Source organism: Mus caroli, unplaced genomic scaffold (genome assembly GCF_978045245.1).
Source record: "Mus caroli unplaced genomic scaffold, Mus_caroli_1 scaffold_12, whole genome shotgun sequence".
NCBI lineage: Eukaryota > Metazoa > Chordata > Mammalia > Rodentia > Muridae > Mus > Mus caroli.
This window is the reverse complement of record NW_028227267.1, coordinates 60,195,059-60,771,774: the sequence shown is the minus strand read 5'-3', so window position 1 is coordinate 60,771,774 and position 576,716 is coordinate 60,195,059. Positions and strand designations below refer to the sequence as shown.

General features: G+C 45.8%; 6 protein-coding genes and 1 pseudogene across 15 annotated transcripts in view; 3 read left to right on the top strand and 4 right to left on the bottom strand.

The window, feature by feature from the left end:
- Positions 1 to 101,403: 101,403 nt before the first annotated feature.
- On the bottom strand, positions 101,404 to 101,841 carry LOC110309474 (small ribosomal subunit protein eS19 pseudogene; annotated as a pseudogene).
- Positions 101,842 to 113,073: 11,232 nt separating this feature from the next.
- Msra (methionine sulfoxide reductase A) lies at positions 113,074 to 437,092 on the top strand. Of its 2 annotated transcripts, none has more exons than XM_021182154.3 (6): positions 113,074 to 113,332; positions 245,723 to 245,791; positions 273,413 to 273,532; positions 325,325 to 325,429; positions 350,018 to 350,124; positions 436,358 to 437,092. In XM_021182154.3, the coding sequence occupies exons 1-6, from the start codon at positions 113,197 to 113,199 to the stop codon at positions 436,520 to 436,522; spliced, it is 702 nt and encodes a 233-aa protein (XP_021037813.1). In that variant the 5' UTR covers positions 113,074 to 113,196; the 3' UTR covers positions 436,523 to 437,092. The 2 variants fall into 2 exon arrangements, with proteins under 2 accessions (XP_021037813.1, XP_029324641.1); XM_029468781.2 differs by lacking the exon at positions 113,074 to 113,332 and adding an exon at positions 136,589 to 136,607.
- Positions 437,093 to 445,211: 8,119 nt separating this feature from the next.
- On the bottom strand, positions 445,212 to 454,258 carry LOC110309670 (serine protease 52). Its single transcript, XM_021182399.1, has 5 exons — positions 454,150 to 454,258; positions 449,256 to 449,451; positions 448,066 to 448,313; positions 446,336 to 446,478; positions 445,212 to 445,493 (listed from the first exon to the last, which is right to left on the bottom strand). The coding sequence occupies exons 1-5, from the start codon at positions 454,229 to 454,231 to the stop codon at positions 445,227 to 445,229; spliced, it is 936 nt and encodes a 311-aa protein (XP_021038058.1). The 5' UTR covers positions 454,232 to 454,258; the 3' UTR covers positions 445,212 to 445,226.
- A 6,665-nt stretch (positions 454,259 to 460,923) lies between these two features.
- Positions 460,924 to 464,783, bottom strand: Prss51 (serine protease 51). Of its 3 annotated transcripts, none has more exons than XM_021181957.2 (5): positions 464,683 to 464,783; positions 463,489 to 463,675; positions 462,410 to 462,669; positions 461,398 to 461,540; positions 460,924 to 461,223 (listed from the first exon to the last, which is right to left on the bottom strand). In XM_021181957.2, exons 1-5 carry the CDS (start codon positions 464,744 to 464,746, stop codon positions 460,924 to 460,926), a joined length of 954 nt encoding a protein of 317 aa, XP_021037616.1. In that variant the 5' UTR covers positions 464,747 to 464,783. The 3 variants fall into 3 exon arrangements, with proteins under 3 accessions (XP_021037616.1, XP_021037617.1, XP_021037619.1); XM_021181958.1 differs by having other exon boundaries at positions 463,584 to 463,675; positions 464,654 to 464,697; XM_021181960.1 differs by having other exon boundaries at positions 464,654 to 464,691.
- A 7,827-nt stretch (positions 464,784 to 472,610) lies between these two features.
- Positions 472,611 to 483,528, top strand: Prss55 (serine protease 55). Of its 7 annotated transcripts, XM_021181956.2 has the most exons (6): positions 472,639 to 472,797; positions 476,352 to 476,544; positions 478,620 to 478,867; positions 480,832 to 480,974; positions 482,158 to 482,214; positions 483,479 to 483,528. In XM_021181956.2, the coding sequence occupies exons 1-6, from the start codon at positions 472,695 to 472,697 to the stop codon at positions 483,518 to 483,520; spliced, it is 786 nt and encodes a 261-aa protein (XP_021037615.1). In that variant the 5' UTR covers positions 472,639 to 472,694; the 3' UTR covers positions 483,521 to 483,528. The 7 variants fall into 7 exon arrangements, with proteins under 7 accessions (XP_021037612.1, XP_021037615.1, XP_021037613.1 ...); XM_021181953.3 differs by lacking the exon at positions 483,479 to 483,528 and having other exon boundaries at positions 472,611 to 472,700; positions 482,158 to 482,535; XM_021181954.3 differs by lacking the exon at positions 483,479 to 483,528 and having other exon boundaries at positions 472,639 to 472,746; positions 482,158 to 482,535.
- A 42,894-nt stretch (positions 483,529 to 526,422) lies between these two features.
- Positions 526,423 to 536,565, bottom strand: Rp1l1 (RP1 like 1). The gene is made up of 3 exons (XM_021182552.2): positions 535,933 to 536,565; positions 532,812 to 532,953; positions 526,423 to 531,275 (listed from the first exon to the last, which is right to left on the bottom strand). Exons 1-3 carry the CDS (start codon positions 536,563 to 536,565, stop codon positions 526,423 to 526,425), a joined length of 5,628 nt encoding a protein of 1,875 aa, XP_021038211.1.
- Positions 536,566 to 571,568: 35,003 nt separating this feature from the next.
- The window catches only part of CUNH8orf74 (chromosome unknown C8orf74 homolog), a 16,862-nt gene continuing 11,714 nt past the window's right edge, over positions 571,569 to 576,716 (top strand). Inside the window, exons 1-2 of the mRNA XM_021182347.2 lie at positions 571,569 to 571,632; positions 573,020 to 573,212. Of these exons, the coding sequence (XP_021038006.1) occupies positions 571,585 to 571,632; positions 573,020 to 573,212 (241 nt within the window). The 5' untranslated portion in view covers positions 571,569 to 571,584. The remainder of the gene's footprint in view (positions 571,633 to 573,019; positions 573,213 to 576,716) is intronic.

Genomic DNA, 576,716 nt, shown 5'->3' with positions numbered 1-576,716 from the left:
CCAGGCTCTAGGTTCAATTCCCACTGCCGCAAAATAAACAAACAGTCGAACCTCCAGCATCACGATAGTTTCCATTAAAAATCGAGACTGAGTATGGCTGTATGTTAGCTTGGGAAAATTCATCACATGAAACATGTCCTCTTAATAGACATCATTGTGTGATAACAGGATGGGATCGGGAGAAGCAGCCACTAAGAGATGCACACATAGTCAAGTAGTCAGCTGGCCTGCACTGGGGGGCACAAGCAGCTAGATACAACCCCCAAATACCTCAATCTCTCTCTCTCTCTCTCTCTCTCTCTCTCTCTCTCTCTCTCTCTCTCTCTCTCTCTCTCTCTGTGTGTCTATCTCTCTCTCTCTGCCTCTCTGTCACTCTGTCTCTCTGTCTCTCTCTCATAGTATAGAATAGAGTTTATTTAGGGCATGGGGAGGGTAGTTAAGAGAGTAGTAGAGGCAGAGAAGGGCAGAGAGAAGGGGAGAGTAGAGAAGTAGAGGCTGGCCATGACCACGTGGAGAGAGGGGGAAGGGGATGGGGAGAGAGAGGGCAAGAGTAAGAGATACAAGAGAGTAAGAGAGGAGAGAGAGAGAGAGGAGAGAGAGAGAGAGAGAGAGAGAGAGAGAGAGAGAGAGAGAGAGAGAGAGAGAGAGAGAGAGAGAGAGAGAAGGGGCCAAGTAGCTCCTTTTATAGTGGGCCAGGCCTACCTGGCTGTTGCCAGGTAACTGTGGGGAGGAGCTTGCCTGGCTGCTTCCAGGTAATTGTGGGAGTGGAATCCAGACAGAATACCAACATTCCCCTGCTTTGGTTTAGTTAAAAAAGAAAGACCGAAAGAGGTGATGGCGAAGCAGGAACAGGCTCATCGTGCTATCTGGCTGCTTCATACTGGCATTGGGGCCCTCAACCCCTTTCTCATCTTTGCTCCTGGTTAACCCCAGTTATTACATAACCAGATAATGTGGGACCCCTGCCCCTCAAACGCGGTCCGGAGAAGGAGACAGCAGGCTGCAGAGAGGCCAATGTGTGGGCGCGTTTGCTGTCTTCATCTGCCTTCTGTCTTCCATCCTCTGTCCTCTTGTACTTCAGGACCATCCTTACCCTCTGGCTTAGATTTGGCCACCAGGAGGTACCACCAGGGGGAGTGACAGGGTCTTTATTTCCCCAACTCCCTCCTTTTTGGCTGCTGCAGTCTGGACCAAAGGACCAAAGGCTATATAGCTCTTCTTGTTAGGAAACACCCTACCACCTTCAAATAGCTATTTCTTCAGGTTCTAGCAGCCAGTAGCTTTCCATGTCCCTTTGGATACAGGGGTGGTAATGAGTCCCTGATGATGGCAGCCCTAGGTACCACACCATTCCTCACTAAGTTTTTTTTTTTTTTTCTCTAATCTTTCTGATGGCTTGATGAATTACCTCTTTGTGTCTTTCTTTGGTGACCTGCCTTGTATTACCATCAGTTTCTTACCAGGACTGACTGTTACAAAGAGACTAGGTCCTTCCTTGCAAGACAGAGGAAGCCAGGCTGTATTTCAGAGAAAGATTTGCTAGCACAGTTTCTTCTAGAATGTTCTAGCTTAAAAGAACAAGGCTGCATTTATAGCTGCATCAACTAGCAAGCAATCCTAGCCTGGCAAACTGGGTCACTGGTTTCAGACTTGTTCTAATGTCTCCTTTAACAGGACGTCTCATCTCTAACTCCTGCTCTACTTTTAATTAGACTGCTGAGCCTGTCATCTTTTAATGAATAAACAAACAAACAAACAAATAAATACACTTTATATCCTGACTGCAGTCTCCCCTCCCAACTCTCTTCCCAGTCCTCCCTGCTCATGCCTCGTCCTCCTCCCTTTGTCTTCAGACAAGGGGAGGCCTCCCATGGATATCAACTGGCCCTGAGACCATCATTTTATACCCCACTCCTGCCCCTGTCCCCACATTCCTTGCCTGGGATGGGTGTTTTCTAAGGTATTTGGTAAAGTTGCACAGTATATAAACTTTTCTCACGGTCCTTGGTTTTCTTCCATCGAAAGGGTTAGAAAGGAGCTGATATTCCATCACTGATAGAAGCTGGTATCTATTTGTGAGGTCAGGCACCTGAAGATATACAACACAAATAATAACATCAAGGACAGCTGGGCATGGTGGTACACACCTTTAACCCCAGCACTCGGGAGGTAGAGGTAAGTGGATCTCTGTGAGTTCGAGGTCAGCCTGGTCTACAGAGTAGTTCTAAGGCAGCCATGGCTACACAAAGAAACTCTGTGTCAGACAACAAATAAAAAGCGAAACAACAACAACAACAACAAGAACAAATAACATAAAGGATATTTGAACAACATGAGTGTAAACCAGAAGTAAGCCTGTTGAGGGGGTACTTGCTAAATGCGTGCTCTGGGTTGGGCTGTGTTCTAGGAGCCAGGGAGAGGACTTCAAGCTGGGATTATTTCCTGCCTCATGCTATTCTTATGCTGCTATTAATAGGAATAATTAGGTATAACTGGCTTGTTAGTGCATTACAAATCTGCTGTCTAATTAAGTAATTAAATTAGTGACTGCTTAGCACACACAGTGGGGATGTATCAGACTTGGTGAAGTCAGCACTGAGGAATGCTGGCATTTTGGTGGAGGTCATTGTGAGTTCTGTCACATGCCCAGCTAGCAGTGTAGCTTGTGTCAGACAACATGGTCTGTGCGATGGCTGAGAGGGGTGCAGACTGTACCACAGGACAAGCTGGTCTTCAGAGCCTGGGTTGTGCTTCTCACTGTATGTGAGCTCAGGAGAGCTTAGAAACCTCTCTGTATTTTTGTGGCTTGTCAGCTGGAATGCTTACATCATGCACTTCTAGGGTCCATGCTTGATCTCTGCATGACAACTGTAATGTGCAGCCCGTGGTGACCCTTGATGTCCTCCTCTACTTAGTTTTCTTTCTTTAAGGACTTTATTTAAAATTTGTATGCATACATATATGTCTGTGTGTGGGCATGTGCACACGGGTGCAGGTGCCCGTGGAGGCCAGAAGGGGGCATTAGAACCCCTGCATCTGGGATTATGGGTGGTTGTGAGCTGCCGGATGTGAATGCGGGAATGGAACTCAGGTCCAGAGCAGTATGCACTCTTAATGGTTGAGTCATCTCTCTAGTCCTGGCAGTATTTCTGCTCATCCTGCTTCTCCTTCGTTAGAGTACAACATCTCAAGGGCAGCTCTCACAGGGATAACAGAGGGACTTGATGAGGTGACAATTGAGAGACAGAACATAGCTGGGGACACTTCTCAGATGTCTCCTATGGGTTAGGTGGCAGGGCTGACCCTCTGCACAGGAATTGCTGTCTAGTTCTGTGGCTGAGAGACTAGAAAGATAGAGAGTGCCTAGTAAATGAGCTTAAGGGCCCAGAGACAGTAAGAAGCAGAGTCAGGCGTGGAGCTGAGCGTGGGGACAGTTACATAATCATCGGAAGGTACTTGATGCTATAATTTAAAATGGCTGAAGCGGTTAACAAAACACACAGAGTCAAGATTGGAACTCAGGCATCTAGCACTGCATTCCTCTGTCTCCTCAGGGGAGTTTAATGAAGTTCTATATTGTGGCTATCATATCAGGGGGTGGGGAGGGGAGTGAGAGAGGTGCTACAGACATGGCTTCTTGAGTCTCCCCTCTTTTCAGTTTAGTTTTATTTTACTAAAGCATTTATTTACTTGCTATTTAGTTTTCTGAGCTGGGATCTCATGTAGCCCAGCCTGGCCTCAAAGTTGCTATGTCACCAAGGAAGACCATGAAATTGTGATTCTCCTGCCTCTACCTCCCAAGTGGCAAGCCACCACATCCCATTTTATGTGGTGTTGGAAATCAAACCCTAAATCTCATGCGTACTAAACAAGCGTTGTACCATATAAGCTACCCTCAAACTTTTAAGCCTTTAACATAATTAAAAGTTAAAATATGTTTATTTGCTTATTTTAATTCTATCTATCTATCTATCTATCTATCTATCTATCTATCTATCTATATCTGAGACAGGGTCTCACTATGTAGCCATGACTGGTCTGGAGAGCATTATATAGATTAGACCTCAGATTCCCATGTTTTAGGATTAAAGGTGAGTGCCATCATTCCTGGCAACTTAATTTTATACATGTGTATGTGTGTGCCTGTATGAGTGTGTTCACTATGGCATGTGGGTACCTGCAGATGCCAGAGGCTATTGCATCCCCTGGAACTGGTGATACAGTCAGCTATGAGCTGCAAGATTTGGGTGCTGGGAACTGAACCTAGGTCTTTTGCAAAAGCAGTGTTTTTTAACCATTGAGCTGGCTCTCCAAACCCTTCAAATATAATTTTTATTTTTTTTTAATTTTTTTTTGTTTTTTTTCGAGACAGGGTTTCTCTGTATTGCCCTGGCTGTCCTGTCATTCTGTAGACCAGGCTGGCCTTGAACTCAGAAATCCACCTGCCTCTGCCTCCCAAGTTCTGGGATTAAAGGCGTGCGCCACCATGCCTGGCTCAAATATAATTTTTAAGTAACACGTGTAGTGATGTGTTCCCTTTTTTCTTTTCTAATATAAATTTTAAAGTTAGAATGTGAAGTCAACTGTCAGTAACTCTTCAGCTAGGGTGGGACTCCATGTCCATATTCCTGTTCCATGCCGGGGTTTTGTCTGGCTTGAGGTTTCCCTAGCCTTGTGTGTGCTGTCACAATCAACACATGAAGCTTATTTAAGATGGTGCCTGACTGCAAAAAGAACTGAAAAGTAAAGGAGATGTTCTTGGTGTGGTGGAGGAGAGAGTTTATTGTAGATAAAAGGGAGAGCATAGCCAGAGGCAGCGTCCTCTGGGAGAGTTGACCCTCTGGGAGGGTGGACGTGACCCTGAGCCACGTGGGGAGAGGGTGTGGAGCAGGAAGAGGGTGAAGGGTAGGAAGAGGGGAGAGAGGGGAACCAGATGTAGCAGCCAGGAGGCCCAAAGTTACAAAGAGGGCAGGTAACCAAAGTGGTTGGATTTTATAGGGATGAGCAGCCCAGTCCCAGTGGACTGGAGAATTCTGGGGAGGAGTGTGGATATACCAGCCAGGAGGGCCCCAGTAACTAGTAGGGACTGAGGGATACAGGGAAACCCTGATGTCCAGGTCTGATTTGCTATGTTAAATAGGCACCTCCACCATCTGTCCCAGGTTTGAAACCTAACAGTGGTCCTCTGAGGTAGATACGGAGGAATCCTATCCATAGCTGCCTTTCACTGGGACAATTGGTTGTGGATAGCTTAGCACTACCTCTAGCTGGGATTTGTTTTTGGCAATAGTGAAGTGCTTCATCTATAATCCTGCCCCTTTCTTCTCTCCTGTGGCATGGATTCCCATGACAGACTAATAGAATACGAGCCAAGTGTGTTTGTCTCACTTTGGGACAACCCCGAAAGGACTGTGCCAGTCCCAGAAAGCCTGGTTTCAGTCTCAGTTACTCTACATCCTGAACCTGCTCCCACCTTATTGCGTTTCTGGTGATGTCATAGCATAAACCCAGACAATTAAATTTCCAGGAAGATGGAACTGCCCTGAACCATGAGTGCCTCCACAAGACAAACCTACTTTTCCAAGTCTCCTGTCCAAGGTGGACATCCCTGGACTTAGGAGGCAGGGGATAAAACTCAAGTCAATGTTTGCACCACTGAGATATATATGTTTGTGATTCAAATACAAAAACTGCTCTGGGCTGAGTATGCTGGGGTTCCAGATCTAGCTCAGACTCCTCCACAGTTGCCCAGCCTCACCCACCCTCTGGTTCTTGGCTGTCTGATCATCAAAGGACCCCAGCTGCTCCTCTGCCACCCGTCCCCTAATACTGCCATCTGTCTAATCTCCCCTCACTGAGGGCCAGGCTTTGGCAAGGCCACCAGGACGTCTGCTTTGGTGGCAGTCACAACAGCTCCAGTGTCTGTGGGTGACTTGGTTTCCCCGGGGTTGCCTGGAGGGGTTGAACAGCATACTCCGGATGTGCAGAAGGTCATAGTGTCCCACGGGGTGACCTGTGGTGCATGAAGGAGGACATGAAGGAGCCAGCAAATACTTGGCCCTGTTTGTCCCCTCTCTGCCACTCTGGGCTGTCTATAAAATACAGAGGCAACGTGTGGTCTCTCTCAAAGTCAGTTCTGGTGGTTAACAAAACACAGATCAAATGACTTGGAAACAATAGGCACTGTGTATGTGTGTATGTGTGTGTGTGCATGTGTGTGCACATATGTGTCTGTGTGTTGTATGTGTGTGTGTGCACAAGTACACACTTCAGTGTATTGGGTTATTCATGTATGCGTTTGTAGGTAGAGGCCAAAGGGCAACCTGTGTGTTGTTCTTCAGGTCCCATCCATCTTTTTACTTTATTAAAAAAAAATTAGAGGCTGGAGAGATGTCCAGTGAGCCCCAGGGATCCTCTTCTCCATCTTTCCAGTGGTAGGAGCACAGGTGGGCATCACCACACCACACTCTTCAGGGATCAAGCTCAGGTCCTCATCAACTGAGCTCTTTCCTCCCACCTCCCACACTTTTTTATAGTGCTGGAGACCTGGGCATCCCACATCACAGCCCTAGCAGTGTGTGTCAGGGGACAGCCTCTTTCTGCTTCTGAAGGCCCTTTTCTTCCATGATGGCAGAACAGGCAAGCTTCTTGGGACCTCGTTTACAAGGCCACCACTCTCATTCAAGACGGCAGGGTGGTGGTGGTGGTGGTGGTGGTGGTGGAGATCAGTCCACATGACCTGATCCCCTCTCTGAGATCTCCACACCATCACTTTTGGGGCTTGCTTTTAGAAACAGCATGGTGTTTCTGGAGACTGGCTGGTCTTTGGTGTGCCCCTGGGTGGTGTTCTGCTTCTTTCTGTCCTTCCCTGCCTCCCCCCCCCCCCACCTGTATGGCCTGGAATTTCACCCCCAGCATCACTGAAAGCGTAAGATTGACTTTAGGCTCTGCTCCTCAGAAACTCTGGATAAAACATCTCCTGAGGGTTTTGAGGTACAGTTGAATGCTATTTTTGTATCTTGAGTGTTGGGTCAAAGGAAAATAATTTGAAGTAATTTGTTTTAGTCAGTTGTATAGGACAGTTTCATTTCTTTCTTTCTTGTTTTATTTTCTGGTTTTTGTTTTCTGTTTTTTGTTTTTTTTTTCTTGTGTTTGTTTTCATTTTTGTTTTTGAGACAGAGTTGGCTGTCCTGAAGCTCACTTTATAGTCCAGGCTGGCCTTGAACTCACAGAGATCGGCCTGCCTCTGCCTCCTGAGTGCTGGGTTTAAAGGTATACACCATAATGTCCGGCTTGAGACCTGTTTCTACTTGGGCAGGGATGGGATTTTGTTTAATGTTGGTCTTAGGGTATCCGTTTTATGCAGAGGGCTGTGGATTTGGAATGTCTCCAGTGTAGGCCACCTTGGAGCGTTCTGACAGAGAGACTCCAGGCTGCGAAATGAGCACACAGCTTTCAAGGCTGCACAATCCTGCTTTTGACCTAGGAGGCAAAGGGAGACTTCTTAACACAGTATCCTCCACTGAGGCCTGCCATGAGCTGTCGAGCGCCCTGGGCTGGATACAAATGTGAGATGCATTAAGAAGAGTCTCTTCCCTCTCAGAACTTATTAATATGACACTGGAGCCGGGGAATCAAGGCTTCTATAGAAGCACAAATATGAGAAACCTCAAGCTGCAGGAATATTACAGGGCAGGAAATGTCACTGGAAGACATGCAGTGGCACACAAACACCAGTGACTGAGACAAAAAAGGGGACTTTCTTTTTTTAAAGAGGAAAGGGGAAAGGGAAAGGGGAAAGGGAAAAGGGAGGGGGATGGGGAAGGGGAAGGGGAGGGGAAGGGGGAGGGGGAAGGGGAAAGGGGGAGGGGTGTAGCCGATGCTGCTGTCTTGCTCTCAGGAGGAGGGTATACTGGTGTAGACTGAATCTCAGAGTTTAGGAGGTTAAGGCAGGGAGAGATGTATCTCAAGAGCAGCTTTAATTCTGAGGCCTGTCTGCACTGAGTCCTTGTTCTCAAACCAAACCAGGACAGGGAACTCAGGTGAGCTCTCCAGCCTCCAGAGGACCATTCTGCCAACCATCTGCAGGTTCATTGTGCCCAGCTACTGGAAGACTTAAGATAAGTCGTGACCTTGGCCTTGCTTATTCTTTCCTGTTACTTACACTATACAAAAAGCGACTATATCCTCAAGCTTTACAAGTTAGGCTTTGTGTGCTTCTGTTTTTAAATCTGAAATCTGCTTATCATGTTTTCTGCTATTGTTATGTGTCAGAGCAGAGAAGGCCGCACGTCTTCACTGGCCATGCCTCCCTGGATATGAATTGCTTCCAGGTCTTTTTGGAGCTGGATTTATGTCCCTGAGGGCACAAACTACCTAAAAACTTCAGATCCCAAGAGATGAGACTTTTGGAAGACACTAGAATACTGAGGACAGATCCCAGGATCTTTCCTAAGCGGTTGTCATTGGGCATCCTATCATTGAGTTCCACCCCCAGCTCCATGAATGAGTTCCACTTAGGTGGGTGTCAGAGAGGACCAACCTCAAGAGGAAGGGAAAATTGATTAGTTTCAATGAAGTAATCAACAAGGACTTGCTTTATAAACTATAAAGTACTCTGTGACTCATGGTTGACTAAAGAAGGGCTGTTCTTTCCATGAACAATTCAGGGAAACCAATGTGCTCAACAGGGCCATGTCAAGGGGCAGAACTCTGGTTTGATTTTATTTATTTATTTATTTTTAATTAAGTGTGTGTATTTGTGTGTGTTCTTGTGAGTGTGTGTGCATGCACTCATGTGCACACATGTGTGGGTACCCTCAGAGTCTAGAGGAGAGCATCCGAGCTCAAGAAGCTGGAGTTATAGGGTAGTTACGAGCTCTGACATGGGTGCTAGGAAATGAATGTAGGTTCTCTGAAGGAGCAGCAAACCCTCTATCACTGAGCTGTCTCTCCAGCCCCAGAGCTCTGGGTTTCAAACATACATATTTGCTTCCTGCTATCCCTACCCTAAGGGTCTGGGGATATATAACCAGACATAGACTGGAGCCCAAGCCAAAATGATGGGAGAAACATCTGTTCATTTTAATCAATCTAATAAAAACACCCTTATAAATGGATTCAAAGATTTGGAACCAGACTGCAGTGTAAATGGCAGGCTGATTTTTTTTTTTTAATTCAACAGACTAGGTTGTGTCGGCTGCATGGATGCTCCTTGTGAGGTCAAGGGTTAGGCAACAAAGAGGGACTATAATCAGGCTTGGGTCTGCAGATGTAGGTAAGTCTCTGTCTTGAGAGGGATCTCTGAGGCTGTGGGTAGAAGCTGGAGGAGCCAGACAGGAATGAAGGGGCTCATCCGGTTCCATTTTTCTGGGCACTGTCCAGGGAGCTCCTTCGGTATGTTCTTGTCCACCAACTCTTCCCAGCTCCATTTTAATGTCATGGGTGATGGATCACTTCCTAAAGGATGCCCCTTCCTTAATGCATCCGTTCTCTACCATCGGGGGACTGCCCTTCCTCTTGCTTTTCCCTGATGGCTCCATCTGAGCTGAGGCACTGGATCCAACACCACCCTGGGGGTTTTCAGCCTAGCAAGACTCCACCATTTACTCCCCTTTCCCAGAATCACTGCACAGGCAGAGACTCCCCCAGGTAGTAAGAAGGAAGCTCAGGAAACAAGATGAACTGATTCAGGGAAGAGTTAGAATCATGCATGCGTGTGTGCACGTGTGTGTGTGTGTGTGTGTGTGTGTGTGTGTGTGTGTGTGTGTGTGAGAGTGAGTGAGAGAAGAGACCTCTCCACCTACACTATCTGAGGAGCATTACCTATGCTCAAGTATACAGCAACACTCAAGATGTGTTAGCTGCCGTGATTCTAATCATCGCACTTACCATCTAAGTTTCTGGTGGCATGCTACTGTTTTTCACCTTGCGACAATGACCTCTGAAATCTAATGAGATCACCAATGTGAACTCTCCTGACGCTAACACTGACTCAGGGTTAGTGCTCCACAGAGGTTTTCCCCTGCATGGGTCTCCTGGGAGGGCATGGGATATAACTCAGTAGTAGACACTTGCCTAGCATCTGCTAGGCCCAGGGTTCAAGTCCCACGCTGCAAAAATTTAAAAATTATCCCCGTACACCCTGGATTTCTCTGCGTCACTCCCAGTGCCTAGCTCAAAGTTAATGTGGATTCAATCTGCGGATGGAGTAAGGACTTGTCTCCCCCCACCCCTCCAGGAATGTAGCAGGATGTAACAGCGAGTAGGAGGTACAATGGATGGATGTCAACACCTAGAAGGGCAGTGTACTGGCTAGTATTGTGTGTCAGCTTGGCACAGCTGGAGTTATCCCAGAGAAAGGAGCTTCAGTTGGGGAAGTGCCTCCATGAGATCCAACTGTAAGGCATTTTCTCAATTAGTGATCAAGGGGGAAGGTACCCTTGTGGGTGGTGCCATCTCTGGCCTAGTAGTCTTGGTTCTATAAGAGAGCAGGCTGAGCAAGCCAGGGGAAGCAAGTCAGTAAAGAACATCCCTCCATGGCCTCTGCATCAGCTCCTGCTTCCTGATCTGCTTGAGTTCCAGTCCTGGCTTCCTTGGTGATGAACAGCAGTATGGAAGTGTAAGCCAAATAAACCCTTTCCTCCCCAACTTGCTTTGTGGTCATGATGTTTGTGCAGGAATAGAAACCCTGACTAAGACAGGCAGCATTAGGTTGTCGGTCTAACCAGCCATCCTGGGCCTCACAGTGAGTGTTGGAAACTCTCAGTAGTTTGGTATGAACCCCTCTGGCCCCAGGCTTGTATATGGAAGACTTGTTTCCCAGGGTAGCAGGGTTCAGAAGTGGGGCCTCTGGGAAGTACCTGGATCATATGGACTCTGATTTCATCAATGGGTTAATTCACTGATAATCTAATCTAATGGCATTATGGGGTATATGCAGAAATGTTAGGAGGTGGGCCCTAGGTGGAGAAAGCAAATTACTGACTCCCTCTTCCTCCCTTCCTTCCTTTCTTCCTTCCTTCCTTCCTTCCTTCCTTCCTTCCTTCCTTCCTTCCTTCCTCCCTCCCTTCCTTCCTTCTCAGACTTGCTTTGTAGACCAGGGTGGTCTCGAACTCACAGAGATCTGTCTGCCTCTTCCTTTTAAGGCAGAGTGCTGGTAGTAAAGGTGTAGGCTACCATACTGATTTCTTATTTACTTATTTACTTATTTACTTATTTACTTATTTATTTATTTATTTATTTTTGCATGTGTGCCCATGCCTGAAGTTTTTGCCTATAAAGGACACATTATGTGGTTATGTTACTCTTCTTTTAAAAAACTTTATGCTTTTAAAAAACATATATGTAAAATTAAAAATTATATTTATTTATTTATTTATTTTAATTTTATGCATGAATGCTGTGATGGTTTGTATATCCTTGGACTAGGGAGTGGCACCATCTGAAGGTGTGGCCTTGTTGGAATAGGTGTGACCTGGTTGGAATGGGTGTGTCTGTGGGTGTGGGTATAAGATCCTCACCCTAGTTGCCTGGAAGTCAGTCTTCCACTAGCAGCCTTTGGATGAAGACAGAACTCTCAGCTCCTCCTGTGCCATGCCTGCCTGGATACTGCCATGCTCCCACCTTGATGATAATGGACTGAACCTCTGAACCTGTAAGCCAGCCCCAATTAAATGTTGTTTTTTTTTTTATAAGACTTGCCTTGGTCATAGTGTCTGTTCACAGCAGTAAAACCCTAACTAATACAGAAGTTGGTACCAGAAGTGGGGTATTGCTGTGATAGGCCTGACCATGCTTTTATTTGAAAGAATGTGGATTTTTGGGACTTTGGATTTGGAAAGCAGTGGAATGCTTTAAATGGGGCTTAATGGGTCATCCTAGTAGGAATATGGAAGACTTTGTTGCTGGGAGTAATTTGAACTGTGTTGACCTGGCCCAAGAGATTTCAAAGGAGAATTTCAGAATGTGGCATAAAGACTGGTTTTGTGGTATTTTGGTGAAGAGTGTGGCTACTTTTTGCCCTTGTCTGAAAAGTCTGCCTGAGGATCAGGTGAAGACACTTGGATTAATTGCATTGACAAAAGAAGTTTCAAAAAAGCCCAGCAGAGACTTTGTTCTCTGGTTAAGTCTTATGAAGAAAAGTTTGAACAAGCATAGCAAGCTTAGAAAGGAAAAATATAAAATATATGGTTTGAGTATTAAAGGAGTACCAGGAAGTGAAATGGAGCAAAATCTTGTGTTCTAGGAGATAAAGATTAAGGGAGTGGGACCTTGGGGCAAGATCCTACCCAGCTAAATTAGATCCAGGCATGGTGGTACACACCTTTAATCCCATGAGACAAGCATGCTGATCTCTACATTCAAGCTCAATCTACAGAGCAAGAACCAGGATAGCCAAGCTTAGGCAGTGAAGGATTTAGAAAACATAAAGCTAGTGATAATGTAATAATACAAGGGGATCACGTTCTAGTTCCTGTAAGCAGCAGAACTTGGCAGCTTCAGCCATGTGCCTCTGGCTCTAGAGTTAAGAATGGAAGGAACTACTGGGAAAATTGATGCTGGTTAGCTGGAGCTAAGGAATTAGCGGTGATTAAGAAGAGACCAGCATCGTTGAGGTGAAATCTTCTGGAAATTGTTTTCTGGGAGCACAAAGAAGCTGTGTTCCAGAGATACCCAAGGTTGTACCTCATGCTGTGGCTGGACTTGGTAATGTGTAAGAGTCACTCAGGTGGTACTGCTTGTGAAGGAATGAAGGGATCATGGAGAGAAGCTGAGGCTTAGCACTGTGAGAGGCCAGGGAAGGCCATTGGAGAAGGTGAAGCCTCAGCTGTAGTTGATGGCCCAGGATTGAAGGGGTCATGCAAAGGATTTGAGGCTTGGCACCCTGAAGAGAGCCTATGAGAGGCTATTGGTGAAGCCTAGTTGGAGTGGAACACCCCAGTGTATTGGAGATGTCAGTACCATGGGATGATCACCAAGAACAGCAGCCGTAATGGAGTGGATCAACCTGAGCATAGAGTGCTACAGAGGACAGAGATGGAGAAGTGATGCCAGTCCTTAGGAGGAGTCCAAAAGATCAAGTGGAATCCCAGACACTGAAAGAAGAAGCTGTAACATTGAAATTGCCTTGGAGACTCAAAGATGTTAAAGATGCCAGAGCCATGGGATACATGCTGAGGAAAGCTGCTAACAGGGAGTGGAACCAGCCCAGGAGGAAGCAGTTTGTTGCAGTCAAAAAAGATGAAAAAGGAGTGGAGATCTGAAGACCACTTTGACATCAGCCATAGAGATGCAGAGTTTGGAGTTTGCCCAGTTGGTTTCCTGCCTTGCTTTGGGGATTACAGTTAATTAAGTTGAATGAATCTCAGAAGAGACCTTGAACTTTGGACTTTTAACATTGTTGCAACTGCTATAGACTATGAGGACTTTGAAAGTTGCACTAAATGCATTTTGCATTATGCTATGTTTAAGTATGGCCCCCATAGACTCATGTTTTTGAACAAGTCTATGGGGACCAGGGAGTGGAATGTGATGGTTTGTATATCCTTGGACCAGGGAGTGGCACCATCTGAAGGTGTGGCCTTGTTGGAATAGGTGTGACCTGGTTGGAATGGGTGTGTCTGTTGGTGTGGGTATAAGATCCTCACCCTAGTTGCCTGGAAGTCAGTCTTCCACTAGCAGCCTTTGGATGAAGACAGAACTCTCAGCTCCTCCTGTGCCATGCCTGCCTGGATACTGCCATGCTCCCACCTTGATGATAATGGACTGAACCTCTGAACCTGTAAGCCAGCCCCAATTAAATGTTGTTGTTTTTTTTTTTTTTTTTTTTTTTTTTTTATAAGACTTGCCTTGGTCATAGTGTCTGTTCACAGCAGTAAAACCCTAACTAATACAAATGCTTTGCCTGAATGTCTATACACACACTGCATTTGTTCTTGGAGCCCATAGAGGTCAGGAGTGGTCATCAGGTCCCCAGTAACTGGAGTTACAGATGGTTGTGAACCACCATGTAGTGCTGAGAATCGAACCCAGGTCCTCTGAAAGAGCAACACGTGCTCTCAAACACCAAGTTACTCTCTCCACCCCTCCTTATGTTTATCTTATGAAAAAGGCTAGGATATGCTTTCAACCTCCTTTATAATCAAAAGTACTCACCTGACAGCCCGAACTGGTGAAATCGAATTGGGATTTCCAAGGAAGGTCTTTGCTTTCCTAATAGAGTCAACCATGTTATGAAATTACTCAAGGAGAAGTCTTTCTTGAATATGGATGCAATATCTGGAGCAGAAGCAGCCATTCTGTGCCCGACAGACTGAAGATGGCAGAAAGCAAAGCTAGCAAGACTTTCTACTGGCCTCATGGGGGTCTAAAGAATCACAAACAGCCACGCATACCCGGGCTCCTACCTCTCCAAAATGAAGTTACTGTGGGTGTCTTAGAAGTGGGTGAGCAAAGTGTGGGAGTGCTTTCCTGCCTGGTTCCAAGGCTGCTAGAAAGAGGCTGGGGGAAGATGGGTCGCTATGAGCTGTCCACCGAAGTGGTGCTGATCAGCACGTTTTTTCCACTGGGAGCTGTCCCTGCAACTGCCAAAGTGAATGCCTGCTGTCCACCTCTGAGATATCCAGCAAGAGTGGTCAAGGATGCATGTGTTTCTCAGAATATGCTGTGACAGTCATTCCAGAGGCTCATTTTTAACTGGTAGAACCCTTCCAAAACCTTCACTAAGCAGAGAGAATGGAATATGCTCGGGGGTTGGGGGACAGGGGGCGGGGGTAGGGGGGAGAGGCTGGGGTTCTTATGGGGTCTGGGCTCAGGTAAAAGAGCATGAATTCTTTCTCATCCCCTTCGGTTTCCAGGAAACACTGGTCCAGGGATGTGGGATACAAAAAGGAGAGTTGTCTGTGGAGACTAGGTTTCCTCCTTTGGTGCTGGCTTTCAAACTCTGGAAACTTCTCAAGGAAGGTCCCATTTGGGATCTTAGTCTGAGAGATGCCCCAGCACCATTTTTGACAGTGTAGAACCTTGTTTTGTTTTCCCGAGGATTCTGAGAGTTGAATCTTTTTTTTCCCCCCTTCTTTTGTTTCCTGTCACTTCTTGTCACCAATGTGACATTTGGGACAGGGCATATTTAGATTCTTTGCTTCTCATCACTCGGTAAACAGACACCCCTAAGCATTTTTACCCCTGGTAGTTACTCCCGAGAAACTGACATGGGAAAAAAGAAAACAAAACCCAAACACAGGTCAGTTGCTAAGTTACACGGACTCTTAAAAGCTTTGGCGAAATAGCTGGTGCTGATCTTGGTTGCAATCTAAATAGACCTTCTGACTCCACTTAACCCCTTTCTGACCCTTCCATAAGTTCATCCGCTGGCTTCACAGTCACTCTGTGATCTCTCTACTGATTCACTGGTGTGATGCATTTACATCTTCAGTGGACCTTTGGTGGGACCTGATGGGGGAAAGAGCTGGGGTGAAGCTGGAGGAACAGACAAAGGCAGGGTTTACCTTTACCTGTGTGAGAACTTCTGTTTACCTATCCTCTAAATCCCATACCTGTCAGGAAGTTCCTTTTGAAAATGCCTCTGTAACTATCATTTTATGGGAGTCATGGTAGTATTTAATAGATAGCCTTGAGATCTAATCGTATTTCTTTTTAAATTCCCAACTTGTTTAAATGGAGAATTGCTTTGCATATTTAGAATTTCTTTGGCTTACCAAACTATATCATAGCATTTCTCTCCATCTATTAAATCTATGACTAAGACATCCACTTAGCTCCCATGTAAAATCTTTTTAAAGGCAAAGGAGACATTCTTAACACCCCCCCCCAATCTAATAGTATTGGAGACTTGGAATGGGCTTTTTTTGGTATTCAGACTTGGGCTATAAGGAGGGTGTGCTCTATTTTGTGGCCAAGTGTGGTCATCCTAAATGTCTGTTAGGAACTGGAGCCCGCTCCTTCTCTACCTTCTCATCCCTTACCCTTCCTTAGAGCTTTCATACCAGGCTATCCCTTGATAGCTCTTTTTATTTTGGAGTCCATGACTTACACTTGATTGCTCAAAGACAGTCTAAGTAGTCATGCCTCTGGATTCAGCTCTGATTGCCTTTTCCTACCTCCCTTTCCAAATTACCTAGCTTTCACCATCTTTCAATTCCCCATCTGGGCTCCATCTTTTCTGGGATTGCGTTCCAGGAAACACAGCACAGAGGCTGTCTGCTTTTGGCAGTGAGAGTCAAGATATGCAGGATTATTCAATTAACACTAAATTACTCGTGTCTTCCATTGCTTCCCACTAGAATGCCTCTCTAGCTAGTTAAGAACTCACAGATGCCCCACAGGTAATTGAATCACTACCATTTTGAAAAAAAAAACCACCGTCGCTATCAGCACTGGAAATATATATTTTTTTAAAAATCCTTTGACAATTTTATACCTTCACGTAATGAACTTTGTCCTTTTTTTATTTGTTGTTACCATCTTGGATGTAAGCATGTGGGGATCAGAGAACAGCTTTCAGGGTTCAGTTCTTGCCTCCCACCTTGTTGAGGCTGGGTCTGTCTTGTTTCTGTGGTGCTGTGTACTAGGTGAACCGTAAGCTTCTGGGCAGTTCTGTTTCTGCTTTTCATCTTGATTACAGATGCTACCACACTGGGCTTTTTTATGGGTGTCCTAGGGATTGAGTTGTCAGCCCTAGGTTTTGGTCTTTGTCCCTTGTTAATCTGTTTTACCCCTTCCTTCTCCTACCAAAACTCTTCTTCCAATAAGTCCTCCTCCTCCTCCTCCTCCTCCTCCTCCTCCTCCTCCTCCTCCTCCTCCGCTGCCGCCACTGCCTCAGCCTCCGCCTTCTTCTCCTCCTCTCATGCTCCTCTCCCCCTTTGGAAGCCATTGAGTTTAATTAGGGTTGTTTGCATGGGTATGGGTAGAGGGTTATTTACTGGAATACTCACAGCGATCAGTGGCTACACCACTGCAGAAAACTTACTCTCCCGCCCCCCCACACCCCTGGTGTATTGCACCAGCAGCCATTAACTACCAACAGCTCCTCAGGGAGGGATGGGGCCTTAAGAGCCCCTTTTCCATCCATGATGCATCTTAGTATCTTGAAGGTAGAGGAGAAAGATGTGGCCATGATTCAAGCAATATCTCCCCAATCTCTCGGCCACTTATCCCTTTGAGATCATTTTTTTTTACATGTATACACATATATGTGCTCAAATGTGTATGTATGTATATGCCTGCATGCCACGGTATACTAATAGAAGTCAGAGGACAACTGAGGGGAGCAAGTTCTTTCCTACCATGTGGGTTCTGAAAATCAACCTCAGATGCGCAGGCTTGACAGCAAGCCTTCCCCATCCGAGCATCTTGCTGTCTCTAGTTCCTTGCCTTCTCTTCATCCCACCCACTGTGCTGTCCATCATGACAGGGGTTCTTTTCTCCCAGCCTCCCTGCTGCTTTCACTTGCTACCCGGGGCTCACAAACTCCTCAAGTCATAAGCAATATGACTTCTTTTCTTTTCCTGCCTACCTACCTATTTTCCCCAAGGATGGGCCCTATTGCTTTTTTTTAGAGTGGGTTCTTCCATGCCTGGACGCTGTTTCCAGGACACAGACAAACTGCACTCTGTCAGACATCTTGGTGCTCATGTCCCTGGCATAGTCAGTTTGGGAACGTCAGCTTTGTAGAACTCTAGATTTAACAAAAGATTCATTAGTGGGTGATTATCCACTCCACAAAGGATTCCTTTAAATAGAAAATTCCCAAAATAAGCTTAAAATAGCTTTCATTTAACCCCAGCCCAATTTGTATGCCCTGTTCAATAACACACTGACTGTTAAAGATGAGGTACTCTTGTATTTATTTATAGACTAATTGCTTGTTTGTCCATTTAGCCCCCCCACTTCTTACCTAGTAGACCACACCCATTCTTTCAGATTCTTCCAGATTCTGTCCTGGGGAGAAGGCCTTGTATTTTCTGTTCTCAGTCTGGTTGTCCTGTTGAGTCCTGTTGTCAGGACTGCCTGTGATTCAAGGGGGGTTTTGCCACCAGAGACCACTCCAACCTCCAGTTCTCTTCAGGTCTCTCAGTGCACACAGCCAGCAGCAGTAGAGCCCACACTTGCTTGGAACTGGTTTTCTGAGTGCCACTGGGGTTGTGCCTGTTCTATTTAAGGGCTTTCAGATAACTGAGGAACAGCCTATATCTCATTTCCCCAAAACCAAATCAAGGGACCTTTCCTCCAATTCCACAATAGTTATTTTATTAGTCTGCTAATGATTGCTATAAAAAAATACACAAGACCAGAAACTTCATAAAAAGATCTCAGTTTGGGAGGAGGAATGTCCATACAGCATGTCATTGGTTCTGATGAAGGCCCTTGAGGTGTAGCTTGTGTCGTGGCTTGAATATGTGTGCGAGGTAAGATCACCGGGTGAGACAGGAAGCCAGAGAGAGACCAGGGATGTGCCAGGATGGCTCTTTTATAACAACCTTGTTCTGGGAACTAATCATAATCCCAAGAGAATCACCTTAATTTCTTCCTAGTGCGGTGTCCCCAGTGGCTTACCCATAAAAGGTCCTATTACCTCTCACATCAGCACACTGGAGACCAAGCTTCCAACGTAAGAACCCTTGGGAGAGGCACTCGGAACAGACTCAAATCAGAGACCATGTTGTATGTTTTAGTGAAATGACCTGTGGTTCACACACCATAGTCATGTCTGCAGCAAGAATGGTTTTGATATTACTTTCATTATCTGGATATCATATCATATATACATATACATACATTCACACACACACATATTCAATGTGTAGAGACACTGGCTTATAGGCAACTGTTAAGCTGCTATTTGATGAGAAAATTTAAAGTTTACTATGGACTTGAAAGTAGTCTTCCAAAAGTGTCAAATGAGAATCTCACTTCTATGCGAATGTGTCTCTAATTTCATTGTAAAACTAAATCTGGACACTTTGTCTAGAGATTCTGGGACTGTGTAAAGGCTTGGTGTGGCAGTGAATCTCTGTAATCCCCATGCTGGTGGGGGTGAGAGGGTGGAGAGGATGGACCCCTCTAGCTCACTGGCCAGCCTGCCTTGCTAATCATTGGTGAGCTCTAAGTTCACTGAGACATTTTGTTTAAAAAAAAAAAAAAAGATTGAGGAAGAAGACACCTGATGTCTACCCTGGCCTACACAAAACACATGGATGTTGGATTTAGTGTGTTTGGGATTGTCTTAGTCAGGGTTTCTATTCCTGCACAAACATCATGACCAAGAAGCAAGTTGGGGAGGAAAGGGTTTATTTGGCTTACACTTCCATGCTGCTGTTCATCACCAAAGGAAGTCAGGACTGGAACTCAGACAGGTCAGGGAGCAGGAGCTGATACAGAGGCCATGGAGGGATGTTCTTTACTGGCTTGCCTCTCCTGGCTTGCTCAGCCTACTCTCTTATAGAACCCAAGACTACCAGCCCAGGGATGGTCCCACCCACAAGGGGCCTTTCCCCCTTGATCACTAATTGAGAAAATGCCTTACAGTTGGATCTCATGGAGGCATTTCCTCAACTGAAGCTCCTTTCTCTGTGATAACTCCAGCTGTGTCAAGTTGACACACAAAACCAGCCAGTACAATTGACCCCTTGTCAACTTGACACACAAACACATCACTAGTAAGCCTCAACCCTTACATTCTTATTCATCCCCAAGATCTAAATAACTTTAAAAGTCCCACAGTCTTTACATATTCTTAAAATTTCAATCTCTTTAAAATATCCATCTCTTTTAAAATCCAAAGTCTTTTTACAATTAAAAGTCTCTTAACTGTGGGCTCCACTAAAACAGTTTCTTCCTTCAGGAGGGAAAATATCAGGGCACAGTCACAATCAAAGCAAAAATCAGTCTCCAACCGTCCAACGTCTGGGATCCAACTCACGATCTTCTGGGCTCCTCCAAGGGCTTGGGTCACTTCTCCAGCCATGCCCTTTGTAGCACACACGTCGTCCTCTGGGCTCCAGATGCCTGTACTCCACTGCTGCTGCTGCTCTTGGTGGTCATCTCGTGGTACTGGCATCTCCAAAACACTGCATGACCCCTTCAGTCCTGGGCCTTCAATTACAACTGGGGCTGCACCTTCACCAATGGCCTTCCATGGCCTCTCACAGTGCTGAGCCTGAGCTGCTGTGTGACCCCTTCATGCCTTCAAAACCAGTACCACCTGGGTGACCCTTACACATTACCAAGTCCCACTGCAGAAGGAGTACAACCTTGCCTATCTCTGGAACACAGCCTCTTTGTGCTTTCAGAAAACACTTCCCAGAAGATGTCACCTCAACGATGCTGGTCTCTTCTTAATCACCGCTAATTTCTTAGCTCCAGCTAACCAGCATCAATAGTCCCAGTAATGCAAAGTTTTTGCTTTAGTAGTTCTGGTATCTTGTTAATCACAGCTGATTCTTCAGCCCCAGTTAACCAGAACTACAAAATCTTCACAATAAAAACAGCAATGGCCCTGAAGAGAGTCTTCAATTTTCCCCCTGAAATTTCACAAACCAGGCCTCCATCTTCTGCACTGTTCTCAGCATTATCTTCCAAGCTCCTACACAACATCTGACAGAGCTCTTAACAATGAATGGATCTTCAAGCCCAAAGTTCCAAAGTCCTTCCACAGTCCTCCCCAAAACATGGTCAGGTTATCACAGGAATACCCCACTCTGCTGGTACCAATTTGTCTTAGTCAGGGTTTCTATTCCTGCACAAACACCATGACCAAGAAGCAAGTTGGGGAGGAAAGGGTTTATTCGGCTTACACTTCCATGCTGCTGTTCATCACCAAAGGAAGTCAGGACTGGAACTCAGACAGGTCAGGGAGCAGGAGCTGATACAGAGGCCATGGAGGGATGTTCTTTACTGGCTTGCCTCTCCTGGCTTGCTCAGCCTGCTCTCTTATAGAACCCAAGACTACCAGCCCAGGGATGGTCCCACCCACAAGGGGCCTTTCCCCCTTGATCACTAATTGAGAAAATGCCTTACAGTTGGATCTCATGGAGGCATTTCCTCAACTGAAGCTCCTTTCTCTGTGATAACTCCAGCTGTGTCAAGTTGACACACAAAACCAGCCAGTACAGGGATGAAGCCTAAGATTTTTATTTTGAACAAGCTACCTGGCAAGGCTGGTAGTGCTGTGGACCACACTTCTAACATCCAGATGCACCACTAGTGTGAGAGTCTTATCATGTCAGTTCCCTACTTGCAATCCATCAGTAACTCCCATCCCCTCCAAAGTTAGGTCCAATGTCCTTAGATGACATCCAAGGGTCTTTATAGTCAGCCTCTTGCCTACCCTTTCAGTGTTACCTGTCACTTGGTGTTCACAAGGCTGGACATATTCTTCCTTTCCATTGGCCTGGAAATACTGACTCCAGGAGTCTCTGCCTGTCATCCTGTGCTTCTTCCTTGGGCCTTCCATATCCTGCCTGTCATCCTGGGTCACACTTCATGGCTGGAAAGGTTTGTTTCCTTTTTCTTCTCTGCACTAAACTATAGTGCCTACAGTGACACCGATGATCTTTTCTTTATCTCAGAGTTGCCAGCACCTAGCACAGTGACTGCACACTCAGTAAACATTTGCATGAATGTGGAAATGAACCTGTACATTTGTCTTTCTTCTCCCCGCAGCATTGCTTACTCAACTGAGGTCAACCTATCTCTGATTGTTGTTTGCCCAGACCTTGTTCTCGGAAATCTACAATTAAGCTTTTGTCTGAGGAGATGCACCTGACGCCCAGGAGTCGTGTCTAATTCCATGTCCTGAACATTAGCAGCACTTCATCAGTCACTGTTGCTTGGAAAATGTTACCAAATCAACAGGGCTCTTGGGTGCTTGAGGGAAAAAAGTCAGATTTCTTTAAAAGCAGTATTTAGCTCTTTAATAACTAAGTTCTGTTAACCTGGGGAAGTGGTTTTCAACACAAGCCACTTGGAGATCTTTTTTGAAAAAAACAAACACCGACACAGGGACTCTCATGTAATTGGATTCTCAGGTTTTGGGTATGGTCTGCCATCATCCTCTTTAAGGACTTCTCAGAGATTCATGGAGAGTCACTGTAACCAAGTTAGGCATCATAAGTAGCAATCACAGGGCTGTCCCAGTAACCAATGGCTACTTAGGCGATGGCAGGTTATCCAGTCGTTGTTCCTCCATGCAAAACCTTGATCTAGATTTCTTCTTGACACGAGTAACATGACTTCTGATAAACTTCTTCTGCTCCCCAACCCTACCTTCAGTGACTTAGCACTACCAGCCCCATCATTGCTAGCAGCCAATGTGACACTTTCCCCCTGTCATCATGGCTGTGTATTTTCCCTATGCACACTCTCCATACCCCTTATAAAGCTTGTGCCATCATGGCTGGCTCTCTCTAGTTTCCATCCCCGCTCAGAGGCAGCCTTTTTCTTACCTTTCCTCCAGTGGGTCTCTAGTGTGAAGTCTGTCGCATGGTGCTATTTTGTGACATTCCTTTGCCCTCCCATCACTGCAAAACACACCCACTAGCTTCTTCTTACAGCTATGTTTCTAGACAGCCTGCCATTTTGCTAAGAGGTCTGTGCTGGGAATTGAACCCCAGTCCTCTGGAAGAGTAGCCAGTGCTCTTAACCACTAACCATCTCTCTACTCTGTTCACATAGACCCTGAACAGGTTCCAGTCAGAACCCAGAACTCATCTCTTGGTTGCTTTCTATCAATCCCAGAGGTGTTGTGGTTTAACTGTTGTAGACAGAGATTTCAGGTGAGGTCATGGGGACAAGTTTTTAGGGGACAACTGGGTCAATCTTGCTGGAGTCATCTCCTTGAAACATTGCATAACTCAAGAAGCCCTGGACATGATTTCTAGGTTCACAATGATCCTGCAGTAAAGCTGTTAATGATCTTTCTCCCTTGGCACGGGAGAACTGATGACAGTGCTTACAAAACCTTACTCCACAGGGCCCAGAAGAATGGGAGAGGCTTGCTTCCAAGTGGGAGGGGCCTGCTTGCCCTTGTGAGGATGGACTGTCAAGAATTGAGTTCACCTGCCTGGCAGCCCACCAGACTGAGCAGCTTCCCAGTGCCTTCCTGACTGGGCTGAATGTAGTTCCTGAAGTCACCTTCCCACAGGGGAATGTATCAAAAGATGGCCTAGTCGGCCATCACTGGAAAGAGAGGCCCATTGGACACGCAAACTTTATATGCCCCAGTACAGGGGAACGGCAGGGCCAAAAAATGGGAATGGGTGGGTAGGGAAGTGGGGGGGGGAGGGTATGGGGGACTTTTGGGATAGCGTTGGAAATGTAATTGAGGAAAATACATAATAAAAAAATATTTTAAAAAAGAGTCACACACAGTGTTTCCCAGAACTGTTGAATATTCCTCAAGGTTGTTGCATTCCCTGACATCAAATACGTGATAGAAGGGCTAGTTGTGGGGACAGGACACAGGAGGGTCAATTTCTGGCCAATTGGTAGTTAAAAACTACTTCATGTCCCTAACTAGTTCTACAGTTTAGTTCACCTGTTTAGTTCCTTGAGAGGTCATATGTTATCACACTGGGTTAAAGCATAAACCACACTCAGTGAAAATTCTCAGGATAAGTCATGGAATGCCTTAATTTCCTCAATCATTGTGGACTAAATGCTGATTTTGCATTGCTATATTAGAGACATTGGTTCAAAACCTCAGATTATGTGGCCTTTTTCCTTAGTGAGAATTCTAGAAGATGATTTAAGGTAGAACTTTAGACTCTGAATAGCAGGAAGAAACTTGGACATATTTGTATCTCTCCCTCTGTCGTGTTCTAGCAGAAGGATGGTTGTCTTTGTATGCTCCACTAGGGGGTGCTCAACTTCCCCAAGGACCCTGCATTTGATGGCTTAAGCTACTCCTTCAATATAATACGTATATATGTATATATATTTAAATTGTGTGGGACTGGAAAGATGGTACTAGCTGCTCTTCCAGAGGACCTGGGTTGGAGCCCTAGCTCGTATATGGCAGTTCACAACCATCTGTAATTCCATTCCTGGGGCATCTGACACCCTCTTCTGGCCTCTGTGGGTACTGGGCACTCAGACAGCACACAGAAATGCATGCAGGTAAAACCTATATACATTGCATAATAAAATAATTTTATTAAAAAAAGAATAAATTTGTGTGATACATCCAGTAGCAGACTGTACATCTGCCACTGTTGCTTACCAGGTTAGAGCATGCTGCAGGCGCAGACTCGGGAGATGAGGCATGAGAGACTCCTGTATACCCTCCAACCTTCTCCCCCTACAGGAGCTTTTTTCTCCAGTTTTGGTGTTAGTTATGGTATGCCTTTTGTCCCTCCCTACACTTTACAGAAGAATTGACTTGTTTTAGAGTTTGTTGCAGAGTATATGGCAGAGGTGCTTGCTAGCAAGGACTTGGGCCAACCTGCCTGTATTCTCATCTTAGCCCATGGCCAGCCAATTGTACGTCAGTGAAGAGTAATTTATCCCCTTCCTGACTCAGTTTCCCCTCTTCTGAAATAAGAGCACTGGCAGTTCCTGCTTTATAGAGCTGCTGTGTGAGAGAAACACTTATGGGTTTTTTGTTTGTTTGTTTGTTTGTTTTAAAGATTTATTTAAAGCCGGGTGTGGTGGCGCACACCTTTAGTCTCAGCACTTGGGAGGCAGAGGCAGGCAGATTTCTGAGTTCGAGGCCAGCTTGGTCTACAAAGTGAGTTCCAGGACAGCCAGGGCTACACAGAGAAACCCTGTCTCAAAAAAACAAAATAAAACAAAACAAAAAAGATTTGTTTATTTTATATATGTGAGTACATTGTCACTGTCTTCAGACACACCAAAAGAGGGCATCGGATCTCATTACAACTGGTTGTGAGCTACCAAAAGAGAGCATCAGATCTCATTACAACTGGTTGTGAGCTACCATGTGGTTGCTGGGAATTGAACTCAGGACCTCTGGAAAAGCAGGCAATGCTCTTAATCGCTGAGCCATCTTTCCAGCCCCAGTGTGATTGTTTTATTTTGAGACAGGATTTCTCTGTAACAGAGCCCTGGCTGTCCCGAACTCCCTTTGCAGACCAGGCTGGCCTCAAACTCACAAGAGATATGCCTACCTCTGCCTTCCAAGTGCTGGGATTAAAGACATGTGCCACTATGCCCAACTATTTATATTTTAATAGCAGAATTTGCATCTAATAAACAACACAATTATAGTAACTATTGTTGTTGACATTGAACCAATATCTTCCATCCTGCAGACCAGTTCCTCTTAGATATCTAGTAAAGAGTTGCAAAAATAAAATAACATTTTTTCAGGCCATGATGAACTCTTAGGTTTGTAGCATATGGTAACGTTAAATAATTAGACATATAGAATTTAACCTCTGTGTTTTTATTGTCAGAATTAACAGGAGTTAAACTACCAAGCCAGACTGTTGTCTGTGTTTTAAGTGATTCAGTCTCTTTTAAAAATAAGATTTATTTATTATTTAGTTATGTATATAATTGTGTGTATGCATTCGTGGGGATTTGTACACAAGAAGCTGGCACTCTCACAGGGTCTCCCTCAAGTGGCTGAGAGCTACTTGATATGGGTGCTGGGAACCAAAAATGGGTTCTCTAGAGGAGCAGCCTGTGTTCCCCCACTCCCAGCCCCCAGACAGATTTTCTCTGTGTATCCCTGGCTGTCCTGAAACTCACTCTGTAGACCAGGCTGGCCTTCAACTCAGAGATCTGCCTGCCTCTGCCTCCTGAGTGCTGGGATTAAAGGCATGCGTCAACACATTGAGCCCGACTGCAGTGTGTTCTTAATCACTGAGCCATCTTTCTAGCCCAAGTGACTCAGTTTCTGTGCTTGCTTGTCATGAGCTGAGAGTGAACAGCTTGTGACTGCCACCAGCTCAGAGACACACCATGGCTCCTCTGTTCCGGATTTATGCATGTGGGTTCTGTGTTCCGTTGGAGGCCCACTCCTTACTCAGGAAGAAGGAAGAAGGGTTTTGCAGCCTTTGGCTGGGCAGCACTCAGGTATTGGTTTCTTTCTCTTCTTAGTGTTTTGCATTTTCTAGAAATAGAAAGGATTTAAAAATAAACAACCAGTCTTTGCAAGAGCCAGTGATTGACAGGGACCACAGTTTTCTGTCTGCTTTTTAAAATATTCTTTTTCCTTATGTTAAGAAATCTTCCCTGTAAAAACAAGCCTCTCTAGGAGAAATTCGCATCCTGAATTTTCAGACTCAGAAATCCCAAAAGAACAAGCTAGGGGGGTTTTAAAGTATTGTTTGTGTGTATTTATGTGTGTATTTGAGTGTGTGTGTGTGTGTGTGTGTGTGTGTGTGTGTGTGTGTGAGAGAGAGAGAGAGAGAGAGAGAGAGAGAGAGATCACATGCATCTGGAGACAAGATGGCTGCTGTTGTTCCTTAGCCGTCGTTCCCTTTATTTGAGCTGGAATCTCCTCCCCACCTATAGCTCAGTTAGTTCTCTAAGCAGCCTTGACTGGCTGAACAGCAAGCTCCAGGGATTCACTGTCTTCACCTCCACAGAGCTGGGTTGCAATGGGCTCTACCCTAGCTGCTTGCTGTTTTGGTTTGTTGCTGTTGGTTGCTTTTTAAGATTTATTTGTTTACGTATGTGGGTGCTCTACCTGCATGTATGCCTGCCTGACAGAAGAAGGCATCAGATCCCATTACAGACGGTTGTGAGCCACCATGTGGTTGCTGGGAATTGAACTAAGGACCTCTGGAAGAGCAGCCAGTGCTCACCATTGAGCCATTATGTCAGTCCCTGCTGTTAGTTTTATAAACATAAATTCTGGGGCTTGAGCTCAGGTCCTCTTGCTTGTGTGGCTAATGCTTTACTGACAGAGCTGTCATCTTCTCATCCCCCAATATTCTGAGTTTGTGTTTGTGTTGTGAGCTCTTGGAAGCTTTGTAAGTCTTCCAGGCAGCCAACTAGGGACAAAAGTGAGTTTAAAGAGAGCTGTGAGGAGTTCCATGAATGCTGTGTGTTCTTACTTGCCTTTGCTCTGTGTCTTTAGACCTTGACAAAGCCTGTTTCAGAGAACCTGTGTAGCTTCAGGTTTGACCTGTTTTATACAGGGAAGGATGACCAGGTGACCTTCTCTTTCTTGACTGTGTATCCTAGATTTTTCAGAGTTGCTACCAGAAACCACAGCCAAAGAGTGGCCCCATCATTCCAGGTATTGGGTCTGAGAAGTCTCTGCTTTGCCATTCAAACTAGATAAGAGCTGGGTGAACAGAGCCGTGGGTCAAAAATCAGTACTTGGGATTTCATTTCAAAGATCCCTCGTGTCCAGCCCATTCTGAATTCCACATGGATTTCTGTGGTGGCCCCAAGTGTATCCATACTTGACTAAGATAAGGATTTAAATCAGACAGCACCTCAAACTCCTTCACAGTGAGAAAAGCCACTCATTTTACTATTTATTTTTAAACTATTAATGTTCATACAAGACTAGGGGTCAGAGGCCCTGTCTGCCTGATGTGAAAATTACTGTTTTTAATTCTAACAACTGTGGGGCTGCTTGTTCAAAACAGTTAAGTGACCCTAGTTTAACAAGTGTATTTTCCAGAAAGCCCCAAGAGATGAATTTTTATAGTCATTCTTTCTGAAAGAAGTAACATGTCACTGTTAGCTTGCCTGGAATATGCCTGTACAAGATCTGAGCCTGCCACCGGTCCCCAAAGTAAGGGACAAACTGCCAGAATCTAGAATAAGTTACTGGTCCTTTACAGTGGTGTGGGCCAGAGAGGACAGTGGTTTGTCCATGACAGAATCCCATCTTCTTTTTATCTTCCTTCCCACTGATGGGTTAAGTTTTGTACCCACTCTTGTCTGTTGAACTTCCAACCCCTGCTATGTTCAAATGTTATTGCGTTTGCAAACAAGCTTGGATAGAGGTTAAGTTAAATGATTCCATCAGGGGAATGGTATTAACCCAGGGAGATTGGTGCCCCTCCAAGGATAGAGTGAGACACAATGGTGAGCCTGAGTGAGGGGATGTCACACGAAGAGGCATCTAGAGTGTAGCCATCTGCAAACTAGGACAGGCTTCAGAAGAAGCCAGACCTGCCAGCACCTTGATGTTGGATTCCCAGCCTCTGCACTAGGTGAACTCTTTGTCCTTATTGGCTCTGAAGTGCAGTGACCATGTGCTGGTTGAGACTAAAAATGTCTCTCCTATTGTAGGGTAGGTGTACCCTGCAAGGACTGTTCGGCAGTATCTGAAGATAGGTTTTTTAATTATTTTTTTTTACTATATTTTAATTATATAACCCTGTGCGGATACTGGCAGATGAGTGCAGGTGCCTATGGAGGCCAGAAGCTTCAGATCTCCTAGAGCTGGAGTTATAAATGGTTGTGAGGTGCCTGATGTGGGTACTGGGAATGAACCTGGGTCTTCTGGAAGACCAGAAAGTGCTCTTAATTGCTGAACCATCTCTCCAGCCCCCTGGGGATAGTTTTGATTCTCACGACTTGAGGGAGATGCTACTGGCATAGATGGCAGAGGCCAAGGCTGCCGGGGAATAGCCTACAAATGTACAGAATGCCTTCACAGCAAGGAGATACCTGGCTAAAATGCCAAGAAGACCAAGAGTGAGAAATCCTGCTGGGTGATCCAGCAACCAAGTAGTGCTGAACTGGGGGAGTGGCTCAGAATGCTTGCATAGCACAGCCTGCTCAGTCTTGGGTTTGATCCCCAGCACTGCATAAGCCAGGCTTTGTAATCCCAGCACTCAGGAGGTAAAAGCAGGAGAATCACAAGTTGAAGGTCATTCTCAGCAACATAGCGAGTTTGAGAATAGCCTGGAACCCGTGACTTTGTCTCTAAAACAGTCAATAAAATGACTGATGGTGGGGTTTCCATTTCCCTGACAAGATTCTGTGAGCTGGATTCCTCCTTCCAGGGTTCTGCTACTCACTCTAGGACTGACGGCACACACATCCTGACAGGACAGTGTTGACCCTTGGGGACACTTTGCAGATCTCGGGTCTCAGTGCCCATTCTCATTAGGGCGTATTTCCAAAGCCACACCACCTATCCAGGACCCAGAAGGCCCTGCTGTGGACCAGGCTGGCATTGGCAGTTGATTGTACTGTTCCCTTTCTCAGCTTCTAACCCGAGCGAGGGCTGCAGTACTCAGGCGATTCTCATCAGAATCTGCACACGCCAAGTTCCTAAGTCTGTAAAATATTGTAAGACAGACTCTGTGTGTGTGTGTGTGTGTGTGTTTTAAAAGGGGGGAGGGGAGGAAGGAGGGAGGGAGGGAGGGAGGGAAGGAGAGAGAGAGAGAGAGAGAGAGAGAGAGAGAGAGAGAGAGAGAGAGAGAGAGAGAGAGAGATCGTGTGTGTTGAAAACCGCATATTCAAACCATTGCCTATTTCTGCACCTCATCCTGCCAATTACAATCTGCTTGGTGGTGTGAAACAGACAGCCGGCAGGAGTGATGGAGACAGGAGGCCCGGTGAACAAGGGCTTTGTGCATTCTCAGCTTCAGAGAGAATGTTCAGCGGGGCGGACAGGCATGTAACTGGCAGGTTTAGGAATCAGTAAAAAACCAAGAGCTGGAAGTCCTAATTTATCGTCTGTTTCAATACAAGGCTAGACACAGGCTATTTAATATAATGCATTGTTTTCCAGTGGAGGAGAGTGGAAGTTATTGATGCATTACAAATGCAGGCAAATGCATCTCATAAGCCAAGGGGTAGGTAATAACAATTGCAGAAGACTAAATTTGACTTTAATCCCCTGAAGAATGGCATGCGCGCAGCTTAAAATGATAAAAGCTGGAGGGGGTGGGGAAAGAGGAGAGAAGGAAGGGAGGGCAAGAAGGAGGCTGAGGGAGATGCTCAGGGGAGGGTTGGAGACAAACAGAGAGAGATGGAGAGAGAAGGGAGAGATGATTTTTTTTTTCCTCTTGGGATTGTGCACTTCTTGGTTAGGAAATAAAGTGGAAATGGAAAGAAAAAAGATTAAAAAATCTTGTTTTGGTAAGCAGCACCCTGCTTGGCAGGGTCTGTTTTTTTGCAGCAGGTCTGGCATCATGCTCGGTCAAGCAGCTTGGAGTGGTTTAAAGATCTTCCAATCCCTTAGATAATCCCAGAGACAGAGAAAAAGAAACTCTGGGTCCATGAGTATATATATAGGGCCTGTTCAGTGTCCCCCTCCCGGGGTCTCTGGAAGCCTGGCCACAGTGGATGTGGGTTAGAATTCCTCACCATGGAGAATGATATTTTCGATGTAGATGTGCCCTGTGAACTCTGGTAGGGAGACTGAATGATGGAGATGCAAGGCTCTCTACTTCCATCTGAGCCATGAAAGTGACTTTAGAGTAAATAAACACAGTAGTCTTGTCCAGGACTGTGTGGGGATGTGGTCCTTTGATCCCAGCACTTAGAGCAGAGGCAGGTGGGATCTCTGGAGTTGGAGACCAGCCTGGTCTACATGGTGAGTTGTAGGTCATCCAGGGCTAGAGAGTGAGACCCTGTCTCAACAGAAATTCCCAAACCCATACTGAGCCCCATTATAACTGACCAGGGAGTTGAAATTCTAGGTGAAGAGTCATGTGATAAGGAGCCTCTTAAGTCCTGGTAGCCTACTCCTTGGTGGAACGGGTTCTAAAGTCAGCCATACTTATTGGGGATGCATTGATAGTCCCATGCACGTCTCTCTTTACACTTGTACTCAGCTTAGGAGGGACTCATCATATTCCCCTTTGAGAGACGAGTAAACTAGGGTACAGCTGATGGCGGCGGATGGGAGCTTCAGACCTAGGTGCACAGAATCTGCTTACTGCATTCAGTCACCGGAGGTGTTTCTTCTGGGTTGAGCAGAAGTTTGTTTTCCTTTCCACTCCCATCCACTGAGCGGTCCCTGGTGATGCTGTGCCCGATGTTGGCTTTCCATTATCAACATGAGTCACATTTGCCTGGTTTATAGATGTGTTTGCAGGGCACCATCTGCCTTCCCTGGTGATCCAGTGACAAACAGAGGGAGAAAGAAGATTGGCACCAGAAGAACTTCCTGGAGCAGCTTTGGAACGGTGGCAGCCAAGTGTATCCAGCTTGGGTCATGGAGCACAGAGTCCCTGGTCATAGCTGCCTGAAGTCACTGACTGTGAGCCACTCAGAGATAAACAAATGGACCCACTCAGTAGAACACATGGTGCCTGTATCACCCCATCTATGTGCTTCGGATGGCTGAATGCTAAGGGGAGCCAGTGATTTCACTTCTCTAGGCTTACCCCGATGTAGTAGGCCCTCACTCAACATCTGCTAACGATCTGATCTGACAGCACTCAGCCTGGTGCTAATGCTGCCAGTCCATGTCTAGGGAACTGCTTAGCCTGCAGAGAGAAATCCTTTTCATTTGGAAGAATGAACTTGACCATTTGCCTATGACTATGGGGTAGGTAGACCTTGTGGCCTAGAGTCTTACTCCCTTGCAAGTTGGCATGTATTTTTGTATTTTGTGTCTCCTGGCTGTTCACTCATGAGGAATGATAGGGCCATTGTTTGGTCCTGGTTTCCTTCTGGGAAGCGACCTCCTATCCAGGATAGACACACACTTAGGATGCTTCAAAGAGAGATTAGCTAAACTAGAGCAAACAAAGCACACAGCATGCCCTGAACTGGGGTAGATAAGTTTCTTGTCTTCCTGAGAGCCCATTCCATGGGTGGCAACTTAATTTTCTTCATCATACAAGCTTGGAAAAAATCAGAGGTATCTTTGTCCTCTCTTGTGACTCCCACACCCAATCTGTCCCAGTGAGTTTGAGTCTCAAAGCATGTGTAAGGCTGGCTCAGGTCTTCCTGTCTCTTATCTGATCTGAGCAGTTACAGAAGCCCCTCATTGCTATTCTTGCCCCTAGCTTTCCAATATCTTTAATGAGTAGCAGTTTTTTAAAACTGCGCTCACCAAGCCTTAGGCTCTCTCAGCCCAGTGTTAAGACCTCACCCTTCAGTGAAGGATCAAACAGAGTCTGGATGAGGCTCGTGGGCACTCAGTGCTATCCAACCAGTTCTAAGTTCTCATTTAAAATATTTTTAGAGGTCTGAGAAACTAAAAAAGGCTCTATTTTTAAAAGCTGTTTTCGGACTTTTGGGTGAGATTTCACTTAAAGAAATCTGTGGCTCAGATTTCTGGAGGCATTGTGTTAAGTGAATGAGCCAGGCTCGGAAAGACAAAACCCCACATGTTCTCACTTAGATATAGACTCTTTAAGAAGGTGATTTCACAGAAGGATAGAATAGAATTGCAGCTCTGAGGGGCTGGGAAAGAGGAAGGCTAGTGGGGAGGAAGAAGAGACAATTGGGCAGGAGGGATAAGTCTTGCTGTTCTATAGCACAGCAGGGTAACTATGTTAACAATTCAGTGACTGTTTCAAAGTAGCCAGTGGAGAGGATTTTGAGTGGGTTCAACACAAAGAAGTGACAAGTGTCTGAGGGGAAGGGATATTCCGATAACCTTGATCTGAATTTTGCTACACATTGTATTTGTATACTGAAGTATCATATTGCCCTTTACAAAGATGTACAATAATAATAATAATAATAATAATAAAAACATGTTGCGGTTATAAAATTTCCCCACAGCTTGCGTTTTGAGTGCATCCTGAACACTTCCTGTGACAGATGCTATTTTGGGAGGTGGTAGAAACTTGAGGAGATGTGGCTTATACTTGGGGCTGTGTCTTGCCCTGGACCCTTCCTGGGTTTCTCCACTATTTTCTGTTCCCCTGTTCTGCAAATTCTTTTTCTGCCGCTTATCTGCAAAGAGCAGGGTTAGGTCCTCAACAGTTCTTGCTGCTAGGATGCTTTGCCCAAGATGACTGCAGTCTCTGGGCTATAGGCTCCAACGTGGCTCTGCTCCCATGGTTTGCTTTGCTCGGGTATTTCATCGCAGCAAAAGTCACTGAAAGGGTAGGCAGCAGAAATCTGCCGTTAAGAGGTTTGAAAAGGAGTATTGTCCCAAATAAAAGACACTACTGAGCAGGCTGTGAGCTGTGAGGAACAGCCTTAGTCTAGTCTTGAAGTTTAGTCATACTGATGTGATTCTGTTGGTTCTCAAGGACTAGTAGGACCTAAGACACTGGGCTTCCTTCAAACCAAGGGTAAGAAACACTGGGACTGAGGGAATGAGTGAAGGGCAGGATTGGGAAGGCTCACATTGTTTCTTGGAGGCTTGTTAACAAGACATCAGAAAGATAGACCTTGGAAGGGTCTGTGCTGAAGCTAAGCTTCATCAGGGGGTCCTCTTGACACCCCACTACACATGTCCTGCTGTTGATGTGTGAATATGCTTCACAGAAGTTCACAAAGGGAAGCCATTTCTAGAGAAGTCTCACCCTGTTTGTGTTTCACAAGCAAAATCCAGCGTGACAGAAGTTCAGTTCAAAGTTGACCCGGATATGAAGGATTTGTGGCCCCACTGCCTGCTCCCTGGGATGGAGAAGGGTCCCATCAAATAGGGGTAGGTGTGTGTCGCCACCAGCTGCGGCTGAGGTGGTACCTCTGCTCTCCAGGAAAGGGAAGTTGAGTCTGAGAAAGTTGTGGTATCTGTTTGGGAGGATTTACTGATTTTGGTTTTCATGATGGGGACAACACTGAGTCTGCTTATTGGGAACAAATGACCCAGTGCATGTAGAAGGTAACCTAAGGTGTACTATACACATTCTGTCTTCTGGGGTCTACCACAGCTCAGCTGAATGGCAAATCCCATGTTTTTGCCACTGTGGCATGGCATTTAGGTGCCATGGATTGTTAGATAGGTATGAGATGATGATGATGATGATGAATTTGCTGATTGAGAGCACACAAAATCCAGGTCTCAGAGAGGTTTGACATTGTGTTTTAATGTTTTTATCGTTACATTTATTTACTTACTTGTATGTGTGCAGTAATATAATATATTACTTCTCATAGGTGTGTGTGCATGTGCCATGATGCACATGTGAAGACTAGAGGAGAACTTTGGGGGGGCACTTCTCTCCTACCATGTGATCCTGTCAATGGAACTCTGGTCATCAGGCTCGGTGGCAGGTACCTTTACCACTGAGCCATCTCACCAGCCCAAGGCTCTATTTAAAGAAAGCAACTATACTAGGCCTTTTCTCGAAGAAATTTAAACTGGCTAAGAATAAAAGACAGTGCTGCTAACAACACTGTGCTGTTGTTTGGATGAGAAATGCCTCCCTTTAGCTTTCTGCATTTAAGCCCTTGGTCCCCAGTTGATGGACATGTTTGGGACCCTTCAGGAGTTTCAGCATCAGGGGAGGAAGCACAACACTGGAAGATGGGCCTTGAAGTTTCATAGTCTTGCCCTACTCCCTCCCCTCTCTGCTTCTCATGTGAGGTTGAAATGTGATCAGCTAGCGTCTGCTCATCTGCCATGCCTTCTCTGCCATTTTGGCCTAACCCTTTGGAACCATAAGCTAAAATAAACACTCTCTTCTCTAAGTAGCTTTTGGTTATGATGTTTTATCACCGCAACAGAAAGTAACTAATACACACTCCAAAAATTCAATCCAATAATGAGATAATGAAAACGAATCCATGCAAAGCAGTAGGGAGGTCCTCACCAATCCAAAAGATACAGGCTGCATGGCTGCCATCCTAACTCTAAGAAGCCAGCTAGAAGCGTCTTTCCCAAACTCAGTTCTGCACTCTTATGTTGAAAGCAGCAACAAGGGAACTATTTATGCCACAGAAACTGATTTAATGCTTGGGGATGGGTGGGTGGGTTCTCTTCCCCAGGACAGCTGGTTGAGAGACATTGGCCAGCACACTACACTGCTAACAAACGCCACTGCAAGTTAGTATGATATACTTTTGGAATCTGGAGTTGCTCTCTATAGGATAAGAGACTCTGGGTTCCTTGATTTCCCTGAATGGCTTCCATTGTAACTTAGGATACAGGGATGACAGTACCAGCTGTGGGTATGTTAGTCTCGTGCTGTGACACAAAACTAACAGGAGCAGCTGAAGGGAGGAGAGGTTTATTCTGGCTCCTGCTTTCAGTCCTTCACGGCGGGGAGGGTGTAGCCGTGGGGTCTGTCAGTTGGATTTTCTTTACATGGCATGGACCAGGAAGCAGAGAATACAGGACAGAACCAGGCATGATTATAATCTTTGAAAACCCTCCCTTTGTGACCTACTTCTGCCAGCCTGCTTCCACTTCCTAAAGATTCCATGGCATTCAAAATAGCACTACAGGCTGGGGACCAAAGTATTCAAAGCCGAAGTCTATGAGCGACATCTTGAATTCAAGCCCTAGCCGTGAGCAAGTGGCTAAGGTGAGCGGCGTTATCTCAAAGATCCTTGTTTTGAAGGAACAGAACCCATTTGTTTTAGTCTGCTTTGTGCTGCTATAGTAGGGACCATCTGAGACTAAGCAATTCATAAAGAGCACAGATTTATTTATCATAGCTCTAAAGATGAAGTCCAAGATCAAAGGGCCTGGCATCTGGTTAAGTATCTTAACCATCCTATGGTTGCTACAGCATCCATGGTGGAAAGCAGAGGGTGCGTGTAAAAGAGATGGAAGGGGGCCACTTACGTGCCCATTAATACCTCTGGTGACAGCAACACTCATCCATCAGTGAAGGCAGGGCCTCCACTCCCTAATCATTTGTTAGGAGTCTCATTACCTAACACTGGGAATTGAGTTTCCAATTTGTAAACCACATTAGAAGCAACATCATTTGGGTTGACTTAAGAGGAGAAGAGAGCCGGGCGGTGGTGACACATGGCTTTAATCCCAGCACTTGGGAGGCAGAGGCAGGTGGATTTCTGAGTTCGAGGCCAGCCTGGTCTACAAAGTGAGTTCCAGGACAGCCAGGGTTATACAGAGAAACCCTGTGTCGGGGGGAAAAAGGAGAAGAGAAAGTCACCGGAAGGGCTAGATGTCTCTCCAAGAGCACAATGACAGAATGATGCTGGATCTCATGATGGGGTGGAAGCAGCAATTGGAACACCCTCAGGCAGGGAGGCTTCCTCTTTCTTCACCATACTCCTCTCTTCCTCCTTGCTCTTACATCTCTCTTTCAATCGTTTTCTTGCTTACAAACCTTTTTGGAGAGAGAATCTTGCTATGTCACTCAGGATAGCCTCAGGTTTGTAATCCTCCTGCCTCTGCCTCCTGAGTTCTGAGATTACAGGTGTGCATGATCACATTATCTCATATCCATATTACCACTCCCTCCCCCATAAATGCTATGTTTTTTCTCTCTAGCCAACGTTTCTTGGTCCTACTTCTATTTGGACCCATCCTAATGTACAGAATCCTGACCATGTTCCAGTTTAAGTACTGAAGGACACTAGCAATAATTTTGGTTTCAATGTTCATGTCTTAGAAGACAGCATTGATTGGCCTCACTTGGGTCTAGTGGCCATCCTTGATTCCATTACCTGCAGTTGAGGGAATGAAGTCACTTGTAATTGGTCCTCAGTGGGAACATTAGAACAAGAACTTCTGAGAAAGGTCATGGCAAGGCAGGAAGGCGAATTGATCAAGGGGTCTGTTGTGTTAGTGTCCTCTGTGTGTGTGTGTGTGTGTGTGTGTGTGTGAGATGAAGGTCCTGATGGACAATGGCCTCACTCTGGTCAAATTCCTCTGAATGTGACAAGTGATCTCCCATGTTTAAAAAATGATGTGCGGGAGGTTGGAGAGATGGCTCATTGGTTAAAAGCACTGCTCTTCCAGAGGTCCTGAGTTCAAGTCCCAGTAACCACATGATGGCTCACAATCATCTATAATAGGATCCGATGCTCTCTCTGGTGTGTCTGAAGACAGTAACAGTGTGCTCACATACATACAACACATAAAAACATCTTAAAGAAAAAACCGATGTGCATTAAAGAAAAACTTAATTTGTTTTTTTTTTTTTAAAGGTCACTGGAACATTGCCTGCAGTCCAATTTTCTCCTTAATCCTCACTGCTCACACATTAGTTATTCTATGTGAGGAGTTAGAGGAGAATTATGGGAAATGGGTAGGAGAAGAGAATTAGAATTACAGCAGTAAGAAAAAAAATACCCAGAAGCCCTCTGCTTTAGACAAGAACAAATTCTGCCTGTTTACTCACACAGACAACTGTTTAAGACTTGGATGTGGGACTGTCCTGTTTTTATGATCCAGAGTCCAGGCATGCCACATAGGACATCTGTCAGGTTGTTCATCTCTAGGTGTCACATGTAGATATGTAGACAGAGTCAGGGAAGAATCTTCTCTTGGCATAGATTCTCCACCAACCCCCAGAATGTCAAAGGACCATTTGAGGCAGGGAAAAATAATCCATGATCTAAGATCATGTGTCCTTGAAATGTTCCTGGTCTTAATTTAGTTTTTGATGTAATTACCAGGGTCAGGGTTCGAGGAGAGCAGGAGAAAATCTGACAAGTATATTCTAACACGATGGGGGATGTGAACTGGTCAAGCCTTCAGTCTCGGTGCTGCTGTCAGCAAATGGGGTGTGTCAAAGGTTTCAGAGTGGTAGTGTGTCTGCAGCGTGGGGAGGGAAGCCATTTCTCTTTGGATTTGAAAATCACTTTCTGGCAAAAGCAGCAAAATTGTAAATTCCCAGTCTGCTTTTAGTTCTCTGGGGAACACAGTATTACAAAGTGGAGGGAGGCAGGGATGGAGGAGGGGGGGGGATGTGAATGTGAATATCGTGGAGGAAAAAAATGACCAGTCCTGACATGATTCACAGTGAGCGACCAAGCAGAAAAGCACTTGCTCTTCTTTAAGTATACCAGGTGAAGACGGTTTTTTAAAAAGCTGACAAAAAGAGACAAGATATTTTCTGAAATTAATACTAATCACGCTGACATCAGGAAGCAACCATTCCAGCACAGAATGGCCCAGAACAAGAACACAGCCTGGAACTGCGAGACTGGCAGAGAGAAGAAAATGAACTGTCCAGGACCAGACAAAGGCTGTGCTTTGTCACATCTGATTAAAGGTTTCTACCCATTCCTCAATGAGGAAAGATTGGAAGTTACCCTGAGAGCCCTGCCTTGGATTTCCTGTTGTTGTTTAAGTTAGCCCTACACAGTAATTCCTCTCTGCTCTGTGTGAGATGTATCCCAAGATCCACAGTGGGTGCATGAGACTTTAGCTAGTGCCATAGGCTACAGAGATTACATTTTTCCCTTAGCAGACATAGGATCGAATTTAAAATAAACTAATTATAACAACACACCGAAGCAAATGCCAGCAGTATGACCCCTGCACGTTAGGGTCATCATTGAGTAAGAGAAGGATCATTTAAACACAAGTACTGAGAAACTAGACAATTGATCTAATAACCAAGATAATACTAAGTAATAAAGGACAGAGTACTCTATTCCCTAGACAAAGGGAGATTCGTGTCCCAGGCATGAGTGGGAGAGTGTTGAGCTTTATCACCATACTCAGCATGGTGCACAATCTACATTTTACCTTTGGGTTGGGGGTGTGGTCTTATTTGGCTAAGAGGATCTTGGAGACTGATCTGAGAGCCAGGTGGACTTTTCCAACCTCTGCAGACAACACTGGGGTCCCGAGCATTGGCCTTACGGAAAATGGACTTAGCCTGGAGTATTCATGTGTCTCTGTGTTAGCTCATCACTCTGATTCCACATGGAGCTGATCCTTCAGTTTCAGTTTACTGCTTATATTCTATCATCGGATATGTTTCCCCCCAGCTTGTTGGTGTGTGGATATATGTGCAGTGCAAACCAGTGGGGTGTGTGTGTGTTACCTTCCTCACTCATTTCCTATCTTACTTTTTGAGACAGCATCAAAATATTGAGCCTGTAGCCCACCAGTTTGGTCAGACTGGCTGGCCAGCAATCTTCAGGGATCCCCGTCTCCTCCCATCTGGTGCTGTGTCTGCCCTGCTTTTTTATGTGGGTTTTGCTGGTCAGGCACAGGTTCTTATGCTCTCAGGCAAGCACTCTACAGCCGGAGTCGTCACCCCTCCCCTAGCCCAAGCTCTTTCTGGACAACTCTGAAGATTTCAGAACATTCAGCCTAAGAATGGGAAGCCATGCAGGGCGAGAACTCAGTCCCTCAAGTGGCTTTGCTCTGCTCAGCATAGGAAGGAAAGCAGGAGAAGGGCGGGGTGGGGTGGGGGGGGAGAAAAGTTAGACACATGGCTGCGAAGGGAGTTAGGTGGGTTACTACTTGGAGACTATTTGGAACAAGGTGGGAATCATTTGTGAGGCTCAGGCAGAGCAGCCTGAAGCAGGGTCTGAGAACGTCTGCAGCCAGCTGGGGGCTGGCAGGGTTCTCTTTAGGCATCCCTTAGTGTTTATAGATCGATTAGTCTTCTGACTTGTCTAAGTCTTTCCTCACAACATCTGTTTATCGGCCCTCGGGCAGAGCAGTTGCACTGCTAACATGTGCCCTTGTCAGGGACACTTTGTGACAGACATGCTCCCTTGCAACATCTCCTGGAAACTGGTATGCCTGCCAGGCTGCCATGTGTTCTGAGACTTGATTTTTTTTCTTTTCTTTCTTAGTTTTACAATTTTTTTTTTGGCATGGTGTGCATGTGTGCTAGAATGAATGTTTTGAATAGTGTGTGCACCTACGTATGGGTATATGTGAATACAGTGTTTAATACATGTTTTTGTATGTGTCTGAGCACATCCATAAGTGTGTGTGTGTGTGTGTGAATGTGTGTTCACAAGGATGTGGAGACAGAGGAAGGTTGATGTCAGAAACCAACCTCAGTGACTATTCTTCAGCCTTAATCACTCATATAGAACCTTGAGCTCAATTAAACCTACGAACTACTGATATGGCTATTCTGTTAATTTGCTCTGGGGATCTCTGGTAGAATCTTTTGGGGCTGTAATTAAAGATGGGTCACCACATTTATATGGCATAGACATGGGTTTAGAGGGCTCTGGACTCTAGTCCTCATGCCTGCTCGGTAGACATTTAACCAAGGAGCCATCTCTTCAGGACTGAGGAATGAGAAGATAGGTAATTCTAGGCAAATTCCCATGGAGTCTGAGCTAGCTCTCATTTTTAGTTAATCGCTTCGGGGCTTGACTTTGTGAAAGCAACATTGCTGTAAGATTCTGTAGTCACTACTGGCTCTTTAGATCCTTTCAGGTGAGCCCTTTCCTTTAGCTCTATTCTGGCACCAATGAATTGGAACATTCCAGGTCATTTCCCTGTGAATCTTTCATGAGGTGTTAAGGTTTGGAAATGTCCTCCAAAGGCATGGATGCTGATGGTTGGTTGGCTCTCCAGCCTGTAGCGCTATCAGGATTCAGTGGAACCTTAAGGAAGGTGGGGCCCAGAGGAAGGAAACTGGGGGCATGCTCTGGAAGAAGACATTGGGACCCTGGCCTCTTTCTTTACTCTACTTCTGGGCCACCACAGGGTGAGCAGCGTTGCTCTGCCACCTGCTCCTTGCCATGACACTGCCTCAAAGCTGTGAAGTCAGCTGGCCACAGACTGACCACCTCTGCAACAGCGAACCTCACTAAATCTTCTCTTTTAAAGCTGAGAATCTTGGGTCTTTTGCCACGGCTATGATGATTGGGCTTGCACACAGCTGGTGCATCTGTATTCTAGAGAGCAAGTACTTCTGGGAAAAGAGTCTAGACTCAATTTTCTGTGACATTTTCATAGATTCAAAAGGCAATTTGAGAGCATTTCCACTCTGGCAGTGTCTGTTACATGTGATGGAACTGCAGGCCAGAAGCATGTCCCCCTGTCCTCCTCCCGCCCATCATACCCCACTCTCTTTCTCTTTGCCTTTGTTTAATGTATCTTGTTAAGCCTGCAATCTTAGACCTTTAGGCTCCTGTGCATAGCACTCAGAAACGATTCTATGCAGATCTGGATATAATTAAACTTGCTTTTCCTTAACAACATGGTAAGATTGGCATTTTAGCATCCCAAGTTCTTTTTTTCTCTCCTGATAGATTATTATTATTATATTATTATTATTATTATTATTATTATTATTATTATTATTAATTCAGATAAAGCCAGTGTTGTATTATTTTGAATGCTGGGAGAATGGATTTCTTTTCTTTTTTTTTTTTTTTTTTTTTAGTTTGGAGTTTGAGGCAATTAGAGCCACAAATTAATTTCTCACATTAAGAAGAATGTTCCGTCTTCCGGTCTGCACCTGCTCAGCCCCCATTTCCAGTCATCTGGAGGCTGCTACCCTAAACAGGAAGAGGAAACAGACATGCGGGGACAGAGGGAATCACTAATGGCTAATCAATAACCATGCAGTGTTTCAGAGCTCTAAAGAGACGTGGTTCAGGGTACGAAAAACCAGGGGGGGGGCAATTAGTTGTGGTTTCCCTTGTGTGGGGGTTACCGGAAAGATCCCGAACTTATTATCAACCATCAATACTTAAGTCTAGTGACTTCAAGCTCAGCAGTGAGTCACTGTGCCCATCTTCTCTCTCCTCCCTTCTCCACAACCATGCTTCTTCTCTTGAATTCCAGCCTCTGTTCAGGTGTCAGCTTCCGCGCCATCATCAGAGCTGGATGCTTTCCCTCTGATCTGCTTCTGCGCGCTGTTAGGGACCAGGGTTAGCTGTTGGTCCAGGATCCATTCTACCCTTCCCCTGTGGCTTGCGACACCATCAGACTTTCCCTTGGGGATGTTATTTTGAGGTTAGGGTAAAATACACTCTATCCATTGCCCACGTGGTGGGTCCAGACTAGGTAAGGAGAATCAAAGTAACTCTGTCTTCTTTGCCACAGAGATTGTCTGAGAGGCCTCATCAGGGTTTGGCCTTCACCTATCTCGGTTGTTGGCTCACGATGAGCTCAGATGGAAGCCCTGAATTAAAGTAGAAACATATCCTTGATTAGGGGTGATAGAGGGACACTAAAAACTCAAGTCAGCTTAGCACCGTGGATCCAAGCTAACCTGGGAAAGACAGGGCTAAGGTAAGCAGTCAGAATTAAGTCGAAGACTTCAGATTTCTTTGTTTTCAAAAGGAGATTGTGAGGCATTGACCTTGGCTTTAGTTCCAGCCCTGTGGGTGTGAGACTATGGAGCTGTGGGGATGGAGAGGTAGGACTGTGTGAGATTTGAAGAAAGGCTCAGAGTAGTGCTGACATCCGCTCTGCTGGACCATTGCACAGACTCCTGCGTCTGCTTTCCCTCTAACGTCCTCTTTGTGTGCTTTTCAACTATGGTCATGTTCTGCCTTTGCTGGTGTTGTTCCAGAAGATTCTTTGCACCTTGCTTTCTTGTCATACCCTAGCCTGTCCTGGTTATGTCTAGCATGGACGAGAACACTGAACACTCTCTCTCTTAGGATTTATATATTTATTTTATTTTATGTGCATAGGTGTTTAGCCTGAACGTATATCTATATGAGGTTGTTGAATATGCTAGAATTGGAGTTACAGCCAGTTGTGAGCTGCCATATGGGGTCTTGGAATTGATCCCAGGCCCTATGGAAGAGCAGCTAGTGCTCTCAGCCCCTAAGCCATCTCATCTCTCCAGCCCTAGAACTTTGTACTCTTAATTCTGTCTCTAATTTTTCTCTCCTTCCTCAACCCTGGGTAAAGTTGCACATTTCCATTGTATCACGGGCACTTGGTGCTCTGCCATGGGACTTTCACTTTACTATGCTATCATGTATCTACTTTCCTCTCCTACCAGAGGGTGAACTCTTGAAAGCCCAGTGTTCTAGTCTTTCCAGCTTTGAAGCCATGGCTGTGCCCTGCACGATGGCTCAGTTGGTATTTCAGTGCAGTGTGAATGAGCAGATATGAATCCAGGGCACCATGTGGGATACAGGAGACTGTAAACCACAATGCTGGATGAAGGTGTCAAACAGTCTTACCACTATTTAGTGCAACCGAACATCTCAAAAGTCTTCAAATACCCTTTCAATACTTATCTTGCTTTTCCTCTCAGACGTAATCAATGGCTTCTTCTTTGGAACTGTCTTGGTGTACTCCATTAGGCTTTTTCTGTTTTAAGAGTAGCTTTATGCAAACCATCAGTTTCGTCTTATGGAACTGTCTCCCTCACTAGTCTTACGGGAGAGGGACAGACAGCATCCTCTAGGTTCTTGGAATCCACGTCACCACTTGCTTTCTTTTTCTTTCTCCCTCTTTCTCTCCCTCTGTGGTGGTTTGAGTGAAATAGTCTCCACAGCCTTGGGCATTTGAATACTTGGTCCCGAGTTGGTAATGCTGCTTGGGAGGGCTTAGAAGTTATGGCCTTGTAGGAGGAGGTGTGTTATTGGAGGTGGAGCTTTGAGAATTTAAATACTCACATCATCTCTAGTTTGTTCTTTCTACTTCATACTTGTAGTTCAAAATGTGAGTCCTCTGCTTCCTGATCTTGTCATTATGCCTCTGCTCTGACACCGTGGACTCTAACCTTTTGGAACTGAAAGTCCAAATAAACTCTTCTATAAGTTGTCTTGGTCATGGTGTTTGTCACAGAACAGGGAAGTAACTAAAACACCCTTCCCTCTCCTCCTCCTCCTCCTCCTTTTCCTCCTTCTCTCTGCACTTTCTTCTTCTTCTTCTTCTTCTTCTTCTTCTTCTTCTTCTTCTTCTTCTTCTTCTTCTTCTTCTTCTTCTTCTTCTTCTTCCTCCTCCTCCTCCTCCTCCTCCTCCTCCTCCTCCTTCTTCTCTCTCTCTCTCTCTCTCTCTCTCTCTCTCTCTCTCTCTCTCTCTTTCTCTCTCTCTCTCTCTCTCTCTCTCTCTCTCTCTCTCTCTCACACACGTTTTTGTTTGGACAGAAGAACTCATTCTACAGTTGAGATTGGCTTCAAATTCATTCTGCAGCCCAGATTAGCCTTCATGGCGAACCTCCTGCCTCAGTATCCTAAAAGCTAGAATTATAAGCATGAGCTACAATGCTTAGTTGTTTAAGTCTATGGTTTGAACATTGATATTAGTTGATGTTCAGCCTTCTGCCTTTGAGGCCAATATCTTTGTGATGGTTAATCTCCATTGTCAGTGTGGCTGGACTTAGAATCATATAGGAGGCACACCATGCCTGGGCATGTCTGCATGTCCGTGATGAGGGTGGCATCATCACATAGGCTGGGCTCCCAGTCTGAATAAGGAGGAAGAAGGCTGAGCATCAGTGTTGATCTCTTTCTGCTTCCTGATTGTGGATGCAACATGACCAGCTGCCATATGTTCCCGCTGCCTGGCCTCCCCTGCCATAATGAACTGTGCCCTCAGATTGTAAGACAATAATTAACCTCGTCCTCCTTAAGTTGATTTTGTCAGGCATTTGTCACAGCAGCAAGAAAGGTGCCCAAGGTAATCTTCACCCATATTCACTTCCTTTTCCTGGCAGGCTCAGAGGAGTCAGCAAAGCTCCTCCATCTTCCTTTATTGAATCCTCGGATTTGAAGATACCAGTGGATTTGGAGCTGTCCTCAATCACAGAGAGCTGGTGCATCCTTGCCACGGGTAGATCAAGAGGCTTCTCCTCCATCACTGAAGAAGGGCTCTTAAGCTCAGGCTCTGTTACTAAATAGGAAGTGCAGAAACCAGTTGCTTGGGCTTGGCAGAAGGAGGCAAAAGGCCATGAAATAGGCCGTGCAGAGGAGAGGGCGTCTGAGTGCCGAGGGAGTCTTGCAAGGACTTGTTAGGGTTTCCTCTGGGCCAGAAACATCCTTGATTTGGAAAGGATTAGGAAATGATTGGGCTTGAATTGGGCACACTTATTCTTATTGTGCAAAGCCTTGTGGGAGTCCCCTCTAGAGCTGACTTTGAATCAGTCCGGCTGAAAACCAGAGGAGATTGAATTTGAAGTACAGAGAATGATCCTGCTTTTCCTGGTGAGACAGCTGTTGTCCGGCCCCTCCCCCAACCCCAAAGTAGGCCTGTGTAAGGATGAACATTGGCGAGAGGGGAGCGAAACTTACGTTCCCCAACCCTCAGTCACAGTGGATCCCAGAGTCTTGGCCAGCATGGAATTAGGGTCTGGTGGGCATCCCTTAGGGCACTCTAAGTGCCTTGCTGGAAGCCATTCAGATAAATAGTCTGGAGGAGAGCTTGTTTCCTGTCACTCACAGGCTAGGCTCTGTTCCTGTTATTACAGAGGGTGTATCTATAGAGAAAAGGCCTCCCTGTAGGTCTTACAATGGCAGCTGTCTGTTCTCAAGGACTGAGAATCCGTGAATAGAACCAAGGGAGAAGATGACTGGACCAAGAAGATACTGGGGGCTGGGGAGATGATTCAGTTAGCAACGTGCTTGCCACCCAGGCATGAGAACTGAGTTCAAATCTCATGGACCCACATACAAAGCGGGCACGGCAATGTGTCTACAATCTCAGCTCTGGGAAAACAGATACAGGAGGATTCCCAGGACTCTCTGGGGCTTGCCAGTTGAGCCAAATTGGTGAATTCCAGGTTTACTGGGAGATCCTGTCTTAACCATAAGATAAAGAACTTGTTTATTTAATTTAAACATAAAAATTTATTTATTTATTTATTTATTTATTTATTTATTTATTTATTTATTTATTTATTATGTATACAATGTTCTGCCTGCACAGACAGAAGAGGGCACCGGATTTCATTACAGATGGTTGTGAGCCACCTTGTGATTACTGGGAATTGAACTCAGGACCTCCGGAAGAGCAGCCAGTGCTCTTAAACTCTGAGCCACCACTCCAGCCTAGAATTTATTTATTTATTTTTAGTTGACTATAAAATTGAGAAGGGGCTGGAGAGATGGCCCAGCAGGTAAAAGCACTTGTTGTTCTTGCACAGGACCCAGATTCAGTTCCCAACACCCACATCGCAGTTCACAGTCTGTGACTCCAGTTACAGAGGATCTGATCCCTCTTCTGGCCTCTGCAGACCCTGTACACAGGTGGTACACAGATATCCACGCAGGCAAAACACCCATACACATAAAATACAAATAAGTAAGTCTAAAACATAGTAACAATTGAGAAAGTACATCTACCTTTGGTTTCTGCAAATATGTGGATACATAGTCATATGTGCCTGCGTGCCCACACACACATACACACACACACACACACACCCTTATGCACAAATGAGAATATGCACATGTATACACAGACTAGTCCTTCTGTACCCTGTGGTTTCTTAGCTAAACATTATTGCTGTGTGTTCATGATAAGCAGTCTGGATTCCCCCTCCCCCTCCTGTCCTTACTGCCCTCTGTCCTTCCTCTTTCACCAGACCCTCGGGCTTTTCTGTCTCTAGAACTTGAGAAGTCAACTTTCCCCCACAGTCTATGGGGACAGACAGACAGAAGGCCAAAATGGCAGTATAATCTGACATCTCGGGTGAACTCACTGCCCGTTTACTGAAAGTTCGCCTCAGCTTTTCCAAGACACTGGTAGAAGCTCCAGCGGCAAAGGGCTGCCCTGTTGTGAATCCCTTAAAGCTTTAGACTCCAGGTGAATGGCAGGTAAATACTTAGGGACTTAACTGCTTGCTGTCACCAGGATTTGCAAGTTAAAACAGACAGATACCAAAATTAGGCCTTGATTGCACAACAGCCAACGCTAGGGACAATTGCTCCTCACTGGGCTCCAGGCCTGCTGCTGAGGCTTCTGATGCTACTAAGATCCGAGCGAGCCCCTGGCCCTCACTGTCCTGTTTCCTTTCTCCTTTGTGACAAGTTCTTCAATATCCCAGGCTGCCCTCCTGGGATATTGTGGCTGGGGATGACCATGAACTTTTAATCTTCCTGTCTCTACTTCCTGATTGCTGGGATTACTGGCTTGTGTCACTGTACTGGGATTCATGCGGTGTCTCCTGGAGAGCATTGAATGGCACACTTCATTTCTTTTTTAAAGATAGTTTTTAAAATTGTGTTTAAATATCTGTTTGTTGCTTGCCTATTATTTATTTATTTATTTATTTATTTATTTATTTATTTATTTATTATTTGAGTGGGAGGTGTGTCACAGTGATTGAATGGAGGTCAGAGGACAATAGACCGAGTGCATTTTCTAATTCTACCTTGTGGGTCCCAGGGATCACACTCACGTCATCTGTCTTGGCAGCAAGCGCCTTTACCCAGTGATCCATCTTGATGGCCCTGAAGCACCTCATTTCTTATTCTATACTCAGTGTACTGAGTCTTCGCTTTGTTAGAAGCCTCATTCTCTTCTTGCCTTCCACCTATGCCTCCCCACTTCCCTTAAAAGGATGGCTATACCGTGTTCATTAACCACTTCAAATCTCCCCCATGGTTTCTCTCCATGTGGATTCTATGAGTTTCTATAAGCTTCAAAGATAAGCCTCACATACATTATTATGACCATGAAAACATGTTGGCTGATATGCAAACTACCGACCTTGGTTATATTCTCTGTGGACCTACTAACATCAGTACTGCTTTGCTGTTAACTGGAGACGGTGACTAGCCACTGGGTCAAAAGATTCTTTTTCCATGTTTTTTTATATCTCAGCCCTGGCATTTGCACACTCACAGTCACACTTTGCTTGGGGTTAGTTCCCAGAACCTCTGCCCTCCTGGGTTGGGTTTGGTCTATCTTCCGAGCTCATGTCTCTACTCCTTTTTAGAACCTTTGTTATTTTCTGGGTTCTGTTCTCAAAGGGACTTCCATCAAGGGCTTCGAACCACAGCTACTTAAAAATGCCCAGTGCACTACTTAGAACTCTCGTTCCCTGAAGGTCTGATAGAACTCTGCACTAAACCCATCTGGTCCTGGGCTTTTTTTAGTTGGGAGACTATTAATGACTGCTTCTATTTCTTTGGGGGATATAGGGCTGTTTAGATCATTAACCTGATCTTGATTCAACTTTGGTACCTGGTATCTGTCTAGGAACTTCTCCATTTCATCCAGGTTCTCCAGTTTTGTTGAGTATAGCCTTTGGTAGAAGGATCTGATGGTGTTTTGGATGTCTTCAGGATCTGTTGTTATGTCTCCTTTTTCATTTCTGATTTTGTTAATTAGGATGCTTTCCCTGTGCCCTCTAGTGAGTCTGGCTAAGGGTTTATCTATCTTGTTGATTTTCTCAAAGAACCAGCTCCTTGATTGGTTGATTCTTTGAATAGTTTTTCTTGTTTCCACTTGGTTGATTTCACCCCTGAGTTTGATTATTTCCTGCCGTCTACTCCTCTTGGGTGAATTTGCTTCCTTTTGTTCTAGTGCTTTTAGGTGTGTTGTCAAGCTGCTAATGTGTGCTCTCTCTAGTTTCCTTTTGGAGGCACTCAGAGCTATGAGTTTTCCTCTTAGAAATGCTTTCATTGCGTCCCATAAGTTTGGGTATGTTGTGGCTTCATTTTCATTGAACTCTAAAAAGTCCTTAATTTCTTTCTTTATTCCTTCCTTGACCAAGGTATCATTGAGAAGAGTGTTGTTCAGTTTCCACGTGAAGGTTGGCTTTCTATTATTTATTTTGTTATTGAAGATCAGCCTTAGTCCATGGTGATCTGATAGGATGCATGGGACAATTTCAATATTTTTGTATCTGTTGAGGCCTGTTTTGTGACCAATTATGTGGTCAATTTTGGAGAAGGTACCATGAGGTGCTGAGAAGAAGGTATATCCTTTTGTTTTAGGATAGAATGTTCTGTAGATATCTGCCAGATCCATTTGATTCATAATTTCTCTTAGTTTCTCTGTGTCCCTGTTTAGTTTCTGTTTCCATGATCTGTCCATTGGTGAAAGTGGTGTGTTGAAGTCTCCCACTATTATTGTATGAGGTGCAATGTGTGCTTTGAGCTTTACTAAAGTTTCTTTAATGAATGTGGCTGCCTTTGTATTTGGAGCATAGATATTCAGGATTGATAGTTCCTCTTGGAGGATTTTACCTTTGATGAGTATGAAGTGTCCCTCCCTGTCTTTTTTAATGACTTTGGGTTGGAAGTCAATCTTATCAGATATTAGAATGGCTACTCCAGCTTGTTTCTTCATGCCATTTGCTTGGAAAATTGTTTTCCAGCCTTTCATTCTGAGGTAGTGTCTATCCTTTTCTCTGAGATGAGTTTCCTGTAAGCAGCAAAATGTTGGGTCTTGTTTGTGTAGCCAGTTTGTTAGTCTATGTCTTTTTATCGGGACCATTTAGAGACTGCCGTATCCAGGGATCCATCCCATAATCAGCTTCTAAACGCTGACACCATTGCATACACTAGCAAGATTTTGCTGAAAGGACCCAAATATAGCTGTCTCTTGTGAGACGATGCCGGGGCCTAGCAAACACAGGAGTGGATGTTCACAGTCAGCTATTGGATGTATCACAGGGCTCCCAATGGAGAAGCTAGAGAAAGTACCCAAGGAGCTAAAGGGATCTGCAACCCTATTGTTGGAACAACATGATGTACTAACCAGAACCCCGGAGCTCTTGTCTCTAGCTGCATATGTATCGAAAGATGGCCTAGTCGGCCATCAATGGAAAGAGAGGCCCATTGGACTTGCAAACTTTATATGCCCCAATATAGGGGAATGCCAGGGCCAAAAGAATGGGAATGGGTGGGTAGGGAAGTGGGGGGCGATATGGGGGACTTTTGGGATAGCATTGGAAATGTAATTGAGGAAAATATGTAATAAAAATATTAAAAATCAAAAAAAAAAAAAAAGAACTCTCGTTCCCTCCCCCGACCCCCTCCCCTTCTTTTCCCTGATTTGATTGCTCGGCCTGATGTCAGACTGATGAATCAATCTCTCTCTCTCTCTTCTCTCTCTCTCTCTCTCTCTCTCCAACCTCTCATCTTTCTCTCTCTTCTTTATCTCTTTCCAAGCCCCTCATGCCTGGTGGTCTGAGATTTCATGATGGAGTGTGTAAGTGCTGGGCTTTTTCATGCTTTGGGCTTTCCACAGATGGTCTCTTCAAACTCTTGGGTCCTTCAGTTCCAGCACGTGCTTCTCTAGTATTTCCTCAATAGCTTCTGCCTTCTCTACTCTCTCTTTCTAGAACAGTTGTCTATCTGATATTCGACTTCAGAGATTGATCACTTGTTCCTATAAATCCTCTTATTATTTGTGTGAAATGGCCTTACGTAACCCTGCTTAATTAAAAAAACAAAAACAAAAACAAAACAAACTCTCACTTTTCAATTTTTTTTTTCTTTTAATGCTCAGAGATACACTTTCATTTTTCCCCTTCGGTCCCTCCCCGCATTGCACTTTAAATATTTCTGCAAATGCACAGTCAGTGTTTTTTTTTTTGTTTGTTTTTGTTTTTGTTTTTGTTTTTAATTCAAAGCACTCTTTTCTGTCCCCTCATACCTTGTTTATCTATAGATTGTAATTCTTGGTTTTACAGATTTTATTTTGTCTTTTTTTGTTCTCTTTTGTGCCTTAAAAGAACCCCTTTCTTGGGGGGGGGAGTCTTTTTTTTCTTTCTATTTGATTTTTACATTTACTTTGTAAAAATTAGGTATTTTGCTCATATACAATACCACCACACTGAAAAGAGTGAATTTGGAGTTCTGTGTGTGGAACAGGGCTGGCTGGCTGTTGGCTTGTGAAGGGGATGGGTGGGGACCGAAACGCATGCAGGGTACCTCTGCCTGGGATTGAATGGAAAGTTTAGCTGGATGGAGGAAATGCTAGCTAGCTGCTCTAATTTTTCACATCTGAGTTTTAAAGGTAAGAAAAGTAGACTCGTGTAGGTAGTCATGTGTGGGGGCAGAGGTGTGTACAGATGTGCACGCATGTATGTGTGCCTATGTCCAGAGACTAGAGATCAGCCACTGGTGAAATTATTCAATTGCTGGTCACCTTGTTTCCTCAGTGTCCTAGGACTTGCTGGTTAGACTAGACAGGCCAACCAGTGAGCTCCAGAAATCTGCCTAAGCCTGCTTTTCCAGCACTGGGGCTAAAAGCCTGCACTACCAGGCTTGGTCTTTTCCATGTGGGTTCTGGGATCAAACTCAGGTCTTTGTGCTGTGCAGCAAACATTTTACTGGTTAAACCATTTCTTCATCCCCCCCTCTCCCAGCCAATAACAACTAAATTGTTGGACTTTTATTAAAAAAATAATAAATTGGTGGTTTGGATAAGAAGTGTCCCTCACAGGGTCATGTACTTGAACATGGGATGGTTCTGTTTGGGGAAATTATAGAACTTTTAGGAGGTGGGGCTTTGTAGGAGGAAATATGTCACTGAGGGTGGGTTTTGAGGGTTCATAACCTTGCCCCATTTCCTGTTCTTGTTCTTTACTTCATGTGTGCACAGGAACTGTGATGTCTCTCCTACTGTCTTGCCTGCTCTGCCATTGTGGACTCTGTCCCTCTGGACTGTAAGTCAGAATCAGCCCTTTTCCTTTAAGTTGCACGTGGTCATGGTATTTCTCCATAGCAACAAAGATCTGACAAAAGCATATTCTTTACACAGTAGAATGCTGTTACTTAAAAAGCAGAGCCAGTGAGTGTGGTGGCAAGCCTTTAGTCCTAGCCTTTGGGAGGAAGAGGTAGGGGGATCTCAATAGAGTTTGAGGCTAGCCTGGTCTACACAGTGAGTTACAGGTCACTCACTGTGAGTTACATAGTAAGACCCTGTCTCAAGTAACAATCAATCAATCAATCAGTCAGTCAGTCAATCAATTAACAATAAAAACCAACCCAGAAAAGAGTGGGTGTAGTTAAGGCTGTAGAGAAGTTATGAGCCTCATGCAGGTAAGAATGTGAAATGAGAGTAGCTGCTCTGGAAACCAGTGTGTCAATTCAGCACATCCAGCCTATGGACAGCAGAACTCAGTAATGCAGTTTACTGTAGTGTTGTTTGTTTGCCTTTATCGTAACCTCGCTGACCAGGAATTATATAGTTCAGGGCTACTGCCCAGCATGGTAAACAAAGTATTGGATCACAAATCACAATTCTGTTTCTACCATTATAAAGCTGAAATGTTGAGTTGGGGGCCATTTACCGGTACAAAGGAATATGATGGAGTCTCAGAAAGATGGCAGAGCTGCCACATGCTGCAAGTGGGTAGAGTTTGAAGACATTGTGCTATGTGAACTAGCCAATCACAAGAGAGGTATACTGTACTGCCCCATTTACACAAGACATTTGAAGTAGACAAAAATTACAAAGTAAGACAGGGAGAAAGTGTTTGCTAAGGGTAGAAAGATGAGAGAGTGGGATGTTCTTGTTCAATGAGTTTTGGCTTTACCAGATAAAAAGAGGGATGGAGAATGATGCCAAAGATGGTGACAATGGTATGATATTGAGCTGTGTGGTTAAAGATGGTTAAGATGGTAGACTTGAAAATCTTTAGATTTATTTGTCAAATTTATGTGTGTGTTTTCCAGCATGTATATACGTGTATCACATGCATACCTGGTGTTCTTAGAAGACAGAAGAGGGTGTTGGAGACCCTAAAACTGGAGTTATAGATGGTGTGAGCCCCCATGTAGGTGCTGGGATTTGAATCTGGGTCTTCTGCAAGAACAAGTTCTCTTAACCATTGAGCTATTTTGTCAGACCCAAGATGATGTATTTTTTTACATTTTATTTATTTTATTTAATGCACACACATGCACACACACACACACACACACACACACACACACACGCACACGCATGTGTGAATACGTAAAGGACAGAGGGCAGCTTGAGTCAGTTGAGTTTTTCCTTTTACCATAAGGCTACCAGGAACTGAATTCAGTTCATCAGGTTGGGTAACAATCTCCTTTACCCTCTGAACTATCTCACCTGCCCAGGATAGGAACATTTTATGCTAAATATATTTTACTCAAAGTTTTAAAAATTGAAAAAGGAGAATTTTCTCTAGGTTTCTGACTGGGGAGCAGTCCTGGTTGTAGTTGGTCTGCTCACTGTAGGAGGCAAGAGCTGGAGTGTCTGTGGATTTGTTGCACAACCATTCAACCATCCCTGGTGTGCTAGATGCCACTCCCCACACCTGTGCAGTTTTCGGCATTCTTGAAGCCCAGACAGAAATCTTTCAGGTTCTTCAGATCCCCTCACCTGTGTCCCAGGTCCCATTCTTTGTTTCCCTTCATTTGTCCCTGCTTGTGTTGTTCACGTTCCCTTAATCACAACTAAACACTCACATAACAACTAAAAGGAAGATGTCCTTTGGCTCACAGTTTCAGATGTGTCAACCCTCAGTCCTGTCTCCATTGATTTTTCTGGTGACACAAAACATTCCGGTGGGAGGAATATGTGGAGGAGGAGGCTGTTCTTCTGGCAGACAGGAAGCAGAGAGAACCAAAATAGGAAGTTACAGGTGAGGAAGGAGCTGGCATCACTGGGCACATAGAGAGCCCAGTGGCCCACGTCCTTCAGAGACGCCCCACCGTCCCTGATGGATCTTGGATCCTTGCTAATTCGGCCTCACCCTTTCTTAGTTTTCCAACACCTCCTTTAAAAGTGCCAGCAACTGGGGACCTAGAATTCAACACATGAGCCTGCCAGGACACTTGATATTAAAACTATGTCATCATTATTTCATTTGCAGTATGCCTTTCGGCCCCTCTTGACATATGTCTCACTTCTCTTGGCCTTTGTGTCGATACCCTTCATAGTCCTGTTACTCTCTCGTGGGATTCTGAAAGCGGAGGAGACAGCCACGGATGCTGGTCACGTACTTAACTGTCCAACCAACCATGGTGTGGGCTTTGTCTAGAAAGGATGATTCTCTGGATTTCCAACTGATTATGGATTCAGAGACTCTGTGTTTGCTCGCCATTCTCCTACTCAGGGGCTGGAAGGAATCTTAAACCCTAGCAAATAAACCCATAAATTTTCCAGATGGATGTGGGCTTTTATAAATAAACTCCACTTTATACTTGTATCAGTCATCGTTCAGCCAGAGAAGGAAGGCTCTAGGCGTCTGTGTATTTAATTACTATGAATATTTGGCCTTACATAACTGTGGGAGGTGTTGCCTTTGTATTTGATCTGGGGGCAGGTACATAGATGTGAAGTCTAGGTGGATCAGGACAAGAGGGAACCCAGAGGTCCAAGTCGGTATCCACAAGAATGGGTCAGATCTATGCCAGCTCTTGCTGCCTTGGCTTCAGGAAAAACAAGTGTGCATTGTCATAGAGTTAAGCTTGCATCTTGTCCAGGATTTAGAGAAGCCGGATGAAGATCTGAGGGAGGGTAAGACAGGCTTAGACTGACTGCTGTCCCATGATACTTCCCGAGACAGCAGGTAAATCATGAGGCTTGAGAACGTCCTGGTCCCCTGCAGCAACCTGATAAACCTGACTCCACCCTCTCCATCTGGGCACACGCTCCATCTGCGAGCTTACAGGGAAAAGGATTATAACAACCAGCTCAGACTGGCCATGCTGGCACATTACAGAGACTTCCAGAAAAGAAAAATTACACTTAGAGAGACGACGTACATTATTGGAAGCTTGATCATTCTTTTAGTGGCAGAACTTGGGCGACAAGCCAGGATTCTTGATTCCAGATTCCAGTGTCTTTTAAAACTTTCCTCCCTATCCCAGCTTTGACACATTCTTATTAAAGACAAACTGAATAACGGGAAAATGAAGGTAGCAGCACTCAACTCTGCTTGGCTTTTTAGCGGATCCTCTCCAGTCCTTTCTCTAAGGCATAACTTTATATTCACATAAGTACACTACATATGCATACAGGTATATTTTGTTATACATTAAAATCTATATCGGCATAGTACATACTAATTCACTTAATCATTTCTTGAAAAACAAACAAATAGCAACAATGATAACATTAAGGTGGGCCCGGTGACACAGGTCTATAATCCTGGCTACTAGGGAGACTGAGGCAGGAGAATCACAGCTTCAGGGATGTTTGACTTATACAGAGTGAGTTCAAAGCCAAACTGGGTAACTTAGTGAGGCACAAAGTGAAAACACGAGAGAGGACTGTGGGTTTAGTGGTAGAAGTGTGTCTAGCATGCCTGAGGTCCTGGTTAAATCGCCAGGACAGAAAAGGAAAAGAAAAGACAACGCATACAAGAAATAGACATTAAGAGGGAGACAGAGGTTGGAGAATTTGAGGCCAGCCTGGGCTATGTAGCAAAGATCCCGTGTTGACAAACAGGTAAAACCAAACAACGATGTGACCCTGCAATCTTTCTGCATTTTAGTAACATAAGTAACAATGTGTGCTCTTGGGCACATGTTCTGATTCTCAGTAGAATCTAAAAGCTGGAAGCATTCATTCCGAAATGGCTCTCACCAAAAATTATGCCAATTTATTTGAAGCGTGCAAGAATATCTGTCTTTCTAAATCTTGACATCCTTGGAAGTTGTCTTTCAGAAACCTTTCTTAACAAGTTTTATTTTATCATTGTTTCACTTTGTATTGCTTTGATTACTTGAGAGGATAAAATTTTCACCATCTTCTTAATCGTTTATATTTAATTTCAGCATACAGTTTGTTTATCCACTTAGCAATTGAGTACCTTAATTTTTTTGTAAAATCTTTTGCTGTATTAAACTCTTGTCATTTTGTTGTGTGTGCATGTGCTCATGCGTGTGCTCATGCATGTGTGTGTGCACATGCGTGTGTGCATGTTGATGTTTGTGCTCTCGTGTGTATGTGTGTGTGTGTGTGCTCGCATGTGCGCGTGCGCATGTGTATGTGTGGTATTTCTTTCAGAGCAATTCAGCATTCTGAGTCATAACTACATTGGAACAATGGGCTCTTGAGGACAGAAGCAGCAGCCATGTGGAGGGCGAGGACAGGCTGACATTTAGAAATATTCTGGTCAAGAGTTCCAATTGATGTTTGTTTAGTGAGGATGCTGCGGGTGTGAAACCCAGCTGAGTCATGAGGTTTCACAGGTAAAACTCTTGAGCTCATGAGCAAGGCCAGGTGGAGCTAGTGAGAAGACAAAGAGGAGAATGCTCTGAAGCATCTAATTAGGAGAGGCACCGGAAACTGTTAGAGAAAGTGACTCTGATGTCTTAGAGTTCATAGTCAAAGGTTGTGCTCAGATTTTAGGAAAGTGGTTGTTTTGTTGTTGTTGTTGTTGTTGTTGTTGTTGTTGTTGTTTGAAAATCAGACAATAGATGGATTTAATTCCCCTCTGTAAAACAAAGGCAGCTACTTTGAAGCCTTATGCTGACACACACTGACCAGGGATCCTGAAGATGTAAGCTGGGAGGGAGTAGCCAAACAGCCTGCTTTTCAATGTACAGGGAATAGAACATGCGGGAAGGGATACCTGGATATGAGTTTTACTCTGGAACAAGCGACAGATTCCTCACATATTGGTTAGGGATGTATAGGACACAAGTTCCTTTTAATGTGTGATGGACTGTGAGTAAAGAATTGTGTCTGTTCTCGTTTTCTATTGTCTATGAAACTATACTTTAAAACGATTTTTAAATTCTAATGCATGTGCATGCATGTGTATGTGACATGAATTGCAGGCGTTCCTGGAGACCAGAAGAGGGCATTAGATCCCTTGAAACTGGAGTTGAAGGTAGTTGTGAACTTCCCCATGTGGGTGCTTGGAACTGGGTTCTTTGTAAGTGCTCTTAACTGCTAAGCCATCTCTCTAGCTCCATAACTGTGCATTTTGTTAAAGAATCCCACCAGATGTGTCTGAGTTCACACGGGTGCCCTTTGTAAGACAGTTTTCAACTTTTTTAAATTATTTGCATGAAAGGAAAGCTTGGGGCTGGAGAGTTGGTTCCACAGTCAAGAACATTAGTTGTTCTTGCAGAAGATTTAGGTTGGATTCCCAGCACCCATACAGTGGCTCACAACCATGTGTAACTCCAGTCCCAGGGACTCCAGGACCTCTTCTGAGTTCTGCACATCACACACACATGTTGTGCACATATGTACATGTTGGAAAAACACACACATAAAATATTAAATAATAAAAAAAAAAGAGAAGTGAGGTATGGCAGTTCATGTCTTTTTTTTTGTTTGTTTGTTTTTTTGTTTTTGTTTTTCGAGACAGGGTTTCTCTGTATATCCCTGGCTGTCCTGGAACTCACTCTGTAGACTAGGCTGGCCTCGAACTCAGAAATCTGCCTGCCTCTGCCTCCCAAGTGCTGGGATTAAAGTAGTTCATGTCTTAAATCTCAGCACTTAAGAACACCATGAATTTGGGGACATCTTGGGCTACATCATGATCCTATGTCTCAAACAACAACAACAACAAGACAAAACAAACCACACCAAACAAGGCTGGGCATAGTGGCACACACCTTTAATCCCAGCATTCAGGAGGAAGAGGTAGGTGGATCTCTGTGAGTTCAAAACCCCGGTTTCCCCCCACCCTACCCCCCGCGCCCCAGCAACAACAAAACAAGGCAACAATCAAAAACTCAAACCCAGAAAACCTTTCATTACTGTAGCAGAGAGTTAGAAAGGAAACCGATTTGTTTTTATTTAGAAAAAACTGGGATATCAAGTTAGACCGTCAGCCCAGGTGTGAAGCACGGAGATAGTAACCGGTTTCCTATCACTCTGGTGGCCGTTGGTGTTTGCTTATTTGTGTCTCATTTTATCCCATAAAGGGTTTGAGCTTTTCTGGTTTTGCTCTGCTGCCTCCTTTAGTGGGAATAATTCCCTTTCTTCTCTCTCCCATCTGCCGAGCTTCTATGCATACACGGAGAGCCAACTTGATTATCGCCAGCTCTATGAAGCTCTTCCAGCCCACCAAGGCGGAGTCAACGCCACCCTTCCCAATGCTTGCACGTCCATAGCGTCGCGTTTGGATTGGTAATAGTTTCTCCTAGAGCGCAAGTCCCCTGAGGTCTTCTTGTATGTCCGTGGTATGTAGCCCAGTCTACCACACACACATAAAGGACAGCAGCATAGGCGTCTGTCTGAGCAGACCTTCTGTTTCCTATGTTTCTACACGGAGGCTATGCTCCACACTCAGCCTTTCCTGGAGAATGGCACCGTTAGTGAGAGTCGGCTCTTTAGTCAGCCTGTCTCCACTGTGAATGCAATCTCCTTCATTTGGTGGATGATTCTAACTCAGGGGAGAAGCGTAGTGAGTTCATGGTGCCCTGAATCCAAGCCAGCTGTTATCGGCAATAAGTCTGACTGTCACTCTCCGTCTGGCTCCCGAGTCTCTCAATTGGTTCCTGACTCGGGAATGGAAGAGATGCATTATCTATTGCTCCCCTGCCAAGCCCCCAACACCTGACATTTGTGTAATGCTTTTCAGTTTACAAAACACTTCCACATCCGATATTTCAAGGGTTGTAAATAAGGCACACTAGTGCGGCGGAGTACTGGGAGGGGGTGATTCATTTCAGCTTCACAAGGAGCTGCCTGTTGGGTGGGGCTTGTTTAGCTCAAATAGGCTGGAAGGTTTGGTCTCTGCCCCACTTAAAGCCTTATAAAAAGATCCGAACCCAAAGAGGACGTTGTCTGTTTAGGTCACAGCCTCTGCCGTAGCTACCATCCAGCATGCTTTTCTGATCCGCAGAGCCAACATGGCTTCTGTTGTTGTTTATACGCTGGTCTTCCTAACTCTTACTAGGAGACCCTGGCTTTGTCAAGCCTTGTTGGATCCCACACTGTGATATGAGCTGTTTGTGGTCCTGTAACCACTCCTCCTGGGTTGCGACTTCAAACTGGCTGGTATAGGTGACAGCTTTGAGTGTCAATACTGTTACTGGCCTTGCGAACCTTAGAAGCAACTGGGGGGATTCTTTGCTGGGTCCCAGCAAAAGGCTCCTTCCTGACTATAGAGCTAGGCTGGGGCATAAACAGGCAGACTTTGTAGCCAGTGTTGGTTTTCCTAGGACATAAGTCCACCAAGAGGTGTGGGAAAAGGCATTTGGGGACAAATGGCTCCCACAGAAGTGGTGAATTCTAATCGACATTGTTTTTCAAAATGTCAGCTATGCGCTGAATTTCAATGCAAAGAGGGAGGGAGAAAATAGAATTGAAAGTGAAACTGAATTGACAAGCGGAAGGGAAAGAGTCAACTTAATTTCGGAGCTTGTCCTCAACAAGGGTAAAATAACAAACCAGGCTTGTGATAAAGAAGCATATCTAATATTTATAAGGAGTTCGACATCTAAGGGATGATAAATTGCACTTGAGAGGAAATGCTGCATTAGACAAGTTTTATCTTGACACCGAACCCTTTAAAATGCCTGTAGAACGCGACTCGTACATCTGCTGTAGCCCACATACCAGTCTGTCCCTGGTAGTAACTGAGGGTTATTTTGCTGAGAAAAATCTGTTTGACTTTAGGAGCTGGAAGGAAGGAGAGGGGAGCTCGGAGATTGGAATCTAAATGAGTAATACAGAGATTCCAAATGCCACCGTAGCAGGGGGTGGGGGTGGGGGTGAGGGAGATGAAGTCAGCCTATGACAAGTGACACTTCTCACACCCCAGTTCCATTCTACGCACGCAGTCTCTGAACTCTCTGGTCTGGTTTCTCGTCCGTCCAGATCTGTTTGGCATGGTAATAGAGAACAGGACAAAGGAAATGAATCCAGTGGAGTGTGCCTCCAGGAGTTTGGGTGGTCTTGATTTGCTGTGGGCCCTGAGAGGCTGTAGTTGCTGACTACACCTGAAGGAGTATTGAGGATTCTGTTCCAAACTGAGAGTGTGAGGGTCTGGGCTAGTAGGGAATCTGATGGTTAATATCTTGTCAGCTTTCCTGGGCCAGGATCAGCCAGCAAGGCATTGTTTCTGGAAGAGATTGGCTTACCGAGGGGAAAGAATCCCATACCCATAGATGTGGGCGAGCATTATCCAGTGTGCTCCCGATAATGCTTTGGTCCTGATGTAACAAAGATGCAGGGAAAGGATGGCTTCAGTTTCTCTTCCAGAGCCTGGGTGTCCATTTTCTTTGGTTCCCAAACACTGGCACTTGAATCTCTGGTCTGTGGTTTACATTTATAAAAACATTTACTTATTTATTATTCTCTGTATTATGTGGGCATGTGTGTATGTCACGGTGTGTGTTTGAAGTCAGAGGACAGCTGGCAGGAGTTGGTTCTCTCCTTCTACAAAATGGGTTCCTGGGGTCAAATTCAGGTCACTAGGCTTGACAGCAAGTGCTTTTATCCCCTGAGTCTTCTTGCCAGTCTGGGGATTCAGATTTTGACTGTAACTTCCAGCACCACTCCTTGGATCTTTGAATTATTCTTATTTTCTTCTTCTTCTTCTTCATCTCCTTCTCCTCCTCTTCTTCTTCCTCCTCTTCCTCTTCCTTCTTCTTCTTCTTCACATCATTATTGCCATCATTATCATCATCATCATCATCATCACTGTACTGGCTATTTTTGTGTCAACTTGACACAGCTGGAGTTATCACAGAGAAAGGAGCTTCAGTTGAGGAAATGCCTCCATGAGATCCAACTGTAAGGCATTTTCTCAATTAGTGATCAAGGGGGAAAGGCCCCTCTTGTGGGTGGGACCATCCCTGGGCTGGTAGTCTTGGTTCTATAAGAGAGTAGGCTGAGTAAGCCAGGGGAGGCAAGCCAGTAAAGAACATCCCTCCATGGCCTCTGTATCAGCTCCTGCTCCCTGACCTGTCTGAGTTCCAGTCCTGACTTCCTTTGGTGATGAACAGCAGCATGGAAGTGTAAGCCAAATAAACCCTTTCCTCCCCAACTTGCTTCTTGGTCATGATGTTTGTGCAGGAATAGAAACCCTGACTAAGACAATCACCACCACCACCACCACCACCATCATCAAACTGACTTTTTGAGACAGGCTTTCAAGTACCCAGGGTGGCCTTGAACTATGACTACTGATCCTCCTGCCTTCGTTTCCTCATTGCTGTGGAGAAGCAATGCTGGTCTGTGTCACCATATCCAATGCTAGACTGGACTTACACCTCTGGCTCTGCTGGGCCACCATCTACACAATAGATCACAGGATTGTTGGGCTTCTGTAATTCTGTGAGCCAATCCCTTATAGGAAATCTTTCTCCATGTATCTGTGTATGTTTTCTTAGTTTTGCTGGCATCAGAAAGTCTGACTAACCCAGAGAGCAAGAATCTAAGTGCAGCCACATGTGGACAGTTGGTACAAGTGTATATATATATATGTCTGTGTGTCCCGGGTGTACATATGATGTGTGCAGATGTATGTGCACACTGTGTGGCCACAGCCTGCAGCTGGCACTGCTTCTTGGTTTCGCGATTCCCCTCACCCATCAAAGCTTCTGAGTGGACATCTGTAAAGCATTCTCTGACAGAGATGATTTTAGAAAGAGCTAGGAAAGGAGTGTTTAGTAGCAAAGATAATATACTGAATACATCTCTATCTTATATATGAATTATGAGATAGTTAATATATTTTCATACCGAATAAACATTTAGTGAGAGAGCATTCAGCACGGCACTCTGAACTTTGACTAGATCTGGATTCAAATCCAGTTTGTACTTCTTAGGAGCTTTGACCTCCTTTTTAATAGGTCCTTTGAGCCCATTTTTAGGAGGTGGAAACTGAGGATTAAGTTTTAAAGACTTGTTTTCAAGATGAAATGTAAAAATCTGCAAAGAGTATAGACAGCATAAAATACTAGTTAAGTTTTCTACTTCTTTCCTAGACTTCAGATACATTTTTTTTTTTAAGGAAAAAAATGTTATGCTGGATTTTTATTTAAAAAGCCAGTTGATCAACTGGGTGGTGGTGGCACATGTCTTTACTTCCAGCACTAGGGAGGCTGTCTTAGTTAGGGTTTTACTGCTGTGAACAGACACCATGACCACGGCAAGTCTTATAAAAACAGCATTTAATTGGGACTGGCTTACAGGTTCAGAGGTTCAGTCCATTATCATCAAGGTGGGAGCATGGCAGTATCCAGGCAGGCATGGCGCAGGAGGAGCTGAGAGTTCTATGTCTTCATCCAAAGGCTGCTAGTGGAAGACTGACTTCCAGGCAACTAGGGTGAGGATCTTATACCCACACCCACAGTGACACACCTATTCCAACCAGGTCACACCTATTCCAACAAGGCCACACCTCCAGATGGTGCCACTCCCTGGTCCAAGGATATACAAACCATCACAGAGGCAGAGGCAGGCCTATCTCTTATGAGTTCAAGGCCAGCCTGGTCTACAGAGTGAGATCCAGGACAGCCAGGGCCACATAGAGAACCCTGTCTCAAAAAACAAAACAAAACAAAACAAAAAACAAAAAACAACAACAAAAAATAAAAATCAAAAGCAAACCAAGCAAAGTAAACCCAAAACAAAGCAAACCAACCAACCAACCAACCAACCAATCAACCAACCAACCAATCAACCAACCAACCAACCAACCAACCAACCAACCAACCAACCAACCAATCAACCAACCAACCAACCAATCAACCAACCAAACAACCAACCAACCAATCAACCAACCAACCAACCAACCAATCAACCAATCAACCAACCAAACAACCAAACACCCCAAAGACCAAACAATTAATCTTTAGGCCTCAAATATTTCACCAAGGCATTAATTCTCAATTTTTAAGAATGAAAGTGACTACAAATATTATGTCATTCCTTTTGAAATTCTGTTGAGGAAGCAACAGAAAATTTGTAGAGTTTGAGGATCAGTATGAAGAAAACCTGACAAGGTTTCATCTATTTTAGCCTGTGGCTGGTGTGTTACCTCATTATCTAACTATCGTCTCTTTCTCTGTGATTTATCACCTATCTACCTACCCATCTCTCATCCTATTTTTCTATTATTTACCTACTATATGTCTATCATCTATATATGTATGTGTGTATGTATTTATCTGTATATAATCTACATATGCATACAGTATCTACTTATCTGTAATACATGTAGTCTGCCTGTCTTTCTGTCTTATCTATATGCTATGTATCTGTCTCTCTACTTATCTGTCTATATTATCTATACATCGGTCAACTCTATGTATCTACTTACCCATCTACTTAGTTATCCTCTATATGTATCTTATAAGTATATTGCATAGACTTATCTCTATATGTTTATACTTACTTACCATCTCTCTACCTTCTATATATATATGTATATATATATATTTGTTTCTGTCTGTCTGTCTGTCTGTCTGTTCATGATGGCAGACTGCTCATTCTTTATCCTTTCATATTCCAGTTTGTATTTCCTAGGAGTAAGGATTATTCTTTTCCTTTAGCACAGTATACTTATCACATTTAGCTATTTTCACACGGATAGAATATTTTTTAGCTAACCTACAGCTCTAGCATCGTTTCCTCAACTTTATCAATCAAAGCATAACGTCCTTCATTAAACATTTCTCTCTTTTTTCGCATGAACAGGACCCAGTGAAAGATCGGATGTTACGTCTGGTTGACACATCTCTTCGGTTTGTATTATCAGGAATTGTACTTTATTGTCATTTAAAATCATTGATAAATGATGTCCTTTTACATGGCTAGCCATGCATTTAGAACTCGATATAAAGGACATCAGAGTAACCAACTACTCTTCTCCTAGACATTCTGATGGCTTCGTCCTGCTCACAACAATGCTTAGAGACACATCTGTCTGGCCCTCTAGTCCTCTCCAATCTACCCGATAATGTTTTTATTTTCTCTGTCAACATGCTAGGCTATGAGAGGGCCAGTCTCTGGCTAACTATTATTTCTGTGTCTGTAAAATGTTTCCAGGAACTGTCGTAACTGGGGTTGGTGGCCCGAGTAAAGCAGATTGCTTTCTCCTGTATAAGTGATCTTCCTTTCTGTGGAAGGCCTGAGTAGAACAAAAGGCCATGTGCGTGGAAGTTTAAATTCATCCTGCTTGACTTTTGAACCGGAACAAGCATCTTTCCCTGCGCCTGCGCTTAGTATTCAAGTTCTCGGGCCCGTGGACTCCTTGCTTGTCAGGTGGTAGACCACTGACTTCTCTGGGACCATAATTGCAGACTGCAGGTTGTAAGGAGTTTTCAGCTGTCATAATTATGTGAGCCCAAACCTCACAACTCTGTCTGATTGTTCTATAACTAACCCATTGGTTTTCCCCAATACTGCATACTCTCATGTTCCCTGTTTCTTATTTCCTCAGTGGCATAGAAATGTGTAGCTAGGAATGTATAAGCTTGGTGCCTTGCATAGGCTGTGGTTGTCTATTCTAGTTGGTTTGCACAGTCTTTACCATGTCACCATCTTCTAAGTCTTTGCGAGACACAGGACGGTCAATAAATAATTATGGGATGGTATGAATACGCCCACTTAAGGCTTTCCAGGAGAACTGAATGCTATGTTTGTCTACATGGATGCACAAGGGCACACAGTGCATAGGTCTTCACAACCAGTCCCCTTGCTCCTTTCCTACCTGAGTCAGGTTGTAGTCTTCTGCCACGTGATGTTGCTCTTTCACTTCTCAGCTTTGCTGGGGCAGCCTGCCTTATACTCTCTCCTTCAATTTTTCCCAGGCTACCCAAAGCTTGAACACCTGCTGAGGTTCTGCTCTATCTATTTTGTCTTTAGATGCTTGACAATTTTATCCATGCAGATAGCACATCTTGATCAAAACCTCCCACTTCTCCCCTACCTCTCCTATCTCACCCACATTCATGTCCCTCATTCCTGTCTGCTCTCTTTCAACTCACTGAGTCTACCAAGTGCTACCTATAGGTGCTTGGGCATAGGACCATCTGCTGGTGCATGCTAGGGTAGCCTCTCTGGAGCTGCATCCTTGAAGAAAACAGATTCCCTCAGTTGCCCAGAGCTCCCTAGCTGGGGTTGGGAATTCATGTGCTCCTCTCTGTATCCATGCTGGGATTTTTGTCTGGCTTGATCTTATGCAGGTCACGTGTATGCGGCCGTAGTCACTGTGAGCTCCTGTGTAAAATGGTGCTGTCATGTTCAGTAGATAATGTTTCACGGTAGGCATCCACTATCTTTGGCTCTTAGTTTTTCTGCCCCCTCTCCCACGATGAGCCCTGTGGCTCTAGTGTCTTGTGCATGTTTCATTAAGCCCTCTCTGATCTCAACATTCTCTCTACCTTATAAATTTCAGCATCAATGTGTACTCATTAAAGCTTGTGTAAATGCCAAATGAATGACAACCCAGAATATTAAAGTTTGTGGGTTGGGGTAGGGCCAGAGAACAGAACTTCGCGAATACAGAAGTGAGCTGGGGACACGCATAACTACTGGCCGCTGCTCAGCAACTGATTCTTTCCTTATATTGCTATATTGACCCTCAAATAACCTTCTAGGCAGGCTTTCCACTCTCCATCTTGCAGATGGAGAGTCTATGGAACAAGGTCACCGAGCTAACAGTGGTGGAGATGGGTTTTGAGCCAAAGATGTTTCCACGGGATGTTTGTCCAACTTAAGTTTTATGCTTACAAACATTGACTCTGACTCATGAGTGACAGGTACACATTAGGTTTTGGGGGACCTAGGATGATCGTGGGTTTGGGTGTGGCCACCTCCTGGTGGATATAAACTCACTTTTGCCCTCTCGCACTGAGGAAGCTTCCGTGAGTCTGTGGCTGATTCAGGGTGACTCAAAAATGACAATTTTACATGCTTCAGCGGGGAAATTGGCTAGGCTAATAGGTGGTTCAAAAACCTTTTACAACAAAAAGCTCAATAATTCCCCATTTTTATAGTGTCAGTTGCAGTTAGCGGTCAACTGCCAGCCGTGGCTGCTCCACAAACAGGCGTTTACGAGGAGAGCTTTGGGGCTGCCCAGCAGGCTTAATCAGGCTGATCCAACCTTCGAACCCAGTGTGAGCTCAGAGAAGAGCACTTATCTCCTGGCTTGAGTCATTCTACTGCTGTCTCAGGGCACACCTCTTATCCCCAACTGGTAGGTTCTGAAAGGTCAACGATGTTAAGTACTTCACATTAGTCTCCCACAGCTCTGGGCACAGCAGCAGGCACATAGTAGGTACTCAACAAACACTAGCTGATCAAGATCTTGTAACTCCAAGATACTTGTGTTTAGAGGGGCACTTAAAGGGAGGTCAGATTCCCAGAGGACTCTAAATAATAATCCTTAAGCGCCATTGTGAAATGGATTGTGTGGACTCCTCGGGGAACCTCCACGGGTGATGTTTGTTGATTTCTCCCCCTGGATGCCCACTTTGTTGTTGCTCTTCAGGATGGACGTAAGTGACTGAATGGATCTCCTTTCTTGACTCTCATCCCATTCTGGCCTCGCTTCTGATAATGTGCTACAGAGAACTGTGCCTGAATGTCCCTGATGAAGCTTCTTGGGTTAGAGATTCTAAATTGCTAGAGATGTGTGACCCAGCCTCCAAGGTCTATTATTGGGAGAGAAAAGAGTAACAGGGCCGAATGAAGCTGGATATTAGAACTGCCCTTCCCAGATAAGAATGCACACTAACATTAAAAATTATCGGAATATCGAGGTTAATTAAAATTGTCTAATTGCATCGAGACCTACTTAATAGGAAGGGCTGCATGCCCGACACTGTTACCCCAGCCAACTACCCATGACTGGAGAGGGCACGGGCCCCGGAGGAGAACCTAGTACTGCCATTTCCCTAAACCAAGGCTGTTTCTAATGCATCCTAAATACTTGCACTCATAGATAAGTGTGGCTTCTCCTTATGGATGGATTAGCGCTGTTATTTCCAAAGTGAGTTTCACCCCTCCCTCTCTTCTCTCTCTCTCTCTCTCTCTCTCTCTCTCTCTCTCTTTTTCTCTCTCTCTCTCTCTCTCCTTCTCTTTGTCATTCTGTATGAGGTATAGCAGGGGATGAAACGCTGTTCATCTAAAGTGGGAAGAGAGAAAGGCAGGAGGTGTCGGCTCACCTTTTGTCACAGTCCTTGACTTCTCTCTAGGGAAAGTGGGACAGGGAAGGATGCTGATAGGACCCTGCAATTCTTGCCAAGGAAAGGCACACTAGAGTGACTGATTTTTTTCCCTATCACCCCTTTCCCCACCTACTTGATGCAGCGGTCACAGGACCAGCGGTATAACTACCAGTGTTGGAAGTAAGACGATTCCTAAGCAAGGGACTGGGTGTTTCTAAACCTTGGGCCTGGAGGTAGTGGAGCCTGCCTTTAACCTGACTGGCAAAGGTGGGGTCACCAGTGAATGTAGTTTTTGCCTGGGGGCTAAATACAGATTGTCCCTTACCAGGTCTCAGTGCAACTGGTCTTAGGGGAGGTACTTGCTGGACTCATGTTGCTGCCTACAGCCAGAATGGACACAATAGCCAAAACTAATGTCCCTCCCAAACATGGAAACGTTTGTGTACAAAAGAAGAGAAGGATGGGAGGGGGGTTAATATTTGTTGTCAACCTGACAGGATCTAGAGTTACCTAGGAGGCAACCCTTTCGGCTTGCATGTAAGAGTTTCTGGATTAGGTTAACTGAGATGGGAAGACCCATCCTAATCCAGCCATGACCCAGTCTCCTGAACTGGGGTCTCAGGCCTAATAAAAAGGAGAAAGCAAGTTGAGGGCCAGCATTCATCTGTCTCCGGTTCTTGACTGTAGATGCAACACGAGCAGCCGCCTCACGTCCTGATGCCTGAATGATTTCTCCACCATGATTGACTGTGCCTTCAAACTGTGAGCCAAATACCCCTCCCCCATGACTTAAGTGGCTTCTGTCAGATGTTTCCTCACTGCAGTGAGAGACATGTCAAAGGAATGAGCAAGTGTGTTCTATTAGGAGCAAGGGAAAGGTGACGTTACATTAACATCTCAGAAGATGGTAGAGCAATAACTGGCATTGTCTCTTAGCACCGTTATACCACATAGATGCCTGTGAGGGTAAAGCTTATCGACATTGTTCTTGCTTTTGGAAGCTGGTGAGATCTAATGGAACCCTGCAAACAGATGTGGTCTCACCCCAGCAGAAGACAGCCACACAATTTGCTGATAGACTGGACCAATTGCTAACCATAGAATGGTATTTTAGTATTGTGCTGGTGTTTTCATTGTTGTTATTACTTTTTAATGAGCAACCCAAGTTTGACCATGTAAAAGGGTCACAAAGACTTTGTTTTTGCCCCTGCCCCCCCAAAAAACCTTGTGTGTGTGGATACTTAGTATCCAGCTGCTGCTGCTTTGAAAGCTAGTGGAAACTTTAGGACCTGGGGCCTGATTGGGAGATGTGGACCATCAGGGGAGGAAAGCCTTTGACAGCTTTAGCGCTGCCCCACCTCTGATCTAGCTCTTTGCTTCCCGATCCACCAAGATCTGAACAAGCCTCACTGCAAGCTTTTGCCACCACTGATGGAGCTGACCTAGCTGCCACACCTCCCACTTCACACTGGGCTGCGCTTTCTGGAATGTGAGACAAATTGAACTCTTCTCCTTGAAGATGCTCCAGTCAGGACTTTGTCACAGCAATGAGAAAACTAAGACAGTTGGGAAGTCTCTCGCTTTTAGCAGAAAGTATCGGTTTCCACTGACCTCTATGCTACCGGTTTCTTTGCTTTCCTTCCCCACCTCCTCTGCTTGTTTGTTTTTCCTTGCATTGCAGGCCATGCTTGTAGGGCATGTCTTTCTCCTTAAAATTCTCATTTTAGAAGTTTTTTAGGGGGGTGGCTAGGGAGCTGGCTTAGTCAATGAAGTGCATGCCACACAAGGATAAGAACCTAAATTTGGATCCTGAACACCCACATAAAAGTGAGGCATAGCGTTGGTAACCACAGTTGCTGAGATGTGGGGGTAGTAGATCCTTGGAGGCCCATTGGCCGGCCAGCCTTGCTGAATCAATAAGCTTCAGAAAGAACTTGCCTCAAAAATTAAAGTGGGAGAGAGTCATCAAGATAGGCACCCAATGTCAACCTCTGACCTTCACACGCATGTATACAGATATGCACATGGGTGCATGTATGTACACCACACACACACACACACACACACACACACACACACACACACACACACAGCCTCTTTAGAAAAGAGCTGTTGCCATAATGTATCACACTATCATTTATTTGAAAATATCCTCCAGCCCTAGAAAAGTATTTTGCTAGGTGAACAGTTTGAAGTTGACAGTCATTCTTCACCTTGAAGATGTCTTTGTCCCCCCTTTTAACTGTGACTTGACTCCAGTTGTGTGAGCGTGTGTATAAGATCCCACCAGCAGATGTGTATCTATGGGAAATGGAGTCACATACCAGTGTTTCTTATACTCTCAACAAAAGACACAAGCTCTTGTGTCTTCCTCGAAAGGTTTTGTCATACATGTATGCTTACCGTGAATATAAACTGAAGACCGAACCACTCAGAGAATTAGGGCGAGAGAACTGAATATAAACATCATCAGATATAGTTCTGATCCACAGAGACTAATCTTGCTTACAAAAAGAAGAAAGCAAAAAGAAATCTAATAGACCGTGCATGGTAGCTCATGCCTTTAATCCTGGTCCTTGGGAGGCAGGTGGGTCTCTGTGAGTTTGAGGCCAGCTTGGTCTACATAACAACTCCAGGCCAGTCAAGGTTACATAGTGAGACCCTGTCTCAAAAACATAAAAGAAAGAAAGGGAGGAAAGATGGGAAGAAAAAAGATAAATGTGATTGTTCAGAGTTATGAGACGGCTCAGCAGGTAAAAATGCTTGCCTCATAAGCTTGGTGACCTGAACACATATAAAGGTAGCTGAGAACTGACTCCATACACATCCCTGCCATGCATAATAAAAACTTTAAAAAGTTTAAAAGTTTTTACTTCCTTATCTTTCATTCTAGATACTATTAATAGTTTCTAAAGTTGAAACATATACAGATTTTAAACTGAACGAAGCCAACCTCTTTTTCGCTTAACCTTGAAGGGCTATTTTATAGAAAGCCGTCTCTAGTGGTGAAAAGCATTTATCTAGACATCAGCTCTCCCTTTGGTGTCTCTTTATTTTCTGTTCCTTCTGTTAAATTAAAGTAAAATTAAATGTAATGCTTTTTAATAAAAGTAGAAGTTATATTATAAGCCCATTGTTATGAAAGTATTTCCCTGTCTAGTCTATGTATGCAGAAGGAATTTTAGGAACTATGTGTACTTTAATATTAATAATGATTTATTTCATGTATTGGCGTTCAGGCTAGATTTTAACTTTATTTTACATTTTCTATATTACTTGAATTCTTTATTACATATATATTATTAAACAGTCAATGTATTTCCTAAGTGCAGCATCAGCAACTTTGTAGGGTATTGTGAACAGGGCAACTTGCTTCTCCTTGCTTCTCATGTGCTGTGTCCGTAGCTTTGGATTTAGTTATCTAGCTCATTTAGTAACGTCTGCTCTTCCTCTATAGACCTGTCAATCAATATCAATGCAAAATCTGAGTTACCTGTAAAACTTTTCCTCCCGTTGGTGTGAGGCATCCCAAGTATTCTACCGCTGAGCTATAATCCTAGTGCTGGCCATTGACTTTCTTGATCCAGGGTACTGCCCTGCTTTGGCTGTTCTTGTGGACATATCATTACTACCAAGCTCTCCTCTCTGTCTCTGCCTCTGCCTCTGTCTCTGTCTCTGTCTCTGTCTCTGTCTCTGTCTCTGTCTCTGTCTGTCTGTCTGTCTGTCTGTCTGTCTGTCTGTCTGTGTCTGTCTGTGTCTGTCTGTGTCTGTCTGTCTCTGTCTGTCTGTTTCTGTCTGTCTGTCTGTGTCTGTGTCTGTGTCTGTCTGTGTCTGTCTGTGTCTGTGTCTGTCTGTGTCTGTCTGTGTCTGTCTCTGTCTGTGTCTCTCTGTCTGTGTCTGTCTGTGTCTCTCTGTGTCTGTCTGTCTCTGTCTGTGTGTCTCTGTCTGTGTCTCTCTGTCTCTGTCTCTGTCTCTCTTTCTCTCTCTCGTTCTCTCTAAGTCAGGATCACACTATGTAGCCCTGGCTGTACCGGAACTCACTATATAGACCAGCATGGCCCTGAACTCGTACATCTGCTGCTGCCTCCAGAGTGCTGGGATTAAAGGTGTGTGCCACCATGCACAGCTACCTCATTTTAACACTGGACCTTTATAATGCTTCTGCTCAGAGTGGCCATTTTAGCCTAACACACTATATACATCTCCGTTATACTCCACTATATACATACATCTGTGCTATATACTTCTCTATTCATTGCTTTGATTATTATTATTATTTTTATAATTCTTAGAAATAGTGTCGATGTGGGGATGGTAAGGTAGTTTTGTGGGCAGAAGTGCTTGATGACCTATGTCCAACCCCTGGATCTCTCAGTGGAAGGAAAGAACTTTCTCTCTGACCTTCATTGTATGCTATGGCACACCTGCACTCAGATACAACAGACATACAGGCACACAGAGAATACATACACATTTAAAAAGAGAAGCAGTACCAAACGACACATAATTTTATATGGTCGAACTGGTTTCTGAAGGAGTAGTTTACAGGGTGCTTCTACTGAACATCCCTAGAAGGGTTTCTCCCAAACTTTCCTGACACTCCTAGCTATTATTTCCCATTGCACGCTGTGCCTGTTTGGTAAACAAAGATGACATTTAATGGATGTCTTAATTCGTATTTTTATTATTAGTGGGATTGAATGCTTTTCATGGATTGTTTTCTCTTTATCAATTCGATAGAATTTTGTAAATGAGCTAACATTTGATGTGTGTGTGTGTGTGTGCCTATGATGTTTAAATGCTAACTCAGTGGAGACCATGGCTGGAGAACATGATAGAGGTTTAGGAGAGGAGACTTGGGTGATGGAAGCGAGGCTGTGGACTGGGCTGAGGCAGGCATCAGGCACAGCAGCGCACCCTGTTCCCAGTGCAGGCACTCCTTCTTTGAAAGTTAACATAGTAAGAACACTTTGCCCCAATTAATTTACAATGTTCCTAATTTATTTAAAAATTTGGGGCTATTTTGTAATTCTCCTAACAGGCCGGTTTCTATATTCCCCATCTACAGAATCAATAATTCAGAGAATTTGGCTGCAAGACTGTGACATTTGTTTCCGCATGACTCCTGGGGGGTGGGGTTGGGGTTGGGGGGAGCGGAAGCGGATTCGGTGAATCTGCCGATGCCGCAGGAACACTAACTTTTGCTAGTATCCGTTAGTCTGCTGGCTTTTATCTTAAAGTCTTTACGTGCTCTATTTTAAAAATAGCAACTCGAAACATACATCAGCAGGTTTTAGCCAAACTGAACCCCGATGAAAAGAGACCAGTCCTGTGTAATTCTTCGTGGAATTGAAATTCTTTGTTCTCTGTAGCTTTCAGATAAAAGGATTCATGTGGGATGGTAGATAGGGCGGTTTTAATTTGGATCAACCGGCCTTACTGCTGGATTTTATCCCAGCCATGCTGTGAGGCGGGCTCTTTGTTTTCGGCAATTATCAAGCTAAGCCTAATTAAACTTGCTTTGCTTTGATGTACTGTCATGTTTTCCATAATTTTATATTCGGAACCATTTTCCTAAGCCGTTGTTTGAAATCAAGGATAGACTATAGATTCATTTCTTGTCTGTCATGCCGTGATTGAGTGTGGCTCTAATCAGGTTAGGAGAGGCCTGGTTTTGGTCGATAGAACGGTAACGTGGTCACCATCATCACCATGGTTAATTGTGCCTTTGTGACTTGGACCTGTGGAATTATTTTTAAATACAATGAACTGTAGATTGATGCAAAAATGCAAAGACTTTCAATTCTACCAATTAATTATGAATCTTAAATTATTGAATGAGCTCTATTCTGTAAATTTTAATTGATTTCCTCTTTGATTGTGTTGTTCCTTGTGGGGATATTAAATTTTTTATTTAATTTTTTCCCCTCATCTGGTACAGTTGACTTCTATATGTTTCTTTGGTGTAAATGGTATTTTTTTTCCTATATTTGAACGTTGTTATTTCTCTGCATTTATTTGGTCTCACTGGCTTTGTGGGTAGTAGAATAGATCAAATGGTTGATTTTTAAAAATTTTATATTTATGGATGTTTTGACTGAATGTCTGTGTAATGCCTCTGAAGCCAGAAGAGTGTGTTGGATCCCCTGGAACTGCAGTTACAGTTGTTTGGAAGCCACTGTGTGGGTGCAGGGAAGGAAAGCCAGGTCGTTTAGACAAGCAGCCATGTTCTCACTCACCTAGCCATCTGTCCAGTTTAAATTCATATACACCTGCATATGGGTATGTGCCTGTAAGTGCAGGTGCCTCTGCACAGAGATGTTGGATCCCTTGGAGCTGGAGTTACAGAAGATTGTAAGCCTCCCAACATGGGTGCTAGGAACAGAATCTGAGTCCTTGTACTGAGTGCTGGTACTTGTTCAGAGAACTGTTGTCCTGTTTTGTGGAACTCAGAAACACTGGGACTCAGTTATCATCCGTGTTAGGAAAGCTTTGAACCGGCAGGCACTCTGATGGCATTTTAGCAAGACTGTTGAGATGTGATCTACATGGGAGCCCAGCCTTCGAAAGAGCTCGGCTTAGAGAAATCTCACAAAGATTGCACCCACTCCAAGTGCTAGTGACCAAAGGACGGGAATGTGGCCAGCATCCTGGGTCCCCACATCCCTTCCTGTCCTCCTGCCTACTCTCCAGTCACCATGAACCCGGATAAAGAGACAGAGAATAAAGGGAGCGTGGCTAGAGGAAGATGCTCCTCACTCTTTACTCAGACTGAAGTCTTGATAAAGTCACTTGTCAGTGGAGAGTCAGGAATTCTGCACATGGGGCTGGATAGATGGCACAATTGTTAGGAACACTGGCTGCTCTTCCAGAGGACCTGGGTTCAGATCCCAGCACTCTCATGACAGCCTACAACCACACGTAACTCCAGTTCTAGTGAATCCAATGACCTCTTCTGCTTTCAAGGATACCAGACATACATAAAGCACACATACATACATTCAGGCAGAACACTTACACATGGAAAATGAAGATAAATAAATCTTAAAACAGGTTTCCAGTCTGTCAATACTGGTGCATGCCTTTGATCCCAGTACTCGAGAGGCAGAGGCAGGTGAATCTCTCTGAGTTGGAGGTCAGCCTGGTCTTCAGAGTGGAGTTCAAAGACAGCCAAGGTTACACAGAGAAACCCTGTCTTGAAAATCCATTTTTTAAAAAAAGCTTTCTTACAGAGACAATTCCCTCCCTCTTCCTTCCCTCCTTCCTCCCTCCCTCCATCCCTTCCTCCTTTTCTTTGGAAATGGGATCTCAAGTACCCCGGGCTAGTTTGGAATTCACTATGTAGCTGAGGCTAGCTTTGAACTTCTGATCCTCTTGCCTCACCTTCTAAGTGCTGGAATACAAGTGCGGGCCACAAACCCAGCCTACCTTCTTTATAGAGATATTTCAAATAACAATGTTAAAATAGCAATAAGCCACTCTGGAGGCCTAAATGCTTAGCCTTACTCCTTTTCCAGCTGTAAACCTACAATTTCCTGAGACTCTTCTAAGACTAGAAACTGCTCCCAGTCAGAAGATAGGTCTTTTTATAGAAATAATTACTCACTTTTACTCTAGTGCAATGTGAATTTCTTCCAGACTTTATGAGCCTGTGGGTACAAATGAGGGCAAATCAAAACATCTTTTATTTCTATTTTTAATTATATGCACTTGTGTAGGTCTGTGCATGTGAATGCAACGCCCAGGGAGGACAGAGAAGAGTGTGAATCTCCTGCATCTGGAGTCACAAGTGAGCCTGTGGGGTGATGGGAAAGGAATTGGGGTTCTCTGCAAGAATAGCACACTCTAAACCACTGAGTTGTCTCTCTAACCCCAAACCACATCCTAACTTCCTTGTGATCCGGTTTAGAAAGGATTCTCTCAACCCTTGAGAACCATGATAGTTTCTCTATAAGCCTATGGCGTGTGAGCCCTGTACACACACACACACACACACACAACATACACACACACAGACACACACACATACAGATATACACACATACACACAGAGAGACACACAGAGATACACACATACACAGACACACAGGCATAGCATACATACATACACACAGAGACACATCGAGAGACATACACACAGAAATACACACATACACACAGGCATACACACACAGACACACAGAGGCACACACACATATACATACACAGACCCAGAAACACAGACCACACACACACAATAAGAAATGTGTATTCCAGCAGGCTCAGCTACCCATACCTTATGAATTTATTTACTAAAAAGGAGTTCCTTAGAAATTCTTTAAAAAATATGACTTTAATATTAACCAAAAATCATATATGTGGCTGCTAATATACTAAATGGTGAGTTGGAGAGATGGCCCAATGGTTAAGAGCACTGACTGCTCTCCCAGAGGTCCTGAGTTCAACCCCCAGCAACCACATGATGGCCTACAACCATCTGTAATGGGATCTGATGCCCTCTTCTGGTGTGTCTGAAGACAGGGACAGTGTATTCCCATATATGAAATAAATACATCAATTAAAAAAAGAGATACTAAGTGGTGTTTCCCTCTCAAGAAGCCCTCACTCATGCCATGTACTTCCCGTCCTTGTTGAGAGCCTGCAAATTCTTCTCCCTTCTACCCTCCCTCCCATACACCCTTCCTCCCTTAATGCCTATGATTAAATTATATTAAATCTCTCTCTGTCTCTATCTCTTCTCCTACTTTCCTCTCCTCCTCCTCCTCCTCCTCCTCCTTCTTTTTTAGACACCGGGTCTTACTATATAGCCCTGGTAGCCTGAATCTCTCTTTATAGATTAAGCTGTCCTTGAATGTTCAGAGATCTGCCTGTGTCTTGTGCTCTTGAGTGCTGGGATTAAAGGTGTACACCACCACAACCAACTCTAAAAACAAATTCTTTTATTATTGTAAATTTATTTATTTTATTTTATGTGTATGAATGCTTTGTCTGGGTGTATGTATGTGCCCTATATGTGTACCTGGTGTCTGTAGGAGTCAGACGAGGGCATCAGATCCTTTGAAACTGGAGTTAGGAATGGCTTGAACCACAACCATTCGTAGGTGGTGCTAGAAACTGATCCGGCTCCTCTGCAGACAAACTTAACTGCTCTTAACTCCTGGAACCTCCTAAAACAATTCCTTAGTGAAGTGTTATGCTTCATGTTCCACTTGCCCTAGAGTGCTTTCATTTCTTCATTAATTAATTTGTTTACTTCATATCCTAATTGCAGCCCCACCCTCATAAACCCCTCTTCTCATTACCCCTTGCCCTTTTCTTCAGAGAATGGAAGTCCCCCATGGGTATCAACCCCATCCTGGCACATCAAGTTGCAGCAGGACTAAGCACATCTTCTCCCACTGAGTTCAGACATGGCAATTCAGCTAGGGGAAGGGGATCCAAAGGCAGGCCACAGAGTCAGAAACAGCACCCTCAACTGATAGAGGACTCACATAAAAACCAAGCTGCATATCTGCTACAAATGTGTAGGGTCTAGGTATAGCTCTTGCATGATCTTGGTTGGTGGTTCAGTCTCTATGAGCCCCCATGGGCCCAGGTTAGTAAACTCTGTAGGTCTTGTTGTGGTGTCCTTGACCTCTCCAGCTCCTTGATCCTATCCCCCACTCTTCCACATGATTCTTTGAGCTCTTCCTGATGTTTAGATGTGAATCTCTGCATCTGTTTCTACCTGCTGCTGGATGAAGCCTCTCAGGAGACAGTTATGCTAGGCTCTTGTCTGCAAGCATAACAGAGTATCATTAATAGTGTCAGGGGGGCTGGTGAAATGGCTCAGTGGGTAAGAGCACCCGACTGCTCTTCCAAAGGTCCAGAGTTCAAATCCCAGCAACCACATGGTGGCTCACAACCATCCGTAACGAGATCTGGCGCCCTCTTCTGGAGTGTCTGAAGACAGCTACAGTGTACTTACATATAATAAATAGATAAATCTTAAAAAAAAAATAGTGTCAGGGCTTGACTCTCTCAACATGGGATAGGTCTCAGGTTGGGCTAGTCATTGGTTGGCCATTCCCCCAATCTCTACTCCATCTTTATCTCCAGGCATCTTATAAATAGGACAAGTTTTGGGTAGAAGGTTTTTTGGGTGGGTTGGTGTCTCCCTCCCACTGGAAGTCCTACCTGGCTACAGGAGGTTGCCATTTCAGTTCCCATATTCCTTAGCTGCTAGAAGTCTCAGCTAGGGTCACCATCATAGATTCCTGGGAGCCTCCCCTGTTCCAGGTCCCCAGTTCATCTTAGATCTGCTGCTTCCTCCCCATCACTATTCTCTCTCCCAGTCTTCTCCTGAACCTCCTCATCCCCTTTCTCACCCAGTTCCCTCCATCCATCCATTTTACTTCCTTTTCTGAGTGAGATTTAAGCAACCTTCCCTGGACCGTCCTTGTTACTTTCTTTGGGTCTGTGGATTGTTGTATGGCTATTCTGTACTTTGTGGCTAATACCACTTATAAATGAGTACACACCATGTATGTCTTTCTGGTTCTGGCTTCTCACTCAGGATGATATTTTCTAGTTCCATCCATTTGCCTGCAAATTTCATGATGTCTTCACTTTTAATAGCTTAATAGTATTCCATCCTTTGGTTGAGGTACATCTAGGTTGTTTCCAGTTCCTGGTTATTATGAATAAAGCTGCTATGAACAGAGTTGAACAGATATCCTTGTGGTATGGTGGAGCATCTTTTGGGTATATGCCCAGGAGTGATATAGCTGGGTCTTGAGGTAGAACTAGTCCCGATTTTCTGAGAAACCTCTTTATTGGTTTCCAAAGTGCTTGTAGAAGTTTGCACTCCCCCACAGCAACGTGGGAGTGCTCCCTCGCTCCACATCATTGCTAATATGGTGGTCACTTGAGTTTTTGATCTTAGCCATTCTGAAGGGTGTCAGACAGAATCTAAGTCATTTTGATTTGCATTTCCCTGATGACTAGGACATCGAACATTTCTTTAAATGCTTCTCAATCATTAAAGATTCCTCTGTTGAGAATTCTGTTTAGCTCTATGCCTCATTTTAGGGGGGAGTTGTTTTGTTTTGTTTTGTTTTGTTTTGTTTTGTTTTGTTTTGTTTTGTTTTGTTTTGTTTTGTTTTGTTTTTCGGGACAGGGTTTTCCTGTGTAGCCCTGACTGTCCTGGAGCTCACTTTGTAGACCAGGCTGGCCTCGAACTCAGAAATCTGCCTGCCTCTGCCTCCCAAGTGCTGGGATTAAAGGTGTGCGCCACCACCACCCGGCTCTATGCCTCTATTTTAATGGGGTTATTTGGTTTGTTGGTGTCTAATTTCTTGAGTTCTTTGTATATTTAGGATATTAACCCTCTGTCAGATGTAGGATGGGTAAATACTTTTTTCTCCATTTTGTAAGCTGCCGTTTTTTCCTATTGATGGTGTCCTTCACCTTATAGAAGCTTTTCAGTTTCATGAGGTCCCATTTATTAATGTTGACCTTAGTGCCTGAGCTATGGGTGTTCTTTTCAGGAAGGTGTCTACTGTGCCAATGTGTTCCAGGCTGCTCCCACTTTCTCTTCTATTAGATTTAGTGTGTCCAGTTTTATGTGGAGTTCTTTGATACCCTTGGACTTGAATTTTGTGCAGGGTGATAAATGTAGATCTATTTGCATTCTTCTACATGCAGACATCCAGTTAGACCAGTACCATTAGTTGAAGATACTTTCTTTTTTCCTTTATATGGTTTGGCCTTCTTTGTCAAAATCTAGTGTCTACAGGTGTGTGGGTTTATTTCTGGGGCTTCAATTCTGTTGATCAAGTTGTCTGTTTTTATGCCAGTACCATGAAGTTTTATTACTTTTGCTTTGTGGTACAGCTTGAAATCTGGGATGGTGATTAGAAGTTCTTTTATTGTACAAGATTGTTTGAGATATCCTGGGTTGGTTTGTTTTGTTTTTTCTATATAAAGTTGAGAATTGTACTTTCAAGGTCTATAAAGAATTGTGTTGAATTTTTGATGGAAATTGCAATAAATCTGTAGATTGCTTTTGGTAACATAGTCATTTTTACTATGTTAATCTTACCAATCCATGAGCATGGGAAATATTTTCTTTTGTTTGTTTGCTTGTTTGTTTATTTTTGGAGACAGGGTTTCTGATATCTTCCTCAATTTCTTTCTCCAGAGACTTGAAGTTCTTGTCATACAGGTCTTTATCTTGCTTGGTCAGAGTTACACCAAGATATTTTATATTATTTATAGCTATTGTAAAGAGTGTTGCTTGCCTAAGTTCTCAGCCTGTTTGTATAAAGGAGGACTATTGATTTCTTTGAGTTAATTTTGTATCCAGCCACTTTGCTGAAGGTGTTTATCAGTGTAGGAGTTTTCTGGTAGAATTTTTGTGGTCACTTATGTATACTCTCATATCATCTGCGAATAGTGATACTTTGACTTCTTCCTTTCCAGTTTGTATCCCCCTTGATCTCCTTTAGTTGTCTTATTGCTCTAGCTAGAACTTCAAGTGCCTTGTTGAATAGATACAGAGTGAGTGAACAGCCTTGTCCCTGATTTTTAGCGGAATTGCTTCAAGTTTCTCTACATTTAATTTGCTGTAGGCTGTTGGCTGGCTGTATATTCCCTTGATTGCTTTTTGACAGTCAAGAGTCTCTACTTCACCCGAATGGCGGTCTCTGAGGAGATCACAGGCCACTCCAGGCTGCAGCACGGAGCAGTGCTTCTCAGCTCTTGGTCCCTCTGACCTTCATGACTCTTGCCATGCAGCTTAGCTCTATCTGCCTTGCTACATCATCATCATTTTTTTACGATGCTCATCTAGTATTTTACCTGCTCGTGTCTACTTTTTTTTTTACCCAATGTTATGTGAGTGACACCCACCTATATCATGCATTTATTTACAGTTATATGCTATGTGAACATACTGCAACTTATCCATTCCCTTAATTGAAAGGTTACCTTGTGTGAAGAGGACGTGGCCAGAAAGCCTCAGGAATATGGAGTAAAATGGTTTTACTCTTAAGTCCTGTCTCTGTCTACTATCAGCAGGAAATGCAGATGAAGACAGGCCCTACCTTCCAAGTGCTTGGCTATTCTGCATGGGCAACACTTTGAAGATATGGGTCCGCCAACAAAAGCCCTCAAATGAATGTGGATGTGATTCAAAACACCGCATAGGAACGAAGAAACAATGAAAACAATGAACAGGATGTAAAACACAAGGCATGGTGAAAAGAGATCCAGACCTTCCAGATGAAGCAGAGAGGCTTAGGGGCAGGGAAAGGGAGGTGGGACAGAGAGCAGTAGGTCATACTGCACACAACATTGACTGGGTTGTCCGTATCCATGAGTCTGATTAAGCTACATTCACAGGAAGGCGCTAATCCTCTGCTAAAGCAGACCAGGCTCCGTTTGTGGTTTGTTGGTTCTCTTGGTATTCTGTTGGCATCTCCTCTTTGATCACTTTAAATGTATTTTGTTTGGTTCACATGAATTTTTTTCCCCAGCCCCTGAAACAGCAACAGAGTTGAATAAACCAATCATTATGCAAAATCAATGCTCATCACGGCTATGTGCATGTTTGATATTTCAGCCAATTTCACTTTTCTACATTGCTGTTTAATTATTTTTTTTAAATCAGGATCTGTGGATCATATATATTCTAGTACTTTTTGTAGAATGTATTATAATTTATTTTATTCATTTCTTTTATTGACTTGATTGAAGGTGCTCTGAAATCTCAATAATCAGCACACTAACATATTAATAATTGTGGCTAGGTCCCAGCAAGCGGTAGGAAGATAATTGCCAAGCTAATACCGGCACAATATATAAATTATTCATTAAAACATATAGTGCCTATTTGATTATGTTACAGCCTACCAGCAAAAACATGCTTTACTGGGGACTCTCATTTTGATTAAAAAAGTGGAGAAGAGCCATGCATTCGGGCAGACTCAGAGAGGTAATAATTTGGCTGCTTTAGGGATTAAACTCAAAGGGAATGTAAATGATTGACAGATTTTAAAATAAGTCAGGGCGGGATTTGGCTTGGTAGATCTCTGCCCCACCTCTAGGCTGTAGCTCCAAGGGCTGAAACAATAGGAATTTACTTTCTCACAGTTCTGGAGGGTGGAAATCCAAGACCAAGGGCTCAGCTGAGCTGATTTCTTTTCGGCTTGTTGGTGGCCATCTTGTTTCTGTTCCTTATATGAGTGTTTCAAATCTGTCAAATTTATGACAATATAACTAATATTCAGGCCTACCCATTTATTCTCATTTTGTCTTAATTAACCCTTTTTTATTGTATAAATGTTTACATTAATTAATTGTGCATGCTTGTATGTGCTTGCATGTGTCTGTGCTTGTGCATGTGTGTGTGTGTGTGTATGTGTGTGTGCTTGTGAACTTGCCTGTGTCACAGCATGCCTGTGGAGGTCAGAGAATAACGTTTGGGAGTTGGTTCTCTCCTAAAATCATGTGGGATCTTGAAATCAGACTCAGGTCATTATACTGAGTCATCTATATTTGAGGCAGCAGTACTACTGGGATCTCGCCATGCCATCTCCTCAGCTTGCTCCCCAGACCTTGTGTTCTCCATCAAAATGATTCAGAAAGGGGCACAGTGTGAAGAGACCTGGAGCTATTACAAAATAATAGGAGCTACTCTTAAGGGTGATGGTAGGCCAAGATTAAAGGGACCACTGTGGCAGAAAACATTCTCATGGGTTGACAGTGGACAAATGGCCTGAGAGACCATTGTGCCACCCTACAGGTGGACTCTATAAGTATTTTCTAAAGTCTCTTGAACAGATAGCTTTCCTGAAGGGTGTTTTTCTGTTCAGATGATTGACAGGCCCATTTGGATGAAGCAAGGCAGTGCTATCTCCCTTCTTTGGAGAAATCGTCTTGCTAGATAGTGATCTTACAATCTCCCTAGCAGTTCAGAAGTCATGTTTCTACCCAAGGCAAAGATACAACTCAGACTGGAACAGATTAAAAAAAGAATGAGAGAGAGAGAGAGAGACAGACAGACAGACAGAGACAGAGAGAGAGAGAGAACAAAAACAAGTCCTTAAGAGTGGCCATGCTTACCTGGGGGAAAAAGCCTTGATGGGTCTCAGCAAGGTGACCTCCTCAAGGCTTATGAGTTTCATCATAGGGCCAGTACACATCACATGGCATCCCATCTAAATCCTAAATGGGAAAGGCCAGAAAGGCAAAAGACTGGTTTGGCAGTGATTGGTCACTTAATCAGTTTCAAATACTAAAGGTTTCATTTTTTAAGATTTTGTGTGTGTGTGTGTGTGTGTGCGCGCATGAGAGAGAGAGAGAGAGAGAGAGAGAGAGAGAGAGAGAGAGAGAGCTCACGTATGGACCCCTCAAGCTGGGGTTAAGATGTAGGTGCTGGCTCTGAACTCAGTTTCTCTGCTAGAGCAGCAAGTGCTCTTAACTAACCATTGAGCAATTTCTACAACTCTCTCAGATGCCATTTCGACAGGAAACTGTGAGGTAAACTGTGTTCCTCCTGTGGTGGCTAATCTTCATTGTTGAATCCACTAGATTTAGAACCACCCACAAAACACACCTCTGGGCCTAGGGATGAGGGTCTTTCTAAAAATTGTTAACTGAGGAGGAAATATCCATTTTAAATGTAGATGGTACTGTTCCAAGGGCTGAGATTCTCAACTGAATCAATGACAAAAGCAAGCTAGGCTTGAGTGTGTGGATCGACTGTGACCAGTAGCCTCATACACCTGCTGCCTCGGCTTCTCCGCCATGATGGGTTGTACTCTCAGACTATGAGAGAAGCTGTGCTGCTTTCAGCAGGTATTTTGTCACATCAGTGAGAAAGCTCACACATCCTCCAAACACTCGTGAAGTTCCCACCTCTAGCATTTGGTAGCTAGTCAGGCTTGAAGGACAACTGTTGGGAATGGAGATCATGATAAGCTTTGGACTCCATCTCCCACGTCTCTATCTATGGAGTGATTTTAAGAACGGGGAAACATCACAATTGCTCCTCTTTAGAATTTAGACCACCACATTAAAGGATAGCTGTAGATTAAACAAAAGGAGGGAAGTAGAGATAAACTCTACCCCTTTCTTCTCCCATGGCTGGTTGCAAGCCCATTTATGGAAACTAAACAGAGATGTAGCCTCAAAGAACAGAGATTAGATAGTCCAGGGACTTAGGGGAAAAACAAAACAAAACAAAATTGGTCTTAAAAAAATGTAGTGATAAATGACTATGGATGATATTCTGCTATGTTCATAGATCAGTGCCTTGTTCAGCTGTGATCTGAGTTTTTTCCTGTAGCAGATGAGAAGAAATACAGAGACTTACAGCCAGACATTACGTAGAGAGAGAGAGACCTTGGAACACTCTGTCCTAAATGGGATGAATCTATCAGATTCCTTCCACCCAGAGCTCAGGGAGCCCATGTGGGAGAGGAGGTAAAGAGAGTGTAAAAGCCCGAAAAGATGGAAGACACCAAGAAAACAAGTCCCTCTAGCTCAACGTGATGAAAGCTGATAGGAACTCTCAGAGACTGAGGCAGCATGCGCAGGGCCTGCGTGGGTCTACATCAGGTCCTCTACATATGTGTTATGGCTGTCAGCTTGGTGGTTTTACGGAATTCCTGAGTGAGTGAATGAGTGGGTTTCTGATGCGTGTGCCTTCTCTTAGACTCTTGTCCTTCTGTTGGTTTGTCTTGTCCAACCTCAACATGATAGATTTTGTTTTATCTTATTACACTTTATTTTGTAATATTTAAAAACAAGCAAGCAAGCAAGCAAACAAACAAAAAACCCGAATGAATGAAAACCTAGCCACTAGGGTAAAGTTTAACAACTGAACTGTCATTTATATGTGCTGGGGCAGAAAAATCAGATTTCTCCAATGCAGCGACAGTGGGTGCTGCAGGGCACTCCAGGGCAGGTCTCAAGTTCAAGAGGAATTGATTGATGTATAATGAATTCCACAGTTGTGTGTGTGAGTATTTATTTGGTTACAGCTTGGTGGGTTTTTTTCCCCCTTTTTGGGTGTGGCTTTAATTTGTTTTCTTGGTTTGGAGGGTTTTGTTGTTATACTGGGTTTTGCTTGCTTTGTTTTTGAGAAAGAACTTAAAGTTGGGTGGGTGGGAAGGGGGAGAGGATTTGTAAGGACTTGAGGGAGGGGAAAGTACCATCAAAATATGATTAAATTTTTAAAAAAAAGCAGTAAAATACATAAAAAGAAAAGAAAAGGGGAAAAAGACCAAATGTGGTTATAGCACGTGATATATACATGAACAAAACCATGGAATCTTTCCTTTGCTCGATAAATGTACACTCACACATTTTATTTATTTGTTTGTTTATTTTCAGTTTTTCAAGATGGCTTTCTCTATGTCGCCCTGGCTGTCCTGAAACTGGCTTTGTGGACCAGGTTGACCTGGAGATCTGCCTGCCTCTGCTTCCCGAGTGTTGCACCACCACTGTCTGACTACATTGCTTTTTAAAAGAGAAAGACTTTAAAACACAAGAAAAAATTTTGAGCCCTTAGTCTTCTCTCAAGATGGTGGGTAAAGACAGTGACAGGTTATTTGTTGATCTTCGAATTTAAGGAGCAATTAAAGTTAGAACAGAAAGGCTATAGGTTCAAGTAATGGTGTTCCCAATTAGAAAATAAAACTGAAGAAGTAAAAATAAATACAGAAAGGAGATGGGTGTGCCTGATCCTTTCCTCTGCCTTCACGGCTTGCTATGAAGTAGGCCAGCCCTACAGTGTGTGGTTTCTAGCATGGCTTTCCAACCCTTCCAGTCCTCCTGGCTTCATTTCCCTTTCCTGTGTCCAATAACGCACTAGGTCAGTGATTTTCAACCTTCCTAACACTACAACCCTTTACTACAGTCCCTCATGGTGAGGTGACCCCAACCATAAAATTATTTTTGCTGCTACTTCAGAGCTGTAATTTTGCTACTGTTATGAATCATAATGTAAATATCTGATTTGCAGGATATCAGATCTGTGACCCCCAAAGGGGTCTCGACCCACAAGTTGAGGACCGATGACAGGGCTCAGGGACTTCATCTGCCTGGTAGAGCGCTTGGACTTGATCCTTCCTTAGGCTCTCTCTGCCTTCTAGGGAGTCTGGACTAAGAGGGTATCTTACTCATTCTGCACATTTTGGCCTCATTAGAGAAGTGGAGATATATTTACATAACAGAAAGAGGCAAGTGCTGTCTATAAAATTAACTTTTAGAGCCAGCATACAATGTTGTGGGTCTCTGTGGTGTTTTCACTCCCTCATCTCTCTGCCTTCTTGTCCCTTTCACTGAACTGACACCTCCTCCACGTAGTCCCCTCTGACTTCGTGTCACTTCTAGTCCATTACCTTATTTTTCTTCCCCCACCTTCTCACCCTTGCCATGCTTTTCTTGAAAGAATGTACTACAAATTTCAGTTTCCAACAAGGACTTGTCAGTTCCTGTGGAGCTTTTAGATGCACAACAGTGGGTAAATTAGGAAGGCCAGGGCCTTCCTGTGATGAGGACCACATGTGATGAGGCCCACCTGACTATTGAGCTACATTGTGGTACGAGCTTTCTGATGGAAGCAGGAAACCAGTGCTTCCAAATTCTAGGGAGATAGGATTATCCAAGAATTACGAAGAAGAAGTTGAAGTCTCTGGGAACCCTTAGAAATTTCTCAAGTCATGACTTTTTCTGGCTTTATAGTACTCCACATACCTATTACTTTAAAGTCACAATGAGTGAGTATGAAAGAGTAAACTGGCATGTGGTATATTGATTCAGTTATTCAAAGAGGTTTTTTTGCATAAAAAATAATCCATGCCATGTATTAAATACCTGGTTTATTGATATTAATTATTGTTATTAATTACCATGAATTGCTTAATATTAATGTAAACATTTGATAGTAAAAATACTGGAAGAATGAGCCATTAGTACCAAATAAATACCAAATAAAACCCATTAAAAATGTGAAAGATCATAAAAATCCTTAGAGATTAGAAGTTGCCATTCTGAAATCTGAAATGGACATTTAAATGTGTGTGTATGTGTGTGTGTGTGTGTGTGTGTGTGTGTGTGAGAGAGAGAGAGAGAGAGAGAGAGAGAGAGAGAGAGAGAGAGAGATATGAAGGCCAGAGGATAACGTGTGAGAATTTACTCTCTCTTACTCTGTGTGTCACAGGGATGGGATTCAGGTCATCAGGCTTGGTGGCAAGCACCTTTACTTGCTGAGCCATCTTTCCGACCCTTATTGGACATTTTAGAGCACATTCAACATCCATTACCCTGCTCAGTCTTTTAGATCTTTGTTTCATGACAGGTGTGTTGGCTTTGGTGACACTGTTAAGGCTGTACCTTAACTTAATTTTAAGTTAGAGTTCAAGCTACCACAGCTAAGTGCCTCTCTGTCCCTCTCCCCTCTGGTTTCCAGGATGCTAGGCAGTATGTTAGCACTGAGCCGTATTTCCAGCCTCTCATCTCTCCGGTTAAAGATCCGAGCACTTCATTTGGTTTCCCCAGCCTTGTTCTTGTGTGAATTGTACTTTGGCTGACAGAATTGCGTGTCAATCTCTGGTTTCACCTGGAAGCACACCATGACATTCCGCATCTCATTTGTTTTGCTTTTTTTTTTTTTTTTCTGGTAAAATATTTATAAGAAACTACAGTCTCTAGAGCATGTGTGCACAGGAGAATGGCAGTGTTGAGTCTCTTTATAGTGGGTTTAGTGGCACTACACAGATGCAACTCAAGGACTTTGATTATAAAGCTTGCTCTTCCCTTCAGAGTTCTGAGCTGGGATGCCGGCACTTGGAGTCATTAGGAGAGATCTTTGATGAGTATGAAAGGCTGTCGTGTGGTGACCCTCAGCTGATATTTTTATATAAAATTTTACCAGTTGTTGCCCATTAAGGGTTATTCCAAACAGTTTCCCAGGGTCTTTTATGTTTAGATTTTTCACTGTAAGATCTGTTTCAGATTGTAGGGCATGGTGTGTAGCCTGTGACTTTATTAGGCCTGTTAACAGACACTGAGAGTGGTGTGATAGATCAGTAAATCTATCACCTAGGAGTCAGAGGCAGGAGGACCATGAGTTTGAGGCCAGCATGGGCTACATAACCAGATCTTGTCTCAAAAAATAGAGCGGATGGGTGGATGATGGAGAGTTTTCCATGCAAACATATGGACCCGAGTTCGAATCCAGAACACCCACATAAAAACCTGGGTGTGGTGACATGTGCCTGTAGTTCAAGTGCTGGGGACCCAGGGAAGAGGCTGCATAGACTTCTTCTAGTGCTTGCAGTTCAGCCAACCTAGCTGAATTGGGGAGCTCCAGATTCAGTAAGAGACCCTGCCACAAACAAACAAACAAACAAACAAACAAACAAAGCTGAGAAATGACTGTGGAGGACACCAGTAGACCCCTGGCCTCAACAAGCATGTGCACAATATGCTTGTACGCCTGCACACAAACAGAAACATATATATACGTGTATGCACACACATATACACAAAGAGAGAGGGAAAAAGGCACCCCAGGCTACGCTGTGCAGGCTGTAAGGGAGACTATGGTGAATGATCTCCTGCCTGACAGTCTGATCGACTCATTCAAGGCCACGGTTGGGAAGCCATGTGGAAAGCTTTCTTGTGATTTAATTTCCATAAGACGTTTCTCATAAGGCATCCATCAGTGTGTGACTCCTTTCTGTTAATCCTGCAGGCTTCAGCACACTGAGGAGCCGTTTGACCTGAGATAAGCCAGGGTTTTCAATAGCAGGTGAGTCAAGCATTTGTATTCATGTTACCAGGGGCAAGTAGATGACCTAAGAACAGAGCAAACATCCTTCTAAGGACTGCATAAGAAACCTGCAAGAAGGCGTGAGAGAGCAAGTAGCCCCGTAAGGCAGTGGGTGGCTGCTTTAAGCCTTGTTGTAGAGGGGGGAGGGGAGGGGCGCACACACACACACACATGTACACATATACATACATATACATACACACACACATATACTATATGGAGACAGGTTGAAGTCAGATGTTTTCTTCAATCTCTCTCCACGCCGTTTTCTGAGAGAGGCTCTCACTGAATCTGGAGTATATCCTTTTTGGCTGATCTGTGGCCAGAGAATCCTGTCTCTGCCTTTTACTGCTTCTTCCCAACCTGGCCATTGCAGATACACCACCCACCTGACGTTTTATGTAGCACTGGGGATCTGAACTCAGGCCCTCACGCTTGTGAATTAAGCACTTTACTGATGGAGCCATCTCAGCAGCTTTATACCCTCTTAAAAACTCAGAGTAGAGTACAGGATCATGAAGAATAAGTACCAGGCCATACACTCTTCTATAATCGTTCCGTCTTTTATTCCCCCTTCCCCCTGTCCCCAGCCTGGCCACCAACCTTTTCTTGTATGCTTTTGGATTGTTCTTTTCTGGTCCTTGGAGGCCTCTTCCATCCAAGAGCCCTCTGTGTCACCATGTCCTTTCTTGTCTTCTTTCTAATCATACTTTCCCCAGGTGCCATTACAATACCCAAAGCATGATTCTGAAGCAACTTGACTGTTCGGAAGTTCAGGATTGTTTAAATATGGGTGATTTTTTTTTCTTTTTTAAAGCAGACTGCTATGCATCACTGAAGGAAAACAGCCCCATGGAAGAACATTTGTCGACACAGAGAGATGTCCTTGGTATTGCTCAGTCAGTAAAGCATGTTATAACATTGCATGTATAATGCGATTCTGTTTGTACAAAAATACATAAATATACAATGACATTTAAAGGAATGCTCGCCAAAAATATTAGCAGTGTTTATCTCTGGGTAGTTGAATTATATGTGATTTAAGCATTATTATTATTATTATTTTTTGCTTGTCAGCAATTTCTAGTTTTTCTACAAGGGACAGATATTGCTAGCATAATGAAAAAGAAATATACATCACGAGAAAAAAATTCTCTTAGGATATGAATCCTAGTCAGCCAGTTGACTGCATAAAACTGCAATAAATATCCTACCAATTCTTCTCCGGCAGTGTCAGCTCTGCTGAGGGGAAGGGACTCTTTTTGGTTACTCCTTGGCCCTTCAAGATATGCTTACATTTTTTTTTTAACACCAGGCTTCCCTCTCTCTGCTTTCCGGAGATTTATACAGTAATTAATAGGTTAGTGACAATCAAGTCTTCAGTATAGCATTGTTTCATTCCTTTATTGTAAGGACTGATCTTGCTGTGTGCCACTGGGATGCATTTTTAATGCAGTTAGCCCGGGGGGTGGTGGTGGGGGGAGGAATGTGAGAGACACTGGACCCTGACTTGGGCCATGAGCTAATCTAACAGGTACCAACATGTAACATCTGGATGAGCCTTCTTTTGTGAGCCTGGGATGGCTGGCCTCAAACTTGATATGTAGCTGAGGATGTTCTTGATCTTCTGACCCTCTTGCCTCTGGAGTGCGGGCCCTGATGTCTTTGCATTTCTATACCTAGTTTATATGGTACCAGGATGGAACCTGGTAGGGCTTCATACATGCTAGGCCAGTACTGTACCAGCTGAGACACAGTTGGAAGGGTCCAGGAAATGAGAGCTCTTGAAGTGGTATGATCAATGATGCTAGTGTTAATATTTATAAGATTTTTGGGAAGAAGTTTGGTTTGATTGAAAATAATGGTCATGTTTGGTTTTGCACTGACCCTATGTAAATGCAATATGCATACATGTATGTATGTATGTATGAATCAGTATTCTTAAAAATATTTGCATCACTTATTTTTCTTGTAGCTATGATCAAATACCTGGCAAGAAGCAACTTTAACTAAGTAAGGATTTATCCTAGCCCATGATTTGAAGGTGTGGGGAGGAGTGGCAGCAGGAAGGCCTCTTGGCTATGGTGACATCTAAAAGCAGAAAAAAGACACCTCCAGTGACCTACTTCCTCAGGGTCTGCTTGCAAAGACTCCAAAACCTCTCAGAACATTGCCACCAGCTGAGTGCCAACATTGCCACCAGCTGAGTGCCAAGTGTTCAACCACTTGAGCCTGTAAGGGGGAATATGACATTTTTAAATTACAACAGCACCCTATGAGAGAGATGGTGGTCTAATTGTATAAAGCAGAAGACAGGCTCAGAAAGGTCACTCAAGGTCAGCTGATGAGGAGAGAAAGAGGTTGCAGCTTTGTCCTAGTTAGGGTTTCATTGCTGTGAAGAGACACCATGACCACACAACTTTTATAAAGGAAAACATTTAACTGGGGCTGGCTTAGAGTTCAGAGGTTTACTCCATTAACATCATGGAGGGAAACATGACAGGGTGTAGGCAGACATCGTCCTGAAAAAAGGAGCTGGGGGGGTCTACATCTCCATCCAAAGGCAGAAGAAGGAGACTGTGTGCCACACTGGGTGTAGCTTGAGCATATAAGACCTCAAAGCCACAGTGACACACTTCCTCCAACAAGACTATATCTCCTAATAGTGCTACTCCCTATGGCCAAGCATTCAAACACATGAGTCTATGGGAGCCATACCTATTCAAACCACCACAAGATCCTTTATGTGTGATTCCAAATATGGCTGACAACTTATACAGAAAAGCTGTATCTTTATAGCTAACCTTGTTTATTGGACTATGTGGTGCTTTGAATAAGAATGGTCCCCGTAGGCTCATATACTTGAATATTTACTGTGCTGAATATTTTTATGTCAACTTGACACAAGCTAAAATCATCAGAGAGACAGGAACCGCAATTGAGATGATGCTCCCATAAGATCAGATTGTAGGCAAGCCTGGAGGGCATTTTCTTAATTAGTAATTGATGGTGGAGGGCCTAGTCCATTGTGCATGGGGCCACCCCTGGGAAGGTGGTCCTGGGTTGTATAAGAAAGTAGGCAGAGCAAGCCCCGAGGAGCAAGCCAATAAAACAGAACTGCTCTATGGTCTCTGCATCAGCTCCTTCTTCCAGAATCCTGCCCTGTTGAGTTCCTTTCCTGACTTTCTTGGATGATCAACAGTGACGTGGAAATGTAAGCCAGATAAACCCTTTCCTTCCAACTGGCTTTCTGGTCATGCTGTTTCATCACAGAAATAGCAACCATAACAGAAAGTCACCAGGGTGTGGAACTCTTTCTTAGGGTTAGAAGAATCAGGAGGCGTGGCCTTGTTGGAGGAGGTGTGTTACCTGGGGTGGGCTTGTAGGTTTTCCAAAGCCCACACCTGGCCTAGCATTTCTTTCTCCCTTTCTCTTGGTCTGTGATGAGGATATGGAATTCTCAGCTATTGCTCCAGTGCCAGGAACGCTGCCATGCTCCCCAGCATGATGAGAATGGGATGGCCTCTGAAACAGTAAGCAAGCACCCTAATAAATGCTTTGTTTTGTAAGAGTTGCCTTAGCCATGGGATCTCTTCACAGCAGTAGAACGGTGCCTTCAGTGGTGTCTTACACTTGGTTCAGTCACCTGCTTGAAAGGTAAGGCATTGCCACTAGAGGTAGTGCTTCAGAGACTGGCTGGTCCTTAGTCCTTCTCTGAAGACCTACATCTTCAGAGAGGTGCCCCAAGAATGAATGAGTGCCAATCACTGTGTGGCCTTCCATCGTTTGCCTATGAAGAACACCCAGGGCTGAGAGTGTGAACATGTGTGAGATTTTCAAAGAATTAAAACAACAACAAAGAATAATTCCAAGTATTTTGTGGGGGAAAACTTTATTTATTTATTTATTTATTTATTTATTTATTTATTTATTTAAATTCAATTGCTTAGAGAGCCTGAACAGGAGTCCCTTAAAAACCCTTGACTTTTTCGTATAACATTGCAAAAAAATTAAAATGTGAGATAATGCATATGCTAACTAGCTTGATTTAGCCATTTCACAATGTTTACATACTTCAAAACATCATGCCATCCATAATGCATATAATGACTCTTGTCAATTAAAATGAAAGAATGTATGAATGAGTTAGGTGGGAGATATTCTGATTTGAGTCAAAGCTGGGGTTTTGTCCTTTCCCATCCCTATGACCTTGAGTGTGTCACTTGAGCTTCAGCACCTCCACATCTTTGAGATGGATCTCAACTGACATCATTGTCTTGTTTGAGAGAGGGTTGAAGGATCAGGCACCCAGTTCAGAGGTCTTTCTGTGTACCTGGCCCATAGCATCATTCTTCACAGCAGATGAGCTCTGAGAGTCTTCAGATCATATAGTACTTTTACTCCTTAAATGGCTAATTAACTCCCAGAGGGTAGTGTCTTTTAACGAAAGTCTCATACGTGAAACAAGGTGCCAAGTTAACAATGCAGGAAAACAGAAGGCTCGTGTTTTTCCGCATAATAAACTGTGAAGAACTGAGCAGGGCAAGCATTGCAGCCTCTATTAGGCTGGCACTGTAAAACACAGAACGCACACACAAAATCTTCTTTGAGCCACGGTGTTATTCTGGCTGATAGGAGCATGGAGAGGGTTATTCTGGGGTGTTCTTGAACTTGTCATTAAACTTTAAGACAGCTGGGGCTGCTCTGTTTGGTCTTCACATAGGAACCTTGTAGTCTGACAGACTCAGGGTATTAGGCATTCTACAATTCATAAGGCACAACGATTAAAAACAAAAACAAAACCACCCACAATTCATGCCTGGGTCTTTGTTCTCAGTAGACAGTAGACAATAGAAACCGACTGTTGTAGGTTGTTCAGGATGCTGTGGGAGCGTGGAGCATCAATTCCAACACAGAAGAGGGTCTGACATGGAAGTTGTCAACCACAGTATAATTGTAGTAAGGCCAAGTTAAGGCCTCCACAGGGCCTCCAAGGCATTCACAAATTCTTCCTTAGAGACTCTGTTAAGATCTTTATGTCCCTGTCACACTTGGGTAGTGGCTGCCTTGACACTCAAAGGCTTACAGCTCTGTCACTCCAGTATGCCTCCATCTTCCTATGGCCAACTCTTCCACATTGTCAACCCAGGATACCACCAGTCATACTGGTCACAAGGCCCAGGCATTTCCAGTATGACCTCATCATAACCAATGCAATCTGTAACAACTTTGCTTCCAGAGCTTATGTTTGAGGTTAGGGTTTCCACATACTGTTTTAGGAAACCAAAGTCAAGCCATGATAGGTATTTTGGCAGCTGGGTGCTTTTCCTTCTAGTAGCCTATGTCTGCAAAGTACCCTGCCATGGTATTTACACCCTGTATTTGGAAGAAGCCATTTGGCTGGTGAGAAAAGACAATAGTGTTTAGATTACAGTGTTGTGAAGAGGAAATAAAGAGGGCATTTTAGGTACAGTCCTCTTTGGCACATGCATAGTAGGTGTTCGACTCATGTTAGTTCTTTGTGGATCTATTTTCTGTTGCTGTAACAAAATACCAGACTATGAATAGTGCCATAAAGAGAAAGGGTTTATTTAGCGCATAGTTTGGAGACTAAAAGGTCCTGATTAGGTAGCTACCTTTGTCTAGCCCCTGGTAAAGGCTTCCTGGTGAATGGGATCATAATGGAAAGCACACAAGAGAGGGATAACAGGGTCAAATGGGAAGTTAGGGAGGGGTTCTTTCATAACAAGCCTTCTCATGGGTCCCCTGTGAGCACATTGACAACAGCCTAACTACTTTGTCCTAAGCCCTACCTTAAAGGTCAAATCACCTCCTATTATCACTGCACTGAGGATTAAACTTGCAGCATGTGAGCATTCGTGGGCACAAACCATATCCAGAGCACAGTGGCTATACACCTCCATCTTTCCAACAGGTGGAGCACGGCAACCGGTCTTGGGAGCCACTCAGAGTGTGGCAGGTGGAGGAAGGTGGGGAAGAAGTAGCCTCCTTTGAGGTTAATCTGAATCCCCTTTTCTTAGGGGTTTGGAGAGCCAACCAATAGCTTCCTGCAACCTCAACAAATGCACACCTACAGTCTGGGAAGCCAGTGAGGAAACTGTAGGGAGCTTGGATGGGCATTTCCCTATCTTTCATGGGGTATGTGTGTCAGGGGAGCAATCCTCTAAGTCCCATTGTGTCATGGCTGGAACATGGAAGTGGAAAGACCTGGGATCCAGCCTCGTTGAAGTGAGACTCCTGGGGTTCCTTGTCCTGCTCAGACCCTGAGAGTTTGGTGGGCTCTGATCTCACGGCTGAGTCGGGACTTGGCATGTTCCACAGCAACATGTTTTATCGCTCTTTTCTGACTTCCTCCTCCAGCCAGAAATAGGAGGAATTAGAATTGTTGATGCTCTATAAGGTGAAGGAATTTGGTTAATTCATGATCTGCTTTAGACATTTGGAAGTAAAATGATGTGACTCCTCTTAAAGGAACTTAAAGCATCCCTGAGCAAACAGGATGTCCTTTCTCTTCATTCAGGAGAATCGATGCTCTGAGATTCCTGAAGTCCCATCTGGCTCCAGTCTGTTGAGAGGTAGGCCCAGAGAGAGTCAAGGAGTGATAGTAGCCGGGCCGTTTCATACCGCTATGCACGGAGTGGCACCTTAGAGTACGTGGAAATTTGCAGGCTTATGGTGCTAGAGATGGGGACATCTGAGAGAGAGTCCTGAGAGAGAGTCGGTGGCACCAGGCAAGGTTTCATTACCTCTGTCACATGGCAGAAGGGCAAGACCGAGCCAAACAAAGCCAGTTAGAGTGTCATAGCTTCTGGAGGAGAAGCCATTACAGGCCACCAGGTGCTGTACTGGGATGCAGGGCATGGAGCCTTGACATTGCTCTGCCTTTGTAGGACCCTGTGCCCTGACCTGTGGCAGTGCTGGGGGACAAGGCAGACCCATTCATTTCCCAAATACCTGGGAAGTCACAGAAGAGAGTAGCCAGCTCCCCAATGTCCCTTTTCTAAGGGGAAGAAGAGTTCCAAAGGATGAGGAGTAGGGAACAGAGACCTTCAGGTCATATGAACATTTGTATGTGAATCTTGGTGTGACGCACGTCTTTCTTTCTGTTGGGTGAACCAGGGCGAGCCTCATACTGAGTGTTTAGTGTATGAAGCTGCACAGGGCCCGGGAGTGATTTAGTGTCATAGTCTTGACATCCTTAATAATCTCTCAAGAGGCCTCACATTGGCATCTCTGCTGAGCACATGTGTTCTGTAGTGTTGATGAAAGAAACAAACAAAAACAAAAACAAAACAAAACAAAAACCACCTCACAAACCACAGCTCTCACCTCAGAGGGAACCAGAGGAGGTTTATTCTGGAGGCAACTTTGAGCCATCGAGGCCCAGAAAACATGGAGCTAGGTTGCCCCATATTCCTGAGTAGAGGCAAGTTTCATGCAAACAAACACACAAACAACCTGACCACCCTGAGCTTGACCTCTGGAATCCACATAAAGGTGCAGAGCGAGAACTGACCTCACTAAGTTGCCCTTTGACCTCCATGTGTGGACCGTAGCATGTGTGTGCACACACACTAATGGCAAAGTTTAAACATTACTATTTGACTTCTACAAAGTGAGTATTTGCTATAGAGGGGTTTTCTTTTTAATTTAACTAAGATGAAAACAGGACTGAAGAAGATATCCTCTTTGCCCGTGTGCCTTCCGAAACAAGGTAGCCACCTTCAATGTGCTAGGATCAGTCAGCATAAAGGCTTCCTGAAATCCTGCTATTTCACACCAGATTCTTTGCTCTTGTCTATAGCAGTCAGTTACCTTGTTTGAGTAGGAAATTAGATTGATCTGAAAGGCTGTGCTCTTCAAAAAAGCTACCTTTGCTGTGGCTGCATTAAGATTTTTGTGAGTACTTCCATAAAGCAACTAAAATACAGTTTGCAGAAGGAGCCATCTCTTCATAACAAAAGACGACTACTGTAGCCTGTGATTTAAAAAATGCCATAATAGAAATGTTCCTATTTCTTAAGTGTCCCCATAAACACAGCGTCCTGACTTATTCTTTGGGACATATTTTAAGTGTGGTAAGCTGATGTAAAATAACAATGAATGGATAACATTCAAATGTAGAGTTCCATAAAGAAATGCTAAAATTCACCTAGGTGGGGGTGGGGTGAGGGGTTGGGGAGTGGGGTTGCTAATAGATAGGGAAGCCACAGATGCCAATCCCCTACCCCTATAGGTAGGAAAACCAAAACATCAGAGAACTTGTAGGAACACTGATAAACCCAGGCTGGGTGTGGTGGCACACACCTTTAATTCCAGCATGCAGGAGAGGTAGAGAGGCAGGTTGGGTCTCTGTGAATTTGAGGCCACCTGGGGCTTCTTGTTGAGTTCCAGGCCATCCAGGAATGCATAATGAGACTCGGTCTCAAAAAAAAAAAAAGTGAAAATTCATTTGAAATCTATCAAGACCAGGAAAGAACAACCAAAATAATGTTGAAAAAAATGATTTATTAGTTGTCAAACTTTAAAAGTTTGCATCTAATTTACTCACATGTTGTGTGTGTATTCATGCCACAGCATACATGTAGAGGCCAGAGGACAATTTGAAGGAAGTAATTTCTCTTCTCCTGCCAATTGGGTTTCAGAAATCAAGCTCAGGCCATCAGGCTAAGGGAGGATAAACACTCACCAGTGGGGCCACCTCTCTGGCCCTAATCCCAGTGTTTTACTGAAAGAGATTGGTCTAATCTGGAGGTGGGCATGATGGCTCACAACAGCACTTAGATGGCTGATGCAGGAGAACCAGAGTTCAAGGCCAGCCTGGACTATGCAGCAAGTTGGTGGGCATCCTGGGCTATGTGAGATGGTGTTTCATAAAACAAAAGAGAATCTGATCTTATTTGGAAAGTTTCTAGTTTTTGTTTATCCATCTATCTAGGGTTAGTTCAGAACGTGTGTGTGTGTGTGTGTGTGTGTGTGTAGTGTGTAAAAGTAAACCACAGCTGACCCGATGGGCTGAGATTTTTATTTCCTTAAAGGGATCACATTCATGCTGACATTATTCTTGTATGGACATCACTCCACCCTTTAAGACAGTCCCTACTGATTCTCTGAGAGTGACATGAAGCTTTTAATATTAATAGAGGGCTCAGGCTGCTGCCATTAGTACATTCTGTATAATGCTAAGATTTTGAGCTTGGTTCCATGAGCAGATGGATGTGGAGAGCATTTAAATGACAGAAAAATAAGTGTATCATCAAAACCTCAAGTAACAGACAGAGTCGGTGAATCATTACAATGCCGTCCATAAGCGTCCTTCGTAATTTCTGGTCTCTCATTTTCATATTAACTGGAATGAATTTCTTCTAAAATGCAATAGCATGGGAGACAAGAGGGGACAAATTGACTTATTGATGAAAGAGAAACAATCCTCTCGCCCCATAAAGAATCAGGTAGCCTTTTAATTTAAAGGTCCAGCTGAAGGATCATGCTGTTATTTCCCCAGGGAGACTTTGAATAGGATTTCCTTGTGGTGTGAGAGAGCCAGAAAAAGACAGAGGCATATTTTTCTCACCTCCACATCTGCAGGCTCCCAGTCCCTTCTCATCTGCATCCCTAACTGGCTGAGTCCAGGGCTCAGTGCTCTAGTCAAGGGTGAAGATGAGAAGTGGCAGCCGGCTCCGGGTGAGGATGACAATCGCTCTGATTGGCCACGGGATGCTCATGCAGTCAGACATACACAGTGCAAATTCTTATTTTTAGAACTCTCCATAGCATCCTTGTGACTCGAGATCTGCACCCTCCCTGAGCCTCCCACGCGCCCTGATCCACAGTCATTTCTAGGTGCCGTAAAAGATGCTCAGCTGTTCACTTGTCCACTGGGTTATCTGAACGCCCTGGTCATACAGGAGGGTGTGGGTCTCTTCCTCTGACTTGTGCTGCACACATCTCAGCATGAACATTGCAGGGGCTGGGTTACCGGTACGAACTCTCCCCTCTCCCATAACTTTGATTTTGATCCATTCCAAGTCTAGACCTTCTGCCTTGACCTCCTGCAGTGTCTGAGACCTGCACAGCCTACCCCCTGTGGTGCACTAGTGCTGCCCCATGGGGCACTGATGTGATTGCTCCCAGCACTAGGCTCATTAATTCTGTGGCTCTTCATGCTTGTCTACCCCAGTCTGTTGTCTCTCAGAGCAAAATGCCCGGAGGAGCCAGAAGCATCCCCACCCTTGGTCTATAGACCATATATCTGGGAATTATCTTAAATTTTTCTATATTCTCTTTCTGGAACAGGACTCAGCATATAGGCAAGAGCGCTTCCACTAAGCTACAGCCCTAGGGTTATGCCAAATCCTTTATGTCCTAGTTACAAAGACCCGCTCTTCTGCTCGATGATGTCTGCAGTCCTGTCACTGCTTCTTCACTTGGAATCCCTCATAAAGACTGGTCTGGAGCATGGTACCCTAGCAGGTTTTCTACGTCTTTTTCTGCATCCTTTCAATGCAGTGTCTGCTTCTAACAATTATGACATTATACTATGGTCCTAATTTAAAGTTGCTTAGTGGCTCCATTTCTAGTGGGACATCTTTGGGCATGTCAGCCACCCACAGTCCCTGGAGTCACAAAGCTCTTGACTATTTGTTGTTGTTGTTGTTGTTTGTAACCTCACTACAGAGCCCAGGCTGGCCTCAAACTGCTAATCCTCCTGCCTCTGCTTCCCAGGTGCTGGGATTACAGGCATGTGCCACCCCTCTGGCTCCTGTCTAACTTTGCAGCCAGTCATGGCTTTATTGCATTCTTTCTACCTGATGTGTTTCCTGAAGCTACTAAATGGATTTTGCTTTGTTATACTTTATCCTTATGTTTGCTTGTGTGATATTAACTAGTCTCTTCTGTTCGAGGCTGTGGAAGTCTATCTGCTGTTCTGAAATGGCTTCAGGCTTCAAGCCTTTCAGAGCCTCCTTGGCCTTCCCAAGGCTGGAATGACTTCTTCCCTCTCCGGGAGACAACGCTCCATTCTGTAGGGGTGACGTCTGTAGGTAAGACTTCATTCTGTGTCCCCTGTCTTGTCCTCTGTCCTCTGAACATTTGGCTAAGTTAGAGCTGCCCCCGGGAGCTTGTTTATTGACACAAGAGTCCTTGGTCTCCCAGACATGACTCAGTTCAGGGGCATCACCGTGACCTTCAGGGTTAAGCATTACACAGAGATGTAAATATTTTTGGCCTCAGGAAGGTGGGATGTCAGTATGTACAACACACTTGCAGTTCGGTTGTCTTACGAGCTGATTCTAAAAAAGAAAGTCTATTCTGGTGTATGCTGCATGTTCCTCGGAGGAGACAGCCATAGGTGTCGAGTGTGGGGTGAAAGAGATGCAGCTGGCAGATTTCCCATCTCTACCAAGGCACACATAATACAGTCTCACCATCACCGAGCGAAGCTGCTTTTGTCGTCATTTGGACTGTGCTTCCTGAGTACACAGGACTCCTCATGCTAGTGTTTTATAATCCCAGCATGGAGGCACACTCCTGGAACATTAAAGAGCACTCCGTACGGTTTGCCTCAGTTCATGAATAGAATATACACTCACAGGTTTTCACTCATCCCATTACCAACGGTCTTTGCTGTTATTTTTATTTAAAATGTCCCTGAGATTAGAACCATTAAGATTTCTCTTGGAATTTTAATACCTATGCATTCCTTGGGTACCAGTTCATCAAAACAAATCCTGTAAGAGATGGCCCTGTAAAGGCATGTCTGCTGAATAGATGATGTAGTTACAGGTGGGAGCCACCAGATGGCTTAAGGAAGTGAATTTATCTCCAACAGCTTAGAAATCTGGGACTTTAAAAAGCAGCGACTGGAGAACAATTGAAAGCTTCTCTTTAACGAACCTCTAATAACCAGCAGCAACTCCTCACTATCACCTGACGTCAGCGATGGGTTTAGACAGATTTTTCTTTCTTTCTTTTTTTTTTACTGAAAACACTTTTTTTTTTTTTTTTTTTTTGGTTAACCTTCTAATGTCTCCATGCTTTAAGAATTACAGAATCATCACTGAAACTCAATTTAATTCCACAAATATTTGTTGAGTGCTTAAGTCTCAATTAAGCTTTCTGAGCGGCTTGTGGAAACATAATGCTACCCGAAACACAGCTTGCTAGACACGGAGAAATGTATGGAAGATGCAAGGCAGAGATGGATTTTTCTCTCTTTGTGCTCCTGAAGGAAGATCACCGTTTGAAGAAGTGCTGGTGGAAAGACAATTGTGGTCTAGAAAATTCCTGCAGATAATTTATAGGTGATAATAAGTAAGATTAAACTGAACACTGTAAGTAACCACAATATTTATCAATTAAGCTGTGCTTTATCTTACATATACCAAAACCAGAGTTGAAGTTATTTGGTTAAAAAGTCACCGTGGTCATTTGAAAATAAGCCTAAATGCACTGTCATCTGGAAAGAGACAAACCATTGGTAGATGGCGTTCAAATGGTTGTTTTCTTCTTTACCTTGAATATTTGGTGTCATGTAAAGTGTTTGAGATATGCCCATTTAAGAAAAACTTATTTGGCGATGTAAGGACTTACACATAAGCCTGGTTAACAGTAATTCCATTCCTGTGGGCACGCTGAGAGGCCGGGAGCGAATGCTGGATGGCTATTTTATCACTGTCTACCATATTCCTTTGAGAGAAGATTTCTCACCAAGCCAGTAGGCACAAGCCGAATTGCTCTCCTGTCTCCACCCACTACAGCGCTGGGGCTATAGCTGTATGTGAAGGCCTTGCCCATCTCCTTAGGTAGAAGCTGAGGATTTGAACTCAGGTTGTCATGTTTGCATAACAAACACTGTTTAAGTGGAATTATGCATATTAAGGCAGTCCTTTACAACTCTTCAATATCAGATCCTTTAAAAAATTGAAGCAAGCCTGGCGGGATAGCATACTCCAACAATCTTAGCACTCAAGAGGTGAGGGTCAGAGGGTCAAGAGTTCCAGGCCAACCTGGGCTACCTGCAACCTGTTTCCCCTACCTGAGGGAAACAAAGGAAAACAAGTGAATCAGGTAGAAGGAAAATCAGAAAAGGGTCTTTCATAAAGCTGAGAGCATAACATGCCCTATAATTATTGCTATATCAGCTTAGAAATATGTGTTTGCTAATAAGAACTGAGCATAACAAACTCCCTGAAACAGAGCACCGGATCCCCTTTGAAACGTAAACTAAAATTGGACAATTAACTACTTAAAGCATTGATTTCATCTGAAGTGATAAGAAATTTTGATAAACCTGAAGTGGAAATTTGATCTTTCCCTTCCAGCTTCGAGGAAAGTAACACGATGAAGATTAGCAAGGTCGGATGGCGTGTGGGGCTGCAGGAAAACCAGAAGCTGTTTGAAGTAGGTTGCTCACTTGTCCTTTTTACTAAGATGCCGCGGCTGGCTCATCTTTGCACTTATTTATTTTGTTAAATAAGCGTTTATGTATTTACGCTGGGAGATTTTACAATTGAAAAGCGTGATGGGAAAATGCAAAGCAGCCAGTCATGTTAGTGCTGTCTTTCCTTCCAGTGTTCAAGAGTGAGAGGCAGGTAGCTTAAGTGTGACGGCAGCCTGGTCTAGAGAGTGCGTTCCAGGCCAGCCAGGGTCACAGTGCGAGACTGTGTTTTAGTCAGGATTACTAGTGGACGAAACGCCATGACCAAAGCAAGCTGGCGAGGAAAGGGTTTATTTGACTTACACTTCTGCATTAAAGGAAGTCGGGACAGGAACTCAAACAGGGACAGGAACCTGGAGGCAGGAGCTGATGCAGAGGCCATGGGGTGCTGCTTACAGGCTTGGTTCTTTCTTTTTTTTGAATGAGGCAATTTATTAACCCAGCGTCCTTTGTTCTAATGCTTCTTGTTGGCAGCTGCCACCTGTCCAGCGATCCTATCCAGATCTCTCTGTCCCTGAGGTGTTAGCTTACGGCCCCCATCTTGGTCCTTTTCCGCCATTTTCAGCCCCTCCAGGGCTTGGAGGACCCGGCGGGCCACACTCTTAGAGCCTCTGCTGAAGTGGCTGGGTCTGACACCATTTCTCTGCTGTCCTCCATAGATCTTGGTCATGGAACCAACCCCAGCACCACCTCGGAGGTACAGGTGCCGTGCTGTGGAAGCAGCTCGAGCGTAGAACCAGTTCTCATCATATGGGGCAAGCTCTTTATGTTTGGCCAGCTTGACTGTGTCCACCCATTCGGGGACTTTCAGTTTCCCGGACTTTTGGAGGAAGGCTGCCAGAGCTCTGACGAACTCCTGCTGGTTAACGTCTTTTACAGTAACTCCAGGCATCTTTTAGAGTAACTCCAGGCCTCCGCGTTGCCAGCCAGGGGAAAGGGACTGGCTTGGTTCTTAAAGAACCCAGGACCACTCTTAGCCCTGGATTATTATCACCCATAATGAGTTGGGCCTCCCCACATGGGTCACTCACTAATTAAGAAAATGTTCTAGCAAGCGGTCGTGGCATAGGCCTTTAATCCCAGTACTCAGATAGCAGAGACAGGAAAGTCTGAGATTGAGGCCAGCCTGGTGTACAGAGTGAGTTCTAGAACAGCCATAGCTACAGGGAGAAAGCCTGTTATGGACAGCACCCCACCCCCACCCCCACTCCCAAATGTCCTACAGGCTTGCCTATATCCTGATCTTCTGGAGAGTTTTCTCAGTTGAGGCTCCTTCCTCTCTGATGACGCTAGCTTGTACCAACTTGACATAAAACTATCCAGTGTACCCTGTTTCAAAATTAAAAGGAAGCAAATAAGACATAGTTCAAACACACACACACACACACACACACACACACACGCACGCACACTCACACACACGAACGCACACACACACATACACACACACACACACATACACACACACGCACGCACGCACACTCACACACACACACACGCACGCACGCACACACACACACGCACACACGCACGCACGCACACTCACACGCACGCACGCACGCGCGCACGCGCGCACACACACACACACACACACACACACACATGGCGGGGGTGGGGTGCAGATTTTAAAATTTTTTTAATTTTCAGTTCTATTTCCTTGTGATTCTATATGACAGCTCTGTAACAGAATGTATCCCTGCAGGTTGCCAAGATAACTCAAAACTTGGAGCCGAGAGCAATCAAGGACTCCCCACATGAAAGACATTTGAGGGGTGGGGGCAGTGGTAAAGCAGTTGCCAAGCATGTGTGAGGCCCTAGGTCCAATTTCTAATTTCCAGAACCTTCCATCTCCCAAAAGAGAGTTTTATACAATTGGGGGAGGGCCCAACTGCCCCGCCAGTTTATCCAGAAGCTGACGTGTCCACAGAGTACAGGAATAGATGGTCTGCCTTCAGAAGAGGTCTCCAGGACTTTTCCTTCAAAGCTGATGGAACCAGACGTGCCCACGGTTGCTGTAATAGAGAAGCGCATTTTCCCAGGGGAAGTGTCTGCTGGCAGCGCATGCGCATGCCTGGAGCTCAGCTTCGAGATCTTCCTATCTGTGGAGTAAGAAGGTAGGGTGCAGAGGAGACCCATAGTATGGTGAGCATGCATGTGCTTCTCCTGGACTTAGGGAAACCATGGAAGGAAATGAGATAAATCCATTTTGAGCCCAACTTCTTTCTTTTATCTTTTTTTAAAAATTAATTAATTTATTTGTTTATTTTACACTCCATATTTTATCCAACTCCCAAACCCCTCCATCCACCCTCCTACTGCTCCACATCCCATACCTCCTCCCCACCCCCTTGCCTCCATGTGGGTATCCCTAACCCCCACCCTACCTGACCTCTAAACTCCCTGGGGCCTCCAGTCTCTGGAGGGTTAGGTGCATCATCTTTGAATGGACACAGACCAGGTCGTCCTCTGCTGTATGTGTGTTGGGGGCCTCATATCAGCTGGTGTATGCTGCCTGTTTGGTGGTCCAGTGTTTGAGAGATCTCGAGGGTTCAGGTTAATTGAGACTGCTGATCCTCCTACAGGATTGCCCTTCTCCTCAGCTTCTTTCAGTCTTTCCCTAATTCAACAACAGTGGTCAGCTGCTTCTGTCCATTGGTTGGGTACAACTATCTACCTCTGATTCTTTCAGCTGCTTGTTGGGTCTTCCCAGAGTGTGTTCATGCTAGATCCCTTTTTGTGAGCACTCCATAGCCTCAGTAATAGTGTCAGGCCTTGGGACCCCCCTTTGAGCTGGATCCCACTTTGGGCCTGTCGCTGGACCTTCTTTTCCTCTGGCTCCTCTCCATTTCCATCCCTGTAATTCTTTCAGACAGGAACAATTATGGGTCAGAGTTGTGACTGTGGGATGCCCCCCTCCCTCATTTGATGCCCTGTCTTCCTGCTGGAGGTGGTGAGTCCAACTTCTTAAACTGTGGGTCACAACCCCATCATATGGGGGTTGCAAAACAAAACAACAATAACAACAGCAAGAATAGCAACAACAAAATGCAATGATAAAGGTTTCTGACTGCTCAAGGGTAGAAAGTAAATTCCAAATGAGATAGATGATGAGTGTTTCTGCAAGTACTGGTTCACAGTGCATAGTATTGCTTCTCTGCAGCCATGAACAGAGGACACACCCATATCTTTAACATCACACCACACAGCACCAACAAGCACTGCCTGCCACATCTCAGCTCGGATTAGAGACTCTTGTATATTATGTTTGTATTTTTACTATATACACAGTTGTCTTCTCTCATAGAAATAGTGGTTTAATTTTTTTTGGGGGGGGGAGCCTTTCAGTGTTTTCCTGCCATTTTTCCTTGGTGTGTAAGTGTCAGATTGGTTTATCTGTTGTGTTGTATTGTCAGAATGTATGGTTTTTTGTTTTGGTTTTTGGTTTTTTGAGACAGGGTTTTTCTGTGTAGTCCTGGCTGTCCTGGAACTCACTCTGTAGACCAGGCTGGCCTCGAACTCAGAAATTCGCCTGCCTCTGGCTCCCAAGTGCTAGGACTAAAGGCATGCGCCACCACACCTGGCCTTCTGTATGGTTTTAACAGTTATGGTGGGAGTGGCTGACTCACATGTCCTAAAACATTGCTACATATGTTTTTGTTTGGGATTGGGCAGAATTCCTGAAAGGCCCTTAGATATACTTCTGCCATTCTTTGTACTGCGTGTTTCTGTGAACTAGTGTTCTCAGCATTGATGATTATAAAATCAAAAGTGTCAGTCAATCTTGGAAGACATTGAAGATGCCTTAAATCCTGGGCTATCAAATATTCAGACAAGCTGTAATACTTCATGTAAAAATTAACAAGTGCATCTGTCTTATTACTGTACAAGGTTGCTTTTGTCTTTAACAAATAGTAGCCGGACAGTGATGGCACATGCCTTTGATCCCAGCACTTGGGAGGCAGAGGCAGGTGGATTTCTGAGTTTGAGGCCAGCCTGGTCTACACAGTGAGTTCCAGGACAGCCAGGGCTATACAGAGAAACCCTGTCTCGAAAAAAAAAAAAAAAAAACCAAAAACAAAACAAAAAAAAGTGAATGTATATATAGACATCAAAGAGTTTCTCTAAAATATATTTCTTGAGGATTTATTATCAGTAAATATTTGATCTGCAGAACTTTTTTCATATACCTGTATACCTGGGTCATGTAAGTAGTTTTTGGATGAAAAAGGGTCACACAGGAAAAAGGTTTCAAAAGCCCTGATAGAAGACACACACATGTGCCTGGGGCTCTGGGGTGAAGGGCCCTGCAGCCAGGGAAGCTCTGGTGCTGGAGTTCCTGTGTCCAGGTGCAGTGCATGGACGTTGTACAGAGGAGCAGTTTAGTGTGGGCAAGGGGCCGTGGGCAGAGCCAGCAGTGTAATCCATTGCTAGACAGGCTGGCACTCCAGTCACCAGAAAGTGGACCTGTTTCTTCATCCTTCCTCTCAGTCTCCAAACCTGCAAGAGCCTGACCTCAGGAGGGGGAGGAGAGAAGCTGGAGCAGCTCTGGGCTGGGAGGGAAAGGTGTGTGACAACGTCACAGAAGAGGGGAGTGATGTCTCCCAGGCTGGATCAAACTGGCCTGAGGTTTAGTGTCAAGGGGCAACGGAAAGCTGTCAGGGACCTGCTGGATAACACTGGGTGGAGGGCAGATCTAGCCGCTGCAGCCCCTGTTTCTCCTCTCAACTCTGAGCTTTCTCAAATCATGATAATGTGTTTGTAATTAGAGACTCAACAAAGTTCTTTAACTACTTATCATGGGCCCTGAGTTCAAACTATTTAATAAATGAGCCATTAAACGGCTTTATCTTTTTCTGAGGTTTTTTTCTTTTTAATTGTTATTAATAGTTTTGAGGGAAAGGACGAAGACAGTAATCATCTGCTTACTGTCTGGAGATTTCAGTGTGGGTGTGGAATGCTATGCTCCCTTCTCCCTCTCCACCCCCTCCCCCATATTCATCTATTGTTTTGTTTTTCGGCAGCGTTTCACGTTGTGTCTGTGCCAGGCTGGTCTAGAACTCATTATAGAGCCCACAGACTGTGGCCTTAAACCTGAGGCGGTCCTCTTACGTCAGCCTCCCAAGTGTTGGGAGGACAGAAATGGACCACCGTAACCACCTACCACTTTGTCCCTTTTTCTTCTACACACACACACACACACACACACACACACACACACACACACACACAGAGGGAGTAGTGCTGCACTTTGTTAAACAACACTGAAGAAAAAAGATGAATGATATTTTATATACATGGATTTTGAGGGCAAAAAAAAAAAGTCCCTTTAAAAAGGAAAGAATTAACCAAGTGCATTACCCGTCTTCGTATTTGACTGAGTTACCAGTGGTTATACTCAAATATGTTACACAGCAAGCTTTAGAAGGGTCCATCTCGGGGCTGAAGAGATGGCTGAGTGGTTAAGGACATTTGCTGCTCTTGAAGGGGACCTGAGTTCATTTGGCAGGACCTACACTGGGCAGCTCACCACTGCCCGTAACTTCCGCTCCGGCGAATCTAGTGCCCTCTCCTGGCATTGCGGGTGCCTGCGTGCACGGGCACACAACCACAAAGACACAAATAATAAAACTGATGCTTAAAAAATAGTGTGCTCAAAGTAAGTTTCATGAGATACACCACCCTCCACACCTCTTCACGGTCCCCGTCACTCAGCACACAGTTTCCACAGACTTAGCGTGCTTGGGAGTAATGTTTTAGGCACAAAGATCCTGGCATCTGCATGCAGCAGGTGACTTTTCAATGCCACCCCGAGACAGGTGAACTTAAGAACCCCCTCCCCACCATGATTAAAAAAAACTTGTCCTGTCAGCTTAAAATCTTGTGATTCAATGAGTTTGGAGAACTTGTTTGGAGAACTTGTGATTTCTCTCTCCTGTCCTCTCAAAGCCATAGATGAGAAGAAAAAAAAAAAAAAAAAAAAAAAAAAAAAAAAAAAAAGATGACACAGTAAACACAGTAAACACCTGGTCAAAGGTTACAGGACTGTTAATCTAAAACCAGGTGACCATCTAGGTCTTCACTTGGGTGCTGCTTCTCCTTGCCCTCGTCTCACTTCATCAACAAAGATTGTGAAAGGCCTCCAGTGCTCTGGGCTTGTCCTGTTGCTAGACTAAAGAGAGCAGTAGTCCCCATTTGGTACATTAGGCAGCCTGTGGAGTGTGCTCACTGGGACCTTGCTTCACTAGTAAATAATAAGAGAAGAGACAGTGTTAATAAGTTTGTTATGTATTCTCCTCCTCCTCCTCATCATCATCATTGCATGTGTGTGTATATGTGTCTATGTGTATGTGTACATGTGTGCCTGTGCTTGTGGAGGTCAGAGGACAGTTTTAAGGAGTCAGTTCTCTCCTTCTACTGGGGTTTCTAGGGATCAAGTTGAGGTCATCAGGGGTGTGTGTGTGTGTGTGTGTGTGTGTGTGTGTGTGTAAGTTTGATACAAGTCTGAGGACATTCAGATAATAAAATAGGAGCTACTGAGGGGTCTGTCTTCCTTTCTATGTAGTTCAAGCTATCCTCCTGCCTCTGAGTGTGGGAGGAGTGCTATAAGTGTCCAGTTCACTGAGCATCCTGTGATGATGAGGAAAACAGAGATGGATTCATGGAGATAGTCAGGAGATGCCGAGACTGGTCCGTACAGTCATTCTGTTAATATCGGCTCAATACGTACTGAGTGTCTAGCCTGCAGTGGGACTTTTGGGAAGCAGTGGTCATCAGATACTGACGTGATTCCAGCCTGCATAGAGCTTACTGTGCTGTGGAGAAGATGACTCTCGCCCGATTATATGATTAAATATCTGCAGTCGGCACTAACAGCTGCATATGAGGCACTTCCCTATCTTATTTAATTATCATCAAGGAAGATCAACAAAACAGTGAGGTGTAGTGGTGCTCAGCCTTGTAAGTTCAAGGCCAGTCTGGTGTTTATCGTGACTTGGAGGTCAGCTAGGGCTATGTAACACATCCCTGCTGCAGAATAAAAACCAATAATAAAACCTTCAAGCAAACAAATAACAGCAAATGATTGTGTGCTCCACCCCCCTTCCTGGAGAGTGAACCCAGGCCTTCATGAAATCCAGGCAAGCCCTCAACTACTGTGCTCTATGTCAGCTTTCTCCCCTAACCCCATTTTGGGACAGGTTCTCAGAAAGTTGTTTGGATTGTCCTGAAACCCACTCTGTAGTCCAGACATTTGTGGAATTTCTAATTATTCCATGTCAATATCCAAGGTAGCTGGGATTACAGGAGTATGCTTCCAGGCTTCGCTCTAACATCTGATTTAGGGGCTGGAGAGCTAGCTCAGGGGACAAGAGTAGGGCTCTTTCAGAGGACTTGGGTTTGGCTCCCAGCGGTCATATCTGGTGGCTTACCACCTCCTGTCACTCCCGTTCCAGGACTTCTGATCTCTCTGGTCCACATGAGGATCTGTACTCACACAGTGCACATAAACCTATGCAGCCATGCATATACACACATATAAAAATAACTCCTCTAGCTAGGTGGTGGTGGTGGTGGTGGTGGTGGTGGTGGTGGTGCACACCTTTAACTCCAGCATTCTGGATGCAGAAGAAGCATACTTATAGGAAGTTGTCAGTCAAAGCCATGGTGTATGAGCTCATTCGGGACCCAGTCTAGCTTGGAGAAGGAGGGAGACTGGGGGACAGTCATCCTTTCTACAAAGGGGTGGAGGGTGTTCGGTGCTGCCCTTCTTGCAGCTGCATCTTGATAGTGCATTGGTCACTGAGCTCTGGTTCTCAAGGTCAGCCATCAGGAGAGGTGATAGCTGAGAAGGGGAGCTTGCCCCTTGCCTCTAAGGTCATGGCCTTGGAGCTGTACAGAGCCACATCTCCCTTCTGGGATTGTCACTTCATCACATGGCCACATCTAGTCATTCTCCACTGGAATAATTAGAACTTGGTGGCTCTGCTAGTTTGCAAACACGAGGTGAAGGAATGGTGGGAGACACATACTTCCTCTTGAGAAGGACCCTGAAGTGGGCTGCTTTTACCTTTTACCGAAATCATTCCCTTCTGTGTTCCACTCAGGTCCAACCAACAAAGTCAGTGCTGAAGAAGTGAGGTATTTATCTGAGCCAGGTCCACCCTAGCTTTTTTTTTTTTTTTTTTTTTTTTTTTTTTTTGTAAAGCTGTGACCTTGAACTTGGAACTTGGGAACACTCAGATTTGAATCCAAGTTTCTCCCCTTAGTACCAGTTTGTTTGGGCATCTTTCTGAGCCTGAGTTTCTTCACCTATAAGACTTTGAAAAGGGGTTGGAGCGAAGGTTAAAAATAAAGCATGCAGAGCTAACAGGAGCCTCCTGCTTTGTAATGAAGGCTATTCTTATTTCATCTTCCCCTTAAAAATTCAGTAAAATAATCCATGCAATTAATTAAATTCTTCAGACAGCTTTGTATCTTCCGGAGACAGGCTGTATATAAAGCCACTTGGTTATAAGTATGCAAATGTAAATGTCACTTAAGCTTTTTGTTTATTCATTTATAAGGGTGTCTCTCGACTGAGGTAAGTGAAACCTTATCTGTGTGAGCATGCCAGGGCACCTTTGCTGTATTTGCAGTTTAATAGAGTAGAGGTGACAGCCAAATGCTAGGCACTTGTTGGCTCTTGAGCAACTTCTCTGAGTCACTGGCCTTTTCTTCTTCAGAAGGCCCAAGTCCTCCATGTGTGTGATCCCACTGAGGCTTGGCCTGTGATGGGACACAGCTGCCTGGCAAGCCAAGGAAGCTTCTAGCAGAACCTATGACTAGTTGTAGTACAGATGCCTAGTAAAGTAAAACGGCTGAACACTGACACTGGCGAGCAAGAAACACACGTGTTCCAATTAGGGAAGTCGTATGCACACAAATCCTTAGATAACAATCTGCTTCTTAATCCATACTAGATGAAAATGCTTTTCTGTGTTGATTCTCTCATAGGGTTTTTATTGGTTTTTGGTTTGGATATAGAGCTCGTGTAGCTCAGGCTGGCCTCAAACTCACTGTATAGCTGAGGCCAGCCTTGCACTCTTGCCTCCTGTGATGGTTTGAATAGGTATGTTCCCCGTAGAGTCATGTGGTTGAATGCTTGGCCCATGGGGAGTAGCACTACTAGGAGGTGTGGCCTTGGTGGAGTAAGTGTATCCTGTGAGGACGGGCTTTGGGGGGTCTCTTATGCTCAAGTATGGAATGAGTCTCCTGCTGCCTGTGGATCAAGATGTAGAACTCTCAGCCACCTCTCTAGCACCATGCCTGCCTGGATGCCGCCATGCTTCCTACCATGATGATCAATGACTAAACCTCTGAAATTGTAAGCCAGTCCCAGTTAAATCTTTCCTTTATAAGAGTTGCCTCTGGCACGGTGTCTCTTGACAGTAATAGAAACCCTAACTAAGGTACCGCCACTTCCCAAATCCTGGGGTTACAGACTTGCACCATCATGGTAGTTTTTCCTGTGGTTGTGTGGTTCATTTGATTGTATGCTTGTTGAGATCAGAATTCAACACTAGATATCATTTCTCCATTCCTTGGATGTACTGTATTTATTGTGTTTATTGTATTTATTTATTTATTTGTTTGTTTGTTTTTGAGATAGGGCCTCCTGGCTTGGAGCTCACCAAGTAAGCTAACTAAATTGGCTGGGTAGTAAGCCTCAGAAATCTTCCTGTTTTCTGCCTCTCCAGTGCTTAGGTTATGACTGTTAGGTCCAAAGAGGCACCCCAAAATGACAGTGTTGATGACTGTCCTACAGAAGGACTTCGGCAAGGTAAGCAGTAGGATTGTTACCAGGTCAACAAGCTTAAAGGCAGGTTTCTGTTTACTAGAAAATCAGATCTAATGAAGGTCCCGTTTGCCAGGAACCACCTCTAATCTTTTCCCAAAGTCAACTACCTCAGGCAAAGGCTCCTAGTTCCCAATCAACCCAGGTAACCCAGATAAGACAGCTTGTTGTCACATAACACCTGCTTTTCTTCTGGTTTGTTTGGCTCTCTGCCCGGTGCCAAGACACCCTTGGTTAGTTTGCTTGCCAATAAACCCTTCGTTCTACCCATGGTGTGGTCCAGTTTGTGCTGCACCTTCATCTACAGCGAGTGTGCTGCCACGCCCAGAATTTCTGTGTAGGTTCTGGGTCTAGACTGAGGTCCCAGAAGAATGAGCATGACTGAGCTCTCTTTTTAGCCCACTCACTATGGAAGAAGAGCCAGGGTCCTGCTTCGTGGGAGACTCTTTTCTTCTAGGGTGACATCCTTAGGAGGAATAATCTACTTTCTTGAACCTGCTGTGTTCTGAGATTCTTTGTTGTTGCCCAGGAGAATGTGAATGAACACCGTATCTTGAAGGATATAAATTGTAATTTATTACAATTAGCCTGAGTGTAATTAGGATGTCATTGCAGCACGTGACAGTAAATATGGAGGCTTGCTCGGAAGGAAGTTGATGGAGTCTGAAGGAAAAGCAATGCCTAGTCCTGAAAACAGCACAAATCTCAGAGGTTTGATATGGTGGCCACAGCTTTAATCCCAGGATTTAGGAGGCAGAGGCAGGTGGGTCTCTGAATTCCATGCCAGGGCTACCAAGAGAGACTTTGTAACCAACAAACAAGCTGGGAAACAGCTCAGCCAACACCAGCTAGTTTGTTAAATAAGGTTAAACTTGTATGAAGGAAACTTTAAAGACATTGAGATGCTTCTTTCTTTCAAAATGCTTGCATGAGTATAGTACAACAATTAGGATCATTGAAAGCATTTAAACAGTGTACACAGAACCCTCAAAATGTTTAAAGTGGGGCCAGAGAGGTAAAGGTGCCTGCCACCAAGCTTGGTGTTCTGAGTTGGATTTCTAGGACCACAAGGCAGGGAAGAAACTTTAGTAAGAGGTCCACTACTCTGAATAATAAAAACTCTAAACAATGCCTTTACTTTATTTTTTTAAACTCATTTCCCCTTGGTAGGTAAGTAGAAATTGTGTGTGTGTGTGTGTGTGTGTGTGTGTGTGTGTGTGGTTCTGGGGTACCTAACATTACACAAGCAGTTTCCCTTAACATTACAAATTCTTCCATTACACAGTATTTAGTTATGAAGTTTTTCTTGCATGACCCATGTTCTGTCAACCACAAAACAGAAAAAGCAAGTCACTGTGTATCAAAGGGCAGTAAATTATAAGTACAATTTTTTTGACACATTTTTTTTTCTTTAGTGACCAGGCCCTCTTCAAGCCTGGACGGGACATCTTGGATCTTGGGATGGTTTCAGGCAAGGCCTCGTAGAAAGAACCTGCTTGGCATAATGTCACAGCAAAAGCAAGCCGCAAGTAAACTGTTGAGAACCAGTTGGCCCAGGAGACTTTTACATTATAAGACAAACACCTTAATCTGTTTAACGTTGTGTGTCTGGCAACATTCTATGCAGTACGCTAATCCTAGTCCTTATATTACAGTCCCACATGAACACAAAGTGGTAACTAAACCCACGGAGAAGCTTAGCTTCAAAGCTTCAAATCCCTGTAGGCGCTAATCCTCAGTTCCTTCCTTCGTGTGAGTCTACCCGCCCATTTTGGCAGTGTGTAAATCAAAATCTCATACAGGACCTCTGAAATCACGCATCTGGTCCTAGCCACTAATGATTAAGGCTGGAGATTCAGTTTAGGAATATTCTCTCATAATTTCAGAAGTCAGCCTGGTCCAACTTCACCATTAACTTCATTCACATAAAGCGTTTAACAATGTATTTGTGCCTGCATTGTTTACTTTATGGGCTGTGAGATGCGCTGAAGAATGTATTTATACATTTATACACGTACGCACACTATATATTTATATTTCATGTTGAGTACTTGATCCATTGTGGTGTTGAGAATTGTGCTTTGGTTTCACTTTGGATCGATGTGACTTATCAAGATGGTTCCGATAGAAACAGACAAATTTCCTAGCTGTCCATCTAGCCATCCTGCCTTTCTTCTAGCTCGCTGCCTTTTTATGCACACACATTGATTTCCCTTTTCTACTTTGTGGTTGAGTGAGTACATCGCAACCGGAACCCTGGCTGCGGAGGTGGGGAAACGGCAGCAACTCTGACCTCCCGCGGTGGCGCCCAGCCAGCATCAATTTTGGCCCGCGCGGCTTCACGTACTCTGGGAACTTTGTCCCTCAGAGACAGCCAGGCCTGGAGGTCTGCCCCGCGAGACGGACACGCCGCCCATGCTCTCCGGCTCTAGAAGGGCTCTCCAGCTCCTCTCTAGCTCCATCCCAGTACGGAGGATGGGCGACTCTGCTTCGAAAGTCATCTCCGCAGAGGAAGCCTTGCCGGGACGCACCGAGCCGATCCCCGTAGCAGGTAAGGTGGCACGGCTGCTGAGCATGCGCGTGGAGCCTGCGCACATTGCCCTCCCGGAAGAAGACGTGCGGGACCGCGGGTGGGTCCCAGGTGGGAGTCTACGCGTGCGCAAAGAAGCAGCGAGCCCCCCCCCCACCCCCAGTTCTCCCGCCCCCCCAGCCCGGGAGGGGCGGGAGCTCAGCTGGGCAGTCTCCTGCCTGCGTGCTTCTCTTTGTTTGAGTCTCGCTCTGAAAGACTCTAGCGTTGGGATCGACCCAGCCCATATGCAAGTCTGCAGCTCCGTATTTGGGGATGGTGGAGTCTGGTGGGAGCCCAACCTTAGTCTTCCTTCTCACCTGGGCCTCTAGGAGCGTCTAGCTGTGCCTGTTCACGGAAGCGCTGGAGGCAGACCTAACAACGTTGGGAACTTAGGTTTTGAAGTGTAATATTCGGCCAGAGCTGGTTGCAAGAACCCTCCCCAGTTTGTAGTTATTTCAAGGGCATGCTGGGTTGTCTCCCCCGTTTGCAGAAACTCCATGTGTTATGGATGCAGTCTCTAAGAGGTGTCTGTGCGTGCCCCCCCCCCCCCCCGTAAACTCCAGGCGCACATGAGAAGATCAGCTGATTACCTGTGTGACTGACCCAGTTTTCTCCTTGCACCACATAGGACCCAGGGGTTGAATTCAGATTGTAGCTCTTGTTGACCTTTTACCTTGTCAGCCCTATTGTAATGCTTCTAGCTCCCACTCTTGAGAGTATTCATCCCTGAAAAGCTCTCACAGTTCCCAGTACAGAATCCAAGTTCATGTGCTTTCCACTTGGAAAGGGATGTGAATATTTTAGAAAGAGTGGGGACAAAGAGACCGATTTATTTGGTAAGTTAGCAAAACCAGAAGAAGGTGGCCAGGTAAACTGTTTTTTTTCAGGCTCCATTTATCTTTAGGCAGAGAGGGTTGAGGAGAGGGGTTTAGGGCAGGAGCTGACAAATTGTAGGCCTCTAGGTATCTTTCTAGTTTGGAGGCCGGCGATCCGTTGAACTGACCTGTAATCACAAGGCTACTGGATACTTCTGTGGACAGTGGAAATATCTTATCTTGATCTCTTCAGACTTGAAAGGGGAGAGGAGAGGCTAGGAGATTTTGCTAAGCCATTAACCTCGTGCTGCTCAGTTCAAACAAACATTCCTCGAGTGCAAAGTAGAAATACAGTTGAATACAACATGGAGTTTTCCACGCTGAATTTCCTTTGAACCATAAATACAGTGAAAGCCACAGACATGTCCCAGGGGTTATCTGCAGCAGAGATGGAGGGAGACTTCTGATAGGTTACACAGCTGCACAGCCTCCAAACTTAATGATTTTTTAAAAGTCAAGTATAAGAGGAGCATGGGCAGGCCATCTTGTGTCCTGTCGCCCAGTCACATGGCAGGCTGGAGGGTCTCTGGTACGGAGGGATCTAAAGTAACTGAGAGAAGGGAAGCTAGAGAAGTTGCTTAGGGTTGCCTTTGGTTCCAGCAACACTGTGCCTCACTACGTCTTTTAAGTTTTGGTGACCATGTTGAATTATGAAAGTCTTTATATTTCCTAGTTGGAAAGTTGTATCCTTCTCTATTGCAGCCTCTGCTCTCCTCATGTCTCTATATCATCTATTGAGTCTTGTTGTTATCTGTACCCCATTCTCTCAAGAGCCCTGTGGCCAGTGGAGCCCCCTCTTAGGTGACAAGGCCCATCTGTTTAGAATTGCTTTGCCTAGTCCCAGCCATGCACTGTCATCAGATGCTTTCGGAGCTACACCTGTCATCTCAGCTTCAGACTTTCCCTCTTTGTATTCTCTAAGATGGCTGTACCCTTTTATCAGCTACAGCCTGGTGGCAGATTTACATTCTGCAAGAAGACAAGATTCAAACCTTCAAGGCTTTTTAATGTTTCTTTCCTCTGGGCCACCTCGAATGGATGGAAACATGAGCAGGCTTGCGTGACTGGTTCCTGCTTACATGGTAGCACACAGTTGGGCTGGTAGAAGCACTATGTTCTAGAGTTTCTGATATAACCACTCTTCCCATGTTATATGTAAGAATGCATGCATATATGTTGCTTTTGATATAGTTTTAATGTACATCCCAGGTTGGTTTTGAACTCACTGTGTAACACATCCTGGCTTTGAGTAGTTTTTGCTGTGGTCTCCTGAATGCCAGGATTACCAGCATATAATTCCACCCGTGTTCTCTTCAGTTAAGAGCAAAAAAAAAGAATTGAGTATGGGAAGTAATTGTAGTGTGAGGAAGGCCTTTGCATCCACAGCTAGAAAATCAAGAGACTGGTAACTAGATTAATTAAAAGTCTGTGTGGGGCCAGAGAGATGGCTCAGTAATTAAGAGCACTTGCTGTTCTTCCAGTGAACCTGAGTTAAGTTCCCAGCACTTACATGGTGACTCACTTAAAACTTCAGTTCCAAGGGATCTGACACCTTCTTCTGGCATCTGGGGGCACTGCATGTACACAGTGCACAGACTTACATATAGATAAAACACTCATACACATTAAAATAATTACAAAAAAACCCACAAGCAAAGTTAGAAAACAGCCTAGGGCACAGCAGCATGTACCAAAAGGCAAGGACTAGTTTCCCCGTTAGATTAGAAGCTTCTAGAATTTTGTAAGAAAAGTGCTGCAGAGAGTACAAATCAGGCAGGGGTTTTGAACACTTTGTCCCCAAAGAAAGTATAGTTGATTTTTAAACATATAAAAATGTTCAAGTTCACTCAGTGAGGAAATGCAAATACCAGTTTTCCTTTTTCAGACTGGCAAAAATCCAGAAACAATGATCCATTCTGTCGGGGAAGAGAGAGAGAGAGAGAAGGAGAGAGAGAGAGAGAGAGAGAGAGAGAGAGAGAGAGGCAGGCATGCACTCTTGTGTGTTGTTAGATGGTGTCAGCCGGCTCCACTCTTATGGAAGGGAATTTGGCTGCATCTACCAAAAATTTAAATGCACATTTACCTTCGAACTCAGGAATTCACTTTCTGGGAATTTGCCTTCCAGATTTGCGCACACACACGCCAAATGAGGACTGCACCAGGCTGTTGGCTGGAGCTTCATCTGCAGCAGGGAGATTGGAAGCGTCACAGGTGCCCATCAACAGGGACTAGTTAAATGAGTGATGGGTCAGCCTCAAGGGTGCAGCACGCAGGCAGAAAAGATGGGGCATCTCTAGGGACAGAGAGATTGCCAGGACGCAGGAGCGCAAAGGCCAGGTCAGGTTAGTGTACTGCCTCCTGCGTGGACAAGGCGCAAGCTAACAGTCTGTACGCCTGAGGAAGCTTGGGAGGGGGAGCCAAGAAAGGAAAGGCTGGATTTGGGCTGTGCCATGAGATGCGGATGGTTGGTTGTTTCGGCTTTACACTTTGTGTTGTTTTAAACAACTTGCTTTGTCTAATGTGGCTTTGTTGTTGAATTAAACAGCTACTTTGAAAATGGTCTCTGCTGTTTTTAGCCAACCAGCCACCTTTCTGTCATCCTTTGTCATACTTCAACTTGAAAAAAAAAATTGCTCTCTTTTTCTTGTCAAGTATATATATTCCCCCAACTTGCTTTTGTAATCAAAATCTACATTTTGGCGTGATTTAAAAAAAAAACCTCTAAATTTAGAGGGTGAAATTGGAATAAGTTAATCCAAGTCATTTTACATTTCATAAATATTCATTTTTATTGAAGCGTCGATTGTGGTGGCATGATTTATACAAAGGAAGGACCTTTGGGGACGGATTCCTTCCACTGTGGTGTAGAAGGCATTATGTGTTTCTTTTATGTGACTGGTGTACATAGATTTTTTAAAAAGAAAACGATAGGAAGCTGTTCTTCTTTTAAAAAAAAATTCCCTAGTGTGTGATTAATTTCTAAATTGTAGGACGCAGAACTGTTATTTTTCTTCTCGCATCCTGCCCAGAGCTCTTAGATTGTTTTACGCTCTCTTCCAGAACCTTCTGTTTCCCTGCCGCCCCCGCTGGGGAAAGGCATTTCCCACCTCCCACCTTCTGATCTTTACCTCCCTCCCCTGCCTCTTTTCCCACCAGGCCCCCACGGAGCCCATCTTCTGCCTGACAGGATTCAGTGTTCCGCCTCTGCGGTCGCCCACGTGATCATATCCTTGTGGATTTCCACTCTGATCTTTTGATTTATTTCTTCATTAAATGCTTGCATAGGTAAAGTGTTGTATTTCCCACTCTTCCTTGTTTTACTCTTTCTTCAAAATTTGCCTGGCTTGAATTCCGTTCCTCCTGTAAACCAGCCCCTCCTCCCAAGGGCAGAAGTGACGGCTTTCATCTCCACTGGACAGACCCTTGTGAGCTACTTCAGACTCTTTCCCATCGACTCTCTCATTGCTACTTAGATGTTTGCCTCCCAGTTACCAAATCTGTGCCTTATCTTCCTATGCAGTAATGAGCTCCTGGAGAGAGAGGCTGTGTGCCACTCCTGGAGGGAGCCCTTTGCTCCCTGCTCAGGTCTGTATACATTATAAAGGAGGGTGCCCACACCAGACACACAGTAATACAGACTTACAGACACTGGGCAGAGAATGGTTAATGTCTGAAAACAAATTCAGAAAAGATGGCCTTTCCGTGTGTCCATCATGTGAGCACTGGGTTGTAAAGATGCCAGTGCAGCCAGTTCTTTGTCTTGTCTGTTTTCTAAGTTGTTGCTCCAGCGCTGGTGGTGGGTCTAAGCCAGTTTCTTTACACGTACTTATGGTAAGCTTTACTTTGGTCAGGATGAAGGGTAGGTTACCCCATTCCTGAACCCTGAGCAGAGATTTTCTAGGTTCCTACAGCAGGTGTGTGTGTGTGTGTGTGTGTGTGTGTGTGTGTGTGTGTGTATGTGTGTGCTCAGCACTATCAGAGGGGCCTGGAGCTGCATCTCTGCTTGGGGTGGGGCAAGGGGAAATCATGGGAGGACAACTCTATCGATCTCTGGGAATCTGGATGGGTGAAGAGGTGGTAGGCTAGGCACAGGGTTTGAGGAGGGACCAAGCTTAGCAAGCACAGAGAGGAGGAGGCCTTTTTTGCTGAGGTGTTCTCTGTTCTTGCCTCTCCACTGGTCCCAGGGGCTTCCAGTACATGATTGGCCAGTTTCCCTTGAAAAGCTTCTCTCTGGCCCTGCCACCCTGAGCTAACTAAAACATCCGATGATAGCTGGAACACTGAATTCTGCAGGAGGTGGTCCTGGGGTGCCAGTATGTGGTGAGGGTGGGGAGGGGTGTTATAAATCTCTTCAAAGATGCTCTTCCTGCTTTCTTCCTCATAAGTTCCTTCTGGGTCAGAGACTCACTATAGACAGTGTGTGTGATTTGTAGCACTAGACAGCAAACTGCTTAGTGGCAGGGGTTGTCTAACTGCTTGGGCCTGGGACCACAATTATTTGTTGGATAGAATGCTGTGTGTGAGGGGTCACTGGGAACAGTGTGAGGTATAATAAGCATATACATGAGATTTGTTGTGACTAGCAGGTAGTCAAGAAATGGCACAGTGGGTAAGGTGCTCGCTATACAAGCGTGAGGACATGAGTTCAGATCCCCAGCACCGGTATGAAAAGCTGGATGTGGCTTTGCACACATATAATCCCAGCACTTGAGAAGTGGATACAAGAGGATCCTGAGAGCTTGAAGGCCAGCAGGGTAGCCAATCCATGAACTCCATGTTTAGTGAAATATTCTGTCCCCCAAACAAGATGGAGATCATAGAGGAATCCATCTGATGTTGATATTGTCCTCTGTCCCCCACATGCACACACCTGCAGCTGCATACTCATGTCCTCTGTCCCCACATGCACATGCACACACCTGCAGCTGCACCTTCACATAAATGCTATGCTTGCACACTCATGTCCTCTGTCCCCCACATGCACATGCCTGTAGCTAGACCTGCACATACATGTTATGCTTGTACACTCACACCTGCCACAGTACACAATGTTGAAAACTGGACTGAAAAATGTCTGGACAGACAGGGTGTCAAGTTGCTGAGCTCTGGTACTGGATTTTATATCACATCTGAAAACATTACTGGGTACATGGAATTTCTGCAGCTAGAGGGGAAATATCCCCAGTAGAAATGGACCATACCACTTTCCCTGTGACACAATGACATTTATTGGCATCCATATCCCCTTCCCTAGCTCAGGGAATTAGCCTAGGATTGGCTTCATGGGGCAGGCTCTTCCATGCTGATTTAGAGGTTGAACACTGTGGGATTCTCAGTGAGCACAAGGGTGTCAACATACTGCAGTTCGTTCTTGTTGTATGTTCATCTCCTTGTCCTGTTTCAATATAAATGGTGGTAGGAGGCTGGGAGTGTGGCTACATCGCCCTTCCCTGTCCTCTGCTTTTTCCCTGATGCCTGACTGCTTCCTGGCATCAGTCATCCTCACCTTTGGTGGCTCCGGAAGTCTACATGGCATCATGTGAACACTGCTTTTCCATTTCCCAACACTCACAGGATGTGCTGGTCTTGCTACAACAGGATGTGTGGGTGCTGCTGTGACTCCACACTCAGCAATAGAACCTACTTTCCCTTTCACAGGAGGGGCTGTGTGTGTCTAGCATCTCCATCTCTCTTACTGGCCCTTCTGGTGTTTCTCTTTGTGGAGAAGAATAGCCTTTCTGTCCCATGTTTTGCATTCAGTCCTAGATAGACTTTTCCCTGTGGGACCATCGAGCCAACTCTGGTTGTCCCTCACCTCAGACTGTGCTCCCCACCCCCAATGGAGTGTCCCAGTGCTGCCCTAAGGCCTGACACCCGCCCAGTGACAGTGTGGGGTAAATGAAGTCAAAATTCCCACATCCTGCCTCCCTGAGCAGCTTAGCCCTGTGGTGGAAGTGGCCATGGGACCCCCATTAACCCTACAAATGAGGACATTGGTTATTCTTTAGCCCACTGGAGGGGGGGGAGGAAGGGATGTCTAGAGAGATGATACTCAAAGGGAAGCCTCATGGAAATAAAATGTTTGAGGGAATTCACAGCCAGAGAAATGAAGCCCAATTGAAGACTCTTCAATGTACTGAGAAGAAACCGGGTTAGTGTTTGTGGAGTGGCACTTCCTGCTTGGCCAGTGTACCCCCTATCCTCCCTCCCCCCGTAAAAATACCAACCAACCAGTCAACACAACAACAACAACAACAACAACACTTGCATGGCCTTCTCTCTCCCAAAGAAGTGTTTCATACTTAGCCATGGGACTTAGCAGCCAGCCTTGTGTTCCATGTGGGTGCAGCTCACATTCACTCCTGAACACTGAGATGTGTGCACCAGTATGAGTAGGGCTGCCTGGCTCCTGCACTCACTTGGGACTGTGGGTTACCAGCCATGGGCAGTAAGGCAAGGTGGACTTCAGGTACAGATACAGGCTGTACAGGACCTAGGACCACCCCATGCAGACGGCTGCAGATTCCACAAGGGGAAGCTTTGTTCAGGGACAGCTGGCTGAATGGAAAAGTGGTGGGGTAGACTCCATTACAGACAAAAGGAAACATGAAGATCTCATCTTCCTCCCCTCCCTTTTCTTCCTTCTTCTCTCCCTCCTCTTCTTTCTCCTCCTCTAGCTTTGTGGCCCTTCTAGGAAGCTACATGGATTTGCTTCAGTATCTGGCAGAAAAGGATGCCATTGTTCACTGTTTTCAGAAGATTATGAATCGTCATTTATAGATTAACTTCAGTGACATGTCTTTGGTGCAGTACTGAGCATTCCTTACTGGGTAATTGTCCTAGCTTGGGAATGTATTCTAAGTTATTGGTTCTTTGTCATATAGGTGGCTTTTGCATGTGTTTTCTTCTATCAGGCATGCTCAACCTGTGAGCCACTTGCATCCCAGGGTGCTGGGAATGCAGTTTGATGTGTGTAGATGATGTCACACTGCCATGTGAGAAGGTTGGCATTCTAGGAGACTATAACGTGCCTTGATTTCTTTCTATTAAGGCCATTTGCAGCAGGACTTGTGGTTTTGATGAGTTCCGGTTTGGTGTATGCTTTTGGTGTCAATCCTAAGAACTCTGCCTTGCCTCGACCCCAAAGATCTTCCATGAATCACTTCTAAACTTTTTCTAGTTTCATGTTTGTATTTAAGGCATGATGCATTCTGACGTGATTTTGTTTCAGGCTAGGGTTGAGGTTGGGGCTTATGTTGTTAAGCAGAACAGTGCAAACTTGCTGTCAACCTCAGGTGAAGACCCCAGTTTCTTGGGAGGCAGGAAAGATCACCACCATGCCCACCACTAGCAAAAACACATCTGAACACTGCCTATTACGAATTAGTATCAGACTTACCAAGTAAAACACAACAGTTAATCTATAGGTAGGATAATACCCTGTTCTATGGAGCAGAGACATAGCAAGGTCAGTTTCAGGAGCATATAGATGTCTCCATAGCCAGTCTGTCTTCCCTGGCTTCCCCAACAGGGCAGTTTGCTTATGAACTTCATTTTCATGCTGCAGTGAAAAGGCTGTGTCCCTTTCTGGTGGGTGACAGATAGTAGGGTTGGCCAGGTGTCATGGGACACACTTACTCAAGCAAAACAAAAGAGTACATGCTGAGCTTAGATTATGGGAAGCTGTAGCAGATCCTGGCACAGCCTGTGTAGGCAGAAGAATTTCAGGCCCAGGTCTGTCCTTAAGGAGCACGGTGGGGAGACTGGCTGGGTGCAGAACACTTCCTTTCTTAACAGTTTTGTTTGATCCGTGAATATTCAAGTGTATATCAGTATTTGTTGAATACATCTCTGTTGATTTGATTTTGTATTTGTTTCAAAATTATATATATAGGAAGCACATGCTAGCATGCTGGAGGCAGGAGCAGGAGGATTGCAAGTTCAAGGCCAGTCTAGGCTAGCTACATAGTGAGTTCAGGTCAGCCTGGGCCACATAACTAGATTCTGTTTAAAAAAATAACTGTCACAAGCCACATGGCCATAGTGTGAGAATCTGTTTGTTGGTTTTTATTCCTCTGCAGTGCTCTGTGTGTCCCTGTCAGTGCCAACTGTCTCTGTTAATGTAACTATAGATGGCTTTAATGCAGGGTAGAATGGTTCTTTCTACTTTATTATAATTTGTTTAATATAAGGGTGCTTTCTGTATAAAATTTAGAGTAATCTTGCCCATGCCTACAGAAAATCTGTGCTAGGAATTTCATTAAAACTAGAAATCAATTAGGAGAGAATTGATAACTACATCGGGTCCTCCAGTCTAGGGCCACAGCTTGTCTCATGTTTATTCAAGTTTGGCTTGGTTTTCAGTTTTTGTGATTTCCAGTGCATAGAACTCAATGTGTTTGTTAAGTTCAAACTTAAATTTTGCATACTCTTTGAAGTGTCTTTAATTTTGGTCTTCATGTATTCATGTTAGCGTATATGCTGCACATGAGTTTTTGGATGCTGAGTTGGAGGACACTGGACCTCTCTGGCCTCCCATATTAGCTCTAGTATTTTTTAACAAATTATTTTTACAGACTTCTTGGTATTTTCTACACAGATAACATGTCATCTGGAAATACGGTTTTTAATCTGTGTACCCTTTGTTTCTTTTTCTTGCATTATTGCAATGATGAAACTTCCAATACTGTCTCTTTCCCCAGTCTTAGGCACCAAGAGGTCAAATCCTCTCTTAGGTGCCATTAAGCATGCTGTGGCTCCAGCTTTTTGCAGTACTGATTTGCAGTCATTCCATTCTCCCACTATCCTCTTGGGAGTCTTTCCTATATGTGTCTTCTACCATCTTTTTATTAGGCGAGCTATATTGAACCACATGCATGCTTGATTTTGTTTGTTTTGTTGTTGTTGTCTATCTGTTTCTGAAATCTAATGACAGAAACGAGTAGCTTTTGACTCTAAAAACCTTAGCTAGCTTTTGACTCTAAAAGCCTTAGCTAGCTTTTGACTCTAAAAACCTGAGCTGGGACGTTTATCCTTTAGGCTTCTGCAGAAAAGGACTTTTGAAGACCTTTACAGTTTCAGAAACTCATTCTGTTTCTCCCCTGTCTTTGTGGTCAGTTATTTCCTCACTTGGTGTTAGATAGTTCCTTCTGCATGAGTATGTTACTTTGCTAAGACCTAGAACCCAAGTCATTGGCAGGCTGTAGCCTCCAAGGGAAGTAGGGAGATGGATGGAAGTGCAGCCGCCTCCCAAGGCACCCCCCCCCATTTCTACTGCATGTTGGGTAGTTACCACATAAAAACTCTTATTAACACTGTACCTGACTGTTACCCTAGACAAGTCACTGTGCCCAGCTCACTGTCTGTCTGCGTTGCTGTCTTTCAGAGTGCTTGAAGATGGAAAAGACACATTACTCTGGTGACCGGAAAGGGGTCCAGTGGCCCAGAGTTCTATAGGCATGGATTTGTTAAATCTTGGTTGTTTTCCCCCTCTTTAAGGGAATGTCAGTCAGTTCAGCTTTGATGAGTTTCTTGCTTTGCCTGAAGACTGGGAGCCAGATGCACTGATCCAAAGTTAGGAAATGAGTGAGCATGCTCAGTCACCGGAATAGGAAGCATTGCAGTTTGGGCTTCTTGAATGCTCCTTGGCAGAGATGCTCAGTCTGGCATCTCCACACACATGTCATTGCATCTTGTTGGTCTGTTCTCCACACCTGGTTCCATGACACCCTTTCCTCACTCCAGGCTCCTCCCTCAGCAATGGCATCTCTTCTTCTCCAGCCTGTTAGATTCTCCTCTCTTACGGTCTACACTGCCCCCTCTCCCCACAGCTCTGTTGTTTGAGATGTTCTTTGTCATTATCTTACCTAAGCTTGATGCCTGTTACACAGTGAATTAGTTTGCACACATATGTGCAATCTTAATTTTCTAAGTCTGGAGAGGCCTCATTTGTTTGGATTTCTCACGTGCCTCTTCTTGGTCAGATTACAAAGCACCTACGAATTAAATGAAAGTGAGAACGGCCATGCTTGGACCTCCAGAATGCTGTGTTTGGGAGTTGTTTGTTCAATAAAATCCTTTTTGTGTGCATAGGTCAATAATTATTAGTATCAATGAATCACCACAGACAGGGTGCACTGTTTTCAGCTCCCCATGTAGCTCAAGCTATCCAATTTTAGGTACTTGATCTTGGCTCTAGATGCTTGTGTGTGCTCAGTGGCTGGCTTGCTCTGAGCGCTTAGCCTCTGTGTTACAGTTTGTGTTTACTATTTGGCAAGGGTGCGTCTTTCTACAAATATGGAAGCATACCAGTGGGTGCAGGAAAATTGCCCCCAGGAAGACTGCAGAAAGTATCTTTAAAAAGGTCTGCAGTTGTCTGCAGTCTCCCCAAGGCTGTGTTAACATAAAATAGACATTGTTTTATGATTGAGAATCAAGAGATGATTTTATGATTTAACAAGTTCCACACAGAACCTTTGCAAGCTTATCAGCAGTCACATAACTGCCATGGAGACCACATAGCAATATGAGCCCCTGAATTTATTGCAATTGCTGGCTCCTTGAGTGCTGCTCACAAGCTTCTCCCCAGGGCCCCTACTTTCTTCTCTTGACTCCAGTATGGAGATAGGAGATGAGATGCTCAACTCATTTCTCTTGCAGATGCAGCCTGTAATGCTGAGAAGCTGTGCCTGCTCACTGCTCTGCAGGACTTGTCATGACCACATGTAGTGGCTGGTCCATATAGGCAGTGATGCTCAGAAGTGGGTTCCCTTAAATTTCCTTTGTATTATGTGTGTGTGGTGTGTGTGTGTGTGTACACATTTGTGCAGGTGTGTGTGCATGTATATAGATGTCATTTCTCAGGTTTTTCTTTTTGTTTGAGCCAGGGTCTCTTACTGGTTTGGAGATGGCCAAGCAGGCAAGACTAGCTGGCCAGCAAGCTCAGGGATCCAACCATCTCTAGCCTCCATCCCCTCTAGCACTGAGATCATGGTCACCATGCTAGGTATTTTTATTTTTATTTTTTTTAATTTTTATTTTAAATATGGAATCTGGGGATTGAACTCAGGTCCTCACATTTTTGAGGTGGGAACTTTATTAACTGGACTCTCTCTCCCCAGCCTCAGAAGTGGGTGCTCAAATTGTGGGGAGGGGATGAACAGGCACTTGACGACCATTCTTCATAGCCCCATAGCATGACCTTGGATGAAATTGCCTCAATTTCTCCTCTCTGAACTACAGACAGTGGCAACAGCTTCCTGTGGAGGTTTCAGGTGACCCACGTGGAAGGAGAGAGCTTAGCTTGGGGCCTGGCTCCTGGCAGGTGTGCAGGGTGTGCAGGTGTACCTAGAGACTGTCAGAGCACAGGACACTGCTGCCTGGTTCTTTGAAGGCACCTGCCCCGGGACTGAGAGAGATAAGGTGTAGGCAGGTGTCAGCCAAGCCACAGCCTCATGGTGACTTTGACCTAGTGTGGGTTACAGTGTGCTTTTGATTACAGTTTATCTCCCTGGCTGATATTTCAATTCCCAGGAGGCTTTGCAGATTAAAAACAAAAACCAGGGTTTCTCCCTGAAAATTTGAAAATGATCAACCCCCAACAACCCCCCGGTTCTCTACCTGAATATCAGAGTTACTTTGGAGATTTTGTGTGTGTGTGTGTGTATTCTTTTCTTTTATTTAAATTTGAACTTCAAAGATATTAGGTTAAATGGTCAGAAGTATCGCTTTCTCTCCAGATCTCGGCCGAGCCATATTCGACATCATGGAAGCTGATGACAACCTCAATAAAGGTTCAGGGATCTGAGCTGAGTGGGTGCTTTCCTAACATCATGAGTCTCTTGGCTTGATCCCAAGAACCACAGAATAAGGGCACCTTGTACACAGCTATAATCCCAGCAAATGGGGCTTGGAGTCAGGAGGATCCGAAGTTCAAGGTCATCCTCTGCTACACACTGAGTTTGGACACATTAGACATTGAAGACAAACAAGACAACAAACAAACAAACAAACAAACAAAATCCCAAAAAATCAGACTTACAGTTTTGACACAAGAAGTCCATGAGCCAGGATAACTACCTAAGGTTAGGTTTTACAGGTTTCTGGTCAAACAAGCCACCCTAAACCTTCATCTAATTGAGCTGAAGAGGTTCTTTTGAGTCTTGCCAATCATCCATCTCTATCTCCTTCCTGGTGACCTTGAAGATGATGATTCTTGGCTTACAAAAACGTGGTCATGGGGACAGGAATGGAGGATTGCAGGCCTCAAGTGAAAGGTCACTTACTCTAGGGGCAATCAGGCTGCTGTATCCCAAGGACAAGAGAAACCTCTGTTAATTTTGGCCACATGGCTCAGGATTCCTCCAAGGGCTCACTGGTCCTTGCAAGACCCAAGGAGGGCACCAGCATTTTGGCAAGGTATAAGGAACCCTACTTTGGAGATTTTTAAAGACACCAAAGATTCTAGACTTTTATCTTAGTAGCCACAAGCAACAGTTGAGTCTTAATTTGAGTTACTTTGGGTTTAGGAAACTGGCAAACTCAGGTGAGTCTTGATTCCCTGCAGAGGTTCCGTCACAGAGACACTGCCAAAGGGCTCTTACATGGCAGCGCTGTTTGGGGCACATGACATATTTCCTTGTCGTTTTGAAAACCTCATGGGTATTTTAAGTTTAATCCATCTGATTTTGATCCAAATATAATTTACTCACAGTAACTGGGAAACATTTGATACCAGAGAAGCCTGCTGGCATTCCTGAAGCTTCTCTCTGGGGAAATAAGAAATCACATTTCTTCAAGAAGGAATCACACAAACCTACAACGTGTACTTTTCTGCTTATTTAACAAAGCCTGAGTTAAATATCAAATCGAGTGGTTCCAGACTGGTTATTTATTTATTTTTGAGTCATTCTTTTTAACCATGCAAAAAGGGTATTTTCTTTGAGGCGTTTACCCCTTTTATCCTGACAGTTTTCTCTGCTGTACTCCCCCCAAACTGAATCGCAAACAATGATTTCAGACAATTTGAGTCAGTGAAACGGTTTTGATGTCTGTGGATTAACCATGTCTGTATTGAAGATGTTTCACAACTGTCAGAAGCCTGGACATAGTACTGCAATGTATTGCCTAATTTAAAATTTAAAATACATTTCTGAGAATTAGATGCCAGTCCTGCCCCAGTGTTTAGAAATTAAAAGGAGGGGACTTAGGACAAGGTGCAGCCAGATTCTGTACTCCTGAAAGGCAGGAAGCCTTGGATGCCCCTGGGAACTGAAAAGGACCTTGCTGTTTTGAGGTGCTGCTCCTCCTGAGTGCCCCAGTTCCTTTTCTGCTTTCTTCTAGAATTCTAAGGCTGGTTTCCAGCTCTCTCTGCCTCAGAGGAGGCTTCCTATGGCTGGCCTGTTCTTGTCCTTAAGGTTGCAGTTCGCTGACCAGAAGCCTGAGCCAGGAGCTTGATCTTGCCCCACAACCTCTGCTGCCCACAGCAAATGGCAACTAGCTCTCTAGGCACAGCCAGGATCTAGTACCTGGATCCTTGCCTCACTCCCTTGTCCTACCCTTCCTTTAGATCAGGTAGCAAGTCACAGCAGACACTTCCCAAGACAACATCCCACAGGAGATAGAGTATGCAGCCTGGAGGTGGACTGCCTGTGATCAGGTCCACTTGTCAACCCTGCTTCTCTGGTGAGTTAGACAGTCTTGGTCAGGTTGGGCAGGGCTGCCTGCTCTTTATGAGACCTGGATGATAGCTCGTGTGGAAAAGCACTTGCCTCACAGTTTGAGGACCAGATTTCAGGTTCCCTAGAACTCACAGGACTTGTCAGGTGTGTTGATAGCAATCCTGGAGATGTTGAGACAGGAGGTAGAAAGAGGAGGAGCTCACAGGCCAGCTAGCCTAACTCACTCAGGGAAGCTCCAAGCCAATAAGAGAGCCCATATCAAATAAAGGTGCTCTAGGAAATGTTATGGAGTATCTAACCAGAGAAGACCTCTTGGACATGGGTTTAAACCAATGGAAAGTCTTTGTTAGCTCGGTGTTCAAGATTCCAGTGTAGCCCTGTGCCTTTCTCAGGGTGAGTTTCTAAGCACAAAAACTATATCCTGGGTTGACATACTTCAGTTAGCAGAAACAGCTAGAAGCAAAAGTTTATAAGCCAAAAATCAAGGTTGTACATTCAGAGACACTTTTCCAGAACTATGGACTTTGATGAATTAGGTCTTTATTTTTGTTTTGGCAGGTGATGCTACCTATGTGCTGAGTTTTACTCTCTGAATGGAACTTCTATTATGGAGTCAGTTGTTCTAAGGTGTAGGGTCTTGTTATAGAATGACACCTAAGACTGTCCTTTGACTTCTATGTGCATGTATACATGTACTCCCACATCAGAATCTCCCCACAAAGACATTCAAACATAGGCATGTGGACACATATCCAGCACACACAGACACACACACACACACCCCTAGCATATATATACACATACATATATACAGCACACACCCAGGACATATACACATACACACATACACACACCCAGGATAAATACCACACACATCCAGCAAAACATATACATACATACACATACACACACAATCCAGCAACACATACATATCCAACAAAATACACACTCACAAACACATATATATCTATTATGAGTTAGAAGTGTTATCAGGAAGATGGAAATGCTGAAGGAGGACTCAGGAGTAGAGCGTGGTGCATGGTTGATGTTAGGCAAATTTAAGTTCTTGTTGGATTTTTTTTGCCTGTTTTTACCATGGATTGGCCTCTCCTTGGGTGTGAGAGCCACAATGTGGCGAGGGTGAGGCATCAAATATGACTAAAGCACAGGGAGGAGACCACCTCTTCCCAACCATCTTTAGCCCTTCTGATTCCATCAGGATGAAGAAATCTGCCCACTGCTGGGCTGAGTTTAACCTTTTCTTCTATGCTTGCTCATCTTTCTGTAACAGAAGGCCTTGAGCTTACAGATAGATAACTTTCCATTTGGAAAATTTGATGACATTTTTTTCTAGTGAATTTGTTACTTCTGGCAAATGATGTTGTATGTTTAATATAAGCATTTCTTTAAAAATTAATCTATGGTACAAAAGAAGTGAGCTGAAGGAATTTTCTGTAAGTCATCATGATGGCTATTCTTGGTTGTTAACTTGGCTACATCTGGAATTAACTATAAACCCAGGTCACTGGGCGTACCGGTGAGGGATGTTTAGTTAACTAGATCACTTGAGGTAGGAAGACCTACCTTAAATCTGGATCATTTGAAGTGAAAAGAGTCTCCCTACATTTGGACCACACCTCCTTGTGTTAGCCTTTATAAAAGAAAGAAAGAAACCTCTCTCTGTCTGCTTGTTCTTGCTGGCAAGTCCATTTCTTCACCGGTGTTAGAGTCTACTTCTTTGGGTTTCTGACATATACTGAAGGCCAGCTGAGACACCCAGCCTTGTGGCCTGAACAACTGCAGGATTCTGTGGCTTTCTGTAGGGTTTCTCTTTCTGTCTGACAGCTGGAATCAAAAGGCTTTACAGCCACCAGGAAGTTATATGTAAATTAGGGACATAGCTTATTTTTGCACAGTCCAGGTGTTCCATATCCTATACTGTACGGAATGCAGAGTTCTGTCTAAACAGGAAACTAGGATAAAAACTAGGATGTAGTCACAGAGATTAGACGTTACGTAGCTAAGTGAGGTGTGGGTCAGGACTCAGGAAAGCTCGAGGAGCTTCCAGGATGCTGTGCTTGGAGAGAGTGAGGTTTTCTGGGAAGAGAGGACATGGTATGTGAGAGATGCTGGCTGCCAAGAGTTTGACTTCATTAGTGCCTGGTAGGCAAGAGTAGGTGTTCTCTAAAGAGCTGGGCCTGGTGTGGATGGAGCTGGGAACGCTGGAGTCAGCTGGGACCAAGCTAAGAGACTAAAGCAGCAACAGGAACGAGAGCTGCTGGGCGGATCCCTGGGGTAGATTCTAGAGGCTTATCTGGTGTCTGGCATGTTCGTTCTCTGTGCAACATGGGCTATTAAAGGCCACCAGAGCTATTAAGTGACCAGTCAAAGTACATGTAGACATTGAAGATGGATGGAAAGTGCAAGATAGAGGCCACACAGAAAACGTAACTATGTGCTCGTGTTCAACCGTGGCTTTTAGCTCACTCCTCTGCTTGTGTCCACTGACTCCAAACACACTCATTGCCCATCACGGACTTTTCATGTAAGCAGAGCTGTATAATATGTGAACCTTCATTCCTGGCTTTGTTGTTGTTGTTGTTGTTCAGCCTTATATCCACGTCTCACCCATTCTTTTTCATTGCTGAGAACTCTTCCACCATGTGTTTCCATCATACATGGTTAGCTTATAGCTGCTTGAGTTGTCCTTACCCCAGCTGATGTGAACAGAGCAGCTACACACATCTGTGCCAAATTTTTGTACAGATGAGCTTTAAAGTTCTCTTGAGGTGTTATCTAGAGTGGAAGGGCTGGCTCAAAAGAAACTGTTTAAAATTTTAAAGACTTAGTTTTTGTTTGTTTGTTTGTTTGTTTTTGTTTTTTAAAAGTGTGTGTGTGTGTGTGTGTGTATACATGTGTGCACGTGCAGTGCCCATGGAAGCCAGAAGAGGTCATCTGAGCCCCCAGAGATGGAGTTATAGGTGGTTTTGAGCCACCCCATGTGGATTCTGGAAACTGAACTCAGGTCCTCTGCAAGATCCATGAGTAGCCTCTCAGGGGCCAAGCCATCTCCTCAAGTGCTTATTGTAGGATCTGAAGACTGAAAAACAGAACAAAACAAAACCCCCCTCCACCCCTAACCCAGCCCATATTCTGAACCTGACCTTTATCAGATATATGATTTGTAAACATTTTCCTATTCTTTAGGTTATCATTTTGCTTCCATTACAGAGGGAAAAAAACTTCTCCCCCTCTTTATCCTCATTCTCTCTCCCTCCCCCACCTCCTCCTTTCCCCTTCTCTTTTGTTGGCTGGCTCTTTTGTAAGGACCATCACACTTCAGAAACCATCAGAATCAAAATTCCAGAGACACATACCCATGTTTTCCTTTAACATTCTGGGGTACATTTTGAGTGACATATGGCACGACATTGGAGTCTGTCCAGCTTCACTCTTTCACTTGTGAAGATCCAGTTGTTCCAGTTGCATGTGTGACATGACCACTGTGTTTCCATTTCAGCTTTTCCTTGCAGCTTGTTTAAAGTCAGTTGACCATAGCTATGTAAATAACTCCTAGTTTATTCTCTGGACCTCCATGGCCACCGTATGTTAGGACCTTGGTCCCTGAGTTGTCATAACACGGTGGTGAGTTTTGAAATGGGAACTGTGAGGCCTACACATTAGTTTCCTCACTTCAAAGATATTTTTTGGATGTGCTAAGTCTTTGCATTTCCATATGATATTTATGATCAACCTGCCAATTTCTGCAAAGAACTCAGCTGGGCCTTCTGACGTGTGTTTGCACTGGGTGGTGTCCTTCAGTGTGACTTCTCAGTTCATGAACATAGCAGGAGATCTTTAATGATTTCTTCCAGCAGTGTTAGTGCACCGACTTTTGGGTTACACTTATTCATTTATTTGTTTTGTGCTACTGGGTGTGAAACCTGGGGCATCATGTGTGCTTGCTGAGTGTGTACTCTACCGAGACCACATCTCCAGCCCCGCTCTTTAGCATTTTATTTTTTATCTTATTCTAAGTGTGAGAGTTTTCCTACTTTCATCCGTGGATTGTTTATTGCTAATATATAGACATGTAGCTGGTGTGTGTGGGCTTGTTCATTCGCTCTGTGCCTTGTTCTGTTAGATGTTCATGTTAGGTGCATGCACACGTATATACGCATACACAGAATAATCTGATATATCCATGTGTAAGGCCTGCCATCCACACAGAGGTCGTTTTCCTCTGCCTCCCCTTTCTATCCTGCTCATAACTTTCCTGTTGTCGGTTGTGACGGCCACCATTGCTCCACAGCTGTCCCTCACCAGTTAGCCAAGTCCTCATCTCCAGCCAGCTGGTTAAATGCATTTTTTTTTCTTTTTGAACTCACTAAGGCTGTTTTGTCAAATACTTTTCTGTGTTCACAGAGGTGATCGTGTGACCTCTTTATTCTGTTAATATGATGTGCTGTGTCGACCGTCTTTTGGTGTCAAACAGGCCTTGTGTTCCCAGGGTACAATGGCACCTGGTCAAGGTTGTCAATCTTTTGTGTATATTGCTGGATTCAGCCAGGATCTTATTAGTATTTGGTTCAGAAATTCCATTTATATTTATAAGAGATGTTGGTTTGTGGTGTTATTTTTAATTTTATTATTTCTTTTTGAAATTGACATAAAATCATACTTAAGGAGGACAAGGTGAGTTTTGAAATATGTACGTGCTGTGCAGTGGCCTAGCCAAACTAATTAGCATAGACATCACCTCGCTTGCTTATTGTGTGTGGCAGAAATGCTGTGGGCTACCTTGGCACTCTGCAAGTGCACAGTGCCTTGTTCAGATCTGCAGCTGCTGTGTAGAGCAGGAGGGCTCTTCAACTCCCTCTGCTGATTTAATTGAATGGTTGTGTGTTTGACAATCTTCCTTAATCCCCACCCCCCTCTCTACCATCTCAGCCCCTGTGAACCACTGTTGTATTCTCTGCTTCCATGTCCTTCAATGGAGCCTACATTGACGTGAGTGGCAGGTGTCTATCATTTCATGTCTATTATTGCGCTGGGTACCTACCAGTTTCATCCACTCTGTTATGGCCACAGGATTTCCTTCTTTTTAAACACTGAAGTAGTCTTCCATCTTAAGTATGTGTCTTATTTTCTTTACCTATTTGTTGATAACCATGTTAATTTCATATCTTGGCTGTTGTGAATACTGTAACAATTAACACACAAGTATAGCCATCTCTTTGACATGGTGCCACTAGATTTTTACCCAGTGAGGGGGTTGCTGGATCATTAATTTGTCTCTTTTTATTTAATTTTTTTTAACCGTGCAGCTCAGAGTAGTCTCAAAGCCCCAGTCCTTCTCCCTCACCTGCCACATGCAGCAGGTGACAGGTGTTCGCCTCCTTTTGACTATCCGAGAAGCTGCAGTACTGCTTTTGTAATTGTGTGTCCTCCAGCATCACCGCATGGCCATCAGCTGTGGGTGACTGCTCTTTTAGACACTGGCCACATAGCCAGGGTCAGGTGGAGGTCTGCGCCATGTTCTTGTCTGTGTGAGTGTCCTGCTTTTTGGTCTCTTCCCTCGCTTCTTCCCTAATCTTTGTCATTTCTTTTTGGTTTGCTTGAATGTTCCCAGAAAACACATTTTGGAATGTAATTCTCACTGCGAGGAATGAAAGCAGGTATAGGATCTGGAAGTGGAACTCTGGGGCCGATTCAGGTTAGACAAGGCCTTCAAGCAGAGAGAAGCATCTCTGATGAGAGCTGAGAGCTATAGTAATCTAGCAAAATAATATAAAAGAGTAATAATAACAACAGCAACAACTTCTTTCCTAGGGCATAGGGCATCCCTAGCCATAGGTCCTTGGCCCAGTTTATGATTCTAGACACCAGTTCCCTCTTGTTGATTGTATTTCTCAATCTAATAAGAAATTGGTTAGTTGTTGCCCCAGCATTCACGCCACTATTGCAGTGACATGCATACTTTGCCACGCTGGTCACTATTACAGTTCACAGGGCTCACAGCTGGTGACACTGCTGATGGCTTCTTCCTCTATCACTGCATAGCTAGCAGAGACATTTCTGTGTAAGCACCAGCATGATTTCTCTGTCTTGTGACCTGTGTCTTCAGCAATGGAGTCTATACCAAATTCTTATGGGCAACCAATGGTTGACCCATTTCTTTCTAGCCTCCATGTTTTCTGAGAAATCCTGTTATTTGTTTGTTTGTTTATGTTCCCTTGTAATGAGTCACTCCTCCTTGGTGGCAACAGTTTGACTGTGGATTTAAAGTCTGCGTAGAGCCCGTCCTTGTGTTATTATCCCCGTTTGAAACGACAGCTAATGTGTTGGCGTTTTCTTTAGTGCTGTAACCTAAAACTTCATGATGTTTCTGTAAGCGTTCCCTTGGTCTCTCAGCTTCATGACTTATCAGTGTGTGGTTTGGGTTTTTTTTTTTTAAACCATCACATATAGTTTTATAGAAACTCCGAGTGATGCTTGTATGCTCTTTTCATAACTTGCTCACTCAGTAGATTTGTTGAATACCATCATATAGAAGTTTTTGGAAGACTTTTACTCCTCTTAGGTAAGCGACACATAGTCTTGTCTGTGCTCACCTCATCTAGTTGGTGACCTGAATACGGACAGATAGTTTAGGGGCCCAGAGGGAGAGTCACTGGTGGCTTTCTGGCCCTTCTTAGTAGACGAGAAAATTAGACTTGAGTAGATTAAACAAGTGGGAGACCTTGAGATTATCCAAAATAGAAAGCAAGAGACCCAAGGAGGACGAGAACTCAAATGTCCTGACTCTTTCTATGGCTTTTTCTATAAAAAAATCATTCCAGAGCTTAGGTGTTCTAAGGCTCAGGCACTGGTACTGTCAGCCAATCAAGCAAGCTGCTTCTTCAACCAGGTTAAAAAAAAATGAAGTTCACACTAGCTATTTTGTTCTAAAAAAAAAAAATGCACATACTACAAAATTTCAAAAGCTCTGTGTGCTTATGTAGTTTTATTATCACAGATGTAATAAACAAATGATAACTGAGACCCAGGCATCACAATATGGGCATCTGTGTATGCATATATATTACTAACCACACTAGTGTTCTTATCTCCCCCTGTCCTTGATAGTTCTGTTTTGAAAATATTTCTTCCTTTCTTCCTTTCCACCAGAATTTTGTATAAGTACAGTTTACATATAGTTTCCTTAAAAAAATAAGAGTAACTGATCAATCAGAGCCCTGTTCATTCTCTAGAGGATGAGGTGTGACAGTTTAAATTTTAATCTGCATACCTCCTTTCCTATTCTCCCATGATTCTTTGCGTCAGGACAAGGGGAAGCAAATGTTAAAAAAAAGAAAAAAAGAAAAGAAAAGTAAAAGAAAAAGAAAAAATAAAAGGATGACAGTGCGCGGTGCTCCTAAAGTTTCATCCATCTCCGCTCATGGGGGAGCTCAGCTTTTCTGCAGGTTGAGCACATGTCGCATATGGACATTTCCAGAGAACAGACTCCCCATCTCCATGCAGCAAGCATGTTAGCTCACTGCAGGGGAACATGCTAGGGATGCCTGGGAAAGGTAGGGCACCAGGAAATCTCTAACGTGACCTGGCAGCAGCCGGCGCTGTCATGCCAGGATCTGAGTACTGTCCCCCAGCTTCCTGCTCTCACATGTATTAATTGATCCGCAAAGGACATCCTTTGGAGACAAGAATTTAGACAGACTGGCATAGTCTGGACTTCTGCCAAGACTGCTCGGAAGGTTGCCATACTGGGAGGGAAGGAGTGAGGGGAGAGAGAGAGAGAGAGAGAGAGAGAGAGAGAGAGAGAGAGAGAGAGAGAGAGAGAGAGAGAGAGAGAGGGAGAGGATAGTGTGTGAGAGAGAAAGAGGGAGAGAGAGGATAGTGAAGGGGTGGAGGGAGGGAGGCAGAGGGAGAGCTGAGGAAATTTTAAAAGGCAAGACTTGGCAGAGCTCAGTCGTATCAGCCTCTTTTGTCTGTTTCCCTGCTTGAGCTTCAGAAAGAAAACCGTCCTGGGATACAGGAAAACTCACAACTTTTTGGTTTTCAAACTTAGAAAGCTTTTGAAGTCTCTTGGGGTGTTCGGGAGTGTTGGTTCTTCCTATGACATTTAGTTACCAGCATTCAGGCAGGAAAAAAGAAAAAGAAAGAAAAAAGAAAAAAAAAAAGCCTGTTTCAAAAAGGCATCCTCCCTAGTGTCCATGCATTCGGGAAACAATGTATTTGATTTAATTCTTTTGGAATGTATGATCATGACCGTGAGAGACAGAATTACTAGAGAAGATAGCAAGGAGAGTGTCTAATTAGAGATTCGTAACTTTCTACAAAATAAACTTTCTCATCAATACAAACCTGATTTCAAATCAAACCAGAGATCCTCGGAGTTATGTTTGGAGCGGCAGCTTGTAGACTTAAATATTTTTATGTTACTTAATTCCCCCCTCCCCATTTCTAGATATTGAGTTTTCAAGGAGTCTTTCTAAGATTTTTAATGCAACCTGGCCAGGGAGTCTGAGTCAAAGTTGTTTCTTCCATGTGTTTGAGAAAGCGATCTCTTAAAGCCACAGCTTTGATTTCTGCAGCTTCATGCCATCCCAATCGACACCCCCAGCAATTAGTGACAATGCCGAAGACCAGAAAGGCAAGCTGAAGACACCACCGACTTCACTTGAAGGGCAAACAGGAACTGTGAGCTTGGTCATTTTTTTTTTTTTTTTGTGGGTGTGTATGCGTGCACGTGTGTGCGTGTGTGTCTTGCTTGAACCATTTTTGGGAGGTGGGTGGGGAGGTGGGTGGGTAGGTGTCTGTGCAGGGATGTTTGTGGTCGGTGAATTCGCGTTGTGAGGAGGAAATGAGCAAAGGTAATTTTTACGGTGTTGGCAGAAATGGCTGGAGTGGTAGAGAATAGAAATGTAAACCTTTTGGATAAGAAGCCACGAGCTGTATAGGAAGTACTCGGAAGGGAAAGAAAATTCATCAGTTTTGAGTTGACTAAGGTTTTATTCAACGATTCTGTATCTTGACTCTCTCAAAATGTTTTTTTTTTTTTTTATGTGGAAAATTGGTCAATCTTCTTTTTAAATTCTACCCAGCGTTTTACTTAGATATATGCTTTTCTACCTAGTTTCTTGTTAATAAATATTTGGTATGAGGCCTGGTTGTGGTGGATCATGTTTGAGTTTTGCTCTTAAACATCAGCGTTATTATAGGGGAGGTTCACTGGCAGAGATAGGTTTTTGTGGACCACCCTAATTACCAGTACGCATTCTATTTCTAAAAAGGAGTATTGGAGCTGCGGGATTAGATGGCGTGTCCCTGAAACCCCCACTTTCTCTGTATTTTGTGGACTGAGAGGATACTGGAAAATTGGCTGTATTCATAACTGCCGATCATTTGGGGGCAGTCTGAAAGATGTTCTGAGACCCATGCTTTCATTTCAAGTTTGTACCAATCAATTTGTAATCCTTTGATTAAAAACAAATTGTTCCTTGTTTCCTGTTAATGCGCGCCTTCAACGATTGATTGTTGAGGATGTTTCTCATAAAATTATAGAGACACATCAGCCATCCTGGAAGTGGCATCTAGTGCGCACATTTGATTTTAAAACACGAAAATGAATGCAGGTGTGTGAAGTTAAAAGCTAAAGTCTTTTCTTTCACCTCTTTAGGAACCCCCCCCCCACACTTTTAATAAAGTAAAATCCATAATGTTTATGTGGGTTTACAACATGACGACCTTTGTTTTATAAGCTCTTTTATCTACCCCCTTGCTAATATTCCTAAAATGGATGCCAAGCCACCAGCAGAGTGATGGCACAGGAAAGGGGCACTTACATGACCAGTCACAGAGTCTATCACAGAACATTCACGTCCACACTGCAAACCACGAGGAGTGAAAGGACGGTGCAGTGAATGAGCTCAGATCCCTGACCGTTGTAGCTTCGCAGCCACTTAATACACCCGCCTTTGCCATTACGGACTGCTAAGGATGTAGCTTATTTGGTTTCAGACCGTTTTCCCCCTTAGAGTTAAGAGAATTATTAGTTGTGTGTTTATTTCCAAGCTTCTTTGGAGCGAATTCAGTAAAGGGACAAACTTGATCCAAACTGTTGTATGACCAGTTATTATCAAACAATAATAAAAGTAAACAAGTTAAAAAAATGAAGATGATGTCAGAATACACTTTTTAAGGAAATACTAAGTGGTTTTTTTTTTTTTTTTTTGTACTGGTAAAACTGTGTTTTATATTGTAACTGTTTCAGATTTGGTAAGTATTAGTCGCTTTACTCAACAAAGTTTCTAACGATACATTCTCTTTGGCCTACTTGCTATGTATCTTAAAACAAAGAAAATGTTTCCTATTCCTGTGTTTGCTGTTAACTGGTTTATCAAAAACTCCCTCAAATAAGTTTTTCATACAACTCTGATTAAGAAACTGTATTGATTAAAGTTTTTCTAAAAAACAATTCAATTTAATATATGCTTCTTTCCTTTTAATCCTTTAGACAGTTAACACATCCGTGTTTATTAACTTAGTTCTGTAACATAATGGCGTTAATAGTTTAATTGTTAATGTATGTAAAGACTGTGGTCTGATTTTAAACAAAGCCATCCGCAGGCACATACTGATCACACTTAGATTTGTATTTTATTTTACGATAGAAATAGGCTAATATTTTACTGTCTCCCCATGATCGCTCTTAAGTTTCGTTTCAGTGCAGACACCTAAATATCCAAGCACATTGTTCTGTAATCAAATGCGAACCTCTCGGAGGCATCTCGTCCAGTATTTTATAATTATTCACTCATTTATTCATTTATTCAACAAATGTTTACTGAGCACCCATTTCTGTATGCTAATATTTTACCGATGGAATTATTCTGGGTAACTGGAAAGGAAGTGGCATCGGCGAATGGAAGAGAGAATAGATTTAAAATCAAGTTCCAAAGGCATGGATAGAAAAGAACAACGATGTTATGGGGTTTATTTTTAATATATTAAAGGGTGTTTAATTGTGCAATATACTTATTCTAGAACACTTCTAAAAAAATAATAACGGATGTTTGCTCCAGTCCACCCAGGTGTAGAAGTATGGCCTTCACCACTGTTTTGGATGCCACATTTCAGTGGCCAAAGCACTTCAGTGGTTTGGGTTATCTTAGATCTGTGTGGGGCAAGCATTTGGGGGAGTTAGATGGGAGGGTCAGGCCCATTGCTCACCTATTAGAATCTACCTGCTGTGTTACAGCAGGTTCATCAAGCTTTGTTAAAGATGCAGCTTTGACATAGAACAAACAGTGGATGTTTATAACATTCTTCTTTTGTTTGCTTTGTTTTCCATTGTCCCATGGACAAGGACCAAGAGGCCAATCTGGCCTGGCTAAGCTGCAGTGGGGGGGTGCTCTTCAGATGGAACAATGAGTTTCCCCTCTGTGTCATGCAGCATAAGTAAAGTGGAGGTGTAGGCTCTGAAGAGGAGTGAGATATCACGTGCATTAGGGATGAGCAAGGGAGGCTGTGAGGGTGGCCATGGTGTGGCTAATGGAATAACAATGGGCAGAGGACCAGCCACAAGTGCTTAACACCCAACATCCAAGAAGCCTGCTCTGGCCAGAAATATGACACATGATTGATTCTAACTGTGGGCTGGTGGGGGCGGGGTCACACATACCTGATAAGAGTAGGGAAAAGCTTCCTCCTAATTCCATCAGCAGAGACAGCACTGGGATGGGTATTCACAGCCACTTAGGACATCCCACTGAAGGGATAGGCAGGGAGGAGCCTGGGTCTTACCTCATTTTGCCCCTCCCGCTTGAAAAAGAAAAAGTCAAATTGCTTGTTTTTGATCTTGATTATGTATTGCTGTCTATGAATTTAGAGGGGGTTGGAGTTTAGCTCCACATTCATCATGATTATGTTGGCCTCCTCCAAGGCCACCATTGTAGACTATTAAAATAAAAGCTATGTGGAAAAAAAGTCCTGATCCTTCCAGCTGGCTACCCAGTGTCCTGCATTTTTCCTGCTTCAAGGGTCCCACAGCTCAGAGTCTAGTCATGTGCAGTCAGGGCACTCCAGTGATGCATCTTGACCCATGGAGGTCTCAGGTCCTTGGTAGCACCACTGTCCCTTTTACGGATCAACACCATTCATGTCTCTCCCCACCCCACCCCACCTTTTTTTTTTTTTTTTCTCTAAGCTTCTGTCTTCCATTTGAAAAGATCAAGTTGCTCTCCAGAACCAAGCATGGTCCTCTCCATCATGCTCAGAGGAAGTCTTCCTTTGAAGCAAACCGTCCTTTTCCATTACACACACACACACAGAGAAAATGTCCTGCAGTGCTTCAACAGCCTGGCTGGAGGTTTTGACTCTGTTCTTTAGGCATGGGGTTCTTGTTAAGTTCCAAACATCCAGTTTTCCATCTCTGAACAGGGCTCATGGTATGTCCTGCAAAGGCTGTAGGGAAGAACAACTAGGGAATATAAACAGGCCACTTAGCATAGCATCTAGTACATGGTATAACTGGGTAGAGGGGAAATATTGGTTTACTGTTTAAACTTAGACTTTTTAATAGTGATAAAAATATGTACTATATATAATTTATCACTTTATTTTTGTGCTGAGTACATAGGTGGTCCCATGGCCAAGTTTTTCATCTTGCAAAACTGGAACTCTGTATTTGGTAAGAGGGACTTCATGTTCCCTGTGTTTTTCTGCCACCTGCTGCTGATATCTTGACTTCCTTCGTCCCTTGTGTAAGTAGAATCAGTGTTCTTTATTTTGCGACTGTCTCATGCTCTGTAAGGTAGCAGGTGCCAGTATTTCTTGCCTTTTGAGGACTGAATAGTATTCCATTGTGCCTACCTTCTGTTTACCTCTCGATGAATGCTCCCTACCTTTTATCTGTTGTGAATGGGTCTGCATGGACACAGATGTGCAAATGTGTCTTTGAGGCCCTATCTCCAGGTTTTTGAGTATTATCTCTTGGAGCAGCATTGCTGGATTCATAGGCAGTTTTATGGCTTATAGAAAATTATGAGGTTTGGAGCAGCAAAGGCAGAAATGACACACCTTGAACTTGACATCCTAGCACAGGCAGTGGTCGGATAGGAGGACTTGACTGAGATCTCATGAAGCCTGTCTAGCGTTGTGTGGGAATAAGTACAAGTATGACAATGATGCATCCTCTCTAAATGATTTTGTAGTGTTGTGTTTCTCAGGAATGTTCAGCAGGCACCACCCTGGTAAAATAGTATTTAGATTGTCCCAGACTATCTGGGCCAAAGTTCATTTGTCACACCAAGTAATGGCTTAAGCATCCCTTCCACTGCTGTTTGGAGAACTTTTTGGGATGCTCTGCTGGTAGCAGCTTTCTTGTTTTTTTGAGAATGGGTTTTTCTGTGTAGTCCTGGCTGTCCTGGAACTCACTCTGTAGACCAGGCTGGCCTTGAACTCAGAAATCCGCCTGCCTCTGCCTCCCAAGTGCTGGGATTAAAGGTGTGTACCACTGCTGCCCAGCCAGGATTTCTCTCTCTCTCTCTCTCTCTCTCTCTCTCTCTCTCTCTCTCCCTCCCCCCGTCTCGATTTCTCTCTCTCGATCTCTCTCTCTCTGCATGTGTTTGTGTGTAGTATATGTTTCTGTTTGTCTAGGTGTGTGACTGTGATTTTGTATGTACATGTTTGCATGTGGAGGCTAGAGGTTGACATTGGGTATCTTCTTCAGTTGTTCACTACCTTATATTTTGAGACAGAGACTCTTTTAACAATCATAGAATGATAAGATTGACTGGCTGGTGAGCTCCACAGAATCACCTGTTTCTATTCCTCCTTCCCATAGCTCTGGGTAACAGATGTGCCACTGTCAAGCCTTTTATATGGATGCTGGGGATCCAAATGGAGGTCTTCATGCTTGTGTAGCCATTCCCCGCCCCCCCAAGAATATCTTTGCTGGGTATAGAATTCTAGGCTGGCATTTTCTTTCATCCCTCTTGTGCCCCTTTACCCTTTGTGGGTTCTGATGGAGATCTGCTCTGTTTTGGCCTTGTACTTACAAAATCTTCTTTTTGCCTTTAGTTTTCAAGGACTTTGATTAAGATGTATCTTATCCTTTATTTGTCTGGGTTCATTCTGTTCTAGGCTCATTTATCTCGAATATGCAGGTTACGTCTTTTTCTGAAGTTGGGGATTTTTCAGCCATTATTTCTTCAAGTACTTCTAGGATATGAATGTCAGAACTTTTGTTACACTCCTACCTGATATTTGTTTAATCTTGTGTGTGTGTGTGTGTTTCCATGAGTGCAGTGAATGAAATTGGATCCCCATGGAGTTACAGGTAGTTGTAAGCCACTCAACATGGGTGCTGGGAACTGAACAGGTGTTTTGCAAAAGCAACGTGACTCCTAACCACTGGGATATCTCCCCAGACCCCTACCTAATATTTTGATTATTTTTCTTTCTTTTTCTATTGTTTGGATCTTCAGGTTCTTATATTCATTTGCTTGCCATTGAACCTATCCAGCAAGTTTGAATTTGTTACTGTATTTCATTTACTCTCTCTTTACTGAGATATTCCATCTTTTCTGTTTGTTTCCTGTGTGTTTGTAATTTTTAGCTGTTTCTTTCTCTTTTTTTCTGTTTATTTCTATGCTGCTGCTTTTTTAATGTGTTAGTCAGCTTCAACACCAAGTCACTTAGTCATTGGTAATCTTTAATTTGTGTGTTTGGTGTACATTCAAGTGTGGAGGTGCATGTTTGAATGGATGTGCATACGTATGTGTATACATGTGGAGTTGAGGCCTAAAGTCAATGTTGGATGTCTTCCGGGTTGCTTTTCACTTTCTTTACTGAGGCAGTATCTTTTGCTAAACCCTAAGCTGGAGTTGTAGCTAGTCTAGCCATCTTGCTTTCGGGATCCCACGCTTTGGCCTGGCAAACATTGGGATTACAGGGAAGCTGCCACATTCACCTGCTCACCTGCCTACCTGCCTTTTAAGTGGTTTCTCTGGATACCAACTCCGGCCCACATAGAGCAAATGCTTTATCCATTCAGCTACCTCCTCAGTCTTTGGGAAATCCTACCTGGATGGGTCTTCTGTTCCCCTTCTCATTAACACATTGCGAGACCTGAGATGATGTTTACTAATGGCTTATCATTAGAGGCACCTAGTATATTAAAAAGGCTGGTCAGATGAGAGGCATCAGACTGAATGCGGTAAGACCTTCACTGATAGAAAACTTAATTTGCTAAGTCGGCTCTGCTTTTACATGTAGAACCAGACCTTACAGATGAGATATGTGTCTTTGAGGTTATTGGTCTTCAGTTCTCTCTGGGCATCTGTTCCTGGCAATGCCCTTACAGAATATCAGCAGTGGATCCATAACTGCCTGAGTGATGTTGAGAAAAATCCTCTAACTCTAATGGCTGATGTTTCCTGTCTTAATACCTGTATCTGAGAGTTGGCAAGAATACTAAATGGAGTGACATGCCTAGAAACTATTTAGCTGATAGACCTAACACAGGCATAAATGAGAATTATCTAGTTTAGCTACCCCAGGCACATACTGATGATGGATAAAGATGATGTGTCTAATGCCTCATGCTTTTCAGTCTTGCCTGCCAAGACACTATGGTTATATGAATATCTTTTTAAAATGCTTAAAACATTTCTAATTTGGTAAAACTTTCAAACACAGAGAGCAAGACAGCATAATTACCCAGTTACCCATTATCCTGGATGTATCCATGGCTGTATTTATTTCCCTTAGATATTTTATTTTTTTAGGAAGTAAAATCACTTGAGAGGTAAACTAACGTCTTGAAATTGGCCAGCCTTCTGGTAGATACTTTATAGTGCTTGCTATACATACAGCCATAAACAATGTAACTTTTGTGTAACACCCGTATATTAGCTTTAAAATGGTTTTGAGCTCCTCCTATCCTTGCTTGCACAGCTGGTCAGATGTTTTGGAGATGTATCTGTGATACCAGCATAGGTCCATTGCAGTCTATCTACTCTTGGGTGGCTGGATATTCAGGCCCTTGGGGCCTCACTATGGCAGCTCTCCTTGAGGATGGAACATTCACTGCATCTCCATCCACACCTACTACTGTTTGATAACTTTTGACCAATCCAGTGGCCAGAGTAGATTTTGCTCTTTTATTTGTGTGCCTATTTGCTTAGTGAGATGGAGTAACTTTCTTTAGCCTTTATATAATTTTTGCTCAGCTGCTTTGTTCTTATACATCTGTAGCATGCTTTGAAACTAGTCCTTAATTATATGAATTATGAATTGAGAATGCATTCTCTCAATCTTTGTTCTCTATTTCACTTTTCTTTCTTTTTCTTTCCTTCCTTCTTCCTTCTTCCTTCTTCCTCCTCCTCTTTCTCCTCCTCTTCCTTCTCCTCTTCCTCTTCCTCCTCCTCCTCCTCCTCCTTCTCTCTCTCTCTCTCTCTCTCTCTCTCTCTCTCTCTCTCTCTCTCTCCATGATTTCATGTAGCTCAGGATAGCCTCAAACCAGGCTGGTTTTGAACTCCTGATCCTCCTGCCTCTAATGTCCAAGTTCAGGATTACAGGCCCGTACCATACATTTTCTGTTTTCAGAGACAATTTTAATTTTCCTCATAACACCTACTCGTAGTCCGTGTTCTTGGATGTGGCAGAGAAAGCAAAAGGGACTAACTCTCATTGTTTCCAACGTGCCAGGTTTGTATCCTCTTAATAGCAAGGTGATAGTTTTGAATTTTCCACATAGACTCAATTTGTTGACACATTGGACAGATTCCTGCTTTCCTGGAGTCAACCACTGAGCCCAGGGCTCCTGAGAGGTTGTTTTGTTAGCTGACACACTGATGCTGCAAATGACGCCCCAGGCCACCTGCAGCTCCCCAAACAGGAGCTCCCTGCCCTGAGAAGGAATGTCCTTTTGCTTTGATCACAGCCGTTTCACCGGAGTGAATGTTCTCTGTGCAGCCAGGGCTTTTCCCTTCCTCTCTTAGTTCTTCTAACAAAATAAATTAATTGAGAAGAGCAAACTGTTGGGGCCAGTGGGGCTGAGTTGTGGCTGAATCTCCAGCACGTCTTTTGTTGTGCAATCAAGTAGCACTTACTCACCCAGGGTGTCGCCCTCCCACCCAAACAAAACCCTCTTAATCTCCCAAATCACTTTGCAAAACAAAGGGACACAGCTTCAGAGGAGAGGGGCTGGGCAGTGGATGGGTTGCACTGGGCACTGCCCTCTGTGTGCTTGCTGATTACTACAGAAATCTGTTTATGAGCCTTTAAAAAAAAACAAAAAAACAACAACAACAAAAAAAACCTTTGGTCTACAAAGTGAGTTCCAGGACAGCCAAGGCTACACAGAGAAACCCTGTCTCGAAAAAACAAAAACCAAACCAAACCAAACCAAACTAAACCAAACCAAACCAAACCAAAACAACAACAAAAAAACTCCCAACAACTTTGGGAGAACGGACAGTTTCTTTACCATTCATCAGGGATCCTGGAAGCAAGATTGTTAGCTGCAGTCATCAATAAAGTTCTCACTGGGAATTAATAACAGTGGGAGTCTGGACTTGCCAAACCAAGCTTGCTGGGCCTGCCTTCTAGGCTGGATCTGGCAGAATTGCCCTCCCCAGGGGAGTAGCCTGGCTCCCCCACCCCTCTTGGTGCTCACTGGCCACTGGCCATCTTGAACCTGAGCCCTACTCAATTCTGTGAATAAGCTGTAGAAAGGTGGGAACTGGGAAGGGTCGTCTTTTTCCTACACTTGCTGAATTCTTCTCCCAAGTTAGCATCTTTGTCCATCTCTCCTCTGCCATTTTCATGTTATCTAAGCTACAGAGAGCAGTAGTAGTAGTTGTACTACTCCCTGACCCCCTCAACCCCAGCAGGTAAGAAAATTGCAGCCCAGAGAAGTAGAGTGCAAAGTAGAGTCTTTAGTGGCAAGGTCAGTGGGCAGATCCAGCCTTCTGTCTCTAACTCCATTGCTCTTGCTGTCTTTTTAGCGCTTGTTCACTCTGGAAGGGGCTCAGTTGGAGAGTAATGTGCTGTGTGTATGCAGGTGCTCCTGTGAGTGAATGAGTGAGTGAGTGTGTGTGTGTATGTGTGTAGGTGCACATGTGAGTTTGTGCACGTGTGTATGGAGGCCAAAGGACCACCTTAGGTGTCTTTTCCTCATGCTTTTGTACATGCTTTGGGTTGTTTTTAAAACAGTCTTTCACTGGCCGGAACTCACCAAGTAGGCTAGTCTGGCTGACCAGTGAACCCAAGAAATCCACAGGTCTCTGTCTAATAAGCACATGGAGTATAAATGTCCACCACTATACCTGTCTTTTTTGTTGTTTTGTTTGTTTCCTTTAAGTGGTTCTAGATCAAACTTAGATCTTCATGCCTACAAGGTATGGTAGTTTGAATAGGTTTGGTCCCTACAGACTCTAGTGTTTGAATGCTTCGCTCATGGCACTCTTAGTAGGTGTGGCCTTGTTGAACTAGGTGTAGCCTTTGTTGGAAGAAGTCTGTCCTTGTGGAGCTGAGCTTTGAGGTCTCCTAGTGCTCAAAGTCTGCCCAGTATGGAATTCTTGTCTCCTGGGTATCTTCAGATCAAGATATAGAACTCTCAGTTCCTTCTCCAGCACCATGTCTGCCCCAGGCTGCCATGCTTCCTGCCATGATGATAATGGATTGAACTTTTGAAACTGTAAGCCAGCCCCAATTCAATGTTATCTTTTATAAGAGTTGCCTTGGTCACAGTGTCTGTTCACAGCAATAAAACCCTAAGTAAGACACAAGATAAGCACTCTGCCCCAACTGAGCAATCTCCCCAACCCAGGATGTTGCTGCTATTGCTGTTTTAGCTTCTACTTCTTACCCCTACTCTTCTTCTCTTCCTTGTCTTCTTTTCTATTCTACCTCTTCTTCCTCCTCCTCCTCTTCTTTTTGTATCCCCTACACTAGGGAACATGTATTCTTTGGTAAATCCTAGATTATCTATCCATTCATCCAATCAGTAAGTCAATCTATCCTCATCCTATATGAGTTCCTCAGGGGTAAAGGATGAGACAGCACACACAGCAGCCCAACTCAACTAAGCTCTCAGCGGAGTGGAGGACAGACAAGTTTGCCTGGTATGTTGTTATGGCAGCAGAGGAAGAAGGGCCTGGGTCATAGGTCTGTTCACTCTCTAGCTTGTCTCTTTTTTTAAATAAACGGACAATAGATACTCATAGAGTTTAGATAACATGGACTTTGAAAATAAGAGGTCATCATGAATATATCTTTTTGTGTGTAAATATATCTCTCTGAATGCTTGTGTGTATATGTTTACACACCACTGAGCCATCTTTGTAGTCTTTATAGTTCTATACTCAGTGTTCCCCCCCCCCCACACACACACTCACTCATGCTTGCACCCATACATGCAAAGAGCTTTTAAAAAAAATAGAGGCTGGGAGATGGTTCAGCAATTAAAGGTAGGTTCTGCCTTTCTGGAAGACCTGAGTTCTATTCCCAGCACCCATATCACTCATACCTTTACCTCCATGGGGCCTTATGCATTCTCTGGCCTCCATGAGCACTTGCATTCCTGTGTACAATATACACAACACACACAAGTACACACAATTAAAAACACAATGTTTAAAAAAACCTTTAGAATTATATGGTAAAGAGGTTTTTGGGTTGGTCTTTTCGTGGCTGGATGCATGAGACTCTGCATTCCGAACCACAGCTCCCGGAGATGAGCAGTGCTTGGCGTGGAGGTGCACAGCAGAGCCTGGCTGCACTGTCAGCTCAGAACGTCCCCACACCGTCTCCCACCCGTGTTCCTGTTAATGCTTTAGAAGAACAGATCTGTGAGGATGCAGTTTGGTCGTTTCTGGAAATATATAAAGGAGGAGGAGGAAGAGGAGGAGGAGAAGGAGAAAAAGAAAGAAAACAAAATCCCAATGTACCATTTAAATAAGGAAAAATGAGTTTTAGCTCCATGAGTGCTTTTGTCATTTTCTTAGCTCTTATTCTCCTTCTGAGAGTTCATTATGAAAGAATGGCAGTAGCTGTCCCTTGGCTGGGCCAGGCGGTGAGTTAGTTCCCAGATCAAGGGTACAGGAGCTGGCAGATAGCACCTAAGTGACCTCAGGTAGTTGGCAAGCTATTTTGCTTTTTTGGAAAGACCTCCCGGGAACACCCCTAATCTCCACTGCTTTCCCTTCCCAGTGTTTAATAACCTTTGCTGCCAGGAAGCTCTTCCATTTAACCCAGTTCTCCCTTGACACAGTCAATCCCATTTCTCTTGTTGTCCTTGGTGGGGACAGAATAGTGGGTCATTATCTTCTTGATGATATCCTTAATGTTCTTGGGGATGAGGGAGGTTTCTGAGAACCTATACTTCTGCAAGTGAGATAAATATACCCCCTCCCCTTTCTCCCTCACCTCTTTCTCTAGGGCCTCATTTAGAGATAGAACTGCTGACATTTTGCCCTTGAGTTTCTGGGTCCAAATACTACATGAGGCCCACCTTGGACAGCCATTGTGTCCAGCAGACCCTCTCATGTGCTCCCTTAAAGGTGAGCCCCCAATTTAACTGCTGTTTGCTGGCCTGGCTGTGAAGCCCATTCTAGAGGCAGCAGGATGTGAAGAATGACTGTTTCTCATTTACCAGAAACGAGGAACCCAAATGCCTGTGCCAGGATGGCCCACTGACATGCCCATTTCTTCTGCATGGACACATGAGCACCAGCCATCAAATGCTATATAGTATGTCAGCTAGTGGCAGGGCAGTGCAAAGACCAAACCCAGAGCCATGCCCCTTTTTCTTTTTTCATCTTATAAATAACTAAAAGATGGCTGTTGTTTGCCAATTTTGTTCTAGAAGTGATGGGTGAGCCTGTCTGTCTCCACCTGATTCCTACGAGGGGCATGATCTGTCGTCAGGTCTCCCCATCTTTCACCACAATGTCTGACAGTCTTAAACTGCAGGCTGGTTGGTGGCCACATCAGCCCTGGGGTTTTGGTCCCATTTTATTTCATCCCACTTTAGATTTCATTGTTTTTCAGTTCTCTTTCTCTCCGATCCTTCCACTGAAGCATAAAAGCAGCACAGTGCTTTCTCCCGGCTGCCAGCGCGTAGGCAGCCCTCCCACCTCGGCTGCCAAGCTCTTAGCAGATGAAATAAAAGTCTATTTATAACTGGTCTCTGATGGATTTCCTCCCTACCTGTGGTTGTGCTCCATCAGCAGGTGTGCTGAGCAGATGGAGGAGGGTTTTAATTTTTTTTTTTTTCAGTTCAATTAGATCAGCTCTCCAGGTTCAGACCAGTATGTCCCTTTCTCACTCAGTCTCTTCCTCTTGGCATTGAAATTGTCGAGCATAGCAGAACCTAAATTAAGGCCAGGAGATGAAGTGAATGTAGCGACTGCCTTTAAAGTAAGTACTTTGGCAGAGGCAGAGGCAGCTTTGGATAGCACAGGCAAAGTCAGTGTTAACACTTTCCTTCCTAGTGCTTAATTTCAATGTGACTTGAATAGTATTTGGAGCATGGGCTTGCTAAGAACATCCATGCTTTCTTAGTGTTAAGGCACATGGTTGACATCCAGACGTATGCATCGGAAACTACATTATGTGGCCTCTGAAAGAACAGTTTGGTAATTCTGTTTGTGTGATGAGGAATTTCAGTGAGGAGGTGAAGAGGTGAAGTCATTCACTACTTCTTCTTCTTCTTCTTCTTCTTCTTCTTCTTCTTCTTCTTCTTCTTCTTCTTCTTCTTCTTCTTCTTCTTCTTCTTCTTCTTCTTCTTCTTCTTCTTCGACAGTGGAACTCTCAGGGAAGTGTTTAGGCATTACCCTGCAATCCAAAACCATTGCCAACGTAGTCTTTGCTAGCTTGGAGTTTCACACCAGGAGCAAGTAAAAAGTTAGTACGCTCGAATCAAGTCCCAGCTTCAACATCTATAGAGTTATCAGTGCTGGCTAGTTTTATGTCAACTTGACACAAGCTAGAGTCATCTGAGAGGAGGGAACCTCAATTGAGAAAACACTTCCATAAGATCTGGCTGTAGGGCATTTTCTTAATTAGTGATTAATGTGGAAGGGCCCAGTCCTAGGTAGGTGGTGCATCCTTGGGCTGATGGTCCTAGATTCTCTAAGAGAGCAGGCTGAGCAAAGCCACGGGAAGCAAGCCAGTAAGCAGCTCCTGCCTCTGAGTTCTAGCACTGCTTGAGTTCTTGTTCTGACTTCCTTCAATGATGGACTGTTTTGTCAAAGTGAAGGCCAAATAAACTCTTTCCTCCCCAACTTGATTTGGTCATGGAGTTTCACCATAGCAATAGAAACCTAACTAGGGCATTAGAGCAAGGAGAACATGTTCACCCTTAGTGGGGCAAATGTTTCTCCTTCTCAAGAGCCTGTATTTTTTACTCTAGGGCTCTCAGGCAGGAAGCCGAGTCTGACTACATCACACATATATTCATATATTTCAGAGACATATTTGAGCTCCTGGCCAGTGGCATCATGCTATCTTGACTGAGGCTCATACTCTGTTTCTCTACATTAGTTCATTAATATGTTGTTTGAAGATGGGGTTGAAACAAGGAAGACTGGGTCTATTCTAATGAAACTTTTGTTTTGATTGTAAGATACAGGGCTTAGAGAGATGGGTCAGTGGGTAAAATCACATGCTACACAAGTATAAGGACCTGAGTTTGAATCTCTAGAATTGACATGAACTCCCAAAGCATAGCTTTGGCAGGGCAGAGTGTAAATACTAAATCTTTCATCACTCTAAGATGTTAATTTTCATCCATCAAGAACGATGAGGATGCTGAGTCAAAGGTATCAATTTTATTTTATTTTTTTTTTTTTAAAGGTATCAATTTTAGAGAAAGTCCCCACTGTTTTATTTCTGCTTCTCTATCCTCTCAGGCTGATGGTGATGGGGTGCAGAACCTCAGAACTTTGGCATACATTGTGGATTTTATGGGTCTACATTCTTGTTCTGGGTGATGGTTCTTTTTTCATTGCTTGGATAGCCTTGGTGGGGATATTCAGTTGTGGAGATATGTCCCTCATTATAGAAAAGACTAAGTAATAAACACTCTTTGCCAGGTATTCAGCACTCATTAACTAAGTATTAGCCCTGTGCCATGCACAGGAACCGATAGAAGGAGGCAAAAACTCTATCTGAAGAGTAGTCCTTGAGTGATACACATAACAGAGGTCATGTCATTCATGAGTCCACTGAGGAAGTACTGTGGGTCTAGCCATGTCTTCACTCAAGGGATTTCTGTGAGGTCCCATGACATTACAATAATGTCCAAATACTTCATCATAGTCTCTGAAATTTTCCACAGCCAAGCTGCAGCCATCTTGATGCCCTCATTTCCCACTGCTTCCCTGTACCCCAGTACATCACCTTAGACATAGTCCTCAATTTGCAATTTTTGACCTGACCTCTATAGTCTATAGCCATACTTAAAGCAGTTTTTGGAGACTCTAAAACAGTGTTTCTCAACCTGTATGTTGTGACCCCTTTGGGGTCAAACAATCCTTTCACAGGGGTTGCGTAAGGCCATTGGAAAACACAGATATTTATATTATTATTCATAACAGTAGCAAAATTACAGTTATGAAGTAGCAATGCAAATCACTTTATGGTTGAGGTCACCACAACATGAGGTGTTAAAGGGTCACAGCATTAGGAAGATTGAAAACCACAGCTCAAGAGGAAATACCTCTGTTCCCAGGACTTTGGAAACCTCCTCTAAGCATGTGGGATCAGAGGTCACATTTTAGTGTTTTGGACATCTATATAGACTACAATTCTGCCTCCTTATAGGGCAGAGTTATATCTGCATAAGATCACTTTGGAGAACTGAAGCTATTAGCTCCATGGTGACCCATTATCTGGGGTATTATTTCTGGCATATTCTAATAGTGATATATAATTTGTCCATAAAATTCAGATCTTTATAATAAAATATGAACAGGCCTTTGTGGAAAGAAAAGAGTCTTGTTGAACAAGATGACAGGACACAGCAGGGCCTGCCATTTGTGTTTTTGTTGGTCACATTCCGTAGCATCTGGAGGAAGTGACAGAGGTCTCATTGCATTAATTTTCTGCTGGTAGTGTGGGTTGAATGACTCAAGTGTGGGGTGCGTTTAGATGGAGAAGCAATTAGGGTAAGGCACTGCTTGTGTATTTGATTTTCTGATCAGTATGTGGGTCCCAACGGTGATTCACACTCAACCCTCATCTTGGAGAGAGAACTGTTCAGAGATGTTGTGCCAGACAAAAAAAAAAAAAAAAAAAAAATCTTGAGTGCTCAGTTCTTGGAAAGTTCCAGATGGTCAGTGAAGCTGAGCCTTTCTGCAGAAGAGGCAACGTGGTTGGAAGGATATGCTCCAGAATTATGACTTGGGTAGCATGCTGGGGACAATGAAGTTTTGGATTGTTTCTACACTACTCGAAGCTCCTGGGGCAGGCTGGGATCAGAGAAGTACATTCAGGGTAAATGACTGCAGTTTAGCACTGCCTACAAAGGTATGGTCAGGGTCAAGAGAAACCAATGGGGGTGGGCAGAGCCCGCAGCAGCTAGTATCAGTTCTACTACCCTAGGCAAGAAAAGGAACAGGAGAGAGCAGTTATAAGAATGGAAGTGTGGCCACAGATGGCAAATTCAGTGTTTCCTCATCCTCTAGAGCCTCCAGTATTTCTGGGGATCGGTTTTGGCTTAATCAATTCTTCTGAAAGTTACTCTCCATTCGGTTTTCTAGACCTGCTCTGTCCTTGGATGGGCTTGGATGGGCTACATATACCCCAAAGGGCTTTCTGGCTCTCTGGCTCTAGTATGTTGGCCAATGGGAGACACTGTTAGGAGACTGGACAGCTGAGAGATTGGTTAAAAATGGATTCTTGCAGATTGCCCTGCATGCATTTGGCCATGGCAGGATTCCCCTACTGAAGGGCACAATTACTAGAGCCAACTAAGCATGCTGTGGGGTTCTCATTGTTGAGGTGAGTGCTTGCTCTACTAATTGGAAGAGACTGATGGATTGGAGACGTGGACTAATACATACCACACACAGAGATGGAAGCTTTTGTTTGCACTCAGCATGCTCAGGATTTTAGAACTCTGTGAAAGCTAGTAACTTAAAAAATGCCACTGAGATGGTATGGGTGCCATGAGGCTCTGGCATGGATGCAGCCAGTGATGGTGGGTGGTTCCTAGCTTTTTCTGCAAGGTAGGAGTGAGATGATGGCGTGAGATCCTGAGGCATATAAAGGTTTGAGAAAGAGGAGGTGGAGAGGGGGCTTGTTGGAGCCTGGAGAGGGACTCCATGGAGCACAGATCTGCCTGAGGCTGGAGTCTATACCTGCCATTGCAGGAGCCCATGGCTGTGGCATCCTCAAGCTGTGTTCTGTAGATTGGGGTGGAAGAAGAGGCAGATGCTCAGAACAGTCCAGGGATCTGGTGAGGGTGGATGTGGTTGCATCATAAGGGAGTGAAGATTTATTTTGATTTAGTTTGAGGGAACACAGTCTGCCACAGCAGGGAAGATATGGTGGCCTCACAGTGGTGGGAGATTGTAGGTCTGCTTGCCTACACCTCTATGGATCAGGAAGCAGAGACGGGACTGGAAATAAGGATGGTTATAAATCTCAAAGCATACACCTTCCCCAGGCCCACTTCCTAAAGGTTCCATGATCTCTCAAAATACCACCACTAGCTGCCGTGCCAAATTTTAAAATATAAGTCTGTAGGGACCATTTTACCCCCATAACATATTCTTAAACTACTTGAGGATCTCTGAGTTTCAACTCCAACTCTTGGAGTTGTGCCTTTGGCCACTGCAGATATGAATCTACCAGAAAAGTGGGATTGTGACTATCACAGAGGAATGGCACCATTCTAAAGAGAATACTCTGTGCATTACCATAGTAATGCTGAAAGAGCTAAGGGTGTTATCCGGCATGCTACAGGTGTTAATAAACAAGGTATGCAGGCAAGACTCTTACATAAATAAATAAAAAATTAAAGTATCTATCAAGCACACAGGTCCCTCAAGGAGTTGAGACAGCTTTCTGAAGCTGGTAAGGAAAGATGACAAAAGGCAGAAGTCAAAGGGAAAGAGACCAGGGCTCAGTGGAACCTGCAGCCTGCTCTGTCGGAACAATCCACTCTGTGGGAGCCATGTGGTAGGGAGCAGGTCCTTGGGAACTTATGGCATAAAGGAAGTACAAAGCTAGATGACTTGGGACGGCACATGGCTCAGTTGGTAGAGTGCTTGCCTAGTAAGCATGAAGCTCTAGGCTCCATCCCCAGCACTTGATAAACTGGGTGCAGTGGTGCACATCTGTAATCTCAACCCTTGGGAAGTACAGGCAGGCTGAGGTACATGAGACCCTGTCCCCAAAGAGACAGGCAGGCAAGCAAGTAAACAAGCAAGCAAGCTAATCTCTGGCCTGTGAAAAAGACAGAGATTGAATTGTGCTCTGGCTGGAAAGGCAAGCATACCCAGAGAATGGAGTAGGGCCACGGCAATGGAAGTGTGATGCTGCAGAGAATGGGTGTGTTGGGAATGACCGTGCAAGGCAGCGGCAAATAATGGCCTGTTGGTCCTGGGGCTGCATGGGTAGAGGGGTTCATATTTGGAGGTAGCTATGAGTGGAAACAAAGGGGATTCAAAGATGTAGAGGAACTTTGTGGACAGGTGAGATGGCCCCAAGTGATGCCAGGATTTGGGGTGGACAGGCAGATCAGGAGACAAGTGGAAGACCATCAGAGCAAGTGTCAATATTTCCAGGGGGGAAAGTGGTAAGAGAAGGCAGAGAAGCAAGGGCATATGGTGGTGTGAGCTGCAAAGGGCTTATGTCTAGGGAGAGGGGAAAGATGGCTTTTCCTGGGCCATTCAGAGAATCTTTTTCAGCAAATCCCAGCTTGAGCTTTTTGTTGGGTGTGGCGCTGCCACGTTCTGGCCACTTGCCTGCTCTAGGTAGGAATTCTGAAGAAGAGCTAAATGGCTGTGGTGCTGTAATTGGATCTGAGACTCTCTCCCTGCTGTTCTGATTCTAGTTTGATATTAAATAGGCTATCTTCCATGAGACATCAGTCGGTAAATAGAACAGGAGGTATGGCTAAATAGTTAAAATTATTTTCATCATTGTGATTGTGATCTGCCTTGCCATTTCCAACCAGATAGCCACTTATCTTCCTTGAAATTTTGCAAGAAATCTATTATTCAAGAATGCAGGCATGATTTTGGGGGTGGTTGAGTTAAGTATTTTTTTTTATGGATTAGATATGAAATTCAGTAAAAATAATTGAATTAAATTGAGTGACATGAATAATTCATGACATGTAATTTCACATCCGTTCTGGCGTAAGAGTAAAGCGATCAGTTTGTGTGCTGGGAAAATGTATTTTATTATTTAGAAAGGTAGTGAACATTTGCTATTTTGGAGGATAATTCATTTTGTCATTAAATAGAGATATTAAATTGTGAGAGGAAAGGAAAGCATACAGTTCAACAAGAGGCCCTGATGCAATTCGCTTCTTCCCTCTTTATGCTGAAGCACTTGCCGCTCTTGTCAGTCATGAGTGACCCCAGTAGACTGGCCTAGCCTTCCAGATTTTCCAGATGAGTCCAGTAATTGTGGCAGATTGTTTCAGGGAGCATGGAAGGCTGGAGCTTCCTTTGAGGCATGTCTTGATTACCGGGAGACTTTCTGGCCTCCATGTCCTGCATACTACTGTTTGTGGTTAGACTTGGGATGCCTACAGGGACAGAGCATGGATCAGGGCCTCTGTTGATTATTGGTGTGGGTGTAGAGATGGCTTTCACTGTGATATCAGTGCCCTACAACAGACTGTTAGCAAACCTGACTATGTGATATCAGTGCACTACAACAGACTGTTAGAAGCTGTCTGTCCTCTCATCATGGAAACCTTGAAACAGTGATGTCGTTCATTCCTCCAAGGGCTCAGGGCACAAGGTTAGGCCTGGGGAGACTCTGACAGGGAGCCAGCACAGCCAGGAAAACGTTTTGATGGCGTGGAGGAATGAATGATTTCTAGACCGTTCATTTAAGTAACTCCATTTTGAACCGTGAATGGTTTAGAGGTCATGTTTGTGTTTAGTAGTCATTTTAATGGTCTGTTTTGTTTCTCAAGAGCAGTTGTGTCCAGAGTAGAGTGTCTCAGGTACAGTAAAAAGATGTTAGTGGGTAGGAATTGGGGATTTCCAGAGTTCTTGTTAGAGCAGAAAAAGCCTTCCCTGGCTGGAGACCGAACATTACCGATTGGCCCTGTGGTCAATCACTTTGCTAAGGACTGCCTTAGGAAGGCAGGTTCCACGCCAGGCGTGGTGGTGCAGGCCTTTAGGCCCAGAACTTGGGAGGCAGAGGCAGGCGAATTTCTGAGTTTGAGGCCAGCCTGGTCTACAGAGTGAGTTCCAAGACAGCTGGGACTACACTGAGAAACTGTCTCAAAAAAACCAAAACAAAAAACAAAAAACAAAAAAAGGAAGGCAGGTTCCCCTTAAGCCATGCTAACAAGATGGGTGGAAGATCCTTTACTGAGATACTGTGCTTTTCCTTGCCCAGACTCCCATCCCAAGTGCAGCCAGTGGCTTATGGGGCTGCAACTACGCTGCTTCGTAAGTCTGCCTGATTAGAAAATCAAATTGTTCAGAAAAGTGTGATTTTTTTCACCCCTTTCTTCTTTCTGTATCTGTTCTAAACATGCTTTCCCTAACATTTTGGGCTTTGCTAACATTTTGGACTTCCTTATTCTTTCTCTAAAGCTCCTTGTCTTAGGGTTTTACTGCTGTGAACAGATACCATGGCCAAGGCAACTCTTATAAGGACAACATTTAATTGGGGCTGGCTTACAGGTTCAGAGGTTCAGTCCACTATCATCAAGGAGAGAACATGGCAGCATCCAAGTAGACATGGTACAGGAGGGGCTCAGAGTTCTACATCTTCATCCTAAGGCGGCTAGTGGAAGACTGGCTTCCAGGCAGCTAGGATGAGGGTCTTAAAGTCCATGCCCACAGTGACACACCTACTCCAACAGGGCCACACCTTCTAATAGTGCCACTCCCTGGGCCAACCATATATATATAAATCATCATACCCCCTATCTACCATGTGTTTGTTTGTCCATCATGTGTCTGACCTCTAAGCCAATTTAATGACTGGCATGGCATTTTTTCCTCTCTCATGCTTCTCCTTGGGGCTGGGGTTTATAGCTTGCTAGGCTTAGAGTTCTTTCTCTTTTAAACCCTAACAAAGTTGTCCTGAGCTTCTGTTGGAATCTATTCTTAAATTTGTTTACTAATAAAACTAAGAAACCTGAAGGGACCCTAATTTTACCCATATCCTCTGGTAACTTTAGAGGGACCCCAAATGTGTCACATTTCCTGAAACCTTCTTCTTCTTTTTTTTTTTTAACATCAAACACAATCAATTAATTTTTGATACTGGCATTCAGGCACTTTTTTAAATTGATTAAAAAAAGAATTAGGTTATTACAGCTAGCTTGATTAAAATTCAAAAGTCTGTAGTTAAGTAGGAGGGATCAGTAATTTTAAAATGCCAGACTTTGAGTACATACAGGTAAAGAAATCTAGAATGGAAACCTAGTTTTTAAATCTTTATGATATATGGGTGTTTAAGTCCTACTAAACTTGGGATATTTTTCTTAGAGATTCTAGAAGGTTGGCCAGATGTGGAATTCTTTTTTTTTTTTTTTTTGTCTTGCATGGGATTATGTACCACCTGCTCAGGGCTCTGAAGGGGAGTTCCTCCTGAACCACAGCGTGCCATGGGCCTGTCTGTGGACCATGGTTTGCCTCAGGGAGAGGAGGACAGAAGACCTGTGCTCCCTCTTGCCAGATGGTTCTCAGAGACCTTAAAAATTTCTTCTGAAAATTCCAGCAGGACTAAACATTAGCATATGTAGATTCAAGGTCAAACGACATCACTGCATATCCCATATTTTGACTGCCAGACTCAAACCACTCATGTTATCCTATTCTCCTGAGGTGGAACCTTTGAGCTTTGGTTCCGCAGATTTCCCCACAGGAGAAGGGTTGCCATGCTGCACCTGGCTCCTCTCTGCCTGCAGTAAAGGTCTTAGTTGTTTGACTCTTCTTTCTCATGCCATTCAACCTACAGAAGCTCAGTACATGCTTATTATGCAACGGACATGCAAGAGTGAGTGGCGTTCAAAGCCTGTTATGTTAATTATACTGTACATTGACTTTCTGCAGGAGTGGGACTCCTGTCTTCTTAGGAAACATCTCTTGTTCACCACTGTGGTAAATAAGCTAATAGGTTAGCTGGCCCTCGAGCTTCTGGAGTTTTCCTGTCTCTGTCTCAGATTTTGCTGGAGGGGTGCTGGGATGACAGAGGCCCAGGGCTGCAGCTGGCTTTATATGGATTCTAGGGTTCCAAAGTCGAGTCCTTATGCTTACATGGGAAGCGCTCTACTCCAGGCACTGACTCTTCACTGGCAACCTGACATAAGTTTTCTTCGGCTTCTCCCCTCTTCGGCTTTGATTTTTGTTGTTATAATAAACACTATAACCAAAAGTAGCTTGGCAGAGGAAAGGATTTATTTGTCTTACACTTACAGAGCCCATCACTGAGAGAAGTCAGGGCAGGAACTCAGATGAGAACTTAGAGGCAGGAACAGAAGCTGAGATGGGAGAGGAACTCGGCTTACTGGTGAGGTTTCCATGGCCCTTTCAGCCTGCTTTCTTCCATGTCCTAGGCCCAGATGCCTAGGGTTGGCACCACCCACAGTGGCCTGGACCATCATATAAGAATTGACAATAAAGACAGGCATGCCCACAGGCCAACCAAGGGAGACAATTCCTTACCTGAGGTTTCCTCCTGCCAGCGACTTTGAGCTCTGTCAAGTTGACTGCTGGAGCTAAGATACCATCTATCACAGGTCGCCTTGACATCAGGGTTCTTATTCTCACAATCTTTCCTGGGAATGATGTAGTGCTGTGTCCTACAGGTAGAGATGTGTGTAGACATAGGTCCCATAATAAAAAAGATTTGGAAAATGTACTTGACCTTAAAAGTGAGAATTAAATACATGTATATTTCCTAGGGTTGTGAGAAAGTTGAATGAAGTGTTGCATGTATAAAATAAATACGGTGAAGAAATGATTTGAAAAACAAGTTTACTTGTTTTTTCATTGAGCCAGTGCTCATCAACTAGTCTTGTCCCACAGCCCATGTTCAGGCAGTTAACAGATGTGAAGATACAGGATCCAGCACGGAGAGCGGTTGCCAATAGCTCCTCAGCTATTGCCAATTGATAGCTGCTGGTAGAGGGAGAGTCCGGTTCCTTTAAGGATGGATACTCTAGTGAGAGGCACACAAGCTGGACTAGATGGGTTATGAAAAAAGAGGAATGGGGAAGGAAGGTAAATATGATCAAAATACATGATAAGATCACAAAGAATTAATAAAAAGTGAGAAAACAAGTTTAAAAGTGAGAAAAGAAGGACCCCGAGGAGAAAAGGAAAAAGACAGTGCCAAGAAGCCTGGGATGAACAGAGAACCCGATCCCATTGGCTTTGATGGTGCAGATCAGAAGTGTAGAGGTGCTGCTAATGGCAGTGTTATGTCTACCCCTTCATCTAAACAAGACCCCTTAAGTTCAGTCCTCCATCCTAGCCATGGGAGGCTGACAGAGCAAAGGACCAGGGAGCCGGCATTCTATGTAAGTAGTTGAGTCCATCTTTAGACCTCATCTACTGAAGCTGTGTATCTGGCTTGCATGGAGTCAGCATTCAGCCAACACCAGCTCCGTATCCTTAATTTCCCTTTTCTCCCTCTAGCAATACAATATGCCTATCTATAACACATGGCATGTAATATGTTGTGGTAAAATGGATCTTAGACTGTGTGTGCTTGTGTAAGCTCCTACCCATCAATATGCTGGCAGTATTGACAGCTCCTGAGAATGACAGGGGAGATGGGTGGGGGCAGGGCACACAAGATGTACTTCATATGATCACAATGACTGAGCTGCATTGCCGGCCTTATCAGGGGTGGTAAACATTTGGCAGTGTGTGGGACATCCCCACCCGTGTGCCCATCAGATTGTTGTCCTGGTGAAGGCCCAGGTAAGAAATCCTTACCATTCATGGTATAGGGGAATGCTTTGCCTTAGAGGCTGCTTGAGTTAGAAACTGCCTGAATTCCACCATAACAGGTAACTACTGTTCAGGGCGCCTTGAAAGCCTCAACTTTGGCTGATGGAATTTGACTAAATGGAAGTAGGGACGGAATCTTGATCTCTACCATGAAATTCTTGATATGTTAAATTCCACCATGTATGAATAGTATTTCAGATTTGAGGGTGCCACAGGCACTGTTCTGTTTCTATCAGTGTGGATAAAATAAGGGCCGTTACTGTTCGGATTATTGTCCCCTAGACCTTTCTTCACCAGGAAACTATGAGATAAAAATTGGGTTGGCTTTGCAGATGAAGCATTTCACCAGAAAAATAATATTTGCCTCCCTCCACACTCACATGGAACTGTGCACACAGAGAGACTTCGGAGGGCTCTTTTGATATCACACCAGGAAGTGGGCAGCCCCAATAATAGCATAGGGCTGTGGCTCTCATGGTACCTTTGAAGGCATACAAAGCAAATGACAATTCCAGTGGTTGCTAATGTGTGTGTGTGTGTGTGTGTGTGTGTGTGTGTGTGTGTTAGCAGCTGGAAAGGAAACTAGCATCCTTTGCAGAGTCCAGCACATTGTCGCTGTGGCTTTGAAGGCACATAGAAAGCTAACGATACCTCAGAGGAATCGCCTTCTCCGGTTTTAGATGCCACAGATGCCAGGGATGCTAAAACCAGGATATAAAATCTTTCTTATAGGGCCTTTCAGAATCCTGCACATGCTTTTATTAGCAGGCTGAGCGTGGGTATGGAAATGTTAATGGTCTGTGGAAGCAAGCTCAGCTTGTTTTCACCAACTCCAGAAACATAAAAGTTAGCGGAAAGGACACAGGCTCTGGCTTCTTCCTTTGTCCCTTTGTTTCCTTCTTATTTCCTTCCTGATGGACTATCTATCACACACCCTAGACACAGAGGTAACTCTGATATGGAGTCTTCTCTCCTGGAGCTGGCTTGCAGGAAAGGGGTCATACATGTGTTCACATTCACCGTGCAGCACAGATGTTTGTACACATGGCACAAAATCAGTGGCAATATAGCTAGGGAAAAATGACTTCCAGCTGATGGGGACAAAACAGGCCATACAGAGGAGATGAAGTAGCATTTAATTATTTTCACTTAGGCAGGATTTGGGCAGGTAGCAATTAGCTTGCAAAGAGAGAGATGATGACCACAAAGCAGGCACTCAGTACTGGTAGCATAGTGTTTGCAAATATCTAGGGCAGGAGTAATGTGAAGTAGGGCCTGCTGAGGTTAGAAGTTTCTTGATGTATGTATACTTCTCCCAGAGAAGGAATTATTGGCTATTTATTAGTAATCTGGAACTCTAGGACTCACACAGAGATTCTATTCTGCATGCATATAACCACTGCTTCAGAAGATAGCAGAGATCCTATGTCTCCCACTGCCTGGGACAAGTGTCAGCTGGCACCCAGCCCAGAAACTCCATTGCTGCATGTTTCCTGAACTGGGGACACCACATTAGCCTGGCCTGAACAGAAGGGTCTTAGCCATGCCTTTTCCAAGCAGCATAAATCTTGCTTTCTCTCTTATGCGACTAGCAACAGAAAAACAGAAAAAGCACTTATTCTAATTGAAAGCAATGGCTTCTTGGAGAAGATGTGCCCCAATGCCTTTTATGCAATTTTTTTTCTTTTTCTCTCAAGACAGAGTTTGTCTGTGTAACACTGGAACTCACTTTGTAGACCAGCCTGACCTCAGAGATCACCTGCCACTGCTTCCCGAGTGCTGAGATTAAAGGTGTGCACCACCTCACCGGGCTTTTGCTATTTCTTAGTAAGGGTTTTGGTGTTTCAACTGACTATAAAGGGAAAACCAGGGAAGATTGATATATGTTGTCTCCTCTCAAGGTTTCCCAGAGTGAAACTGCCCAATTTGTCAATCAAATCCTCAAGCGTGATTGCCATTTCCCATTCCTGAGTGTGTCGTTCATTGATGTGACATGGGTCCTGATGATTCTGTGAATAGGGAGTTGGGTCAGAGGAAGCAAAGTCTCCATTCACAAAACAAGCTTCATGTTGGTTACCTTCCTAATAAGAAAATACCTTATGGATGGGAGGAAGGGAGGAAGGGAGGAAGGGAGGAAGGGAGGAAGGGAGGAAGGGAGGAAGGGAGGAAGGGAGGAAGGGAGGAAGGGAGGAAGGGAGGAAGGGAGGAAGGGAGGAAGGGAGGAAGGGAGGAAGGGAGGAAGGGAGGAAGGGAGGAAGGGAGGAAGGGAGGAAGGGAGGAAGGGAGGAAGGGAGGAAGAAGGGAGGAAGGGAGGAAGGAAGGAAGGAAGGAAGGAAGGAAGGAAGGAAGGAAGGGAAGGAGGGAGGGAGGGAGGGAAGGAGGGAGGAAGGAAGGAAGGAAGGGAGGAAGGAAGGAAGGGAGGAAGGAAGGAAGGAAGGGAGGGAGGGAGGGAGGGAGGGAGGGAGGGAGGGAGGGAGGAAGGAAGGGTTTATTTAGGCTCATGGTTTGAGGAAGCAGTCCATCATGGAGGGAAAGTCAGGAAGCAGAGTAGTGAATGCTGATGCTCAACTTACTTTCTGCTTTTTATTCAGTCCAGTACTAGCACATGGAATAGTGTCTCCCATATTTAAGGAGGTCTTTCCACTTCAACTAACCCAGTATGGAAACTCCCTCACAGCTATGTTCAGAGGTTTGTTTTCATAATGATCTGCAATTGAGATAGAAGATAAATGGGTATCGACCTCATCAAGTTGACAAGACCAACTATCACAAATCTGGACTTTGATGGCTTCTCTGCCATTGGGTGCCAGATCTGGCACAACTGCTACCCTACCAGGCCATGGTAAGCTGTGTTTGTGGCATGGTCTTCTGTAACACCAGGGCCCAGTTACAGTGCCATCTGAAGGTGAGCTGCTATAGTCGTGTATGGTAGCCCAGGAGGCTCAGACAACAGGCATTTATTCCTTGCAGCTATAGAGTTGTGGCATCCAAGGTACAGGCACTGGTGGTGAGAATTGCTTCCTGACTTGCAGATGGACACTTCTCTGCTGACCTGATAGGAAGGAAGCTCCTGCAAAGTCACTGATTCCATCATGAGGGCCCATCCTTGGGACACATCCCCCTCAGGAGATGTGCCTCTTAAGAATATGACTTCCTTGAGCTTTTAGAAAAGAGTCTTCTGCCATCCACCCAAGAACAAAGAGCTGTCCTCTCTCGGTTTCCCAGGCATGTCTGAGGCATGCAAAGCTACTGCCCTAGTAGCCTGACTTTGTAACATGAATGAACTTCCAGGACATGTAAAAAGCCCAATAGCAATCCTATATGATAGTTAATTGTAAAGAGTATGCCACTAAACACAAAGTCTGTGATTCACTCACAATCTCAGTCACAGGGCAAACAGGTGACATCTGTAGCTTTTAGTCTTCCAGCCTCATTTGACTCCACACTTAGGGGCTTTAGGGCCATTTACACACAGATACTTGGATTGAGAGGCTGAAAGTTTCTACAGTAGGCCAGGCCTTGTAGAAATTGTAATAGGGACCCAGCTTTCGCTGAGTTCTATAGAGTGACTATATAAAAACCTACATTACCCAACACTCAGGGTTGTAAAGTAATTGGGTATAGATTAGTCTGTAAAGATGTCTGTGGTTTTTAGACCTGTGTTGTTAATGTGTACCCCACCCTCACCCCACTTTGAACTCTTGGTCTTCTCGAGCTAGGCTTCCTACCTATGTGCATCATCTTGCCTGCCTGATGGGTGCCTTTGGAAATATGTTCTTAAGGACCATTAGTAAGGGTGATTGGAAGCTGGGAGTCCTTGTTGATGGAGCATGGGCACTGTGCATTGTGGTGCATTGAATCCTCATGACTACTCTCTAGGACTGATAATTAGAAAGAGGAGGTCCCACAGGGGTGCCCATCAGATGGTCTTGATCCTAGTCTTGCCTGAATGTCGTGATGTCAGGGCCATGGTGAAATCACAACTAAGTCTCAAGCATCTCCCTCTGACACGTGTAAGGTCAAACTTGAACTCCACCATGCATCATCTGTGTGGCTCACCCCATCACCTCTGAGTCTGTCTACACCTGAGCTTCAGCAACCCCTAGATGGAAAGGTTCTAGACATCACAGTGCTGGTGCTCAGCTTCAAGCTCAGTGGCTTATGTGAAGGGCTTAGAGCTCGATGGCTTATGTGAAGGGATATGCTGGAGCATGGAGCAAAGCCAACTCTCACAGAGGTGATGCTCTGAGGTAGGCTTTTACATGAATGCACCTTCTTATCTAGTCACCTGCCTCTTCAAATCTGGCTTGGAATTACCCATGTTGGAGCTCTCTGAGCTGCCCTTTGCCTGTGTTCATGCTTCCCTCTCTCTGCTCTGTGGTTGGGAGTGAGTGTCATGGAATTTCTGGTACACACTGATTGCCTTTATCAAGGAATCAAGAAGAGATTTGGCTCCTCACAGCCCTGGTCCTGGACCTGGGGCCACCAGCTTGGTAAAGTCACATTTGATATCAGCGCTGTGGCTGTTGCTGCAGTCAGCAGATAGATTGCATACAGGGCTTCTTGGTTGACGCAGAGCAGGATTTTAATTCATATCTTCGTTATTGTTGCTCTCAAGTACAGTGCTAGTGCAACCTGTTTGTGTGACACATACCAACACTGTCAATTTTTACCTTCTACTTGGACACCATAGTGTGTCTTCCCAGCTTAACATGAGAGTCCTCATCATGGGGCAGAGTGGGTGTGATGACCTACAAGACACCTTAACCCACAGTCATAGCAACAAAATAAACAGAACCACAGAGCCCATGGTAATGCAGCTGTTCACAATATCCCTTAGAGGGATGAGGAAAGATATTAAGACTCCCATATGATCTTCTGACCTTCCCTGAGACTCTGACCTGTAGTCTCTCCTACCTCATCTATATACTTGGTTTTAAAAATGTTAAAATGTATGTGTGGTAAAGGATTAGGGAGTTGATGAAGGGTTTGCCTTGTAAGCACAAGAACCTGAGTTCACTCCTTAGAACCTACCTTTAAATAAGCTGGTTTTGGTGGCCCCTGCTTGTAATCCTACTGCTGGAAAGACAGAGGCAAACACTTTCCTGGGGCTCACTGGTTGGCCAGCCTAGTGTAATTGGCACATTCCATACCAGTAAAAAACCCTGACTCAAACAAGAATAACTGCATGACACTTGAGGAATGGCACCTGAAGTTGTCTTCTGGGTTCTACATGCACAAACACGTATATGGACATGTACACTTGCAGCCACACGTGTATCCAGCCACACAGGAGCATGCACACACATACACAAAAAGGAGATTAAAACGTTCACTGGAGGTGGAAATTTTCCTTTGTGTCCCTGCAAGGAACCCTGGGAGACTTCACCAGGATGAACAAGACAGCTTTGTCTTGTCTGCCATCTCTCTCTATTTGGGGTGAATACCTTTCTTTTAATCTCCCTAGGAAAGTCAGGGGACAAGAACCCTTGGGCTATGGATTTCATTGTCTTGCATGGGTGCTAGAGTGATTGTTCTTGTGGTCCATGGCCAGAAAGTCAGGGGACCACTGTGGCTATACACTTTGTATCTGAGCTCTTAAGCCTCACAGTGACTGAAGAAAGGCCCTGAGCATTTTAGAGAGATGGGATTGGGATATTTGGGAGGACAAAGCCTCCTTTGATGGAGCACTGCAGCTAGCCCGAATGTCTAGTTGAAATATGTCTGCAGAGAGCCCTCTTGAGTTCTTTGTTTAACAATGTCAATGTCATTACATGTTCTGTTCAAATTCTGTTTTACAAACAGTGCTCCAACTGTGGGCTTTCTAAGAAATCAACCCCAGAGAAGTCTTGCTGGAGTATTCTGTATCTGAGATAGGCTGAGAGAGTTGGAGCCGTTGCCAAGGGAACCAACAGAGGAACTTAAATGAACAAATCTTGCAGTTGCATTTAAAATTTGTGTGACAGTTGACCTCGGTTTTCCTTGAAGGTGGGGAGGAAAAAGGAGTTGAAGTTATAGCAGTCAAAGATGAACGAGATGGGCACCCTTGTTTTAGGACCAGATGTTTAGCTGGTGTGTTAGTGTTTCATAGACAGTGTATTTATATCCTCTCTGTGTTACATATATATGCATGCATGTATACGTGTGTATGTATAGGAAGGCTAGTAGTTGACACTAATTATCTTCCTCAGTTGTGCTGTCTTATTTTTGAGACAGTGTCTTTCACTAACCTGAAGCTTCGTCTAGCTGGGATAACAAGCCTTAGAGGTCCTACTGCCTCCTTCTCCCAATGCTAAGATTTACAGCTGCATCCTGCTGCTATGTGGGCACAGGCAATCAGACTCACACTTGTGTGGCAAGCATCTATATAGCAAGAATGTGTCTCCAGTCCCTCTCCTTTCCTTTGTAAGAGCCTTCAGGAAGCTCTTCCCATAGTGTGACCAGCTGCTCAGTCCCTGCCCTCGATCTCAGGGAAGTTGCCATCTCTTGCAGGGGCTCGAGGTGCTGACTTCAGATGACTTCAGAGAAGAGCCACATGCTAAAGGGATATGATTTTTAATTATCGACGCATGAATGCTAAGGTGGCAAAAGAACTGCAGTATTCTCGGGTAGCAGTGCAGTCAGTGCCAGTGCCGCTCGTGCTTTTTGCTTTTGTCTGTTATGCTGGGTAAGAACTAGTCCCACAGTGTTGAAAACAGTGGGAGTCATCTTGATCTGGGTGATCTGGGTGATCTCAGTTAGTTGTGTATTGGGATGTGGTGCATGTTCCAGATATTCTATTAAGTGTTTAATGTCCATCACCATGCTTGAGTTTCTACTGCAGTAAGATGGAAGTGTGACTCTCAGTTCCTAGAATGCACCACACACCGCAGCTGAAACAGTAGCCATAGCCTGTGAGTTTGTAGTCCCCTGTGCTGGGTAAACCTAGGTTGAATGGTATGAATTTATTATTATTATTATTATTATTGAGTCAGAAGAGCCAGATATCCATAGTTTTACATGGCTCAGACCAACACACATCTGCTTATACCCACATTGGTAGACACTGTTCTGGAAGTTCAGAGAGGCCTAAAACTATGTGGGATTTTTCCAGAAAGCCACCACCAACCATGCAGAAAGCTAAATCTTCAACTGTTTCATCTGGTCATCATCAAGCGAGAAGCCAGAGGATACTTAGAGCATATTGTGGTCATGCCAGGGTTTTGCAGAAATCGGCTCTGGTGAGGGGGGAGGCTGGGGCCACCGCATGGCGACTTCCAGAACACCATGTTTCACATCCCCCTGTTGGTTTCAGATTTTAGGACATCAAAGCAAGCATGGCATGTGACATCTGTGACTTAGAGGAAAACAACACGTGGGTTCCAGGCAGTAGAGAACTGCTATGTGGGGGAGGATGATGGGCAGGGAGTCCAACAGGACACTCGAGGGAAATGAGGCTGCAAACTGAGCTGGCAGGGAGCACGATGAGCTGTGCACAGCTCAGGTAGAAAGGGCTACATGGAGGGTGGGCCTGGCTGCCATTTTGAGCCACTTAGAATCTCTGTCTGTCTGTTGTCTGTCTATCTGTCAGACAGAAAGGCCTGCAGGTGTGCCCATGGCAACTTGGCTCAGGAGCAGGCTGCTTTTTGCTTCCAGACCCCCTCACAAAGGGGTCTTGTTTCCTTCCCTGCTCTAACACAAACTTTTAACCATTCCAACAGGCTTCAGAAAGTTGAGTCTTGGGGAGAAATGGTTCCAGTTTCAAGCCTACCTTCTCCCCACCAGCCCTCAGAAGGCCTTTGCACTCTACAGATTTGCTGACCCTGCACTCAGCTGCCACCTCCATACACAAGAATAAGGTTCTGTCAGGTACAGTGGGTAAAGCTTCCCACACAAGTGTGAGGGCCTGACTTAGAGCCCCAGAATGCGTGTGAAGCCAGGTGTAGTAAGTAGAGCTTGTCGGTGACCCTAGAGATTGAAGGTTGAGGCAGGAGAACTTCAGGAGTCCTGTAGGCATCTAGCCTGCTTTGTACAGGGGTGAACAGCAAGAGACCCCAATTCCAACATGGTACAAGGTGAGGATTGACATGCAAGCTTGTCCTCTGATCCTTTCAAGTTCTCTATGATACATGCATGCTCACACAGGGAGGTACACACACAAGATTAAAGTTTGTCTTCTCAAACCCTGAGTGAAAATGTCTGCATGTCAAGTAGCCATGGCTCACACACATCATCTCAATAGGGTTGTGCTTTGTCACTTTTGAAAGGGCTGGAAACCAGGGAATTGTAAACTGCTTATTATTTAAGCGTAATTTTTCATGCATTGTGGAAGCAGGCTGATGGAGTCCAGGGACTTGATCAGGTGCAGTGGGTGCCTCTTGGAATGCACACAGAGGCCTCCTTCAACTGATCCTGAGGTGAGGCTGGCTCCGCACCCAGACTAGGGCTGACAGTGGGCCTCTGTCCATTTATGGCCATGGCTCTGTCTCTTGACTTCATAATGTCTTTGTTAAGATTAAAAAGTGTGCCCTGCTCCTGCCACTGCATTTTCCCATGGTGCTGTCCACTGTGGCACCTTAGCTCATCAATTCCCTAAGGTCAGAAAGACAGCCCTTCATCCTATGGATGCATTGACTATAGGTTTCTATGGATTTCTGCAGTAACCTTGAAGTTGGCTGGAGACAAGAATTCATATCTGCCTGCAATCCGTGCTGTCCACTGAAGCCTGTCCACGTTTGTCCTCGTTCTGGGCAGTTTACATCATTGTTCTTGCTGCTTTCTTCCTTCTGACTCCGGTTTTCAGAAACAGCCTTCCCACCTTTATTTACCAACTGCATTATTTCTCTTAATTCCCTGTAGGGCAGCATAGAAATCAGTGGGTTTGTCATTGCATCTCATTCTGGTTTTCCTTTCCTCCATGTCCCCTGCTCAACCTAAGTTTCCAGGGCAGTTTTAGATACTGGCCTCTGGATCTGTGCATTTAAAGGGACTGTTTATGAGCTTGTTAAATTTAGACATTTATGATGTGTGCCACTGTTGGCGACCATCATCTGAAAGATCCTTTTGATGTTGAAAAGTCACTACTTGGCTTCTTTTATAGCAGAAAGGGCTGCCCCAGATAGATCGTTGAAATAGACAGTTTCTGTTATTTGGACCTGCTTCATCCTAAAGGGATTATGATATACCAAGGAATGGTTACATGGAAAAATTATTTTACGATTCATTCATGAACCCATTAAAATGGTTCACCTAAGTTTAGTTGACACCAGCCCCGTGATGTTTGAGCATAAACAGCTTAGAGTGGTTTTCTAGGCTCATCTACTGTGGGGCACACTGTTTCTCAATGGAAGTCTGACTTGGAGCCTGTGTTAGTCAGCTGCCACTATAACAAAATATTCAAGATGGTTTGTGTACAGAGAGAACGGTTTGCTTTTGTTTGTGGGCTTAGATGTTCTTGTGTGTGATTGGGAAGATCCTTGCTTCTAGACCTTTGTTTAGGGGGGATGTGGATGGTGATCTCGGAAGCATGTGATAGAGCAGACTGGTGGTGTCATGGCTGGGAAGTACATCAGTAAGAGAAGGGGGTTGAGCTCCCACAGTCCTCAATGACGAGAGGATGCCTCCTCCTAGAGAGTCCCCCCACTCCCACCCCCACCCCCCAGAGCACCACCATGGGATCCAAGCCTTTAACACATGGCTTTTGTGGGAAATTCAACATTCAAGCCATAACAAAACTGTACCAAGCAGATGGAAGCCCCGTGTGCTCGTGGAGATGTGAGGAACCCAGAGTGCATGGTGCAGCCAGCTCTGCTCTTTCCTTTCCTGAGGCGACTTCCTGCACAGAAGTTTAAAAACTGTTATGTGAATACCAGTGACTGTATGTGATAAAGGAAGTAAGCCTAAATTCAGAATGTTAAAAGCATGTGTTTATACATTGTTTTATTTGAACCCAAAGGGAAAAGGAGATAGCAAGGGCATCGTTGTCTCTTTTGTCCTCAGTTCTCCTAAGAGGAAACAGTATCAAGGGCTAGGAACCTGGCGGAGGCCACTCAGAGGCTGGGCAAGGCGGCAGAGATTACAATGCAGTTCTCAATTTAAGGCGCATTCGTGGGCGATGGGGTTGCGTGTAGATAAAACCCCAGTGGCTCAGAACTAGCCTAGCATTTCCAAATGCTTTGCTTAGTGATAAGAGGGAAATGGGAGGCTGTTCAGAAGGACGTGTGATGGGGATATACTCCTGAGGATAGGGGAGAAGGAAGATGCAGCTTTTGTGGTCTGAGCTGGTGTCAGTAAGGGAGGGGGCAGGGCTACCCTCTAGAGGGGACTTGAGTCACATACAATGCTAGGGAGAGCATGTGGAGGAGACAGAGCCTTTCCGCAGTGTCAGTTGTGAGCAGCCGGTGGTTTATGAAGTATACAGGACCACCAACTTCCACAGTGAAACCTTTGTCCCTATTCCTGAATGAGAAATTAGAAGACTGACTTTATGTCATCACCTCTCAAATATGTCACTGTCTCAGTGACATTCTTTGATTCGATATAGAAGGTAATCTGAATTGTAACAATATAGTATGTTTCCCCATGGGGCTAAATTGTGGCATTTGCATTTCGAATGCAATAAAAAGCTCTAAAAAAAGTCATCCCCCTCCTGAATCATCCCTGGGAAGAGAGCTTGCTCACCGGTTTGTTTTGTTTTTGTTGTTGTTGTTTTCATAACATCTGGAGAAAATCACTTACAAGACAAAACAAAACAAAAAAAACCAACCCAACCAAACAACAACAAAACCCCCAAACAACAACAACAACAACAACAACAACAACAACAACAACAACAGCAACACCCAAACCAAAACAAAGCCCTCCACCTACCTTAGATCTGCATGGGGAGGGAAGATGCATGGGGAGAGGTTCAGAGTGAGGTGAGCAATGGCAGAGTCCTAAGCAGCTGGCAGCTGCTGGACTGATATGGCCAGGTGGATCATTGGCAGACAGACGGTGGGTATTGTTTGTCCTGGGTCCAAAGAATAAATTGAGTGTGGGTAGCCTATTGGTCCCATCTGTCCTGTGTGTGTGTGTGTGTGTGTGTGTGTGTGTATTCATGAGGAGGTTAAGGTCAGAGGATAACCTTGGCTCTTGTTCCTAAATATTTCCATTTACTTTGCTTGTTTGAGACAGGGTCTCTCATTGACCTAGAGCTTACCAATTAGGCTAGATTGCTTCCCTGGTAAACCCTGGGGGTCCTGCCATCTCTCTCTCCCCAGCTCTAGGATTACAAGTGTGTCCTCTAACACACCTGGCTTCTTTAATGTGGGTTCTAGGGATTGAGGTCAGTTCCCATGCTTGAAAGAAAATGCTTCACTGACTAAGCATCTCCTCTGTCCTTCTGAAACCCGAGAGTCCATCATTTTAAAGATTTTCATGATAGAAAGGATACTTTGAGTTCCTTGTATTTGAGTATAGTATATAGTAATGAGGATGTAGCTTAAGAATCTATCACTCTTGGCACTGAGAATATTATGATACTATTTGGGCCAGATTTGCCTATAAACTTATAGAATAAATGATTATGGAGATAGAGAGATGGCTCAGTGGTTAAGAGAACTTGCTGTTTTTTCAGAAGGTAAGAATTTGGTTCTCAGTAACAAGACAGATGCCTGCTTTCTGTAATTCTAGAAGCAGAGGATCCAGTGCCCTCTTCTGGCCTCCGTGAGCACTGCACTTACATGCACATACACACATACATAGACATATACACATAAATAATAAAAATTGAAAAATACATTTAGCAAGTAAAAGAAAGCCCCTGAATATAGAATGGTAAAACAATATTCTCGGGCTGTAGAGATGGCTCAGCTGTTAAAGGCTAGGCTCACAACCAAAGCAATATTCTCCATACTTTTAATTGTAAAGCTAGCAGTCTTTAGAGTTGCCACAACACAGTAGTTGATCAGTGTGTTTTTGGCTAAAATACACAAGGTGATTTTTATTCCTGAAGATTGTGTATAAGAGCCTCTGTTAATTTCATTGCTGTGTGTAGGGGAGGGTACATTGCCCTTGTTGCCACTGCTGGGCTCATTGTTGGGACACAAATATGGCCAGTAGAAAAGCTCACAGACTTGTCTGGAAAACTTCAGGCAATACAGGAGCCTTCTTGGATGAGGACCAAAAGAGGGAAGGCCATGTACCTTTATGCTCAGGTTTTACAGAGAGTGGGCAATAGTGACAAAGCATGGTGGGACAAAGAGGCATGAGGTGATAATAACACACAGGGGGCTCTATAAGGAGGCTTCTCTTCCATGCAATGTCAGCAGGAAAAGAGTGAGGGAAGCTACCTCTTCAATGGAGGTCTAAAGACCTGCCCCAAGTGTGTGTGTGTGTGTGTGTGTGTGTGTGTGCGTGCGCGCGTGTCTGAGGCCAGAGGCCAATGCCAAGTGTCTTCTGCAGACATTTACATTTTACTTTTTTTAAAGGATGGGTCTCTAACTGAAGCTGGAGCTCACCAATTGTACCAGACTATGAGTTTCAGGGATGCCTCTGCCTCTGCCTCTGCCTCTGCCTCTGCCTCTGCCTCTGCCTCTGCCTCTGCCTCTGCCTCTGCCTCTGCCTCTGCCTCTGCCTCTGCCTCTGCCTCTGCCTCTGCCTCTGCCTCTGCCTCTGCCTCTGCCTCTGCCTCTGCCTCTGCCTCTGCCTCTGCCTCTGCCTCTGCCTCTGCCTCTGCCTCTGCCTCTGCCTCTGCCTCTGCCTCTGCCTCTGCCTCTGCCTCTGCCTCTGCCTCCCAAGCCAGGCTTATAGATGCACATGTTTTTGTGTGCTTTCTCTGTAAGTGGCATAGGTTGGTACTCAGGTCCTGATACTGGCACAGCAGGTACTTTCCCCCTCAGAATTATCAGCTTGCATCCCCCATTTGTTTCTAGGGTCCCACTGCAATTCCTCAGCAACTGATACAGGATGTCAAGTAAGGTCTTAAATGCTGTGGAGTTTTTTTGTAGGCTACTTGATGAGACTTATTTTTCTACGAGTCATCTGTGAACTCACTCATAATGCTGGCCATAACAGTTCAAACACGTTCTTTACCAGTGTACAGACTCCTATTTATATCCTTTTGGGTATTATTTTGATTAAATTCAGGGGGAATAAAACCATTATTTTAGAATCGTACTCGTAAAAAAAAAAATCCCAAGCAAAATGTAACAGTGTTGGGAAGAGAGAAGGTACCTTCGCAATCCCTTTCTGGTTTCTTATTTTACCTGTTTCATGGGATCTCTGCCTCCCAAGGCCAAACTTGACTCTCTCAGTTCCTGCACCCAAGGAGTTAAGCACCTTTCTACTGAAAGGATACTAGGCTCCCTTCCCTTCACTTCCTTTTGTCTTCTCCTTCCAGGGGAGAGGGTGCTGAGCTTAGCTTGATGGCTCACTGCATGTGCTAAGCCTGTGTGTGTGTGTGTCCCATTTTATGTGGGACCCACTGAAGAGGGAATGTGGACAGAAAGGGGAGGCAAGCTAATGCCAGCCGAAAGCACAGCACTTGCATCTTAATTTTAAGAGCACGAAAGAAAGCCAAGCATTTTCAGCAAAGGGCTCTTCCTGGAGTAATCTGCCTGGTATGCCATCCCAGTTTGTTGTATAATTTCAGGCCTGTTGCCATGGTAACCTGCTTTGGCACTACAGTGATTGTTAATCAGGATTTGTCCATATTCCCTCTTTCATCCTGAGCCTCTGTAGCCTTATGGATTAAATCACAGTTCTCATTGACAGTGGCATAGATCAAACATTATGGCCAGACATAAAATCCTGTCCACTCCCTGTCATTTCCTGTTACCAGACACGGTGAACACAAGCCGAGGCCCAAATTTACAAGGGAACCAGGGCTCCTCAGAGCTCCTCTGATGGCTGCCGCACAATCCAGCATGCCTGGGAGAGGACCACTGTAGTCTAAAATTGCCAATCTGACTCTGCAGATGCAACTCTAGGAGAGAAGTTTCCACGTGCCCTAGAATCTCTTCTTGGGTCCTTTGTAAAAATACAAATGCCAGACATTTGAACCCTAACTCTTGGAACAGCCCACTTTCCCTCTCTCTGATGAACTTTTCTGAGTTTCTGTTTGCTGCTTTTCTGTGTTCCTAGAGAAGGGAGTTAAGGTTTCCCCATCATTGGTCCTGGGATGCTCTTGGTGGGACTTGCTCTTGCTGTATTAGATGAAGTTCTAGACCTGGGAAGTTGGTGTCTATACAGTACAGCAACTGCATCTAGCAGGGATACAGCCTTGCTATCTTTGAGAGAAGTAGCTTAGAGGAATGCAGGAAGGCCAAGCTGTGGCTACACAGTATGATAGGTGATATACAGGTCTCCAGCTAGGATGCCAAGCCAATAATTGCTTTGTTAGGTATCAAGTCCTTTCACCATGTTGGTTAATCATGTCACCTGTGAAGCTAGCCTGCCTGGGTCTCATGCCTGGCTCTACCCATTTCCCTTTGTGCTTCCTTGGCAAGTGTTGCAGTCTCTCTGGGCTTCAGCATGAGGGAAGGTAATAGCACTTCCTACCTAAGAGTCCTAGAGCCTGGTGCCTCTAAAGCGCCTCCCCAGCGGCTGGCATGGTGTGAGTGTTGCATAGGCAGGAGCTTAAAAAGAAAGGGAACAGGCAGCATCATCACATGTACGCATGTTGAAAGCCATCCAGATCAGATGATCGGCATAGGAGAGAGGTTCAGAAACCATCGCGCCCCTCCCCCTCCCCTTCCTGCTCCCTGCTCTCTCTCCTTGATCTCTGATATGTGCCCAGCCCCCAAGTATCATTCTGATTGGCTAAATTAATTCTGCAGTATCCTGCTGTGAATAATTATGTTGATCCAGTGTGTATTCTGATGCCTTTTTTCCCCCCTTTGCCTAAATTATAATGTGACAATTGCCGCTCACAGCTGGCTCATCAGAGGTGGGCAGTTTGGGAATTGGCACATCTGAACACGCTTCTCTGTTAACTCTCTGTCTTGATTGCTTAAGACAAGACATATGTAAACCCCATGATTATTGCCCCTTTTTTTTTTTTTTTGGACTTTGCAAAGACTGCCTTCAAACATAAAGCTGCTGGGTTTGTTTTGGGGGAGGGGGGCATGTTGGAGTTCCCTCTCCCTCCTCCTTCCCCCTCCTCCCTGCTTTCCCTTTCAGACAATAAATAGCTGTCAGGCTTATGTCAAGGATGAAATTATAGGTGCACATGAGGCCTTGATTACATTGTTTTGGAGAGATTGCTATTAGCATACTGAAATGAAGTCTAATTTTTCACTGACAGAGCTGGAGTCAAACTCAAGAGACAGTGGCAGGCAGACAGTGTGAGCAGAGAGCAGCCCAGGGGCAGGGGCACCTGTTCTGTATCTAGACTGGCATTTCTGGATTTAGAACAATCAACAGAAATAAAATAGTTAATGGAAAGAGTATCTCCATGTTAGGGAAAACACAGGGATGAAAAATGGGATAAGGGTTTGGGTTAGGCGAGGCGTTGAGTGTGGTTTCCATGAGCTTCCTCTCACCTGAAGGCAGCTCTTTAGATAGTGGAGATAGCCTGGATTTGAACTGTAGTGTGAACTACCTGTAAGTGCATCCCTTTTGCCTGTCCTGGAACCCTGGAACCCAGACTTGGAAAAGTTGGGGTCAAGTGAGGTGTACTCATTCCAGTGGAGTAGCACCTACTACCACTGCAGCCTTGAACTTCAGTGTTTATTCTACTCTCACAGGTAGTGCTCTATAGGCACTGCTGCCTTTCCTTTCTCACGTGGCCCTTGCTGATCGCACTCTGTCTAGTTTTGACTGTGTACAGCACAGCAGTCTCAGGCTGTAAATGTCCAGAAGAGGAAGATGCAGTCGCTAGTTTTTGTATACACTAGTCACTCCCTCAAACTCAGACCCCTGAGGAAATCTTTGCCATTCCTCTGAGTCTGGTCTATATGGGGAACAGCTTTGCCATTCCTATGGTACTGACACATTGAAGTCTTCAACATGTCCGTCCTCATTCAGTCAGGACTTCATCCACTCTCTTTCATGTTCACACCAAATGTAGGGCACACACCTTCTTGGATATTGGCTTTTTAGCATTTCTGAGGAGGCAAACATGGATCTGTTCACTTTCTAAGTCTTTCATTAAAAAAAAAAATCCTTGCATGAGGTCTTCCTGAAATGTTTGAAGGAATGGTGTTTCGTAAGATGACTGGCTAATAATTGTATGTGTTATAACTGTTCTCTGCTCATGGTGTTAGAAGTTCAAAGGCCATGCACAGCCAGATGTGACTTGCACACCTGTAATCCCAGAATTTGGAGATAGAGACAGGAGGATTGGAGGTCAAATCACTTCCCGGACTACATAAGACCTTACCTCCAAAACAGAAGACCACGCCCACAAATATATACACATCTCTGTTTGCATGTGTGTGTAGGTAGTGTTTTAATGTTTGTTATATTCTGAAAGATTAATTAGCATTGCCTCATTACCATTAATGAAAAAGTGGAGAATTAATCTGTAATGGCTAGAGAGTTTGTCAATGGGAAATCTTGTCTCAAAAGAAAATTCATAGCCAGACTATGATATTGCTTATTTGAAGACTGAACGTTAAGCATGTACTGTGCATAAGGTGTCATGCCATGGTCATGTCAGGTGAAAGTGAGGCCTGCAGTTAAGTAGCATGTGGTAAGGACTCAAAGAGAATACATTTGAGTGTGTGTGTGTGTGTGAGAGCATGAGCTGACTGGAGTGAAGGACAGTGGGATTGGGGTGTTTGCCTCTAGCAATGTGGAAACTGGGGAGTGAGGGAAGTTGAGGGAGAGGAGAACTAGTCTGGGGTTAACTGGAGGAGGACACATTGCAAGTGCACCCCAGAGTGTGGGGAGCTTGTCAAACATGGGAGCAGACTGAAGGCATCCCTGGCCAGGCACAGCCCAGAAGCACCCAGAATGAGCATGAGAGGGAGGTGCTGAGATGCTCAACACGGTGATGCCTCGGAATCACTGGAGAACTGTTAATTAAACGACTCCGGCTGGCAGTCCTTAGAGACAGAAAGTAGACTCGTGGCTGCCTGGGGCTGGGACCTGTGAGAGATGGAGTCGTTGCTTGAGAGTATGGTGTTTCTCTGGGGGTGATAAAGACATTCTAAAATGGAACATGACGTGCATGTATTGTATAGCCCTGGGAGCAGCCTAAAACCACTGGGTCGTACTGTGAATGTAAATTATATCTCAATTAAGCTATTAATTTTTTTCTTTTTAAGACTCACACTGCAGTCCTGTTAAGTCAGACTGTCTAGGGGGGCCTTGTGAAAGGTTGTCAGGTGACTGAGCCAGACTTGGATTGTCACCTAGAGCCTAGAGGCTACAGTGGTAGAAGACATAGGCAAGCAGTGTGGTTCTTGCCTGGACATTCTTACTGGAAGATCTGTGTTTCTCATGGAAAGCCACTAGAAGCTTGAAGTTGCAGTGGGGAGGTGATTGCCTTCTGAGAACTTCCCACCAGCCTTACTTGTCATCTCAGGAAGGCCGAGGTCGGGTGACTGCAGGCTTGAGTTTAGTCTAGGCTCAGCATGCAGGATGCAGACCCATCCTCAACAAAACAAAACCATAACCCAGAAACTTGTTCACAGGATGTGGGAGGCCAGCAGGGCTTATTTTGAGTTACCAGCAGAGAGACCAACTGTCCCTCAACTAGAACATGTGAGGGAAGAGCCAGCAAGAACTAGAGCTAGCCAGTGCTTGGTACAGCCTGGCAGAGGTCTAAGGGAACAGTAGGTTTCCAGGGTGCATTCCTGGAGGGATGGGGAGTTAGTGCAAGGAACTGGCATCTGTAGTTTGGCGTCTGTTAGACTTATGGGCACAACAGTCCACCCAGAAGAGGACATGTATAGTTCAGTGGAGAGGTACCAGAGTGGTTTTGACCCCAACTAGAAAAGGGGCAGGAAACAGAGACCAGGGGTGTTCAAAATGACCAGGGGGTACCCCTTTTCTCACTGACTCCCTCACTTGACTCAGATGTCACCTACTGTCTCACCTGGCCTCCCTATTCAGAAGAAAGGAAGAATGTCTTTTTTTTCCCAAGTGAGTGACTCTGGAGTGAGTGAATGAGTGGGTTAGTGTTGCTGTGATCTAAGTCAGAGCGACATAACCTCCCTTTCTGATGGATGCTGTTGGTCACAGAGTACAAACCTGGTGTAGGAAGAGAAAATACCAAAAGGGCACAAAACCCAGGAGGCACAGGCATGGGGCCATCTTGGCTACAACTCTCCAGTTTCTGCCACGGTACCGCAAATAGTAAATGGTACAGAGCAATGAGTGGCACAGGGCAGGCTGTGGAAGAGAGGCCCGCCACTGCTCCTGGTCCAGGCTCACCAGTGTGCAAGCCTGTACTACCTGGAGGATCTGGGGCTTCATGTGCCAGAGAAATGAATATGACCCAGTCTCCCTGTCGCTTCTGAGAACTTACCATGCTGACCCAGAACATGCATAGACCCCTGACCCCAAGAGTTGTCCCCAGTTATGCTGGGGCTGTTATGCAAAGTTCCAAGGGTGAGCTGTGGCTTTGGTGGGCTTGGGAGAATGAGCATGTCTCCCCTGTCACCAGAAGTCCTGATTTGGGTACCTGTGTCTGTGAATTTGACAGTTCCATGATGACTTCCCTAGGGGCTCTGCCATGGGCTGTTATGATGGCCACCTAGTTACCCTGGCTGACCTTGGACTTGAGCCTAGTCAGGCTGAGTGCTGATGGGAACAGGCAGGACTGAGTCTCTATTTCCTTTGAGTGCTGCTCATATAGCTCACAAGCTGGAAAGGGAAAGTGTATATATGTGTATATATATATATATATATATATATATATATATATATACACATACACACATAATTTTTAAATGACCTACTAAGTAGGGTTACTTGCATGAGCATGGATGGGGTGGTGGTGGTATTTCCTGGAGAATAGGCAACTTAGCAGTGTCTACACCACTGAAGAAAAAAGACCCCCCCCCCCCAGTTCCCCAGCAACCATTAACTTCCAGGAGTTCTTCAGCTAGGGCTGGGACCTCATAAGCTCCTCCCTCATCTTCCTTGGAATGTTGATGTGCTCAGCCTTGGACTGGCAGTCACAGCTGCAGTGAGCTCAAGAGTGCAGTGGCCCTGTCAGCTCCAGCAGCCAGCTACACAGCACCCCTCCTCACCCTCTGGCTCTCACCGTGCTGTTAAGTACCCACCCACCTTCTCTGTGAACAGAGCTCCAGCTTCCTAACCACTGGGGTGGTGGTCAGGGCTTCTCTTGGGAAATAAATGCTGAACATTTGTAACAGGAACACCCGATCTCCTTGCTTTCTGCTACTTGAAAATGCCAATGAGCCGAGACAGGAATTGAGTCTTTAAAATTGCTCTTTATTCAGAGAGCCTGCAATCTGGGAAAGCAGATTAACATATTTAAACTCTGCCTTGCATCTCATTTCCAGCTAGCAGATTAAACAGGAGGTGGTGTGCTGGTGGGTTTTTGTCAACTTGACACAACATTGACATATATGGGAAGAAGGAACCTCAACTGAGAAAATGCCTTCATAAGACTGGCCTGCAGGCAAGTAGTTTCTAAATTAATAATTGAGGTAGGAGGGTCCCCATTCACAGTGGGTGGTGCCACCCTGGGCAGGTGGTTCAGGATGGCATAAGGAAGTAGACTGAGCAGCCTTGAGGAGCAAGCTAGTAAGCAGTTTTCCTCCACTGCCTTTGCTTCAGTTCCTGCCTCCAGGTTCCTGCCCTGGCTTTCCTCAGAGATGGAGTTTGGCCCAAGAGTCATAAGCTGAAGTAAATCCTCCCTTTCCCAAGTTGCATTTGGTCATGGTGTTTTATAACAGTTGAATATATTTATAACCGTAATGAAATACAGTTATAGACACCTGCTCAGGTGTCAGCCATGTTTCTGAAACTTGGGGTGTTTGAGCCTCTCGTTGCCATCCCTGGCACCCTTCCCTCATCCTGTATGTGTTGGGGTTTACGCACTTCTTGAAACAGAGGCAACCTTGTACTGCTCCAGAGGCATCTGGATTGGGAGCACATTAACTCAGAAGAAACAAACTACCAACTCTGTGTGTGTGTGTGTGTTAATACACTATATCTTGTATGTGCTGACTCCTTTTCACAATACAGAGAACAAGTTTGTCCTTATACTATGTGCTCTGTCACATTTATATATGGAATGTACGAACAGTAGGGCAGCTGGGAGAACTCTCAGGGGTGGCCTGACTGATATTTGGAGCACACTGCCTCAGGGTGTATCACACTGGTTTCATTCCTGTTTGTATGGGAAGAGGTGCCCTGCCTTCTTCAGCAGTGCTGTGGTCAGCACCAGCCCATCACAGGTTACAGGCAAACAGCCTTAGTTTTAAGTCTTAACAATTCGATGGTCCAGCCTGTGTTCCTCCTCACAGGACTATTGTGAGACCAAAATGAGATGGCCTTTGGCAGTTTACATCACTTAAAGTTAGCAATGTTCCCTTTATTAAACTGGCTTTTCCTAGCAAAGATATTTTGCAAGACAACTATAAGATAGGTTTTTGGGGGCCTGACAAGATAGGTTAGTGGGTAAAGGTGCTTTGTTGCCAAGCCTAATGACCTGAGGTTGGCCTGGGACCCACATGGTAGGGGAGAACTGACTTCCTTAAGTCATCTTCTGACAGCCTCATGTGCATGTGCACACACACATACACACACATACACAGGTGCACATGAGCACATAAAATAAATGTAAAAAAAGAAGGTTTTTTTTTTAACATTTCTATAGATGTTGGGAAAATATTTTAAAATGAATTCTAGAACAAGACCAAAGAAACCAGCTATTTCCTTTACCTTCTAGACACTCAGATGATCCTACTGATCTCCAGGACCAAGGGCTTTTTCACACAAATTAAAAAACAGTCGTTAAGTTCCTTCCTCCAAGACTTTCTTTCAGTGACTCACTTTGTATTCTGGCCATTTCTCCCCCTACCCATTTGTCAAGCTGAGAATTTAGTTCTGTGGCCTCATTTGTTTTATTTTTGATCTTGTGGATGGAGTGAGGCCTGATTATCTGTGGGGGCAGTAGGGGGTATGCTGTGCACTTAAGGAGAGCAGGTCACCCTCTCCTGACCCAGGGAGTCCAAGTGATGAGGTAGGTACCTGGGGAGATGTAGTCAGAGAGCAGGGCTATGAAGGGCAACTTCAAGAGCAGTCCTGGGTTCTCTCAGTGTGTGTGTGTGTGTGTGTGTGTGTGTGTGTGTGTGTGTGTGTGTGTGTGTGTGATGACAGCACCACTCAGGACAGGAAGACTGCTGGGAGCCACCTGCTGGCTCTTGCTGGCTCCCTTGCTGGATGCTGGGGTCGGGAGACTGTAATGGGGTCTCAGGGTTTGGTTCAGAACTATGATTTTGGAAGACAGAAGTTTAAAATTAAATCCTTAGTGCTAGTGGTTATTTCTTTGAGGCCAGGAGCTTCTCTCAGTCATGGGTGCAGGATAAAACACTGAGTGATCTGCCAACTCTATCCGAGAATTACAGTGGATGATGCTCAGCCTATTAGTAACTATGGTTTCTACTGCATTCGGTCGCACCCAGGCTTAGTTAGGCTTTCTATTGCTGTGATGACACACCATGACCAAAAACCAAGTCAGGGAGGAAAGGGTATGTTTGGCTTACACTTTCATCTTGCAGTCTATCAAGAAGGAAATCAGGATAGGAACTCAAACAGGACAGGAACCTGGAGGCAGGGGCTGATACAGAGGCCATGGAAGGGAGCTGCTTACTGGCTTGCTCTTCATGGCTTGCTCAACCTGCTTTATTATAGCACCCAGGACCACCAGCCCAAGGGTGGTACCACCCACAATGGGCTGGGCCCTCACCCATTAATCATCTTAATCATTAACTAAGAGATGCCCTCCAGGCTTGCCTGAAGCCTGATCTTATGGAGGCATTTTCTCTATTGAGGGTCCCTCCTCTCTGATGACTTTAACTTGTTCTAAATTGACATAAAACTGTCCAGTACACACCCTGATGGGAACTGTTAGTCTCCCTGGGCTGTGATTTCTTTGTAAGGTTGGGAACTCAGGAACAAATTAATACAACATTTTGTTTAGGGGCTGGTAAGATGGCTGAGTAGGTAAGGTGGCTTCTGAGCAAGCATGAGGACCCAGAATGGATCCTCAACACCCCTATAAAAACCGCGTGGTGGCACACTCCTGCAACCCTAAGGCTGGATGTGATGAGAAGGCACAGGAGGATTCTGGGAGTTTGCTAGCCAACCTGCCCCATATGGTGAGTTCTAGGATCAGTGAGAGACCCTGTCTCAAAATCAAGGTTGGAAGTAGAAAGGCACCTGATGGGATCTTTGGCACACCACACATATGTGTGCGCACACACAGGCATACATACCAAAAAAAAATCTATCAAGTACTATGGGAATTCTGAGCATAGACAGAGGATGCAGGAACACGCTCTGAGCTGTCTGCAAAAGGGGATGGCAGCTATGATGCAGCTCTTAGGATGTCCATTGTCCTCAGAGCTTTCTAGCTCCTTCAAATCAGAGGAAGTGAATGAGACAGAGATGTCACTAATTAGGTCTGTGAAGTCTGTGGGCCAGCACCACAGCACAGAGCAAGACCAAAGCAACCTGAGAGAGAGCATTCATTTGTCCTATTTGTATAAATGTGTGTATTCCCTGATAATTACCATAGCCATTGTTTACTATTGCTACTCTATATTAATTATCTATTCAATGATAATTAAATACATAACTTGAAGCATCTTCCCCAAACAAATTACCTTTTATCAATTGAAACAAACCAATTAAAAAATTCAAAATGCAACCATGTAATCAACAGCTTAATACATGATAATTATGACCAAAATTTCAATTAATGTGTTAATATATGACCTCAACTCTCCAGATACAAACAATAATAATAATAAAAGCAGGCTCACATAGCAATTATGGCCTGGTTTGATTGACAGATATCCGTGAGTTTGTTTTTCTGTCTGGCTTGGTAATTTGACTTCTATCAAAAGAGCCGGCTTTTGTTCTCACCCTTGTTCTGAAGCCCGTGCATAAGATGTGCACAAGGTTTAAACATGCAACGTTCTTATTTTCTTCTCCTGAGAATCTTTCCTTGTCCTTCTGTGTCCCTGTCTGGTCCTCTTCCAGATGTCCCTTGGGCCTGAGGCAGGCAGGCAATATGACTGATTTCTTACAATGCAGATAGCAGCAGTGTGGCATGAACAGTGTGGCTGAGGATGTGATATCCTGCCAGATGGTTCAAGTCAGGTTGAAAAAACAGGAAATATTTTATATGACCTTGTCATGACTAGTGCTAGAGTTTGATGGAGCCCATACTATTCTCTAGTATATATGTGGAAGTGTGTGTGTGTGTGTGTGTGTGTGTGTGTTTGGAGCAGAGTGTGAGAATGATATGTCAGGGTGATAAATCCTAATAAACTCTTTGCTTCAGCTGGGAGCCATAAGCAAGGAGGAAGGGACTGGAGGAATCTTGTCAAGGAGTGTCAAGGAAGGCTTGGAGGGAACTTAACTTGTTGGAAGGATGTAGTAGAAAAACATTGGAATGGAGAATGTTCTAATGTGCTTAGGTTGGGTCAGGACACCAGTTTGGCCAGAATTCAGGCCAGGCATAGACTCCCAGTGATAGTTATGCCAAAAAAGGAATGTCTCAGTCTTGTGTTTCATTCTCTATATGAGAGCTGATGCGATGGCCGTGTCTTGGTATGTATGTTAAGGACATAGGACTGTAAACCTTCCATTATCGATGCTCCATCAGCTGATCTTTACTTCACTAATTCTTGATGGCCAATTTGCTCGGAGATGAGATTTTATTCAAAACAGACCTGAGGGGGCATATAAAACCATCCTTGGTTTTAATTAGCCTTCCCCTTTCCTCAGAAGCTCAGCCCACTTCATTAGACTGATAATAGGCTTTGTGTGTGTATACAATGAGCAGGAAAATCTTGAAAGTTCAGACAATTTGACTTCAGCTTGAAAATTACAGAAAACACCCTCTCTGTGTATAAATATGTGTGTGTCTTTGTGTGTGTAAAACAACACAGAGACACATGTGTACGTGTATATCTGTGTGTATGAGTGTGTGTGTGTGGTGTATATAAGTAGAATAAAGCAAAATAAAATGGAATCGAGTCATAAAAGTCTAAATATAACAAGTGTGAAATCACTGGTGAGGTTTGTCTTCATGACTCAGACCAAGAACTTGTGTGAGTCAAATACTTTTTGTCCAGTTAACACTTTCTTGACAGAAGGATGAGTCACTGGTCTGAGTCATGAGGCTGTAATGAATCCCAAGCAGTCACTAGCCTGGATGCCTGCAGACATTGGCTAAGTCAGCGACAGGGTACCGAGTGGACTGGGAAATCAGCACAACAAATATTTATCATCATTAAAAAAAATTCTCAGGGTGACCTGTTTAGTAAAGAAATGAGTTTAAAAATTATTTCAAGGAGAGACAACACTATGCCTGATGAAAGAGGTTGTTCAATTCCTCACCCTCCACATACAACTTTATTATTCACAATCTCAAAAAAAAGGCGGCGCTAGCCTAGTATCTAATGATGGATGAGTGGATAAACAAGAGGTGAGTGAGGTTTCTATTCGGTAGGGTGTTTGTAAATGTGTTAGCAACTTTCCTGTTGCCATGATAAAACACCATATAAGGCAACTTATAGATAGAAGAGTTCATTTGGTTTCTGGTTCCCAAAGGGTAATAAGATTCCATCATGGTGGGCAGACATGGCAGCAGGCAGACATAGTGACTAGAGCAGGAAGCTGAGAACTCATATCCTCAATCACAGGCAAGAAATAGATGGGGAAGCCAGGTGAAACTATAAACTCTCAAAGCCTACTGCCAGTGACTTCTTCCAGAAAGGCTATACCTTCTAAACCCCTCCAAACAGTGCCACCAATTGAGGACCAAGTGTCCAAATGCCCGAGCCTGTAGGGGGAACAGTTCCCATTCAAGCCACCACTGTTAGCCTTGCAAAAGGAAAGGAATTCTGATATTTCAAAATGGGCAAAGCATGAAGATATTATGGAAAGATAGATAATAGGTAGGTAGGTAGGTTGGTAGATAGATAGATAGATAGGTAGCTAGAGAGATAGATAGATAGATAGAGTCTGTTACAGAAGGACAAATAGTCATTGGTTGAGTTCTAAGATAGAATGGTTGCCAGAGTCTGGCAGTGGTCTAGAGAGTGTTGTTTAATGGAGAGTGAGCCTCAGTCTTATCAGATGAAAACTTCTGGAGACAGCTGCACAAGAATGATTTTATCATCACTGAACAAACTACTATATTAATGAGGTAAATCTGGGGCATGGGCAGTGTGAGGCTGGGCCAACATTTTGGATCAGAATGAAAAGTCATGTAATCCTTTAAAACTTTACAATTAAAAGTCATCTTACTGTAAACTTGTAAAGTGGCAAGTCTGATGTTATGTGAAGAAGTGAAGTATACTGTTCAGAGAGTTGGAAGGCAGAAGGTTAGAGACTAAGCTGGCTAGGCTAGACTGGAGGTGCTATGCTGAAGGAGGTGAGAGGCAAGGAGAGAGGCAACTGGGCTTTCCCAAGTCAGTGCTTCTCATCTCTACCTCCCTCTCTTCCCAATGGCTTCCCCTGCCTCCCTTCCACAAACTGCTCCATCTAGTTCCCCTTCCACTGCTCCTTTTCTCAACCTGTCTCTGCTGCCTCTCAACTCTGTGCCATCTTTGATCCAGGGGACAACTTATAACTGATTTTTCTTATCCAGTGTCAAAATGCTTGACAAAAGGCACTTGAGTGAGGAGGGTTTGAGTCATGGCTTCCAGTCTAGCATGGTGGCAAAGACATGGCCCATGGAGTAGCATCATTCACAGTGGCAGGAACAGGAGGAGGTAGCTCTCTACATCTGGGCAGACCAAGAAACAGATAGCTTAGGTGGGACCCATCTCTGGTGGCTGATGTCCACCAAGTAGGCCCTTCCTACTAAAGGTTTGAGAACTTTCCAGAGCAGTGCCACCAGCTGTGACCAAGTGTTCCAATGTGTGAGCCATTCTAGCCATAACAATTTTTTTCTATAAATTGTTCCCACCTTCTTGTCTCCTTCCCTGTTCAGAGTTGACCATGGTAGAAGTCAATGGGGAGGCCCAGGTGAGTATGGTAGAGGTCTAGTGGTCTTTCCTGTTTCTTGGTGGAAAGTAAGAATATCAAACTCCAGTTATCACAGATAAAGAGGCTGTCCTCTGTTCAAGCATGTGGCACTCATTGTTGATCTTTTAAGTCTTCTTCTCATGGTGAGGGGTATGTTACCATAACAAAACTGGGCAGTGAAGAGATCATGAGGTTGGTTTTGAATTTTATGTCCTCATTTTCAAGCTCTTTGATTAGAGTTAATGTTTCAGAGAATCTGCTTCTGGCATCAGTTATTGACACCTAACATCATATAGAAAGGAACTCAGACATAGAGTATTTGGTGACATTATTAATACCCATTGGTAAAATGAGGTATTTGTAAAAGTTTAAATCCAGACTACCACAGATATGTGCTCAGCCTTAATCATAGGTAGTAATGAGTAAGAGGAAACAGTGGTCCAGGGTCCTCAGCCTATCATGACTTGGTTGCAGTATGCAGTGACCAGGAAGGTCTGACTTTGAGGGTTGAGAAATAGTGAAAACCACTCACTAAGTCTGTATTGTCAGGGGCCTGAAAACATGGCTGAAGAACTTGTACCAAATCACGTATGGTTTATTCTAAGGCCACAGTAGCTGTGACCAGTGAATTACCATGTTCCCTTGTCAGAGGTTCCTCAAATCAGTTTCATAGGATGCCAGCTTCAAGGCTGTGTTTGGATTTTTATGGGGATAATATGCTTGTGTTTTAAACAAAGAAGCTTATGGAGTGATGTTAAAGCCTGGGTCACACATTAATTATTAGAAGATCATTTAAAGAAAATTATATATGTACAGAAAAAGGTTTGACTTTTCTCTTGGAAACAGTGATCTATTGTTTCTCTGGAAATAAGAATCCAAGTTTACATGTTCTTTAATGTTGACTCAAAAGCTTCACATCACTTATTTAAATACTACAGGTACAGGAAAATTGAATGTGAAGGTGAATGTTAATAGGGTTCCATTCTTGTAAGTTCACACAGATTGGTGTTATATTCATATTCTAAGAGAATAAGGTTAACAGAATTAATTAAAAATCCTTTCATAATAAGCTTGCCAAAGAGATTTATTGAGGGGTTAGATTTTTACAATTTGTATGTACATATGTGACATGGGGTGCTAAAGCAGTACATATGTAATGTATAACAGTTAAATAAGGTAATTTGCATCTTATTCTTTCTTTGAATTTCTGTATTCTAGTTTAAAGAATCTTATATTAAAAAAAAAAAAAGAGCCACATTGCAGATAGTATAATGGCAAGGGGCTGTGCAGAGAAACATTGACATTTTAAACAGCAGCGTTATTGTTAGTGGAGATGCTGACAAATTCTCAAACCATTTTGTGTGTACCAGGATTTTCACATAGGGGTGTGTATCTGAGGGTAGGGCTCATAAATGCTGGATTTGGATGAACAGTATTGGTGTCAACATGCACAGGGCTGGGGTGACGGTTCAGTGGGCTAAGCACATGCTGGGCAAGTGTGAGCACTGAGTTTGAATGCTAAGAACTTACATAAAGGTGCACAAGGTCATGTGTATCTGCAGTGCCGGTGCTTCTACGACGAGATGCAAGGTAAAGACAGGCAATTCCCTAGAATCTTTAGGGTCAGCTGGTATATGCAGTAGTGAGCAACAAGAGAGCACCTGTCCTCAGACAAGGAGGAAGGTGAAGACCCACACCCGAAGCTGTCCTCTGACTTCCTTCTACACAGGCATTTTGGCATACACAAGAAAGAGGCAGTCTCTCTCTCTCTCTCTCTCTCTCTCTCTCTCTCTCTCTCTCTCTCTCTCTCTCTCTTCCTGGCCATGTCAGTGAAAAGAGTCTAGAAGTCCTCTTTGTAGTTCTGATTATCTCCAGTGCCCATATCTTGTTCTTGATCACATTTTCCACTGTAAAAATATTGGCAAGATGGTGGGTGTGGTGGTTTGAATATGCTTAGCCCAGGGAGTGGCACTATTAGGACGTGTGACCTTGTTGGAGTAGGTGTGGCCTTGTTGGAGGAAGTATGTCACTGTGGGGGCAGGGGTGTGGGCAATGAGATCCTTCTCTTAACCTTGTGGGATCCAGTCTTCTCCTAGCAGCCAGCAGATGAATCAGATGATGTAGAACTCTCAGTTTCTCCTGCACCATGCCTGACTGGACTCAGCCATGCTTGCACTTTAGTGATAATGGACTGAAAGAAGGAAGTTTCCTTTCAGAGGAAACTGTAGGCCAGCCCCAATTAAATGTTCTTTATAAGAGTTGCTTTGGTCATGGTGTCTCTTCACAGCAGTAAAACCCTAACTAAGACAGTGTATCTGAAATGTTTTGCTGTGTAAAAGCACAGAAGAGAGGAAAGAACAGTGAAGTTGCACCTATTGGGCCACTCTAGAAATATCTCACTGGCCAGATATGAGAAGAACAGACTATCAGAACAAATAGTCATAACAATGAGAATTAAAAACCCATTGCAATGGGTGAAGAGAGGCGAGGGGACCAGGAGGTGGGAAGTACCCTTGCAGAGGCATGTCAGGTTACAGTGCAGAAGTACTCTAGGTATACAATCACCACACTGTGACTAGCATGCACTCATTGACTCCAGATTAAGACTAGGACTATTGAGTCCAAGACCAACAGTGATGAGGGCAGGATATTCTCCTGTGGTTCCTGAGCAGGAAGTGGAGAGGTTGGATACAGCCTTAGTCTGATGGTCAACCATGGCTCCACTCATTATGGAACTGGAAAGTGATAGGGTAGGAGGCATATTGCCTCACTCAGCTGCTGACCAAGGTGCCACCCAGGAGTGATGTGACACCTAGACAATGTGTGTGTGCATGTGTGTATGTACATGTGAGCGAGACATAGGGATGGATGTAAAGAATACAGCATCTATCAAAATCACTAATTCACCAAGAACTGTCCATTGACACCTACATTGAGTTCCAGGTAGTGGTGTAGGCACTGAGATACACAATAGGAGACCAAAGGTAAAATATTCTGTCTTTATGGACTTTAAGTTCACCTGAATGAGACTGTGGAGTGTCAACCTATGAACATGAAGGTATCATGTTAGATTCTAAGGATAGAGCCATAGGGCTGAGTTCAGAGAGGGGATTTGGGGAATTAGGTGGGGGAGAAGTAGCTGGCAGATTTCATATGGTCCTGTGTAGGTTATAGTACAGATTTTGGATCCAGTTATGAGATAGGACTTTACTGTAAGGTTTGAGCAGAGGAGTGACATAATATGGCCTACTGGATAAAACTGCCCTATTGACTAATGCATTGAGCTTAGACTAGAATGGAGTCAGAAAAACCAGCTGGGAGATCAGTTGAATGATGCTAGGGACAAATTGACTTGGCCATGACTCAGGGTATTGATGAGATTCTTGGTTTGTTTTGAGGGACAATCCAAAAGTCTTCCTGAATATTGGATGTGGATCATGGGACTCCATAAAGCAGTGAAGGAGGGAGGCCTCTATGGTTGGCAGCCTGAGCCAAGGGAAGGAGACAGGTAGTATTAGTGAGGGCTGTGTATGGGTGGAGCAGCAGCCACAAGGTGGGCAATGTGGAAATGGAAGATGTATTAGCACTGAGGTTCAGAGAAGTGGCCTGGACATGATCAGAGCAGTCAGTGTACAAAGGACCTAGAGGTCAAAGAATGCCTGATGGGTATACAAATGTGAGGGTTGAACCCATCCCTGCAGGCAGAGGCGGTACATACCAGCACTTCATAGGTAGGTTGAATTCCCTATCAGAAAAGAGGAAGCCTGGCCTTGCACTAAGTAGCACAGCATGAGCCCTTTCTAGCTGGTTAGCACCCTGGTAGCTGATAAGCATCCTCAGAACCCTAGGTCCTGGGCTGGTGGAGGAAGCCTTGCTCTTACCTGGAGCCTTTTGATACTCTGTCTCCTTTCAACAGAGCACTATTCTTTGCTCGGTATGGAATATATTAGGGAAACATACTTTTGGGCTAGGTCTGCAGCCTAGCCTTTAGAAAGTCCTGGTTTTGGTGCCCAGCACCAGATAAACTGAGCATGGTGGTACATACTTATAGACCTGCTACTCAGGAGGTAAAGGCAGGAGGTTAAAAAATTTGGGTCATTGTCTTATGATTTTATTGCTGTGAACACACACCATGACCAAGGCAATTCCTATAAGGACAACATTTAATTGGGGCTGGCTTACAGGTTCAGAGATTCAGTCCATTAATCATCAAGGTGGGAACATGGCAGCATCCAGGCAGGCATGGTGCAGGCAGAACTGAGAGTTCTACATCTTGTTCCAAAGGCAAACAAGAGAAGACTGGCTTCCAGGGAGTTAGGATGAATGTCTTAAAGCCCACACCCACAGTGACATACTTACTCACTCCAACAAGGCTGCACCTCCTAACAGAGCCACTCCCTGGGCCAAGCATATATAAACCATCACAATCATTCTTGGATACATAGTGATTTTGAGGCCTGTCTAAACTATATGAGAGCCCGTCGTCGTCGTCGTCGTCGTCGTTGTCTTCTTCTTCTTCTTCTCCTTCTTCTTCTTCTCCTTCTCCTTCTCCCTCTCCCTCTCCCTCTCCCTCTCCCTCTCCCTCTCCCTCTCCCTCTCCCTCTCCCTCTCCCTCTCCCCTCCCCCTCCCCCTCCTCCTTCTTCTTCTTCTTTTTTCAATTCCTTCAATGTTTGACATCCATTCCCAGATAGCATCACTGTCAAAGTGCCATGTGGAACTTTTGGTGACATAGATGATACACTGTGCTGAGGAAAGGGGTCACCTGTTGGGAGGCAGGACTCAGTTGGTAGTATCTTGTTTCAGAACAATTCTTGTTACGTTGCTGTTTTTTTCATATAAATACGGAGACAGCAATGATCCACAAGCCAATAGAATCCTGCCAACTGCCTAACCAAGGCAGTGTGCTTCTTACAGCATGTGTGAGCTCAGCACTGAATTTAGGAATGCTATTTTTGTAGATGAATTTATTCATTATCTATTTACTTATTATGCATGTTTGTATGTGGGTACACATATGGAGGTCAGAGGACAGCTTGAAAGAGTTGGTTCTCTCCTTCCACTGTGTAGACTTTTGGGGTTAAGCTCAGCTCATCCGACTTGGTAGCAAGTCTTTTACCTGCTATAATCAGTCCCTAGATTTGTGTGTGTATGTGTGTTTGTTGTGTTTGGGCTATGTGAAGTGTATGGAGTGTGATGTGTATATGTGTGGTGTGTGAGAATGTTTGTGTGTGGTATGTGATGGTGTGTGTGTATGTGTGTGTTTGATGTGTGTGTTGTGTGTGTGTGTGTGTGTGTATTCCTCAGATGTCATCCACCTTGTTTTTTGAGACACTGTATCTGGAGCTTAAAAGCCTCTGTGAGACTGAATTTCTTCTGTCCCACTCAGAGGGAGCTTGTGCACTCTTTCTTTGTGTGCCTGGACTATTTTTCAACAACATTAATGTTTTCTGGGTCCATCCATCCATGTTGCTGTGACATGGCATTGGACAGATGTCATAATAAGTGACAGGCAGAAACTTGTAAGCTAAATGTAATCCTGCGTGTCCATTTCTGGTCTTGTTCTCTGTGCCTAGAATGTTTATGCTGAGCAGTATTTCATGCAACATGCATATCATGGTAAAAGGAAGTTTATTTATTGTCAGATGGACACTCAGGTTGGAACCAACTTGTAGTTGTTGGCAGTGATACAGTACACATAGAAGTAACAATTTCACTTCAGCATACTGACTGGATTTCCATTGAGTATGGGCCCACATATAGGATTACTAGATTGTGTGGTCAAGTTCTGTTTTTAATTTTTAAGGAACCTTCGTATGGTATCTTTTCCCATAAGGACTGTACTGATATCCCCATCAGTAGTTCATAAGGGTTCCCTTTTCTCCACTTCTTTGCAGCACTTGTCTTTGAGGGAGGGATATCATGCTGGGGGCTGAACCAGAGCCTAGATAGTTGGTCTACCACATCGATAGCCCTTCTTCTGTTTTTCTGTCAGTAGTCACTGGAATGAGAGTATGGTGATAACTGATTTGCTTTGTATTTCCTTGGTAACCAGTGATGTTGAGTATCTTAAAATGTACCTATTAGCCATTTTGTATGTTTTCTCTTGAGAAATGTATACTTAGCTTTGTTATGGTTTGAATCTAAGTCCTCCCATGCTCTCAGTGCTGTTCTGGGAAGCTGTGGGACCTTAATTAGGAGGTAGAGCCTGGCTGTGGGCAGTGGGCAGGGGCATTGAAGGCTGGGCTCAGCCTGGTTCCTGCCATTGCTGTTTTTTGTTTGTTTGGTTTGTTTTTGTTTTTTTGTCCACTGAGGTATGACTAGTCTCTAGTTCTTGTGACTGTGAATTGAGCTGCCCTACTTTGCCATCCCTGCTTGCCATGATGGTTGGAAACCTTCTGAAACTGAGTCAAAAATGAGTATTTCCTTACTTAAGTTGTTTAGCCACAGCAATGCAACAGTAATTAATACATGGTGACTTGTCCATCATTATTAAACACATGCTTATTGTTGAAGATATTAACCCTCATATATATGTGCTTTCCAGTGTTTCTCTCCCCCGTGGGTTCCTTGTTCAGGGGATTATTTCCCTTCCTTTCTTTGTTGTGCTAAAGCCTTTAAGCCACTTCTCTTCTTTTGCTCTTGTTGTCTGTGGCTTTGGGTTCTTTGCTAAAAGGAAAGTAAATCTTTGCCCAGTTCAACATTATGAAGCTCCCCCATCCCCCTGTAGTGGGAATTTTGGCTTCTTAAAAACCCCAGTTGTGTTATGTGAATACAGTCTTGTTTTAGTCCCAGCTGGGATCATGGGGCTGCTTCAGATTGTTCACAGTAGCTGAGTATGGTTTGTCTCATGCTCTGGCAGGGGAGTGATTCTGCCAGCCGAAGATAGTTTAAGTTTGGAATTCTGGGGACTCTTGAGAGGGTTTAAAAATGCCAGAGCCTAGAGAGAGGCAGAGGCTACTGCTCCCCCTGCTGCTGCTGCTGCTGCTGCAGTTTGTCACGTGGGTGTGAGCAAAGAGTGAGAATAAAAAAGCTGGAGATAGACTGATGATAAAGATTGACTTTCCCAAGGAACTTGATGCCTCTAATCAGCAGTCTAAGGATAGTGATGGTCCCCCTTTCCTCTCTAGCCTTCTTTCTCTCCTACCTAGTGTTGGGGACATTGGAAGGGATATGGTGGTAGATATAAGAACCCAATAATGTAGACCAAAAAGATAGTGCCTACATTTCTCTGTCTCTCACAGTTTCATGGCTTGCATGTAAGTCATCAATTCACTTCAAATTGGCCTTTCTCATGTGGTGAGTAAAAGACAGGGTTGAATCTCTCTAGCTTGGAATATCTGACTTTTCTTGGATCAGTTATTGAAGAGAATTTCTTTTTTTTAATACAAATTCTTATTGCTTCTATAAAAACAAAACAAAATAAAACAAATCACAACAACAAAATCAGTTGAGTATTGGTGAATGGGCCTTTCTCTGTGTTGTCTGTTGTATTTTAGTACCATTATAGCTGCAGTATGTCTGAGGGAAGTTGATGCAATGCCTCCAGCTTTGTTCTGTTGGTTTAAGATTGCTTTGGTCTTTTGTGGCTTCAGATGAATTATGAGGTTATTTTTCTCTCTGTGGAGAATGTTAATTAGTGTTTGGTGTGAATTGCATTGAATATATAGGTCTGATATTTTAAGAATGTTGATTATTGGTATTTTCATAATATTAATTTAGTTAATCCATGAATATGGTATAACTTTAAATTGATTTATAGCTTATTCATTGATTAATTTCTTTCACTAATGTTTTATAGTTTTAATGAGTGAGGTTGTCAACTTCCTTTTTCAAATTTTTTTTTAGTATTTTGTACATATTATAAATGGAATTACTTGATTTTTCTCAGACTGTTTTGCTTTCATACTGATGTTTGTACATTAATTTTATCTTAAAGCATTGCTGAGTTCATTTTGATGTATTTTGTAGAATGTTCCAAGTATCCATAACATATAATGATGTAGATGGTGTCATCTGCAAGCAGGGGCAATTTGACATGTATTTGAGTGTTCTTTCTTTCTTTTGCTGAGTTGTCCTGACTGGAAGTTTTAGTGATATATGCAGTGGAAGAGATGAGAGTGGGCATCCTTTCTTTTGGGCTATTAGTTCCCAATGGACTTTCCCTGTTAAACTTTGAGAGAAAATGTTCATGAAGTTTCTCTCTTTTTTTTTTTTTTCTTTATAACTCCAAGTCTTTTTAAAGCCCTTAGAAAATTCGGCAGTCTTATTCTTAGCAGGGTGCTGGAATCAAATGCTTTTCTTCTTGTTGCTCACATTTTGTCAATTGGATGTGCAAAAGAAGTTTATTTGAAATTCTCCCTGGGCTACAGCTCTGTTACAAGGGAAGTGGGCTAAAAATATTGTAAGAAAAAAAGCCAACAAGTGATTAAAAGCATAGCTCAACAGAGCCATTAGCTCACCTTAAAATGACCTCATCTTTCCATTTCATGGGTGGGTGGAGGGGTCCTATTTAGCTTGAATCCTAGGTAGTGGTCTCCTTTTCTGTTCAAGGATAGGCTAATTAGGATGAGACAGGCAAATAAGTTGGATTAAAAAAAAAGGTGACCCTAAAAAGTCACTTGAATTCCAAATAAATAAATTTATAAATTCACTTAGGTTCTGGAGTAAATGGAAATAATTAGGACTGTATTTGCTGCATCAATTAACATTGCTAATTCTCTGTACATAATTATGCCAAATAATAATAACACTAATAAAATGTAAATATCAGATAAAAAAGAGACTACCACCCGCCTTCTCCTTTTAAAGATATGGATTACAGAGTTGCTTATGAACATACAGTGTCACCCAGCTCCCAGAAACTCACTCTTTAAGCCCAGGCAGGGTGAATTCTAATGAAAACATAAACTTGTGGTATAAATCTTTGCTGCCTGGTTCAATGAGGGGCTGCCCAGCAAGCCAATAACTACATTCCTTAGAGCATTGCTGCGAATATTTATATAATTAAATATCATCTGCTTCCTCATTTAATTCCTGGTCTCCCCCCAGCTCCTCCCCACGCCTGACATGCCATCTCCCTGGGCAGCGATGGCCATGGTACTGATGGATCATCTTCATTATGTACTCGGGTGATGAGTCCCCGAGTAACTCTGAATTTGATTTACCACATACAAACCTTAGCCCTTCTCTCAGAAGCCCTAAGTAGGGCAGGTTTTATGCAGCTTTCAGCTGGTTGTTTGAAGATCAGAAAACAAGAGAAGCTGTTTTTACAAAACAATTTTGGACAAAATTTGGCCCCCTTTACAGAGCACCAACAAGATGGTGACACTGGGAATCCCTTCTCATAAAGAAGTCAGTGAAGAGGAAGCATGGAGTCAGAGGAGAGCAGATTGGGGGAGACTGGGCTGTGTCTAGAATGCATCTGGAGCCCAGATAGCTTGCCTTTGCTTACTGGGGCCTGCGTCTGGGAAGCAGAGAGCTGGAACCTGGCGTCCAAGGCTTTTCAATAAGAATCTGAAGGGAGATCACAGGCTCTGGAGCTGACAGAGCCATGTGTGAATTCTGGCTCTGTGCCTGCTGCCACAGGTCTATCCATCTCCACTGGCCTCAGGCTCTCCATGTTGAAAACATGAGCTTGCAGCTCATTTGATCCACCTGCAACACATGGATAGGAAGGTCAACAGGAGAACATACCAAAACACATACAAAAAGTGCACCCTCCCTCCTGCCTTAGAATCTAAGGAGGCATGCGGTGTGGGACTTTGATACAGGGTTCTAAGACTTCTGATGTGCCATGATTACAGAGTAAATGAAGCAGCTGAGTTCGCTGAACACAGAGAAGCTGTCCACAGCAACAGAATAGTCAAGCCATTCCCATAGCTCTGAGCCCAAGAGCTTCTTTATTTTTGTTTAAAAGAGGGCACTGGCAGAATTGAGGTGGGGTTGGGTATACCCTGCTGTCATGATGGGTGTCTAACACCCATGAGTGCCTCTGGAGATCCTGCTTTAGCTCACAGATGTCTGGTTTTGGTGGGGCCTTTGCCTTTGAGCCAGAGGTGTGATCACGAAGGAACTGGGAGCTGTTACTGACTGTTAGAATCATGTCACACTGTGGTGAAGGGGAGACCTGTAGCCTTCTTGGTCAAGACGAATCAAGAAGAGGCTAGACTGGTGGCATCAGTTCTGCTTTCCTGGACCTGGTAGTGGGTCTCCCTAAAGGGCCAAACAGGCCAAGGGTATTACAGCTTATCTTATAGTCTGCTTCCAACTTCACAGCTTCAGTTGCTGCAAGAAGAATCTCAATCTTGGTGCTGTTGCTGTTCCCTTGGTTTAAGATATTCCTAGTGTTTCTGTGTTTCTCCCTGACCCTTGTGTGGTGCTCAGAAATCTTGGGAGAGGGGAGAGATGGAAAGTATTGGCTTGGAGGAAAGACAGGGGTGGGAAATGGGCTTCTGAAGGATAGAGAATCAGAAATGCAGAATCTGGGCCCTGGAGAGATAGCTCAGTCAATAATGTGCATGTTTCACAAGCATGAAGACCTGAGATGGTCCAGATCCAGGCCCAGGACATGAGAAAAGCTGGATGTGGTGGATGCACCTAGAATCACCCCACTAGGGAACTTGACAGAGGGTTGCTAGAGCTCACTGGCTAGCCAGCCAGTGCAACTGAGTCAGTGAGTTCCAGATTCCAAAAGAGAACTATTTTCAAAAAGTAAAGAAGCCAGGAATGGTGTCAAATGCTTTTAATCCCAGTATTTTAGAGGTGGAAGTAGGCAGATTTCTATGGCAGCCTGCTCTACATAGTGAATTTTAGGATAGCCATGGATGCACAGAGAGAGACCCTGTCTCAAAGAACAAAAACCCCAAAATGTAAAAAGATACCAAATGTGGACCCCAGGCCTTCACATGCATGTGCAGCACACATGCTTGTATATACACATGCACACTCAAGAATAGGTGCATTCATAGCCATGCAGAGTCTGACAGCTTTCTCAATCAAGGCCACTTGAACTAAAAGAAGTAATACAAAATGCATGCAAGATCTCTAGAGTACATGGCTAGGAGACCAGCACCAAGAGCCCAGCATCAAACACAGATCTGAAGAGGTGAGCTCTCAGAACCACCTGTTGATGGGAAGACTAAGGCTGGGAGATTCTAAGTGGCTGGCTTAATGTCATGTGATCTGATTAGAGTTCCCACTCATGGCCATAATGCATGACAGAAGTCCTTGTAATATCACCTACTATGTACTGAATGTTCATTGATTGAACAGCTCTCCATTCAGGTGTTAACCTGTGATGCTTTTGAGAAGTGGTTAGGACCTGAGGGTGGAGCCCTCATCAATGAAGTCTGTGCCCTTAGGAAAGGAGAATGTTCGGACTTTGGAGCCATGTGATGCTACAGCAAGAGGCTGTAATAAGCCTAGAAGAGGGATCTCACCAGAAACTGACTGCATGGCTCCCCTCCCCTCTACTTTGAGCTTTTACTCTTCAGAACTAAGAACCAAACTTCAGTTGTTACTTAAGTTGTTGTGGCAGTTTGTTACAGCACCCCCAAATGGACTAAGACCGTGTCTTGGCATCAGAGACCATGTACTGGAAACCTTGGGAATCCTTGATTCTGTTACTATCTCTGTTCCTCTTGATAAACAACACCCACCTTAGGGCTGCTTCAAGAAGTAGCTCTTTGTGCTGATAGGTAGTGCTTCATGACTTCATGAGACTGGTAATTATTGGACATACAGCTGGTGGTTTTGCCATTGACCTAGAGAGATGCTATTTGTGCCTTGAGAACTGTAGAGAAAGTGTCTGCTTTGGTGCCATACCATAAACCCAGATAAAGAAGCAATATGGAAGATTAAGTGTAAAATCAGTGTGGCATGGAGCAGAGACAGAATTCTATGGCATGATAATGATGTTTAAGATCAGAGGCACATCTGTTTATCAATAAGAAGAATGTTTGGGGAAGGCTAATACTGCATCCAGAGACTATCAGGGGAAAGGTGAGCCTGGTAGGCATCTGAAAGGGCACTCAGTCCCTGCCTGGATGGACACTGTTTGCCTGAGTGGTGGCCCATGGCTCCATGGAGACGCAGGGTATGATAAAAATACCAATATGGTGGCCTCCAGTGCCTCCCTGTGTTGGCAACTGAAGACTCCAGTGTATTAAAAGAACTAGTCTTTCCATGCCCCAAACCCTCAGCCCACAAGAGAGACTGATACTAAGTCCCCTTCTGCAAATATAAAAAGGGTCATTCTCTCTGCCTTTCATCTCTTCTGCTTAATTTTCTAGATCCTTCTCTTAAGATTCTGCCATTGTCTTAAGAAATCTCATGTGTCTCCTTAAAGCCACACATTTTCAGCTTGACATTAAGAAAAAGTGAGACTAAGGTTTATGCAGCCATTTCTTCCTCTGCTCCGGAACTACTACAGCCGTGGTTCTCATTCTTCCTAATGCTGCGATCCTTTGTCACAGTTCCTCATGCTGCGCTGACGTCCAACCATAACATTATTCCCATTGCTACTTCATAACTGTAATCTTGCTCCTGTTATGAAGTATAATGTAAATATCTGATATGCAGGATTTTCTCCTGTGAAAAGGGTCTCCTACCTCTAAAGGGGTCATGACCCACAGATTGAGAACCCATGATTTGCAGTGCAACTCAGTCCCAGTCTTGTCACTTTTAGCCTCTCTGTTCAGTTTCTCATAAGTTCTTCCCCATGCTTAGTGGCCCCATGGGCTGCAGAGAGACAGCATTTGATGGATATTTGGACAAGAGTTGCTTGCCTCCATTCTTAGGCTGTTTAGTAGAACCAGAGATAAACAGTTGAGTCCTTGAGCCTCTTGAGAATTTGATGCTATGTTGATTTAAAACTTATCCCTATTGATGACGACAACAACAACAACAACAACAATCAGTATTTAATAAGCAGCCATTACAGAGAATGGGAAAGCACTTGGCATTATAGACTTGAACCCAAAGGCTAACACAACTTTCATTTTTTAAAATATTTTTTATTAGGTATTTTCCTCATTTATATTTCTAATGCTATCCCAAAAGTCCCCCATACCTTCCCCCCCCCCACTCCCCTACCCACCCACTCCCACAACTTTCATTTTTGAAGTTAATAATATTCTGTATTTGAACTGGAGTACAATGCCTGGGACACAAAAGGACTTGAAAATAAACTAGCTTCTCTTCCGTCTAGAATAACTTGGACTTTAAAAATTGCAAACCTAAGCCAAGATGTGCATAAAAATTGCTGGAGGAACTTCATAGGAAAATTTTCCAATGCAGGAGCTCCATCCTTAACCGTGAACTCTGGGCTGGAGCCTCCGTGGTGATATATTCAGGGTCTCTGAGGTGATACTGGAGTGCATCTTAGGCTGGAGTACCACCCCAAGGAGAATGCAATTGGCTCTGATTTCGCATTGTACTTTCTGAGCGCAGGCCTCTAGTTAGGGTTCATATCATTACATCAGGTGCACTGGTTTGCATTGAACTTGATGAGACCAACACTTGTCTCTTCAGTAGTACATGCACTTCGCTGGCTTAAACACTTTTTAAAAAAATTCATTTTAAAATGATGTGCATGTATGTATCTGTGTATGTACATGTGAGTTTTGGTACACAAGGAGGCCAGAAGAGGGCATCAGACCTTCATTAGTGAATTTAGCTGTCAAAGGCTGACAACATAGGAGGTACATTTTGACATAATGGTGTGTGTGTGTATGTGTGTGTGCTTGTTTGGGTTGAGGATTACATATCAATATCCCTACTATATGTCCAGGATGAGAATCTGAGAGTCTCATGGTATCTTGTGATCCATCAGCATAGCATTCACATCAGCAGACCTTGCGGGGCCACTGAAGTCCTGCCCTCTCAGCCAGGACCTGCTGCCTGGCCAGGTGTCTACCTGAATCTCTGAGACAGCTAAGCCCTCAGACCTCAACCCTGAATTGAGATCCTCAATCAGGAGCATCTAAATCAGCGGTTCCCCAAGACCCCTTTGGGTGTCAAATGACCCTTTCACAGGGGTTACATATCAGATATCCTGCATATTGGATCATTTACATTGCAATACATAACAGTAGCAAAATTACAAGTATGAAGTAGTAACGAAAATAATTCTATGCTTGGCTGGTCATTACTACATGAAAAACTGTATTGAAGGGCCAAAGCATTAGGAATCACTGATCTGAATGGATGCCCACCCAGGGTGCCGGTTCTCTCTTAGTTCTTCTCTGCTAATCCCATGTCAGTGTGTTCCCTCGGTGGAGACACACCCAGACATGACTAGCCAACTTGTAAGCAGAGGAAAGACCATGTAAGTCAGCCTTGCATTAGCTAGAGAAAAGTGGGCAACCGTGCCTCTGGGTTACACAAAAATCTTTTCCTCTCCCTCCTCTCCCCTGTACTGCTCTCCCCTACTCACCTCTTCACCCTATTCCAGCACTGCCCATTCCCAACCTCTCTCCCAACCAGAAATTAAATTGTTTTGTTTGGAAAGAAGTGTACTGGAAAACATAGCTGGCCAGGTAAGCTTAGACATGAAGATTGGTGTCCAGAGGCACTGGGGACAGCCGCAGCCATTTCTATTGTGCTGCAAATCATGGGGAGACCAATCAAATCATCATCTCCAGTATGAAATATTCAGTGTACAAGGTTATTAACATATAAAAGACTTATGGGCAAATCACTTTTAAGTATGACAAGGTCTCTAAATGTTCTTGGGCTGAGCAGAGGGGGGAAAGGGATTTGTGGGGGGGTTGTTTATCAGCAGTGCCACGAGGGAAGCTTACTTCTTCCCTTAAATCTGGCTGAATATGCATGTGTGCGCGCGGCATGATAATGACAGTCAAGCCAGCCGGGGAGATTAGCTGGGCTTTTGCTTCAGTGATTCCAGCATGCTAATTCAAAGGACAGGAGGAGGCAGGGGAGGCTGAGCACCATCTCCCCTGTACTCTAGCCTCTGTGCTGTGCCTTATGTGTGTGTTCAGGACAGCCGCACTGGGACCCCCTCATAGTGTTCAAAGACTTGTGCTCAAAGCTGGTCCTCTTGTTCTAATTGTGTGATGAACAATGAGAAGACACCATGCCACTCAGTGAGTAATTGCAGTTTCCCACGCAGCCACCCACTCCTCCAAGGGTAAGAATAGTGTAGGTGCCCTACGGAGGACCCCTGAGTGTCCTGCTGTTGTCTAAGGTGAGGTGGCCACACAGGCATATTGGTGGCCAAGGCTGAGAAGCTCTGTGGGCACGTGGGACTGCTGCCCTTCTTAATGGGTACTGTGGATGCTAGACCCTGGCAGTCTGGGTTAGAGTCCTATCTTTGTAGCTTAGATTTATGACTCTGCATATGGCCTTTGTGGTCCTTGTACTTCAGTTTTCCTACCTACAAGAAATGTCTATTGGGTGTGGTGGCCTGCCTGTGATCATCAAGCCTAGAAGCTGGCTAACAAGACTTGCCATATCCACGAGCTCTTGGTTGATTAAGAGACTCTGCCTCAATGAATAAGGTAGAGGGTGAATAATTCGCAGCATCAACCTTGAGCTTCCACATGGATATGCACACATGTACACGTGGACCTACACAGCACATGTATGCACACATGTATACCATGGACATGCACACACATGCACAGCACACGCACACAGGAAAATGGAAGGAATCAGCCAATATTTTTATCATGAGCTTGTGCTTTAAAGTCAAGATGACAGCCTTGAGGCATGGTTAGGGGGCTCAGATGCATGCAAACTACTGTTGCTTTACCTACAGTCCCTGTTCTATAAATTTGCTTTGATTTCCAAGCTTGGCAATAACGAAGAGCATTGTTTACTTTGTTCCTAGTCTTCCACTTCATGGGATGATGTCCACAGCCAGCTCAGATGTCCTTGTGTAGGTCTTTACATACACGCACATTACCCTTGCACTTTCATAATGAATGTGCCAGTGGGACAGACACCACAGTCATTTAAACCAATATTTTTTTATTCTTGAGAATTTCATACATTTATACAATGACATACAATCATATCCACTCTCATTTTCCTCTTCCAAGTCTCCCCAGCCCTTATCCTCCATAATACATCTGCCTCCATGCTGCTTTCTTCTTCCTCTTCTTCCTTCTCCTCCTTCTTGGTAACCCACTAAATCCATTAGTACTGCCCATCTATATGTGGGTGTGTGGCCCCACAATGAAGCATGGGAAATCTGCCAGTGGCCACACCCTCCAAAAGGCCACACCCTTTCTCTATTCTAGCAGCCTTTCCCTGGCCCACTATTCCGATCATGCCCCATCTGCTCCAGGCAGTACCTTCAGGGCTATCATTGTCTCAATTCATAGTTGAGTGATGCTGTCTTTTGGGCATGACATGGCTATCACAGTTAGAGGCTCACCCCAGTAACTGGGGAGAATCTTACTGTATGATTGTTGGAAGGTAGGAAAGAGAGAGGCAGCATCAATTAAATAATCTGTGTTTTAACCCTTGTGAGGGGTCGGAGGAGACTGGTTCATTTGTTGTAGTGGCGAATTAGTTCAACTGCTTTGGCTCCCAGTGGGTCTCCCAAATGCTGCATCCGCCCAAAAGCTCTCTGGATTTGTGAATGAAAAGCACACAAATGCATGCATGTACAAACACACTCATGCATGCATGCATGCATGCACGCACGCATGCAAGTACACCAGCTAATTTTGATATTGTCTTGACTAGCTCAATGACTGGGTACTTCTAAACCTCCCTGAAGCTAGCACATAACTCTGGTATTCCTGAATTAACATCTTTTAAAATCTATATTTCATCTCTGCTACCCTAGACACAATTGGGGGATTGTCCCCTAGGGCTACTTTCCTGGATTCCTGCTCCCCTATCATGGCGATTCTCTCTGTCACAGATCCAGGAAGGGCTTCAGCTGAAATTTGAAACTACTTCTCTCTTAAAATCTTGGATCAGTGCCTACCACTTTCTGGTCTTGAGGCTTACACAGTACACCCTCCACCCAACCAGGAGACTCTCACACTCCCTGAAAGTGACAAACAGCTGGGGTTTTGCCAGAATAAATCATTTGGATGGAAGACAATGACATCTTGGCTATGCTAAGTATGTAGCAACCCACCTAGCACATTGTTTGCAGTGTGAGGTAATGCTTACTGATGTCAGAGCATGTGCTCATGATAAGAATGTTGAGGAATTGCCTGTTCTTAATCTCTCTGTGATAGGTACAGGTCTTTAGAGGTGGAGTCTAAAAAGGGAGTGTTCTAAGTACTTTGGCATTTATGTAATTTTTCTCATCCCTGTCTCTCTCAGTGGCTAGAAATAGTTATATCTTTTAAGTATTCAAATGGAGACTGATGTATAAACCTAGTCGGGAGCTTGGGAGATGGATCGGTGGGTAAGAACACCCGTGGTACATGCAGGAGGACTTTAGTTTGAGCCCCCAGGACCCATAGAAAAAAAGCTGATCATGGCCATTCATTATATCTTTAGTGTTAAGGGGTGGAGATAGGCCAATCCCAGGAACTCATTGGCTCTCTAGTCCAGCTGAAAAGGGACACTTCAGTGGGAGAGCCTGTCTGAAGAGAATAAGGCAGAGGGTGATAGGCACCAATATCTTTCTCTGTGCTTTGCATGTGTGCATCCCCACACATGTACAAACACACACATGCACACACACACACACACACTCTACCACCACCACTACCAATCTCATACAACAAACAAAATCCTAGTAAGACTTCAAATTGCTTTTGTTTTGTCGGTGGTAAAGCGCAGACTCTGGCTGTGCTTAGGAACTGACTTGTTCTTTCATTTTTCAAATGAGCCTAACTGACCAACCTGTGAATTCATCCAGCAGGCAACTGGCAACCCCATCAGTGCTGCAGAATGTGAGGCTGTCTCAGCCAGGGGCCGTGGCAGCTGTGATGAGCCCCTGTGTGTGTACTTTCTGATCTCGCCTACTTCTGCTTCTCATGGTATTGCTGCTTGCATCTATCACCATTTGCTTATTTTATTTGAGTTTTTACAATGTATATTTGTGTGTGTGTGTGTGTGTGTGTGTGTGTGTGGCTCTTAAAGAGCCTACAGGTGTGTCTTTTTTAACCAGGTAAAGGCCAGGCAGAGATCGATCCTCACCATCCCTGCGCAGCATCCTGAAAGAGATGCTAGCAAGCACAATAAGGCAAGAAAGGGAATGAAACACAAGGAACGAGGCACACACTGTCAGTATTTACAAGAGGCAGGGTTATGTCTTAGTCCATGAAGGCTGAAGAACAGGCTGTCAGAGGTGCCTTAGAGAGAACTGAAAGGTAGTCCTCACCCTAAGTCCAGAATTGGGCACCATGTGATGGTGTCTGGGGAGATTCCTCTTTCAGCCCATAGATGGCTGTCCTTTCATGTGTCCTCATGTGATTAAAGGGGCGGGTAGAACTATGAGGTAGTAGTTGTTGTTGTTGGGCTTTGTTGTTGTTGTTTTAAAGGGAGGGGAACATTGGACTGGTCAGTTTCATATCACTATGACCACATCTCTGACAGAACAACTTCAGGAAGGAAAGGCTCATTTTGTCTCGTGATTTCAGAGGTGCTTCAGTCTACCATGGGGGAGGTAGGGCAGAGCACTCCATACTCAGCAGCAGGAGCATGAGGTGGCAGATTGCTCCCATGGCAACCGCCCTCCCATCCCCTCACCTCACAGCTATTTTCCTATACCTGTAACACTCTGCTAAAGGTGGGGGGCAGAAGCAAGTGCGTGCACTGCCACCTTCAATGAAGCATTTGGCTTCTTTGTGCTGTTGACCATTCCCCTGCCTGTCTGTGCTTATCTCTCTGAACTCCCAAAACCTGGGAAAACTGCGAAGGCTAACATTTTAAGAGTGTTAGCTCCATCTTAGACATTACATTAGGAAAATAACCCTTTAAGACAATTGAACAACTCCTCATGCTGCCTTGCATTTGTATCAGGGCCCTTAACAGATGTCCCCCTCTTCTAGTTGCTGTGAGAGGAAAAGGACTTTCTGTCTTTGCTGATGAGATACTAAGTAATGAACAAATTATTATTAGTGAATAGAACTGTAGGAAGGAATATACTTTTAAAGCTATCAACACCGCGGTTGCCCGGCCATCAAATTGCTGCACATTTGACAGCACGGGCAGACACTGCAAACCACCAATACAGAAGCACCCAGCTAATTACACAAGATGAGACTCTGGGAAAAGGCAAAATCATCAGCTCAACCATGTGAGAACACTGAGAATCATCTCTAAAGTGCCTCTGCAGTTTGTCTAGCTGGTGGTGGCGCAGGCCGAAGAGTCCATCATTCTAACAGTTGCACAGTCCTGTTACCCACTGCTTGGATTTGCAATGTGGATCTATTGTGTAGACCTACGGAGGCCCTTCTTATGCAGTGTTACGGCTGCTCCTGTATTTCCCATCAAGAAAGAGGACACGTTATCTCTGGTTCAAAGAATCCGAAGTAAGAAATGGAAACAAAGGAACTTAAATTGTAAGACAGGGAATGTATAGTGTCACATGCAATTATAGGGAAAACAAAAATAATAGATAATGTCTGATAAATATCCTCCCAGTGGACAAGGGATACTCCACTGTGTTTGGGGTTTGAGGAATGAAAGTGCAGCAGAGGTGTGTCACCCTGTGTGGAGACAAAGACAGTGTGGGGGTTGGGCAGTAGAGCAGGAGTGTGTGTGCCACCCTGCTCAGGAGATGATGCTAACTGATAAAGGAGTTAATGGCTTCTACAACCACCAAGCAGTACCTTGGAGAGAACCAGGAAGAGCTGATTGAGATTGGAGGGACTGAGACTTCTTTCTGGTGCTAATTCTGGAGGCTGGGCTGAAGATTCCAGCTATGGTAGCTGGAGAGATGAGGAAGTGAAGTGATGGATAAGATAAGGTGGACACTGGCTAGAGAACAGAGTATTAACTAAGGGCAGAGATGGGGAACTGTGCTGGTGGACAGTCAGTTGATGTAGAAGATGGAATGAGATGTGGAAACCAGAGATCAGTTCTCAAAGAGAGGCCAAAGTTGTAGGAAAAATAGTCACTAAGCTGCAAGAGGCAGAGAACTGTAGCTCACTTCCTCTTCCACAGATCTTTTCTTCATTTGTTGGTATCTTAGTGTTCTGTTGCTGTGAAGAGACACCATGACCAAGGCAACTCTTATAAAAGAAAGCATTTCACTGGGGCTGGCTTACAGTTTCAGAGGTTTAGTCCATTATCATCATGGCAGGAAGCATGGTGGTGTGCAAGCAGACATTGTGCCAGAAAAGTAGCTAAGAGCTATCCATCTGGATCCACAGGCAGCAGGAAGAGAGACACTGGTCCTGGCCTGGGCTTCTGAACCCTCAAAGCGCACCCCTAGTGATACTCTTCCTCTAATACCACATCTCCTAATCTTTTAAAATAATGTTAGTCCCTGTTGACTAAGCATTGATATATATATATATATATATATATATATATATATATATATATATATATATATGAGCTTATGGGGACTATTCTTATTTAAACCACCACAATTGGGCTCTACCTGTCAAGGACCTGTAGGTGTCGTTAGGTGTAGAGCATTTGCCAGGTATATGCAAGGCCCTAGGTTCAACTCCAACCTCTAGCACCAAAAATAAATGCTAAATCTTTATAAAAATAAGCCTGTGACATGCCAGGCTACAGTGCTGAGGAAAAAGCTGAGAGGATCTTGTGGAAGTTATATTGGTAATTAGGATGACTTACCAATGCTACACCAGCTAGAAATGGTCACAGCCAAGACAGGGGAAAAGTGAGATGACCTTCAAGCTGGGTCTTGAAGAGTCTGGAAGGTGAAAGGTCAGGGGATGGGACAGAAAGAAACTTCCAGATGGAAAGTGGTAGTGTTTGGGGGGGGGTTGCTTTTTTCTTTCCACAGCCATCGCTGTGAGCCTCTCTGCTCATAGTCTCTCAGTACGGCATGTTTTATTTTAAATCTTAATACTTCTGCTTACAATATGTGGTTCTTAAGCTTTTCAGAGAGTAGACAGCTACATGGCAGGATGCCTCTGAGCTGGAGGCTGTGTGCCTGCCTGGGGTCTTTGTTCTTTGCTGTGTAAGTCCAAAGGTAGCCTCAGCAACATCACATAACCCAGTCCTTGTGAAGTCAAGAGACTGTGATGGCAAAGGAGCTGAGGGGGTCAACCGAATATCAGGACACAGCCTAGACTCATGATGCCGCATGGTCCAGCTTGAGGTCATGTTAGCGCCCGATTCACTCTGTGCTGACAGGGGCCTTGTCTCTCTTTGAACCCCTGACCTTGAAATCTCAGTTTCCGTGGAATGCCTCCACCTAATGCCCCCAGAACTGAGACTTCAGCTGCTCTTCAGTCATCTCCCCAGTACCCACAAGCGTATGCTGCCCCCTCCGTGGGCCCCATGCCCAGGAATCTTCCCGGTTGTCTCTTTTCTGGGCTTGCAGCCAGGCTCCAGTTTTCAAGATGCCATGTTTTCCGGATCCTGCAGCCCCCTTGTCACTGTTCCCCATGTCATTCCTGTGCTTTTTCCTGCAGTCATCTGTATCCCATGTCTGTCTTATGTTGAGCATTTGCATCCGAGCATGCCTGCATTGCTAATTAAGTCACACACACGGCATCACTTGTGTGAGGCTATGGAGGTAGTCCGCTGACCCCAGGGCCCCAAGGGCTTGGGTGACACTATTCAGCCCCCTCCAGCTGCAGATCTATCCCAGGCAAGCTTCTGAGGAGGACCCAGAGGAAAGAATCCTATCCTAGGATGCCTAGGGCAGACAGAGCTGGTGCTGCCCTCAGGGTTTTGTGTGTGGGTACTGGGCTCTTGGTCTTTGGTGAGGTTGGGGAAATGAGATGAGCCCATACCCCACCCACAAAAGGAGAGAGGACAGGAGGGACAGTAGAAGAATTGCTGGTGGTGTGTCAGAGAGAATGGCCACCTGGGTGAGCAGAGAGCAGATGAGGGAGGACCTAGGCTGGGCAGCACTCAGGAGGCCGACAACTGCCAGGCAGTGTCTTATGGACATATGTCATGATTTCCCACAGTGGTTCTGCAGTAGATCCCTCTGGCTGGGACTGCCGCTTCTCCGGATGCTCTCTCTGCTCACTGTGCCCATGCTTCCTTGTAGGAGCAAGTAGGAGGCACAGGTACTCCTACGACACCATGATGACCACACTATCTCCTTCCAAAGCCTTCCCAGTCTGTCTCAAACACTATTTCTCTCTCTTGCTTTATTCTAGAACTATTATTTCTTCTGGACACTCTAACAGGGCTGTCACTTTTTCTGTACACTCTAACGGAATTGTGGATGTTGTGTTGTTAGTTTTAAGGTTGTTACTCTGATCTCCCCAACTTGATGCACAGTGCTAACGAATCTCCATAATCATGCTTCCCTTCTCCAGAGACCAGACATATAACATAGGAGTGATAAGCATCAGCTGCTTGTACCTGGGATACTTGGTTAAAGAAAAATGTAGAGGACTTACTAGTAATTGTGTTCACCAGAAAATCCCTACATTGGGGTATGGTTACCATGACTGTCCTGTCTCTAAAAGAATCAGGCCTCACAAGCATTTGTACTGTCAGCACCTAGCAAGGATCCTGAGGTATCAACTGCTTTGTTGAATGACTACCCAACTCACATAAGCATTCACACTGAGGATGGTTGGTTCCATTTGGATCCCATCCTTATGCATAGCTAAACATTGTAACTAGCGATTTAAGATTTTTCAAATACATGACATATTGGAGGAGACATTTTGTTCTCTGTTTTTATCTTGGTAGTTATGACTCTATTTCTTAGTTTGAATATTTACTTTTAAAGCCTTATCACTCCATCACATTTATTTATTTCTGACTCATTCCTCACAATAGATGTGGGTGGATGGGCCAAGGCAGCAGTGTTTTCTTCCATTCCATTTCATCTTTTACCAGTAGTAAACTATGGCTGCCTTTCCCGAGTCATCAGTATTGGACTAATGGGCTGGAACAGCCCAAGTTGAAAGGTAATTACTTACCCTGTCGCTGATAGCCCGGATGAAACCAGGACTTATTAGAACTGGAGTAATGGAAAGATCTGTTTAATGCAGATCTTTTAAGTAGTTTGAGCGATCTCAAATTCATCTCTCTTTGCCATATGTTAAAATGTCACATCATGGTTTTAAAATTCGGGACAAGAACAGACGTTTCAAGAGAAGCCTGCCTGTGGAAGAGTTCTTGAATCTGCTCTGAAAAATCAGAAGCATTTGTTCATCTCAGACTGCAGACTCCCAGAAGGGAGCCCAGACCACACTTGCCCTGAACTGTGTAGCACCTGCAAGAATAGTGTTCAGGTCATGTAGATCTATCCTGGTGGTCTCTGGGTTGTGGGTGGCCTCCAGAGGAGCAGGAGTTTGGCTGAGGCACTGTGTGCTTGCTGTGTTGAAGGTGAGTTCCAGAACCAAATGCCTCCTCCTGCCTGTATCAGGAGCTCAGCTTGCTGTCAGCCTCTGAACACACACCAGTTTCTATAAATGTGATCCAGACACATCTGCAGAAAAGCCCTTCATACTCTAAACCCATGTTCACATGAGTGATGTAAAAGGGCTTGACCAAGGTCCTGTTAATTAACACTCAATCAGGCCCAGGTCAGAATGTAGTTCCCACCCAGGCTCCCGGCATGCATCTGCCCTACAGTAGGGACATCTAGTCATGCTTTGCTGCATTTCCAAATTATTTATCCATTTATCTGTCTCCCTCCTGGGAAACAGTCGGAAATAACTTCATTTTCTCTCTCAATAAGTTCCTATGGTGCTGGGGTTTGTCCTGGGCTGTATAAATGTAGGCTGCTGTCTACACTGACCCACAAGCCAAGCTTGCCCAGCCAAGAATGTATTGGCTGCTTTCTTTGTTACTGTGACAAATGCTAATCTCAAAAACCTAAGGGATGGAAGATTTATTTCAGTTCACAGACTCAGAAGGTTTAGACTGTTGAGGTTAGGAAGGTGCAGTGGAATTCTCGGTAACGAAAATATATGACTAGGGTTCCTTGTGTTTCAGTGGTCAGCAATAGAGTGGTTTATAACCCTCAAAGGTCTGCCACCAGTGGCCTACAGATGTTATATAGGTCCTGTGGCCACAAGGTTCTACCACCTCCCCAAAAGAGTGCCATCAGAGAGGGACCAACTGTTCAAACACACAAGCCTGTGGGAAGACAATTCATACTTAGCCAATAACAGTGCCATGAAGTGTGCCAGGCCTTTCTAAGGCTGAGCAGGTTTGTATTGGTGCCAGTCCACTGGGGATGAGTTGGTTTCTATTCTATAGCTCTGAATTTCCACACATGGGAACAGCATAATAACCCAGAGGCATCTGGCTGTGAATTCACAAGGAGCACAGAGAGTCACAGCTATGCTAAGGCCAACCACTAGTTGGGAGGAGGTAGCCACATTTTAATTGCTGCAGATACAGCTGTCCTGTGTGTGTATCCCACATACCACTAGGGACATTTAAGGAACCCCCCTACCTTTTAGTAACAGTGCAGTGGTTTGAATGAGAAATGTCCCCCATGGGTTCAGTATCTGAATACTTACTCTCAGTTTGTGGCAGTGTTTGGGAGAGGTTTAGATGGAGGTTTTGCTGGAGGAAGGATATCACTGAGATCAGGCTTTGGGTCACTTCCAGTTCCCATTCTCTGTTTGATGACCCCCCTCAGCATCCTGCCCCTGCAGCCATATCTGCAGGTCTAGAGGAAAGCCATGGATGCCTTGGGTGCCAAGCTGGAAGCTCACATTAGCTGCCTATTATTTGTTTCACACTCTCCTCTACTGTGTATTCGTAGTCTGGTAAAGGAGGATTTTAAGAATTGGAGGCAGTCTTTAGGGTTCCCAGTTGAGGAAATAATAATAAAGACATGATATCTCCAGAATCTGTTAGCACTAGACCGAGACCCCATAAGCCTTTAGTTCTACAGCTTGGATTTTAAGTCTATACTCCAGATGCCTTTAGGTATAGACCTTAGATACTTTTAGACCTAGTCTCTGTATAGTTTTAGTCTAGATCCTAAGCATTTCTATATCTAGAACTTTGGTATCTCTAGTTCTAGATTCTGGGCAACTTTAGATTTAGATCCTGGTAGCCTCTAGGTCTAGATCCCAACTTCTCCCTTGTCTGGCCTCTGGCCTCCCTACCTCTTGGCTTGTTTCCTGCCCACCATTTTGCCTAGCTCCATTTTGCAGAAACACAAACAACTTTTTAGAGAACATCTGATCACTCCCTAATGAGTACATTTATACCCGAGGCTGGCAAACTTTGTGATTCTATCAGAGCAAGAAATCTTATTTATAAAGAGGCTGGCTAATTATCCATGACATTTTAAATGTCTGAATTGTCCTTGAGCTGAGAGTGTGAAAATCCAAAGACTCAGGGGTATACACTCCCTGTAGATTTGCTCGATTTCCCATACCCAGACAGTAAAAACCAAACGAGTCTCAGCCATTGAACAATCATAACATTCCAAGCATGAAAGCAGTGTGAAGAACCTGTTAACTACAAGGCTGCTAATTTTCTATCACAGAAAATACCACTGAATATGAAGACGCTCACTTGAGTAGCAATGAAGACGTAACTTATGTGCTTTGCTGATAGATTAACACTCACCTGAGTGGCTGGGCCAATGATGGGGACAGTTACTTTAATCCACCACAGTATAGGAGGAATGGCAGAGCCCACAGTCACTTGAGGAGCTCATGTGCTGGGTTTTTTTTTGTTGTTGTTGAAATACAGAGCACTGTAGGTTGACTAGCGAGTCATGGTGAATTAAAAACTCTTGAATTCTCAAGATTGGAATGCAGTTGGGATGCTTAAGAGCTCAGTGGTTGAGGGGAACATGGTAACACAGAATCTAAACCCACTGCTATGCCAAGCACAAAAGCTTTTTTATATGCACACATGTATGTACATGTGCGTATTAGTGTAAGTACACACAGGTCACGACGTGTTTGGGAGTCAGAGAATGAGCTCAGCTGTTGGGCTTGTCAGTTTTTGGCACTGCCCGTACCAGGCTAGCTGACCTGTGAGCGTCCAGGGGTTCTTCTGCCTTGTATATCTAGCAACAAGCTTTACATCGCCTCTGGCATCCAAACTCAGGTCCTCACCTGAGTGGCTGAGAACTAAACCATCTCAGTCCTCATGAAGGCTTTCATTGGCTTGCTTCTTTGTGGGTTTATTGAATTTCTACAGGTGTGTTTTTCTCCCTGGTAGAACATGGCTCTTAGGAGTTAATGCCTGATTGCATATTTCTAGACATTTTGTGGATGCCGAGGCATGAGACAGTTGAAACTTTATCCAAAATCTTGCTTAGCAGTGGCCATTTCACTGTGATCTTTACTGTGTCTAGTCATCGCCCATCCTGTGTCATGCTGCCCCACTGGGTCAGTTTCATCTTTTAAAAATTGACTTATTTTTGTGTTTAAAGTAATATGGTCATAAAATAGGATCATCATCCATTTTTTTTTTTAAATCTAGCACAACTCTTGAGTCTCTTAGAATAACTGCAGATAATGGATAAGAGGTCCAGGCTCCCCGGGGGCCCTGAGAATTGTTCTATTCCTCGTTCTAGACAGGAGGTGGGGTAGGATGAGCTCCACTGTTCTGTTTGGCTGTCACAGTCCCTCAGTGGTCAGCATGTGTGTCCTATCAGTGCATCCCAGGCTTTCTGAGAAGAAAGGTTTGGTTTTGATGCAGTAGTGTGTCTATTTTTGAGTGGATGCTCTCTGTCTGCTATCCATCTTGGCCTTATCTTGTTGTTTCCTATGGTGACATTTATGGTTTGTGATCAAGACCTGAATACACCACCATAGGCAAGATGAGTTAGGAATGTATGGCTCTAGGTTCAAATAATTCCAAATTTCTCAGGAGCAGATTTCTCACACGTAAGGTGGGAGCCCTGCTACTTTGTGGGTTGGCATGAGATTTAGTGAGATGTGAGATTTAGTGATGCTTCATCTGCCTCTTGGTGCCTGCTGGTCTCTCTGCACTAGTGCCTCTCCCCAAGGAAGTTTTTAGTATGCAGAAATATGACTATCAAGTCATTCTAAGGTGGGGGGACCTGCTTATTCTACATTCATGAAACCTTTCTGACAGCAAATGTACGGATTTCCTACACCAAAGCGTTCTCCCTATTCTCTGTATACAGTGGCTGGGTGTCCAGGAGCTCTTCTTGGACCTGTCCTACATTCTCAGAGCTCCTGCCAGACTTTAAACATCAGGTCTTAGTTCCAAAAGAATACCCAATCCCATTGTAGATGCCAACCACAAGTCATTGGCCTCATTCTTTCCTAGAGGTCTGGGGATAGGACTACAGGAAATTCTAGCCTTCTAAATCATATGGTTGGTTCCCCTGGCAGCATCCTCCCCCAATTGCCCCTGTCTTCTAGGATTTACTTCATTAGCATAAACTCAAGGATGGGGAGACTTGCTTTGTCCCACATAAGATGTACCTCTTACCCTTCTCATTCAGAAATTGAGGAGCTATGTACCAGGAACCAGGGCCATAGACTACATCTATTAACCAATCTCCCTCCCTCCTTCCCTTCTTCCATCCCTCCCTTTCTTTTTTATCTTTGTATAGTATGTTTGTGTATATGCACATGTATATGAGAATGTGCTTATCTGTGTGCTCACGTGTGTGTGTGTGTGTGTGTGTATGTGTGTGTGTGTGCCAGAGCTAATGCTGGGAGTCTTCCTCTGTTGTTGTTCATCTTGGTTTCCTGAGCTCACTGTTTTGATTAGGCTGGTTGACCAGCAGGAGCATTGGATCCATCTGTCTCTGCCTCTACCCCTCCAGCACTGGAATTACAGATATATACCATTGTGCCTAGCATTTACCTGGGTGCAGGCATGACAAACTCAGCTTCTCCTGCTTTCACTCCAAGTACCTTGTCTATAGAGACATCTGCCTTATGTCACAAATATGGAACATATTTGTTTAGCACTGGACACTGTTGGAGATTATGTTTTAGTTTTTTCTGTTGATTGCATTAAAGAAAACAATGGGAAATCAAGTGTTTTAAGAAGCTGAAAGATTGAGATATGCTCTAAATACTCTCCCTGGCTATTCACTACCTCCAAATAGTCCCAAGTGGTTGAAAAATACGCTTGTCTTTAGCTGACTTCTGAACTTGACCTCAGACCTTTTTTTTGGTCTACCTTGATGACTTTCAATTCCAGTCTTCTTTCCTGGATTTGTTTATGACATACACAGTCAATGCAGCAAACACTAAAATGAGACAATATCCTAGGTATCGGGAATAGGTAAGGGCAAGGTGAAGTGAGCCTACACCCACAGTGGGACATGGGAGGAGATCGAACAGAGCCAGAAACTATACTGTAGCTTCAAATATTACCAAGTGTTATGAAGGAAACTAAACCAAAGTAGGTATGAGAAGGGAGGCAGAAGATGCTGTTGAACAGACATGGCAGAGAAGACTTCTTTGTGGAGCTAGTCTCTGGGTATAAACTTGAAATGAGAAGTGAGAGAAGCAATCATCTGCAGCAAGAATGCTCAGATAGCTGGAACAACAGTGCAAAGGCCTCATGGGTAACATGTTGGTTTGTTCACGTGGTAACAATAAGTGTGGTAGGGAGAAGAGAGCAACAGGGAAAGGAGACATGGATAGAAAACAGCCAGGGACAGACCTTTGGAAAGGACTTCAGGCCAAGGTACAGGCCATAGAATTCATCTTAATGATGATGTACAGCTGTAGAAAACCATTGCTCATGTTGCTCAATGAAGATGGGGTTCAGGGAAGCCCAGAGAGAAGGTGAGGGCAGAGTCAGGGTATTGGTTATTGGTAGAGGAAATGGAAAGAGCTAGTTGGATTGCTGGAGGTGGTGACAGGTGGTCACAACTCTGAGCCCCACAGGTAGAGACAGTGCAGCATTTTAGTATCAAGTGGAAGAGTCTCAGAAACGCACCAGGGCCCTCTCACCCACCGGCCATGCTTATGAGGTGAGCAACTCTCCTCCACAGGACTGGTACCTTGACCTGACTGGGTGGGGCTACTGTTCATTTTGTCTGAGGGGGATAAGTGGGAAAATATATTTACTCCTCAAAATGCAGAAATGTGAGTGAAGTATCAGAGTTGTGTGGAGAGAGCAGTGCTATTTTTCTTGGCACATGGACCTGTCCACAGCTTCCATCTGGAGCCCCAACATTTTGAGGCTAGAGTGTGGGCAGGAATGGACAAGAGGTTTCAGTGGCTAGCCTGTTTTATCCTTGATGCTCTGCAGTGGAGTCAAGCTTTCTGGTTCCTAAGCCAAGCTCCAGATAATTGCTCATTTTATTTATAGAACATCCAAGAATATCTAAAATAAATAGCAAAGATGTAGATTTTGAGTTCAGGGATATAAACAACATTGTGCATTAGTTATCTATTGTTTTATAAATTATATTCTAACTTGGCACCCTAAAACAACACACATAAATGATTAATTTCTGGGGTTCAGGGTCCTAGATACACTTAGCTGGCCTTCTCCTTCAATGTTTTGTTAATGTGTTAGGGAAGGTAGAGGTCTTAACATGAAGGCTCCACCCAGGAAGTCATCCTTCAGGCTCACTGGTATGGTTGTGGGACAGAACTGATTTCTCTTAAGAGCTTTGGATTGAGTGTCTCACTCCTGCTGGCTGTCCTCAATTCTTTGTCACACAGGTTTTCCCAATGTGTTACCTTGCTTCTTCAAAGCATGCAAGAGAGAGTGTCAGCTACTGAGATGGAATTCCAACCTTCTGTCATTTAGTTCCAGGAATGGGGTTGCCTTAATGCCATATTCTATCACTTAGAGGCGAGTTACTCAGGGAGAAAGGATTAGGCAAATCCATGAGTCCCACCAGGATCTGAGCCTGCTGGCTGTCTGCTACAGTGACTTGTATATGATGAGACTGTGTATTGTAAATGTTCTTCTAGGTAATACTAGGTTAGAAAAGACCTTTGTGATCACACTGGATCATCCTCAGGGCTTAAGGGCAAAACCTAAGTAATTTAAAGGAGTGCCATGACATCCAATGCCATAGCAGCTTTGAGGTAGAGCTGGACCTCCTGACCTTCAGACAGTAGGCAGAAGGGGTTATATTATCTAGCCTCAAGTTGGTCAGTCTTGAGTTCACAATTTCTGTCTCAAGGGCTTCCATTCATTTGTACACTTTTTTTTTTTTTGGAGTAAATGTATATGTGTACTTGCATGTGGAGGCCAGAGATGCCTTTATTATTCTTTCTTAGGCACTATCTATTTTTTTTTCCTGAGACACAGTCTCTTCAGTGGCATGGAACTCAACAAGTAGGCTAGGCTAGTTGGACAGTGAACCCCAGAGTTCCATTTGTCTCTGCCTCCCCAGTGCTGGCATTACAAATATATAACACTACCACTCCCAGCTTCTTGTTTGACAAGAATTCTGGGGATTAAATTCAGACTCTTAAGCTTGCAAGGTAAGTACTTTACCCAATGAACCATCTTCCTAGCCCCTTATTTGTATACTTTAAATATACCATTGTTATACTCGGAACCCAGGCCTGCATCCAAATGGATTGTATTAATGGCCTGTCTTGGACTTTGTTTGAGACCCCAGGTACTGAGTGTATGCTGAAGCTTCTCTAGCTGAGGTCTGATGTTTTTCTCTTTTTGCTTCTTTTCATCAGCACACCTTTGAAGCATAAGCATAGTCTTGAGGTCTTTAACTACACTTCAGTAGCTGATTGGCAGTCTTGCCTATCTAATATTTTCCTTTATAGTGTCCTCTAAGACCAGAGGTCACTATGTTACAAACCATCATCAAACAATTTAGTTTATCTAAAGTCTTATACTTTCTGTATTGTGGCCATGAGTATGTTACTTTTGGGCCATTATCACAACAGATGCTGGAAACATTAGAGACAGGGATGGGAACTAACAAAGGAAGGCCTCAGCACAGATCATCATATCATGTGCTACTTTGTGCCCTCATCCCCAGGAACTTAAATAAGAACAATGGGTCAGGACACAAGGTCTGCATAGTGCCTAAAGTCAACCGTAAATGGATGGATGGATACTACAACAAATGGCTTAGATGGATACTACAACAAAGAAGTCATGGAGATGTTGGGTTGGTCAGTATGGCTGCAATCAAGGGCAGGCCAAACACACGAAGGCTTAAAACAGTCATGGCCAGAGCAAAAATAAAAAATAGTTTATGATTTAGAAATCAACAGTCACAGTGATGGGCAGAGAGCCAGAGGTGGCCAAGCTGGGGCTGGGCTGGGTGTCTTACCCTTTCTTCTCTCCCTCCTCTTTTCAAGTTGAAGATAAATGGTGTAGCTTACATAGGATTTGAAAGGTTTTAGCATTTTTAAATGCTTCCCTGTCCTTCTCCTTTATAACCTGTCTTTTTTTTTTTTTTTTTTTTTTTTTAGACCCTTTTTAAACAGCTACAGGTAACTCTTAGGTTTGCCTGATTATCTGAGAGTATCAGGTCTGATTTTTTTTTTACCCAGCCCACATAGCAACCCTGGTATATTAAACAGGATGGTGTCTGATAGATGGAGAAATCTAGCATCAGAATTATACAGTGATAGGTCAGAGCACTCACAAGCTTTCTGTCATGTAAGCAGGGACACCTGCCACTAGGACCCACAGCTGGGTTTTCTCTTTGTAAATCTGAAGGTCAGATTGAAGAGAGTGTCATCTGACACCATCAGCTACTTGGTGGAGGAAGAGAAAGGAAGGCTAATGGAGGCAGAGAAGTGAGTGCTGTTGAATAAGACACAGGACAAGCAGTGGCTAAGTGTGCTCTTCCTATCATTGTTGCCTGAGATCTGGCTCTCAGCTGCTCTTTCCTCATGTTCCTCCAGCTTTTGATAAACATTCCCAACATTTGCCATGCCACCTTCTATCTCAAGGTTAAAGGGCTGCCATTGCCTTCTGAACAGCCCCTGCCAGTTACATCTCCAGAGATGGTGCTACCTTCAGTGAATGTCCGTCCTCTTGGGGTAGACAGTTGGCTGCAGGGTGGTTTATCAGCATGCCAGACCAGGGTCTGGCAGATATTAGGATTCACTGTAAATTCCCCAAAGTCCCAGGAGTTTCATTCCAGTCTTCAGCAGCAGCTGGATGATCTAGAATGTTACTTGAGCATGTTGAGGGATAGGGCAAACTAGTAGATCAGGTGCTCTGATGACAGGTAGATGGAAGTGAGATAGAAATCCTGTTTATGACTCAGAATGGATGTTCTGAAGATGCCATGGGGGGATTTATAAGAGCTGTGAGCACATTTTAATCCTTAGTAACTATGATGGGCCAAGGAATATTCATGGATATCTTGGGAAGTCATTAGGAAGGGGTGCAGAGAGCTGGGAGGATTGTGAAGGGAAAGGGTTGTATGCCAGGACCTAGTCCTTTAACAGCCTTTTCTGCCTCAGCAACCAAGGATGTCTTCACCCTTGACTACAGGTTGAATTGACATTCAGTTCCTTCCTTAACTTGGAGCCCCATGTTCTTTTTTTTTTTTTTTTTTTTTTTTAATATTTTTATTACATATTTTCCTCAATTACATTTCCAATACTATCCCAAAAGTCCCCCATAGCGCCCCCCACTTCCCTACCCACCCATTCCCATTCTTTTGGCCCTGGCATTCCCCTATATTGGGGCATATAAAGTTTGCAAGTCCAATGGGCCTCTCTTTCCATTGATGGCCGACTAGGCCATCTTTCGATACATATGCAGCTAGAGACAAGAGCTCCAGGGTTCTGGTTAGTACATCATGTTGTTCCAACAATAGGGTTGCAGATCCCTTTAGCTCCTTGGGTACTTTCTCTAGCTTCTCCATTGGGAGCCCTGTGATACATCCAATAGCTGACTGTGAACATCCACTCCTGTGTTTGCTAGGCCCCGGCATCGTCTCACAAGAGACAGCTATATTTGGGTCCTTTCAGCAAGATCTTACTAGTGTATGCAATGGTGCCAGCGTTTAGAAGCTGATTATGGGACGGATCCCTGGATACAGCAGTCTCTAAATGGTCCATCCTTTCATCACAGCTACGAACTTTGTCTCTGTAACTCCTTCCCTGGGTGTTTTGTTCCCAATTCTAAGAAGGTGCACAATGTCCACACTTTGGTCTTCATTCTTCTTGAGTTTCATGCGTTTATCAAATTGTATCTTATATCTTGGGTATCCTAAGTTTTGGGCTAATATCCACTTATCAATGAATACATATTGTGTGAGATCTTTTGTGATTGTGTTACTTCACTCAAGATGATGCCCTCCAGGTCCATCCATTTGGCTAGGAATTTCATAAATTCATTCTTTTTAATAGCTGAGTAGTACTCCATTGTGTAAATGTACCATAATTTCTGTATCCATTCCTCTGTTGAGGGACATCTGGGTTCTTTCCAGCTTCTTGCTATTATAAATAGGGCTGCTATGAACATAGTGGAGCATGTGTCCTTTTTACCGGTTGGGACATCTTCTGGATATATGCCCAGGAGAGGTATTGCTGGATCCTCCGGTAGTACTATGTCCAATTTTCTGAGGAACCGCCAGACTGATTTCCAGAGTGGTTGTACAAGCTTGCAATCCCACCAACAATGGAGGAGTGTTCCACTTTCTCCACATCCTCGCCAGCAACTGCTGTCACCTGAATTTTTGATCTTAGCCATTCTGACTGGTGTGAGGTGGAATCTCAGGGTTGTTTTGATTTGCATTTCCCTGATGATTAAGGATGTTGAACATTTTTTCAGGTGCTTCTCTGCCATTCGGTATTCCTCAGGTGAGAATTCTTTGTTCAGTTCTGAGCCCCATTTTTTAATGGGGTTATTTGACTTTCTGGAGTCCACCTTCTTGAGTTCTTTATATATATTGGATATTAGTCCCTTATCTGATTTAGGATAGGTGAAGATCCTTTCCCAATCTGTTGGTGGTTTTTTTGTCTTATTGATGGTGTCTTTAGCCTTGCAGAAGCTTTGTAGTTTCATGAGGTCCCACTTGTCAATTCTCGATCTTACAGCACAAGCCATTACTGTTCGATTCAGGAATTTTTCCCCTGTGCCCATATCTTCAAGGCTTTTCCCCACTTTCTCCTCTATAAGTTTCAGTGTCTCTGGTTTTATGTGAAGTTCCTTGATCCACTTAGACTTGACCTTAGTACAAGGAGATAGGAATGGATCGATTCGCATTCTTCTACATGTTAACAACCAGTTGTGCCAGCACCATTTGTTGAAAATGCTGTCTTTCTTCCACTGGATGTTTTTAGCTCCCTTGTCGAAGATCAAGTGACCATAGGTGTGTGGATTCATTTCTGGGTCTTCAATTCTATTCCATTGGTCTATTTGTCTGTCACTATACCAGTACCATGCAGTTTTTATCACAATTGCTCTGTAGTAGAGCTTTAGGTCCGGCATGGTGATTCCACCAGAGGTTCTTTTATCCTTGAGGAGAGTTTTTGCTATCCTAGGTTTTTTGTTATTCCAGATGAATTTGCAGATTGCACTTTCTAATTCGTTGAAGAATTGATTTGGGATTTTGATGGGGATTGCATTGAATCTGTAGATTGCTTTTGGCAAGATAGCCATTTTTACAATGTTGATCCTGCCAATCCATGAGCATGGGAGATCTTTCCATCTTCTGAGATCTTCTATAATTTCTTTCTTCAGAGACTTGAAGTTTTTATTATACAGATCTTTCACTTCCTTAGTTAGAGTCACGCCAAGATATTTTATATTATTTGTGACTATTGAGAAGGGTGTTGTTTCCCTAATTTCTTTCTCAGCCTGTTTATTCTTTGTGTAGAGAAAGGCCATTGATTTGTTTGAGTTAATTTTATATCCAGCTACTTCACCGAAGCTGTTTATCAGGCTTAGGAGTTCTCTGGTGGAATTTTTAGGGTCACTTATATATACTATCATATCATCTGCAAAAAGTGATATTTTGACTTCATCTTTTCCAATTTGTATCCCTTTGATCTCCTTTTGTTGTCGAATTGCTCTGGCTAGGACTTCAAGTACAATGTTGAATAGGTATGGAGAAAGTGGACAGCCTTGTCTAGTCCCTGATTTTAGAGGGATTGCTTCAAGCTTCTCACCATTTACTTTGATGTTGGCTACTGGTTTGCTGTAGATTGCTTTTATCATGTTTAGGTATGGGCCTTGAATTCCTGATCTTTCCAAGACTTTTATCATGAATGGGTGTTGGATCTTGTCAAATGCTTTTTCCGCATCTAACGAGATGACCATGTGGTTTTTGTATTTGAGTTTGTTTATATACTGGATTACGTTGATGGATTTCCGTATATTGAACCATCCCTGCATCCCTGGGATGAAACCTACTTGGTCAGGATGGATGATTGTTTTGATGTGTTCTTGGATTCGGTTAGCAAGAACTTTATTGAGGATTTTTGCATCAATATTCATAAGGGATATTGGTCTGAAGTTTTCTATCTTTGTTGGGTCTTTTTGTGGTTTAGGTATCAGAGTAATTGTGGCTTCATAGAATGAGTTGGGTAGAGTACCTTCTGTTTCTATTTTGTGGAATAGTTTGTGAAGAACTGGGATTAGATCTTCTTTGAAGGTCTGATAGAACTCTGCACTAAACCCATCTGGTCCTGGGCTTTTTTTAGTTGGGAGACTATTAATGACTGCTTCTATTTCTTTGGGGGATATAGGGCTGTTTAGATCATTAACCTGATCTTGATTCAGCATTGGTACCTGGTATCTGTCTAGGAACTTGTCCATTTCATCCAGGTTCTCCAGTTTTGTTGAGTATAGCCTTTGGTAGAAGGATCTGATGGTGTTTTGGATGTCTTCAGGATCTGTTGTTATGTCTCCTTTTTCATTTCTGATTTTGTTAATTAGGATGCTTTCCCTGTGCCCTCTAGTGGGTCTGGCTAAGGGTTTATCTATCTTGTTGATTTTCTCAAAGAACCAGCTCCTTGATTGGTTGATTCTTTGAATAGTTTTTCTTGTTTCCACTTGGTTGATTTCACCCCTGAGTTTGATTATTTCCTGCCGTCTACTCCTCTTGGGTGAATTTGCTTCCTTTTGTTCTAGTGCTTTTAGGTGTGTTGTCAAGCTGCTAATGTGTGCTCTCTCTAGTTTCCTTTTGGAGGCACTCAGAGCTATGAGTTTTCCTCTTAAAAATGCTTTCATTGCGTCCCATAAGTTTGGGTATGTTGTGGCTTCATTTTCATTGAACTCTAAAAAGTCCTTAATTTCTTTCTTTATTCCTTCCTTGACCAAGGTATCATTGAGAAGAGTGTTGTTCAGTTTCCACGTGAAGGTTGGCTTTCTATTATTTATTTTGTTATTGAAGATCAGCCTTAGTCCATGGTGATCTGATAGGATGCATGGGACAATTTCAATATTTTTATATCTGTTGAGGCCTGTTTTGTGACCAATTATGTGGTCAATTTTGGAGAAGGTACCATGAGGTGCTGAGAAGAAGGTATATCCTTTTGTTTTAGGATAGAATGTTCTGTAGATATCTGCCAGATCCATTTGATTCATAATTTCTGTTAGTTTCACTGTGTCCCTGTTTAGTTTCTGTTTCCATGATCTGTCCATTGGTGAAAGTGGTGTGTTGAAGTCTCCCACTATTATTGTATGAGGTGCAATGTGTGCTTTGAGCTTTACTAAAGTTTCTTTAATGAATGTGGCTGCCTTTGTATTTGGAGCATAGATATTCAGGATTGATAGTTCCTCTTGGAGGATTTTACCTTTGATGAGTATGAAGTGTCCCTCCCTGTCTTTTTTAATGACTTTGGGTTGGAAGTCAATCTTATCAGATATTAGAATGGCTACTCCAGCTTGTTTCTTCATGCCATTTGCTTGGAAAATTGTTTTCCAGCCTTTCATTCTGAGGTAGTGTCTATCCTTTTCTCTGAGATGAGTTTCCTGTAAGCAGCAAAATGTTGGGTCTTGTTTGTGTAGCCAGTTTGTTAGTCTATGTCTTTTTATCGGGGAGTTGAGTCCATTGATATTAAGAGATATTAAGGAAAAGTAATTGTTGTTTCCTGTTATTTTTGATGTTAAAGTTGGCATTATGTTCTTGTGGCTGTCTTCTTTTAGGTTTGTTGAGGGATTACCTTCTTGTTGTTTCTAGGGCGTGGTTCCTGTCCTTGTATTGGTTTTTTTCTGTTATTATCCTTTGAAGGGCTGGATTCGTGGAGAGATAATGTGTGAATTTGGTTTTGTCGTGGAATACTTTGGTTTCTCCATCTATGTTAATTGAGAGTTTGGCTGGGTATAGTAGCCTGGGCTGGAATTTGTGTTCTTTTAGTGTCTGTATAACATCCGTCCAGGATCTTCTGGCTTTCATAGTCTCTGGTGAAAAGTCTGGTGTAATTCTGATAGGCTTGCCTTTATATGTTACTTGGCCTTTTTCTCTTACTGCTTTTAGTATTCTATCTTTATTTAGAGCATTTGTTGCTCTGATTATTATGTGTCGGGAGGTATTTCTTTTCTGGTCCAGTCTATTTGGAGTTCTGTAGGCTTATTGTATGTTCATGGGCATCTCTTTCTTTAGATTTGGGAAGTTTTCTTCTATAATTTTGTTGAAGATGTTTGCTGGTCCTTTGAGTTGAAAATCTTCATTCTCATCCACTCCTATTATCCGTAGGTTTGGTCTTCTCATTGTGTCCTGTATTTCTTGGATGTTTTGAGTTAGGATCTTTTTGCATTTTACATTTTCCTTGATTGTTGTGCCGATGTTCTCTATGGAATCTTCTGCACCTGAGATTCTCTCTTCCATCTCTTGTATTCTGTTGCTGATGCTCGTATCTATGGTTCCAGATTTCTTTCCTAGGGTTTCTATCTCCAGTGTTGCCTCATTTTGGGTTTTCTTTATTGTGTCTACTTCCCTTTTTAGGTCTAGTATGGTTTTGTTCATTTCCATCATCTGTTTGGATGTGTTTTCCTGTTTTTCTGTAAGGACTTCTACCTGTTTGATTATGTTATCATGTTTTTCTTTAAGGATTTGTAACTCTTTAGCAGTGTTCTCCTGCAATTCTTTAAGGGATTTTTGTGCTTCCTCTTTATTGTCTTCTGCCTTTTTATCAGTGTTCTCCTGCATTTCTTTAAGTGTGTTATTAAAGTCCTTCTTGAAGTCCTCTATCATCATCAGGAGATATGCTTTTAAATCCGTGTCTAGCTTTTCCGGTGTGTTGGGGTGCCCTGGACTGGGCGAAGTGGGGGTGCTGGGTTCTGATGATGGTGAGTGGTCTTGGTTCCTGTTAGTAAGATTATTACGTTTACCTTTCGCCATCTGGTAATCTCTGGGGTTAGTTGTTATCGTTGTCACTATTTAAAGATTGGAGCAGAAGCTGTGTTCCACTCACCAGCAGTCTCTAAATCCTGCGGCGGGGGTCGTGGGTAGCTGACGGTACCCCGGTGCTGGTCCAGCTGGAAGAGGCCTGTGGTCCTACTCAGGCCGTTTTTCTGCTTCCCTAACTAATGCAGTCTCTGGTCCCGCGTGCAATTGGATTGGAGCAGAAGCTGTGTTCCGCTCTCCAGAAGTCTTAAGATCCTGTGGTGGGTGTTGTGGGTAGCTGGTGAGTGTCAGCTGACCCTGCGCCCCAGCTGCCCCGGTACTTTTCTGACAGGAAGAGGGTTGTGGCCCTATGTAGGCCGGATTTCTCTCTCCCCAACCAGAGCAGTCTCAGGTCCCGCGTGATTGGACTGGAGCAGAAGCTGTGTTCCACTCACCAGCAGTCCCAAAATCCTGCGGCGGGGGTCGTGGGTAGCTGGCGGGTGTCAGGCAACCCTGCGCTCCCGCTACCCTGGCGCTGATCCGGCCGGGTGAGGCCTGTGGCCCTACTCAGGCCGGTTTCTGCTTCCCTAACTAATGCAGTCTCAGGTCCCGCGCAATTGGATTGGAGCAGAAGCTGTGTTCCACTCACCAGCAGTCTCAAAATCCTGCGGCGGGGGTCGTGGGTAGCTGGCGGGTGTCAGGCAACCCTGCGCTCCCGCTACCCTGGCGCTGATCCGGCCGGGTGAGGCCTGTGGCCCTACCGGAGCCCCATGTTCTTATGGAAACCCCTCCCTCATCTTTCAAAGCTGAGCCCTGCTGCTAGCACTGAGTTCTTTCACATGGGCCATCCTCTCACCTTTTCACATTGACTCAGAGAGAAGGATATTTATTCCCAGTTATTCCTTGCAATAAGCACAGTGAAGCTCGGAGATGTTACATGAACAAAGGCAACATTCTGTGGGACCAGAGCTCACTAGTGCTGCATACTCAAAGCTACAGAACACTCTACCCTTTCCCACTTGTGGGTCCAGCTGATGCTCCCTTTGTAATGGACCAGTACTGCACTGGCTATGAGCATGGTGAGCCGAATTTGACTTCTATGCTTCAGTCCTTTCTCACATAGCCCTGTCCATGAGGACTTGTCCTTCTTATGAAGTCTTGACCCACTCCCATCCCAACATCACATCCTCACGTTCCTCACAAGCTGCTCTAGGACAAGGCTGGCAAATGATTTCTATAAAGGTCCAGATGGTTAATGTTTTAGGTTTTGTAGGCCATACGGTCTTGGTTGCCATTCCTCACTACAGCTATTGTGAAGGCAGCATAGACAGCACATACACAAGTGAGCATGGCTTTACTCCAGTAAAACCTTACTTAATGATACTTGAATTTGAATCTCATAGAGTTTTAATGTGTCAAGAACCATTTTTTCTTCCTGATTGTTTTTCAACCATTAAAAAAATAATAGGGAAAAAACAAAACAAAACAAAACCCCAAACCTTAGCTCATGGAGCATACAAAAACAGGAGGTAAACTGTATTTGGTTGGTTGACAGTGTTTTGCCAACATCTGTCTTAGGAATGTAGGATGGTGACCATTTACCTGTGGGTAAAATTGTCTTTGCTCATTCACTTAAAAGCGTGTACAATTCAAAGCTTCCAGTGCGGGTGAAAGCTTTGTCACCTAGAGGGTTTCGGGCAGTGGTGTCTGGGATGCAAGGGGTGGGCGAGGTAGCAGCAAGTGGATAGCTGCCTCTGCGTGAAATAAGGTCAGGCTTGCTGGGAGGCTATTGTCTCCTCAGTGAAAATGTTAGATTTAAATCCTATATGCCATTTATCTTTGAGCTCTGTATAGAGAGAAAGGTCTTGCTTTGGTTTCTGTAAAAATACCAGGCTTAGATCTCTTTGTATGAGCTGTCATCAGCCATTCCAACGGCTGATCCTGTAAATTCATGCTTTTTAGTGTCGGCAGAACGATTGCTTTTGTTTTCGAACAATTTCCCGGTGTGTTCTTTTCAACTGGGACTTACATCAGGTTTCAACTTTAGCTCTACTTTTCATCTCTGATGGGTTTGAAAGACGTGGGTCCCTGCCATTGCGCCACAGAGGACTGCTTCAGTGCCCCTCCTCTGTGCTGGGAAAAGATAGACCCGCCTGCCAGTCCTCTTCTGTGTCCACGAAGATAGCATAGCTGAGTATTTCTCTGCTCTTGGTTACCAGGTGATCCACAGGGGACTTAGCCTGTGATTTCTGGTAGCTCTTGCAGGGATTACATTGTAGCCATTCTTGGGAGTCCTTGGAGTGAAAACTTCCACTAAATATTACTATTTGCAGGATTTGGAAAGAAGCACAGGGATGCAATACTCGACAGGAGCATTTTAGGGCAGGAAGGCTTTATTGTAGCTCACGCCTCCCAATGGGTAGGGTATGGAAGTACCCCACATTTTGTGCTGGTGTCTGTGTGAGAGGGAGGGAGCTCACGCACACCTCAGCGGGTCAGGATGCAGGGAGGTAGAGGGATAAGCTCAGGCCATGGGCGCAGGTGGCCCATAACCCTCAATCCCCACAGTGTCCCAAAACAGTGCCCCCAGCTGGGGACCAGTTGTTCAAATGCATGAACATGGTGGATATTTTACGTTTCTAACCACAATACACAAGAAAGGAAACAGAGACTCATGCAGAGAGCTTGGTTTCCTTAGCACCAGGCCAGCTTCCTCCTCACCCCCACCTTGCCATATGTAGGAATGGGACAGCCAGGAATCTGTGCAGGGCTCTGACTTACACAGCCACCCTTCAAGATGACCCCACACTCTAAGGAACATTTGTATCGTACCTTTCTCTGCAAACTAGGGTCTGCTGGTCTTGGGGGGAGGCAGTAATAACAAGACATGACTCCCTTGTCAGTATTAAAATGTTTCGATTTACGTTATGTTTTATCATCAAGCTATAGTTGTGTGCTGTTATCGGCTTAAAATTAAGCTTAGAAGATTTTTTTTAACATCTTGTTCCCTGTTGGAGTGGATTTATTCTCTGATTATTTCTCTCTGAGGTAATTCTGTCCTGATTCTGTTCTATTAGAGAAGAGGGACTATTGTTTGTCCATCCTTGGAGTGGTTATGCACATAGGCTACAAAACAAGGGACTTTAATTTGCGTAATGGGTTAGCGCTGTAGGCCTACAAGTACTATGCCCTCAGAAGGAAAGTCCTTCTGGCTTGCATTATGCACCTGGAGCAACTGGTAAGCTCACATTAGAAACAATTAGGTAATATATTTATATGTTTAGGATTTCTCACAAGCTAAAAAATCCTTTTTTGAAATGATTTAATAGCTATAAGAAATCATAAAAGTGGGACAGAGTTCCAAGACGCCTTTCGGCCAGGGCCCTGCAGTCCTCGCTGTGTATGGTCAACATGTCAAGTCCACGTGTTGCAATACTGTTAAGTCAGACTTTCTTGGGATTTTACATCACTGTACTTTACTTTGTGTGTGTGTATGGCTGTGTGGAATTTACCACACGTGGATTTGTAGCTAAAGCTCGAGTAATCAGCATATGAAGTTGTCATCTAGGAAACTCCACTAATCTCTAACAATTAGCATTCTCCTCTTAAGGTTTTGCTTAGGACTTGTTATTAGGATGTGAAAATAGCAATCTAAAAAGGTATAGATTTTGGGAAGAGCATTAGTTTTGACCCCATCCATAATGATAAATTCCAATTGAATGAGATGGAAAAAATGGAAAAATCAATACTCAAGTTGTGAGCATACCCATAATCTATGTCAGGTTCAGTCAAGTCAACTGTGTGGGCAAGAAGTAAGAGTTGACATTTATTTAGTTACATTTGAATTTCAAACTGATTCATCACCAATTTTTAAAGAATCCTGATTGGATAATGTTAGTGCCTTTGCCAAGATTTAAGTGGGCGTTTCTCTGCTCTGTTCCATTTACTTACAGTTCCCTCCTTCTGCTCACAGCTCACCAACCTGACCTTATAGTAAGACTTTGAGTTGGGTGGTATAAGTCTCCCAATTTATATTTTAGAATCATTTTCAGTTCTTTGGATCATTTGATTTTCCCTATATAACATTTAGAATCAATTTATCAACATCAACAAAAGCTTCCCAGGGTGTTTGCCTAGCATGCATGAAGCCCTGACTGTGCTCTCCAGCACTGCTGGGCATGGTGGCACACACTTGAAATCTCAGCACTTGGGAGGCAGAGGTGAGAGCATCCAGAGTCCAAAATCATCTTCAACTGCACAGCTGAGCTCAGGGTCAGCCTGGCCTATAAGAGACCATGTCTAAATGGTAAGTAAACATAAGCAGATTTGGGGAAGGATCATTTTAGGAATATCGAGTCTTATGATCTATGATGTACATGGTATGTCTTCCACTTCCTTAATCTCCTTTAACTTCCCTCAGTTATGTTGTGTAGTTCTCTGGGCATGAATCTAGAGATCTCCTTTAAGCACTTCTTGTTATGCGATGCTACAGTAAACCCCCTATAAAAGCTCAACTTCCACTTGGCCACTGCCATTATGTACACATCTCGTTTACTTTTGTGTGTCGATCTAATGCTCTGTGAGTGTCAGAAGCTTGACTTACGAATACCAACGCTTCTTCTCTTAGGATGCTATCATGGTTTTTGCATGAAAAGAAGGGTTTTCTTTTTTGTTTTTGATTTGATTGTAGTATATTTTGGAACCGACGGAACTTTCACTGCCATGTTAAATACACATGAAGTGTTAAATAAAGATTAAGTGTCTTAAATACAGAAGTGAAGTATAAGCACATTCCTGCTCTGTTCCCAATTTAAGGCTAAAACCACTAATTTTTGGGGTTTTTTCTTTTTTTGCCTTTAAATATGATACTAGGGAAAAAGACCATGTCATGTGTGAGTTTTAAAAAAAGATGTCCTGTATTAAGCTTCCATCCTAGTTTACCAAGAAGTTTTTAAAAATTCACAAATAGATGCTGAATTGTCAAATGTTTTCAAGAATCCTTTGAGAAGATCTAGATATTTTTCCCCTGTTAGATTATTTTAAAAGGCATCTGTAGAGAGATGGACGGCAGAAAGAGAGGCTTAATCTGACCTTAATTCAGTCCATGTTTATTCTCAGTCCGCAGGCATCTTTGTCACTCATGTGTGCTGCTGATGGCCAAAATCCTTCCAGAGGAAGGTGTGATGTGACCCCCTTTAGGGTCAGAGAAGATGTTTGTAGTCTGCAAAGGATGTTGGGAAATGTAGTCCTTCAGCAGGAAACTATCACCTCCCTCCCACACCCTCATGTTTAGTCTATTATATGTATTAGTAGTACTGGGCTTTCTGAATGTCAAAATGACAACTTCTTGGGTCAACCCACTGGGCCATGATTCCTAGCCTTTTGCTATATTTCTTCATTCAGTATTCTTAAAGGGTTTTTGTGTTTATGCTCACAAGGAAGTGTCTGTGGTTCTTTAGATTTTGTTTTGTTTTGTTTTTTGTTTGTTTTCTTCTGGTTTTGACATCATGGTCAGGCAGGTCTTATAAGCTTAGGAAAGCTGTGGGTTCTCTCTTTCATGAAGTAGGTTACAAAGGTTACATGATGGTCTCTGTTCTTTAAATGTATCCAGAACTTTCCAGGGAAAATATATCAACATAAAGTTTCTATGTCAAAATTTCTGTTACTTGGGTAATCTTCATCTCTCGAGGTGTGTGAGAGTTTAGTTTGCTGCTGCTTGTTTCCATTTATGCTCCTCTGTATAAGCCGAGAGGAACACAGGGATTGTTTTGCTATTGTTCATTTCACAGGATACGAGTGTAAAGTGCTCTTGGGAGAGGGGACCAGGGCACATTGCTGGAACAGGTCTCTCCTGACACATTTCTTATGGACTCAAAGTGGGCAGGGGTGTGAGTACGTCCAGCATGACCTGCCTAGCCATGGTTCCAGGATGGAGTTTCTATCTTAGACTCAGCTCTGTGAGAACCATTCCAGGGGAGGCCATGGCTCCTGTGCTGCCCAGGCCAACAGTGCTCTTGCTCACAGCTGTGCCTGGCACCCCTGCAGCTATGCTAGGATCTTGACCTGGACTCCAACTGCACAGGCACAGTGGTTATACTGGGTGTATGTTGCCTGTCTCCTGAGGAAGAAAAGTTCAGTATCTTTCGAAGAGTTCCTGCTGAAGCACGCCCTCCTTTCCCAAGCCTATCTTTCCCTATACCTCTCCCTCACCCTTGGTGTACATGGCAAGGCTCCTCAGCCCCAATAGTGACTCTTTTATTATAGTTAGAATTGTGGACTTCCCCTGGTTAGCCTACTGTGCAGTTTCCATTGCTTAATTGGAGCTAGACTGTTACACAAGAATTTCTGGTAAGCACCCTTTGAGTTAAGACTTTTGTCAGCTGTGATATTTTTTTTTGTCCTCAGTTTCATGACGAGTGGGAGACACTGCTGTGCATTCACCTGACAACCGCCCCCAACGTCAGCCACAATTAAAGTTTCCAGACTTGATTTTTATTCCCTTTACACCAGAGACAAAAAGGATCTGTCAGTGTTTCACACAAGTAAAGGCAACCTAACCATCTCTACACTTTCATATAAACAAAGAGGGGAAGAAAGCTCTCAAACTCAGCTACATAACCAGCCAACGGAGCCAAACTCCACCAAGATCCAGAAGAGTCTTGCTGTTGTAGTGAGGCCTTTGGCATGAATTTAAGTTTTGCTTCTCTGGGAATTCTGGGAAAACATTTTTTCTTCATTGTTTTCTTAAGCCCTGCAAAGCAGAGCTAGAACTTCCCCAAACAAAGCAGCAGGAGAAGGCACTAACAATCCCCTGGATAGCACAAATGAATAAAAATGGCCAAAATTATCGTGGAAACGCTAAAAGCTGGGCTTGGATAGTTTCTGCACCATCCCTAGACTCTGTTGGTTCGGAAATGCTGCTTTAGCAATGCCAACACATGGGACTCGTGACGGGACACATCTGTGGAGAGAATAAATCACATAGCCAGTGTCTCCAACTTAGAAATGGCTTGTATTCCAGGCGTTGATTTGTGAATCAGTTAGACTGGAAATGTGTTTTTCACCCCCTATGGAAATTAGCTTTATAAAAAATGGTTTGCTTTCTTGGCTTAATTAGATCCTCTTTGAAAAAAATTGCATTGTTTCCTTCATTAGAACATATTACTATATTACTTTCATATTTCTGGACAATAAGCAATTCCAACACTCACAGCTTAAAACAACAATCTCCTATTGTCTCCTGGTGGTCTGGGTGTGGTCTAATAGGTCAGGGTCTCTCAGGAGACTGCTGCGTGTCAAACGGTCTGCATCTCGACAGTTTCACTCATGTGACCTTTTGAGGGCCTTAGTGTCTTGTCAGGTGGACTTCCTCACAGGGCTGCCTCATCATCCCGTGGTCATAATGCCTCATGCCATAAGCCACCCAGGAGAGAAGAGAGAGCACTTAAGACAGATGTCAGCTACTCCCTGTGCTGAGAGTTGACCTCCCTCCCATCCCTCTCGTTGCGTTCCATCCAACAGAGACACACCACTAAGCCTAGCCCACACTCAAGGGAAAGGCAACCAAACCCCACCTCTTGACAGTAGAGCAGAGAAGTCATGGCTATGAACTTGAAACTGGGGGAGCATCTGCCCTCAAACTCACCAAGCCCCACCAACACGGAGTTTTCAGATAACACCACAGCCTGGCTGGCACCTGGGATCCAGCTTTCTGGGCGACCCTGAGCTTCATCTCATAATATGGAATGGGCCTTGGAATTAGAAATTAGTCAAATGATGGGTGTTCTAAAACAAGTGGTTTCTGCCCTAAGCTGGGAGGGAATCTGTTCCCGATGGGGTGAGATTTGTTTCAGGTTAGTAGCTGGGCCAGCTTGGTCCCCAAGTAACAAGTTATCAGTATGGAGGGTGTTTTCTTGGTGCTATGCAGAAAAATGTATTCTCTCACTGCAAAAATATAGAGGCCAGAATCCTGGACCACATAGTTATATTGAAGACTCATCACAGGCCAAGTAGGCCCATGTGGGGTGACTTACCAGCACATATGCCAGCATGTTCGTGGGGAATGGGTCCTGGTCCTCAGGTATCTGCCTTATAAACTTACTTCAGGGCACCTCATTTTTAAAAAAAGATTAATAAATGTATTTATTTTTTTACACACACAATTTTATTAGATATTTCTTTATTTACATTTCAAATTTTATCCCCTTTCCTCATTTCCCCTCCCCTTCCCTCTCCTCCCTCCCCTCTCCCCCTGCTCATTAACCCACCCACTCCTGCTTCCCTGTCCTGGAGTTCCCCTACACTGGGCCATCGAGCCTTCACAAGACCAAGGGCTTCTCCTCTCACTGATGTCCCACAAGGCATCTGCTACACATGCGGCTGGAGCCATGGGTCCCTCCATGTGTCGTCTTTGGTTGGTGGTTTAGTCCCTGGGAGCTCTGGGGTACTGGTTGGTTCATACCTGCGATCCCTTGTCTGCTTCCCAGAAGCATTTCCCACAGTAGTTTACATTCTGAGCTCTCAGTCTGCAGATAGGAACGTGACAGGAAACACTGATTACAGTAATTTACTCTTAGCACTAAGAACCTGGCAGACCTATCAAGGTATAACTCACTCAAAATCAGATTTTCTGCAGGGTCTGTGCTAATTCTCTTTGTAAGTGATGTTTGACAGGCCATAGTTATCTGCTCCGTTTCTGAGGCTGTGGGGTCTAAATCAGGCTTTCCCAAAACCTGTGGTCCATTCTGGACCCCCTCTAGGCATATCTCTGTGGAAGCAGATGCTCCCTGCAGAGGCAGACCTCAGTTTGTTCCCAGTGTAGACCCTATGGAAGGCACTTTTGCCTTCGTCCTTCCCGAATCCTGTATTTGTAAAAATTGCTCCCATTCCATTCAGCAGAGGCCCAACCAGTCATTAGGCCATTTCTCCAGAAGTGACCTATCACCAGAATCTGCAAGTGCTTGCTTGATCACACACACAAGGAAGATATTAGACACTCAGCATTTTGCCCTCAACTCTGTCCCTTTATGAATTTAGATGCCCAGAGCCATGTGTGCAATGCTTAGATGTTCTTATTAGCATAGAAAGACAACTAAAAATAATCACAGAAGGCCTTTCTGTGTCACTTCTATAGCCAGGGTTGGAGATTTCTGTTCATCATGTTTCTCAATGTGGACACTGCCTGAATTATCCAACTTCCCTTAATTAGCCATGAATGCACCGTTATCCCAGAACAACTCTAGGAAGAGTTGATTTTAAGTGGTCTCTCTCTCTCTCTCTGTGTATGTGTGTGTATTACTGTGTGTATTTTTGTTTCTGTGTGTATATGTGTGTGTGTGTATGTATATATATGTGTGTATGTCTGTCTGTCTGTATATGTTGGGACTTGGGAGAGAAAGACTTGTGGGTGCCTGTTCCGTGGTACTCATGTAGAGATCAGAGGACAACTTTGTGGAATTGGTTCTCTCCCTCACATTTACAAAGGTTCTAGGGATTGAACTCAGGGTGCCAGACTTGCCCAGCAAGTACTCTTACCTGCTGAACCATCCTGAGGGCCTGGATTTAAAAAAAAAATTATTGACATATTGTTCAGTTGACAGCTTCATCATAAAACTTATTTTTTGATAGAAGTATGAAATATTCAAACCAATTTTAAAAATCACCAGACTTCCAGGAAGTGTGTCCCCACGATGTGGAGGAAAATAACAGTGATGACAAAAACAGAAAAGATGAAAATTGGAGAGGTAGCCCGGCAGAGAAGTAATTCAAACAGGCACAGTGTTCTCCCTCTGTTCTCCCCTAAAATAAAAGAGAGAGAAACCCAGAGACATTTTCAGTTTTGCTTTTAATCATTTCCAAGTCCTGTCTAGAATTTGGAGAGATTGGTGTTTTAAAAATATTTCCTTCTTTTAAACATGCTCTGGAGGCCACACAACAGTTTTCAAGGGGAAACACAGCACCCCTCTTTTCTTGAGGACTCTTAGGGTGTTCTCAACCCCTTGCCGTTTCAAAGTTGTTGCAGAATTGCTTTTGTGATTCAGAAGGGGGTCATCTGGGGACTTTGTCACAAGGCTGGGTGCAGTCTGTGAGCCCTGAGTAGTTCAACAACTTTCAGCTTAGGAACAGGCTCCAGGGCTACATGGTGTTTACCATGGTAACTGTGAACAGTTGAAATGTTTGGTATTTGTATTTCCAAAAAGGAAACATATCACCAAGAACAGAGCCCCAAATTAATAGGATGGTTTGTTGCACGTGTACATGTGTATGCATGAGTGCATATACATGTGTGTGTACACCCACACGTGTGCATGTGTGTTGTGTGTTTTTTAAGCAAACTTCAGTGTGTCATACATACTCTCCTATACTTACCCTCCCTTGTTCCATATGAGGGCGCCTTCTTATCCCACAGGGTTTTTTTTTTTTTTCTATAACAGAATGTCGCTGATGCTCTGTTTTCTATATGAACCCTGCATTTAATACTTATCCATAAGCAAAGGAACAGTATCTTATCTTGCAGATCCAGTCTGTGCTGAACCTTGCCAGTGTCCCACCTCTTTATCCTTAGAATCTTTTCTTCCTTTATGATCTCCTGAAACAGACAATGACTTCAGAAGCCGGGTGCCTCTTCATTTAACAGAGGCCATCCTGTACAAAGCCACCACTGTGTTCAGACCACCACAATTTGTCTTTCTTAAAATCACATGTTTTTAGCTGTGTCTGCTTTATTCCCTGTGTGAAAGGAGAATGAACAGAGATGAGTTTACTATGAGGTTTGTACTGCTATAGTCTGTGCTTCCAAGCACAAAATCATGCCAAAATTCCTTTTCTATGGGAGAGTAGCAGCCACAAAGCCAACGAGGTCCTCTCCGGCCCGGACCTAAGTATAATGCTGCCTGATACTGCCAGAGACGCTGTAGGGAAGGGGCTATCCGCCGGAACAGATTGCATGGGGAAGACTGGGCCCCTCTGGCTTAGCTGAGTACCAGGCTGACCATTTATCACTGTCAGAAAGGAAGGGGGTGGGGGTGGGGAGTCGCCCGGCCACTCCTGCTCAGCTGCTGACTGACAGCTGACAGCACCATGTGCCACCTCCATGCAACCCATGTGCCATCAAGCGAGAGTGTAGCTACCTGCTTGGGCTGCTGACGGGTTCACAGAGAAGAAAGAAAATATCAGCAGAGTGCTCTGGGCTGTCAGTGAACTGTGAACTGCCTGCTCTGCACAGTGCTGTGTGCAACTGTTAGTGGCAGCTGACTTCAGTGTGCACAGGAAGCGCTGGGGTAGGCTCCCAGGAAATAATGTGGCTGGTGATTGGCGGAGAAGATGCCTCTGAGGTCTATGCACCTTAATTACATTCCAAGGACTTGACTGTGCTGTGAAGCTGTTATTTTAATATGCCCAAACTGATTTCTCTAACAACTATCAGGGAGAAAGTGAATAGCTTTGCATCAGCCATATACCAGGGCCATAAAGCAATGTGAACCAGCAAAGCCCAGCCCCTACCACTCTTAGAAGACAAAATTTTTTAAAAACAATATTAGAAGTATGATTTTGCTGTTTACTATGCATATTAAAATCTACATTGTGCTTTAGAAGTCATAAAACACCGAGACATGTTAGTGTAGAAGGGACTGGTCTTGACTTACTCCTGTATGCTGGCATTTTCAACTGTTCCATTTACAAGGACGTCACTGAATCCTTTGGCTAAAACACAGATCTTAATCCATAAGGTAGCTTAATTTTAAATGCAATTTATACTCTCAAGATTATCTGTTTTTCAATGTATGTAATAGTGGATATGTAGGTACCTGTGAGTTTGCAGCATGTGTGCACATGTGCCACACACATGTGCATGTAGAGGCTAGATGATGACATAGGTATGTTCTTCTATTGGTCTCCACATTGCCATTTGAGGCAGACTCTGTCACAGAACCTGCCATTCACTGATTGACTAGACTGGCTGGCCATTGTGTTCCAAGGATTTCCTGTCCCCCCTCCTCAGCACTGGTGTTACCGATGAGTGCAAGCATGCTTGCTTGCTTTTTATATAAATGCTGACCATTTGAACTCAGAGCCTTGTGCTTGGAGGGCAGGTGCTTTCCTAACTGAACTATCTCCTCTACTCCAAGACGATCTGATTTTGATAGTCATTAGGAATTACTTGTGTTAATGGGGGGAGATTTCATGAAGTCAGGAAATTTCCATCCTACAACATGTGCACTCTCAAGTGCAGAAGTTAGCTGCAGTGCTTCAGTGTGGTGATTATTAAAAGTATCCCCAACATGAAATGCTCTAGCTGAAAGGGATGATGATGAACTGCATTTCTTGGGGTGATGTGGTGAGTCTGGGATCTTAGGTGCCCTGGGGGCTGCAGCAGAGCAGGGAGCTTTAAGAGCACCAGCCTGCTCTGGTGCAAGAGCTGGGGCGCACGTATATGACCAGCAGTCCCGAGGAGGGGGATGGCTGCGCGAACTGAAGGGTGATGACAGGGAAGACACTTCATCTTTCTCTTTGTGTCACTGACATGAAGCACAGAGCCTGGCAGAGAACCAGCAACCCATAAGCTTCCCAGTTTGTTTGGCTAGAGGATGGGTTCCTCCGCTGCACCATGCATGCCAGGGCCGATCTGCTCCCCCCCACCCCCCGTGTCAACCTTCCTCATCCTTCCTGCACACGTCTGTCTCTTCAGCTTCTGAACTAATGAACTCATCAGCCCTGCTCCAGTCCGGAGCAATGTCTCTGCCTCCATCAGACAGAAACAAATAGCCTGGCCACACAGCTGCCTCCATTGCAAGTCCCAGAGCAGCTGAGCTCTTGTCCCTCAGGGCAAGACTGAGTTCACGGTGCCTGGATCATCGACGGGAAGGGCTTGGTGAGTCCTGACAGGAGGGGCGGGCAGCACACTGGCCTGCCGGTGACTGTCATACAGAGAAACTTGCCTTCTTCTCTAGAGCTGTATACCAGAGTGAGCCCAGAAGAAAACAATTTGATTATTTTTTAAAATACTGATTTAAATTTTTTCCCTTTTATTTTTAGTTGACTAAAACCCCCCACAACCTAGCACATGGCAGCAGCCATTGTCCTGTTGCCATTTATCTGTGTCTTTGTCTTTTCCTTACCAAGCACGGCTCTTGTAACCTGCTCTCTCATCCCTATTCCTTTCACTTCCTGAGGCCATAGAAAAAACACATATGATAATACTTTAGAAATGATTATATAATCTTCTATCTTAGAACGTCATAACTTAGTTCTTGTTGCTGTTGTTGTTGTTAACCTTTACCCAATTGCTGTGTCCCCAAACTGTAAAAACAGAATGGCCAAAGCAGACAGGACTCCATGGGCCTGCTTAGCTAGAGACTGTTCTCTCTCCTTCCCTAGAGTCCCTGTTCTACATCTGAGTGACATACAAACTGTCCTTATGATGTGGAGGGGACTCAAGGCAGGATCTGGTCTGTGTTCTGGAGAGAACTCTCCATTAAAGATGACTGGTCCAAAATTAGATCTTGGGGGATACATGGGAACCCTACTTACTTCCACCAGATGCCTTGAATGTATGATCCAGAGAAGGAGCAACAAAGAGTTAGGGGAAGAGATTGGTAGACTCTTGTTCTGGGAGGTCAGTAGACTTTTCTTTCCATTTCAGGCCCAGTGAGAATGTTCATCATCAGGGGTCATTGCTTAGAAGCAGTACTGGTTAGTTTGAACTGCCAGCTCAACACAGCCTAGACTTACTTGAGAAGGGATGCTCAATTAAGGAAGGAATCTTCTGGATAGAATTGTCACGAGGACATGTCTATGAGGCTTGTTAATGGAAGTGGGAATCTCCTGGATAGGATCGTCATGTGCGCATGTCTAAGTGGGCTTGTCTTGATTGTTAATGGAAGTAGGAAGACCTAGCCCATTGTGAGCAGCACCATATTATGGGCCAGAGGCCCTTAACCACATAACCGTGAAGAAAGCTACTAACCAGCAAACAAATTAATTCTGGACAAGACTATAGATAGGCACTGGCCAGGTCCATACCTGGAATTCCAAGAGAATGATAGTGCACACATTAGTCAGGTGCTTTTATAGAGGCAAACCCCACAAGGCTGTGGGGTTTCCTGCCTTTGTCCAATGGAGGCAAGCATACATCCTAACATACTTCCTGTCTACATACGTTCTGCCTACATGTGATCAAGCACACCCTGTGTAGTTGGGGCAACCAACCTTGTTTGCAGTAGTGAGAACCTGTGGCTTGCTGCTTTGTATGAACAGCAGCCCCCAGCATTCCAGGAAGTTATCTGTCCTTGGGCAAGTGGGGATCATAGGTTAGAGGCATTTTTGTTTTATAGATCTCATTGTAATTTAAACTTAAAACATAACTTTAGCCCTCACAATTGCAGATATGAGGTGACTAGCTGTCTCAAGAACTTGCCACTAAGACTGGCCTTTAGTGAAGTACTATAACCTGGAATTATAAGCCAAATCAACCCCCATCCACAGTTGCTTTTATCAGGCTATTTTGTCAGGGTGAGGGTTTTGTCCCAATAAAACAGTTACTACCACTTACCACTCTGAAGGGCTGGGAACATAAAAAAAGGGATTTCTCACTTGGTATGGCCATGTGGGGAAGCCGAGGGATGGTATTCTAAACCATATGTTTCAGAACACTGTCACGTGTGCTTGAGGAAGGAACAAAATGGGGTCAAATGTGTTCAGTCTGGCCATCTTGGTAAACAATGGTATGGTCATTATTTCAGGTCTGGTTCTTTGAAGACCCCATGGTTCTAAGGATAGATATTGCTCAACTACTCAATCAGTTCTCCACACTAGACAACTGCTCCTGAGTATGAGGCTATCTTAGGTGGCTCATCATGGGGTGATTGTTACCACTTGGTGGTGAAAGTCCTATTCCCACAAGGGGTGACCTGCCCACAAGAACAAGTGCTCCTGGGATCTTGAAATCCCAGTTTTAAAGAAGGGCAAGAGAAGTTAGGCAAAGTTGAGGCAAATCAGCCTTACATTGCTAGTTCGAGGCAGTCACTGCATGATCTGAATGCCTATTGTAGGGCTGAGCAGGAATCTGATTTAAAGGCAAGTAGCCTGCAGAAGAGAAGACGCAAAATGGAGGCATAGATGCTAAGCTCATGTCCTGCGTCAGCTTTCAGTCCTCCTTTCCTCAGTGTCTGTGGGCTGAAGTGAGCTTAGTACTTTGTGGCAAGTTCTTGTCTCAGGCATAGTTGGGTCCAAGAGCTCTTCCTACACTGTGGTGACTCTGAGTTCCAGTGGCTGAGAAGGACTTCTGGGACAGCAGCCATTGTTCTTAGACTCTCTTACTGGGCAATATCCCATTGACTAGTCAGTCAGGAGGAGCCTGGGCTCAGGAGAAGCCTAAGGATTGGGGTCTGCATTCCCCAGCCTTCCATTTCCCTGCCACCTGCCACCCTCTTTATCCATATGATATAGGTTTTAGCCGTCATAATTTGAACACAAGTCAGATTGCTTAGGGCTGGGTGGTTATGTATGGATCTGAATTATTGCAGGCACGCTATTAGGCAGTTTGCTGTCCTTTGTTCAAGAAAGAAAACTGCCATAACATTTAGAGCATCTTAGACTTTCACAGAACAAAATCCAGTGGCATCAGTGTCTTCTGAAGCCTTGAACATGTCCCCCGAGCCCCTTTCAAAATGCCTGGCAGAGTTAACTCTGACCCTTGCTTACATTAACCTTTGTGTTCCTCAACCGTGAGGCTTTCAGAATAGATGAAAATCCACCCCCATCCTCATATACCCTTGACAGAGGACACAGCATCACCATGGGCTGCACACATGGCTTTGGAAGGGCCCCTACTGAGCAGGGAGCAGGGGCAGGGACATGTGCTCAGCCAGCCAGATTGGAGGCCTCTACCCTGCTGTGACTGGGCCACAGATGTCTCTGCCTGTCACCCCTCCTGTCCTTCCCTGCAGGAATCAATAGTGAAGACTCAGTTAATACAGTGTTGTTCTGTTTGGTGAGCTAGCCGGTTTCTGTTGTGAATCACACTACTGATTTTGAAGTATAAACTTACAAATGCTACCATTTACAAACACCTCTGCCACCCCGAAACTGTTAAGCAATGTAATATGTTTAAAGGCTGTCTCACTCTGTGGTCTCCAACAACCTTAGATATGTTGCCGTAGTGGAGTTTCAATGGGCAATGTTCTTATGGCTTCCAGGAACAAATCCTTTATTGCTGGGTTTTGTTTGTTTATTGAGACAGGGTCTTGTATAGCTCAGGCTAGCCTCAGATTCTCTATATAGCTGAAGTTGACATTGAACTCCCGATCCTTCTGCCTCTACCTTCCATGTGCTGTCATGTCTGGGTTTTAATGGACTCACATTCCTCACATGCCCCTCCTACTACTCCCTCCTTACTCTAAAGCTGGATACTATATTGTTTCTTTTCTGAAATTTTGCTGTTTGAGGTTCTAGTGACCTGGGATCAACTATAATCCAAAACAATAAAAGAAGAAATTCTAGAAGTCATAAACTTAAACAGTTTTAAGCTGTGTATTGTTCTGAGGGACATGATGAAATATTGCACCATTCCACTCTGCCTTGCCTAGGATATAGATTGTCTCTTTGTCTGCCTTCCCACACATTAGCCGCTTGGCAGCCATCTTGGCTACCAAATTGATGTTTGCAGTACCGAGGTACCTGTGTTAAAGTAATCCTTATTTTACTTAATCATGGCCTCAGAACTTATGAGCAATGATTCAAAGGAGGCACCAGGAAAAGAGGAAAACTCAAAAGGGAAAACAAAACAAAACAGTAGCCTTCCCCCTCAAAAACCCACAGGCAAACAAGGAAGGACAGGTTAACTGTGGTACTATGCGGCAAGGCTGTCAGTCAGATAGAGAAAGGGGGTACAAGGTTGGTACTGCCTGAAGTCGGAAGCATCAACCTGGATTCCATCCACCACAGACGAGTGGGTCCTAACTACTGCCTGGTACTTGGTCAATCATTGCTGCAACTGATTGGTACAAGTGAGGAGGAAAACAACATCTTTTTTTTGGTTCCATCTTTCTGTTTCATTCACTCAGGGCAGGAATGGCAGGTCATTTTACTCCAGATTCTGTCTCTGAATGATAACCGACTCTCTGAGCTCTTATAATGAGAATGGAATTTGAGGTCACGTTTAGGGATGAGAGAATGCTGAGTGATTAGTAATGTCTGCCATGAGCACAGACGTCCAGGAGGAGGACGGAGGGAGGAGGGGGAGGAGGAGGACACTGTCTCCTGACTCAAATCTTGTCTTTTTTTTTTTTTTTTTTTAATGGAAGTCTCCTACACAGATTCCAATGCTAGTCTTACAGTTGTGCACTATTTGCAGTATGACAGGCTTTCCATACCTAAATTAATAATTCTCAAAGCCACTCATGAAGTAGTTGAAACGAGGAAACAAAGTCTCACACAGGTTAGTTATAGATCAAGATCATATAGCCAGGACATGGGAAAGGGTAAAGGTCAGATGATCTCCTTCCAGAGCCCACCCTGTCATCCCTAGCCTGTCCTAGCTCTTGCTTTCTAATGTTGCATAGATTGCTACAGGGCTGACATAAGACCCAATGATCTGTATTCCAGAAGAAAATGCAAAATCAATTGATAGAAATGATTATGTTTGGGCCTCAGGCTCTGGAATATAGGAGGAAAGAGGGGCCTTTCACCAGAGAGGACAACACAGACTTCCTCTTTCCTGTCCAGTGGGCAACATTTTCATGGCTACTTCTGTCAGCTTTGAGTCTTCCCAGAGGCAAGGAGAGAAGGAGCTAGGAAGGGAACCCCAACATATGAGGGTGAGACGTTAGCTCCCTGCTGCCTAGGCTACCCCACTGGGGCACTATTTATGAGTGGCTATTTTAAATGTTCACTGTCATTATGAGGGAAACATAATCTTTGTATTTTTTAAAAGTATATTATAGGACTGACCATGTGTGCTTAGGTTTTGAGTGCTTGCCTTGCGCGCACAAGGACCTGAGCACACTTAGACAAACCAGGCATGGGAGTGTGCTTGCCCTTTCAGTGCTGGAGAGTCAGGTACAGTGGCTCCCTGGGCTGACCAGCCAATCTAACCTAATCGGTGACTTCCAGGCCAGTGAAAGATGATGTCTCAAAGAACATGGCAAGTGGCACTTGAGGAATGACAGCTGAGGTTGTCCTCTGGTCTCCACACGTACTCACACATACATGAACACAGACAGATATAATCCATTTGCTCATATGTTACAACAATAGTTGAGTCACAACAGGCTATAGTTGATGGTGCCCCACTAAGATTTCATTGCAAAGTTACTGATGTCTTGGCCAGCTTAGTTTGTGTAAACATACAGAAAAGTGATAATCCATTTCTTAGACTGTCGCCCATTAAGTAATAGAGCAGTATGTGTGTGTTTGTGAGTGTATGTGTGTCTATGCACTGGATCAAATAAGTTATGTCTTTCATATTGTCTTGAAGAGACTTTTAAATGCCTTTTGCTTCATTTATTAGCTTAACAAATACTTACTGAACACTTTTGTGTCATTGCATGCCAGGATAATAGGATATGGCCACTGCCCTCCTAACCAGTCCCTGGGAGATTTGGTCTTTGTCCATGTAGTAACAGGAATGTTTAGTGCAATCCTTGTGGTGATGGTAGAGGTATTTGTAGTAGAGGGAGGAGAGACTTTGGAACCATTCCTTACAGATGCTCGAAGGCCACCAAAAGCATTGACTCTAGCCTCAGCATAATGGGGAGCCAGCGGAGATGGGGAAAATATAGTTAATCTTGACTGTCAATTTGATTGCATTGAGACTTTCCTAGAAGGTTCATAAAGCATGCCTCTGGGCGTGTCCATGAGGGTGATTCCATTAGCAAAAGGGGTGGGGAACCTTCCTTGAGTGTGAGTAGCATTGCGGGGGCCCTGGTGGAATAAAGGAGGAGAAGGAAAGAGCCCACAGACACAGGTCCTCTCTGCTTCCCAGCGGGCGCTCTGTTCCATCCTGCCTCCCTGCTATGACAGACCTAGACTCTGAGACTGAGCCAAGTGAACAGTTCTTCCTTGAGACTGACTGCTCAGACAGTGCTATAGCAGCAGCAATTTTGATGGATACAGGCAGGTACTTGGGAGTTTATGTCATGAAATTTAGACTTTTTTTTTTTTTCCAGGTTGAAAGAGAGCTGTGGTTACATTGGTGTATTAGTCAGGGTTCTCTAGAGTCATAGAACTTATGAGTAGTCTCTATATAGTAAGGGAATTTGTTAATGACTTACAGTCTGTAGTCCAACTCCCAACAATGGTCAGCAGCAGCTGTAAATGGAAGTCCAAGGATCTAACAGTTGCTCAGTCCCATAAGGCAAACAGTCGAAAAAGAGAGAGCAAATCTTCCTTCTTCCAATTATGTAGGTCTTCAGCAGAAGGTGTGGCCCAGGTTAAAGGTGTGTGCCACCACACCTGGATCTGAGACTTGCTTTGTCCTAGATGACCTTGAACTCAGAGATCTCCCAGTCTTAATCTTCTGGGATTCATAGCCATAGCTCAAGATCTCCCCACTAAGATCCAGGTCAGAAACTTGTATCTCCCAGCCTCCAGATTAGGATCACAAGTGAGCCTTCCAATTCTGGATTGTAGTTCATTACAGATATAGTCAAGTTGACAACCAAAAATAGCCACTACAATCCACCCCTTGTCAACTTGACACAAATAATATCTCATGTCCACATGGAACAATAACAAGGTCATGAATACGCCTAACATGATATAATCATTCCCTGTACAATCGTGAATGCATTTGTAAATTTGTAATGAGGCAATGTCTCTTGGGAACATTCTTTTAGTATCTCAACTTAAATACCAATTGATGTTAAAGAAATTGGGAAGACAGACAAATATATTCTTAACAAAATAAAACACGTCACCCAGGCAATGCAGCAGACGGTGCTGAGAAACCCACAGTTTAGATAGGAACTTAAGACCTGCTGTGACATGGTCCCACCACAGTCTAGTGTCATATCTCATCATACCTGAACCAGATGGTTCTGTACTCATATCCTTTGGCACTCACCCAGATTGTATCCTTGCTGCCCTTTGCCAGGCTTTAGTAGACCTAGTGTGACTCTTAAGTCACAAGGATGCTGAATGTCATGATTTAGCTGTTCTTCCTAGATATTTTTTTGTGCGAATACTTGAATGTTACCAGGGACATTATCAAATGTGCTCAGATGGAGCATTTTCTAGAGTTCTCTGTTTGGGGGTCTTGAGAACAAGTGTATGCTGGAAGCCCTAACCTAGAGGCTCATTCCATCTCTGCCAGCCCCTGCTTTACACTGGTGGTGAGGCTTCGGGGCTGGGGGAATGCTGAGAAGCCCTGGATATCCATGGAGTCCTCAAGGCAGTTGTGATAGTGCTTGAATTTTGGTGGATGCCATAGTCTGCTGCTACCCTTCTTACTTAAATACCAACTTCATCAGTATGGTGATTGTTAGGCAGCATCAGGAGGAGGTACTCTTACTCAGCCTGGATTGTAGGGATTCCCTTGTTCTCTGGATGTGGTCAGCTTCAGTAGAGACCCTCTGACCAAGGGTCCAGCATTTTTCAGTTGTCCAGGTCTGTTAGAACTTGGACCCTGACACATTCATTTACAAAATGACATGTCCTATCATTGAGATTGAAACTCATGCAAAGGGCTAGGGAGATGGCTCAGTTAGTAAAGTGCTGGCTGTGTGAACATAGGGGCCTGACTTTGATTCCTAAAACCCATGTAAAAAGCTGATTGATATGGCACATGCTTCTAATTTCTGTTCGGGGGACTGGGGGGGGGCAGAGATGGGTGCAATCTCTTAGGCTCCTTGACCAGCCAGCCAGCCAATTGAGCTGTAGGCCAATGAGAGACCCTGCCTCAAACAAATAAACCACAATAACAAAACCCCCAAACAAAAGTTGATTCCACCTGAGGAAGGACATCCAAGGCTAACTTCTGACCTCTGAATGTACATGCACACATACGTATGTCTACTTCCTCAACCCCACATGTGCCCCATGCATGTGTGTGCACAAGCACACGTATACACCCCAATTTACAAAAAACAGGTACCTGAAACTTAAGAGGATAAGCTTTGGTGTGTTCCTAACTGCTGAAGAGAAACAGGCTCACTGGCACATTTAATGACATGTGTTAGGATGCATGTCAAACTTTACACTTAAACTCACATCTCTTTCTTTCTTTTTCCAGCCAAACACCATGTCAGTGGCAACAGAACGCTTGAACCTTTCCCAGAGGGAACACAGATGGCTGTATTTGGTAAGATATCAACTCAGAAAGAAAACCCAAATACTGTGCAAAGCTTCCTGCCAACTTTCTTAGCTGTAGTAAGTGTCCTCGGGGCTTCAAAATCTGGGCTCTTCTAGATATTTACAAGTCGTTACAGCCAAGAAAACTCTTGAGTTCTTAGTAATTTCTGGGCCCAGGAATACTTACTTTGTAGAATCCAGTATGTTTTAACTGTCTAACTTTGACAGCCCAGATAGCACACTGTAAGTTTGCTATTTCCTTTGTCCATACTCATTCATTTAGGGTTGGAGTTTTCTTTCTTTTCCACACAGATGTATAACTTTGTCAAGTTGTTTGGAGTTATTATTAACCTCACCTTCACCACACACACACACACACACACACACACACACACACACTCCTAATTGGACGGTCTTTTTATTCTCCATGAATTGAACACATACATGCATTGGTAGAAAACATGAATTAAAAATATTTCAAGCAGAGCTGAGTCCAGTCCTTAGTTACACTTCTAGAAATTATGGTTGTGAAGTTAAGCTGGATTTTTTGGCTAATTCCAAACCATGTGGTGAAGAAGTCTTCTTTGCCCGGGTTTTCCACCTCCATAGTTTCTGTCTCCCACACTGCTTTCCAAATGTCCCTGCTTCTGGCTGGCAGCTCTTTGCCTTTCCCTCTCTCCCTCCCTCCATCCCTCTGTCCCTCCCTCTGTCCCTGCCTCCTTTCCTCCTTCCTTTCTTCATCGTGGCTCCCGCCTTTCCTTCCTTGCTTCTGCCTCTGGCCTTTTCCCTCCAGCAACGCTCTGAGGTCCTCTCAGATGTGGTACCTCTGACCACCAGAATTTTATCTGCAGGTCCAGCTTTCACCTGTGGAGAGTCTCCAGATCTCTGACGATCTAGTAACTTTTATGTCACCTGACTTGACACCTCCTCCAGCAGCCATCCAGAGGGATGTGTTCTTCTTGGTAGTCTCCGCAAGGGCAGTAGGCTGCTTGTAGGCACTGAAATGTACTTGAGTTGGAAAACCACCTCATGTCAGCTCAGTCCCTGAACAAGTACTCTCAGGAGAGAATGTTCTCTTAGTCCCAGTCGTAGAATCAGAGCTAAACCAGAGGAGGGGCAGTTGGGGAATTATGTAACAGGTATCCAGTGTTTCCTAACAGTCAATCTTGCTCCAACGGGCTATCATCATTTAAGATGTACCCACCTGTGGTTAAAAATCACTGTGCTTAGAAATGTAAACGGGTACTGCAGTTTCTGAAAAGACTTTATGTCACAATGAACACTCTGTATCTTAAAGTCTAGAATGTTCACTGGGATTTCTGATTTAGTCATAGTACCTTTGTACCCTGGCAGTTTCATTACAGTGAAATATCCTATTTATTGATGGCATCATCCTTGTGATTATTTTTGTTTGTTTTAAGTCTCTCAAATTTGACAACCATGACACGCTAGAAACTACATTCTATATTGTTACAGTTTAAATCTGGAATGTCCCCAGAAGCTCAGCTGGTGGCACTGTGGGGAGAGGGGGAATAGTGAAAGGAAGTTAAGTCATTGATTGGGAGTGTGCCCTTGAAGCCACGATTGGGATCTCAGCCTGTCCTCCCCCATATCTGCTTACCAGCCACCATGAGATCATCACCTTTGCTGAACTATGACCACCACACCATGATCCTCTGCCTCACCACAGGTTTCAAATGATGGGCTGAACCATCATGGACTCAACCCATGAGCACTAACTTATTTTCTCAGGCATCTTTGACAGAGTGATGACTAATATCTTGTTGGGAGTAACAAGTGACACAGGTCTGTCTTAGCAGGCTGCTGTCCCCTGCAATGTAGTAGGAACTAACATTCAATGACCTCAGAGTTGGAAACATCAGGGCACGTGACTCTGTGCTGAGATTCCTTTTCTTTTCCATCCCATATTGGTTTTCAGAGGTTTGCTACAACCCTACCAGAGTCTGACCTAGGGCAATACACCACCCTCTCCATGCTTTAGCTTTCTGTTGAATGGATCTGGGGCCTCTCTAGGTCTGGGCCCTTTGTTCTACCTCCTCTCTACTCAAGACCTCAGACTCACCTGTCGCGGAGCCTGGGAAGTGCACTGCAATTGGCCAACTGGCTGATAGGTGTGGTGTGAAAAAAAAATGACTCCGAGCCAAGTGTGGTAGCCATTACTAGGATCCCGGCACTTGCATCAGGGTCAGAGGCAGCAAGGCTGCTATACATCTGAGGGCTCATTTGAAAAAACAAGCCAGTGAACAAACAAAAGGAGACGGACCGCTTGCAGAATCCAAGTTCACAATATCTAAAGGGCAGAATTATACGGAACCCAAAATAGCATATGCCTGACATCTAAAAATTCTGTCTTTAGAAGTGCAGCTTGGCTCTCTCTGCTGCTTAAATGAAGTTCCCAATTTGGCTAAGTGTATGCAGTCATTGCACAATGGGGGTTCCAGAGCTCTCTGCTCCTTTTCTGTCACTTGTCCACCTGTCTATGGGAGAGGAGAGAACGGTTGGCGGGTTGGCGTGGGGAGGGCTCCTGTCATCTGGGTCACCTATAGCTGCACAGAAAAGGCCCGATTGAGACAGCCCTTGACTTTCACCCTGCCAGCATTCAAGGGGCTGGTGGGCTAGCTAGGCAGTTGGCTCAGAGAGGTCATGTGACATACTCAGGGTGGCCGGGCCTTTGGAGCAGGGTTTGAGCCAGAGACTACTTGGTTTGGAACTGACATCCTTTTTCTGATGTCACCTTTCTCTGCACTGCTCGAAGGAGCCTCACTAGGGCCCGATAGATTAAAAAAAATGCCTTTCAGCCGGATCCACATACAAAAGCATGATTTCCAGCCAAGCCAATTTAGTAAATTGATTTGTAAACTCCTGTGTGTTCCCAGAGTGCTCTGAAGGACCCTTGAGATGCAGCTTTTGCTGGGAAAATGCAAAGACTCCTACAGCTTTCCCCTACCCCCCTTCGATTTTAGTAGCAAATAATGCAGACAGCACTGGCTGCATCTGCCTGCCTGTCAGTTACCCAGAGCAACAGTGGTACTTTTTACCTGTCCAAACTCCTCCTTCAGCCTTGGAGGTCTCAATACATTATGCCAAAACAGTGTCACCAACTGTAACTTCATCAAGTGACTGAAGAGTCAAATGTGCTGAGGGGAATGCCTGCATGGCAGCTTTATGGTTTGATCCAGTCTGCTGGTGACTGCGGAGCTGCAGTTAGGCATTTAGATCGGCTTTGAGGGATCGAGGCCACACCGGTGTGAGAAATACAGAGGTGTGTTGTGCCCAGCAATCAGAGTCGGCTCCTTAAACAAAGTCCCTGGCATTCAGTCTCAGCAAGTTATTTTAAACTCAAGATATTTCTTATTCTGCTTTTTGTAGTCCTCGGTAACTATTCTTCCCCCAGGTCTTCTCCCCCTCCCTTTATGGATTGGGCTGATGTTATGGGGAGGCCACAGCCTCTGGTGCCTGTTGCCCGTCAGGCTTGCTGCTAATGTTCACTTACAGGTTAGAGGCAGCTTATACTCTGCAAAAGTGAAAGCAAACATTTTGCAGTTATATAATGTCTTTGTCTGTGCTGTCTGAGAGCACCCTGTGGCCACCCTCCCTGTAATCTGCACAGTGTCCTGTGAAGTGGGCAGAGAAACAGAAGCATCTGGAGATGAAAGACTCAGCCAAGCTCGGAGCCTACTTTCTCTCTTCTGAGAACAAGTTTGGCCAGATCTCCATACCTGTCTCAGAAAGGTTTTTCTCCACTCCCAATATCTTAATGAAAGTGACAGCTGGTGGCTGTGGGCCACTCTGTTCAGCAGAGCATTAGGCTATAGTCCCCAGGGTCAGGGGAGTGTTGTCAGCTCAGAACAGCTACTCCTATTCTGAAAAATTCTTTACAGGCAAGAGGATCTATCAGAGGGGGGAAAAAAGAGCTTACTAATCGAGAAGGCTGTGTGGTAAAGGAAGGACAAGAGATGCTGGTCATAACTAGAGTTGAAAGAGGAGTTATTTGACACTTTAGGGCTAGAGAGATGACTAGTGTTAAGAGCACAGTCCTTTTGCAGAGACCTGAGTTTGGTTCCCAGCACTCATGTTGGGTAGTTCACAAGCACTTGTAATTGCAGCCCAGGGGGATCTGATGCCCCCTGCTGGCTTCCTCATGTGCCTGCACTCGTGCACACAGACATATATCCATACCCAGAATTTTTTTTTTAAAGAACCTTTAAAACTTTAAAGTACAGTGTTTGAGCATCTATTTGCCACCCAAACCGATACTTCCAAATCTGAAAGCTTGTCCTTGACAACAATGTCTACACTGCACATTGGTGTACACATGTAATGGCATGTAATATAGGGACTTGAGATAGGAGGGTCACAAGTTCTATGCCAACCTGGGCTGTATAGTGAGAGAATGAGACTCCCATCTCAATTAAACTTTCCTTTTATAAAGAAAAGGACTAGAAATTATGTTAAAATAAGGTCTAAGCCTATAGGGATTCATGTAACTGGAATATAACTTTTAAATAGCCATTGAATAGGGTAGACATCAGAATATAAGACACTAAGGTATACAAACTGAGGCTGAAGAAGGTTGGGAGCTGATGGATCTTGGAAGACTTCCCTCCTTACTGATCTGTCCCTCTTCCCGAATGACTTCAGATCAATAGTCAGTTCCCACGTCTAAAGCCTCCTGCAAGGCACTTCGGTGAGAGCTGGGGAACTGACTACAGCTTGTCCAACACAACTTGCATTGTTAGTACAATATTTTACTAACACTGTCCAGTGATGTGGGTAATGAACTCTCCATCACTTCAGGGATTCAAGTCATACATTTCTAACCCACACACGCAGGCAGGCAGGCAGGCAGGGGTTAAATAGATTTTCACGATCCCTTTCTTACAGTTAGTGAGAGTTTACTGTGGCCTAACGGGGTGCATTTTTTGTCTGTGTGTGAGGGGTGCATGTGTATGTGTGTGTGGAGTGAATATGGAGGTTAGGGGTTTGAGTCAGGTGCATTCCTTCGCTGTTCTCAAGCTCATCTTTTGAGACATGGTCTCTCACCGAACCTGAAGCTCACCAATTAGCTAGGCTTATTGGCCCGGTGAGCTCCAGGGACCTGCCTATCTCTGCTTACCCCAGTGCTGGGTTTACAGGCATGCTCCAAACCCAGATGTTTGTTTGATTGCTTTAAATGTGAGTGCTGAGGCTCGAACCCAGATCTTGTATTTGTTTACTCAGGACAGGGTTTCTCTGTGTAGTACTAGCTGTCCTAGATCTCACTCTCTAGACCAACCTGGCCTCAAAATTAGAGATTCGCCTGCCTCTGCCTCTTGAGTGCTGGGATTAAAGGTTTGTGCTACCACATCTGGCCATAAACCTATCTTTATGAAATTGTTCCATATTCAAGACTCTGTTATCTTCTTGTTTAAAAGTCCATATCTAGGTTGCTCAAAGGTCCGGTCCTACAAGGGGGAACTTTAATGTCGATTGTTAGGAAGGGACAGCAGCTGCTGTCCCCTATTGTCTCTTAGGTTTCTAAAGGCCTCATGGTAGATTTTGAGACAACCAGCTTCTGAGAGACCTATGATCTGTGTCAGGTTGTCTTGGGGGCCCTTCAACAAGGAGAACGCATGCCAGTGTATCCTAAGACATCAGGGGACATGCTGATACCCTTGCCACCTGCTGACCTTGCCACCAGGGCCAGACCTCTGCAGGCCTTTCCCAAAGTAATATACAGAAAAACTGGCCACAGGGGTATGGGAACCAGCAGCTGTCAGAGGCCTGATATTGTGCTTCACTCCTGGGGACACCTTTGTCACTCTGGAAGAATGAGATCAGTGTCTCTATGAGGAACCCATCACGAGAACAGCACTCCCCTCCCCACCTGGAATTGTGACTTTTTTTTTTCTTTAAACAGTCCTGGTTATTTGTTGGCCAGCTGAGAAAACAGACTTAGAAACAGCAGGCAATATGTCAGGCTTCAAAGGAAAATGTATTGGTGTCTCGCTGGCTTGCAGCCAACATTATGTTGGTAAATAATCAAATCCCGGTGCGGCGGGTTTCTCCCTGAACCTTGACTGAAAACTATTGAAGCTGGGTCTGGGAGGAGAAGAGTGGCAGCCGCGCATTCCAGGGGAAAGGCTGAGGAGAATGGGAATGCTTGTAATTAAGCAGGCCTTCTATGCCCACAAGACTGATGGGACAGCAAGCTAAGAACTGGAGCGAGCTTCCAAGATGAGGAAGCACTGGGTAATTAGATAGCACCTCTCGCTAGCTCAGTGGTCCTCACCCTTCCTAATGCTGTGTGTGACCCTTTAATACAGTTCCTCATGGTGTGGTGACCTCCAACCATAACACAATTTCATTGCTATTTCATAACTAGAGATTTGCTTTTGTTATAAGCTGTAACATGAATATTTGATATGCAGGATACCTGATACATAACCCCTGTGGAAGAGTCATTTGACTCTTTTCCCTTAAGGGGATAGTGACCCACAGGTTAAGAACTACTGCCCCAAGTCCTCTGAAGCACCTTCCAGGGCAGTCTTTAGTTATTGTAGACTTTTGGTTTTTGTTTTTGTTGTTTTCTTAAGACAGGATCTCATATATCCCAGATTGGCTTTGAAGTCACTAAGTGGCTAGGAGCCAAGGATGACCTTGAACTCATGATCCAGCTATCTCCAGCTACTACCTCCAGCTTCTTAGTGCTAGGCTTCTAGGCATGCACCACTGCGTCCTCGTTATGCAGGACTGAAGATGGAGCCCAGGGCTTCCTGCTTGCTAGGCAGAAACTCTTCCATCCACATCCCTAGCTTTGGAGATATATTTTAAGGTGTTTGTTTTTTGCATCTTTTTCTCTTGTTGCTGATCTTGACTTCCATTTTATTCCTAGATGCAGACAGGCCTGATGACAGAGGGATGGGGCATGCAGGCCTCTGAACATGGGCCTGTGGTGTGACTGAGGAAGGGTAGCCATGTTGTTTTGAGAGAGAAGGGAGCTTGTCTGTAGTGGAAAGAAGAGACAGGATTCTTGAAAGCATTTCCATCTCTTTCCACTGTAATACAATGTTGTCATCTATACAGGTCATGTATAAGAACCACACAGTCAAGTTGAAAAAAAAATCTGTGTAATTTTTAGAATTTTGGGATGGGCTGTCATTATAGCTACCATAGGCCTATGGGCTGTTGGTGGGACATCCTGGTAGGGTGTGGTAAGTGGAGTCCAGGTGGGAATTGTGTGTACTTGAAGGATGCTCCTGGCAGGAATAAGATGTCATTTACCACAGCAACACTTTATTGGTTTAGGCATCACTTTTATACCAACTTTAGTCATTTCAGTGTGTAGAAGATCCAAGGGTGCCAGGTGGTGGCACACATTTAATCCCAGCACCAGGCAAACAGAGGCAGGTGGATCTCTGTGAGTTCAAGGCCAGACTGGTCTATAGAGCAAATTCCAGGACAGCTAAGGCTATACAGAAAAACCATGATTAGAGACTCCTTCCCCGTCAAAGATTCAAAAAAAGTAAGCCCTCTCAATAGAACAGCTAAAGGGAGGTTCAGGAAGATCTGGGGTTCTCAGTGGAATTGTGCTACAGAGACCTAGGGTGCTGTTGGATGAGGTTCCTGCCCCTTTTATGTACAGTGGATGAAGAGTGGGGACAAGGACAGCATGGGACTTGGGTCACATTGCTATAGAGAGTGCTTCGGGGTCAAAGGGGGCATGAGATCCCCAGGGCACTGCTCATTGGCTCACTAGAGATGTTCCTGGGCCACCCCTCCCTGCCAAGGTCCTAGAGAGTAACCTCAGCTTCACTCAGCTCCATTGGCTCCTGCATCCCTCCTTCATAGTGCCAGACAAAACCTTCGTCTCCAGGACATTGAGAGTGTCAGCCTTGTGTTCTCAGAACTGACTTCCCATCACCCAGGTCCCAGTACTGAGCTTTCTGCAAAGCCCTCCCACACTGGATTGGACTAGCCCAGCCCAGGCTCCCTCCCATACCCCGAAAAGAGCACTTGGTCTCAGCTATGAAGCCAGCTGGTTATGAATGTTATCATCTTCCTTTTCTCCTGATCCCCACCCAAGAGGCCTGTTCTTTTATTTTTATTTTTTAAATAGGAAAAGGGTTAATTTATTTTACAAACGTGGCAGACATTTCTTAAATTTCCAAGAAAGCATGCAATCCCCCCCCCACCCCCGCATCCTCCCCTGCCCCAAGCGCTTCTATTGTTTCCGCATTCAGTTGTGTTTCCTTTGTTTCTCTCTGCACTCACGTTTCACAGACAGTAAACAGATGTAGACAACCACAAAACAGAATTGATTATTCAGCCTCAGTGAACCAAGCTAGCATTTTATTTTTGAGCACTGAGGATCAAACTCAGGTCTTTGTACCTGCCTGGCAAGCATGCTACCACAGAACTGAACCTGAAACCCTGGCCAGTATGGCTGAAGAAAACCTGAGTGCCATGGGTCAAGTACAGGTAATATAAAAATGACATTCTCTCTCTTGCTCTTGTTCTCCTCAGCTATTTATCTTGGACTTGATTGTAAAAAAACATGAAAACATATACAAGGCACAGTAAAGCAACACACATTTGAACTCTGCTCGATCAAAGAAAAATAAGGGCTGGCGAGATGGCACAGTGGGTAAAAAGGTACTCATTGTCAAGCCTCGGGGCCGTAGTTCAATCCCTGAGACCCACATGGCGAAAAGAGAGAACCGGCTCCTGGAAACTGTCCTATCCTCTCTACATGCATGCTGTGGCCCTTGTGTGCCCACTTTTCAGTACACATGTACACATAAATAATAAATGTAATAAAATTCAAAAAAGAATTATGCAGATAAGGAGTAGAAGACATATTTATAAATTTGTAGTATATATACATATATGTATGTGTATATATATATATGTCAATATTATATTGGCTTGGTGTTTTCTAACGCAACATGAAGTAAGATCATTTGTATGATAGTTGATTGTTAAAATAGTGTATAGGAAAGTTACTGTTTTAACATTTGTAAGCATTCAATTTAGTGTTGTTAAATGCATTTATGTTGTTATGAATCTTCAGCATCCTGCAATCACAAGCTGAAGTTCTGTGGCTGTTAAACACTTGCCCCAACCGACTCTCCCTAGCCCCTAATGACTCCCATCCTGTCTTCTGACTTTATCAGTCTGATTGCTCTGGGTGTCTAAGTATGGAGTCAAGCAATACCCACTTGTGACTGGCTTGATTCACACAACAGAATGTCTCACAGTTCAACCACATCCTAGTGTGCTATATCTCTTCTTTTCTATGCTAAGTAATGTGTATTTGTATGTATGTATGTATGTATGTATGTGTGTGTGTGTGTATTTGATTGTATGTATGGAGCGTGGTCTCTTTATCCACTTAGCCATCCACAGGCACCTTTAGCTGTTTTCAGCAATGTTGAGATGAACACAAGTGTGCAGAGCTCCTTGAATCCTTGATCTTTATCCTCTTGGTGACTATACCCAGGATAGAATACTCTGCTGGGGCTTCCTTGACGTTTGTGACACACTACCATTCTATCTTCCTGAACAGCTGGCCCTTCACAGGCTCCAGTAAAGCACAAGTACCATTTGCCCACATCTCTGCCAACACTTCTTCTATGAGAACCAGGGTGTCAACCGGAAAGCCTGGCAGTGGGCAAATGGGGAAAGAAAATGCAGCAGGGCTCAGCGTTAACGCTGAAGGACACCGCATCCATCATTAGGGAGCATGGAGGAGTCTAAAGAGCATCGTGCTCATTGGTAAATCAGAAAGATGGGGCCATCTTCACTTGAGGGGTCTAGAAAAGGCAAGCTCACAGAAGCAGAGAATGAAATAGTGGGTGCCAACGCCTGAGGCTGGGGTGCAAAAGGAAGGTGGAGAGACACTTGTCAAAGAATGTGAAATGTCACTCTGATACAAAATAGTCACATCTTGACTGTAATTGATATGACAGACACCAGAAAATCATTAGAGAGTAGATATTAGGTGGGCTTACCCACTCCCTCAAAATGACAAATTCATGGGAAGTTATTTTAATTAGCTTGATTTAATCACTCCACAGTGGATACATGAGCCAATACAGTATGTACCATAATTATATTCACTTTTTATTTAGAAAAGATAAATTAATAAAAATAGTTTTGAGAAGATTAATAAATGTGGGAAGAGGAGGCTAGAGAGATAGCTCACTTAGTAAAGTTATTGCTTTACAAGTGTAAGGCCCTGAGTTCAAATCCCAGCACCAGAAAAGAACACTGAGGCAGTGACACACACATAGAAGAAGCCCACTTCTAGGGAGGTGGAAGCTGGTGAGTCCTTGTGGCTCAATGGTTAGCAAGCCTAAGCTTGATTGTTGAGCCTCGGGCTAATGAGAGTCCCTGTCTCAAGATACAAAGTACATAGTACTCAAGAAATGACACCCAACATTGTTCTCTGGCATCCACACACAAGCATATACATGTGAAAACACACACACACACACACACACACACACACACACACACACGGATCAATGAAACATTCAAGGCAATATGCTAATGCCCACTAGAGAGCATTTTCAGCCTGCTATTGTTCCACTCAGAGATCAAGGATGCAAGTGTTTTGACATCCCTAGCTGTTTGCTGTTCTACAGTCTCCCCCCTATATGCCCAGGACCCAGTTTGTTTTGGGATAGGGGGTCTTGGAGCATACTTGATATAATATGTCTGAGTCAGAGACAAGGGACAAGCTCATTCCCAGAGTCCACTTTCAGCTGTCAAACAGCGAGTGGCAGCTTATCGGTGTAATTTATATCACACTGCCCTGCCTCATGTAACATATGCTCCTTTGTGTCGTTGTAAATGACAGAATTTCTTGCTCTTTTAGTTTAAATTTAATTTTAGATTTATTTATCTTATGTATATGGATGTTTTGCTTGCTGTGTGTCTATGCAGCATGCGCATGCTTGATGCCAAAGGAGGTCAGAGAGGTCATCAGCTCCTCTGGAATTGAGTTACAGACAGTTGTGAGCTGCCGTGTGGCTGCTGGGAATTGAACCAGTGCCTTTAACCCTTGAGCTATTGCTCCAGTTTTCCGATTTTGTTATTTTCATGGCTAAATAGTATTCCGCTTCAGGTGTATGTAAACATATACAACACATTTTTATTATTATTATTATTCAGTAAGCCACCATGGACACTGGCTAATTCTATCTCTTGGTTGCCTGGAGCAGTCCTCCAGTGAATGCAGGAACACAGACATCCCTTTAGCACATTCATTCCTTTGGGTAATACCCAGTAGTGGAATTGTTGGATCCTTGAGGAACCACCATATTGTGTTCTATTGATGCTTGAACTAACTTATGTCCTGTGTTTGTTGTGGATATGAATTGGGAGTTATGCATGTGTATGAGTGTACAGCCACCAGCTGAGGATATCTGGTCTCCTCCTCCATCTCTCTGCCTTACCTCCTTGGCAGTGTCTCTCACTGAACCGGGAGCTCTCCATTTTTCAGCTACACTGGTGGCCAGCAGGACCCAGTGATCCTCCTGTCTCCAGCACCTAGCACTGTGGTTACAGGTGTGTGTGTGTGTGTGTGTGTGTGTGGTTACTGGTTTTATTTATTTGGGTGCTGGGATCTGAACCCAGGTCCTCGTGGTTGTGCAGCAAGCTTTTTCACTCACTGAGCCATCTCTGCAGCTCACATTCTTAACACTGTAGACAAGACTGTTGTTCTCTACATGGTCATCAATATTTTTTGTCTTCTTGATCTTAGCATTCTGGCTATAGTAAGATGTTATCTCATTGTGGTTTCCATTTGCAATTTTCCTAATAGCTAATAAGGTTGGGCATGTTTTCGTATACTTGTTGGCCTTGTATGTCTTCTTTTGAGAAATGTCCACTTAGATAAATTGCCCATTTAAAAATCATCACCACCATCATTGCCACCATCATGATCATTACCATCATCATTACCATCGTCATCCTTATCTACTATTGAGCCATTTGAGCGCTGTATTTACTCTGATTGTTAATCCCTTATCAGATAAGGAATACTTTACAAACATGTATGCCATTGTGCAGGCTGTCTCTTCACACCGTTGCTCTTCAGAAGCAGTTTATTTTGATATAACCCCATTTATCTTTCTGCTTTTGTTTGTGCTTTGGAGGTCTTACTCAAAAATTGGCTGCTCATATCTACGTCCTGAAATGTCCCTGCCTTTCCTTCTATCAGTGTTGTGGTTTCCATTTTGAATTTATCTCTAATCCACCCTCGCTGAGTGGATTTTCCTCCAGGGTGCTACTTTCATGGCTATCCACCTTCTCATCATTATTTATTGACAGACTGTTCCATCTTCCCTCATGTTCTTGGTGCCTTTGCTCAAAGCTCAGTTGGCTGTTACCTTGGGCTTCTTTGTCCCACTCCATGGATCCATGTGTCTGATGTTATGGGAGGGCCGTCCTGTTTTGATTAGTGTTCTTTTGTAGTGCATTTTGAAGTTTGGTACTATGGTGCCTGTAACTTTTTAAAAATCTTGTTACTCAGGTTTGCTTTGACTGAGGTTTTGTTTTTGGTTTCGTTGTTCTGTTTTGGTATGATTTTAGGGTTGCTTTCTCTGTTTTTGTGGAGAATGTCATTGTTGTTTTGGTTAGGATTACACTGAGCTTGTCAGTCACTTTGCATAGGTTGAACCTTTACCAGAATTAATTCTCCCAATATGGGAGCCTGGGATAATCTTTTTGCTTTTTGGTGTCTATTTCAATTTTTTCCTCAGTGTTTTATATTTTCCACTGTATAGTTCATGTAGTTTCTTGGTTAAATTTATTCCTAGCTATTTTTGTGACTCTTGCTGAGCAGGGTGTCGTAAATCTAGGTCACTCATGGTATACAGAAACCCCACCGTGTTCTGTTTGCTGCTTTCGTGCCCTGCAGCTTTGCTGAATTTAACGAACATTTATTGACCACTTCCTGAATACCAAGTGATGCTGTAAGAAGGATACTTTGGCAGGGAACTCACTGAGAACTAGGAAATGTCATTAGGAAGAAATAGAGTGTAAATGGCTGTGTGACACATGTTGCAGGGACTGTGGGTGACTCAGAGGGAAGCACACATTGCAATACCAAGTTATGTGGCTGCCTGTGGAGCTCTGCCTGTGGATTTCTGGCAGGCCCTGTGGGCTGAGCTAGCAGCAGAGACTTATCACTTCTGTTTTGTTTTTTGTTTTTTTTGTTTTTAACCATCTTTCTAGAGCAAAATGGTGCCTGACCAGGTCACAAGGGCTCACACTGATACTGCTCAGCCCCACTCGAACACTCATCTTGTCAGCTGTCTTGTTCCTGCCTCCGTCTTGCCACCTGTGCACTAAGAGGAGTGGCTTTGCACTGACCCTGCCATCTGTTGTCCTCTCTTCTTCCGAGAGAAGGAGAGCCGTTTATGCTGACCCTGATTGTCTTCTGCCATTTCACTGCTTTTCAAGAAAGCTAACAGAGGGGCAGGCAGTGGCTGCAGATGGCTTTGGGAAGCTTTCGGAAAAATGTCTCCATCTGGGGCCTCTTCCCCACCTCCATATGCCCTGAACTCTCTCTTAGGAGAGAGCTGGAACTGAGTGCATCCCTCTGTGGTAACTGGCATCCATTGCAAATGTCATGACCATTTGTTCATTGACATTCCATAGACCTCCTACCCTCTATCAAAAGGAAAACCAACTTGTTAGTACCTTGTAGAGTGCAGAGCCTGTGACAGAACAAATCTGGGGAACAGAAGAGTAAAGGATGCTTTTTGCCACACTGAGTGCTGGGTCTGGTTACTCTGGGCTCATCTTTGGCCCAGCCAGCTGCTGAGCAAACTTGTCCTGTTCTGCTGGCACCTTGTATTCTGTCTCAGCCAGCCACATAGCCCCAGGAGCCTTTTGCATCCTTGGAATTGAAAGTCTGTGTTTGTCAAATCCTTTGCTATCCTCTGGCACAGCTTGAAGCCACTGGCTCTCCAGCCACCTGGAGATTTGTTCTGTCTGGTTGCAGAGCCAGGCTTCTACGTGCCTGGGGCATTCTGTTCAGGGGAATGCAGGGCCTCCTCATACCATCCCTGGGGAAGCATCTGTGGGTCTGCTGTCTTTTTAAAGGCCACAGACTCACTGGGGTACATCGTGAGGAAAGCAGATGGCTTTGGACGCAGAGGTGTCTGGTGAGGGGCAGGTGTGAAGACTTGGAATCAGCATGGCACAGGGGAACTTCATCAAGCTCTCAGGGCTGCCATCACATGGTCAGTGAGTCATCAGTTTGTCATAAGGAGGAGAGGCGAACTGTGGTCTTTGTGGCCTCAAAGGAGAGGACTAGAGGGACAGAGGGACATTCAGATCTTTGGTTCAATGGAGGAAGAGCTTTCCAGCTGTTAGATTTCCCGAGGAGAACTGAACTAAGCTTCTAGACAACTGATTGCCAGGATGTGTCAGGAGTTTTAAACATTCACAAGGCATCTAAGCTAGATTAGAGGCAGAGTTTTTCCAGCCTTGGGGTTCTGATTCTTGAACTTTGTGTGTGTGTGTGTGTGTGTGTGTGTGTGTGTGTGTGTGTGTGTGTGAATACAGACTTAAGAGAGCAGTCCTAGGGAAGGGCTGAAGCATGGCAGTGGTGAGAACCCAGAGGTGCTTCATCCTGATGCCAAGGCTGAGTAGTACAGACATGCACACATCTGGGCATGCGTGCAATTAGAGGTGAGCCTGAAGAGAATGCTTTATCAGGTTCAAGCAGCATTAGGAATGGATGTGGACAGAAAGCAATTAGTCATCATCAAATATTAAAAATATCAATCAGCTCCTACTTGCTATATGGCATCTCTAATTAGCAAAACGCGTTTTTAAATCTTGTAGTTTCAAGTAAGGGTTGTGGCAAGGAGGTCATCTCGCTGAGTCTTTTAACACAATGTGTAAAATAAAGTCATTCAGGAGAACAAAGGGAATAAGTCCATCTTTATCGTGTGCTCATCTTCTACGAGGGCCAAAGCCTAGCTTCAGACTCTTCCTTTCCTTCCTTGGATCAGCAGTGGCTTGACCAGTTTCTGTCACTAGGACCCACAGAGTTGTTATTGTCCCTGTCCCTGCCTAGTTCCCTTTCAGAGCAAAGATCTGCACTGCCCTTTGTGGCTGGACTTGCATATCCCTATGTGCCCTGGTGGGAGGTCTCACTAGGTTGTTGATCTGTCACTTTGAGGAGGACAGGGGACAGTGAGAAGGGCCTTGAAGATGTGCTTCATACAATGTCTACTCCAGTAGATGGTCACCGATAAGCGCTGAAGATGCAATATAGTTGTATAGTATTATCCCACAATCGAATCAGTTGTCCAGGTTTGAAAAAGTCCATCAGGATTGGGCCATTGATTGATGTTCCCTTAGAGAAGGAGAGGTTGGGGACGGTTATTAGACCTTCACCCAAGACTGTGATGGCAGGCAGCCCCCTCCAAGTGTGAAGAGTATATTGGCTGGGGAGTTAACTGGTGAAAGGGTCCTTCAAAGTGGCTATGGGTGCTTTTCAACCAGTGACCCCTCACCTGTGTTCTGTAAGGAAGCCAATAAACTCCTTGGTCCCCAGGGTGCAAATGATGCAGTCATAGTTTAGTTTGCTGCTGGGGCCATGAGAGGAGGGAATAGATGTTGTTTGTCTCCCAAGGAAAGGAATTCATGTAATAATTCCCAGGAGAGTGCCCTTTCAACTCCGCAGGGTCCACACCATGTTTATCTAGTGGGTGATGCAGAACCTTCTGCAGAGAAATGCAGTTCAGAGGCTGTGTCTAGCTCACTGGAAGGATGCTTAGCTGTCTAGTCCAGTGTCTGAGGTTGTGTCTCGGGTGGCAGCAGGAGAGGGAATAGCAGCTTTTAATTCCATGGAAGCCTTGTGTGAATCCCAGCCTGCCTTGCTTCTGTTCTTGTACAAGGGATCTCAGCAATAAGCGCTTCGATCTCCTCCTCCTTCGAGTACTACTGTGTCTTCCCCCAGGGTTTGGGGGAAATTCATGAGCTCAAAAACCAATTCCTTCCTTCTTTCCTTCTTTCCTTCCTTTGTTCATTCTTCCCTCCCCCTCCCCTCCCCCTCCCCCTCCCCCTGGTGTTAGTGTTAAAGTCATAGCTTGAGGAAAGGCAGAGATCAGAGAATGGGTTTCAGTGTATCTTGTGTCACTACAGAGCTGGTGTCACTTGGTAGTCAAGTCAAATATTTACAGTGTTAGTGTCAGCTGACTTCTAGATGATAAATGGAGACTCTAAGACCTCACTTATTCTGTAAGCCAGGGGCCAGCTGCTATACCCCTATTTGATACCATCATTCTGCTCTGGCTCAGGGTTACAGAGACCCAACCTGTGATGGCATGGAGGTGGCAGAGAGGCAGTGAACATGGGGAACATTAGGCTTTGGAAAGCTTTGGCTCCCAAGAGGCCGCTGAAGGGATATCTGTGTTGAGTGATGACCGGAGCAGCCCCACAGAGTGTTGTGATTCTCCAGAGATGGAGGATGATGGGAGAAGTAGCTCTCACTGTGGGTGAGTGTCTGGAATACTTATGTGCATGTGTGCACATGTGCCTGTGTGTATTTGTGTGTATGTATGTGTGTGTATGTGTGTGTGCATGTGTGTATGTGTGTGTGCATGTGTGTATGTGTATGTATGTGTATATGTGTGTGCATGTGTGTCTGTGTCCATGTGTGTATATGTGTGTGTACATGTGTGTGCATGTGTGTATGTGTGTGTTTATGTGTGTATGTGTGTGCATGTGTGTATGTGTGTGCATGTGTGTATATGTATGCATGTGTATATGTGTGTGCATGTGTGTCTGTGTCCATGTGTGTGTATTTGTGTACAAGTGTGTGAACAAGTATGTGTGTGTGTGTTCATGTGTGTGCATGTGTGTCCATGTGTGTGTGTGTGTGCATGTGTGTATGTGTGTGCATGAGTGTATGTGTATACATGTGTATATGTGTGTGCATGTGTGTCTGTGTCCATGTGTGTGTGTATGTGTGTCCATGTGTGTGTGTGCATGTGTGTATGTGTGTGCATGTGTGTATGTTCATGTGTGTGTATGTGTGTTCATGTGTGTGTGTGCATGTGTGTATGTGTGTGCATGTGTGTATGTGTATGCATCTGTATATGTGTGTGCATGTGTGTGTGTCCATGTGTGTGTGCATGTGTGTATGTGTGTGTGCATGTGTGTATGTGTATGTATGTGTGTATGTGTGTGCATGTGTGTCTGTGTCCATGTGTGTATATGTGTGTATACATGTGTGTGCATGTGTGTATGTGTGTGTTTATGTGTGTATGTGTGTGCATGTGTGTATGTGTGTGCATGTGTGTATATGTATGCATGTGTATATGTGTGTGCATGTGTGTCTGTGTCCATGTGTGTGTATTTGTGTACAAGTGTGTGCATGTGTGTATGTGTGTGTGTGTTCATGTGTGTGCATGTGTGTCCATGTGTGTGTGTGTGTGCATGTGTGTATGTGTGTGCATGAGTGTATGTGTATACATGTGTATATGTGTGTGCATGTGTGTCTGTGTCCATGTGTGTGTGTGCATGTGTGTATGTGTGTGCATGTGTGTATGTTCATGTGTGTGTATGTGTGTTCATGTGTGTGTGTGCATGTGTGTATGTGTGTGCATGTGTGTATGTGTATGCATCTGTATATGTGTGTGCATGTGTGTGTGTCCATGTGTGTGTGTATGTGTGTGTGCATGTGTGTATGTGTGTGTTCATGTGTGTGTATGTGTGTCCATGTGTGTGTATGTGTGCATGTGTGTGTATGTGTGTCCGTGTCCGTGTGTGTGTTGAAAAAAATCAGTATCAGCTGGGATACTGAGTTACACCAGATGTGTTAGGAAAACATGGGAATGAAGTGTGTGTTTAAAATACTTCTCTATTTTTTGCCTTCAAATGAGCAAGGCAAGGGGAGTGAGCATTAAAAAAAATAACCCAAAGTAGAATACTGTCACAGGAAATAAGAAAGGCTCATAAACAGAAAACAAGGCTCTGTAAAGAGTTTAAAATATATAAATAGCAAGAATAAATATATTAACATCACTAATAAAAGCAAGTTTTAAAATACTGTTATATGCTGCTTACAAGATGCATACCTAAAACAAAGACATATGGAAGAATTAAAAACAAAGAATAGGAAAAGAGATGCCAGATATATATATATATATATATATATATATATATATATATATATATATAAAGATAACCCAGGGATGGTATTATTAAAAATAATTTTAAGAACAAGTCTTTTAATAGCATTCAATAGAGACAGTAAACAAAGGCACAATGCCAAGGAGGTGAAGCAGCAAGGGACTTGGAGATGCTAACAACACAGCCTACAATTATATAAAAACTAACAGAACGAAAGAAAGCATGAGATGTAAGAGGATATTTCAGAGAGCTTAATCTGCCAGGATATTGAATGGGCCCAGATGATTTAACTTATAATGTCCAAAGCTTGTACATGAATGTCTGGAAAACACTGGACCCAAGCCATCAATGTTCCTAGGTGGCTTTAACTGTCAACTTTAAGCAGCTTGGAGTCACCTGAGAAGGGATCAGTTGAGAGATTACCAAGATAATATTGGCTTTTGGGCATGATTCTGAAGGATTGCCTTGGTTGTTCATTGATATAGGAGAGTCCAGCCCACGGTGGGAGGTGTCATTCTCTGGGCAACAAGTTCTGGGGTCTCTAAGAAAGCTAGGTGAGCACGGGTCTGGGATTGAGCCAGCAAGTAGCACTTCTTCATGGTTTCTGCTTCAAGTTCTTGGATTGACTTTCCTCAGCGACAGACTTCATCTGGAAGTATAAGCTGAGATAAACCCCTCCCTCCTCTAAGTTGCTATTGGTCAGCAACACCAAGGAAACTAAAAATGTTTATTGTTTTCAAGTACACGTGGATCACTTAGAAAAACTGACTGTGTTCTAGTTACAAGTTAAATTGTAACAGGATATAGTAAAATCCAGTTTCTAATGCAATACAGTTAAGTTAGAAATAAAGATTAAAAGATAGAACAATTAACAGCCTCACATTTTTAAAGCGCATACTCTTAATTAATCCATGTGTTAAAAGGGAATAAAATGGTGGATGGAGATATGGCTTAGTAGTTAAGAGCCTTAACGCTTATGCAGAGGACCTAGATTCAGTTCCCAGCACCTATGCGATGGCTTACAACCATATATAACTTCAGTTCCATGGGATCTCATGTCCTCTTCTGACCTCTGGGAATTGCATGCACATAATGCTCATATGTACTTTGCAGTCTAATGAGGCATTCTTAGTAAGATGTATGAGATAAGGGTCTTTTCATTTTTTGTACTGAAAATGTATACAACATATTATGATCACAGTTCCCCCTCCCATCTCCTCCCCACCCATCCAATTCCACACCTTCCTTCCTCCTCTTTAGAAAACAAGCAGGTGAAAGAATGCAAACAAATCAGATCTTTCTTAAAGTGAAAAAGCACAAGAAACACACATACACATTTAAGTACAGATGCATACACACACACACACACACACGACTCATAAACACAAAACCAGAAACCACTGTACACAAGCAAAAGGCCAGGAGGATGAAAATTGCCAAAACAAAGCAATATGAGACAACAAATAATGAAATCTACAAAGACACCATTGAGTTTGTTTTGTGTTGGCCATCTACTGCTAGGCCTGAGGCCTATACCTAAGTGTGGTTTATATACCCAGTTTGGAAAAAAAAATAGATTTTTCCTTAGCAAGTTGTGAGTTTGGAGATAGCTTCATGGTTAGAGATGGGAGGTCATCTTATGTCACCCTTCTTACTTGGCATTGTGCGACAGTGCCAGAGAGGTGGAAAGGTATGAAACTCCCATCTTGTAGAAGCAACAAGAACCTGGGGACAAACTAATAGAAGTAATGAGACTCCTTAGGATTCGCTGAGTCTAGAGGAAGTCTACTGAAGTCAGTGAGATTTCTTTATTTTAGTAGAAAGCAGTGAGGACATTTAATAGGAGAACATGGTATTTAAGAATAACACAAGCCAGGGCACATAGGACAATGTCAGATAAAAACATGTCGGCTTGTGCAGAAACAGTATCACGGTGTCAAAGACTATCCAAGAAAATGTGCAGAAATGGAAAGTGATATTAGACTCATTGATAGAAAGATGAGGTATTATTAACATGCCAAATACTTTTAAATTAATCTATAAATTCAATGTCATTCTAGTTGAAATCTTAAGAGGGTATTTTTATGGAACTTGACAAGCTGATATTGAACCGAATTGGGAATAATAAAGGGTCAGAATAGCAAAGGAAACTTTGAGGAGTAAGGTAAGAGGCTTCACTGGCAGGCATCAGGGCTCAGTAGCGGAGGTAGTTAGAACTCTCGATCTTTCCCAGGACATTTGGACTCCCTTCAGGGCTCTCCATGCAAACCAGTGATTTGAGACTTAGCTCTAGCTCGCTCTTTCTCTCACTGGCTTCCCTACTGCCAGGGCATCTTTTAAACTCTGTCTTTAAAATATGTTCCAGGGCCTGGGGAGATGCTCTGTCAGTAAAGTGCTTGTCTTGCAGTCAGGAGGCCTGAGTTCAGATCATCAGAATCCACATAAAAGTTGGGTGTGGTGGATCACACCTCTAACCCTAGTGCTGGGCAGGAGCAGAGGTTGGTGGATCTCTGGAACTCCTTAGCCAGCCAGCTTAGCCCAACCTAGGAACTCCAGGCTCAGTAAGAGACCCTGTCTTAGAGAACCAAGGTGAGGAGCAACTGAGGAGGACTTGACATCAACACGTGGCCTCATACACATGGGCACACATATGTACATCATGTACACATACAAGCTACACAATCTACATATATTTATGTATATATACATAATACATATATATATTCCAGAGTCTAATCATGGCTCCTGACTGTTTCTGCCAATGACTGGTCCTCTACTATCAGAATCTCCCACCTGACAACTATTTTCCTACACATTCCCTGAATCTGTCTGGTCCTGTCTGTTCTACATAGAGAACAGCCGGAGAATCCTCATGCCTTCCCATGCTCAGCCCTCACCAGCATCTGCCCATCTCTTTCAGATAAAATTCCAAGTCCTTGCATTATCTGTCAAGGCTTGACCTGATTGGCCTCACATCCATGGGTACCTCTACTATCCTTCCCATCACTCAAGCCACACAGTTTCTTTCCATGTGACAGTCTCATTGCTGAGACTTCAATCAGGTATCTAAATGATCACCCCACTGTTGTGGCATCTGTTTGAAGCCAGCATCTCTTTAGGACCCACTTTGAGTAGTGTTAAATCGCCCTCTCCATTCCTGTTCTCTCTCATATGGTTCTATTTGTACTTTTTTAAATTCTTTTTTTTTTTTGTACTCTGCATCATCTGTTTATTGATTTCTGTGTTTGTTTGTATTTATCCACTGAAATCTATACCCCAGAAAAGGGCAAGGTCCTGACTGTTTCTTAGTTTTGTACTCCAAGTGCTTAGACCATTTCCTGGCATCTATACTATACTATACATTGTATAAATAGTAATTGAATACGTAAATGGACAGAGTATAGTCTGGATGTGAGGACAGACAGATGAATGGAATGTAACAGAGATCCCTGAAGGAGAAAACCTTACCTATTGGTGTGTGTGTGTGTGTATTATTATTTAGTAAGTAACTACTGATTTGGGATATGTGCCCTTTGTAATAAAAAAAAAAGTTAAATTGAATCTCCACCTTATGCAAAAATTGACTTCCAGATAGTTTTAGGAACTAAAATGAAGAGTAACTTAGCTTTCCTGTTTAAATGCTCATGCACAACCACACACACACTCAAAACCAAGAAGTATTTTTATTATATACTCAGTAATGCTCAAGCATTATTTTCACTCCCCTCTTACTTCTGGCACAGGCACCTCCTCAGGAGACATTGCCTAGCTGGAGCCTGGCTATCCTCCCCACCAGGAGTCCTTGCTTATTCCCTAGTAAATATTTGGAAATCGACTACCTTTTGACTTGCAGTTGATGTTTTGCTTTTGTTATAGTTACTAGTTACTTTTCTATTGCTGTGATAAAACACCATGAACAAGGCAACCTATAGAAGAAAAGGTTTATTTGAGCGTATGGTTCCACAGAGGTGAGAGTGCATCACCATCATCCCTTCTAAACCTCCCCAAACAGTGGGGATGAAGCTGGGGAGCAAATATTCAAACTACCACATTTACTCCCTGACTCCCGTATTCTCAATGCCATCATAATTCGGATGCATTTAGTCCAACTTCAAAAGTCCCCAGTGCTTTACAATATTAACATTGTTTAAAAGTCTAAGTTCAAAGTATCTTCTGACACTCAAGTCCATCCATCTCTTAATTGTAAACCCCTATAAAATAAAAAGGCAAACTGCATGCTTCTAACATAGAGTGGCATAAAATATACATCACTATTCCAAAAAAGAAGAATGGGGGCACAGTGAGAAAATACTTGACCGAAGCAATATGGAACCTTTGTAGGGCAAATTCCTGTAGCTCCATATCCAGTGTCAGAAAGGCTTAGATGACTCCACCCTTCCAGCTTTGCACTCCCTGTCTGCAGCTCTCTTTGGCAGACATCCCCATGACTCTGGCATCTCTAACTTCCTGGGTCTTTAAGGCAATCCAGGCTCCACTCTCACAGCTTCACGTAGGAACCTTTCAGGGCCTCCTTGTAGGGATTCCCCTGCCATATGCCTGGCCTCAGCAGCTCTCCTTAACCATGGAGGAAGATTCTGCAACGTGCTGTGTATTCCTCATGTCTCTAAAGCCGGAAGCATATAGACAACACTGCCAAGTTTGACTGCCTGCTTGAGATGGAGCCTGGCCCCCTTAAATCACATTTGCAATCTTTTTCCTTTGTCATTGATTTTTAAAATCCCTTTAGGCCCTTCCTTTGTAAGAGTTGAAAGCAGAGCTGGATGACATCTTGCCTTGAGGACACCCCTCCCTTTATTCCAACACAGATCAGGCCCCTCTTAACCCCCTTGTCTGCAAGCCTTGGCTGCAACATTAAGATTCCTGGTGCTTTTTTCTTAATTAAACTGCTTCTTATTGTCTGATCTGCTCTTTTCATGGTAGATCTGCATAGGAGTGATTACTAACAACCATGTGAGAGCCAACAGCAGGGCATGGAGACCTCCTCCACCAAGGAAATGAGTACACTACTCAGGCAAATTCTCAGGATAAAAGCAGACAGCCGTATTCTTTGCCACTATATCATAAGAATGATCTCTGGCCCAGCTGCTAATATTGCTCCCCTTTGAAATTCCTTGAGCTGGACTTGCGTGATTCTCAGTCTGCATGACTCTCAGAACTACTGTCTTCTAGGTTCTAACAGGATGGCCCATTAAGCTCTGCTTACCATTCTCAACCACTTTTCTAATCCCCAATCCCAACGTTTTCTGTACTTCTCTAGAAGCAGCATGGCCACAATGACCCACTCCTGTATCAGCTTCTATATTAGTCATTTTTCTATTGTTATGATAAAACTTTATGACCAAGGGAACTTATAAAAGGGAGAGTTTATTGGGACTTATGGTCCAGGTTCCTGAGAGCTAGAATCCACGATAGTGGAGCAGAGAGGCAGGGGACAGGATTAGATGCTGACGGCAGCAGCTCAGAGCTTACTGCTTGAACCTCAAGCACAAGACAGAAAACTGGGAATCATGTGAGTCTTTAAACTCAAAAATCTCACCTCTAGTGATATACATCCTCCAACAACCCCACATCTCCTAAGCATCACCTACCACCTGGTGACCTAGTATTCAAATGCCTGAGACCATGGGGTCATTTTATTCAAACTGCCACAGGTCTACTTCCAAATACATGATAAATTTTAAGAGCTTATAGAACAGTCAACTCCCTTTATGGGGGAGTGCTTCAAGACCCTTCAGGGCTTTCCTGAAGCAACAGGACACTCTATGCATACATTCCATGGCTTCTAGTCAGTGTATTGGAATGCCTGTGCGTACCCCTCTTGCACTTTGAGGCCTTCACTAAGGCAGGCAAGTGGCAATGCTTGCACTGAAATACTGTCACAGTGGACCTAATATCTGTGGTGGCAATGTCACTGTTGGGTGGAGAGAATAGACATGTGGACACACCAGACAAGAGATGGCTCATGTACTTACTGGGAAGAATAGGGTAATGTGCAATCACACTACATGAGGTGGGGCACAATTTAAAAGCTGGGAACTGATTATTTCTGGAAATTTCAACTAAATATTTTTAGATAAATGACTGTTGGCAAGAGAGTAAAGCCACAGATAAAGGGGGACTGCTGTACTATACAGATGGGTGGCCTGGACAGCATGGGGCTATAGAGGATGGATGCTGTCTGTGGGTGTCCACAGCAGCCTCACGCCATCACCTCCAGTCATGGTGCAGGGCAGCACTGCTTTGCTCCTGGAGCTACAGACATGGGACCCTCCATAGGCAGTGTTTTCAGCTCACAGGGCTCTCTGCATCTCTGGGCGCTGCTCAGCTCCTTTTTGCTTCTTCTCCAGCCGTGCCCTTTGGTCTCTGCTCAGCCCAGACTCTGCAAGAAGACCAGCGTGCCAGCGACCCCTCTGTCACAGACATGGGGCACTCAGTTTTAGAGGTGCTCAGTACAGTTTTTATATTTACTACCAGCAAACAATTCACTTGGCAACAGGAAAGATGGTATTACAGTGGGCAGCTCAAAAAACATATACTCTTATGCTGTCTTTACCTGTTCTACTTTAAAAACAAAGTTTGTTTTTCATTATTAAATGAATAGTAATCTACAACAGATAAAACATTTTTTTTTTTTGAGCATAGGGTCTTGCACTGTAGCCCATGCTGGCCTTGAACTTGAGGAAATCTTGCCATCCCAGCTTTCCCTGTGCTGGGATTACAGGCATGAGTCACCACACCCAAGGACAGAAAAGTCTGAAAAATACAACAGTCCTTTTCACACATTTCACTCTGATAGAACCGTGGTTACAACCTGAGTATAATTCTCTCCAGTCTGTTTTGGTATGATTATTTCTTTATGGTTATAATAAAAGCATGCATATAATTGTGTTTCTTCCTTTTAATTTAGCTGTAGATAATTATGATATAATCATATACATGCTGTACTATCAACAGAATGGTAATTTTTACTGCATCGGATTTCATTATTTTGATCTATCATTGTTGAAAGCTATTAACCTATTTTTGTTAGATTTCTTCTCCCATTTTAGCAAGTAGAACATTTCTGAATATGGTAGAACTTTCCGTCCTCCATCTTTTTTTAGTCACCATGTTGCTCTGAGTGCTTTAGGAGTACAATATTAACAAACGTCAAGAATGTGATAAATATGTGTTCTTAGATTCCCATCACAAGTCTATCTAGTGTAAAGCCATGTGAGCCAGAGGCATGTGCTAGTGTAGACTGTATAAGCCAGAGGCATGTGCTAGTATAGACTGTATAAGCCAGAGGCATGTGCTAGTGTAGACTGTGTGAGCCAGAAGCATGTGCTAGTGTAGACTGTGAGCCAGAGGCATGTGCTAGTGTAGACTGTATAAGCCAGAGGCATGTGCTAGTATAGACTGTATAAGCCAGAGGCATGTGCTAGTGTAGACTGTGTGAGCCAGAGGCATGTGCTAGTGTAGACTGTATAAGCCAGAGGCATGTGCTAGTGTAGACTGTATAAGCCAGAGGCATGTGCTAGTGTAGACTGTATAAGCCAGAGGCATGTGCTAGTGTAGACTGTGTGAGCCAGAGGCATGTGCTAGTGTAGACTGTGTGAGCCAGAGGCATGTGCTAGTATAGACTGTATAAGCCAGAGGCATGTGCTAGTGTAGACTGTGTGAGCCAGAGGCATGTGCTAGTGTAGACTGTGTGAGCCAGAGGCATGTGCTAGTGTAGACTGTGTGAGCCAGAGGCATGTGCTAGTGTAGACTGTGTGAGCCAGAGGCATGTGCTAGTGTAGACTGTGTGAGCCAGAGGCATGTGCTAGTGTAGACTGTGTGAGCCAGAGGCATGTGCTAGTGTAGACTGTGTGAGCCAGAGGCATGTGCTAGTATAGACTGTGTGAGCTGGAGGCATGTGCTAGTGTAGACTGTGAGCTGGAGGCATGTGTTAGCTTATCTGCTCTTACTTTACCTTGAACTCAGTGTGGTGATTTGGATGAGAAACGTTCCCCATAGGCCTCGTTATTCAAGCATTTGGTCATCAGTGCATGGTGCTGTTTGTGGAAGTTATGGAACTTTTTTGAGGTACAGCTTTGCTGGAGGACGTCCATTTCTAGGGGAGGGCTTTAAGGGTTTATAGCCTCACCCTACTTACAGTTATTTTTGGCATCTTGTAATGGTTGAAATATAATATCTCAGCTTCCTGTCCCTGCTGCCACGTCTTCCCCACCATTACGGACACATCACTCTTTGAAACTGTAAGCCAAAATGGACTCTTCCTTAAGTTGCCTTTGGCCATGATATTTTATCACACCAACAGAAAAGTAATCAATAAAATCCTACATGGCTTAATAAAGGCATATAAAACTCTAGCGAGGGAGCAGTCCTGCTTACGTATGGGTGGAAGTAGGACAGAGAACAGCAGGTGTACTGAGCCGTCGAGGAACTGCCTGTGTTCGTGCAGCCTTCATGATGTGGACATGCATGGTTTGGAGGGGCAGGCCTGAGTTTTCTCAGATAACAAAGGGATGGAGTAACTGGTGTAAATGAGGTGACTGTGGCTTTGTTGACTGTGATTTTTTTGGCTGCCTGACCTCAACCTCAAGCCCCTCACTCATGCCCAGTAACAGAACTCAGAAAAGTTTACTTTCGGTGAGCCTTGCTTTATCACTTGCAAATTTATTGTTACTTACTTTTATTAAAACGGAACACATCTGTGAAATTGTTAATTTGCAATAACTGCCTCAGTCTTTGTTGGTCTTGTGTGCTTCCCCATTTCCATCGACAAAACCTTTCATACCTGTTACAGTGATCCAGAACCTGATGATCGCGTATGTTTCTATTAACTTATGAAGTAAATGCATAAATATCCTTAAAATAGTTATCCTTTTACTATGTTGTTGGCAAAAGTGTATTTTTGCTACTCTGAGGCTTTCCATATTTTTATAGTGTGAGAATAAACAGATGTTCTATGCAAATAATTTTTAAATTATTTTAAGAAAATTTAAAATGTCTGTTTATTATTGTTCACACGTGTGTATGCTTGCATGTGGACATAGAAGGACAGCTTCCTAGGACTGAAGTTCCTTCTCTACCTGTTGAAGCCTCTTGTTATTTCTGCACATGGTTCAGGGTGATTCTTAGGTCCTCACCCTACCACCATTTTGGCACAGAGTGCTGGGATTATAGATGTGAGGGCCTGCATCCAGCTTGTGTGGCTCTGGGCTTGGAACTCCAGCCATCAGGTTCCCATAGCAAGTTTTACCTGCTGAGCAGTCTTGCTGGCACTAAATCATTCTTCAGCATTAAAACCTTGCTGTATAAGACAGAGTCTTGGGCCGTTTTGATCATCAGATAACAGGAGCAGCTTCTTCATTCAGCTAACAGCTGTGGCGACACACGGTGACACACAGTGACCAACTTAATTTGGATACATGATTTATCTGTGTTTTGTTCTCTGCAGGAATGGGCTGCTTCTGGGGAGCTGAGCGCAAGTTCTGGGTCTTGAAAGGAGTGTACTCAACCCAAGTGGGCTTTGCAGGAGGCTACACACGCAATCCCACCTACAAAGAGGTCTGCTCAGGTAGGGACAGGGGTTCAGTCACTGGACGAACAAGGGGGCTCATCTCTACTGGTGGTGACAAGATCTTTGAAATGCAAAATACATATATTTAAGAATATGTGCTCTCTCTGTCTTTTTTTTTAACCATTCCTGTAACTAGACCTCTGTGCTTCTCATGTTGTATCTGTAGAGGTTGATGGACTTCCCATGGAATGCATTTTATTCTTTTGCTGCGGAAAAATAAAACCACATAACACTTGGTTGATTGGAATAATTGTGCATTTAGCTTAGCAAACTGGACTGGGCTCAGCTTGGCAGATCTTTTTGAGGCTTTCCTGGTGTCACTCATGGGACCGTGGTCACCTGGTGGGAAGTTCAAGGAGCAGCTGTTCTTAGATGACCTCCTGTGGTAGTCAGTGCTGGCTGCTGGTCTGCACTGACTGAGAAATAGAGAAGTCTTAGATGGGTGTGAGCTAATGCAAATGCAGGTATGTCTTAAGACCTGGAAACAGCAAGAGGATGAGCCTTGTTCTCCATGTACTCATTTAGTACTGCCCCACGGACTAAACTGGCCACAGTCTGGCCTAGATAGTGCTCCTGAGCCCAGCACAGGGATACAGGGAGGTGTGAAGAAACCAAGACCATTGCTATCGTGCTCTCCACGTGCCTCAGATGTCTCATGCCGTAGACATATTCTTAGGGATTGATCATGAGAAGCCAGGCTGTGATACAGAGATCTGTCAATTACCACTCTCTGCCTGTCTATAAATAAGTTTTCTAAAGCACATTTGTATTAGTATTAGGTGCTCTAAAGGAACAGAACTGATAGAAAGAATATATATCTTAAAGGGGAATTATTAGATTGTCTTATACAATGTGGGTAGCCCGACAATGGCTGTTTCACAGTGGAGAGGTGGAGAGTCTGGCATGAGGCTGATGTCTCCACAGTCCCAATCTAGTGTTGGAGTCTTCGAGGATTCCTGGAGAGCTGCTGATCTTCAGTCTATGCTGGAATCCCGAGTACGTTGCTTCCTTCTCCTGTTATCTGGGCCACCACCAGAAGGTGTTGCCCAGGTGGGCTTTACTGCTTCAAAGAATTTGCCCAAGAGAGTCCCTCACAGGACCACCCAGCAGCTTCTGTTTTACTTGATTCCAGATGTAGTCAGGTTGACAACCAAGACTGGGCATCATGATAGCAATGGTCATTGCTTTGTTTTTCTGTCATGTCAATGAACATGTTTGTACCTGAACAGCAAGAGTGAGTGACTCAGGACATGCTGTGTGGATGGCAAAGCAGGAAGCACTTACTGTCTAGCCCTTTGCAGAGAAGGAAGTGCTGAATGCTGCTGAGGGAGAACACAGGGAGATGCCCATGCAGGTTCCAACCCAGTGCCAGTTCCTGCAGAGGTTGGTTTCTGGCATTCAACAGCTCCCATGGTTTCCTGTTGCCTAACATTGTATGGTAGCTCTTTTGGCTAGCCTGGAACTCACCATGTAGTTCAGGCTGGCCTCCAACTCACTGACATCCACTTGCCTCTGCATTCCTAAGTGTTGAAATGAAAGGTGTGTGCCATCATGTCTGCCCCCATCCATCTATTATTGGTACTATTGCAGCAGAGCCTGTTATATTTCCACCAGAACTTGTTCCTTTTTCCACCTGGGAGCAGGTTAGTGTCCTTTCTCACAGTGTCTCTGGAAGGTTGATGAGACTTGTGACCATCACAAAGCAAGACACAGTGGGAATCAGTGATGGTCCTCCTTCCAGGGACCTCTGTGAGCACTCAAATGCACATACCCACATACAGACAGACATGCATATATGCAACTAAGAATAATAAAAATAAGTCTTTTAGAAGAAGAAAAGAAAAAGAGACAGGAGGATGTAGCTCAGTGGTGGATCACTTACTTGATATGTGATAGGCTCTGAATTCAGCCCCACCTGATATGTGTTAGGCTCTGAACTCAACCCCTAGGGCCAAGAAAGCATATCACCAAACTAGAAGGTCTTGCTTAGGAAGGCTTTTGGAGACCTGTGGTCTAAGTAATATTTAAAAATATAGCTGGGCCTAGTGGTACAGCCCTGTACTTCCACCTGTTAAGGAGGCTAAGGCAGGAGAATTACAAATTCAGGGTCTGCCTATAAAGTGAATTCAAGGCCAGCTTAGGCAACTCAGCAAGATCATGTCTAAAAATAAAGGAAAAAAAGAAAGTTGAGGATACATCTCAGTGGCTTGCCTTGTGGGTGCAAGGTCTTCAGTTCAAATCCCAGCACTACACAGAAAAAAATGATGTTCTAAATATGTGAATAGTTTTATCAAGATAAAAGCTTGAGGGCCAGGCATGCCTGTAATGCAGGATGTGGTAAGCTGAGGCAGGACATGAATAAAAGGCCAGCTTGGGTCACGTAGGTTTAAGCAGCCTGGACCTTGTAGTGAAACCCCTATTAGAAACAAAGAAAATGTTTTAAAATGGAGGGGGAAAAAAGCAAGGGCTTTGAGGGCAGTGGTTATGGGGGATTGCTGGGAACCATGGGCACCTGAGGGAGTAGGGAGGAACCTTGTTTAAAAATAGTCATGCTGATTTGTTGGTAAAAGTATGAATTTTTCTTCTGTGTGTCACTGCAGCAATGAAGGTGCTATAAGAACCTTTGTTCTTGTTTTTCTTGCTCATAGAAGTAATTGAAATACTCTAGCATTAGGAATGTGGGACATGGAATACATTCTTCAGTAGTCAGTCCATATATATATTTGCTTCTGTTTCAAAAATATAGATGCTTATATACGACTATCCTTAGAGATGCCAGTGGGCCCTGGAGATCTCCCAGGCTTACTCTCTTGGGCCTCTGAAATGGAAATGAATAGATGCCTTCCTGCAATTCTAGATGTGGAATAATGGCTTAGGAAGAAAAGGTTACTAAGAGAACCCACAAAGCCTGGGGAGATGGGCCACTGGGAGAAAATGCTTGCTCACAGGCAAGATGACTTGAGTTTGAATCTTTAAAACACACGTAAAAGCATCTGAAATCCCAGCATCCCTTACTTGGAAATGGGAGGCAGAGACAAGAGAATCCATGGAAGTTAGTGGTATAGGTACTGGGCTTAGGAAGCAGTGCAGAGATTTCTGTCTCAAACAAGGTGAAAAGGTGAGAACCAGTACCTCAGGCTTGTCCCCTGACCTCTAGATGCACACCATGATATGTCCACAAAACCCACTGTCTTAGTCAGGGTTTCTATTCCTGCAAAAAACATTATGACCAAGAAGCAAGTTGGGGAGGAAAGGGTTTATTCAGCTTACACTTCTGCATTGATGTTCATCACCAAAGGAAGTCAGGACTGGAACTCAAGCAGGTCAGGAAGCAGGAGCTGATGCAGAGGCCATAGAAAGATGTTACTTATTGACTTGCTTCCCCTGGTTTGCTCAGCTTGCTCTTTTACAGAACCCAAGACTACCAGCCCAGGGGTGGCACCATCCACAATGGGCCCTCCCCTCTTGATCACTAATTTAGAAAGTGCCTTACAGTTGGATCTCATGGAGGCATTTCCTCAAGGGAGGCTCCTTTCTCTGTGGCAACTCCATCTTGTGTCAAGTTGACACACAAAACCATTCATTACACCCACACACAGGGACACACACACACACACACATATATACACAAGCATGCACATGCATACACACATGCACAAATTAATAAAGAAATCTTGTAAATACCTGCTCTCCATACTGTTACCCTCACTCTGCAAAGGACAAAAGGCAGTTCTGATACTGTAATCACCTGTTTATGTAACCACGGGCCCCTTTCTGTTCCTTCTGCCTCACTGACAATATGATTGTCCTGTGAATTTCTACTGCATGCTAAGCACTATAATAGGTATTTCTTAAGTCTTTGGTTTCTTTTCTCATGCAATCCCACATAGCATCCCAGTCTCTGCCCATTACAAAGGCATTGTTGAGGCTCACAGAGTTCGTGTGACTTACCTTCTACCTTAGTTGCTCTCCACTTATAGTTTATGCCATTGACCTTGGTGGAAGTCTCCCAACTGTTGTTACAGTTTGGTTGGCCTCTATTCAGCCATTCACACATCCTTCCTCATTCAGATCTATTCATTGGCTGAACTTTAAAATACCTCACTGCTTTTCTAAATGATTCCTGTGTGGGAAGTAAAGAAGGATTTGCTTTGTCCCACAGATGTTTGAATTTGAAAGTGAAAAAGGTCCAATTTCTGTAGGATTCAGTCCATGCAAAGAGCTTGCATCAGGATGCAGCACTGGGTGAAAATGGGATTCAAGGGGTTGGGTGGTGATGGAATCGTGCAGAGCTGTCCATTCCATCTGAACAGGATTGCCAACTTTGGGCACAACAAAAGGCATGGTTGTTATGGAAACTGATTCCTGACTACAAAGAGATGATGTTGGGTTCTACTCAGACACTAAAGGAAAGGTGATTGGGATGGAGTGGGGTATCTGGATTGGTTTTGTTCTGATTGTAAAAGTTGATTGGGTAAAAGGTACCCTTGCCTAGGAATGTTAGAATCCTCAAATTCCTAAAAGTAGGGGGTCGGGAGAACACCACTTAGGGAGATGGTGACTGAGAAAGGGGTATGTGGACAGCACAGGGTCACTTATCTAGACTCCCCTCTGAAGCCCCCAGTGCTCCCTGATGGCAGGCAGCTGAAACACAAGACAGAATTCTGATAGGGTACCCAGGAGAGACAACAGCTGAGGAAGGAGGTGGCTCCACAGAGACACAAGGGCAATGTCTCTGCTCCTTTTCTATGGCTGTGACAAAATACCATGACCAAAGCAACTTAGAAAGTATTTAATTGGGCTCATGGTTTCAGAAAGTTAGATTCCATCATGAGAGAACAAAGGCATGGCAGTATGAAGTGCAGAGAGCTCACATCTTGGTTGCAAGTAGGAAACAGAGGTGCATTGGGAATAGCAGGAATCTTCTGAAAGCCTGTCCCCAGTGACACACCTCTTTCAATGAAGCCACGCCTTCCAAGTGTTTTCCAAACAATTTGAGTAACTGGGAATAGGTATTCAACTATATGAGCCTATGGGCAGACACACAGCTTCTAATACCATGCCATTCTCAAGTTTCCACCAGTTTCTTCTTCTGATCCATCTGCTGTAGAACTTTCTTGTCTTTTGACCTTCTATGGAAATCGCTTTCAGGAAGAAGATACAATAAGGCCATGTTAGTTAGGCAGACAGACAAATTCTCATTTCAAATAGAATCAGACACCACTTGATGCTTCTCAGTCAAGGTTGAGATTAGTATGCAGAGGTCATTCTCTGCTGGTTGGGTTAACCTGGGTGGGACTGGCGGATGGTAATGGAGCTTAGGTCTTCAAAGCTGAGAGGCAAAAGGGAGGGCTCCACAGCTCCACCAAATGCTGTGACTATCATCTTGCATTTCCTGGAGACCCTTCATCTTTCACATAGAGCTCACATTCATTGTGATGGAATTTCCTGATTTACCTTCTCACTTACAGACCTGATTTAAAAGTCCTAGTTCTACTGGGACATGTGCCCAAACTTTCTTTGCTCAGACTTGATGAGTGCTGAATCTGTAGCACAGGGCAGCATGTCCCTCTCCCAGGAGAACCGGGAGAAGAAATGCTCTGGCGTTTGTGCAGTTTTGTTTTGCAGTGGTCCAACCATGGAGCTCAGGCTGGCTTGGCACCTTCAGTCCTCCTGTCTCAGCCTCAAGAATTCTTGGATTACAGGCATACTCCTCCCCAGCTTGGATATCCCAGGTATCTCAGGCCTGACTTTTGATCCCTCTTAGAGCCACACTCCCAAGTCTTACACCATGCGCATGGCCTCTGCTCAAATGTGGGATGGCCTTGCTCATGGCCCACAGGCTTTGCAGAGCCACCATTTCTCCCCCCACCCCCAAGACTGGCTTGCACTCCAGCGATTTAAAAATCCCAGTGGCCACCATTCTTTTCCTAAAATCATTTGCAAGGATTCTCTCTGCTAGAACTGAGATTGGAGTGACATAGCTGTGAGGTATCTGGCTTCCAAGGAGGCATTTCATAAAAGGAGAGAGGGAGAGAGAGAGAGAGAGAGAGAGAGAGAGAGAGAGAGAGAGAGAGAGAGAGAGAGAGAGAGAGAGAGAGAGAGAGGAATATATTAGTTACTATGATGGCTTACATGCAAAACCACGATACTGGATACTAATAACACACAATGTGAAGTCAACCCAAGTCTCTGTCTTCTAGAACTTTCCTATAGTTAAGGAAACCTCGTTCTTTTTATGCTTGCTTTAAGGGGTTGGGGTGGCGCTGGTTTTCTCTTTATGCACATGTGTCCCCATACAACACACACACACACACACACACACACACACACACACACACACACCATGCATTCTGCATACGCTCTCTCATAGGATTGTTATGCAAACCTGCTGATTAGCTGGCGCTCTGTTGTCTCTCTCCATTGATTCTAATTGAGCTATTCAGAGTCCTCAATGCCCTGGTAGAGAATTATTCTTACACTTTGTAATAACAACCATGCAGATGAAAATATGAAAAGGCATTCTGCAATGGGTAAGCACTTCGGGTTAATTTCGGCACATTAGCCAAATGTACAAACCCGGCACTGCTGGTGAAGGCGCCTGGGCTATGCATTCACTGAGTGAGGTCTTCTCATATTTTGCTTACAGATGTTCATAACAATGCCGTGTTTATCATTCTATTCAAAAGCCTTTTGAAGTCGATTCAGCCAAGTGGCACCAGAGCCAAAAACAAGAAAGGAGGCAGGCCACTTTCCCCCCTTGGGACTCATATGGCCACCAGAACAGCCTGAGAAACAGCTACACTGTCCCACAGGGGTGCCCAGTGGGAGCTCCGTCTGAGAGCAGTCAATAGTGGCAGTCTTTCTGTAACCTCTCAGTGCTGTTTGTCTCCAAGGCAACTCCCCCCACCCCAAGCCTCAGTTTCCCCTCTTAAAAAGCATCTGTGAGGCTATGGCATAGTTGTAGTTAAATACTTTTAAAGATTATTTTTATTTTATCACTGTTTGTGAGGTGTATTCATGAGAGTGTACGTGGTGTGTGACCCTGGGTGTGTACGTGAGGAGGACATCAAGTGTCCTGGTCTATCGTTTTCTGCCTCGTCTCCTTGAGTCAGGGGCTCTCCCTGAATCTAGAGCTCATTAAACATGCTAGACCAGCAAACCCCAGTCTCTCTGCTCTAAGGTGCTGGCCTGATAGGTGTGCTCAGCTGTGCTCAGCATTGACATGCATGCTGGGAACCGGAGCTCAGGTCCTTATCAGTGTACCATTAGGGCTTTTACTCACTGAACCGTCTCTCTAGTTCCCTGATTTCTTATTGAAAATAAAATTATCTCAGGGCTGGGAGCTGGCTCAGTGGATAAAGGTGCTTGCCACCAAGCCCAACAGCCTGAGTCCTAGGAGTGCATATGGAGGGGAAAGAAAGCCAACTCACACAAGTTGCCCTGTGGCCTCCAGAGGAGGTGCATGCCCGGCAGGAGTTAAATAAGTGCATGCAAAAATATTTTAAAAGGAAAATATTTCATATCAGATGTGTCTTAGAAAATCTGCTGTCTATCACTGTACTCCTTGACTATAGGGACACCAAATGGTATAGGTGTTGGTGTAGGTGTAGGTGTAGGTCAGTGTGTGGCTTGGCAGGCTCAGTCAGCCTCTGCCTATACGTCTGGCCTGACACCCGCACCTCTCCTTTCTCTCACCTCCTCTGGGCTCTTATGGATCTTCTTCACTCCTTCTCCAAGTACCTGCTAGCATTTGCCCGGAGCTCCAGAGCTCCAGCTGGGCATTAAACCAGCCTTTCTCCATGCGTGTAAAGCACTCGGTGTGCCTTTTCAGTTCAAGGTAATTTCTGTAGTGTTTGGGTGGAGATGCGAGGCTGCAGTTCTGCCATGAGTTAATGGCTCCATTCTTCAGAGGTGGGAGGGGCTCGGGCACAGCTCCTCAAGTAATGGAAGACTCCCCCTCAATCCCTCTCAGACTGCATTCACTCTTTCAGTGCATAGTCAGCCTCATTGTAGCGTTGTCAATGCCAGTCAAGGAAAATTACCAAGTTATTGACACGTCTCCCCACACGCAAGAATCCTGGTGTTCGCTCCTTGCAACAAGCAATTTGATGGCTTTTTGTGCCCCTTATTTGAGACATAAAATTGGGCCCTGAACTTGTCACAGATAGAATGAAAACGCTTTTCTCTTTCAAACAAACAAGGAGAAAGAAAGCTCAGAGGCTAGGGAGCCTCGCCCCTCACTTGTAACCCTTAGGACCTCTGACCCAGTGTACCAGCTCCTCAGTGAGTAGCCCCATTGCCCAGATGACTGGAGCATAGGTAGAGGAGAGAGATACAGTTTTGTTTGTTCTAAACCTAGTCACCCCTAACAATAAGCTTGTCTTCTTAACAAGTACCTTCTCTCTGGGCTGTCATTATCTTGGGCACAGGTCATGGTCACATCACAGCATTTCAGGCCTGGAAGAGGTTTTAACCAGCAACTAGTCCTGTGGTTTTCCAAGTGGGTGACTACAGCATCAGGCTCCAGAAAGCTGCTGTGAGGTCTCCACCCACAGTGAAGTCTGATCCCTAAATGGATTCTCATATGCTACAGACAAATGGTTACAGTTTGTCTCTAGCTCTATATTGGAGTCTTGTTGGATATTCTGTTTAAAATGGCTCTTTAAAATGACCAGAGCCACAAGGACTCCTTGTTTTGTTAGTTGAGAGAACTGAGGCTGAGAGACAGTAAGTGATTTAACAGTGAGATTGAGGGAGAGAGGTTGATGCTCACTTGGTTTCCCAGATCACAGCCTTGCTGAGGCCTGAGAGGGCTTTTGTTTTGTTTTGTTTTTTGTTTTGTTTTGTTTTGCTTTGTTTTTATAACGTCCTGTTCAGGTAAGCCTCTATGGTGGAGGGTCTTTCAAGTTTGACATGTTAAGAGCTTAAGACATTGTTATTTTTGTTAGTCCATCTTTCTGTTAGGATGGATTCCCCTCTCCCTACAATGTGTGATAGGCATTCTCCCTTGTCTGTGTGGGATACATACCAAGGCCCCCATAGATGCTGGAAGCTGTAGGCAATTTTGAAACCTGCACGCATGTTGTCATACAAACCGCAGCCCTCATCTTAAAGAGAATAAGAATTTATTCTGGAGCCACGGTGAGCGACCATGGCCCAGAAACACAGGTTTATGTTACTCCCAATCCCATGGTTTTATGTGGAAGCAGTTTCACGGGGTGTTTTGTAGTTTCACAGAACAAAGACAGTCATAAATCAAGACAATTTTAAAATACATTGGTTGGCACATCAGAGAGGCAGGCACAGGAAGATGGGAGAGCTATCTTACAGGCCCAACATATTATCTGATGACATTTTTAACTCTTGGATTGGTGGAAGCTTGTGTTCTGCTAAGTTAATAGGTTCTATGAGGGTTTTATTTATTATCATGAAGTGTTAGTTCAGAAACAGAGCTGGCTGTTACACAAGGCTACAAGTAGCCCTGGATAAAGTAATTAGCCTTCAAACTTACAAAACTCCCAATCTCTGTCCAGTACTGACATTCCCATCAGTCTTGCAGATGCAGATGCTCCTTCCAGGCGTTTTTTGCACAGCCAGACATAGCTTCTTTTCAGAACTTTTCATTCACATGAGCCATGCTTTCCAAATACAGGTGGCAAAATTCAACTTATACATTAGAAACAGCAAGAGAGAAACACCTCAAAACAGGGCCCTCATGACAATATAGTACAGAAAGCTATGTGAATGAGGGCTCCCAGGTACTCCCCTCCTCTCCCTCCCCCTCCCCCATCATCTACTCACCCTCCTTGTGATTCTCTTCTCCTCCACTCATCTTATTATAATCCATCTGCCTTTAAGTGTACTACTTGCCTTCCCTCCTCTTCTTGAGCCTGAGAAACAAACCATTGGTGAACGCCATGGGTCCAGCTGTTCTGGACTTCCCATGGACAGTGCTCCTGATCAGGGGGAGGCTTTCATGCTAGCTGTTATAGCTGGAAATAGAGCGGAGGGTCTGACAGAGAAGAGCTTGAGGGGTGTGCCCTCCTTGTGCCACGTCTTCAACCCCACTTTTTCCCAGCTGGCGCCTGCCTGCTCAGCCTGAGCCCCTGACCTGGAACTGTCTGTCTCCCTCACATGAGTCCCTGACCTGGAACTGTCTGTCTGTCTTCCTCACATGAGCCCCTGACCTGGAACTGTCTGTCTGTCTCCCTCACATGAGCCCCTGACCTGGAACTCTCTCCCTCCCAGCTGCTTCAGCTTTGGAGCCCAGACGAAGCCACTGCCCTAAGTGAAACCCACCTTCCCTCTATGCTGCAGAGTCCAAGCATGTCCTTGTCATTCCCATGACCTTCTTCCATGGACTCTGACAAAGTCATGTCAGAGATATGGCTCCACCACACCTAAGGTCCCCAAAGCTGAAACAAAATTGATCTACTCTCCTTGCAGAGTTTACTAGAAATATTTAGAGTTTGTTAGAATGCTTGAACCCAGCATGAATATCAGAGAGGAGGAGAATTTTCTTATAATTTCAAAAAACTGAAGGCTGGCACACACCATTCAGGAGGTACCAGGCTGCTGCTGTCCTTGGGTGACAAAGGAGACCCATTGCAGAGATAGCAATTATGTATCCCTCCTATGACCTTGAGATTTTGACCTTTTTGACTGGTTTGGTTAGTTGACCCACCTCTTTCTTTGAACAACTTAAATCCTTGCTAGGGCACAGGTCAGAGGTCAACAGGCCAGCAGACTTAGTCAAGCATGTCTTCTACTTGTACATCACTGAAAGTACCACCCAGATGAGCTGTTGAAATGGAAAACAGCTCACTGATGGAGCCTTTATAACCCATCCAGACTGGATGGGGGAGCTGTTCGTTCATTGTCTCAGGATTATATCCTCAAAGATTTAAAGGGAAGATTAAAAGGAAGCTGCTAGGTTAAGCACTTCTTAAAATGTAATTGCAAAAGCCACTGATGGACAGGCCTGCCCTGAAATTTTCACATGACATATAACGGAGCCATAATGTAATATGAGAAGATAACCTTACTGTGGCAGGGGCCAGCTTCTCTGGCAATTTTATGTGATGAACTGGGTCTTAATTACTTTCAAATGACTAACAATTTGTACAGTCCTAGAATAAGGTTTCCTTGTGGATGTCCTCTGTAAGTTATATTAAAAATAAATATCTGGGTCAATGACTACCCCACCTACTGAGCAAAAATCACCGAAGGGACTCTGGCAAACACCTGGTGGTCACCCCTATGCCAGGGAAACACCTAGGCAGCTGAGTAGCCCCCCAGAGGGGTCACTGCCACTTACTAGTATCTACCTCTCAACAGCCCGGAAATCAGTTACAATCTTAAGTACCCCTAGCTGCAGATAAGCCTCACCTCATGCGCTTCAGCCGCTAATCTACTAATGAAAGCAGTCAATTTTATTTTACAAGTAAACTAGAGTTTTGAAAACTGCCTGACGAATGTAGCCAGGGCTCTGGAGCCACTTAGATGACCCTGGTTCATAGAAATGGAAATGTTATTTTTCTTTGGTTAGTCGACTCGTCTCTACTGTTTCTTAAACATTGTGTGTACCTGTGTGTACTCAAGCATGTTTCTGCATGTACACGGAGGACAGAGGACAGCCTAGGGTGTCATTAGGCACCATTTACCTCACTTGAGGCAGTCTCTCTTGTCAATGTGGTTAACGGTCATCAAGCCCAGTGGATCTCTCTTTCTGTGTCTCTGAATGCTGGGATCACGAGTGTATGCCACCATGGCTGGCCTGTTCACATGGGTTCTGTGGCTTGAACTCATGGCCTCAGGCGTTTTTGCGCAGCTCTTTACCAATTGAGTGCCCTCTCATTTTTCATCCCCCTGGTGAGTTTTTAAAGTTAGAGGAAACATCAGAATCTTTCCTATAGATGATCATTTTACTCATTAGCCAACTACGAAACTCTGTCCAAGATGCACCAGCTGGAAGATGGGTCTTTCTTCCGCCATCCTTGTTATTCTGTTTTCAGTTGCTTTCTGAGGGTTCTGTCTGTTAGCACAGGACCAGATACCACCATGCTCTGGGCTGAAACACTGGGGGGCCAGAAGGCCTTCTGCACTCACCAGAACCCCTGTATTCAGTGCTTTCAAACAGGAGGCTAGGCAGAGAGCAAACATCGCAGCACATTGAGAGGGTTGCCCATGAGCAGCATGGCATGTTTGCGTGATTTCCAGGTCTGTCACACAAGTGGTCTGATCTTCATTGGCCCCATATGTGAGCCTATTTCCTTTGAAGCTGTGCTTACTGATCATCCTGGAGGTAGAGAGCTGCCAATCACTGTGATACAGTGATGTCCTCTGTGGACCTGCCTTGCCCTGGGAGAATTGACAGAAGTGCCTGAAGCTGAGGATCTTTTGTGTACAAGGAAAGACAACCACCGCCACCACCGCCACCACCACCACCGCCACCACCACCGCCACCACCACCACCACTACCACCACTACCACCACCTGTCTCACTCTGGCTCAATTTGATAGTTTGAAATGTTTCAGGGACAGGTACTTGTCCCCACTGAGACAGGTTTTTAAATGGACAAAGCCACATACTGGAAGCTTAAGTTGCTGGAGTGGAGTGCAGGAAGATCCAGAAGAATTGGGGGTTTATCTTCAATTTTTTTTTAAATTAATAAACTTTTGTTTTTCAAACAGTTGAAGGTTCGTAGCAAAATTGAACAGGAAGTATAGAGGCTTCCTGTGTGCTCTCTGCCTTCACACACCTACAAGCACCCCATTTTCCACATCCTGCTCCAGAAGGCTGCACGCGTTGCCATGGATACATCTGCCCAGACAGGCTACTTTAAGCTTCGTCTCCGAGCCACACATTTTGTAGGTTAGATAAATGTGTAACAGCTTATCCCACCATGGCGGCATGGCACTGGATGGTTTCAGAGCCCTGAAAACCTGGGCTCTGTCTGCTTAGCTCTCTCCCCTCCTCCTTGACAACCACCAAACCATACTTGCTCCTATCTCCATGGGCTTGCCTTTTCCAGATTGTTCTAAAGATGGAAGCACGCAGCACACAGCCTTTTCAGACTGGCTTCTTTTACTTAGGGACGGGCACTGGGAGCTCCTTGGTGCTGCCAGGATTTCCATCCTTGGTTAATGATGGGGGAGCACCCAGCTCACTGTGGGAGGCACCATCCCTGGGCAGGTGGGCCTGGACCGTATAAGAAGGTGATCTGAACAAGCTATGGGGAACAAGCCAGTGGGCACTGCACCTCCCTGGTCTCTGTTTTTAGTTCCCTGCCTCCAGGTTCCTTCCCAACTTCCTTCAGTGATAGATGGTTACCTGAAAGTAAGATAAAATAAATGCTTTCTTCCCTCAAGTTGTTTTTGGTCAGTGTTTTTGGCCATAGCAACAGAAGAATAAACTATGACATCTTCCATGAATTTTCATGGTTCAGTTAACACCCCCTTTTCAGTGATGAATACTATTTCATTTTCTGTGGCTTATTTATCCATCACATGATACCACTGGCCATACGAACATGCTATCTTCATTTCTGTTGCCTACAATGTAGCAACATACTTTTATTACCTAATTTAATTTTTAAAGCTTCTGATGGATAAGCCCCCAAGGTCCTGATATGAGCCAAAAATAATTTCCCATGGGAACTCTATTTCTTCCATAGGTCAGGCCTATGGGACTCCTTCCTTCATCCCAGATATCTAGAGTTAATCTCTCTGTTGTATAGTCTCATCCTATATTTATAGAAACTTTATAAACAGTTTCCAAAGCCTGGATACAATGTGGGAGAAAGGCAGCTGTGCCTCCTCCCTCTGACTGGTTTCTCAAGACTGATGAGATATAGAGTCCCATTGGGAAGGTGACTCACTTGGTCTAGAAATAATCTCTCAAACCTAAGACATCATCTTGTTCCTCCAGCTGCACATGTCACATGCAGTGCAGCAGAGCCATGAGATGTCACCACCTCATTCAGGTGGCCTTTGCACATGAACTTGAAAAGAGAATGATGACTTCATTTGGTGTTTCCCACGAGCCAGGCCTCACTGCAAGTCACCCCACCCCAGCAGCTTCTTCAGTTCTTACAACAGCTCGGTAGGTGAAGGACGAACACTAGCTAGTGTGGTCACCAGGAACATGAATGCAGGACAGTGTCCATCTAGACTACGTGATCAACAAGTGATAGGCTAGAATTGGTACCCTCCCATCTACTGCAGGGTCTTTACTTAGTATCTTTCTGTATTTCTCTGAAAGAGACTGAGAAAGTACAAGTGGGTACTGTGAAAAGAACTCCATGGTTGATTAAAAGTGTTTCTCCCTCTCCCACAAAAACCAAAACAGCCAAACACATAGACTGCTTGACTGGGCAGGTTGGGAAGCAGGAGTAGTTACCAATAAAGGGTCCTCCCATTGGCTGTCTTTTCCCTGGGGTTGTGCCATGTCCTTTCATCTCTCCCATGACACCTAGCACAAGGCCTCACATGCCCTACGCCCCTCTCTACTGTGTATTGGGCATCTGTTAGTACCCACATGCATTCAACAGGGCAGTGCCCAAGGGTCCAGTTGGGAAGACAGGGTGGTAACTTGTACACATACTTTTAAAGCCCAGGCCTTCAGTGATACTTCCTAAGTATGGAACCAACCAAACAAAGAAAGACAAACAGAAAATAGCTTGAGAAGAGTCCAGGGATTCTGAGTCAGGAGCAAGAAGGGGCAAGGACTTCCTGGACTTAAGAGAAATATAGAAGAAGCCAGGCTTGCCTGTGATGGCTCCTAGTGCTTGGCCTGAATGGCCTGTGGTGGGCTATCTCCTACCTCGAGAGGACAGCAGTGGTACTCATCTGTCTGCTGCCAGGGACCCCAGGAGCCTAGTGCAACCTTTGTGGGACATAGGGTTTCATACTGGGAAAGATGAAGGGATTCAAGGTCGCAGCGCTCACTGCTCTGCCAGCTTTTGCTCTGCCTGCCTCAACCCCTGCTGTGAGCCCTCCCTGGTCACTGCTCCATTTCTTTTGGCCTTGGTTGGGCACATGCCTTTTGATAAAGAGAAGCTCCAGGTGTGGGGTCCCTGCCTGCTTTGAGTCTGTACCACATGCCAAAGGGAAGCATACAGCTGAGGTATGAGGTTCATCTCCCAGTGTGGACTGAAAATAAATGACAGTGACAAATGGTTGTGCCATAAATGAGCTCCTTCCAAAGACATGGCAGGGCCGAGAGTTGTGTGCAGGTGGGCTTGGGATACAGAAGGTTCACTCTGTGATTTGGACCAGTTACCACAGAGTAAAAGGTCCTTCAGATGAAGAATCGCACTTGTCGAGTCAAAGTCTGTCCCCACTGTGCCTGAGCTATGAATGGTGGCTCTGAAACGGCATGTCTCTAAATGACTACCCACTCAGCATCCTTAATGTCCATTTAGGACAGGTACAGATGCTTTTAAAGATTAGCCGTGTATTCATCAGGTATTGTGGTGACATGGAGGACCGGTTTCTGCCTTCAAGAAGGTGTCCATACTTTAACTAACAAGTTTTCGGAGCACACATGGGTTTGCGGGAAATGAAGCACGAAGTGGTTGAATAGATTTCCCATGATACCCAACCCCGCCCAACACTTGCACACTTATTCCCCGCTAACATTTGGCACTGTTGTGGAAACTTGTTTTCGCTGATGGAATAACACCAGTATGTTACTATTAATTACTATCCCTGGTTTACATCAGGGACACTCTTGTGTATATGTGTGTGTGGTGGGTGTGTGCAATCTATGAGCTTTGACCAGCATATAAGAGAATTATTTACCATTGTAATGCCATAACACATAGTGCCCTGCTCTAGAATGTGCTGTATCTCTATTTATGTCCAGCCCCCACGACTTTTGTGACTACTGAGTGACTCCTTGTGATGTTCTGGATTTTGGCTTGTTGTTAGACACATAGTAGTGTCTCCTTGTTTTGCTTTACAGCTCTCTACTGGCGTGATCTGGAGTGTCTTTCTCTGTGCTCTTTTGATCTATAGATCTTCCTACCAGAAGAAGACCAGAGTGGCTCTAGAGATGTGGCTTTCAGGCCTTCAAAGGAGGCTTTTTATTTCCAAACTGCTGAAGTATTATCATGTATGTCTTGCTCACTTGTATTGGTCTGACACTGGGTTGTACACTTGGCTTTCTCCCCCCTTCATTTATTTGCTAATACTCTGCTGTTTTCTTAGTGGATCATAGACATTTTCCCTGACTTCACACTCTCTCTATTCCCTAGCCTTTCCATTTGTTCTCATTATGTACAGACAGAGGTGAGCGACTTGTATCCCAGACTACCACAGTCAACCGTACATATGTCATACATGTATACCACTCAGAGAACCATGGAAATACATGGCCCAGTTCTTTTTTTATAACACATTCAGTGATAGAATAATAAGGTCATTAAGGGCAATCAGCATTTTATTCCATCCTTGATTATATTCCTGATTATAGTTTGTTGTCTTTCTTAATATGAACATAGAAGAAATATGAAGCATGTCCCTTCCACCTTTGATGAGGACCAGCCTGGTCCTGGGTTGCAGTGGGAAACCTTGTCCACAGCCTGATTACGTATTGTTTACCCCACCCCCTCCCTGGTAGGGTAATCATGGCTCCTGACACTTCCTGGGAGGACACAGCACTTAATCATGTAATTATGCTTCTGGACGGCTGTCCTAAACGATGGGAAGCACACCCTGCCAGCAGCTCAGGGACAGACAGAGTTAATTTGGAGAGAGACAACTAGGCAGTGTAGACATGACTGGATTTTGCTTTTTTTCTCGCTTGTCCTTCCATCAGGGCACTGGCCCGTGAGCAGCGTGTGACTCGGGCTGCAGGCTGCACTTTTCCAGGGATGAAGCTAGTTCAGGCATTCCTAAGAATTACGGAAGGGCCCAGTGTTCAACCTGACCTGTGCTCATGGCCACAGCTCTGCATAGCAACAGAGACCAATAGGAATGGACACTGGGCTCCGAGGATCAGGGTTGCATCCTGAAAGTCCCTAATACCTGCTAGGGGACCTAGACTGAGTCCTGTGGGGCCTCCTAGTATGCCTGCCTTATCTTGCAAACAAGGAAGAAGAGTATAGTAGTGTGACCTATTCAGTGCAGTGTTCCTACTAAGACCAAAGGGCCAGGCAGGCGTTCCTCATCTATTCATTCAGAAGCATGGCTTGGACTTGTTCAGTGCTTCAAGTATTGATTGGTGTTCCCTCCTCCAGGAACCACCTCTACACCCCACATCCCCCGTCTACCCCATTCCTCTGGCAGGCTTTCTTTATGGCATTTACTACACTGCAGTGACTCTTTCCTGCTGGAGTAGGAGTCTCTTCAAAGCCTTAGTGCCATGTAATAAACACTGGATGCATTAAACAAGCAAATGAATAGCTTCGAGGGTGAACCGGCAGCATCGTGTTAAAAGACTCCATGGCCTCATGGAGAAGACAGCATGCCTGTGAACTGTAATGAGCAATTCATTTATTCATTTTCAAACAAAATGGGGCACTTCATTCACATTTCATGAAGTCACTTTTATTGACTCTTAGGATATTTGAGTGCAATGTGTATTGCTGAAAAAACAACTTCTAAAATGAGTAGAGGAGATATGGAGAGAATTTACTCCTGGGTCTGGCCATTATCCACTTGTAAGTCTTGGCTTCCTGTGATGCCCCATCCTCTCCTCCATAAAGTATGCTAGTCACTCAATCCGAATGCTCACAGCACTGTTGGTTGCCTTCCTTACTCTAGTTCTTTCTGTGTTTGTTGAAGGTGCATGCATGTTCATGTGTGTAGGTCAGAAGACAACCTTGGATATTAGCTTCAAGCACATTACCCATTGAGACAGGGTCTCTTATTGGCCTGGAGCTCATCAATTAGGTTAGACTAACTGGCCAGTGAGCCCCAGGGGCCTTCATGTCTCTGCTGTCCTAAAGCTGGGATTTCAAGCACAAGCTAGCATGGCTGGTATTTGTACATGGGTTTAGGGGTTGTCAAATTTAGGTTCTCCAGCTTGCAAGGCAAGCATTTTTTTATGTTTTTTTTTTAAATTGGGTATTTATTTCATTTACATTTCCAATGCTATCCCAAAAGTCCCCCACACGCTCCCCTACCCACTTCCCTACCCACCCTCTCCTACTTCTTGGCCCTGTCATTCCCCTGTACTGAGGCATATAAAGTTTGCACGACCAATGGGCCTCTCTTTCCACTGAATGCCGACTAGGCCATCTTCTGATTCATATGCAGCTAGAGACACGAGCTCTGGGGGACGGGGTACTGGTTAGTTCATATTGTTGTTCCACCTATAGGATTGCAGATCCCTTTAGCTCCTTGGGTACTTTCTCTAGCTCCTCCATTGGGGGCCCTGTGATCCATCCAATAGCTGACTGTGAGCATCCACTTCTGTGTTTGCTAGGCCCTGGCATAGTCTCACAAGAGACAGCTCTATCTGGGTCCTTTCAGCAAAATCTTGCTAGTATATGCAATGGTGTCAGCGTTTGGAAGCTGATTATGGGATGGATCCCCGGATATGGCAGTCTCTAGATGGTCCATCCTTTCGTTTCAGCTCCAAACTTGTCTCTGTAACTCCTTCCATGGGTGTTTTGTTCCAGCATTTTACCAACTGAATCATTACCCTAGCCTGCCTGCCTATCTATCTATCTATCTATCTATCTATCAATCTATCAAATCTATCACCTATCTATCTCCTCCCCCCTTGTCCTTTAGAGAAGGGCCTGATATGTAGTTTAGTTCTCAGTAAACTGTCATTGCTAGGTTAAGCAGGTGCTCTACCAAGTTCTGCATGAAAAAGAAAAGGACAATAATGCAGGTCTCAGAAGTGAGAACATCTCAGGTGCTTCTTTGCCACCACGGGATACTAATACAGTGTGGAGACCCAGTATTCCTTGTAAGAAAGACTACATCGCAGTTTCCTTTTCTCTTCTTCTCCTTCCCCTTTTCCTCCCTTTTATTGTTTTTATTTTGACAGGGTCTCACTCTGTAGTTCTGGCTGGCCTCAAACGGTCAATCCTCTTGCTTCCCCCTTCCAAGTGCTGATATTTCAGGTGTCTTAGTTAGAGTTTGTATTCCTGCACAAAACATCATGACCAAGAAACAAGTTGTAGAGGAAAGGGTTTATTCAGCTTACACTTCCATATTGCTGTTTCTCACCAAAGGAAGCCAGGACAGGAACTCACATAGGGCAGGAACCTGGCAGCAGGAGCTGATGCAGAGACCATGGAGGGATGTTACTTACTGGCTTGGTTCCCCTGCATTACTCAGCTTGCTTTCTTATAGAACCCAGGACTACCAGCCCAGGGATGGCACCACACACAATGGGCCCTCTTACCCTTGATCACTAATTGAGAAAATGGCTTACAGCTGGATTTCATGGAGGCATTTCCTCAAGGGAGGCTCCTTTCTCTGTGATAACTCCAGCTTGTGTCAAGTTGACACACAAAAGCAGCCAGTACAAGTGTGCAGTGCAATGCCCAGCTCATGCTGTGTTTTTAAACAAACTACACTGAGCCATCATATCCATCTCTATACACCTAGCAGAGCTCACCAACAGAAGAGAGTTGTTTCATGTTACCTTCCTAGAATCCAAGTATAATTCAGCTTCTAGCTGCTGAGACACAGTTTTACAGCGGTAACCTTCTCCCACCTCCTGGGACCCTTACTTTTAGTCTTCTGGAAGACATGCAGATTGGAACACAATGACTCTGAGCAGATAAGACATCCCCTGAAACCCACCTGCAGGCCAGCTCTCTGTTCTCAGCTGTCATTTGTCTCCAGGTCTGAATACTTCTCCAGTGCCTGTATTGGCAGCTGAAAATGGAGTGCTAGCCAATGCCGGTACATTGTTACCACAAAATGCAACTGGCCACCACACGTTGTGTTCAGATAATGGGCAAGAGGAGAATTTATCCAAACAATTGTGCTCAAAGAGACCACACTGCAGAGTGAGGCATTTAAATGGTTCCATTGTACGATTAGTCCTTTGTGGACTCTTCACTGGGAAGATAAAGGTTTAAAGGAATTCCATTTCTTAAAGAAACAGAACTTAGAATCAGAAATATGTTATGCTGTAGACCTGCCTCTTTAAAACTAAACCAAAACCAAAACCTACTGTATTACTAATGACTCCTGGATTGCTTTTGTTGATTCTGTGAGGGTTTTGGTCACAGGACATACACAGTGTATGGAGACCAGGGATAGGTACTTAATGGAGTCAGTACGGTGGTGATGGGCATGGGTCCTAGGGACAGCAAGCATGGGATTCAGCTCACTGCCACTTTAGAGGAGAGTGTCTTCTCAGCTTCCTGGCAGCCTTGTTAGAAAGCATCAAAGCAGATTAAGTCGATTCATAGCACTGTGTCAGTGAAGGGAAGTGATGCTGGTTTTCGGGAACTGTACATTCCATAATATGATGTTAGAAATATTTGTTTTGTTTTATATACCCATCTTTTAAAGTTTTAGTTATATTCCCACATTCTATTACAAGGAATAAAATAAAGTCCTAGACTTGAGTGGTGATTTTTAAAGAAGGTCATGACCTTGAGATTTGAGCTGTGTTGTGTGTGTGTGTGTGTGTGTGTGTGTGTGTGTGTGTGAGAGTGTGTTGTGAGTGTGTGTGTGTGGAGGGATTAGGAGAGTTAGAAAGAGAAATAAATGGAAGGTGGGTGTGGTTATGTTTCATTGTATGCGTTATAAGATTCTCAAGAATAAACAAAAATTAATATAAAAATTAGCGTGCTGTGGTGGCTCATGCCTTTAATCCTAGCACTCAAGAGGTAGAGGCTGATGGTCTCTATGAATGTGAGACCAGCCTGGTTTACATAGTGAGTTTCAGGCCAGCCAGGACTATATAAAGAGGCCCTGTCTCAAAAAACAAATAAATAAAGTTCTGCCTGTCAAAGTTCTGCCTGTTTCTTGCTTCTAGATAATGTACAGAGATGTGGAATCACCTGTAAAAGGCAATGTGATATTGTGTGGGGGACTGTCAGGACATCACATTTCTATTTATTAGAAACTGTCTCCTTTTGGAGGAATTCAGGAAACAATCCATATTGGAGGCATTGCCTTATGAATGTGATTAAATTTTAACCCAAGTTAATTATAGAGAGAATGGAAAAGGAAATTTACAGATTAGTGGTTGGCACCTTAGTGTTTATCACCTATGATACTGTCACAATGATGAAGGGGACAGTCACCACCAGCAAGTCAGGAGTCGTGAATCCATATCAGAACAGCTATGCTTCTAATATGGGCAGGATGCCAGGGAGGAGTCTATACAGGATTCTCTGATTTCATGAGCATCAACATGAGGGCTTGGCACAGCACACAACATTAGTTCATTCATGTGTGAAAAAGCGAGGGCCTGCCTCATTCCATAGTCTTTGGGATTTTCCTCAACAGGAGAGAGTTGGCCAGCAGGCCGAGGGACACAGTGTGGGAATCTGCAGCCGGGAAGTAGGTATCCAAGCTGAAAGGCAGGCTGGGTACCTGCCCACAGCCTGGCTGTGCCTCACACAAACACAGAGTTGGCAAGAATCTCACCCATCCCTGCAACAAAAGCCTGGGTCTATTTCAAATCCTCACTTTCCTGGCACACGATTTGCTTTGGCAGTAAATGACTTAAAGTCTGTCTGCAAGTTCCCTTTTTTCTCTACTCCATGGGGGAATAAAAGTTTTCATCCTTTTGAAGAATGCTCAAAACTTAGTAATAAAACTAACAACTCTTTGAAAGTAGGCAAACCCTCTGAATCAGGTCATCAGAGAAAACCCACAGATGCCATATAAACATCATTAGTTATCAGAAAAATGCAAATAAAATAAACCACATTTATCTGCTACTAGCATTCTTTTAAAATAGCTAAATTAAAGAAAATCACTGTCAGAAGAGGAGCTAGCTCAGTGGCTAAAGCATTTGCCCTACAAGTGTGAGAAAGCCTAACACAGTAGCTTGAGTCAATAATCAGAGCACCTCTAAGGTGAGATGGGAGGCAGAAACAGGAGAATCCCTGGGAGCTTGAGGGCAGCTAGCTTGGCATGCACAGCAGAGGACAATAAAGAGTACCAAAGACAGACAGAGAGGACTAACACCCAAGGTTGTCCCCTGCATTCTACCTTCATGCCATGGCCCACACATACTCCTCAACAAACTCACCCAACTAAAGATGAGAAAACAACTGTCAGCATTGAGAACCAAGGAGGACGCTGAGCTCCTGGGACTCCTGCTCTACTGGTGGCAACACAGAACAGCATGGCTATGTGGCAAAAAAGCATTTGGAAATATCACACAGAGTTTAATGTAAGCGAGTCATTTGGTCTAGGAGGCCTACTCCTGTACCAAAGAGAAGGAAAAACTTAGGTTTATGTTAAAAACCCTATACAGGAATGTTGGCGGTAACTATTTCTATAATAACCCCAAACTAGAAGTGGTTATAATAACCCCAACCTAAGTGGTTATCAAAAGGTGAATGTATAAGCAAATGATGTTACATCCATTCAGTGGAAAGCCACTCAGCAAAATGGAGGACAAGGCACTGTTATGACAAAAAGGAGGTGGGGGTGGGGAGTGGGCTCAAAACAGTTATGCTTGAATACATTTTTCTGCAGGAAAAAAACAAAACAAACAAAAAGCACGTTGCACTATTTAATTCCTAAAATGTAAAGTAGTCTATAGTTGCAGTGATGGTTATACTAGAGCAAATCAGGGACGGGTCAGAAATTAGCACTGAAAGGTAGAGGTGGGAGTGTGAGGAAATCCCTGGGAGTGCCAGGCCTCTGTGTTCATTACTAAGGTTAAGTGAAGACTTCAAGGACAAGTGAATGGGTTAGAACGTCGTTCCCTTTAAACATGCACACATTATTGTATGGATGGTGTGTAGCTCCTGCTTCCTATGGTTTTAATTCTCTGCCCACTGTTGGTGTAGTAATAATTGTTGAATTGGAAACATCATTGTGTAGCAACCTCCAATGAAGTGGAGCCTTCAGGAGATGCTCAATCTGCAGAGAGCACTTGACAGACACTAGATCTCTAGATCTTCGTCTCCATTTCTTGCCCTGATGCTAAAAAAAAAAAAAAAAAAAAAAAAATCCCTGACAGAAGCAACTCAAGAGGGAGCTGATCACTTAGTCTAGAAATAGAGGGAGTCTCTCTCTCTCTCATGGATGTTTGTACAAATGTCTATATTGTGTACTTATGTGACTACTATCCTGCTCTATCTCTGTCAGCCTTATTTCCTTAAGACAGGGTCTTTCACTGAACCTGAATCAGAAGGCCCAGTGCTAACTGTGGGCTGGGGATTTGAACTCATCATCATTCTTATAAGCAAGTGCTCTTGCCAGCTATGCCGTGTCCTTACGCTAAATGAAGCATCCTCAACTTAAGAGACAAAATAATGGAATATGAAGTGTGAGATACAGGATGGGAATTGACTGGGGTGGGGAACAACCCAAAAGTGCTTAGATGTCAGGAGTCATGGAAGCGTGAACTGGACCAGGAGCCTCTGTTGTAAAGTACAGCTGCCAGCATTGTTAGGTGAAGGAGTGGGGTTCAGCCATGTACAAAGCAGCCTTAAATTTATATGAACAAGTTCAATACTTATCTTCAACTACATGTGACAATATTAAGAGACAGACACACCCAGGATAACTCTTGACTAAAGGATGGAGATACATTGATACATAAGACTAACCATCATGCTTATCCATGCTTCAAGAACAACCTCACAGTCTACATCAAGGCCTCTAGGTGCTGATGCCCTACAAATGTATCTGTCTATTTTTTTTTTATCATTGGCTGCAATTTGGATGCGATGCTGGGACTTGTCCCATCATTCAGCCACTGTGACTGGGCAAGGAACAATGTAGGTGAAGGTCTGCTGGTGAGGATGGAAGGGGGTGATTCATCAGTAAGATGTTTAGGAGGAACTCTAAGAGCTAGAAGAGTCCATGCTTCCAAGTAATTTTAAATGTGCCTTTGGGACGAGTGGGCTTCAGGATGTGAGCAGTCCTGCAGGGACACTCTGAAAGAGATGCAGTAGGAACAGGGGGTTATCAAGTCTCTCTCTGTCTCTCTGTCTCTGCCTCTCTCTGATGTGGAGGGGAGGTCAGGGGATAATGCTGGAAGTCCTTTCTCACCTTCTACCTGTGTATGTTCTGGAGATCAGACTTACCTCAGCAGGCTTTGCAGCAAGTGCTTCTACTCACTGAGCCATCTCTGTTCATAAAACATTTTAAGTGGATTCTTTGATAATTTCATTCATACAAATAATGCATTTGTTTCATATTCACTGGCATTACTCTCTTCCCTTCCCCATGTCTACCCTCTCTGAATTCCTTCGTTTGAGGAAGAAGTTACCTCCTACTTCCATGTGGTCTCTCTCCGTCTCCCTCTCCCTCATCTCTCTGTGCCTCTCCCTCCATCTACCTGTATGTCTCTGCCTCTGCCTCTGCCTCTGCCTCTGCCTCTGCCTCTGCCTCTGCCTCTGCCTCTGCCTCTGCCTCTGCCTCTGCCTCTGCCTCTGCCTCTGCCTCTGCCTCTGCCTCTGCCTCTGCCTCTGCCTCTGCCTCTGCCTCTGCCTCTGCCTCTGCCTCTGCCTCTGCCTCTGCCTCTGCCTCTGCCTCTGCCTCTGCCTCTGCCTCTGCCTCTGCCTCTGCCTCTGCCTCTCTCTCTCTCTCTCTCTCTCTCTCTCTCTCTCTCTCTCTCTCTCTCTCTCTCTGTGTGTGTGTGTGTGTGTGTGTGTGATTCTCTATGGTCTACTGAGTTTGATTAGGCTTGCTTGTATGAACAGGGGGTGTGAGCTTCTTATTGTCTACATCACTGAAGAACAATGACTTCTGCCAGCAACCATCAATTGTGATTCTCCTCAACTGAGAGTGGGGTCTCATGAGTCCCTCCCCCTCTATTCATTAACTGGCTTGATCTTATGTTGTGAGTTCATGTAAGTTTTATAATAAAGCAACAATGTTAATGATGACTGTGCTTGGGTCTAGAACCCTAGCTTTCCTCGCCATCTTCCCCCATGTGCCACAGTCTCATCTTCTCTTATCTGCATCCATCACACTTTTTGGTTAACCAGTAAACAGGGTTGGCATCTCGACCATAGACATGTTCCACCCTGGAGTAGACACATTTACACACTCGTGCTGGCTGGGCTTCCTTTGTATCTTCACGCTGTACGTTGGACAGTGTATACTCTGCAGCTCAGCATTTAAATTCTGACCTCTTCCTTTGCTAGCATGCACAGCATGGTCCTCTTGTATGGGACGATCCTCAGCAGTGATCTGAGCATTCCTGTCAGTCACGATCACTAGAGGACTGCTCATGCCACAGCTCGTGCTGTACTGAGCAATGGCGTGGTCAGGAGGCTAGGTGTAAGTACACACATTTAGATTTGTGACAGTTTTGGTTTACCATCTGTGAGTTGGGGTGTAACATTCATGTAAACTGAGGAAACTTGAATTTAGGTAGAGTTTTTAAAATCCATTTTTATTATTTTTAGTTGTGTGTATGCATGTGTGTACAGGTGAGTGCATGTGCCTGCAGAGATACAAATTTAGATCCCCTAGATTGGAGTTCAGGAAGTTATAAGAGCCCAACATGGGTGCTAGGAATCAAACCTGGGCCCTCTGAAAGAGCAGTAAGTGCTTTTAACCACAGAACCATCTCTCTATTCCTCTAGAGTGATTTTTAATGTTTATAGAAAAGAAACTATTTAAATGATTTAAGCTGAGTTGGGGTTTGCAGTATGAGGCTCAACATAGTATACTGGCTGAATGGCTTCCTATCTGGATGATGGAAGGGTACCCTCATAGGTTCTCCTGAGCCTCCTGAGAGCAAACTGCTCAGTAGAATAAGGGCTGGAAAAAGCTTACCCTGTAGGAGTCCGAGGCAGGAAGCCCCCAGAACCAGAAGAAAACCTTCTTCCTCTCAGATTTCTCCATGCCTATTTACTGACATTCTCCAGGCCATAACATCAAGAGACCTTTCATAAGGCCGGCTCCATTATCAGAGAGCATCAATAGAAGGGTGGCTCTGGAGCATGAGGGACTCTGAGTTACAAACTGGGTTTCCTGCCAAGTCCAAAAGGCATCTAATGTGCTGTTGTTATCAAAGGCTTGGCTCTGTATGGTGGGAGAGGGGTGCATGGCAGCAGGTTTTTAAGACTAGGAGAAGAGTCATGCAAGGGGCAGGGATTTGCTATCATTGTTTGAGGGAATAATAACACTAGAGAAAGAGGGTAGGGAGTTGCTGCCAGGAGGACTTTAGATGTGTTTGTTTGAATATCTCTATCCTCCTTCCCAAGAATCATGGTGCAGAATCTAGGGTGACTCTTGTTGTCAAGCCTTGGGACTGGAGTGGTGATCAAGCTCCACAACCTCCAAGGTCAATTTTAATTTGGAGAAGCTGTGAACTTCTCTTAGTTACTTATGGTAAGAATGCCTGTATATCTGACTACCTATGCCACCATTTGCTTATGTGTATTGTCCATCCATCCGTCCATCCATCCATCCATCTATGCATCCATCCATCCATGCATTCATCTATCCATCCATCTATCCATCCATCTGTCTGTCCAACCATCTGATGGCTATCTATCCATTTCCAGCCAGTTACCCAGCCACCCTTTATCCATCTGCCTATCCATCTGTTCACCCATCCATCTGTCCATCTGCTAGCCATTCATCCATACATCCTTATATCCTCCTACCTATCCACCTATTTATCCATCTGTCAATCCATCCATCAATCCATGCTTTAAGACTCAGCAAAGTAATTTCACTCAGTTAAAATTAATGTTATTTGGATATATTTATTAATTGGCTTTCAAGACCTATCATGTTAATTGAACTAACCAAAGGCATTATATACAAAGCCATAATTTTCATTCTGCTTAAATATTAGAATTTGATTTTTCATTTGCTCACTTCTATAGATAGGCATCCTTTTTCTAAAAGTTTCTCATTACATGCTAAAAGGTCAAGCCATGAAAGTAAAGAAATTGACGATAACGGTGTCTAGCCAAGCATCTCAATGAGAACACATGCATGTTATACAGGAAATGAAGGACTGCAAGGTAATTCTGCACCATCGGCTCTGAGTTGGGGGACTGACATGGACAGCTGTCTAAAGAGAAGAGTCCAGGCAAGAACATGTGGCTTTTGTTCCAGCAGGCCAGGACTTGTTTCCTCAGCACAAACCTACTTGGAAAGGGCTAGTAACGGTTTTACTGTCCTAGTCTGAATATGCTTTCTTTTCTGACACTTGGGAGCTCTGGGAGATAAGAGTCCTACAGCAGAAAGGATATGGTAGAAAATGGTTCTCTTTGGCCAAAGGTGAAGTCACTCCCAACGCTGACACCAGTCACAGCTAACTGAAGATGGAGCTGAGCTTCTGCCTCTGCATCTATGGTATTCCCCCTTAGGTCTACTGCACCCCCATTTGGGGGGCTGTGTGGGGAATACAGAGCTGCTCCACTCTAGTTTCTAAGCTCTGAAACACAAGGCTGTGAGTGGTGGTTTGAGTCTGAAGAAAGCAAGAACACATACCTACAGCCCTGGTGCCTACAGTCGGTTACACATCTTAATGCACAGCTCGTTCTAACCTACATTTTCTGTCTTGTCACGAAGGCAGCCAGCCATCTTGCTTATGAATACTACAGTCCCTTTTTACTGCTCAGACATGTGAGTATCATATAATGTGTGCATGCTGGTCACAAGAAATCCCACAGTAGCGGCCCGATGACCATTATGCTGCTGAGTGTGGGGGAAATGGGCAGAGGGAGGCGGCTGTCCTGCAGTTGCTGCACCGTTGCCTTCGAGCCTGCCTGTTCCTAGTGTGCATCCTGCAGCAGCTGCAGGGGCCTGAGAGAGCACGCCACCCATGCTGGCAGTGAGTTTGGTAATCATATATAATCCACCCCGCAGAGGGCTGCCCGGTCATTGTTCAGGACCCTTTCAATGTCTTGCAATTTCCTTTGTCTCTGTACTTCTGGTCGCGTCCTGAAAACTGTCAGGCTTCCGTGTGGCTGTGAAGACCGGACAATTCTAACCTCACAATGGAGCTCAAATTGGACCAGCTGCTTCCTCAATGGAGCAGGCTGCCCAGCTCTGAGGCATTAAGCCCAAAATTATTTCGAAAATTGAAGCCTTTGACTTGCTGTGGATTAATGTGATTAAGCGGGGCTTGCTTTAATTCATACTCATCTCTTCCTTTATTAATAACGTCTCATCGGTCAGGGCCGCATGCATGTGCATGAGACTACAGAAAGTTAGGGTGATTGCAGTTTGTCCATAAGAGAAGTCTTTCATGTTTCAGAAGCAACTGATTCAAGGCTTCGGCTGGGGCACACTGAAACTGCCTGTTATTCTTAATGTTTTTTTATGGAAACCTAATAAGCAAATGAACCATTCCTCCTTCTCCCCCTTTATCCCCACCCCCGTGGAGGTCCCCATTTGATTTACAGCTCCCCGTAAGTAATAAAGAAAGGATCTCTTTTTCATCTGGGTTGTATCAGCGGGTGAGATCTGGACGAAATATCCTTCAGGGTTAAGGGAGGTGGAATTAAAAGGGATTTGAGGGTTTTTTTTCTCCCCATGTAATTGAAAGTGTATCACCGCCACAATGATTATGAATCATCCAGTAGCTTTTCTAAATAAGGAAGTATTACCTCATTGCGTGAGACTGTGGTTTTTATAATGACAGCAACAGATTATAATGGGAGAAATCAGGGCAATGCCTTAAATCAGAGTTTTAAGCTCTGTGAAATTATTCTGATGATGTTTATTTTGGCAAACTTAAGATGGCAGCAACACCAACTCTTATGTCAGTCTCTCATAGCATAACAAAGCTAATGAGCATATATATCCAAGTACTTGTCTTTAAAAAAGTACTTACTTGTGTGTGTGTGTGTGTGTGTCTGTGTCTTAGTGGAGGTCAACAAAAGGCACACGATCCTCAGGAGCTGGAGTTGTAGGTTGTTGTGAGCCACCCAATGTGGATACTGGGAAGGGGACAGAGTCGTTTGGAAGAACAGAAAGCTCTCTCAACCACTTAGCCACGTATCCCATCACCCCAATACATTTACTTCTTCATTGGTTTATTTGAAGACGGCCGTTGATTTACGTAGCGTGTCTGCTTTAGGAACTGTTCACAGGGCTTGTCTGGTGGCAATGGGTTATCATCTTTAGCATCTGAGAACTAGTCATAGTAAGCATGTGGGGTGACGCCTATGCCAATAGCTGGATTGCCTTGTCCCACACTGGATACATATCTCAGATTGATACATTGTTACTGTCCTCATTCTTGTGTCAAAACACTGACAAAAAACAGTTTCAAGGGATGAGGGTGTACTTGGCTCATGTTTTAAGCTAGCACAGTCCTTTGTTACTAGACCCAGAGCCTAGGCAGCAAAGTCCTAAGAAGCCAGCATCACTCTCTTATCCTCAGTGAACCAAGTAAAGAAACAAAGTAACAGTGAAAAGCAGCAGAGGGGGCGTTCTTTAAATGTGGCTACACTGGGAAGAGGGGCAAATAAGTCCAGAGAGGCTTAGGTTTAAGATAGGATGCAAGAAGTGTGTTGTATAACTAGGCAGTCCTGGTGAAGGTGGTGGTAAACCCATCATCATCTCTGCTCCACTCGCGTCTCTTTAGTGTATCTGTATTCCTGCCAGGATAGTTACACCATCATGGTGGGGAAAGAGTCGCCCAGCTTCTGGTGGTGAGGCATGCAGCTAGGCCTTGGGCCAGAAGCAGAGGCAGAAATAGACTTTAAGTTCAACCCTGCAGTGACCGCATTGGCTAGCTGTGCCTCAGAGCACCTCTCTTTATGGGACTTTTGAAGTTTTAGGTTGTCTTTTTGAGTTGACTTAAAAGTACTGAGGTGGCTCCACATTCCTGCCTGACTCACTTTACATCTGGATTGATCCCCAAAATTCTGAGCTGTGGGTCTTGCGGGCTCAGTTTGATTCGTGCTCCAATGGACAATGGCTGTCTCCATGAGCATGCCTGGTGGCCTGACACTTGGATTAGATAGGTTTCCTTTTTAGGAGTTCGTTTTGCAGAAGGTATTTAGGTTGCTGATTTATGTGAGAATCCTGTGAGTTTTACCTCTTACTGTAATTGTTCTCAAGACTCTGCTACTGAGTGGCCATTTTGAATGCCTCTTGAAGCCTGTCTGTTCACCCTCATAATGAGTAAAGATGGGGGTTGGGGGGAGTATGGACATCTATTTTAGAAACACACATTCTTCAAGGCTTAAAAAATTGGTAATATTGGGGTTATGAAGATGGCTCAGTGGGTAATGGTATCTGCTGCCAAGCTGGACAACCCAAATCCGATCCCTGGGATTCATATGGTAGACAGAAAGAACCAGTGCCTGTACGTTGTCTTCTGACCTCCACATAGACACTGAGGCAGACACACACACACACACACACACACACACGCACACACACACAGAGAGAGAGAGAGAGAGAGAGAGAGAGAGAGTACCCTTATGCCAACCGAATTGCACTCCTGCCTCAGTCCTGCTAGAGACTGCTGTGACCAGCATCAGGCACCCCCTATATCTAATATGTGTTCACCCTAGTTGTTGGGCAGTCCCAGACCTACCAGGATTGTAATGCATTAAAACTTCCATTGTTGTAAGAAAAAGTATTAACATTTTCATATAACCCAACATCCAGAAACTGAGCTGTTTTATTGTTGTTCATCAACTGGTGGGACCAGCTCTTCTTTTGAGTCCCATTCAGAACCTGTAATGTTACTAGCAATGCTTTCTGGAGTGTGCTCCCTCATATATTCCAAAGACCTGCAGACTCCTTAAGTAGAGTCCAGTGTCTAGTTTTGGCTTTGTCTTCCACAATACCACACAGCAGTGTAAATCAGGGCATGCTTCCAGTTTGCAGGTGTGTGTCTTAAATTCTCCTTTTAAATTATAAAGATTGGAGGTCTCATAGGTGGGTGATGTAAGGGACACAACAGTAATCGCAGAGCTTAGCAGGACAGTACTTGTGCTAGGCAGTTTGTTGGTGACTCATTAAGGATGTCAGCGTGATTGACAGGAGATTTTCCTGCTCTAGGCTTTTGTGTGTGTGCATCATCTGGTTCCATTGGAAGAAACGCCAAATTTGGAATCAGATCTGATTGTGGATTCAGTTATGCCATTTATAGGCGCGTGACCTTGGCAAAAGTATTGAACATTTTGCTATTTTATTTGCTTTTTTTAAAAAGCCTGCTTTATACCAGTGATGTGAGAATTTAATGAGCTCCAAGATCCACTATGTAGTTGTTTAGAACGCTCTCAGCAGTAAGCTGCAGGAATCTCAGATAACATTGGCTTAAGAATGGGGATGTGTACTCTTTTTATATAACCAGAAGTCAGAACGTTCAGAGGACTAAATTCAGTATTCAAAAAAAAAAAAAAAAAAAGGTCTTTAGAATTCAGTTCCTCTAATTCTGCTCTGCTATGTGTCGTCATGTTCCCAGAGTGGTCGTCACAGCGTCATCCATCAAGGTCTCAACCCCAGAATCCCAACATCAAGAGACAGCTTTTTGTCCTTTAGTGAGGAGAACTTTCTAGAAGTCCTCCAACAAGCCACCATCTTGTATCTCTTAGCCAGAGCTGTTTCATGTGCCCAGATCTAAACTAATATCTAAAAGTGTGAATAAAAGAGCTATATGAGAATAGTCAGGGGATGCCTTGAGACATTGCAGGGACCCCACCCGCCTGCAATTATTTTCCATGAGGAAGGAAAATCTACAGGTGGATAGCTGTTGGGTGGCCAGCATACAAGCCAAACCATGTATCAGGGCTTGTCTGACTAGGATAGTGACTGTGGTCATTTGAGTGAGAAATGACCCCCATAGGCTCATGTTTCTGAACACGTTTCCTATTGATAGACTTGGTTGTGAGATTATGGAATCCATAGAAGGTGGAGCCCTGCACATTGAGGTGATGGCACTTAGGCAGGTGTTAACCAGTGTACACCTACAACCCTGGTGTGGCTTCTTCCCTAGAGTGTTTGTTTTGTATACACATAAACCCAGCTTCTCGTTATTCAACCTTATTTCATATAGATTAAACATAGTCTCCATTAAAATGCTATAGGATTTAATACTTAGATACATCCATTTGGACAAAAAGTGTTCTCCGTGAGTCTTTAAAGTAAGCAGCTATGGAGAATGTTATAGACAGTCTACCTGCCCACTGTACAAATGCTAAGACAAAACACCTCTTCCATAAGTGCTGGGCTCACAAGACAACTGTTCCCACATGGTGATCTGATTTGTCTTCCTCTTGATGACTTCGTATGGAGACCTGATTTACTTACAAAGACCCCCAGAATTAAACTTAGAAGTCTTTCTAGGCATAGTTTTACATTCTGAAGACATATAAAGATCATGGCTTTGTTTTGCTGCATAATGGCTACAAGGTCAACCCTGTAAGTGCATTGTGTGTGGCAGCCTCTTCTGGCAGTATTCCTCACCACCAGACCATGAATCATGGGCATCACTGTGACAAATGAACGTGCACACACCCTCCCCCCATCCTTCCCACCCAGGAACCTAAGAAGAGTCACATAAGTGGATGTTTTCTTATGAACTCAGACCAAATGAATAGGCTCCTGGGGATACCTGGTAACTTACCATGCATTCCTGGAATCTGGGAGAATGAGGTAGGGGTGTAGTTACTCCCTGGAAGGATAGAGATGAACTCAAGGGCTCAAGTTGTGCATGCTACTAGGAAGAGTACACAATGGTACATGCTACGTAGGTCCAGCCAGGCTTCCAGCTCTAAGCTTGTGTATATTTCAGAGTTAGACCCTATGGAAGACAGTCACTATGACATGTTTGTAAATACTTCTCTCCCACAGACCTGAGGATGTGTCAGTCAATATAGGAGGCACTAAAGTCCTTGGACTCACAGATAAACACTTGGAAAACTAAGACACACATGAGGTTGTTACTTCCAAAGAAGGAATGCATAACCTGTTATCTGCCCAGAGGGCTGGGAATGGATTCCGTTACTAGCCTGGTGACATTTTGCTCTATCTATGTGGTTGAGACCACCCTGGATCCTCCCCAGACCCTTTTTATGAGCTTGTCAATCTATAGAATCTATCCTTATGGAAAGTGTCACATGTAGTCAAACTATAGGGTCCATTGTGGAAGATGTCACATGTACTTTACAGGGACCTCCAATGTAGTCTTGTTTTAGACATTATTGTGCACACAGAATTGAGTTAATTATCACCTGGAACATTGTCACATTGTCACCAAATTGTGCTGTGCTTAAATACGCCTAAAATAAACTAACTGGAGTCAGACTCCCGATGTTTGAACCAACTCCATCTTTTTAGTTGTATTGAACCAGAATCTCTCCTTGCCTCCCCAAGATTCTTACTCTGCTGGCCATGGTGGCTTCAGAGCCAGTAAAGTATTTGCCACACAAGCATGAGGACCTAAGCTTGATTCCCAGAGTTCAGTAAAATAGCTAGATGTGAAGGCTGTGGAAATGGATCAGTTGGTAAAGTGCTCTCTACAAGTATTAGAACATAAGGTTATATCCCCAGCATCCACATAAAATGCTAGGCATGGCAACAGCATGTCTCTAGCTCCAGCACTGAGGGACAATGACAACAGAGACAGGTAAATCCCCAGGGTTCACTAGCAGGCCTAGCTAGTCAATCAGTGAGTTCTCAATTCTGTGAAGAGACCAGACCCTGTCCAAAAAAAAAAAAAAAAAAACAGATGAAAAGTTTTAGAGAAAGGTACCTGATATAGACCTCTGGCCTCTACAGGCATACATGCACACACACACACAAGCTGGGTGTGATAGTGGCAATTGTAATATCAACATTGGGGACTAGAGACAGGTGAATCTATAGGACTTACTGGCTACCCAACCTATCCTGCTTGGTGAATTCTGGGTTCGTGAGAGATCTTGTTTCAAATATCAGACCATCATCATGCTCCTGATATCTGTGGAGACCAGAAGAGGACATCAGATTCCCTGAACTGGAGTTATGAATGACTGGGAGCTGCCATGTTGGTGCTGGGAACCAAACCCAGGTCCTCTGCAAGAGCAGCAAGTGCTGTTAACTACTTAGCCATCTTTCCAGCCCTTTAATCTCCCCCATTAAAAGAACAATGGCTATTGTTCTGGATTTTAGCCTGGCCTGATTCCCTCCTTTTAATTTAATCACCAAATAAAATTTCCAAATACAGTGCCATCCTGAGGTCCTAGGTGTTGGGCTTCATTACACAGACTAGGGCGAAGGACATGGTGCAGCAGCCTCTGACTCCACAGCTTTTAGTCGACATCTTTGTGATAAAAATGACCATTTTTAAGTCTACATGTAAGGCTGGCCTCTTAGCATGTACACCATGTATGTTCCTCAGACAGGAAGGGGAGTAGGCAGGCTCTCGGGAAGGCCTCGCCAGCCTTATCAATGCTGCTCCTGGGTCAAGGTCTAACTTTTAATTAACCCAGCCTTCTCGTGGTGCTATGGCCATGGTTTATTTTCTAGTTCATTTTAAAGTTTGCTGCAGAAAGCAATCTTGTTTAACTTCCTGGCAGATACCTTCCAAGAATCAGGGCACAATCTCCAAACAATGTTTTAGATTCTGTCATTTACAAGGCTGAAAGGTAAAGGCTTGGAGGTTAAATTTTAATAGACTAGGGAAAGGGGGCTTCAGTCTCAGCCTTTGCAATGAAAACAATTGTTTTCAGGTGTATGTTTCTCTGTGGAGTCACAGAGAAACTCAGAACAGTCAACAACTTGTGTATTTGCATGGATAATTAAAGTTAAATTCTCAAATGCAGTGTTAGTAATAACTTGTTCTTAAGGGTGAATTAAAAGTTAATGCTGTAGTTTTGCTTTTCTATGTGAATCACTATGAGCTAGGAAGCTGTCCAGGACTGGACCAGGTGCTAATTTATAAGAAAAATGAGGCATTTGCTCTACAAATGGAATTCTGTAAAGTGAACTGAAGTTGCAAAGCCTAGGGAAACCAAACCCATGGCTCTACTGCAAAGCTCCTAACTCGTTGCAAGAGTGAAGATCTGGGTGTCCCCCACATCCAGTCTTACTCCTCTCCTGCATCCACTCTGGGAAGGCAGCAGTTATCCGGCTTCTGCTCTTCCTTGTCATTGTGTGTGTGTGTGTGTGTGTGTGTGTGTGTGTGTGTGTGCTTGCATGCACACCTACACCCCAAAGCAACACATATATTTTGCCTGTTTGGGCCATTCGTAAGTGCTGTGATGCTGTCCATACCTTGAATAAATTTTCTTTTCACCAATGTTTTATTCTTGAGATTTACCATGGGACCCATGAACTCTAGTAGAGTGGCTTTCTTTCTCTCTCACCGGCCACTTCTTCTTTCATAGTTGTTTGTTCAGCATCTTTTTAAGCTTACTTACAATTGTTGACTGCAGAATGTCCCACACAGGCACCTAGATTTGAACAGTTGATCTGGCAGACCTATCTAGGGAAGCTGTGGAAACTCTTGGCCATGAGGCCTCTCTGGCAGATAGACACGGGACTGTAGGATCCAGATCACAGCGCCATAGCCCAGGGCTGCTTTCCATCTAGCTCTGCCACACACTTAGGCTGCTATGGGCTCACCTGCCACTGTGCCTTTCTTACCATGGTGGATGGAGTTCTTCACACTGAGCCAAAATTGCACTTTGCCACAGGTTGGTGAAGATTATTTCCACGTTCCCTTCTGTGGCTGCATCCTCACGGGTGCTCCTGCTAACTGTCCATAGGTTACTGTGTCTGTCTGCAGGTGTCCAGGTTGTTGGGACTCTGTAGTCGCCTCAGCCACTGATTCCAAGGTAGGATGTCCCTTTTACAGGAGGTATTTTGTTGTTGTTGCTGCTGCTGTTGTTGTTGATTCTATGGTTTCAAATGGCATCTTGTTGTGCTTTTAATTTGCATCCTTTAGTTTATTGTAATTTTATGTGCTGGTTGGCCATTTATATTTTTCATCTGTAAAATCCCTATTTATAAATACGGCTAATTTTCTTCTACTGAGATTTTTTCTTTTGCTATACCCTTCTTTATTTTAAAGAGTTATTTATAAATTCTGGGTGCTAATTCTTTGATACTTTTGCACATAACATATTTTTCTTTATTGTGTGTTGTGATAAGCAAAAGTTCCAAATTTAATCTTTTTCTTCATAGTTTATACATTTTATATCTTGGCTAAACATATTTCCCTAACCCGTGATCACACTTGTAGCCCCCTCTGTTGGCTCTAAAAGACAAAGATTTTTACCTTTTATAACAACCTTTCATATTTAGAGCATTGGGTTTTAATTATTATACAGGGATCTATTTTTTTAAATGAACAATCAGCTCCTTCAGAGATCTACCACAGAGCCTTAGTCATATTCTAAGCTTACTGTTTGCCTGGCTATCTGAGCTCCTGTTTTATCCTTGGGTCTATATGTCTACTTCTCCATCAAAGCGCCACAGTGGTCATTAGAGATGCGTTTGGGAAGAAAGGCCTTTCCTGAGATATTTTTTGGGGGGAGGGGTACCTGGGCCATTCTTGAATCATGCACTGCTCTGCCACACACACTCAAAAATCAACTTTCATGAAATGTGCCCAATGGTGACTTTTATTCCATTTGGGGGCAAAGCTAAACTGCGTGAAATTTTAGCATTCCCATGGGTATCACTCGGCTCGGTTTACTGTTATTTGGTGTCTGTACTTTGGTTCATTGATGAAATGAGCTTCTAACTTTCCTTTCTCACACTGTGTTTATCTGATTTTGACGTTAGATCATACCAGCCGTGTAGAATGTAGTAGGAGGGTTAACTCCCCTTTTCTATCATTTTGAAGAGCTCTCAGTGATGCATCTATTTTCAGACTGACAGTGGTGACAGTTGCCCAACTCTTGATATTCTAAAATCCCTTTGAATTGTGTACTTTAAATGGGTGAATTATATAGTAGCAAATTATATCACACTAAATTTGTTACCAAAGGGGAAAGCATTTCCTACTGAAATCACCAGTAAGTTAAAATTACCCTGGTTTCCTCCTTTAAATCTGCATGGGACAATTCTTATCCCCTCTACCCCAATTCCCAGCCCGCCCCAACTTCTCTCCTCTCCTGTTCTTCCCCATTGGAAGTATCAATTGAGAAAGTTTAACTTATCATCACAAAGGGTGGATTTAATGAAAATGAATTGGGATGATGGATCCAACACTTTCCAGCAAGGATCGTTGTGCGCCAGCAGTCTAGGCTGAAACAGCTTGACAGCATGGCAGCCCTTGTTCACTAGCAAACTCAGCTTAGACCCTCAGGTCCTGAGAGCACAATGCTGGAACAATGAAGGTCTGGGGATGTGGGAGCCAGCACACTCAGTACAACCCACTTCAGGGAAGTGTGAGACATACAGAAATGTCTTTAAAGGACAATTCTGGCTTGTGCTACAGGGGGAAAATGGTATCAAAGCTACACAATGACCAGCCTCTGTGGAGTGGGTCCTCTGTAGGGAATTCTACTTTGTTCTATATGCCAGAAACCTTGACCCCACCCTGTGTGTGAAGCAAGGGGCTGCTTTGTGAAGGGGCGCTGATCAAGACCACAGCCATTATTGTGCTGGGAGCCAAACATCTGAAGCTTATCATCACACACAATAGTGGAGGCTTCTTCGCCACATTTCTAATTATATTTCCAATGCTTTTGAGATAAAGGGACAAAGAAATATGGGACTTACTTTTCAGGTTTTGAGGCCACTCTGAAGTGTTCTCTGTAAAATGGAGGGAGGTGATTTTGTTCTGTCATGGTGCCGTGAACAAGAGTCTCTGCTTCTCAACCCTCCACCTTTGTAAATGTGAATGTCAGAGATGCATTGAAACCTAAAACAATTCATTTGTCCTTGCTAATGAATGGTAATAATTTATCATTTGTACTAATCAGAAACCCTTTCATCCATGAAAACAAACAAGCTTTGCAAACAGTCCTCTCTCCCAACCTCTGCAGCAAGATCAGGCAAGTGTGAGCACTGACAGTTTCAAGAAGGGGCCAAGGCAGAGAACATGCCACAGAAGTCACAACCAGTTTACATTGTGTCTTGAAATTCCTGTTTCCAGAGTCACACTGACCTAATTGTTGTGCGTTCTAGTGATGATCTCTGTAATAGGTATCTATCAGCCCGGACAAAAATGACCAAATTCATTTGCCAAGATGCTTTCTGGCATTAGCATGCCCATCAAAGATCAAAGTTGCCAGCCTAGTTTGTCCTTTTGAATACAGGTGTCCATTCTGTGCTTTCACTGTGGCCAGCCTCATTGACGCTGAAGTCTGAGGTAACAGAAATAGTCCTGGTGACACAGGCTGGATGCCGTCTCTGCCGTCCAGTCTGTTCTCCAATCATTCTCTCCCTCTCAGCTCCTGATACCCATTTCCCCAGGCTCCATGTAGTCTTGCTCATACCTGACTTGAGAGTGTTTTTTTTTTTTAAATTTGTTTCCTTTGATTGGGTTTTTCTACCACTAAACTTGATTTTTAATAGAAATGAAGCTCTACATCTTTACTAGCTTTATTTCTTCTATAGGTTGTTTTTTGACTAAAGATAAAGAATTGGTGTAAATAAGTTTGGGGACAATGGAAACTTTTTTGGTGAGTGTGACCAATGGCTATGGGAAGAGAACCCAGACAGAGCCAGCACCTGGGTCCTATGGGTGATCGCCATAGTTACAGAGAAACTGGAATGGATCAACTGCCTAAGAATCCTTTCCATTCGGTTGTGTCCCAACTTGGTGTCATGGTGCTGTCATTTTTGTCACACATGGCTTCCACACTCTGTCCCTGTGTGTTTAAATTGTGCCCTGCCGTGGCTTCAATGTAACACTTGGTCCCCAACTGGTGTTGTTGTTGGGTGGGTTATGGAGCCCTTAGGAGATGGAGTTTTTGTTGGAGGAAGTACTTCACCTTGGGCTGGCCTTGAGGTTTTAGAGCCTCGACACAATTCCTGTTGTCTTCAGGACTATTGATGCATGGACAGATGCCTCTCATCCCTGGCACCATGTCTTTCGCACTACAGTGGATTTTTGCCCTTCTAGAACTATAATCCAGAATGAGTCCTCTTTCTAGAACCATGATCCACAACGAGCCCTCTTTCTAGAACTGTGATCCACAACGAGCCCTCTTTCTAGAACCATGATCCACAATGAGCCCTCTTTCTAGAACTGTGATCCACAATGAGCCCTCTTTCTAGAACTGTGATCCACAATGAGCCCTCTTTCTAGAACCATGATCCACAACAAGCCCTCTTTCTAGAACCATGATCCACAATGAGCCCTCTTTCTAGAACCATGATCCATAATGAGACCTCTTTCTAGAACCATGATCCACAATGAGCCCTCTTTCTAGAACCATGATCCATAATGAGCCCTCTTTCTAGAACCATGATCCACAATGAGCCCTCTTTCTAGAACCATGATCCACAATGAGCCCTCTTTCTAGAACTGTGATCCACAATGAGCCCTCTTTTCTTCATACTGCTCTTGTTGTGGTGCCTTACCACAGCAACAGAAATAGAACTGACACACACCTACTTTCACTCTCCAGAGAGATGATCTTTCTCTTTGGCACCTTCTCTGCTATCTCCCTTTATGAACTTTGGAGAATCATCTGTACCATTCCCACAGTGCCTAGTTCATGCTATCCTGTTTTCTTGAGTCTTCTGTGTGCAGGCTTAGTAAACTGTGGCCTTAGCCATCATCCTGGGATCATTTTTATTAAATTCCCACCCTGTGAGGCTGGAGTAGAGAAAATTAAGTATTGGGCTGCTTGGTAGTCAACAAAACCAGTGTTTTGGTGTGTGTGTGTGTGTGTAATCCTGATGGTGTGCCCTCTGTGTTTGATTATGTAATCCTGACACTGTGTCCTTTTGACATCTTTATTATAACTGCATTGTGGTCGAGGGACACAAAGCTCAGGGAAGCCAAGGAATTCATCTGAGTTACATTCTCACTGCAGTACCAATGTCCTTGGCACAACTTCTCAGCACTTCATTGTTGAAACCACTCGGTGTGCTCCTAAGGACATGTCTTTGGGGTCCTAAATTAATTAATAGCTGTCATCAAAGCTTACTAATCAAGTCTAAAAGATTCCCAATATCAATCTAGTTACAGCTGAGTTTGGCTCTATAGGAAGCCATTGGTAGAATAATTTAGTGGCTACCCCATAGCTAGGAGTTTATGGGAATAATATCATGGTCATTGAGAAAAGTTTAATTACACCCCAGTGAGCTAAGCTCCTAGAATTGCCTGGTTTGGGGCTATACATATATTCTAAAGGACATATGTGTGTGAGTGTATGCATGCATGTATGTATGTATGTGTGTGTGTATGTGTGTGTGTATGTATGTATGTATTATGTATTCATGTATAAAGATGTAGTCTTGGTTGCTTATCTGGTTTGCATGGTTTTGAGATAAAATATCAGATGGATTTATTTGTGTGCCCTGTGGTTCAACAGGGATCTTGGACCTGAACAGGTGGGAAAAGCCAAAGCTTTCCCACGCAACCAATAGTATTTCTATGAAGGACTATGTTCTGAATACATCTGAAGGCTTGGCTTTTAGTTACATTTCTTTTAAAAGTAGTTAAACTGGGGCTGGGCTAGAGCTCAGTACAAGTGAGCATATAAAGGGACTTCAGCTCAATCTCTAGCACCACCAGGAAACAACAGCAACATCTAAATAAGTCAAAACCATTCTTACCCTGTGATCATCGGGGCATATTCTATGTTGGCTGTTTGTGTACAATGCACCATGCCAACTAGGAGAGTATGTGATCACCACACAAACTTTAAAAGCAAATGCCATGTGAGTCCGATGCTGTGTGGGTAGTTATATTGTGGATGACTTCAGGCAGCTCCCAGGCCATACTGTGCATGTGACTACTGGATTATAATATATAATAGCAGCCTCTGGTAAGATGCTGTTTCTTGCCTCTGTTATTCAAAGCTGAGATTTTTTTTTTTAAGACTATGAAAAAGTACCTGACTAGGTTTCAAGTCCTCTTTGTCACCTTGGTATCAGAGGGGTCTCTGGCTGTTTTCTAGTCCTCATGGGGCACAAACACTTTCTATTGCAAACCTACTCTCAACAGCTCACCCAGATAAATTCACCCAAGAGCTTATCCTACCAATACATCTGTGAAAACCCAGATCCTAAATCTTAGAGTCTCTTGGGGATGAAGGAATGAAGCTGCATTGTAATGTGGCTCATCACTCTTGGCGTGTGATAACAGCAATAGATTCAGTAACTGAAGACGGAGTGTAGATTCGATTTTGGCAGGTACATTCCTAAAGTGCTTTCCATTGCCTGTCTGTACTTGAAGGCTTATGACACAGTAGTTAGTACAGAATGGATGAGACTGTATTGGCCTCGCTATTTCACAGACAAACAACTTGTTGTTAAAAGGAAAGTTAGTGAATGTCAGCTGAGCCTCAGGTGTAGGGCTTTGGACTCCTAGTTAGTGCCCACTTAACAGCCCACAATGCTTTGAAGCTTGAGCCTTCTGAAGAGTCATTGTGGAGAGGTGAATAGTCTCTGAAAGGCACAACTTGGCCCCAGTGTAGAAGGAAGTAGATTTTTGACTCAGTAAAGATTAAAATTTTCATCAACCGGGATATTCTAACAGTGCTATGAGCTACTTTGCACAGCAGTGTGTGCCCTGTGTGGATGGATGGTGCAGTGGGGTAAGATACAATGTGTAGGTAACCTTCAAGACCCTTAAAATTCTGAGACTGTTTACAGCCTTGTGTTCAAAATGCCCAGTTCCCTTTTCAGCTCTGAATAGCGTACCCAAGGAGGTCATGGATGTGCCCAGGCCTATCCTCAGGTACCCTCAGTTGGAATTCTAGTTGAAAGTCAAGGGGCAGAGGTGAGAATGAGTTTTGAAAGGTGTCACGGAAGATGGAAGATGGTTTTGAGAACTTGCTGTTCTTGTAGAGGGCCTGGGTTCATGAGTTCCTAGCATCTACCTATAGCAGCAGCTCATAGAAACTCCAGTTTCAAAGGATTTAGCACCCTCTTTCAGTCTACAAGGACACCAAGAACACACACAGTCGGTAGTACACTTACATACATGCAAGCAAAACATTCATATATATAAAATAAAAATACTTAAGAACTCAAAAGTACCCAAGTACCTAGATGCTGTAGTTGTGACCTGCTCTCCTTGTGTATCCCACATGGAAACCATCATGACCAGGCACGCCAGTCTCATTTCATACTGAGGGGTCTAATCTCATCTGTTCAAAAAAATCTTGTTTTCTCAGTGTGCAATACCTGTGTTAATAGCAGGCCATCCAGTTAAGTTTGCATTTGTTCTTTAAGCTCTGAAAGGCCTGTGCCTGGCAGACTTGTCTGCTAATATCTTATCGCCTACCTGTTTCATGGTAGGGAGGTGTTAGTGGTGCTCTGCAAAATGAACATCAGCTACTCCACACATCCGCCCTTCATACACTCACTGTCCTGTAAACCCAGCCCACCCGGTGACGGCTGCCTCTGCAATCAGCATGCTGCAAACAGAAACGAGCAAGCTGCCCATTCTCATCCTAGTTCCCAACCTGCACCTCCACATTCAGTGGTAGGAAACCTCTAGCGTCACCCAAAGTTACAGTGAACCGCAGTCTGCATTCTTGGGGGATTTTCCTGAGGAAGTATTTGCCTGCCATTATAGCAGTCCCCTGAGAGAAGAGTCTCAGGATGGCGTGTCCACATAAAATACCCACCAGCAGATTCTGAAACTCCCCAGCACGTCTCCCCATGGACAGCCAGATTTTTTTTTTCTAAATACAATCACTCTAACAGATTTTCCCCCCTATGTTTCAATCAATAGGATGCTTTTTAAAGCTTACTTTTCTCGTTGGACGCTCTAAGTGACGGATGAGACAAAAGGAAGAAAGCCAAGATAAAATGGCAGCGTAGATGCTCCTCAGATCCTATAATGAACTCCACAGGGCATCCAATTTTGATGTATTAGGACTTTTTTTTTATAATGAGTACATTGTTAGAAATCGCATTTTCTATCGGCGGGAGCTGGAGATGAAACTGAGCTGACACCTTACCTCTTTGTAGTTAATTAGCAGGAGAAAAGTAGTGTTTTGAATCTCGTGTGGGAAAGGGGAATATTATTCATCCACCCTCTCTCCCGTCTTCTCCCTTCAAACACCTGGGTCTTTTTGTGCTCTTTTATTTGGTTCTGTGGCTCAGCTGACTCTGGTTGGCAGGGAAAGGATGCGGGATATTGAAGAATGGTTATTATTTAATGGGGAAAAAAAACCCTCTGTAACTCACATCTCCCATTCCTTCGGCCTGCAGGGTAAATAAAATAGATCTGGTCTTTTTTTTTCAAAAGATCAGTTCCTTACCTAGATTGTGACATGAGGCAATGCCCGTGGGACAGGGGTTCCTTGTTATTCTATTACCATTCATCATCATTGAGTCCTCAATACCTGGCCCAGCATGTGGGACTTTGTAGGATTTGATTCATGCTTATAAATCAATGAATAAATAAGATATCTTGTTGGCCCATCTGTACAGTGTTATTGTTGTTTTGGTTCATCTGGTATCGTTGTCCTCTGGGAGGTAGGATGCCCATTTTAGGATGGGAAGCGAGTTCATATTAGATTTGGGAGGTCAGGGGCAGGGAGATCATGCATACATAGCATGTGCCATTAGGCTAGTGGACAGGGTGGGGGTCTTCATGAGCCTCCATCTGGCCGAAGGCTAGATGAGTGGTGGGAAAATTCAGTCCATCTCGTTATCTGGTCCATGCGTGTTCATTCACATTGTATCTTGTGCCCTGTCCCAGGGAGCTGCAGGGAGAGCAGCTGTTACTGTCTCTTCTCTCTCGGAGCTCCTTGTGTCCTGAATGGGGCACTAGAACAGACTTGAAGACTGGGAGCATGGAGGTATTACCTGCAGAGAGCTGACCCATGGGGCTGAGGGTCTGGGAGAGGAATAATCATTTGAACACCTTCTGTGTGCTGGGTTCTGGGTGCAGCACTGCCCCTCACAGAGACCTTTCGAGTGGCCTCAGGGGAAAACAGCTCTCCTGCAGCATTAGGCCTTAAGCTAAGTCATTGGACTGCGGTGTACAAATTCTTCCTGTGGGCCTCGACTCTGCATGGTTCTGGAGAACGCTGGGTATCAAGAGGCCCTGGGAGTGGGCAGGGGCTTTAAATTGCAGATTAGAGGCTCTGTGTATGGGGGATCTGGGATCAGGTGAAATGAGGACCTGGATCCAGGAGAGTGTGGGAAAATAAGACAGGGATCACATCTATCTTGGAGGGTCCTGAGGCCAGACCAGGGCTCCAATACAGAGGATGGGGAGCATTGTTGATTGCTAAGTTCTTTTTTGCTTTTTAATATTTTTTCTTAAGATAAGGTCTCTCTCTCTCTCTCTCTCTCTCTCTCTCTCTAAAGATTTACTTATTTATGTATATGAGTACATTGTAGCTATCTTCAGACATACCAGAAGAGGGCATCGGATTCCATTACAAATGGTTATGAGTCACCATGTGGTTGCTGGGAATTGAACTCAGGACCTCTGGAAGAGCAGCCAGTGCTCTTAACCACTGAGCCATTTCTCCAGCCCCCACTTGCTAAGTTCTTCTTTGTCTCTTTTGCTCATGAGCCTAGCCTTGACTTTCTTTCTTTCTTTCTTTCTGTCTGTCTGTCTGTCTGTCTGTCTGTCTGTCTTTCTTTCTTTCTTTCTTTCTTTCTTTCTTTCTTTCTTTCTTTCTTTCTTTCCTTCCTTCCTTCCTTCCTTCCTTCCTTCCTTCCTTCCTTTCTTTCTTTCTTTCTTTCTTTCTTTCTTTCTTTCTTTCTTTCTTTCTTTCTTTCTTTCTTTTTTGAGACAGGGTTTCTCTGTGTAGCCCTGGCTGTCCTGGAACTCACTCTGTAGACCAGGTTGACTTTGAACTCAGAAATCTGCCTGCCTCTGCCTCCCAAGTGCTGGGATTAAAGGTGTGCACCACCACTGCCTGGCAGCCTTGATTTTCCTATCAATAAAAATCCATCTTGACAGTCACTCAGAGTGCCAGTGATACTTCAAGACACACAGAGATTCAGAAGCAATATGCAAGTGATGCACAGGGGTTCCTGTCTCTTATTGACAGGAGTAGGTACCTAGGGAATGGACAACTGTGGACCTTTAACAATGACAGGACCCCAAGAGTCCCTCTGGACAAAAAGTTCAATCCTATTTCCCTTTACCCTACTTGGAATCCCTCCCCTCCTTCGGACTCACCCCTACCTTCTCTAGCCACAAGGAATATGCCCTCTGACTCTGTGACAGTCTAAGAGATGGGAGCCCAGTCATTATGCCATCTTCACCATCTTCCCATTTCTTGCTTCATTGAGCCATCTTAACAGGGCTCAACTCTTGTCTTCTTCACACTATATATATTTGGGAAAGATATCGTGGTTTCTGTTTCTTGATTTTCTCCCCCAAAGAATGGGAATAATAATGTTGCCTGCTTTGAGGTATTTGTGAGGGTCAGCTTGGGCCATTCATCTCCAGGGCTTGGCACATATGCTACCTGTCTATATTGTTATTGCCCCTAGAGAATATTAGGTGCCCATTCTCCACCTGCTCCCCACTGTCATCACAGACCTTTACAAAGAGTTAATAACCTTTGTTTCCTCCATCATTGAAGGCTCTGAGCCTCCTGTGCCTTCTGACCACAGAGACAGCTAGTGCAAAAAGCAGGAAAGCAGGGCTGAGGGCAGGTCCCTCAAGGTGTTCACGAGTTCACTCCAGATCTGTGGGGTTCAAACTATTAGAAATTATCTAGAGAATCTTGCAAGGGTACAGATTCTCATGCTAAAATTAAAAAAATAATAACAGCAATTTACTAATCATAACAACACTAACAATTATTAATAAAGTTGATATGGGTGCATTCTGTGTTCCGATATGTTCACACAGCAGAGCTGTTTGTACAGCTGTCCCCCATTGCAAGGAAGCTGTCCACTTTATAATGAGAAGAGAGAATCACATAGGACTTAGGGGTGAGGAGGGTAAGGCAGAAGAGCACATCACTAGGTTAAGAGGACAATGTTGAGTCTGCAAGTACCCCCATCTTGATGAAGGCTGAGTGGGTTTGGGGAAAAATCTAGTACGGAACTAATCTCAAGTATAATCCCATGCAGCCAAAGCTATTAATGTTCCCATTTTGCAGACAGTAAAGCCAAGGCCTAGAGAAGAGCTTCAGGAGGCCAAACAGCTGCTAAATAGCCCAGAGGCTTCCCAGCTACTCAGGCTTCCAAGCTTCCAGGATCCGCTCTGTCTGGGTGGCCCTGGCCATCCTTGCCCAGTGCACATTCCAATATCTCTTCCTAGGTGCTTAGTTTTCAGGCAACAGTAGCCCATCACCCACTCCTCTGAAGTCATGTTCCTTCCTTTGGGTCTGGAGGGCCAGGCAGAGGAGCAAGGAAAAGGCATCAGAAAAGGCATCTACCCGGTTCTTCTCCTTTTTCCTTTCAAGATACTTTTGTCCAGCAGTGCGAAGCCACCTGCTGTGCTGTAGCTAACTGTTAACAAGCATGTTTGCACATCACTCCCATCATGCTATTTGCACGATGGAATGTGAAGACACAGCTCGAAATATTTTTAAGATCTGGCCTTTTTATCTCAGGAAGCACAAAACAGTGTTTGCAGTTTGGCCTCTGGAATGAAATTAGCTCAGCGCATTAGCTCCTTCCTGCCAAGCTGGGGCATTTCCATAAAGCTCCCGAGTCCCTTGAACCCTTTTGATCCTTTGCAGTGTGTATTTTTGCTTTGGAGAAATAAAGGAAAGACACTGAAAGGTGAGCTTGGCCAGGGCACCCTCTGCACTGTTTGTCAATGCAAATTGGGGCTTGAACTTGAATGATGGTCTCCTTTAAATGGCCAGGCTTCTTAAAGCCTCTTTCCAAATAATGTCAGTGGCAATCATAGCCAGAAGTGTTTGCAAGGGAGTGAATTTCCTTTTCCTGGGCCAGCAAGATGGCTCACAGGATGGAGCTTATTCTGAAAACATGGTGACCTGGGTTTTATCCCCAGAATATAGAAGGAGAGGACCAACATCACAGAGTTGTCCTCTGGCCTGCACACACGCGACCTGGCGTGTGCACACCTACTCTCTCACCTCCCCTACCATTCCCCACACACTAGTAAAAAAAAAAAAATCTTCCTGACCCCACATTGCTATCACAAAAGAAGACACTTTTTTTTTTGAACGTGAGTATCCATTGCCACACAGTTGTGACTTTTCCTATAAATCACTGTTTGTGTGGCATTTGCTGTCTCCTAGTGGATTCAGGCTCCTCTGTTCTAAAATCTCTCCTTGGGTGTAACTGGATAGGCAAATACTTTACCTCCATTTAAAACTTGGTGGGCTTGGATCCTGTTGCTTCCTAGAGGTGTGATTTCTGTGAGAAAACTTGTAAAGAGACCTTGGCTTGCTCATCTGTGAAGGAAGCAGTGTCTGTTTTGCACCAATAAATATTGGTATTTGTATCCTGTGTTAATAGAAGGGAAAGGGCAGAGGCAACTCAAGTGTCCATTGGTGGATGAATGGATAAACTAAACATGGTTTGTGTAGTTTACACACGCACACACACACACACACACACACACACACACAAAATGAGACAAAAAAAAGACCTTCTAGCATATATAGATGCTAGATGGACTGGAAGACATTATGCCAAATGAAATAAGCCAGCCACCAAAAAGCATATACAGTATGATGGCATGCATGATTGCCACTGTTATGTGTAGCCAAAATGGTAACATTTAATCAAATACGCGTTTCTCACACTACTCTGCCATTGTAGAGATGGCAGAGTACATTTCATGGTATTTGGGTATCGTCCCATTCCTGGAGGGTCGCACTCTTAAGCTGCATTTCTGGTCACATGATCGAAGTACACAAACATCTTCTTGGATCTTTCCACATTCGCAAGTGACCTTTCTAAAATAGCTTGGTCTTTTTTTCCCCCTGTCATGGGTCATGTGAGGCAGGTCACTGTCCATTCAGCATCACCAGCACACTTTCAAGCAGTTTCGCCGCAGGTAATAAATAAAAGATGGTAGCCTAATATTTCAGCGTGCATTTATTTGCTTTATTCAGTCATAAAAATATTGAACTTTTTTTTTTAACATCACAGTACAGTTACTGCTTTCTATGTGAGGCATCTGCTTGCATCTCTGGTTTACATACCTTGTTGGGTTTCAAGGCTTTTCACACCAAATATGTCTGTCATGTTTATAACCTATGGCTACCATTTTTAACATTCAGAGGGCCTAAGTGCTTTGTGTATGTGTGTGCATATGTGTATTTGTAGTTCATGATGTATTCATGGGTGTGTGCACATGTATGTGTGTGTGGTGGTCAAAGGACAACATCAGATGTTTTCCCGCGTCATTCTCCACAGTGTGTTTTGAGACAGGGTCTCTCCTGGTTGATTTGGCCAGGCTAACTGGCCGATGAGTTCTAGTGAGCCACCTGTCCATACCACTAGCATCCTAGCATTCATTACAGATAGGAGCCACCATGCCAAATTCTCTCATATGGGTGCCTGAGATCTGAACCAAGGCCCTTCCATTTATGAAGTAGACACTTTACCACTGGGCCATCTCCCCTGACTGTTAATGCTTTTCATATTATCAAGTTACAAATCACTTTAGTAGTTAAATCATTCATTTGACATTGCAAATGATTAAATCAGATGTGTAATAGACCAAAAGTGTTTTGGCATCACCATCATGCATGCTGAATCTTCTAAGCTCCCCATGGCCTCCCCTTTTAGATTTGTTAGCATAAAGTCTACTTACAGGATTGAGAAAAGGCTCAATGATTAAAGTGATTGCAGTGCAGTGTGAGTCCATAGTTTGGATCAGCAGAACCTATATAAATGCTGGGTGGGCAGGGTGGCTCACTGTAATTACTCTGAAGGTGGAAGCAGGAATCCCCAGAGAAAGTTGACCAGCAAATTGACATTGGCAATCTCTGTGTTTGATTGCAGGATCCTGCCTCAATGAATAAGGCAGAAAAGGAATCAGGTGATTGCAGACATCAACCTCTGGCCTCTGCATGTACAGCCATGCAGATGCGCCCACAATACATACTCACATACATGCAAACGCAAACACATACATACCCCATGCACATGAAAATGGAAAAAGTAATAAACAAATATAAAATCTGCTTAGATGCTAAATTCTATGACTATGGTATTGGAATAAAGTTGTATGGATCAACCAATTAATAATAAAATTTTATTATAATATCCACTAATAGCTCATGGGAAAAAAAGAACATGACAAACATTAGGGCAAATCAAAAGCTAAATTGGCCAACACCACGAGATTCAGTGTTTACTTCAGTAACATGAAACTACCCCCACTGCAGCAGAACCCTCTCCTCCAGCTATGAATGCTGCAGATTAAAAAGACCACAGCAGTGAGGGAGACCAGTCCTCATGGTGCCTATGGGGAAGGAAAATGTGGCCAGCTTTACTGAAGAGACGTTTGGCACTGGACACTAAGAAATCTTTCAATATTTATGAATGTTGATTCAGAAATTCCAGTTAGTCAGCTGCAGCTAGAGATGCCTCTGAAGTGTGGGAAAATATTTATGTCCATGGTTAGAAATAGGATCCTGTGTAAATGCCCAGTGATAAGAAACAATGACGACATAGCCGGACGACCTGATGAAGTGTCATTACAAGTGCCATTTGCTCAAACTTTCATGGTAGTGCGTGGTCTCACCTGCTCCTTGTTTCTCCTCTAACGTTTCTTACATCTTCTCAGCTTAACATTATTCATAAACATTGTTCCTATAATCAAAAAGAAATTTACATATTAAAATAATAGAGAGAACAAGAAATCCTATTCCTTTTCTGGACTCAGACTTTCTGTGTTTGCCTTGCTCAGTCTCCTTTGACACAGCAAGTAGCCCCTGGGTGTGGAGTCAGTGGGCATATGTTTTAAGCTTCTGTGTATCTTGGCTGTCTGGTTTGTAAAAGGGAGTTGCTGTCAGACACAACTGAAGTGAGAAAGCCCTCATGCAAGTGGACGCTCTGGCCTGAGGCTTAAGTCCAGAGTCCTCCCCAGACTATCTCACTGTTGGCCATTTGCATGAAGGACCATCAGAATTCAGTGCAAGATTAGTCATGATTTATTACCAGGGCACAACAGGGCTCCAGGCCAGCCAGGGAGGCAAAGTGCAGTGTTGGGGTGGATTCCACAGACTTCTGATCTTTCTCCAGCAGAGCTGGGATAATCTCCAGCATCCATGCATGGCAATTGCGCATCAGTAAGACCTACCTAAGCTTTGGTGTCCCAGGATTTTATGCAGGTACCAGCCATCATGATCAACAAAGTGATCCCCAGTGTGGTTGGAGTCAGCCTCCAGGTTAGCTAAAAGCATGCCAACCAAAGGCCCCATGGTTGTTCTTTCTGCATGGTCAGTCCTACCTTAAGACTGCTGTATATAGTTCACCTCATCCTAAGGTCCACTGCGAACAGCCTCTTTTCTACTGGATATCTCATAGTTTTTCTCACAGGCACCAAGAGAAAAAAGGTCAGACCTCTCTTTGGACAAGGCCAAATTCTTTATCATGCACAAGGCGACAGAAAAGAGAGAGTGCACAGATTTGAATACAGAGACTGTGTTGTGTGGGAGGGGCCCTGTTCCTACATGCTTCTGAGACTGGCCAACAGGAAGAACATGACCTTGACAGTTATAAGTACACAGGCATGCACTTCGTTCCCCATTCTTGAATCTTCAGGGGTGCCTGTGAGAATAAACCCACTTACGGTGAACACTGCAAAGGATATTTTCTAGCACAGATATTCACTACAGAAAGGAACTGGGCTGAGAAAATACAACTCCTGGGTGCTCATCCCTGACTCAGTGTTCAGAGCATGGCAACTGTGTCTCACCACTAATTTACCTAATAGGGATGGGTTCTCAGTCTATTTCTGAAGGTTTCTCTCTCTAGCATTATTCTGGTCTGTCCTTCAGCTGAGCCTACTCCTTGTAGTTAGGGTGATGTAAAAAGAATTTGGGAAAGTCCCCTTTCAGAGTTTTCACTCCTGAGCACCAGGTCAGACTGATTGGCTCTCAATTTCATAAAGATGAGACTAGAAGATGAAAATCCAGGCTGGGGACATGGTTCAGCAGTTATAGCACTTGCTGTCTAAGGGTGAGGAATGGAGTTCAGATTCCACAGAACCCCCACATAAAAGCAGCAGCACACCTATAAAGTCCAGCAGCAGGGAGAGATAGAAGATCCTCAGAGCAAAAAGACTAACCGTATGATCAAGCTCTAGTTTGACTGAGGAATCTTGCCTCTGTGAATAAGGTAGAACAGCAATCAGGAATAATTCCTGACGTCAACTTGAAGTCTCCATATGCACACCCACACGCATGAACCCACACACATGAATAAATGTGGGGGTGGGGGAAGATGAAAATGGAGTTTAGTTCTCATATGAAAGACACAGAAGTCTTCATCCCGGGAATCTCCAGGGAGGATAACTATGCTTTTATAACTGGGGACCGAGACTGGGGATGAGACCAGCAACTGAAATCCAATTACACTTGTACCCTTCCATCAGAGAGAAAAGTTCAGCTTCCATCTGCAGGATCTTTGGAGCCCCAATAGCTTGCAATGACTTGATGTTATCAGTAAAATTGGGTTGTATGTTCTGTCTCTCTGTAGAAAAAACTGGCCACGCTGAAGTCGTCCGGGTTGTGTACCGGCCAGAGCACATCAGCTTTGAGGAACTGCTCAAGGTCTTCTGGGAGAATCACGACCCGACCCAAGGTAGAGTGATGAGTGAGCCAGTATTTAATTATCTTACTAATTACAGCTGGGATAATTAGTGTTTGAGCTGCATGGGAGAGATGAACCTTGAAATCACACAGGAGCTCAAGAATATGATTGCAGACATTTACTGACGGAACGGGGCGGGAGCACATGGGGAGTGGGGGGTAAGAGAATAAAGGCGCAGCCACAGCCAGCGCCCCTCCCCCCATTACAGCTGTCAGGGGTGGGAAAATTCCCACAGAGAAAGACGCCAGACAATGGCGATCCCTTCACCTTTGATTATTGCATTATTCTTCCTTAATGCAGCCTTTTGTCTACAAAATTAAAGTGTCTTCCCAGTAACCACAAAGTTTCCCTGATTTATGGTCCCTTTGTTTTCTCAGAGTTTAGCTTTTCTCATCTTTTTGACGTTATCGGGTTTGTTTTTTAAAGAAATGTCTGTGGGTGATTACAAGAAGGAACAAAAAGAATATAAAGGTGAAAAACAGTGTTCAGTAGTCCATAATGCAACTTGGGCTATCCAAACGTTTCATTTGTCCTCTTTGGAATATGTCATGTGGGGATATTAATGTATTTTGACTACAAACAGTATCTGGTGGCCAAATACATTATTTGGATACACTCACAAGCAGAAAGTCTCCCGTTGACTAATACTACAGTAAATAGTGAAAGATTTCTCCACTACATCCTAGCCTCCTTACAAGGGTGGTTTTATCAGTGCCGTGCTCAGGACGGAGAGGCTTCTGAACTGGGATCCTGCACAAGCATCCTTTGCCCAGCCTTTGTCTACTCACATAAACAAGTTTCCCTTTGGCATTTTCTGTGAGAGGTTTGCATATTGACAATCTCTTAAGGAGTGGAGGTTTCCAGTTTGTGCTTGTGGTAAAATCTTAACATGAGCCCAACAGAGCAAGTTAGTGGGTCTTAAGTGCTGTGTGTTGTATCAAGTGTGTCCCCCAATTTGCCCCACTAGAACTACCCACTATGGGGGTCATTTGCAAAGATCAAAGATCAGAGTGAAGGCAAGTACAGCAGAGAGAGAGCTGTTACATCATCAGGTGAGCCCGCCACACATAAGGGTTAAGACCTGGGTGGAGCTATAATGGAAATGTCTGGTTTTCTATGGGGATGGGTCCTGAGGTGAGGTGAGAGCTGAGATGTGGGCCAGTAGGTCAAGGCCTACAGGGACAAGAGCACTGCAGTCCAAAGGTTTGTTGTCACCAGAGTTTCAACCACTGGGTTGCCCTATCACATGTGTAAGACCACCTTGACAGCAGAGATAGGAAACCCTGGCTGTTGCTTGTATCCAAGAGCTCATGCTAGTGAGTCTTCCTCAGGTGCTGCAGACATTCAGCTATAGGTCAGGTAAAGCCGGAGGTCAAGATAGAATGCTCCGAGCTTCTAAACCACCCGGGAGACCCACATTAGGAATCCAGAAAGCCCAAAGCAAGGTCCTGCAGGGCAGCTTGGAGCCTGTAACTTGGCTGCCTTGCACAATGTTCTGTTCCTGTAGAACCCCTGAGGGCCCACTTCAGTGGCCTCTCAGACAGGGCCACGTCACTATTTTTCTATCTTTACATCCTCCTTTAATGTCTTACCCATTCCACCATGCCCTTATCAGCTCAGGTATGTTAATAGGTATGGCCCCGGAATGTCCAGGAGAGATTCAGTGGACGGCCCTTGTACACTCTATTCTCTTCCACACTTAAGTTATATTTGCCTCAGCAGCCTTCCTCACCTCCTCTTGGTTCTCTTATTTGTTTGTTTGTTTGTTTGTTTATTGTCTGTGTTACTCTTCTAGCAGGGTATAAGAGTGTATGAATGCCTGGATGGCCTCCAAAGCAAGAATTTATTGCCTTAAAATTCTGGAGGCTTCTCAACTGTAAGTCGAAGGCCAGGAGTCAGCAGGCTTTCTTTTTCCCGAGGCCTCTCTCTGTGGTGTGCTGATGGCCTCTTCTCCTCTCTGGTCCTCATGTTGGACCTAGATGGGTCTCCTTTTCTTACAAAGACACCAGTTTTATTAGTGACCATGTTATACTTATTTACCTTTTACAAAACATCAGTTGGGCTGGAGAGATGGCTCAGCAGGTAGGAGTACTGTCTGCTCTCCCAGATTTGATTCCTAGGAGCCACATAATTTCATTTCTAGCCTCCGAGGGCAGCAGACACAGACATGGTACACAGATATACACACAGGTAAAACACCCACACATGTGTGATAAAATGCTTAAAGAACCAAAAACTACTCTTAAATCTACAAATGCAACCACATTCTGTGGTATAGGAGCAGAGACTTCATTCAGCTTGTGAAAAGAGGAGGGGTACACTATGAGCCCATCACACCGTGCACCAGAGTGGCTGCACGCGGCACTATCCACTGTGACAGCTTTGCCTGCTTTTTTCCTAGGGGCGTTTTTAATACCATTCATAGACTCATGACCTGGAAGTCATTTTAAAACCCATCCAGGTGAGCATCATGGACCAAAGCCTTGACTTTCAATGTGCTTCCCATGCCGTCACCAGGGTTACTTTGGGGATAACTCAATGCAGTGGAACATGCTAACAGTCTCTCTCCTTCTCCCTCTCCCCCTTCCTTCTCTTCCTCCTCTCCTCCCCCTCCCCCTCCTCCTTCTCCCTCTCCCTTATGAGGTCCCCCAGGAACCTTCTAGATACCAGGCTAGATTTACTGGCCTAAGGGATGACTTCAACTTGGCCAGGCTTTGTCCTATTGTTTAAGGGACGGGTAGATGACTTAGCAGAGATATTAGAGTCATCCCCTAGGGCTGTTACACGAGAAAAGAAGGTATCTCCCTTTGCTGGGGTGCCAAGGCCAAGGTGCTTTGTATGTGCTCTGTTAGTTCACCAGGAAGGAAGATAGACAGTGACAGAGACATGTAAGATGCACCAGGAGACTCTAGGGGTCTGAGACCTGTTCTTCCTGCAGCTAGCTGCCTGCTCTGCTAGCTGTCTCATGGCTTCCTAACCCCCAGAGCCACGTGATATTCCTGCTCTTTAGCTAGTCTCAAATTCCTATGCCTTCAATCACGGAAATTCTAACTTATCCATTCATCTAATTTCATCTCTGTCCTTACCATATTAGGACTGTTGGCTATGCTCATTTATAAATCAGAGGTCTAAGACATTTGGTTAATATCTCACTAAATAGTGCTTCTTCAAGACTTTGTGGCTTGATTAGGGATTTCCTCAGTAATTCAGAATAAGTATTCAGGATTTGAGAGATGTGGTCAGAAAATGTGTGAGACTCCCCTGTCACCATCTCTGAACTGCTGTGGAAGTAGTTGTCCACCCAGGACCTTGTATGTCCTCTGTTTGTCAGGCATACCATTTGGTGATGCTAATCGGCCCAAATAGGTGGGATGATTCAGCCCCTGAAACAGGGAAATGTGTTTTTTTTAATTAATTTTTTTATAATATGTAAGTACACTGTAGCTGTCTTCAGACACTCCATAAGAGGGCATCAGATCTCACTACAGATGGTTGTGAGCCACCATGTGGTTGCTTGGATTTGAACTCAGGACCTTCAGAGGAGCAGTCAGTGCTCTTAACCATTGAGCCATCTCTCCAGCTCCGGGAAATGTGTTCTTGTAAGAAAGTCAGAACCCAGTGGACCAAGATCAGCTGAGCACTCAGATAAGTATTTGTGAGACTGCATGGCATCATCAGACCAAGTATGACTGGACACTGGAAAAACTGAAGCTAAAACGCAAATTCAGAAGAACCCTGGATCATATTTCAGTGACCACAGAAGCTTCAACTTGTGGTCATGTGTAACTTCAGAGCATTGCATGAACGATAGGCAGTCTTCAGGAGAAAGTTAGCCTATGAATGAAAGTTCCCCTCCTCCTTCATTTCCCAGGGAAATAGCTGTGCAAAAAAGAGCCCCAATGCCATGCCATGGGTGAGGGTAGGGAACACATACAAGGCAGCTACCTCATACAGAGAGGAAACTTTCAGGAGGGAACAGCATGGTGGTGTGGACAACTCTGAACTGTGAAGCAACAACCCCTCAAATTTCTTTTCCAGAAGCAAAACTAGGCAATTCCTAAAGCCACCCAGGGAATGCTTCCACCTGTATAAGTACTGCTTGTCCAAAAAAAGGCCAACGGTGCCGAAGAAGTTGAGAAGGACCACTTGACCTTTGATGCTAGGATACGCCCAGAAAACACGCGTGTCTTCCCCAAAAGCATGACTCCAGAGACACAGACTGTAAATAGCATGTTGGAAGATTGTAGAACCTTCTTGATGAAGTTTTTAAAGGTCTGAATGGGCCACTCACAGTTTTGGATTGGAGTTTAATGTATTTGGAGGGAAAGTAAAACCCTTGGATGATATTTGCAATTATGGTTTGTTTGTTTGTTTGTTTGTTTGTTTGTTTGTTTTTGCTAATGCCAAGGGTCCTCCCACAGAAGTAGCAGAATTTAAGCTTAAAATATCTATTCAAGTAAGTCACATCCTCAGGACATAGAGGAAACAGGAAATCCTGTGTCTGTGCTTCCAGGAACTGAAGCAGCACTCATAGGTAGACTAGAGTCACAGACATCATTACTGTGTAGAAGGAGACAAAACTGGCAAGACATGGAAGATTCTGGTATGGAGGCTGAGGAACCAATTTCATCAGTGATGTGCTTGTTATACATACATGATGACAAGAGTTTGGAGAGCCCCTGTCCATGTCAGAAGCCTATCAGAATGTCATCTGCTTGTAATTCCAGAGCTGGGAGGGTAGACATGGAAGGATCCCTGGAGTTCACTGGCTGGCCAGCCTACCTGGATTGAGATCCGGGTTCAATGAGAAGCCTTGACTCAGAAAATCCAAGTGGAGAGTGATTAAGGAGGGCAACTAACATCACACACACAAACACATGTGCACACACATGCACTCACACACACACACACATGCACACATGAGCACACACATGTACACATACACACATGTACATGCACATGTTTACATACACACATGCATATGAACAAACACACACAGGCACACACAGACATACACATGTGTGCACATGTGCACACACAATGCACACAGCATGTTCATACACACTCACACACACATGCATGCACACACATGCACGCACACAGATGCACATAGAGCTATAGATAGGTCCAGGGATCTGTCCTTCCATAGTCACTGTGTGATTGTTTCTCAGTCCCAAGAGATTGTCTCTCAGTGGTTCAAGTGGAGTAACTGACCAAAACCCTCAGCTTACATTTGGCTAGAGAAGAGAAGACTCTTTCACCTCATCTACCAGTTACCACAAAACCTGTACTTTAGGCCAGTGCATTCTGTGTTTGCTTTCTGTCTTTACCCAGATATAACTATAGGTGTAACTATTTGGTCCCCTAACGGCTGAAATTCCCCAGGGAACATGGAAGAGACTGAGATTGAAGAGATTTGGGTTCTGGCCCCAATTTAGACCCTCTCCAGCCTTTAGATGTTGGGCCAAGACACTCAATTCTGAACTTTGCTGATTTTCTTTAATCTGCTTTATTAGTCAGAGTTGTCTAGAGTCACAGATCATATGGAATGAGTGAATATATATGTATGTGTATATTCTTTTTTTTTATAATTTATTTTTTTATTAGGTATTTTCCTCGTTTACATTTTCAATGCTATCCCAAAAGTCCCCCATACCCACCCTCCCAATATATGTATATTCTTATAGGCTGCAGTCCAACTAATCTAAACAATGACTGGCCATGAATAGAAAGCCCAGGAATCTAGTAGTTGCTCAGACCCATGAGGCTTGGGTCTCAGCTGGTCTTCTGTGTGTGCTGGAATCCTGGAGAAGTAGGCTCCAATGCCAGGGAAGGGATGCAGTGCTAACAAGGGGAAGGCAAGCAGGCAAAGAGCAAAAGCTTCCTTCTTGTCCTTATGTAGGCTGCCAGAGAAGGTGTGTCCCAGATTAAAGGTATGTCTTCCCGCCTCAAGATCTACATCAAAAGCCTTTGTCTTCCAACCTCACAATTTGGATCACAGGTGTGCTCTCGTCCATTCCAGGTACGGTCAAGGCGACAACCAAGAATCTGGTCTGCTAAGATACAATCGAGCCTCATGGTGTGTCTGGTATAAGACCTAACTAGACGAGCATGAAAATCTCAAGATGCCAAGGGAGTGGCAGGCGGAGCTAGAACTTTCTCAGCACACCAGCATTTCACCAGATTTTGAAGTTTGTGTTTATAGCCACATTTCCTCCATCCACTAGAGATTGGACTTTATATTCTCAGAGATTCTCTTGTCCCTCGTGTGATTGGGAAGAATTCGGCATGGCTTGTGTTTTGATTCCATGATGCTGTTGATGCAGGCATTGAGCCTCCCCCACAGGCTTCTGAATTTTGCTTCTGGTAGAAGAATGAGAAGATGTGGTTTCAGCCTCTGGAGCTAGTGCTCACTAGTGGTACAGTTCAATATTTGTATTCCTGCCTAGGACACAGAGTTCAGACCATGGACCCTGGGCCAAATCACAATACACAATGTCTGACTTCGCAGCTATAAGCTATTTCATCTCATCTAGCTGGGGCGAGGGATCCCTACAGTTATTAAGGACTTTTTAGGGGCTGGCCTAGTGATGAGTATTTTAAATTTTTGGCTTCTCTTTATCTTGTCTGCAATCCTCATTTAATGAAAAAAGAAGGGGCAAGGTTCCTAAGGCCTCAGAGCTTTGCCCAGTGTTGGTGGGCCCCATGTTTGCTAAAGGCTCAGTCTAGTTTCTTTCCTTAGCTCTAGAAGACAGCAACGCCTGGGCAAGAGTACCTCCTCCTGTGCTAAACATGCTGGTCCTTCATGATAACAGTTCTGACTTCGGTGTCCTTTTTAAAGTAAGAGCAGTAAAAACTAGCTCTATGTATTTACTTCTACTCTAAAGGGAAGGCCACGTTTTGTTAACCATAGCAGCCTCACTTACCTCTGGGAAATGGGAATGGCTAACCATAATATGCATCCCATGGCCACTAGGCCATGCCAGCTTACTGTGGGATTTGCAAGTCTTTCCTGGTAGCTCTAAACCAAGAATAATTTCTAGATAGTCCATTGGGAACCACGGCCTGTTCATAGTGGCTACTGACCCAGTGTCTATTACTTGGATAGCTTATAATTTTAGCTGGATATACACATACTAATAGAGGCTCAAACTTTGGGGCTGGAGATATGACTTAGCAATGAAGAACACCTGTGTTCTTGCAGAGGATCCAGGCCCAATTCTCAGCACCTACATGGTGGCTCTCAACTCCATAACTATAGCTGCAGGGGGTCTAGTGCCCTCTTCTGACCTAAGCAGGCACCAGACATGCACATGGTACTCATACACATAAATTTTTTTTAAAAAAAAATCTTTAAAAAAAGACTCAAACTTCCATAAGGCTTGGAGTGGAGCATGGTATTTGTTGGAAGTGTGACTATTCAGGCATTAGTGAGTGTGATGGGATCAAGTTCCAGGCTCTGTACTTCTAGGAAGGATGCTAATCAGCTCAACATCATCTCCTCCTCCTCTTCCTCTTCTTCTTCCTCTTCATCCTCCTCCTTCTCAGTGTGTGGATGCAATGGTCTCTTGGTAGAAGGATGTCCTCTTCCCTCTTCTTCTTCCCCCTGATCTTGTGTATGCATTCGGTGGGAAGCCATCGTGGGCCTCAGGGATGGCAGAGCTACAGCACAGAAGTGTCAAGTCATCATTGCAGTCTGAGCTCCTAAGGAAAGAACTGCCTTGCCTAACCTACCATTACCTTGGTTCATACTTTGGGATTCATTCCCTTCTTTTTTACCAGTAGCCTGTCCTGTATTCTCACTAGCACAGCCACAGCAATAAGCTGATGGTGATCTGCTGTCACACTCTTTAATTAAACTGCTCCATGGTCAAGACATCTGTAATCGAATTTAGTGTGTGAGTGGGGACTCAGGATGGTGATGCCATCTGTAGCTTTGAGCTTGGCCCACCCACACACCAGCTACGTGACTGTGTATTATTGCTCTCATCTTCTTTGGCCATACTTAGGGCTCCTTCCTGGTTCATCCTGCTGTTACCAGGGATATCAAAGTTCCCTCTTATTGTTTCTTAATTCTGTTAATAGAAGAATCTAAAAACTAACTCAGGGGAAAGTTTTGAGGACTGTCTTATTAGTGTGTGAAAGAAAAGCTCCAGGGCAAGCAGGCTGTAAGTCTCAGTAGCTACCAGGTAGAGATGGAGAAGAGGAAGGTAGAAGGCCATACCTTTAAGAGGTAGAGTCCAAGAAAGCCAGTAGGTTCAACAGTGGATGGCAGTAAGCAGATGCCGGCACAGTGGCAGCAGGGGCTTCAGAGAATGAGTGCAAAAGCCCAGACAGCCAGGAAACACATGCTTAGATCTTTGGCTGGTGTCCAAGTTAGAACACCAGAGTTAGAGATCAGAAAAGAAGGCAGGTTCAGCAGTGCTGCATGAGTGATACTCTGCAAGCTGCTGCATAAAGGGAATGGCTTCTGGGAAATGCAGCACATGATCTCATTAAGGGTATAATTATTCCTCCCAATCTCCTTAGCATGTCTTCATGGTGAATCAGCCTTCCTGAGGGGTGTTCTCTGGACCAGGTGATTGACAGACCCCACTGGATTGACTCCTAAGAAGGAGACAATAGCACGTGATATTCTGACCTGGGGCACATCAGAATGTCATGTCTCCACGCAGGGTCAGAGGTAGAACTCAGAGTCCATTCTTTTGACTTGGAGGAATTAACTGTTACTAAATGTCTCAACAAAGCCCAGAACCTCCATGTTTTCACACTTGCCATTTCACTTCTAGTAAAGCTTGTCCTTATAGCGTCCTCAGGGTAATAAGAGGTAGAGTCTATGTGGATTGTAAGGGAGAGCTCCATCCTCAGTGGCCTCCAAGCCTGCTAGTTCCTGTACCGCTACCCTTTCCTGATCTATTGTCCAAGATGTTAAATCACAAAACAAGCCTCTCTCATGCTTCAACACATTCTCTGATTGCCCATTTCCTTTGGAGCCATTTATAAACTCTAAAGTGGCCAATGTGACCTCAGATTAACCCATGACTTTAGATTAACGCCCCCTCTCTGCTTAGGGCATCCCAAATACAGTGACCTTCATTTCTTTATTCTGCTTCTAGACGACAGAAACATTTTCTTGCTCTAGTCTGGCACTATTGCTAAGTCTGCCCACAGCCCTTGACAAGCATGGCTCCTTCTTGTCCTCTTGATTTCTACTGTCTTCCAAGAGGTCTTCCTTGACCTTCCCAAGCTAAAGTAGAACTCCCTGCCCTCATAGCCTGTGTAGCTCTACACCAACAAACCTGACCTTCTCAGCATTTACCCCAAATGGAATGATTGGTCTGTGTATACATCCGGGTTTTCTAACTTGATATAATGAGTGTGTGTGTGTGTGTGTGTGTGTGTGTGTGTGTGTGTGTGTTATCAGACTGGTTTATAGGATGTGGTCTAGGTAGTCCAATAATGGCTGTATCATCCTGGAGACACTGAGATTGTAAGTGTTGAGTTCATGCAGTTGGATGTCACTGCAGTCCCAATCTAGCACTGGAGGCCTAGAGAATTCCTGGATTACTGTCTTCAGTCTACACTGAAGTCCTGAAGAAGTGGGTTCTAGTGAAGGCATGCCTCAGCAACAAGGCAGATGAACTTGCCAGCAAGAGTAAGGGCAGCAACAAAAATGCAAAAACATGCAGGCTTTCTCAGCTTACAGTTAAGGCTGGAAAGTCCCAAGGACTTTCTGTGTATATGTGTGTGTATGTCTATGTATCCATGTGTCCGTGTGTCTGTGTATGTCCGTGTGTTTGTGTGTGTGTGTGTGTGTGTGAAGGTAAACTTATATAGGCCAGAAGTTTTAACAGGTGTCCTGCCCACTCCCTCTGTGAACATCACTCCAGCCGTCTCAGTGCGGCTGCCCCATAGCCTCTTTCCAGGTGCATGGAAGAGCAGCCAGTGTCTCCCCCATGCACACCCCCATGCTGTCTACTGGGAACATTAATTGTAGGGAGAAAAATCCCATTTTCCTCCTGTTTCCCATCAAGTGGGTAATTAGGTGCTGGTGTGTGTATATTTGAACTTGCCAAATTAATATCTGAACTTTATTGTGCTGACCCTTTTAAGTTAGTTTTTTTTAAATAAGTCACCAGTTTTGAAGGACTATCCTTTTTTTAGATCATGTATAAGAAATCTATCATCTGCAAATAATTAGACAGTGGGAATGATATTGTATTGCTAATGAGCAGATGTGCATGCTTGCAGGGAGGGAACAAACAGCTGCACACACACAAAATGGAAAAGTGGCTCAAACCCAGCATTACAGATTCTGCGAGGGGTTTCATTCTTTAAAGAATTTCAGGGAACAGAGAAAAATGAAACAAAGAATCTGGTATTTTTTTCATTATTAATTCTTCTCTCAAGTGTGCTTCCCCCGCATAGCACCATCGTACATGTGCACAGCATCCCTGCTGTTTGCACTCTCGAGTATCCCTTTCAGAGAATGCTTATATGGAACAGGTTTGCTCGGCCTTTCCTCCAAACTGATTGAAGGACTCAGTGGGTAGCATTCCCACGCTGACCACGGTGCTTGGGAGTGTATGTATGTAAAATCCTATTGGATTTTTAAAGGAACCTGTGTAAGTTAGACCCATTCTGCAGATGGACAGACTGCCCCAGTGAAGCAAGAGGATTTGCCTGGAGCCTACTAGTATATTACCATTATGTGACAAAGATGGAATTTGTTCCCCTGGGCTCAGTTCCAAGCCTTGTATTCCTCCTCTGGTAAGACACGTGACTCCATATTGTTAAGTGATGATTTCAGAGAGCAGGAAGCATGACCTGTGGTGACTGGAACCAGCTGCACACTTGCCAGTGTCTGTGAACTCCTGTGGTATCCGTTACAATTTCATGCACGCTGTTAAGGATTAGCGAGAGGAAGATGATTGGGCTTTTGGAAACATTCAGAGGAATCACACACATTTTACATCATCATTTAGAATCTGAAAATTTTTGCACTCCAGCAATAAAATATGAAGTCAGAAGAACTACTACACTTCAAACGAGAGTCCTAAATTAGGAAGGGAGATCAGAGCTGAGATCATTGGTGGGAACTGGAGTTCCTAGACTCTAATAATGTCAGGCTGGGATGTTCCATTCAGCTCACAAATTAAAAACGATTTAGGATGTTGGATTGAACATTTTTTTTTTTTTTTTTGGTTTTTCGAGACAGGGTTTCTCTGTGTAGTCGTGGCTGTCCTGGAACTCACTCTGTAGCCCAGGCTGGCCTCGAACTCAGAAATCCGCCTGCCTCTGCCTCCCGAGTGCTGGGATTAAAGGAATGCACTGAGATCATCACATGCAACAACCGACAGATTGTAAGGAATGACCAGATTAAGAAGAAAGGAAGCAGGAGCAAGACAGGCAGAAGAAGATGGGAGACACCCATGTTCTGGGAGAATTCTCCAGCACCATAAAATGTGGGTTTGGGGGTCCTTACCAATGACATCAAAGGTGTGAGCACCTCAGAGCCCTGAACATATGAAGCATTGCATTGTACCTGAAAATGGCCTGTCCTTCCAGTCATACACAGAGCACACCCTAAGCCAGAAAAAAGATGTGGCTAAAGGGTTTTTAATCATATAGATTAGAATTCTCTTACCACCACTGCATTCTACTGGAAACCAGTAGCAGAAAGTTATCCAGAAAAGTTCTCTTATGTTAAAAAGAAAATTTAATTTCTAACTATCTTAGCATTTTAGTTTGCATGTGAAATTTCCCCACAAGCTCGTATATTTAAAGCTGGTGGCGCTGTTTTGGGGTTGTGGGGCCTTTAGGAGGTGAGGGTTATGAGGAGGAAGTGGCCCACTGTGGGGCAGGTCTTGAGGCTTACAGTGGGATCCTGCTTCTCATCCTGTCTCTGCTCCCTGATGTCCAGTGAGCTAAGCAAGCAGAATGGAAAGTTCTGCCACTGTGCCTTTCTCCACTTCATGGCACCATGTCCCTCAAACCATTAGCCAAAATAAATCCCCTTTAAGTTGCTTCTCACTGTGCTGACAAGAAAAATCACTAGCAAACCTAGTTATTAAGGCTAAATCATGAACGAAATTAGAAAATACTTTAATTAGGCAATGATTAGGGTACTATATATATATCCAAGTTCACAGGGCATGGCTAAACAGATCGTAAGCCCATCTGTGAGAAGACAGAAGGGCATCCATCTCAAGATGCAAGAAAACCAACCACAAAGCAATCTCAAATGGTAGGAAAGAGATCATATGTTTATTCAACTGGTTAACTGTTAGAATAGTTGGTCAACAACAACAGAACAAACAAAAGAATAAAACAGGGCCGAGAATCCCAGTATGAAGAATAAAAAAATGGAATCTCAGTACAAACACTGAACATATTGCCAGACTCAGAGGACACCTGCAGCAATGAACTTGAGACAAAAGTTACATTGAAAATAAACCCCTTAAAAAATAGAGCCCAACAGAATGAAACAACCTGGGGACACTTAGAGAAACTGAATCCATACTTGATAAGATCACATGCTTCAGTGAGTTTTACCAACATTTACTAGGGAAATAGTTGCCGGCTTGTGGGATGCCTTCCAAGGACTGAAGAGAACAGAATCTTGATACCCACATCTGAGCACAGGAGAAAGCAAGATCACAGTACAGTCTCACCTAGGAGAATGTATGCAGAAATCCCCAGTGGGCTGTTAGCCAACTGAGATTGGTGGCATCTTGAGACAGGGTCCATGACCAAGTTGATTCCAGAGCGCATGGTTCAGCAGTTCAGCATTAACTGAGAAAACCGAACAGGGTGTTTCCTGGACAGATGAAAAGAAAAAACATGGCTACTGGTATGCAACACAAGTTAGTATTCATAAATGAGAAAAGCATGGGAAAGAGTCTGTACAAAGACCCACTGGGTGCACATACGCTACTTAACAGTGCACTACTCAGAAACTGCAGCATGTTGGTGCAACTACTGTAGTTTTGTTCGTTTTTATGTGTTTTGCTTGTTTATTCATTTCTTACTCCCTCTGTAGCCCAGGGCAACCTGGAACTCATTATCATGTAGCTCATGCTGGCGTCAAACTCACAAGTGTTGCCGTTAGCGATGTGCACTCTGTTACAGCCTCTAATCTGCCTTGTACTGGCATGGGTAGGGATCCTCCTTCAGACCTAAGTTAAGGAGAGAAGCAAAGGGAATGACTGAGTAATGCTCACTTCTCCCCAGCTCTCTGGGATTTCCTCTTCTTCTAGTGGTCAAGTGACTGAGTTCTGACCAATGGACTATGGCAAAAAGACATCTGCTTAACTTCCAGTCTTAACTCCTAAAACTCCAGCCTAGCCCCTGAGCTCTAAACGTGGGAAGCAACTTGAGTAGGGAAGCAACCTACCAAAGAGACATCAGCCTCCACCAAGCTAGGCCCCCTAGGCACTCAGGGGGCAGGCGGGGTTAGCAGCCCTTTTTACTAAATGAACTTTGCATGAGCAAAAGATAAACGATTAGGTTTATCCCTGAGAAATTCAGATAGAGGTTCCTTGAGGGTGAGTGTCGTTAATGAATCTCTAATTGTGTTCACTTAGCCATGGGGCAGCTGGAAGATCCAGTAATGAACGGGCTTCGCTTAGATTTCCTCTTAGATTATTTTGTAAATTTAGTATAAACCCCAGTGAAAACCTACAGTCCTGCTGCTGTGCTGTTGCTATTCTTGCTCTCTCCTCCTCCACCCCCTTCTCCTTCAGACTTAAAAAAAAAAAAAAAAAAAGATTCCCATGTATTTATAAAAGCAAATGTTTTCTTATATAACAACAAGAACACAGGAACTTTTTTCTTCTGCAAGTCTTGAGTCATTGTGAACTTCACCAGTTAAGCTGCAGTGCATTTGATGTGGGGAAAGATAAACAGACAGTGCAGGGGAGCAAAGTAAAATGTGAATGTGCCGGAGGACAGAGCTACCACACCATCCGCTTCGCCCACTACTGGGGAGAGGGCTTTTTAATTAATAAAGACGCCTTTTTGTTGTTTGTTTGTTGTTTTGTCTTTCCAGATCCTTAGGAGGGAAAATCTGCCTCATGCCATGCACAAAAACTAGTACCTTGTACATTTAAGACCTAAGAACCAAAGGTAAAACATGCAGGACTTCCAGGTGAATGACTTCATTATAGTGTGGGGCCTGGAAGTGATTCCTATAAGACACTAAAAGTGATAACCAAAACAGGCAAAATAAGTTTGATAAATTCATCCATCTCAAAATTTTGGCTTATCATAAAGCATTGTGGGGGCTGCAGTAATTACTCAGCAGTTTAGAGCACTAGCTGCTCTTACAAAGGACCCAGGTTCAATTCCCAGTACAGCATGGTGTCTCACAACCACCTGTAACTCTAGCTGCAAAGGATCTACACCTTCTGGCTGCTGAAGGCACCACACAGACACCAGGTGTACATGAAGGTAAACACTCCTACACATAAATTACATATAAATAAAAATTAAGCAAACTAACCCATTGTAAAAAAATGCCAAGAATAATGAGATTATATCTGATAGCGGATTTATATCAGGAATATTTAATATATATGAGAAAGACTTTTTTTTAGAAACACAGATTGCTGCAAAGGAATGTGGCCAAGGTATTTAAATAGCAGTGGAGAAGCATAAAATTAAAAACATCATTATCAATTGGGAAAATAAAAATTAAGATCAAGTGAAACTGCATCATGGACCAAGCCAACCAACAGAAAGTGGACTATCAGACATGAACACGTCCGTGAACTGACAGAAAGAGGACTATCAGACATGAGAACATCTATGAACTCAAAAAGAGGACTATCAGACATGAGAACATCCATGAACTGGTAGGTTCTCAAAGCTTCCAGACTCTGGGTAGAGCAACATGGACTTTGTAAAGCAGGGCCATGGCTCCAGAGAGTGACTCACATGTAGTTACATCAAAGACATGTGAATCTTGGCCAAAAGCTCCGATTCTAGGTATGTACCCATAAGAACATCATGTATGTGCATAGCTGAGAGCATGTTGAGAATGTCCTTTGCAGTCCCGGGCTGCTCACAGGCTCATCACAGGATGAATGCATCCATTGTGGGTGGGTGTTCACTTGAGAGATGTTCTGAAACCATCAAATGAAGAAAATGGGAGATTGAAACTACTGTATAGCTTTGTTCTGTATAAATTTCAAAAACAGGCCAAACTAAGCTAGAAGGCATTGTCATCAGAAGGGACACACAGGCGCACAATGGTACTCCGTTTCTTTATGTTGGTGGTCTTTATCTGAGCATCCACTCCTTGGTAATAAATAATGATACAGTCATGTAACTGTACCATTGAAGTGTACACTTGAATACACTTGAATAAATCATGTACTGTGTCTTATGTACTTTTAGTACATGTGTATACATGCATTATATACTTTTCTGTATTGAATCTTAGTTTCGATTTCTGTTGTTGTGTTAAAATAATAGGACAAAAGCAACTTAAGGGAGAAAGAGCTTATTTTTGTCACAGTCCAAGGTGCAGTCCATCATGACAGAGAAATCAAAGCAGTGGAATAGCTCGAAGTAGCTGTCAGACTCCATTTATAGTCAGCAATAGAGAGTGTAGATGCATGGATGCTCATGCACAGTTCACTTTCTCCATTTTATGCCACTTGTTTATGCTTGGTGTTTATTCTGAACATCCTTAAAAAGTCTCACTGATGGTTTGTGCTGGTCTATGGTGGTCACTGATGGTCTGTGCTGGTCTATGGTGGTCACTGATGGTCTGTGCTGGTCTGCAGTGATCACTGATGGTCTGTGCTAGTCTATGGTGGTCACTGATGGTCTGTGCTGGTCTATGGTGGTCACTGATGGTCTGTGCTGGTCTGCAGTGATCACTGATGGTCTGTGCTAGTCTATGGTGGTCACTGATGGTCTGTGCTGGTCTATGGTGGTCACTGATGGTCTGTGCTGGTCTGCAGTGATCACTGATGGTCTGTGCTAGTCTATGGTGGTCACTGATGGTCTGTGCTGGTCTATGGTGGTCACTGATGGTCTGTGCTGGTCTATGGTGGTCACTGATGGTCTGTGATGGTCTATGGTGATCACTGATGGTCTGTGCTGGTCTATGGTGGTCACTGATGGTCTGTGCTGGTCTATGGTGGTCACTGATGGTCTGTGCTGGTCTGCAGTGATCACTGATGGTCTGTGCTAGTCTATGGTGGTCACTGATGGTCTGTGCTGGTCTATGGTGGTCACTGATGGTCTGTGCTGGTCTATGGTGGTCACTGATGGTCTGTGCTGGTCTGCAGTGATCACTGATGGTCTGTGCTGGTCTATGGTGGTCACTGATGGTCTGTGCTGGTCTATGGTGGTCACTGATGGTCTGTGCTGGTCTGCAGTGATCACTGATGGTCTGTGCTAGTCTATGGTGGTCACTGATGGTCTGTGCTGGTCTATGGTGGTCACTGATGGTCTGTGCTAGTCTATGGTGATCACTGATGGTCTGTGCTGGTCTATGGTGGTCACTGATGGTCTGTGATGGTCTATGGTGATCACTGATGGTCTGTGCTGGTCTATGGTGGTCACTGATGGTCTGTGATGGTCTATGGTGATCACTGATGGTCTGTGTTGGTCTGCAGTGATTACTGATGGTCTGTGCTAGTCTATGGTGGTCACTGATGGTCTGTGCTGGTCTATGGTGGTCACTGATGGTCTGTGCTAGTCTATGGTGATCACTGATGGTCTGTGCTGGTCTATGGTGGTCACTGATGGTCTGTGATGGTCTATGGTGATCACTGATGGTCTGTGCTGGTCTATGGTGGTCACTGATGGTCTGTGATGGTCTATGGTGATCACTGATGGTCTGTGTTGGTCTGCAGTGATTACTGATGGTCTGTTTTGGCCTTTGATGGTCTGTGCTTGTATTACACTGTGACCACCACTGTGCCCAGCTTTTTCGGTGGGTACTAGAGATGGAACCTAGGTCCTTATGCTAGTGCAGCAAGCACTTTATTGACTGAGCCATCTTCCCAGGCTTTGTTAGTTATTTTGATACCCTTTCTACTTCCCTCTTGATAAAACAAGGGCTATCCATTCATTTTCTCATTTTAAATTTAAAATGAGCTGTCAGCTAAAATTGACAAAATTAATTTTCCATTCAGGTAAAGTGAGACTGTTCAATATTCATGGGGTTCATCTCAGACACCTGAGAGAAAGGCCAGGTGTGGCAAGAAGAGCTCTTGGATTGCAGTAAGAAGCCGTGTGTCACTGTGAGGGAGAGACGCTCGTGACCTGGTAGAGAAGGCTGGAGCACTAGGAAGATCCTGTTTTCCAGCCCCAGAAAGGAGGCAATGCTGGAATGAGCAGTGTGAGCCATAGTCTTCTGTGTCACTGTGATGTGCAGGCTTTCAGTGCCATCTCTGTGGAGACAAACCAGTGGGTCAGTTCATAAGCAAAGAGAAGACCAGCTTCCCATTTGTGGGAAATGACTGCAGTTCTGGGACATTTATCAGCAGTTTTACTTTTCACTGAGATAGATTTTTAGATAAGCAACTGGAGGGGAGGTATTCAGAATTTTGTAGATAGAGCCATAGCTTCTGTGGTGGTTGGAATATGCTTGGCCCAGGGAGTGACACTATTAGGATGTGTGGCCTTGTTGGAATGGGTATCGCTGTGGCCTTGTTATGTCACTGTGAGGATGGGTTTTGAGATCTTCCTCCTTGCTGATTGGAGGTCAGGCTTCTCCTATTTGCCTTCAGAACGAGATGTAGAACTCTCAGCTCCTCCATTGCCATTCCTGCCTGGATGCTGTCATGGTTTCTGCCATGATGATAATAGACTGAACCTCTGAGCCAGTAAACTATCCCCAATTAAATGTTGTCCTTTATAAAAGTTGCCGTGGCCATGGTGTGTCTTCAATTTAATGGAAACCCTAACTAAGGCAGAAGTTGGTACCAGGAATGGAGTATTGCTGTGATAGGCCTGACCATACTTTTGTTTGGAGGAATGTGGATTTTGGGACTTTGGAAATTAGTAGAATGCTTTAATTGGGGCTAGCTTAGGTTCAGAGGTTCAGTCCGTTATCATCAAGGCAGGAAGCATGGCAGCATCCGGGCGGGCATGATGCTGGAGAAGCTGAGAGTTCTACATCTTGATCTGACTGCAACCAGGAGAAAACTGGCTCCCAAACAGCTAGGAGGAAGGCCTCAAGGCCACACCTACTTCAACAAGCCATACCTCCTAATAGTGCCACTCCCTGGACCAAGCATATTCAAATGACCACAGCTTCTGAGCCCCTTCATATGTTAAGAGTTAACCACAGAACACAGATGCACCATCCTAAGTGGGACCAAGTGGTATATAGGACTATGGGCATTCTCTGAGAGTGGCAGAATGCAAGCAGCAATAGCATGCAAAGGTGGGCTGCAAATCAGTTTGAATGAGAACAGAATTAATGACTAGCATAGAGTCCATTAGCTTCCCTGATGCAGAGCCCGAGGCAGGGGATAAGTCACTGGTGCCTGTGACTGGGGAAGGACAGACAGGTAGAGGGGAGAACCTATAGGCAAATAAGAGAAGTAGAGAGGGGAGGAGAAGCCGAGGGAGGATATAGTCTTAGGAGAGGTCTTGGGCCCTTGGATAGAGGAGTTCAAGAAGTTGAGGAGGTGCAGCCATGTGACCAAATTCTGGCCATTGAGATATAACTAATGGTGCATAGCAAAGCTTCCAGGAAGACTGTTTTTAGATGGAAGAAGTCAGGGCAGGCTGGAGGCTCAGCAGGTGAAGACATCTGCCATGCAAGCCTGGAGACCTGAGTTTGATCCCTGAAGCCCACATAAAGGTGGAGGGAGAGAAGTGACTCCAAAAAGCTGTCCTCTGTCTTTCACACATGCACCATGGCATGTACCTACCCACCTACACACATCATACACACACACACACACACACACACACAGTAGTAATAATAAATAAATAAATAATAAAGAGGTAGGAGGTGATAGTCTTGTCCATCCACTTTTCGCCCTCTCCCTTATCTTGGTCTTCTTTGGCCTTGGTGATTACAAGTCCAGAAGATGATGTTTGTTTTTGAGCGTGGAGCCATGTGCTAAAAATAATTGTGTGAAAAGAAACCCGAGTCCCTGGTGACCATGGAGCCACAGGTTCCCAGCTCGGTAAAGCTTCACTTCTTTAACTGATAAAAGAAGCACAAGTCTATCTTGCTACATCATCTTTGTCTTCATCCCTGGTAGCATCAGTGCTGTTCCCATGGGCACCGTGAGACAGGACAGACCCCAGAGATTCTTGGGCAGTGTGATAGCCACCCTGGTCACCAGCAAGGACAGGGTGATACTTCAGTGCTCCTCCTTTATCCTGCCCAGATTTTTAAATAAGCAAAAAAGTCCTATTATGATTTTCTTTATCTGGTTGAGAGCCTTATATCTAAACTGTATACATAATCATTTTAATTTTTACTTACTACAAGTCTGTTGTTTTATATTTTAAATATCACTTGAAATGCTGCTTTGGAACATTAAGTCCTAAATGGATGTCTTCATCAACCCCCTCCCCTCAGGGCTCAGAGAACTATTTGGAAAAGGAAGCAGTAGGATTGTAAGGGCCAACGCAAAGGAACAGTGTTTTCCAGACACAATAGGACTGACACACTCATGAATACACAGAGACTGTGGCAGCATGCACAGGGCCTGCACAGGTTCAAGGCAGATGGGGATCCAGTGCTAAGAGGAGAAAGTGGACATGCACTCCCATTCATAACCAGGAAATTACCTTCAATTGACAACCACTTGCCGAGGAGACATTATTTTCCTGCAGTGGAATCTCACTGAGTATACAAGCCACACTTAAGGGCAGCCCCATACCCAGCAGGAGATATGCTGAAAGAAAATGAGCTCAAGGATATTTTTGTAGATTTTTTTTTGTCCTCTTTTGCTTTGTTTGAACATTTTTTTAAAAAAGTCTTACTTATCTTCTGCTTATATATTATGGTTTGCAATTTGTGTTTGTTATGGGTCTTGAATTTGCACATCTGTATTTGTGTGTATGTGTGGTGCCTTTTCTTTGTTTTATCATTCTTTTTAAAAATTCGCCTGTTAGTTTTCAAAAGCCAGAGATAGAACGCACCAAGTTGAAATTGTGGGGAGGTGAGGATCTGGAAGGAAATGAGGGAGGCAGGAAGCAATATCAGAATATATCCTCTGAAAAAACATTTTCAGTTAAAAATGCTGTTTGACAAAAACACATTTTTAAAAACCTTGTATTCTTTTGAATTCAGACAAAGTCAGCATGCAAAGTGTATGTATGTGAGATTTTAAAATAATAATAAAAAGTTAAAAGTATAAATTAAGACAAAGCCACACTAGTGACCATGGAACTTAGTGAATACAAACCCAGATATGAGCATGGAGGACTTCCATCCTTCCTCTGCTCTCTACCCTTCTAAGGCTCTCCCCTCTTCCCACTCATCCACTCAGCCACCTGGACCATGAAGGCAGTATACAATGATATCAGAAGTCACACTCCATTAGTATAAAGGAATATGTCTCAACCAGAAACAGTTTTGCAACCCAGGGGACATGTACATAGAGATACTCTTGTGTGTCACAATTGGGTAGACATTGAGGTATAGGGCCTAAGGGTGCTACTATGTTTCCAAGAATGCATATGGTAGCCCAAGGACTGAGGGTCACCTAGCTCAGGATGTGAGCGTGTAGAGGCTGACATGTCTGTGAATAGAGAGCACCCATTGTGTATTAGTCCTTCAGTTGTCTGGCAGTATCATTAAAAAACACCTAGGGTTTACTTTAAGGATCCTAATTGATTTCTTCACTTTCCCTCTAGCTTGCAAATAGCCCAAGGGAGCTTTGCTCTACCCCCAGTGACCTAGTTAACACTACCCCTAGCTGGCAACTCATTAGCTCCTGGTGGACAAGAGCTAACAGAAGGTTGATGCTTAACCATGATGTGCATTTCAATGTTATCTCCTGGGTGCTGTGACTTAGTTCTCAGGGGTTGAACATGTGTATAATCTAAGCCCAATGATTGCTTGAAGGCTTTGATTTATGTTTTGAAAACCTTTTTAAGGAGTCATATGTGTACAGGAACTGGTCACTGTATATGTGTCAGCCCTTGTAAAACTTAACGATAGGCTCAACAAGTAGAAACTTGTAAGAAACTATGAACACGAGTATGTTTTATAGGAGCAAGTTACAGAGCATGCTCATTTTCTTCATCCTGTTTTGCTCTAATAATGAGGAATATTAAAGTCATGTCCCTGGGGAGAGGAGTGAAATGTGGAGGAGCTTGGAGGTGGAGATGGGGGTCAATAGTGAGACAATCCACCAGGGACACACGGTAAGATGACCCGCAGCTCACTCACTCAGTCTGCACACTGTGTTAGTTACTTTCTCATTGCTGTGACCACAGATTTGACTGAAACGAAGGAAGAAAGGCATATTTTTCGCTTGAGTTACAGAGGTTCAGTACATGGTTGTTTGGCTCTGTTGACTCTGAGCCCCATGGTGCAGAAAGAGCATAAGACAGAGCGTGCCCACCCCACTATAACAAACAAGGCACAAAAACCTCACGAATAAACAGCCCCCAGTTACCTACTTCCTCCAGCTCGGCCTCCCTGCTATAGTTCCAGAACCTTCCACAACAGTGCCACCAGCTGGGAACCAAGTGTTCAACACACGAGTCTGTGAGGAAGTTTCATATTCACACCATAGCAACAGTCCCCAATCAGAAGCTTTCTGGATCCAGCTCTGGACCGTGCCCTACAGCATATCTGTGGGTTTTATCACCACACCCCCTGATCCCTATGGTAAGAGGCATTGGTGAAGGGCTGCAGGAAACAAAGGGAAGGCTGGGAGGTACTGTAAAGCAGGAACTACTCCAGGCTTGGTAGGAGGGATGCTCATTCCAGAGATGAAAGGAAAAAGGCCATTGAGAGAAGCTGGGCTTGAGAACATCCAGGGGTCTAGTCACATGAATGCTGGTGGGAATGTGGTACCGTGTGACTGAAGCCTGGAAGAGCCCTTGGTCTTAACTGTACTGATTATGAAACATACATTAAAATACTACTTATGCAAAGACTCCTGCTTATCCTAAAGAAAGCACTGGAGGAGCTGGCTGGGCCCTTCTCTACTGTTTGCATAAATGTCCCTTGGATGTCTGTGTGTATAGACACACTCCCCAATTCATGGTGCTATTGAGAAGTGGTGGGATTTTCCGGAGGCAGGGCCTTGTGGAAGTTAGGTCATTGGGGGGGGGGTGGTATACTCTTAAGGGGATATTGGGACCTCAGTTGAATACAAAGATTCAACTGTGCACACTGTCACCGGGAGTGAAGAAGCTGCCGGTTTTGAAGGGTCCAGGGCAGGAAGGGGGCAGCTGAGTTCAGCAGTGAGTAGGACGAAGGAAAAGCAGATGGCAGCAGGGTGGTTAGGATGTAGTGAAGGGCTTACATCAGAGCACTCTGTTGTGAAGATAGTTAAGGAAGGAAGAAGTAGAGAAATGTAGAACAAGGAAAACCGGCTAAAACCTGCCTGTCTGCCTGCCTGCCTGCCTGCCTTCCTGCCTGCCTGCCTGCCTGCCTGCCTGCCAGCCAGCTTAGCTGGTTCTTCTCCTTTTCTTTTCTTTCCTCTTCTTTTCTCTTCTTTTTTTTCCAAAGATGTATTTATTTATTGTATGTAAGTACACTGTAGCTGTCTTCAGACAGGAAGAGGGCATCAGATCTCATTATGGATGGTTGTGAGCCACCATGTGGTTGCTGGGATTTGAACTCAGGACCTTCAGAAGAGGAGTCAGTGCTCTTAACCTCTGAGCCATTTCTCCAGCCCGGCTCTTCTCCTTTTCATTCAGTCTTGGGAGGGGGCAGCCAATGAAATGATGTCACCCACATTCAGGGTAGGTCTTCCCACCTCAGTGAACCCAATTAAGGACATTCCTCACACTCATGTCCACAGGCCAGTAGATCTAGCCTCACTGAGACTCCTTTTCCAGGTAACCCTAGATTGTGTCTAGTTATCAAATAAAACTAAGTGTCAAGGTAGATGTGTGAGCATGTGAGTGTGACATATGTGTATGGAATATGTGCACATATGTGTGCTAGTGTGCACTTCTGAGTGCACATTTGTGCCCATGTGTGGGGGGGTCAAATTTTATCAGGTATCCAGCTGTGTTACTTTCGATCTTGAGACAGTCTCTCACTAAACCTAGAGGTAGCCTGGTAGCCAGCAAGACCCAGTAATTGTCTTGTCTTCCTACCTCTAACATACACAGCTACACATGGCTCTGTGTGTGTGTGTGTGTGTGTATCTGTATGTGTGTATCTGTGTGTGTGTGTGTGTATCTGTATGTGTGTATCTGTGTGTGTGTGTGTGTGTGTGTGTGTGTATCTGTGTGTGCGTGTGTGTGTTCTTGAAATTTTAACTCAGGTCCTCACACTTGGGTAGAAGCATTCTTACCCACTGAGCCATCTTCCCAAACTCAGAAGCCATTTTTAACAGAATGTCCAGGGTGGGGGACCAAAGCAATGTATTATAGACATCTCTCTTGCCTACCAAATATATAAATGAATAGTCTTCAGTTTACCTGTGACCCTGAGCCCTTGGTCTTAAGTGTACTGATTATGAAACATACATTAAAATACTACTTATGCAAAGACTCCTGCTTATCCTAAAGAAAGCACTGGAGGAGCTGGCTGGGCCCTTCTCTACTGTTTGCATAAATGTCCCTCGGATGTCTGTGTGTATAGACACACTCCCCAATTCATGGTGCTATGAGAAGTGGTGGGATTTTCTGGAAGTGGAGCCTTGTGGAAGTTAGGTCATCGGGGGTGGGGGTATACTCTTAAGGGGATATTGGGACCTCAGCCCCTCTTCTTCCTCTTGTTTGTGAGGTGAGCATCTCCCTCCACCATGTGCTCCTGGTGCTGTGCTGCCTCACCATAGGCCCTGGCACTCAGCAGCTATGGACTGAAAACTCTGAACCTGGGAGCCAAACCTCCTTCCCTCCTTACAGGTGGGTTTCTCTTGGGTGTTTGCTGCAGTGTCTGAGAACTGACTCTCCTAGAGTACTCCACCTAACACAGGATACATCATAGTGATAAATAAGTAAATTATTTGTTAAGTGCTTTCATATAAAAATATTTCTTAAGGAGTAGCTAGTATAATCCAAGACTGTGATAAGTTTACTGAAGCTTAGAAACATTTGTTATCATTAACGATTTTTTTTAACTACATGCATGTGGGAAAATGGTGTATGTATGCTGAGTGAAGACTGGGGGCATAGGAGCCCCTGGAGCTGAAGTTACAGGCTGTAAGCCACCCTACATGGGTGATGGGAACGAAGTTCAGGTCCCCTTAGAAGCAAGACACCCTCTTAACTACTGAGTCCCCTCCCTAGCCTTCTTCATTATAATTAAAACATGTATTTCATCCTCATTTCAAGAAACTGATGTTGAGATAAAATTAAAATAAGCACTTGGTAAAACTGGTCACAACAACCATGTCCACTGGTGCCAGCATTAGTGTCCCAGCATCCCTTAATCCTCTCTGTTCTCACCTTCAGGCATGCGCCAAGGCAATGACTTTGGTACACAGTACCGGTCAGCAGTCTATCCCACATCCGCCGTGCAGATGGAAGCAGCCCTGAGATCCAAGGAAGAATACCAGAAGGTAGGATCCCCTAATTCTGTCCTCCCCAGGACAGTGTAACCTGGGCCAGCTCAGTGTTAGAGGGAAGTTTGGCTCTGTATACCTGTGACCATACCTGAGGCCATTTCTGCCAGCCTCCTCACAGGGCCATTGTGCCAAAGAAATGGGCATAGCGAGTGTCTAAGGGTGAGCCCGTGTGTACTTCTCTTTAAAAAATCAGCTCATCCTGGTGAATGAGGTGCTGTGGCTCTGTCAGAATCCATCTTACCCGCAGACATTGCTTGTCTCTGTTCTGCAGCTGGAGTCTGGAATCAAGGCAATGACAAAGGGGGCTTCTGGGGAGAAGGAAAGGTCCAGATGCTTTCCCTGTCAATGTCATATGTCACTCGCTCTCCGCGTGTCTCCTCACTCCTGCATTTGTAAGAACACTGGTCCTACTACATGCAGGCTAACCCTGGTAACTTCATGTAACTTGATGACGTCTATGAAGACCCAACTCCAAATAAGGTTGTGGTCTAACAGCTTAAGGCTCCAACAGATCCTTTCTGGAAGACATAGATCAACCTGTGATATATACTTTTCACTGCCAGCTACAGTAAACCTAATTATAATAAAACCATTTATCAGAAAGATATACATTATATCATGAAATATTTGTTCTATTAATTCTATAATCCTTTAGGGAAAAATCTCCTCCGGCATCGATTTGGGTCACTTACAAACAACTTGAGTTCTTTTAATTTTTAGAGCTCAGTGATGATACTTAATTTTTGATTATGATATTTCCTGTATTAGAAACAGAGCTAGTAGCTACTCTGGAGCTGTGAAGCATAGGACAGCCACCACAGTGGTAGAGTGGGTAATGAGGAGCAGGCTTCTCATTACCCACTTCTCATCTGCTGTTGAGGTGGCCTGGTCAGATCGGCTATGATAGGAGATGGGGCTGAGAGAGATGCTTAGAGGGTCCCCTCCTCCCATCATATATCTAAGGCTGTGATGTCAGCTTGGCTGACATGGTAGGCAGTCTGGGGCACAGTCCCTGTGGCTGCTATCCAACTTGATTCCGTCTATGAGTCTAGGCTGAATTTTGTGACATTTCTTTTATTCCTTTCTGGAGACTGTAACATCAAGAGATCTTGATACTGAACCAGGAACCAAAGTGTCTCATGATGTACCTGTGGGTTCAGGGTGTGAATAATAAGGCCAACTATGTAGGTATCTAGGAAACCACTATGATGTCTGTCTTATCTCTAGTCCCACTAGTGGCAGAATTCATGATAAGGGACTTGTGTGTGAGGATTTTCTGCGATGGTTGGTAGGATCAGAGTACAGGAGAAGTAGAAGAGAGGAGTAAGGCCCACACTGGCTGATATCAGTAAGAGGTTGCTTGAGCCTCATGGCTGTGGAGTACTTCTGGCTGTGGAGACTTCACCAGGATAGGAGACATGACAAGCTACAGCAGCAAGGAGTGTGGGATGGGCATGTGAGCTCCAGAGCCTGAAGTGAAGAAGTGCTTCTGATTAAGCAGGTGCATTCCAGTTTCATTTATGTTGCTGTGATAACATATCCTGACCAAAAACAACTTCAGAGAGAAACAAGTTAACTTGCCTTGCAATTTCAGGTTACTGTCTATCATTTCTGGTAAATCAAGGTAGGAACTTAAGTCAGCTAGCCATATTATAGCAGGCAGTAGAAAGAGAACTAAATGCATACATACATGCTGCCTCCCTGCTTGTACTTAGCTAACTTTGTCCTCTTTTATACAGTTCAGGACCCCCTGCCTAGGGAATGGCGCTACCCACAGTGAACTGGGTCTTTCCATATCAATGAAATTAATTAAGGCAACCTCCCACAGGCATGACCACAAGCCAACCCAATGTAGATAAGCCCTCATTGAGACTCTCATCCAAGGTGACTGTATGTTGTATCAAATTGACAATTAAAGCTAACCATCACAGTGTGTAAGCAGCATCAAAAGCCATTATCCACAAAGTGCCCTTCTCCCACCAGCTCTGTTCCCTAGCCAGGAAACACTGCTAGTGCCAAAGGCTGGTCCCACCACAAGGCTCTCTGGAAGAAAAGCTTGAGGTGACTTCCCAGGAGGACCTCCTGCTGTGATCATGTAGTCACATGGGAGACAGCTTTAGATACAGAAGTTATGAGCAGGGTGATGTGCAGTGCATAAAAAGCCTTATAATGGCAGAGGTAGTCATAGTAAGATTGCAACCACAGAAAAGGGTATTTACTGAATGCCAGCCACTCTTCTAACTTTTTATATATAAATGAAATCTTTTACAAATCTTTGGTTATTTATCTATCAATTACCTATGTATCTGTATCATCTATCTGCCACTTAGCTATCATTTATATATGTCATTTATCATCTATGACCTGTTTTTCATCTATCAATTTATCATCTACGTGTAGATGTAATAGATACACTTAGATGTAGTTGTGTGTATCTCTCTGTATCTTTGTTTAAAATTGTATGTATTAGTATAGTTCTGAGACGTTGTTTCTACCTTGAGAGTTCCTGTTTATTTCTGCCCATTCTCTTTGTATAACTGATATCTGAAACTTACCTCCAAATAAGTCAATAATGTCCCTATGAAAGGTGACACAATTGTCTTTTATTTGATAAATGAACCATCTTCTCATTTACATTTACCTTAAAAGTATTCTGGCTTCCAAATGGCTCCACATCACCAAGGTTGGTCCTAGATTCTGTCTTTTGTCACCATAGCTGTCCAGAGAGCAGTCCTGAATGGCCTTGCCTGTGCCTTATATCAAGGCTGACCTTGGGCAAATTTCTGACAAGACACTTACTCTTAGGGGCATCGTTTCTTCATAACACCAGTTAGACTCTTGCCTTCCATAATCTTGCCTCAAACATTCAGGCTTATGCTCAGAGTAGATACTCCTTCAGTTCATTCCACACGCCCTCTTCCTCCTTCAGAGGTCGCCATTACAGGCCTTCCATCCTGGCCATTGATCTTCTCTGTGTCTGCAGGGACCCTTGCATACTAACTATACTGTTGACTTAGGTTACTAATTTGATAGTCTATGCTAGTTTGTCCCCCAGTGACCTGCAGGAACCAGCTTCTTCAGCAACTTCTTTATATGTGGCGTTGGAGTGACTGCACTGCTTACCACAGAGCAGCCGTTTGAACATAAAATTAGCTGATTTTATCACAGGGACCGATTGTTGAGCTAATTAGATGTGTAGGAGTGCTGAGGAGCCAGAAACCAAAAGTGATTTTTTCCCTCCAAAGTGTGGTTTTCTGCATAGTTGGCTGGGCTGTCAATCCCAGGCCCACCAGCAACCTGAAGAATTCTTCTCACTTCCGATCTCTTGATGGTGGGTGGAGGCAGGAAGACCCAAGCAGGAGGGTCAAACCTTCAGGAGTGAAACCCATACTTCATCTTCCCAACCTCACCTGAATAAATCAGACCCTCTGGGAATGGTAAGTGTGTGGTCTATGTGGGATTCCTTCATACTCAAAATGGGACTCCTCTTCATTTATGAATTTAGCATTTTAACCCCTGGTAGATGGTAGGTCTTGAAACTAATAGATGCTATTGTGGCCCAAGCACGCGACCTAACTTCTGCCCAACTCCTCAAGACTCATGAATGGAAAACATGATTTCTTTGAATATTTTTCTTGTCAGAAGAGAAGAAAAGTCAGCCCCAATCAGCCCCCCCACCCCAGTATATTTTAGAGCATATTGTACTCTGATGAGCACAACACCTTTCTGAAGTATATTCTTAATTAAAAATCTGTTTTTAGTCTCTCTGTCTGTTCATCTATCCACCACCCACCCATGCACCCATATTTTCACCTACCACCTAGTCTACACATCCATCTACCCATCCGTCCATTTACACAGCCTCTCTCCCAGCAACCTGACCATTCTCCCATCCACTCATCTCTTCCATCTATACAGCTATCTAGATGATTTCTATATTGCCATAGTCTTTAAATAATTTCTATAATTTTATCTTAATTTTCAATTATTTGCCAATTCATCATCTATCATCTATGCATTTCATTATATGCAATACAATGTGTAATTTAAAGAAAAGCACCCAAGAAAGAATATACAAAACAGTATGTAATGATTGCTTCAAAACAGCCAGCAATTTTTTTTAAAGGCTCATCTTTGATTATTTGATTCTCTTCCCACTTAGATAGCAGCCAGGTATTCACTAATGCCACATCATCCTAGCAAGGCCAACATGCCAGGGTGGGGGGGTGGGCAGTGCACAGAAAGAGACAGAGATGGAGAGATGAAAAGATTGTATTCTCAAATAACCTCCCCACCTGTGCTACCAATGAAGCTTCTGCCACCTTGCTCTTTGTGTAGTGTAAATGCTAACTCTATACAATGATACACAGGTTCACAGACCTAAAAATCCCCATGGCTTCCAGATCCCTGCATAGAAGTGTACCCACTTGTTTATTTCCATATCCTTGTCCACACAACAAGCCATAGACTGTAGACTCTTTAATAAGCAAGTGCCTGGCTTCTTGTGCCCACCACTGATGGCACCCTGGGAGCCACTGTAGATCTATTCCTGTACTCACTTGCCCCTTGCTACCACATTACCAGGCTGCCCAGGTGCATTAGTCTCTGTCCTCCTCACTGTGGCAAAAGACTTGAGCAGAAGCAGTGTCGGGGTTGGGGAGGATTTATTTTGACTTGAAGTTGAAGATGGACACAACCCATTCTAGTGAGGAGGGCATGGTGGCAGGACCATGAGGTGGCCAATCACACTGCCTTCACAGTCAAGAAACAGACAGAAGACAGGAAGTAGAGTGGGGCTGAGGGACCTCAAGACCTACCCCCACGAGCACACTTCTTTGTTTTTTATGGGGGGGGGGGGTTCGAGACAGGGTTTCTCTGTATAGCCCTGGCTGTCCTGGAACTCACTCTCTAGACCAGGCTGGCCTCAAAGTCAGAAATCCGCCTGCCTCTGCCTCCCAAGTGCTGGGATTAAAGGCGTGCAGCACCATGCCCGGCTATGAGTGCACTTCTTAAAGCCGTGCTTTACTCAGAGCACAAGGACCAAACATTTAAATACAGGAGCCTCTGAGAAAGCATTTTACACTGAAGACACAATGTCTGAATTCTGCCCTTGGGTACAGCTCTCTCATGTACCTGCTTCTCTGTCATAGCCACGGTCGCCACCATCACTCAGGTACCACCATCTGCTCCTGGGCCAATGAACGTTTTATTTCTCTGTTACTAGAGCTGCCTACACAGGGCAGCCAGAGTGGCCATCATAAATATCATCCGGACCATTTCCCTTTCTAGTGTCTGACTCTGCCATGACCTCTCTAGTGCCATTAGCCATTAGCTTGGTCTCCCAGACTCCATGCAACCATCACGGTATCGTCCAGTAACAGTCCCTCTCATCATGTCTACAGTGTAACGTGCAACTCCCTACCAAGGCCTGGGGCCTTTGAGTGAAGCTGTAGGATTTCTGGATACCCAAGAAGTGCAGATTTGGACAGGGGTGTCCTTGCAGGGATGACTGTCTGTGGCCTTTATCTGCTTTTGCAAGGAGGTTGGAATTTTCATGTTTATTCCCTCTACCTTCAAAGAAGACCTTCACTCCTAAAATATGGTTGCACATCAGAAAACAGAGTGCAAAAGTAATCCTTACAGCTGGAAGAATATTTGTGAAAGAAATCTCTTTCTTTCTTTCTTTCTTTCTCTCTTTCTTTCTTTCTTTCTTTCTTTCTTTCTTTCTTTCTTTCTTTCTTTCTTCTTCTTCTTCTTCTTCTTCTTCTTCTTCTTCTTCTTCTTCTTCTTCTTCTTCTTCTTCTTCTTCTTCTTCTCCTTCTCCTTCTCCTTCTCCTTCTCCTTCTCCTTCTCCTTCTCCTTCTCCTTCTCCTTCTCCTTCTCCTTCTTCTTCTCCTTCTTCCCTCCCTCCTTTCTCCCCTCCTTCCTTTCCTCTTCTCCTCCCCTCCTCTCTCCTTCCTCTCTCTTTTCAAAATAACATTTGGATGATTTGCAAGATTGTTCTAGTACTGCCTTAGTTAGTATGTTTGAGCTTGAGTTAATTTCTCTGGGTAACAAATTTCTCTACAGATTTGCTATAAGAATTAAATGACATTTCATATATTTCTATTTTCCTTTCTTTTATCTAATGCATGTGCATTTATATCACACATGTAGTGATCCAATATACATAAGTTGAAGCTGAGTGCTTTTAGTTTCTGAACCCCCAAAATAGCTTAAATTATGCCACCTCAACTCAGAAATCCATTATATGCAATAATTATTCCACAATGCCAGTACTACCAGAGTGCAGCCGGACTGGTGACACCCCCATCCCACGAGGCACATGCAGATCCTATGTGGCTCCTTCCAGGCATCTGTAGGCTGAAAATGACTTATCTCTTTCTCTTCTCCAGCAAATTAATAAATTAATTACCTTATCAAATATTAATTACGTACTGATTAGCATCCAGACTCATACTGTAGTTGTTTTGAGCAGAGCCGTCTGAAAGAAGATCTTGGGAAGGTTGTAACCGACCAGTCCCTGTACAGTCCCTAGTGCTCACAAGTCACACAAACCCTTCCTTGAAGGGAATTTCCTAGGACCTATGCTGACATTTTCTGTCCTAAGCCATCCTTTCGGGGTCTCCTATTCATCTTTGTGTCCACAGTGCCTGCAACTGTGCTTGGCTCCTAGCACATGCCCTGCGAATATTTGTTGACCTAAATTAAAGAGATGGGGAGATGAACAAGTCCGTCATATTGTCTTTTATTATGGGCTGAATATTTCTGGGCTTTCTCCATTGAAACTCTTCTGCTAAAGCCTTCTCCTCCCCTAGTGTGATGGTTTTTGATCTGGGTAATTTGGGTTAGATGAGGTCATACTGATAGAGCTCCCATGGAGGGATTTTCATCCTTAGAAGAAAAGGCAGTAGGCACCAGGGGGCTACTTCCTGTTTTTACTCCTGTGCTCAGGGAAGATGTGTAAACACAACCTAAACATCTATGAGGCAGGAGAAGGGGCCTTGCAAGACAACCTGCCTTGCTATACCTTGCCCTTTACCAAAGTCCACAGTCCTGCTGTGTGCCTCCAGTCTGAGGTATTTTTCCAGAGCAGACTGAGACAGCTGTGTTGTGTGTGCTCAGCTCCGAGGAGGGAAGGGAAGAATCATAGCCTTGGATGAGAAGAGCCAGCTGGGGCCCTGGCTCTGCCTTCACCTACATGACCTTGGATTAGTCTCTGCAGCTTCAGTTCCTCCTGTGAACTAGAGAGAAGACACACACTGAGAATCTTCATAAATCTCAAGGGTTCTTAACATTTTTCCCTCCCATTATGCCGAATGACCTTCACACCACACAAGGGCATAGGGCAAGATCTGTTCTCCTACCTCTGTTGCTAGGAAACTGAAACCCAGAGGGGTACATTTGATTCCCAGAACAACCTCAATAGAAAATGTAGAGGTTATGGTCACTTGACTCAGAATTCCACGTGTGTTTCAGCCATGTTGCGTGGATAATAGCTGTGTAATCTATCAGGTTATGAATATTGGGATGTAATGGGGTGACTCGGGAGACTAGGCTGCTAGCAGTGGCCTTGTCACCTTTTCCACAGGCCCCAAATTCCAAACAACTTAAAAGAAAGGACTGCGTAATCTTCCCTTTTTCGCGAAAATGGCAGGATCATCCCGGATTCTTTGTTCCCAGGGAAGAAGTAGGTTCTGTGTTATTATATTCTCTCTGCTGCTATGTTTAAAACCTGTAAGTACGCCAAAGGATTCCTATGGAACGCTACGGCAACCATTAGGAGACTGTGGGTGTCAGTAGCTGTTTTATGGCTTGGAGATTAGACAGCTCTTCATCTTTTTACCCTTTTTTTTTTTTAACGTGTGCTATTGTTTACAGCACGAAGTTATGATTTAAAATGCCCATGGAAGTTCCTGAATAATTCATGCATTTACCTTAGACTGAGAGAACCATCCGTCTCTGTGCTCTATACTAGATATGGAATTCTTGTTAGACCCCCTCTTGGAGCTCGGAGGTTGTAATTATGGATAGTATTATGAACTCTAAATAGGAACTTGTGAAATAAATATTTTTAAAATGCCCGTTCCTGCGAGCCAGGCATCTGCATTTCTGTGTTTGCAGCCAGACAGAGGGCTAGCTCTTTAGCCTAATGGCTCACTTGCATCTTGATTATTTTCATTTCCACTTATTACTGCATGTTAGACTCCCTGTGTATGAGTACAGATTGCCCTTTCTTGCACTGTATTTAGAAATCTCTGCATTACCCCTGGGCATTTGTTCATTAATAGGGGGTGGGGAGAGGAAAGGCTTGTAATAATGGGCTTTACGCATTAAACCGGGCACATCCACATTCAGGCCCGGAGGAAACAAATCTGGTTTGTGTTACTGCCCCCTGGTGGTTGTTGACTTTCACTGCAGTGTCAAGGAAGCTAGTCTTCTGTGGGGGACTTTGGCTTGCAGGGGCAGCTTCCCAGAGCTGCACAGAACTGGGCACTTTCAGGCAATCTTTCACACTTGATCATTGCTTTTCATTCAGGTGAACCACAAACGCCTGAGGATCTCAGGTGCAGGCCAGATTGTTGTTAAAATACAGCAATCTTGGCAGGGCTGGGGAGATGGGTCATTTTGTGTATAGACACAACCCCCCCCCCCCAGTAACATAGGGTGATGCTTAAATGAATGAATACAGTTTGTGGGACCACCCCCACTCATCTTTCAAGAGCATGGAAAAGTCCCGGTAGCACCCATTGTAATCCATGAGAAGATTCTAGGCTACATCCAGATGAACAATTCTTTTTTTAATTGCTATGTGTTTATGTGTGTTAGGTAAGCTGCAGGGACTATTTGAAACCCATGATCTCTGAACCTTACCGTTTAAGTGAAGATCAGAAAACGACAGATACGCTTGCAGCTGCATTCTGTACTGGGCTGCGTCTTCTGTCAGTCTGTAGGCAGAAACACAGGGCAGCATGGCTGTGTCCTTGGTGAATGACCTTGGACTGTAAACCCCTCTAAGCATGGATTTCCTGATTTAAAAAAAAAAAAAAAGACATAAAAACAGTGACTGCCTCTTAGGGAGTTCTGTGATCCATCCGGTGTGCTGTGTATATAACATGTCTGTCACAGCACAGGTGCTCTGTCAATTCCAGATTCTTCCTCTTGTCTCCTCACACCCCAGGACACCTCTCTCAGAGCCTGCCTCTCTCCACATTCCCATAATGCTTTGCTTGCAACACTCACTTCATCAGACCCATTATAAGAGTTTCTGTGCTGTTTCTGCCTCTTGGTGATGAATGAGATCTTCTTGGCTTTGCTCGCCTCCCTCTCTTCCCTGTGGCATTCCTTGGCACAAAGCAGCCGCTCTGAGCATGCCGGTCCTGTGAATTAAACCCCAGTGCAACATAACTATATGTAGCATTTCCCCATCCTTCCACACATGCAATGACTGTCGTGCATCTGATTAAGATAGCACCTATACCTTCACCCCCTTGTCTACAAGCTCCCATGGTCTGAGGTTGGAGCCTCAGAGAGGAAAATAGGCCACCGATGCCTGGCATTTTCCTAGTATTCACATAATATCTTATCTTACCAATGAATATGGATTTGTCCTATTAATGTACACATATATATATATATATATATATATATATATATATATATATATATCAGTTCTGTGTAGGAGAAATGGAAAGTAGTGGAAATTTTTTAATGCAGCAGTCTGGCTAGGATAGATCTATTCCAGGGACAAAGAGCCTTTGCGTTCAGACAGGTAGATTTATAAGCCTTGCCCCAGTTTAGTCTGTATAAAATGGCCTTTGGCATGATATGATCAGAGACCCCACGGGGAGGAGGAAGGGGACATAGGGACTCTTTCATTTCAGCGGCAAGCATATGGAGCCTGGAGCTGGGTTTGTCGTAACCCACAGAGCCCAGTGTGTTTGCCTTTCAATTTCCCCTTGATTGGTCTCTGCTCTGCATGATTCTAGGTTCCTTGGACTCACCCAAATGGAGCCTCCTGGCCAGTCCCTTAAAGACAACAGAGGGCTGCCTGCCTGCTCAAGGTTGGGCCACCAAGGCGCTGTTCATTTGAGGCTTGGAGAGATAACAGCTTTTATGTCCGCCCAGAAAGCTGCGAGCCTCCAGCACCTCAGGAGCAGAGATGAAAGGCCATTTGTGTTTGTGCATGTATGTTTAGCGCACGTAAAGGACGGGGACAAGAAAGAAAATAGATTCTACTGCTCCGCACTCCCTTCCAAATGTGGCTTACTCCCTCTGGTGGGGCCATTTAACTCCAAAGGCACAGCCCCTCCCCTGGTGCCCCCACCAAGCTCCCCACCCCCAACACAAGCACAGCGGCCCATGTGACATCTGTTCTGGGCACCACAGAGCCATCTTCCCGTTGCCATGGCAGCTGGCGGAGCAAGCCCGCCCACTGGCTGCTAGTGGAGGAGGGAGAAAAGGCCCGCAGTGTCAGGTCCTGCGCCCTGCCGCCCTGCCGCCCTGCCGCCCTGCCAGTGAGCAGCTGGGCCGTGAGCACAGTCACCCATGGTGGCCACGGGGACCCCACTCAAGCTGTGTGCACTGCACTGGCGGGTTGGAGCTGAGGTCAAGGTCATTCATTTCTGCCTCAAGTGGGAGGCAGGCCGGTGAAGGACAAAGGTGGTTGTGTTCTGCAGAGTGGGCTGGCGTCTGCTCTGGGCTGTAGTACTTTGTAAAACTGGGATTCAAAATCAGAGATGGCCCCTATTGCTCTCAGCACCATGGCTGTGAATTCAGGGGCCTGAATTCAGCTCCCAGATCCTATTGGTGGTGCAGTGCCAGGGTAGAAGAGGGCTGAGTTTTACTGCAGTAAGCTCCTGGCAAAGGGATGGTTTGCAAAGTCATCCCCCACACTCATACACTGGAGCCATCTCCAAATGTACCCAGGCAGTTGGAACCACTGCTGGCTTCAGAGCTGTGATTATCCTGTCCTGACCCGTAACCACAAAACCTGATCTGGAATTTGGCCACAGAGCTCCTCTCTGGTCTTCCTTACAATATCATTAATGAGAACCACCACCTAGTGCCATTCCTAACTCAATACCTATTGTAAATGAGCCAGTGACCGAGAAAGAAGACAGTGTTGGGCTGAGCCACACAGACAAGTTAGATAAGCTCCACTCTAAGAGGGGGACCCTCAGTGGGGTTCAGCCACTTATTACCTTGTGTAGCTTTTTGCTCTGATTCCCAAAATTGTCCCTCATGTGATAAATTACAAGGCTATGTTTAGTCTTTCATTAAATATGTAGGTTTTCTCTCTCTCTCTCTCTCTCTCTCTCTCTCTCTCTCTCTCCCCCCCCCCCTCTCTCTCTATGTTTTCTTAAAAACTGATGAATTTCTAGACAGAGCCCAGAAACTTAAAGGTATTTCTATGTTTATTCTTTTAGGTTCAAAATATTCACTGAGCAAAATGGGAAATAACATCTTCTCGAGACAGACAAAAAACTTCCATCCTGGCCTGTTGTGTCCTTCTTCTGGTAGAAGGCCTGAGGCAGGGGCAAGTCCTGGACACTGTTCACAGGTAGAGCCAAGAAAATAGGGTGCAGAGCACCCCAAACAAAGCTAGACTGAACATGCTGTGGGTACAGATTCCACTGTTGAGATCAATCACCTATGTTTGTAAAAAATGCTCACACATCCTTTGTGACATCCACATGCCATCAGAGGGTGAGCCAATTCTTCAGCAGCCCAGGTCATGTTCAAGCAAGACCTTCCCAGTAAGACGAATATCAGACAACAAAGGAGAGCATCCAGTTCACTGTGCGCTGATCTACATTCAAGCAGGCTCCTTTGGCTTCTTGAAAGTGGTTAATTTTTCTGGCATAATATCATATATCATTATGATTTTCTTGGGGACATCATATGCTTCCTGGCCCTTGCTTCCTTAAACCCAGGCTTCTTCAGTCACACTGGGATGCAGCAAAAACTGCTCATCTCTGCTCAGCTCTCCCCGCGGAGCCACGTCAGGACCATGTGATTAAAGCATTATTAGTATGCAGCAAGGTGCCCTTCTCCGGCTACATCAGTTTGCAAAGTGGTCCTCGCAAACGCACACATCCTTTGTTATGATGGCAGGGCTGTGGGTTTCTGGAGCAAGACTAATAAGACCTTGAGGTAGAAGGGAAATTAGGTGACCCAGCCAAGCAGGGGTCAGGGAGGCTGATAATAGATAAGAAAGAACAGACTCCAGGGTCAGTCAAGGAGCAGCAGAGGCAAAGAGTGCCCTTCTGTAGGAGAAAAGGCAAGTAGGATTGCCGGGATGGGGACTGAGAAGAAAATCCAGCCATTGTGTGCACCTTGAGTGTAGAAGGCAGCGGTGGGAGGGGGGGGTGTCTCAGAAAGGAAATAGTTCCAGAAAGCAAAAGGTGACCCAGAGTAATCATAGGGAAACAGTGTTTTAGGACTGAGAAAGAGGCCAGGTAGGTACACTGTGCGTGTGTTTTAAAGCCTCTTTGAGAGAGTCGCTTCATTGACTCGTTTAACAACTTTTAAAATGCCATTACCTAGTTCACGTAACAGAACTAGCTGCACTAACCCTGCCTGCTCACATTCTGGACTGTTGTAAGGCTCAAGGGAGGTTACCTGCTGCTAGGATGCAGCACAGGAAACACAAGCCAAGGCAAGGTACACCCGGGCAAACCGGCAGTGCAGGGAGCAGATGATGGGCAAGCCACTGTCTGGCAAGCTGCATTCTCCACGGTCTCACACTTGATCCTTTTCTCTGTCCTCATTCTCTGGGATTATCACCGTGTCTGCATGAACTGAGGTGACTTCATAGAGTTGATGTTAAGATGGCTGGGAGGAGAAAATCTGCTTGATCCTGTGCTAGGTTATGTCTCATGGGTGTGGCTAGAATGTCTTACAGAAACAACATAAAGGAGGAGGGATTTATTTTTCAGTCACAATAGGAAAAACATAGAGTAGAGTGTACGGCTAAGATGGTACACATAATGTCTTACTGAGCAGTAGAGAAAACAAGACCAGAACCCAGGGTTGACTAGACTATCAACTTCTGAGACACTTTTTCTGTCCCCCAAGGACCGATATCTATCCCTCGGCCTCCACCTTCTAAAAGTTCCATGGCTCACAAAGTATCACCACCAACTGGAGAATAAGGGTTCAAAGCATGCCCCTGTCAAGGACACGTCACATTCTTACTTGTCAAGTCCTGTTTCACCAGCCCTTTAGCATATGAACATAAACTAATTCACATGCAGGTTACCAAAGGTTAGTGTTTGAGATGGAACTTGTAAAATTCTCACATTACCATCCCTTTCTCTGACTGTGGAGACTAGCCCGGTGGAGGAAACTTCCTGGGTCAGCGACCTTTCTCTCTAGGAGGGTACCCAACCTTGAACCGAGTCTGTATCATGAATTGCTAGAATTTGTGATTTGGGGACCTATACCAGCTGCACAGGGTTTATGACGTCATCTGATAGGACTGAGAAACAAGCCTGCAGGCGTTTCTAAAAGTAGAGACTTTTAGATACAGGAAATTGGAATGAGGAGACGTACCCTAAATGTGGGCGGCATCATCTATAAGCTGCAGTTTGGACTGTATAAAAAGATAGGGAAAACTGAGCAGCAGGCTCCCTTTGTGCCTTCCTGACTCCAAGGGCAATGTGACCTGCTGCCTCAAGTGTCTGCTGCCCTGCCCTTCTCTACAGTGGGCTGTACCCTCCGCCTGTGAGCTAGAAAGAATTCACTCTTGGTTATATTGGTTTCAGCGAGTATTTTGTTGCCACAACAAGAGAAGTGACCAACATAAGATCTATGTGGAAGTCAACAAATGTATCAGGAGTCAGATTGTCTGCATACCTGCCCTGCCCTTGACTTGAGTTCTTGTTGGTAAGAACTCAATATATTTCTGGTAAGCAGTAGGATTTCCCACCATATTGTCTCACCAAGCAGGCCCTCTCTCATTCCAGCCTCAAATTTAGATGAATCCTCAAGACAGCCATGCTGACTTGAGGTCTGTTCTATGTAGCATGGGAAATTGAGTCTTTATGCATGCTGAAATAGAGACCCCTAAGTTAGGACACCACTCCCCACCCCCACCCCTATTACCAAGGAGCCACAGTGGCCTGCTCCAGCTGAGCCTCAGTCTGAGCCAATGCTGAACCTAGACACTTTTGGGCCCATAGCATCAGATTGTCAAACTGCATCCTGTGTTCATGTGGTGGTCATACCTGCCTTCACCCATACATGAGGCTACTGAGTCACTGTACCTACTTTACCACATTCAATTCAGTTCTCAAAATATTTCCGAAGTGACAGTATGTTGCAGAGGTGGGTGTCATAGAAGCCTCTGGGCAGAACCAAGATCTGTAAACATGTATAGATGATCCCTGGCTATGGAGTCTCTGGGTGACACACTCATGGGTCACTTTCTCTAGTTACCTAGTACCTGCTTGTCCTCATACAAAGAACAATTCTTACATGATACTAAAAGTCTTATTTCTTCAAGAAAAATATGACCCAAAGACAGACATACAGGTGTGTTGGCCGGGCCAAGCTCTCCACCTCCACAAATGGCATTTGTAGCTGAGGCCAAGCAGAAGTGGGTCCTCTAATAAGTTCTGAAGCTTCCAGAGTCCCACCCACATCCATGGAATTAGAACCTTCAGGGGTAGAGCTGACTGATGTGAACTTAAAAAACAAAACAAAACAAAACAAAACAAAACAACAACAACAACAAAAAAAAAAACCTCCCTAAATGATTTTGATGCTGAGGTCAATCTGGTATTTCAGAATAGTGGACCTGAGATGCAGTATCTAGATTTTGGCATCAGATAGTGGCGCACGCCTTTAATCCCTGCACTTGGGAGGCAGAGGCAGGCAGATTTCTGCATTCGAGGCCAGCCTGATCTACAAAGTGAGTTCCAGGACAGCCAGGGCTATACAGAGAAACCCTGTCTCGAAAAACCACACCAAAAAAAAAAAAGACTTACTTGTTTAAACCCGAGTAAGAAACTCACACTCTGCCTCCATTCCCTAGTCTCTAAAATGGGTCTAATCCTATGTTCCATGGAGGATGGGCCCCTGGCCTAGTGTCAGCTCTATTGCCTGCCTTTTATCCCCTAAATGTTCTTCCTATCCTAATACATCATAGTTCATACAGAAGCCTCAAAGATCCCAGCCAAGTGCTGATGGTAAGGTAAGGAGAGCAAGGGCAGTGAAGATGGTGCTAAGAAGGTGAGAGCTATGGCTGCTTCCTAGGCAATATGCTTCTCCCTCTGGCTTGCCTGTGAGGGGGGAGAGGAGGTGAGCTACAGTTAATTTAGGAGAGAGTTAACTGCCAGCCCCCTATGTCATGTGGCGGTGGCTGGGCCTGCTCAATACATGGTGTCAACAATGTCTACTTATGAGTCAGCTGTGAAGTAGCTAAATGAGAGCCCCAGCCTTTCTGGCCTTGCCTCTGCCATCCTCTGTTGTAGACTCTAGCTCTAGACCCTGGCTCATAGACCAGCCCATGGGTTTCCATTGTCTTTCAGATTTAACCTTGAATAGTGATCTTCAGAGTTTGGCCTCTCACGACCTCTTTAAATCTTTAAGAGTTATTCAGGAATCCTCCCCCCAAAAGAATCTCTATTTGATATTTCTCACCTAGACATAGGAACTGGGCACTTTTTAGACCCAAGCACATGCCTCAACTGTTGGAGTGAGGCTGTCATCACATCCACTGTAGCTCTTGGGAAACTCCACTTACACTCCAGAGATCATAAGAGTGAAAGAAGAAATACACCACATTATCAGTGAAAGGGGGCCTTTGATCTTGTAGACCCTGGAAGAAAGCTTGGCACGGTTCTCATGGTCTCTGAGGCACATGGACTCACGGAGCTTGAGTACTGGGTGGTAGAATTGTACAACTTAGATACAGTAGAAATGGGCCTGAGCTGGGGTAGAGATAGCTCAGTGCCTAGACGCATGTACATCACAGTTCACACCATTTGTAACTCTCGTTCCAGGTGCCTTCTTCTTTCCTCCACAGGCACCAGGCACACATGTAGTATACAGACATACACGAGCAGGCAAGGTACCTGATCACATAAAATAAAGATATTTTTATAGGTGTGTATGTGTGTGTGTGTGTGTGTGTAAGCTCAAGTTACACGTTAAAAACAAAATAAGCAAAGCTTTACCGGGCCTTCAGCCGAAGCCACAGGGCAATGAGAGCAATGGGTTGTTCACCCATCAAAGGATTTAGTGGCTTTATTGATTTTTCTGCAATGGACTAAAGTTCGGTAATTGACCATTGGTCATGGGCACAGTTTCAAAGGATGTTTTTCCATCTCGTGTGCAAGCAGTCTTCCCTAGAGGTTTTCAGGCTAATGGGTGGTTACCTAACCCAGGAACTGCTGAGTTTCTCTCTGCTGGCACCAGCCTGCCTGCATAAACATCCTGGCCTTATGGTTTAGCGTGGGCCTTCTGGTAAGGCTGAGGGAACTATAGGCTATAGAGTCGGTGAGAAAACAGGAGAGCAGAGTGGAAGAACACAGGTGCCCTCTATCTGGAGACAGCCCGAATTGACCCTGTGTTGTCATCCTGGGGAAAACATGAACGCACTAATCAGTGTGGCTGTTCACGGAGCTGAGTAGATTCCGCAAAGTAGAACATCCTCAAGCCAAAGGAGCCTTGTCCCTCATCCCATCGTCATCCTCAACAGATAACTATGTATTCTTATAAAGTCCTGTGCTTAGCAAAGACGGCCCTCAAATTTCTTAAGAGGAACCTAGGTAGTCGTTTTCCTGACCCACACATCAGCATGCCCTCTCTAGTGAAAATATGTTGAGGGTTGGTTCTAATGCTTTGTCATATTTTGGCTCCCCAAAAGTCATGCTTGTAGACCTGAGGGTCCCTGCCCCCAGCTAGCTTCAATTGATAATAAAGAATTGCCACCCAGCCAATGGATGGGCAGAAAGATGGAGGCGGGACTTTTAGACTATGCAGGCGATGGGCCGAGAAAGAGATGGCCCTAGCAGTCACTACCCTAGTTGGGTCTTGGGTAGCAGAGATGAAATGTTGATTTAGCAAGTTGACTCAGAAAAAGAGGGAAGAATGTATGCTCACCGAAGGGAGGATTAGAAATGCCCAACCATTGAGCTAGTCAAGGCACATCAAAATTAGCTGGCATATGGGTGTCATTCGAGAATACAGAGAGCTCTTGGTGGGTGTGCATGCTACCTACCAGGAGCCAAAGCAGTTTAACTAATCCACCAAAAGTGATGGAAGCTGACCATGTATTTGTTGGCTGAGGGACCTCCAACTAAGAGCAAGTGCCCTGACTTTGCTCTGACAGTTGGATGTCCCAGTTGACACTGGGGCTATTTCAGAGATTGTATAACATGAAGTCTATTCTTTGCCAATTCCCCCTTGCCTTGGCTTGTTGTGTTTGTAGCCAACTCAAAACCCACTAGTTTCTGCTTGTTCTAGTCAAAAGGGCCCATTAGTCTATAGACATTCTGGCCTTGAGGCCTAAACTGGTCACAGTGGTATATATTGTGTATTATATGGTATATGTACCATATTGTATATTGTATGGTATATTGTGTGTTATATGGTTTATGTTGGATAGGAGCACTGACTCATGCAGGTGCATGTGGAGACCAGATGTTGATGCTGGATGTCTGCCTCAGTCACTTCTCTACCTGATTTTATTTTATGAATATTAATGATCTGCCTGCATTTATGTCTGTGTATCATGTCTGTCTGGTGCCTGTGAAGGCCAGAAGAAGTTGTTGTAGCTCCTAGAACTAAATTTACAGATGACTATGAGCTGTGATGTGGATAGTGTGGGTCCTCTGGAAGAGCAGCCAGTGCTCTTAACAGCTGAGCCATCTCTCCAGCCCCTCCATCTTATTTTTCGAGACAGGGTCTCTCTCACCATTTCTGCAGCTCAGCGACATCTCAGTGCAAGGGTGTTCCAGTTGTTGGAATGCCTCTGTCTGTCTCCCTTCCCAACAGTATATAAGCAGGGCCGACAAGGGATGTAATTGGTTGCCTGTCAGATGTTCCAACCCATGATGCGAGTCCTGCAGGAGCAAGCATGTTCTCAAGGCGGCATGAAGCCTCATAATGAGCTGCGGATTGTATTATTACAGTTGAGCAAATGGAAGCCTGATTTATGATGATTAGAATTTGTTTCTAGCATGTGTTTTTCCCCACACTCCCCGCCCAGTGGAAAGTATGTATCTGTTGTACCACCCATTTGCAAATTGCTTTCCAAAGCCATTGTCTCCTGATCTGTTCAGGCGAGAGCACTGTGACAGGAGGCAACCCCGATCTGCTTATTCCACAAATGTAAATGTCGCATTTTGTTCTTTGGGGGGTAGATCCCTTGTGGCCCTTGAGTACAGCCAACAGGTTTGTGCCATATCCTTAGTGTTTTTAAAATGACATGTATTCATTTGAAGACTTCACAAGCAAACAGGAACATAACAATCAAGGGCAGAGATTTTTAAGGCAAGTCCTGTAAACACCTCCAGTTCTACACATCCAGCCAAAGAGATCATCTGCACACTACGGGACCCGCTAGCTCAGATCCTGCTCTGACATATGTGTGTATCAATAATGAATGAATAAGTTGATTCATCCTCTGTCTTGCTGAGTATCTCTCTGGGAGACACTGCTTGTGGCTCTTGTTTACCCAAAGATCACTTTGAAGCCAGAACACTCTGCAGTCCCAAGTAGCAGCCTTTTACTTAACACTGCCATGTGATTCTTAGCTCTGAGCTGCAAGACCAGAGCCTCTCATCTTGTCGAAGAGGGGCAGGTGTTGCCCAAAAGAAGATGCAGGGAGAGGCCTGGGTTCTACTGTTGCCCTGTGGTCCAGAGTTATGTGACCACCAAGGGAAGGCCTTTGTCACCCTGTCTTCCAATCATCTGGCTATCACCTCTCTGCAGCTGTCCACATGTGCTTGCGTTTGATAGAGGCCGGCCATTTCCAGTGTGTTACAGAGAATCACAAATGAGTGGGTAAGTTAGCTGCAGTGATTTCTCAGTGGTTCTAGAATGGAGCTCTCATTCTTCTCCTTGCTATGACAAAATACCCAGTGAAAACAGCTCTGTTTCAGGGTTTAAGGATGAGTAGCCCATTGCAGGGAAGGCAGCGAGGCTGAGGCAGCTGGTCACACTGCATCCATAGGTGGTAAACAGAGAGAGGACAGGAAGTGGGCCTGCTGTAAAACTCCCAAGTCCTACCCTGTATGACCCACTTTCCCCAGAGAGGCTCCAAATGTTCCTCAGCTCTCCCAAAACAGCGCCAAGGATCAGGATCTGAACACCCATGCTAGAGGTTCCCAGTTCACCAAGATCGTCTCTTCTCCTCAAAGTTCAAGTCCACTCTTGGGCCTGTGGATGACTGGCACAGACATGTTCGCTTGTCCTTACCCCACTGTACTAAGGGTATGCATACAGATCTGTAACAGATGGGCCGAAGCCTGGTGGCTTAGGACAGAAATGGCTTGGTTTTGTGGCTCTGCTTCTTGCAAGGATGTTCTGCTCATGGTGTCTGGCTCATCCATGTGACTGCAGTTGGACTTGTGACTCTCTGATCCCCTCTCTCTACAGTCTTTCTCCTTCATGAATTATAACTGTGGGTTTTCTACCTGCACCCCAGTGCCATAAATAACGACGCTGAGCCTTATTATTTGTGAATAAATTCCTAGGCCATAAGCTAGTGCTTATTCCCCGACTAGCTCACAACTTAATTAACCCATTTATTCTATTCTGTGGGTACCATATGGCTGGTTACCTCTTCTCAGCTTCATGCTTCTGTCTCCTCAGAGTTCAGGGCAAATCTCTTCCCATACCTGACTCTATTTCAGAGTTCCTCTCTCCCTACCAGAACTCCCACCTCCTATTTCCTGCCTCAGCTTTTATTGACAGGTGATGCTTCCATACAGTACACAGAGATTCTCTCTATAATAAATGCTATCTGGGCTAGGCTGGGCTTGCTTCTGGGGTGATGACAGCACACTGAGCCCTAACTGCAGAGCTTGGCATACCTCTGCTTCCTTCACTGAGGTTTCCTTGGCTATCAAAAGTCATAGGCTTAAGCTCAGCATTAGTGGCGGAAGGACTTCAGCTTTCAGACCAGCAGGCAAGATTCATCTTGGATATTTGTGATAACACCCCACCCTAACACATAGCATCCACACATTTCTTGACAGTTAATTGAGGATAGCTTGCAAAGAATGCTTGGGGGCAGCCTGGGAGTCAAAAGATGTTGTTTTGTAGGACAGATATATCTCTAATAAGTGTGACCATTGTGGGCTCCTTATCTTAAGGAGTACAGGCATATCTGGGAGCAAGTGACATGCTGCAAGGACCATGCATCACCCCCATAACACATACTCCCTGTTGAGCATGCAGATACACATACTCCCTCTGTGCTCGGACACAGATACACATACATGTATGGAATGAATGTATTATACACTATTTCATTTCCTACATAATGTGGAAGTTAAATATAATTAGACATATCCTCACAGTAGTGAAGACTCATATAAATTCAGTATCTTATTACCAGCAGTGTTTGTATATCCACCAGATATTAGGCAAACCTTTTAGAACACAGCACAATGGAGTTGCATTGTAAGAAATGCCAACTCCAGTGTGTCATTCTTTGCTGATGTTTTAAGTTCACAACAACAAATTTTAGCCAGAGGTGGCTTTGTGGGTAAGAGCACTTGCTATACAAACACAAGGGCATGAATTCATTTCTCCACTGCTCACATAAAATGCCAGGGTGGCCTCCTGTCCACATGGGCCTGCAATGTCAGTGTTAGTATGTAGGCCAAAAATATTGGAATTTGTTCAAATTCAGGGAAAGATTCTCAGGGGGATAACATGAGGATTATTAGAACAGGACACCTGATACCATCTTCTGGCCTCCACATGAATACATGGGAACACAAACATCACACATTCATATACCACACACACACACACACACACACACACACACACACACGAGGCCAGTCCTTATGTACTTGCATGAAATTAAGCTTAGTAGAGCCTTGGAAATCAAATCTGCTATTTCTGTGCAGCCTTGGTTCAGGCTGGAGACTGGCTAGCTCACTGGGGATTTATCACAATGTAGTTGGATGGAGTTCGGCTCCTGACTTCTTCTCTCCTCGTGTTAGTGGTTATATGCCTGTTCTTGCGTTGCTTGTAACTCCATGCACATGTGAGGATAGTCTAATGTGCCCTCCTTGTTTGTGTCTCATATCTCTAGTAGGAGTCCTGTAAGGATCCAGAGATATCCGTGCACCTTCCTTCTGCCATAGTAGTAAAGGTTGCACGATTATGGCTCCTCTCGTAAGGAAGCTTGTAGTATTAGTGCCAAGCTTTTCATCTGCTTATTCTCTGGACATGAAGAGACGAAGCTGAGCACCCAGAATCTCCCACAGTTCTGCTTTTACACTCAGTAGAGACTCCACTTTATGTCTCATGGATTATTGGTCAGCCATTTTTTAAAAGGATTATATATTTAGTTATTTCTATGTACGTAGGTGTGTGCATATGAGTGCAGTGCCCACAGAGGCCAGAAGAGGGTGTCAGATACCCTAGAGCTGGAGTGGTTGTGAGCTACCTGATCTGGGTACTGTGAACCAAACTTGAGCCCTCTGTAAGAGAAGTATGTACACTCTCTTAACCGCTAAGCTATCTCTCCAGCCTCTTAATTTGTCATTCTTTTTGTTATTTTGTCTCGCTGTATAGAACAGGCAGGCCTTGAACTCACAGAGATCCACCTGCACCCCTAGTGAAGGGATTAAAGGCGTGTGCCACCATACCTGGCTTTATTCATTCTTAATGTGGCTGCTTGTTCCTGCCCTTCTCTAACTACCCCCACATGCATCTAGTGGGTTAAAAGTCACATGTTCTCATGAAAACAAGGAGAGGGTCTCAGTTCAGAGGTTGCCATGGTAAGAACATTAACACTGCAATACATAAACCCAAGCAGACAGAGAACAGGGCTTCTGGGTAGAGAAAAAGGAGGGCCTCATGTGACTACCAAGGAAGCTGTAGAGTTGACACACAGCAGGGCTGAATACGGGATGGATTGGGCACATGTTTGACTATCTTTCTTGAGACCTAAGTTGGAAGCTGGGGTAAACGTTAAGGAAACGTTGGGTCATGCTGGTTGCTACAGGGAATATTGTGTGACCTCCTGAGATGGTCACTGAATGGTAGGGTGGCTACCTGGGATTGTCACTGAGGGTGATGGCCACTATGGGCAGGAGAGTGGCCTCCTGAAATGGTCACCATACATTTAGGTTCTTAGGTTCCCTACCCGATAAAAATAAAAATAACTAGAGAATCCCAGTGCCATGCGGAATGCCAGTCTGGGGGGACAGAAGAGACAGAGTGCCTGCAGAAATCCAAAGGATTGTATGCAATATATTGCTTCATTTTAAAACATGATTAGGTAATGCAAATTATACACAATAACCATAAATTAAAGCAATTACACACAAAGCAGAATACATCTATTATTTAGCTGATGAAGTTTATATTTAGAAGTGGCTTTTGGTGGGTGACAGCATTCCCAGCAATAGTAGGTTCGCCTCTCCTGCTGTGGGCTTGCAAAGCAGCCGTTCTGGGTTCCGTTGGTGACGGGAAGTGGTTTCAGTGTAATGAGCAGTTCCCTCCGCTCTTTCAGTGCTGGTGATGTCATCGGTCACTTTCACAGGTGCTGTCTTCTTGGACATTGGCCATTCCCCTTCCCCTTTCTTGATTCCTTAGTTTATTCAAACACCAACTCTCATTCTCATGGAGTCACAAGACCCAAGCAGACAGAGAACAAGGGCTTCTGGATAGCGAGCAAAAGGAGGGCTTCACGTGAGCACTGAGTCAGTGTCTCCTCTGCAGCCTCCTGGTTCTGTACATTTGTCTGTGTGCACCTGACCTCTAACTCAGGTCTCTCTCTCTCTCCTCTGTACATTTATTTCCCTTTGGTTCCTCTCAAAGACAAGGTGGATTTGCCCAAGTTACCATCGCAATACTGCTCCCCCAGCATAGACCCTGACACTCAATAATGAGTACCACATTGGTGCTTCAACAGCTTAGTCCTGACACCCTTTGAGGCACGATAGTCACTGGATTAGTCCATTTAACACTATAGCAAAATACCAGAAACAAAGTATTTAATAAAGAAATTAAGTGGGCTGGGGGGGGGGCGGGCTGTGTGTAAAGCACTTGCCTTACAAGTTCAAGGATCTAAGTTTAGATCTAGAGAACTCCTGTAAAACGCCAGATGTGGTGGGACATGCCTCTGATTCCAGTGAGGACAAGATGGGAGGTGGGTTCAAGTAGATCCCTGAGGCTCACAGGCCAACTAGCCTAGTCTATATGGCAATGTTCCAGGCCAGTGAGAGATGCTGTCTCAAAGAAAAGGCAGAAGGTATCCAGGTATCACCCCCAGAGGCTGTCCTTTGACTTCTTCATACATGCTATACATATGGGTCCCCACACATGCACCTGCAGACAACATGTTTCATGTGCACACATGCAAATGTGTGCGTGCACATACACACACACACATACGAAAAGAGGCATTGCTTTTGTCCATTGCATCGGAAGTTCAAACAGCACAGCACAGGCTCTGACAGGGCTCCCCAGGTACATCTCCCCACGGCAGGAGTAGATGTGTATTGTGAGCATATCTCTCTGTGTCCCTTTTCCTTTCCCTATAAAGCTACCCAGATTCAATCATGGCGGTCTCATGAATACAGTACTCTTGATTGTCAACCAGAAAGAGTTTAAAATCACCTAGGAGAAAAACTTCGGAGCGTGTCTTTTTCCAGAGAGGATGGATCAACTGAGGTGGGAAAGTCCACTCTGAGTGTAGACAGCACCATCCCAGGATCTGGGATCCAGAACTGAAGAGAAAGAAGAAGCAAGCTGAACACCAGCATTCCTCTCTCTCCGCTTACTGACTGTGGATGGGAACGTGACCAGCTTCGTCATTCTGCCACCAGGCCTTCCCACCATGATGGTGGTATCCCCTCTAGAACTTGAGCTAACATAAGCCCTCCCTTTTTCAATTTGTCTTTGCTGGGCATCTAGTCACAGAAATAAGACAAGTAATTCAGGCAGGAACCTCTGTCCTAATAACTCAGCACAGTTGGACATTTCTGCTCTCAGTACTATCAACAGTAGAGTTTATATTTAGATCATAATACCTGCTTGTCCTTAATGTCTGGGACAGGTCACCTTTGAGTTCTCTGTAAGAGACTCTTGGATGCTAGAATGGCAGAGTTCTCAGGATCCTCAGATGGCCCACAAGTGTCACAGACAAAGTCCAGAGTGACAAGGAAACTCAGTAAAGGCAAGGTCTCCCTTGGGCTACTCTAACTTCTGACTTTAGAGGAAGTTTGGTTTTATTTCCCCATAACCTGCTAGGACATTCAGGGCACTTTCTCCTTTTATGCAAAGTCATAAGTCATAAACCAGTAACCTTAAGTGGTCTCAGGGCTTTGGTCTTTCTTCTCCAAAGCTTGAATTTTAATGCTTTTCAAACAAACGTCCTTCTGCGATTCTCTTTCCTCACCGACAGATCCATCTGTGGAAACCATTTTGCTTTCCACTGCTTCTCAACTAGGGTTAGCCCACCTCAAGTCCTCACAAGGTTACAGGGTTGGGTAGGTCAGTCTGGGCCTGTATTGCTCTCCTCTCAGTGTCCTTGTGGCTTCTGAAGATCAGATGTGACATCCTTGGGTGGGTAGACAGAGCAAAGCCCTTCCTGCTCTGGTGTCCTGTGAACCTGCTGGTAGGGTGCATTTCTGAGTTACATGGCTCCAGACCCAGCATAGCTGCCTCTCTGAGTTAGACCCACCTCCTACTTCCATCTCCAGAGTCACCAGCTTCTCCTCTGCCAGTCACAGAGTCACTCAGGACCGTCGAAGTCACTTGCCAGTCAGCCAGGCTACACGTGGTCAGTAATCAGAAGTTATCTTACTGCCCTGCCCTGATGCCAACGAAGCAGGTCTTTAAAACCACAAAACTATTGTCTCCTGTAATTCTTTGGATCTGCTCTAGAATTGCTCGACAGAACAGTTCAGCTAAACATTCTAAAGAGAATCAAATGCCCCATGTGCTCTGAGACCCTGGACCTTGTCTGAAAGCCTACTCTTCGTGTGACCAATCACCCAAGTCCAAATGAGATCCTGCGTGATTCCCCTCTCTGAGCTCATCTCTACTAAAAGATAGTGTGTCCGTAATAGTACTAGTGTTTCTGCTAACAGTAACTTTTTTGTTGTTTGTAGATGATCACAATAAAACATGAACAAGGGAAGTAGAGAGATGTCTCCATAGTCAGGAGCTCTTGCTGCTCTTGCAGAGGACCTGGGTTCAGTTCCCAGCACCCACATTGAGTGGCTCACAGTTGCCTGTATCTCCAGCTCCAGGGAGTCCAAAGCCACTGTCCTCCAAAGCAGCAATACTCAGGTGCACATTCACAGTCACATACACACACGCATATGCACACATACGATTCTTTTTCATCTTTTTCTTTTAAACTGTGAAAGATATCCACAAAAGGCTGATGCTTCCATCTTCATTAGAAACCTGATTAAACTCTCTTCCCTGTAGGGCATTGCAGCCTCTAGAAATACTTGGCGTGCTGGACTCCAAGACCACTTCCCACAGTAACATGACCGTTAGGGGTTACCTCACACAGCCTTATTGCATACCTGCCCTCTGGGGATCTTGAGGTCTTGGGTGGGGCCAGGGCTGGCATTTCTAAAATACTTCCAGGAAAGGCCCCTGAGTTGGGAGTGGTGGGTGACTGTGGACCCAGGGTACAGCAATCTTGGTTAGTGCGAACAGCAGCCGGTCGGTCACATGGTTGCTGGCTCAGTTCAGAGAGCACCATGAGCAGAGCTGGCTGACTGGAGCTGAGGCTACGATGTTCATGAGCCAAATTGCCGTGATTTCTAAATAAAACAGCAGAAAATGTGGGAGCTTGGAGGAGGGGAAAAAATGAGCTGTACAAAACAGTTTCCCATTTCCTGGTCCATCACGAGGTATAAACTGTTTCGTTGTCTGGGGCTGACGACCCGGAAGGGTCTAGGCCCAAAGAAGTCAAAGCAGAGGGCAGAGGATGGAAGTCCCACACCGTTCACTTAGTGAGTCATCTCAGGGTCCAAAAACTGTTATGTGTAAAAACATGCAAATAAGAAAACATTACAAATATGCATAAGAGCTGTGCATGTGCTTGCCTGTGCAACATAGACACTTTGAAGAGCAAGTTTCTAGTGTGCAGATGAACAGATCTAGCATCTGAAATGAGTTCTTTTCGGTACTTTGGGGACTACAACTGCAGCATTCAGGAAGACACTGGAGCCAGAGACAGGGGCAGGGACAGACCAAAGTGAGGTCACCATGATGTTCAACTTAGAGCCCACAGCTTTAATTTTGGTGTGTGCATGGTCTGAGGAGTCTGCTCAATGCATAGAAGATTGGAGTTGCAATTTGCTGGATGGTCCCTTGTTTTGAATGCTTTCCTGAAGTGCCATTTTGTCTCGGTAAAATGCTCCCTAAAAATACTCAAATATTTTTAGTTGTAGAGTACAAATCAGATTGAGCTGCACATTTCCCTGGTGAGCAAAAGTGATGAGTTTGTGTTCATTAACTCAAGGCCATCTGGTGCAGACACACTGCAGTCTGTGAACCAAACGTGCATCAAACTCAAGGGATCAGAAAGCGCGCCAGACCCCGCATTTTGGAGAGTTGATAGCAACCAGAGGGAGGAAGAGGCCTCAGCTATCTTTTTCTTTTATTTTTAAAAATCAGCTCTGGTGCGCAGTACATCAGAGCTTTGCACACTGCTCAGCTGGCAGGCCCACAATGTCTTCTCCTCACGGCCATCTGAACTGTCTTTGGGGTGTGCTTCCGCTGGCGAAGTCACTTCGCCCATTTCCATCTCCGTGCGGGTGAGAGGAGGAGAACGCATGGCAGTTCCTTCCCCTGCATTTCTCTGTCACTGTGGACCCCAGCCAGAACACGCTTATGTGTGCGCACAGTTTCACTGTGAGACAAAGACTTCAGAGCAAAGTCATCTTCAAGTTAGCTGCCACACTCCGGGACAGTCCTGGGAGATGGAGCTGCCTTCTGCAGAGAATCAACTTTGTGACTAAAGTCAGCCTCTTGGGGTCTTGCCCAGGAAACCCCTTGGGTAGCTGCAAGCTTTCTGCTCAGCACTTTCCCTAGAGATTGGCTGAATCGCTGCTGCTGACTGCTGCCACGCTCCTTCCTGGAGGGCTCAGGAGAGGCCCAAGTGATGGAGTGAATGGGGGTCTTCTTGTTGGTCCTTCCTTCCTCAGAGGCTGTGGTGCTTAGCTTTGGAATGGAGGACCTGTGTTCTTGTGTCGGGAGTCAGCCCTGGAAAGAGAGCAGGATTCGAGAGTCTCCTGTGCTTCCGTGTGATTTCTGTGGGGAGCCCAGGCCCCACCTTTCAACTGCAGTTCCGCATTAGAAACCTGACATGTTTGTGGGAGACAATGACTTTGAGAAGATCAGAATCATATTGTCTCTCTCTCCTCTCTCCCTCTCTCCATTGTTTCCCACTCCCACTCACTGCCCTTCACCTTCTGCGTTCTGTGATGTTAAGTACATCAAGAGCCTTCCACTTCAAAAAACTCTTTTGAACCCTACACAGAACAATAATGCAAAGAAATAGTTTTTCATGTAATGTGTAGGAAATTTTGTATCTCAAAACCACAAAGATTAAACAACGAAACAAAATGCTGTCAAGATGCAAACAGCCTTATTCTGAAAGGGGAAACAGACCATTGGTGTATAGAAAAATATCCCAAAGCACAAGGAAGAGAGCCACGGTGAGTTCTCATTGATTTTACACTGTCTTAGCCTGTCCCAGAATGCACTTCTCAGTGCAAGATGCTGCCATATTGCACCTTGTTGCGGCCACCCCCTGTCCCAGCTGCTATCTGTGGGTTAGCATTTGTAGATGCAGTGAATGTGTAGGGACACTCCACCTTGTTTCGTGTATCTTTCTTTAGCTAGCTCCAGTCTACATACATCATATTCTTTTGCTTTGAAGCCATGAAAAACACGATCTTGCATGCATGCATGAGGTCTCACCTCCCACTCTGCAGAGAAGTTGGCTCACCAAAGTCTTGCTGAGTCTCAAGTTGAGTTTCCACACAGTTGGATTTTGAGTTAGTGGAACCCACACTGTTTGTGAAATCCCACTGTGTAGCACAAAATAAATACCCAGACTCAGGGCACATAGAAAGAGTGGGGTCAGTGAATTCTTAAGAAATTTTCTGGGAGAACAGGATCATGTTTTAACTCTTGTTTTTCAGTGAATGAATGTCTATTAAGGAAAACACAGATAAGCAGCAAGAAGAGAATAAAAATGGTATTTTTATGTTTATTTGTCTATTTATTTGTGTGTGTGTGTGTGTGTGTCTGTCTGTCTGTCTGTCTGTCTGTCTGTCTCTGGGGTAGGGTGAGGTAGGGGGTATATCTGCCACAAAAAGCATATCTGGATGTCTGGACAACTTGTAGAAGTCAGTTCTCTTCTTCCACCATGTGGGTCCTGGGTCACTAGGCAAGCCTTGCAGAGACATGTTTGTCCACTGCACCATCTCACAACCCTATTTTATTATTTTTGTATGGGTGCTGCTAACAAATACCTTAAGCAACAAGGCCCTACCATAGCATACATTCTGTTTTATATCATAACTTTTCATAGATCAATATTTATTACTATCGGTACTAGTTACTTTTCTATTGCTGATGAAACACTGTGACCAAGGAAACAAGAAGGAGTTTATTATGGTTTATAGTTTCAGAGGGTTAGATTTCATCATGGCAGGGCAGAGACATGGCAGCAAGTAGCAGGAACTGAGAGTTCCCATCTTTAGCACCAAGCACAAAGCAGAGAGTGAAAACCAGAAATATCACAATATCAAAACCCCACCTCCAGTGTCATGCTTCCTCCAGCAAGGCCACACAGCTCCTAAGCATCTCCAAAGAGTGCCATCAACTGAGGACCAAATGCTCAAATATAGGAACCTATGGGGAACATTTCTCTTTCAAGCAACCGCAATATCTTTCATACTTTAAATGTTATTTTATTGTATTGTTGTCATTGCCAAGTTATAAAGCATAGTGTCTGTTACATAGATAGACCATGGCTTTAACCAGCCCAGTGTCGCATGTTCTTTGGGTTGTCTGCATTTCCTCCCCCTGTGCACTGCTGTCATGGTTGCACAAACATCTTTACTTCTTTCAGGACAGGATTGTGTTTGTCTCCTTCACCATCTGCATTGCCAGGATTCTTCCTCCAGCTTCTCTTTCCACCCCCACCCCCACCCCCTGTCACTCCTCTTTGCCCAGCACATGGTCTGGGCATGCAGAGCACATGTAGGTGCTGAGTCATGATGCATGACTGAGAAGAGACTGGCCCTGGAAGGATGGAGAGTGGGTGAGAGAAAGTCAACTCAGAGACACTGGGAGATAGAGTGTGCACCAACCACACTGCCACCCCTTCAGTTCTCAATTTCTGAGCTAGAGCAAACAAAGTCATGGAAGGATGTTCTCAGCTAAGGCCTTGCTGCATCCAGAAGTCCTGAGTCCCTGGTTCTTAACTATGGGTAAGAGACAGACAATGATGGCATGCTGTGGCAGAGCCAGTGCAGGGAGGAGTAGACTAGCCTGGCCTATCAACTCTTTAATACATGAAGGACTGGATGCCTGGGCAGTATGACATAGTTGCTGTAAAGTCAAGCAACCAGGCTGCTCTTGGATTCTTGGTGATTGGACTTCAGTTGCTGAAAGAAGATTCTGAGAAAGGAAGGTCTTAGGAGGGATGGGAAGAAGTCCATCAAAGCTGAGGGCCTACACCAGGAAGGCCCAGCCATCATACAACGGGGTCAGAGTAGGACAGTAGAGAGTCCTTGGAGTTTGATCATATCCAGTCATGGTCCCTTTCCATAGGAACTAGATCCTAGACTCTCAGCAAGCGAGAAACTTGATTCTCATATTTGAAGAAAGGATTTGAAGAAATGGCCTGTTCACATTGAAGCTAACAGAAGCCCAGACCCTTTTACAGCCCCACAGTCAAGATGGGCCCAGCATTCCAGAATACTGAGCCTTTGCCTTGACCTGAAACCCCTTCACGTAGCTGGGAAGCCTGGAGCAAGTAGTCCCTACCCACAGAGAAGGATGGGTTCAGAGCCAGGCAGTCCGGATAAACCAACCTTAGTTGGCAGTTCAGTGTGTTGATCGTCTCACAGTCCACACAACTAGACCCTGACCCAATCTCTTTGGCAAAGAATTCTTAGGCTACTGGATTGGTCACTACCCCCCCCCACACACACACACACCTCCAGGTTTTAGAACATACATATATGAGGTGCATGTAAGGGGAAGTGTCAAATACTTGGTGAATTCATACTGATACTTCAGATCCCAAGCCCTATAATTTTCACTCAACTAATTTTAAGTCTCATCCACATCTCTTCTCTTCAAAACCAAGAATCCTTGTTTGTTTGTTTTTTTTTTTTAAAAAAAAAACCCCACAGAATGGGAACCTCCCACGATTATCACAATCATTTCAGAATAACAGTAATAGTATTGGCACCGTCTAGGGCAACACTGACAGCACCTCAACATATTTGATACTGTCATCCTCCCTCCTCCCATGTCCCATAGTTGTATTGTGTTGGCAGTAGCAGACCATAGAGTCCACACATACTGTATATCCCCCTTGTAGTTCTCCAGTCTTGGTTCCATGGGTGGCACGATGGTTAACACTCACTTTCCATCTTTATGTGATGCCCCTTCGTTGTTCCAGCTGTCTGAGAGTAATTTCAGTGAAGGCTCACCTCATGGAAATGATGTTCTCTGAATTCTTGTATGGTGATCGCAGTGTGTGCCCTTACTGGAAGGCAGTTTTGCTGGGTATAAAAACTGTTCACACTTCCTTTTCTATCAGAAGTGTGAGTATATTGAATATTAAAAAAAAAAAGTAAGAAAATCATCCAAGCTCTGCTAGCATTAAAGTATTACTATCCAAAAGCACATGATAGCTTAAACTCCTTTGTTACAAATCATGTGCTCCTTTGTCCTAGATGCCTAGGGATCTTATCCTCAGATTTCAGTCCTGGAGTTTTTCTAGATCACCTACTGGTACTGGTCACTCTGGGTTGATGGTCTGAAGTGTGCCATGCATTTTTCAATATGTCATTTTAAACCTCCTCGAATGTGAGGGAAGCTGCCTTATCAAACATGTTGACGCTTTTCTGTTTCTTGCTTTGGCTGTTTCTTCTCGAATAGGAACAGTTCCTATTCTATGTCACTTGGTTCTTCTTTGCTGGCTTTCAGGATTCGGCTTTTTCTCAAGGAACTTCTCTATCATTTTCCTCATTTCTTTTTTGTTTTTGAAAATGTATATCCTGAGGCAGTGGCTCAGTTGGTCAAGTGCTTGTCTGGTACATGAAGATCCCTGAGATTAAGCTCCAGCACCACATGAAACAGGCATGATGGTACCCACTACAAATCTAGCACTCAGCAAGGGGAGGCAAGAGGATCAGCTACATAGTGACTTCATGACCAGCCTGGGCTGAGTAGGATCCTGTCTCAATCCCTTCCCTGCCCCAAATTGTTTTTAAATGTCTGTCTTTCACTTTCCATTCTTGTATGCCACTGTTGTACATATCAGCTTTTATACTCCTTAAGGTTCTAAAATCATCCCAGAATGTAACTTCAGGCCTTACATCATGTTCTTAAAGCATTTGTGTCCTTAGAAAACAATATTCTAAGGTTTTGATTGATCGATTTTTGGCATGCCTTTGTGATTTTTAAGGACACCCTCCGGTACCCTAGTTTTCCATTTCTTTGAGTTGGCTTTGTCTGGGATCTCACCTGCATATCAACCACCACAGAGAGTCCCCCTTCTGCCACTTCCTCAGGTTCTCCCAAGATGGAGGGAGGTCTCAGACTCAGGCCCTTTTTTGGACCTAGGGTTTTATGGAAAGGTCAGTCTCCAACGTTTTGGAAGAGTGGCTTCATCTGGACTTTCTGGCCTTGGGGTCCCCTTCTGCTACTTCACTGAGTCTGAAAGCCATGCGGTGGCTTGCTTTTGGGAGCCTCCTTCTTAGTCCTTTGGCCTTCAGCTTGGCCTTTGTAGTCTCTGACTGCTCAATAGGGATTTTGCTTTTTGACTGCATGGCTGGGTGAAGGCCATTCCTCGCAGCCTCAGCTGGGTTTGTCCCTCTCTGTGCTTGTCAACAAAAACCATGGATGTGTTGATGCTGGTCCCCCATTGGCCTATGGCTTCCCTCTGCTTTCCCCAGCATGACTGGCTGTCTCATGTCTCATGACATGAGCCTTGTTCATTGGCATGCACGTTGTTGGTATCCTTTCCCCTAGTTTGGTTGTAGATTTCGAGTTTAATTTCTTGGTGTGCTTTTGCTATGGACTATGGGCAATGCCTCAGCTAGTTACCATCTGCTCAGAACCTGCCTGCCCCTTGGTGAGATTTTTAAGCTATTGGTGGCAGAGTTTGCCATGGTTGTCCAGCAATATGGTGTCCTGTATGTAACACAAAGCCAGCACAAACTGGCACAAAGCTTTGGCAATGTGTCTTTTCCCCCAGGAGAATAGCTGTTCATTTAGGTGGCAGAACACAGGTTCTGAGCTTCGTCTAGGAGGAGGGCCACCTCTAGGATGTTAGCCAGGGCTCTCTGCTACCTGCTCTGGGGGGATAGATACTGAGTTACAAACGTTCAGCTCTCTTTCTAACTTCCGTGATGAGGGGGAAAGGGGTTGGGCCAGCCTGTGGCTCTCCTGCCTCTGTCTATTCTAGTACTTTCTTCAGCAGCCACTTATCTGTACCTTTGCTTCACTCCCTAATTATAAAGCAGTTCTCAACCCAATAAACAGCCTTGCCCAGCTAATAGAGCCAAGCAACACCCTGGTGGCCTCTGCCTTTGTCCTCCGAGGCTCACAGCTCACGGTCATGTCTCACCACCCCCACATTTAATGAGCAGAAAAGTATTGTTTCTTGGAGACATAATTCAAAAGACATTTGCTACCTTCTCTCGGATAACAGGCCTTTTGAAAGGTACAGTGCTAGGGAAGACAGAGCAGAGAGCAGCACCACTTTCCTGTCGACATCATGAGCCACTTTAATAGCTTCCTAGCCCCTATCTGGCCAACAGCTTGGGAGTCCGTGTCTAAGGTTCATTAAGCTATGCCTGTGAGGCTTGTGCCTGGAACCTAGAGCCCTGTTTCGTTTCCAAGTTTGAGTCTCTAACTCGCCTTTACACACTGGTGGCTGAGAGCAAGATGAAGAAATGGTCCCATCGACTCTGACTGTCCCCCAACAGGGAGACAGATATCTTTGGGTACTGGGACAGGCATCAGCCTGTCCTTTCATCTCACAAGAATCTTCAGGACTGAAAACTCAGACTAGAAGTAAAAACTGCTCCTGAGAGACTCCACTGATCACACCCTACCTGCTTAGGAACCCTTAGCCTTCCTCACGACTCTCAGTGAGGCATCTACATTCGGCCATTTGTTTAAATGTTTCTGTGGTGTCCGGCTGCCTACAGAGAGGAACTCTTGAGAGAAAACTCCTCGGGGCTGGTGAGTAAAGTGCTTGCTAAGCAAACATGGCATCAGAACTCAATACCAGATCCCACTAAGTTGTCTTCTGACCTCCACACACCCTGTAGCATACATGCTTGAGCTTGAAGGTATACACACACACACATACACACACACACACACACACACACACACGTAGTGTACATGCACACAATAGTAATGAATAATTTTTTTTAAAAAACTACTTTGTTGAGTCTGAATTTTGCCATGTGAAGCATGGTCTCTGGCATACACTTAACACCTTAAGCATAAGAGTGTCACTCTTCTATGTGCCTTTTACCTTCCTGTCAACGCCCTCTTCTCCATTTCCTGGAGGAAGTAACTTCCTGCACATGAGCACTATACTTTCTTTCAAGCCTCTGTCCCACTAGAGTTTAATATTGCTGAACTCCTTTGTTCCCAGGAAGCAGAATAAAAATGTTTGACTTGGAAGATGAAGAGAGATGAGGTTTCCATTCTGGCTTTGGTATCTTTCTGTGAGACTCAGATGAATCAATCAGTTAAGTTTTCTGAGCCTCAGTTTTCTTACCTGTAAAGTGGGTATAAAAACACCCTCGCAGTCTCGCAGAACTGCCTCCTCCTACCACTTACAGCCTCCTGCAGATTCCCACAGCCCCAGAAGCTCCCATTCATCTTCTGGTGGGAGATGTCTGGTTCATAGCTAGGGAATATGGCCATGGAGTGTTCTGCTCTGGACCAGAAGACAAAGAAGGAAGACCACAGATGCTGTGTTCCTCACCAGAGCAATAGGTCAGAAAGGAAAGGGCCCAAAATCGCCTGTCTGGTCCCAACCCCTCCCAGAGGAGCTAGGAGCTCAGAGCCCCTCAGCCCTTGGGGTCTCTTTTGTTTAGACCCTACCAGGCTACATCTTGATGAGACTGTATGCAGCCACATTGCAGGACTTTAGGGCGGGAACCAAAGCAGAGTCATCTCTTTGTCCCTAGGGACTCTAGCTACTAAAGGTTTGCTGAGAGGAATAACTCTTCCCTCAGCTGAGGGTGGGAGCCTATGTGCGGATGGCATCCTAGTCAAGCTGAGCTGAGGAGACAGCACATAGCCTTGACCGGTCTAAAGACTCACAGAGCATTTTGTTCATCACTCAGGGTCCAGAGGAGCCCGTGAATTTAAATTTTGATTAGCTTGTCTTTTCTGCCAAGACACCAGAAAGGGAAGGGGAAGGGGTCCTTGGGGAATTCACCTGCATAGTGAATACAGTGACTCTTTAGGATCATGGCACTCTGAAGTTTGTTAGGTTAGGTTAGTTAGGTTAGGTTAGGTTAGGTTAGGTTAGTTAGGTTAGGTTAGGTTAGGTTAGGTTAGGTTAGTTAGGTTAGGTTAGGTTAGGTTAGGTTAGGTTAGGTTAGGTTAGGAGGGAGTCTTACTCTGGAGTTACATCATCCAAGCCAGGTCCTCTGGCCTCAGCTGTGCTGGGGACCTTCAGCAGCTTCATAGAGACATTGCTTCAGGCATTACCCAGGGGGCCGTTAGCAAAAGCAGCCATGTGTGTTCCCAGCACTGTAAGACTAAGAAAAACAGTTTAAATAATTCAAATCACATACACACACAACACACATTACCCACAATCACACACACAAAGTCTCACATACACACTCAAACACACACAATCACACACACTGAAATGCATTACAGTCAAACACATACACACAATCACACAAAGTCTCACATACACAGCCAGCCATATATCACTCACATGATCACTCACACAACACAAAACCACAATCACATACAATCACATACAGTCACTCTCATACACAATTACACAATCACACACAATCACATACAGTCACACACACACACACATACACCCAAGCATACACAGGCAACAAACTCACACATTCTCTCACATACACAATCACACACACACATACAGACACACACACACACAGCAATCACACAATCACACAGAGGAGTTTGCTTGTTGAGTCTTTTTGACATTCTAAGGGGAGGCTGCGGGTGAGTGACCTTTTTAAAAAGCATTCAGCAGTCCTCACTGACGCTGAATGGACCCCCTCTGACCTCTTCCTCTCCAGGTCACCACCCAACTCCTGGTGCACTCTCTGGCCCCACAATGAAGGTGACAGGGAAGATTTTGTGGTGAGGCTCTTCAGATGAGAAACTGCCTTTGGCAGTGCTCTGTGTCTTCCTCAGACTCTGGTCCATCCTCCCTACAATGTCTGCACTAGGTGCAGGCTCCCTGCTTGATGCCGCTATTTGCATGTCTCTGTGGAATAACACATTCAGATTTCCTTTATCTCCTTTGTCCTTGCCTTGTGCTTTCTCAAAGAGCCCAAGCCTTACCCATCAGACTGATCTGAAGCAAAATTAGAAGCATTCCCCAGCTCTTGACCTCTAAGGGCCTTTCAGAATCTCCACAAAGCAGCCAAAGACAAAGAAAGAGAGCGAGAAGAGCCCAGAAGAAGCAAACTTTCAGCTAGTTACCATCTTTTCCCCCCTCTGAGCTCCCAGTACCATACTCGATTTCCTGACCAGCTTGCGCCCCTCCCCCGCTCCCTCCGAGCATCTGTGGCGGTTTCGAATTGAGCCCTGTACCTGCTGCTCTCAATCCTCAACATACCATACCAGTTGCATTGCCAAACAGCGAACTGCCAGCCATCTGCCATCCCAAGGCAGAATTTACATTGTTTTATCTTAAAATAACGCCTCCGGAATAGCAAGCCACGCTATGCATCAGGTTTTAAAATTGACAATCAGCCAGAATTAAAAACAAATACCAAATGGGCGTAAAAAAAGAACAGGGTGTGTGTGGCGGATGGGGGGTGGGGATTGGCATTTGACAGAGAGCTTATTTTTCGGCTTTTTTTTTTTACCTGACTTTCTACCAAAATAGTCATGCCATTTAATTTTATCTGCAACCGCAGGAGCTACTTATAGACTGAGAATATTAACGTCTTCCTTGCCTGGCTCTGTGGAGAACTGCAGGTCCATAGGCCTAGAGCAGTGGTCTAGGTCCTAGAGAGGTGCATCCTACCCTAACCCCAAACTACCTCAGCCTCATCGCACTGGGTTTCCTTTCTGTGGTTCACAGAAAACTTAGGCAGCACAAGCTGGAGTTCCTGGACCAAGGTACTTGCTGAGTCATGGGCAAAGCACACTTGAACCTGGGACTCTTGGCCCTGCTCTCTTCCCACTCTTCCTTAGCCTGTCTTGACCTGCCATTGTGCTAGAGAAGGCCCTCCAACCCCATTCAGTTCTTGTTTAGTTTTGTTTCCTTGAGACAGGGTTATGTAGCGCTGGCTGTCCTAGAACTTGCTTTGTAGACCAGGCTAGCCTCAAACTCACAGAGATCCACCTGTCTCTGCCCACTGAGTGCTGGGCTTAAAGACTTGTACCTCTCCACCCAGCACCCCTTCTGTTCTTAACGTCAACCTGTAGCAGCCTTCAGGTCAGACAAGAATGAACAGGGGCTAGAGAGATAACTCAGCAGTTAAGACTACTTGTTTTTTGCAGAGGACCCCAAGTTGGATTCCAAGAACCTATAGAAAATCTAGAACTCCAGTTCCAGGGAGTCCAATTCTGTCTTCTTACCTCCTCAGGCACCAGGCACACACATAGTGCATAGACATACATGAAGGCAAAATGCCCATACACATAAAATGAAATAAATACATTTTCAAAAAATTTAAAAAAGAATGGACATGCATATACCTGCAGAGCTTGAAGGACACTGGGGACCTGTGATATTGGCCTGTGGTCCCAGAGAAAGAGCCACTGACTTATCTGGATAGGTTTTCAGAGCAGATGGTTCTAGAGGAATGTTTTCTTCTGAAGAGAAAGAAAGGAGGCTTCATGCTCCCTTCTGAGAAACTGTTTCAGGGAAAAGCAGGTTGGGGGAAAGTGTGAAGTCTGAGTGGGTTGAGGAAGTACAGGACTCAAGGTCTATACCCAAGATGCCTGCCTGCTGCTTGAGCTGTGGATGGGCTGAGCTGAGAGGTTGAAGATCCTGGATAGCCCGAGAGGCCAGGCCTCTTGAGGCTGGAACTCTCTCTGAGTCAGTAGCAGGGGACATTGACTCACCTAACTAAATCCTTCAGCCTTCTCTAGTCCAGAAAGCTCCAGCTTAGCCAGGCTTTGGTGTGGGTAGCACCTAAGGGCAGCTGTTATTGTTTCAGGTTGCCTAGATGGGGGTACATCCTTATAAAAGCTGGCTCCCGTGCCCAGCAAGGATCAGGACTCTCTTCCCTCCCTGCAAGCTATGGTCTTAAGTGCTGGTCTGTCTGTCCCTCTTGTGGGCCCCTTGAGGTAAACAGCCACCTTCCTCCTCTGTGGGTCCCAGACAACATCCACATGTGAACATCTGATGCCTTGCTAACAGGGGCTGAATTGACTCACAGACCTAAGGCCCTGAGCTTGGAGTCCCACCCCTGAGAACCTGTGTCTGACTAGTCATCACTCAGACCCCCTCTATCAAGAGGGAGCATCCCCACACTGGGTATGTTGGATGCTTTTCTTTTTGAAGTAACATAACTCAGTTTATTCTTACCCTGCTAAGCAATGAGCCAGCGCAAGCACAGGACACTGCTTTGCCTTAGTCACAGCTGCCAGAGTAACTGAGGAAACACTGGGACCCAGGGGTCACAAGAGCTTTATGGAGATGGCCCCATTGCTCTGCCTCCAGTACTGGTGGCCCTCACCAGACTAGGGCATAGATCCCTGGAAACAAACAGTCTGCCCGACACCCACTGCCAACAAGGAAGAGGGTAATCAAGCTGAGAAGGGAAGTTGAGGAAACCCGTCACCAAGAAGAAAACACCAAGATTGACTGATCCAAGCCTTAGCTAGGCTGTTCTTCAGAGACAGGGGCTGCACTCTCTCAGTCTAGGGGACAAGACAGACAGGTGTGCTTGCTTATTTCAAGGGACAGAAAAGGGGTGCTTCCTAATCCACAACACAGGGAAGACTTGTGTGTGCTAGTGTTGGCTCTCAGGATGTAAGCAGAATTGCCTAACAATAGCACCCACAGAGGAGGAGCAAGGGTCTCAAAGAGCAGAGCCAGGAAGCCAAGAAGCCATAAAGCCATGGGAAGGAGCCACAGAACCTTACAGAACCTTCCCAACTCTAAAAGCCATTTGTCCAAATCCATACTCAAGCCAGCAGTGAGGACTGAGGAGACAGATGGCTTGGTGGGTAACATTCCTGTGCTGCAAGCTGAGAAACCAGAGTGTGATCCCATCACCCATGTAAAATCAAACATGGTGGCGTGAGTCTGGAACCCTAGCACTGAGAGATAGAGATATGCCAATCCTGGAGCTTGCTGGCCAGCCAGCACAGTCAACCAATGAGCTTGAGGTTCACAAAGAGACCCTGTTTCAAAAACTAAGCTTGAGAGCCATAGAGAAAGATAATCAGTGTTGACTTCTAGATTCCATACACACATAAATGCACTTGTATCCAAGCATACAAACACACAAATATAGACATATGTACATGTACACACAGACATATACAGAAATTTATACACACCTACACACACACACACACACACACACACACAGCGATTATTGGGATAATGCACTTGAAGCTTAAAACAGTCTCAACTCTTTTTGCTATATTTCATTCTTAAAATTTTACTTATGTGTGTGTACATATTTACATATGCAATGACATTCATATGGAGGTCAAAGGGCAACTTGTAAGAGTTGGTCTCTACTTCCACCACGTGTGTCTGGAGACTTAGTTCTTAGTCTGATTGGCAGCATACACCATAACCCACTGAGCCATCTTACTGGCCCATCAACTGCTTTAAACAGAATAAATCACGTCATGTCTGGTGCCTCTCACCCGTGAAACTGTGACCAGAAGAATGCAAGTCGTCAAAAACTGAGGCGCGTTAACCCTGAGACTAGGATGAGGTGTGGCACCATCGCTTGATTTGATAAAAGGCCAGGACAGGGAAGAGAATATGGTCCCCACTGGGATGGGTAAGTGATGGCCCGCAGGAACCCAGGCTGTAAAGCTACATGTGCCCTCAGGGCCGAAGCTACTGTGGCCCTATCTTACCCTGATGACTTCTAGTGATGAGACCTGTGTGACTCTGGCTGACTCTCAGCAAGATATATGTTCTGCAGTAGAGAAACACCACTCCCTTATAAAACAAGCGTGAGCAGCACCTGACCCTGAGTGTCATTTCTGAAGGGGCTTCTTCAACAGTGCTACCCTATTGAACAGAGTCTCTACCTCAAGAACACCCTTAGGAGGAGGAATCTGTCTACCTCCCCTAATCCCCGAGTCCAGCATCACAATTTTCTTTAGCTTAGCATCCCCTCTTCCCTGTTAATGTCTCAGTATTCTCAGATGTCTGTGGCATGCTTGCTTCCTTCTTCCCAGGAGCCAGAGCAGTACATTCTGAAGTGGTCTTTGCCAGTCAAAGTGCTGGATCTTGTGGTCCCTTGCCACGGAGACGGGTTTGTAGAAGTGGGGTCCAGGAACTCAGAAGCAGGTGTCAGGACTCGGGCTGAGGGATTCTCATAGAGTTTAGGATGAACTGTGTATCTGTTAGGAACGGGAGAAAATGCATGCGCATACCAGTGATAAAGTATTTAGTGTTGAGTTATTAAAGGCCATAACTACTTCATATTTGTTCATCTTAAGTGTTAAAAACTAAAATAACTCCTTAGATACTCCCAACTGTGTGCTTTCATTTTCCAAAGCATCCCTTTTGAAAAGAGAAGAAATACAGGTTCTTACCCCCACCTCCAGCTAGAATATCATTTACATGGATAATCATGATCATGACCCTACTGCCACCTAATGGTAGAGAGCCTTAATTGCAGATAAAGTGCCCTAGAGATCAGACACTGTATTTTAAAAATATAATCACAGTGATCAAGGGGCCATCCACCTAAAGGGAGTGATTTTGTGCCTTGCTGTCATATCCAAGTAAGACACTTTATTTTTCTGATCTTGCTTGGTTTTAGACTGGTGGGGCTGCATCAAACAAAGTCCATCTGAAATTAAGGAAATAATGTAAAAGAATCATGAAAATCTATAGTATATCAAATTTTTAAAAATGGGATGCAGATTAAAATAACTATTAAAATATGATAGTTCATGTTCACCTGGTATCATATGGGCATACAGGGCAATAGTCAAATAAATTTTTGGCTTGATTAAGGTTTATTAATTGCAAAAGTTTTCAAACTAGTAATAGGATAAAATTATGTGTGTATATGTGGAAATTGCTGATCAGTTTTCTGGGGTTTAAAACAGAGTAGGCAATAGAAATACATCTATAAATTCATTCTCTCTGTGGTTACAGAAGCAGAGGTTTGACACTGAAGTAACCACATAGGCAGAGGTTGGACACCTTGTCCTCAGTAGATCCTTCACATGTATGCTCTGTTCTTGAAGAAGAAACTTAATGCCAAACCCTAGGTCTCCTTTATAAACCTGTGCTTTGTCATAGCTCTACTTAAGCAGAATTTGTGTTATGCTTTGCAGTCTTAGAAGGGTTTCTCATGTCCTTTTCATTCTCCCAACCAGGAGATCATTAGTACCTGTGATGTTAGCTTTAATTGCCAACTTGACAAAACCTTGAATCACCTGAGGAAAGTGTCTCAGTGAGGGATTGTCTACATCTGATTGGCCAGTGGGCGCATCTGTAGGGGATTGTTTTAATTGATAGTTAACTTGGGAAGATCCAGCCCACTGTGAGTGGCACCATTCCTTAGGCAGGAAATCCTGACCAGTGTGAATGGAGAGACTGAGTTGAGCACAAACAAGTGAGCATGTGAACACGCATGCATCTGTCTCTCTGCTCTAGACTCTGGATGCCCTCACCTTCTTCAAGCTCCCACCACTGTGACTTTCCCACAATGATGGACACTAAGCTGGAAGTTTAAGCTGAAATAAGCCCCTTTCCAAAGTTCCCCTTTGTTGGGTACATTATCAGAGCAAAAGAAATGAAACTTTGCTTTCCAGGTGGGTAAACTCTTCATTCAAGGAAAGGAAATGACCTCCCTGTTGTCACACAGAAGTGTTACAGGAGGTGGGGAATTTGCTTTCCTGACTCTATGTCCCATGCTTCTCCCACCGTGAGGCATTCCAAGACACAAGTCAGGAATGGAAGACTCTTCTATGTATGGTGGCAGAGTGCCCACGTAACCAGTCAAGGAATGTCGCGTTGGGTAGCTGGCAGTAGATAACCTCACGTCCAAGGGTTGTAAGGAAAGCTATTTCATGCCTGCACCGTGTGGTGCACATGACTTTTAAACTTAGTGTTGGCTGTTATCCATTCTTTTTTTTTCTTTTTTTTTTTTTAATCTGACAATGTCATACAAGAGCAGTGACCTTATCCCCTCATTATCCTCTCAGAAGGCAAGAACCTGGTCTGTGGCATTGGGAATTCTCTTCTGCCAACCTCTTTATCAGCCACTTCCTGCCCGAATTGCATCCTGAGAATCTGAAGCTGCCTTAGGAACAAGAAGCCCCCAACACCCTCCAGGGAGAAGTCTTGTTGGTGGCCCGGGATTGACATACATGGTTGTTATTTTGCTAGGTGACTTAAGTCTGCGTGGGCAGTTACTGGAGCAGATAGGTGTCCATGTTGCTGTGGAGAATAGATGCTGGCAATTTGTCCTAGAATGTGTGTCACACATCTTTGTAGGCTGGGCATGAGGGACTGTGTCTTTGGTAGGATCCAAGGCTGCTTTCCACAGTCCTCCCTGCTGAGGGTGCTCACCCTGAGCACATCACTCCCAGGGATGACATCAGACTGTCCACACAATACCTCTAATACCCAATGAAGATGCAGAGTTCTCTGCCATGAGAGATGGTTGTTAAGAAACTTAATTTGCTGTCTACTTTTATCATATATAACTTGAGATAAGATATAGAAGGAACTAAATTCCAGAAGGCATTTGAAAGTCAAAAAGGAAGTGGTTTGGCTCTTCAGCCCCTAGAGATATGCAATCTCTACATTAGGGGAAAGTATAGGTTATGGACGGGAGCAGTGTGCTTCCAGACCTTTCCTCTTGATGGCCAGAGGGAGTGTCCTCAGACCTACAACACTGATCCTGGCCTTCCCTAGCAAAAACAAGAGCAGCAAAAGCCTTCTCAGGACGCCTTTAAGCTTCAGTGAGTATCATGGTTTGAATGTCAAATTTCCCCACAACTGTGCATTGAGCACTTTGTCCCCAGATGTTGGTTGCAGAACATTTAGGAGCTGAGTTGAGCCCTAGTTGGAGGAATTAGGTCTCTGGAGAGTTGGCTTGAGGTATATAGCCCAGCCCTGCTTTGGGCCCAGTCACGCTCTGCTTGCTAGTCCACAGAGGTGTAAGCAAACAGTCTCACCTTCCCGATGCCACCCCAACCTCTGTCCCCTCCCTCCTGCTACCATAGCTGCCCCACCAGGATGGAATGTACCATGAAACCTCTTTAAGTTGCCACACACCAGGCATTTGGCCGGAGCAAGAAGAAAAACAATTAAGGTACAGAGTGACAGAGTATTTGTCTCTTGTCCTCAGCCATCAGCCTGACAAAGTAAAGGCCAGTGAAGGCAGCTAGTGACAAGGAAGAGGCGAGTCATCTGTCCTGATGGCGTATGGCTCCTTATCGAAGCACGGGAGGCTGGGCGCACTCTGCCAGGTCCCCCTCCCCACCTCCCTTCTGAGGCATCCTTCTCTGCTTTGATGCTACTATTGTCCTCCTCTACCGTGTAAGGTGATGCAGGGCCCTACCAGTCATGTGTCTATAGCTGTCGACTCTGCTCCTGCCTGAGAGGCAGCCTTGTGGCACCTGCTTCCCTGAGCTCTCAGACTCTATAAACTTGGGAGATAGCAGGCACAAAGTCTGCTCAAAACCTGACTCCACAATTCTGTGACTGGGAAGTCTCTCCAGTTCTTCAGCCTTCCCCTCCCATCCTTCTCTGTGTGGACTGAATGATTCCGACACCAAGAGGTCTAGGCAGAGTCTTGAGAGTTTGAGGCTTCACTGCCCTTGTGTTTGGTGATAGATCAAATCTGGGACGATGCTGCAGCACTGGCAGACTTGTGGCCCTTGGAGGAGCCTTGTCATCCCTTCAGCCAGGCCATAGCCTCCCCACCTTTCACCTTCAGCCCTGCGGGGTGCAGCCCCTGCCTTATGAACCAGAGGGGTCCAATTAGGAATTAAGAAAGAACCGATTATCATCACAGGCCTCATTGAACTGAAAGTGCTCAGAGTAATTTTCCAAGCGAACTCTGGGGAGATGGTTTTCACTGTGCTTGCAGATACGGTAAACAGATAAACAGATAAACTGTGTGTGTGTGTGTGTGTGTGTGTGTGTGTGTGTGTGTGTGTGTGTGCGTGTGTGCGTGTGTGTGCATGTGGTGGGGTCTGTAGCATATTGTCCCGACTAAATTAGGGAGGGGGTTGCTTTCTCTGTTCTTAGATAAATAAGCCAAGTCTGAGACTCTGACTTAGACAACTACCGTGTTCTTAGCAACAGAACCAAGCCAGTCAGAGTGTACCCACCCTCCCACTTCCCTCTGGATGGGAACAAAGGAAGCCAGCCAGCAAGCAATTAAATGAAACTAAGATGGAAAAACCATAATGAACAACCCTGAGCCATTGGAGACAGACTGGGGGTGCTGTAGGGATTTGCAAGAGAAGATTCAAGCAGTCAGGAAGTAATGACTGCAATAGGAGCACCCAGTTTTGAAGCATCGGGTAGAGCTTCGTTCACAAGCCTTTAAAAGTGGCAGCTCCTGTTTTAATTATTGTTCCCTGATCTTGAACCTGGACTGAGAATGTGGCTCAGTGGCTGAGTAGTTGTCTATCCCTCACAAGGTCCAGGATCAATATGGAGCAATACAAATCAAGAAGACAGGGAGGAGGAAGGGGGAGGGGGAGAGGGAGGGGGAAGGGAAGGGAAGGGAAGGGAGAGGAGGAGGAAGAGAGAGGAGAGAAGGGAAGAGGGGTAAGAAGGGAGAACGGGGATGTTGCTGTAGATAACTAATACCAGTTTAATGAACCGCAATAGACCTTTTCAACAGTGGTGGGGGGGGGGGTCTTTCCCTCATAAAATCAACAGTGTGTCAAGCACTGTGCTGAGTGATTATTGACAGGCATGATCATATTTAATGTCCCCTTCTTCCAGTCCATGAAGTAAGTACTGTTATTGTTCCTTCCCAAAGTAAGATTAGATAAATTGTGCCGAGTGACTCATTTCGGTGGGAGCTATGGCTCCAACCCAGGCCTGTGACGGGTGCCAGCACCACGTTGTATCATTGCCTACAAAGGCCTCGTGGAGGGGGTGGGGCAGACCTGTCACTTGAATAGGGTCAAAGTTGGGAGAACACTGTCAGAGAAAAAGCCAGCAGGACTAGAGGCACAAAAGCAGGGTGTGACACTTTGTAAGGACCCCAGGACCAAGTTGTACCATTGGAGAAAGCCCTCTGTAGGAGCAGGTGAGACCACTATCTGACAGGATCTTGAAGGAGGTGGTCAGTGTGATGCCCGGGTTTGGGGTCCACTGAAAGCCGGGCTGGCCCGGTGGGCAGATGTGTGCTCATTCACTGCCTTTGCTCAGTGCTCTGCTCAGCCTGCTCCTGGCTTCCTCCTTCCAAGCACAGGAAATGTGGGGGAGACATTCCCCTGCTACCAGGCTGATTGATCGAGAAGTCAGGCTGCCTTATGTTCAGCACTGAGAGCTGATGGGCTTTTGTTCTTCAGGCCAAATTGCCAGGATGCTTTTCATCCCAGAGCGCTTTGCCTGCAGAGCTCATGAGAAGCCCAGAAGTGAACACACAGACTGCAGATTTGAGGTTTGTGGACAGAGCTGTCCGTAATAGAGGGGACAGTGGTGTTCCTCAGCTCAAGGCCTGGAGATGTCCGGTCTGTAGGGTGCCTCACTGGAGCCACTGCACTCCCCTCGTGCAGGCCTCAGCATCCTGTTAGAGAGCAGTAATGAAGCCAAGTTTCTTGTATGGCAGGCTGCGAAGGCTCCTGACCCACAAGCCAGCCCTGTGATAAGGAAGGTATTGCAGGTCTAACTGCAGATCAGCAGTCAGTCATATAAACATTCTGCAACTTGCTCCATCCAGCATGACATCCTTCTATCTGTATGTTGCCTTTTTTTGCTGGGGTTCAGAACCTTGCAGAAGGAGCTGGCCAGGTCAAGGTCTTTGCTTTGCAGCCCTCAGAGTCCTGCTGTTCCATTTGCATTTCCCCAACTTGATTTGTCTTTGAATTCTCCTGAGCATCTGCACAGACAAGAGGGTTTGGGGCCTGACCTGCAGAGTCCCACCTGCTCCCTCCTTTTCTTCTGGCCCCTCTCCCCCAGCTTCTCTCCTCTCCATCTCCCAAGGCATTCAGAACAAAGCAGGGCTGTCATCTGCTCTCAGGCAGCCTGACCTCTGGTTAGACTAAAGCCATCAGGAGCAACCTGTATCCTCCTGCACACAGAGGCCTCTCCAGGGGTTGTCAGCTCAGCACCATGGACAACCCAAAAGGATGTTTGGCCTTTGAGATAGATGCAACCCTGTCCTATCAGAGGCAGTCCCATTGTTCTTATTTGCAGAACAGGATCTACATGGTGAATTCTTTTTGTTCCTTGTTTTTATTCTATATATTTATTATTGTGGTTGATGTCTGTGTGTCTGGTATGTGTGTGAGCACACACAGCCTCATGCTATGGCATGTGTGTGAAAGACAAAGAACAACACTCAGAAATGATTCCCTCTTTCCATGTGGGTTCCAGGGATTGACCTCAGATCATCAGGTTTGTGTAGGAAGGGCCTTTACCTAATAAGCTATCTTATTGGCCTTGCCTGCGTATATGTTTCTATCGCATTGCCTGCTGGGGTGATTTTTGTGAGCTAGTGGTTCTGTGATGCCTCAGAAAGAGCAAGGACCAAGGGCCTACACATCCCAGCAAGTGAACCCCAGGCAAGCAGCCAATCCCTGGGCTTTGGCTTCTTCTGAATGGCAATCCTTTGCTAAACCAGCACCCAGCTCTTCTTGTCCTTTCAGCCCTGGGAGACCACATCACAATCATAGTGAACAGGGACAGTTCTCAGATTAGTTAGGTTTCAAACCTGGGGGAAGTGGCTGGGGTGCCTATTTACATGTCAAAGTGGACCTGGCCTCCAGGCTCTCCCAGCATCCCTCAGTCCCTCCCATATCCTGCCCTCTACCCTGAAGTCTCCAGTCCAGGGGGGGCTGGGCTGCCCTTCCCCCAGAGGCTCTTCCCTATATAATCCAGACATTTTGGTTACTCACCCCTTTTATACCTTTGGCCCTCTGGCTGCTATTCCTTATGCCACTCTCTCTCCTCTACCTTCCTCTTCCCCTCTCCCTACATGGCCCATCTCTCTCAGATGCCCCTGCTTCTGGCTCTGCTCTCCCACATATCTATAATAAACTTTCTCTTCCACCAAACCTAGGAACAGTAATGTTCTTTCTCTTCCTCTTCCTTCTCTTCCTCCTCCTCCTCCTCTTCTCCTCCTCCTCCTCTTCTTCTTCCTCTCTCTCTCTCTCTCTCTCTCTCTCTCTCTCTCTCTCTCTCTCTCTCTCTTCCTTCAGCAAGCACACCTGCAGTGTCCCACAACCTGATGACAGCCAATGACTTGCTGGGGGTTGTCCAGGTTGTAAAGTAAGGACTTGACAGTCAGCCTCCACAGCCACTCCCATCATGTATAGCTGCCTTGACTTGGCTTCTGAGTGCAGTAGGTAATTCTGATAATTCAAGTGAATTACAAAACACCACAGACATTGAGGCATACCTATAGCCATGCCTGTGAGGGTATTTTTAGAGAACTTTAGCTGAGGAGGGAAGACCCTCCCCCTGCCCCCTGCCAATTTATGTGGCATCATTCCATGGACTGGACTTCCAGACTGAATGCAAAGAGGAAACAGATAAAGAGCGTACCAATGGTCCCGTTCTCTGCTTCTTGGTCTGCAGAGATGTGAAGAGTCCTGCCCATACCTCCCAACACCACGAACGTCCACCCTGCCATTTCTACATGATGGGTTGTACCCTCAATCTGTGATCCAAAATATGACCTTCCTCCCTAAGTGTTGTCACATCAATGCAAAAAACAAACAAACAAAAAACAAAAAAATCTGATACACCGAGGAAGGGAGCCTCCCCTCTTGTGGTTTGCATCTGAAGTGCCTGCAAGTTTGTTTAAAGGCTTGGCTCTCAGACTGCCATTTTGAAGGCTCGTGGAGCTTTTAGGAGGTTGGTCTGACTGGTAGAAATAGATCCCTGGGAAAGTCCCTTTAAGGGTGCTGTGGCCTCTTGGTATGGCCTGCTTCATCTGCTTCCTGGTTCTTAGCAGATGGGTGTAGTCGCTCTAGTCACTGTGCCTTCTCTACCATAATAAACCATAATCAGCCATACTTTCTTCCATGCTTCACTTCCCTCTCCAATTTATTATAGTTAAAAACTGGCTTTAGTTGCCTTATTCAACTTGCTTAAACAAAATTTAAAATCATACTTAGTTGCTTGTGTGTGCTTGCCTGCACACATGCCATGCCATCTCATTGGCCCATTGTATTCAACTCTGACAAGTGCAAACATTCAGTGGCTGTGTAAACGAGCTTCTATATGCAGAGAACTAAATAGAGACAACTGAGTAGAAGCCCTAACCTCTCAAGGAGACCTTAGTCTAGTGAAAGCAGTTAGCCCAGGCAGAGCGACAGCCAGTCCACAGATACCTTCTGTGCATTAAGAAAAGATGTCCCTTAAACTTAGCAGGTTGGGGTCTTAGGCCATCTCCATTCTCTATGTGCACTGGGTAAAACTTCCAGATCCTTGGGTGTCACTCAGGTAGGTTCACAGAGCTATGCCTTCTCTTCCCATGACTGTTTACAACCCAGTACTGAGACATGATGGTGGAGCCTTTTCATGAACTGGCTTGCAATTCTATCTGGAACAGTTCCCCCTCTATACAGGTGGGCCCAGCCAGAGGGTCAAAACCAGGCCAGTGTGCCGGCATGATTCTACATTAATTACACTTGACACTCTTGGCTGGCATCCTCCCCAACGGGAAGGTGGCCTGGATCCCTGTAAAGGGGATTTCTGCCAGCATCTATACAGGAGCCCTGACTGGAAGCACAGCATGCCTTGTTAGGAACCAGATCCTTTGACGTCACTCACAGTCATTTTTTCTGTCTGCCAGAGCCATAGCTGATCTTACAACCTTAGGTCATAAGGTTATAACCTTATAATCTTAGGTTGGTGGTTGAGAAAAAGACATCTAGAATTGGTGAGACCAAAGGTGGGGGTGTGTTTGGTTTTTGCTTTGTTTTGTTTTAATCAGAAATGTACTCTGGTTTGGCCCAGAGGCCCGGAGGAAGCTGTGAGCTGGGGATAAGGAGGGTCTCTCAGAGCTATGGAGCTGCCTGGCTTCAGCTCTCCCATCAGATGGGAGCCTCCCCTGGGCCTCTACCTTAATGGTAGTTTCGCAGGCTAACTCCCACTGGCCAAGGGCCAGTTTAGAGGGGCTAAGGGTTATGACTGTGGAGCTGGCTGTGTCCTCAAGCTGTGTCACTAGAACCCACTCTGCACTGTCCCTGGCCCACCAGGAAATTTCCTGACAATTCTGGGATAGGGAGGTCCCAGTTTGGGTGTGGGCAGTGAGAGCTGTGTGGGACCCCTCCACCTTGGGAGCATTGACTCCAGCCAGAGCATCTCATCATTGACACCTGCTCAAGATGCAGACCCTAGGGGGCCAGGCTGGCAGACATTTTTATTGGTGACTGAATTCTGGCAACACAGACAGTAGGAGCCATGGCTGAGGTCATGCACCCTGGGTTCAAGTCTCAGCTCTGTCACAGATAGCTGGATGTCTCTTCCCCTCCAGGCCTTGTTATAGAAAAGATAAAGGTCTGGCTTGCAAGATGCGCAGCAGGTAATAGTGCTTGCCTCAGACCTGATAGTTCTGTTCTTGGGATCCACACGGTGGAAGGAAAGAACTGACTTCAGTATGTTGTATTCACACCACACACACACACACACACACACACACACACACACACACACACACACACACACAGAATGAATGAACAAATGTAATTTTTAAAAAAGTAAAAAGATGCAGGGTACATTATTAGATCAGCCCAATGTGTCCAGTGTCAACAGCCTCTATGCCTTAAGAGCCTACTTTGACAACAGAGGAGAGGTGTTGCCTATAAGAGTTGTTAAGTGAGCGGCTGTCTCAAAGCAGCATCCTGTGGATAGCCCTGTGGTCAGTCACCACCCTCCCGGGAAAGCAGGAGGGCTGGCTTACCACTGACCTGCCTGCAGTGACCTAAACACCTCTGAGAGCTGCAGGCGCTTCCAGTGAGGGTCTCATGCCCAGCCCCCTTGCTGCATTGGTCACCTTGACCATGAGCACCTTGGAGAAGGCTTGACCCTTGAGGTCACAGAGCCTGCTGGCTGCAAATCCCCTCTCCTTCAGCTTACAGGTGTGGTCCTGATGGCCTCAGAGCCCTCTGGGAACTTTTTAAACACTTAGATGCTGCCTGCCCCTGAACTTCAGACTCAGAAACCCTGGAGTGGGTCCGGAGCATCTATGTAGTGACTCTGCACACCCTGCACGTGTTCTGGGGCTTGCTCCAATGTGACAGCCACTGCATCAGCTCACTCTGCCCACCACTCCATGGGTCTGGCTTACACGCTAACCTCATCTTAGCATTCAGACAACACTGCAGCGGTGGAGGCACCTTTTAAACACTCACAACCCATGCCTGTCACAGCCTCCTCTTCCTGTCTCTGTCCCCTTGTACACACAATGCTTCCTACCCAGAGGGCTTCGCTTCACACTGATGTCCTTGTGATGTCCACTCTGCACTCAGGTTGCCTCGTAACCTTGGCATTGGTCACTTTCCACTCCCGTCAACTGTAGAGCACTTTCTCTACCATGGCCTGCTTTACATCCTTGACTGTCCTGCCCTGCCACATTTGGCAATGTGTCACTTTTCACTATTGGACAGGTCACCTGCCTGCCTAGAGCAAGGTCAACTTCTGGGGCATTGCACATGACCTCCTGTCAACCCCACGTCCAACCTTGCTTGTAAGCTGTGGAGGCCACTGGAAAAGATTACTTAATGAGGGGGGACGATTAAAATAGCAAGCCACCAGGGAGCAGATCCTAGGTCCCCTGTGCTGTTTGTCAGCTGGCCAGTCTCTGCCATTCTTATCCAGGTCCTTAACTCTTCTCATCTTACTCACAGGTGGCCTGGGCAGAAGGGGAGCCAGGGCTGGAGCCCGATTGCCTCAGTGCCAGGCCTGCCTTCTGGTCATTTCCTGAGCCTCCTGGTCTCCCAGCAGGAAGGCCCCCTCCTTCCTCTTCTGCTCCTACATCTACCCTAGCACCTCCCCTCCCCACCCCAAGCTCATTGATTAACCTCTACGCCCCCTAGTGGTAGCCCCTTTGTTTCCACAAGACCAAGACTTATTCTCTTATCAAAAGAACAAAGCTGTTGTTTTCTAAATGACTTGGTTAGGTCATAGGCCTTGGCTCACTGATTTTAGGGTGACCTGTGGGGGTCATCTTCATGCCTTTGTCACCCCTGTCCGTTGCAGTGACCTCTGAGCTGTTCTGTATTGCCCAAAGGACAAAGTCCAAACTTCATTACATGACAAACTGGGTTCTTTGTAATCTGACTCATGGATCACAAACCCAGCTCAGACACCTGAAAGGTATATGGGAGATATTGGCTTGTCCAGAAAACAAGAAAGGCTGGGTATGCAATGAACACTAATTAGAGAATGCTAACCTGCACATGGTCACATTCAATGTCACGCTCCAGGGAAAGAGAAACAAAAAAGTAGCTGGGGCTTTTGTTAGGGATGAAGCCAGAGGTCTTGCACATGCTAGGGTCTGTTGCAGAATGCCACTCCCATACCCAGTACCATGGAGCTTGACTTTGACTCCATCTTCTACTAACTGCCAACCATTCCCCAGAGTGTGCCAGCCTGACTTGAGTGACCACATTCCCACTGGCCTACGGTGATGTTCTTTGGCTTCTCTGTTCTGTTTCCTATGATTCCTATGCCTGGAACATCTCTTTCCCATCTGGATGCTTCCTCCCTGTACTTTTAGACTCAGTCGGAAGGGCTTCTTCTTCCTGGAAGATTCTCAAGGCTCACCTAGGAAGATGGCTAGCCTGGGGCAGGGGCGCTGCTTAGGACAGCTCCCCATTTTGCCTCCTTTTTGAGAGCACCATGACAATTCTGTTTGGAAACATTCCAAAAGATATTCCAGGGGGCTTGCTTATGAGAAATGCTAATTGCATGAGGCTATCAGGCTATTTACATTTAGTCGCCTTCTCCTTTTAAGACTATGTTGGGGTGTGTGTGTGTGTGTGTGTGAGTTGTGTGTGTGTGTGTTTAGTTTTTTTTTTCAAACCATGACAAGAGAAGAGGGTTAGGAGAAGCCAACTCTATGCCACCCTGAAGCAGTAGTTCAGCTTATCTGTCCCCCTAGAGGCTGGGCTCATAAGAATGAAAGCGCTCATTCTTCTAGAGTTGCCAGAGTGAATGACATGGTGATGCACCTCACCTACCTGACTCTTAATGCTGTAGACTGTGATAGCCAGCAACACACACAAGCCGACTGTGGAAGCAGAAGAGATGCTTTCCTTTGAGATCTGGGGACCATGGCAAGGATCCCTAGAGTGCTCTGACTGTCCTGAAGACTCAGTTACCCTGGGTCTGTCTACTCCCTACCTAGCATAGGCACTGGCCTTCTTGGGATCCTAGAGGATCAGAGGTATGTCAGGGCATGGTTTCAGTCAGCAAGCATGAACAGATTACTACTGGGAAAGTAGGATCTAGTTAGATTGTAGCCCTGCTATGCCCTTTCATCTTGGGCAGTGTCTTAGTTAGGGTTTTACTGTTGTGAGCAGACACCACAACCAAGGCAAGACTTATAAGGACAGCGTTTATTTGGGACTGGCTTTCAGGTTCAGAAGCTCAGTCCATTATCATCAAGGTGGGAACATGGCAGAATCCAGGCAGGCATGGTGCAGGAGGAGCTGAGAATTCTACATCTTCATCTGAAGGCTGCTAGGAGAAGACTGACTTCTAGGCAGCTAGGATGAGGGTCTCAAGCCCACACCTGCAGTGACATACCTACTCCAACAAGGCCACACCTCCAAATAGTGCCACTTCCTGGGCCAAGCATGTTCAAACCATCACAGGCAGTGACTTTATTGAGACCCAGTAAAGTTAAGAGGCTTCCCAGATATTGTACTGCCCCAATGGTCATGAGCCCAGGAGAGGCTGTGGATTTGAATAGCTTGGTTATGGCTGACTAAGGTTTTATTTTAGCTGGAGCAGAAGGGCCACCCATTTCTCTTTCTGCTCAAGACCTCAGGTGGTACCATTAGCTCAGGAGTCTCGAACCTGAAGACGGCTCTGCCCTAGTCTCACCAGCTCTGTGCTCCCCTCTGGTCTTTGGGGAGTCCGTGGCCCTGGCCTCCCATGTCTTCTCCTGACACATGAAATTTGAGGAGATGCCAGTAGCTAGAGTTCCCTGATCTGAGTGCAGTGGACAGAGCTGCTGGTGGCAGCTGGTCCTATGGACCTTCAGGGAGGGATACCTTGAGTGCCCTGTTTACACAATGACCAGACACTGTCATTCTACACCTGCCTCTCATTTGGAGCTGTGGTCTAGAGTCATAAAGGTGGTGCCAGGAGAGAATGCTGCCAACATTTCTCATGGAAATCTATCCAATGGGCCTTTGGGGTCTACTAGCTAGAGCTTCAGGCGGCATGTGCAGTAGCTTTTCTTTCAGATTCACAGGTGGCAGAGAGTGGCAATAGCCTAAAGAGATCATTGCAGGGCAAGAGTGCTCTCTGGACTTTTCCTCATAATGGAAACCTGGGCTGAGCTTGGAAGAGGGCCTGCTCAGTCAACAACTGGCTACTGGTAGAGACTCAGCTAGCCAGTGCCAGCCCCTCACCTTGTCACTTCTTGACCCACCTCCCATCTACTCCTCTGCCCACCCCTCCCTACTCCTTCTGCTCCCTAGTGTGTCTTGCTCTTCAGAAAACTTCTATGGGATGTATTGTGTGGTAGTGGGGTCAGGGAAGTAGCTCTGTGAGTACAGTGCTTGCTGGACAAGTGTGGAGATCTGACTATGATCCATGGAAGCCACATAAAAAGCCAGATGTGGTGGCCTGTGCTTCTCATCCCAGTGCTGGGGAGGTAGAACAGGAAGGTGTCTGCTGGACAGTCTGTCCAGACTAGATGGCAAGTGCAGGGACCTCGGTAAGAGATTCCTCAGAAAGCCACAGTAGATGATGCCTGAGGAACACACAGATACACATACAGACATACACACAGACACATACACACACACACACACACACACACACACACACACACACACAGGAAATAATATGAAAAGAAGTTTCCATTTCCCTTGCAGTGCTGGGTTTGAAAATAGAATCTCCAGACCTTCTTCTTTAGAAAGGACAAGGAGTAGGGGTTTCTCTGGCATTCCAGAAGCATCCATGAGAGTAACTCTATTGCCAACATGACTTTAGAGGCAGCATTGGAAGCCCAGTGACAGCTCAGGATCACAGAGCCCATTGATGGCAGAAGTGGGCCAATGACAGAAATTGCTGGGCTGCCGGGCTGCCATCTGTAGTTGAGGCAGAGGTGGGTGTGCAGGCCTAGTGGGCACATCTATGGAGTCTGCAAGAGTGGCTTAGAGAACCCATCAAGCCTTTATGCATTCTGTACGTGAGCAGCCATTACCCCCCAACTCCCTGTGTCAGTGTGTATGTGTGTGTGTGTGTGTGTGTGTATGTGCATATGTGTGAAGGAGGCTGACATATGTAGTCTATTCTAACTCAGGCTACTTTAAGCCCCACTGAAAGCCACTTAGTTTGTTTCGTGTGGCTGAAAAGGTCCCCGAAACATTTCAGTGAAATTATAGCTTCCTAATTTAACTACCTGTCACTTAGCTTCTTTCCAGGTGGTTTCGGGTTGACAGTGAGTTTGACATTTGCACAAACGTTTAGGAAACCATTTCTGACACTTCGAAATAGGAAGGAGTCTAAGGTGCATTTACTCCAGGGAGCACGGGAGGCATTGTTCTTCTGGCCACTCCAAATTGAATCTCTCTTGGCCATACTCCATATGCACAGAGCCCAGCGATAAGTTGAGAAGCTGGGGATACTTCTAAGCCACCTCTGTAACCCCCTCCTGCCCCAATGCCCTTCAACGCAGCAAGTTCGGCTTCATGTGGGCACAGCTAAGGCAAAAACATTCATGTTCTTCAGGGTTCTGTCAGATAGTAGGATATAAACCTTCGGGGCCATCTTCATCTGTTCACCCCACTCTTTCCCCAGAGGGTCGGAAGGAGGGAGGCAAACTCGTCCGCATCCTTAATGTTTACTCCTCTCTGTGACCTGAGGTCACCTCTGCTCCAGACAGCCACACACTAAAATGTTATGACATTCACCTGCCTGTTATATAATAGCTCTGAGCCCAGACCTTGTAGTTTAAATTAGAGACGCCTGGCATATAGGGCTGTGCCATCCTGAACAACACGTGACAATTCCTCTGCACCCTGAAGGGAAGGGGGCGGTGGCTCTCCCTTTGAAATAGAAGCGTGTCCTTATCCTCAAGCCACTTGCTCTGCCGCCTTCACTGCGGATCATTGGTGGCCCTGTGCTGTGCTGGCAGTACAGAAAAACCACCCCCTGCCCTGGAACAAAGTCTAAGGGAATGCTGAGAAAGACCTGGTGGTGGTCTGGCACACGATAACCTTTCCAGGGGGCCTTACCACAGAAATCAGGGCATACGTTGCTTTCTCTACCCTCTTGGGGAGGAGAGAAGGGTGTCTGGAGAGAAGTTCTCAGCCTAGGCTGTGCATGGGATCACCCGTGCAGTGTTTAGAAGTCCCCAGCCACAGTCAGATATTTAACTTGAGTGTTGTTCAGGGGTGGCCAGACTGAGAACCCGAGGTAAGAGTCATGTCAGTCTTATCTGGGAACAGTAAATGAAAAATAAGCAATTCTATACTTTGCTAGAAGGGGTGAAAACGCCTTTGTTAACGGGGGTACTATTAGAATGGAGTCTTGGGGTTGGTCATGCTCAACTCTGAAGAGGGCAGAGAAGAAGATAGTCAGAGCCCAGGAGTGGGGTGTGGTGGTACACGAGAGTTGGGGAGGATTCTGCCTCTGTCCACCGAAGGGTGGGTTGGGATTCCCATCAGATATGGAGGGGATCTCACGGTGAGCATGGGGGTATCTGGTTAAATCAGCTTGGGGAGATGCTTGTTAAAGCTGAGTGACATAAGGAGAAACATAAAAGCCCCAAGTCAGGGCCTTGTTCGGAAGGGTGGGTTGAAGGTGAAACCCCATAGTCTGGCCTTCCTAAGACAAGCAGCCTGGCATCAAAAAAGACCTGTCTGTCGTCGGGACATTAGGAGGTGATCCAGCCTTCCGGGTTAGTCTTGGCACTGGAGGAGCTTGCTGGGCAGTCCACATGGAAACTCCCAGCAGGCAGTGAGGAGGTAGGGACAGAGAGTTACGCACATGGGAGATGCTGACATTGAAGTGGTATCAGCAGGCACAGGTGAATCATGACTAGCCTGAGTCACCAGGGGAAGGCTTGAGGTCAAGGGTAAAGGCATAGCAGCAAGCACTCTGCAGAGAGCAAGAGAGGAGCTGGCAAAGGTGACGAGAGGGAGCAGTAACAATGTGGCATTGTAGACACCCACTCTGGCTTGCATAGGGGTGACCTTGTGTGTGCCTCATAGTGTAGCCTGCAGTTGTCCGGTTGGTGTATGTGTGCGGTTCTAATGACCCCTGGTAGGTAGTCTGGCCAGCTATCCTCCAGAGTCTGGCTATGCTGTAGGCTGTTCAGCCAGCCACAGTCCCCATCCTTGCCCACCATAGAAGCCCACGGGCTCCCCAAGCATCTGTGACAGGACGGAAGGCAAAGTGAGCAATGTATAGAGAAGGCTGGTCACAGTGGCATGTGCCTTTCATCCCAGCGTCCTCTGGGCAGGCGTCGATGAATCTGTGAGTTCAAAATGAGCCTCGACTGCACAGCAAGCTCCGGAATCTGAGACTTGTCAGAAAGTGGAGACTGTGGCTCTCAAGCTGTTTCTGTGCACTGTCTCTCACTGGAGTCTCCGTTTGGAAGATGAAAACAATCAAACCTAAAAAAGAAAAGGGTGGGTGGGGGGCTGGTGGAGCAGCACAGCGAGACCAGGACCATGGCTCAGTTTGTGAAGTGCTTGCCACAGGAACAGGAGGACCCCTAGTTCAATCCTCCACAATCCCCTCCCCTCTGCTCTTAGCCCAGAGCTCCACTCTCTGCCTTCGTCTTTCCCTTATGCCCTCTCCTGGGACCTGGTTTGTGATGTTCTATTTGTTGTGGGTAAAAACCCTCAGTGGCCAAGCATGTCCTGTAATTACAACACCCCTTGGCTAAGTATGTCACTGTGAGTATACATCACGCTAGAATCAGCGATGTGGCCCGGGGCCATCACTGTTCCTGTTGCTCCTTGTTTTTGTCACTGGTGATATTGGAAAAAGTCAAACTAGTTGACTTCAAAGTGCTGTTCCCGCCCTATGAAAATGACCCATATGCCTGGGACACACATTTCACGACAAGGGCAAGGCCTCTCTCGCTACCCATAACTGTCCCACGTGCCAAAAGAATTCAGGAACATCAGAAAGCAGCCTCCCTACCCCCAAAGCATTTCTATTTAGTGTGAGAAGGCTGGAGGCCCTTCTGCTTGGGCTCTGCTCCTGACTCTGGCCGCACTCGTTGGATGGTACCAGGCTGATGGTTTCCTTCACAAGGGTAGCCATGTTTTTGCTCCCTTGTTTCCCTTGGTGCAGTTTTCAGGAGGGGCCCAAGTGCTAATGTCTGTTATATAGCTGACAGGGATCTATTAGGTTTGGGTGAAATGGGCTTGCACTCTAGGCACACAAAAATGCCTCCCTCGAAGGGAATGGCACAGTAATTCTGTGCATATGTGGCTCTGAACACAAGGTGCCCTGGTGACATTGGAGATAGTGACTGTGATGTAAACAGAATGCATGGTTCGTGGCTGTCCCAGAAGAGGTCTGCATACTCAGTCACGGTGCAGACACGTAAGTGCTCAGGGATGGCCTAGTTACAGAGGCCTGGTGTTGCGTCTAACCTGCACAGAGGCAGCTGCTCTGTTATGTCACCAGCCCGTGGATATGGTCAGACAGCTCTACGACCAGTAAGTAAACCTGTACTGACTTGAATCAGGATGACCACTGGTGCGATGTGACCAGACACCTGGTCACTGTGCAGGTCCTGTGTCTGTATGTGAGTAGGTCTGACATGAGAATGCCACATGTGAGCTGCAGGCCACCCAGCAAATGATAACCAGACAGCTGTTGTGACTGGATGGCTCATAGGACTTACGTAGCATAAATCTGCTACAAACCCTAGGTTAGACCCTAAGACAGAACCACACCCATGTTCACACTGGGTTTCTAGGGATTTGATAGCAATTGGCTAGCTCTATATCACTTCATCTTCCTTCTGAGAGCTGTCCTCATGAGTCTTTCCAGAAGAAAGAGGCTGCTTGGTATTTCTTTGTTAAAGAAACCAGAGTTAGCATTAGGCACCTGCACTGTTGGCAGCCAGAGCCTATGGTCCCAAAGATAATAGCTTGTGTTTTCAAACAAACTATCTCCAAGCACCAGAGCTCTACCAGAGGCAGAGACTCCAAGCCCCCCCCCCCACTTCCCCCTTCCCTTTGTGCAGCCCAGCAAAGGGGGTGGGGGAATGGTGGCAACAAACTCTACCATCCCAGGGCTAAATGATCAGCAAAGCACTTGCACTGACAAGCCCATTTCTTAGACCACTGGGCAAAGGCCAAACACTCTAAATCTCTAGCTGTATTTAGGGGCAGAAGATTGCTATAGATCAGAGTCCAGAGCACATCTCCTGAGAGCTCCAGATCTTGTTGTGTCCCAGATGGATAATTGGACTAATAACACAAGGATAATGGCAGAAATAACATTTCATTTACTTTAGCCTATCAGTTTATTAAGGAAGGAAAAGGACACTCCTGAGTGGAAGTGGGCTAGTGAGCTGGGCCTCAAGAAGTTCTGATCCTTTGTGGGTCATCTGCATAGCACCAGCCTTCTCCAGAAGGCCTTGTAGACTGTTTTTATGCATAGTATGTTTAGCTACACATAGCTCAGGGCCATAAGTTTCTGATCTTTCTACCAATTAGCTTCCTTCTATAAAAAAATATTTTTAAATTATTCTTTGAGACTTGTTTGTGTGTATACGTTTTGATCAAGTCCACCCTTAGTCTTTCCCCACTACTCCTATCATTTTCCCTCAAATCTTCATGTACACTATCTTTAGTCCACAGAGTCCAATTAGCTGCCAGTATGTCATAGGTGTAGGGCCATACATTGGGGAATGACAAATTACTTGGGGGACACATCCTAAAAGAAAATCAACTCTCCCTTCCCCAGAAGCCATGACTTCTCAATGGCTCCTCAGCTAGTTCGAGGACTAAAACATGAAGATGAGACCCTATTGCCAAAGACACTACGCACCTGCATCGTATGTTTCAAAGAAATCACACGAACACAAAGAGGCCACATGAATGGAGCAGGGGAGGCAGAAGCCACTGGTCCAGGCCAGATTGCATGTTATTGTAGAAGTCTGGGTAGCATCTTGCATAATCCACCTCAACTCAGAGCCAGGCATACTTTAAGACTGACATGCTGCCCACTGAGCTAAGAAGACTACAAGCCAGGCATATTATAATCACTGCTTCTTCATTCATGGTGAAATGTTGGGAAAGTCTACATTTCCTGATGGTGCGCACCTTGTCTACAAAAGTTCTTTCAGTACAGGTCAGTTGAAAGGCTCCCTGGAGCCCAGGGAAAACACCCATCCCCCATCTATTCCACATTCTTCACAGTTTTTTTTTTTTTGCTCCACCTGCTTGAAGAATGCCAAAGGCCATGAGACTATGGACAGTTCATTTTATTTTATTTATAAATTATCTTATTGCTTCAGAGGCAAAAAGAGCAAGGTGATCTGAAGCATATAGCCCTCGGCTGAAGTTTAACGGGGCACTTCATAGAGATTCCTGCTTCTGTCAGTCTTTACATGGCTGTCCAGGTGGGCCACACTCAAGCAAATACTGGCTTGTCCACACTGCTCATCAGGGTCTTATGGAAGTACCCATCTCTGTGTGTCTCTCCATCCTTGGCAAAAGCACAGCCTGCCAGAAGGAAGGCCTCACATCGCTGCAATGCATGCTCTTCAGAGACACCCCTTCCTCCCTTCCCAAGCCCTCCCCTGCCCTGTAGTCTACTTACCATCAAGTGGCAGGAGCTGTGGAAGGAGACACCACTTCTCAAAGACAGAGATGTGTCGGTTCAACAAGTTCTCATTTCCCCACAGGTAGAGCTTAGTGCAGAAGAGGCTGTATCATTGAAGGGAGATACCACTGGGAGGGAAACTAGAGACACAGAGCAGGGAAATGGTATTGAGATAGCTTTTTAGGACCAGGATGAGAATTAACTCACAGTGTGGTCCCCTGAGCACGGCCTGCTGCCGCTGCTCTTTAGGATGAGTGCAGATGGTGCTAGGCTCTGCAGGGGAAGGACTTCAAGTGAAGCCTGGAACGTGATGCCAGTTCATGTGTTTGTTGAATGCCCTTGGGCATTTACTCTTTACTCAGGGGCGCTGCCCTTAGAAATGTTTGTTAGCCCAGCATGGTGGCACAGATCTTTAATCTCAACACTTGGGAGGTAGAGGCAGGCATGAGTTCAAAGCCAACCTGCTCTACATGTTGAGATCTAGGCCAGCTCAGGCTCAATAGTGAGACATTGTCTAAAAAAAGAAAAGAAGTGTTTCTAGTTCCTGCTTTTTGTTCTGTTTTACTTCTGTTTTGTTTTGTTTCTTCACACGGCACCTTTATTTAGAGGCTCAATTTGTTGAGTGAATGAAGTTCTTCAAGTCCACTGAGGGTGAGGGTATGGGGTGTGGCCCCAACCTGAGATGGCAGCAGACTATTACCATGGTGGCTCTTGGCCTGCTCCCATGGAACCTCCCAGATCTTGGTGAGAGTCACTGAGCAAAGCCTTCCTAGGGCCACTGGTCTGATATTTGTGCCCCAAGGCATGGCCTCTTGGAGACTGCTGTCAATGGCCTTCATCCAAGCAGCAACATCTCAAGTGCCTACTGTGTGCCAGATTCCACCTTTCATACCCTGGAATTCTATGTAAGGCTTTTCAATCCCAGACAGCTTGGAGACTAGGGTTATACTGTGAGTTGTATATCACAGCTGTGTTTCTGCTTTAGCAGCAGGGAAAGACCTAGTGACCCATGGGTGTTTGTTTTACCTTGATCCTCAGATCTCTTACACCATGTACTCCCTCTGGCCCTGCTGTGTTTTTCTGAGCCCCCTCTGATGTTTATGAAATAAATTGTTAAGTATAAACAAACCAAGGGTCCAAATGACTAGAACCTTCTCTTCTAAACATGGATTCTGGTACTTTATAGAAGCTCCATGAGTGTCCATTGGGCCGAGCCCATTTGCAAGGAAAGGCAGAAGACCATAGGGTTTGGGGGGCCAGGATTCTGGTGGGTGAGTTCAGTACAGCATGCCATGGGGGAGCAGGAGAGAGGCTGCCAGGGGCTGGATGCCCTGTCTTAGCACCACTGGCTGATCCAGGCTTTATAATGGGCTGTCCAGAGGTCCCCTTGACAGAGAGCCCTTTCTTCCCCATGGTTTCATCTAGGATTGGAGCTAAAAGCAGGCTGGCACACACCTCTAAGTTTGAGCAGAGGCCACTCTGCCAGTGAGCATTACTGAGTCTTCTCCCTACTCCATACTCTTGCTTTAGATTTTCATTTTAAAATATGCCACATTGAACAGGAAGATGTTTTTGAAATATTGGGTATCTGGATGGAATATTAATGCAAAAAAAAAAAAACTAAACTCCCTCTTGAATAAGACTGTTTTTTTTTTCTCAGTCTTTAGGACTTTTTATTCCTGTTGTTCTAAATTACCAGAAAAGGGAAAAAAGAGAAACAAGGCTGTTGTCACGTTGCTCTGACAGACGAAGTGGACAGACACCTCTGCTCCTTCTTGAGCTAACCTTGACCCTGGGCTGTCATATCATCACCCTGACAGGCAGAGCAGACAGAGCTCAAAGCAAACTGGTAATAATGCTATGCTTGTGATAAAAGAAAACGGATCTTTTAAGTCCTATATAGGAATCTACATTTTGGAGGCTGTTAAAAAAAATGTAAGTATCAGACTAAGAATGAAGCTTGGTTGGTGGAGTGTTTGCCTAGCATGCATGGAACCCTGGGCTCAATCCTCGGCATATATAAACCAGGTATGATAGCAGATGAGGTGGTAATCCCAGCACTTAGGAGGTGGAGCTGGGAGATCAGAAGTTCAAAGTTATCCTCAGCTACATAGCAACTTTATGGCTAGCCCCAGATACAGGAGACCAGGTTTCAAGGGAAAAAAAAAAAAAGGTCTTTACTGGCCATAGAGATAACTTCATAGACTCCCCCCAGTTTTTTTCAGTGTGCACACACACATACACACATACATACATACATACACACACACACACACACACACACACACACACACACACACCCCAAATCTAAGAAGCTGGATTCCTCTCAGTCAACCCAAAGATGGTTCTTCTTCCCACACTCCTGGTGGATAGGCAATCCACACTACGTGAAAGGGCTGCTCACCCTCTCCTTGTGATGTACCTAGGACCGTTCTCTTCATAGCAAGAGAACCTGGACTCTGACTTTGTGCCATTTCGTCCTCCTGCCCCCATGTTGCTCTAGTGTAACTGCCCTTTCTGCAGAGGACTGTCCTCGAGGGCAGAAGGGAGGGTTCCTGGAGCCACTCTTTCAGTAAGCATCCCTTTCTCCCCAGGGAACCTCAAATCCTGTGCACCCACAGAGGTCACCCACTGGGAGTCCTTTGCTCTGACTCATTCTAACTTGTCAGTGCTGTCAACAGGAGAGTGCGGTACCCAGGCCCAAAGAGGCTCTTCCGTCCATGCAGTGTCATGCCCCTGCCTCAGTGCTGAGGAGATGCTGCCTGCTGCCAGCAACTCCTCACCAGCTGCACAGCCAAAAATAAGTCCTCAGCTGCACAGGGCTGATCTTTCCGCTCCCCTTCTCCTCAGAAGCGAGAGTCCAGCAGCCTGCCAGCTGGAACTGGAGATTGGGGTTTTTTTCCACCCAGCTGAAAGGAAATGCGGTGCAGGTTTTTTTCTTTCTTTTTCTTTCTTTCTCTTTTTTTTTCAGTTTCTTTTTTAACCTTATTATGTCAAAGAAGTTGTCTTGTTCTTAAGGGCAAAAAATATCACCATTGCTTCTGAATCGCTTTGAAAATAGCATTGGGAAGGGGAGGCATGCATCAAGCTTTTCCTGGCTCCTGGCAGAAGCACCTATCAAGGGAGGCAGATGCAGCCCCGTTTGAGTGGAGGGACTGCTCTGGGAAGAAGCCTGAGGCTTGAGTTAGGCTCAGCAGATCTGCTGCCAGCCTTGGACTGATAAAGTGCCTATTTGCACAGAGGACAGGAGCAGCTGCCTAAACTGTGGAATTTTCCAAGGGCTGCAGAACTTTAAAAGCTGAGTTTGAAGTCATGCATTCCTTTATTTAGCAAATATTTATCGGCACCTGCTGTGTGCCAGGTTCCGGCTGGGGCTGCAAAGGTGGAAAGAGGACAGTGTCTGTCCTCAAGTGCCTCATATCCAAGGAAAGAAACTGGCACAACGAAGATGAGAAGCATGGGAGATCTCCTGGGCTGAGTGTTTTGTAGGGTCACCACCCACTACAGCATAAGAGGCATGACAGGGGACTGGGCTGGTTCCAAGGCCGGGTATCAGTACTGGTCAGAGCAATAGATGGCAGGGATGCACAGCATGTAGGAAGGAGGTGCACAGCCCTGGGGATGATCCAGGGCCATCACCAAGGAGGTGACAACTGAGCTGCTCTGGAAACACAGGGTGGAGTGGGGAAGTGGGGATCTTCCTGACAAGGGACTTGATGGGAGAAGACATGAGGATTCAAATAACTGGGACCAGAAGCTCTTTGGGATCTGGAGAATGATTCTCTTTCTCTCTCTCTCTCTCTCTCTCTCTCTCTCTCTCTCTCTCTCTCTCTCTCTCTCTCTCTGTGTGTGTGTGTGTGTGTGTGTGTGTGTGTGTGTGTGTGTGTGTGGCAGGGCTGAGACTCGATGAGAAATGAGAATACTCTCTGGAAGGAAGCCAGTGAACAAATCAGAGCCAGGGTCTTGAGATCTCCATGACATGGAGCTAATTCAACTGTGTGCTTGCAATGTTCTTGTATGTAGGTGGTATGCATGTGCTTGCATGTGTGTGTGTTTGTGTGTGTATGAGAGGTGAGTGATCAAGGCTGAAGCTAAGAATATCAAGGATCCTCACAGTGTGGCTGATGAAAGGGAAACCCAAGGAGTGGGAACAGATGTGTGAGAAGAAATACATCTGTGGATCCAGGCTGACTCTGAACTCTGTACCTACTGTAGAGGCCTTCACCCTGCAGGCCATGACAGTCTAGTAGAGATGTCAGGATGATCTTCTTGTGAGAGTCACATTGCTGAGGTGGCAGTGGAGTGAAGAGAAGGCAAAGGGGCACGTTTAGCAGGGCAGGACTCACATGAATGATCAGTTGATTTCCACAAGAGTGTTATTATGTTCCTGTGGCAAAATGCCTGGGTGGGTGGGGGAGCTGGTATTTTGGTTCCCAATTTCAGAGGATACAGTACACCATAGTAGCTGAGATGAGTTTATTAGTAGTAGTGGGGGTATGAGACATCAGCTCATGGGAGATCACAAAGCAGATAACAAGACTAGAAGCAGGGCTGAGCCATCACCTCAAAAGCGTGGCCTGCCTCATCCAGCCAAGGCTCACCACATCCCAAAAGTTCCTCAGCCTCCCAAACAGCGCCACCAGCTGGGGGCTGAAGGTTCAAACACACAAACTCTTAAGGGACAGTTCACATTCACACCATAACAGGTAGTCATGGGGAAAAGTCGGTATTTTCAACAGATGGTGCTGGGACAGTGGGACACCCAGATCTCAGATCGGAGGTGTGTGCAAAACAGCTTTGAGTCCTTGCCTTACACTGTGCAACAGCTCAAAATAAAGCTCAAAATAGACCACAAGGCTAGACCACAGCTTCAACAGTGAACCTTTCGGGAAAGACACACAGGAAAATCTTAATTGGATTTTCAGAAGATTTGAGGGAATTATACTTTGGTTTCTGGGCTGCAATAGCCAAAGCACAGACAGTTCGAGACAAGGAAATAAATTGGACATCATCAAATTAAAAACTTATGTGCATCTACAAGTTGTCAGGAGAGTGAAGAGATAGCCCACCAAACTGAGGAAAGGGTTTTCAAGTCATGCATCTGGTAAGGAATTAGTTCCCATGTTGTAGAAAATACTTCCCCTTTATAAGAAAAGTACAAATAACACATTTCGAAAATGGACAGCAGCTGGACTGTGGGTCAGCAACAGAAGCCCCCGCCTTATTTATCTGGATACTTGGGTTCAGGTCTCATCAGTGAGAAAAAAGAAAAAAAAGTGTTACAGACATTTCACCAATGAAGGTATCAATTACCTAATAAGCTCATAAAGGAGTGCTTATTAAGAAAATGAAAAAGCCAAATTAAAATGACAGTGAGATACTTATAACCTCAAGGATAAATGTTATTTTAAAATATAGAAGATAGAGAATGAGAAATGTTGGGAGGAGGTGCACATATTGATACCTGTGGCCTATGACAATGTAAGAAGGCACTCCCCTTTAGGGTGGTTCCTCAAAGAGTAAAAAGTTCCTGCATCTCATGGTCCATAATGGTTGCCAACTTGAATCAGAGCATCTGTGATCACCAGCAGGAGGTTCCTTGGGTTGTTGGGCCTATTCACTTTCCCTCCTCAAGAACCTAGGGAGACTAAGAAACCTTCATGATATCTCAATAGGTCCCTCAATTCCCCATGTATATGATTATTCTGTTTTTTTTTTCTGTTGCTATAATAAAAATACCCTGACCAAAGCAACTTAAGATAGAGAGGATTTACTTAGCTCACAATTCCAAGGTATAGTCCACCACTGTGGGGAAATCAAAGCAGCAGGAACTTGAAGCAGCTACTCCCATCATATGCATGGTCAAGAGCAAATGAGCAAAGAATTAAGGACCATCAGCATTGAGCTAGGCTTCTCCTTTTGAATCTAGTCCAAAACCTGAAGCCTAGGGAATGGTACAGCCTACAGTGGGTAGGTCCTCCCAAACCAATTAACATAACTAAGATAATTCCTCAGAAACATTCTCAGAGGACCATCTCCTAGGTGATTCTAGACTCTGCCAGCTTGACAACAGAACCAGCATGAGAAGGGAAAACAATTGAGTGAGTGGAGCTTGTTCTATAGTGTAGCTACTTGTAAGCTGCCCATGAGATTCTCTGGCCATGTAGCTGCCTATAATCACTCATGATCGATAAACACATTGGTTCACCAAGATGGACCTGGATGGAATCCTTTCTTTGTTCTGTTGTTGGCCTCTTTATCTGTAATGAATAGACATTTCTTAAGTAAGGCCACCCAGGAAAAGTCACAGGGCACATAGCAATGCTATTCTTAAGTATATACTCAAAAGAATTGAAAGTGGGAACTCAAACATTGGTACACTAAGATTCACAGGACATAGGTGATAGGTACACTATGACAGGCATACAGGTAGATTAAGACCCATATATTGTCATTCACAATAGTCAAAAGAGCAACAACACAGTTGTTCATTTATTATGAACATATAGACAAAAATAATTATGATCTACACTTATACTAGAATAACATTTAGCCTGAAAAGAAGTGAAATTTAAATACAAGCTGTAATCTGAGTGGCCCATGTAGGCATGGTGCAATATGAAATAAGCCAGACACGAGCAGACAAGACTGCATAATCCAGCTACCAGGCAGTTGGAATAGACAGATTCACTGAGATGACAAATGGAGCTGAGGTTCCAGGAGCTGTGGAGCCATTGTTTAATGAGTAAAGCTTCTGTTTGGGATGATGGGAAGGTTCTAGAAATGGGTGACGGTGGTGTCTGCACAATACTGCAAACATACTTAATGTATTAGACTCCACAGATAAATGCTTCAAAAGATGATGGCTACTGTCCCATCCCTTCACAACTCCCATGACTTCCTCTGTACTAGGCTTCATTCCTTCCCATTCCCAAGCATTTGGCTGATATGGAGTTGCCCCTAACCTGGGAAGAAGCCCTGATGGCATGGTCCTCAACTTTCCTAACGCTGTGACCCTATAATACAGGTCCCTAAGCATAGAATCATTTCATTGCTACTTCATAACTGTAATTTTGCTTCTCTTATGAATGATGATGTAGATATCTGATATGCAACTCCAAAGGGGTCGTGACCCACAGGTTGAGAATTGCTGCCTTATAGACTGCATCTGTCCCTGCCAGGTTCTCAGGACATGGTGGAGAGCCCTGACAGGCCCTGTTACTGCAGCCAGCTGCAGTGTTGGTGGGTCTCTTGCAACCAGTAGGGCTTTCATGGTAGAAAGTCCTCCCCACTCACAGAGCATCCTCTTGCCATGTCTTCCCTGAGGTGGGAAACTCTGAACCCACATTTTGCACAATATCATACCTAACGAGCAACCATATGATACTCACCGTGTGCCATCCCATAGCCCAGGTTGCTCAGTGGAAGCAACTGGACCCCTATCCAAATATGGAGGCTATCTTGGGAGAGAGGCACAAAAGCAGTAAGACTATGTCAACATGGTTGACATAGAAACCCCATCCAAACATGGGCAAGGGCATGCCAAGGAAATTCCCTTTGCACAAAATGCTTAGCTGCAAGTGACCTGCAAGCTCCCAGGAGGATGTGTGTACGTGGTATCAATGGGGAGTTCCTTTGCAGTGTAGAAGCCATAAGGAATTTTCCACACTCAGTGTTTAAGATGCACATTTGTTTTTCCTTCCTGTGGCCCTGGTCATAAGCCTGGTTTCTCCAGCTATTTAGAAGAGTTTGTTTCTGAGGACTGAAAAGGGCATCATGTCTACTCAACTCTATGCCCACAGACCCCACAGCCAAAGCGCCCCCTGGTTAGAAAAGTAAGGGCCAAGTACCCAGAAGGAAGGTGGCAGCGTCAAGTCAACTAGATAATAACTCCTCTGTGCATCAAAGCCACCACACTTAGTTCCAGGAAGCTGCAGATTCTTGCTCACCAGCCGTATCAATGAGAAGCCATAGATGCAAATGTTCTGGGGCTGTTCAGGGAAGGTTCTGGGAACTTGGCACCTAGGACAAAATGAACAGTGGACCCAACCCAGAGAAAAAGCAGATGCAAGGAATTTAGAATCCAGATGCCTCACACTGTGACATCTCTAAGTGACAGACCCAGTCACAGGGACAAACCTTATGGCCCCCTGTGAGAGGGAGAGTACCACGTCTTCACACAGCCCAACAGACCTGAGCTGAACCAGCTGGGCACAGGGATGCTGGGGTCCCTGCTCCTGCAGAAGGACCCTATAAACCCTGTGGCTGCTGAGGTGACCCAGATTGGTAGGAAGCTAAGAGAACCCAGGCTGGTAGCACCTCTAATGGGATTGTGACTGTTCCTATCTGAGATGTGGGTTTTGAGCTGGGCTGTTACCTTCAAAAGGCAGGCCAGCTATCAGATGGCCCTGGGAAACTAGAGACCACAGCATATATCCCACATTCTGGTAGGCCCAGCCTATGCCAGGGAGCCCAATGTGTTCCCCCAACCACAGGCACTTGCTGAGGCCCAACAAATTCAGGGTGTGTTGACAAACAGGAATGGGTAACAGCAAATGGCTGACCCTGAGCTCTCTGACTCCTTGAGTCTCTGAACCCTTGAGAGTTCAGTCCTCTGATATAGGGAAGAGGTACAAAAGCCACACATACTACTGAGAATGGTTGTAGTTCTGGAAGCAGCGTAGGCAAGCCCATGAGCATGGGTATTTAGCATGAGGAACACATGAAGCCTTGGTGGCCAGGGGAAGCATGACAGATGGTGGTGTACAAAAACCCACTTGGAAAGATTTCTCACTGCAAATTGTTACAGGATTAAGTTTTTTATTTTATGTTGATGAACTGAACTTCATTTATCTAAAAAGAAAAGTCCAGATACTTTGAAAGATTAAACCCCGTCAGGGTGGACCATATAAGAAAGGGCCCAACCTATTACTTCAGTGCCACACACATGGGGACACTCTTTCCAACAGAGCCAGGAATATGCCCAGTTGCCAGCCCCCCCTCCCCCCGAGATGCCTGGGGTATTCACCACAGGAAGTCTTAGGCTCTCTCCTGGATTGTTCTGGCATTTCTCTTTCACCACAGGGAACCCTGCTATCTCTTCTGTCCATGAGAGAGACAACAGGTGGAATCTATGTCCAGGGAGGCAGGAAGTTTCAGTGATTGCCCTGCCTGTGTGGAAGTGAGGAGCGGGATTCTCTCACCGCCTCTCTCCACACCAGGCCCACGGTTGGCATTCCTGTGGGCCGGCAGCGTGCCCAGCTCCAGGCCACCACAAAGCACCCACACACACACTCCGATCTGCCGTCAGCCGCTGTTTCTGACAGGTGTCCCACTCTCTGCTGCAGATGGTGACCGAAATGGGCCCGTTGGCAGGCAGTGCACGGTGCCACCCCCCTGCACGTGATGATGCGGTCCCTGACATACTGATCAACCCTCACTCTATTCTGAGGCACCTTGCCTCTGGCTGCAGGTGAAGCCAGCATCCTCTTAGAACCCCCACAAGGTTCCAGGGGCCCCCACCTCAGCCTGGGGCCCTTCAGCATTTGATAGTCTGTGAATCTAGTGAGTCCTTGTTCCAGACAGGCCCAGCTCACTATCCATCATGGTAGCAGGACTATGTATGTCTTTGCTGGTACATTTGGTGCAGAGCAGGATGGGATTTCCATAGCTCCCTGGGTATGACTTTGGCCTTGGCCCAGTGAGGCTACAAAGGTTAAGCTGCAGTGGCCCCAGGGCTCCAGATGCAGGGTCTGGGTCACTCCTGGCTCCTTCCATCTGTTATCCTGTGTGGGGTCCTGTGTACGGAAGACACACAAGACTCCCGGGAGCTGTTCCCTAAAGAGGTGAATGGGAGTCTGGTCTTTTGGTAAAATAACAAGATGTGGCCACATCCACAGCTGAAATAGGGATCCAGGAGGAGAAGGGGTCAGAAGGGAAAGTGGCTGCCCTTCCGATGTCCCCTTTCCTGCTGCCTGCCTGCACCTTAAACAGAGAGTTGTGGGCATTGCTGGGGCTCAGCTTTTCTGCCCACATCCCCACAGGGGCCCCGCCTGCCCCATGTTTGGGCTGTTCATTCCAAACACTGAGCTAGCCAAGGCCGCCAGATGAGAGTGACATCTGGCTGAGACCACGGCCAAGTCTCTGCTGCTCTGTCCCTGGCAGGCAAGAGCTATGTTCCCAGTGCCAGGTTCTCAAAGAGGGAGACAGAGAGATGGGGGCAGAATAAAGCTCTGTGCTCCTTACCCAGCCATTTCCCTTCTTCCCTTCGTGATACTTAGTTGGAATCTGGATAGTCAAGGAGTAAACGGCATCCTCCGGAGTGCTGGGGATCATGGGAGTGGTGGAAAGAATCAGAGGTCAACACCAAGTGTGTGCACATATGCATGCACACATACTGTGGACTTATAAAGTACAAAGGATGGTGGGGAGTCGATCAGGCACCCGGAGTGACCAGAATGGGATCTGAATGACACAGCAGAAGCCTGCACTGTCTCCTGTTTTCCCAACACAAGGTCAGACTCTCCTTCTACCCTTCCATGTAAATCTCTGTGGAGTGACAGCCTCTAGCCAGGCTGGAGCTAGAAAAGGAGTCATCCCATGTCCAGGAGGAGAGGCAAGATAGTGTTTCCATCTAGAGGCACTGGCAGAAAGTCTAATACTGATGGTCCAGTCTGGTCTCCTTTGGTCATGGCCGCTTGTCAGCTGTATGACCTTGGGCAAGCAACTGAACCCCTCTAAGTTTCTGTTATCCATCCGGAAAATAAAAGTAAGGCCCACTTGCTGTATTTTGTGAGCTTAAGTAACACCTCAAAGGATAATATTGTCGTTTTAGAAGTGAGCCAAGTCAAGTGTGGAAAGGTTGAGGGACTTGGCCAAAGTCCTGAAAGTAGATAAGGTATCGGGAAAAGGGTTATGGGGTTCCCAGAGAAGCAGCCTTCAGCTCTCTGAGGGTTGGGGCAGCATGGCTCAAGACTTGTGGGCGTCTTCTGTCCTCCGCACTATCCGCCCTGTACCTCTCACACCCCTCTGTCACTTCAGAACAGCCTCAAGCATAAACAGCAGTGTTGTCTTGTCCCCCATTTGTCTGCTTCTGATTTTTGACTTCTGCAAGGTATGTAGGAATTTTCTCTCTCTGTGTAAAATCCATGGTTCAGGCTACTTCTCTGCCACACTAGTGCACCATGAGGTTCACGGACTGGAGAAAGTTCTGGGACTTCTCTCAGGGCTGGGCAAGTTTATGAGTTGTATGTGTGTGCCCTTGAACAGAGGACAAAAACAGAGACCCACATTTCACAGAGCAGAGAATAATGACAAACCCTGAACCTTCACAGTTAAGCTTCCTCAGCCCCCTGTGTCCATCGTCGGTGTTGGGGGGACCCATTTTAGAGCCGTAACATGAACAAGCAAGACTGGCTTAAGGGTGACAGATAGACAAAGGCAGGTAGTGGCTAGAGCTCGGAGGTGTTGGTGGGACTGTGGTAAGGCTTGCATGGGACCGTAATCACAATGCAAGCAGGATAGTGCACAGTGCAGAGCCAGGCCAGCACAGAACAGCACCCCAACCCCAGCTCCGACTTGCTCATTGTAGTTCTTGACTCTAGGAAGCCCAGGATGTGGGGTTTTAGGAGGGCATGAACGGAGATAGTCATTCCAGACCTTGTCCGTCCAGGTTCTCCCTCCAGCTGGATGCTCTGGAACATCCAAGATACATGTGGGTGGGATGGAGCTCTTGGTCAGGTGTCCCCAAAGCTAGCATAGGACATCCAGCCTATTGGCTGTGTGTCCCCAGAGCACCACTAATCTGGATGATGCATGAGAATGGGGCCACTCAACTGAGTGGGATGCAGCTTAAGCTAGCCAGGCTCTTAACTTCCGCCTGCTCAGGGCATAATCTGTTCCTCAAGATTCCCCTGCTGTGGCTTTCTGTGACCTCAGAAAGACCGTAGCATCACAGGGCAGCCTGAAAACTGCTGCCGAAACTGAATCCACGTGATTGCATTTCTTTCTGGGCACAGCCCTGAAAAGAGGGCTTCTCATCCTCCCCACCCCTACCCCTCACAGGAGAGGAAGCCAGGCCTCAAGATCAGTCACCCAAAGGTTATATGATTTGGCCAAGCTCAGGCCAGTTCAAAAGCAACCTCTGTCCATCTGAGGACTGCTGAGGGTGTAATGGGAGATGTTTAACACCTACAGATACACAGTGCTGCAACTGAAATACATCATGCCTTAGCAAGAAGTCTACCGAACACGGATTTTATTGTCTTAGCCGGAAGGCATACCAATTATATGCAAATGCAAATGATGTAATTAGCTTCTGTTCTAGCTCTCTTCTCTGAAGGGATTTCCAGTTCTTCTGAGCGCTGAAGAAAATAACAATTGTGTTTTGGCAAATAGGACTCATTGCCTATTTTGAGTCTTCACCCCTAATACATGCTTTCTTCCCTTCCTCCCTTCTTCCCTTCCTCCCTCCGCCCCTCTCTCCTTCCTCCCTCTTTCTTCCTCTAGAAAACATTTAAATTAAGGTTAAAATTTTTTTAACCTGTCTAGGGGCTAGGCAGACAACTTAGTAAAGGGAGGACCTGAGTCCTATCCCCAGAGCCACATAAGCAGCAGGGAAGGTAGAGAGAGGCGGTTCAACTGGCCAGCCTGCCCAGCCTGCTAGGGGACCTCTGGGTTTAGTTGGAAACCATGTCTCAAAATACGAGGTGGGAAATGGCAGAGAAAGATGGCTAACATCAACCCCAGGTCTCCACAGAACGACACACGAGACACACACAAAAGCATAAGTCAAGTAAATCCCCCAGGCTTCAGTACTAAGAAGCCAAAGCAGCTTGTGTGGAAGTCTGTAAGTCTGACCTACACACACACACACACACACACACACACACACACACACACACACATGCTTTCAGAATCTTCTCGTGATGCCTGTATGGAGTGGGGGTGGGGAGGGGTGCTATTGTCTAAAACAAAGCAGTCATATGTGGATCAGCCGCAGCCTCACATCCAGTCTTGCAGTCAAACAGCCACGTTCTACACATTCTCAGGAGGGACACACATAAGCAGAGGCATCACACTCCCACACCGCTGGCTTCCTCAGCTCTCCAACAGGCCAACCAAGCTGCCTTTCTCTTGCTTTTCTGGTCATCTATATTCTCAGCCATGCAAGGCTGGAGGCTCAGCCAGAGCAGCTATACATCTTCAGTGCATTTTCTCTTATCGCTCATGTATTAATTGACAGTCCTATTTTTAGTTTCCTTGGGTAATGATTTAAAGGCCCAGCATTTCATTCTGGGACCTGGCCAGTGCAGTGTGAAGTTATTCAGATCACAGCTCATGGGGGAATCGCTGTGTGCAAGCTGGCCAGCCTGTTGCGATGGGCAGATGGACCCTCGCCCAGGGCAGAGGAAGTCTCAAGGGAGATTTTAATTCCTTAATACTGAAACAAGCACAATTTTTATTGTCTTAATCAGTGAATAAAAAAAAACCCAATTAAATGGCCAGTTTCAATTTTATTTTCACTTGGCAGAAGAGAATTTTAAGAACACATTGCTATTGAATGCTGGTTCTGTGTGTTCCAGAAGAGTGTGCCAGTCGTCCTGCAGATAGGGAGCTGTATCACTGTTAACTGAAGCATTTATCACCAGATCTGGGTGCTTTCCTCTGGACTTGGCCTTCATTGTGTTCCATATCTGCTGCACAGAACTGCCCACTTGAAATTGCTGCATAAACCTCCAAATAGAGGCTGCTTTCTTTCAGAATCCAGGACACTTTAAGCACTGGGTGTGCTGAGTAACGTTTTGATTCTTAATGAAGGAGAGATTTGCTGATAACAACGAGCAGCCTATATAAACATAGAATGGCACATTTTGATAGCTTATGGGAGCGTATGATTGGTTTTCCACTCAGAAATCCTTGTGTATTTCTTAATTTAATCTCTAAGCCACATCTATTAAAATACCAAGTTTCTAAGTTTCTGGGGCTATAAACTAGTCAAGTCCAGTTCCCTAGCACCGTGAGTAATATCTGAAAAAAGGCACAGAAAAAAATTTCCTGATTAACGAAAGCACTCTCCCTCTCTGTCTGTCTGTCTGTCTGTCTGTCTGTCTGTCTGTCTCTCTCTCTCTCTCTCTCTCTCTCTCTCTCTCTCTCTCTCTCTCTGTGTGTGTGCAAATAGATGCATATATAGATAAAGATATTATTCACAGTAGACACACTGTGTTGTAGATAGAGAAGCAGGGAGCACAGTGGGACCACACTAGAGTCTTAGGGAGCAGATGTTATGTATGGCTATCAAAATACAACTTTAGAATATACCTGGAGTTATCAGAAGACCAACAATGAGAACCAACCAGTAGTTAAGAAATGGATGAAAGCTAGATATGTGGGTACATGCCTTTAACCCTGGCAGAGGCAAGTGGACTCCTAAGTTCAAAGCCTAGTCCAAGACAACCAAGGCTACACAGAGAAAACCTGTTTTGAGAAAAAGAAAGACGGGGTGGGGAGCTGGAGAGATACCTCAAAACAGGGCCTGAGTTTAATCCCCAGAACCCACATTAAAACAGCTAGACATGGTGTTGACGTGTAATATCAGCAATGGGGAAGCAGGCAGGCAGATACCTAGGTCTCCCTGCCTAGCCAGCCTAGCCTGCTTGGTCAGTTCCAGACCAATAAGAAAACCCTGTCTCTTAAACTGAAGAAAAAAAAAGTAGAGAGAGCCTGAAGAATGGCCCCCAAGGCTATCCTCTGACTTCTAGACGAATGTACATACACATGCACATATGCACCTGTACACACACATGCATCCACCCACGCACAAATACTGGAATATATACCTAACCTAAGAAGGTATACAGAGGGCAAATAGTAAAAATTAAAATGTATCCAAATCATTATTAAGAAAACAAAAGCTAAAGCTAACTTGGTGTTCCATGTCTTCCAGTTAGGATGAAAAAGTTACAAATTCTGACAATTCCCAGGGCAAGAATGGAGAGAGCCAGGAGCCTCTCAAACATCTTAGGTGAGATGTCCAAACTGGTACCACCGATTGGGAAAACCACTGTGAAATTGTTTTACTAGCTGAACACACCTTAACGTCATGAGACTCAGCAGACCCACGCCTATGTCTTTACCCAAGAGTGACAGGACTTGTGCTCTTAACTACACCTGGCAAACATTTTTTATAAGAACTCCCCAAACTAGAGAGGACAGAAATGAGCACGCAACCCAAAAGCACAGACGTCTAAAGAGGCACTGCTCGAGTTCAGGAAAGAGCACCAGGAGCACAGTTCTTTGGCGTGCTGTGTGCTTTTGCATTGAAGACATTGGAAGGTGTGGATGCTGCCTCAGAATCAAGGACTCGCTAACCTTCTTTTGTCCCCACCCCAGGCACCCAGGGAGGGGCTGTCTCTGAAGTTCCCTCACCAGAGGGAGGAAAGTTCTTGCAAAAGAAATGTCATTCTCTTAAGCCCCCGTTCCTAGGAATCTCATCAAAGAACAGGAAAGATTAGCCACTGGCAAAGAGACTCAAAGTCCCCAGCCCAGACAGACTTTGATCTGTTCTTCTGAGGGAGTCTCTGGGAGGTCACCCAAAGACTTTATCTCAGTCAGAAGTTAACTTTGTTCCAGGTACAATTCTGTCCCTCACCATGCTCTAACCTGCCTTCCCCAGGAGAGGAACTTTGTCCCAGGCCATTGTGTGCTCTTTGGGTTGTATTGTTTCTCCTAAAAATCGTTTACTAGCCCTCCAAGATACTCAACACCCAACTCTTGCAGCTCCATTTCCCTTGAGGAAGAGACTCTACACTTGCTCTTTTGTGCCTTCCTGTTGAGTTCTTGCCTTGTATCACGTCCACGTGCATGCGGATGGAACCCATTCACCTCCCTCTCCTGATGCAATGCTTACTGTCAGTGGAGGGCGCTTTCCCCTTGACACTATGACTCAGGACCCCAAGCCAAGGAAAGAGCAGAAGAGATGGTAGAGTGGAAACTACTCTAACATGGACAGCACCTGTGCTCCAACACACAAAGAGAAAGTCCACAGAGGTAGAGGCTCATGGCTTCTAAGAACATAAGCAGAGACCAGCCATGAGTGCCAACTCAATAGTGTCATTGACATAAACCATAAGGAGTCACTACACAGTGACCTGAATTTGGAGTTCTTGGATTGTATGTTTGTTAGTTGCTTTTGTTGTTGTGGCCATTGACCAAATACCTGACCAGAAGCAAGTTCAAGAAGGAGGGGTTTATTCTGGCTACAGTTCCAGAGGATAGTACCCACGGTCCACCATGATGCGGAAGGAAGTTGTGACAATAGGAGCAGGAGGCAGCTGATCGTATTACATCCAAAATCAGATATAAAAACAGTGAACAGGAAGTGGGCCTGGGTGGGCTAAACTCAAGACCTACCCTCAGTGACTCACTTCCTCCTGTCAAGCTCCACTGTCTGAAGGATTCATAACCATCTCAAATTATCCCTCCTGCTGAAGACCAAGTGTTCAAACACTTCACATTCAGAGCACAATACATGGCTCCAAATGTCCACTTCTCAGAAGACATTTATAAGACCAAAAAAGAAAAAAGAAAAGAAAAGAAAATGAAGTAGAACTTACTACATATGACTTTAACTTGACTATTATAAGCATACTAAAACAAAACAGCAGAAGCCAAGTCTGAAGTTAAAGGAAAATATGGAAACAATATCTCATGAAAAAGATATTTCAGTAAGAGACAAAATTTAAAGCAACTGGTGGTGCACCCCTTTAATCCTAACACTGAAGAGGCAGAGGCAGGCAGATCTCTGTAAGTTCAAGGCCAACCTGGTCTACATAGTGAATTCTAAGACAGCAAGGGTGGTACATTGAGACCCTGTCTCAAAAGTAAAGTGAAAAAATTATAAATCAGAAGACCAAGTCGACATTTTGGAAGTAAGCAGAAACAGGTTAACCATCCAAGCTTCAACCTTAAATGAAAAACATCTCTAGAGGGAGAGGCCGAGTCGGCAAAAGAAATAGAATGAATTTGAAGATAAGTCAACAGACATTTTCTAGTCCGGGAGGCATTAAGAAGCAAGAATGGACAAAAGATGCTTATACAACTCTAATAGCCAGCTTCCCATTGCTGTGACACAATACCAGAGAGTCCAGTTAAAACACTGCTTATTCTGGTAAATGGTTTCAGAGTTGTCAGTTGAATTTGGTGGGTCTGTTGCTTTGGGCCTCTTGCACATGGTGTCCAGGAAGCAAAAATATAAAGGAAGAAGTTGGGGTCATAACTGTCCTTTCCAGGGTACTCTGCCAATCACCTGAGTTCCTCACAATAGATTCCACTTTTCTAATGGCTTCACCTGGTTCATAGCCCCCTAGGCTGGGGACCAGGTCTTCAGCAGAAGATCTTTTGGAGACTATTCAAGATGCAAACGTAGCAATACTAATTGCTGGACTGTAAGCTTTAGGGCTCTGGAAGACACGAGGTCAAAGAAAGAAGGTTGAAGAGGGTTTCTCCAAGTTTTGCTGTCTCATTTCACACTTGAGGACAACAAAGACTCCAGCGGGTAGCAGCAACCAACCAATGCTTGTATAACAACTGGACACAGAATCTATAACTATTCTGTGACCCGAGGCTCTTCTCACTTTACGGCAGATGTTCTTAATCCCAAGGAGGCCCCCAAGGTCTGGGAACAACCAACATAGTTGGCCACTCTGTACTGTACAAGTTGGGACCAGTCTTGGAGTTGCCGAGATTCTAACGTGAGTGGGACGCAGCACCCAGAAAAGCTCCAGGCTTTGTGGAACGCAATGCTCTGAGCTCCAGCAGCTGCCATGTTGCTTTGAGTCCTTTTCTATTCAGTCTCTTGGGATGAAGGATCTTTCTTTTTAATGAAATCTGCATTTCATCCCCAAGGTGAAAACCAGTGTCCTTGGCTCTTCTGAGAAAATGAGAAGTGGTTTCTTTTGTGAAATGAATGCTAGGAACACGCAAAAACAGAGGTTGTTCTTAATTGACTGCAGATATGGAAAAGCAGATCATAACCCCTAAAGATATATAAAGCAGGAGGTGGGGTAGGGAGGTGAGGGAGGCAAGGAGGGAGGGATGGGGAGAGGGAGAGAAGGAGAGGGAGGGAGGACAGGGAGAGGGAGGGGACAGGGAGAGGGAGGGGGACAGGGAGAGGGAGGGAGAGGGAGAGGGGTTTCTCATGCAACTGAAAGCCACAAAAGGAAACTTCACTCAAAGACAAGGTCATTTGAATTTCTTGTGACCACCAGCAGATGTCAATGACAAGATCGAATCCAGAGGGGTTCTCCAGCCTTGATCCAGTGATTGATGCGAGGAGTTAGAAGTGGGATGCACAGCCTGTAACATCAGCCATGTGACTATGAGCCTTGACCTCTTGCATCCAGCAGAAGGTCACTAGTCAGTCAGTGCCTGGACAGTAGGGAAGGGACTTGGATCCTCTTGGTCCCCCAGGAAGATTTGGCACTTAGAAGATGTGAGGAGATATAGCCCTGGGAAACATGAAAGGGCCACCCCCTTCCTCTGGGTCCCCACTTTAGTTCAGTCACTTATAAACCTCGCTGCAGATAAACAGGGGAGCCTCAGAGGCGCTTGCCACCTTTGCCTACATTCAAGTGTCCCTTTGCCCCCATGGCCACTGTGCTGTAGAGAGGTGGGCAAACTGAGCACAGAGCTGGGCACTCAGATGGACATGTGGAAGTAAACCATCAGATATCCCACCTCTGCTTCTCCATCTGCATCTCCTCCTGCTTCTACACTCCCGGGCCTTCTCTCCCGGGGTTCCTGGATCAACCCCTTTCCTGTTCATCCCTGACAGCCCAGGACTTGCCTTCCTCTCTCTCCAGACCTTCCAGAACACGACAAACACACGATTCCCCCCTCTTCGTTGCCTTTGATCGTAACATTCTCCTTATGTGGGGAGGCCTTCATGCCTTCAGGGCAGCTCTATGAACACCCAAGTCCAGTCCTACTTGTATGACACATTCTCCAACCTGGATGACCCTCTCCCACCTCCACACCCACATAGGAAGTTCTTTGTACCTCAACAATTTGGGATTTTTCGTAGATATCTCTGGTCACAGGACTCTTGCCTGGTGCACAGGTGACCCCAGGGATGGGGTGGAGCCCTAGAGAATGCTGTGGGAGCCATCCTGGGAAGAGTTATGAACTGGCCCCAGCAAGCTCTCAGATCTCTACCACTCCTGTTTTGCCTCACTCTAGCTAATAAAAGGTACTCTTCTCAGGTTGTCCCTGCCAAGTGGGCCCCATTGGGTTATTTCTCTGCATATCTGTGTGCATGTGTGTGCTGGTGTAAATGTGGAAACTACAGGAGACACTTGGGTACTGCTTCTTGGGTGCCATCCACTTTGGGTTTTGAGACAGTCTCCCACTGTCCTGGAGCTCACCAAGTAGACTTGGCTGGCCAGCCAATGAACTCCGGGGCTCCATCTGTCTCTACCTCCTCGGTCCCTGCATTGAAAGTACAGGCACGACTCTGGCCTTTTTCATGTGAGTTCAGGGGTCACACTCGGGCCCACATGCTTATGTGACAGGCACTTTACCAACTGAGCCATCTGCCCGCCCCCACCCCCACCCCACTCCGGTGATCTTTTTTGAATGCAGGTTCCAATTCAGTAGATCTGGCTGAGACACAGATGTAGGTTTTGACTGAGCTGTGGCCATAGTCCACCAGTGCTTCAGATCTTCACTGGCCAAGCCAACAGCTGTGGTCCTCCCACCCTCCCCTCTGCAGGGACAGAGCTCAGCCACCCTCCCTTCTACAGGGACAGAGCTCAGCCTGTAGTACCTTCCACTTTGCTTTGCAAGTCAGGGGTTGGGAAGACCTTGAGAATCACATCATGGGTGCAGAGGCCAGAGGAATAGCTATGGAAGCCATTTAACTGTGTGGTAGACCTGAAGAAGCAGGGAAGGGCACCACCCCAGAACACAGCATGTTCTCTCAGAAGCCAAGTTCTCTGATGGGGAACTATCGTTTGCATAGGCGGGCCTTAGGTTTAAGACAGAATTAGAGGTAAGCGTGCCACCTCCCTTTCTGCTTTCCCTGAGGGTCTCAAGGCAGAGACAGGCTGGTGCACTATAACTCAGCCTTGTGAGGGTATCAGCTGTCTCCTGTCATGAACCGTGATCCTGGGAACCTGTCCTTCTTGTATGTGCCATGGCAATGCTTGACTCACGGGTACAGCACCATCCATCCTTCCAGTGTCCTCCCTGTTCTTCCCAGGCAGTCACCGCTCCTATGCCTGGGCCACACTGGTAGACAAGCCTACTCTCTAGCTGGTTGGCCTTCCTGCTCTGTGCTACACAGTACCACGCACATGCAGACCCCTCTGCTCAGCTCAGAATGGAAAATGGCTGCTTGTCTTGTTTCTAGTAGTTTTTTTATGAAAAGGCATTCCAATCACTTTAGAACCTCCAGACATTTTTTTCTCCTCTGTGTGTGGCATATGCATGAGTTCCACATATGCAGTGTTATGTATGCATGTGTGTGGAGGCTGAAGTTAACATGCAATCAGTTCTTCAGTCACTCTCCACTGAGTCTATTTCAGTCACTATTCATTGAAACAGAGTCTTCCAGTTGAACCTAGAACTTGGCACTCAGCTACTCTGGTCAGCCGCTTTGCTCCTGGACCCCCCTGCCTCTTCCTCCCTTGTGTTAGCATTACAGCTGGCTCTGTGGTCCTCATGCTTATGTGACATCCTTTATCCACTGCTCCATCTCCCCATCCTGATCCCCAGACAGTTTGATGTGTGGCATTCTGGTCACCTGGAAGCTGCCCGGAGACTAATACCATTGACAGGGGCACGGGCTAAGCTTAAGCCTATGTGTTCATACCTGTGTGTATATGTGAATCAGTCTCTCTCTCTCTCTCTCTCTCTCTCTCTCTCTCTCTCTCTCTCTCTCGTTTTGTGTGTGTGTGTGTGTGTATGTCTGCCTGTGTATTTCTGTGTCTCTGCCTCTTTGTGTGTGTGAGAGTATGTATATGTCTGTGTGTGACTGTGTGTGTCTGTGTGTGTGTGTTTATGTGTGTGCTTGTGTATTTCTGTGCCTGTGTATTTCTGTGTCTCCATCTCCATCTCTGTCTCCCTCTCCCTTTCTCTCTCCTTTCCTCCTTTCCTCCCCCACTCCCCCATGTGGGAGTTATGTATCTATATCCCCCATGTGTGACTGTGTGTTTCTGTGTCTCTGTATCTGTGTGTGTGTGTCAATGTGTGTTTGTGTGTGTGTGTGTGAAGACACACTATAGCAAAGAATTCGTTAGAACTAGATCCAAAAGGAAATTAAGCAGTCTCTAGATTCAGAAGCAGTCAAGCATCGTCCCTGGTACAAGCTCCCTGTGCCACTAGAGGGCAGTCTGAAGAATCGACCTCCACCCCTCCCCTGTCCTGAGGGACCTTTCCCCCTAAGGCAAGAGAAGCCAGCCTCCTAGAAGTCAGACCCCAGTTTTCTGTGGATCCTGCGGATCCCAAGTTTAACTTCTGTTATAGAAAACTGATTTCATGCCATTAACATGTTTAAGTGAACACTGATTAAATACACAGATACATTTTACAAATAACGACATAAATAAAAATCTAACACTTAAATTCTTTTGGTGGGTAGAGATGGGGTTTGGAATAAAATTAATGTTACTTTCAATAACAGAGGGTGAGGAAATTTGAATTATAGGTACCTCCCCCCACCCTTCATGGCGAGTTTCCTTATTGCTAATGTGTCCGCTTCTCTTCATAAGCTTCTCAGACTGGGATCAGGACCAGGGTCAGAGTTGGCTCTGGGGCCAGACATATTTCTCGCTGGCCCTGCTGCCACTCCACCTGGCCTGAGCTGAGGGGTCCCTGGCCCACTTTCCCAGGGATGGAGGGGCATGTGGTTTCCATGCCGTGCACCAGGTCTACTGGGCACTTGGGGGATGTCGGTGACTAATGACGAACTTATTAGAGCATTTGCAGTAAGCAGAATGCCATATTTATTTGTTAATTTTATTAAAAGAATGGATTTCCCCAGGCAGGCCTTGAAGGTCAGATGGGCCCACTGTGCCCCTGCTGGACACTTCCTTACATCTGTGGTGTTCACAGGTGCGGCTGGGCTGAGGCCATCTGTCTGGGCCTGAGGTCACTGGGCTCTGGAGGAAGGCCGCTCTCCACCCCACAGTTGCTTGCTCATAGGGTCTCTTCAGACACAAAAGAGGGACATATATGGAGGGTCAGCGGGGACTCCTTCAGGAGGGTGGGGGTGGGGGAAGACTTGGCAGGGTGCACACTTCCTGTGCCTGCTAATGCCTTCCCAGGAGAGCAGTGAGCCTGGCGCAGTGCCCACTGGACAGAGAGAAGCTTTCCTCAGTGGGATCTGCAAAAGAAGGAAGGCCTGCGAGGCTCCCTGGGTCACGTCAGAGAAAGGAAAGAAAAGGGTTAGAACAAAAGTAGGGCTGATTCCTTCTTCTAGGGGACCTAGAAATCTCCAGAGCCAAGTGTCACCCCAACCTGGGTTCTTAAAGTGATATCCTTCCCATACATTTATGCATACGTTAAAAAAAAAAAAACCCAATACTGGAAAGAGAGGAGAGGAGGGAAGGGGAGGGAAGGAAGGTAGAGAGAGGTGATGAGAGGGGGGAGGGAAGGGGAGGAGAGAGAGAGAGAGGGAGAGAGAGAGAGAGAAAGGGAGGGGAGGGGAGGAGAGGAGAGAGGAAGAGGGAGGGAGGGAGAGAGGAGAGGAGGAGAGGAGGGGAGGGGGGAGGGGAGGGGAGGGGAGGGGAGGGGAGGGGAGGGGAGGGGAGGGGAGGGGAGGGGAGGGGAGGGGAGGGGAGGGGAGGGGAGGGGAGGGGAGAGGAGAGGAGAGGAGAGGAGAGGAGAGGAGAGGAGAGGAGAGGAGAGGAGAGGAGAGGAGAGAGAGAGGGGGGAGAGAGAAAGAGATACAGAGATGGGGAGAAAGTGGAGGTAGAGGGAGAGAGGAAAGTAGAAGAGAAAGAGTGGGAAGAGGGAGGAGGGGAGAAAGAGAGGAGAGAGAGAAAGAGAGAGAGAAAAAACAAAGACACAAAACCCTTGAACTCTTGAGATTCTGAGACACTGTTTTGAAGTCAGCAAGATGGGAGGTGGGAAGGGAATGGTCCAGCCAGCCGGCACTCTCCTCCGGAAGGACTGGTCCTGGCAGAGGCCTGTGGCCAAGGAAGAGGCACCTGGTGAACCAGGCTGGGGCTGCCTGCCTGCAAGTCAGAAACAGGGGTCTGTCCAGCACAGGAACCTTATGCCTGGCAGATCTGAGCCAACCTCATCAGTCTTCCTTCCCAGAACCCATTTCAGTGCCAAGGGGTGACTAGTAGGGCCTGAAAGAAGAGCCAGTCTCCTAGGCTGGGTGGGGTTCAAGAAAAGAAAAGAAAAAAAAGAAAAAAGAAAAAAGAAAAAAGTCTGTCTCATGAGTTTCCTATGGCTTCCAAAGAGGTTTTATGAGTGAAGTTTCTGCCATCTTGTGGCCAAGACTGGTACTGCCTGAATCCCAGCTCTGCTGCCTCCCCCTGCTCCCTAGTACTGCCCAGTTGTTCCCTGGGTGGAAAGGGCAGCCTCTGAGGAAAGGAGGGTTCAGAGAGGCCTCTACCCACATTCCAGCCTCGAGGAGCTTCTGGAAGGTCCCAAGAATGGGGTTGCCTCTCATCCATACAAGGACTATCGTTTGTGAAAGAGAGGATATGGGTGGGCCATATAGGAGGAGAAGCCAGGCCCTGTCCACCTTCCCAAGAGCCAAAGGAGGCAAAGGGTAGACACCTGGGTGACCTGGGAAGGGAAGAAGGAAGCAGAGGACTTACTTACCCCCTTGACCCTAGGGTGGCAGTGTAGCTGAGGTTAAAACAGGAGTCCCCTTCCCAGAGCGTGAGACCCACATAGACAGGTTCAAAGGAGGGCGACACCCTTTAAGCAGATGCCCCTAGAACGAGAGTGCTGTCTGAGGGCAAAGGTGTGTGCACCTCTGGGCAGAGACCAGGAAGGTGTGAATGCCACTCACTTCAGCCTTTGTCTCAAGTGTGTAGACCCAGCCACAGGAGGCAGAGCCATTGTGATCACAGAGCTCTCATCTCCTTTGCTTTGTCCTGGATCAAGAATGCCAAACGCTGACCTGACTTTTTCTTTCTGCAAGCTCCCTGCCACCTGAAGCAGATAGTACGTACTTTCATGGCGTGGAGCTGCTCTTTACCGGAACATTCTATCCTCCATACCTCCACCCGGTGTCCCAGAGCCAGCTGCACCTTCAGGGGCTGGTGATGATTTGATGGCCCCGGTTACTACGGCACTCCCAGGACATGCCCACCCTTTTTGTAGTGAGGTTGCCCCAACTGATGGAGCCACGCCAGCAGATTCTGGCCCAAGTCTTCATCCTCCTGAGGTTCCCTTTCCCTGAAAACTCTGGTACCAGATGGTGAGCTAGCCGGGGTTCCACCATGGAGCAGAGAACTTTCAAGGTGTTTCAGAGATGAAGTTTGCAGAGAGAACCGGGTGTTCACAGACTCCTTTGAAGGGCACTTAGGGCAGAGGCCTAGAAAAGCAGTAGACTCTGACAATATAGGGTCATCCCCAAACCACAAAAACATATTGCCACAAGGCCTCAATTGCCCGCAGCCCAGGAACAAAAGACCCCAGAGGTGACCAGGGGGGACTGAGGCAGAGTCTTACAGGCGCCTGTATCCATCCTCGTGACTGAGCCTCTCAAATCTCAGCCCTCCTTTGTGTCTGCCACTAAATTCCACTTTGGTGTCTCCAATGAGTGGGGCAGAAAATGGGTGAGTGCTGGTACTAGAACCTGAGCAGTGTGGTATCCAGGCATCAGGCCACACACGTACATCAGACACATGATCTCACATACAGTTTTTATATGGTTGGGGACAGTAAAACTTTTCACTGGTGGCTGCTACGAGACAGATATTAACACTTGAAAGTCTTTGCCTAGAGTCTGGCATATAGTAAACCCTCAACAATTGCTTGCCTACCAAAAACAAAAAATCTATGGCTCCTCTGTGTTGTGTGGTCCGACTGGACATTGATCCTCAGTCTTTCCGGGCAGGCTCGGCCTTAATGCGGCAAATCTCCCTCCTAGTTAAGAGGGCTGAGTAGGGAGAGCCTGAAGCAGTGAGCGGCACTGAGCATAGAGGTGAGATCTGCTGACTGGCAGATTTGAGGGTCCGGCTCATCTCAACTGTAGCCCAGCCAGCGCCCTCATCAATGCGCAGGCTCACTGCTCCAAACTCAGCTCTCAGAGTGAGCTTCTAATGCCGTATGTTCGAACACTTCAGGGCAACTGACAATAAAATAGACTGAGAACACAGCTGAAATCCAAAAGGGAAAAAGGCAAGGCTGCGCTCCACAGGGAGCCATGTCTGTTTCCTAATCTGTCTCCTGCCCCAAATAGCTCCGCTCTCCTTCCCCGATTTGTGTTGACGTGTTTCTTGTCTGTGGAAGCAGATGCCACCAAGACATAAACTAGGTCACAGAGGACTATGATGGCCCCACACAGGCCCATAGGCCATGTCCTCCTCTGACTTGAATGTCCAGGTTCCGGGCTCAGAGCTCAGAGCACAGACTCCAGGATCCACAGAATGCAGCCCTTCATGTGAAGTGGGAGTGGGCGGGGCTTGTCCCCCAGCTTGGCACAGAGCCCCTGGCTTGCCTGGCTTTCTGGTCCTCTTTCCTCGTGGACAACCAGAGAACCACAGGGCTCTGCTGCTGCCCTGGAGGAGGTTTGGAGCTGCCTGTCAGCTCTGTCATGCTGGACGGAACATGAATTATACAAACAAACACTTGACTCCTAGGCTCTAAAGCAGGAGGTCAGGGCACTCGCTCTGCCATGCCTGACAGCCTGAGTTCAGTCATCAGAATCTCCATGGTAGGAAGAGAACACTGACTTTCACAAGTTGTGCATGCATGCCACACACACACACACACACACACACGTATACAAATAAATAAATGAACGTAATAAAAAGAAAATGGTTTTAAGTCTGATGTACATCCAGTTTCAAGCCCCAGCCCACCCAGGCAGATTGATAAGTACCCATCTAGAATGATCCAGCAGTAAGGGGTCGAGCCAGCACATGACCTAAGCCATGTGTCCCCTGCTGGCCCCGCTCCCTCCTTCTCAAAGAGTCCTGTGTCCAGCACTGGGTCCTGAGGTTTCTCTTCCTCTCTCCACAGGTTCTTTCAAAGCATGACTTTGGCCCCATCACCACTGACATCCGAGAGGGACAAGTGTTCTACTATGCCGAAGACTACCACCAGCAGTACCTGAGCAAGAACCCAGACGGCTACTGTGGCCTCGGGGGTACTGGGGTTTCCTGCCCGATGGCCATTAAAAAATAATTTCTCTCCGAGAAGCTGTCCCTGTAGGTTCCATTAACACCATGATTGTTGGATGGAGTGGCACCACTGTGATTCACATCTGTCACTTTATGCAAAGCACACACACCACATGGGCCTTTACATGAATCTGGTTGTTATTGGGGTTTGATTTCCAGAGAGGAGGATGACAAAGTGATACACGGTAATCTGCCTTCTGATCAGTCTGGGTGGGGACAGATCATGACATTTTAGTGGATTGTTTGGATCTGCTCGGACTGGAGGGATGCTGAGGGTTCTGAAGCAGGGGGATGGCCAGGAGAGCACAGGGTACTGGGACCCCTTGGTCTGTGCTGACATACCTCACCCACTTCCCTGCCCTCGGGTGCCTAATTCATTAGTGTCTACAGATCCCATGAATCATTTGCCAAATCGCTTTGCTCTGCTGGCTCTAGACGTGTATTAGGGGTCTCTCTCCCCCTCCATCCTCTCTGTGCAGAGAAAAGACATGAGTGACCTTAATGAATTCTAACATTCTGCTTACAGCTATGATAAAGCTTGTTCTAATAAAAATCTGCAGTTTGGTAATAGCAACCGCCTGCTGTGAGTCTGTCTTCCCTTGTTCGGGAAGGATATTTAGAAGTATCGCAAAGCCAAGTTAAGAGCTCAAGAGGAAACAACAACTACAACAAGCCCTCCTGGTTATTTTTCCATAAATGGAAAATATGATTAAAAGTTTTGGCAAGTGGGCACACCCCTGGCTCTCTATGGCTTTAGTAATGAATAGTTGTTTTCAGGGTGCCTGTAACATGTCACATCGAGGACAATCGAACTTAGAACAGATACCTTCAGTCTTTGCCCTTGAAAAGAAGAACATTCTCTTTCAGACAAGAAACCATAGCCATGTAAACAAATGGGTAGGTAAACTAACTTCAGGTCCTGATGCAGGATGGAGAGATGCATAGGAAAGGTGATGGCTCTGGGACCACGGAGCTGTGCGCAGGGTCATCTCAGCTGGTGGTTTCACCACAGTCCCCATAAGGTGGCAAATGGCAAGGTGGAATGGCTTACCAAATAAAGCAATCTGCCGGTGAGTGTGTGCCAGGAAAACACACACACACACACACACACACACACACACACACAGAGCTCAGAAGCAATCACCCTGTATGCTTCAGCTAAAAGAAGAAAAGGGTTTCTAGACCAGAAGTACAAGTGGTCATGGCAGGATTGGAGAAACTGAAAGGCCCTCCAGACTTGAGTTTGCAGAACAGTGCCCTGTGAGGAACTGTCCAAGGTGGGCAGAGATGGCTCAGGGAGGATCATTAAGGAACCTGAGACCTGGCTTTAATTGAATAGCAGCACTAGGACGTTCAGAGTCCTCTTTTAACTTGGGAACAAGTGAGCAGAGTGTTATTACCACGTGAGGGCACAGATCTAGGCAAGGGTCAGATGCAAGTTCCTGGCTCCATTGTAGAGATGTAGAGGGAGGCAGTTTAGGGGCAGATCTGCAGCTTGGAAGGAATCCAAGAATGAGAAACTTTGGAGTGATCTGCATGCAGATGCCATAGGACCATACAAGGTTATGTGGGAGAGGATGAAGGTGCTGACGTCTAAGGAGTGGGGCCTCCACTGGTGCCCAGGGATGCCTGGTTACAGGAGAAGCAGATGAGCTCGGAAAGTGACACTTGAGGTTGTCTGTGAAAGAAAGGTGTCCCTCGGGGAGAAGGAACAGGGCCCACTCCTTGGGCCTTGCCCTAAGCCTTCCACAGAATGGAGCTGAGGATTTCCCTTGGGGACTCTGTGCTGGGTACACAAGCCTCGTCCAGGCACTTCTAGAGTCGCAGACTGCTGATAATGCTCAGAAGTCCCAGGAGGACCATTGGATAGAATCACAAAGACAAGCAGGGCCTTGATTTAGCTCTGTCGCATGGGACCTGGGATATCTGACTTAAATCTGAGGTGTTTCCCCACTCCATGGAGACACCACTACATTGACCATGTCTCTAGGTCTATAAGCATGACACTTTAACATCTACCTTACATACACATGTTGGCATGACCCGCTCCCCACCACCCAACTCAGTCTCCTTGCCTTGACCTTCTATCTATACCCTCACCGCTCTTGGCCGTCTCCTGAGAGTGTGCTTGTCCGTACATAGATAAATATAGAGTTTACATGCCCCAGTCACCGTCTTTATTGGACTCTAACATTCCAGGCCACCACCTATCTCCCCTCTACACCACAGGGCCCACAACAATTGTTCTCATCCTTCCCATAGCTGTTAGGCCTGTTAGGCCTGTTCGTCCTGACTGGCTCATGTCTCCCTATAGAAACTGCAGATAAACTCACCTGTTGTCCACCCTTCCTGTGCCTCACAATAGCCTGGTGCTTCCCGAGGCAGCTCTCCATGCCTAATCTAGAACCTATAAGCAACAGGTATCTTTTAAAATTAATTTAATAATTTAATTTTTGGAACAGGATCTCACTGTGTAGCCCTGGCTGGCCTCAAACTCACAGACATCTGCCTACCTCTTCCGGAATTAAAGGCAGTGTTCCACCAATACCCAGCTGAAAAGCTGTCATTTTTTTTTTATTTGGTTAAGATTTTATGTGTATGTAGGTGCACCATGCGCGTATCTTGAAGGTATTCACAAGTACCAAGACTTCTTTTGTGGACCTGAATATCATCAGCTATTGTACCTCATGTTCACCAGAAAGGGATGCATATTTTATTTTTGCTGGTGGAATAATCTACGGATTACAGCAGAGTCCGTGAGTATAGTCCGGGCCTTCTCTCTCTTTACCAGCCAGTGGTCTACCTGCCTGCTTCTTCTGGTAAGAGAGATGTTCAACTCTCCCGCTTTCCCTATGGGCTTGTTTGTTTCTCCGTACAGTTTCAATGGGTTTGCTTTGTGAATGTGGAGGCTTGTCTCTAGGTGTAGAAACATTTGAGGTTTTCAGTCTCTTGATGTGAACCCTCAGTCCCTAGCAGTAATATCCTCTTCTGAGAAGTCCCCTTTGTTGCATATTAACATAGTCACCCTGCTTTTGTAGTGTCCCCTGGGGCAGCAGTGGCCTTGGTTATCAGCTTGACCTGGTGTGGAGGCCATGAAGATGCAAGCTCCCAAGCACCTATGAGGATTTTCCTTGGTTGACTTCTGTGTCAATCCCTCTGCTTACACGATCTGATCCTCTCTGAAGGATACCGATAGAACCATTCTGCTTCTGTACGTCTGGGAAAGTCATTTTATCAAATAAAGTTTTTCTGATATGAATTTTTTTTCTGTCAGGAACTTCGAGATGTTTTTCATGGTCTTCCCCTCTCTGACATGCGCAGTTTTCGGGGGAGATCTGCCATCACCCTCTGCTCTTCTATATGCGATGTGTATCATTTTCTCTTCTGTCTGTTGCTTTTATAATTTTCTCAATCAAGTAAATTGATCATATTGTGTAAAAGTGTGCTGCTACCAGATAATACATTATTTTAAATAGGGCTGTTGCAGGATATGCATTTGAAGTTTCTCTGTGTTGGTTAGGAGATGTTTGTTTGTTTGTTTGTTTGTTGTTGTTGTTGTTAACTTGGTCTAGGAAGAGAGAACCTCCATTGAGAAAACATCTCCATCAAACTGGTCTGTGAGCAAGTTTGTAGGACGTTTTAAAATTTTGATTATTGATGTGGGAAGGCACAGCCCATTGTGAGCGTGGTCACCCTGGACAAGGTGGTCTTGGACTATATAAGAAAGCAGACCGGGCATGGTGGCGCACACCTTTAATCCCAGCATTCGGGAGGCAGAGGCAGGCGGATTTCTGAGTTCGAGGCCAGCCTGGTCTACAGAGTGAGTTCCAGGACAGCCAGGGCTACACAGAGAAACCCTGTCTCAAAAAAAAAAAAAAAAAAAGAAACCAAAAAATCCCCAAAACCAAACCAAACCAAACAAAAAACCCAAAAACAAAAACAAAAAAAAAAAAGCAGACTGAGCAAGCCTTTAGGAGCGTGCCAGTAAGCAGCATCTCTCCATAAGTTCCTGCATCCATGCTCTTGCCCTGACTTCCCTTCATGAGCGTGTAAACTATAGGCTGAAATAAACCCTTTACTCACCCAAGTTGCTTCTGGTTACAGTGTTTATCATAACAATAGAAAACAAGCTAGGACACACAAGTCCTCACAATCTTCTCATTGGTGGGACAGTTTTCACAAGTAAGGCTCACTTCTCCTCTCACCACTCTCCTCATAGCTAACTGGCTAAGCTGCTCTGGCCTGTCTGGGCCTTGGTTACGGACGCTTATTACACTTGCTCATGTTATTAGGTATTAGGGCCTCAGTCTCCTTTTGTCCCAAATCAGAGGGTGGATAGAGACTCACATTTCCATGTGAATGCTTAAAACGTGTGTTGTGGGAACAGGCTGGTGTGGAAAGGAGCTGTAACTTTCTCAGAAAGCTACAATTCTCTGCTCTGTTTAAACAGTCAGCAAGTGTGCCGTCATTCCTGTTTGAAGGCACACACCCAGGACCTGCCCTTAGCCCTTTGTCCCAGATGAAATTAATGACATTGGAATTGAGTCTCTGTCATCTTGTGCTCAAATACCCTAGCAGACTCGTAACAAGAAAGAATTAGGGCACGGCTCAAACGCAGAAGTGGAAAAAGAAATGGGCTGCAGTCCACAGGGAAAGCTCCTGCTCCTTCATCTGTCTCATGGCCCAAATAGCTCAGTCCCCTCCCCCAGCTCGTGTTTATGTGCTACCTTCCTTTCTCCTGTGGCAGCTGTCAACAGACCTGTGGTCCTAAACTAGGTCAGGGAGAACGGCGATGGGTTAATACAGGCCTCCGGCTCTGTCATTCTGCGTCTTCATACCCACCTCCCGTTGTCCAGCAGGTTTTCTGTGGCATATCGGGGGATCCATGGTCCCCAGAACCAATGGGCTCCTGGGCTCATCTCTCAGACCCCTCACTGGAAGGAAACAGGAAGTCCTTACTGTCCCCAGCCCTTTGGCTCACATGTTCTCAGGTCCTTCTCATCCCACCACAACACTAAAAAAAACAACATCAGAGGCCTTACACACCTGTCACAGCAGCCAGCCAGACACACCGGTCTTCCAGAAGGCCTGTTACACGAAGGACCTTTTTCAAACCTACAAGCTCAGGCTTGGGGGTCAGGTCTTAAGACAGATCAGCAGCAGAATGCTGGTCTACAACACATGAAGTCAGATTTGATCCTCAATACCAAATACAAGTCTCAAATGGTGGTCCTTGCCTGTCATCCCCATACCCCAGAGGCTGAGGCAGGAGGGTTTTCACAAGTTTGAGGCTAAGCTGGGCTATTTGTGGGTTCCAGGCAAGCTACACCACAGCTTGAAGCCATCTTTTAAAAAAATAAAAGAAGCTAAAACAACAAATTAAAGCCAGACAAGATCCAGGTCAGGGCTCCTGGGGCAATTGAGACTGCAGACATGTACTGTATAGGGAACAGGTTTTCAGGCCAAACAAACCTTATCCCAAGGTACAGACATGATGGAAAGTCAGTGGATGTACCAGTGTGCAACAGTGGATAGAGCAGTCCCGGCCCAGACCATTCTGTTCCTCTCCAGAGCTTAGTGTTGTCTTTTTCAGTCCCAGGTAATGCTTGCAATACCCACAATACCTCTCCTTCCTTCCATACTGTTAACAATTCAGGCGCAAGCGTCCCGTTTCCTCAAGATGTTCAAGAGAACAGATAAGGTAGCCTGTGTCTAGTGTTTGGGAGGGAATGTTATTATATAAGACTCTAAGAGCACTGAAGCAGAAGTCCTGGTAAGCACAATTGGCTTGAGAGCAGAGCATCTGCCTTTCCCACTTAGAGGTTTAAAAACAGCCAGAGGGGTGGAGCAGCAGCTCAATGGTCCCATCCTGATTCTCAAACTATGGATTGTGACCCTTTAGGGGGGCACATTAGTTATTTATGTTACGATTCATAACAGTAGCAAAATTACAGTTATGAAGTAGTAGTGAAATAACTTTATGGTGGGGGAGCACCACAATATGAGGAACTGTATTCAAGGGTTGCAAGCATTAGGAGGTTGAGCTAGAACAATGGTTAAGAGTATTTCTTCCAGAGAACCTGGGTTGGATTCCTAGCACTCACATGAGCTCAGAGTCATGCGTTACTCCAGTTCCAAGGCATTCAACATCCTCTTCTGGTCTTTAAAGGCACAGACATGCTCATGGTGTTCAGATATGCATGCAGGCAACATACCCATGCACCCATACGTGTTGGGGGGGGGGAAGCAAACCATGATGATATACACCTGTGTAGCCAGAACATCTGGCCTTAGTAATTTGCCAGTACTGAATCTTAGCATGCTAATTGTGATCTCCAAAAGCCAATGCAGCCCTTCCTGGGACTCAGAACCAAATGGCAGCTATGGAAACAAAGATGGCGCTAATCAGTATTCTCTAGAGAAACAGAACTGAGAGAGACAGAGACAGAGACAGAGACAGAGACAGAGACAGAGTGAGCAAGCATGTATGTGTATGTGCACACACAGGGGAACTGATACTCTCCTGGCATCCAAGGGCACCAAGTGCCATATAGTAAACATACAGGCAACCCCCCCCCCATACACACAAGCTGTGGTCCAACTATTCCAGCAATGACTGTCTCCAATGGAAAGTCCAAGAATCTGAACAGTCATTTGGTTCATGAGGCTGGATATCTCAGGTGCTCTTTGGTATACATTGGAATCCCAAAGATGTAGGGTCTAATACCAGCCAAGGAATGAACTTGCCATCCTGAGGGAGGGCAAGTAGGTAGAGAGCAAAAGCTTCCTCCTTCCGTGTCCTTCAGATAGGCTGCCACGGTGTAGCCCAGATTTAGAGTGGATCTTCCTACTCAGATGATCTGCTTGTAGGATGGTCTTCCTACCTCAAACGATTCAATTGAGAAAACTCTCTCACAGTTGTGCCCTGGCACTTGGGATTTAGTTAATACCAGATGTCGTCAAGTTGACAACCGAGAATAACCATCACAGATGGGGAAAGAATTTCTAGGGAACTTTCTAGAAACAATGTTGGCTGAAGCTATAAAAAGGAAAGGAGGAGTTGGAAATTTTGATTTCAATATCTGCCTCTAACTTGCAACGGACATCCAATGAGTGACACACCCAAACTCCTTTCAGCAGGTGAGATGAATTTATTAGGGGTGACTTATGAAACAGAGGATGGCCAGGAACAGCTAGAATACAAATCACCCCCCCCAACACACACACACACACACACACACACACACACACACTCATAGGAAGGTCTTGTCTTCGTATGAGCAACAGACAAAGTTTGTTTATACCATCTCTGTTACACTTGGTTCAGTGTGCTCCCTGTTGTGTTAAAGGGTCAAGAGGTAGAGGTTTGGAAAACGTGAGGCACAGACACACCAGATTATGGGAAAGTTCTGTGTTTACGAGTACTCCATTCTTGTTCTCTTTAGGGATTCTGCTGTTTTTGATAAACAACCTCATGCTGTGGAGAAAACCATTTGTTTCTTCTGCAGTCTGGGTCAAAGGACGGCTAGATAGGCACTTGCTGCAAGTTAGAGGATTAGTTTCACTCTGTGACTACTCCACAGGATAAAGGCAAAAGTGGGAGTAATGGGCTCCTGCGTCAGGGGTCCCTGGACCCCTGGGTCCCTGCCTCTCCTTCTGCTGGATTGAAGGTGAACCTCAAGGATTCTTGAGCTCACCAGAGAAAGAATTTGAAGATGAACATAGCTAAAGCACTTAAGAATGAACAGCTCCCAAGAGTCTTTTTGGTCAGCTTCAATGATGTTTTCACCTTTGTGTTTGCGTTTTATGTTTTTTCTCTAATTATATGGAATTCTCCCTGAGTCCAGTCCATGTATCAGAGATTATTCCCATGTGGTAAGTCAGGGGTCCATACAGGACTGTCACAATATGTGGAGTAAGTGGTATTGGCTTTCCCCAAGGTGGGTGGGTTGGTTAGCGGGAAGGTTGGTGGGTGGGTAGGTTGGTAGGTGGGTGGGTAGGTTGGTAGGTGGGTGGGTTGGTTGGTGGGTGGGTAGGTTGGTAGGTGGGTGGGTGGGTTGGTGGGTGGGTTGGTTGGTGGGTTGGTTGGTGGGTTGGTTGGTTGGTGGGTGGGTTGGTTGGTGGGTTGGTTGGTGGGTTGGTTGGTGGGTTGGTTGGTGGGTTGGTTGGTGGGTTGGTTGGTGGGTGGGTTGGTTGGTGGGTTGGTTGGTGGGTTGGTTGGTGGGTGGGTTGGTTGGTGGGTTGGTTGGTGGGTTGGTTGGTGGGTGGGTTGGTTGGTGGGTTGGTTGGTGGGTTGGTTGGTGGGTTGGTTGGTGGGTAGGTTGGTAGGTGGGTGGGTTGGTTGGTGGGTAGGTTGGTAGGTGGGTGGGTTGGTTGGTGGGTTGGTTGGTTGGTGGGTGGGTTGTTTGGTTTGGTTGCATTAATTTCCAAGCTACTTTTCTTGGCCAGTTATTTACTCACTGCCTGACTAACCCCACCATTACCCCCTTTATAAAGAGACTCTGAACTCTTGGAGAAAACACACACTGCTTTCCAGTCTCACTTGAAACTCTGCCAGTGATTCTCAGGCTTATCTGGCACCCTCCTATAGCTGCATAGTGAGCTCAGGTGAGACAAATCGTTACCCAATCATTGCTCAAACCTTGAAGCTCAGTCGCCTCATTGTTTCATACACTGAGAAGGGCAATTGGCAGTCTCCTGTTTAATCATCAGGTTAGAAGAAACATTACAAAATATAGGCACAAGATAGCCCGGCAAGAGAGCACCAAAGGGCACGCAGAGTTCTGCTTATACACATAAGGCCTCCCCGCCTTCGCTGTCTGCTTGATGATCCACCTCTGGTATCGTGACACCTTGGTGTATACTCCCGGCAGATTCTTCTTGCCACAGCCCATGCCCCAGCTGACAATGCCCACCTGGTACCAAGTGGCTGTGTTTCTCTTTTTGTTGCAAACGAGAGCTCCTCCACTGTCACCCTAGGAAAGAAACGTTGAGGTGAAGTTGAGGGCAATAGGGAGGCTGCTCCCATAACCTGCTCAAGTGTGGGCATCTGATCAAAAGTGCTGAAGGGCTCCTATGATGGCAGCTTCTGGCTATTGTTCAGTTTTCCAGCCACAGGGGTGTGACTGTTGCATACGTAGCAAACCATGTAGGCAAAAGCAATTGGGTAAGTGACGACATGAAAGACTGATGTCTACCATCACCACCACCATCATCACCACTGAGATCGTTATTGATTTAATGTATCATTCATTTTGATATATCTTGTATCAAAGGCTTGTGCTTTTCCCACAAATTTGTTTTCTATCAGTTCAGCGCTCTCTATTTTACTCAAAAATGCAAAAAGTGAACAGAGAAAGCAAAAATCCACCATGCCTCATAGGAAGCTATTGGTTGGATCTACCAGGTACACAGATGGATATATGGCAAATGCAAAAAGAACGGTATCATGTTAAAAATGGTAACATGTTAATACTTAAATCTCCACATTTTAAATGATGTAGGGAAATAAATAAATCAGAAGCCACACTCATAAGAGAGAAGGTCCTCCACAGACTGAGACAGAGGTTAGAGCAAGGCCACACTGGGATCTAGAGAGGTGGCTATGGTTCCCCTCGTAGACCTAGGAAGGAACAGGCCTTGCCCACATCTTGATTTAGGGCTTGTGTGATCCTAAGTCATGGTAGGATCATGTATATTGATTAAAGCCCACCCACCTTGTGGTTATTTGTTACAGTGACCCTAAGAAACTGCTGTGGTATCTCATCCACCAGACAGAGAAGCCAGCCACCCTTCCCAGGTGAGCCCAACCCATTACCTGGCAGGCATCCTTCCCAGGATCTTGAGTCCCAGCACACAGCATATTCTTGGTTAATAGAGGCAAAATATAGCCACACCAATCCCATCTGTACAGATCCACTTTGACTGTCTGCAGAATTGTGGGTTGGACTCCTTTTTCACCTGAGCCAGAGGAGAAGCAAAGGAAGAGAGAGTCTCAGGGAAAATGGCCCTGAGTTGAGTGTCAGTACCCATCCATATCACACCAATGACAAAAGAACTTCTGTTCACCCAGAGACCAATCAAATGTGGGAGAGAGATAGGTATCTCTAAGACTGTCAAGATCCCCCAGGCATCCATAGTTCCCTAGTACTAGATCCCTGCTAAGTCTCGGCCTGAGTTCAGCATCTTCCAACCCTATAGTAGGCACAAGCCCCAGCTGGAGTCCTGAAAATGTGTTTTGTTTGAATGCATGATGGTCAAGAAAACTGAGGCAGATAGAGGGGCTTGTAACACTCTAGGACCCTTGAGACATTCACCAAGTAGGAGCTCACCACCCAGGGGGTGGATGCTTTCTTTCTCTTTAGGAATTGTCAAATCTTGTGTCTAGAATGCTTCCAGAGCAGAGAAAAGGTCAAAGCATATGTGTTGAAGGAAATGATACCTGAGGACTTTGGGGCTAAAAACTTCGTTTTGTTTTGTTTTTCTTTCTTTCTTTTAAGCTCATAAAATCATCAGTGACTGACTCAGACTGGGACTTTGGAACAGCACTAGAACACAGGTCCATCCACATAAGGACCTGCAATGGAGGAACAGCATGACCTGCAAAGTGTCCCCTGCTAATTGATTATGGAACAAGACATGCTGTGGTGGTTTGAATATGCTTAGCCCACAAGAAATGGTACTATTAGGAGGTGTGACCTTGTTGGAATAGGTGTGGTCTTCTTAGAGGAAGTATGTCACTGTGTAGGCAGGATTTGAGGGCTCCTAGCTCAAGCCCCACCCTGTGTGAAAGAAAACCTCCTCCTCCCCACTGCCAGAGTCTCCTGGCTGCCCTTGGGTTAAGATGTGGAACTCTCAATTCCTTCTCCTGCAATGTGTCTACCTGCATGCCACCATGCTTCCTGCCATGATGATAATGGACTGAACCTCTGAAACCGTAAAGACAGCCCCAGTTAAATATTTGCCTCTTGTAAGAGCTGCCTCCATCACAGTGTCTCTTCACAGCAGTGAAACCCTAAGACAACATGCTTACCAAGAAGATGGACAAATGGGATTAGTTGGCAGGAGTGGCTGGGAAGGGGGTCTAGAAGTGGACTGTTGCTGGCTTCTATAAAGGGCACGTCACAGACTTAGCTGATTTTTACCCCCCCCCCGGCCTGAATCTATGGCTTTCAAATAGTTAGAGACCTTGACTTTACAAAAGCAATACAGATACCGTCATGTGGAGCCAAGTCAGTCCATACTGCTGCCCTGTGTCCTTTCATGGTCCCTCAGAATTCTACTGAGTGACCTTTCATCCTTGGTTTCCCCAGAAGTTCTGCCCAGGGCTCATGTTCTATAGCACACAATTTGTTCCAGGTCCCCGAAGTTTTATGAAGGCTGACTGTTTGGGGGTACTGAGGATATGTTATGTCATGGGCCTTCAGTGAGAGCCGAAGTCATCATATCCACTAGACAGAATTTCAAGGCCAGCAGAGCTTCTAGAATTTTCTAATCCTTCTGAACACCAGCCACATGCCACCCTGTATATCCAATCTAGTCACGTACTAGTATTAGTAACGCCCCATCCTGTCACCCAGCAGTTCCTCCATGCCTGTATGTCGGAGACTTCTGAAGTGCAGATAGGTATCCTGTTGATACTCAAGTTTAATGGGGATTTGAGCAAGAGCAAAGCTATGTCGTTGTCCAGGAGCCAGTCATCAAACTTTGGGTGCAAGAATAACTTGTCCACTTTCTGATACTTTATGCCCTTTGTGCTGAGGTCTTCAGTGCCATGAATGATCTCCAATTTAGAGCTGATTTAAAATAAGAAGAGAGAGAAAATGTAAATGATAGAAGTGGAGGTGTGAGATTCCCTAGGGATTCTGCCCCCAGTGGCTATGATCAAGGGCTTGTCTCATTGTAGAGCAGAAGTCCAGAAAGACTCATGAGACTCGAGGACTTGTACACCAGCCCAGAGCTGGTGATGTGTGCTCAAGGACTAGAGCCCCAACCTCACACCCCAAGGTCTCAAACGTCTCTGATTTTGCACCTGTGCTCCACCCTCTGAGTCTCCAACAAGAGCAAGCAATTAGTGATAGGCTTCCCTTTTGTCTATATGGAGTTTCTTTTCATTTGTCTTTTAAGACAAGTTCTCTCTATGTAGCCTAGGCTCGCCCATGACAAATAATCTTCTAGGCTCACCCTCCAGAGTGCTAGGTGACAGGCATGCACTGCCATAACCAGCTTAGAAAAAGTGCTTTTTGAGAAGTCAGATCATGCCCGAAGATGCTTAGCAGCATGAAATGCCTGGAGCTCACAAGAAGATACATTGAATCCTGGGAGGAGATCTGCTTACTTCCCAGAATCCAGAAGGACTACTGAGCCATACAGGCCATTTTAGCACCTGAGGGGACAAGCATTTCATTACACACTAGTTAAGAAGAAATTTCTAACTTAAACTTGTTGGCACAGGCCTGCAGGATCAGCTACTTGGGAAACTTAGGCAAAAGAATGACCAATTCAAGGCCTCTTCAAGCTACAGAATGAGTTCAAGGCCAGCCTAGAAACTTACTAAGATGCCTTGAAATAAAAAGCAATGGATGTCTGAGTTTGAGGCCAGCCTGATCTGCAGAGCCAGGACAACCAGGGCTACACAGAGAAACCCTGCCTCAACCTAGCATGGTCCCCTAGGCTCAATCCCTGGTGCCGCCACCCACCCTGAACCTGTCCCCCGTGTGTCTTCCAGGAATACTCACTTGTTTAGTTGGTCAAAGCAATGGGATGCAGATAGAACCCACCACTCATTGAGAATAGATCCCCCACAGAGATGACTACCATGATTCATAATCCCCACATGCCAGGGGAACTCCAAGATGTTTGCAGGTTTGCCTCCCACGATAGCAGAAACATTAAGTTGTTGGGATCTGCCACTCATTCGCCGGCCACATACCCCTCAAAGAGACGGGGAAGAGGAAGAAAGTTTTAGGGTCTAGAAGTCAAGTCTGAGGGGCCTGGAAAAAGTTTACCTTACAGGCCTGTCCTTCCCCCACACACAGGCAAGAAGGGCTCAACAAAGGGACATAGATATAAAACCCACACTAATCCAAGCCCCCCCACACACACACATAGGCCTCTCAAGAGCTTGGCTACACATGTGTGGAGAACACGGGAGGTTACTTTCACTGCCACCTGCTTCTTAGAGTGCTCCTGTAGGGCCCAGAAGAAGGGAGACTCAAAGCCACATGGTGGGCAGCTGGATCTTGCTACTCCCCTAGGACTGTGTAGCAATGCCTCTTTCTTTAAACCATTCCTCACTGTCCCCTGAAATATGCTATAGGTCTGGTGTTGCACTGTGCATCAGAAAACCAATCATGGAAAGAAGATGGCTTAGTCCCACCGGCTCTCTGGTTCCTGTCCTGCTTTTCCTATTGTGGTTAGGGAACACACTTTCGTGCAACTTTAATTCCAAGGATCATTCTAGTCCTCCCCAGAAGCGAGTTTGGCAGTTCCTATGGGGCAGAGTTGTTTTGACATCTCTTGATGTCTTTTCCCCCTCCTCTCCCTGTTTCCTCTTTTCTTTTCTTTTTCCTCATTTTTCTCTTCCTTTTCTACCTCCTCTTCCTCCTTCTCAGTACCGTGGCTCAACCCCTGGGCCTGGGGCATGCTAAGCAAGCATGCTACCCCTAAGCCTCCCCATACCCTTCCAGTATTATTCCAACTAGAGAAGCAAATGCAATAAAATCTACAGTATCGCATACTCACTGTTTGCAAAGCACTGTCCCATTTGGCCTAGCATCATCACTGCCCTGTTTTAAAGAGTGAAGCCTAAGGCTGGAAATCGGGTAAAGGCCCAACAGCTACTATACAGCAGAGAAGGGTCAGGAACATGGGTGAAGATCTAATGGTGATGGCACTCTCACAGTTCTTATAGGAAAATATAGCAGTATTTCTAGACCAGCTCTCTCTAGTCACAATCTCCATCCGTGTGCCATCCTAGTCCCCACTCTACCGAATGCTCTCTCACACACTTCTGTCCCAGAACTTCACCACATATACCCTGCTAACATATCCCTGAGACCACATATGCTACCTCTGTGTAGCACTACTACATACTTTATACCACAAACCCTATCCACACAGTCTCACTTCACGCCCTGTTCCCATCTAAGTCATCACCTGTCACCAAAGACCTACACCACCCCAGGATTCCACCATATAGCCCACTCCCATATACACCACCATCATAGAACTCCATCACCATAGAACTTTACCACACAACCCACCGCCACACAACCCCATCACCAACTCACACACCAACACCACCAACCCCTACCACACAATCACGCCACACACCCACCATTCATCACCAATCACTGTGTCACCACCTAACATTGCCACCCCCACGACCAACCATTGCTTCTCTGTTTTTCCATTTCTTTCCCAACATCATAGCCTGCTTTCAATTCCCTAGAAGTGACCTGCAGCTTCCTGCCTCAGGGCCCCTCCCCTTTCTCCTCCCTGATCTGTGCCCCTGAGTGTCCTTGGCATCTTAGCTCAATCGGAAAGTGAGTTTTGCTGATCTGGGCAAAATTGAGACAGGAGAAGCTGGAGTTTGAGGCTAGCGTGGGTTATGGGGGGTACTCTGTGTGTGTGTGTGTGTGTGTGTGTGTGTGTGTGTGTGTGTGTGTGTGATGTAATTTTAAATTACCTTTATTGCAATATCATTTTTGTATGAGATGTTCTCCTCAGAACACCAGCAATAGTCAGCAAATGTTTGCAAACTCTTGACATCGGCTCCTCTCATTAGAGTCTAATCTCCATGCGGGCAGGAGCCTTATGTGACTAATTCTTATGGCCACACCACCTAGGCAAGAGACTGGTACGTTGCAGGAGCCCAGTACACAGTGCTGGAATAAATGGATGTATTGGGGATGGTATAAACTGGACAGATGGATAGATGGAGTAGGTGGATAAATGTGTGGATAGGTGGGTGGACCAGATGAGTGTGTAGATGTACTAGCAAGATAGTATCCATCCATAGGGCAGTATTAATGGTAAAACTGCTTGAACCACCAGTGTCAGGAAGAGGTGGCCAGAGACTGAGGAGCCTTTGTTCAAAGGCATCAACCCTTTGAGCTCCCAAATCAGGAAGCCAAGGAAGAGGGAGAGTGGGCGATTGGCAGAAGTGCCATTGCATTTGAGGGAGTCTGCAGAAGTGTCATTGCAGGAATCCCTGCCTTGTCTCCCCTGCTCGTATCAAGGAGGCATATTTTCCCTTCCTGATGGACCCCAGCATCCTACAAGGCACCTGCAATCTAATCTCAGACAGAGACAGTTGGCATTCCAGCAAGAGAACCTTAGAATTACAGTACAGTAAAACAGGCATGTTGGTCTGGGGTGGGAGAAACTAAATGTGGATTTGAGATGACTGCTTTGAACATGTACACAAAATGATGTCATTCGAAATCAGGTTGGGTTCACAAAATGACTCGTTTTAGTCCTTCCCTCATTTTGAAACATAGTGCCATCTGTCACCTGTTGAGGATCTTCCCTGAGTCAGCTACTGTGCAGCGTGCATGGGCAACAGACTCCTAATAATCCCCCAAGTCCTCCTCGGGGTATCTGCAGTCCCACTTTACAGGTGAAGAAAGAAGCTCATCGCTCAAGCTCACGCAAAAGCAGGGGCAGAGAGGGACTTCCAGCTAGTCCAACTGTTTCTAAACCCAGCTACCCCCTTTCTGCTCAGAGCTTCTGTAATAGTACATACCGCCCAACCTGCCCAACCTTTAAAAGCCTTAATTGGACCGATAGCGTGTGGTTTGGATAATTGCTCACTGGGGTGAACCTGAGAGGTTCTAGTCAAACACTGATTGTCAGGACCCTATCCACCCAGAAGGCAGGCTTTTGAGGATGGAGGTGGGAGCAAGGCTTCCTTGGAGAGCTGGGTCTGATTGAGTGCTTAAGAGACTATTGCTGTCTTCTGGGAAATGCAGTCTGATGGTGCATCTAGGCTTAGCAGAACTGCCAGCCATCTGGGTGTTGGTGAGAGGTGGAGTCCTGCAGCCCTGAGAAATGTCTCTCAGGAGCAAATGGAAAGAGTCCTCTGAAGTCTTGGGATGGATGGCGGTGCGTAGCCATGCAGGCTTCAGAGCTGAGTAATGACTGATAGTGGTCCACACTGCCCTATGGATGGGTACTATCTTGCTAGATTTAAACCCTGTAATCATCCCATCAGTGTCACTGTCAAGAGCAGACAGAGCGGAGGAGATAGCTCAGTAAAGTGCTTGCTATGCAAGTGCCAAGGCCTGAGTTTGATCCTGCAGAACCCAGGTAAGATGCTGAGCACAGCAGTGGGTACCCTCACTGGTGATGTGGAGACAACCACATCCCTGGGACTTGTTGGCTGGCCAGTCTAGAAGAACCAAGGAGCTCAGAATCTCGACAAAGATTGGCCTATCTGGGCCCTGCAGGTTTCTCCACTCTGTGCTGAGCCCTTTTCCCCTTGCTGGCCTGTCTGCCTCTGCAATGCTCTTTTTGTGTGCGAGTCTTTACCCCGTGCTTGCAAGTAAGTGTGCCTCCCCATCAGGGAAAGCAAATATCACGAGTGCAGAAAGACTCTACCTGACCAGCCAATTCCGTCGGCTCTACCCAGGTTTCCAACAACACCAGTCTGTTTTGTCTGTTTCCTGCCATTGTATAAGACAGACAGCAAGGTTTACTCAGGGGTTTTGTTGCCATACTGGGGGTGGACTTTAGGGTTCCTTGCTTGCAGGAAAGTACCCTACTGGTGAGTGGCTATCCTCAACCCTCTTCACTTTTTATATTGGGAACAGAATCTCATTAAGTTGTCCAGGCTAGTCTTGAACTCACTCTGTAGCCTAGGCTACACTTGAACCTGAGATCCCCTTGAGCCATCGTCCTCAGTAGCTAGATTAGAGGCCCAAACCAACAGCCCAGCTTTTGTGTTTGTTTAAGGCCCATCCCTACCACCATACTGAGGAAAACTCTGTCCTCCTCTACTGTAAATACAGTCTCTAAAACAGCACACCCTGTGGCAGAGGCTTGAAATTTGTTGACCACCTCATTGACCCAAACTGTATACGTTCTCTGTACTCAAACAGGAGCCCATCACAGGGGATACTGATGCCTTGCTTGAGTGCTGTAATATATTAGACTTGGCATTAGATCATTCAGAAGGTTTTCAGCATGGTGGAAGAAGGAAGAGACTCTCTGCAGATCCTGCTGGACTTAAGCCTTCCTGATGTAGCCACTCTGCACCAGTGACCCAACAGCTGGGTGCCTATTCTGAAATGTGTACTGGTATGGCCATTCACTCTGGGAAACTCTAGTATCTACTCAGATGCAAATTTCTCTCTCTCTCTCTCTCTCTCTCTCTCTCTCACACACACACACACACACACACACACAGAAAAACCAGGCTCCCCAACCCCCAACAATTTTAAAGGACAGGTGGTATAAGGATCCCAGTGATCATTTGGTCAAGAACCAGCTGCCTCAGATCCCTAAACCCTGCCCCACCCCTGCCCCAAAGTACTGAATCACTACCCCTGGGAAGTTTCCTTTGGAACTAGTTCCCGGGTGATTCTACCACCCCTTAGGGACTGAGCCACAGAGTCCCCAGAAACCTACATGCCAGTGAGCTACGTGCCCCAAACAACAGGAGGACCAATGGCAGCAACAGGCCTGTTCTTCTGCCCTTCCATCGTTTCATCAGCTTGCCTGCACATCAGCAATGGGGAGCTCCAACACTGAGGCAGGTGATGGCAGGCTGGGCCTAGATGAGCACTGAGATCACAATGGGCCTGGGTGGGCCACCCTAAGCAGCAGGTGGCCTCCTGAGACCTCCAGGAGATGGAGGATAGGAAGGGTGTAATGACCTGGGTGACAGTGGAATCCCAACAGACTGGTTTGTAGATGCCCCAGGACACAATGGCTGGAGGCACAGCCTTAATGAATAAGGAAGGAAGCTGAGGTATGTCAAATAAATCAGATGACACAGCAGAGATACCAGTGCACACTCTGTGGGAGAGAGCTCATGTCACCAGAGATACGACCAATAGGACGTTGGGGGAGTCACTTGACTTTGAGTCTCATATTTGTCCAACAATAGGTGATGATACATCTCTGTGGCATTGGAAGGGTTAATGCACCGAGACAGATGTTCTCAACCTTCCTGATGCTATGACTCTTAAACACAGTCCCTTCTGTTATGGTGATCCCCAACCCATAAATTATTTCCATTGCTACTCCATAACTGTATTTTGCTACTGTTATAAATCATGCTGTAAATATCTGTGTTTTCCTATAGCCTCAGGTGACCCCTGTTAAAGGGTGGGGACCCACAGGTTGAGAACAGCTACACTAAGGCAGGTATCCCCGCGCAGGAGCAGTCATATTTTGAGCCTCTGATATAACCCTCAGGTTTGCTTACTGTCTCCCAGCAGAGACAGAACCTTGGCCACCAGCTCCTCTCAACAGGAAGCTCTCAGCCCCAGGCCCTGGGGACAATCCCTCTGTGGGGAGCTAAGGTGGAACCCCCTGCACTCATTTCTCATTTGTGTTTGCTCCTAGCCCTATTGAGCCCACCTGGGAGGATGCAACCAGAGGAACAGTAGGTATTCTCTGAGCTCTGGGAACTCTCAGGCAATCTGAGCGGAAAGAGCAAAGAGAGTGCCTTAACACCACGGAGAAAGGGTGTCACTAAGGGTCAGGACAGGGTCATGGTGCTGGCTGAGGGAGGGGCCATGAGGCAGAGTTCTCCCGAGGAAAAAGCTGAGCCTCTAATCAGCCTGGAGATAGAGCAGGCGGAATTTGCTGTGCTGTCTGGAGGCAGCTCAGTCCAATCAAGGGCTCATAAGCACAAGGTTGTGTTTGGTCCCCAGAACCCACACAGAGATAAAAGTCACGTATAATACCCTTGTAATCTCAGTGTTGGGGAGGCAGAAACAGGCAGATCTCTTGGTGCTTTCTAGCCAGGAAGCCTAGTCTACTTGATGAGTGAGTTCCAGACCATTGAGAAAATTCTATTTCAAAGTAAAGAAATGGCCTCCGTCTCAGGAAGAGCACCCAGGTTATCCTCTGGCTTCAACACCCAGGTTATCCTCTGGCTTCAATACCCAGGTTATCCTCTGGCTTCTTTCTGTATGTTCACCTCCACACACACAGACAAGCCCGCACAAGCGTGCACGCACGTGCACGCACACACACACACCCTAAATATACTAATGTAATTTTTTTTAAGTCTTGGAAATGTCCATCTGAATGACTGCCTCATGAAAGGTTAAACAGTTCATTATGGATGCGAGATTCGTCATAAGGGGAATGAGTAACATGGCCACCCGCTGTAAGCTGAGTTTTGGAATTCATCAAGTAGGCTCCTATCTTTTCACTGCCAGTGAGGGGCAGAAATGATGGGAAAGCTCCCCCCTTTGTTTCTTACAACAGAGCCTGTGATTCTCACTATTTATAAATACTTGGGCCCTGGGGTTGGGGTGGGGGCAGGGTCACTTGTGCATGTAAAATGGAGTAAGCCATTCAGAGAGATTTTCCAGAACTTCCCGTACACGCCATCCCCACCCCGCTGTTCTACATAGCTTCCAGGAGAACACATTTGTGTTATCCCCATTTGTGCCCCAAACAATCTCCAAGCACTCGCATTTTAACCAAAACATAGGATCAGGCCTGGTGGCACAGGTCTGTAATCCCAGGCCTGAGGAAGGAGGCAAAGACAAGAAGATTGTAAGTTCAAGGCCAGCCTGGACTACAGAATGAGTTCAAGACCAGATTGAGTAACTTAGGTCTTATTTCAAAATAGAAAGGAAAAAAAAAGGAGGGTTGGGGTTGCAGCTTAGTGTACAGCACTGGCCTAGCACGTGTGACGTTATGGGTTCAAGGCCCCTGTTCTGAAAATGTGGAAGGAAGGAAATGAAAGAAAATATAAGTCAAGCATTTGTAGCGGTTTTATTTGCAACCACTAAGCCCCAGTAAGAACCTACATGCCCAGGCTTAGGGGACTGGCTCCACAGGTGGCTCACCGACACAGTGCTAAGACTGCTCAGCCATGAAGAGGAGCCATTGCTGAACCTGCCGGCACAAAACACAAGTGTGCTAGGCCAATGACGAAACTGAACATACATTGCCCCTTGCCATATGATCCCAATAGTATGTCATTCCAGAAAGACACAACCATGGCAGAGAGAGAGCGCCTGCCACGGACAGGGCCCAGAGCTCAGGGAGAGATGGGAGCAGAGGAGGAAAGGGCCCTGCGTCTACTGTACAGGCAGGTGCATGTCTTTCCATTCACAGGGCCTCCAAATGGCACACTTGCTCCACAGAAGTGACAACTCGAAAGCCAGACTTTTAAAATGCTGCTGTACTTTGTACACAAACAAATCCCCCAATATAAAAAACAGAAGTGGTGGTCCCGCTGTGGTTTGAAAGTGAAATGTCCCCTAAGTGCATCTCTCTCTCTCTCTCTCTCTCTCTCTCTCTCTCTCTCTCTCTCTGTGTGTGTGTGTGTGTGTGTGTGTGTGTGTGTGTATGTGTGTGTGTGTGGTGTATGTATTGAGTTGGGTCTCTCTCTCTATTACCTTCTGCCTTATTCTCTTGATACAGTCTCTTACTGAACCTGAATCTTGCTGTTTGGGCTAGATTGGCCAGCAAGTTATTGGGTTCCTCTTGCTCCACCTCCCTACTGCTGGGATCACAGTTGTGTGCAGCCATACCCAGACATTAGGCAGATCTGAGGATGCAAATTCAAGTTCCTGTGCTTGCACAGTGCTCTTCGCCTCTGAGTCACTTCCCTCTCTCATGGGCCTGCATACTCAACTCTCTACTGTCATAATGTGACCAGCTATAAACGCTCATTGTCACTAGAGCAACCAGCCCTCCCCTAACCATGGTGGACTGTGCACACTCTGGAACCTGCCGAGTCACCCAAGAAAGTAGCAAATATACCCCATTTGCTGACAGCACCTCCGCTGGAATTCTAAGGCCCACCATGTGAGGAGAAATCGGTTTTTAATACTGTCTTTCTCTGTGAAAGACACACACACATATGCGTGCGCATGTGCCAGAGGGAGAGAGAGAGAGAGAGAGAGAGAGAGAGAGAGAGAGAGTATGCTTAAGGGACATTTCACAAGGCCTCCACCACAAGATAACATAGGCCGACTGGATAAGTTAAGGACAAAGTTGCTGAAAATTCTTCAGTTCCCAGCTTCCAGCCAGGCAACTTTCTGTGTCCTCCTGTCACCCTTCCTCATTCCTGTGTGTGTGCGTTCATGTGTGTGTGTGTGTGTATGTGTATACCTGTTACTCTTACAAAACTATTCTAATAAGGACACTCTCCTGTATGCCAGGGCCCCACTCAGTTAACTTTAAATGTCATCCTTATTAGTTCAGCCTCCCAAACCGGCCTCCCAGTGGGTTAGGAACACAAACCTCGTTTAGAATACATACACAGCACTTCTCAGGCAATACTGACGGTAAATAAATAAATAAAACAGAGGAAAGGGGGTTCAGAGCATACTGCTGGGTACAGAACTTGGGAGAGAAACAGCGGCTAATGGGGGCATGCTCTTGAGAGGCATAGCCCGATAACAAAGATATTATGTACACACTAAAGGCTGGAGGCATGTAGCCAGGTAACAGTCACCTTGTTTTGCTTCCGTGACTGGGATTTGAAGTCAGGGGCAAGTCCAGATTTCAGTGTATAATTTACATTATAATATCAGCTATTCTGCTGCTGGAACCCTAGAGTTTGGCTGGAAGGCAGCCCCTAAGCTCTCCCAGTCAACAGATCTCAGGCTTCCCATAAGAAAGGAGGGGACTTTCCTCTCGCAAGGCTCTTGTCCCTACCTATAAAACAGCCCTGCCCAATCTCTGGCTGCACAGGGGACTTTCACTGTGGCTCTAAGGAGCAAAGCCCCTGTCCAGATGCCCTGGGAGCTGTGTCCTTGTGAGGTCTGTGCTCTGAACCCCAGGCCAAGAACCTGCGGAGCCAGGTCAAAGGAGGACATGGCCTGTGGGCTTGTATCAGCTACCACTACCTTCCATGACCCAGTTTAAGTCTCCATGGCATCTGCTGCCCAGGCAGGAAACACATCAACACAAGTTGGGGGAGGAGAGCGGAGGAGCTATTTGGGGCAGGAGACAGATTAGGAAACAGACATTGTTCCCTGCGGATCGCAGCCTTGCTGTTTTCCCTTTTGGATTTCAGCTCTGCCCTGATTCTTTCTTGCATGAGACCAGTGGGATCACTGCGTGCAGTGCTACAGAAGTTCAATTCCGGATCTGGAGACTGTGGGATCGGGGTGCAAGGCTGGAGAGGGCCCTGACCTTATATTCCAGGAGAACCTGCCTGATGACTGTCCATCTTCCCGGAGATGAAAGTGCTGGGACAGCTGAGGAAGGTGGACCTAGACTGAGGGTTCAGTAACCCTTCTCTTGGGCCTCTCACAACTATCTGAATCCCTGAGGTGGAATTAGGGAGGTTGACAGCTATGAGGGCAGGGCCGAGCTCAGCTAGGGAGGAGCTGGAATTTCAACCCTACAAACTTGGATGGAGTCATTTTGATGTTGGCATGAACATCATGGACATTGTAGCAACTAAAGAGACTAGCCAAAGCAATCAGCCATGAGAGTAGAGAGACTCTCTCCTTCCTAGACCCCGGGAAAACCACAGGGGTGAAGAAGGGGCCATCAGTGGGAACTGGACCAGTGACAGCACTGTGACCTAACCAGGAAGGGAACAGGAAAGAAATACCCCACTGGCCCTCTCACTTCCTGCTCTGGTGCTTTGGTTACTGCTTTCTGGGGTTGGGGGTGGGGCGTCTGACAGCATCCAGTGGCTCAGGCCTTAGGAGACAGCCCTCTAGGACCCTGGTAAGAACAGCAAATAGATCTAAAGAGGGAGAACTGGGTCAAATGGTGAAGTAAGAGCCAGCATCTTCTAGAACTTTCTTGTGGTGGGTGAGTTGGCTGCTGAGTCGAGCTGAGTCAGGACTAAGGAGGACACCTGTGATTAAGTGTCATGGTGTGGTATGCACTGTGCTATGCTTGGGCCAGCGAGTGCTAGCTCACCCCTCCTGGCAACGCTCTGCCGATTGGTGGGTCACCACATCAGAGCCTGTATTTTAACTGAGTGCCTTCTCTGCATGCCAGCTCAGGTAGGACATATTTCTTACTGTCACCTGTAAGGTATCATATTGTACCTTATAATCCCTTTCCCATAATCCTTAGAAAATAGATGGATGACATAAAATAGAATGAAGTCATATAAATTATATATATATGAAATATATGTGTCTGAAATTATACATACATATATATGTGTGCTTGCATAGTGAAAGTAATCACTAGAAGATCCTATGAAGTGATATATAATATATAATTTTAGAAGTGACACACATTTGAAGACGTGAGCCTTCCGTATCTTGCATTTTCCTGTATCCTTTTTATGTATTGCTCACCAAGTATCCAAATGAATACATGCAAAAATAAACTCCCGTGTCCTATGCTAGATTGACTGACCTAGAAAATATCTAGAGATGTAGCCACCATTTGTCCCTGGATGCCTGGTATAGCACTGGTCTTCAGACATGGTCTTGTGGTTTTCTAAGCCCAAATTCTTAGCCTTTGTGTTGTGCCTGGCAACAAGCTACCCTTTGTTTGCCCTGGAAGGGCGTGTTGGCTCTGGTGTCCCGGGATTGGTTCCATCCACGTGGTGGGTGGCTTTGGTCCCTGGGCAGTCTCAGAGTCCATGTAGAAGGAGAAGTAGATACACATCAGAGTTTCTGGAACAAGTTGTCATCAGGAAATGTTTTTTTTTAATAAGTTAAGAAAGGGAAGGAAAGGTGTGGTCCCCAAGTCATAATCTCCCACTTGTAGTTTCAAGTTGGACCAGAGAGCCCTACCTGCTACATATGAAAAGATCTTCATGCATGTCCAGAGTATGGAGGCATCTGCTTGTAGCATAGGTTGGGAGCTCCCAGGATGCAGGCCTAAGTTGGGTGCTGGACCGACAGAAACAAGGCTGGGAATGATCATGTTCCAAGGGAGGAAGAAGGAAGTCAGAATGTCAGAGTGCGAAAAGACTCCTTCATAGAGAGGGAAGGAAAAGATGACTCCCCGTGGAAACTTGTCAAAGATTTCCCAAATCACATTCTCCTGACCGTCTTTGTCAGAGAACATGATGTTTTCCTCTGGGGTTCCCGCCCAACCCTCCACAACGCCAACAGCACCTCTTTCAGCATGGAGTTTGACATCCCTACATTAGTATGAGACCGGGAACTAAGTCCGTAGCTAACTCAGCTGATGTAGAGACCAACCCATAGTCAGCGTTCCTCAGATGCCTTTGTGAGGGTGAGAGACAACAGACTGGGCAAACAATAAGAGAGTCAGAGCTTAGCAATTTGATTTATCCCCAGAAAATATGGCAGCAAGCAGTATTTGAGAGCCCAAGCTTAGCAATATGGGATGGTAGCATGGACTGAGAGCCAAGAGACTTTTTGAGGCTTTTGAGAGGGCAAGGGCTCGTCCCTCCCTTTGTGTCTCCTCCAGGATCCATGGGATAAACTGAGCCACAGACACAAAAATGCCTGGCCTCCCCCTCGATCCTGAAGTTATGCCCCAGCTGAAGACACCCACTTGAAAGAGTCTCCGAGTCTCCCAGTTAGCACAGACCATGGGTGCCCCGCTGTCTCCCTGGGAACGAGAAAACAAGGAGCAATTAACATGAGAGAGTCTAGCGGACCTACAGCAAGAGGATATAAAAGGGTGGTGGCCAGTGGTATGAGCAAGTCCCCACCCCCAGACTACTTCTGGGAACCTAAGAATTGTGGGGTGTGGGGAGGAGGGGTATGATGGGAGACTGAGTACCTGGCACTTGCCATTGGTGCCCACTTCCTTCCAGGCACAAAGCATGTTCCTGGAGAGCTGAGTCACCCTCTTGGCACATGTCCTCCAGCTAATCTGAACCACCCTCAGCTTCTTCAGGTGCATGTTTGAGCCTTTGGCTGAACCTGGCAAAAGGAAGCGAGCCTGAGAATGAGCATGAATTGGCCTCTGAGAGTGACCCGCCCACACACACCAGTGTGGAAGTCTGATGGTTCACAAGTCCCCTTGTGTGGATGACTTAGTGCATGACCCTGCTCTTGTGGTCATCTAGGTACCTGTCAGCGAGTAGTCCCTCTACAATGCATCTGACTAGAGGATGCAGGCTCTCTCCAGAAGCAACCCAATCCCTTACCCTATAGGGGAGATCTCTCTGTGGCACCAGTCTGGCTCTGGCACTACTGTTTGTCCTTGTGTCAAAGTTTAGAGCAACCCAAGGGCTTTGGCAACAGTTTCCCACATCTTGTCTTTGGCAAGCCAAATGGAGACACTTGGAAGAGAGCACACATCAGGGTGTGCCACCTTGGAGGGACCAAATAACCACAGTGCTAAAGGAAATCCTGGCTTTTCTCTCTATTCTTTCCTTCTCAGGAGTCTTCCATGAGTGACCATCCCGGTGCTCTGCAGGAAAGGAGCCAAGCCACCGATACTCACCGCTCCAGGGAAGCCACCAGGTTGGATATCTCAACAAATGGTGGACTATATGTGAGGCAAACAGATGAACAAGCCAAATGATTTTATGGAATCCATAAAAATGACCGTTATTTTCAGGTTCTGAGCTTCTTCTAGGCCCCATGTGTTTATGTAATTTCATCCATTTCGTCTACTTGACTTAACTGAGGGAGGCATTGCTGTTGTTCTATGGATGGGAAAGGGTAATAAAAGAAGGTACTCCCCAGACTCAAACCCGAGTTCTCCCTCATCTAAACCACCATTTTGCTCAGCAGAGGGCAACCTACATGTGAGCTTCATCCTGGCCCGAAGGCCAGGCGCATACCATGGCCATGAGTATATGCCCACTCTGACATCCAGCACCGGTCCCAGGAGTTCTCCCTCCGTGGCAGGCAGATGGGCATTTTGTCTTTATTGAATTGGATTGGCGTGGCAAGTAGGAGCAGGCAGAGGTCGCTGTCAAGGTGGGGCGGTTTGTAGTCTCTGTGAGCAATGATCTTCTCCACTTGTTTTCTCTCCAAGTTGGTGTCACTGAAAGTCTTGATTCCCATGACCACAGTGACGTTGACTGCTACCAGTTCTAATCTGAGGGATGGATACAAACGCACAACAGCTGACAATGGTGGTGGGCCACGTTGTCTCTGAAGACACATCCCAAGCAGTAGAACTCACCACTAAGTAGTGTATAGTAGTGGGTATGCTGTGGGAGTCTCGAGAGAACATGGAGGTAAGAGTCAGGGCCCAGAGCATTCTCTGAGAGAGTGAACCATAGACTCAGGGGAAGCGCTAACTAACAGAAATATAATGTGCCCACTGAGAAAAGACGGTGTGGACACCTCAGTGACAGGAACCTTGGAGATATATATATATATATATATATATATATATATATATATATATATATATTGGTTTTTCGAGACAGGGTTTCTCTGTATAGCCTTGGCTGTCCTGGAACTCACTTTGTAGACCAGGCTGGCCTCGAACTCAGAAATCCGTCTGCCTCTGCCTCTGCCTCCCAAGTGCTGGGATTAAAGGTGTGCGCCACCATGTCCGGCTCGAACCTTGGCTATCTTATTGACTGCTATATCCCTAGCACTTGAAACAGTACCCAGTAGGTGATCAATGCGTGCACAGTGAGTGGATGACTCTAACGAAGTGTCTTTACATGCAGATGGTGGACAAGAAAAGGGAAGCCTATGCTGACTTCTTCAACGCTGCAAGAAGGAGCCATCTTTGTGTAGAGTTGACTAAGTCAAGAGGGGTGACTGGATAGGGACAGACTTCAGTCCAAAGCCACCAGGAGCAGAGCTCAGGGCTTGAAAAAGCTTCATAGACCAAGTGACTATCTCAGACTGCATGTGTACTCTATTCGATGTAAATGAAGGCAATGCCACAGACACTTACAGGGTTCTCGGGAAGCAGTGTGCTGCTGTCAGAACCCACCACTGGTGGATGATGGAGCCTCCACACAGGTGTTTCCCAAGCATCTGGATACTCACTTGCCATGGGAATTCACCATGCTGGACCTCAAGCAGCTCCCGCAATGGCAGCCATGATGAGTTTGGGAAGGCAGGTCTGTGGCCACACAGAACTGATTTTGAGAAAGAAAGGCAAGAGCCATTGGTCCATAAGGGGCCTGGACAAAACCCTCCCTCCACATTCCCAGAACCTTCTCACTTAAGCTCAGGTGGCACCTGAGGAAACTGAGGGCAATCATGGGACAGATCTTAAAAAATACCTACAAACTGAAAATGGCCAGCACAGGAAAGGGAAATGAACAACAAAAAAAGAACCTGCCACAGAAATCATAAATGCATATGTTTAAAGGGTGTTTGAAGGGCAACTGTATGAAAAGCAATGGAAATTTACCAGCTAATGCTGCTTGCTTGATAGAATTGTAAAATAGCTGAGTGACTTTGAGAAAGATGAAATTATAACACACGTGTGCATGCACATGCACTCAGAGAGAGAGAGAGAGAGACAGAGAGAGAGACAGAGATACAGAGAGACAGAGAGACAGGGAGTCAGAGAGATGTGTCAGCATCCCATCTGGTCTACCCACAAAACTTCTCCCAGGACCTCAGAGCAAGTGTTACATGAAATGACTTCATATAGCAATGTGATCTAATAAAAGTTTTTTGAATTAAATATATCCCTAGTCTACCCCACCCCTTTCTGCTGCCTCATTCAGGGTCTGGATCTAGAAGGGTCCTCTATTCATTTACAGAGAGGGCATAGGGTGGGGGAAATGGAGCTAGGTGTTCATCTTGTCCCAAGGCTCCAGTGCTTCTAGAACTCTGGGTCCAGATCCTAAGGCATTCACTGGAGACACCATCTTCAACCAGTCCAGTATATCTGGTTTGGTCAATCGGTTATAGTCTCCTCGTTTCCTAAGCCAGATTGCATGTACTGCCACCTCTGGCGGTAAAGAGTTTTGGGTCTCTGGGCGAGATTTTATACTGTCTGGATTTGGGTTAGAAACGTCTAACTCTGCATTTCTGCATAGGTGTATGAGTTAGCCCCATCCACCCTAGGGGATCCAGGGATGAGGTGGCAGGCTTTTTCCTACCTTTTGTTCTGAGATGGCTTGACACTAACCTTGCTCGTCCTTGGCTTGTCCCTTGGAAGCCATGAGCAGTGCAATTAGAAGTGGGAGCATCATGTTGTCATTCCAGTGCCTGCCTTGATGCCCTGCCCACATTGATACAACAGCAGCTGCGGCTGCCACAGTTGTGCATCACAAGTGCATGGCAGAGCCTGGCCTGGTGACATCACAGTAAGTGCTGAGATGATAGGAGGAGCAGGCACAACCTGACAGAGCCAAGTTCCTCTCCCAGGCCTTCCTGGTTATCAGTCCCTTTGCATAGTGACTTGGGAATACCTAGATGCTTCATGCTAACCATCATCTGCCTCTGTGCTCTGGCCTTGCCCTTGACTCTAAGCACTTTGAGAAGTCACTTGTTCTACTGCTATCTCTGGCAGTAAAGAGCTTGGGTCTCTGGGTGAGATTTTTATATTCTCTGAAATTGGGTCTCAAAAGTTTCATGTGCCTTTATAGGAGATTTCAACCCTATCATGAGTTGGCTGGAGGAGAAGAATTAAAGTGGGTAGTAATATACCACTTAGAGTGGGCAGCAGTCATAGTTCAGTCGGCAAAATGCTTGCCTCGCAAGTGCAAAGGCTAGAGTTCAAACTCTAGAACATACATGCATGCAGGCAAAACACTCATACACATAAAATGAATAAATACATGGTTTTTAACAAAAAGAATGAGTGAAGCCTGAGGAATGACACCCAAAGTTGCCAAGTTTGTCCAGTAGGCTCCACATTCACCTCTCTCTCTTACACACACACATACACTAACACACACATGCAGTCACACATACACACACATGCATACACACATGCATACACATGCATTCACACACATTCATACACATATACATATACACATGCACACACATGCATTTACACATACACACATGCATATACACGCATACACACATATACATATACACACATGCAAACATACAAACACATACATATACACACATACACACACAAATACACTCATATACACTCACATATACATACACTCACACATATACACACTCTCTCAAACACACATTCTCTCACATACACACATATGCTCACACACATACATATTCTCTCATACACAGAGATAGATAGATAGATAGATAGATAGATAGATAGATAGATGATAGATAGATAGATAGATAGATAGATAGATAGATAGATAGATAGATAATTATTCTGGATATTACATGAAAACATGGATGTTATTGGGGGTACCCAGAACAAACAATATCACATAGGCAGTCACTCAGGTGAGAGAGGTTGGTGGCCTGAGGTCAGAGATTGTGAGACTGCTGAGACATAGAGTAACAGCTATTGAGGTGCCACAGCCACTGGCTCCACAGCACACATCGTCTGAAACCAGTGCAGACTGGAAGTTCAAAGAATACAAATAACCTGGGAAGGGGTCCATCTGTGAGGTCCTAGGATGAAAGGCAGGAACAAGAGCCAGAAAGGAGGTCTTATGGGAGCAGGGGAGCATCAGAGGTGCATGGGAAGTAAAGAGAGGATTGTCTAGGGATAGCATTGTGAGTTCTGAATCTTTCCCTCTTCCCACCAGCTCAGTTCATCTCTCCCCTGTCCATCACCCATCTACCCTCTCCACATCATCCTCATCCTCATCAGCATTTCAAGATCATAATCATCAATAGCTTCACACTGACAAAATAAGCAGCTTCAGGATGTGCCCCTGTTCTTACTGGGAAAACCCCTCTATCTGCTCTCATTCATCAACAGTCTTGTCACTCAGTGAGCCTCTCTCCTTCATGAAGGTTCCAGGTGCCTGGCCAAAGAGACCTGCCTTGATTATTATTGTTCTCTTGCTGTGAAAAGATGGCCTTGCAAATGCATCTTAAAGAGAAAGGCTTTCTTGGCTCAATTTGAGGGCACAGTCCATCGTGGTAAGGAAATCCTGGTAGAAACTTGGGGCAGCTGGTCACACTGCCTCTAAGGTCAGGAAGCAGAGAACAATGAATCCTGGTACTCAACTTGCTTTTTCCTTTTCATTCACTCTTGGAGCCAAGCCTACAGGATGGTACTGCCCATGGTTGACATGGCTTTTCATACCTCAACTAACTTGATCTAGATAATTGGTGATTTCAGACCCTGTCATTTTGACAGTATTAGCCATCACACTGTCCCTTGTCCAAGCCTCTCTCTTTCCATTCTTTGCCTCCTCTGCTTTCCCTTATCTCCAGTGGGTACCCACTAAGTGTACTAAGTGGTATATTGCCACCCACTTTAATTCTTCTCCTCCACCCAATTCATGATAGGGTTGAAATTTCCTTTGACGGTGCATGGAACTTTTGAGACCCAATTCTAAGTATTATCACCTTACCCCCAACCCCCATTAGATTACAACTCTTTGTTCTTATACCCTCTGTTCCTGGCATGCTGCCTAGTACTTAATTGCTTAGTAAATAGTTGGAATTGAAGTGGGTAGGGGCTACCACAAGGGAGCAAAAGGAAAACTCTTCAGTCTTTAACTGTTTACCCTTAACATCAGAGGGTGTTTCCCTTCACCCTCAATGCTGATCTCTCTTGGCTTTGTTGTAAAACATTTGATGAGGCCACAAGGAGAATGTTTATTGATTGTTTATGGTCTTCCCTAAACCCTCAGATAGTTCAATGCTGGTGGGTGCTGCTAAGTGAGAGACTCCTGAGATGGCCCTAGGATCCATTCCATACAGCTAGCACCCATTTGCCTAGCTCACAGATGAGCAATTTTCTAACTTCCCACTGGCTTTGCTTGCAGGTAGTATCCCTGACCTGTGGGATAGGACATAGCTTCCTTTGTAGAATGTAAAGGTGTCCTTTTACCAAGCTAGCCTACCCTCATAAAGTCAAACAAAAGCGTGTTGCACTCTCTGTTGTGTGGAGCAATCTGATGCACTCTCAGAGCCAGACCCCGACTTCTCAAGCTGCCCCTCTCCCATCTCTGCTCCAAATGAACACTTTGAATGTCTTATTCAAAATAGGTGGCTTGGTCTCTTTTCTATTGCTTCCATACCAAGAGATCTCTCATTACTGCATCAGAATAAACAAATAATAATATTCAAAGTGGAAGTTGATCTGTGAATGGCTGTGAGTTGTTCCATCCTGGCCCCATCCTCCAGGGCCTATATTATTTTGAGCAAGTCATTCAAAATCCTTAGTGTCTGAGAACATTAATTAAAACTATGGGAGAGTCAGAGGTTTTTTGTTTTGTCCTTTTTTTTTGTCTAAAAGCACCCATGAAAGCATCAGAGCCCTTAAAATGTGTCTGAGTCGCTTCTTCACCACAAAACAAGGGAAGAACTAGTTCTAGTTTGTGGAATTGTTCTGCACACTGAAGATGACAGCAAATGATCTCATTGCCTGCAGGGGTCATCAGAGAAAATCAATACTTCATATCTGAGATGTGCCTCACTTTGAATCTAAGAGGGGACACATAAAAGTGACCTCCAAGTTCATGACTCAGATAAGTCAGAGATTATGATCTTTCACCAACTCCACATGCAAACTTAGTGGTGATAGTTGTGACCTGGGTCATAGATCTTCCTGGGCATTGTCACAGCAAATGTGGCCACTGTGACCACAGCTATTTTCTCAGTAGGTGAGAGGGCTGTTATTAGCAAAGCTCTGAGAGATGAAATGCCCCCAAGTCCCTTGTGGACGTGATGGGAACTATATTTGAAGGTGGATAATGTGTAATGTGTTGGTTTACATAGGAATGGCCTTTATAGACTCATGTGTTTGGATGCTTGCCCATAGGGAGTGGCACTATTAGGAGGTGTGGCCCAGTTGGAATAGATGTGACCTTGTTCAAGTAGGTATGTGGAGGTATGTCACTGTGGAGGTGGAGTTTGGGGTTATATATACTCAGGCTACACTTAGTGAGACAGTCCTTTTCTGTTGCCTGCAGATAAAGATGTAGAACTCTCAGCTCTTCTCCAGCACCATGTCTACCTGTACACCACCATGCTTCTCACCATCATGATAATGGAATAAACCTTTAAAACTGTAAGACAGTCGCAATTAAATGTTTTCTTTTATAAGAGGTGCTGTCATGGTGTCTCTTCACAGCAATAAAACTTAAGAAGCTAATACTAAGAGTGGGCTACTGCTGTGATAGGCCTGACCATGTTTTAGTTTAGAGGAATGTAGATTTTGGGACTTTGGGTTAGGCAAGCAGTAGAATCTGCTATTAAGTGCTGCTTTGTGGGTCATAGTAGTATGAACACGGAAGACAATGGTGCTGAGAGTGATTTCAAATATAGGGGCCTGGCTCAGGAAGTTTCAGAGGAGATGAATTATAGAATGTTGTCTAGATATCATGCTTGTGATATTTTGGTGAAGAATATGGCTGCTTTTTGCCCTTTTCTGAAGATTGAGCATGAATGGAAGATGTCACTCCTATTTGACATCTACCTCCAACATCAGGTGACTTGTTTGACTTAGATTTCCTACAGTGCTATGAAAGAAATCACAAGGCTCTGGCAACATTTTCCCACTGGCCATAAGGACAACCTTGCACCAGAGGTGTTAGAAAAGGGCAGTGTAATACGATTCCACTATTTACACAGAATGGCACAGGGTCTATGATCAACCACAGCGACCAGCCTCTGCTCTATTCATGTACCATGTAGGTGAATGAGTTGCTGTGTTCTGATGGAAATGCTGGAGGTACCTCATGGCTTCTTCACCGGTCTTGTGCAATAGTTCTACAGTCATTGTACCCAAACCCAAATGCAATTTCCCCTGGACACAATCAGGAGTTTTTCTTTGACCCAGTGAGTGTTCAGCTCCTTCCTCAGACAAGGTCTGAAGGCTCATGATCTTTTCAGCATTGGCTCTACTCCCTCTTCTCCAAGAATCAAAGATGAAGAGGATGCAGGTCAGGTGAGCTAACACAGAAGATCCACATTCTCTGGGTCTGGAGACCACTTACGCCTAATTCCTGTGGGTATGCATGAGGTCCTCCGAACTCACTGGATCAAAATCTGCAGGCTAAGCCTGTAAGTCTTCACACAGGGTTCCCAAATAAAACATGGAACATCAGCCAAATGGGAATGTCAGATAATATCATTTTATTATTTGAATGTCCCAGCCATTGCATGGGATATACATAAATTTAAAAAGTCATTTTTAATGGTAGCTCACACCTGTAATTCCAGCACTCAGAAGGCTGAGACAGGATTGCTGGGAATTCAAGGTGAAGCTAGGCCATTTGATGAGTTCAAGCCAGTCTAGGTCACACTGGAAAACACTGTATCAAAAGAGCAAGCAAAAGAAAAGCGCTTCACTAATTTTAATCCTTTTCTATGCTTTTCTCAACAATGCCCAGGCTGCTCTTTGGAAGTCAGAAGATCACTGGTTAGGACTTTGGTGACATCACTTAGAGGATGCCTGTGGAGCATCAGCCAGACATCTATCCTCAAGTGACATGTGATGGTTTGAATATGCTTGGCCCAGGGAGTGGCACTTTTAGGAGGTATGACATTGCTGGAGAAGGTGTGACCTTGTTGGAGAAAGTATGTCACTGTGGGGTGGGCTTGAGACCCTTCTACCTGCTTGGATGTCAGGCTTCAGAACAAGATGTCGAACTCTCAGCTTCTCCAGTGCCATGCCTGCCTGGATGCTGCCGTGCTTCCCACCATGATGAAAATGGACCTCTCAACCTGTAAGCCAGCCCCAGTTAAGTGTCTTTTATAAGAGTTGCCTTGGTCTCTTCAAAGCAATGGAAAGCCTAAGTCACATGTCTTATTCTGTAACTTCTTTTGTGTTTCTGCAAGTTCTTTCAGGCCCTAAAATTGTTCTTTCTTCTTTGATCCACCCAATTTGCTCACCCAATTCTAGGAAGGAGGGGGTAGCAGCTCACTATAGTCTATGGCAGGCTTCTTGCCTTAGTTACATATGAAGAGACACCATGACCAAGGCAACTTATAAAAGAAAGCATTTAGTGGGGACTTGCTAACAGTTTCAGAGAGTTAGTCTATGACCTTTATGGCAGGATTGTGGCAACAGAAAGACAGGTATGGTGCTAGATCAGTGGCTCAGAATTTACATCCTGATTCTATGGTAGCAGGCAGAGAGAGGGAGACTGGGCCTCTGACATGGGCATCTTTTGAAATTTCAAAGCCCATATAAGTAACACACTTCTTCCAGCAAGGCCACACCCACTCTAACAAAATCATCCTTCCCAATCCTTCTCAAACAGTTTCACGACCTGGGAACCAAACACTTAAATATATGAGCCCATGAGGACTATGCTCATCAAACCACCACATTTTAATACGTTTTCTATGATACCATTTCATCAAAATATAATATATATACACATATATGTATATATATATATATCCTTTATTAGTATAAATAATTTGTTTTGAACAATTCTTTGGGATACACATGATTTTACCATTTACTAAAGGTGAAAGCAAAATTTAATGCTAGAAAGGTGGGTAAGCTTACTTAGTTTCATATAAAGAATTATATCTTGTTAAATATGGTACCAGTGCTTTAATTTCATGTCTCAGGAGGCAGAGGCAGAGGCAGAGGCAGAGACAGAGGCAGAGGCAGAGGCAGATGGATATCTGTGATTTTTTAGGATAGTCTGGTCTACACAATGAGTTTCAGGACAGCCAAGATACATAGCAAGACTGTCTCAAAAAAATTCTTGGCTGACCATTTGGTTTTCAACGTTGACTAATATTTTTGATTTTATAACCCTCATTACCAAGAATGCCACTTCACATGAACATAGTCCAAAATGGCAGATAAATAGATCTTTTCAGAAGTCACTGGAGATTGTCCTAATCCCAAGCCAAAATTCAATGAACAATTTGTGAAACTCAATATCTTGATCAGCAATTTTCAAAACTCAAATACTCTTGCCCTATATAATCCAAATATGATATCCAAATGTGGTCCTTACATGCAGAGGAACAATGGTAGGGAAATACTACAGGTCTCCATTTCCCATCCACAAAGCTTTCTGTAAGAGTAGAAAACTATATGTGTAGCAAACACACCACAGTGAACACACATGCAGTAGTCTTGGATCTGAGTTTGAAACCGTGTTGACAATGTGAAACATAGCACACACAATGCAGAGCATACATGTGGCATGTTCAAAACCACAGACACGACCAAGTCACCAAAGAGCACACAATGAGCTCTGCCAGAAATACCTCAGGTCACTACTCTTACTTCAGTCCTCTGTTGCTCAAGTTCCCACAACCCCCACATTCAGCTATGTGACCCCTGTAGGGGGGGGTCATGACAAGAAGCTGTGCTCTATTGAGGCCAGACTGTATGGAACTGTGTGAGCTCGGTCTGCATGGCTGGGTCTCGTGGCTCTGCTCCTAGCATCTGCTTTTCCACCCACTGGGACATGAAGAGCTGTGGTGGTCATAGGTGATATGTATGTCAGGGCTCTTCTGGGGAACATAACTAATAGAATGACTACATACGTATCAAAAATGGGATTTAGACTGACTTCCATAATGCGGGCTAGGTAGTTCAACTGTGGCTATCTGCATGCCAGAGGGGCTGAAAATCTGAGAGCTACTTTTTCTACAAGAATTCCTGTCTCCGCAATGCTCATCTAGTCTGGCAGTCAATTAATTTGCAAGCCTCACCTGACTTCCATGGGTATGCCCCAATGTGATAGGCTCCCTCCAAAGGGAAGCTCATGAAACTTAAGAATTAGTTACAAAGGGGACCAAAAGCCAAGAGTCCACAGAGGGATGGGTGATCAGGATGAAGGTCAGGCCAGCTGTACCAGAAATTCCAAGGAGAAATGGACGAAGTCCTGAGTGAGCCACCACAGAAAGAAAGGGACTCAAGAGGAGCCTTCATGACTTTATATGAGTTCTCAACACAGCCATTATGACATCGGCAGCCTGGCCAGCTTAGGGAGTCTGAGCTGCCAGTTGACACTATTCTGTCAGCCTGGCCTCCAACACACAGCACAGCCAGAGCCATGATCCTGCCCTCCATCCTGCTACTTGTTGCCCACACCCTGGAAGCAAATGTTGGTACGTGGACTCCTCTCCCTCTGGCCAGAGCTGCTGACCCGGGCAGGTCAGTCAGGATACCTGCTCTCCTCGCCTCCCTTCATCCTATCAATATGTGGTGAGCATTAAGGACAAAGGAGACAGTGGCTATGACCCATGAGTTAGCTAACAGCCACCAGGAGATCACCTCCAAGAGTAGAGATGACTTACACCCCTCTTACGGGTGACCTGTCTAATCTTGGAGTTCTACCTTATCAAGAGCAATGAAAAGGGAAATACCCAGATCTTAAGCCAGGAACCAGCCAAGTGACTTAATATTTTTTCTGTTTTCTTGATGAAGTGCTCTGACAAAAGTGACTTAAGGAAAAAGGGATTTATTCTGGTTCACAGTTTGAACAGTCTGGGTAGAAGTCTAAGTGCTAGGAGCTTGGAGCTGTTGGTCATATCACATCCACGATCAGAACTCACAGAGTGGTGTGAGTCCACTCTGCTGCCTGGCCCCCATCCTCCTCTTACACAATCCAGCCTTAGCTTACAGCTTCAGGGGAAATCAGCCCAAAGCTCTCCCTAAGGACATAGCATGTCCCAACTTGTACCAATCTGAGCAACACACCGATTTCCTTCTTGTGCCTTCTCCACGCTGCCTCTGAGCAGGGCCAGCCTGTCTCTCCAGCCTTCAGTGTGTCCTAGGGCCACTCCATAGAGTAGGGCTTGGTGACACCATTGGCAGAACTGGTCCCTCTAGAGTCCAATGGGAAGAGGCTCCAAGTTGCTCAAGTGACTCCTCACAGTGGAGCCGCTGTCATTGTCCCCCGGCTTTGCGGTCTATCTGCTGCCACACTGGCATTGTGGGATGTTCTTGGGATTAAGAATGTGGACAGTGGGATTTGTCTGCCGGTCCTACGAGGACTTTGGTGCAAAGTGGATCTGAGAAATCCTGAAGCAACTGGGACTTGCGAATTTTGCTCTGTGCAAAACACTTTGGGGGCACCTCATCACATTTGATCCATGTGCTAGCCTCAAGGGGTGGAGTGCTTTATGCCCATTTGAGGGGTGAAAGGACAGGAGATAAGCAAGGGAAGGTTGTGTTCCCTCCAGTCATTGGATAAGGCAACCACAGGTCAGAATTCAGCCTCTGATGTCTGCCCAGAACCTGTACCCCCAGCAAGTTCTGCAGCTGCATCAAAATGGAGCCCAGCCAGTCAAGCCTGTCTCTGTCATTATCATGATATATTTGCTCCCATGCTTGTACATATATATTTTTAACAAGATAAATCATACAAGTCTCAAATATGATTTTTTAGTTATTATATTTTAATTTAGTGTGTGTTGAGTAAGTGTGTGTGTGTGTGTGTGCCTCACAGCACACATGTGGAGATCAGAGAGCAGCTTGTGGGAGTCAGCTGCCCCCTCATACCATTTAGTTCCCCTGGAATAGGATTCAGATGGTCAGGGCTGGCAGGGTTAGGGTTAGACTTTACCCACTGAGCCATCTCTCTGACCCCTCAAATCTAATTTTGTTTGTTTGTTTGTTTGTTTGTTTGTTTGTTTTTGAGACCGGTTTTTTCTGTGTAAACTTGTCTGTCCAGGCTGACCTCGAACAGAGATTCGCCTGCCCCTGCCTCCCAAGTTCAAATCTGATTTTTATCCTGATCTTTTTACTCAAGCTCCTGTCATGAGAACCTCCCCCACATCCTTGGAAACTCCCCATGGGCCTCATTTTCATGGCTAAGAAACAGTTCAGAGCACAGCTTCCCTAACATCAGTGTTTCTTCTGTCTGCTGCTGTTAAGAATCCCATTGCTGGGTACATCTTCCAATAGACAGATTTTCCCCTTTAAGATGGTCCTGTATAGAATCTGTCAGCCAGCCAATTGAGTCTCCAGATTGTTGAGTTCCTCTCTGGAACAGGCACAGTCCCATCCATAGGACACAGTATCACCAAGACAAGCATGGTGTTTTCTCCACCTGGAACTGGCATTCTGGGGTCAGCAGCAGACAGAAGCACTCTGAAACCAGCCGATATCACCTGAAAGCAATAGAGACACCTGCATAGACAATGAAGAATGGCCAGGGCTGGAGCCAGGTTGGAGGAGGCTTGACTTGAAGAAGTGATTCATAGGGAGAACTGAGAGAGAGGGGGGAAGAGAGGGGGGAAGAGAGAGAGACAGAGAGAGAGAGACAGAGAGAGAGAGACAGAGAGAGAGAGAGAGAGAGAGAGAGAAAGAGAGAGGAGGGAAGAGAGAGGGGGAGAGAGAGGAAGAGAGAGAAGAAGAGAGAGAGGAAGAGAGAGAGAGGAAGAGAGAGAGAAGGAGAGAGAGAGAGAGAAGGAGAGAGAGAAGGAGAGAGAGAGAGAGAGAGAGAGAGAGAGAGAGAGAGAGAGAGAGAGAGAGAGAGAGAGCGCAAACAGTTAGTCCAGAGTACTGAGGAGCAGGGGGTCTGGTCAGGCCGTATGGCCTGTGTCTGGGGTAGCATTGCTTCAGTGTGATCATGGAAATTAAGATGAGTTCAGGTTTCTACTGCTCCTGAAACAGTGCCAGACCCAAGGTGAGCACTGTGAGTGTGTCTAGTGACCAAAAAAGTTTCAAGGCCAAAAGCGCCGAAGAAAATATTTGTTATGACAGTTTAAGGTTTGTGACATATATTGCTAAATCTCAACTTTCCATCACAGATCAGCAGCTGCAGTCTTTGTCCCCAGATGCCCAGTGACATAACCATTCCACATGGACCAGTCAGCAATAATAAAGGCTTCTAGTGGGTTCTGGCACTTTCCATGGCCTCCAGGGGTCTTGTGCACCTCTTTGTTATCCAGGGCTTCAGTAACATCTGCACAGCCGAAGTGGTTTAAGTCACAACGTTTTTTTCTCACTGGTCTGTAGGGTAGAAGTGCGGCCTGGTGATCCGAGGATGAAGGCAAGAGTGGACAGGAAGGCCATGTCCTGTGTGCACACTGGAGGAGAACTGCCAGTGTCCCTTCTCTGGCATTGAGTGGCTTGCTTACTTCCTGGGAGTCAGCACTGTTGCATCTCTCTGCTTTGAATGGACTCACCTCTGCCTCTGAGCTTTTTATTTCTCTCTCTCCTCGTGTGTGTGTGTGTGTGTGTGTGTGTGTGTGTGTGTGTGTGAACCTGCAGGGATATACCTGTCATTGCTTCCCAAGCTTGATATTATAACCACACTACCACACCTGGTTTTTTGTTCACATGGATTCTGGGAGCTCCAAACTCAGGTCCATGTGCTCGCATGGTGAGAGCTTTGCCAACCGAGCCATCTCCCCAGCCCTGCCTCTATTTTCTCCCGGGCTTTTAGGATGACAAGAAGCCATGCCAGCCACCAGCTATTCGGTGGTCAGCAGATTAATTCTGTCCCCCAAATCTCTGTTGCTTTGTAAGGGGAGATATTTGCCAGTCCTATGACACAGTTACCAGACCTGGTGTGTACCCTGGTGGTCATGCTCTGCCCATGGTCTCAAGCATATGATCCCAAGCAGGATGAAAACAGAGCCAACACCTTCACCTCCCACCTAGAGCCATGGGCTCTTTCCTATCACAACAGGGAAGCAAGCCTTGGCCTCAGAGCATCCCCAAGGACGTGTCCTGAGCTAGACCCAGCGTGATCTCCCAGAGGTTGATTGGTAGTCTGATTTTTCCCCTGCGGTTTTCTGTTTCTGCAGAGTGTGGAGTGAGACCCCTGTATGATAGCAGAATTCAATACTCCAGGATCATAGAAGGGCAGGAGGCTGAGCTGGGTGAGTTTCCATGGCAGGTGAGCATTCAGGAAAGTGACCACCATTTCTGCGGCGGCTCCATTCTCAGTGAGTGGTGGATCCTCACCGTGGCACACTGCTTCTATTCTCAGGAGCTTTCGTAAGTATTGAGGGCCCAGGTTCTCCAACGGGTGGCAGTACTCAGCTATACCAGGCTGTGAGAGGGACCCTGGTGCAGTTGCCCCCTAGACAGACAGGAATGGCTCCCCTCCACTCATCCTTTCCGGAGACTCAGATGCAACTGGCAGAGCCAGAGGCTTTGTCTTTCTGTCTCCTAAGACATTGAAGTGTGCCTAGGAGGAAATTCTATTTCTTCACATCTGGCTCCCTTGGCTGTTTGTCACCCTCCTTCTTATTAGCTTATGGAGATTTCTTTGTCCTAAGCCATCACTGGGCACCTAGCATTGGCTGACAATTATCCATATGTCAAGGTCTTTCTTAGAACTTTTCTTATATACTAATTCGTTTGCCTCTACAGTGACCTTTGGAAGGAGGTAAAAGAAATTCCTTTGTAGATAGGGAAAGCTAGGTCTGATGAATGTCTATGGCTTGCCCAAGTCCATGTCCAATAGACAAAAGCAAGAAAGAAAATCTGGCTTTCAGCTTCACCTCCTTCATAACGCTCAGAAAACTGCAGGAAAGGGAGGCATTGCCTGCAAGCCCAGTTACTCAGAACCTGATGCAAAAGGAATACACATGTGAGGCCAGCTTGGGCAACTGGGACCTTGTCTCATAATAATAAAATAAAATATAAAAATTGGTGGAATATGGCTCAATGGTAGGGTGTTTGTTCAATATGTTTAATGTCACGGGTTCTATCCACAGACTCAACATTAGGGGAAGGGATTCATTCTGGCAAAACCAAGACTGCTGTAGCCCCTGCTCTTGCAGGAGACTTGGGACCTGATTAAGATAATTCAGAAACTCATGGCCATCTTTCCTAACTGATGCTTTTTTTCCTAGAAGTTCTATGTGGCCAGTGGAAGCTCCAGATGAAACTCTGGTCCTCATTTTTAAATGGTTGGTAGATCTAAGGACACCAACAGTGGCTGCTGGTGTGTGTAACACCACCTGGCCTCTCTGACAGCTGGTTTGATCTGCCAAGGGGTCCTTTGGGAGTGTTTGCTTAAAGTTGCCATGGGTGTGTTGAAACAGCACAACCAAAAGCAACTCGGAGGGGAGGAGGGCTAATTCGGCTTACATTTGGAAGTCCATCATTCCATCACTGAAGGAAGACAAGACAGGAACTCAAACAGCTGAAATCTGGCAGCAGGAGCTGATGCAGACGCCATGGAGAAGTACTGCTTACGGCTTGCTCCTCATGGCTTGCTCAGCCTGTTTTTTTTGTTGTTGTTGTTGGTGGTGGTGGTGGTTTTGTTTTTGTTTTTCTTAATATAACACAGGACCACCACCCACAATGGGTTCAGCCCTCCCCCATCCATCCCTAATTAAGAAACTGCCCTACAGCCTTGCCTACAGCCATATGGAAGCATTTTCTTAGTTGAGGTTCCCGCCTCTCAGATGACTTTAGCTTGTGTCAAGTTTGCATAAAACCAGCCAGAACAGGAGTGCTCTTCAGAGAGCCCAGAATAGAACTCTGATTCTCAGTCTGTTTGACACTAGTGTTCCATTCAGCCCCGGAAAGCCTAAGGTCACAGGTCCATTCTGTGTTTACTTCTTAGAGACTGAATGTGACATGTTAACCACAGGTTCGTGTGTTTGAGGCTGTTGGTCCCCGGGTTGTAGTGCTGTGTTGGGAGGTTGTGGAAGGTTCAGAGGTTGGACCTAAATGGAAGAAGTAGGTCTTTGGGTGATAGACTAGGTGATAGATAGGGTGAGTCAGTCCACTTCTGGTCACAGTCTCCATCCACTCACATTTCATACAGATAAGGACAGGTAGGCTCACCCTCCTGTCCCGTGCCTTCTACATGAGATATTACTACACCTTAAACTGAGCCCAGAAAAGCTTCTCCTCACACAGTTTTGAGCCAAATATTTGCTCACAACGAGACAAGTAGATAGCATGCTCTTTCTGCATTCTTCAAAGCTTTAAACCTGAGAAACTGCCCCAGTGGGGTGAGTCTTAAAGGCTTCCAGAAGGACCTTAGCTGTAGAGTTTGCAGTTTCATTGGCTTCATTTTCTCTTCTTCCCTCCATCTGCTTCTGTGCCACCAGCCCGACAGATCTCCAAGTCAGAGTGGGAACCAATGACTTAACTACTTCACCCCTGGAACTACAGGTCACCACCATAATCCGGCACAAAGGCTTTAAACGGCTGAACATGGACAATGACATTGCCTTGTTGCTGCTAGCCAAGCCCTTGACGTTCAATGAGCTGACGGTGCCCATCTGCCTTCCTCTCTGGCCCGCCCCTTCCAGCTGGCACGAATGCTGGGTGGCAGGATGGGGCATAACCAACTCAAGTATGTGATTGTACAGGGCCTCGTGGAAACTGGTGGGGCAAGAGCTACGGGATCTGGGGGAGCAATGAGGAAGGGCAAGACAGAGTGAGAGCGATGGAATGGCTTTCTGTGGGGGAAATCTCCACACACTGGGATCTTGGGAGCCTCGGTTCAGTCTCTCCTGGGTGCCAGAGAGATGCTGTACCTGAGATGCCAGCTCTGAACGAATCCCTGAGTGTGGTCAACCAGCACAGAGTGGGTTGTTTGTGTGTGTTAATGGAATTTCAACCACCAGAGTTGTCCAAAGGCCCCTCTGTTCTATCCTTAGTTCTCACCCAGTAATGTCTCCTACCTGGTCCCTACAGGCTTTCATAATGCCCAGCCCTGGGCTTCTGAAGGTACTGTTACTCAACTACTTTTAGAAGTGTATGTTATCACTTACTACATGTTAGACCATTACTTGGTCAAAATAGAAAACATGTGGAGCAGAATATGGGAGTAAATCCCCACTGCAGTGTCCCCAAAGATACCTCTGTCCCCCAAAGACACCCCCATCCTCAATGACACCCTTGCAAGCAAAGCAGTTGGTAGGAGAGAGATAGGGACTGCAGCCTAAAACTAAAGCAAGCCTTAGGCCCATGAAGACGCCTCGTATGAGCTGAGGCTGGATTTGGCTTCTCTCAGCATTTTAGTGGAAGGAGACAGGGAGAGGACGGCTGCTGGCTCCAGACAGAACTTAGAAATGGCAAAGGAAGTGGAGAGTGACCTACAAGGTTAAAGCACTCTGTAAGAGAAATAATTACTCATTTCTGTGATCAGAATTGAGAATCTTGCTAATGGAGGCCAAGGCATTGGTTCCTGTCATCCCTCTTACACTAATTACTTTTATATAAGACAGAGATATCTTCCAGAAACGTACGGCAAGAACGGTTTGTTTGGGCTCTTGGTTTCAGGGATCTTAATCCACTGTATTGGGGAAGGCAGGGCTCTGAGCCCAGGGGTAACAAGCATAGGGCAGAGACTGCCCACACTACAGTAGGACAGAAAGCAGATAACAGGACAGAACCAGGAACTAAGAGTCACCTTCAAAGGCCTGCTCCTAGAGACCTACTTATACAAGCTGAGCCCCAGCCCCTAAAAGTTCCACAGCCTCCAAAATTAGCCCCATCCACTGAGAAACAAATGTTCAAAATGTGGATTTGCTTTGAGAGACATTTCAGATGCAAACAAGGCACCTTCTAAAGAACCAGCCAGGAGCTGGAGAAATGAATGGGTCAGTGGGTACACTGCATCTGCTCTTGCAGAGAGTCTGAGTTCAGTTCACAGATCCTGTGTTGAGAGGTTCACAACTGCCTGTATCTCCAGCCCCAGGGGATCTGCTGCCCTCTTCTGGCCTCTGTGGGCACTGACTCTGGTGTGCTTGTGCACACACAGATATATACACATACATATAATTTTTTGTTTTTAAGTTTAAATCTTTTTAAAAAGACAATACAGCCAATCTATCAATGCTGGAAAACCAAATTGTGTGTGTGTGTGTGTGTGTTTTGTTTGTTTGTTTGTCTTTTACTATGCTACAAATGGGTTTTCTGTGGCCCTGTAGCAGGGATGGGGCTAGGTGTGGAGGGCTGTGCTCATGTAATAAACAATAGTAATGGGAGGATCTGGGAAATCCTCACCCATGTGCTCCCGGGGAAGTCAAATCCTGGAGCTTGATGAAGTCAGCCTGGAAGAAGACAGGCTCTGAATAAGAGGAGCACTTGAGGGAGGCGGGGTTAATCAGAAAGGCTTATGTGATGATTGACGGCTCAGGCGCGGGCTGTCTGAAGGCTGTGGAAAACCGAGTCTGTGGGGAATACGAAGGAGAGTGGTTTGGGGCTTTGAAGGAGGGTCTGAAGCAGTCTCCAGGCCACCATCATGCTTCGTTATCTGCATAGAGACTGCCCACCTGGTAGCTTGTCTAATGTGCTTTCTCTCTGTACCAGCTGACAAGGAATCTATGTCAATGGATCTGATGAAGGTGCCCATGCGTATCATAGAGTGGGAGGAATGCTTACGGATGTTTCCCAGTCTCACCACAAACATGCTGTGTGCCTTATATGGTAATGAGAGCTACGATGCTTGCCAGGTAATGAGGGGCAGTAGCCCCTATGTGTTTCCCTTGCAAGAATATCTCCTCTGCCCCTCCCCCCCCCCCGGGAATAGATTAAGATTCTAAAGTGCTGGCGCCAGGAAGGGGTCAGTCAGTAAAGCACTTGCCTGAGCTTCACTGAGGACCTAGGACTGGTCTCCCAAATGCATGTTTAAAAAAAAAAAAAGCCAGGGCTCTAGGACCAGCCAACCTACTGGGCAAATTCAGGCTAATGAGAGACACTGTCTCAAAGCAAAACAAAAGCAAGCAAGCAAACTGAAACCAAAACCAAAAGATCAATAGCAGACACAATGACTGAGGCTTTAGAACTGAAGTTGTTCGCTTGCCTCTGTATGCATTAGAACCCACACATACACTTGTGAGCATTCATATGGGTGCGCACACGCTTGCACACACACACACACACACATACACACACACACACACACACACACACATGAGAGAGAGACAGACAGAGACAGAGAGAGATAGAGAGACAGACAGACACAGAGAGACGAAGAGTCTGAAGGACATGCCAGTCTTGAGTCACGGGATTCTGAAGGGATTCCAAGTCTTGTGTGAAGCCCATATATACAGTAGCCCTTGCACTGCCCACCCCCACCCCCCGCCCCAGCCAGCCTGCAGCATGCCTACAAAAGATCTCAGGTCTTCAGGAACACTAAGTCACCAGGATTCCACCTTGTCTTCCACCTGTCTCAGCCTCTCTGGCACTGGGCCACCAGACCTAGACTTTTAAATGTAGATTCTGGGAGTTTAAGTCGGATCCTGGCTGAGTCCTCTCTTCAACACTCCTATATTTTTCTTCTCTGCTTTTTCCAGAGCTTGGTTTAAAAAAAAACCCAAAACAAACAAACAAACAAACAAAAACCCCAAAATCCTCATACCCCTGGTTCAATTTTCCTTCTGCCTGTCTTCTGCACTCTCTCTTTGATCCTGCACACTGCTGGCCTTGTGCCTTGTACCTATTACTCCACAAGCTACCTGTTAGCCGCACACTTCCCCATGGGTCCAGGATGGGGCAGTCTCCTTGGTCAGTGATACCAAGATTTTTCTGAGTATCCTCGTAAGTCAATGGATACGTCCTCATTGAATGAGCTGTGCCCAGCCTCTATGGGCAATTAAAATGGACTTAATATTGAGCTGTGTTCTCTGTCCACAGGGTGACAGTGGGGGACCGCTTGTCTGCACCACAGATCCTGGCAGTAGGTGGTACCAGGTGGGTATCATCAGTTGGGGCAAGAGCTGTGGACGAAAAGGCTTCCCAGGGATATATACTGTATTGGCAAAGTATATCCCGTGGATTGAGAAAATAGCCCAGACAGAGGGGAAGCCCCTGGATTTTAGAAGTCAGAGCTCCTCTGACAAGAAGAAAAACAGACAGAACCAACAGTTCTCCAAATCCCCAGCCCTGAACTGCCCCCAAAGCTGGCTCCTGCCCTGTCTGCTGTCCTTTGCACTGCTTAGAGCCTTGTCCAACTGGAAATAAAACAATGCAGTCTCTGATCCACTCTAACCCCAAGTTACAGTGTGCTTTGGGGCTCACTACAAATCTGAATAAACATTGAGGACCTGGAGGTGTGGACAGACAGAAGAGAACCCCAAAGATAGGCTGAAGCTCTGGTTCAGGGGCTGAATGCTGATACAGCCTGGTGGGACTTACTGTTAACAGCTCGCTCGGCTGAACTCTGTTGTCACTCTCAGCCACCTGCCAGTTCAAGCTGATTCCTTGTGGGAGGGGCCTTACCTAGCTGGTGATTTGTGTGGATAGTAACTGTGAGACCGTTCATTCGTCCTATTTGAAGTCCCTTCCTACCCATCACCCTTGGAGGCAGGAGAGAGGCTTCAGTAGTTAAGGGTGCCTGCTGCTCTTGCAGAAGACCCAAGTCCAGTGCCCACAAGGCTGCTCATAGCCACCTGTAACCCCAGTTCCATGGGAGCAGATGTCCTCATCTCACCCCTTTGTACTCTTACACACTTGTGGTACACATACCAACACTTGGGCACAAACACATAGACTTAAAAAAAAATGAACTAAAGAAATGGCTCTAGAATTGAAGTCACCTGGTCTGTTTAATTATGAAATGGGAAAATAAGTCACAAAGACAAAAAGTGACTTGGCCAAGTTCACAGGGCTTAGGTGACACTGGAGCTGGGGATCACACCATCATTTTATATTGTACTGTTGGCTTTAATAGCCTAATCCAACTGGTTAAAAAGAGACCGAAGTCCGGGGTTAGAGAGAGACTCACTCTAAAATGAGTGGAGACAAACTGAAGCACCTAAGAGCCACAGAACTGTCCCAACTCACAGGCTTCAGTCAGCCCTCTGAGAAGAAAAGATCCTCTTGGCACTTAGTACAGATATGCTGGTGGCCATCCTAGTCATAGACAGTTCTCAATTTAGGATTTTGCTAGTTCACCCATGGAAAGAACACTATACCGTATGGACCTTTGTACCTGTGTGTTTCTCTGCCTACAAAGGAATCCAGACCATCTTGGGTTTTCTATCCTCATGACCACTGACCCCGGGAACATAGTCCTTTTCTATTCTGGACTGGCAGATCTCAGATTCTCTGAAGACTGAACAGGCAAATGGAAAAAGAAAAGATTGGAGTGTGACAGAAACCAGAAAAGACTATGGCAAGTGAATTTCCTGGAGATGGCCCTGTTTTACATGGCTGAGATGCATGCACTCTGGAGAGGCACAGCCTGAGAGACTTCATCCCAGGATTGCTTCTCCCTGCTGATATGACTTTCCTGCCATTATTGCATACCCTAATGAGTCCTGGGCATCTGCCCACCCTATTGGGCAGATTTCCTGCAGATCAACATGAAGATAAACTTTCATAAATTAATATTAAGATGAATTAATGACTTTATAGCATTCCAAATTTGATTCAAATAATCTTAGGAAGAAAATTTAAGGAGATGGTTTTAGTTGTTTTGATATATATATATATATATAATAAAGTTAGAATCAAGACTAGGATGTGCCTACTCATAGAATAGTAAGCAAAGGCTGCATTATAAGGAACACAATGAGCCTTCATAAATTACACTAAGAAGAGAAATAGGCTTGGGACAGATTTGTGATCAATGAAAAACAATTACTCTAGGTCAGGTCCAAGGATGAAACCACGGATGTGCACGATGATAAAGCAAGACTGTGTGAAACTGTTGCTGTGAACTTATAATGAGCTTACTGAATGAAACACTGCTGTGAACTTACTATTGACATCCTTAACTCTCTTGTGTGTAACATTTCATCTGTGAGGAAATTTTATAAAGAAATTTTGTCTAAGAAGGTAAAAAATGGGCTGAGAGAAAAAAATAAATGGGCTGTTGGGGCTCTGCTCCATCCATCAAATGCATACATGTCTGTCTGTCTGTCTATATGTATGCATATACATATGTACATATGTACGTAGGTATATGTGTATGTATATAATATGCATGTGCGCTTGTGAAACTGATGAAACAGGTGGTCAGGCCCGGTCAGTGTGTGTATGTGTGTGCCCAACTTCCTTTGTTTTCCCTCTGGTTCATAAAAAGTCAACAAACCCCAAACTTCTTGCCTGTCCAGGAAAGGCCCCTTGAGCCAAAGAGAAAAGAATCCAATTCACTAAGCCTTTTTAATCCCCCCCCCCAACTGCTCTCAGCAGAAGTTAAATTGGCAGAAGCCACTGGCTTCTGGCACCAGAAGAGTAAGAAAGAGCCAAATTGCCCAAAATCAGCATCGTTTGGCACCAATTGCCGATGTCATACCCCTTTTGCTGCCTGCCTCAGTTTACCCTGTGATGTTGAAGCTGGCTTTTGACAGGGGTGGAGTAAACCAATCATCTCCCGATGGTCTTCTGATAAAGTCCTACCATCTCCCCAGTACCTCACAAGGTGACTGTGTTTGGAGATGGGGCTATAAGGGTTACTAGTGCTTGTCAACCAACAGGGCTAATAGACGCTAGGAGACAGATCTCTGAACATGTCAGTGAGGAGGTTTTTACATTAGGTTACTTGAAGTGGGAAGCATGCTACCCTGACTGTGGGTGGCATGATGCCAAGGGCTGGAGTCCTGTCTACTAAGAAGGCTGTGAGCTGACCATCAGTGTTCATCATTATCTGTTTTCCCACTGTGGATGCCATGCGACCAGCTGCCTCCTGCCACCAGGCCTGCCAGGATGACTGTACCCTTAAACTGTGAGCCAGAATAAACCCCGCTAAGTTGCTTTATGTCGCATATTCTATACTAACACAGGGGGTTACTACAGCTCAATGAGTTGATGACAGAGACTGAGCCCAGGGTGGCTCATGTCCTTAAGGAGGAAAGCTGGACACAGGCGACAGGGACAGACAGAGGACTGTGAAAGCTCAGACTTCCAGAAGTGAATTTTCAGTTGAAGGCCCAATTTGAGAGTTTAGGATTCACTATGCTTGTTATGAAATATAATATGGTGGGGGGAGGGGACAGGTACCTGGTGGGCCCATGCCAAGGTGCCCCCTGAGAAATCACACAATGCAACAGACCTGGTTTTATAAAGGGGGTTTATTAGGGGAAGAGAGGGGAGTGAGGGCCTGGAGAAGTGGTAGAGTCATATGGGAGCAGAGGCATGCAGCCAGAGAAGCAGAGACAGAGGGACAGAGAAGGACAGAAAGGGAGAGAGGGGAAGAGAGGGAGAGAGGGAGAGAGAGGGAGAGAGAAGGAGAGAGAGGGAGAGAGAGAGAGAGAGAGGGAGAGAGAGGGAAAGAGAGGGAGAGAGAGAGGGAGAGAGGGAGAGAGAGAGAGAGAGGGAGAGAGAGGGAAAGAGAGGGAGAGAGAGAGGGAGAGAGGGAGAGAGAGGGAGAGAGAGGGAGAGAGAGGGAGAGAGAGGGAGAGAGAGAGAGAGAGAGAGAGAGAGAGAGAGAGAGAGAGAGAGAGAGAGGGAGTCTGGCCCGGAACCCATGGGAATAGAGAGAGAACTAGGGTGGTGAGCAGTCCTTTTATACACTGCCCACACCTAACAGTAATAATGGCAGCAGGTAATGACATAAGCTGTTGCTAGGTCCCTGGGAGGAGCCTAGCAGAATCATGTAAGCCAACAATGACCCTCTCCCCAGTCACCCAAGCAGACTAAGGCAGCAAGAGGATGATGTTGAGAACTGATGAGTCTCTAGATCATTGCCTCAGTTTACCCTTTTTACCCAATTCCCTCTGCCCACACGGCCTTGTCCACACCCCCAGAACATGTCTTGTATTATGGTCTCCTGACCTCTCAGGTACCAATCAGAGAAAGCAAGGGACAAAAATCCCAGAATATCTACTCAGGAGATGGTCTTAAACTAGTCTCTTATTTTACTGAGTCCTCTAGTGGTCCCAAAATAGAATGCACAAGCCCAGCTTTGAACCTGCCATACAATGGCAGAGAAAATCAAGTGTGACCAGTATGAATGCATGCATGCATGCATCTATGTATGTATATGTATGTATATAGATATAAGTATAGGTGTAGATATATAGATATAGGTATAGATATGTATAGATATGTATGGTTTTGAATATTAATGGTAGTATCCCTGTAATATGTGCCATGAAATGTTTATTTGTTGAGCTTCTTCCTGTAAGGCAGAAATAGAGTTTTGCACAGAAAAACTGCCTACGAGATTACATAAAGCTACCTTTAGATACACCAAACAGTGGGTGTCTACAGAAAGTGTATGTAATCGTCTTGACTCAATCATCAAACATTTGCTGACTCATGCCAGTCTGCTTTAGTCACCTGGATGAAGCAGGGAGCAGGATGTGTGCCCTCCATGCTACTGGGGAAGACAGATAACAGCACAAAAATGTCACTGCCTGTGACAGGTAGAAACAGTGCAGGCATAGGGGGAAAGGGCCGGGCCTGAGGAGGGCAGCTCCTTGGTAGTGGTTCTTAGACCTCACAAATAGAGAGGAGCCTGGAGGAAGTCAAGGGCAGACTATGTACAGATGCAGTTTATAAGCTGCTGAGATGAGCCTGGCCTGGTAGAGCTGTCATTCCCCAATGTGACCACAAGATGGCAGAGTGGTTCAAGACTGACTGTCCTTGCAGGGGACTAGCCCGAACTTAGTTCCTCCCAATGAGAATTTAACAGGCCTCTAAATTCCAGCGCACCTGAAGTGAGCAAAGAGATAGTAGTCCTACGCTGTGCCTGGCCACTTGGAGTCTGGCAGTAACTTCAGCTCAGTTCCACAAACCGGCTCTGACCTGTTCAACTAGCTGCACTGTGAACTGTTAGCGGCACTCTTAAAGCAAGAGGTCTCTGCTATCGGAGGGATGCGGCTCCCAGAGGTCCTGGATGGATGGGACCAGGCCCAGCATCCAGCTTTTTCACTTCTGAGTCGACCTCAATGCCCTTGACCTCAAGCCTGTACACATTTGAAATGTGTCCCAGCCGGGCGGTGGTGGCGCACGCCTTTAATCCCAGCACTAGGGAGGCAGAGGCAGGCGGATTTCTGAGTTCGAGGTTTACAAAGTGAGTTCCTGGACAGCCAGGGCTACACAGAGAAACCTTGTCTTAAAAAAATAACAAACAAATAACAACAGAAAGAAAGAAAGAAAGAAAGAAAGAAAGAAAGAAAGAAAGAAAGAAAGGAAGGAAGGAAGGAAGAAAGAAAGAAGAGAAGAGAACTGTGTCCCAGATCAGTAAAGAAAAGAAAGCTAGCAAGTTAGTGGGTTGCAGCTTCCCTGTAAGACAGGTCAGGGTAGCCTGGCCCCAACCTTCTGACAGTGAGATGGAGTGTCTCAGTTAACTCCAGGCATCCCAGAGCCTCAATGGCACATGTCTTTGAGAGGAACCTCTAGGGTCAGAATGACTGTAACGCCAGGATGGAGTAGAGAAGACAAGGCTGCCTCCGAGATGCCAATCAAGGATCCTTGATCCTCGGGTACACGGTCTGGCTGCCCTGCTCACCACCACTAGGTGGCAGTCACTAACTGCTCCTTGTTCGGCTTGTTTTCAGATTTTTTGTTGTGGTTGTGGTTGTTTTGACTTTTTGTTTTGTTGTGTTGTGTGGGTTTTGTTGCTATGTAGTTTGCTCTGGCCTCGAACTTGGCTCCTCTAGCCTCTGGGATGCTGGAAGTGAGCCACTATATCCCAGCTAACTGTTGTGTTCTTCTTTTAAATGCCAAGAGTCCTAGGACTTACGTTGGGAATCCTGGTGCAGCTCCCAGGACTCCCCCAACCAGAGCCCCTTTGTTCTTTGGGTCAGGATTCCCTGTAGTTTCCCCCACCTGCTTGCCTTTCACCTCCCCGTCTGCCTCAGGAGAACAGGGGCCATAACTTGATAAGGATATGGCATTGGGGTTTCTGCCACATACAGTTTCCATCCCATGTCTGTGTAGACTACGCAGAGTCCGTCAAAGAAAGGGTTGCTTTTGCATGTGTGCCTATGAGCATGACTATGTATGAGGTGAGGAAAAGATATCAACTCAGTTATCCTGTCTCTGTCACATTTGGGTACTGTGGTATTAAATCACAGTTATTCCTAGTAGGACCTTTTCTTCCTCCCTCAGCCAGAATAGGTCCTGCCTTCCCCTACAGCCACCTTAAAGGCCTCTCGCTTGCCAGTGTTTGGCGGTGTCTTCTTGTTTCACAGCATTGTATACAAGGTCCCGAAAGTGAGGTCTGGGAGCACTGTCCTGGGAGGATATCCTTTAGAAGCCATCTGCGCTCAACAAGTTGTAAAGGTCATGCCTCATAGCTGAAGGTCAAGAGGTACAGGAAGCAGTTGGATACCCTGGGCTTCTCCCAGCCCCAGACTTGCTTGCCCTGGAAGCGGAAACAACCTTGACTTTAAGATGTGCTCATTCTCCCTCCCTCCCTCCCTCTTCCCTCCCTCCCTCCCTCCCTCCCTCCCTCCCTCCCTCCCTCCCTCCCTCCCTCCCTCCCTCCCTCTCTCCCTCCCTCTTTTGTGCTGTATTGAGTCAGTCAGAGTGGTAAGTGTGTGTGTTCCTGTGCTGGGAAGAAGGGGACAGACAGGTGGATCCTAGTCCCCATCTTAGGAGAAGCTCAACACCCCCCATATTTTGCATCTGTGAGTAAAGTGCAGTCAGAGGTATCAATAGAGGACCACTGCGGCCTGAAAGACCCAGGATAAGTGGTCCTGTGACTATGCTGGAGGAAAAAACAGTTTCCTCTTACAGGCAATGCTAAAGCTGTGTCCAGGGTATGAGCTGTGAGGATCAGCGGGGTTCCGGTCAGGACTGACCTCCACTGGCCTAGTGTTTGTGAGACTAAGGGAGAACTCCATTTGCTCTGAGGTGGGATGTGCTGTCCTCACCATGATGGCCTTGGCATGCCCATGCTAACCAACCACGTGAGAAACCCTACCTCCACCCCACCCCCAGTGCTCCTGACCAAAGAGGCAGTTGAATAATAGACCATCAACCTTTCAAATAACAACCAGAAAAGACCACCGGGTATTGAGAGATGCTTCAAGGGATATTGAGGCTCCTGGAGAGATGGCTGGATGCCCTGCCTACCTTGGTGAGGCTGAACAACTCCTTGCAGGAAAGGGTAGTAGGAGCCATCATGAAGAAACACTTGGTCCCTTCCTTAGAGTAAAACTAGAACTATCTGACCGATGCATTCAGGGTGGAACTCCTTGATACACACACACACACACACACACACACACACACACACAAGTCAAAGATGTCAGAAGACTCCAGATAGCACTGTGGTCTAGTCCCTATACACTGTGTGAAAACTCCAAGCTTGGGTTTGAGCCAGGTGACTCAGGAGACACAAGCAAACAGGCCAGACCAAGACAGTTTGGATTCCACCAAACAGACATGCTCTCTCCACAACAAAGAAAAATGCGCACCTGGTAAAGAAACAGCGGTACGTGTTGGCAAATATCTCATAAGGGGTAACTTTCCTGTTGCTGTGACAAAGTACACCTTACTCTGGCTCAGGGTTCCAGGTTCCTGCTAAACAGAGTGAGGAAGACACAGCAGTAGGAGGCATTCAGGAGCCAAAGAACCGGGAGTGCTGTGCCCAAGTCTCTCCCTTAGGGAGCTGCTTACATTCAGGTAGAACTTCCCATTCTATTTCATCTGACTAATAAATCCCTTAGACGCATGCCCACCAGCCACCGTAATCCAGACAGTGCCCCGTGGAGACTCCCTGGCCAGTTGAGTGCAGATTTTGTCAAGTTCACAAGTAATACTCATATTATCCAAGTATTTAAGGAACAAACAACGCAAGAGCAAAAAGACAACCTGATTTTTAAAGTGAGCAGAGAGGCTGAATATACGTTTCTCAAAAGAGGCTTCTTAAAAAGCAGCCAGTGAGCATTTGAGAAAGGTGAGCATCACCAGTCACCAGGGAGAAATAGACCAAGAGTACATGTGTGAACGCCTCCATCTCTCAGAATGACGGCCATTGGAGAGTCTGTGTCGACAAGGGTGTGGAAAAAAAGAAGCCACGTGCAATGTTGGTAGGAATGTGGGCTAGTTTATCCGTTGTGAGAAATGGTATGGAGGTTCCTCAAAAATAAGAAATAGAAGCTGGGGTTGTAGTTCCATGGTGGGGTGCTTGCTTAGCATGCAGGAGGTCCTGAGTTTGATCCAGAGCACTGGGAATAGAAAGCCCAAAGAAAGCTAAACTACCATGTGACCCAGAGGTCCCCAGCACGGTGGCTGGGTTGCAGCTGGCAGCTGAAAGCAAACCTCGAGTTCCCCTCGCCAAGCCATACAGAATGTCTCCACCCCGCCTTCCCAGCAGGATCATGGGAAGGTTTTGATGGTATGTATGTCCAGGCCAACTCTGAGCAGGTAGAGGCTTTGCCACAGTCTCTGGCAACCTGCACAGTCCACACTGGCTCCAGGGAAGCACAGCTTATTAGGGGTTTTGGCAGAACAGTGTGTAACCACAGAGCACAGAGAACAGAACCAGTGAGGAGCTGCTGCCAGCCTGCCCCACGCCTCCCTGGCTCCCGGGGTGGCCTCTCTGGGTCTGAGATGTGGGAAAGCATCCTGCTTCACTCAGAACAGAGATACAAAACCTAAGGCCATGTCACAGCGGCACCTAGAATTTGCTCCCTAGCCACTGGAGGCCATACTTTTTCTCTGGTGAGTGTCTCATGTTTCTAGGCCACTGGGAGCTGCTGGCTTTGGCCATCTTCTCCATCTTCAGCTGACTTCAACAGTGCCTGCCTATGCCTCTCATGTGTATGATGACAAGATTCTGGGAGGAACCCAGAATTTGGGGTTGGAGAAGCACACGCGCGCGCGCGCGTGCGTGCGTGTGTGTGTGTGTGTGTGTGTGTGTGTGTGTGTGTGTGTGTGTGTGTGTGTGTCTGTGTGTCTATGTCTGTGTCTGTGTCTGTGTATCTCCCACCTTGTTTTTTTGAACAAGTTCTCCTCATTGGCCTGTAAGTTGAGATTAGGCCAGGCTGGCCGGCCAGTGAACCATCTCTGCCTTCTTGGTTCTAGGATTGCAGGCATACACTACTAGCCTGACTTGTTCTACATAGATTCTAGGGGTTGATCTCAGGCCTTCACATCTATGGGCCAAGCACTATCTACTGAGTCATCTCCCCTGTATTAGTCAGGGTTCTCTAGAGTCACAGAACTTATGGCTAGTTTCTACATAGTAAGGGAATTTGTTGATGACTTACTGTCTGCAGTCCAACTCCCAACAATGGTCAGCAGCAGCTGTGAATGGAAGTCCAAGAGAGAGAAAGTCTTCCTTCTTCCAATGTCCTTCTGTAGGTCTCCAGCAGAAGGTGTAGCCCAGGTTAAAGGTGTGTACCACCACACCTGGATCTGGGACGTGCTTTGTCCCAGATGACCTTGAACTCAGAGATCTTGCCCTAGCCTCCTAGGATTCATAACCACTATGCCTCAAGATCTCCATGCTGAGATCCAGGTCAGAATCTGTATCTTCCAGTCTCCAGATTAAGATCACAGGTGAGCCCTCCAATTCTGGACTGTTGTTCATTCCAGATGTAGTCAAGTTGACAACCAGGAATAGCCACTACATCCCCGGCCCTCTATGTTTGGAGTTTTGATCATTCCCTTTTATTTAAAACTAATTATGAAACCACAGAAGGCCATAAAATAGCACACCAGAGATGCTGGGTATTGTTTCTCACAACCTCCCTCATCAGGGGTAGGTTCTGAAGGTGACTCTAGTACAACATAAGGACTCTCCAAGTTTTCCATTTGGGGCCTGCAGTTCTGTGTGGTTGTATCAGCAAGCGGCATCTGTGGTCTCAATAAACCACAGGCTGCTTAACCAGGTACCTGTTAAAAGGCCTTCCAGGCTGCTTGTAGTTTGAGGCTATTACAAATAAAGTCACAAGTGCTTGAATGAAGGTTCTTACGCGAGCTAGAACTTTTCATCCCCTGGTGTAGATAGATGTCTAAGATCTGGTGCTGGTCCATTCACTCCCTTGGTTTAGAAGACACTTTGCAACATTTTGCAGAGCAGCTGCACTGGGTGTTAGGCTCCTGTTTAACTTCCATGCATGTTATCATAGCAGAGCACTGCTCTTAAAGCTAACAGAGGCATCCCTAGGGCTGCAGGACCTGAAGGAGCCTGGTCAGCAGGGGCAGAGGGCTTCTGCATGGGATACAATGGGCTTCATTTACAAGGATGATTTCCTGGGTAGTCTTTCTGAGTCCTCTCCCCTTGCTGAAGCAGGTCTCTTGCCTTCAGTTTGGTGCTTAGAGGTGGGCCTCACCAGGGGTTCCTTCTTGGGGCTTCCTTGATGTTCAGAAGCCATTGTACTGTTCTGGTCATGGATCGGGTACATGGAGGACAGTGGCTGCTAGGGACATTCTAGGGGTTCCTTGGACTCGTTTTTCTGAATGTTAGGTTTCAAACTCTGAAAGTAGGCTGGGGAGCCTACTGAACATATCAAAGTGAGGCTCTCCCTGTACCCCTCAGTCTCTACCTGTTATACAGGTAGGATATTATGGCTGGCATACCCCATCTCCTACCCTAAACTTCTCTAGCCCAGGGGGTTGGGCAGCTCTCCCCTACTAATCCAGACACTTTGGTTGCCTGCCTTTGTACCTTTGGGCCTCCTAGCTGCTGTGCCTGGTTCTCCTCCCCCTCCTCTCCTTACATGGCCCAGCTCAGCCTGGCCATGTCCACTCTGGACTCTTCCAGATGTCCCTACCTCTGGCTGCGCTCTCCCTTTTATCTGCAATAAGCCTCCTCCCCACCATACCTAGGGGTATGCCCTTTCCTTCTTATGTATTTATTTTCCATCCACTGAACTGTAGGGGAGGAACTAGGTGTCTTAGAATGTTCTAGCCATTCTAGCTCCCACTCCTGACATGGGTCTTTTTTCTGTTTTTCCACCCTTCCAAAAGCCACCAGTACCTGCCACCATGTTTGATTTGTTCACTTAGGGACCGGACACCTTCCACAGAGCTGTAGGTGCAAGGATTCCCTCTGTCACAGCAAACCCCCAGCATGCAATGCTCCTCCTGAACATTCCCTCACGGAGGGATCAGGAAGTCTCCCCTAGATCTCATCCCCCTTCCCTGCCTGGCCCCTCTCTGTTGGTACACAACCCATCCAGATTCTTGGGCCAGGGAAGGCGGGGGGGGGGCAATTACTGAACAACACTTTAAAAGGGGGTGGGGGACCAAAGTACGCAAGCAAGAGAAGAAATCCCCTGCCCTCGAAGCACACAAAGGAGGTGGTGGGAGAGGAAAGTCCCAGCCAGGGGAGCTGAGGGTCCCCTCATTGTTCCCCCCCCCCCCCCCCCCCGCAGGTTATGATGACAATCCCAGATCCAGGTCACAGCCCCCTTCCCTGCAGCCCCACCCCCTCCTCTTTCCCACCTTAGGCCCCTGAGAAAGATGCCTTGAGGCAGATGTCCCTGGGCTCAGGAGTGGTTCCCACAGGGGGAGGAAGTGTGGGCTCACAAAGAACCGGCCTTTCCCTGAGGAAGCTAGCAGCAGTGGGTGTGCAGGACCGACCGCCCAAGGATGAGGGACAGGGAAGGCTGAGACCCAAGGGACATCCCTGGAGAGGAGCTGCCTCTCCGGAGGAAAGCAGGCATTGTAAGCATTTGTTTACGAGGGACAGGGGGCCTGACCTTGCCATTTGTCAACAGGCTGGAGGTTCCCTCCTCCACCACAGTCCCTCGTATTGTTGTAAAGTTGGCCCATTCATAATTTTATTTGGGGGTGGTTGGGTTTTGGCTTCTAGCCCTGCCCCCAACTGGCTCACTTTCAGCATTGTAGCCCGGATAAAAGGCAAGATATCCTTCCCCTTTCCGGGAGCCAACTTCCTATCCGGCCTGTTGACTCTTAGAAGAACAGGAGGGAAACCGGGGGCTCCCCTCTACAGAGCCCCATTCTTTCCGGAATTGACTGGGGGACAGTAGAATTCAGAAGGCCTGAGATAGAAGCATTTGGGCATCATGAATTTAAACACTGAGGCAGACCACTGAGACCCAGTGGGGGTGCAGGGGCAGGTGGCAAGTGTCAGGCTGGGGCAGTGCTTGGAGGGAGCTGGCACTCAGTAGACCCCAGGTCGTGCACCATCTTCTAAAGGAAAGTGCAGAGCAGTGGAAGGGTGTAGGGGCTGCTAGTATGGAAAAGTATAAAAGTCACCCGGAAGGCAGTGGGTATGGTGGCCAGGCCTGGAGAAAGACAAGAACCTGGGATGTGGCTCCAGATCATCTGGAGCCAATTATTCTTAGAAAAGACAGGACTGGAAGTAGGTAGAAGCTACTGGAAGCTTAGTTTATGTTGCAATGGGTGCTCCCTAACGTCAGAGGAAGATGGGTACCCAAGGGAGCAGTGAACTCCCATCAAGCAGAAGGTATCTTAGAGGCCGAACATCACAGGCCAGGATGCCGAGGTCTACCCTGAGCTATTCAGGTTGCCTAGGGAACCCAGAATGGAGCCTGGACTAGAACCTAGCCTGAGGTTCTCATTCACCCTGAGGGCAGCTGCGGTGCTGGGAACCTCTTAGGAAGCTGAGGGTGCAGCAAGAAACTCAGAGGTCAAGATCTTTCCCCACGAAGGCCCTGGGCTCAGAGGGCTGTCCTGCTCCCTTCGATCTCATTTTTCCTTTCTATCCCTACATATTCAGAACCAGGCCTTCCCTCAACTTGCCCCTCATACCCCCGTCTTCTCTCCCTGCATCCTTAGATCCAGTTCAGAAAATCCAAACACTTGACAAGGATTTTGACCCCCTAATTACACTCCTCCTACAAACTATTTTCCACCCCTAGAGGTGTCCATCTCCCTCTACCCTCACACACCCTTTCTGTCATTGACATTTCCTCTCCATGGGGAATAGAAATGAACAGAAGGCGAAGCCTCATGTGTAGGCACCCTTTGGGGCTGTTGCCACCCTTTGGAGCCTTTGCAAGGTGTAGGGAGGGGGACACCCTGCCTTTTGGAAGATCACAAGCTCACAGCATGCCCACAACCACACTGAGAAATCTCTGCAGCCCCGCGTCTTCCTGTGGCACGCACACCCTGAGTCATCTATACACACTGGTGGGCTGTAGGATCAGACCTCTATAATAAACACCGCAGACTCCAGGCTGGAACCAGAAACTGGTTTGCTCATGGTCCTGGTCCTGAACGAGGTGGGAATCTATGCTGAGACATCAATCAGGACTGGTTCCTTTGCAACCCACTCCCTTGCATGGAAGAGGGCAGTCTCCCCCCTGTTTCTCTCTCTCTCTCTCTCTCTCTCTCTCTCTCTCTGATCCTTAATTCTACACATGTATTCTTCCCTGTGTACATGCATCCTACTTTTCTCTTTCTATGAGGACACTGGTCAGACTGGGTTAGGAATGACCTCATTTCTCTTCACCATTCCCTTAAAGAGCCTGGGATGCAGGTTAGAATGGTGACATGAGGCTGGTGGGGCACCTTCAGTCCACAGCAGAGAACTGGGGTGCACTAAACTCATCTCTGGAAGCTCTGGTTCTAGAAATAGCCAAATGGCATGAGAAAGGGGGAATGGCTATAGGAAGGACAGTGGAAAGAGCCAAGGCCTGGAGAGCCCTGGGGTCCACGGGGTGGGGGTGGGGGAGTGGAGCTGCTGTATCCTGGATGAATCTTTAGTCACTGCACCTCAGCATTTGGGATAGTCCCAAGGCCATCCATGGTCATCCATGGATTTACAGTCTCGGTCTGGCTTGAGCAAAAGGACAATGACATTTACAATAGAGGCATCGACAGAAGTCGCCTGAAGCAGTTGGGTCCTCTTAGTGCATGTATGGTGCCTTGGGAGGAAAGACCTGACTAGGCCAGGGCGAGGCACTGAGGCTGCACTGGTCTGTTTAAAGGATTGTGGCACTCTCAGACCCCCACAAAGGGTAAGCCCAGCCTTCTTATGAATCCTTGCCATGTGTGCACATGTGTGAGCATGTACATGTATGTGCACATGTGAGTCGACACATGCTAAGTGTTTTCGCATGTATGGGTATGTGCATGGACTCATATACCTGTATTGCACATACCTGCATTGCATGTATTCTGGGACTGTTTGCTTGTGCTCAGACATGTGCATGTGGATATGTTTGCATATGCACACATGTCTGCATGCATACTGGATGTATTTGCATGTCTGTGCACATGGTCACACGCATTTGTATACATATGTGTCTGCATACATGTTGAGCATGTTTGCATGTGCCTGGGAGTATGTGTATAGACACACATATATGTGTACCTGTGTGTCTGCATGTGCATGGTTGGAGGGAGCGGGGATTGAAGGTGCCTGAGTATGCAGACTGCAAGTGGCTGCAGGCTGGATGAGATAAGGATGGGATAACATGGCTGGGACTCAGGCCTCAAGCCCATTGGCAAGGTGGTGGCCCTGGCACATCAGACACCAGGCATCCATGGCCCTGTCCCTTTTCCAGGGCTTCCTTAGGTTCATGGTTGAGCTGCTAATTTTTCTCCAAGACGATGCCTGATCAATGGCAACAGAGACTTTGAGGATTTGAGGTACGTCTTTAAAGCTGGAGTGAAACAGGACATTCTAGAAAGCTCCTCCACCCTGTGCCAGGACACATGCTGGGTCCTCCACGCCATTCCCATGGTGGCACTGAGCAGGGAAGATAGCACTGTCGCTGTTGTGCAGCATGGCTGGAGGATAGACTAGGAGCTTAGCTCAGTCACTTTGCAGTTGTGTGACTCTGAACAGAGTAAACTCCTCTGGACTCTAGCGTTGTCAGATGAAGAGTGGCGACATAAATACCCTTAAGGGATGTTGTGGTACCTGGTGAGATGAAGTAACAAAACAAGAAAAAAGGGCTCACCATGGATGTACATGATTCTTCTCCTTCTTGCTTACAGGGCAAGGGACCACAGAGCCTGGCGAGAAGTACCAAGTTCTATCACTGCATGTATTTGCAACTAATTCCCAAGTGAGAGACAGGACAGGGGCCAAAGGTCCAGGACCCCATGGCTTTCTACAGCTTTCAACCTTGGGCTTGGAACCAGAAGTTAACTAAGCCATGCTCTAGACTCAGTTCCTGGCAAGCAAAGCCTGTTCTCAACCTCAGAGCCATGATCGCCCAAAGACAAAGCCATGGTGTTTGCTTGTCAAGCTGGTTCCCTGTTTGGGGCGAAGCATGATCAAAACCTTCTCATGGGAGAACTTCAGGCAGGCTCCTTGGTACCCAATTCTTGACTCCAGCTCATCCTTGGATTCCAGGACTGTCCTTGAGGAATTCAGTTTTGCTCCCAATCTGGGCAGGTTAGCTTATAGACAATCTCTCCTGTTGGTGTTTATCCATTCTCCATAGCTAAATTCCTCACCCACCACCGCTGGCCCATCTGTACCACTCACTACAAGATAGTCCTTGTGGGAGGATCTACCAGAAGTGTCAATCTTCTAATCCCCTATCTGCTCACGGCAATATGCCCAGCCTGTGCTTACCCTTGAGTTAAACATCTTCCTTACTTGTCATTACAGTTTCAGTACCCTTTGGGAGAACCCTCGGTAGTCTTCCTTACCATTCTGACATGTCAGAACACTATTCTTTAATAGATGATTAGATCAAGTTAAAATGAAGTGTGTATCTGCTCTGGCCACTGAGACACCCAGATGTTCACTCATGTGTGTTACCACCTGCCAGCTGGTTGGAAGAGAAATTACGAAGATTATTGCCAAGGCAGGGAAATGGCAAACAGAAGCTGTCAAAGCATCCTTCAGAAGAAAAATCTGGGTGGTGGACAGAAGCCTCAGCAGCTCCAGACACTGACCAGTGGCGCAGAGTGGCAGGCAGTCACTTCTCTGATTATGGCTATCAAAGCTGAAGACATCACCAAGGAGGGTCTGGCTGAGCACATGCTGACGCTTAGTCTCCTATGGTTAAGGTGTGCTGGCCAAGGAGTCTATGAGACAGTGTTGGCCCCTAGAGGTCTGCTGGCTTCCTGTGAAGAGAAAGCCAGTGTGCTCAAGCCCTCTCCAAGCGTAAGCTCCCCTCCATGGACCATATGGACCAGAAAATGTAATGCCATTTGGAGAGCTGGAGACCCTCCGGATCTGATCCACAGCTCCCTCTGAGAGCTGGGAACCAAACCATTGCCCTACAGATCTAACCTCATGCCAACTTGCCAGTGGGAGTCAGGCCAGTGTTGGGCTCTAGAGCTGGTGTGGAAGGGGTTTTCTTACCAGTCTAGAGTCCCAGAAGATGTCAATGAAGAAAGACAGAAAGGACAGAGCCGTTGTTTTTCAGTTATTTCTTAGGGTTGAGAGAAAACAGTCTACACTTTTTTTTTTATTATTGTAAGAGTAGGAAAAAATAAGCAGGGGTTCAGACGGGAATGCAACTTTAAAAATAAGTCTTGGGGCCAATGTGTTTAATGCCCGCCCCGTGGGGATCTTGGGCCCATAACTCAGAAGCACAATGGCTTTTCTTGTTATGAATGAGTGTGAAGTGCCAGCAGAGGAAATAGGAAGCCCCCAATGCAGGCTGAATGGACCTGTGAACAGGGATAATAAAAGTTGTCCTGGATTTCCGTTACCACCAGGTGTTTCCGTAGGGACTTCCATTCATTCAGTGCCCGGGGATGGCCAAACCTTCCCCCACCGACCCCAGCCCTTTGCTCCGTGCCCCTGCCCTCACCCCAGCCACAGAAGGCCATTCAAGCCTGGAAGTTTCCTGGGCTTCAGTGATGGACATAATCTGATCTCTGTGGCTCCAGCTTTATAGAATTTCTTCTAGAGTACAAGGGATGGGCAGAGAAGCAGAGGAGAGGGCAATCTGATAAGACAATCCCTCAACACACACCAAGAGCTGATATCCCCTCAGTATTTATAGCCTAATCATGGAGATGGATGACCACAAACTTTGGATGACAGAGACACCAGGGCCAGGGAAGGGCTCAGTAGTAGGCAGGGGTGGGATTGGAAGCTGAGAAGGGCCATCTACCCTATGCAATCAGCAACTCATATTACCAAACCCATTCCCCAGCTCCCAGATAGGAAGTTGGCAATGACCTGGCCACCTAGCACTGATCACCATCAAAAATCAGCATGAGAGGCCTCTACCTCAAATGTTCATCCCAACCAGACAGTCAAGTTGACCTGGTGTCATATAGCAGGGAGAGGTGGGAACCAGCATGAATGTAGCCTACCACCCTGTCTATAGGTGTCCATGGTCAGTGTATCACAGAATACTGTGGGCCACAGAGTACATACCTGTCTGTAGCATGCTAAGCGCTTTCTTGTCCAATGCTTGGGACCCACTGGGGTGTAATGTCAGAGTTGTCTTTTGACTGACTTAATAGGAAAACTCACAGATACGTTGCTGTAGTCTGGGAGAGCGTTATCATTCTAAACTGGGAGGAGTCGTCCTCTTGAGGTTGGGAAGAATGGTACAGCTTCCTTGGCTCGGGACAGGGTAGACAGTTCAGTTACTTTCCTTACCACTCCTACCAAATACCTGACAAGAAGCAACTTAAGGGAGGGAGGGTTTACTTTGGTTTACAACTTGAGGGGATGCATTATGGTGGCAGAAGGGAGAAGCAGCTGTCTGTATTGTACCTGCAGCCAGAAAGCAAGGGGGTGGGCGGCTTACAAACCTCGAGGCCTGCCTCCCAGATTTTCTTCCTCCAGCTGGGTCCTCCTTGAGGCCTGCCTCTAGCTGGGACCAAGCATTCGAGCACATGTTCCTATGGGGTACAGTTCACATTCCAACCGCAGCAACAGCTTAGCTACCACACACACTTGCTGAAGAAACAGAGGCCTTGAGCTGTCCGGGACTGGCCTCCTCATCACTCTCATCGGCACGATGGTGAGTGGAGGAAGCATGCTGGATCCCATTCCCACCCTGTCTCCTCTGGTTCTGTCTTTGCGATAGGCCAGGTTGAAAAATGATTAGTGCTTACTGAGAGCCTGTTGAGAGTAGAGGAATCGTCACAGGGAAACTTTTCAGAGCTTGGCTCTTGACAGGAGATGGTCCATCAGTTGTGCCATCAACAGTGTCTGTAGGGTTATGGGTCCCACGTCTGTTCCGCCACAGGGCTCAGCCACTCAGGAGGCACTTACCCCACGTTATCACCCCACGTTATCACCGAGTGGGCGGGTGTCAGGCTGTAGAGCAGCCCCCAGAACACCGCTGAGGGAGCACAGTCTGGGGTCTGGGACAGTCAGACTCTCGGACACCAGATACCATTGGATGCTGTGGAATTGCTGAAAACAGAGTGGGGACCCGCAAGCTGGTTCTAGTCCAGGGCCGGGGGTGGGGGAGGCAGGTCTGACTGGTCCTGCAGGGAGAGAGCCCTTTCTTGTTGGTCACTGCAGGCTTGAGCTTGGTGGCTGGGAGCACAAAGAGGCCTTCTACAAGAGATTAGACTGCGACTCTAGGCAAAGGCCTTCTTCATAGCTCCCCACAGCAGATCCCAGTGAAAAAAGGGCAGTCCATGGTTTTAAGGCATTTATTGTCATGGAGGAATGTGGATGAGTAAAACCGTACCCCAGTTTCTCACGGTCCTACAATTGTCTTCATGAGCCACCTCAGGCCAAAGTGTGACCATCCATGAGAATGTGAATCTTCAGGTCCCTGGACCACAACATCAAGGATAATGGTAACAGAGATGACGCGATACACTGGATGAACAGCTTTGTGCTGAGCACGGAGTCGGTGTTCATTATGTCATAGGTTTTATTTCTGGTCTGTCAGCTAAGGATGTAAGAGGTAAGGATCAGAGCTCAGAGGCTCCTAGAAACACACAAGACTCAGAGGAACCTGGTAAATGATAAGGGACAGAGGTGAGCTTTATCTTTGGGGTCAAGTGGGCGGGTCCACAAAGCACTGTAGACTCAGAAGACTCCCAGTTCCTCAACCGTGGGATACTTGCTGGACTCTGAAACACTAACAGGATGGGGTGATTTTAGCTTCTCATCCTAGAAACATGGGCTGCCAGATCCTCCTCTAACTCTAGAGAGCCAAATAGGCTTAAGACCTCAGCTAGATTGCTGATAACAATCCTTTGCACATGCATTGTGCTGGCAACCAACAGGCCAGAGTCCATGAGGACAGAATAAGAAGTAAGTGCCCTGTTGATGCCCAAAAGCTTTGGTTAAAACTCAAGATGGGAGCCATTCAGTGGTTTCATGGTCTTACTTGGGTAAGCACCATCCCCTGCGGCCCTCAGTTTTATCACATGCAAAGCAAGGGTCTTAAACTAAGTCCTTGGGTCAGGTGACTGCTTCTAGGCTGTCTCTGGGTCCCTTTGGGAGCCACTTACTATACCTTCAGGAAGCCGCAGCAGAGGCTGAACTAATGCTACCCCATGTGTTCTAAATCAGAGACTGAGAAAGAGAAGCAGGCAGGTGGCTGCCTCCAAATGAGGTGTCTTCCCTACCCAAACCCAGTCACACCCTTGGAGCAAGACCCTGCTGTCAAAAAGCTGCTCTCGGGGGCTTCCAGGGCTTTCCTCTTCAGCAGTCTCTAACCCCTGACCAGAGAGCATCCCCCTAGCCTCTAATCTGTCTGCTCTGAGTTGTACGGCTGGCAGTCAAGGAGAACTGGAACATTAGATAGTTGTGACTGGGTGCAGATGAAGCGTTGAAGAAGTTTCCAGACTTCACTCTTTGGTGGGAGGAGGCACGCAAGTGAAGAAAGCTCAGCTTTGTCTCAGCATCCACCCCACTCCATCTATCTTTCTCTTTCTCCCTATCTGCTGCTCTCTGACGTCATCACTGATGCTATGCATCTTGATAATCATCTCTACATTGTTCCATCTCTGCAGCTCCCCATGGAGAGTTCCACGGAGCAGGCTCTGGTCCATCTTCTCTGTCATTGTGTGTCCCACAGGTGGAGGAAGGGGGACAGTTGGTGCTCAATAATGAGCCTGTGAATGAAGAGATAGAGCCTGGGTATCACTGTGCCCAGGCCAGAGTTCAAGGAAAGGATAACACAAAGAGGGTATCTGTTTATGACACACAGATAGAAGCAAGCCCAATTTCAGGTCTTGGGAACCTGGTCCCTTGAAAGCAATGGTGAGCTCTTCAGGAGCCTTCCTTAGGAATTGTGTTCTCTTGTGAACAGCTCTGTACCCTCCCCCATCTTCAACTGCCTTTCCTCCCTTCAGTTAAACAATGGGAGCCCCTTGCAGGTCATCTAAAGTCCACGGGTTATCTTATCTTTGCATCGGGTCAGCAGGGCTCCCTGGGGAGGGTCTGCATCGACCTTTTTCTCTATCTAGAAGTGGCATAGGCAAAGGAACACCTCCCCCCACCAACCCCCCACCCAAGGCTGTGACCATCTTGTGCAATTGTTACTGGAACTATCAAAAGTAAGTGTGGGGGATGTGCTTGCTCAAGGGCCACCCCTCCCCTGGAAAGGCTCACTCTCCCTCTGAAGATGGAAAAGGTGCTTAGTGGGGGTGGGGGTGGGAGTGGGGGTGGGGCACTAAATGGAATGAAATAGTCCATGGTATCAGAGTGGATGCTGCATGCTTGGATCTCCATAAGTGATAGCTATTTCAGCCATAGCAATGGTCACAGGTTAATACTGTGGTCCTCATGGAGGGGAATGTGTTGGCCCTGTTCCAGGTCAGAAGCAGTCTCACCTTCAGGCAGATGGGGAGAGGGAAGCAGCTACAGATCCAGCACCCAGCACTTGGCTGTGAACCCTAGATGCCATCCTGAGGGAGGCCTTTCAGGAAGGAGGGTTTGGGAAAACCTCTTCGGTGGGCCTGGTAGAAGAAGGCGTGTGGTTCCCAGATGTGTAACCCCAGGCACGTTCTTCAACCCCAGTAGCTCCCAAGTTCTTCCTTGGCAAAAACAGAAGAGGGGAAGTTTCCTTGGGGTCTTTGTGAATTGGGTCTGGAGGCTCCGGAAAGATTTAGAGAGAGAGAGAGAGAAGCTGTCCACCAGAAGCAAGCTGAGGGAGATAGATCAGGGCCTTTGGATGCTAGACAAGACGAGGTTTTTTGGCTGGAGGTTTAGGTCCAGGGAGGTCATCTACCCCGAGCCTTTTCACTTAACTTATAAGTAGCCGCATTATGTCCAGAGTCCTGCCGTGGATTCTAGGAATAGCCAGCAATAGCAGAATGTGTGAAGAGCCCAGCAGCGTATCATGTTCCTTACGTCCTTCTAGAAGCCTGTGTGGCTCAGATTTCAACTTAGCCCACTGAGGGGTGTGTGTGTGTGTGTGTGTGTTTCTTCTATTCTCCCAACCACTCTGCCAAAGTAAAGGACAGGCAGATAAGATCTCTGTAAAGTTTCTGCCCTTAGACTGTAAAGAGCAGCAAAGAAGCCAGGCAGCAGCATCTAGGTTAATGGTCTGGGTCTGTTAGCACTGGCCACCAGAAGCCAGCATGGCAGGAAGAGCCAGACAGAAGGCTGGCACTGCCTCGGGTCAAAACAAAGAGAAAGTCTAGTTCTCAGATGGTAGGAGTTGGGCAAGAAGTTCCTGGTGGGATCAACAAAGCCAGAGCTCAGTGCTCGAGCGAGGTTCAACCCCTGCTTCTCTGGAGGATCCATTACATCTGTGATCTGTGCCAACAAACTTACGAGCTTCCGTAACAACCTTCTTACGAGGGCCACGACAATATATGAACTGGCCCAGCCGTGAACGAGAGCCATGACAATATATGAACTGGCCCAGCCGTGAACGAGAGCCATGACAATATATGAACTGGCCCAGCCGTGAACGAGGGCCACGACAATATATGAACTGGCCCAGCCGTGAACGAGAGCCATGACAATATATGAACTGGCCCAGCTGTGAACGAGAGCCATGACAATATATGAACTGGCCCAGTTGTGAACGAGAGCCATGACAATATATGAACTGGCCCAGTTGTGAACGAGGGTCACATTGGGTCCCCTTGGCTAGAAGAGGCACCAGGGTCAAATCTGATTGGCTGTAGCTAGGAAGAAGGCAAAGAGTGGGGTCTCTGACACTCCCCGCCCCCCCCCCCCCCGTGCTGACAGGAAAGAGTGATTAGAACTGAGTGCCATATTCTGACCCAGAACAGAAGCTACTTGGCTCTGTCTTCCCAGGCACAGAGTGGATGGTCATAAGCTGGGAGCCAGAGTTCAGAAAATCTCCTCTTATTGAAGAGTGGCATGTGGCCAGGCACTGTCCTTGCCTCTGGTTCCTTGGCTAGGGTTTGGCTTTAATATTGTAGATGTAGTCACTTTGTTTGGTGGCACTGGGGATCAAACCTAAGCCCTCAAGTGCATCAAGGCAAATGCTTTACTGCTGAGCCCACCCACATGTTTTTACTTTGTTGGGAAGTTGGTTTTTTTTTTTTAACTTTAAGAACTTCAGATCAACAGGAAGATAAATTCCCATCGGTCCAATAGCAGCAAAACAATGATAGTCAATGAAGTTTGAAAGTTGCTTGCTAGGTCAAATGTAGGTTAGTGAGGCAGATACGTGCCCCTCTTGTCAGGAAGTTTGCTAAGTGGAGGGGCACCCTGGGGAAAGAGTGCTGGTCTGGCCTGGTGGCAGGGTCTGAGCACTCCAGAGGGCAAAGCTTCCCAGGGCATTCCCGAGGACAGAGCTGTGTGGTGTGAATGCAGCTGCTGGACTGGGGTGTGAGGTGCAGGATGGGTAACATCCTGTACGTGGCTGAGGCTACAGTGTCAGGATTGCCCTGAATACTGTAAAGTGCTGGAAAGATGGAGATTAGTCTAGGGTTTAAGTTCATGGAATACTGCCCATAACCTGAGACAGACACATTCTGTTCAAAGTCACTCTTATTGAGCTCACCTTGTCCCCAACTCAACTAGTCCCCAGCTCGACTTGTCTTGGCTCTCCCTGGGTGGCTAGGTTGGTGGAGCAGCCAGGCAGGTCACTGGCTCAGGCTAGGCCTTGCTGGTGGGCAGGGAATGCAGGGAGCACCCACCAGCCACCTCCCCTCCTTCCCACTTGGTTGAGAGGTTAGCATATGGCCTTGAGCTGGGAGAGGGAGAAGGAGCCTCTTGAGAGGCAGCTGGGATGGATTGGGAGGTGCTGACATGGGTACTGAGTCCGGGCTTGGCAGGCTGCTCTGCGGCTGAAAGGCCAGCAGCTCAGAGGGCATCTTTCACTTTGGGAAGTAGTGTGGTATGGGAGGAAGAAGCTGAACACGAACAGTTAGGTTCCCACTTCACCCTGTCACTTACTCTGTGACATTTGGTGACTCACACCCTCCAAGCCTTAGTTTGGGGCCTGAAATTATTGCTAAGACCCTTGATAATTCTTTTACAATTATTTTTAGTTTGCATTTGTTCACTTTATGTGTATGAGTATTTACCCTACGTGTATATATGTGTACTGAAGAGGGCTTTGAATCTCCTGAAACCGAAGCTGTGAGTCTCCATGTGGTTAATGGGAACTGAACCCAGGTCCTCCACCAAGCCCATCTTTCTAGCCCTTACTCCTTTCTAATTCTTAAAAATCCCTTGTAACCCGTGTCTTGGACTACGAACACCAACTTGGACACAAGGTCCTGAGGGTGTGTGTGTGTGTGTGTATACAGGGTGTGTGCACAGTGGATGATCCTTCACAGTGTGTGCTGTGTCTAGCTCTCTGGGGGACCACCTGCAGGACCGTGTGACCTTTGCCCTTGTATTTCAGGATTTATAAGCAATTACAAGTTCTTCCCAACTGATTTCCCACAGTGAGGACTGAACCCATGGATTCTTGCATGGGAGGCAAGACCCCATCCACTGAGCTGCAATCTCCAGGCTCACATCTTCCTTTCCATCCCACTAAATGACTCCAAGAGCCTGGCTGGTCCCAGGCTAGTCCCTTCTATGCCTAGAATATCCATCCAGGCCTTACCCTTTCTCCTGGAAGGCCCCTTTGACCTGTTGTCTTTTCCTAAACTGAGATTTAGACCTCAGAGAAAGTGATGGCGACTTATCAGTTAGATCTCGACCCCCCTCCACACACACACACACACACACACACACACACACACACACACACACACACCTCCTTGATACAATGCATGCTCTGCTTACAATGAACCCAAACTTTAAGAGCCAATTATTAGGTGTTCCTGTGAGGCTGAGGGAAAGATTATTATGAGTGTCCAGGACTTGCCAAGTCAAGACACATGGGCAATAGGCTGTCCTGCTTCATTAGAGGATGAAGTTGTTTGTGATGAGTTGATACCCAGACAGGTTGGAAGCCAGATGAGTATAGAGTGGGAGCTGACAGAGACCAGGTACTCAGGAGACAGAAGATATATCTAACCTGCTAACTGCACAAGAGCCGAGCCCAGAGCTCAGGTAGTTTCTCTTGTCCCTTCTATAGGCCATGGCTAGTTCCCCAGCCTTCAGAGGGTTCATCAAGAGCAGACCTTGGCTGAATATGCTCTGTTTGCAGGTGGAGAGTCAAAGGCAGGAATTCCAGGCAGGGTAGCTTAGCCAATCTGGAGGACTTTCCCCAACCTCAGTACTTGCAAAGGTAATACAGGATTCCTCACAGTCCTCTAGAAGGTCACTCGGAAAAGGTCTCTGTGTATGCCCCCTTCAGGGCCTTGGGGCCCCTGTGTGCAGGGCCATGCTTCAGTTCATGGCACGGTGAATGGGGATTGTTCCAGGAGATGGTTTGCACTGTACTCTTCTGAATTGTTTGGGTCTGTGCCAGCTCCTTCCCCAAGCAATGCCCTCTTGACTATTGTGTCAATTATGGCTGATGGTTATCTTGCTTGTTTATCCAGTTGCTGTATAGATTGACTCTCTGAATGTCAGGGTTTGCCTGTTTCCATAACAGGAAGCCTCTTGCTGTCTTACTGTATTAAGAACCTCCAGTCAACACAATAGAATCTCAACAAAACCCTAAACAGTCTGTTTGCCCGGGAGCCTCATTGAATCCAGCTCTTATTGTTTCATTTAGAGTTGGAATCCTGTATTTACAGTCAGAAGGGTGTGTGGTGTGTGTGTGTGTGCAAGCACGTGTGTGTTTAATGAGGTCAAAAGTGGCTTTTCACTTTCCAGGTTCCCCACCCCAAAGCTCAGCAAACTCAGCAGAAGCCGAGGGCGCCAGGATTCTCTAGCCATAGACCTTCTGACGCTGGAGGGTGGGGGCAAGCAGGACAGAGTCCCTGGGGAGCTTCCTCTTGGTCTGCTTGCCTTGGGTCAGAGGAAGAGGTTTCTGTTTGCACACTAAGGCACAGTCAGACAGTAGAACAAAACTGCAGCGTGGAACCTAGGCGCCCTGAGCCCTGCAGAGGAAACACGATCAAAGGAAAGCCACTGGGCTGTCCCTTCTTGCACTTTCTGTTTATTATCCTTTGTGATGGCTCCCATGCCCTGGGAGTTTCCAAGAAGCCCCCTGGGCATCTGATCTGGTTAAATAGTGTGGGTTTCTTTTCTTAATCTCACTTTCTTTCCCATCCTCAGCTTGGCAAGGGACTTAGAGAGGAAACACAGCCTTCAGTAATAAATGTGGTTCTTCATGAAGAGCCACCTCATCCAGGACAGACTTAGCATAGCTACTACTGTTGTGGAGCTCCTAGGGACAGATCTCCCAGCCCGGGAGGCATGGAGCAAGCACCTACATACTCGATGTGAAAATTCAAGGGTACCCTTTCACTGGAAACCTGAGGATAAAGTCTTCCTAGAAAGTGCGCCTATATGCCATGGGGTGCAAAGTCCTGCTACTATTAAGCCCTGAGAATATAAATGCAAGCTTAGGCATTCTTAATTGGTTAGTTAAGCCAATAAAACAGCTTGTGAAACCATCCACATGGGCTAAATGGAGGATTGGATGCGCTGTCTTCCTGCAGATCCAAGGCTCTCCCTACTGTCATCATTCTTTCTTATACCCAAGTGAATAGCTGCATTCCGTCTTCTGATATGAGCACAGGTTGCAGAGGTACCAGGAATTAGGCACAGTAGGGATGCTCCCAGTGTGGTCCTCTCCTCCCTTTCCAGGGAAGTAACTGGTCCAGCAGGAAAGAGGCTGCCAGAAGTTTTCGAAAGGAGAGAAGTGAGGTTGCTTGGTTGGGGAGGCGAGCTGCAGGTATCATCCAGTCCAATTCAGATGGTAACTTTACAGGTAAGAAGGGAAGGTTAGAGGGTCTAGCAATGTGTGGGATCGAAGGCGGCTCCAGGGGAAGAGAAGAGAGGAAAGGGTTCCTCTGGAAGGGCAGGTGGGATGGGGTGGCAGCGCAGTGCAGCTGCACAGAAAACAAAGGAATCAAGGCAAGGTGCACAGAAGGCTCTGGTGTCAAATGACTGGGCTTGGTTCTTTTAAATCACCATGTGATCTCCAGGCTCCAAAGCTTTTTAGGTTTTCTGGTAAAAAAAAAAATCATATTCCACAAAGCCCAGGAGGTGATAAGCTTGACCTCTTTATATAAGAAAAATCATTTTTTTTATTTTATGTGTACAAGTATTTCCATGTATGTTTGTAAGTGTACTACATGTATGTCTATACATGTACTATGTGTTTGTCTGCCTCCCATAGAGTCTAGAAGAGGATGTTACAGAGGGTTGACAAGCTGTTCTCGGGGTTCTGGGAACTGAACCGGGTCCTCCGCAGGAGCAGTAAGTGCTTCTAACTGCAGAGCCATCTCTCTAGTTTCCAATCTTGACCGCTTCTGTTACATAAAGTCTCCAGAGGATGTGTGTGCTGCTTGGAATAGTCTCTGAACTGTACAGCTCTCCATTCCCCTGCTGAGATGCTGATGCTACCCAGTCCGCTGGAGCCAACTAAGTAGACAAAAGTTCTTTGGCTTTTGACGATGCAGCAAATGTAAATATTTTTGTATCTTGATAGATCTCTAACTTTCATCTCATGCAAAAATCTAAATGGTTACCCCATAGTATCCATAGGGGACTGATTCTAGGGTCCCACACAGGCAGGGGTCCAGACCCCCCAGAAATTCAAGCCCCTTATAGAAAATGGCATATTCTTCGCATGAAACTCATGCACATATTTTAAATAATCTATACACTACTTATCATACTTAACACGATGTGAATGTTATGTCAGTATTTGCTCTGATGTATTGTTTGGGGATTAATGGGGGAAAATGTCTGCATGTTCAGAACAAATACAGCCAATGTAGATAGCTTGGTGTCCACAAGCCCTTCACTTCTCAGACACAGAACTCCTGGTTTCTGAAGACCACTGTGTGTGGCTTGTGCAGAAACCTCTGTTTTGGTTGAAGATGCTTGGTGTCTTACCTGTTCAACTTTCCTCTGTTGACACGGCCCCAGGCAAAGTAGCTGCCCTGTGAACTGCAATGCAAGCAACAGAGCAGTAGAGGGCACTGTTTACCTAAACTCAAATCATGAACCCAGCAGGAACTAGAATTCTGATCCCTAAGGGTGATCAATCATCCAAATGGTCCTCAGGGCTCCTCCAAGCCCTGTCCAAATCAGGCCAGTGAACAAGAAAGCTCTTGGCTCACAAAGAGCTTCCTTGCCTTGCCCAGGAACTCAGAACTCAAGCCTGGTGAGCTGTCCTCTGAGGAGAACGGTTCACAGCAGCCTGTGGCCATTGTGTGGCGTTTCCTCCTGTTCTTCTCGTTCTGTTCCACTGACTTTGAACCTTGCCTTCACATCTCAGGAGATCAAATTACTTCCTTCACGATGTCTCCCCTCTAGTATTCTCGTTTACCAGGCAGTTGCTGCTGTGTTGTTGTCTTTGGGGTGGAGGACAGGGTAGGGTAGGGATAGTAATACAAACTGCACCCACTTTAAACCTTGGCAGAGTAAGATTAATATTGCTTCAGAGACAAGGAGAAAGGTGGGTCTCGGAGTCACTCTCACTAGGCAGTGCTTCTTGGAAAATGACCCCGACAAACAGAGAGACACAGACAGACAGACAGACAGACAGACAGACAGACACACACACACACACAATACAATTGCCTCAGGGGCAGCCAGGCTTTTGTGGGTGCAGTCACAGTGCCTGGGTTGAGTTGTTGGCCTTGGTGTGCACACCTTTCATCCCAGCACTTGGGAGGCAGAGGCAGAGGCAGGTGGGTCTGAGTTTAAGGCTGGCCTGGTTCCCAGGCTAACCAGCGCTATAGAGTGAGACCTTGCCTCAATAAGTAAACACACAAAAAGTCAAAACAAACAACGCAGGTCCTGCTCCAGTGGGAAATGCTCATCATGGAGGGGACCCCATGGGAACTTGGGAACTTTGTATACCTCGACTTTCTTGTGAGCCTAAAACCGCCTCCGATGATAAAGCCTTTATCAACATATGCTAGTTGTGATTTATTTATTCTTTCCAAATGAACGTTGACTTCCAGACCCACTGATGGGCTCACGATCTCACCTTGCTTTCCTGAGAGACCTCCAAACTGTTGAGGACCCGCCAGCCCAGCTCTCCCCTTTCTGCAGATCCCAGAATGCTTGTGAGTTTAGGCTCACAACTCTGTCAGCGTTCCACTAGGAGCATAGATGCCACGAGGTTGAGATAGCACTGCTGTGCCCTAGCGTCCTAGGTGCGGCACATGGAGTGTGTGTGCATTCAGTGTTCCACAGCAACCAGAATGCAGAAGCAAGGGGCTTTGACATTCTTTGGGGCAGTGACTTCCTACTCTGGTGTGAGAAGACCCTTCTGCATTTATCTTGTCTCCAATCCTAGAGTTTCTGTCTTCTCAAGGGCTTGAGTCTTGTTAGCTCACAAGTGTCATGAACTGTTTTGTTTCTAGAAATTTCTAGACTCTGGGTACATAAAATTGGTGAAAATTATGCTATTTTCTCTAAATTCCTACTTGACTGGGGTAAGGTAAGGTGATATTTCAGAAATTAGGATACACAGAGGATAGTGGGGTTTTCTTCACAAAAATCCACATTTCTGATTTCCCCCAGGCAGATGAAGGGTGGGTGGTCTCAGACTCAGGGCTCCGAGATTTCCAGGACAAGACCCGACCAAGAAGCTGTAATATCTGATGTTGCCAGCAGGGGGCGAGGGAGACACACCTCCTGTAGAAGAAGCACTAACCTAGCTGCTGGTGTTTTTGTTTTGTTTTCGTGGGTTTTTGTTTGTTTTGTTTTGTTTTGTTTTTCATGGTAATAGAACAGCTGGGAGGCTTCTCCTGTACCCACAAGTCCTGATAATGGGCGCTACCCGAAGAAGCAGAAAAAGAGCTTGGGACCCAAACTTTGAGAGGGGCTGCCCCAGACCTCTTGAGGTCTCCCTCACTCTCCTGGTGGATGAGACAAAATAAAACACAGACTGCCTGATTGCTCTTGCATTTCAGTGTAGCATTTAAGTGTTTGAGCTAAATGTTACATGACGATATCTGTTTTGTTTCGTTTATTTGAGATCAGCTCAGTATTAGCCGAGTATGACCCTGACCCTCTGGTCTGCACCTCCAGTACTCTGATCACTGGTGTTTGCCACCATATCATAGGGATAAGACATTTTTAAAGCTCTTATTCACTGATTTAAATATTCAAATTTAATTAGGTGTCTAGTAGTGTAATTTGTTGCATCAGCACCCCCCACCTTCCTTAGTGCCCAAGAGTATTCTAGGCTAGTGCAGACCCAAAACAAATTGTCCCCATTTCCTGCTAGACCTTGTTCCCCAAGCCCTGGGTAGCAGCTGTCATACTGAGTCTAAACCATTCACTTCAGAAAACGGTTCAGGAATTACAGGTGGCACCATTCCTTCCAACCACCAGCCTAACGTCCATTTAAGGCAGTCCCTGAAGCGTTTTTCTTTTCCCTGCCTTCCTTGACTTTCTCCATAGCACCAGCCTATGCTTCACTGTCATGGACCAGAGATTCCAGTTCCCGTGGGACATCGAAGTGAGGGCAGAGACCCAGCAGTGCCACACGTGCCTCCTGAGGTCACCAGGACTAGAGTCTGTTCTTCTTTATTCTCTCTTTTAACAACCCTGAAGAGAGCAGGGTCAGCCAAATGTTGCCCTAGTGGACCAGTTTGTCCGGGCTCTGGGATGGGCCTGAGTGGCCGATTGTGTGGCGGGACACCTGGCATCCACCACCCAGGCGACAGCCTCAGTGGTGGCCATGCTTTCCTGTGCAGCCACCACAGTGTGTGGAATGCTGATAAGGGAACAATGTAGCAGAGGAAAAGTGGCAGCGCTTGGACAATGAGCAGCGGGCGGCAGCAGGGGCTCTCCCAGGCTGTGGCTCAAGGACTGAGTCCCAGAATCAGAGCCGACTACCCTGTGTGGGACAATGAGCTGAGCGGCTGGCGGCGGGGCGGGTGGCGGCGGCGGGGGGGGGGGGGGGCGGTGGGGGGCTCTCCCAGGCTGTCGCTCAAGAATCAACAGAGACTACTCTCTGGGTATTGTAAGCTCTATTCCCCAGGGGAGCTGCTCCGTCCAGGAGCTTCCCCTGCCAGTCAGCCTACAAGCCTCTTTTCTTTTCACCGTGGAGCAGACAGAGCTACGAATCCAAGGACTCTTGCAACCGTCCCATGCTGGATGGCAAGAGCTTCCAGGAGAGCCCAGAGCAAGCTTCTCCAGTTCTTTCCCGTGTTCCCCAGTAGTTAGGGCATGAACTGAAGACAAGAATCAGCACAGATCGCTCAGTTATAACTTTGAACATAAATGGGCTACATTCCCAACCAAAAGACACTGACTAGGGCCACTGAGATAGCTCAGCAGGTAAAAGCGCTTGTGCCAGCTTGACTACCTGCATTCAAAAGACAGTGGTGGAAGGAATGGACCAACTCCTGAGTATTCTTCTCTGGATTCCAGACCCAGGCATTGTCACATGCACGAACACACACATATGCACATACACATGCACAGAGTTATTTAAAAAATATAAGCAAGTAGGATGGATTTGAGAAACAAAAACCATATATTTGGTTTTTTTGTTTGTTTGTTTGTTTTTGTTTTGTCGAGACAAGGTTTCTCTGTGTAGCCCTGACTGTCTTGGAACTCACTCTGTAGACCAGGCTGGCCTCAAACTCAGAAATCCTCCTGCCTCTGCCTCCTGAGTGCTGGGATTAAAGGTGTGCGCCACCTTGCCCGGCCCCAACCATATATTTGTTATCTTCAAAAAACATATGACACCATCAAAGTCAAATTCAGCCATAAAAAAGCCTTTTCACCCCAGTCTGGAAGTTAGACTGGAACAAGTGAGATCTTAGGCAGGTCTGATAGTCACTCAGATAGACTAGCCCTTGGGGACTTTAGGAAAACCACACACCCTGAGACTTGTGCCCAATAAGACACCAAGCTGCCTCATGGTTAAATGATGCAAAGATATCACCCCATTTGTCTCCCGGAGGTTTAGCTACCTTGCAGCCAAGACATACTTTTTATAACAGGAGAACTGTCGTTGGCAGTGCGCAGAACACAAGGATGGTGGATAGAAAATCACACCCTGTGGGATACAGCCACTGCAGGCCCAGTCCCTGGTGCAGGAGAAGCCTTGTAGGTCTGCTGTCCCTTCCTGGTCAGAGCTCAGAGCACGGTTTACGACCTGCCTGGCCCTTCATTGGTGAGCCTGCCTTCTGTGGATCAGGGCTTAGAGCAGTTTGCAAAAGGTGAACAGCATTCTAATGAAGAAGTAAAAGTAAAGAAGAGACTGACGGAAGCAGCAAAGGAAGGCACAAAGGAGCCAGGGATGTGCTGGGCTGAGGTTCTGTGTGCACCGTGAAGTCTGGTGCCCAGGACCCATACCAAGAGGAAAGCACCAGCTGCCACAGGGTCTGAGGCTGCAGCTGGAGGATCTGTGTCCACAGCCAGCAGTTCCAGGCCATTGCTGGGAGCCTTTCACTGCAAAACCAGAGTATAGATAGAGGCCTGTCAACAGATACCAAGAGGGACCACGGAACCTGGTTCAAGGACACAGCCTTGTGTATCTGGGCCTCGGGAAGGGCAGGTTTTAGCGTGTTAGAGAGATGGGAGGTTTGTGCCCCTACAACTCTCAGCCTACCCTGCCTGATTCTGTTGTCTCCTGATGTGCCAGGGAGCAAGGAGTGGGAAGTGTTCCTCTGGGGACACATAGGAGGTCTCAGTGTGTGGCCTTAGTTCCCTGTGCTTCTATGCCATGCTATGAAGTGTGGAATGCTTCCCTCTTGTAGAAGACAAGCAAGATGCCAGAAGGCCACTTTCTTCCCTCTATCCTGATAGTCTCCTAGGAGATCAAGGTCTGTCTTACTTAACATAGAGTGCTCTGGGTCACAAGGAGGCTACTTGACTACCACTAGGCTCTTCCAGTTCCTCAGTCTGTGTTGTAGCTGAAAGCCATTTGGACTAAGAAGGGCATTAACTGGGCCTTTGCTGGCAAGAATCAAGGAGTGGCGGATCTTGAGGTCTGCAGCCCTTCGCCCCTAGCTCTCGAAGAAGCCACACACAGGATAAGAACTGTGGGGTTGGGGTCAGGAGTCTTTGCATGTGCCACTTCCTCGTTGAGTCCCAAGAGATTATGGCTGTGCTGGATCATTTCCCAGCAGCCTCTTCCCATGCAATCAAGGACAGAGCACCAAGCCCCTATTATGGGCTGTTTTGTCAGCACTTGGCATGCGACCATGGAGGTGACACCAATTACTTGTGTCACAGCTTCTGGGGAAGACGGAGATGCATGAAAGCCAGCTCAGGGCCATCCGTCAAAACTGGAGGGGGGCTGAGAGCCTGTCACAGTGACAGGGAATAGAGAGGAGCAGGGTCTCTCGGGGCATTGAGTTGGCAAAGCATGCTCTATCATCAGGATTGATGTCTCTGCAGGATGGGCCAGGGTGAAAGAAGGGGACTTAAGGGGCTAGGTGTCAGGTCACAGTGCCATCCCTCGCCCCCAGGCCTGCCTCTGCCCTCTTGCTACTGTACACACAGCTGAGCCATATTTCCTCCTTCAAACACCCCTTAATTCTCATCTCCTGTCAGAGCACCACTCTGGGAAGCCAATCACATGCTGCCTCCTATATGAGGACTCTGCAGTCCACGCCCCTTCCCTGTTAAAACGTGTTCTATAGAAGTCCTGCACCTCTGAGTTAAACGGTACTTAACCCATTGAAGTAATAGGGATTTTACATTTCCTGTGACATGTCTCCACACCCGCTGTGCCATCAGATTCTCATGACTATACGGTGATAGGAATATAAAGCCAGTGTTGGTTGACGGGTAAACTGAGGCACAGCAAAGTTGTTAGCTCACCTTGAATCATACTGATGGTATGTATGCAGTCTTTGCAGTGTAGCAGTTGGGCAAAGTGGGCACAAAGGAAGAAATGGTAGAGCTCACCCTCCGACACCTCCAGGCCTGCAGGGACCTATAGGGACCGTGTGTCAGACTGAGGCTCCTGAGGGAAAGCAGGCAGCGGGGAGTCACCTCATCCAGGAAGTCCCGGGGCGCTCAAGAGATTCTGAGGTTTGGTGAAACCTTCCAGGGGAGGGAGAAGAATCTCTTAGACCCCTGCTCAGTATGTTTTTGCTTTTAGCTGTCGCAGCTCATGGTCCCTGGCACCTCTCCATAAGAGCCTTGGACAGTGAGGATTTTTCTGGTGCTCTACCATCTAGTGTAGTCATTCCTTATGTCACTCCTATAAGAATAAAATACCCAATAGAAGCATCATTTAAGGAGGACCACCTAAGTTAGCTCTTGGTTTCAGGGTATTTCAGACCATTGTGGGGTGGGGAAATAGGGAGTCAGGAATAGCTTGGTCCCTGTTGGAGGGAGGCAATCCCACCAGGAAGCAGAGAATAGGACTCAAGGTACCCATAGTGATCTGCCTTTATCAGTCAAGCCCCACCTCCTAAAGGTTCCTTCCACAACCTTTCTGAACAGCGCCACCATCTGGAGGCCAGGCGTTAAAACACATAAGCCTGTAGGGGGTACATTTCACATTCAAAGCACAACGCCAGCTTTTGTTTGTTTGTTTGTTTGTTTGTTTGTTTCTCCTCCAGCCTGTTCTGAGGGCCCAAGGATACTAGATAGGACTTCATAGAGCATAGAAGACGCTGAGCTATGGAGAGGGTATGTCTCACTCAGCCAAGGCCAAAGCAGGCTATAGCTGGTGGAGCCCAGAACTCCTTAGAGTTTGTATAGCCTCAGCACAATAAAATGGTAAAGCAACAGAGGCAGGTCAGGCTCTCCAACTCAGAGCTGGGAGGAGCTTCCCAGCACTGTGGGTGACTTGGAGGAGTGAAGGAATAGCCAGTTTATCTAGAAAGAGCTGACCCCCAAACCCACACTCCGAAACCTCTGAGCTTCCAGAGTTCCCTACAGTCTTTCTAGAAGGCAACAAGGAGTGGGCTAGAGATATCTTCCATCTCTGCTGCGGATTCTTCACCCAAGAAACCATTTTAACTGGCAGCATTAGGAGATGGCTCAGCTCCCATGCCCTTCAAAGATTAGCCACGGAACAGTGGCACATGCCACCCCAAAGATCTGCAGATGACTAGCTTCTGTCATCTGGCTTGTCATCAAGGAAGTAGAGGACAGATGAGTGACCTTGGCATGACCATCCTGTGCCAGAGAAGGGATCTAATGCAATGCCCTGATACCTCCACCAGGTTGTGGCCATACCATGTCACCCCATGTTAAGACTAAGTAAGTCACCTGTACCCTGGTCTGCTGGCCAGGATGCCAGAGGCTCCCCTAGTTTTCTCCCTTCTTCCCCCAGCCTTGAGTTCAGCTCACCCTCAAACTCTGCAACTCATCCAATGTACACAAGCCTATGGTGTGGGGGCCCCTCACCAAGCACCCCACAGCTACAGCAAAGATGCCCACAGAAATGCAGCCATCAGCACTTCTATTTACAGCGACCCTGTTCTGTTCGTTAATTAATTAGAGCCCGTGTCGCTGAGAGATAGACATAATGTTACTCGTGCTTAAAGCTGGGGGGAGGTAGCTGGGGCTTTGAGCTCAATCTACTCCTTAGAAAGAAAACATGGGAGTAGGGTTTGGGGCTCCAAGAAAGGAGTGTGGGCACCTCCCCCTTACCCCACCACTTTCTGGCCATACACCTGAGTACCATAGGTAGTATGGCAGACCTGAAAGTGCTTTCCATCCCATCCTTCTGCTTAGCAGGCTGTGGGGGAAGGGCCAGTAGAACACACTGGGGGCGGGGGTGCAGGACCACAGAGAAGATGCGCATCGGCTTCAGGAGAGCATAATAGGAAGACTTCAGTGTGATGTATGGTTCTGGGGGCATTATTAATGATTTGCTGATTTTTACCTTTAAAACCTTTGGGCAGATTATTTATTATGTCCTTGGCGTGTCTGTGATCTATGGAGGGGGCACTAATCTCCAAGCACGCACCCCCCTCGTGTCCCTACTCCTTTACAGTGTCTAATTAGGCTGAGATGCTGCCCTCCCTACCAGGCTCCACCCCACACCTCAGCAGGGAGGAGGCCGGATCTGAGATTCATGTTTTTTTTGCCCCACAGAGCCTGCAAAGCAGGCAATCCGCTTCCTATGCCAGGCTACGCATGCAATTGCTGTGTGACCTTGAACCCAAGCATGACTTTTCTGGGCCTCTCGAAGAAGGCTGCTAAAGAGATCAGGCACCAATTACAGATTAGAAAGCAGGGTGAGTGGCCCTGCTGGTGTGAAAGTCTCAAACTTCAGTGACAAGGAAGACAGGAAATGGCGGTGAACACTAAAGGCTCAGAGTCCTCTCTCGTGCTGAATCCTTTACCTGTTGCTGCTTGGCACAAGGCTTTCAAGTCCTCCCAGAAGGACGGACTTCAGATCGTCTACTGGCTGGGGACATAGTAGAAGCCAGGTGCAGGGAGGAAGGCCATCATGGTTGGCAGACCTCACTTCTTGGGCAGAACTATAGAAGATCTCATGGTCCCAGCCCACAGTCCCAACCACTTTCTAGGAGCCCCAGCGTCCCCAGTTCAACTTTCTACCCTGGTGACTCTCTAGAAGTCAAGTGTATCCTGGCAGCAGCTTTAACTCAGATGGCCTTGTGCTTCTCCTGTGCCAGTCTGTATTCTGAGGATCTAGTGGGTCTTTGGGCCAGGGCTTGGGTGTGCAGTCAGCTGGAAGGAAATCCATCCTGCCTGAGGCCTGGGAGAGGCCAAGGGTATATAACTCTATGGGCCTATCTTCTCCAGCTGAATTTTATGGTGTCTCTGAACTTGCAGGACAGAGGGTCCCAAAGTCCTGCTGCCACCTCTCCTAAGTCAGGTCACCACCTAGGGGGCATCAGGACCCCTTCCTCAGCTCGGCAGCACTTCACTGAATCTCAGTTCCTTCTCTGCCTACCACTCATTACCCATAGAACCCTCTGTACCTCAAGCATGCAAAGACACACACCGCAGACATGCACAGACACATATATGCACATGTTGATACTTTCACACCTCATGACTTATCTTTCCCCTCATGGGCCCATCACCCCAGCCTAGTTCATGATGTTCATGACTACTGACCTCAGCTCCAGCTTTGAGTCCCAGAGAGACCACACCCTCACGAATACCTGTCCAGAACCTCCAGTAACCTACCCTTTGGTTGCTACTACTAAGGATCCTCCCACTGACCTCCGCCTCCTTACCTGTCACCCCGTGGGCACTGGGGATTAAAACCACCTGTGCATCCAGAGCTGGGTCTTCTGACCAGTGAATACAGGATAGGGACTCTAGCTCATGTGCATATAAGACAGGGACATTGGGTCATAGCTTCCTCTCTGCTCAGTCACCTATGGTCACAAGACTTTGCACAGATTAATGTGACTCAGTCCAGAATCCAAGGATCTCCAGCAAAGGGCTCTGGACCTAGGGACCTAGGAACCCAGAAAAGAACAGAGTCCTGTCTGTCCTTCTCACCCCTACCTTTACACTCAGAACTTCTATCATTGCTAACACCATTATTATTACTTTTGAAAAAATATTGTATGTATGTATGTATGTATGTATGTATGTATGTATGTATCTGTCACATGTGTACAGGTGCTCTTAAAGACCAACTAATATAGGTGCTGGGAACAGAATGCAGGTCCTCTGGAAGAACAACAAATGTTCCTAACCACTGAGCCATCTCTCCAGCTCTTATTGTTATAGCTTTGTTGTTTTGTTTGTTTGTTTGTTTGTTTGAGACAAGGTCTTACTCAGTAGCTCAGGCTAGCCTGGAACACTCTATGTAGCCCAGGATGGCTTCCAACTTTTAGCAGTCTTCCTGTGTCAGCCTCTCTAGTTCTGGGGTTGGAGGTACAAGTTGCTACAGCCTCTTAAGGGCTTGATTCTGGGGACATCAGATGCACTTGGAGGACAGAGGCACGACAGAAATGCTCACAGCGTCTTTATCACAGAAGAAAACTGCTCTAGGGGCTTCTCTTCATCCTTGCCCCTGGCACTGTTTGCAGCCGCAAGCTCTGTTAGGCCCACATCTCCTGGCAAGCATATGCCTGTGAGCTGAGGCCACTCAAAGTAGGATATGAGGCACAGGCTTGCCCAGAAAATGAGTCACACCACCCCTTCTGTCCCTGCACCCAGCCAGTGCCTATCCTCTGACTGTGTCCTTTCCTGGAATCACATGATTGATGGGGTTTGAGATGAGAAGTCATTCAGTTCATCCTGGGCCTGAGGGCAGGGTGCTCCAGAACCAGCCTTGGGTCCAAGAAGCAATCCTAGTCTTCCTGGGAAATAACACAGGGGAGCCAAACACCAGGAGAGGGAGGCACAGGCCCACTCTCCTGAAGCCTTGGGTCAAGAGGGAGGCACCCCATCCTCAGATCCAGTTTCTTTACTAGTACAGAACTGTGACATCTTTCTTGCAAGCCATTTTGGGTCATCCTGGTACTAACCATGCACCCCTCAGGGCCAAAGTAAAGAGAACTTGGGTAAAGAGCTTAGAGAGAGACTGAGCGCCTCAGCTGGCACAGAGTTCCGGGCCCCTGGGTGTGTGAACCTAGCCCCGACACGGGTCCAGGAGTGCTGCAGAACACAAGCCTGTGATCCAGACCAGAGTCCAGGGCTTCTGGGCCCAGGACAGGCAATCGTACAGTCCTGAGAAGTCCCGACGACCAAGCTAGTGTGACTCAGAGCTGTTAGTCCAGGAAGGGAAAAGTACTCATTAGAGCGACAACCATCATGCTCAGGCCAGGGTGACTCTGTGAGCTCCGGACGGGGAGACTATGGCCAAACGTCAGCCTGTGGCCCACAGGGATGATCCCCCAAGGGTAGCTTTCATTTGGAATTGAGCCTACATCTTCTTGTTATAGCAGATGGTGGGCGGGAGGTGGGTCTGTGGTGGGATCAGCCTAAGATCAGGAAGAAAGGTGGCTCACCCTGCTCAGGGTGATTTGGTCAGAGAAGGCCAGACTTGTGTGGTTTAGGATATTGGTCTTTACAGAGGCCCAGGTGGCTTGAGCTGTCAGCTGGGGTCTAGACAGGGAAGTAGGGACAGGGTCATGGTGGGAGAACGGCCTTTCCTCGCCTAATTGCCTCTCAAGAGAAGAGTGGAGAGTCTGATTCTGGCTGACCCACACTGTCCCTTGGGCAGACCACATAATGAGGGAGGGCAAGAAGGCTAACCTCTGGGTACACATGAGAGTCTGTGCATGCAATGAGTAGGTGATCGTGTGTATATGTGAGAGCATACATACACATGCATTGCATGTTCATAAATGTATGTGCACATACACATGTCTAAATGAGTGACCATGTGTGCACGCCTGTGAGCCTGCATATGTGTGCAAGCATGCATTCATGTGAATGGGTCTATAGGTAGAGCTGAGCATTGAGTGAGCCTCTCTAGGAGGCCCAGTCCTCGGCGGGGGGGGGGGGGCGGGGGGAGAGGGGGGCTGCGTGTCTGCTGACTGCTTCTCGCAGGCAATGTGGGTAGGGGTGCTAAGCCAGTTTTCCTTTGGGTGCTATGCAAATGTGCCTGAAGCCGACTTCAGACACCTGGGTCAGAGTGTCCCTGGACCAAACCGTCTGTGTTCTTTCAGTTCCCTGTGCTCTCCTTGATGACAAAAGTGAAGGACAAAGCAGATCGCCTAAAGATGTTCGGGGTCCCCTTTCAGCAAGCCAGTGCTTGTGACAAATCTTCACAGTTCAAGGACAAGTCACCTCTCCTGGCCACATGAGTGGTCAACGAAACTTGTGTCTGCAAGACTCAGGCACTGGGAGTTGGTGAAGAGGGAGCTGAGGCCGGTAGGAGAGGAGTTGAGATCTGGTTGTCCAGGGAGTCGTGAGTATGCTGTCCACTGTGCTCTCTGAAGGTTTCTCTTGCCTCTGGACAAGGGCAATTGAAATATGAAGAAGGTCTGGGGTCTGAACCCACCCTCCCCTAGCCGTGTGACCACGTCTCTGGGAAGGCTCTGTTGGTTGGGTGTAGGGTTGGTTAATTCAGTAGAGTGCCCAATATTATTAAATGGAGCTGAGAAGACCTACCCAGACCAGTCTGTGGGTGTGAATCCCAGACACGTGCTTTGGCACCTTAGACATTCTAAAGTTGTCCTTGTGGGCCATAACCTCTGATCCTTCACACGTGGAGAATGAGAGTAGGGCAAGAAGGGCTGCTCCCCTCTCCAACTATTCAAGACTGAAAAGGTTTTGTGTTGCCATGGAAACCGTGAGTCCTTGTAAGCATTTGGGTGATGGATGATTTGGGTTTTCATCCAGGAGCCAGCTGAGGCTATAGCAATGTTGCCTTCCCAGGAGATGCTCAGCCACAGAGGTGAATCCAGTTTGGTTGCCATAGCAAAAAGGGTGGGGAGGAGACCCCAAGGTCTTAGCTGTGGTTACAAAACTCCTTGTCTCCAAATTGGAGGGGGAGAAGAAGCTCAGGTTGTCCATTAACAGCAAATTTTTAAAAGATAAAAGGCAGAAATATTTGTGGGCTTAAAGTAGGGGAATTTGTAACCAAGAGAATCCTACAAACAGATACGTTTTCAGTGTGACACTGGGCTTTATGGAGCTAGGAATGGCCAGCTTCTGATATCTGCCCACAAGTAGAACATTATTGGGGACATAATACAATCATCCCAGCAGAAAGACTCCCGCTGAATTCGCCTTCCTAAGCCTTCAGGATTTCGTAATAAATTCACTCAACAAAGTGTTCAGAGCCTTTAGATAAGTTACTCATTCACACAGGCGAGGCTGAAGAGACAGAGAATAAGGAGAGACAATGGAAGGAACGTGGACTTCAGCATGAGATATCGCCCTGGCCATCCTGGCTTGGCAGATATCTAGCTGAGTCAACTGAAGCAAGTTTATGTATTCTCCACTAAACCTCAGGTGTTCCATTTGTGAAATGGACATAAAAGGCCTGTTTGCATACCTGATAGATACACCTGGGAGATTACACCTGGGAGATTAAACGGGACTGATTCCATGAAAGGTACAGGGCAGCACCAAGTGTACTGTAGACATCGAACACATGGCGGTTATAAATGCTGTATTGGAAAGCCCCAGTGTGTATGCGATGGCATTTCTTGCATCTGTTCATTTGCTTCCACAGTAGTGCAGGGGAGGAAACACTAGTCAGAAATAGTTTCACAATGTTGAAACTGAGGTGAAAGTATTGGATTTGAACCTGGGTCCTCCAAGCCTAGGTCTCACGCCCCTTCAACTTCTTTCTTTTTCTTTATTTTCTTCCTTTCTTTGTTCCTTTCTCTCTCTCTCTCTCTTTCTCTCTCTCTCTCTCTCTCTCTCTCTCTCTCTCTCTCTCTCTCTGTGTGTGTGTGTGTGTGTAAGGTGCACACATGCTACAACACTGATGTAAAACCAAAGGACAACAGGCAGGACTCAATTCTCTCCTTCCACCATGTGGGACGTGGGGACCAATCTCAAGCCCTCACTCAGGCTTGGCAACAAGCACCTTCACCCACTGAGCCATCTCGAAAGTCCCTGTCTGCCCTTCATGAGAGAAGAGTAATGCCATCTAAATGACGTTCAGGCCAGCAGAGGGTAAGCTGCTGGCAACCAGAGAAGCACTGGGGCACCCCTTAGGGATGACTAGAAACCTCCAGTCATAGACGAGGAATATTCTGGATGCTTCCTGCCAACCAGGAGTGATAAGGAATAGACAGCTGTGTCTGCTATCACATCCCGATATTGCTATCACAATGCAATCTGCCGGGGAGGGGCCGCTGGGGAACAGCCCCTTCTCCCCTCTGATTGCCAAGTGGCTTGCTAGAGTGTGGTTATCCAGGCCCTCCACCCTGTGTCAATCTCAATTGTTCCTGATTGACTGTTGGGGATCAGTTCAGCTTTCAGGAGACCTCTATCCCAAATGTAACTCCAAAGGTGATTTGTGCCCGTGAGTACATGTGTGTACAATGTCTTCCAGCGTGTTCGTGTGTGTGTGTGTGTGTGTGTACTCACATGTTCACGCGAATGTGCTGACCTCACAGAAATTTTAGAAGTGTCAGATTTTGTAAGACCATCTCCACCTATATAATAGTGACCACAGACATGCAGGTCCACCTCTCCTTTGCCTCAGATGCTGCCACAGGTGACATCAGGAGTGATGCATCTGATCCAGCAAATGATTAAGAACAAGAAAGCAAACGATATCCAGAAAATGTTTCCCCACACAGGAGCCCCCTCCTGAGACAGACCTCAGACAAAGGTCTTCTGTGGAAGGATGTGGGCGGAGAGCATCCATTTTTAAAATATCGACAGTAACGAACAGGCCCAGTGCAATGACTTCTAAATCACTTTGTCACCAAGCTTGCAGACCAGAGTTCCATCCTCCAGACCCACGTGGTGGGAGGAGAGGACCAACTCCTCTGATCTCCACTCACAGGCTGTAATATTCAAGTGCCCACTATAAAACAATACATAAACAAATGTAATTAAAACATTTAAATAATGACAGATTTTTTTTAACCAACAACAAAAGACACATGTAAATCAATTCTTTTTCAAAAAAGCTAGGAACTCGGCAGAAAAACGAGTGAACCTAGTCACATAGATTATAGAGAATGGATTTTGTTAAATCCTCCAAAAGGGTTTTCATTTCATTAGTATTCAAATATAATAGTTCCACATGAAAACGAGATCCTGTGCTTGCCCATATTGGTAGCAAACAATCTTTGTGTTTGAAGGTTAGTTCAGAACACTGCTGGTCTGACTGAGTGATGCAGACGATGCTGGTTATTGTTGACCTTCAGAAAGACAATGTGTCACCATGTATTAGGATCCTTGAATATGCTGACATCCTTTGACCTTGTAATATCATGCATAGGAATCGAATCTAAAAGAAACAATCAGAAGTTGGCCAAGGGGCCGGGGACAAGAAGTGAATGTTGTTTTGTTTGCTGGTCTGGTGGTATGTTTCATTTTGCTCTTTTGAGCCAGGATTTTGCTATGTATCCCAGACTGGGCTCACACTCACTGTGAAGCCCGGGCAGGCTTTGGACTTACGGTGCAGTTCCTGCCTAGACCTCCCCAGTGCTGGATCTCAGCCTATGCTACCATAGGCAGTTTTAAGAACAAAATAATAGGAACCTAAGGTGTTTGTGGTGAACTTGCTTACAATGCCAGAGAAATAGAAGCAGTAAAATCTAAAGTTTGTGACTAGTCCTGACTACAAAGCCAGCCCAGGCATTTGAAAGATATTTTTAAAGGTGTGGGTTCGGGAGACAGCTCAGCGGGCAGAGTGCTTGCAAATGCATGAGTTTGAATCTCCAGAACGTCTAAAAAGTCAGATGTGCCTTCATGTGTTTGCAGTCTCAAGGCTTGGGAGGCAAAGACAGACAGCTTATGGGGGGCTCTGGCTAGGCTAGCCAAAACAGCAAGCTCCAGGTTTGACGAGAAGCCCTGTCATAGAAAGTATGGTGGAGAAATGATGGAAAATTTCCATTGTCAGCCTCTCGACTACATGTGCCTGGAGGGCATGTGCACTGGCATTAATTTAACACACACACACACACCACAAAGTAGGGGAGGGGGAGGGAAAAGGAAGGAAGGAGGGAGGAGAGAGAGGGAGAGGGAGAGGGAGGAGGAGAGGGAGAGGGAGAGGGAGAGGGAGAGGGAGAGGGAGAGGGAGAGGGAGAGGGAGAGGGAGAGGGAGAGAGAGAGAGAGAGAGAGAGAGAGAGAGAGAGAGAGAGAGAGAGAGAGAAGGAAATGGTGGATTTGTTTCTATTACCATCTAGGAAAATCCTTCAGGAATTAGAATACAAACGTGAAGCCTTCTTAGATAAATGAATATATATTTAAACATTTGTTAAATCATAGGTTAAATCATTTGTTAAAGCAGTATGTAAATCATATACAAAAATCTCTAGGAGACATCCAGATAACGATGGAAAGCATTGCATCCGATCACTTTACAAAGCTGTCTCAGGTCCCTGGTCAACGGGAGATCGCATTTCCTGACAGCTCTTCCCTTTTCTCCTTACAAATAGTATGAATTGTGGGTGCGTGGTGGTGTTGCAGAAACTAAGACATCGGGACTAAGAACAAACCTTATCCAACGACCCCGAATTTATCTGCTTTTTCCAGGTATGCACATCTGCAGAGTCACCACATATATTACAAACCAGCAAAAAAAAGTTCCTCAAAGTCAAAAAAAGGTGAGTATACCCAGAGAGGCCAAGGAGAAAGTAACAGGAGATCAATGGGGAGAGAGAGCTACTTGCTCACAAAGAAGCCAACACAGGGAGGAAGCCCCAAGGCATCTTTCCAGATCCTTCTATCCTCTTGAGCTGTGTGGACAGAGGAACTGGCTGACCTCTGATAACATGGCTGGCTCACAGCTATTACTTTACAGTGAGTACAGGGCCTTGAATTTTAAATCCCAGGGACAACATGGTCCTTTTCATCCTTGTTGCTGTAGAGGTTGACCCCAGAACCATACACAAGCCAGGCAAGCATTCTGCCACTGGGCTATATTCCCAGTGCCTGAAACACTGTCTCGATAAGCTGTCCAAGCTGGGGTTTTGAACTTGTTCTATAGCCCAGGGCGAGTCTAGAACTTTCTATTCTTCCTCCTTAGCCTCCTGAGTGTCAGGGATGCTAGGCCTGCAGTTCCAGGGCAGGCAGCAATTTTTTTTGGTCTTTGTCACGCTCCTTGTACATCCTCAGTGGCCTGGACCTCTCTTGGGTGTAAGGGCAATACATGTATGCAGGCATTTCTCACCTCCATTACCATCCTATCATTTGATGTCTAGAAATCTAAGTCATCCTGGCCAAAGCCATCTACCTTGCCCCCAACCTGGGTACAAGCCAAGCTTCCAGCTGATCCTTCATCTTCCCCTTTCCCTTGCTTTGGAAGCCTTGGGCTGGAGGGGACTTCTTGCTCAGAAGAGAAACTTTCTGGATACATCATGGGGACTTTCCTCTCTGCATGTAAGACCCTGCTGTTCTTGGCTTTGGTGCACTTGAGGTCTCCACTTGTTAAGTCTCCATCTGAGCCTTTCTGAGACACCTGTGAACAGTTGTCCAGAGACGATGCCCTGGAGGAGCATGCTGTGTGGTGGCTCTGGGGACCTGGCCTTTGATGGTGGTTCTGGAGCCTCCCCTCTTGGTCTAGGCTGGTGTTTTCAGAACCCACCCTTCCCTGGCTCTCTCCTGAGCTCACCCAAGGACTGTCTTCCTTTACATCTTGATTTCTTCCTTCTACCTCCTGCTGTCTTTCTCTGGAAGATCCCTGAATCTCCACAGAGTGAGTACCCTGTCTTGCTGGAGCCTCTAAAGTGCCTCCATCTCTAAAGCTCTGGTGCAGGGTGTCCTCCTTCCCGATCTCAGTCCCCTCTAACTGCTGGCTTTCTTGGGCAGTGCCGATGCAGATTTCCCCATCTTCCTCAGTGGCTTCATCCTCTTCTGGTGCACAGCAACCAGATCCTTCTGTTTTCAGAATCTCGGGATCCTCCTCTGCTCTCAGCCTCTGTTTCCCTTCCCCCTCCTCTCCCTCAGCCACCCTAAGCCCTTGTGCCAATTTCAGCCCTTGCTTCTCATCAGCTCCCTGGACAGTTCCGAGGTCCTCCTGAGACAACATCCTTCCTGTCCTCTGAGGGGCCACCTCCATGGCCTCTCTATTGCTGCTTCCTCCTTTCTTGCTCTGTAGAATTTGCTGCAGGTCAAAGGCCTTTCTGACAGGAGCACCAGAGACTGTTGCAGCATCCTTTGGGAATCTAGGGGTCCTCTTTTTCTTCAGACAGATTTCACAGGGACAGAACTCATCCTCCGCAGGCCCTGCACCTGACTTGGTCCCTAAGGCTGTTTTGAGTGTGGGCCCATCCTCCAGGGTGAGGGAGAGGGGACCCTGGCCAGGGATAGCTGAGAAGTTGCGCAAGCCCTGAAGGCGACGCCTGCGCTGCTCTGTCTGTAGAGAAGCCTGGCCTCTGAGGGCTTCCCGGGGTGGTTCTGGAACCATCCTCCCTGCCCGGCTCTGGATCTTCCTGACTTCCATAACAGTGCTTGCCTGCAGCCGTCGGCCCACATCCTGCTCCAGCTCGGTCACCATCTGGTCCAGCAGGTGATTGTCATGAAGGTCCCATCGGGCTCGGAGTTCGGCTGTGGCATCAGCCAGGTGAGCCATGAAGGCTTTCTCTATCTTCTTCAGCAGCTTGGACACCCAGATTGGGTCAGGGTCCAGAGATCCCTTGTGAGCTATGGATGTGGTCATCTCCCTGGTTCCTGAGCTGGCCTTGATGCAGGCTTGCTTGCAGTCCCTTGCATCCAATCTGGATATCTCTTCCAATCCTAGCTCCAGTTTGTGAGCGCTTTGATGCTCACGAACCCTTGAGTTGCTCTTGCTGAAATGCTGAGGGGACTCTGTGGATTCCTCTCTCCCATCTAGGGGCCACAGTCCTCCAGAGGCTGCATCAGCTCCTGCTTCATCTGTTGGCACTCTGGTATCTTCTGGTGAACCTGTCCCATCCTGAGAGCCAGCTGCAAGCATTTCCTGACTGCAGACCCTAGCCCCTTCTTCTGGCAGCTCCTTTCCATGGACACTATTTTCCTGTAGCCTTTCTCTTACTCTCCCTTCTGTTTCTTCTGACAGTGCATCACCTTCCAGCATCGTGCTATGGACCGATTGTTCTGGGGCATTGCCCCATGTCTGCTTCCTGCCTCCTGTACCCGTCTCCTCCCCACCGGTGGCACAAGCCCTCACCTGGGAGACAGATGAGACTGTGGAATGACTCATTGGCTCTGGGTACCCCTGGCTCCTGGAATCAGGTCTTTGAGAGGGGATTTTCAAGGGCAAATCTCTCTTCTCGGGAGCCAGGGTGTTATCCATAACACAGGGCACACTGCTCTCCCCTGAGCCTCCAGAACCACTGCTCACATCCACACCGGAGGAGGAGGTGGGTGTGATGTCCTCAGTCCCTAGCAGAGCCTGGTGCGAAGTGAGCTTCCTGAGGCTGAAGTCCAGCTGGCCTTGCCAAAGCTCACTCCCAGGCCACAGGGTCTGGGAGAGTCTCAGCATCTCCTGGTACTTAGGGGACTCTTCAAGCCTCACTTTGCCATCCAGAGGCCCCAGACCCTCATCAAAGAAATGGAGCCTGGCAAGGCAGGCAATGAAGGCCCCAGCAGAGCTACTGAGCCTCTGGGCTACTGTGCTAGAGACCTCTGGTAGACTGCTGGGCCTGCCTGGCTTGGAGCCCAGCAGGGCCTTCATGATCTGTGTAGAGGCTGCGACCCTAGTGGGGAGTGCACATAGACTTACACCATGGTCCACTCTGGTCCCTTCTCCTAGTCCAGCTTCTGCAGGGGCCTTGAGCCTTTCACCTGATGTTGTATCTGGATGCAGATCACTTCCCAGTCTGCAGCACACAGAGCCAGGTCCTGAGAGGACTCCCGCTGGCTCTGGGTGCTCATCGGTAGCCCCTTCCGGGGGCTGCTGTTTGACCTGAGATGGTTCCCCCAGGACTCTCAAAGAGCAGCTATCACCCGGGTCCTCCTTGGGACCTTCTGAGCCATCACTGGGCACCTCTGTGTTCTCATCTGCCATCTCATACGTCATGAGTACCGGCTTTTCTGGGATGTTGCCTAGCCACTCACGAACCACAGCATCTGGAGAGGCGTAAGGCAGAGCACTCGGCGTCACACCACCATCTGCTTCCCGCTCCTCAAGGCTACTCCTGACACCGGGGGACTTCACCAGCAGAGTCCTCCTGGGCCTGGCAAAGCCATCCGCTCGACTGTGACCGCTGCTGGTGCTACCGTTGCTTGCAGACTCCCTCCCAAAGCATGTTTGCTCCTTGGGTGGAGTTGGGCAGAAACTACTGCCCCCTAAGCAGGCCTCAGAGATGGAGGCTTGTGTCTGACCACTGGGGGCTGCAAGGGGAGAAGATGGCGCAGCCTGTAAGCAGCAGCAATCGTGGTAGGTTCTTGGATCTTCTGCCTCAGAGCATCTGTCCAGTAGCACAGAGGATGAGAAAGGCTCAGGGGTGGTCCCTGCCTTGTCCCACAGGCAACCAAGCTCTCCCCTGTGGGCAGGTGTGGGAGTTGATGAGTGAGCCTGGCACTTGGTGTCCCCTGCTGGCTCCACAGAGTGAGTGCTGTGGCAGACACAGTCTGAGCCACTCACGGCGATGGTGGTGGCTTTGCTGGTGGCTTGTGGTTCCTGAAGATCAAGAGAACTAGAGAATGGGGATCTCAGATCCTCAGAGGCTTGATTCCCAGCACTGGGTGAATTTGAAGGAGATTGTGGTGCTGGGCTTCCTGGGCAGGCCTGTTCTCTTTCCTGAGGCATTGGCATTTGCAATGCTGTGTCCAGTGAGGATTGAGTGTCCCTGCAATAGTGATCCTGCCTGGCATGGCCTTTCTGAGCCACTTGGTAAGGGACAGAGACACTGGGCAAACACACAACACTAGCTGGCCTCTTCTGCTTTCTCTGCCTCCATTGGGCTGGGGCACAGGCAGGAGCTGGGAGAGCATCTCTCTGTGTGTCCTGAGAGCCAGAATGGCTTGGAACCAGGGGCAGTCTCAGTTCAGGCTCTCCTCTGATCTCCTGACCCCTCGTGCCCTGTCTATACTTCTCTGTCTGAAGACCCGTGTGATTCAAAGGTAAGTGACTCTGGGTGGAAATACAGGGGTTGTCACCCTTGGTGACTTGCTCCCGGGAAGCCATGACCCTTGCCTGGCTTGAGCCTCTGTGGAGCTGACCACCACCTTCACTAGACTCCTCACGAGACTTGGCACTTGATGTATCAGACAGGGCCCTTTCTGTACTTTGGGTCTCGGGTCTCGAGCCATGGGGTCCTGTGTCCTCTAGGCAGAGGCCTTCACCAGATTCCAGGTCAGTCTCACTGTGGGAAGAAGCTGAGGAGACTGGATGCAAGGTGTCACTGCCTGTATCGCTGTCTGGAGTCCAAGGACAGCAGGAGCCTGGCTGGACACTTCTAGGGTGCCTGGGAGTTGAGACTCGGCTGGCATTATCCTTGTCATGCCCTTTCCTATGATTGGCCTTCTGTCTCCAGTGGCTCTTGCATCCAGAGAGCTTAGCCAGACCCCATCTCCTTCGAGGGGTTGGTCCTGTGCCCTCAGGGGTGGTCAGGGGGTTCTTCCATATGTCATAGCTGGGCTGTGACTGTTGGCCCACATCAAAGGCTTCCTGGCATCCTCCATCATAGGAACCCAGTCCCTGTGCCCCAGGCTTTAAGATGCCCCAAGGGTAGCCCTCCTGTCTGCAACAGAACCTGTCAGCCTCCCTCGGGTCCTGATCCTTTCCACTGGCTGCTGTGAAGACACTGGCCTGCCCCACCCTTTGGGACCACCGCAGGGTGTCCTCGCCCAGAAGTTGGAAGCGGACTTTCATTTCCACAGACAGACTGCCGTCCTCATTCATGCAGACCTTCTTCTCCACATCATCAGCAGCCACCAAGGAACCAGGTGGGACAGGCATGTCCTGAGGGCACCTGTCCAAAGCAGGGCCTGCCCAGGCTTGATGACCGGATGCTGGATGGTCACTGAGACCAGACCTCTCTGACGTCAAGGAAACCTGCCGCAGCTTGCCACCAGACCTGCCCCTTGAGTGTATGACACTTTGCTTGGCGTTAGGTCCCCAGCAACCTGTCACACAGTGGAGCAAGAGAGAAGAGAACAAGGCAGTGAGCTACTGGGAAGGACAGGAGCTGAGAGACAAGGGCAGAGCCACTCTAGAAGGGCCCGTGGGTGACAACAGAAGAACTGAGAAGAACTGAGGCTGAATCCCACCCGAAGCCACCAACTCCCCGCTATTTCTGGGTCTGAGACTGACTTGCACGGCTTCATTGTGGGGCCATGCACACAGCGCTTGCTGCGCATCGAGTTGCCGCAGGGAGCTTCTTGCACAGATCCTTCAGTGCATAGTGATGCTTGCTGAATAGGCACCAGCACAAGCAGTGTCTGGAGAGAGGGTGGCATGGTCGGTGGAGCCACATAGTGGGAATTCATTAGCCTGGGACAGGAGGCAAGCTAAGGCTGCTGCCCGTGATCTGATCATAAGCTGTAAACTGATGTGTTGATTCCTGGTGACCCTCACAATGGCCAGGTTCTTGGGCTGAAGAAAGATTTCTAGGAGAGGTCTAAATATGCAGCATCAGTTCCTGAGGGTCTAGCCTGCACCCAAGGTAGAAAACTAGAGTGGGCGCCTCATGGGGTAGAGAGTAGCCTTAGAGAAAAATGGAGTCCTGGCTGTTTCTCATTTCATCTCCTGAGCTATACTTAGTAGGATGCACCTGGGTCCAGAAGGACAAACCTCTTGAACACATCTGGACAGGAGAAAGCATCAAGCAAGCCTGGTGGTTCTTCTGTCATGGGCCCAACCATTGTCTTTGGTCATTTTCTTAATGGAGTCCCACAAAGGAGAGCCATTTGCTTATTCGCCAAAGTCTTCCTATTACCAGTTTGGGAGTTTTGCTGTAATTTTATTCTGCATTTGCAAAATGTGTCCTCAAAATAACATATTTTAATAATGAAGCCTAGACTCTGGCTTAATGTGGACTTTTTGTTTTTGGTTTTCAAGACAGGGTTTCTCTGTATAGCCCTGGCTGTCCTGGAACTCACTCTGTAGACCAGGCTGGCCTTGAACTCAGAAATCCGCCTGCCTCTGCCTCCCAAGTGCTGGGATTAAAGGCGTGCACCACCACCGCCCGGCTGGCATGTGCTACCACTGCCCTGCTTAATGTGGACTTTTTGGTGAATCTAATGTGTCTGGATGGATGATGGCCCATAGTTGTGGCATGTTTTAATCATCGTAACTTGCTGTAGACCACCACTGATGCCTCAGGCAGCCATATCTCTGAAGGACTTAAATGTTCTGCTCAACAGAGCGCACAACCTCTGTGATGACATGCCCACTGGGAATCTTAATGGTTATTTAGACCCTAAAAATCTTAAGCTCAAATTTCTGTGTGTTAAAATCTACACTGCTCCCGGGTGTCTTCAGCAGTGCTCTGCTCGGTTAAAGCAGACAGAAGAAGAAAGAAGCAAGAGAGACCCAGCATAGCTGGAAGAGCAAGGAACCGGGCCAAAGCACCTTTCCTATGGGTCTGGGACTGATAACTACCAATATGATAGAGCTGCTGTCCCATCTAAAGAACTTGGGAAGTCCCAGAACCCACTCACCACGTTCACTCCTCGCAGTCACACCAGATAACTTTCTGGTCCTGTTTCCTCTGTCATTTTCCATCTCCAGACATCTGAAGGCCTCGTTCCCAGCACATACCAGCACAGAGGGGCCATCAAGGAGTGTCTGCAGAGAGTCCACCTGGAAGAGGTTAACACAGAGTTGGGAGCCCGGCCTGCAGAGCCCCTCTGCTCCGGAAGGCGCAGGAAGGAAGACCCATCTCCTTAGCCTTTCTTCTTTTTGTTTTTTTTTTCCTCCAATTTTTAATTAGGTATTCACTTTATTTACATTTCAAATGCTATCCGAAAAGTCCCCTATACCCTCCCCCCCCACCCACTCCCACTTCTTGGCCCTGGTGTTTCCCCTGTACTGGGGCATATAAAATTTGCAAGACCAAGGGGCCTCTCTTCCCAATGATGGCTGACTAGGCCATTTTCTGATACATATGCAGCTAGAGACAGGAACTCTGGGGGTACTGGTTAGTTCATATTGTTGTTCCACCTATAAGGTTGCAGACCCCTTCGCTCCTTGGGTACTTTCTCTAGCTCCTCCATTGGGGGCCCTGTGTTCAGCTGTTTCTTGCGAGGCTAACCCAGTGCCTGCACAGAAGTGGATGCTCACAATCAGCTATTGGATGGAACACAGGGCCTCCTTAGCCCTTCTTAACTCTTACATGTACCATTCTGGATTCCCACATCCCACGCCTTTATCACTAGCCAGGGGCTGAGAACCCACTGCCTTCAAGAAGATCTCTTTCTCGGTTCCCACCAGCTGAGAGTCTGTGAATACAGGTTACTCTGGATAGAAAAGAAGCTGGAACTGTTAAGCTGCTCCTCTGAGCACACATCTACCTTCTAGAATATGTTTTGTAATGTGCTCGCAGCAGAATGTTCAGTGCCTCCATCTGGAGATCTGATCCTTTGCCCAGGTGGGGTCCTCTCCAGGATTTGACAACTTTCCAATATAATTCAAACCAGTTGCCTCCACGTGAGTAAATGAACGAGGGCAGAGCACAGCTCTCCCAGGGAGCCTCTCTATTCTCAAATTCTACCCTTTCCTTACACCTGCCAGCAGGTGGACATGTTTCTGCTTACTCCTGGCTCAGGACCCATCATTCCAGTAAATAGAACTTTACTCTTAGAGTGCAAGGGCTATGGAGTGGCTAGGTTTTCCACTTGAGAATGAGGGACTCGGAAGGACGTTAGTATTTATCCAGAGGACACATACTCTTCGCCAACCACACACATCTGTGTTATGCTCCGTATCATCCAGCCCAGTTCATTAAATGACCCCTTTGTTTCTTTTAACTTGGAGGTGGATTTATTCTTCGGGTAGCTCTCTATGCCATCTCGCAACCACAGCACCAAATGCTGGGGAGGCAGTGGAGTGCCAGAGACTCTTCCATTACAGCCCCACTCAGGGACCATGAAGGGCCTAGAGGGGTATTCAGGAGATGTTGGATTTGGAACGGAATAGACTTTGTTTTGGTTAAAGACGGTCCTCGTTATAGAGGGAACAATGGCTGTGTAGTGGCTAGGCATTCCGCTTGAGAATGAGGGACTCAGAAGGACCAAGATTGGAGGGTTACTGCCAAGGAGCTCTAGAGAAGCTGCTCCCAAAGGCTCCCCCACAACTGGCTACTGGGTGAAGACATACTTGCCATAGGTAAGTGATCACCAATTGAACTAAGGCTTGTGTTTTGCACACCTGCAGGGACTCAGCCAGACACACCTGGTGAGAAGCTAAGCAAACCGAACCTCTCTGTCCCAGCTGCTGTTACGCAGTGAGGGCATCTCTGTTGAAGCAGTTCTTATTCACTGGAATGGAATTGACTTTGTTTTGATTAAAGATGGTCCTTGTTCTTTCTCTTTTCAATATGACCGTTGTGGACTTACAGAATACCTACTTATCACTGGTGTAAGCCAGGGAGGTGGCTGCCTTCACAGCAGAAGATACAAGATAACACCAAGAATTTGCTATGTATCTGGGTATGGTGGTGTATACCTTCAATCCCAGCACTCAAGAGGCAGAGACAGGTGAATATCTATGAGTTTTGGGTCATCCTGGAATACATAGCAAGTTTCAGGCCAGCCAGGATACATAGTGAGACTCTATTCCAAAACAAACAATAAGAAATCACTTTGTGGCTACACACTCTATCACCCACAGAGTGTGGAGTAGTGGAATGGATATTCTCTGCAAGATTCCATGTGGGAACCAGCTGGGAATCACCCCTTTATGAGGTTGAACTGTTTTCCTACAGAATGTGATATGCATTTCCAAAGGCAAGTGATGTGAGCTGCTGCCTTCATGTGAACAGACTCCTGGGATGAGAGTCATTCGTTCTCACCAGCAGACAGACAGCACAGAGACAATGTGGCATTGGGCAGATAGTAAATATGACATGTTTCCTTTCTTTCTTTCTTTCTTTCTTTCTTTCTTTCTTTCTTTCTTTCTGTTTCTTTTTTGAGACTAACCTAGAATTCTCTGTGTAGCCCAGGCTGGTCTCATGTCCTGCAGGTAGCACACAGCAGCTGGAGGCAAGGGAAGACCTTGCCTCCAGCTGCTGTGTGCTACCTGCAGGACATGGTGAGCTCTCTCTGTAGAACCAGCCCCAATCACACACTTCAGCTTTCTAGACCTGGCTCCTAATACCCTGCATTAAATATCTTAGTGCTCAAGGTACCTTGGGTGATCTATTTCCTGCACTGAACTCAGATGGAAATGGCCTGTTGAGAGGACGTCATAACAAATGAGGAACATGTATAAGACTCAGGACCTGCTGTGTGCTAAGTGCTTACTAAATGGGAGCTATGAGTGGGGTGGCCATGTGTGTATGCAAGAGTATGGGTGTGCATATGCTTGTACATGTGCAAGCATGTATGTGTGCATGTGCATACATGCATGCATGAGTGTGTGTGCCTGACTCAGGTTCTCATGCTGGCATGGCAAGCACTCTACCAATTGAGCCATTTCCCCAAGTCTGATGAACAGATCTGACCTCGTGTCTCCACACTCGTCCTTCACCTTTAATTAGCAATGCGCAATCAAGGCTGCCTTGCTCATCCATCTATGTATTTTGACCCAGGGTCCAAAGGAAAGACATTCCCCACAGCCTACCTTCTTCCCCCGGCTGGTGTACACCTGCTTGACAGGAAAGCGCAGAAGCTCAGAGGCCTTGCCGAGGAAAGCTGCCAGACTCCTGGTGTTCTTGTGACTGAGAACCACTGTCTGCTGGCATCTAGGATCCCCGTTCTTCACCAGAGTCATCCTCCTTGGGGCCACGGGACCTTTCCAGGAATAGGATGTTTCTGGAGCTTCATGCCCACCTTGGAAAACCTGTGACTGCCCAGCAGAGGGGCTTTTCCGTTGAAGCCGGCCTGGCTCTCTATGAGTTTTGGGGGGCTTCCTATCAGAGCAGAGGTAGCAGCCCCCATCTTGCAGCTGCTCCAGGGCACTGAGGTCATGCAAGCCCTGGGGTGTGGTGACAGAACGCACCCCAAAGGAAAGAGGCATGCGCTGAGACAGCTCATCCATTAGGGAGCTGAAGGTCTTGAAGGTGCGCTGGTGAACAGCCAGGCGAACCCCAGCAAACTGGGGATCTCCTCTCTTGAGGAAGGTTATCTTCTTGGCCGGTGTCACCTCAGTAACGGAGGGAGTGTGAGCCACGGAGGGCAGGAGACACTGCCGGTGGCTTGGTGCAGGGTGGCTTGGTGCAGGAGCATCTCTCATGTCTCCTGGGGTGCTGTTCATGATGTGGGGGCCTAGACAGCTCTAACAGACAAAGGAAGAGAAGCTCAGATGTTAGCTCCCAGATTAGGACGACCCAGTCTCCTCCCTTCTTTATGAAGGTGCTTTCTGACACCTCAAATTAGTTCCATCCAGCTATGTCGGAAGAGTCTGATCCAACTGGGTTAAAAGGTAAAGATTTAGCACTGGGGAGAGCTGAGTGCCCACCCCACCCCCCACCTCCGCCACTTGCTATCTATGTGACCCATAGAGGTAGCAGCCCCCATCTTGCAGCTGCTCCAGGGCACTGAGGCCATGCAAGCCCCGGGATGTGGTGACAGAACGCACCCCCAAAAGGAAAGAAGCATGCGCTGAGACAGCTCATCCATTAGGGAGCTGAAGGTCTTGAAGGCAATGACTTAGAATGTTTATAGAATTCAGCTTAGTCAGTTTGGATAGTGGTTATAGTAAGCAAATGAATTTATTCATCTGAAGCGCTTGACAGGGAGCAAGGGTTAAAAGTCTTTATTCTCTTTTTTTCTCTAGCTGTTTTTCTTGTCCTCTTCTGCCAAGCTGGAGTCCCCTAAATGTCCTCTTGTTTTTTCTTCTAAAAATACAGGTAGAGAATAAAAATGGACATTCAGAGGTAGGATCCTAGACATGGAGTCAAGAGCTCTGGGCAGGAGGAGTCCCTCTCCCGTGGTCTCCCCATGCATTGGGAGATCCCTGTCACTCTGTTCCTCCAGCTGTCAGGTAGAGGGCTAGAGTTAAAGCACTGGGGACAAGGGCTCAGACCAGGAGACTCTTGTCTATATAATTGAAAGCAGGACACATCACTTCATATCCTGTGTCTTCCTTATTAGACTGTTGTTTGATTTGATATGAAATATAAGTTATGGGGCTCAGCAAGATGTCTCTGTGAGTAAAGGTATTTGCTGCCAGGCCTGATTGATCTCTGGGACCCACATGGTGGAGAAAAACCTACTCCTGTAAGTTATCTTCTGACCTCCATGGTTACACACACACACACACACACACACACACACACACACACACTAAATGAAAGGTTTAAAAAACACAACTCTTAAAAGCTATCTCTAACGCCCCTCTCAAGTCTTTTCAAGATGGGTGATGAGCCTCATCGTGAGTGGCTATCTTAGCTTGCAGGAGAGACAGAGGCACAGCCCTGTCCCCACTGACCATTTCTGCTCCCACTACCCCATGGTGTGCAGTCCTTTTACATCCCATAAGACTCTTGCAAAACCTTCCGTGTACCTTTCTGGTCCCAGGTACTTCTTTCTGCCTGTGGCAGCCAGGTTGCTCTGAAACCTGGCTTTTTCTTGGGTTCCCAAGTCTTCCTGGGCTCCCTGGCATTGTAGAAAAAAACCCATGTGTCCCCTGTCTCTGCCTCTTCTCATAGAATTACTCTAAGATCCTCCAGTCAGGTGGCCCTGACCTCCTGCGCCCCATTGTGACTGTGTTCTTTGTTGTGCCCTCTCCAAGTCTTCACTGTGCTAGCAACCACCATTGTTAGCACAGTGTCTCCAGCTTCTCCCTCCTGGCCAGTGCCTTTCTCAGCTTATTCCACCTGGGAAGCACAACTTGCACTCTCCAGGGCTCCCAGACTTGTGCCTGGAAAATAAAGGTGGATGAATAACCCTGACCCTCATAGAGCTTCCTGCTGGGAGCTGGACCTGTCAGTTATCTGGGACCTTAGCCAATGGGGTTAGAGGATGATTTTTCACTCGAGAGTGCTCAGAAACACAATGGACACTCCTGGTAACATGGGTGGGTCCCAAGGCCACACCTCCAACATCTTTGGCACCGCTCTTTATTTAGCCCCATTTGTTGGACAGAAAAGGACTCGTCTCTCCTTTTTAAAACCATGGGGCACAAAAGAGCCTTGTAATCCTCTCATCTCTGGGCAGATGTATAATTAGCTCATGCAACCTCTTTCCTCCCCTCTAATCCCCACAAGCTGTTCTCATTAGCTCTCCAGCCAGTGTCACTACAGCTCCAGACACAGTTATTCCCCCTGAGCCTATCCATGGGGGCTATTTGTATCTCTTGGTGTTTATTTTAACTCACAACTACAGCCTTTGCTGGTGAACCCAGAGAGAAAGGAAATGACATAGTGTCCCCAGCACCACTGTGTTTGTAAGCATCATCGGGTCTCTAGTACCAGCAAGTCTACCACATCACTATGTCCATCATCACCATATCTACTGGAATCACCATGTCTACCATGCCCCACAAGGTCAGTATGACCCAGAGGTTCACTCTATACCAAATATGATCATACCCTTCAGTTGGCATGTACTCTGACATCACTATGTCCCACAGCATCTCTGTATCCTTCAACATAACCATGTCCCTGATAACATCATGTCCCCAGCACCATTGGGTCCCTTAGTATCACCATGTCTCCAGTACCATTGTGTCTTCAGCATCAGTGTTGCTCAAGATCACCTTGTCCTCCTGCATCCCCAGGAGATAGGACTCCTGCCCCTGTAACCCTGCTTGTGCACAGGAGGCCAGAGGAGACAACAGTTCAGTAGGACACTCAAGGAAAGGCAGAGGTCTAAGGCAAAGACCTCCTTGGCTCCCCCAGGCCCCAGACAGAAGTGCAACATCACAACCCAAGGGCCTGACATCCCCATGATTCTAACATCCTTCTAGAATATTCTATGAACTAGAATTTCTGATCATTAAATAGGCTTCATGAGTTGCAGGATTCTAAATTGCAAATCAGAGCTGGCAATTCCCAAATCTCCCAGTAAATGTCCTGCACTGGTGTGTGACAGTGTTCTTCAGGGCACTGCATAGACACATTTAGTAGCACACATCCTCTCACACCATCCATACACACAGACTCAGTATGCCATTGATACCCTCAGACACACTCAAGCATATTTTTATGGGCACGCACACACATTACATAATGTGCCCATACACACACTTTAGAAGGAATCTCAGCCCTAGGAGAAAGAGCTGGAGGATCAGACCTGCCCAGCTGGGGACTATGAAGGGGACACCATGGAAGGTATCACTGGAAGAGTTTGTACCAATCCTTGTTGACACAGTGAGGGAAGATGCACCATCAGTTCTGTGGAAGTCACTAACAAGTGGAACTTACAGCCACACGAACAAAACAAGGAAGAGTCTCTTCTTTGAAGAAATACGACAAATCTTTTGAGTTCTTCCCCTTCAGGTCTCTCTGGTGTTGCCTGGCTGTTTACTCGGTCATATTCATCAGAGATTACTGAACATCTTCTATTCTAGCCTGTATATTGGGTTACAGGAACACAAAGACTAAAATGTTGTGACACCCACCTACAAGGCCTGCACACTCTTATGTGTCCAATAGACACACTATGATAAATGACTACAGCTTTTTAGTCTTTGGGCTCCCCTAACCCAGTGTACAGCACAAGAGAGCAGATGTTGTGATATCCTAGGTGAATACAAGAATGAATGAATGAATGAATGAATGATTGGGAGAAAACAGCAAGTAGCTTTGAATGTGAAGGACTCAAATGGTCCTTGAATGTGGACTGTTCAGTAACAAGAGTCAGAAGCTCCTGCTCCGAGAGTCTGAGTTGGGGTATATGTCATGGGATTCAAGCCTTACATGTGGTGTTGGTTAGCCAAAGAGCATCAGCAACATCAGGAAACACCCACATTTAAATAGGCACAGAAACTACAGCTAGCTAGGAAAGAGCTTGGGCTGCAAGGTGGGTTAAGTCCCCTGTTAGATCTTCTAGGTGCCTCATGCAGGCAGATCTTCACGGTGAGGCAAAGGATCAGGCACTGGCCAACCCAGCATGGTGCATCTTAACTTCCCATCCTTTCTTGGTCTTTATCCTCTCTCTTAGCAGGAGCCTTGAGAAGTATTACTCTTCTCCATTGGCCAAGCTGAGGCTGGTCCAGCCAGGATGCCCTATTCCTATGGGTTCCTCTTCTAGAAGCACAAATAAGGAACCCACAACTGCAGAACTAGAGAAGTTCTTTCTAGTTCAGCACAAAGAAGACCACTTTCCTGACATTTACATTCACATGAAGGTCCAGGGGTGACGGATGGTAAGAGTTCTCCCAGTTAGTGGTCACATAGGTGGAACTAGCATAGAGTCCCTCCAGGAAAATGATGGGGTCCCACAGGCAATGCAGAGTCCAATTGATTGGGGGGGGGCACAGGGCTCTTCCTCAGTTTTCTAAGCTCTTGGAAGCCCAAGGGTTGGAGAGAGGCCACCTGGGAGTCAGTGTCTTGCTGGAAATCTGTAGCAAATGATCTTGGTAGCACAGAGTCTGTGTGGCCCTACCACCGGTGATGAAGTATTCCAGGGAAACCCAGGGCCAGAGGACACTAAGTCTGCCTGGAGGGGTGGAGTCAGGAAGGATGGAGAGGGCGGAAGGGTGCGGGGATTTCAGCGGAAGTGGACAGAAAGCAGAGGCTTCCAGTTTGGGGGCGTAGAGAGGTGGGTCGGAGAAAAACAGATTAAGGGAGAAAAAATAGAAACCACAGGAAATACTCAAAAAGGTAACAGGCTAATGGAGGAATTGGGCTGGGTGGGTCCGGGGGCCTGGGGGAGGAAACAGTTTAGCTGGCTAGAGACAAGCCTCAGCTTAGGGAGGGGCTGGAGGCCAGCAAACAACAAGCAAGAGAGATGGGTTCAGGAACAGGGTAAATAGGGTGAGAGAAATCATCAGGTAGGCGTGAGAGACAATGAATGGTCTCACTGCCTGGACGAAAGGGGTAGACAGGAGGGAGGGGCATTATGGAGAACCTGAACAGCTGATGCGTTTATGCACAGATGCTGGAAGCTGTAGGTGACAGTGCACTTGGCTCCCAGAGGCAGCAAGAGCCACAGACCATCACTCATCAGAGAACTAAGTCCTACTTGGGGTCCCCATTGCTTCAAGGGTCTGAATAGGACATAAGGAGGCCATTTGATCATTTTAGCGTGGACTTCCAATGTCTCAACTCCATTATAATTACAAGGAGATTGATAGAATTTTATGATCCCCTAGGAAAGAAAGGGATAGACCCCTTGATGAGCTAGGATGTCATATTAATAACAAGCAGCATCTAAATTTCAGGGATTCTGAAACGTGTGTGGGGAGTGTCTTTGTGTTGAAGGCTGACAATGACCAAGTGCAGTGAACGCTTTATGGAATCATTCCACTATTCCATTAGGGAATACAGAGCAGTGCAGGCCCTAATGAAGCAGTGTAGCAGAGGATCACTAAATTAACTGTAGAATTAGCATGGAACCCAGAAACCCCACATGTGATGTGCCCAGAGCAACTGGAAGCAGGGGCTGAAAGAGATGTGTGCAGCAATGAGCACAGAGGTCTATCACAGGAGACAGAAACTGGAAACCACGCAAGTGCCCATTCACAGATGGATGGATAAGTGACACATGGTCTGTCCACAGAATGGAATTATTAGTGAGCTTTTAAAATAATCACCATTCTGTGACCTACATGAGCCCAGAGGACACTGTGCTAAGTGAAATAAGCCAGTCACAGCCGGGTGAAAGTTGTGTGACTCCACTTTGAAGCAGTGCCTGGAGACAGAGGGTGGGATGAGGGCTACAGCCATGGAGGACATGAGGAATGAGGAGTCGACATTTCATGGTATGAAGTTTCAGTTTGGAAAACGAAACGGCTTCCAGCGATGATGGTAGAGATGGCTTGCACAAGACCATAAGTGGGCTTTATACCACTGAACTAAGCACTTGAGAAGGCTAAATGGTAACCTTTAACTTTTGCGTATTTTACAACAATTAGGAATTATAAAATGCAGGGCTGGAGAGATGGCTCAGCAGTTAAGAGCATTGACTGCTCTTCCAAAGGTCCTGAGAAGAACTGTCTTTTAAGAAAGGCCACTCAGTGCAGGATATCTTCCCAAAGCCAGGGGGCGGGGGAGGGGGGGAGAGGAAGAACAGGTCTATGTGGCAGAATGGGTATTCCTTGACACTCAGAGATTGTAGTTCCTGGAGAAGTGACTGGGTGAGAGCAGATGTGGGGCTCCCAAGCAGATGCAGCCTGCCACAAACATTGATTGGTTCCTGTGTATCAGACGCTGGCCAAACAGAAAGGAGACATAGGGTGGAGGGGCAGACACCCACCTTGTGAACTCGATCACCCAGGGAAGAAGAGAAAACTCCTGTACCTGGCCTGACACTTGAGGGATCTACTGCTTCCTGATTCAGCTTGGCTCTGCCTGGAGCTGGCTAGCGGCTGCTTGGCTCCTCCATGGTTCTATGACCTCAACCACCGCGAGGTGGGTGCTGAGCTAAAGAACGCTGGAGTTATCCAGGGATCATTTGGGAAAGGCCTGCACACAGTCTCCCTGAGTGAGTCTTGAGAAATACCAAAGACAATAGTCCTGGATCGCATTCTTGATTTCTGTCACAAGGATGTGGGAAACTGTAAAAACACAAGAACGCCCTTTCTTTCCTACACATACTGCAGATAAGTTTGGCATTCTGGACCTCTCATCCTATAGACCCCTCCAAAGATCCAGGGCCCAAATTAGGAAGAGGGGAGCAGAGAGCAGAGGGAACACTAGAGAAAGCTCAGGGTGACAGGGGACCCGATGGTGTACAATTTCATCTGCAGCTACTAAGAAGAGGCTCCCAACTGTTGAGAAGGGAAGATCACATGTAGGACAACCAAGGAAAAGATGCCTCGGACAGGAAAAGGCCAGATACTGGCACAGGAAGGAGAATCCCTGGAAACTGCCGAAAAGCAAAACAAAGACCAGTGTCGGAACATCTTCCTGCCCTCCACCCCGCCAGACTTGCCAATATTCTCTAGACAGCTTATCTGTAGGGGAAGCCGGCCACAGGCCTGGCATCTACTTAGGGGGTTTAAAAGACAGTGAGATGCATAGTCTGGCCTGGGCTCTTCAAAGGCAGGAAGCGAGACTGTGTGTGTGTGTGTGTGTGTGTGTGTGTGTGTGTGTGTGTGTGTGTGCGCGCGTGCGTGCACGCACCCTGGACTTGGGATACCGAGGTGTCTGACAAATGTGAGTGGAGTAAGTGATGCCAAGGGATCCATACAGTGGGGAGGGCTGAGAGATGGGGAGGGATCCATACAGTGGGGAGGGCTGAGAGAGCGGGTGCAACCAGCAGAGAAAGCATGGAGAGTGGAGATGGCACCTGACTGTGGCCCACTGTGTGTGTGAACAGCTAGAGAAGATATCCTGTGGCTGCCAGGGCTGAAGGAGCCATGGAAGGCCGAGATGTGCACAGACCTATGGGCCAGTGAATAGTTCCAAGGGCATCAAGATGTAAACATTAATAGTAAAGAATAGGGGGAAGTTGGGGAGGATGGAATGGGTGGATTTGGGGGTGGGCAGTTAGCCCTGAGGTAAGGGGCAGAATTGAGCATTAATAACAGCCAGGGCAACAGGGAGACGGTGTAGGTAAGCATGAACCTATACAATTCCCAGAACCTGTGCAAAAGAAGAGAGAAGTGGGGAGCAGCCTGGTATAATGCATAAAACATATAATGGTGTCCACTTATAATCCCAGCACTGGAGAGGTAGAGTCAGGAGAGACAGGGGGCTTGCTGACCAACCTAGTCTACTTGGTGAGTTCCAGGCAAGTGAGAGATACCGTCTCAAAAACCAAAGACAGATGAATGAGAACTGAAGACAGACTCTTGAGGTTGTCCATTAGTCTCCACACACATACACAGGCTCACAAAGACACTACATGCACACAGAAGTGTGTAATGAACACACACACACACACACACATATATGAACACTCTAGTGTGCACACACAGAACTTGACAGGACTTTGGAGCAGTCATCAAAACTCAGGAAAAGTCGGCATGGTGGCGCATGCCTTTAATCCCAGCACTCGAGAGGCAGAGGCAGGCGGATTTCTGAGTTCGAGGCCAGCCTGGTCAACAAAGTGAGTTCCAGGACAGCCAGGGCTATACAGAGAAACCCTGTCTCAACCCCCCCCCCAAAAAAAAAGCCTCAGGGAAAGAGCATTGAACATTGAGGCTTTGTTGAGCCTGGGCAGCTTTGCCAGGAATCAACAACAGAGACCCCACCCCACCTATGACTTAGCACATGCAGAAGTCCAGAAACAGGCTATGAACCTGGTGTTGAAACCTCTCTAGCCTACAGAATAGGAAGAAATGGCTAGAGAACAATCCCAGGACAGAGAATCATCTCTAGGTGATGTTCTAGGCTCTAGCATCTCCCAGTCACTCTCAGAAACCTACAGGGCAGGGAAAGCCAGTAGGGAGGAGACAACCACCTCAGGCAAACAACACATAAGGGGGTCTGAAGAGTCAGACACACACTACCCACAAGAGAAAATATGGAACAAGACAGCAAAAGTCAGCATGCCCAGACTGATACGGGCCTTTTACAGAAAGTGACAGGGATTAGAGATCTCATGGCCGTCATGTCTCAGGGACTATGGTCAGCAGGCACCTGGGTCGAGAAGGACCTATTGGCAGAGCTGAGTCTCCTGTTCAGCATTCTTACTACTATAAAACACTCAACCATCAGCCATGAAAGAACCGCAGGAGGCTCTGAGAGGCACTCATATGTCTGTTCCCTTGACTGGGGTCATGGTACCACAGGGCGTGGTCATGTGTCCCAAATCATTGAGTTGAATATGTATCTGTCATGCAGAAAATACAAATACAGCTTTCATAAGAGAGTGAGCTGAGGCTGGGCAAGATGGCTCAGCCAAGGTGTTTGCCATACAATCATAAGGACGTGAGTTTGATCTCCGGAACCTGTACTAAGTCACGCATGGTGGCACGGGCTTGTTATCTCAAGGAAACTGGAGAATTCCTGAGGCTTGGTGGCCAGCCAGCATACCAATTTGCTAAGTCCTTGGTACTCATAAAAGAGCCTGTCTCAAAAATCAAGATGGGCCAGTGAAATGGCTCAGCGGGTCGTACACCTAACCCTGATAAACTGAGTTTGATCCCGGGACCTCACATTATACAGAGAGCTGACTCTTTTAAGTTGTCCTCTGACCTCCACATATGTGCCATAGCATACATTCACACATTCATGTATACATACACACACACACACACACACACACACACACACACACACACAAAACTAGTCATATATACACTAGACAAAAGCAATCAAAACAACCAGGGCAAAAGAACCATGACTGTAAAGCCTGCAGCAGAAGCCATTAGTTACCAACTAGGAGGCAGCTGCAGCTATTATGCAGGGGAAATTCAAGAACCCCAGGCTCAGGAAGATTCTGGAGGGAGAGGCAATGCAGCTGATGAGGGAGGCCCCCAAGGCTGTTGCAGCTGTGGACTGCTAGACTCTACTTGCAAACACTGGGCTTTTGTGTTTGGGGTAAGGCCCAAGCACTGGGATGCTACAAGCTTTCAGTCTGTACTTTTCAGACAGAGCTGGAACTCACTGGGGTCATCCACTGAGCATAGCTGGGTGGCAATCATGTTACCCCATTATGACATTTGCTCTAGGGACATCTGAAGCTCTAAAAGGAGGGCCAGCCCCCTGTCAGAGCTTTGGAAGGTGTCCATCTATGCATCAGGGTAAAATTGAGGCCAGCAGTCACCTCACTGAAAGGAACTCAGTGATGTGACAGTGGTGATAGCAGGATCTGGGGGAGGTGGGTTGTCTAGAAGCAGCCAACCACAGCTGGGCACCATGACAATTTTGGAGCAAAGTGTGGTGTTGCAAAATGGGACTGCAAGCAAGACCCAGGTGTGGGTCTGTGCATACTTAGGCATGTTATTTCAGCCTGTCCTCCTGTTCCTATGAGGCCAGGAGGCTGGGAAACCCCCTCAAACAGAAGAAACCAGTGGCCTGGCAAAGTGCCATGTTTTCCCCTGTGCCCTGGTCTTAAGTGGCAAAGGCTAGGCCAGAGGCAGCTCTCAGATGGTAACATGGCTTCTTCCTTACTGCTTCTGCACAGTGTGGGCAGCCATCATCCTGGTGTGTAAAAACCAAGGACCATGGACCCCCAAAAGCTTCTGCACCCTGGGGACAATAATTTGAAGTCCAAACAGGAAGGGGGACCAGCCCGGAGCACTTGGAACGGTTCCATGGCAGCAGAGTGAGTGACTCTGACACCGCTGTGGCCTCCGAGCAGAGAGCCTCATTTCCTCAAGAATGTTTTTGTCATTTTGTCATCATGCTTCTCACCGTGGTTGAGGTCGCCCTTGAGGCCACTAGAGGCCAAGTCCCGGTGAGGAAGGAAAGAGACAGAGGTGGGGCAGAGCCCAGGAGGAGACCAGGGCGAGGCCTGGGAGAGTCGAGTCTTTGGAGTCCCATCGTCCGTCTACTGAGTGACCCGAAGCAACCTGTAGCCTCCATGGGCAGCAGACACTGGGAAATATTCACAATTCCTGCTTAGGGTCAGCTTAAAGTGGGTAACACTCTATGACACTTTATTGGGGATAGAGATAGCTCATCTAGAACATTATTCTTCAGCCTCTTCTTACCTGGAACTATATGGAAGCAGTTTTCTGTCCTACATGGATATAGAAGAGGCTGGAGAAATAGTCTCTGTACCTGACATTTGCTAGGCAATTGCCCAACCTTCAAGGCTCTACCCTACCCTAGTATGAGGATGATGGCATAATGTTTCCCAGGGGATAATGTACAGTAGGAGGCACCTCTCACATGCCAGTGCATTACTGATTCTCCTCTAGTTAGACACTAGTCAGTGGCTATTTAGCACAGTTAATGGATTTATATAGCTACTTCCACATCACATACAAGGCAAAAAAACTCACTCAGTCCCACCTCTATGTCCTTGTCTTCCTGATTCCCACAGTGACTTGTTTCTGCCTCTCTTATCCCATCCTGTATAGCTGTGGGCATATCTGGTTTATTTGTCCTACCAGGTCAGGAGGGATTCAAGAGTCCCCAGCACATAGTGCAGTGTAGTACATTGCTGGTGGTTGGGAAATGCCTGTTGAGTGAATGCATGAGCGGAAGGATAAACGGTCATTGGGTACCAGATTCATGAGGTTTTCAGCCTGTAATTGACCTGATGCCCAATCCCTAGGGTGAATAGGAGGAGCCCAAATGACTCTGACAATATTTGAGGTCTGTGAGAGTGATAGGCCCATCAGTCAGATCACTTTCTGCGGCCACTTCTTGGGCTGGGACTGGGGTGGTTACTGCAAGGTAGTTCAGTGTTGAGTGCCCCAAAGCTTCAGAGTTCACTCTGACAGGGAGAGTCAGCATCAAAGGTTAACTCTCTGAAGATTGTTTAGGGAGGAGACACAGGCAGAGCGCTCAATGCTCTGAGTTCAATCTGTATCCTATAGGGATGTGCTTAGGAGACACTGCCAGTGGGAAGCTTTGACTACATAGTTGTCTAGCAGGAGAGGAAATGGCACCATTGGGTCAGGTACCCCAGAGTTAAAAATAATCCAAGGAACTTGAGGAGACAAATGCAGTCAAGGCCAAGGGCTGTGGCTGGGCTTGAAATGGGGCAGCAAAGACTCTTTCTCTCCTTTCTTTCTGATCCCCTCCTGGTGCTTCCTATTGTTTAACTGTTATCAGAAGTAAGAGGGCAAACGAGCTAGAGAGATGGTCAAAAGAAGTTATGTCCCTAGCTCAAAGGACACAGGAGTAAATAGACATTTAATAACCCCCAATGGTTTGTTTTCTGTTGCTATAACAAAATATCTAAAGCAGAACACTTACAAAGAAAAAGATGTCTATTTAACTCAACCATTTTGGAGTCTTTAAGCTCAAGATCCATTGTCCTCATTGGTCCAGCCTTAGGAGAGGGCCTTTTGATGCTTGGCTGCATCCTTTCCTAGCAGATGGACTGGCACCATGGTGGGAGCACAAGAGAAAGGGAGTGGAAGCCAGAGGCTTTCACAGAGGACTAGCTTTACTCTTGTGTAACAGTGTACACTTGAGGAAACTCAAGAGATCCCATGAGAAGTACATTTACCAGTTCCAATGACAACACTTCCAGTGACTTAATCAGACAAGGTCATGCCTATTAAGTATCCTACCACCTATTAATGTCATCTCATTGGGGACCAAGTTTCCAACACACAGTGAGAAGCAGGGAGCCTGTGTGTCCCCCCTGGTCTCTTCCCCTCTTGGTATGAAGCCACCAGGATTCGTTCGTGTAGATTCTACCTGGTATGGTTACCTTCTAGTCATCTCCCAAAGTCCCTCCTTTATATACCACAGCCAAATGATGTTTTTACTCTTAATGCCTCAGAGGGGGGATTATACTTTAGCACATAAAGCCTTAAGGGACAACCTGAAACCAACCGTAATCATGGCCCTCCAGGCTGATCTCTGGTCTTCTTCACCCAACTATGTTATCTTGTTCTCCCAGTCACCCACTGAGTAAGTACACTGCTTCTAAACTTTCTGGTTTTGTAAATGCTCTGAACAGCTCACCATTGCAACCCCATGGTTGTAGACCAATACCTAATGCCTCCTACTGCTGTGGTCCTTTTTTTGTTTGTTTTGGCTTTGAGATCCAGTCTCACTATGTACTCCAGGTTGGCTTCAAACTCTTAATCCTCTTGTCTTTCAGGTGCTGGGAGTACAGGAATGAGCCAACATACCTGGCCAAAATACCATGCTTGAATGCCAAATTCTGGACACCATCAAAAAGGTCAAGGAACTTCTCAAGGGAAGTGAGGTTCCTTGATTCCCAGGGCTGCAGGTGCCATGATTTGAGAAATGAAAACCTTTGCTCTTAGCAACACCAGGAACTTCAGTCCTCCCTGCCCCTTTGCTTTCCTTCTCTTGGGCTCAGTGCTGTTGAGGTCAAGGAAGGAGAGGATCAGAATGGTGGGTACCTATGGGGATGGGGAAGGGCATAGGCCCTCTCTCCACTAGGCAGGCAACTTCCTTATGGGTCTGGAATTAAATTGAAATAATCATCAGTTACCCTGAGAACATGGGCAGTAGAGACTTGGCATCAGATGCAGCCCCAGCAGGAGTCAGCAGATATGGAAGATCCCAGGTCAGGTCACAACCATGATGGGTAAAAGCTATATGGAAGAGGTGATTCTTTTTCTGTTTGCTTCATCTCCATCCAGGAGGTTGCCAGCCTGGATCCCAAGTAGCACCAGTTGGCGTCAGTTGGAGTCAGTTCTAATCTGCTGTGGGCATTGGTCTGACTCCAACCTAACTAATCTCAGCTAAGAGGCAGACCTGGAGCTCTGGGCGATGGCTCAGATAACCTGTTATGTCTCTCCCCTGCTTCCCCCCTCCTTATTTATCTACAAGATCTCTCTTGACCACTTGCCCTGAGCAAGACCTAGAAAGCGCTGAATGTGTATAAGTTGCCTCACCTCCTTGGGCCTGTGTTTTCTCTTCTTAACAATGAGTTACTGAGACACAAAGATGCTATGACTCTCTGGTAGGACCTGGGGTGCTCCAAGATACCTGTCAGGCTATCTGGAATGGGTAGCCTGCATCTTTTCCATCATGAAGGTGTCTACTTGAGAAGGAACAGGAGAATCAAATTTAAATCTGACCCTTTAACATCTCAGCACTGCCCTTCAGCAGGGCTAAGAATTCACTTCTCTGGGCATGAACATGTCCTCTATAAAATGGACAGACACACAAACACATGCCCTTCAGGCTCTGAGGGAGTAGTGAAACCCTCCTTGCATAATCATAGTAGTCACACCTCTTTCTTCCCCACTCCCCTCTGTCCTGTCTCGGGGTGTGTGTGTGTGGCTCAAGGAGCTTGCTTCACAGTGCCCCCTGGATGAAAGGCCCCAGGCCACAGGAAAACCTGTTGTTTCCACAGCTCTGGGCTTCCTCCCTTTGTCTCAGCGTTATAAACAAGCCCATTCCCAAAGCCACAGCTGATGATCCAGCTGCAAGCTGTCCTTAGGCAATCCAGCAATAGAAAGGGCTCTTAGGATGAGTTTAGCCTTGAGCCAGCCTGATGCTGACTGGACAAGAGTCAACCTATCCACATAGTCCCTTGACACAGCACTTAAAGCCAGACCAGCCTTGGACCTCACTAATTTGAGACCGAGACACCAAGTATCCTATAAGGAATGCTATTAATAGGATGCAAAGCATTATTGCCCATTTTCCAGCTGACCCAAGAGCATCTTATCTAAATTGGGTCCTTGGAGGAATATGATGTGAAGGCTAGAGAGCAGAGAGGCCAGGCCTGGTCTGGTAAAGGGCAGTCCAGCCTTCCTGGTTGTCTCCAAGGCCCTCCTCTTCTGGCAGATCCTTATACCTACCAGTCCTCCAGGCTCACCCTCACAGCCTCAGAGTGGCAGAACACACCTGCTCCAGACTCTCGTTTAAGTAATCAGATTACCTTCAGCATGTACATATTGACTAATAGACAGCAATCCAACTGATCAATAAAGTTCATGATGTCTTCTGTGTGGTTTAAGCCCTACTGGCTCCTTTAAACCCTTTTGACAAGCTGTTTTTCAGATGGGAGAATACATACCATAATAAAAGCTGGGTGTGGGGCTTGGATGGGATGATGGCTCAGTGCTTCCCACACAAACATGAGGACCTGAGTTCAGACCTCCAGCACTTATGTAAAAAGTTCTGGGGAGGCAGAGACAAGCAGATCCCTGGGCATCCATGGCTACCTAGTCTTGTTGAATCAGCGAGTTCCAGGTTTAATTAGGACACTCAGTATCAGCACACATATACATGCACACACCCCCCCACACACACACACACAAGCATACACATAAATTGAGTATGTGATGGAACATGGCTGTAAGCCCAACTCAGAAGGCTGAGGCAGGAAGATCACAAGTTCAAGGACACCCTGGATTACATGATCCCTCTCCCTCTCTCCCTCCTCCTCCCTCTCCTTCTCTCCCTCTCTTCCTCTCCCTCCTCTCCCTCTCCATCTCTCTCCCTCTCTCCCTCTCTCTCTCTCCCTCTCTCCCTCTCTCTCTCTCCCTCCTCTCCCTCTTCCTGTCCTCCCTCTCCCTCCTCTCCTCTCCCTGTCCTCCCTCTCCCTCTCTCCCTCTCTCTCTCCCTCTCTCCCTCTCTCCCCCCTCTCTCTCCCTCTCCCTCTCTCCCTCTCAACCCCTCCCTCTCTCCCTCTCCCTGTCCTCCCTCTCCCTCTCCCTCTCTTCCTTTCCCTCCCTCTCTCCCTCTCCCTGCCCTCCCTCTCCCTCTCCCTATCTCTCTCCCTCTCCCTCTTCCTGTCCTCCCTCTCCCTCCTCTCCCTCTCCCTGTCCTCTCTCTCCCTCTCTCCCTCTCCCTCTCTCTCTCTCCCTCTCTTCCTCTCCCTCTCTCTCTCCCTCTCTCCCTCCCACCCTTCTCTCCCACCCTTCTCTCTCTCTCTCCCTTCTCTTTATACATGTATATGTATATAGTACATATATATTTTAAGTTGCCCCCCCCCATTTACAGTCACATAACCCACTGAAGATGGACTCTACATCCTTGTCAGTTACAGTTCAGTTGATCTTTACTGCTAGGAAAGAGTTAATGTAGCTATTACTTGTGGCAACTTTTCTCCTACATCAGAGTTGATTTCCCTAAATTGGTGGAGGAGTGGAAAGGGAGGGAGGAAGTAGGAAGAGAGGGAGGAAAACCGCCTTAGGCTCCAGATCAAAGATGCTCTGAGATCCAAAAGGAAGCAGGGACTCCGAGGGTGGGGGGTTTTCATGACTGCATCCTCTTGATAAGGAGCTGGGCCTTGAGATGGCCTCTTCCTCCTGCAGACAGACCCCAGCTGGATCCCCTTTGCCACCAGAGCAGGCAATGGCACCAGCCCCAAGACCGAGGAGGTCCCAGAGGCAGCCCCAGGTGGAGGAAACATGTCTCAAGCCAGGGCATGAAAGAGCAATAGGAAATACCCATGCTGTTTACACGTTGCCAGGCTGGGTGTGTTGTTAGCTGCGGGTCCAGTTCATGTCACTGACGTGTACGAATGTGTGATATTAACTGAGGTCATCCACCCATGCCAGCAAGGGCACAATTAACTCCGTGCCATGTGTTCACAGGGACTGTGAGTCCCATCCAGGCCAGGAGCCAGCTGAGTTAGCTTTGCTGATGGAACATTAGGAAACGGTTTCCTAGGCAGCTGGGGACCGCAATAGGAGATTCCGTTTTGATGCAAGAAAAAAAGTTTAAAGAATTTCAAAAATTCACTACTTCGGCATGTGTGTGTGTGTGTGTTTCTACCCTTATATCTATGTGTGAGTGGTAGCAATGGCAGAGGTTGTCTTCCTGGATTACTTTCTGGCTTATGTTCCGGGAGAGTCTCTCACTGAAGTAGAGTTCTCTGACTCGCTAGCCTTGCTGTCCAGGAGCCCCAAGGATCTCCCTGTCTCCTTCTCCCCAGAGCTGGGATCACATTTGCATCCTCACCACAATCATCTTTGATTTTGTTTTTGTTCTATGGTTGCTAGGAATCCAAACTTCTGGATGCTCACAGAGTAAACACTTGGACAACTGAGCCATCTTCCCAGCCCCCTACTTTCTTGGTTTTCCTTTCTCGTAAAATTAAAGTTTCTAGTTAAAGTGAGGAGCTGGGGGCTGGAGAGATGGCTCAGAGATTAAGAGCACTGGCTGCTCTCGGGGCCCTGGGTTAGGTTCTTCACAAGTTGGCTCACAGACACCTGTAATGCTAGATCCAGGGAGTCCGATGGCCTCTCTTGACTTCCCCCTCCTGACTTCCTTTCTTGCTTTCCTTAGATACAACATGTGTGGTACGCAGACATACATGCAGGAAAAAACACTCATACACTATGTCTCTATATCAGTCTGTCTGTCTGCCTGCCTGTCTGTCTGTCTAAATATATATATATATATATATATATATATATATATATATATATATATAGAGAGAGAGAGAGAGAGAGAGATGGAGATGGAGGTGGAGGTGGAGGTGGAGGTGGAGGTGGAGGTGGAGGTGGAGGTGGAGGTGGAGGTGGAGGTGGAGGTGGAGGTGGAGGTGGAGGTGGAGGTGGAGATGGAGAGATAGAGTGGACTCACTGGGCCCTGAGCTCAGCACCAGCAAGGGGTTTCCCAACAGAAGGGTATTCTTAAGCCCATTTTCTCTAAGGCTCCTGGAGATCCTGCCTCACCCCCTGAGAGCTGCTGTGTTGCTCCTTCTGGGGCTCCCACACACCCTCGTAACTACAACACTATCATCATGAGAAAGTCCTTGTATCCAAGGAAGAGAATTAGAAGTGGCTAGGAAGAGGGAGAGCAAGGAAGAGAGAGGCTGATCGGGGTTGAGCAGGGATTCTAAAAATGCATATCTCACCTGACTGTATTGACCTTCCCCAACCTTTCTCTTGTCCTCTTGTAAAATAATGCTTATTATTATTATTATTATTATCATTATTAATGAGTGTTATTGGAGCATTTGACCATGATCCTATTTCATGACCTCAGGGAAATCTTGATTAAACTTACCTGGACTTCAAGGTCCCCACACCACAAATATGAAAGAGGAATGGGTTGAACACTCTAAATGGAATGGAGAGTTCATTGTACAAGGGATATGGGGCACTCTTCTTTTTCTAGGGCCTGGTGCTAGCAGGTGCTGCCTGATATGTGTTTTTCACAGTGTTCCCTGTGGTCAGGATTCTTATTAAATCTTTTCTATAATATTATACTTAATAAAATAAGAACTAAGAAACTGGGGTGATTGTTCAGTCAGTAAAGTGCTTGCAGATTGAGCACACAGATCTGAGTTCAGTCCCTGGATCCCGTGTGAGAACACCTGGAGTAGTGGCCAGTGCCTGGAAGCCCAGCACTGGCAAGGCAGAGACTGGTGGATCCCTGGGCTTCTCTGGCCAGCCAGCTTGGCTGAATTGACAAGCTCTGAGTTCAGTGAGAGACTCTGTTTCAAAAGGTGCAGAGCAACTGAGGAAAGGCAGCTCATGTTGACCTCTGGTCTTCACACAAATGTGTACATATGTATGCATACAGAGGCACATGCATGGATGTGCATGCATTCACACACAAAAATGAATCTACTTCACAGGGACACCACAATAGGGAAGAAGGTTTGGAAGCTGCCTAGAAGATTTGAGGCCCCATATACCAGCCTAGGAAGCAGAGCGTGGGATGCAAAAGGGCCTTGGCTCCTCTCATCATAGCCATGGTGCTATTCTGACAGTGAGGTCTCAGAAGCTTCCAAAAATATTAAGAGTCTTCCCCTCATATTCGGAATTATGCTATAATTCTATTTGGAAGGAATTTGTGAGAAGTGGGAGACTCTATTAGAACAGTATAGTATCACCATGACAAATTATATACTAAGACACATTTCCACACGAGTGGGAGCAGATGCACTGATGTGGCCCTTTTAATGCCAGGCTACACTCGTCCTTCCTTCCACACTCTTGTTATAGGGAGAGTTAAGGGACATGTGGTCATATGGTGAGGTAGGGGCCTGTGAATTATGTACCACTGCATGTTTGTATGTACATGCAGAGGTAGAGGACAACCTTAAGTGCCGTTCCTTAGAAGAGCAGAGCCACTGTGCTAAAGTCATTTAGACCCAAGTGCCCTTCCGAGGGAAACTTGCCCCTGAGAGTTGTCCGGGAGGGCAGCAACTCTGTATCATTGAGGTATTGACCTGTGTGAGCCACTGAGGAGTCAAGGGTTGTTCAGCATGGCAGGCTGTCCACAGAAATTATCATTCTAGCAGGAGACAGGCAAACAAAGATGCACACACTAAGGGCCGGGGCGGGGGGTTGGGGGGGGGGGAGGATGGCTCAGCGTTAAGGGCATTGGCTGCTCTTCCCAGGGATCTAGATCTGAATCCCAGCACCCAAGTGATGACACGTAAACATTTGTAACTACAGATCCAGGAGATCTGATGCTCTGTTTTGGCTTCTGTGAGTTCCAGGCAAGCAAATGGTGTACCATGCAGGCAAGATCCTCATACACATAAAGTAGGGGTGTGGGGGAAGATTCACGGTGAAAGATGTACGGGGAGACATCACAATGTTTGATGTGCTTTTGACTATGATAATTCCTTACAGGTTATTTAATTGTCTTACATATTTTAATTTTTCATGGAATAGCATACACTAATAACTGTTCCCTGAATGCTTATTCCAGAGAAGTAAAACTTGGACTCCCCCCACCCCCGCCCTGACAACCAATCCACAGACGTTCATAGCACCTTTAAAAAACTGGGAGGAGATCCAGGAGCTGGCTCAGCAGGTAAAGGTGCTTGCCACAAACATCTGCCAGTCAGAGTTGGATCTACTGAATGCATGTGAAGGTGGATAGAGAGAGCCAACTCCACAAAACTGTCCTCTGACCTCCACGTGTGCGCCATGTGACATGCACCCCCCCACACACACATTGTACATACAAACATATACTCAAATAAATAAATGCATTTTTTTGTTTGTTTTTGAGATAAGATCTCATTCTGTAGCCCAGGCTGACCTGGAATTTTCCATGAAGCTCAGACTCAGTGATCATTTTGACAGTTAGTTTGATAGGCTTGTACCACCATGTCACCTGGAAACAGCCAGATGTCCTTCAAAGAATGACTCTGAAAGCAAGGACAGGAGGTCCATGCAGCAGAGTACAAGCCAGCAAGGAAAAGGAACACAGCACAGGTTGATGTCACTGACACAGACTCTGGAAGTGACAAGCTCACAGACATGACGACTCCTGTGGTTGCCAGGAAGTAAGGCAGCCTCAAAGGGAGGGGAGAGGGTTTGGCGTGTCCCCTGAAGGGCACCTAGAGGCTTCCTGGGGTGATGTGGTGATGTCAGTGTCCCTATCTTCACGGGATCAAGGTAGTGTCCTGGTTGTGATACAGCAAGCAGCATGCTGAGGTGTGTCTGTGGTGGAGAACTGGGTGAGAACCATGAGCGGTTCGTCTGGGTTTTGTGTTATACCTGCATAAAAAACAGCAGTTATCTAAAATACAAGGCATCTTCTTTAAAAGTCAGTTTTAACAAAAACTCAAAAGATGACAGAGATCAAAATTATCCATTCTCTCCTGCCATGCAAATTCACCAAAATCCCATATATGCCAGTCCATTAAGTGTTTTCAATTAATAAAACATTTCACCATTTCTTTCCATTTCTCCTCCTCCTCTTCCTCCTCCTCCTCCTCCTCCTCCTCCTGTGCCTTGCTCCTTCCAGATACCTGGAAAATACAGGTAATGGCTGGAGCTCCAACAACCATTTCGTAACCACAAGGGAATCCAGTCTTCAAGATAAAAGACACAAGGAATTCCAATGTCAATGGCCTTAGAGCTAACACAGCAGTCACAGACTGCCCCCAAACCACTGAGTTGCTTTTACATGACATGCCTTGGATTAGCCGGTCCTAATCAGTAATGATTTCTCTCCGTCCAAGTCCCCTTACCGGGTCCTGAGCATCTCCAGCCCCCACAGAGGGATTAGGAATTGATTGATTGAGATGTAACTGAAAGTTAAGCTTGGAGGACTGAAAAGGCAAAGAAAGCCTGTGTTTGTTCAGCATAGATGCCCACAGCTCAAGCAGATCAAAGCTGGCTGGGAAGCTGGAAGTGGAGGAAAATAAGGCCGAGTAGTATCCACACCCGGTAAGATTAGGAGAAGAAGAAAATTCCAGAAGCTTCTTAGAAGACTTTGGAGGGAAAGCTAAGCAAAGAAGATGTTAGCTGCTTTTCTACAGAATTATCTCACAGGGGCCTTTTAGTGGCATTTTGGTAAATATAGTTTATTATTTGTGTATTCGGGCAGGTATACGTGAGAAGGGTGTGTATGCACTTGAGATGTGTGTGCATGCCAAGGCCATTGAATAACCTCAAGTGTGGTTCCCCAGGAACTCTGTCACCTTAATTTTGAGACAGAATCTCTCACTGGGACTCAGGACTCAGATCAGTCTACTGGCTGGCCAGTGAGCCTCAGGGATCCTCCTGTCTCTGCCTCCCCATCACTGACATTACAAGTAAGTGCTACCATACTTGCCTTTCTTTTTTAAGCATGGGTTTGGGGGCTCAAATTCAGATCCTTGTTTGCAAGGCAAGCACTGTACTAAATCGTCTTCCCAGCTTAGATAACTGAGTTGCACATGTAAAGCGGTGACTCTTTGGTAGTGAGATGTGCCACTAAGCTGCCCAACTCTCTTTCAGTTGCACAGAATTCTCTGGATGTTCAGGAACCCTGAAGTAGCTGCTTCCAGCAAAAGGAAGGACGCAAACAGGGGCTTTCAGGAATTAGAGCAGACCATGGCAAAACTACTAAATCTCAAAGTGTAAAAACAGCTCGTCGGAAGGGGGGGGGTGTCTCTTCTTGGATGCATGAAGGCTCTGGTTCACACAAGCTTGGCTAAATTTTGATTTCCACCTCTTTGAGAGGCCTGGTGCACAGCCATGCTGGGGTACAGGCCTCCCTTCTGCTGCCCAGGATGGCCAGGTTTCTTTACCTGAAGATTTGAGTCCAGTCACAGAAGGAAGAGAGCATTTGTGGTCTGGAGGAAGATGAAAGGGGGAGAAGAGGGGAATACAGGTGAGAGGAAGAGAAGGGAGCAGAGGAGAAGAAGAGAAGGAGGAGAAAAAAGCAGAGGAAGCAGAGAGGAAAAGATGAAAGAGAAAGAAGAGAGGGAATAAGGGGAAGGAGGAGGAAGATGGCTCTGTCCTTTTCTTTCACCGGGTACCAGAGATCCTTGGGAGAGTTGGAATGAAGCCATGCCTGCTTGCATGATGAAAGAAGCCTCCAAGACAAGTTCCTGGTGCAGCCAAAAACCTGATGTGGGAGCTAAAAAAAAAAAATGTCCCTTCCTTGCCTGGGGCTTCACCAGCTCACCTCACCTGGGCAGGCGACTGGTGCGTAGTCAGCCATCCAAGGCTCAGCCATCCCAGCCATCCAAGCTATCAAGCGTTGATAGATCCATGGAAATTCAGGGGATGGAAGCAACCAGAATGTACGAGAAACTGATTCATAAGGCCAAAGCCATAAAACTGGGTGCAGCCTGTATAGTGCTGGCAGAGTGGCCAAAGGTGGGTGGAGGGAGATTGGGAGGTAGAAGGGAACAGAACTTTCCAACATCTGTCAACAGGGGGGCATGTGGCCAAGGAGTGGCTTGGGATGTGAAAAGACTTTTTTCAGGTCCTGAGAGCATACACCCCAATTCTGCTTTGGGGGAAGTGTGCTCTTCTTCCTGTCCCTTTTATCTTGATGGGCCCAAGTTCCATCCAAGGAGCGTGCAACCATCACCAATTTTCCTTGGGAGTCCTGAGGCAGGGGAGCCTTCAGAGAGCTCAGCAACCGGAGAGGCCATTTGGCTTGAGCTATTTAACACATGCCCCTTTGTTAACAACACACTTAGCAGCTTAGGACCCCACCTATATCAAACTGTACACACGCTCCTCTCCAACAGCAGTTAAGACACTCTGGCTTCCATCCCGCCAGCAACCTTTAGTGACTCGTTTGTGGCCAGACACATCCTGAAAGCAAGGGTAGTGAGACAATCCCCCCTAGATTGATTAGTGTTGGGTTCACACACAGCAGGGCAGATTGTTCTCTGAGTGAACTTTTAGGGAGAATCCCCTATTTACCATCTGATGCCTATGCATGATAGGGCATGCATATGATTAAAACCAGATGCATTATGGGAAAGGATATGCACAGTAAATAAAGGCTTACGTAATCCAAGCTTGTCAATCAAAACATAAAGTCACCCACACTCTGCCCAAGCAACTTAACTCCTCTTCTTGGACCCATGCAAAGATGCCCTGGGCAATGACCATGGCTCCTGAGTTGCATGCTGGCTCTGAGCCCTCTGCTCTCTTGCAGTATATCTAACTTACCTTTTGGCTTGGAATAAAACTGCTTGCTACTATGATATTTGTATGTGCTTCTTCAGTTCCATATAGAAGATGCTGAGAACCTGGAGACCCTGGATCCAGACAGAGACCATGGACAATATTCTTTCATTCTAATCTCCCCAGATGGTGAGGCCTCGGGGATCTTGGGCCACAGTCTAGTCTTTTGGTTCTTCTCCAAAGAATCTCCAGTGAGGAGCTGGATCAGTCAGGCTTAAGGAAACCATCATGGAGGCCTGTAATGTCATTGGAGTGCACCACTTTCCTACAGCTACAGTCTCTGGAGCACATAGCTGGCAGCTCATTTGCTAAGTTGTTCTCCACATTCAAACAGCCCTGCCATTTGAAGGCACAGACCCGTCCGTGGGACACTTAACTATAGAAAACTGTGACAGCTGAGATTGACTATCAAGGGATATCACAGCACCCATTAGATGGATCTCTGCCTTTCTTAAGGAATATCCCATTGACCTTTGGATTCCACACTCCTAAAACTGGCCCCCTTGCCACATCTGAAGTCCATGAGGGTGGCACCTGGACTCACAGTCAAATTGGGTTTGTCTAAGCTGGCTTGCTCATTTCTGGCCCTAGGGACTTAGACAAGTGGCTTCTGCATGGTACAGGAATAGTCCTGCTTGCTCAGAGAGTGTAACAAACCACTGGGAGCCATTGGGTAGGTCCTCCACCTTTGTCTAAGTTAACGTTCTATTGCTGTGAAGACACACCATGAGCAAAGCAGCTCTTACAAAATAAAACATCTAATTGGGGGATTGATAACAGTTCTAGAGACCTCCATCAGCGTGGTAGAGAGCATGGTGACAGGCAGGCATGGCGCTGAAGAAGTAGCTCAAAGTTCTACATCCTGATCCACAAGCCGAAAAAGAAGAGGGAGTGGGTCTTCATGAGCTTTTGAAATCTTAAAGCTGAACACCCCCCCAACCTGGTGACACACTTCCTCCAACAAGGTCCCACCTCCTGATCCTTCTCAAATAGTATCACTCCCTAAGGCTAAGCCTTCAAATATATGAGCCCATTCTTGTTCATGGGAGCCATGCTTATTCAAACCTCCACAATCCCCTCAAGGAACAGCCTTAGACTGGGAGGTTACTTCAACAGAGGAAGCCTGACCCTGGGTCTCCCCTTGCAGGGCAGTAAACATCCATGGACTGTCCCCATGCGTAGACAGTCCCCAGGAGCTGCAAAGAACAGCAGAATGGAGTGGTGCTTCCTTCAGAAAGCCCTGAACAATTTGGTTCACTGTCCATGGACTCGCCATGATGGTTGGCTTCTGCTCATTGCCCTCCCTCTACAAGGATTTATGGTGAGGACAGCCAAGAAGCCGTGTCCATCTAAGCTCCTCCTCACCTGGCATCCTAGAACCTGCCTGTGTATAGCTGAGAGCCTGTGGCTCTTGCTGTACTCTTGGTAACTGTGTGGTTTGCAAATGTGCCATCTCTAATCCCTGTCCCTGTCTCCTCTCAGGGCTGTCTGAGCCCAGTGCAGAGACAGGGATGAAAGGCTTGGCTCATTCTCTTCCTTAGGACTCATTCCTCTGATTCATTCTCTGTGGAGTCACAAGGCTCTGATGGAAGCAAAACAAAATCAGATCATCGACATGCCTGGCCTTCTCAAACTACCATCTATATACAGCCCATATGGGGCTGGGAAGATGGCTTAGTGGGTAAAGTCCTTGCCTTGTAAGCATGACATGAATTCCATTCCTAGAACCTTTGTTTATATATATATATATGTGGAAGACTGACTATTGTAATGTGTACTTATAATCCCAGCCCTGGGGATGTAGAGACAGGAGGACCCAGGGGTTGAGCAGCCAACCTAGCCGACTTGGAAAGTCAACTATAGCTACCCAGAAAGTGCTGGATCTAAGAAGAAACAGGACGCACCGTGGGATCCTAGCAGTCCTCCTGTTTTCCCTGGTTCAGGACTTCACCATAGCCAGTACGTTCAGTAGGCTGTGTCTTGTTCTGACCCACAGGGATCAGGCCTGCCCCTCCAACAAGACTGCCTTCTGAGTTGCTGGCCAGGGATCTCAACACACTCATGAAAAGCAGCTTGTAAGAGTGTGCCAAGTGCTTCTCAGGCTGTGCCTCCTGAGTCAAGAAGAGCTTGCGATACATGGAATGATCCACCTTCAGGTAAATGCTGAGGGGGACTGGAGGGTGGGTGGACAGGTGGTCACCTCCCCTCAGTCATTCCTGCACCGCCTTGTCTTTTGGAGTGTCCTATGGCTCATGGGTCTCTTCCCACCCAAGGGCTGAGTATAGAATAGCCCAAGCCACTGTGTTATTCCATTCCCCATATTTCAGGGCATGTGACAGAACCCTAGCCAAATGAGAAGAATGTAAGAAAGCTTTTTCATCCATTAAAGGCATGTTAATAGGGCACTCATCTCATCTTGCCTTTGGATGCTGTCCTGTGTGCAGATGATGCTTGGTGCAGCTGCAACCACAATGTAACCATGAGGAGGAAGTCAGGACTTTAGAGTCGTTATCATCAAGTGAGTTAGTCAACCATACCTATGGAATTTCTGTTAGATGAGCCAAAAAGTCTCATTTTCTTAAATCCACTTTTATCACAGAACCCTTTATCTTGTATCCAGGAGCACCCTAACTGGTAACTGTGGCCCCAAATGCAGCTTGGACCTGGAGGTCAACATGACCATGAGCATCCACAGAAGATGCAACATCCTTTTACCCTGCCCACATCCACAGTGACTAGCTGTGCTGTGACTGAAGCTGGCACGCGGGATGCCCCATCAGGCATCCTGTCACAATAAGGTGAGGAAATGGAGGATTAAGGAAGCCAAGGAACAGGACTTGGTAGTTCTTTGTGTTTCACAATGGGCTTTTCTGTAGAACACTTGACTTAATCTTTATAAAAATAACCCAGTATCCTCAGTTTACAAGTAAGGTGAAGCTGAAGGAGGTGCCAAGCCAGCTAATTTGACATGTCAAGATGGTTATTTGACATTTCATAGGTCACAGGGTGCTTTGAGAATATGCTTAGTTATTCCTTTAAGAGAACTGTCTTGTCTGAAGGACGAAGGTGTGGATGTGAGGGAGACTCAGCTCGCTTGGCTAAATATCAATACACCCAGATCAGTCCTCAGACTTCTCAGCCTCAGTACCTCCCCTTGGTGACAGGCTTCTTAAAGGTACAAATTAACATATAGCCCAGACTTCCTGAATCAGAAGTTCTAGGTCAGTAGTTCTCAACCTTCCTAGCACTGTGACCTACATACATACATACATACATACATACATACATACATACATACATACAGTTCTTTGGTTGCGACTCTGAGACAGAAAACCCCTGCTTTAGAGTGTGGGCAGTGCCTAGAGCCCGGTGAGGTGCCTTCAACCCCAACCTCCAGTGGATAACAATGTAAACTTGAATTTGAGAAGCGTGGCTTTGCACCCAACTGTTTTCTCCTAACTAGAATTTCCTCACCAGGTGAGCCACAGGCCACTAGTAAGACTGAGTACTTCCCAGTGCTGCAGACAGATGGAAAAGAAAACAAAGAGTGTGTCCAGCCACAAAGGAAAAGAAGGCGGCCGGCAGTCATGCTGCGCAGCCCAGACTGTTTGGTCCCGAAGCAGGGACCCATGCTAAATGAGACTGCTTCTCAGACTAAAGGAAGTGTCTTTGATCTAAAAGTGAGGACAGTCCTGTGGGGGCCACGTGGGTGACTCACATCATTGCTTATGCATTATTGCAACACAAACATCTGACAGAAGGGACCGAAAGGAGGAAAGATGTATTTCTGAGAGACTTGTGTTCATGGGGGCTGTGGTGAAGAAGGTGTGGTGGCCCTAGGAGCAGACCTGCCCATGATGGTAGGGGTATGTGCTGGAAGACAGACAGTACACATTGCAGTTGCCCTGGAAGTCAAGAAGTCACCAAAGGTGGGCCACACTATAACCTTTAAAAGGCTCATCCCTAGTGACCTACTTCCATCAGCTAGATCCTTCCTCCTAAAGGTGCCATGACCTTCAAAACATACACACAAACTAGAGAGCAAGCGTTCAGTCATGAGCCTGTCGGGGGCATTGTCAATTTAGACCATGACTCTCACTCACAGAACATAGCACCCCCCAGTTCACAGTGTGGTGGTAGTATCGATCACACCCATCGGAGCCATAGAGCACCCAGAAACTGGGTCACGGTGTCAGCATGAAAGATAGGGGTTGGGGTATGTGGAGGGGGAGGGAGATGTCTACAATCACCTACCCTGTGCCAGACACCCAGGTAAGTGACCTTATCTTAGCTTCCTACTGGAACCCTCAGCTCCTAGGGCCTTAGGGAATTTAAGCCTCTGAAAGATGAAAGGGCTCAGCTAAGGCCTCTGCAGCTGTTGAGTAAAGTACTAATTGCTCTCCTCTGGGTTCTGTGTTCTTTGAGCAACCTCACCTCATATTCATTGGAGTGTATCAGGAAATCAGGCTCCACAGAGAAGCCCACATAGCAATGCCGACTTCCAGTCTACAGCTGTGGCTGGCCCCTGACCAGGGCTCTTTGGCCTTATTGCTTCTGCAGCCTTCTGCTTACCTCTTGACTCACCTGTCTCTCGCTCTGGTGGCCAGGGACTTCCCACTCATTGTCCCTGCCTCACAACCTAGCCAAGCTCTGAACGCAGCTGGTGCCCAGCTAATGTCTACATGTGATGTTTTCAGAGACGCTGGGTGAAGGCCCTTATCTTTTGGGAATGGTGACATTAAAAAAAAAAAAAAGGATGGATATGGTCTCCATGAGTCCCCAAGGCCCCAGGCCATGCCTAACCAGGTGAACCCCAGATCTGAGGCAGGTGAAAGCCCTTTCGGTTGCAGAGGGGTTGAGCTGTGTTTGCCCAGGATCTCCTGCAGGCTGCAGGGTGCTTGCTCAAGAACTCCTGCTGACAGACTGATTTACTGACTAATTTATGTGACATACTTATGGAGTGACACAGGTCTCCTGGAAGGAGTTCAGAGGAAAGCAGCCATGATGATTAAAGGATTGGAAAGTGGGTTCTTTGGGGAAAGATTCTGAGGACTGGGCCATGGGGATTGAAGGTACCGTGGCCTCCTTTAGGCTACCCCTCATTCCTTACCACGTAGACCAAAGCCCAGAGAACAGAGCACTCCCCAGCCAGCCAAAGCAGGGTCCCACGTGTGACTGATAGGCCACAGGTCCCCTGCCATATCAGCTTTTCCTCTTAAACATAAACACACATGAGCACTCCATCACATGCACGAACATGTCATACCCATGCTTACATGATTGCCTGGATGCACGCCCACATGTAAACCTTTCTCTCCCTCTCTCCCTCTCTCCCTCCCTCTCTCCCTCTGTTTCTGTCTCAAACACACACACGCACACACACACACACACACCAGTACACTGAGGTGCTGAGAATGACAGATAGCTCTTGTCTCCTGGGTTAAGAAAGCTAGCAGGCCTATCTGAGGTCATTCTGATTTGTAAGAGGATTTTTAGAAGTCTCTGTCTCTAAGAGGGTAAATACAGATCCAATCACACTCCCTCGAGGAGTGGGGGTAGACTCCCCACTTTCTATCTGCATGCATTTGTGAGCATACACCTTCCTAAGGGTTGAGCCGCAACCTTCCTCAGGGGTTCAGCCGTCGTTGTGTCATGATGAGGCAGTGGCTTATGCCTCTCACCTTTCTCTCATCACTATGTAGCAGTTGCGGAGGGTGGGGATTTCCCCTCCCTCCGTGGAGGGAGCTTTCAGTGCTCAGTGAGAGGGATACAGGGTGTGGCCCCCATGAGAAAGTTGAAGCTCAGGTTCAGGAACAGTGATGACCATGCTGGAGCTGGTCTGAGGAACCCAGACTCAGCATGAACCCTCGCTCACTGGCCTTGTGACCTTCACAGCACCTACTGCCCCACCCTTGGCTTCCCCGTCACTGAACCAGGGGAGTGGCTACTATCCCCACCCTCTCAAGGAGTCTTTGGTTGTGAAGAATCCTCAGTTTGACTCTGGGGTCCTTCTAGTATCTAATCTCTTTGTATCTTGGTTACTTCTTATAGGAATGAACAAAAGATTCAAACCCTGAGGCTAGTCTAGAAGATTCCATAAGGTCATACCCAGAGTCCTCGAAGCCCTTTTTCTCCTTTCTTTTTTTGCCAGCCTAGGGCATTGTGGAGGCAAGGCAAGCCCTCTACTAATGCTCCCCCAGGCCCTTTTATGACATTCTCTATTCACCCGGGCTCTGCTTGGGGTCTACATCTTCTGAGAAGCAAACTGGCCCCATTTCTGGGTACCAGCCCCACCTGGACATCCTCACTCCTGCAGGACCAGCTGATACCCCCTCCTTCCACTGTGGGACCCTAGTGTCCTGGGAAGGAATTTTCCTCTCGCTGGCTCTAGCAACTGCATCATTCCCCCTGCAGGTCCAGGTGGGAGGACCGGACAGGCTGCAGCACTGACACCCATAAATCAACTGGCAGGAACCTGAAACTCAGCTGCTGTAACAGCACCCTGTTTCAACATGATCAGCTCCCAGCTCAGCAGGCAGCGGGGAGGCAGTGGGGCCTTGTGTCGCCATCAGCATCTGCAGCAGAAAAGCCTCCCCATTTTCTAGGACTTCCCAGAGTCAGTCTTCTTACCCACCAACCCCCGCAGTGGCTCACCTCACAGGTGGCCACCCACTCACCGTCCTCCAGGGAGCACTTGGGCATGGCTTGGCTCTCTGAGCCCAGGGAACGGCTAATCAAGGTCAGGCTGAGGCAGATGCTGACCTTCTCCCCACTGGTTTTTTGATGGGCCCTCTGGACATGCCTCTGGACGGTCTCTGGTGGCTTCCAGAACTCTCTGCCCAGCCACCGGCCCTCTCACACGGAGGACTCACCACCTCAGCAGCTTCCAGGAGAGCTGGATTATAAGGAGCCCAAGAGGATTAGTGGGGTTCACCATCTGCAGAGAGAATAATTAGCTTTGTGCAGTTACACAAATGGCTTCTGGCCCTCGGCCCGAGAGGAGGCTGGTGAGAACAGCAGAATGTTGCTGTGTGTTCACAAGGAGTCTTCAAGCACCAGAGGTCCCCATTTGACTTCAGCCCTAGCAGTGACCACAGCCCTGGTGATGCATAAGCTGGAGGACTAAGAGGGAAGAGGGGAGTTGTGGGACACCAGCCCAAGGCAGATTGGCAGAGAAACAGGAGGCATCATATGGGATGGTGTGATGGGAGATCTTGATTATTTACTTAGTGGAGTGTAGGATCATCATGGAAACAACCTCTGGGCATGTTCGTGAGAGAGTTTCTGGATAGAGTTTATTAAGGTGGGAAATCCCATCCTAAATGTGGGTGGCACTATTCCACGGGCTGGGGCTCTGGGCTTGTTTCCCTTAAGCCTTCCCTACTATGACAGACATTATATTCAAACTATGAGCCCAAATCAATCCTTCCTTCCCTGATTGCTTTTCTCAGGTATTGGGGGACCTCTCACCTGCTCCTCCGATCCACCAGCTGACATCTGGCTTCCCCACTGAAGGCTCCCATTACTCACTTCAGACCGAGTCAGCCATATTGGTTGTCTGTTGACCACACCTGTGGGGACATGATAGAAGCCTGCAACAATCAGATCCACTCTCTCTGAAGACGAAACAATCTCGGCTTTGCAAAATTGTCCCAGTTTATGTCCATAGTTGCCAGGAGGAAAGGGGTGAACTGTGACCTGCACCTCATTATTCTGCTCAGCGGAGGGAAAGAGCCACCTGTGAGAAGTCCTGGTGATGTCGCCTTTGAGAGGCAGAAGCTGAGCTGTCATGCATTCACTCCAGCCAGGTCATTTCAACAATGAAATCAAAGAGGGTTTCCTTCTGGGTGACAGGAACATCGTGTCATCCCTGTGATCAAATGGGCATAGATGTGGGCCACTGGGGGGGGGTTCACTCATATTGTGCTGGCTGGGTTAACCTGAAGCATTTTGCTAAGTTACAACGAAGGTTTTTAGATCTCATAGGCTTTAGCTGAGATTCTTCCAAAACATGGACAACAAGAAGGAAGCTCAGTCTGCATCTGCTTGTTTCATGTCTACCTACTGAACTTCTGCAAAGTATGCAAGGCCACTGGTATCTAAGAATGCTATTCTAGAGAGTCACAGCAACAGTCACAAAGTCACTGTACACAGAGAAAAAACAAAACCACTGAAGCCAAGCGTGATGGTTTGAATATGCTTGGCCTGTAGAAAGTGACACCACTAGGTATGGACTTGTTAGAATAGGTGTGGTCTTGGAGGAAGTGGGCCACTGTGGGAGCAGACTTGGAGGTCCTATTCTTAGGCTCCACCCAGTTCTGAAGAGACCCTCCTCCTGGCTGCCCATAGAAAGAGAATCTCTTTCTGCCTGCCCTTCAGATCAAGATGCAGAACTCTTGGCTCCTCCAGAACGAAGTCTATGTGCACGCTGCCATGCTTCCCACCATGAAGATAATGGACTGAATCTCTGAAACTGTAAGCCAGCTCCAATTAAATATTTGCCTTTATAAGAGTTGCAATAGTCGTGGTGTGTCTTCATAGCAATGAAACCCAAACTAAGACACCAAGCAAGCCTGCGAACGGAGGCTCCGAAGCACATGACAGTGTATACAAATATAGAAAATCGACAGTTTAGGAGGTAGGGCAAGAGGAGGAAGTAGGCCAATAGGGAGTATGCCCATGGTATTCTGTCCTAGCATCCCCTCACCCCACTGCCCTTCGTTGGCTACTATAAAGGTTAGCATCTTTGCTAAATTCTGTGTTTACCACCATGATGCCCTGCTTCAATACTGGACTAGAATCTAGAGTGACCATTGGATAACACCTGTGAAACCATGAGCCTAAATAAATCAGAGATGGGGACAAGGAGGTGGACCCAGAATTAGGAAATCCAGATTCACCCTAGATTACATCAGTCTTCTTGGATGGTCCCATAAGACTCAGTGAGCATTCAATGACAAAGACTCAGTAGAAGCCACATATGATGCTTGGTTTTTGCAATGGCAGACCATCCTGTTTCCTGACTCTTCCTTCCAGTTCCCTTTCCACACTCTCTTCTCTTCAAGTTGTGGGTGAATGCTGTCTTCTCTACAGGAGGCACAGCAATTGCTTGGCTCCAATTCCTGGCTCTAGCTCCTTGACCCACACATACCTCATCCCAACCATCCCATATACACTGTATGTCTGCTTATGCTGTTGTAACAGGATGCTATACACCAAAGGACTCAAAGAGCAGACATGTCATTGGTTCTGGAGGTTGGGTGTCCAAAGTCAAGTGTCCACAAGACTAGTTCTTTCTAGGGCATCCCTTGCTGACTTTCAGATATCTATGACCTCACATGGATGGTCTTTCTATGTCTGTTGCTCCCTTCCAATATGGTCGCATACTTCTCATTTCCTGAGTTTGGGAGTTCAAAATCAAGGTGTCCAGATTGGATGAGGATCCATCCTAAAGCTCTCATTTACCTTCACTATATCTTAAAGATCCTATGTGCAAGCATACTTGCATTCTGAAGTACTAAGGACTTCAACACAGGAAGGAGGGGGCAAGGGACACCCCTTAGTGCACAGCATGTATGAGTTGGCACACACAAGCTATGTTCTCCAGTGCCTGCATCTTTTCCCAGCACTTGCCAGGAGTTATGCTTCCCCAAATGAATGTGACTACACTGCAGGAATCACTGCTCATTTCTAATGTGGCCAAACATTTCTTCATGTTCAGGGACCATTTTTTGAGTAAGCATGTAGATGAAGAAAGGAAATACTGAGGGTGACTATTCCAGAGATGCCTCTCTGGGCTGCTTGTCTCCCATCCCAGCTACAAAACCAAATGGACACAGTCACTTTGTCCTTCCCTGGGACCAAGAAGGATCCCACCTGCTTCATAAGCTTCAAACTCTAGCAGGTTGAATTGATGTTGAGAGGATGTGCTCAGGTGGGATGGACCCACATCAGCACCACATGTTCTGCCCTTGGTGGCACTGCTTTTGTGTCAAGGAGCAGATTTCCCAGCCTCCTCCAGTCTTAAAAAAAAAAACTCTCCCATGATGACTGCCAGACTGTCACTTTCTCAGGGTCCTTACAGGAAGTGGTCATGCAGCTCACATGGGTGACAGGAGAGACATCCTGAAGCTTCGGAACCTCCACTTCCTGGTTCTGGAAAATCACTTTGCTTTCTGTGAACAAGAGCCCCTCCCCTTTGCTTGGCCCACCTCCAGATGACCTCTTTTGACCCACCAGGAGTCTCAGAAAAGCAAACCTGCAGCACTGAGGGTTGAGTGGAGCTGCTGGGAACTCTAAGCCCAAACACCAACAGCTGAATCCAGACATGCGAGGTATTCCCTCCTTGTCTTTCATCTGGGACAGTCTTGTCAGGCAGTCAACGAAGACGCAATGGCCTTGATGTCCTTCGGGAACCCATGGTGGGAGTTTCAGTCTTGTACTTACAGCATGATTCCTGATGCTAGACAGTCATCTCTGCACTCCTAATGGGAAGACAGCAAAGGAAAGGGGGAAATGGTTTTTGCAATGGTTCTCCTACTAAGCCAGCCTGGTTCCCATTGGCTACAGCCTTGATGAAGCCTCACCACGTATCTGTGTTCCAATTAGGAAGAGCGAGAAAGAAAAGGCAAAGGGTGTGTGCTCTGGCTTTGTATCTTGTTCCTAAAACCCTTTCCTGACCTTCCCCTGTTCACAGTGAGCTGGCTTCAGGTCAAAGACCTACTATGTGCCACTTAGCAGCACCTTGCTTGGAGTCTGATTAAATGCCTACAGACCATGGCCCAGCCAAATCTACATAATTGATAACACATATATATTTGTTCGGGGGCTCTGGGGCATGGTTAACATAAAAGAAAGTTTAGAGATCTCCAGTGAGAAGCTCAGCCCCCCACCCCCAGCACAGCAAGATGTAGAACATAGCCATTTTAAATTCTCCTGGCTAGAAGTCAGGGGAAGGATCAGGGTGCATTTAGAGGCAATGGGAAAAGATAAAGATCCCTTCCTCCACCCTCCCTTGGTGGTGACCAAGTATCACAGTTAGCTTTCTGTTGCTGTGATAAAACACTGACAAACCAACTTGGGGAAGAATAGGTTATTTGGCTTATAGGACACAGTCCATGATTGAGAGAAGCCAAGGCAGAAAGTCAAAGCAGGAACCTGGAGGCAGGAACTAAACCAGAGACAATGGAGAAATCGTGCCCACTGCCTGGCTTCTTATGGCTTTCTCAGCTTTCCTTTTTAAAAATACATTCCAGCCGGGCGTGGTGGCGCACGCCTTTAATCCCAGCACTCGGGAGGCAGAGGCAGGCGGATTTCTGAGTTCGAGGCCAGCCTGGTCTACAAAGTGAGTGCCAGGACAGCCAGGGCTACACAGAGAAACCCTGTCTCGAAAAACCAAAAAAAAAAAAAAAAAAAAAATACATTCCAGAGCCATCTGCTCAGGGATGGCACCACCTCTAGTGGTCTGGGGCCTCTCACATCAACCATTAATCGAGAAAATGCCCCACAGACTTGCCTATTGGTCAATCTGATGGAGACATTTTCTCAGTTAAGGGTCCCAGGAACCCTTAGCTTATGTCAGGTTGACAGAGAACCAACAAGCATGTGAGAGAACATCATTCCCAAGCAGACTGGGGCTCTGGACATGGGCAGTGAGAAAGGGGAGAGCCGTAGTTGTCCCTTAGGTTCCCAGGGGCTACCAGGGAAGGGGAGTCCAGGAGAAAGCCTGACTCCTCCCTTCTAGCATGTAGTGCTTGTGCAGAGCAATTGGGGCACTCTTGCTTAACTGCTTTCTGGGTCCTCCAAGCAAATTCATGATATTGAAAACACAGGATTATGGAAACCACTGGGCAGGGGGTAGGGGGGTGCAGGCTGGGTTAGATCCTAAATGGATGCAAGTATGTGAAGGTTGGTATGGAGATCAAGTCTGACCTGTAGAAGGACAGGAAAACCTAGGCTGTAGTTATCAGGATGTATAGAATGAAGGAGTGTGTGTGTGTGTGTGTGTGTGTGTGTGTGTGTGTGTGTGTGTGTATACAAGCATACACGCTCGTTCATGCACATAAACAGATTGACAGCTGAGGCTGACGGGAGAAGAGGGCATCCCTGAACAGATACACAAGGTGCATGGACATCCAAAGGACCAGGATGAAAGGAACTAGAAAGAGCCCAGGGACCCCATGACATAACAAAGCCAGCCTTCTTTGCCAGGGTTCCGGGAACCCAGTAAGTCCCAGTGAGGTCTCCTAGCAACTGGGAGGAGTCAGGACCATGGCACTCCTAACACCCCAGGGAGTGAAGGAAGTCTTCCAGTTTCAGGTGAAGATCTGGGTTCTTAGAGACCTTTGCTCCAGTGGATATGGTGGGGAGGTGTTCCAGTGAGGCTCGTGGATGCTGTCTCCTTGAGTGGCACCTCTAACATCACAGCACATCATCTCTGAGGGCACAATGGATGCTTGAGGCTGGAATTCCAGAGTCGCTGCTCCTGAATCTGGTGCAAGGATGCTTGAGGCTGGAATTCTAGAGTCATAGGCTGTTTGGGTCCCACAGGGAAGTCTAGGCTGTGGACCAGACAGCCTGGGATAGGGGAGGGAGGAAGAGACAGTGCCTGCCGTCTGCTACGTTGGACCCCAGCAGCCCTCTGGATCAGTGTCTCACATGTATGTGTGTGTGGGGGGGTGGGGGGCAAAAGGTCTCTTGCTGATGGGAGCTTCTGGGAGGGGCTGCATGGCTCAGAGGAAAGTGGTAAACAGAAACTACTGGGGCTAAGAACAGGGCTCTAGGTTCACTGCCATAGTGTCTGCCATTGCTCTCCTTGGTTCCTCCACTCAGAGCCTCCTTACCCCGGGGAGCAGAACTCCTGCGTATGGCAGGTCTCTACAGCTCCCTGTTTCTTGGCATTGAATGGGCTCTTGCTTCTCCTATACAACCCTTCTAGAAAGGCTACAGAACACTGAGGGGGGAAAGTTTAACCTATCAGTCTTCTCGCAGCCCACAAGAGCACCTGAGCTTCCATCAAGTTAAACATCACCTTATTAAACCTCTTCTTCGTCAGTCATTTACACTCTGGCATGAGTGCATCAGGTCAGCCAGTAGAAAGTAGCCTTGGAGAGAAATGAACATGTTTTAGGGAACAGAAAGGGGGAAACCATAGTTCAAAAGCCTGAGGCTTATAGGAGGTATACAAACCTGGGGCTGCACTGGCAAGCATGAGAACCCTCAAAGAAAGAAATGTTCGTAGAAAGAATAAATGGTTTGGGGGAGAGAGCTAAACTGGCTGAGTGCTTGCCACACAAGCACAAGGACCTGACTGAGTCTGATCCCCAGAGTGTATTTCCTAGGTACCCTTGGGTGGTGCCAAAGCTTTATACTCCCAAAGCAAGGGTGGTAAGAGGTACGGAGCATGGCAAGTCCCATGCTAGTGAGAGACCCATCCCAAACCCAAAGTGGACTATGAGTGATGACTGACAACCTGAGGCTTCCCCTCACACTCCCCCACACATGAGTACACACACACACACACACACACACACACACACACACACACACACACGTGTACCAACACACATGGGAGTACACCCAAAAGAACAAGTCCCCAGAAAAGGGGAGGCACAGCTGCCCCCACATGCCTGGTTAGTCTCAGGATGTACGTGTGACCCATGTCAATGTCCTGTCCAGTGATGACATTGTCTCCTTTACCCTGCAGAAACCCCAGGGGCGACAGCACCTGCGGAGGCTCCTGAACTGGGAGGAGTTTGATGAGCTGAGGGATGCGCGCCAGAGCATACTGCTGGACACCCTCTATGACAGCGTCATCTTTGCTGTGGGCAAAGGCTTCCCATGGGTCGAGGTGGTCCAGGTGGTCAAGTTCACAGAAGAGCTGCTCAAGGAAACCAAAGGTAAAGAGTGTCACCGAGGGCATGTGGGAGCTCTCAGGAGCCAGGGGCCTCTCCAGAGGTGCTGTGCTCAGAAACAGTACAGCCCTGGGCTCTGCTCCCCACCCCTGATCTCCATGCCTGCACATCTAATAGCACTCCACACTGCCCCCCAGATGCTCAGGGCATTACTTTCCTTTGCCCAAGTGTATCAACACCCTCCCTGGAGCCTTTCATGACCTGTGTCCTGGGACAGCAGGTCAATTCCACAATGGCTGTGCTCCTCAGAGGGTGTCCTTTCAGAAGTGAGCTGGTCACTGCAGGACCACTAAGGAAATATAATGACTTAATTACTAAAAGTGAAGAGTACATTTCCCTCTGTCATTCTTCAGTGTGCATCACACCAGGGCATCTTTGGGTTGCGCTGTATTAGAAGGTTTGGCTTTTTTTTTAAATCGCTATTTGAGTTGCTGGCTTAAGTTTCATAGGAATATCATTCAATGATTTTGGTTTGAGATTAGGGCAAGTTTTCTACCAGTTCCTGAAAGGGCCCTGGATACACTTCTGTCATTTTGGACTACGTATTTATTTGAAGCAAGTATTCACAGCACTGTGAAGTCAAAATATTCATTGAATCTGAAAAACGTTGAAAATATTCTATATACCACAGTATCAAATATTCATCCAAAATTTCTTTTTTTATATTTAAATAATCAAGTAGATTGTTCTCATTAATATGTAAATTTGATGTAATAGTTAATCAATTGTAAAATTGCATCTACTGAAAAATGTCTGAAATATAATATTCATAATGGGTAAGTGTTTGATATGTGCTCCTACTTTATTTGGCGACATAGCTGGAGTTGTGTTAAACTTGGAGGGCATAAAGCTGGGGATGGTGTCGAACACCTTGATCTCAGCACTTGAGAGGCAGAGGTAGATGGGGACTATGAAAGCACGTGGCCAGCATGGTGAACGCAGTGTACACAGTGAGTCCCAGAGCAGCCAGGGCTACAAGGTGAGACTCAGTCTCAAAATAAATTTGGTGAGGGTACAAAAGGGTCACAAGTGGAAAGCACTCCAGAAGCTGTGCTTGGCTGTAAGCCGGAAGACTCTCGCCAGCATGGCAGCCAAGTGTTTCCATCATCCCCACTGCTGGTGTGCTGTTCACCCTGACAACCTCACCTGTTCCCTGAACCAGCCACGCATTCAGAACTCTGGGCCTTCTGTATGATTGTGTATGATTCACTGACTTCTGTCTCCGCCGCTTTGCTGGAGCGATGGAGTGTTCCGCCTCAACTGTGCCCAACAATAGTCCTGATCTTGGTCTCCCTTTTCTCTCCCTTCTGGTCACATCTGACCCAGACACCCAGGCTCACTGATGGGTCGTGATCCCAAATGGGAAACCTGCAAAAAATAAAAATAAAAATAAAAATTCTTAAAAGTTGGGCTAGGAAAACTGTTTCGTTTGATAGGTTGCTTGCTGACCCAGTGTGAGGACCTCAGCTGGGGGCCTCAGCAACCACAGAAAGGCAGGGCTTTGAGGTGTCTGTCTACAACCCCAGAACCAGGAGTTAGTGAGTAAAAGGTTTGGAGTCAGGTAGATCCTAGGGACTTGCTAGCAAAATGGTAAGATTCAGTTCAATGAGAGACCTTGTCTCAAAAAGATAAACAACTAAGAAAGACATCCAGCATTCATCTCTGGCCTCCATACATGCACGTATAGGCCTGCACACCATGAACACATGCACATGTGCACTCGAATGCACACACACACACACACACACACACACACGCCAGCTCATGTGACCCTGTCCACTTGGCTCTTAAAAGAGCTAAAAGCCTGATAGATACACTTTCTCTTTCACAAATGCAATAAAGACATCTCTCTATGTAGTAAGGAGGTGACTGCACTTCCACACCGTGCACAGTGTCTCTTGTGATGATCACACTTCAGGGGCCAAATCCATGAAACGCAGGAAGCTGATCAGAAGTCTCTATGCCACTCACCCCTTATTGGACATGAAGCAAAGCTGAAGTAGACAGAATTCCGAATAACAGAAAATTAACCATATCAACAACTTAAAGTAGTGGGAGGAAGCTGAAAGGAATGAACAGAAAAAAATTGCAAGCCAGAGGCAGCATTTGCTCTGTTAAAAGTCTTGAAGCTGGGCTGACTTGGACAGTCACTGACCACACTTTGAAGTCTTTTATCAAAGTGAGTTGCTGCTTTTTTCCCTACAGCTGCTAACCTTTTAAACTTTCCCTATGGTTCGAGATAAACCAGACAAGCATGGTCCATTCTATTATGGCCCTCCAGCATCACGGCCTGGTATTGTTTCCTGGGCATGGAGATCTATCCTACCAACTCCTTGGGTCAGATGGAACCGGTAATCAGACAGTAGTGCTCTTGCATAAATGTCTTTTTTTTCCTGTCCCACATAATTATATTTGAAGCAGTCAGTCATTCTGCTGGCTTCTTCAAGTGAACTTAGCCTTCGCCTATTAGGAGCTCCTGGGGTCTCACCGGCAGAGAAAACACCAATGCAGACAGAGGGTGTGTTTGTTAACTCCAGCTTTGTCTCTGCACACCCCTGGCCAGTCACTGCTGGATGTTCTGTGAAGTGCACTGGACTAAGTGAAAAGCTAATGGCTCAGGATAAGGAGCCAGACAAGGTGTTGGTTATCTTCCTTTCATCTGCAGATGAGTTCAGGTTATGGGTCAGCACAAAGGAAGCCCAGGAAATCTCCAAATGCCTTCTAATCCAGCTGCCATGGGCCATGACCTAGCCTGGTAAACATGCACACAAACACCACCACCTACCTGCATGAGTGAAGAAAGTGTGCACTGTCCTGATGAGGGCACCCGAGTCTCCATCCTGCATCCTGCCCCAGCCTCTCCTAGGTACATCACACCAATGACAGGTGTTGGCATAGGATGCAGGCAGTGGGGACCACAGGTGGGCACCATCAGAGTTTCTGTTCCGGCTGACATCCACACTGGCTGCTGCTCTTCTTGGCAGGTGACTTTCCTGGGGTGCTTTGTTGTGGGTAGCCTAGGCTAAGGATGGTTGCACGACAGATGAGGGCATTGGCAGGCAGCGTTTAAGGAGGGGCTGTGTTTGCACAACAGTGATTCAGAGCCCTGCCAGGATGGCTGCCAACTCAGCTTATCTCCTTGCCCAATCGAGCCCAGCTCTGGGAGGGAAAGGGCGGCCCTTTATTCAAAAGCATAAGCTGATTCCATCCTGGCAGAGGGCTCCCAGGATCTTCTGGCCTCGATTCCAGGCTAGAAGAAAGAGGTCTGTACTTGGCACCTTCTTGGGCCAGCCTCCGGGAAGGCCGGACAACTCACCTCCAGCTGCCTCCTGGGCTTAGGGTGAGATCATCAACCCGGGGGGTCAAGTGGCAGAGTTCTTCCAGTCAGGCACATCCTGGTGGAAGGAGAATGGCAGGAAAGGGCATAGGAGGCTCAGGAGAAAAGAGGGAACTACAGATATGTGGCCGCTCAGGAAGCCATGGGCAAGA

Coding starts and splice junctions, on each gene's coding strand:
- Rp1l1 (XM_021182552.2), bottom strand. CDS start 536,565: ATGAACAGCACCCCAGGAGACATGAGAGATGCTCCTGCACCAAGCCAC. Junction 532,954..535,932: donor ACACCAGCCGGGGGAAGAAG/GTAGGCTGTGGG, acceptor AACCTCTTCCAG/GTGGACTCTCTGCAGACACT. Junction 531,276..532,811: donor GACTGCGAGGAGTGAACGTG/GTGAGTGGGTTC, acceptor ACTGTGTGACAG/GTTGCTGGGGACCTAACGCC.
- Msra (XM_021182154.3), top strand. CDS start 113,197: ATGCTCTCCGGCTCTAGAAGGGCTCTCCAGCTCCTCTCTAGCTCCATC. Junction 113,333..245,722: donor CGAGCCGATCCCCGTAGCAG/GTAAGGTGGCAC, acceptor TTCTTTTTCCAG/CCAAACACCATGTCAGTGGC. Junction 273,533..325,324: donor CTACAAAGAGGTCTGCTCAG/GTAGGGACAGGG, acceptor GTCTCTCTGTAG/AAAAAACTGGCCACGCTGAA.
- LOC110309670 (XM_021182399.1), bottom strand. CDS start 454,231: ATGAAACGATGGAAGGGCAGAAGAACAGGCCTGTTGCTGCCATTGGTC. Junction 449,452..454,149: donor GGCACGTAGCTCACTGGCAT/GTAGGTTTCTGG, acceptor CGTCTCTTTGAG/GGGTATGTGGCCGGCGAATG. Junction 446,479..448,065: donor ATGGGGCGTTACTAATACTA/GTACGTGACTAG, acceptor CCTCTGGCTCAG/GTGAAAAAGGAGTCCAACCC.
- Prss51 (XM_021181957.2), bottom strand. CDS start 464,746: ATGATGCTCCCACTTCTAATTGCACTGCTCATGGCTTCCAAGGGACAA. Junction 463,676..464,682: donor ACAAGCCAAGGACGAGCAAG/GTTAGTGTCAAG, acceptor TCTCAAAATCAG/TTCTGTGTGGCCACAGACCT. Junction 461,541..462,409: donor GGCATATACTCATGGCCATG/GTATGCGCCTGG, acceptor TCCTTTTGCCAG/GTTCAGCCAAAGGCTCAAAC.
- Prss55 (XM_021181952.3), top strand. CDS start 472,695: ATGTTGGTACGTGGACTCCTCTCCCTCTGGCCAGAGCTGCTGACCCGG. Junction 472,798..476,351: donor CTTCATCCTATCAATATGTG/GTGAGCATTAAG, acceptor CTGTTTCTGCAG/AGTGTGGAGTGAGACCCCTG. Junction 476,545..478,619: donor TTCTATTCTCAGGAGCTTTC/GTAAGTATTGAG, acceptor CTGTGCCACCAG/CCCGACAGATCTCCAAGTCA.